Source organism: Lonchura striata, chromosome 6 (genome assembly GCF_046129695.1).
Source record: "Lonchura striata isolate bLonStr1 chromosome 6, bLonStr1.mat, whole genome shotgun sequence".
Classification (NCBI taxonomy): domain Eukaryota; kingdom Metazoa; phylum Chordata; class Aves; order Passeriformes; family Estrildidae; genus Lonchura; species Lonchura striata.
Genome location: NC_134608.1, coordinates 26,776,111 through 27,299,481, shown reverse-complemented (window position 1 = coordinate 27,299,481; position 523,371 = coordinate 26,776,111). Strand labels below are relative to the sequence as shown.

The following is a 523,371-nucleotide window of genomic DNA, read 5'->3' as shown; positions in this document are numbered from 1 at the left end:
AATGGTAGCAGTCGAACTAAAGCCCAACTTAATCCTTCTTGAAAATTTGTAATACACATGCAAAAAACACAGTCATTTTTTCCAAGGAAACTACAAAACCAACTGCAAGTTCAGAGCTATGCATTTGCAAGCACTGAAGGCAGCACAGCAAAAATCTCTGCCCATGAGACAAGATAGTGGGAGATCAACTACAATATCACAATCATCTCTCTTACTTCCTCACCGTTGAATAAAAGAACAGAAATATTATGAGTCTTCTAAAAATAAAATGCATTGGCAGCTATGGATCACTAATGGGTCAATTAGGTATTGTTCACAACCGTAACAGTCAGAAAAAATATGCAATTTAAATGCAAGGAAATTCTTAGTGTCTTTATTTCCTTGAAAGTTCAAATTGTATATGCTTACTAATCCTAAATGTGGCTTGTATTATTATGCTGCTTCTAGGAAACTAAACCATTGAATGTTTTGGACTGGAGGGGAGATTAAAAACTATCTGGTTCTAAACCCCCTGCCATGGGCAGGAACATCTTTCTACAGACCAGATTGCTCAGAACCTTGAGCACTTCCAGGAATGGGACATTCACAGCTTCTCAGTGCCTCACCACCCTCATACTGAAAAACTTTTTTCCAAATATCTAATCTAAGCCTACTCTCTTTCAGTTTATCCTTGTACTGTCTCCTGTCACTACCTGCTTTTGTAAAAGGTCCTTCTCCAGAACTCTTGTAGCCCCCTTCAGGTACTGAAGGCTACATTTAGGTCACCCCAAGGCCTCCTCTGAAGCTGAACAGCCCCAAACCATTAGCATTTCCTTACAGAAGATGTACTGCCTCCTTCTTATCATTTTGTGGCCTTCTGGACTCACGCTAGCAGGCCCATGTCCTAAGAAGTACTAAAATTATTTCCCTATTAATGCTAATGGTATTACCCATAGCTGACATACTGATTTTCTCCAGACAAATGACTCTACCAAGTTCTCTCCTCTCTTTTTGCTGCTCACTCACCGGACAATTTTCACACCTATGGTAGCATGGGTCCCACTGGGTAATGATTAGCATTGATTCCATGATTCCAGAAGGCTGAACAATCCCTTTACTGTACTGTACTGAAAGACTCATCACTCTTGCAGACAGTCCAATACAAACAGACCAGATTGGTCCTTGAAAATCCAAACACCACCACCACTGGCCAGTTAAGAAATCACCCTTTGGTACAATTCTCCATAACACATTACATATGTGCACAACAGGTGCAGCAAGTGAAGATATTAATTGTTTCTCATTCTTTTCTCTGAGCTTTCTCACATCTTCTCACAGCTTCCCAGGAAAATTCTGGGAGACCTGTCTCTCTCTCTGTTCATAGGATATGTGATTACCACACACACATGTATTTTCTTTCTCGCTCACTTGTGACAATGAATGCCACTTGGCATTTACTACAATAATAAAAAAAACTATCAGCATCCTTGTATGGGAATATTTATTTTTATTTAGATCTCTACCAGTATCTTATTATGAGAATATCTTATGCATGGGAATTTTAATTTTTATTTAGATCTCTTCTAGTAGCTACTAATAATCCAATCACATCAAGTAAGAGCCATCAGATATAGCAATGTTAAAATACATCCTCTGCCTTCAAATTCCTCTCTCAGGCAAGCAAGGGTAACAATGCATTTTTCTGCCCTTCTTTGCACAGCCATCCATAGAGATACCCACCTCCTGTCAGGCAAGGGGACTAGTCCATGCTGCAACAACCTAATTATTTCAATTACATTTTCACTTCAGTTAAAGCACAAATGGTTGGAGACTCTAAAGTTTGAAGAGTGTTACATGCCAGAAGGGAAAGCTTCTTTTATTTCTGAAGCCTGAAAATCAGTAACATAACAAGGCCACAAAGAAGGAAAGGCCAAGGGAGCACTCTGAATTTTTTTCCTTCCCAAAACCACTTAAATATTGAAAAGAACAAGTGATTCACTTTGAAGTTACACTTTATAGCACTAAATATAACAAGGTAAAATTCTAGTGGTAAAAACTGTTTTGCTTCTTCCTGACCCTCCAGCAATCCTGCCCTTAATTTAAAGTTAGGATAATACTCAGAAATTCGAAAACAGAAGATAAAAGTTTACAGTCTAGACTGAAGACTAATAATCAAAAACAACACATGGAAACAAATTATTTGACATTTCTAAATACTGTACTACCCATGGCTTTGTTCATGAGCCTTTCAGAGTCTTTTACGTATGTGGAAACTGTTCTATCAACAAAGTAATTTTAACCACAACTGCTTAACCATTATCAGTGAAAAAGGAGCCCACTCAACACTACTAATTGTTGCCAAAGCTAACAGATTAGGCCAATGTACTCTGGAAGTCCTATATTGAGCTATTTTGGAGATACAATGAGCTAAAACAGAACGTGTTCAAGCAGTGAGACAATCTTATTTTTCTGAAGTAGGAAAATTTCCCAAATGCCTTCTCTAATCTATCTCAATATTCATAAAATAAAATGACCCTTTTTTAAATTTTAGTTTAAAATTAAAGTTTACAGATGTACCACATAAATTATTTTGGTAACAGTGAAGTCAGTGAATTTGACAAGCGAAAAAATATTTTTAAACATGGAAGTCAGTCCCTGAACAGTAAATGTGGAATAAAAACAAAAGAAAATTTATTTATAAACATAAAACACTATCCACAGAAATTTTCCATACCTGCTACCCCAAACCACAGGAGAGAGAAAATAAGATTAATTTCTTAGCAGGTAAGCAAGTAGAAATACTAGGTACTCTCTCCCTCTAATTAGCCAAGACATTGAGTTTAGTGAAAATTTGGGCTGGGTAAAAGGGAAAAATGAAAGGACCTTAAGTTTCAGGTGAGGAAATTGATCTCTTCTTTTCCAGAGGCCTTTGGCCTCTGACTTTTTTGCCCATCCTCTCCCCACCCCACCCTGCATCCCCCCACATACCCCAGTGGCAAGGAAGATTAAGCCCAAAATATAGAACAAATAATCACAGAGATGAAAAAAAAGGAAAGGTAAAAGGAAAAAAGGAATTGTGTAACTAATGGACATCAGGAAAGATCCTCTCCATAACACTTGACAAGGAGATATTAAACTTAAATCATGCTTAAAATAAAGCAGGAGTTTTTTGGGGACTAAGTCAGGGGGGAAAACCTTGTTACTAGGTGTTGTGCAAACCAGGTAGCATTCCTAAATTTCATTTGAAAATATCAAGTAGTATTTATTACAGGAAGGAATCTTGCTCAGCATTGGCTGGAGGAACAGTTATTACTGAGACTGTCAGGTGAGAAGTATTCTTCAAAACTTTCTTGAAAATTATCAAGTTTATTAATAACCCAATAATAATAATCTTGGATCAATGTAATTAAAAAATAAAATCAGTTGCTGAGAAATAAGACAGAAATCAAAGAAATAAACAGCTCAGTGAAATAAGGATAGAGGGCTACCTGAAATTTTCCTGAAAGATGATGGTTTTACAATGTTCATTTTTTTTCTGGCTGCTAATGAATTTGGAATTACCCACATTTGTGTGAATCAACACGTACCAGTACCCAAGAGCACCCCTTAAACTACAGCTGAAATGTAATGAGCAGATTTGTTCCATTACCCCCTAACAAAGCCAGGCTGCACACAGACGTGGGGACACGGGCTCACCTCATCCTCGAGCCTGTCTGTGAGAGTGTGTTATCTCTCCACAGGACTTCTACTCAAAACAGCCAGAGGATGAGCAACAGTAGACATAAGAAATAGAGTTTTCCCACACCGACATTTTTTAGCATTCCCAGCATCAAGGTCACTTTGAGAGAAACCACTCCTTTCTCCTCCTCTTATGGTTTTAACACTTTCATCCCAACAGCATCCTAAAAATGCTCTATTTTCTGTTAAGGCTTAATTAGCATAAAAATGGCAGTGAATGTTTAATAACACTCACAGTGAACATTGCAGCCACTGTCGGTGAAGCTACTTGACATCAGGAGCGGTATTAAAGCTGGACTACAAAAATATAACCCCTTTACTTACCCAAATCTATTGTCTTTGATCCTAAATTGCTTCTGTGAGCTAGTTATGAGGTTGAAAAACATATTGGGGAAGATAGGAGAAGAAAAGAGTATTTACATGACAACCCTTCCAGTGCTGTCAGGGGGTAGTATTGGTGTGTATATACATATTAATACACAGGAAAATCCAATGTTTCCACGCTGCTTCAGTTTCCAGATAAATCCTGTTGCTGATGTTACTCAACACACCCTGCAAAGTGCTGTCTTTTTTCTTCAAGTTTGTTTGCAGTTTTTCTTCTAATTTAACACCAAAACCATTGATCACATGCACATCAAGGCATTGCAAAGGAATTCTACATTGATTCCTCTTCTACAGCTGACAGCCACTCAGAAGATGGCTGGTGGCAACCAGGACCCTGCATATCAATCTTTCTGGGGAAAAAAGGCAGAGCTGAGCAGATTTAAGCAGGGCAAGAATATCTGCATTCAGTGTCTAGGGTAAGGAGAGACTGGTGATCTTACACTCCAGACCATGGATCAGTTGGAGCCCTTTGCTCTCCAGGCTGTTAGCAGCTCTGAGGGATGCTATTCACGCCATAGTAACCAGATGCAACAATATCACAACGCAGCAGATACAAAGGAATGTCTGGAAAACTGGAAGTCTTAGTCCCTTATGCCTCACTGCTGTGGTCACAAGCCACAAAAGAGGCAGGAAAGGCAATGTCAAAAAAGGCTTTGTTGCTAAAATAAGGAGTTGTGGGACCACTTGCGCACCGTGGAACACTTCCATCAGCACTAAAAGGTTTTTCAATAAGGGTATAACCTAATCCAAATCACTTTCCTCAAAACCTGGCACATTCTTCAGAGCACATACCCAGCAGACTTCAGGGCTGCCTCCACAGTAACCAGAGTAGATCTGGTGACAGAGTACTCTGGAGTCCCACCAGAATAAAATCTCAGAGCTGAAGATCAGAAAGGACTTTGGCTTGGAACTCTGAAAACTGTAATTTTAATTTTTCCTTTCCCTCAGTCCCACTGGTCTTAGATTGATATTACATCCTTATCTTTTTTACTCAAAGAGAACAGTTAACTCTATTAAATACTCTGTTTAGTATTTAATAGAGTTTATTAAATTTACATATTTAACTCTATTAAATATATTATGTAAATAGTTTGATGAAGGATGCCGTTGCAGTAAAATGCAACAAATAACTAAATAACTAACAGTAAATATGCAACAAATAAAAAATTTACTAACAATAAAATGCAACAAATAACAAATAACTAACAGTATCATAGCATATCTCAGACTAATCTCATGAAAACTCAAACAAACCTGCCTTTGACTGGCTTGCACAAACAATAAAACCTGTTAAAATATGGTCTTTGCAATGTTTTTATTTTTACTTCAAAATAATCTCTTTTAATTAGGAAGCTTTTCAGAAGAGTGTGGCTCGATAGTATTTTGGCTGACACCATGAAATCTGGTGAGGATGATACTTGTTGAAAAGAAGCTGGTAGGTCAAAGGTAAAGCTCACTGATCACAGCTGGGCTGTGTATTTGTAATGTAGTCTTGAAGTAAAGACTTACTCCTGTACACCTCCCCTGCACATCTCCAGTCCATCCAAACAATCTCTGCTATGCACCTCTGCCAATGCCTGAGCAGCTCCCAGCAGAGCTCCCATGCAAGGAGAGATCATCAGAGGTGCATCACAGTTAGTGGAGCACTCATCCTGAGAAGTCAGGAATGTGGCTTTCATGGGTTTATAGCAAGATTTCTGCAAGGATCTGCAGAGCAATGGACGTGACCTCACACCAGGACATACAGCATAGATTGGTCATTTTTCCTTGTTTATGACAACACACCTTTGCCACACAGAAAATGCCTTTACAGTAAATTCCCTTTACCAACACTAACTCCTACCTGTAGCTGGTTAAAAAGATAGCCCACCCAACACACTCACTATTTTTTATTTCTTATTCTTATTCTCTCACACTTATAAATGTGCTGGTGAAATTCTTCATTTACTTTACCAGACTAGGAAACATTAAAAAACTAGTAGAAGATTATGTGCTAGGTAAATGTTCCAAAACTGGTGCAGTTCTAATAAAATTATTTTAATCCTTTAATCTTCAAAATAGTCCAAAATGTTTCTTGAATCCTTCCCAAACACCTCTAAAAAAAAAAAAAAAAAGCCCATATAACTCTATCCTTATTTACAAGCACCCATATCTCCAGTGTTATTTATTTATTCCTGTCTTCCTAGGTATCACAGCCCAGATGTTTTCTTCACATAGAGAAGATCGTAGTCAATTCATCTACTGTTTAGCTGACATGCTAAATTGTCACTAGAAACAAAGCTTTATGTAAGAGAATATTTCCCAGGAAACTACACTAGCAAATTGCCAACTGAAACCAGCAAAACAAGTAACTAAAACAAAGTTAAGCTTTGATCTCATAACTTGTCCCACTACTCTTTTCTTCCAATCCTCCCTATTATCCTGCCATGTTACTTCTTCTCAATCCTTTTTCTAAAATGCTTTAGTGTGTTTTTTCTAAGCATATGATTTCTAGTTTCTGTGGAGTGAAGCCTTTTGAATGAATCAGATTAGTGATGGAAATTTTTAAGTACCAGAACTCAGATAAATGGTTCTGTCAGTCATGAATATCAGTTTTCCAAGTTGTAATATTTGGTTTTTTACCCAAGCTTATGAATGCTGGAAAACCACCATAAAAATAGTAATTTTTTTTCTACAATACCTACCTATTTTTATCTACAATATCTATCTTTATCTGCCAAAATTAGCTGCCCATTTCCCTAGGAATGTTACATAATTAAAATATAAACGGCATGAAGGAATACTACAGCTTTTCATTCTGTGACCCAACAGGGGAAAAAAAAAAACAAGTATCACTTACATTTATTTATTCTAGGTATAGAGTTTCACTGAAATACAACAAAATATACAACATGTTCTCTTACTTGACTATGTGTTTTACATCTTCTGCTTGCATAAAAAAGTGTATTTGGAATGACTAAATGTCAACAGATGCAATGTGATACCACACAAGTAAAACAGACATCTACTTGCTTTGGGTGTTTACATCCAAATCTTCAGAATGTCCTTAGATACAGAAGTTGTTTCAGCAGAGATTTAGTGGGGGAAAAAAAAGAAGTCATTTGAGATGCAAAGTTTTTGTTTAAGGCTAGAAATTTTCATTCATCTGAAAAGAAAAAGTAATAACTAATTAGCGAAACTACAGGAGGGGTTATGAAACAAGCTAGCAAACAAACAGGCTCCTCAGCTGGAGTAAATTGCTTCATTTCTGTCAGCCTCAAGGAGCTGTGTGCCCTGAAATCATACACTTGGCAGCCCACTGACCTGGGCCTCTGGGCCAGCAGCAGCTGTGGGGTTGGTACGATGGTGTGCTTGGACTGAAGAAAGGAGCAAGGGACACTTCATGCTGCCTAGAAGCAGAGAGCTGAGGGGGGATACCATGATACCACCACCCCAGGACCGTGATGCAGCTTGTGCTGGCTGAATCTGCAAGGTAAAGCAGTTGTGCCGTAGGGCATGTCTTAGTCCTTGACTTGGGTGCATGCCTAGCACTAGGGCAAGTGGGTTTCCATAGTCCTGGTCCCCTGAGAACCCAGAGGAACTATTAGGGAGAATTTTATCTTCCTCCATGCTGATGTGCTTCTGGATGGTGCACACCCTCACAATTTGCCAGGGACACAGACAGAACACATCAGAGATCAAACCTGCAGAGATTTGATACCTCTACAGTACCAATGCAGCCCTTTCTCCCCTAGTATTCACAAAGTATGTATGTTCAAAAAGGCAGCAGTGTCATAGCTCTGCATGCCAATCAGTTTCAAGCACTACTGAATTTTCATTTTCTAATGGATTTTGAAAATAAGTGTCCTATATCCCTAATCATAAGGTTTTATGTTTCTATGGTGTTTTTATCAGATGATCTAAATGTAGCATGAATGTCCATTTGGACTTTATTCCTGGATTTCTCATAACCAGACTTAATATTACATGCAATTACAATTTAGAGTAGGAAGCAAACTATATCTTTTATTTGGCATAAGTGCATAAAAATTGTGAAAAGTAAGTTAACAGTACCCACTCCACAACAGTGAAAGGAATCAGAGAACTGGCACACCACCTGCCAGCAAGTGCTCTGCTCTGAATGAGCTGGAATAGGCTGGCACACAGGTGGTGGCATCCAGCTGATAACACATCCCTTGACAAAGGCAGAACAGAGGCTGATCCTTGACAGGAGAAAACAATCCTTTGGATCGGGCAGATCTTGACCCACAGGTCAGTGATAAACTGTGGAGCTTGGGAAAGCTTAAAGCTTTCCCTGGAGAAAAGTTATTGCAGTCTCAGGGGGTAGAGAGGGCAGCCTCAGGACCAATGATGCATCATTGTACAGTTAAGGACTGACTAGTAAATGAATTAATGTCTGGGGTTTAGTAGATAATAGAAAAAATTGCCTATTATCTGAAGATAAGTGAATGTTTGACGATTTGAGGTTTTGCCTGGTTTGCAGGTCTTGCTGAGTACTTCCATCATGCTGGTCCCAAACTCGCAAATAATAACAGCAGCAAGATGTACATGCACTGCTGTCTTACAGCAGCTTCACCAAAGACCTACCATCCCCATTTCAGATGTCAGAAAATGGCATATAGGGAGGTAGTAACTGACTTTTTCCCAAAACTAAAAAAGCTAGTAGCTTACCAAGGCCTTGATCTCCTCAGAGCAGACTGAATGGTTCAGCAGAGAGAACTAATACAAGCTTTGCACGAGATCAAGACCAACAAGAGTAGAGACTTCTACAGTGCTAATGAGGATCTATGCTACCAGTCCAGACCCCAGCTCCTCTGGCCCTCTCAGAAATCCTAGTTTCTCCTAAGGATCATTAAAAACTACAGAAACTAGTAATTTTCTGTATTCTTGCAAATTAATGGTTCCATCTCTTTGCACCTCTCACAAATGCATGCAAAGTAAACTGTTGACCTATCATGTCCCAAAATTTTGTGAAAGAGTTCTGATTTCTGTTGTATAATCTGTCTACATCATAAATCGATATTTTCTTAGTAAAATTTCATAAACTTTCAACTACCACTTTTTTCCAGGCCACAGAGTAGCATGATGGCAGAATGTGCTGTAAACCTATATGTATGTGTGTACATATGTCTTTTTTTGCCAAGACTTGTAACTGTTGGACAAAATTCTGGCAGTTTGGCAGATATGAGGCTCTAGTCAGAATTAGTTACAAGAGGAGATTTGCATAAAAATCTGTCTCTATTTATGAAGACTAAGAAGAGAAATGTTATTGGATCTTACTTTTGAAAACGGAGTATGAAAATCTTCATGTAAGTTGAGAAAATTGAACTTCTTTCTCTTACGTTTCAAGTCTCTATATGGTTTGAGTTAGGTTTCTAGGCATATAGACTACATCCTTATTTTTAATGACTTTTGTTCACATAGTTGTTCAGATTGTTTCTGTGTACAGGAACACAGCCGTGTGTGAACACTGTGCAGTTTGAACTAGACCCATTCTGTTCCCCTTCTTCCTTTGCCCCTGATGGATTTTCACTGCTTATTGATCCAGCTGGCTTGCTAGGGGCTGCAAGTCAGCTTGCATGTAGTGGGTGGTTTGGATTAGGCTACAAGAATCTAGATACACTTATAGTCATCTATTTTTACACTTAGTCACCTTTCCAGGCAGGAAACTGGAGCAAGAGAGGCATATGCAACTAGCGAAGATGGGCCACAGGCTTTAGCAAAGTAAGGTGAAATGCAACATTAAAATTTGGAGTATAATTACTCATGATAATACTACAGCTGCACTGCATTAAAGTCAGTTTCGCTTATGTGAAAAGAAAGTCCAAAACTCTGCTGAATCACCCCTATATTACTGTAGTGCTTCCTTATGAAATGCTCTCAGACAACAGAGGCATAATTTTTTAAAAAAACACAATGTATTTTAAACTTATATTCAGTATTATCTCCTACCATTACAGGAAATTCTCAGAACTCAACATTCCCAATTCCTGGCATTCCATTGGTGTAGTTTTCTTAATTTGAAAAGTTAAATTCAAACTTGCTTCCAAGTAATTCTCAATATCAGAAAGAATCTCAGATGGGCTTAGCATCTTCTGCTGTTTTGGATGAACAACTCAGTGTTAGAAATGTGGTTTTAAAAACAGTATTTTATAAGTGATAATTGGCTTCCTTCTGTTCATTTTTGTGTCTGTCAATAGATTATTTTTGCAGGGATTACTAGCACTCATTAAAATGGCAACATCATAGATCTCTTGTTTCAACAGTACTTTTTAAGACACTTAACTTTCCACTGTTGGCCAGGTATCCTCCCTTAAAAAAACATGCAATCCTTCTATTAATATATACTTAAAAGTCTATGGAAATGCAGCTTTCTGTATGTCTGATCCCTCCATGAAGAAGCATCTGCACTAAGACAAGTAGCAAGCTGTCCCACTGCTGAAGCTGTGTCTATCCTTGTACCAATAATGACAAAACAGCAAAATGAACCCCATTTTCACTGGAATGTCAGTAATTTTTCTAGGTATGAGAAACACAACAACTACAACTTCAAAAATTTATCAGCAATTTTTTGTTTGACTATGCCTTTAGTATAGCTTACATTTTTAATTTTCTCATTAAATATTGCTGAAGTGCAAGGGAGGCACCACAGAAATTATTTTAATACCCAAACCAATACCCAGTCAGTTTTGTAGCATAAGGATCAGTTCTCTATCAGCATTTCAACTTCTCTGCACACAACAGGCTTTACAGACCAGTCTCTGTGTGCATGGAGAATTCACATCTGACAACTCATTTTACAAATTGATCTTCTTATTCTTGAGCCAAATCCTGTAAAGTTTATTAAATCCCATGGCATTTGGTGGAAGAGTCAAGTGGTCAGAGGGTTGGAAATTCATCCCTGTGTAGGTTGACACCTATTAAATACAAGACCCACTGGTTTTAATCCCCAGGATCAGTTTCTGATTGCTCTATACATATTGTCAGGATACAGCTGTTGCAGATCTGAAAGAGCAGACATGTTCAACCTGATGCTAAGATAGGGATACAAGGGAATTTGTCTTTCTGTGGAGAAGAGGCTGCTGTGCAAAAAATGTGAAACAGGTCAATATGTAGGAGACAGCTGATGCAGCCACTAGGAAGAAATTTTATCTCCTTGGATCCAAATTCTGGATGTGCCTGTGAACGACCAGTCTCCACCACAGAAGATAAAGGGCAGAGGCTAGAGGAAGGGGTTTGAGCATATCAAAATTATTCAGAAGAGTTTTATGAATTGAAGCTCATTAATTAATACAGCTGATGTTCAGAAGAGAAAGTGTAACCAGACCTTGTAACCACATGACTATAACACTGGGAAGACTTGGGAATTATGGCCGTTCTTAATTTATAAGAAGATTAATTCAAGCAGCATTTTTATTCTAATAACTAATTCTAATTCTAAATAACTGAGAAGGGAAGAATTAAAAGACTGCATAATTTTTCTTCTCATAATGAAATGAAATGCATCTCCTTCTGCTGTTTTTCCTTTAGACCCAAATCTTTTGATTTGTGCAGCAGCTTCTAATTGTGCCCTGCTGGACAGGTTGAAAACCAGGCATTGCTCATTAAGGGCTCACTCAAACTGAATTAATGTTTCTTGTTCTTGCATATCTTCACGAGCCTCCTATTCCCAGCCAAGTGGTCTATCTATAAATATTCCCAAATTTAATATTGTAAAAATAAACTGTCCTGTGGCACTTAAGCAACATGCAAGCCATGAGTCACAGTTTAAGAGAAAAAGCTTTAGGAGAATAAATCAGCTACATTTAATTTAATAAGTGGCCAAGTGCATATGCCCAAAAGCTGTATTTTTAAAATCTGAAAATTAAAAATTGTATATTGAAAACTATCTTAAAAATAATTTTATACATTATTTATCTATATTTTATAAATTATATATCTAGTCAATTCAGAAACAGGAAAAAATTGTTGATATAGAAAACCCCTTCAGCTGTTTCAAATATCTTGAAGACATCCAAAACCATCTACTAAATTTAGGTACATAGCCTTTAGATATGTACCCAAATCAGAAGTGACATTTGTATTGGTTTGTGGAATATTAAATATTGGTGTTGGAATAGTCTCAGTTGCTGATTTTTGACTGCAGATTTCTAGTTTTACATGCAGATATGCAATTGCCACAAACAATCCAACACACAGACACAGAAGGGAATGAATGGTTCATGTAGGACAGCTGTAGAACTATTAATAAGAGTTAACTAGTTGTAGAACTATTAATACAGCAGAGGGTTCTCAGAGAGAAAAAGCCACTAACAAACAACCTTTACAGCAAGAGGGAGTTGAAAGGAGAAGACCATCTCCTCCATGCCCCTGGTTAACCCTATTGTTTTCAGCAAGAGCAGGATCACACCAGTAGCTCCGGAGGTGTTAATGGCAGCAGAGCTCATCCTGCCACAGGAGGTTGGCTCCGCTGCTCCTTCCCACCTCCGCCTGCGTGGTCCTGTGCTTCCTCTGCAGCTTCCCCTCTCCAGCCATGCCACAGCAACTGCTCACAGGAGCACAGGGTGAACCGGATTGCTGAAAATAACCATCAGCTAAGAGCTTTAGCAGAGCTATTTTTAACCTGGATCCCTTCAGATTTTGTCAGGGTGGCATCACAAGCCATTGTGCACTTGGGCGACTGTACAAGGGCAGGATAATGACGTGCTGAGAGCAAGGTGGGGATGGAGGATGGAGAGGACTTTTTAATATGCCTTTCCACCTGAAGGGGGGGGAGCTGTGAAGCCACATCCAGGGTTAACAATTGCATGTACAATACACAGAGCAAGAAAAATACTGGTCTTGCTGTCATAGCCATGAGAGAACAATAACTTTCCAAAACACTTAAGAATCATCAGAATATTTTTCCTTTCTTTTTCTATCCCCATAGCTAAATGTACAGAGAGCGATATCTTGCAGTATTAAATAATTATTTCCTCACTGTTTTTATTCTCTCAGTGTAATTAATTAACTGCCTCTTCTAAAGAATTCCATCAAATCTGAGTTCTGAGTCATCAGAGACATTCACAAGAGAAATCGCTGCTAATAAACTCGATGGCCATGATTCACAGCAGAAACACTTAATTCCAGTGGTAGTGACACAGCATCTTCTAGACCACTTTTCTACTGATGGTGTCACAGAGAGGAAATAGTAGTACCTTTCTGATAAAAGTAAAAATATCTGTGCACACTGATAAAAATATGACATTTTCAATCAGGAATGAAGAGGGGCACGGCTCTGAAAAAATGGGAGAGGAGACTTGTACTTGAGACTTGTCAGTGCTTTCCCATCCACAGAGACCAAGAAGGTGTTCATCTACTTACATTACTTATCAACACTGAATAAACACTGGAAGGAGGAAATCTTTTTCCTAAGAAATTCTGTCTCCTTTATTTGTTGCTTGATGAGTCCTACACTTCGTTCTCAGTAACAGCTCTCTTCTCCGGGTTTCTGGGAACTAGCTGCTAGGAGGAATTTTTTTAATAAGGAGCACATTTCCTAGCTCAGAAAGTAGCAGCAAAGGAAAAAAACACTCCCTGGACTGTCTTTTCTCTCAGCACTTCCATGTGTTGTTTAATAGAAATTTTGCTTCTAGATGCCTATTTGAAGGACTAGCTGCATAAACAAACTATTTTTCAGTTGATTCAATTAGTGCTTCTGTACCTAAATAGGGCATCAATATTACCTATCTTAGTCTATAATTTAAGATTATTTTTTATACTTTCGCAACTCTTGCACTCTGAGGCTGATCTGAGATTGATATTGCAGCCAAAGAGGATTTGGAGTTTTATTTAATCCTGCTTCTTTGCCATGTAGCTAAAAGGCTTTTGCTTTGTTATCAATATTATACTTCAGTTAAGTCAATAAATATTCACCATGTCTGCCTACTTCTTATAACTCCTGGCTGGACAAAAGCCTCAAAGCATTTGAGGAGAGTTCAGTAAAATCAGTGCTTCAAATGGTAAGTAGGGATAAAGAACATGAAATAGAGCTATCCAGTCAGATCTCTTTTTCTTGTCTTTTCTCTCATTTGTATCCCACCTGTCATCTTTTTTCAACACCTCATTCCCTGCCTCTTCCTTTTTCTGGGCTTTTCTCACTTGGTCTCACCCTCATTTTCAAGAGTTTGTTGCTTCTTTTTCTGAACTCCAGCTGACATCTTGTTGCCACATCAATATCAGACAAAAATCACTTCTGCAACCAACTGCTGTTCCAGCAGAAGATTGTAGCAATACAACTCATTTACAATGCTCATGCTTGTGAATTGGCCCCTAAAATTTTCAGTGCTAAAATTTACACTGCATGCTATTTTCTCTGTTATCCTCAACATGCTAAAGCCTTCTGCTAACATATCATATTTACCCTTGCAGTTACCAAACTTTATAAATAAATGTTACCACACTTTATAAATAAATGTCTGCATATGATGTGTAGATACACTTATTTATATAAGTACAAATACCAGTTTTACAACATCCCCACCCAAAAGAGCCAATCCATGTATGTACACTGACATGTACAGACTACTTCATCAAGCCTGCTGTTACTGTGTAACACCTGTAGATTCCTCTCTGGTTTTCCTGAGTGCTCCTCTACCCACCAACATCCAGCCTACCCCCAGCATATGAAAACTGTCATCTGGCTGCTGCTACACCACCATCCTGACTTCAGCTTTCAATGCAAAATCATCTCACACATTTAACAGCCTTTTTCCATAACTTTTATCAGTGATGATATGTGGAATTCAGTTTTACACAGAGTGCAAACCAAATCCATGCTTTACTTACTATCAGTTGTGGAGATAGTATATTCATGAGTGGCCAGAATCCCTGGATCTCCATGGCATGGCAGAAATGAACAACTGGGGTCCCAGGTACAAGATTACTAAAGGCACTTACTGTGCCTTTAGTAGAAGAGAGGACTGTCATCTCCTGAATCACAGAAGGGAATCATAGAACAGAAGGCTGGAAAAGACCTCCAAGATCACTGAGTCCAGCCTTTGACCCAATCCCACCATGTCAACCAAACCACAGCACCAAGTGTTATGGCCATTCCTTTCGTCACTTCCAGCGATAGTGACTCCACCACTTCCCTGGACAGCCTGTTCCAATGCATCACCACCCTTTCAGTTAAGGAATTCTTATGTTGTACAATCTGAACCTCCCATGGCATAGCTTGAAGACAGTTCTTCTGGTCCCAGTTGCCTGGGAGGAGAGGCTGATTCCCACCTGACTACAGCCTCCCTTCAGGCCGTTGTGGAGAGGGATAAGATTCCTCCTGAGCCTCCTTTTCTCCAGGCTGAGCACCTGTAGTTCTCTCACTGCTCCTTATATAACTTGTCCTCCAGACCCTTCCCCAGCTCTGTTGCCCTTCTTTGGACATTCCCCAGCACTTCAACATCTTTCTTGTAATGAAGGGCTCATAACTGGACAGGATTCGAGGTGCTGAGTACAGAGGGACTGCCCTGGTCCTGCTGGCCACACTATTGCCGATACAGGCCAGGATGTTGTTGGCATTTTTGGCCACCTGGGCACACATTGGATCTTGACCGGCACCCCCAGGTCCTTTTCCAGCCACTCTGCCCCCAGCCTGCAGTGCTGCCTGGGGTTGCTGTGACCCCGGGGCACGATTCAGCACTTGACCTTGTTCAACCTCATACTATTCATACTGTACATCTCTGCCAGATACCAGTCACACTATAGAGGGGTCCACACATTAAAAGGAAGGTAGGCTCCATTTGTTCCCTTCCCTTTTCAATGAAGCACATCTGAATGAAATTACTCCTTTACCTTCTGCAGTATCTGAAGAGAAAGGCAAAGGAAATCAGGAAATCAGGAAATCAACTTCTAAATTATCAGATGAGCTTGTAGTCCCAAGTAAAAGGGTAATGAATATTTCCCAGACCGTAATATCCAACATTCCCATTAGTTTCTACTTACCAACAGCATGCACATGCATGCCATTTAACATAACTTGACATCATTAGGGCGTCATCTTGTATTTGAAGTATGTAACATAACTTACAAAATACACTCTATACACTCTATTTTCTTCAAATACCTGAAGTATGTCTTACTAGCGTGTTTCCCAATGAGAAAATTAACTTACCTAATTCAGTACTACATATTGTCCCCATGAAATTATACAGTTTGGATTTTGAATTTTTATTGACAGTTGAATTGCAAAGTTAAAAATTAAAAACTTAAATGTCATTAAACTTGTACAGATTTTCAAATAAACCAATAGATTTGTAATATAAAAATTCATAAAGTATGAATCTAATAATTGTTCACAATGAAAAGAAAGCATTATCTCCGAAAACAAAGGACAGAATAGGGAAACTCAGGAAGGGATGGATAGCTGCAGCACAATATATTTTTTGTAGCTAGGGTTATGAAGCGAGGTGGTTTGTTTGGGTTTTTTTGCTTTTTTTTTCCTGGAAGCAAAGAAAAAAACTGAAACGGTTAGATGTGGCTTTGCATATGCCAGATGTGACAATGAGTTCAAATCCCTTTCTGGGGAAAGTATTGCTTCATGGAGTGTTTGACTTTGAAAGAGCAAGGGTTCATTGTCTCTAAAGTTTGCTGGATACCAGTAAATGCTGGCATTAGTGTGACATTTCCCTTTGAAAGTCAGAATATGGAATTAATCCTAATAAACAGTGCAAATCTGCAGCCCTTGCTAAGGCAGAACATTGCTCGCTGTCACAGACTCCAGAATGACTTGTGAACACGACTACAGGCTGCAGCCCCCTGGTCTTTTACCAATCACACTTTCAGCTGCTACCTAGCAGATGGAATTGGTTTTTTCTTATATTTGGGTTATCTTTCAAGCACCTAATGAAATATTAAAATCTTCTGAAGCACAGCATTCATAGTGGTAACTTGCACATATTTCATCAGTTCAGCTTATCATTTGTGTGTAACATTTGCTAAATTATTAAAGACTTCTTCAGACACATATTACAAAGTAACATCATAAATCTAGATATTTATTTCTTCCATTCTATCAGCTGCTTCACTTCCAAAAACTTCTTTTAAAAATTAGTATTTTCCTCTACAATGGAACATAATAGGTTACTTTTTCCATCCCTTGGATTGGACACAGTTGTAAAACACCATTTTCTGTCCTGTCCTATGGTAAATTACAATCTACAAATAAAACTAGCTAAATATATTTTAATGATTCTCTTTCAGGCACATGAATGAAATGTTCATGTGTGATCTATTTGTTGGTGGTCTTCTTCAAACTGTTTTCCCCAGATTCTTCATACACACGCATTTCATAGATGCATTTATATTGGCCTTAAGTCCTGCACATGTATCAGCCAACTTGTATTTGGTCTACATTGGCCTTGTCCCAGGTCTTGTGGGCCTTAGTGAGACACAGAAATGTTTATAAAACTGAAGAATGGACCTCCTACTAGTGTTCTTTTAAGAAATTGCCCATATTTGGATCAGAAACATTTAAAAAGTGTATTTAAGCATTCCTCTAGCATAGTTTCATGGAAAACATTCTTAATTTTAATGTAACGAATTAATGTTAATTAAATGGCTGCAGTACAAGCAAACAAACAAATTGAGAGTTTAATATTTCCCTGTAAATGTTAAAAATATGTACACTACCAAAAAATAAAAACAATCTTCCCAGCAAGGAGTACTTGCAATAAATCAACATCTGAGGGTTGCAGCAGCCCTTTTTGTGACACTGAGTGACATAAACAAAACATCTGAACACTAAGTACCATTCTTGGGAAGGAATTTGACAAAGCTGTAATGTCAGCTTATTAGAGATCAAATGCTGCTAATAAAAGCAGATATCTTGGAGAGACATATCCATGGGGAAAAATAAAGTGAGACTACCATGTCTGCCACTGGCAAAAAGTATCAAAAAGTACATGGCTTTGGAGACTCTTGAGTCCCAAAAGGGTTAACTATGGATTAATTTATTTGTACTGACCATTAATTATCAAGTGATATATGTCAATATTTCTTACAGTTCTTGTTTCACACACACAAGTAAATGCATAAAACTGAAAGAAAAACCCTGAAGAACTATGTTTTTTATGAATAATGAATTATTCAGAAAACAGAACTGCAGACAGACATTCTAGAAAGTAAGATTAATTCTGGTGAAAAAATCTGCTGCTTTTATCTTCAACTACTAGTAATATTAGAATATTCTAATATATCAAAATCAGATGTTTAATTTCAGAAAAGTAGGGGATTTTCAAAGCTTTAAAAATAAAATTGCTCACATTTTCAATCAAAATTCAATTATTTTTAATTGAAACCCTATTGTAAAATAAAGTACCAATAATTAGTTTGTGGTCAAATTGAAATAAAATGCTTTAATTTTAGGTTCAGATATAAATTTTTAAATCTATTATTTTCTCTTCTAACAATAATCAAATTGTGTCACAATTTGAAATTACTTACAAAAAGAAATTACTTACATCGCAGTAGCTATATACAAATAAATGTGCAATTCAGAGATAGTGAATAGTAATGATACTTGAGATAACAAATTAGAAACTTCAAATCCTTTGCCATACTCCCATTTTCAGAATTAACCAATCCGCCTGCCAAGCTGGACGATAGAAGAACATACTTCCTCTCTTTTGATATCATGATCTGAGTAAGATTTTAAGAGCCAATACAGACAACAGTGTCAAAAGAGAGGAAATAAATACCAGTAAAACAGAAGGAATTAAAACAAAAATCTGAGAACAAAGCGTACGAGTTTATGGCCTTTAAATCCTTTAAAGGGTGCGAGTCTCAGAGACATCAAAGTAAACATTGTCATCCTAAACAGTTCCAGCAATTCTACCATAACCCATGTTACTCTTAATATTTTTCCGAGCAGTTCTGCAGGGACTCAGACAGACCCTATTCCTACAAAACTACACTAGCTATATGTGAATAAAATATCTTGAATTTCTATCACAAAGGGTTACAGCAACACCTGTTTTTAAAAATTCTCTCCATGGGAAAAAAAATTGAATGGCCATTAATTCATGAACTGCTTCTTTATTTCAAAATATTTTATATCTTTTTCAAACTGGCAATAGCTGACAGGGGAAAAATGTTTTGCACCAAAATGAAAATCTATATTTATCATTCAGCATGACTTTTTAAAATAAAAGAAGCATTGTTTTTTCTATCTTTTAATCTCTGCTGTTTTGGAGGGGGAAATGTTTCCTCTCTTTCATTTCATGATCTGAATATGTTTTTAAGACATATTTAACAAGAGAGAATACGGTGTTAAAAGACAGAAATAAAAATCAATAAAACCCAAAGGAATTAATCCAGAAATCTCTGGTAGCTCAAAAGTAGCATTCACTTGAACAAGTTTTACATAAATTAATTATTCACTCCAACACTGCACTGAATACTCTTTGTACAATGAATCATCTCTCTGAATTGACTGGAACTGGCAGAGCTAAAGGCCAATATAGCGTTTGCTTTCTCCTCTCAAACTTGTGTTCTTTCAAGAGGAGCAGGCTTGTCTCTTCCCATCCCACTGCATACGCTGATATGGCTCAAAGAACAGCCTCAAAAAAGGCCAAACATACATGCTTAGAGAGCTTAAAATATAAAAAGCCTTTAAGGACCTTAGAACCATCTACCCTCAGTACCCTCAGTACCAGGCGTTCCCCTGAAAAGAAGGGTTTCAGCACCAAGGGTATTCCACCCCCAGAGGCAGTCTGTGGCTGTGCTACTCAGCCACCCAGACTGAGACCACTACACTTCAAGAAAGCCATCCCTGTGTAGATGGCATCTTTGCTCTCTCATCCATGGCTGCCCTCCTCTTATATGGCCAAGTAGAGATGAGTGATGAACCTGGCTAAATTCAGATGGGTTTCAGAATACTTCTACTTTTAAACCATCATTTTTGCTGCAAAGGAAATGCCAGGATGAAGTCTTCTTTTTGCCTGACTCAAGAAGAGTTAAACAATCTTACCAAGCACCCCTTCACCTTCACACAAAACCAGCCACCAGACAAACCCAAGCATCCTTAGCCACCATTCTCTGATGTCAAAAACTCTCCTTAGCTCTTTACTTTTGCAAGAATAAAAAAGGCTGGCACTTGCCATTGGCTTCAGAGAAAGAAAAAAGCAAGCAAATTGCTTTCAGTTCTGTACCTTGCCCACCCTTGCCAAACCTTGGATGAAGTTACTGGAGAAGTAGTGTTTCTGGCAGTACATAACTTGGAATTAGAGGGAAATTAGTGTTGTGGTAAATAATCTTCAAATAACTACTGAAGGGGAGAAAAGAACAATGAAGGACTAATAGAGAGAAAAATACTTACAGCTCCATCTGTTGCTGGAGATGGGCAGTAATTCCACTGCAAAAAATTCAAAAGCCAAGTCTACCACTTGGTAAACTGATACGAGTTCTAGTTAAAGGAACTGAATTCTGGAGAATAAATCAAGCTCCAAGTGTAAAAAATAGTGATTTAACAACAAGTGTCAGATTTTTTTTAACCATCAAAATAGAAATTAAAAATACTTTAAACCCACATAAATGCTTACAATACATGTCAAAGTGAAATCTGAACTCAAATATAATCCCTATAAGCGATAGATGATAGCACGCTTGATTTAAAAAAGAGACATTTCATCTCCAGAGACTACAAACTGCCCTGGATCAGCAGTTACTCTACTACAAACCTATATTGCATTGAACATGACAAAAATACAATTATTTCTGAAATCTCTGAGTGTTACCAGAATCTCAATATTAAATAACTATTTCATGGTACCTAAATAGATATCATAAATCTGTTTACATTGCTCTTATTAGAATTCTGCAAAAAATATTTTAAACAAAAAATTAAAATAATACAGAGATACAGGTATTATAATATCTGCTCTTTCTAGAGCAGATTGAAACTAGATTGAAAACTGGCTCTTTTCAAACATCTGTGTAGATGATTAAATCATGCCCAGCAAAACCATGGGTTTTCTCATTCCATTAGTGAAATACAGCTAGCTTTCATTTCCATTAGTTTATTATATTCAAAAGCCCAGTGAAATAAAGAGTTACAAACGGGTTTGCATGACTCTGATTTTGGGCAATTCACCAGTGACATATTTCTGCTTGTCCAAATGGCCAAGTACTGGCTAGTTTTGGCCAATATGTACTTTTCTGGATGGACTAGCAATAAAAGCAGATTCCAGAGGGTTTTTAGATGTCACTTATAAGGGGTTAAAGTGAGTAAGCTGAATTCACTGTATCTTCACTTTATAAAGTTAGTAAAAAATTTATTTTTCATTATGAAGATTTGCAAATACTGTGTGCAAATATAAGTGCGCATGAAGGAAAGACAAAGAATTTGTGTTTTTAAGAATGGCTACAGTGTGTGTGTGGTGCCCTGGATTACCCTCAGAATGTGCAGATGACCGTTACCGAAGGAAGTGGAAGGAACAGCATGTTCACCAACTACAGAGCCAGGAATAACAGAAGCCACACATTCAACAACAGCCATATGACTACAGGCAGGCTCTGATCGGGCACTTCCACCCAGGGTTAACATAATGTTTATATGAAACAGAAAAATGGGCCTCCCTTACAGAAAGATACGTATTTCTCCAAGAAATGTGTGCCCATGGAACAGGAAGCAATACTTGCAGCCTCTTGACTCAACAGATGGATGAACCCTCAGACTACAGGTGCTGGCTACAGAAACAGGATTTGAAATTCTGTTTCCAGAAAGCACACACCTTTCTCTGTGTTTCACCACAGATACCAGCATCCCCAGCTCTCAGTGTACAAAAGAGATTTTCTGACTGACGGTTCACTCCTGCACACAGTGGCATTGCTGCACCAAGTGAAACACCAGAGTGAATGGGCAGCAAATGAAAGCCATCCTTGTCTTTACTGATTATTTAAGAGTACTCAATGTTTTAACACAAAGAAGTTTTCAAAATGTAATAAAAATACACCTCTAAGCTGACAAAGCTCTTCATAATATCCCAAGCTAAGTATCCAAGGATTAATCCAGAGCTATTATCTACTTCTGAAATAATCATTACAATTTCACATGTGTTTTTAAAATTCATATGTGAAGTAATTTTAATCTGTTTGCCCTTACCTGTTATTTTATCCCCAGGCCTTTTTTTATCCTCAGGTCAGTGAAATGTGTAAGACAATTATTTGAATTAATACAGAAATAGAACTCACAGTAACAAACATTCTTAAAATTTGTCTTGAAAATCTCCTCAGACATCATAGTAAGGACCAACCTTCAGGTTACTCTGGAGAGCACACAACAGAGCAGGACAGAGGCGAGATCAGTACTGATCATGGGTGAGAGATGGGCGGTCTTCTCCCTTCTCATGGGGAAAACCCTGGTAGGAGAGGAGACAGACTCACATCTATCCCTCCTCACAGATCTCTGCAGTTACTCTATGAAATAAATTGCTGATCTAAAAGGTATAAACTGCAGGTAGATGGGGGTTTGCTGCCCATCAGGAAGTTTTTACTAGCAGTCATGCTTGAACAGGGAGGCCTGCATGCAGGCACCTGCCTTCCTCAGTGCTCAGGCTGCTAGGCTGGTGCATTGCAGCGTGGTTGCACACTGCTTCTGGCTGTGGTAAAGAACCCACTCCAGAAAAGCCCTCCTGGAGAGTACTCCATGCTATGCAATGCCAGGCAAGGTGCCTGCTGTCCCTGTAGCCCCTGCTGAGGTGTCCCCAAAGGCTTTGGCCATCTGCCCTGGTCTGGTGCCTGTCCGTGCGTGTGTGAGTACTCTCTGCCTCCAAAGGAAGAAGGCAGTGTTGATTCCAGGATGGAGAAACCCCTGTGCTGGGAGCCCAGCAGGTTCTGGGGGACAAAGGGCTGCCAAGGAGCATTTCAGCAGTGGGACAGGAACAGTGGCAGAGCTCCAATGCTTAATACTATATATCTGAATGCATCATTATATTTACATAAACAAGCGCTTCCACTGCCACCCAGCACAGAGGGTATCAAAAAATCCCGTTTACAGTCTTTGCTTTAGGTGCTGTTTCCACAATCGTTTGCTTCTTTCTTCTGCCTTGAATGTTTTTATTTATTCGACATATTTTTCCTAAGGGGATACGATTCTGTTTGTTTTACTAGCAAGACAGTCATTTGGGAACAAAACAAAAACTAATGTTTCATAAAGGAGCCTAACTAAAGGAGGTGATGGTGTGAATTAACAAATTGAGCTTCATGTCAGGAAGAGGGCTGTGTCCTCAGGCAATGCAACGTTTGCATGTATCCCTCTAAAGTCCCTTCAAATCATCTACGGCATCAAATAGCCTTGCTACAGATGGCTACCCAGCACCAGGCACATGTGTGCTCCATCAGCCCAGCATCAGTCTGCCTGTCTCATACCAGCATTCCTGGCAACTCCTTAATGCCTTTCCCAAGACAGCATAGTTTCAAACAAAAAAATTCAAGCACAGCTCAGAACCTCTTGAATGGAAAATTGAAGGTGGCATGCACAAGTCAATGCCAAACAGTTTGGAGGAAGAAGGTGTAAAGGAAAGCATTATAGGTTTGAAAGGAATGCAGGGACAAGCCAGAAATACAAACTTCCAGAAAATGGAGGTAAATCAGATGAAATAAAAATGTAGAAAAGAGGTAACGAAGGACTGCAATAAGGATGGGTGAATGTATTTTCCCAGAGAGTAAATTGCAAGGCACAGGAAGGGTCCTTCCTACCCAGTGGAATATAGGGCTTAAAATTTAATTAGTGCTTTCTTCTGTCTTTTTTGATCTTTGCACAAAGCCTTTCTTCACACAAAGGACAGAGAAGTTTCTGTGGGGCTGTGATAGGGGAGCCAGTCTCCCTCGGTTCAGGCATTTCCCGTATTTCACGGCATAAATGGGATGCCTCTGCTTGTTCTTCCTGCCCGTCTCTCGACCTCCGGAGGAAGGTGTTCCCGGGACATTTCACTGCGGCAAACACGCCAGCCCGTATGACAAAAGTTTCTGCGGAGCAATTTGCTCTCGCCACCAGAGAAGTTGAAACATTAGCCCAGGACTAGCCAACACCATCTCCTCCGCCCCAGCCGGGTCTGAGCTCCACTTCGGTGCCGCCTCCGTGCGCCCGGCTGGAGCGGGGCTGCGGGAGCCGCGGGGCGGGCACCGGGCAGGGAGAGGGGATCCCCCGTCGGCTCGCAGCAAGGTGGGACGCCCCACAGCTGCCATCGCCCCCTGCGAGCCCTTTGGCTGCATAGATTTTATCTTTAAAAATAAAAATTGAGCAAATGTCCCTTCTCTCTTAAATACCTCAGCCCTAATGAAATGGGACCTGGAGTCGCCACAAAAATTGTGACGAGTAGACTGCACCTGAAGGAGACCCCACACGGGAGGAGAGCTCTGGGACACACTTTTTGGAGGCCTTTGTCACGGAGGCGAAATGTGACCGACCCGCTCGAGGGCACCTCTTGCTGTGGAGGGAGCCTGCTGACGAACAGGAATTTCTTTTCAAGATCTCGGTATCCTGAGAAGCTGAGAGAAACTCCAGCAGAAGTTCCTGACATCCGCATCATCCACCTTGCATAATTTTGCATTTGAGATGCTCCCGTAGGAGAAGACTCTGTCATGAGGAAAGCATCGCCACCTTTATCCTGTGTGGGAAGCACAAAAATGTGTTGCTGGGACGATCAAAGCTGTGGGGGAAAGGGGTATCGTGTTCTCACCAGTTTGTGCTTTGCTTGAATTAAACTCCGGAAAAGCAATAAATTACTAATAACTTACCCGGTCATGCTTCCCATTTTGCTTTTAAGGGACACATATCTATGAACAGATCACAGAGTTCTCAAATATATTTATTTTCAATCATACGAAGAGATATTTCACAAAGGGCATTTTTATCCGAACTTAAGAGAAAAAAAAAAAAAAATCCCTAAAGCGAGTTGCCCTGAGCAGATGCCTCCCAAAGCCGGCCACTCTCAGGGCTGGCTGCAATGCCCGCCCGCACTTAATTTTCTGCTCCGGCAAATCCTAATTCCTATGAAGTCTGAAGGTTTAGCTATATTTAAAAGTTCATTTCGGGAACAGCTGTCCCAAGCAGAAGTCAAACAGTGTATGCTGACGGCCGCCACAAAATGCGATTTTATGGCATTCTTTAAAATACACGCACTTCTGCCTACGATTCCCAAGTGACCTGTCCCGTGCGCATCAGCGCCAGCCGGTGCTTCACAGCACACAGCGTGTGTGCCTTCAGCTGCGGAAACGGCTCGGGCTGCAAAGCGGGGGGCTTGGTTTGATTAGTTTGGTTTGGTTTTCCGTTGGTTGGTTGGTTGGTTGGGTTTTATGGGGGTGGTTATTTTGTTTTTGCCGCTTTTTTTCTCCTTTAATTTAATTTAAGCAAAATTTTACTTAAATGAAAGGCAGGCACCTGCAGTATTTGCGATAACGCTTTAGACCAAACAGGATACCCGAAACGCCGGTTCGGGTATATCCATCTCTCCGAATGATTCAATTAGGCGCTGATTTCTCCTCGCTGCAGCGCCCAGGGGGACCAGGCGAGGCCCTCGCACGGCGGCGGCTGCGGCCGGCGGGCCCGGGGCGGGCGGGACGAGCTCGGGCGCCCCTCGGCGCACCTCGCAGCACCCATGGCAGCTCTCTCCCTTCCCTCAGCTTCGAGCAAGGAGCAGAGGTTGCGGCGACGTACCTAACACCTCGCTCGCATTTCCCAAAACATCTGGAGTAAAAACACCTGCCATGAGGCGTTAGAGAACCGCGGGTGGAGGGGATACCCAGGGGTGGGAAGGCAAACCGCAAAGGCGCTTCGCCGAGCACGGGAACGTCCTCACACCGCCGCTGCCCGTCCGGAGCGGCGAGTTACCGAGCGGGGAGGCGAATTGCTGCAGCCGGCGGCTCAGGGCAGCGCTGGGCCGCCGCTCCCGGCGGAAGAAGCCGGCGGGGGGCGCGGCGGGGGAGGGACGGCAGCACCTGCCGGGCCCAGCGGCGGAGCTGCCCAGCCCCGTGCCCGCGCCCTCCTTCCCTCCGCCCGCCCCGTGCTCATGCGCCCGCCGGGGGTTTAAAGCGGGAGCGGTGCCTGCCGTGGGCTGTCGGGCTCGGCGGAGGTGCGGGGCAGCGCGCAGGGCACGGTGCGGTGACCCGGCCGGCACGCCGCTCTCCGCCGCTCTCCTGGGCTCAGCTCCGGGCCGCCCCGCCGCCATGTGGCTCTCGGCGCTGCTCCTCGGTGGGTACCGCGGGGAGCGGCGGGGCCGGCGGCGCAGGCACGGAGCAGCGCCCCGACCCACTCGCTGTCTGTTCGCAGGCGCCTTCCTGCTCTCCGGCCCGGTGCGCGGCAGCGACGGCTCGGGTGAGTTGGCCGCTGTTCCCCCTCCGCATCCCGCGGGGATTTGTCCCTCGGAGTGTCTCTGCCCGGCCTGCCCCGCCCCGCCGGGAGGCGGCAGCGCCCGGGGAGCGCTTGGCCGCGGGTGCCGGCCCGGCCCTTCCCCGGCGCGCCGATTGCGGCCGCCTGTCGCCGGGATGCGCGGGGAGCCCCGCCAGGTGCGGACGGGCCCGGGGCCGCCGCCGCCGGGAGGGTGCGCGGAGCCGGCCGGTGGGAAACTGCAGAGGGGCACGGAGCGGGTCTGGGAACGCTTCCAGACCGGGGTGAAAGCTCCTTGCTGGCACGGGCTGAAGCAGCGCCGTGGTGACAAGTGTCCCCGTGGAGGGGAGTGCCGGTAGCAAGAGTGAGTGGGAGTGTTTGTGTGTGTTATAAAGGCACTCGTACAGTTCTTGGCAATTTGAGGATCTCTGGCATATTTTAGACCATGGAATTGATTAAAAACATTTTAAAGTTGCCCTGCCATTATTTCAACCTGGAAAGCAAAAGAACATGCTTAGAATGCCCAGCAGGCTATGGCAGGGATTGCCTGTCGTACCATCCTGTGTTGGACTGCATCCTTGCTGCTGGAGAGCAGGCTCTCCTAGAACCAGAATAAATCCATGGGAACCAAGAGCCACAGGAAGCAGTTGGAGAAATATGTGACAGAAGGACGCAAGCAGTTTGTCTGCCCCTTTCAGTGGAACCTTTCACCAAAGGAGGATAGGAGCCTCCAGAAGAACGTGTTTCCAGATGCAGGCCTGGCCTGCAGAAGGTGAGTGACCCCAAGCTTTTCTGAATGGTTGTTAACAACTTCACAGTTATTAGGAATCAAGATTTTCTGCTCATTTTGTGTTGAATCAAAGATTTGGAAAACTCTTTTGTGCTAAACTGATAAAAGCTATCTGTGACATAATTGCTATAGCTAAAAAATGGAAAAAATGCACGGCAATGGAAAACCTACTCTAACCCCCTAGTTCCTTTCCCTTTTTTACTTTGCAGGTGCATTATAGCAGAAGTGCTGACAGTCTGGCAGGAAACAAATCAATATTTTCTGGGATGCTTCCTTCAGGGCTGGAGAAGCCACTGTAACCAGAAGGTATCTGGAACCAGCTAAAATATCATTAATGTAAACATTTTTGTAAGATATTGCTCTTACCATTATTCTGAGCCTAAATTCAGCAGCATTTGGTTATTGAACTAGAAACTTACATTTATAAAAGTGCCTAATTCTGTTGTACAAAGTAATGAAAGAGCATTAGTTTCCTCAAGAATCTCAAAATTTTCTTTATACTCCCACTGACATGGATACAAATGCTGCCAAGTTCAGCAGCTCTGGTTACCACACACGAGGCTGTGTGGGTGGGTGAACACTGCCGTGTGATGGCAAGTGGCCTTAAACTGGTGAGAAAAGGGCAGGTCTCAGATTGATATGAATGATATAGCCCTGACCATGTTTCTCTAAATCCTATTACCCCTGTCCACATCAGGATATATACTAAAGATTTACATCAATTAGTATGCAATCTGTAAACATGTTTTCCAAAATATGAAGTGTAGGTTTATTAATATGTCCTTTTTTTTTTTCCCCAACTGTTGATACTACTTGCATTAGATAGAAAAAGCCTCAAAGTAAAAAAGGACGTAAAATCTTTCTATTAAAAAAAATACTAAATACTAAAAGAACAGGAAGCATAATAGGGATGTACTTCTCTATATTACAACTCATAAAACTCTTTTTCATGTAGGAACCCCTATTTTTAATTTTGTAATAATGTACATAGGATTTCTTTTTTACTTTGCATAAACAAACTGTTTTCCAAAGCAACACATGGAAGCTTCAAGATTAGAAAAGATCATATTTTGCTTATGGGTTTTATTTCCATACAATAACTTACTTTTTAGCAGGAGCCACTGCTTTAAGTCAGAACTTTTATAGATTGACATAAGAGGCAGCAATTCATGGCAAAATCAGAGCACATGAGAAGAGGCACCAAAAAGATGGAAATTGATAGAATGATTGAAAACATGGTTGTTTTAAGAGATAAGTCAGTCTTTGCTTTTTTTTTCTTTTTTTAGGTCAACAGTGATGGAAGACGTTCATTCCTACCCTTAAATATGGCCTAAATCAGGAAGAATTACAATTCATTTTCTTTGTACCACACCTCTGTAGAGAACTCTGATGCAGTGTGTTTCTGTGAAGCTTTAGGAGTGTGTGTCTTGACAGGATGGGGTGATAGTTGTTTTATGGTAGTTCTAAAGGCCTAACTGAATCTAACAGAGCATAGGTCTCACATATTCACCAAAGTCCAGAATGGTTGGAGTCTAGAACTGAATCCTTTCCTGTAAATTGTAAGCTTATATTTATTTCTTCCAAAAATTCTTGGATTTAGAATATTGCATCACATAAGTATCAAAAGAAATGCCTCCACTACCACAGCTCTTGCATTCTTCCGTTACAGTGATTAAAACTTATGGGTTTTATCTCAGTTACTTTATATATATAGATACAGCTCTTTGGCAGTTTTTGCCTGTTGAAGTATCTTAGACTAATAAAAACAGGCACTTCTTCAATTTTAACAGTAATATCATCTATGAAATGTGTGAGAATGATGAGTATGTAAGCTGTCAAAGAACAATTTTATATATTGTAGTATTCTGACCTCATTAATACATTTTCATGTTTGCAATGAAGTCGCTGAAGGGTTGGATAGCTGGTGATGCATTAACAAACAGGGAAGAACAAAAACCACTGCAGAGTTGATACCGTAATTCTTAATTTTGAAAGTCAACCAAAAAATTAGCTTTCATTTGATACTTTACTAAACCCTTCTAATGTTAGTCTCTGTTTTAGGGTTATGACTAGACAAAACTGTATCTACCTACAGAAGAAACTAAAATGAAATTGTTGGTTTTAATTAACAGCATCATTTTCCTCAAAGTGTGTGTTTTTACCTCAGTGCTGATCCAGCTGAGGTATAAACTACTAAATCCCCTAGCTCCAGCATACCAGCTCTTCAGTTTGCAGCAACATGTACCCTTCCCTTGGAAGCCCGAGACAAGGATCATGACAGTCTTTAGGCTGCCAGTACAGAAAAATCCTGTGGCTGGGCTACAATGGATTTCTGTGTTTTGATTGCCAGGGAAAACACAGAAAGATTATTTTTTTCCCCAACTTCTGTGCTATGCAGAAGCCTGCCACATGACAGTAATTAGTAAGTACCTGGTGATGAGGGAAATGCTGATCTCTAAGTGATACAGGGTTTGTTAACTAGACACATCTAATTATTGTCTTTGTATGCACAGCCAGCCAAGAATTCAGTCAAGTACATTACATTAGAAACGACAGGAGTTAAAACTTCCTGTGGTGTCTTGCACTTTTAGAGGCTGGAAAAATATTGCAGGGTGAGAGTCACAAGCAGTGCTGTGAGAGTAGAGATTACCAGTGGTGCTTATTGCAATTACTCCTCCAAGGATTTCCAGCCTTCCAGCCGCTGTTTGATTTTGATGGTCTCGCTAGGTGTCATTTGGTGAATACTACTTGTTCACTGCCCATCAATTAGCAAACACCCTTGTAGAACTTCCATCAAAGGATTAGGGGACTCAAAGAAGAAAGCAAATCAGCTTATTTTAGCATACCAATAATATAGCACTTGACAATGAAATTATGGATCTTCTAGGTATAAGCCCTGATTCTACTTGATTTATCCATCTTTTGTTTTTAAGGCAATTAAATAATACTAAGCATGGCTGGGATGTGAGTGGGTAAGACTAAGCCCTAAAAGGAACTTTTTATTTCTTAGAATGCTTGAGACTCTGATTAAATCACTTTAGTTCTTGCTAGGTAGACAACTTTAATTATCTTGAGAAGGGAAATAATAAAGGAGTACTTACTGCTTTCTTTTCTTCTTACTCTGGACTATATAGGCAGATTCAGCATATGCAAGTCCCGTATTTGTGTTAACAAATAGCAGCAGTTATTTTTCAGGAAGATGTGATTAGGTAGTTTAACATTGTTTCAGCACAACATTAATGACTATTGTAAATAATTACGAGTAAAATTGCATACATAGTTGATGAATATGTGTGTTCAGTTTATGCAGTCAGAATGAACAGATGTGCTTCCCTCTGCATTTCTGGCTGCAGCTGTTCTGCTTTTCACCTCTAAAGTCAGTGATATTAGCTGAAGGTATCATCTTTTCCATCCCCCAGTGAAGAACAGCATATGCTCCAAGTGCTTTCATTTATAGGCAGCACATGTTGGGGTCAGAAAACACCCCAGGTAAGAATGAAATTAGTAGGCAGAAAACAGATGAGACAGATCAGCGATCCCTGAAACACACAGTCCTTGGCTGTGGTGCATGCACTGATACCTTGACCAGCCTCTGCCAGCTTTCATCTTAACACTGTGCAAAGGTAGTATTCCAGGCACATTTAGAAAAGGTTCTTGTACCTTCTAGGTGCCTTAGGAAGTTCAGAATAAACAGCCAGGCATGGGTTGGACTTGTGCTGCTGAACTGATAATGATCTAAGACCAATCTCTAATTTGCTGTGCAACAGGAGGGGACTGTGCTATCTTGTGGAGTAGGAGGATGGTAGTTACCATGCCAGATAAAGACCTCTATGTTTTAAAAAGAAATAGCATCCGTTTGCCAAGTGAAATTGTGTACTGATGTTAATCTGTGTCTGCATGCCTTCACTGTACACAGGCAAGCATAGTGAAAGCTTAATGATGATAACCTGGAGAGCAACTTCTGAAAAAAGGCAGAGTTCTACATAAAAAATGCATGTGCCTCAGCTGAATAAATAACTTTTGTATCACCTTTTGTATGAATCTGACAGTCCTCTGCACAATGATAATGATGTAAACTTCACTGTAATGACTTGATACCAATGTTGTAGATGCTACTGTATTACTGGAGCAACAAGATGTGTGTGTTCCTTTTTTTTTTTTTTTACTTTTTAATTCTACTGGCGTCAGTAGAATTTATTACAAGAGGCTAAGGGAAATGCTGCTAAATGCTGCTGTCAACTTGCTTTGTGAATGCCACTGGAGAGAGGATTCAGAATTTCCCAAGTGACTCATAGGTGTCTTATGGCTGAAGATTTCTGTGGTGATGTCAGAGTGCTTTAGTTTCTTCCTTGCAAACTGCCACCTGCATCCGCGGTCTGTCAGCCCTCAAAGGTCTTCCCCTTGCCCTTCTGTCTCTGCAGTAAATTTACAGATATGGATTGCTTTTCCTTTTGTAATGTTCCTTGATATTATTTTAATGTTGTTTGTTCATGGGAGTTTTTTTCCTGCCACTTTTTTCCCATAAGTAATTTTGAAGTGTGTTCTTCCTTGTCATACCTGTATATTTGTAAGCTCCAAAGACATCTTTATAGGCATTGTACCTGATTTCAAATTCAGATATTGCTTTAAACTTGGAAACTGTAAAGATAAAAAAAATCCCAGAAACAAACCCTTAAGATTTTCAGGTCAAAAGTTCTTCTTTTCTCTTTAGCTTCTACTGCTATCACGTGCTTTACAAGAGGACTTGACCTTAGAAAGGGGACAGAAGATGTCCTTTGCCCAGCAAACTGTCCTCTGTGGCAATTTTATGTCTTTGGGGATGGAGTTTATGCTTCTCTTTCGAGTGTCTGTGGAGCTGCCATACACAGGTGAGTCAGATCATTGTTAATCCATGTGTTGAGTTTATATAGTCTATGCCACACTTACAAATCTTAGCCTTTTGATGACATCATAATCTTGTTCAAGTCTTTGAATGTGGTAGGCTGTGGTAAGGTGTTTTAAAAAGCAGACTAAAGGTGAAAATGTATCTGTTTAGGAGAACCACTGTTTTTGAAGACTGCCTTTAAGTTGGGGGCTATTAATTCTGCTGGCCTTTCATACTCAAAACAATTTGCTGCATGAGAATGTTTTGGTAGCTTTGCTGCAACCATTAACAGCCATAACTAGTCCTGGCATAAAAGGATTGATGCATAGGGGAGAGACAATAGCTGTTTAGTTCTCAGCTAATTTCAGTGCAGGCTGCAAAATCCAACAAAAATATAGAAAACAGTTGCTTCTTCTTGCTATGTGTTGCAATGTCTAAAATCCATATTGGCATGAAAGAAACTTCAAGAAGACATTCCAAGTAGGTGATCAGAGTTTGCCATTATTGTGACATAAGTAGAGATGTGCTTTGAAAATTTTGTAAATTTCTTCCAAATAACTTAACTAACTTTCAAACCAGGTGTACCCTCCATTTCATTGCCTGGTGAGTGCAGATACCTCTGTACTTTTAGCACTGTTGGGTCCCGGCCCTGTGTCACCTATCAAGTGTCAGGAACACTTCAGGAAACATCAGCTGTGGGAGCAGGGCTCCTTTAGTTTCTTAAACTGAAAATTGGTTGTGTGAGCATGGGTCTCTTCCCCCTTCTATATCCACTTCAGTTTGCATGCTGGGTCTACATTGAGGCTGGATTCCTTAATTTTATATAAACCAAATAGTGCTCAGTCCTATGAGTAGCTCCATTACTTTGAGGCAGTTATTAATGCAAGAAAATACTATGTCATACATGAAAATAATTTAGCAGAATTCAGCTACAAATAATTCTTTATACTACAGATGAATAATCTTTCTGCCTTTTTTAGCTTGTTATATTTGGCTTTTTATCTCATTTTATGTGTAATTACTCCCAGGAAACAAAATATTTATTTAATATTGATCTTTTTCTGGGCAGAAGAATAAAAGATTTATTTGTTGAGGGAAGAATGGATAACCTCCTACCAGGCTGACACTATGTACGCATGAAAAACTGAGTTAAATCTACCACTGAGTGATTAATTGGATTAATAATCAAAAAGGTCAGATGAAGGACTAGGTTCTCAGCTTGTGCAGTTCTGTTCCAGTGCCAATTTCGCTAAATGGAGACATAGCCCAATGTGGTAGCTAGATGTTAAATAGGCATTTAAATTTTTTCATAACCTTCCTAACTTGTCAAAGGGTAAAACCAGTCCCCGTTAAGCACTGGGGTCTCAGAACTCAAGTCTAACAAAAGCACATCATGGTATTACCAAGCTGGGCACAAAGTGCCCATAAACACAAATGGCTGACCTGCCCCAGTGTTTGCTGGAAGAATATTGACAAAAAGGTTTCTGGCCAAAGGGATTTCTGAGCAGCCATAAATCCCTGGGAAATGTTAGTATCATGCTTGCTTCCACTGTTGAACTTCTTTCCTTTCAAAAGCAATAGGGGTGCAGAGAAAGAAAGGAAGAAAGAACGAACACAGCTTAGGGGACCAGAGGATGCTGGCATGAAATGCTGAGCAGCTCTGTATCAGTGATTGATGGCAATCAGGCAGCAGCAGGACACCAGTTTGGAGATGAGGAGGATAATTCTTGGGGTGATGGAGAAAGGCTGATTGATTATTTGGAAGCAGTTTGCACATGGTGATAGTAGGAAGGAAAGATGGGAATTTGGGCAACTCAGCTGTCTTGCCTAAAGTTCCTGAGATTAAACTGACTGCAGTTACATCTACAAAGCTCACCTCCCATGGCCAGAAGACTCTCTTTGTGGTCTAGGCATCAGATTTGATGTGTGGACCTCTTGAAAAATTAATTCAAAATTCAGCAACACCCTGTATCTCTTTCTCCAGTAGTGCAAAGAAACAGTTCTTGCACACTGAAGAAGTGCACAGAGAGCTTCAAAACCTTGCATTTAATGTGGTGATTTATTTTGATTCAGTACAGATTTTAAGTATGCTTTAGCTGAAATTCCTTTATTTTATAAGACCTTTCTGGTACCCTTGGTTGGTATACTTTCTTTCACAAGCTGTTGTGCACTGAGGTACAGGATTACTGCATTGTGTATCTGCTTTTCTGTTTGTGTCCATTTTTGAGTGAAAAATACCATTTAGGTATAAATTACAGGTTGTCATTAACAAGCTAGGCAAGAGAATGGACTAACAGCTTTTACATAAAGCCCCTGTTAAGCAGCATTGGCAGCAGCATATAACATAACGAGTAGCAAAGTGAAAGTTGCTCCTGGAAAATCTGCTGAGCACCAGTTTAATCAAAACAGCCATGGTATGCAAGTCAGTCACACAGGAGCAGAGCACAGCAGTGAAGAGCAAAGCAGATTGCAGTGACATAAGTAATTCTGAGGAATGCAGAGGCACTTCTTCACTCTTTAAAAGCCATTCAGACTCACACAGGACACATCTTGTTTTAAAAGTCAATCATAAATCATTGCAGAAAGGAATTTGCCAATCTGGTTCAAAACACAAAGGTAAACTGGCAATATATGGTTTGCTCCACCTCATCAGATATAAACATGCACTCTGAGAAAGCCTACCTGAAGAAACATCCCAGGTAAAACTGATCAGATTGTAAAAGATGGCCTTAAACTATTAATTCACCTACAGAACAAAATGGCAAGAAAGAAGGAATAACTTTCATAAGGTCACAGGTCATGTTACATTCACATCTAATATCAGCCCCCACTTGCATTAAAAATAGCAGAGCTGTTGTATGGAACGTGTGTTTCTTCAGAAGGCAGCATGAAACTTTGACTTGTGTTCACATACAGAATTGTATTTTCAACAAGTAGAAAAGGAGCAAATAAATCTATTCCATCTTAACCATAAAGCTTCCAAATTCTCCTAGTGGAGACTAGGTAGATTATTATTTTTCCTCTAGAATTTTCAATGAAATTTAATTAATTATTATTGTTGCAATTAAAATGTAAAGACTAATAGACAAAATGGAATCATGTAGACAACATCGATAAAATTGTGCCTATAATAAGTTTAAATCATTGTTTCCAGGAATGCTTCTTAGGCTGAGCTTTCCATCTGAATGTTTTTCTTTAGTTCAGTTCAGCACTCAAAGTTGTGAATCCACAGCCCAGAGAGTAGGAAGAGATACTGAGCTCTTCTTAGGAGCTAACATGGGCATGGATCAGGTCTGCTGATGTAAGCCCAAAGTATCTTCACTAAAATTGCAAGTGCAAACTTAAAATAGAAACTGTTCCAATTAAACACATTCTATTTGACAGATTTCCTTATACATTAAGACTGAGACACTAGTGCAGGTTTGAATGCCTAAGAGAACCAGATACTAGAGAAGACATTTATATTCTAAGTAGACTGAAATATTCCAAGTACATTTATGTGTCATTTTTCTCAAAGATAATTTTGACTTATGGAATTTTCCTGTCATTTAAAACTAACCAGTTAATGGCTCTCATCTGATTTTTATCTCACTGTTTTTTTGAAGAACTATGAAGTGCTGTTTGTATTTGCTAACTTTATAATCTTATAGTTTTAAATTAATTTAGGGTAATCTTACTGAAGCTTCTTTGTCTATATACTCTATAAAGCACTCCTAGATTAGAATATACCTGTATATTTTGAAACTAAAGAATTTAATGTATATAATCATGGTTCAATTTAAAAATGCAATCACATACATGAAGAATGAATGTATTTTAACACTATTCCAAATAGAATTTTATGTGGCAGTTGCCTTTGTCACAAATATCTATATCTCATATTATCAAAGACATATGTAAAGTTTTTTCTGAACTCTGGTCTCGATTATTCTATTTTCACAATATCTTAAATCAGATTAGGCCAGGTTGTTCTTTCAAACAGGAAGCCAAACAGAATCAAAAACAAAGGCACACATTGCTGTGTTTAAATAGTCGTGAAATGATTGCTTGTCTCCCACTGAGCTGTACCTGCCCACGTCCTACAAAGCATCAAGTTTTGCTCCCACTTAAAGCAGTTCAGTTTTGATTTTGACCTCTAAAAATAACTGTTCTTTCAGTTATTTGCTTTTTCACATAAAAAGAGATCTGACAGTTTTGATGCTTCTTACTGTCACTTAGGAATTGATATGGCCTGAAGCATCACTGTTGTGCATTAGTCTAAATGCCAGAATTATAGGCTCTCCTGACATTTTAAAATAAATCTACATGATACTCTGTAGAACAGTTTCTTCTGAAGTCTTTTCAGCAACTTAGATTGTTCTAGCCTGAACACAACTGCCTGCCTCTATTGCATCTTTTTGAGAAGGTTGGTGACAAAAGTTCTGATGGTGTTACCTGTATTGCATTTTCTTGTGACTAAAATGTCTGATTTATACCAACTCTTTTTTGACCTTAGTGGGGTGATTACCAACACAGGAGGAGCTGTAAGGGTACAGACTCTCCCAGGACAGGAAAACTACCCTGCTGTAAATGCTAATGGGATCCAGTCTCAGGTGCTCTCTAGATGGGCTTCATCTTTCTCAGTGACTGGTAGGTGGATTGCACTTACTGTTTGCAAACTATATTTTAAGCTGTGGCAGAACTGTGGGACATTTCCTCAGTGCTTCTGTATGCATAAAGAAAGTGATTGTTTAGCAGCAGAAGTTTTCACTTCTAATTTATTATTTAAACTTCATTTTTCCTCTTTTACCTGAAGAGAAACTATTCCAGCTAGAGTAGCTAGTCTGTGACAGAAGCTGATACATAAAGATGAGTCAGTTATTTAGAGTATAATGATATGATAGCAGGCAGCTGAAAGTTCCATGACAGTTTAAGTTTATCAAAGTCAGTGTTTCAATCCTGCCACTGCAGTCCAGTCCTCTTGTCACTTCCAGCCATTTAGTTTTATCTCTTCTCTCCCTCTGTTTAATTTGTGCAGGCAACAGCACTTTGTCAGGCCCTTCAAATACCTTGCTCAGCATTTCATGCAAAGACAAAACAGTAATAACATCAACTTATATGTACTGTGGTAATTAAGCTCCAGTGCAATGTAGTGGTTTTGTCCAGAAGTTTCTGTCCCCATTGTTGAGATAGTTGTTAATTATTAATTGCCTAATTGCAAACCAGTTGTCATGCTTTGCCACACAGATGAGGCTAAACCACCTTCATAAAATCATATGCAGAAACACATTGGTTGTCTATGTTGTTGTGGTTTCAAAAATATTGAAGTGTGCGTTTGCTAGTATAGAAGACTTGTGAAGCAGATCTCTGTAATGTGCTCTTACTGTTTACAAGTAAAATTCAGCCTACTATCTCTAAGATAATAGTATTCCTTGTATAGTGCTCATGGCAAGTTGCTAGCTAAGAACTTGGAATTAGAGGTGCTTTTGGTGTGGGTGAAAGTGAAATCCAGTTCTCCAGATCATGTCCTTTCTTTATCTGCTGGAAATAATGGCTACTACAGCTCAAAACCTCTTATCAGATATATGCTATAATGACTCATCAGCTGCTGTTTGAAATGCAGAAATTAATTACCTGTAAAACAAGGACTACAATACTGGATTACACCAAAGGTTTGTCTAGGCTCATGTCCTACTCTCAGAGTAGCTAATGGCAGATGACAAAGGAAGTACAGTAATTCTTCAAGCACTTGTAACTTCATCTAATTACACTGAAATCCAGTCAAAGTATTCTTATTTTAGCAGGTATCAAGAACGTAGCTCTGGAAGCAGTTGGGCGGTCGGTGTCCACAGCCCGTCCCTCTACAGGTACGTGTGTCTGCAGCAGGGGAAGCCCCTGGAGAGGGGATGCACAGCAGTGTGCAAGCCCCTGGCTAAAGGAACTTGTTTCTTTGAGACTCATTTATTTTCGAAGAAGAAAACAGATGCGGTATCTGGTTTTGCTGTGTATCTTGCACCAGAAGAAAAAGAGGAATCATATGTAGTCTTGGAGATTGATTCTGATCTCACTAATGTTTGTGCAACTTAAAAAAAAAATGAATGATTGAATGAATGAAAAACTGGAATGATTTTTGAGAAGTATAGAGATAGCACAGAGGAAGGTAAGCATTCATGAGCTCATGTGATGTTCATTCTTTTTAAGCAACTCTTCTCAGACAGAGTTAATGCATTCCTTCTCACAGAACTGCTGAACAGCTGAGTGCTGTCAGGACATGCATAGCAGAAATTTAGTTGTTATGTGAATTTCACCACAGAAAGTGCTGCATTAAACCCTTTTTTTGAAGGTTAGTGCTGTAAAAATACTTAGATCCTGTTTGTGAGTAGACCACCTGTTTTACAGTTTAAGTCATGTTTTGCTTCCAAACAATTAAAAGTCCATTGTACAGCAGGGTTGCTAATTGAGAAACAGTAGCACTTGGGAAGGTGAGGTACAGAACGCACCTGGCTTTGTACAACTCAGTCATCAGTCAGATGGCTGTAGAAAGGAAGGTTAAACTGTTTCATTTGAAAAATAATATTCTCCAAGGAGCAAGCAGTAGTAGCAAGAGTTTAATTATTAAACTGATTGACAATTTCTACTGCCAATAGATTTCACTGTAATTTTTGGAGTTGGAGCTTTTTCTGCTTTACTTCCTTCCATTAATCTTCTTGTTCTTAAGTGATCCATGCTGTTTTTTTCACCAAAGGTAAAAGACCTAAGAAGACTCTTGATAAAAAGGCTGGAAACAAAGGTAAGAACAAACAGATTTAACTCCTGCAAAGCAGAATTCTAACCATTATTTGGTTTTAATAAGTATACTTATTTTGGATGTTCACAGACTGTAAAGCTGATATTGCATTTCTCATTGATGGAAGCTACAACATTGGCCAACGTAGGTTTAATTTGCAGAAAAACTTTGTTGGAAAAGTAGCTGTAATGTTGGGAATTGGAACAGAAGGGCCTCATGTTGGAGTTGTACAGGCCAGGTAAGAACAGATCTACACAACATATAATGGAGTAATTGATAAGAGAAATCAATTAACATATCAGTTCTCCTTTTGCAGAACAATAGCAGTCAATAATCGCTGATGAATAGCAAGGGAAAGAAACTCTTGAGCTGTAGCACTATTTTCTCTGTGCTATACTGAGATGTGCATGTGAGGACATGACAAATTTGAACATCTTCTGTCTCTGATATTTGACTAGAGAGCAGCTGGACTTTTCACAGCCCCTCTGCTGCAGCTTTGCATCTCATCTTCATAGAAGAGCAGGAAACACCCAGCAAAAGGCAGATGCCAGTTTCTAAAAAATGTAGTGAGAGAATAGTCCCTAATGGCTATGTACATATATAGAACAAAAACCTGCTCTTATCAAGTGATAAACTATTACAGCTGATATTTTTCAAATTGTAACTGCTCACTTGTTTTTGCTTTCTAGTCTAAATTAAAAATTAAATCTGGACACAGAATACTTAAAGTCTTTAATTGTTTAGTCATAAACTAGAATATCTTGAACTTCTCCAATCAAAAAACTCAAACTGCATTTTGTAGGATTTTTTTATGAGGAAGGTATTTGTCATACAAATAGTAGAAAACCAGCCAATCTTTAATTACACAGATGCATGTAGTTTATCATGTAGTTCATATTTTTTCTTTATGTATTTTCAACCTAATGTCTTCAGTTGTTTGATAAGCATGAGAATCAGGCTGTCCTTAATTTATCCATTCAGATAGATAATTCCTCTTGCTAAAGATTGCAAGACTTAATAAACAAGAAGCATACTTACATTTTAGTATTAAAATCCAGAGAAGAATATATCAAAACTATTCCAGTGTGTTTTATCTTGCTAATGCCAGTATGAAAAGTGAACCTTATTACTGTTTTATTTTTCCACAGTGAACATCCAAAAATTGAATTCTATCTGAAAAACTTTACTGCTACAAAAGAAGTTTTATTTGCCATAAAGGAATTGGGCTTCAGAGGAGGCAATTCCAATACAGGTGAGTTCCCCCTAAAACAGAATTCACTTCTTTATGCATTATATATATATATATATATATATATATATATATATATATATACACATACACACATAGATACATACATGTACATGTATCTGTGTGTATCTATGTGTGTGTAAATGTTGAAGTTCCTATAATTCACATAGGTCAGGAAGTGCTTTAGATGCCACACTTACCTTAATCAGGTTCAGTGATTTTCCACTAGAACATTGTCAAATCTCACATTTAATTTCTAGAAGTTAGGCATGCTTATTACACATTTAATTAGACTATAAGTGTTTATACTTGTATAAATGCTTCCTGCATTTTAACAGTAATTGACTTTTCACTAGTAACAGAATGATATCTTGAGACAAATTCATAAAAGGCTTTAGTGTTTGTTTCTTGTTGGCTGGCTAATTAAAGAGTTAGACTAGGAGTAAGGAGCAAGTAAGTGGCGGTGAGAAGACATCATGGCTTAGCCCCAGCCAGCAACCAAGCCCTATGCAAGTGCTGGGTCTCTTTCCCCTAGTGGGATGGGGGGAGACTTGGGAAGAGGAAAATGTGAAAATTTGTAGATTGATAGACAGTTTATTAGGGAAACCAAAAGCGACTCACATAAGCACAGCAAAACAAGGAATTAATTCACCCTGTCTCATGGGTAAGTGGGTGTTCAGCCATCCCCAGGACAGCAGGGCTCCAGCTCACCTAACAGTTTATGCCAACACTCCAAATGTCCCCTCTCCCCCTCTCCTTCATTCTTCTTCCCACAGCTGGCCATGACCCTGTGTGGTGTGGAATATCCCTGTGGTCACTTTGGGCCAGCTGTCCTGGCTGTGCACCCCCAGCTTTCTCACTGGCAGGGTGGCACAAGAGGTAGGAAAGGCCTTAGCACTGTGCAAGAGCTGCTCGCCAATAACAAAAATATCCCTCTGTTGTCAACACAGTTTTCCACACAAATCCAAAACTCAGTCCCTACTAGCTAATCTGAAGAAAATTAATTATCACAGACAAAACCAGCCAGACTGAAACTAAGCATCTCATGATGTTGCATCTCACAAGCTAAATTTAGGTAGCTTCTGAACTTTCTTCCTTCCAATCCATTTGACAGGTACTAATATACCTACTTCCTAGTAGGAAACTAGATCCATGAGCAAAAAAATCTAGGGGAATTCCACCTCAGCTTTATCTGTGGTTTTTTTTTTTTTTTTTTCCAGGGGGAGGGGTGTTGATTTGGGGTAATTTTTTAACTTAGAGGTTGCCCAAGCTTCATTATTATCAAATTTCCTGGGGAACCAATTCAATGCTACGCTGGCTTAGTCCTGTAGTTACAACATAAATTCCAGATGGGAAACTGATCCCAGAATGCACCATCACTGTATGCATTATTTCTTCATATTCTTTTCCTGTTCAAAACAAGGCAAAGCTTTGAAGTACACAGCTCAGAAATTCTTCTCTCTGGAAAATGGAGCACGGAAGGGAATTCCCAAGATCATTGTAGTGTTTCTGGATGGCTGGCCCTCAGATGATCTAGAAGAAGCCGGGATAGTGGCCAGAGAATTTGGAGTCAACGTGTTCATTGTGTCTGTAGCAAAGCCCACAACAGAGGAGCTGGGAATGGTACAGGACATTGGTTTTGTTGACAAAGTAAGAAAGAATGTTATTATTTGGTTTTCAGCCATGAATATAATTCTGGAGAATTTACAGTAAAATTCTAATGACTAATATATATATATAATAACTCATATAGATGTATAGACATAAAAATATTCTCTCAAACCAGTTGATTAAATTATCCCTGCTCAAGAGTGATTTAAAAGACAAGCAGAAGGAAGGTTAAAGAAACACTGGAGATTTTTCCTTGCTAAAGGGGACACACAAAGATACCATTGTCCTCTCAGTTCAGAAGTCTGGCCAAGTTGTAGCTCCTGGAATTTGTAATTGCATGAAGACTCTCAGTGCAGGAAATTCCCCTATCTCAGGTATGGCTGAATATGCCAAAGCAATGACAAAAGCTGATGTGATACACTCTCTTTCCTGAAAGGGCAGACAAGAGAGGTACTTATTTCTTGTCTGCTCTGTGGATAATTATTTACTTACTTTCACTACTAAGAGGACAGAAAATATGGAAAAACATATCTTAGCAAGTCTGTGCACAAGACTTTGATCTTGTATGCAGAGTTTTGGATCTCGTTCCTTTTGAGTTAGAGCAGGAATTCAAATACCAATCACCTACTCTCACATAAGCTTTCTGATCAGTAGGTCTTTACTTACTCTGCAGTGAGAAAACCAGTCATTTTCCACAGGGAGGTTGTAGATGTCTAATTTCATCAGAAATGGCATGAACAGAATGAAGCTCTGCTTCTTCTAGGGATATCTAGCTGCTGACCCCAGAGGTATTGCAGGCAGGTCCAACCTTTATGCACTTATAGAAGCACCATAGAGTGGTTTGGGTTGGAAAGGGCCTTAAATGTCATGAAGTTCCCACCCCCTCGCCCAGGACAGGGACACCACCAGCTAGCTCAGGCTTGGCCTCAAACACTTTTGGGGATGAGGCATCCACTATTCCGAGTAAACTGTCCCAGTGCCTCACCATCCTCACAGTAAAGAATTTCCTCCTAATATCTACTCTAGATCTCTCCTATTTTAGGAGATCTCTTTGCCTTGTACTATCACTGTCTGTCCCTGTATAGGCACAGAAAGACATGACCTTGAGTGGCTGAGGTCTGTCCTCCCTTCCGCATTTTGATCTTGGCTGGATTAGTTGGAGAGCTAATTTTGAATTTAACAGCTTTTTCAGTTACTTTGTACTTCACGTGCATCTGATGGAAGCTAGGGGAAAAGAAATTTTACTCTGAATGACCTGGAGCTATATTTCTACCCAGCTCTGTCTGTGTTTGTGACATATTATAGATTAAAAATCCAAAGGTCTTACCAAGTTCAAGGGGAAAACACAGAGGTTAATTTTCAGTGTATAATCAAAAATAGAGAAATTCCAATCCTTTGGCTATTTAGTACCGTGACTTCATTCACGTACACAAAACAAAATTACAATTTTCAGTTGTTGCACTTCTTGTGAATAAAGCTAAATTATTTGAAAATTTTCATAGCTTGAGGGGCAGGGTTGGTTTTGTTACTGGATAAAATAAGCCGCACTATAGTTTACATTGACTTCAAGTGCAGCTGTTTCAATTTCTTTAAAAATAAGCACATAAAAACTATGAGGCTTTGTTTCTAATCTGCTTTTGAAAGAAAAATCATAGTTGTCTGAGTATTATCTATTCAACTAGTCTGTTGGAATTCACCCATTCCATTTATGTTTTCAAACAGGCTGTCTGTCGAAACAATGGCTTCTTCTCTTACCAAATGCCCACCTGGTTTGGTACTACCAAATATGTAAAACCTCTTGTCCAAAAACTGTGCTCACATGAGCAGATGTTGTGTAGCAAGACTTGCTACAATTCCGTCAACATTGGTTTCCTGATAGACGGTTCCAGCAGCATTGGAGAGATCAACTTCCGCCTCATGCTTGAGTTCGTGAGCAACGTGGCAAAAGCTTTTGAGATCTCTGACATTGGCTCCAAGGTGGCAGCTGTGCAGTTCACCTACAACCAGAGAAAAGAGTTCGGCTTCACAGACCACGTCACCAAGGAAAAGGTCCTCTCGGCCATCCGCAGCATCCAGTACATGAGCGGCGGCACTGCTACTGGCGATGCCATTTCTTTCACAACCAGGACTGTCTTTGGGCCAGTGAAAGATGGACCTAACAAGAATTTCCTCATCGTTTTGACTGATGGTCAGTCTTATGATGATGTTACAGGACCTGCTGCAGCTGCACGAAAAGCAGGTAAATTATGTATTTTGAAAAGCAGTGGAAGTTGATCCATCCTATTTCTGCTGCACTGCAAATGTTAAGATTTTAAAGTTTGCAAAATATCATACTTTGAATTCAGCAAAATACAAGCCCCTAGGAACTGTTTTCCATTAGGGTGAAAAAACCCCCAGCAACCAGCAATACAGAGCCAGGTATGACTAGACTCACGTATGGCAGCTTAGGGATCAATGTTTACCAAGTCTCATTTTCCCAAACAGTAGAGTAAGAATAATGAGCCAAGTAACTCCATCATCCAACTCCATCACTAGGAAGGGAATAAGCAGTTGTGGCCAAAAAGCTCACTGGGGCTGATGATGCTTGAAGTATGAGTATGTAAAGCCACTAAGTATACACAAAGGAACCAAACTTACTTTCAAAATCATTTTACAGTGTTACTTATGTTTCAAGACTGACATGGTAACTGCTACAATCCTATGTGTTACTACAAGAACAACTCAGACATTAGCTCTTATGATACCTCATATTTCCTTCAGGATTTTTTCTGAGACAAATCTAATTCCTGGTATTTAGTGGCAAAATCTAATTATCTTTGACAGACTGCAGGTGTTGAAACATGCTTTCAAATCCACATTGATTCATTAATGTAGAAATGGCTGGTTTTCTTGTATCTACAGGCAAAAATAGTCTTTTTTAAATTTCCTTTTTGTAGGAATAACAGTCTTCTCTGTTGGTGTTGCCTGGGCACCTTTGGATGATCTGAAAGAAATGGCTTCTGAACCAAGAGAATCTCACACTTTCTTCACCAGGGAGTTCACAGGATTGGAGCAGATGGTTCCTGATATTATTAGAGGCATCTGTAAAGACTATTTGGACTCTAAACAATAAAAAAATCTGCTGTTCACTATTTCTATTTGAAACTAAAAATCATGAAATTGAAATGGTCCCTCTAAAGTACAGATGTTTTATTCTTATATATGCTATCATAATACAGAGGAAGAAGGGCTATGTTTTGTTTCTCTAATCAGTCACAGATTCTTGTGAGCTTGTTAGAAGTTGTCCTTGATCCTGAAGTGCAGAATTTGGCCAACAGTTAATATTTTCAACAAGCATGGAGCAGCCTGAAGTTCAAAGCTTTGCATATCGTGCACTTAAGAATAATAGCAGATACTCAGAGGAAATAATACAGCTCTGACATTTTTTCTGAGACTTGCTAGATACCTTCTTAGGAGTTAAAAGAAATATAACTTTAAATACAAGGCACTACCTTCTATGAGCTTTCTGTAGCTTACAATTCTGTATCTTTTCAAAGAGTTCTCTTATAACACAAAGTAATTTCGGCACTCCTGTTGTGCAACATCCATTACTGCCAGGCAGCTTGAGAAAAGATATGAGAGTTGTAGCTAAAAGAGTCTGTTTTTACTACTCGGGTTTTTGCTGGATCTGGTTGGCAAATTTTACATCAAAATTGCCAAATTTTACACCCACAGATTTCTGTGGATCTATTTGGTTGGTTCTGTTGGCACAGAATTTTAAAGGTATTTAAGGCACAGTAGTTCTTTGAGAATCTGGATCCTAATATATTAGCTACTAGTGCTGCTTTCTGCACCACTGAAGTCAACAGCGATATTCCAAATATAACTGACAACCGGATATTTCCTGTCTGCTGCCTTGTACCGTCTTGATTTGACAAAGTTGCTATTGGCCAGACAGTTAGAGACAGGAATCTTGGGCCAAGAGATTAAATTAGACCACACAGTGGGAACTGAAAGCAAATTCAAGTCCAGAGGTACCTAAAACCTTTAAACCTAATGGATTTATATCAGATTACATGGTCAAAAAAGAAGAGAGTAGGCAGACACATGAAGTTGGATTTAGTAGTTTAGAGAATAACAACTTCATAATGCTAGTAAAAAAACCTTTATAGATGTGTGAGGTTTTCTGAAGATGAGAGAATAATTTTCTTGAAAAAGGTTTTAATTTGATTACATACCTAGTAATGTTGATATATTTATATGCACACGTGGTTAAAATGATGTGATATTCACCAAGTTATTCCAGAGTCCTGGTGTGAATAACATACTCCAAGTATTCTTTAGAAAATAAAGGGGGTTTGCAAATAAAATGTATAGTAGAAAACAAAACGGCACTTTCCCTATCAGTCTGGGGTTTCCCTTTTTCCTCTCCCCCACTATTGATTGTAAAATTTCTAGTAGTTATGGAGTGGCACAGAAAGGATTGCATTCATTGGGCTTTTGCTGTGCACTTTTAATAACTTATAACTGGCTATATATTACTCTAAACATAAATGGCAAAGATGCCTTGTATTTTTCTAGCAATTGTTATCCTTAATTTTGTTACGTGTTTATAGGTAAGAGTATTAAGCATTTGCTGTATAAATTCATATGCTATATCAACTTTGTGCAAAAATTCAATTAATTGAGTTTATAAACTTTTTCTAGAAATATATATTGCAAGAAAACTGGGATTGCTGCTGTCTGTTTTAATGTCTCATAACACAGAAGTCTTTTTTATTATGAACCTCATATAGTTTAGCTTGAATAAATTGTATGTGATACTTCCTAACTGTATTATCTTAAATTCCAAATAATTCTCAAATAATAAGGGTATTATTTTTACAAATATTTTAATTTGAATGAGTCAATATCAAGTCATATTAGTTATGATGATAGTTAAGTCATCTGAATATAAAGTGTGTGCTGGCTGATAGAATCGCATTTTGTCTCCTACTTTGCTTTTACTGTTGCAAAGAAATAGGCAGCTTTAACTCACATCATTCATTCATCAGACAAAAAGCAGGTTTACATCCCTGGGACACTGAAAGCTGCAGAGCTAAGTCTCCACATATTTCCATTTCACGGGAGTGGTGATGCCATGTTACTTGCACCCTTCATACACTCCTATGACACTCAGGGAGTATACAAAATACTTTTAAAAGATACAATGTTTATATGCTAGCAAGCATTTGTGAGCAGACAAAAGCAGAGACCTGGTGAGATACAGATACAGGGTGGAAGGGATATGGATTGTGCTGTAAGTAGAAGGCAAATTTTGGAGGAGGAACAGCATGGCAGAACGTAGCAGACACGGGCTGAACCTTTGGTGTGTTAAACAAGGTAAGAAAAACTGCAGACAAGGATTCAGTTTTATGCTGCTGGACCAAGCATTACAAAGAATGTGAAGAGAGCTGCAGATACCATCAGTTATGCAAACTCCAGTAGGAAAAACTGCTGCTGATTTAGGGCAGTCAGTCAAGATTTCAGCCTGCAGGAGAACAGTTCTGTTCTCTTGTGAGACTAATGAAAACCATTATAAAGGGGCCGGACTAGATGGTCTTTAAAAAGTTCCTTCCACTGAAACCACTTTGTGATTTTCTATGCCATAATTCCCTGAACAGTATTCAGACTTGGGGGACCTCAGATTTGCAATCCCAGTTCTGATGACCTATCACATCAACATTAAAAAAAAAAAAAAATCAGGATTCCTTAATTTACAAGAGTAGAAAACTCTGAGGTTAGGGATTTAGGTACTTAACTGTAACTCCCATGCAGCTGTTAGGAATTTTACATGAAATAGTAGTTAACACAGTTCAAAACTCATCCTTCTCACTTAGAGCAATCTAAATTTATAAATCTGCTGTCCTAAATAAATTGAAATCCCTTTTTGTACCATGATAACTTCCAGGAAGAGCAACAACCTACAGCCATGCTTTGTTAGGAAACATGCCTGAGCACTGGAAGCATTCCCTGCCACAAGATCTTTTCCAGGTAAATTCTCTACTTGCAGGCTATAAGAGAAAGGGGCACAACTTCCTTTGTCATTGGCAATATGTCTTTCTCAGTCTTACAAGGAAACTCAGGCCAGTGTCTCTGATTCTGCTTACAAATTTCCTGCACCTCAAATTTTGCACCTTGCACAAATCTTAGGCGTTTAGGTCCTGTCTTTACCATTAATCACCTCATATATACATCTCTTGATAGCATGGTTACTTCTAGCTCTGACAAGTGCAGTATATATGAAAAGCAGGTATACAGATAGAGTCCAGGACTGAGGGTCAGTAAACTGCAAAGAAGTCTTCATATAGCCAGACCTGCTATATGAAGACCTGGTAACAAAAGCCTTCTACTTTATATCCTTAAGCAGAATGCAAAATGGGTCTTAGAAGTTGACTAACCTTTATTATCACTGTGAACCTATTAATATTGAATTAGCAGGGAATGAGAAAGACCCAAAAGAAAGACCATCCTAACATTCTTAAGAGAAAACAACCACTTTAAAAGCACCATGCTTTTCTAAATCAATACCAATAAAGAGCTATGCAGAAATGCGCCAAAATAATTTAAATTGAAAGACGACAATTGTAATTCTCTACAACTTAAAAAGCAATTTTGAAGTGGGAAGAGAGAAAGAAGAATAAGGTTGGATTTTCTGGCACATTAGTATAGTCTCATCAGAACAGCAGATTATCTGGTAAATATTTTAATTACTTCCATTTGCCTTTCATATTAGTGTTGTCACGTAAGCTTTCTCTTCTATTAGGCACGGCCCCATAAAATGCAGTATTTTTACCTTCCCTGTTCTGAAGAAGAGAAGCGGGGACAACTGCTTATGCCTTGCTTTTAAGCTTTTCTCAAATTGAGGCAATTCTCAATATCACTACCTAGCTCCATCAATTTTGTCAGCACCTTCCTTCATTGCATTAGCTTGAAGGGTAAGTCAGCTCCAGAAAGTATCAAAGCAACAAAAATGACAAGGTTTTTCTGTCCCATGCAAGTGTCACAGAAGGCCTGAGCACACTGTTAAAGACAATCAATTTTATCCTTAAGCAAACTGCCTGGAAACTGAGGACTTAAATCCACAGCCTAATAAAATCAATGATTTTGGTTTGGTCTTGGGACAGTAAACATAAGTGGTATTTTTGGGAAGTGGAAGCAGAATGTGCCTGAATATCTTGTGATCACCTGTCATCCAAATAGAGACAGTAAACACATGGAAACTTCCAGCAACGTTTATAACTGAAGTATGAGCCACTTCTCAGTTATATATGTTTACTAACTGGAGCATGCATTCTTTTGCCCTCACTGGCCTCAAAAATTTTGCCTCTAGCTTCAGCTGAAGGAAGGATAGGTTCTGAAAATTTGCTGTCTGTGATTAAATCCCAGAATTTAATCTCTGCTTTGAAGCAAATAACCACTTTAAATGTAATCTCATTAGAATCAAAATTTCCTTTCCTTTCAAACAATCAAGTCTGCTTAGTGAAGTGTCCTTGAGCATAAGCTGCTTTCATGAAATAAAGGTTATTTTATTTTATTACTGATTTGTTTACATTCATCTGTATCTACACACAAACAAATACTGTGTCCTATTTGTGTCTGCATTCCACACCCAGAGCAGCTGCCTGTGAGCAGCAGCAGGGTCACTCTTTAGCCACGCCAGGACGATGAAGGGAAGGGCTGGGGTTTGCCACAGCCAGAAGGAGCAGGTGGCATCGCTCCCCGCTGGGAGCCCGGCGCTGTCAGCTTGAACAGACCCTCAGCCCCAGGCTGGAACTGAACCTACAGCTGAACTTCACACTGGGCCAGTTCCTAAGACACCAGCATGGGAATCCTGCACTGCTGTTTGTGCTAGCAAATGTTAACTCAACTTTCCCAACCTTTGCCGAGGTCAGATACGGCCTTTACTACTTAATGGTAATTGGAGTATGGCAGAATGTAAGCAAAGGGATATGAAACTATTTTTCTGCCCTGGTGGATGTGATCAGATTACAAGTATGATAAACAATTATCTGCCAAAGAATACAAGTTAGAGACAACAAGAAGTCAAAAGATTGAGAAAAAGACTGGCAAGATTTAGGAAAATATTTTAAATCAGATGGAAAAATCATAAAAATTACTAACTTAGCACTACTTTGAAAATTTTGGTAAGTTTCAAATCAAACAAACTATATAATCAAAATAGTATTTTTTTTCAAATGAAAATTCACTATTATGTAGTTTCTGAAATACCCTTGGGTATTTTAAGAATATATTACTTGTTCAGAAAAGGTAGATGGAAAACAGCTTTCTCTCATCTAAACACTCTAAATTAGGTGAGATTGACTAATTTGTTGAACTAAATTCTGGTGAGGACTAGAAGCCAGTTTAGAAAAAAAAAACTCAGACCTATCTGGCACAGCATGTTGGTAGCAAATACATCAACAGGGAATTTACTCTCCAGTGGTCAAATTTGCTCAAATCTGAAGAGAGACTAGACTAACGCAATTCGGAGAAAGTGACCAGGATCACTTGCTTCTGTTAAGCCCAAATACCTGCCAGAGAAAATTCCTGACAGAACATGCATGTGCACCATGGAAACTGTCAGGTGTTAGGGTTTCCCAGTCAAACTGGGGAAAATAACAAATTCTTCTGTACAGCACCTGCCAGCTAAAACTTCACAGAAAACAATGTTTATTAACAGATGTTTATTAGCAGAGTCAGTCACCTAGGATGAATCAGTATTTTTAAAAAAGACTTGCTATTGTTAAGGTTTAATAGTATTTCTAACACCAGAAAACTCCAGCAGAGGGAATCCAGGGGAAACCTCTGGCTACCAGCCAGTCCACCAAAAGCACAGGGCACATAAGACAGAGCCACGATTCAGACTCCCAACACAGCACCAGTGCATGCAGAGCAGCAGCAGGTGCTTCCAAGAGCTTCTGGTTTTAAGCTCCTGCCCCCAAATAAAAAGATACCCACCCATTTCAAGGTAAAAAGAGCAACTGGAAAGATACTGAAACAATAGGGAAAAAAATGCTTAAAAAAGACAATGAGGCCAGTCACCACAAAGCCACTCAAGGGTTCATCACCTTGGGCAGCCCTCCTTTCATAATGGAAAACCATATGCCCTTGGCCAACTGCTGTGTGTGAGCAAAACTCCAGTAGTCATCAGGCATGGTCTGAGAAGTGCCCAGATGCAATCGACCACTCCAGACCCAGCAGGATCAATGACAGCTCCCAACAGCCATATGGTAAGCCCCAGTGAGGTGGAGACAAGCCTCAGGGAACACCGTGACAACGCAAGCAGCTCTCCCTCTCTGCCAACACTGTGATGTCTGAAGGCACAGAGGGCAAAACCTCTCCTGCCCTGCCTCCTCACAGCTTGCTGTGGGACTCCTGCAGCCCTGCTCTGTTCCAGGCCAGAAGTGGCTATTACAGCCCAGCCGGCCCCAGCAACTCCCTCCACCCACAGCAGGTGGGCCACAGGACTGCACCGAGCTCATGAAGTCATCCTCTCAACTCCAGTCAGCTGGAATATGACATGACCTTCCAGGATAAAAGAGGTAAGAGGAAGACTAAAAATAAAGCTTGTTGGTTTTTATCACCAACTCAATATTTGTTTCTATATTAAAAAGTAAAACCAAACCAATACATTTTAATGACATGTTAAAGTTGTAGCTTGAATTATTTCTTTTAAAAAATGTTACTAGTTTAATCTGCATAAGACTCAAGGGTATACATGGTTGAAGTATCAACAGAGCAAGTATGAAAATAGAACATTCTTAAACACCCTTGCTCATCTCCAAAGTAGCATTTCAAAACAATTCTGAAGCCTTCTGCTTTTGTCATTTCTTTTTTTAGAAAGTTCTTAAAGGCAAACATAAATACACACGTGTGTGTGTCTATATAAAGAGATATACACAGACACACTCATGCATTGTAGTGACAAGCTGAGTGATGTGGTCAACACAGCCAAGGGATACCATGGGATGCCATCCAGAGGGACCTGGACAAGCTCAAGAAGTGTGCGTATGGGAACCTCCTGAGGCTTAACAGGACCGAGTGCTGGTGCTGCACCTGGGTCAGGACAACCCCCAGTACCAGCACAGGGTGGGGATGGACAGACCAGAGCAGCCCTGCCCAGAAGGACTTGGGGGTGCTGTGGGTAGAGGCTGGACATGACCCAGCCATGGGCACTCCCAGCCCAGAGAGCCAAACGTGTCCTGGGCTGCATCCAAAGCAGCGTGGGCAGCAGGGCCAGGAGGGGATTCTGCCCCTCTGCTCTGCTCTGCTGAGAGCCCACCTGCAGGGCTGCACCAGCTCTGGGGGGCCAGCACAGGAAGGACATGGAGCTGCTGGAGGAAGAGGAAGTCACCAAGATGATCAAAGGGATGGAGCATGTCTCAGAGTGTTGGGACTGGCCAACCTGGAGAAGGCTTTGGGATAAGCTAATGATGGCCTTCCAGTAGCTGAAGGGAGCCTGTAAGAATGCCAGAGAAGGACTTTTTACAAGTGCATGTGGTGACAGGACAAGGAGAAACTGCTTCCAACTTGAAAGAGAACAGGTTAAATTGGATACTAGAAAATAATTCTTTACTGTGAGGTGGTGAGTGACTGGCACACAGGTTGTGGATGCCCCATCCCTGGAAGTGTTCAAAGCCAGGTTGGATGGGGTAATAAAAAACCTGTTTAGTGGAAGCTGCCCCATCCATGGTGGAGGTACAGGCCTGAACTAGATTTCCTATGTCTCTTCCCTCCCAGGCCTTTCTATGAGTCTATGAAACCAAACAGAACAAAAATGCAAGGAGTCAGCAGTGTGTGAGCAAGGGGCTTTCCACTGATGTGAGATGGGAAGTGCTGAAGCAGAGTGCAATTATTTTCAAAGTAAATTAAACACATAATAATAAGAGCATGCCTGGAAAGAGTGTGCTATCAGTTTCAAAATAAACTAGCATACAATATGTGAAATGGATGGCCACTGATAATGTAACTTCAAGCCTAGTTTTTCCATTTGGAAAATCTACCCGTTATCTCCTGGTAAATAAATTTGTCCTTAGTATTTCTAAATTAGGGAAGGTCCTTAACCAGGCTTGTTACACCCTTTTTCATGTGTATTCACCATTTATGTGGATGGCATACTACTGTTTACCCTATAGTGGACTACAGTCATTACTGATCTGCTTAGAACAGTTCCTACAATAAAAAGCACGATGGAGACTAAGTCTGGTAACACTTATCAATCACACCCTAAATGCTACAGGTACTATTAAACATATTCAGATATCTTTCCATTCAGGTTCTGAGCACCAGTCCTTTGGGTCTCACAAAAAAGGAGTAAATGCTTTCATAAACTGAGGTGGTTTTGCTAAATAAAATAATTTCTTTCAGCACTATCATTTTCCCCATCACCATATAGCTCTTCCATTTCAAAAAAAGCAAAACCAACAAATAAAGGTTTCAGCATGTTATACCCCAAAACAAATAAAATAAGATGTATTAGAAATTATTGGTAATATTCAATAACCAATGCCTCACTGATGCATTTGATCCACTATGTACTAGTAAACTAAGATGATAATTAAGAATTCAATTAAGAAAAATAAGCAAATATTTTGGTTTTTATAATTTCAATTTTAATACAATTAAAAAAAAAGTAAATGTTATGCATGGTAATGTTTATTAAACAATCACATTTTATTTAAGCATTAAAATGCAGCAGTCTGTAAAAGCTGCCAGAAACAATGTTTGGCTTCAGAAAAGGCGATTATTAAATTACTTCCAATAAAATTCAAATACTCTCTTGTCTGTTGATTAGTTGAATGCTTTAGACTGGAAAGAACAAAAAGTGCAAATCAGCTGAATGTTACTTTCAGAAGTAAAGTCTTAGTGTCCTACAAGCAATTACTGGAAGGCCTCACCTCAATTTTCATGATAAAGGACAAAATTCTCCAAGTCCTACACAATTATAATTTACTGTAACATTTCAAGCAATGTAATATTATTACTAAAACAAAATTAATTCCAAAATATAATTGCCTATCATGAGCACCTCTTTCCTTTTTTTTTTGTTTTCTTAGTTCAAATTTGCTTGACATAAGATGGCATGAAATACATTTTTACTGGAAAACTGGAAACTTACATGGAACAGTGCAGTTAAACCACTTATAGGAACATGTTCTACCTTTAGTTAACTTATACCTAAGCATACTATTTTACATTAAAACATTCATATTGTGGTATTCTGTTTCTGCTGATACACTTTGAGCAAAGTGACTCATCACAGAATAGGTTTAGGTTTTTGTTCATCAACTTTACGGGAGGACTTGGAAAAAAATGGACAAAGGTAAGGTATATGGGCAAATTTTAGGCATTTAGAAATTGTTGGGTTTTTTTTTTAATTCAACACAACTATTCAGTGGCAGTTTGAAATAAAAACAGAGTATATTTCTGGCTCCAAAATCACTTCAGAATCACTTCATATGCAAAGCTAATGAAAAAATACTGAGATTATAATCTTAGAAGGGCTGTAAGAATGCACCAGCAATTTTTGATTTGTTCTTGTAAAAATCTTTTAAAACATTGTGAAAACATGTTCTTATATGTGGGTACTGCTGCTTGAGACTGAACAGCTGCTCAACATCCGGACAACTATTACAATCTTGCAAAAGCAAAGCAGCTTATAAGCATAATAAACAAACGGTCATTTTCCTAAAATTGAAACCTAATTCAGTAATTTGTAGAATGACTCTTTTAAACTGTGCAACACAAAATAATGTAGCCAACAGTAACATACAGGTACACCATTTAATATTTATTATATGCATTTTATATACATTATTTTTCAACAGCTGTACTTTTGCTATGCGGTACAATCTTAAAAATTTGCTGATTCATAGTTTGTAAAACAGAAACCTTACAAAACTCATCAAAACTCGCAAACTGATCAGAAAAGTTTTGTGGAAGACTAGAAAAAATACTTTTTTGTATTAATCATGCATTACACAAACAAAATTTTTAGTTACACCATAAACAGAAGCACATCTGAAAAATAAAATAAAAGCAGGGAATAACTAGTCAAAACACAGCAGATTTATGAATCTTGAATTAACTACTTTTGTATTCTATATGAAAAGCAAATAAAAATAATTTTCACTCCAAAGGTTCTGAAATAAGATTGTTTTTTTGGAATCAACTCCACTCCAGGTACTTAACCAGAGGAAGAATTTCTTGTTTTGCAACTTTAGAATTATCAAATGTCCCATTTTTTCATCTATTTTAGACTGTTCAAAGAGTGCCATAACAGATATACAGGGCCCTTTAACACACTACATAAAAGGATATAAAGACCAACAAAAAGTGAAATAAATAACAATAGGCCATTAGCAAGATGGGTAATCCTTGATAAATAAACTCGTAAATACAGTAAGATGTACAAAATATCACATAGTGATAGGATGCCAAGATTAATTTTTTTTTAAGAGTTCATTCAGGGGTGTTAACCCCTCTGTGTTTCATTTGAACACATTTTACAGTCCTTTATTTATGAAGACAGTTATGTGATGATGATGAATTAGCATCCTTAAGCAAGGACTTAGCTGAGCTGTATTAGGCAAAAGAAGGGAAGATTGTGGTTACACGGCAGCGGGTCAGTGAGATCTCTGTGTTTTAGGGTTCTATAATGCAGAAAAACATTATCAATACAATCTTGAGCACTGTTGTGACAGGCTAAATATATAAAAAGACTTATAAAAACTAGAATTTTATCCAAACATTTTGTGCAACTAATGCTAAAATATTTTAAGTTAAATTTCCTTTTCTTTAAAGCAAAATAAAAGTTTAGAAGGGGAATCTGTGGCATTCAACTGATAAACAGAAGATTACTAAGAGATGAAAAGAAAGCTACTCTTGGAGCTCACTTCCCCCCACAAGAGCACCACATTCCTAACCCTAAGGCAGCACACAGAGTCCAAAATAAAAGTCTTTTGTAAGATCAGACTCCACGTTTGCTTAAAGACACCTAAAGAACAGACATACGCTCAGTTCATATCCAGTCAAGGCTACAAATACTGGTTTTCTTTTTTGTATTTGTCCCCACCCCCCCAAAATACAGTAATTACAGTTAAATGAATGAGCCTGACATTGTTCAGGATGTGGTGACTTTTCACCAACTTCTACCAGCCCCACTTAAGAGCCTTCACTCAGGCAGATCAGATGTAGTGTCTTATTGGTAACCTTATATTTGATGGCAGTGACGCATTCCCTCTTTTTTTGTCCAAACAGACCTGCTGTTATGATGCAGGTTTGTTCTGCTATGTCACACAAATACTTTGGCAAGGGCATCAGCTCCTGCACTGGCAATATATGCTTTTGATGGATGAAATGCTACATCATAAATTGATTCATCCAGCTTTTTCCTATGAGCTGTTATTTCTTGAACACATGTCTTGCTGTCCAAATTCCACAACCTAATGGAACAATCATGGCCTGTTTAGGAAAGAAAGAAAGGAAAAAGACAAGGTTATATTTGTCAGAAATCCAGTGCATTTTAAATGCATAATTTATATAGAACATATAGAATATGAAAAAAAAAACAAACCAAACAACCAAAACAACCCTTACTTCCAGACATTAAATAGATTCCATTAGGATCTACAGCTAGACTTGTGACAGCATCCAAGTGAGCAACCATAGAATGGATCATTTTACCTAAAAGAAAAATAAACAGTGAATTACTTGTGAAGTACTGTTTATTTAAAAATCATCAACCCACTCCCCTTAAACTTAGATTCCAGTAATATTTGAATGTTCCTATTCCATTAGAAATCATGAAGTTTCAACTGCAGACTCTTGTATAAACATAAGGCCAACTCTCAAAAGGTAAACAATCTTTATCACTCGGCATCTTTATTGGCAGCAACAACAATGTAACCTAAAATGGCTACATGGGAACCTTTGTCTCTTAAAGGTCCTAATAACTGCCCCAGTAGGAGAGTGTTGATAAAGCTTTGCAAAACGAGACTTATTAAGCCATATCAATGGTCCATCTTTCTCTGTCATTGTCAGGAGAGAAAAATAAGTCAACTGTAGGTGATGCTTGCCTAAAATACTCTCCAGCTTCTAGAATTAACTGTTTGGTTATGTCACAATCCAGAACTGTTAACTCAGCATTCAAGTACTCTTAATGCAAGTACTCTTTTTCTTTATGTTGACCACTGTTCCTGGACTCCTAGTAACATCTTTTAGCACCTCATGATGCTTTTTGGAAGGAGTTCCAGAATGTTTAACCACACAGAAGAATCACTGCCTCTCTCCTGTTTTGAGTCTGTCACCTATTAGGGATTGGCAACTGAACCTCAGTTCACGTGTTGAAAAAGAGAGCAAATAAATCCCTGTAAGACCATGACCAACATGAAGAACATACATCAGCTTGGTTCAGTTGCTCCGCTTCCTGAAGAATCTCAGCCTACTCAGTTTCTAATATTCTTCCTGAAAAATTTAAAAGCTACTGAAAATCTTTGATCATCTTCCTAACTATTCTCTGAAACATATTAATTTGGCTATATGCCCTTTGAGATAAGGGAGACTCCATTCAAAGTATTCATACAAAGATATTAAAAATGTTCCCTTTTGCTTTTTATTCCTTTCTCTCCTTCTAATACACATTTTGCTATTCTGACTGCTAAGCAACAAACTAGTATTTTTACCTAAGTTCTTATTATAACTCTAAGGTTTTACTTTGAATAAAACCAGTTAGCCCAGTAATTATTATTTTATAGTAAAATGTTTCTTTTTCCTTACATGTATAACTTCAAATTTAACCACATGGAATTTAATTTGCCTGCTTTTTAAGATCTCCAGTTCTTCCTCACCAGCCTTCATGTTTAATAACCTGAATTAATGAATGTCATCGTTAACTGCCAATATACTGTTCCCTGTTCAGATGACTCACTATGTTGAAATATTGCTGGTACCTCCAGACACGCAGCTATTTTATCCCACAAAAAGACCATTTACTTCTACCCTCTCTTTCTTGTCTTCAACCCAATTCTTTATTCATGCAGATTTTTTTTCCCTTACTCTTTGTTTCTTTGAAGTAATAAATCTTAATTTCAGCAACATCAGTGCAATGCATTTAATGACCACAGTTCAAATACATACATTCATGACAGGTGCAAAATGGAAAAAGTGTCCAGCTTTTTTACTCTAGGAAACAAAAATCCCAGGAACACCATCCCCTACTGGGACCAAACCAAACACACTTCAAACACGTGTTTTGCACATGCTTACTTAAAGTGAGCTTGATGTTTTTTTCCTTTCAACTTTGATAGGTAACATGTAGGAAGTGACAGGTAATTTCACAAATAGGAAGTTTAAGTTTGCTCTTAAAATTATTTTAATGTTTTTGTCATGACAGACAGTGCAGCTTTCTCCTACAGCCTTCTTTACCCTCTTTCCTCCAGATCCTTTTCTGTTTTATAAACCTTATCAACAACTTAAGTATAACACAGGATTTCATTACCACAATGAATTTAGGGTTATTTTTTGCCCTAATAGGTACTAAGCAATCTTTTTTACTACTGAGAGTTGAAAAACGTAACCGACTGTACTAAGTGATCTTCTTTACTAATGAGAGTTGAAAAACATAACTGACACATACTTAAGAGTTAAAAGCATGGAAATGATCAAACAAGGAACAGATAATCTATAAAAGCTCAAAATTAAAGGTCTTTCTTGTCCCTCACAACTACCTCTGCCTGTTTTGAGAGTGTTTTCTGACTTCTGAAGTCACAATTGCAACAGGTATTAGGCATCACTATTTCACAGAGAAGGTACTGAAAAGGTTCAATCTTAGAAATACCAAAAGTTCTGTTTTGTGTAAGACTGCATCACTAGTAAGTTTTCTACAAATGGATTCTGCCTATGTCCTCCAGATTTCTTTAAACATATTCATATATACAAATTAGGTTCTCTTTATCCTTACCCGTTTTGTTGTCAAAAAATTTGATGTGTCTATCTTCATGTGCTGTAATAGTTACAGGAAGTGTGGGATGACTTACTACCTTGTTAATATGATTATTTGATTGTACACCTGAAAATAAAATTAAAGAATATTCATCTGCCTTGAAGAAAATGTTAAAGTTTAAATGACAATATTTTAGCATTACACTTTACATTACCACATTATTTAACATTATGTAAATAGTATCTTGGGACCAACTGATCTCCTAAGAAATAAAGATTCTTGCTTCACAGGATGGGGCAAAGTGAGGAAGATTCTAGCCAAAGTACTGTAAGGTTAAAAGCTTACAAGTAGTTTACACCCATGAAAGATTATTGAGAGATAAAACCCAGCAAGTACTGCAGGGCAGCACTAGCCAAGTAGAAACAGACTGTAGCATGAGTAATCTATGTTTAGCACACAGCTCTTACACCTCCGCATCAACATATATTTCGTTTGCGGGGGAGAAAAACCCCAGAGGCACAGAGTGGTCTGGGTTGGAAGTGACACCTTCTACTAGACCAGAGAATCCAAGTAACTGAAGTTAATCTAACCATCTTAGATTCTGCCACATACATTTGTGACTTCAACTTAAGCAATGAATGGTTTAAAATATCTTTAGAAGTTGACAGGATACTCTGTAAAAAAAACTATCTTGATATCTTAATTTCTGTGTTTAATTTATCTCGAATCCATGTGAAAGCCTCTTTTCAAAGGTATTTCTCCAAATTGTGATGCTCTTTCTCTCTTGAATGTCAGGCTTTGCAGAAGATATCTTTAAGATAGCTTTTACACAGATTTGTAACCTGTGTTGAAGTCTGTAAGTTTAATTATTAAAGTGAACTATAATCCTCAAAGGGGAGAAGCAGATTCTCCCCTTGCATTATTCGTTTAGATCACATTTTATAAAAAGGAATGAGCACAAACTGGGTTTTTCTTCTAAAACACTTTAGGAGGTTCACAAAAAGAAGTCTCCTCCACAGTTTCATCAGGTATGTGCATTCAATTCTTGATGAGCTACCTCTTTTCTAAAACTTTATTTGCAACAACAGGATTTATACAAACTTCTACCAGAAAGTGTGTTTAATTTCAGCCTGTGCAGAATTTGACACTGAATTAAATATTCTGTTTAATTCACCTACTTGTCTTGACATCCTCCATGTCAAGCCTATATAATGAAAACTGTGGTTTAATATACAAATCTGAAAACTGAATCTTAAGAAATCTTAGAGAACAATAATTGTTGCTTTCACTACCTCTAACTACTTTCAAATCCTGCTAACAGAGTAATAAAATCGCTTGGGTGGATCATCTAGTTACAATCCCTCCTGCTACAGGCAGGCCACCATCCACTAAACCAGATTGTTTAAAGCCACATTCAATCTGGCCTACAATATTTCCCAGGGATGGAGCATCCCAAATTTCTCTCGGCGAGCTGTGCCAGTGTCTCACCACTCTCACAGTAAAGAACTTTTTCCTAATACCCAATCTAAATCTACTCTCTTTCAGTTTGATGCCATTCCCCTTTGTCTTGTCACCACATTTCCTTATATAAACAAGTTCCTCTCCAAACTTCCTGTAGGCTCCTTTAGGTACTCAAAGATAATATCTCCCAAGAACCTTCTCTAGAGACTGAATAACCCCAACCCTTTCAGCCTGTCTTCATAGCAGAGGTGCTCCAGCTCTGGGACCATCTTCATGGCCTTGCTCTGGACTCAGTCCAACAGGTCTAAGTCCTTCTTCTGCTGGGGCTCCAGAGATGAATGCAGCACTCCAGCCAGGGTTTCACAAAAGCAGAATAGAGGGGTTAAAACACCTTTCCATAGTGTTTGTTCTAAGCCTCTAACCATCTTTCAAACTGAATGATGCAGTAGAGGAGTAAACTATTTAAACACCATACAATGAGGTACCATAATAATACAACAGGTACCTCATTCAAGATGGATATTTATTACAGAAAAGCTCTACTTACCAGATTCTGCTTGTGAAGAAAACATTACCACTGACTGGGATGTTTCTAAATCATAGATGACTGTGCTGCCAGCGTTAAAAGATGCCACCATATGAGCAGGGTCACAACCTATAAAGTCGACTGATGTGGGTATTCCATGCTCTAGAAAGAGCAAAAAATATCTTTAGAAAGAACTAAACACTTTAAAAATTCCTGACAGTTTAAACATTTAAAGTCATACTTAAAGAAGATATTTGCTCTTATTTTAAAAGTAATGCTACAGCACCATGATTATTTTATTACAAGTTATTCTTTTAGCTCTGTTACCTAGTTTGGAAAAATGGAGATAATGAGCCTGGATGCATCAAAAGGTATCTCATAACAGAATTTCAAAATCATTGCAAAAAGTTACCTTTCTCTCCATTGTAAGTGCAAATACAGGGATTTTTTTCCGGTGGGTTCCATAACCTAATAGTGCCATCTGCTGAACAAGAGAGTAAGTGATTCTTTACACCACTGTAAGCAAGACCCCAGACTGCATCTGTGTGAGCAATTAATGTGCCAGCTAGAACGTTTGGCTCTGGAAAAAAAAAATTCAGGAAGGAAACCTTTTTAGTGAAAAAGCATTAAGTATTTCTTGTACCTCAACATGAATTAAATTCCATATAAACCATGTTCCCCCTACCCTTCCTGTTTAAGCAACAGCTAGAATATTACACAAGTCATTTTGCACAACCACTGCTATTTTTCTCAAAAAAAACAGCCAATTAACCAGGTAAACAGACAAGCTCAAACAAAAAAAAAACCTACCAAACTAAACCAGCCAAGGGAAAAAACTCCACAAACAACTCAAACAACTACGTCCCTTTTCCCAGAATTATACATTCTTGTTACCACCTCCTCTCTTATTTCTTCCTTCCAAATACAACATCTTAAATGCTTGATCACAGCCCTTCCTTTGCACAAGATGCAGAAAATCAGCTTTCCACTTTAACACTGGATGCTTACTTGATGCAGCTTTTATTCAGCATTCTCTGCTGACACATAGGTATGGTCTAAAACTCTTAGGCACACTAATAATAAAAACAGGACCAATTTTTCCTGTGGAGCTGGGAATCTTACTTTCATCTCCCTGATACTTTATTGTTGCCTTTTATAGAAGGCCTTTTAATCAATGCAGAGTTTTCCAAGCAGTTGTCAGCTATTTAATTTTAGAGACATCTAAAATTAAAGCTATCTAAAGTTAGGGACCTGAGATGCAAGTCAGAAACATGGAACAAAGAACCTGAGCACAGTTGTGTTAGTTTTCTGGCAAACTTCCATCAGAAGAAATGAATAATCATTAAGAAGTTGTAATTCTGATAGAAAATTTTTTGCTTCTCAAAAATGTAAGTTATGATTTTTTTTTTCTTTACTGCATAAATCTTAGGAATTGTTACGTCTCCCTATTACTGTTCTAAACAAAGTACATCATCAGTGCAAGCAGGAATAAATAACTAATGTTTGTCACACATAAGTAGTTGAAAACATACAGAGTAGCTCTAGAAAATAGACTAACATCAAGTGGAAAAATAATGTTCACAGCGATGGTCAGAAGTTGTTTATCTTTTAAAAGGTACTTACCATAGGTATCATATGGATCCACACTAGGGCTAGGCATGTTCCACCACTGGATGGTTGCATCAATACCACCACTGAAACACTGTTCTCCATTGGAACTAATTGCCAATGACAATACCGGTCCACTATTGAGAGACAAGAGAAAAAAGCCGATTGGTAACTGCCTACAGGACAGAATATATTGTTATGAATGACAATGTATTTATCAATAATGTCAAACACTCACATGTGGGCCCTAAATGTGTAGATGGGTTCTACATCTAAAGAGGCACTCCTGAAAGAAAAAGAAGAGTTATTATACCACATTAAATCTCTACTGAAAAACTTGAAAATATAAGAGTTTGATAAATTTCAAAGGCATTTAAAACACAACTGATGTTTTATAAAACCCATATACTTGCTTTTTGGCAGGAACTGTTTTCTGCAAATTCCAAAGTTTTAGAGTGTGGTCCTCAGAGGCTGTAACCAGCACAGGCTCTACAGGATGAAAAGCTAATGCTCGCACTCCATCAAAATGACTGCGTAGCGTATACTTAGGGTTCCATGTCTTTCGGAAGGCATCTTTATTAGCTGGCAACTTAAAAAGAGAAAACAAAAGGAGTAATTTTATCTTGGATTTTAAGTATGGATTTTATACATATCCCCACATGTTTTTGGAAAACAGCCTATGCTTGATTCAGCTAATATATATTCAACCTTAAGTATGTATTTGTCTATTGATTTATCTATATACATCTACAACCCTATCTGGCCAGCCAGCCAGCCAATTTTTCTGTTGTAACAGTTTCCTTTGACCCAAGCTGGAATGATATATAATGTCAAACACACAGAAAAGACTTGATTTTCAGAACAGATTTTAATCCTTTTGTGCAATGACACTAAGTCTTCTTCCCTGCAGAAAGAGAAATGTCTTATCGTGTATCATGATAATCTGCACCCAAGGAAGAGAGTATAGCCATCAAAAGCTTATTTATCACTTAAACACAATAAAAATGAGCTTGAAGTGCTTGGTGAGTGATCTCCCTCAGATGAGTAACTTGACTAAGGTTGACAAGAAACATAATAGTTCTTGAATACTTCTACAGGTGAAGTCATGTACATAGAAATAGCTAATCAAAACTTCAAGAGACATTTGTTATGATTTTAAACATAACATTACACAAATATTTTTAAGTCTTTAATGAGTTTTAAATGTATCTGGAAGACAGTAACTTAGCTGCTTTGTGAAGCAATATATGCAAACTCTACATTTATACACTGTGAACATCCAATTCATACTCTTAACCTGTAGACTGTTAGGCTAAAATACAGTAATTCTAGCTGCATAACAGTATTTATACGTAACCCAGAAGAGTTACCAGAAAAATTCAAGCCCTTCTAGTGATTCCATGAGACTAATTTACAGCTTTGAATACAATTTATATTTATGCAGCAAGCAGACCCTTGAAACACTACATCCCATCCTAAGCCTCCATCACAAAGAAATAACATATCTGGTTACTTCTCTTATCCCTTAAAGGTAGTTTAGAAAACTGACTTGAATTAGATGAACAAAATAAGCAAACTAAGAATTAATGGAAACTAACTGTATCCTATGTTTTACACATATGGAAGCTAATTGTATCCTTCATCTTACACACTATCTATTTCAGCATGTAATTGTTAAAGTACGTTTCTCCACTGTAGGCCAGAAGAGGTTGACATCTCAAACTAACTTCAGGAACACTAATATGAATTTAAAATCTCCCATAGCTAATCAAATATTACTACCTTTTATCTGTCAGGACTGAAAATGACAGATACTTATATAATTCAGATAATAGCGTAACATGTACTGTAATAACTATTTTTGGACCAAGTCTATAATCTGGATTGAATTATCACTACTCACTCAAACCAAATTCAAATCCAACCAACAAAACAAAGAGGTTCAGATAGTAAAATTTACTGATCTCAGTTACAGATGTGCAGACATTTGCTTTTCCATTATATTACTGTAAATTCCATCCTAAGTGCAAACTTTACCTAATTCAAATCAAGTCACAGAAACTTGTTATACCAGTCATGTAACCTAAATTTTTAGGGTTTTTTTAAATACCAACTAAGAAATAAATATACATATATTATAACAATACATTTGTTTTTACAAAGCATTTTGTTTGCAATATTCCTACTTCACAGTACACTGAATACTGCAATATTTAATATTTTTACTGAGATTTAAGTTATTTAGCACTACACTGCATATTATATACAAGCTTCAAATAGCCATCCTTAATTTTAGCACGATATATCCCAGATTATGTAAAAGACTCAATTTTTTGGGTGCAATGTGCATCCACACAACAATATCTACCAATATCTACAATATCTAGCTGTGATGAAAAGTCATTTGAGATAATCAGAACTGGATAGAGTGATCCTTATTTTTCAAAACATTAAAAGAGTTTATTCTATCTTTTTTTCTTAAAGATTGTTGCACGGGTAATTTTGTTCTCAGCAGTACAGAGAAATCTGCTAAAATGCAAGGTATGGAATTTACACAAGTTATGAAAAGTAAGGTACGTTTCCTATCTTAAGAATAGCTTTGAAGTTTTAATTTTAAAAACAGACTGGAACATCATGGTTCTTTTAGAAGACACCACATACATCTTACTAGAAATCTACTTATATATAAAACTATTTTTAAAAATTCTTTTCCCTATCCATGTTTCTAATGGATCATGATATCTTAGCTGCAAGAGGACAGCTGATACATATGGTCCCTCCAATCTCTAAGAAAAAAAGTAAACCAGTAATGTATTTCCAAAAAAGAAACAACCAAAAAACCCAACCCTGCATCAGAAAAACACAGTCCAGAACTTGGAAAAGGGATCTGATAATTACAAAGGATAAATGTGGGATTATTTCACAAAATAGGCCAGTAGAAAAATGGAAAAGTAGTGAAATGGGACAGTATATATCAATCTTTGTGTGGATATTTATATACACACACACACAGTCAAGATAATCAAAGTCACGAGAAGACAGACTAGTTCACTAGCTGGTCCTCCCTTTTTCCATGGACCTTAAAGGACTTTCCTAAAGACCATGAAGGATCAAACACCCATTCATTCTGCCTAGTAAAGCACAGGCAAACTGGACTGCAACTACACCTGAGCTAAACAAACAAAAACAAACAACTCCCTCACACCAAAAAAAAAGTTACCGGGGAATGAAGATCCTCCTTGCCCCTGCAGTCAAGAGAATCCTAACACATTGTAAGGAGACATGCATTTCCCTATGTCAAACTAGTACTCCCCAACAGCAAACAAAAATTTTAGAGAACAATCATCAATAACTGCAGTCAGTGTCTTTTTATGTTTTAATGTTACTTTTTTTCTTGATAATGTTTTAACTTATTGGAGATTTCCAAGTTTACATGCTCTGATAAAGGAAAGCTTTCCATTTTTCAGTCAGTCATACTGTAAAAAACACCACTCTCTGGTACTATGGAATCAAATAATATACAAATGGGGGCATTTGATTTGGCAACATTATTCCCTCAGTATGCAAACAACTACCTGCACTGAGGTCAATATAAGTAACTAGGTAACAAAAAAGACATGACTTGCGATGACTACCAGATGACTAATCTTGGAGACAATCTGTGAATTTATTCAAACATACAGAAATCTTTTGAGTTATAGTTGAAATTCTTAGGATTTATACTTAACCCCCATCCTGTATTCATATCTTCTCCTTTTCAAAATGCAACACTCATCAAAGAGTGAAAAGCTAACAGAAGCTGGTTGTGGCTTTATTTATTAATGCACTCTACTGGCTCACAAAAGTTATTTGAAAAGCATGGATCTATTAGGAGCAAATGCATTAAGTGTTCTGGTTTGAGGTTTTGTTATTGTTCTTCCTTTACTTACACATAAACTTACACAATTATCACACCTCCTTGCCTGAAGATATATTGGAAAAGGAGGTGACTTCACCTAAGCTTACAAGGACATTAGACTACGATGCCCTACAAGTACTGTATTACAGGTGCAAGATATGATCTTACTGTGCTGCAAATCCAAATCCATGGCTATGAGGGAACAACTTCAGCAATTAGAAACTATAATGGAATTTTTAACCTAAAGAAACATCGTGATGAAAAACAAACCTATTGCATCTGAATTTCAGTCTCTTCAAAGTCATGACAGGACAGTGCCATCTTAAATATAAAAAAAAAAATAATTGCCATCTGTGTTATTTTATACCTGTTTTTCTCTGACACACACAGTCAGAAGCCACTGTGCATTTTTCAGCTATGCTTTAGAAGGAAGAAAATATCCTATGAGTACTGGGAAAGGAAGACTGGACAAGAAGCAGGGAAACTGAGTGACAATCATAGTCAATCACAACTCATTTCCAGTGAATTGTCTAGTAAGAAAAACTCTATTTCTATCTTTTGTCTCCCGTATACACCAGATATTAGAGCCTGAAATAATCTCTTCCCACTCAGCTCTCAAACCAAGCTGAAATTAAAGAACCTCAGGGGTTTAAGAGTTTCAGTAAAAAAATTTTGAAAATTCAACTACATTGAAAAAGTAAGATCAACTTCATCTACAGGATGATTAACACCTTCTAACCTTTAACAAATGTGTGCTGCTACTGCATATTTATTATTAGCTCAGGCAGCACTTCATATTTGTGTATTCATCAGCTATTGTCTGCTTTAAGTTTCCCAGTAGCAAAGGTAACCTCTATTCTGCATCACTCTTTGCACCACAAAAACTGTTTTGTCAGGTTTGTCACAAGTAGCACAGATTCCTATGTAACACTTTTGTTAGCTGGCATCAGTTATAATAACTGCAATGCTTTTGGATCTTAGTCTTGGCTTGCTGCTAAGTATCGCTCCATCTCAGAATAAGCAAAATGGCTACACGCTGTTTTGTAAAGAATTTGTAGTTCACAAAAGACAGCAATATACTACAAAGTTGCAATCTGCAGTCAAGCCAATACAAGACTTTTAAAATACAATACTTCATGCAAAACTTACCTGAACACTTCCCTAACCAGCCATCCTATGTTACCAGACAATGAAAAATTTGTTTAACACTACTGGTAGAAGCTTAATGAATATGGTCAAAGGAATGTCAGAAGACTCTGAATTATAATAAAAATACCCCCTAAAAGCTTACATCTAAAATATGTAATTACTATATATAGTGCATGCTGTTAACCCTACTTACTCATCAAAAGGACAGCAAATAAGTAAGTTAATATCAATATCAATATTTGGGTTTCATGCCATGCCTATTCAACACTTCATTTCAATGTGTAACTGTCATTTTGGTCATGTTAAGACATTAATATGTATTTTATGTCATAATACATTCCCCCTCCCAGTGATAAAATCTGAATTCAATTATTGATGTAGAAAAAACCCAAGTCATCTCACTTAATTCTGGTAACCCAAATTACTTAGCTCATTCGCAAGGTGCTCTTCCATTCCAAGTAACAGCTTTTACTAAAGAAGTGCATCAGTAATGTTCAGGGTTGAGGAGAGAGAACCCAACTACTATTGGTTAAACTGTATAAAGAATTTTAAAATAAAATTGCACTTACATCATAACTATAGTCTGCATCATTTGTTACTGTCAAGTCTGCAAGGTCTCCAAGGCCCAGTACACTTAACAACACATCATCAGAACCCATAATAAATGACTTGCCTCCTCCAGGTGGAAACGTTATTGGCTCAGCTACAAAGAACAAAACAGTTTCTTTAAGTCTCAATAGAGTAATTCAAACTGATAAAAAGCTGCATTATTCATCACTTAACAGCAAAGCAAAGCTTAAAACTGAACTTGTATGAACTACATACAGCCCCAACTAAAAAAAAAACAATAACAAGAGCATGAAGACACACACGCATGTGCAAACACACACACATTACATACACAACTATTGTATCATGCTTCATCATTTGATTTCAACTTACTTTTACAGAGGTGTTGATACTGACAAGTGACTTGAATAACACTACTTTACACTGCAATACCAAATGTACATCCCAGGTTTCCAAATTCTCAGCTGAATTTTTTATTCATTATACCATGCTTCCTGCCTTCTATCCACTTGCAAATGTGTATCTGTGTTTTATACTAGTCAAATATTTCTACTTGTACGCTGAATATTTTTTAATCACTCAAGCAAAAGACTCCTGCAAAAAAATCTCTTCCGCTCTGAATTTTCTTAGACAACTGAAAAAATGAAAACATCTATTATTTATTCATTTCCTCTCTTAGTTTCTCAGCATGACTTTTGATTCTAATTTTAAAGTACACTCAACTGATACTCATTTGTCTAGCTATGCCTTCCTCAAATTAAAATTTAACATTTCTGTTAATTATCATTTAGAATGAATAAAAGTTATATATAGCTATTCACTAGAAATTCACATCTGAATAATAAAGTTTAAAATATTCACCCATATTTTTTACCCTCTTCAATGATTCTGTAAATCTCCCTCAACCCACAAATACCTACTTAGCAACAAGGAATAGGAATGAAGGCTTAAACATTGCAATGCTTCAGCACATTTTAGAAGCCACTTTTACTTCCCAGTTTTCTTTTCCACTCAGAAATAGCAACACTTGTTAAGTAGAGTATGTAAAATTAAGGTCTGTGTGAACTTTAGCTAAGTATAAGCATCTGCAAAATATGTTAAATTATACTTGACATCCTGAAACATTAAACTTGCTTGACTTTTGAATTTTACTGATCTGGCAGAAAGTTATGGCCTCACTTGGATGCCACTCCTTTTTTCTTATCCTCCTAGAAAACCCTTCAATCTCAGAGTAGAGTTTCCAGTTTCCTGGGTGTTCTGTCTTCTAGAAATAGTTCCAAACAAGAGGACTAATAATTAACACATTCCTGTTTAAAACACATATCTCCATTATTCTGTATGGCCACTATCTGAATGGTAACCTAGCTCTGATCCACTCTCACAGAACAAAAGTAACTGAAACCAGGTGTAAAGTAATAGATGTCTGGCACCACTGCTAGGGCTAGGCAAAAAGGAGCCAGTCTAGCTAGATCAAAATACATAACTTCTCAAGTATAAAACAGGTTTAATGCTTCAGAACTATTGCACTATTAAGAAATGTAACCTCATTAGCTTAGTCAATACAACTATTTCTGAGAATCTAAGAACATAATCTAAGAATACACACTCCTGCTCCTACAATTGCATTAGAAGAGCAAACAATGTTCTAATTATGCACAATCACCTCTTGTAAAAATATTCACAGTCTATACAAGTTTTACTCATAAGAATGCTACATTACATTAACAGCCCAAAATGGCTTATCATGCCCTTATATGAAAAAGTTTTAATTTCCATTAGTAACTTACTAAAACTCTACATTTGACAGTCTATTACAAACAATTTATATTTCAAAAAAGACGTATTCCTACAAAACACATATTTACTTTCCTGTTACCCCTATTTGATCTTTAGGACAGGCCCACAAGGTTTAGGTAGGCCCTGTAACTTATCATACTAGTTCTTTGTGAAATAAATGTCACCTGACCTTAACAGATCAACTTTCCTATGCTTTATAATAAAAATTAAGGACCACGACATCAAGAACCTATACTAAAAATTCATCAAGTTTTGTTTGCATGAGTAACTATCTCTCTGTTTAAAGCTTCAAAATTAATGCTACTCAAAATTCAGAAGAGTACTTCTCAATACAAAAGTTTCCTGTATGTATGTCCAGTGTGTTCTATAATTTGTTTGTGAATTTCATATTTTAAAGTGATGCATATTTGTGAAGTTTAAAAAATGGCTGCAAACTGCTTTTGTAAAAAAAGAAAAGGCAGAATAGCAACACAATGAAAAATGCATGATGTTACAGCTACTAAAAATAAAGACCCACATCTTCAGATACCAAAACAATGCATCAATAGATATATGCAAATGATAGTTAAATAAATTACTTTTTAATGCTTTTCATCTAGGAAAAAAATACAAATATTTTTTCTAACACACAATACAATATTATTCTCATAGTATAATATAAATGCTTAACCGAGTTTGCAACCAATAAATATAAAGTTAAAATGTGATAGTACAAGTTCTTTTGTAGGTGAAATTAGGTGAAGTAAACATTTAAATATAAAATCATATAATGAAATATTTTCTTAGCCAATCATGACCAGCACTTCTTACCTTCAAGTTCTTGACATGATACATAATTAAGTCAAAATAATGAAATAATACTTGTACAAACTGAAACTGCTTTAATCTCTGATCAGATATGTATGCTCAAATCAGTTGTTGCAGTCTACTGTACACCAGGGACACCTTAACCTTGTTTCCCACAAACTTAGTATGTGGTACATGAAAAGCAGCTGTTCATATCCAAGCAATTAGCTGTTACTGCTTTTTTTCTGTCAATCTGTAGATTGACACCCCTGCAATCTTTAGATCTTAAAACTGAAAAACAACCAGTGAAGAAAGTAATTCTCTCTACACTGGATGGAAAATCACGTAGACACCACTGAAAGTAGCAGAATATATTGAAATGGAAACTCCAATTTCTGATGGCCAAAATTATCAAGCGTGATTATGGCACAACATCATATTTAACCAGGGAGTTCAGAGTGAAAAACAAACAAACAAAAAACAACAACAAAAAAATCCAAACTGACAAAAAACCCTCACACCTTTAGAGGATGAAAGAGCTACTCTAAACCAGTTAGAGCCAGTTCCTCCCTGAACCCCCTTCAAGAAAAAAATTATCAACCACTATGTCAGAACTGCAATATTTTGAAGTGTGGCATAAAACTTCCACACAGTCACAAGAAAATTATGGTTTGATAAAATTCCTCAGCATAGGCTAGTGTATCCCAGGAAGAAAGCCTAAAGTAATCTGCAAAATCTTAGCTTTTAGAACACAGCTGAATAAATAATTGAGTAAAACCTGTATTTGTACTGCATGGTGCAAAATCTGTAATTTATGATAATGAAGTATTTGGCATTGTCACACACCTAGAAGGAATTCAAATACAACACTGCCTGTTTATTTGCACCTTTGCACCATACGGTACAGACAAAAACTCAAAAAGCCAACACAGCATTCAGGATAGAAATAATAGAACTTACACTCTAATATTCAAATTTAAAACTATGCAGAAACCAAAATGAGCAGCTAAGATGACAGAGATATTAATATTATTACTCTTAATAAAGAGCAAACTACACTGACAAGTTAAAACACATGGACATATTAAACACCATGAAAAATAAAAATATGAAAGTTTATTTTAACAATGTGAACATTCTTTACTTGAAGGCTAACACAGTGCTTGTGCTACAAGAACCAGGCAATAAAAGCTAGTCCCTATCAAATTCAAACCTAGCATGTATTTCCTCAAAAATATTTTGTTCAGTATTATTTTAGATGTAAGGCCTCTACCTGAGACAACATCCCTGTCTGTAACAAGGTCTGTGACTGTGTTCCTTTGCACAACATGTATGGCCTAAGAAAAACAGCCTAAGACAGACCTAGGAAATTGTAACTGTAGGGTCACATGGCCTTAATACCTAAACATGCCTAAAAGGCAACCTTAAGCATGTAAATACTAAACCTAAAAACAACCTAAATATACATCTACAAGTTTTAGCAAGTGGATTTTCATCTGTAGATTTTTTAATTTCACTCCACAGGTAAATTTGATACTGCTTCATCTTGAAGATGAAAATAAAAACAAAGATGAAAAGGAAGGCAGTAAATAAGATGACTGTTGTAAAATGACAGTTTGGGAGAGCAACAAAAAGTCTCCTTGAAATGTGGTTTGGGGTTGTTTTCTGCTTGTCTGTTGACAGGTATTTGTGAGGCCAAGGGTGAAAAAGAACAGGAGAACAAACCTATTCCTGGAATCACTAGTAAAGCAAATTCTATTTCTGCTACAGCTGATACCATGCTGGGGCTTATGGGTCACAGATCATCCTAAAAGAGCCAAATCTGAATACACTGGAGTATTTTGAATTAATATGTTCTAAGCAGAGGACAATTTACATAATGGTATTCTAATTTCAAAGCTAGTAACAGGAAAATCATTCCTTTAAAACAAAAAACTTAAAAGCCAAATATAAGATTTTTTACTTTATATATAATAGCTTGCCACTAATTTTCATTGCCAAAGATAATCCCGAAACTTAAATAAACAGTGTGTTTGTAAATTTGTGTATGTACACCAATGTAATTTTATAAAAGAGAACATTAAATTTGAGGAAAAGAGACTAATTAGTCCCATAACTGAAATCACCACTTTTCATTTTAAAATCCAAACTGTGCATCAAATGTTAATACTCACCTTTTTTCCTCTCAATAAATAACAACCTATTTGTGAAAGCTTTGCTAATGAGGGGGTGTCTCCAAACAGGGATTTAATAGTGAATAGTGTCAGAACACACTGCTGTACATGAAATTATTTAAAAAAACGTATGAAATAATGGTGAGTTATTAAAAGCCACAGAAACTCAAGCCATATTCTCATAAAACCATTTGGGAAAAACTGCAAGTAAAATAATAATGTGGCAATCTGCAACTGCATTCAGCTTTCCAGAGGGGATAATAAATTGTGTGCTTTCTAAAAGAAACCTCCTGAAATATAGTAAGTAGCTGAATTTTTTGTACCTTCCTCTGCTCTTGCACCTTCATGATCAGTCATTCTAGAAGAGGGTGACCTAGATTGATTAATGATTCCTGAAGGGATGTGGGGTATCTCATCATCGCCCAGATCAGCTATCATGTCGTGAAGTTTTGTCCTGTTGACTCCTGTAAATTAATGTCAGCAGCAAAAATTCATTTGATTGCTACCGCTTGATTTGACTGAAGTCTAAAAATCCATTAAATAAGAATAATTACTGATGGGACCTCCTTAAAATAAATAGTGCTTTGCTTTTGTTTAGTAATATTTTGGAAATCAAAAGTAGGAATTAATACACCAAATTTGAAAACTACATGCAAACAAATTTAATTCACTAAATCAAAGAATAACTCCTTTGTGTTCTGCAGATCTATTCTGCAATTTCCTGTAGGAAAGAGAAAATACAGCCCTACTGGAAAGTCAAGCCAAATAGTAAAAGAACATTCACTATTAAACAAAAAACATACAAATTAAACATTTTCTAATAATATTACACAACTTTAACTATGCTGAACAATTTAACATTAAAAAACAGAGTGTTAACTAAAAATAAGTTTAAAAATTAGAGCAAAAGTACAGACAACTCATAATGGGGGTGCAACAAACAATTAACTTTCCCTGCTTTGAATGGTATTTAAATTGTATGAAGTGTTTGTTAAACACAGCAGCAAGAATGCTTCCACCACTGTATGAAACTGTAGATGTATATTATATTAAAATTATTATAAAAGTAAGCTTCTAGAAACAAAGTATTCTGAATTAATGTAGATTTAATTAATATGTAGACATCAGCAAACAAAAAAGTATAACTTAAAATATCTTTGAATTACTAAATCCACTCCTGCTTTCACCTTCATAGTTTCCACACCCAAAAGTCAAGCTTCAATTATAAAGTGTATTTCAGTGAGAGAACCTCTTTAAAGAAAACAATCCATAATGATGAAAGACATAACCAAATTTCAATCAGTAAAACAGCCCTTCCTGGGACTGCAAGCAGGGTTTAGTAAAGGAAGCATTAGTGAACAAGTTCTTATACTAGGTGACATCTTACATTTATTAAAGAGGAAAATGAAACTAAACCAAAGCCTTTATTGCCAAAAAAGTAAAATGTAAATACTATGATTACAAATGACTTCTCAAACTCAGAACCATTTTTCAAACAGTTGAATGCTAAAATACACTTTCATAAAGTATCTGATAATTTTATATCTTACTAGTTCAAATCAATGTGTTCAAAAATAAGTGTCTATGAATAACAGAATTTGCTGAAGATAATGGAGAATTCCATGCAGAGAGGGACGACAACAAAAAGTATTTCTTGAAGAAGAATTACAGGAAGCACACCCCACATACCCTTAAAATGATGCTATATAGCTATTCTCATTAATATTTGCAAAACATTCTCATCTCGCCAAGTAATAAAACTCCCTATATTTATGGTTTCTCTGCTTCTGGTATTTTTTTCTTTCCTTCACAGAATACTTAGTATTTTAGCTAAATATACAAAGACTGCTACCCAGAAGCAATGTGAGAATAAAACTGGCTTGCAAAAGCTTTCCTCACTAAAGAGATGACTTGAGCAGTTAAGTTTCATTTCACTCTCCTGCAGAGGAACATCTAGAAACCTGTGATCCCAGCCGATGAAGTGAATGTAAAATAATAATGAGAAATCTCTTTTGAACCAACACACTTTTTTCCTAACACGTACTATACTGAAAGGATTTAATTTCTAAAGTATAGTACTTAAAATTGCAGCCAGCAGGTGAGACATCACATAAGAAAAGTCACTCTTAAAATGGACAGATCCCTACACCATACAGACTATAAAGCTTGTCTTTGTCTTTATTACGGTCGGCCATCAGTCAGGCACCTACTATGACCAGAAGCAGATTTATTCTTGAAGACATTATAGAGCAATCAATGAAGCGACAGGATAAAAGTCATGACTGGGACCCTAAACTTTATTTTAACAAACCCTTTGCTTTCCACAAGAAAACACCATTTATGTTCTCCACATTGATATGCATGAACTGTTCAACACATTGATGCAAAATGCCATAAATGGCTTATAAACTCTTACTCTATGTGAACTGAAAGCAACTTCTCAAGGTACTTTGATGCCAAACATATAAGCACGAGAAGTTTGTCTTGAAGCATACTCAGATGAAACTAGAAGTAGCCCCTCTCCTCTGCTACCTTTAAGCAGCCATTCATTTAGTTTGTCACTAATTAGGAGACTGATAGCCTTGCCTTTTAGTGTTTATCAGTATGTTTGGGCATTTCTTGTCCTTCAGGCATAACCTCAGAACAGGCCTCAATCATAATACAATACAGAGAGAAGTTTACAAAGGAGCAGCTGCTGTTCCAAACAAGTTCTGTGCATTTCATGCTGAAAAATATGTCAATATTCAAGACTGTGCCACCACTACAGAAGGCTGCAAAAGTTTCTGCTTTCAAGTAAGTGCAAGTGTACCCTCATACAACTGTTCAAGTATTGTAAATGTTACAAGGAGATTTTGAAAGAAAAGAATGTGCTGCCTCTGCTTAGGCAACTATGTTCAAGGCACAAAACGGGATGACCCTTTTACCCTCAACAAAAAAATTTTTATAAACCTGGTATGAACAGAAGCAAAAGTTACAGTACCATCTCAGTGTATTGTCCTTCAGAGATCAATAGTGAAATAGGTAACTGAATATTCAGTGATGAGAAGTTCAGTCTGAGAAGCCTTAAGCAGAGTTCTATTAGGTCCAAGATGTATTAGTGCAAGTCTGAATGTAACACAGAGATACTTGTATGTCAAGAACACGTGATGGTAATGAAGAAGTTAAAAATCAGATCTCTTTTCAGTCCTATCAACTACTATACTACTTCCAGAAATCAAGAGTAGGAAAGTGAATGGAACAAATAATGTTTTGTAAGTACAGAACAATTAAACTGAGGGAAAAGAGCAAGAAATTAAAAAAAAAATACAAAAAGCTAAGGAAAAACAGTAAAAGTATCTTAATTTCAACAGTGATATAGATGTATATATATACAAGATGTGAAAACTTTCAAACTGAGAATACATTATATGCTGATCTGATAGAATGAAATGAGCTACATAACAGCTCCACTCCTGCAAAGGTGACAGGCTGTATCTGAAAAACAGTCATCCCCTGACTTACCTGCCAAAATTGAGCTCAGCAAATTCGGGCAAGAAAGAGGCCTTAAATTCAGCATATTATTGAAAAGAGAAGCCTGCTTTTGTAGAAATCAAACCTAACTCCTTATCTATGATCACAGTAAGTCCTAGATAAGTGTGGTTTGTTTCTCTGCTTCTGGGTTTTTTTAACACAAGAACTCTTCAATAAACAGATCTTGCATCATTTTACAGATGACATTATAGAGGAAATTGAAGTTGTGAGGGGGTGGATTTTTGTTATTGTTTTGGTGGGGTATTTTTAAAGATCCTTTCATAAAGAGGCAGTAGTTTAGAATAACACAGTGGCTACCAGAACAGACACCCTCTTTCTCCTCAGCCAACAAGAATATTACTTCACTAAAATGTATGCACTGACAGAAGATGACCTTAAGATATCCCACCCGAAAGGAAACAGGGATACTGACTAGAGAAGCATCCTTATAGAATCAGATCTACTTCTGTTCACTTATTTATGTGTACATGTAGAATGAAAGTTTCAATACCTGAGGCCAGGGCTGTGTCTGCCTGGTTATGTTACAGTGCAAATACAGATTATGACAGTTTCAGATGCATATCCAACAAAAGAACCCATCAGAATGTCGGTCTTATTATGCTGTCTTCAAAGTATTGCAAAAGATGATATTTTAATGCACATTTGTTTGATGTTTATGATGATAAATACTACCATGCAGATAAGCTCTGATGGTACTCAAAACAAATTCTGAAGTCAAAACAACAAAGAGATATGTATTCAGGATGAAGACCCCAAATGATCAGACATGAGCAGCAGGAATAAAAAGGCCCTTCAACATTATTTTCAGTTTCAGAATGTTAAAAAGCTGAGAAAAAAGTCTACAAAATCGTATTTAAATGAATTTGCCCAACCTTGAATGCATACTTTTACTCTGTGTATGGAGTTCTCTCATCCAATTAGCTCAGTGATGTAGAGGCTAATTTTTCTTCAGAAATTATCATGACTATGACAAGCAAAGAATCTCACAAACCACCTTGTAAGACTACATGTGTTCAGGGTTTCCCAAAGGAGAATTCAAACTCAAAATGCTAAACAATGATTATTGTTTATGTGTGACTTATGTCACTTCTCAGCACCGTCACACAAAGTTGACTCCTAAATACTGCCTTCTGTGAACCAAAGATTTCAAAATTCCTTTAGATGAAGAAAACTTGGTTACTTTGCAGCCACTGTAGTTCAAAATGTCTAAAATGTAAAGAATTTAGTAAGAAAATTTCAAGTAAAATAAGTCCATTTTGGTATTAAAAATAAATTTCTAATCCTACCAAATATGTAATGCAAATTTGATATCATTTTAATACTGATTTACATGTTAAATGCTGATACACATTGGCATGCAGATGACTACTGTAGACTCTCATTAAAGCAAAGACTAAAAATCTTTGCTTTGTCAAAGCTTTTATGTTTATGTGTGTGTACAAGTAATGCAAAAATGCTGAAAAAAAAACCAACATGAACTAACTGACCAGTAACTGTTAAATTCAAATCTTAATAATTACAGAAGTCATCAGGAAGTGTTGCATTTTAATTATCATGTAATTTAGTTAGTGTATACCCATACAATTTTTCAAATTGCGGAAAAAATATTTTTTACTAGTTATCTCCAGAAATGCTAAAAAATACTTCCAAAATAAAAGCATAGCAACCATGGGAGTTTCTCTAAAGCAATATGGGATGCCAACCAGAAGGACCTGGACATGTTCCAGGAGCAAGTCCATGGGAATCTCCTGAGGCTTAACAAGACCGAGTGCTGGTGCTACACCTGCACCTACACCAAATGTGTCCTGGGCTGCATCCAAAGCAGCGTGGGCAGCAGGGCCAGGAGGGGATTCTGCCCCTCTGCTCTGCTCTGCTGAGAGCCCACCTGCAGGGCTGCACCAGCTCTGGGGGGCCAGCACAGGAAGGACATGGAGCTGTGAGTCCAGACATATGGAATGGATTTAAACTAAAAGGGTACGTTTAGTTGGATATTAGGAAGAAATTCTTTACTATAAGAGTAATGAATTAATGGAACAGGTGTCCAGAGAAGCTGTGGGTGCTCCATCCCTGAAGTGTTCAAGGACAGCTTGGAGGGGGGGGGGGGGCCCTGAGCAATCTGGTCTGGTGGTTATCCCCACCCATGGCGATGGGGTTGGAACTAGATGATCTTTAATGTCCCTCCCAAGACAAACCATTCTCTGATGACAGATTTAATACTACTTTATGCACTAAAAACTTTATAGTTAGAATTGATAACATAATTACCAAAAGAATTTTTCTCACATAGTTCAACCTTGAATTTTGGTTTAAACTACATAGTTAAAATAGGTCAACTGGTCAGAAAACTCAGGGAGTAAAGTGATATTAAATAAAATGTTGGTAAATGCACAGAAAAGTGAAGGGCATTATAAAATGAAGATTATCTCCTAAATAAAGCCACCAAAAAGTTTGTATTTACATTACAGGCATTTCCTAATTCTCTATGCCTGGGGCTGTAAAAATAATTACAAGCCCATAAATAGCAACTGCTTCAAGCTCATATTAAAATAAAGCAGAAAAACCAAAAAGTAAATAAAAAACCCCACCCCAACACCCCCAAAAAAAGCCCAGTAATCACCAGTCCCACAACAGTATCACAATATTATACTTTAGGAAACAGATGAAGTTTTAATCTTTCAGAAAACATAAGAGTAGGATTGTCCTCAAAATGCAAGTTGTTCATTATTTTTACACTAACATTTCTACGCATTTAGTTTTCTTCACCTCTTTAACCCTGAATTTTTGTCTTTTCAACATTTCTCATTTATGAAATGACTGTCAAAGGTTTTGACATATTCACATTCAGCAGGTAGAAAGTTAAAGTTGGTTGCCCCCATTACAGAAAATGATGCTTAATGGAAAAAACAAAAACAAAACCAAAAACAACAAAACAACAAACAGAACTCATGAGAAAAAATGTCTTCTATTTAAATAGGTAAAAAAGTGTTGCATTACAAGATTCAGAATCTGCACTTACTCTTTACCCCTTTCTTCCCCTTTCGTTCCTTCTTGTACTGTTCCTTCAGTTTACTTATTAGTCCCTGGTCTACATCCCAAACCTCAGCAGTTGGGGACAGGTCATCTTTGTCTACATGCAGCATATTATTAAAAGAAAACAAATCAGCAATTGGCAATGCAAGCTGTTGGTGATTTACTGTCATAGCTGTATAAGAGCATTAATAAAAGTTATTAATAAATCTTTATTTTAAAGGTGCAGTCTCCGTTTTAAGTTTATAAAAAACCAACTTTCATTTCATACAGTTTTCCAAGGCACTGTATATTATCAGTTACATATTTGAAAATTGTATGTTAATTTGTTACCAAGAAGCAAACAAATTAAACTTCATAAGTAACTGTTTATGTTAGATACTTCAAAATACACAAAAAATCATTGGTATTCAGAAACAATTACTGCATCTTTAGAAAGACAGTGTTAAGAAATTATTCAGCCAGTGTTGAATAAGCAAATAAAAGCATTCATGCTATATCTCTCATGAAAATGCAAGCTGAGTAAGTCAGTGCCAGTTTATTCATGAAGACCACCATGCATCCTTTCGCATTCATTCTACATGCACAAGAAAGAAATCTTGCTCCTACATATAACCAGAGAAACAAATCTATAAATACAGTTTTTTACATAAAGATGAAGAAAATTAATTTGCACAGGTGGACATCCCACTGCATTCCAGAAATTAAATAATAATTAGCAGAAATACAACATTCCACAGTAGTTTCAGAAGCATATATTTTTCTTTTTGACAAATATTGCAGAGTTAATTACTCTTTATGAAAAGTCAGGTCTCCACTTTTCTAGACTATCCATCTCAATCATTTCTGGAAACTTAAAATTACTAAAAAGATAAACCTGATTCTATGACAAGGCAAACATAACATCTCCAGAAGCACTTTTGCTAGTAGACAACTAGGCAGCAACCAATCTTGGTTTGTGGGCCAGTTCAGCTTTATACTCACAAATTCTTTAGGCATAAAATCACAAGACTTAGTTCCTCAGTTCCCAACTTCCAATCATATTTACAATATGATTGTACCCATTTTTGAAGATATAGCCATTATAATCATGAAAGTACACAAGAGGAGTCATACACAGCAGAAACAAAGTAACATGTATTTAGAATAAAAATAATAGGAGTTATTCCAAGTACATATTTCATGACAAAACATGACAACGAATGAGCAGACAGATAACCTAGAATACTGATACATCTACCATCATTCAGTAATAATCTCGATCAAAGAGGTGGAATACAGAGATGGCAAGGGTAGTGAAACATGAAATGGGAGCATAATGGCAGAGTCCCCTGAGATTGTCCACAAAGAACTCTGATGATGAGAAGGAACAATGACATCCTACACCAAACTACAGCTACATCTACCAAACTGCAAACACAAAGACCTCAGTCTTTCTGATTACTGGGCCTAAGCACTGACAGAGAGGAAGAGTGATTACTCAGAAAACACAAGAAGCACAGAAAGATAAGTCAGAGAATATGACCAATCAAAGAGGAAAAAAATCAAAACCACTAAAACGCAATTAAAAGAAAATTCAATTAAAATATAATTAAAACTAATTAATAAAATTCTAAAGTACCATTAATAAAATGAGAATAATCACCTAGGTTGCACAATTGCAGAGAAGGATTAGGGAATTAAACTCAACCAGAAGATGACCACATCTAACATCAATTTAATTATATTCTAAAAAATTTCATTTTGGTACATTTTTAAAAGTGCAGTGTATTAAAACAGGACAGTTCAAATAATGACAAAATTGAAGTAACATGTTCAGTCTGTTTACTACACTGGAAGTTTAGAAAATGTCTGTAGTGTGAAAAACAAATAGGGCATTGAATATCAAGACAAAGAATTTGAAGGAACTGGGCTCATTCAGTCAATAGAAAACAGGAAAAGCACAAGCCTGCAAATATAAATATTCAAAACCAACACCGATGGCTGCAAAAATGTAGGCTGTAAATAGAAAACTAGGTAAAACACAAACTTGGAATATGTGGGTAGGCTGTGAAATGAATTTCAAATAAGATTTTCAGGAAAACCCAGCAGTGTTTTTCTCCAACATGCCTAGATATATTAGGCTATTTCAGAACAGAGGCATGTAACTAGAAGACCTTGGCAATTGCCCCCAGGAGTGACCTTCTTTGCCCTAAACTGACACAGGACAGCACAGAGGACCCAGGATGTCCACTGACCTCCATAAGTGAGTGGAGAAATGCTGGCTTTAAAATTTTCTATTTTTTAAAAGCTTTTTGAAGATGGCCCAGGAGACTCTGAATTTCAGTTACACACTGCCACCCAGAATTCTGGGCACAGTCATTCTCTGACTTACGGTCCATCTCTAAAGAGAACTTTTGTGTTTCATGGAGAAGAGAAATCCAGTGATGAACATATGAAACCATAAGCAGATTTACTTTTTTTTGAATCTAAAACTCTACTTTTTTTTTTAGTATGTCACATCACTTTGACTCTTCTTTTAACACTGCTTGACCTTGCTCATCTTTCACTATTTTGAAGATAAGCTGTTCCTAAGTAAAAGATGTTGCATGACAGGACACTTGAAACCACAATGTTTGGAATTAATTTAACACTCAAAGTGGCACTTACATAAAATATAATGTGTCAATAAAAAACCATAATACAGGAGGAAAGAAATGCAATCCAAACTTCAAAACATTCAGTGACAGGTTTGAAGAAGTCATCAACAGCAAAAATGTAACTATCAAATTTGGGGCTGAAATACTTTAGGATATTGAAAGTAGGACATATAAATAATACTCTGCAATTAAGTCCTGTAAATATTACTGAAGCAAAACTAGGGAATCTAGAGCCTAAACATCAGATGTTTTCCAGAATGGAAATAAAAGCATTATAGCTAATTAGAGAAGTAAATATTAACTTTTTTTTCTAGAATGCTTAAATGTTTGCGAAGGAAAGAAGTGATAGAAGGAGGCTAATGACAGGAAAACAAAAACAGGAAGAAAGAAATGACTATGAAAACAAAACAGAGCAACTATTAGAACATTATGAAGTAAAATTTAGATTTTAATAGAAATATTTAAGTTCACAATTGATGGAATTGTTTAGGAAGTAATAGTACATATTCATTTAAATTAAATTTCGCCTCAACATAAATAACTAACTGGATGGATCTGGAAATTTGAAGTAATAGGTTTCATAGAGTTTAAAATAACATGACAGGATAAAATAAATTGGTTTAAGCCATGTATTATTTTATTTTAGAAAGCATTTAAGTGGGACAGTATTTAAGATGTTATTTGTGATAGTTAACAAAGAAGTCTTGTCATGTTTACACTGATCTTTAAAAAGTAACACAATCCCATGATCTGATGGACTGTGTCCTTAAATGCCCATTTAAGGAAAGACTATCTGTACTAAAATCAGTGACATACTGTGAAAAAAATATTGCTACTACAGTTGTAGGCATGTCTTCGATTGAATAGTAAGTTACAAAATATACAAAAAACTTACGAAAATTGTCTTCATACAGCAAAACTGAGAACATACTTTGAAAGATGAAACTAAGTTTATGTTTTATTTCCTCCTTCCCATTTTCAGATACAAGATTTTTGGTAGCAATGGGATTGCTGCAGTTAAATCAGCTGTCACAAAAGCATACATCCTTAAGTGCTCTGCCTCATTTTGTTACGGGTTCATTTAAAATGTTATAAAAAACATTCAAACAGCTCTATGAAAAGCATGGGTGTGTCAATCTGATTTTTAAGAGACCTTAGAATTTGGTAACTACTTGAGAAAATGCCAGACATAGAATACACAGGAAAGTAATCCTTGGAAACAACAACTTGGAATTTCAATGGACAAGCTAGTAGTTCAACACAGTATGTTTCAGCAGTCTGCCATGGATAAATCTTTGACTGCAAGCATTACAGTATCAAACTATCTTGCCTTTTATATACTATAGTAAGACTGATACTAGAACCACAACTTTCCACATCACTATGTATTTGAAGGAATGTTGCAAGCAAAGTCAAAAACTCTTGCTTCATGTGCTATGAGACATCTTTTACCAAGAGATCTGCCTGTGTGCTTAAATGAAAATATCATCAAGAAACTGCTCAAACAACATCAGCTTCAAAAGCAAAGGGCAAGCAACTAAAATGATACCAAAAATAGACATTTATTACCAAAACTAAAGGTAACAGCTTGTTCAGCTTCATCTTCCAACTAGAAAAAAGACTTGAGTTTTAAAAATAAAGGTCACTAATCTTTGACACTAGTATTTAGGAAAGAATGGTTTCAAATCCTTGCTACCTTCAAAATCAAGACTGTATTATTTTCCTGGAAAATTGGCCATTACTTAATTTTTGTAAATCTTTATATTTTCTTGGCTCATTGGGATGTGTATTGAAGTATGACTTCACTGTCACATAAAATGCTCAAACAACATGATCTAATGGCAGTTTGGGGCTTAAAATTTAAGACTTACAGTATGTAAGTACAAAATTGGTTGTATCATAGTTCAGAAATTAAGATAGCAAATTTCCCATTTAAAGGCAGATACCCATTAGTTGAATCACTATTTTTTCCCTATACAGATTTTCTCCCTTCAATCTCCTCTTTTGAAACATGTAGATTGTAGAAATTACTGACTTAACATATTTTGTTTCACATCAAGTCACTAATAAAAGGTTGGGCTATTAGAAATGTTTTTGTTTTTTTTTTGTTTTTTTTTTTTTTTTTTTTGCTAATATAAGCCATATTAGCAATAATCTCTAAAAATCTCAGAAAAATAAAACAACTAATTGTCCATTTTTCAAGTACACCCAAGAATTAATTTAACTTAGGTACAAAAAGTTTGAAGGTCCTGATAAGGAGCAAATTAAAAAAAAAAAAGAAAACTGTATTTGAAAGCAAATTTAATCTAGGTATAAAAACATTCAGAATCCTAGCCTTTCTAGATAATTCTTATCTAACAAAGAAAATATTCTTCTCTTAGTTTTGAAATCAGAAACAAAACCTGAAAGAAATGTAACTACAATTGTACTTGCACCTACAACAACATATATACGTACATATATATATGAAAGTTTCACCATTCAATATCATTTTCTAAGCATCAATGTTTTATCACCACATTCATCCAAACATCCACACCATTTTAGTATTACAAAACCCTTAAGAAGTATCATGAACAAGTTTTTCTTTATTTTAAAATGCTTTTATTAGTGTCTTACCCCACTCTGTTCCATCTCCTGAACTTCGAGCTTCTCCAGCTCCCTCACCATCTTCAGCTGTCACTAAGAAGTCAAATTCTTTCAAAGCTTCTTCAGTATCAGGGTCATCTGTAAGGTCAGCAGCTAAACCTTCATTACCAATCTGCAAAAAGATAAATATTTTCTTGTATTTGAATCATAAACAGATTTTCTAGTCATTTAGTTTACAAGATATATAGGCTATTGTCATTGAGTAATTTGTTGCAGGGGAAAATATTTTTCAATTTAAAATGCAGAAGAAGAAACTCTGATCTCAGTCGGCTTATCAAAACAAAAAAGAAAGGAGTGCAGTCTGCTGAACATTAGGAAATAAAAAGAACGCTGACATTAGCTTTAACAACAAAAATCTCATGCACCTCAGCCTTCACTTTTTTATTTAAGATAAGAATTAGACAACTTTGTTAATTTTCTTGCCCTATCAATAGCTCTGCAGAGAGAGCTTACAAACTATGCTTTCTACTGGTCCAGAAGCCTGTCCTTCTTTTTGCTTTCCAGTTCTTTTTCAGTGTTAAAGCATAAGCTTGGAATATAGAGCATTTTAAGAAATTTGTCTTTTTACTATTTCTAACCATATCTTCACCTTAAACAAAACAAACAAACCCTTTACTAAGGCATCAGTGAAAAGTTTTATTTTATTATCCAGTTCAAGAAATTTTCTATGTGAGGTTATTTGCAAAATGTTCTTACTTTTGCAGAAAGAGACCATTTTTATAAAGATAACTATAAACTATCCTTTTGCTTTCTATTTAAAAAAAAGCTTTATCAAGTCAAAAAGTAAGTCTACGATCTTCATATACACTTAGAGATTTACTTTATAATCTTATTATCAGACTTTTATAGAAAAAAAAGGGATGCAACTAAATGCTTGAGTAATCTTTTTACCAGAAGCCCAAGGTATGGTGAAAACCCCTTCCTGACAAATCTGTTTGGAGATTTAAAGCTTGCATCAAGCCAAGCTCATACTGCCAACTATTCAGGAAAATCCAATGCAGCATTCATATTTGCAAACAGTCTGGTTAGTTGTTTTGAAGTTTGCAATGTAATGTATTAAGTAAACCACCAAATCTCTTGGTAATGCATCTATGTATAACCCATTCAGATAACAAAAGTGCAACAATTACTTTAACATTACATATCTCTATCATCTCCGGAGAAAAAAATTCTTTTCTAAAGGGAATTTCAGATCTATTATAAAGAGAAAAAAAAATTATTTTACTTTGTGTTTCTTATTTATCCGATGCTTTTCTTTTCCTTCTGCAATATCTTCTATCATGTCATTCTCCTCTTCTTCATCACTATCATCCGCATTTTCTAAGAAATTGAATGTTTCAAGAACATCACCAGAATTCCTATATAAATAAAAACATTAAGAGAGAATCCATTTTACTTGCTGAAGAGATTTAGAAGCTTAACCAGATTAAACAAAATTGCTACCTGACAGCTTAAGAACTCAAAAACCAGCAAAACAAGAAATCACTGAATGAAGAAGTTTCTACATCTGCTTAAGTCCTCATTATGAAAGCACCATTCAACAGACTCCCTCCTTAAAATAACAACTCCAAAGTGATTATATTACATAATTTAATAGTCAACACATAATTTTCCTGTATATCATGTTAGTATAACATATATGTATGTATGTAATAGGGGTTTATGTTCCTATGTATAACCAATTTCAGTTAAGTTCAGAATTCTTTGTGGTCAGCTACACTCACAGGTGTTCACAGACTCTCCAGCCAAAAGTTCAGTGTAAACTGACCAGTACATAATCAATGACTAAGCAAAGCAAGCTTCATGCATTTCTTATGTCTTCACTTACCTTTTGATTTCCTGTCCCTTTTGTTTTGACGAAGGAGATTCACCTCCATTCAGGATCTGTTCTAAGTTCTTTGTCTCTACTGAACCATTTGGTTCTGAATTGGAGAGCCCAAGCAAAGACCTTACCCGCTGGGAACGTACATCCAATATTGTATCTGTATAACCTACTTCCTGAAGATACCTAGATAAGTTAAGAGAAGAAGAAAAGAGGAAAGGATATTTGATGGAAAAGGAAACTTAGTATTCATCGTAAAAATGACTGCTACTGTTGTATCATTTAAGGAAAAATAAACTTCACTATCCCTCTCACATGGAAAACCTTACTCGGTTCTGCTTAAAGCTCAGGACTCCAAGGTCCAGAAGAACAAATCACTATTTGCCCATCTCAGTTACTCTGTTTCATAGAGCTCCTCAAGCTGCAAGGAAAAGTAAGAATACACCAACATCCAACAATGCTACTTACTGTCGCAGTAACTGTCTGCCTTGCTTCCAGGTCAACTGGCTATTCTGAGGTACTGCAGGAACCTCTGTATCTTTGGTATCTTCTGAAAGACACAGTGTCATAGTTAACATCTAACTTATATTGCTTTTAGACACAAACAAAAATTCCCATCAAGTCAGAAATATTCATCATGATCTCTAGTTTCAATTGGGTATAAATGTACCCAAAATGTGGTATTGTAAAACAGAAGGGGTTGGGAAGGGAAGGGAAGGAGGAAAGGAGAGACTGGCATAAAAATCTGTAGACAAAATTTTTAAGGCACACTATACAAATACAGGCCCAAAGACTTCCAAAGACCAACATTTCAAAACAAGTAAAATGCAATTCAACTTATTAAAGAGCCCAGCATTGGTAGGAGAAATGCCTTCTTCCATCTGCAATACTTTGAAGAGCAAAACTGGTATTATCAACTTGGTATTTACAACTGCAAAATCGAATGCACTCTAGAAAAGCAGTCAGGATAGACTATTTTTTCCTTCTTTGGAGTATTTTCCTTTATTTAAGATAAAAACATTCAGAGCTTCTACAAACAAAAAAAAAGTAAATTAATTTTGATTTTCAGATTAAAAAATATTTACCCCATTTACCCCACAACTTCCCTAGATGTATTCCCTATAACAGACCTAAGAGAGGGGTGCAGAGAAGAAAGCTGCAATAAATTGAACAGACAAAAATTTGTTGTTAAAAAGTTACCTGATTCAAAAGTTGGCATTTTCAAGTCACCTTGGTTCAGTTCTGTGCCATATTTTAATTTATGATATTTTGCCCTGAAAAAGTATGCAGATGTTTATCAAATTAGTAGACAAGACTTTGATCAACTCAAAACCTTCTACTGTTCCCATTTAAGGCAACCATACCAACATAGTACAATTAACTCAGTTAGAACTGTTGTGATAATTCTTGCATCAAACAATTATTTCTAGTCTTTCAAGGCCAGTTTTGAGATAGTATTTTGACAATTACTCACAATCATCAAATAACTTACAGACAAGAGTTTAGTGTGTTCTCTAAGAACATGGGGTTTTTCCTGTGTATCAGCTAATAAGAAAACCTTTCAAAAATGAGCACGTATAAGAACTTAGCAGAAATAATTTTTCCAGTTCTCATAGTTGTCATTTTACCACTGTCATAGGTAGTCAATTACATCACAACAAATGAACTTCCTTTTTGGGGTTCCTGCCTATCCTACCACTTTCAATTTCCATTTCAATTGGTCTCCTGCTCTGTCTTTGCTTATGATACATATCCCTCAGAAGATCCATGTTATAGTGGTTGTTTCTCTCATCACCTGTATTCTCTTCTGGATTTTCTCCTTCTCATTGACTGGAGGCTGAGCTTCCAATTTCTACTTAGTCATCCTATGCAGATACACCTCAGTCCTTCCCATCTTCTGATCTCTGATTCCCAAACCCTAATCTCTACTTCTCCATCTGATATGCTAGGGCCTGAACAGCAGGCCTAGGCCTGAATTGACTTACAAGATGAATCTTGAACATGATGTGATCAAGGTTCTCGAGTTACAAAAAGATGATAAAAATTTATATTAGTTGTTCTTAATGCCAAACTGGCTGCTGTAGAGACATCTGTATAACCTTGTCTAAGATATATTAAGAGATTATCCCAACTAATGTCCCTAAAGGTTTGTTAGTAGGAGAAATCCTCCCAACATATATACCTAGAGACTTGTTAGTGGAATATTTTCAGCAAAAAATCTCCCAGCCATGGCCTGTGCTCTGGCCCTGGCTGGTTAGAAAGCATGCCATCAGAACCAGATGTTTTCTGCATAAAAGGCTAACAAGTCACTTGGATTTGTTGATTTGGGCCTATAAAAGCTGGACCCCTTTTTGGGCAAACCTGAGACCTCACCTATGAGTGGACACCCACCACATAGGATTCTCCCAATTACCAGGAAGGCTTCTCCAGGTCTTCACTGCAAAAGGACTGTGACTCTGGATGATGCTGAAGTACTTAGACAATTGGTGATGTATCCTTATCAATAACTATTCTCTCTCATATAATAATGATTAGATATAATACCTTTCTAATTTTTGTTTGTTGCTAAAGCCAAATGAGTAATATGCTTACTGTTTTATGAAACGTATCCCCTTATGTCTGTGTTGCCTCAATATTAATAATAAAACAAGACTATTCTTTCCACTGGTGTCTGCGTCCATCCCACCACCCCCATCAATTGGCAAAACACCATTACTTTGTAAAATACTGGTCTTGGTGATACTATTTCCATGAAAGTATGTATGAGCCTTCAAATATCCTCTACCCAAGTTACTTATCAAAATGCTTCAGCTCCCTTTACAACCAGGAATCTCATCTGAACTACCTATGCCTATATCCTGGAATTCTCAAACTTTATCATTGATCTTTCACAGTTTGACTTTTACCTCATAGATCCTTTGCAAAAATACTCAAAATCTCAAGGTACAGAGCTCTAGGTGTTCTGCAGTAGAGCCAAAGCGAAAAATATCCATAAGAACATTAGCAGCCATATTTTGAAGAACCCTCTAAGCAATACAGTTGTCTATCACTCCAAATGAAACATTTCACCACAGGTTTAAGAATAACTGAACAACACTTAGCTCCCATCAATTATAAAAACTATTTTTTAGTATGATACTTCTCAAGTAAAGACACATAATGGAACAATGTGCTGGACAAAATCAAGGATTTCCAAAAAACCTTCTCCAATGCCTGAGCCACTATTTCAAGTGTTTTCAAACTGAAAGTACAGGTTGGTACTCAAACCTTATGGTACCTTATAGTGCCTTATATATATTTGATGGCAAGGATTTTCTTCAAGATTACACAAATTTCTGCTACAACTGCAATTAGGAAGTCTCATTAACAAACTGTCAGTAGATGGCAACATTGACCCTTTTTAGTAAGATAAAATCCTTCATTTCATGACAATCACACTGTAACTGAAAAACTTTAAAGCTCCTGAAGACTTTTTGTGACCTGAATCCAACTGCCAACTAAACAGAATCATATTTTTTAAGTATTTATGGATATGTTCATAGCTCATCCCTGCACTAGTCAGACTGTCTAGCTCAGGTCCTCTGTTTAAAATGAGACAAAACTTTGTGCCATATTGTAATAAAGCAATGTTCCACCAAGGTTTTCAAATATGAGAAGTACAGTGAGAGACTGGAGAAAATTATTATTGGCTTAACACAACTGAAGTGTGTCTGGTTAACTTGAAGTTGGATGGGCTAGAGTTTGCTATGTCAATGCCTTGCTTTCTCTTGATTGAATGTTTGGTTTAAAATTTGCCCTTATCTTCTAAAGTTTGTTCAATTTCCTGAGAACTTTGTCACATTTTCCCATGTACCTGCCTCGGGATATTAAGAAAACCTAAACCCCTTTAAGAAACTTGCCAAGCTAGACTGGGTATTTACAAGTACATACTACAATTTATATGCCCTATAAAGTACTGCCTATTTGGGGGGTAAAAAACCCCAAGCAACCCTGAACAACCAAAATGAAAATAATTCAAGTCAAATAAAACTGACAAAATATTTTTTGCTCAATTCATAAGTGAAGCAAATAAAGCACTATAATTGAAAAGGCAACCTAAATTTGTTCAATTTAGAGCTATGACATACTATTTAGGAGCAGTTGCTCCATTTTGGAGTTACAGTTTCAAAACACTAATTAAAATTCTACTTTAACTGTTCATTAGCACAGATGATGAGGTATCTGATCTAGAATTATACCAATGACTAGCCACTACAGAAATTAATCTTCTTAAATTCCAATCAACTATATATTCACACATCTATTCCTTTTTCTGTTGGTGCCATTACTAAATACTTTAAAAAACTAACAAGTTACAATGTCATTAACAAGTCAGTGCCAATACTCCTCCACACCACAGAGTAATTAAATTCTACAAGGGGCAATGTTTCAATCTTTGGAGTATTGACTTATTTAAGTCTAGGTTTCCGTGAGTAAAAAAACCACCCTAACTTGATTTAATTGCTTCCTGCTATTTAACTGTTGAATCACACCACTCAGTTGCAAGGGTGTAAATTAGCTCCAGTCTAAAGCCCACAAGGCCAAAATACAAGCCACAGCTTTATGATTTCAGCAAGTCGCGTTAAAGACTATGGTAACAAAGCTCAGAGTGGCTCAGAGCACACAACAGACAACATCTGGCTGGGTCTGCAAAACATGATAAAAGAGCACCCATTAGATACAAACAAAGAAACCCCATTCACATAACTGCAGAGGATCTAATTTTATTACTAAAAAATTATCAACTATCAAAGCATTTAAGAACACTAAAATATAGTTTTACTTGTCTAAAACAGTATTATACATCCTTAGAGATAAATAATAGAAATATCAACTACTTTGTAACAACTAATGCATTTTATTTAATGCACACATTGATGTTCTGCTTCATAACCTTTTTCTGAGAAATCACAACAGTTGTCTGAATGAGTTTGTTCCCGACTCCTTCTAAGTGGTATTTCACTGCATGAAACTTTTTGATGGCATCAGGGAGTTAGCAAAAAGAAAAGAAGAAAAAGGGTGGGGGAAATTAGGTGCAACACTGAAATTTGCTGTCAACAATCTTTATGACTGAAATTCTCAAAATTTATTTTGCTTTGAAGCTGGTGTATTTTCATTAGTTGTGATTCTTCACTCAGGGGAACAATGACAAAAAAATAAAGTCTATTATCCTGAATAGCGAGTGCAACAAGCAAGAAACTAACATAATATAATTCTTGGATGATTTACTGGCAAGTCAGTATCTGCTTGCTTTCAATTACTCAATCCATCATGCTTTCACAGTTAAATCCCCTCAAACTACGGAGCATTTGTAGCTTCCTTGTTGCCTCCCACACTCTCACCAGTCAACTCAAATTCCCACTTCTAAGCAATCTTTATGAGAATTACGGCTGGCATTTAAGCCAGGATCTTCCCCTTGAAAACTACTGCAGTGTTGGATTGCACCCACTAGCCACAAGAACTAAAGCAAACAGTATGCTCCTGCTGTTACTCTTCTGGTATACACGTTTACAAGTTTCTTAGCCATCAGATGAATTTTAGAATTTTATGGGAACACTATAAAGGAAGCTTCATTTCAGGAAAGGAATGAGGTTTCACCAGTGCCATTCAACTTCTAATTATGCATCCTGTTATAGGATGCCTTCACTCTGCAGGTGAAATTAAGTGCCTCCGATTTATCTAAATAAGCAGGCAATTCTCACTGCTTTATGGTGTGTATTTGCAAAAAGTCCCTATGCAGCACACAGTTCATTACTGCCAAAATAAGCAAAACCTTTTTCTTCAACTTCTGAAAGTTACCTACATGAAGACACCTGCATCTGCCATAATAGCATATTATTTCTTTGATATGCTCAGTGCTCTTTGCACCCCAAGACCCTGCATATCTTTCATCTGCCCCTAACCCAGAGTGACTCAATACTTTGAATTACTTTCCATTAAAAGGACAGGGCTGAATGAAGTAATAGATCCTTTCTGCCTATTACTTCACTAGAAAATACATGATGTGCCAATATGGCCTTCTGTATGAGCATACAATGTTTTCTGATGCACCTCTATACTGGACTCTTCACACAGAAGAATGAAGCCATCTTGCCAAAATATTAGGGTTTAATATGAAAACTTATTTCTGTGCTAGTCCCTTACTCATAATAATGATCCATAATATAAAATGTATTTAGACATACTTTATGCTTGGACAACTAACTTAAAAATATCCAGGTGAAATCTCACATTTTGATACAAAATTTTAAATTTATTCTGGCAGCAATTTTCCCCCAAAATCAAAACACACAAATAAAGACTACATATTTTGTTGCCTGATTGTCAAGATGTTTCACCATTGGACTCAACTACTTTTTAGAGGTAAGATAAAAATATAAACTGAGTTCTCTACTGAAAGTATAGGCTTTTGACATGATTATTTCCCAAGTGATTTTACAAAATTAACTACCAATTTTGATTAAATAAAATAATCAGGCAACAAAAGAAGGTATGTTTGAAGGACATTAGCCTGTACAGACTGAATGGAATTTTAATTTTTTAAGCAGGAAATTAATGCTACAGAAAACATACCTAATGAGGCTAAATATGCAAGCATCTACCATATGAAAAAAAAAAAAACCCACCAACTTCAAAATGAAAAAACAATTTTTAAACTATTTTTTTCCTTCACAAAATATAGTTTTCATCATGCAACACATACAACATAGTTGAAAAGGACCAAGAGAGCAGTATTTTTCATCCTTTCCAATTTAACACAACTGAAGCACACATAAAGGTATAGTAATAAGGTATGAACCCTTTGGGTATGTTCACTCTTACTGAGTATAACATAACTTGAACCCAGAAAAGAGAAAATGTCCTGTTTGTCTATTTAAGACACAAGTCCAAACATTTTGAAAATTATGCAACTTATTATAGAAGACACTACAGTTTGTTAGAAAACACAAGGTGAAGACAACCAATCTTAAAGATAATTTACATAAAGTAAATCAGAATCATCTAACAAGGCATTTCACCTAATGTAAGGGAACTCATCTTAGTCTACTAAGTTTTTCAGGTCAGAAAAAAACCTAAACAATTTGTATACCTACCTTTCTTGTTTTAATGCATATTCTAACATTTTTATTCTTCTCACTAAATCTTTCTTCAAATTTTCTTGGCCCTTTCTTTCCCCTTGTAAAAACGCTATCCGAGCCTGAAAACACACAAAAAAAGGCAAATTTTATTCCCTTTTGTACCCAAAATAAAGCAACAAAGTCTGTCACAAAAGGAAGAAAGAAAAGGAAAAAAAACTGTATTGTATTAATTATCTCAGCAATTCAATAACAACGAAAGTACTTCTACCCTAGACTATTATTTTCTGTTCAAGATGAACAAGTATTAAAGCCTGTGTAGTAACTCTACAAGGCACAAATGGCAACCAAATGAAACATTTTGATATATGCACACACTTGTGTCTTTACAGCATAATTAGCATAAGATCTATTACACATTTTCTTCCAAACCAAAAGCCATATTAAATTAAGTACACTGCAATTAGCAATTCACCTTTTAATGCCACCATACTGATCAGATGAAAAAATGATTACATAAGTTCAAATACAGAATTTACAAATCCATTATACAGGAAACAACTAATTTATGGATTCACATTTTACTTGGCAGTGAAAACAGCTGAATTTTAGACTATCAATGGAAACTGGGTTTAGTGTGCTGCTCTATATGAAGAAAAATAATGATTTTTTTCCCAAAGCATCCGTCATACTCCCCACCTAACTTAAAAAGAAACAAGGAAAATTCCTACTTGCCTGCTAGTAGAGGATAATAAATTCAGCACAATATATGAACCATCTCAACTACTGCAAAAAATTAGAGTTAAAAAATAAACACAATAAGTTTATCAAGGAAAAAAGTAGTTTCTTCACTACAAAGTGAAAGGACTTGTGTTTTGATTTTTGCAAGCCAAAATCCTAGGGAATACCAGGGAATTAGCAGATGGGAATACAAAATTTAAACATTTAATGACATCAGCGGATTTGCCATCATTAAGAGAAACATAATTACAAACTCATTTGTCCTCTCTATGACTTTAAATTGATTGAAGTCATTGAATAGCTAATTCACTACTTACTATATTCAGTATAAAATGTATTGGAAAAGGGATTTAGAATAAGGAAAGTAAAGGAGAGACCACATTGCTCTACTGAGCTCAAGAATACCATTTCATTAGCAAAGGAGGCACGGGGACAAGGGAAGAAGTGCTATTATCGGCACCCAACCTATCCATGAAGATTTTTGCAAAGGGTGTGGTTGCACATTTTCATTACTCAGTGGTTACAGTCTGAAACAGTCTAACCACGGTGATTGCAGAGATGCATTCTTGTGTGGCTCCTTTCTTGAGCCCAAGTGATACCACCCTGTAAGACTTCACACATCAACCCTGATTTTAGCCACTCTGGCCTTGTGCTCCATGGTGAACCTAATTAAAACATGTTTCTTTACGTTCCATAAGCTAACTACTGATTCAATCAATTAAAATCCTAGTGAGAACAAGGCACTTATGAGTAGTTCAGTTCAAAGTCTGTCATGAAAGCACTCAACTAACCACTGGCACTTGGTGAGGAACAGTAAGGAACCAAGAGAGGAGGGACTGGGGAGGAAACACCAACTTGACACCAAAAAACCCCAAACATACCCAAACAGACTGTACTGATTGCACAGATATGTAAAGATAAAAGGTAGAGAACAAGGCCCAGAATCAGCAAACCCAACAAACCCAACTATACTCAACTGCAACTATGCTAGATTCTAAAAAACACTCCAAAAATTACTCTAATCAAATATCAAGTTAACAGCCTTCTACAGAAAACTACAATTACATGTGATTTCTACTCCTCTAGTACCTACAGCAGCAACTGACCAACTTCACAAGCCTAACATACTATCCCAATTTTCATTAGTCAGTGCACAGTTGTTCCAGAGCACACATAAAAGAGTTACAAATGTGGATTTTAAAAAAAATGCTACCTGTACATACGCACAACAGCATATTACAAACACTTGAGAGTTTAATGGCTGCCCACAGACCCCATCTACAAAAATAAACTCAGAACTACTCTGGTAGTTATCTAATGAGGGTTATGAAAGCTCCTATGCCCTTTGACTTGAATGCAGCTCTCAACACTTTCCAAAATTAAGGTCTTCTGTAAGTGATGGGCTTCTCCCCTTTACTTTTCTTCCATTGGCCAGGACCCTTTTGTAATGCTTTGATAAATCTTAGCTGCAACTGTTGACCCTTATTTCACCCTCAGAGAGGAAAATAATGTAATTGTAACTAATTGTAACCTATACAGAGGGAGGCATCTGCTTCCTAAATGCTCACAGCCAAACTTTTCCGTTATGGAAATGATTCAGGAGTACTTGGCCACACAGAATCAAGTCTCCATACTTGAAAGTATTGCCTGGACCTCATACTTTTCAACCAAACAGCTTAGTGAGCTACATGGTCTTGAGACTATACTACAGAATAACAGTATAAAAATAAATTCTAAAAAAATATAATAAAATCCCAAAATTTTTGCTTTACAAAATGAGCCCAAACCCCACTTTTCTATACAACAGTATTTATAACATCTTTTACAGAGTCCAACAGGTTGAAGAGAAAGGTTACCACAGAAAAATGCACTTTGCAGTTGAGGCTCTGACATTTTTGTCTATATTAGCAGACTTCTTTTATCAGAATTGCTTTCTGTAATTGTTTGAATACATGTTTGACTGATTTGGGGATTTACTACTTTTTTCTCACTGTAACCATCACATGGCTAAAACATAGCAGAAGTTAGCTATGCAGAAGTTAAGATCTCACTCTTTAGAAACACAGAAAATCAATTTAGACTTGAGGAATACTTAGTCATCAAGGCCTTCAATACAAAACAAAGAATCAGATTGCCAAAAATCTGCTCTAGAAATTAATCAGCTTGTCTCCTTCAGTCTTGACTGAGAAAGAACAAGTGTCAAACCCGATACACTGCATGACCATGAGCCCTATGAATTAACACACCTCCTTTTTTGAAAAGCAGTAAATCTCATGGTCAATAAAAGTGCAAAGCAAATGAATTGCCCTCAGGGGTGATGAACTTAGGTTCTACACACAAAGACAAATGCACAAAAATTATATCTACATAATACAACTTTCACAATCCTTATATACTCATTTGTTTTGAAACAGATCTCGGAAGAGATAGATTTGATACGATTTCTAAATATACTGATGACTTAAGACTGTGTAGCACAAAAAACGGGAAACAAAATGTCACACAACAATTTTATACTCACCTTTCCACCCCATACTCCACCCTCTCCAGTTATAACAGAATTCCTTCCACTGCTTTGAACTGATTTACAAGTCCCCAGGCTGATACCAAGAGGAGCAATCCTCCTCCTATTTCTGCTCCTTCTACTGTGCTGACTTAGCTGCTTGTGTTGACACACATCAACTCTACTGAGAAAATCATTCTGTTTATTTTTTACTTGGTTCTGACTTACATCAGTTTCCTAATCCTACTCTGTCTGTAAAGCCATAGGAATAACTCAGGCTAGCACAAGGGGTGCAAACAGGATACTGAAGTAACAACCCCTTCTAGTGACAACATTTTCTTAGTTCAGCCTAAATTAATCATGGCATCATAACCTGCTTATCTAGGGCTAAAGGGTTTAAAAAACATGAGCAGAGAGACTAAGAAAGTCAAATACAAGTCTTAACTGTTCTGAATTGAAAATTCAATCAAAATGCATTTTCTACTATGTTTCTACAAAACTGACATTTAAACAACTCTGGGCTCCCTTTACACTTTGGCCCTCAGCTGCATGTAAGAGTACCACCACACCAACTCGCTCAGCTTTATTCTGAAAGTGAATTCAGGGAGCTTTGAGAAGTAGTTAAGAGTGACACATACTTTGTATTTGTGCAAGGATGCATTAAATAATGCCTGAAACTAGGCAAGATAGAATTCAATGATAAAAAGAATTACTGAATAGCTACTTGAACAGTATGGATACCAGGACAAAGAACTGTCTGGGGTTAAAAAACTACAAAAAGCACAAAAAGAAAGGAACAAATAAAAATTCTAACATGTAATATTCTTCACTTTGTAAACTTAGTATTGTTTTAACAGCATGCTGCATTTAAGGCATACATGCATTTTGTAGCTGAAAGGGGTTTCATCTTTTAAACAGGAAGTCTGACCATACTCAAAACAGTCAACAGTCTTTCACAAAAACTCTTAAGACCTCAAACAAGAAACTTTCTCTTAATTTATAGGAATAATTAAAATCACATTTCACTGATACTCTACATCCCTAGGATGCAATTATACTGTTTGATGAAAGTGTAACAGAAGACTTAAAGTAGTTCAGTAAATTACTTACACGTAACTTGAAATTATTAAAAATATTGTTTATCATTTGGAATCTCATATATCAAAATTTAAAGGAAAAGGTTCCTGGGAAGAAAATGAGAATATTTCCCCCCACCCCTTATTTCGAAAGAAATTCCTGGAATTCTTCCCTACACTTCATACAGTACCAACCATGGCAGCATTTATATTAAAATTGCACTTTATTGTTTAAACTGCCCAGAAAAGCCTGACAAACTTCACGTTGATCAAACATATTTCTCCAAGCCATTGAGGATACAAGAAGGAAGTTATTACAGCATTTTGGGAAGGTAAAATTGCATACGTAACCTAAAGGTTATAGTAGTTAGGATAATCTTATTTTATTAATAAATTCTGACATGCAGTATTTAAAATACTTGTTCAGCATCTCAAACCTAGTGAAATGTATTAAAGGGAAAAAGAGGCATGAAAGAAACCTGGATGGTAAAGCACGGAAGACTGATTAAAGCCTCCTCCTCAACTGCTGAAACACTAACACTTTCCCATACAGTTCAAACAATCAAATTCTAATGAGTTTACCAATACAGGACCACACTCGGAAACTACTTCCTTTCCATTTCAGTTTTAAACTTTGTTAACTCTTAGTCTCTATAAATTTAACTATTGGTCTCTATAAATTTATTTTGAAAAAACTCAACTGTATGTGAAGTAATGCCAGCTATGCAGTACTTGTGTTTTGCTTTTCCAAAGTCCATTCAGACTTATAGGAGGAAGGTAGGAAAGGCCTGCAGTAAGTTGGAAAGAAGTGCAATACATTGAAACTACTCAGTGCACACACTGAGCATATGCTTACCCTAGCAGGGCATGTCACAAACCTCAGAACAACAGGAACATTTTATCATACAATAATACTAATCTAATCTTGATTTTTAGGTGTTTATTATGCTGAAATTGAAGTAGAATGGTTTTGGAAAACTAAAAAATACAGGGGAGGTGGAAGATTTGACTCCTAACAGTCATTTAAGAGTGAACACATCTGTGCAGTAATCAAAGTTCTAGTTCCCAATCACAAAAGGGAAACTGAATGTAAGAGAAGCCTTCACCTTCAGTTTTCAACAAACAGTTTGAAACTTCAATTCCTTCAGAACAACTAAAAGTATGTGTTTTAGTGTAGTCTTACAGATCTGATTATGTTTATATATTTATTGTGAATGCAATTAATCTTTAAACTGTCAACTGAGGACTAAAAGAAGAGACATTGACTAGTATAAATAAATAAATTTAAAAAATTAATCTTTCTTTTGTAAATTAAAGTATTGAGATTCCCTCTCTACAAAGTTGACAGTACAATAGATGTCACTGGTAAGATCAGGATCATATGTGTTTTGAAGGCATACTACATTTAAAGATCTGTAGACTAAAAAAATAACTGGAAGATAAAAAGAATAGAAACAACACCTTATATATTAACAGAAGATCTTTGCTTCATAAAATAAGCTAAGGTTAAAGATGTGGAAAAAATATTTTAACAACTAGTTAATACCAGTGTACATTCGACCAACATTTGCAAATAAAGAAGGTAATTTTCTGCACAACCTTATGAACAGTCAGTTAAATATGGGGATAGTGAACTACTACACTTAGAGCAGCAAAGCTGCTTTGTGAAGGTCACATTTTTACAGATCTCTTCCATTTGACCTGATGATCATTTCTCGCTCCTCAATTTATACTTTTTTCAAAGCCTCAAGTGATCTGATAGCTTGTTAAAAGCAAATCCTAACCACCAGACAAGTGACATACTGGAACAACCTTTGGATAAGAGCAGCAGAAACAAGAAATCCAGCTAGCTCTAAGGAGGTTAATGACACAGCTGACATACAAGAGGATTTACTCATCCCTAAGTCCTCATCAGTCCTGCAGTGAGTATGGGAAAGACCAGGCTTGCAAAACTTTCTCCTGTACTTAACCTGTCCTTCCTCTTTCCAACTCTCACCAAATTGGTCACATTTAAAGGTTTGCCTCTTCACTACAGGGCCAGTACTGTCAAGTTTAATCAGCTTCTTTGACCAACTTGGAGAAATTCCAGCCATAAATTCCATTCTCTTCTGTATTAGGGTCAAACTTCTAAGTTACAGCTTACATTCAGTGTAAAACTGCCTTCCTTCTGTCACTCTTCCTAAGAATTTTTTCACTGAATGATTTTTTCTTAGGATTTGTACAGCCACTCTCTTAACCAAAGTGGTATTTACAACAGTACAGTAACAAAACTCATACAATTCATAATTATGTTTTTAAAGTCTAACAACCCTCTAAACACCATGGTTTGTAAACAAAGTAAACCAACTCTCTTTTCATAAACTTTTATCCAGTAAGGAGTATGGATGTAAGGGGGGGAAAAAGACAAACTGCATGTCCTAAAGAAGTAGAAGGCACTAAAAACAATGGATTCACACTCTGGTAGCATTCTCCTCAAGGACTAAAATGTACAAGTCTAAAAACTGGAAATGATAAAACCTTTTTTTTGAATAACAAATGCAAGTGGCCTTGGGAGTTTATCATTCATTGATCACTCTTGTAGTAGTGCTCTTCTTGCAAGAACAGGCTTATAATATTTTGCTTCAGTTTAAAACTTACCAAACAATGAGCAAAGTTAAATTTATAAATTAGTCTTCCTTTTCAATTTCAGTCCCAGAGATATTCCTTCAGAAAAGTAAACTCCTGCCTAACTTTCACCATCCTGAAAGCACATTCTACTCTGTAACACTCGATTATAACATTAACTTCAGGAAGAGTGAAAATTATCTGGTCATTATCATCAACAGACTGTAAAAGAACTACCAAAATGCTCCATGTCACAATGTCAGAATATCAGTCACTGTCCCTACATACCAGCTCTCTCCCTCTCCCCAAAATTAGACTTCAGACCTGAGATCCAGCAGATTTTATTTGAAGGCCATTAAACAAGCATTATTTCTTTATTCAACTGACAGTTAACAGGACTGCTTGAAGCCACTACATAATCTAAGTAGACACAAATGCTCATTATGACTTCAAAAAATGCTCACATATTTTTATCTCCAAGTTTTCTTCACCACTATCAATATAATTTGACTAAGGAATTAAAATCTTTCCATTCAAATATTGAATGCCATCACACAAGATAATCAAACAGCCAAGTAAAACATAAGCAGCAAAAGTAATACTTACTAGTTATAAACACTATTCTATCAAGAGTCTGAGCACCATATTTCAACAGCATTTCTTAAGCAGGTTATGTAATCCATGAAACATGTCTGAAAGCAATCTCCAACACTCTAAGGTAGTCATGTTCCTAATAATAATTTTAAAAAGCTCTGCAAACAAACACAAATTAATTATCTTTACAGTTCAGACTGACAATACAAGTATCCTTCCCCAAAGAACTTTCTGAAGTTCGAGTCACAAAGTAAAACTAATAATCCTCAATCTATTTTCTTAACAGACTTTCTATGGAATATTAATTTGTTTCACATTAGTTTTTCCAATAAATGAAATAAAATATAAGTGTTCATGTGCCTTTTACAGAAAAGAAGTTTATACAAGATGTTAGGTGATCACCCATCATGATGTGTTTATCCAGCTGGACACTTTGTTCAGAACAATCCTATGAGAGACAGTATCAAAAACTTAACTGAAATCCAAAACAATTACATCAGCTGGCTTTATTTGATCAACAAGGTGGGCCACTTGGTCATAGAAGGAAACCAGGTGTGATAAGCAGGATTTTCCTCTCAAGAAGCCATGCTGGCTGTGACCAGTGAGTGTGTTGTCTTTCAGGTGTTTTTCAGTGGCTCCCAGAATAAACTTCTCCATGATTTTACCAGTCAAAGAAGAGGGATTGACAGGCCTCTTGTGACCAGGGTCATCCTTCTTGAAAGCTGGGATGCTAGTCAGCTTCTAGTCAACTGGCACATCTCCAGATGTCAGCCAAAAATTAGCATTTCTTTCACACATGAAAATGAATTCTTACTGGAATATCATTTCATATGAAATTATTGCATGTCTGCACTTTTAAAATCCATTAAATCGTGGTATTTCCCAAATGTCTGTGATGAAAAAAGCCCACAACACAGCTTCAACACCAATAACAAAAGCTGATTCTTGCTAAAAATATTAGGTATCAACTCTAAGTATTCCCTCTGTCAATTAACAAAACCGTATACAGCACTTCCTATGTAAATTTTCTATTTTTAAACATTTTGTACATTATTCCAGTATGAACTGCTTAAAGAGATGCAAAGCTTGTGAGCAGTACCTTCTCTGCAGAAAAACTAATGAAAACAAAGACAAGCTTGTGGACAAGTATGAGTCAAGTCACCAGTTTGGACAACCAACAGCAAACTACCCTGTAATCACAGATTACACAGTGTTTCAAACACTTCAGAAATACTCTTGGCCATCACAGGCCATGTCACCACAGTGCAGCATGCATTCTGAGGACATTTGGCATCATTGCTGATATCATTTATTAATGACATGTTCTACATAAAGTAATGCTAAAATAACGCCTAAAGAAATTTCACTTCACTTTGAAGCCTCTGAAGTAGTTGTCTGTCCAGACCCAAACTCTCATATTTAACCATGCAACAATAATCAGAGATTCAAAAGAAACTGTTGAATATGCTTTTATCTTCTCTATATAGTACTGAAATATAAATAATAAGGGTGCTCAAGATGGGTCTGCAATTTTCACATAATGCTATGGAATGGCCCCAACTTACAGTACAAACTGATTGCAAAAAACAGACTGAAGTGCAATGGAACCAGAACAACAGTAAGGAAAATGCTTCAAGAAAGGTCAGGATTACTTTGCAATTGTTGAGTCTTAGAATTTATACTGGAAGAGTTCTTGCATGTTTTCTTTGACTTTTAATTTTTCAAGAACAGCTTCCTGCCCTGGACAGGCATATTCAACAATCCAGCAACAAACTATCAAAGTACTTGTTCTTTGATACTTGCTTTCTATAAACTGGTGAGGTCTCTGCTTTAGTTATTAAACAAAAAGATCATTGCCTGTCCTAGTAGAACTAGCTATGTTAACTACATTCCACCGATTACAGCACTGGCTTCCCTCTCATTTAACCAAAAAACCAAGAAGTCCCTTAGTTCCCTCAGTTCCAAAGGTCCAGTTCTTCATTTAAGTGTAATGCCTTAAGAAAAAGCATGGGAAGAACATACAAACTCAACAGCAGTAGATTAGACTACAGTAATAGATAGCTTTTTGTGAACCCATTTCAATTTCCACTGTCTCCATGCAGAAAGAATCATAAATTTGCACTGTATAAAAATTATGTCAGTATGTTTTACACTTGTTGCCTGATTATTTCTCTGGCTGTTCTACCAAAACAAAATACAAGAACTCCAAAAAACAGAAGATCAAAACAAAACCACACCCCAAAAAACACACACACAAAGAAAACAAGAAACAACAACAAAAAGCAGTTACCCAGCTTCCCACATATATCTATCACACTCTCACTGGAATTTCTTTTTTTTAAGGTGAAGTTCCAGTCTGCTGTGTCATATCCCTTAAATGAAACTATTTTCTACTGTAAATAGTTTTGATACTGTAAACCTCTGAGTAAGTCTAAAACCCAGTGAGGCACCTAATAAGGCTACCTTTCAGACTGCTTTTTGATTTAGCAAGAAGACTGACTTCTAAATGGATTGGTCTTCAAGATGTTATTTCCAGACCTCAAGTATTATTATGTCAAATTTTCAGCATTCTTTTAAAAACTGATACTAAACAATGAGACATTCTATTACAATGTTGGTTCTGCACAGATCAGAAGACAGAAATCACTTCCCAACTTCTGTATTTATAACTCCCTTATAGCACTTATAAAGCCAAGGTCATTTAGGGGTTTTATTAATTTCTTTTAGCAGGAAATTCACAGAAGTTTTGGAGGACAACAACTCAGCATGTCTATTTCAGCACAAGTTCATCTTCAGTTGCAGTTGCTCATTCTGTCATTATCACCTCTGTTTTCTGTATTCCTCCTAGATCTTGAATGTTGCAAATAACATCTTTGAGACAAAATCCAAAAGTAGTTACACACCTTGGACCATCACTACCTAAAAGGATTCACACACAGCCTTTTAAACCACTTGACATTTTTGGGAATGCACTTTGCTAGTAGAAGAAATTTCTTTCCAATAAAGTCACAACTACAACTAAAAAGACTAATTATATATATATATGTATATATATATACACACATACACAACAAGAGACAGTATTTGAATTTAGTTAAATTAAAAATATCTTTACTGTCAGCATCACTATGCTGGCATATTATTGCATTAACATGAAGCTACTTTTGACAAAGGGCCACATTTGGAGCTTCTTTAGATAGTTAATACTAAATAAGAATTAAAATATTGAGCTATTTCTCTTTACTATTACTAGTATTTGTAGTACAAGAGCACATAAATAAGGGTGAAGTTCCACACTTTGTAGTGTGGCAGGTTCTTACAGTCACTATAAAGTTCAAATGGAAAGGGAGGATTTGCAGTGTGGCAAACATCCTCAAGAATGTACCCTTCCACTCCAAAAACTATTTGTTATTTACAAATAAAGACAAAAGCATAATCCACAGCAGACTGTGAACACAGTGATCTAACTGACTTAGGCTGTTGTAGTGATGAACACATCTCAGTGTTCATCAGTAGCACACATTTCTAAGGGACCAAGAACTATTAATAAAGTCTTTGTTCTTTTTCGTATATATATATTTTTATATGTATGGCTTCTTACATTCAATCTCACAGAATGTACAGAGCTTTGCATTAAGGCAATGGCAACACTGACGGTAACAAAATTTAATATAATCAAGTTAATGGAATTAAAGTTATGGAAGAGTCAGAAAGTTAAAGTGTATAATGCAGTATTTTCAGTGAGGCATGACAGAAAGTTGACAAGGAGCAGGTATTTTGCACATTCTAAATGTTATTCAGACTTCCTGGCACAGAGCATCACCACTAATTTACACCATTTCACCAGGGAGTTAACAGAGATAGTAGTCCTGCCTTCTACCAATACAACTGTACTAACCTTGCTGAAGATATGAAACAGAATAGGGGTTATAAAATTTGTAAACCTGCTTAAATGCTCTGCTTAAACTTTTTCTTCTGAGATTTCTGTTTGCCAAAGCAGGATATTTTCTTCTCCCAGGGTCTCAAGGCGTATAGCAAAATTCTGTTCTGGCACCCTGGGGTCTCATTCTCAAGGAATGCAAACCACCAGAGTTGCAAGTTAAATACTGGAGTCAAGTATTCTCCAGCTTCTTATAGTGGTCACTGGCATAAAGTCAAGGGACTTTCTTTGGGTTTTTTTCCTTCTAGGAGGAGTACTATTGGATCATCAACCTCAGATTTGGTAGCAGTTAAGATGTGACCATATTTTGGGTAAAAAGAAAACAAGGTGAACAGCCAGAAGAAATTTTAGAGCAATCAACCCATTTAAATATATAATCAGAAAGACCTTCAGCATCTGGACTTGACTTACTGAAGGTCATTCTCTGTTTCAGGATCATTTCAATTAACATTCAGGGAAGCATGTTTTTTTCAGAATGCTACAGCCAATACATTCAGGATTTTTGCATACACAGTAACTTCAAATAAACCTAGGAATGCACTTTATCTCTCATTAAGTGGAATTTGATCTGGAATCATAAAAATGTATTTTTACCTTTAATTGCCAATAGCAGCCTACCTCTGAACAGACATTTTTATAAAGATACTATAGTGGATACTGTAGAAGATACTGTGGAAAAACCTACAGACTGCTTATATTTATGCTGTGCCTTCAGGACTGGTCCTGAAGAACAGCCGGCTTCATAATTGGTTCTTAATACCTGCTGGAGTTGCACTGATAAAGGCAAAGAAGATAAAGAAGATAACATTAAACAAGTCTGAGTGACAAAAAGTAACCATCATCAGATAGGCAAACAAAGCCCTTGGAAGTCATACATTTGTCCTGAAGACCCATCAATCACCAGAGGATCCAACTTCCCTAGCCACTCTCTTCATCACTTACAAAAAATAAATCCACTAGCACATTTCCCTAATTTCTTAAATGACAAGAAGGATGAATAACACCCACCACTACCTCAAAACCTACTTTCAGCATGAAATGAATAATTACACCCACAGATACTTCAACCCTCTCAAAAAATTCTCTGAAATGAGATTTCCCCAAGAGCTATTAAATATGCACAGGTAAAATTACAATGAAACTAAGAAGTAAAATGCATGCCCAGTGTTTAAAAAAAGAAGTAAATTCTTCACCAGGAAGTGTTATATAACTTATCTGCCACATACTTCTGCACTATGCCTAAAAGAAAACCTCACCAGAGTAACTGTTATAAATTGACAGTTCTGTGCACTGATGCTAAGAGCATCATTATCGCAAATAATCATTTAGGAAAAGGCAATTATTACAGAGTAAAAAACACTTTTATACCAAGTATTGCTAGAAGCAAATTCTTTAGAAACAATATTCCAGAAAAAGTTACACAACTACTACACTGACCGGTATCCCGTACATAAACCTCAGAGCTACCCAGGTATTTCCTGTTCCTGTTTTTACACGGAGCTTAATGTAACTCCACGTCCTGCACTCTTTCATTGTTTCGCCTCCATGAGGTGAATACTGAAAGAACATTTTATAGAAATGTTGAAGGTCTAAATCAAAAATAAAATGGGAAGAATGAGGCTATCCATATACACAAACAAAGCATCTCCGGACACTTTAATTTGGAAGTCTTGCCAAGAGGCCTATGAAGAAAGACAGTATTTACCCAAACACACAGAAGAACAGACTTCCAAACTTCAGGGACAGGCACCTGAAGTTTTACCAAGAAATGCTGTGCCTGTTAATGCAGTTGACTAAACAGCTATGGAAGCCACAGTAGGGAAACCCTTGATTAAGTGTAATTGTCCTCTACTCAAAATACACAGAACTCTCAATTCAGTGCTTTAAACTTAAAAGGAAACTTAACTCCATAAATAACATAGCTGTTTTCACCATTACCTTAGAAAAATGATTAATGAACAGAAGCTTCTGGGTTTTAACTTCTTATATGTATGCTATTTTATACAGAAAAAAATGTCATTACAAAAAAGGTATTAAGCACTCAAATATTTTATAATGTAAACATTAGTTATCTGGACCACAATGCACACCTGCACACCTGCTACAGCAAGCACCTGAACAGTTTGCTCAAACAGAAGTTAGACAGTTCTGAAGCATGCATTACCCACACACCTTGTGGCATTTACAACTATCACAGACAAGAATGCCGAGCAACTTCTTACTACCTACTTAATTTTATTTTCAGTCAAGTGTTGATCTAGTATCCCTTGGGGTTTTTTTAAGGATCGATTTCGATTTAGTTAAGCTAATTTCATAATAAATACAGATTCACCTGTAAGATCCAATGAAATAGCAGCTTATTAATTTATCATATTCCAACTATCTAGAATGCAATTGATAAACAATCATGTGGTTAAAAGACACTGTGCATTTCACAACAGAAGCATCTGAATTTCCTGCCTTAACTTTGCATGTTGTATCACAATGAATACCCAGGATATCAATCGGGGTTTGTTTTTGAGGAAAAACAGTATTGAAACAGCATCAAAACAGTGAAACTAAATATACTGTCAAACAATCAAATCAAATTATTTTCCTGCGCATAGCAGAGAAGTTAGAACCATATGATCTTTAACGTTCCTTCAAGCTCAAACTGCTGTATGACTCCATTTCAAAGCTACCTTATTGGTCAAGAGAATATAAAGAACAGCTTGCCTAGTCAGACCCATAGACCCCCAGCCTCAGTATGCCACTTGTAACCACGGGCTAACAGGCAGTTTCACAGGACTAGCATAAAAACAAAAGAATAAATGTCACAAAACATTTCAAATCTCAGAACAGTTGTAAATCAAAAAGACAGTATCTTTTAGACACCCACAAGAAATTTCCTTCCATGAATTTATCCAAACACTCTCTGACCCAAAAAAATGTTTGCAATTACAACAGTCCCCTGCACAAAATGCCACTAATTCCTGAAAAGCCAGGGTTTTTTATTAAATGCTAATTTTTACTGTATGACCCCTAGTTGCTGAGACACAGATTGTGGCCAACAAACTAACAACCATTCTATAACCCTCATAACCACTTCTACTTGCAATTTATCATCAAAACAAATTTTTTGCAAGCCAAACGCAAGGCAAAGTCTATTATGAAAAGAAATAATTGTTCCTCCAAATTTAAGAGATAAACATTCCCAACATTATCCTCATCCCTCCTTCAAACCTGTAAAAACCTAAAACAAGGAACACACAGGTAAGTATTTCAACTATTGATTCTTGCTATGCTTTGGAAATGCTGAAGTACAGCATGACTGTATATACACTCTGAACATGATCTCATTTTGTTCATGATATCAACACTTTTACATGTTATCTGAAGATACATTTCTTTTATAAAGAACATGCTGTATAAAATTTCTTCAATTAGTCTGTTCCGTCATTCCCAGCAGAAAGGGAAGCGGGGAGGCATGCAAGTAAAATCTGAAATCTACAGGTTTTGGTGGTCTGGGACTTTTAAACACCTAAATAAAGAATATTAGGAACTATGGAAAAAAAGCAGTTGTAAAACAAGATAAACTAGGAACTTCAGTTGTGCACTAGGAAAGGTGATATGACAAAAAAATGTATTAACACTCAAAGTACCTTTATGCACACTTAAATTACCTGAGAGGCTGTATAATGAGTAAAACAAAACTGCATATATTCTGTTCTGAGTGTTTGTTTCTTAATTATTCTACCTATTCATTAAAGCATGTGGAAGTAACATCTATTGGCAATTCTCTCCCAACATATTTTTGTGTGATTCTGAAGTATCAGAGAATATTCAATGTAGTTTTCATCTAGTTCAGAAAACCTGAATAAACTGCACAACTGAGACTTCGATTCCAGACAAGCATTATCAGCCTGCATGCTCCATAAGAAAGTGGATCTCCCAAAGTTTCAAGCTTTCCTATGATACTCCTTTTCTGACACAACTTTACCTTCCTTAAGAGTTTCTGTGCCTCTCTACAGCATTTTCCCATCCAAGTTTCTTTTTCTTTTAGGATACTTTGGGCCACTTATCATCTTGAACAAACGGTTATTTCTAACAAATACATAACATTCAATATGGACTTGCTGTAACTCCTCTAAGACCATTTATCTCAGCATAACAGCTGGTCATTATTGACCAACATCAAGGTCATTAGACTGGCAGATCAAAGTTACATTGCTACAATGAAAATCTTTCAGTTCACTAAATAGTGAACAGATAGTGTCCATTACTTGCAGTGAAGAAGATACTGCACAAGGCCAGACAGCTTATTTTCAATACAGCAACCAGTGAAAGCCTGAGAAGGCACTGCAGCAGCCAGTATTACAAGAGAAAGGAAAGAAGTGTACTATGTTTCAAGTACTGCACTCCTGATATTTGACATTTCTGTACTTGATACTGATTTGCACACATCTTTGTCTAATGATTATGCTGCTTCACTTCTGCAAACAAGCAGAACAGCATGCACCTGAAAAGTTGGCAAGATAGCATAAAGCTATTAACATTTTAGATTCAAAGTTTGATGTAAATGTATGTCTCTATATACCAATAGAAGACTTCAAATCCAAAAGGCTTGAGACCCTCTGTCAGTCATTACAGCCATGGCATAAACCCCAACCCAATGAAGTACCACGTGCTTTATTTATAAAAATGTGCCCCATAGGTGGAACAACAACAACAACAAAAAAAGTCATTACAAGAACCCAGAAAGAATAAACTATTACTGCAGATCCTCTCTCCCATCACTATCGCCCCTCTATGAAAAGAGCACTCCTAGTAGGAGTGCCAATTCCTCCAGTCACTTGAACGACACATGTAAAGAAAGGGGGGGGAGTGGGTGGACAAACCACACAGGAGGCCCAATACTTCATACCACAGATAAGAAAGTATCTTCTTCTTCGTAATAATAAATTTTTCTATTCAGAACACATAAATGAAATCACACATATTGCTAGGTCATTTTCTTTTTCCATGCTTTTTATAAAACATCATTAGCAAAGTTATAAAGAACTTGCAATGGCCAGCACTGAGAAGCACCATTTATAGAGTTTACTGTCATCTTGAAAGAATGAAGAAATAAGAATGAAATTACCTGCATCAGGAGAGTTGCAGCTAAATCATCCAACACCCACTTCCACATAAATTATCTATTGTCATGCTATGGAATTCCTGTCTTGCTTTCAACCCAGGAGGCCTCTATCATCAAAAAGCTCACATTTGACATATGATTAACATTCTCCTTAGCTTCAAGGGACAAAACTGTTGTTTGGGGTCCAAACTATTACAGTTTTACTGGCCACAAAATATGCTATTACTTCACAAATTAAGTTGCAGAATAAACCAAAAATCCCACGGACCTAGCAACATCTATGTCCAAAAAATATTCACAACACACTCCTGTATCAGTCTTCACTATTGCATAGGCTAAGACCTAAAATCCAAGGGTAATCCTCCCGCTCTTCAACCCTGGGCTTCCGAAGTTAAAAAAAAAAATCAACCAAAAACAACCTTGTGCATAGGCACTGTGCAGCAACACTGCTGTCTCAGTCCCATTACATTTGCACATATATGTAAACCCACACATACATCATGGTCAGAACTGCTACCATGCCTCCACAGACATGCAGAAGAATTGTATGGCCATGGACAACAAACAGCAACCACAAACAAAAAGCAGCAGATTTGGCTAAGAGTGCATTAGGGAGTCCAGAGGCAACGTGAGTTCAGGGAAGCACTAAATCGGTCAGACACAACTTTTCAACTCTCCGGAGTACTCTTCATGTTAGGGTACAGCAGTACCTCATTTTAAAGTAACAAGCCCATACCTAAAACAAATATTTCAAGGCAGTTTTGTCTGGTAATGAATAACACTACACAACTTATTTATAAACGTAATAATATATCACTGAGACGCTAGAGAAAACAGGAGAAACGGCCAATTGCTCTCCACTAAAAACACCCACCCATGTTCACCGTGGATTTTAAATTCAGCCATTCCACAAGGTTTAAAATGGTAAGACTTGAAGTTAAGTGATAGAAACAGTAAAGTCTCTTCAATTGTTTCTCTTGGTGGTTTTGGGTCTTAATTATTTCTTAATTACAGTTGTAACTGTAATAGCGCCAAATACATGCTTACTATAGAGCCAAGAAGTTCCTAAAATATTGCCCAGGTTCAGATATACTTCTTGGTCCTGAAATGCAAAAGCAAATGCTTTGCAAACGCCGGCTGCTGTTGCAGTGCAATTTGATGGACCACTACTTCAAGACCATAAACTAATTCACTCAGTACAAAAATCACAAAAAATTTTTTGGAAGCAATGAAGTCTGCTAATACTTTTTTACATTTTTATTATGTACATTTCTGTCCTATAAAAATATAATGGCTCCTGTGTGGATACCTCCCATTCAGTGGATTTTGCAATCTGTTCATAAACTGGTAATAGTCTAGGCATGATTTTTTTTCCTACTTGCAAAAATAATTAGTAAAATTATCCTATTACTAAAAGAAACATTAGGGGAAAGAAATATATGTGGCAACTCCAACATTTGCTGTCTATCCTGAAAAGTTCTTCAGTTTCCGTTCCCGAAACGAAGCCGGTATTTTTCTGTATACTGAAATGACCACACTGCAGACTTATCGATTCCTCGCTCTTCTCCGATATGAAATCTCCAAAGAAGCGAGTCCGAAAGAAAGAGAGATCAGATTCGACCTGTCTCTAATTGCATGCCTGGCTAAGTCTTTTACTTACGATTTACCTGAGCTCCTTTTCCTCGTCCTGCCCTTGCCCGGGAGGCAGGGCCGCCTCCTAACTCCCTCTTTTCCCTCCAAAGCCAGAGCTCGCTGAGCGGCAGGGAGGCGTCAGTCCTCCCTCCCAGGCCCGGAGGCTCCTGCTGTCGGTACCGCACGGGGCCGAGGAGCCCCGGAGTCATTGTGCTGCGGGAGCCGGCCGCAGCTGTCAAGGCGCAGCGCAGCTCGCGCCGCCGGCGGGGCGGAGGTCCCAGCCCAGCGCCGCGCAGGACCCGCCCGCCCTCCCCGGGCCGCGCTCCGGGCCCCGCGCCGCGGCTCCGGGCGAGCGGCCTGCGGGGCCGGGGCCGCTCCGGAGCCGGGCGGGCGCCATGCTACAAACCAAAATGGCTGCCCCGGGGAGGGAGCCCGGCTCGGGCCTCCGCCGGTGCCGCCGCTCTGCCCGCCGGACTCACCCAGGTACCGTCCCCAGCCACGGCGACCGGCTCGGCCCCGCGGGCCCCGCTCGCCCAGGCAGCGCTGCCCCCGCACGCCGCGCGCGGCCCGGCCCCCGGAGCCGCCCGGCCCGGCCCCAGATCGCCCTCGCCCCCCGTACCTGGAGCTCGGCCCGCTCCACCTCCCAGTGCGCCCTCTCCATCTCGAAGCGGGCCCACTCGTGCTGGATGTAGTGCAGGATCCCCGGGATCGTGTAGTGCTGGGGCCGGGACAGCTCGGCGGGGCCCGCCGCCTCCTGGCCGGCCGGGGCCGCGGGGCCCTGGGGCTGTTGCCCTCCTCCGCCAGCTCCGGCCCCCACGCAGCCCCCACCCGACTGCAGGTTCATGTTCCCACCCGCCTGCGGCGGCGGCTGCTGCGGTCTCGGGGCGGCCGCCATCCCACCGCCTCCTCCGGCTCCTGGGTGCTCGTCCATTGTCTGCGGGGAGCCCTCCTCCTCGTCCCGCGGCGGGGGCCAGGAGCAGGGGCCGGGGAGGGGGCGAGCGGCGCTGGCTGGGGCGGGGAGGAGGGGGCGGGCCGGGCGGGGTGGCTGCGCCGAGCGGGTGCGGGTGTCAGCGCAGCGCGGAGCCGCCGCCAGCCGCCATTACAGCCCCGCGGCCCTCCCACCCTCCCACCGGCCGGGCGGGGAGCGAGCGGCGCCTGCCGGGAAACCGCGGCCGACGCGCCTGCGCGGAGGGAGGTGAGCGCCGCGCCCGGGGGAGCGGGACGGGCCCGGGCCGGCGGCGCTGCCCGCGGCGGGGCCGCCTCGCCCCGGCCGGCCGGCCCTGGGTCGGTCGGTGGCGGGGCCCGGCCGGGCGGGCCCCGTCGGCTCCGGGTGACGCTCGGAAGCGGCGGCGAGGCGAGGCGCGCCCCGCCGCTCGGGAGTGCCGAACGCCTGGGAAGAGTCGGCGGGAATGCGGCCAGGCCGGGCCTGCGTCGCAAAGGGACGCGCAGCCAGCGCAGCGCGGGTCCCACACTTCGGCTTTTGAGACTCTGCGCGGTTTAATGGTGCGCTGAGTTTGCCCTACAAGGAGGTGGTTTAGAATAGATGTATTAAATTTACGGTGTGTTTCTGGAAGCTGGCTAGTCTCTGGTCATCTTCATGATACCTCGGTTGTGATGTGTGCAATGTATTCTCCCCTTGAGGAGGAAGAGTGCACCATTTTCGCTGTTCTGAACTCTTCCACGCGAGGACGGTTTTGCAAGAAATTCCTGGTCTGTTTTATCTGGCTCGGTTTTATCAGTGATAGCAATGTGTTTGAGGCTGTAGTTTGAATATGGTGAAATTGCTTCGATTGCAAAATACTGCTCTGAAACATAATACTTAAAAATTACCATCACATCCTATTTCCATAGGTCACCCATTTTAAGTAAGGTAGGTCTTTAGTTTTCCCTCTCTTCAAAATTTTTACATGCTGTACTCATTCACTAGAGGGGTAGTTTCCTAAAAAAGGTCAGTTCTTTACAGACCTGGAATTCTGTTAATTACTGGAAAAAAATACTGTTTGTCTCCGTACTGGTGTTTCCTTTCTTTACCAATCTCTCCTTAGGTATGTATTGATGCTTTAGTTAGTTCATCCAGTTCTTCCTTTCTTCTCCATTAAATCATTTCCTACTAAAATGTCATTGTCCATTCTTCCTGATTCCATACTGATTAGGCAATCTAAATCCAGCTCCTTTCCACCTCAGTTGATTTCTTTTCATTGTCTACTGACAGTTACCTAATCATTATTAAAAACTGAGACTTAGCTCATAATTAGTTTAACCTTTTGTTTAGCTGCAGTTTTTCAGGACATTCCTCATTCCTGACTATACGGGAGTTATTACAGTTTAATTCCGTTACTATATGCAGCCAGCATATTGATAACAGCAAAGGAAAATGTTTTTATTCTTTCCTTCCTCCCTCGACTTCCCTAGATAATTAAGGTTGCTTTTTAAAAAAAATCCCTGTCCTGAAATTGAACACAGTGTTTTATTTTAAAGCCACACAGACATACTTGTTTCATCTTTTTGATGAATTTTTATGGGCACAGTAATAAACAAGACTGCAAAAATTACTTTTACTGGTAATGTTTAAAATAGTATGTGGTTTTATTAAAGCCTTGTCCACTGACAGAACAGAAGTAGGAAGACCAAGGGTTCTGATTATGTGTGTGGTCTTAATTTGCTACATGGTTTTGTGCAATAAATCTATAAGAAGCTCAATAAACAAATATTTTTAAAATACTTGTTCCTTTTGTTACACCTCCTTGTGCTTCATGCCTTTATCATTTAGCCATTTTAAAATTTTCATTAATGTTTTAATTCTAGGGGAAGGCATATGGGGAGTGGCTGAGGTCATTTGATCTGTTCAGCCTGGAAGAGTCTGAGGGGACACCTCATTGCAGTCAACAATTTCCTCGTGAGGGGAAGAGGAGAGGCAAGCACTGATCTCTCATCTCTGGTGCCCAGTGACAGGACCTGAAGGACCTGAGGGAATGGCCTGAAGCTGTGCCAGGGGAGGCTTAGGTGGGATATCAGGAAAAGGTTCTTCACCCAGAGGGTGGTGGTTGGGCACCAGAACAGTCTCTCCAGGGCAGTGGTCACAGCACTAAGCTGGGTGAGTGACAGAGTTCAAGAAGCTTTTGGACAATACTCTGGGGCACAGGATGTGACTCAGGATTTTCTGTGCAGGGCCAGGAGCTGGACTCCAATGATCTGTGGCGGTCCCTTCTAAGTCAGATTATTCTGACTTCTGATGATTCTACATTTCATGCACACATAAAGTGCCATTAGATCTCTGCATCCAGAAAATCAACTTGTTTAGAGTTGGACAGGGAAGTACATTATTTACCTACAGAGCAAAATAATTATTTGCCTATAGTTCTATTTAACATTTATTTTTACTTGGTGAAGCAGTTCTGTAAATGTGTAGTCATGCCATTTTTGTGAGATTTTATCTCTTACATTCTAGCTAAGAGCCCTAGAATGTTGCAAACCTTTCTTAGGCTGAAATAACTAAAATACTTCTAAATCTGTAGACATTGACTGGAGTGGTTTTAGTTTGAGAGATGTCTAATTTGAATTGCAGCTGTACTGCAAGTACAATTCAAACTTAGGTTGTGGTTTTGTTTTTTTGGGTTTTTTTTTGTGTCAGATTATGTATAAATATTGGTGAAATCTGTGAAAAACTAAATTCAGTGTTTGTATCTATACCAGAGGAATAATTAAAATTATATTTAAGATATGCTTTATCTTACTGCATGTAGAATCAGCTGGGTTGGCCTCATGGGGAGACTTAAGATCTTTTTATCTGCAGAATTACAGGCTTTGTCTCTCTGTGAGGTCTCAGCTGTTATCTGAAAAGGAGTGTCACTCAAACAGGGACAAGTTACTTTGAGGTGTCTCATGTGGTCATGCAGCTCCAGAACCATGTCAGCCTTGCAGTGTGAGTCACACAGGCCAATCATGATATGAATTTTCTCTCATAGATACTTATCTGCAAGAGATACTTTAATGAGGGTGACATCTAACACACTGTAACAGCTCATATTTAAATCTCAGTAGTAAAACTGTATGTCATCTGCATGCATGCCAAATTATCTTTACAGAAGATGTATTTTGTAAGGGAAGTAGAGTGCTACTTAGTCACTCCAGAAGGTAATTTCTTTTGAAGGAAAGTTTGCAGTTTCCAGACTTGTTACATCTTCCCCAAGCGATACCTTCTGAGGTTTTTGTTTACAGGGAATCTTTATTCAGTGATAGAGTTCCACAGGTGTTTTGTAGATTGGGTATGCAGGACATGCAAGGAAGCTTATACCATAGGCTGTTCTGGACAAAATTTCTAACGCATGGTTGACTGGGATGGAGAGAGTTGGACTTGACAGTCCATCAGGATCTCAATAGTCTCCTCCAATCTTCAGTTCCTAAGCGCATTTGTAATGCAGATAGTTGTCCAGTGACCTGAAATGAGAGAGCCTATTCATTTCTGACAAACAGCCTTCAGATAGTAATGTCTTTTCATTACTAAAATGAGCAAAATAATGGCAGAGATATGAAAGGCTTGCATCTTGTCACCAATTCCCTTGAACCATTTGATTCTGCATGTATAAAAGCATCGTAATCTCTGTGTGTGTGCATGGGTACACGCAGACATGTGCATGAGAATGCTCAGAAAAACATGTAAGAGTTGTACCAGAGGAAAGGTAGCTGGCTTTTAAGTAGAGTACTGATTATTGATCTTAAAAGGTAGCTTCTCAATTATAAACAACTTGAAGAAATGGGGTTTCTTTATGCATCAACATGCACAGATATGCTTTTGTTTGTTTATTATACTTCACAGGCTTCTGTACATCCTATATACGCAAAACTCATTTTAACGTGTTTTCTATATCTGAAAGCCAAGATGAAAAGAGAAGAAATAAATTTTGTTTGTTAGAAACAAAACTCAGTCATTTCCCTTTTCTGCCTAAATTGTGCAAGCAAATGCTTTTACTACTACAAGGGATTTTTTTCAGAATTAGTTCTAAATGAAATAAAGAAACCCTTAAGATTTTTTTAACACTAGCATTATTCTCAAAGTCATCTATGCTTGTTACTTTTTAAGTAAATTTTTACTAAGTTATTATTCAAACTTGTTAATTTATTCCACTTTTTCTGCACAAAACTGTGTGCTTTTGCTGCCATTTATATGAACAAAATTTCTTGAAAGCTATCTTTGGGGCTGGTGGGAAAATACAGAAATGGCTACAGAAAGAGTGGACCTCTTTCCTACAGATTCAAAAGCTGTTGATAATGTTTTCTAATCCTGTGAATAATTGTCTCATAAATTACAGATAACACTTTTGAGTGCTACTATGGTTCTACCTCTGTTACAACCTTATTCGTTTTTTTCTTTTTTTAATCTATTCTGGATAAGACCATTTGTGCAGATTCTAAAAAAAACCATTCTGGTCTTAATATTTTCATCTATAAAACAATCCAGGCCATTCATAAGGATACATGCAGATAAAATAGTCACAATATCAGAAAGGGATTAACCATGTACAAAGATTAGGGTAATAAAGGAATAATTAGGATTAGGGGCCAATCCTGCAATAGGATCACACATATGAATTTGTCATGTGTTTTGCTGTTACGTATTGCTCAACAGTAACTCAAAGTACAACAGCTCTGTCAGTGCTCTTGGGGTAGTTGTACTGTTCTCCCTGTCTTCCTGTTCTCAAGCCCTTGGTACCATTTATGACTAAATTATTAAAATAGCTTGGATCAAAACAGAGTACCATTAATTCTTGTTTCAGCAGCACCAAACATAAAGATGAAGTGTAAAATTCAGATGAAAAAAGAAAAGCTGTCTACACCACTGTTATTATCTGTTTAGCATGGACAGATGTCTTTTTCAGTTGGTCTCCTGTGTCTGAGCTTGCTTAAAACAATGGGCAGGATTGTTTCTCTTTCATGCCACAGCTCCTTCTTAAGCAGCTTTAAAGTTTGAGGTTCCTTCTGTCATGAGGTTGGCTCTTGCTAGGGGACTTCCTTCTGAGCTGGAAGGAGCTGTTCATCCTTGTCCTTCTTGGAAGGTTTTTATCAAAAACTGACTACATCATCTTAGTATTTCAACTTTATGCTTAAAAATATTAAGACATCTTATTGCAATTCTAACTTCAGGCAGCAATTCAAAATACAATGTGGGGGGAAAAAAAGATTGTAGATGGCAGTCTCCCATTTAGTCATCAATGTCAGTCTACTTGCCTCCAGCAGTGAAGATCCCATCATACATTTCTATCTGAGCCTTTTTTTGTCTCAATGACATGGTTCATTCTTCCTCAGAGACAAACTGGTGCTGATTCAGAAGCCCTGGGTGCAGTGCACCAGCCGCGTGCACTGCGGTAGCAGCAGTGACCAGCATCCACGACTCTGCTGTCGGAGTGACACAGAAGAAGTGTGTTCCTGAAGAGGCTTCACATGCCTGGAGGAGGTGAGAAAGCTCTGAGATTGTCATGATTCCAAATAGATTCTGTTATCTTGAGGACTGATCCTGAACTAACTATGTGTCACTCAACTAAGAATGAATTCTCAGTATCAAGTCAAATGATGAATTCTCAGTATCAAGTAAAAATACATTTGAAATCACATCTGTCACATCTGAAAATCTAAACTTCTTTGTAGATAGAGTAAACCACAGTACACTGAGAAAAAGAGGGTCATTTTCATGAGATCCATGTGATGGTAAAAGAGGTGGCTTTTCAGAAAACAGTGACCACTGTGAATCTGAAGTAAACAATAATTAATGTCAGCACAATATATTGGGACTTGTTGCATCACTGTCATGAAAGATTTGTCACCCATGGATGGTGTATAGCCAGTTTATTCAAGTTGCTAGTAATATGATGCAGCACCTATGGAGCTTGCTTGTATTTTTTCCCCTGTTGCTTTTCTGCATTAAGATACACTGTTTTTACTCAAAGAGCTACACTGTATTGTTTTGTGGATTCCTGATAGGTTTTTTCTGTTTAAACTTTGTCACAGAAGCTGTGAGACCTAAGATGCACCAGGTAAGGACCAGCTCTTAAGAACTGGAAAAAAAAAGGAATAACTTTTGCAGTAGTTGTATTTCCAGTGCACAAACCTCAACATTATTTGGGCCAATAAATCTGGGATGCAAATAGAAAGTCAGATGGAAAACATTACCGTGACTGTTCTCAGGCATTAAAGAAAATAACCCAGAACTTCTATTTCAAAAAATTACATCTGCAGCTTACTCTCTTTTCATGCTTTTCAAAACATTAGAGATGTCAATTGTTTAGGAAGCAGATTCTGGCATATGCTGTGCTCTTTTTAATACTTTTTTTTACTGTACATTGCATGTGGTATATTTATATTTTACAGCTATATTTCAGTGATGTTGGGTGGTTTAATATTTATTTATATTGATATGAAGCTCTTTTGAGTTATTAATGTGAACCAATTTCTCTTTAGCTATTGAAAACCCACACTTAGTTTTCATTAAGTACAGAATTTACATTTTGCATCAGTGTGGAAATCAGACAGGAGAAGATGGATTTCAATAGCTCTTGCTCCAGCTCAAGATATAGATACTGCAGCTACCCAATTATTTAGGAGTCTCTCATTCTGCATTAAAGAAATGATCATATGTTGTGGCCCATGCATTTTCTTTGTCATCTCTCCATTCAATTTGATATGGCAATGGTATGAATGTAATTGGTAAAAACAAGTCGGGGGGCAGGGCGGGGGGGGAAGAGCTTATGGGAAATTTTTACTTAGGAACTGTATTAGTGTGGTTTGGTATAGGGCAAATTTCTGATGTTAGCAAACCAGTTAGCATGCAGGAAGAAAATAGTGAATAGATTTATGGTTATGAAAAAGTAATTATTTACTCCTCCAATTTCCCAAGTCCTGTCAAAAAGTTATTTGATTGAAATGTGAAAATTTCAAATGTGAAAGCTGTTATTTACTAGATAGTTTGTGAATAGTTGTGTGGGGGGGAAAGGGAGTTTCTCCATGGGATGTGTGCAAAAGGTTTCAGATTTTTTTTTTCAATGTCGTATGTTTTGGCAAGAAACTCAGTCATAAATATATGCATACCTGGAGTGGATAGCTTTTAGGAAGTCTTCATTTCTATATATTACTACTCTTTTTTTTTTTTTTTTCTGCTCACAGAAATACTTTGCCTGATTCCTGCACCCAAAATTGAAATCTACCACTAAAATCAACAAAAAAGAAATGATAAAATTTTTTCTTATGGTTAACAAACAAGGTCAAACAAGACTGTCCAGGTATTATGAGCATGTAGAAATTAATAAACGGGCAATGCTGGAAGCTGAAGTAATCAAAAGCTGTCTCTCCCGTTCAAAGGATGAGGTAGGTTTTATTTTATCCACATCTCACATCTTTCCTATTGATAATTCTGAAACCTGTCAGTGTCTATTGCAGGTCATTATCTCATTTGTACCCACGATATAAAAGATTGAGTTTCTAGATTGTAGGTTCAATCAGTTGAACTGTTATCCTGTATTGAATAAATATGTTTTTCTGAGGCTTACAGAGATTTTGGAGTTATCACTGTCATGATAGATTCCTCTTCTTTGTTTGAAGAAGCCCAGAAGTCATGAAAAACTCATTTTTATTACTGTTATTACTGGTTTTACTGAGATATTACTGTTTTGCCAGAAGGTAGAAGGCAGAGTACTGACAGCTCCAAATTTAAACTTAGGGTAGAGGATTCCAAATTATGAAAACATTATCTAAAGCACAGGGGAGTTTGGAAACACAAATTTTTAGGCCTCTGTATTAGACTTCTTTATTCAAAAGAAGTGTTTATATGTTCTGCAAGAAAGTCAGAAAACATCGAAGTTGAAAAATTTTTTGGATGAAAGTTGAGATTTTCATTGCTCTCTTAATAAAATTGTTGGTTCTTTAAGAAAAGCACCAAACTTTTGCATATTGCCTTGAATTAGAGGAGAAAAATGTGACTTGGCAGTGAATGAAGTTTGTTGGTTTGTGTTCTGAAGTCAGCTTCTTTTCATTAATGATGCGTGTTCTTGCACAGCACTCCTCACATACTTCCTTCTAGGAAACCTCAATAAAAATAGCATTTCTTCCAAGTCCCTCCGTTCGCAGCTTTGACAGTGGCTAAAGAAAGGAACATCTTCGTGCTGCTCCTGCCAGGGCATTTCGGAGCGCAGGAGCTGCGGGCGCTGCCGCTGCCATTTCGGGCACCGAGCGAAATGACGCTGAAAGAAAAGGTGGCGGCGAAGCCTCTAGCGTCGTGAAACGGCGCCATCTCCTGGCTCTCTCCCTTTGGGAAAGACATGTTAATTCGCCACTGGGCCTGAAAGTCTAATATTTTTAATTTTTACATTAAAATATTGGTCATTTGTTTAAATAGGAAAATTATCTTCAGGTCTTTTTTTGAGAGGGCTTGCACATGAAAATTATGGTAAAATACTGGATGCCTTTATAACCCCAGACAAGTTACTTCAGCTCTACATGTTTCAGTTTTTCCATTTAAAAATTGGTGGCATGCTTTCTGCCAGATGAAAGGTGTGGTGTAACAGTTACTGTACGAAATTTCTTTCAAGTTAAAATTGATGAATCTTGGCAAGTTCATGCTCACTGTGGGTCTTACAAACCTGAAAGCTCAGGTCCTTTGAGCAATGTGCTTTATTCTGTTGTGTGCTTAAATGGCAGCAGCTATAATTGAATCATTTTGCTTCTGCCTAGTGCTCTTTCGTTGAGTATAAGGACTTCAAGCTGGTGTACCGACAGTATGCAGCCCTTTTCATAGTTGTTGGCATCGACCAGACAGAGGTAAGAAATTATATACCCTCTTGCAATGAACATCTTTAGTGATTATCACAGGCTAGAGCTCAAGTCTTCTTCCAGTATGCAATTTTTCAACAGCAGTAAGAGAATTTCAAGGAGTCATTAAAAAAAACAAAAAAACCAAAAAAAACCTAAGCCAAACAAACAAATCCCCTCCCGCCAATTTATTTTTATTTCTGTGAAGAGAGATATAAAAGCAAGTGTGCTATGCTTGACTTTGGTCTTTAACAGTAGAATGAACTGTTACCATGAGGTAGTCTTCCTGAGCCTTGTACTGATTCTACACTAATTTATGTGAGGTAGGGTTTCTCAACAAATATTAGTATTACACAGGTCAGCTGTCTAATCTGTGGTGACTTCTCTCTGTTTTTAATGTCCTTGGCCAAAGAAAAAATTCCTATACTGTCAGCTATAAAGATGCCAATTTATTTTATTTTTCAAAGGGAAATATAAGAAAGGTATCTGAAAGCTTACAAGTACTGCTATTTCAATATGTTCAGGTTGCACCTGGGAGGCCTTTGTGTTCGCACTGATAACTGGTTCTCAGAAGTTAATTCAGCACTTGCTGTTGGAGACCTTAACAGGGTGGTGTGGAAGGTAGCTGCTGCCTAGCACAATATCTTCAAGTCAGGGTTATCATGGCAGGCAATTTGGGACAAATTATTTTGGCTTTGCTACAGAAATTGCCCAGCAGAGGCTAGATCTGTGCTGCAGCTGGCTGGTGTGACCTCAGCATGGGTAAGCTTAACCTAGTTAGCTGTATGTGTCCATAGAGTGAGCTGGGAGGGGTGGAACAAGGACTGCAGTGGATGGCAGCAGCACGAGGGAGAGAAGCCATTGGCTGTTCAGAGCTGCTCTCTGTGGCCAGCCTGGAGCTTCTGCCCTGAGCACCGCCCAGCTCTCGGCACCTCAGCTGGGGGACTACATGGCCTGAGCAGAGGGCTTACTCTACTGTCTAGTGGCTTTTCAGTCACCAAAAACTGAATTAACACAAGGAATACTATTACATTTTCTAGATATTCATTTAATATTCTGTTGTTTTTCATTTCAGAATGAGATAGCAGTATATGAACTAATTCATAATTTTGTAGAAGTTTTGGACAAATACTTCAGCAGAGTGGTGAGTGAGATGCTGAATCTGTTAAGAAAAATTTTTTCCCTTTCAAAACTTTGGTGGAAGTGTCATTTCAGAGAATAAATTAAATGAGAAAAATATTTAATATTTTAGAATTTTGATAAATATGATCACTGTGGGGAAAGGCAGTATGAGCTGATTTTTCAGAGAAGTAAAAGTCTACATGGGTTATAAATTATCAGACAAGGAATACCAGAAATATTTCTGTTAGAAAAGGCCAGGTTTATGGGTCTTATGGGTTTTCTTTGGGTCATACACTCTTAAATTAGCCATGGGCATTTTATATGTTTTAAAGAAATAAAGAGGTTTTACTTTGCAGTTCTTATACACTTTATAGCATTACATTCCCCAAATGAACTTCATTCATGATTAAGATGGTGTCAGCATGAAGCAGGGAACTGACATCACTCTCACTGAACAAGATTAGAGGAATGGAGCAAAAGAAACCTCAAAAACCAGTCTGTACTTGTACTCCCCATATTGTTGTCAGGCAACAGTGGATATCTGATAAAACAACTATTATAGAGATAGTAATTTTGTTAAGGATTCAACATCAGACATGGCTCCATTTAAAACAACACTGTTCCTTTTGGTGGTGAGATTTTTTTGCTTGCTTGCTTTTACAGAGTTTGAAAATGCAGCTTTGCAGTTCTGGTTAAAACATTTGCTATTTAATATAGGGTTTGTAATAATCTTGTAACAAAAAAAAAATTTACTGAAATCATACTTTGGCACAGTTTTAGTTATGTGTTAGAAGTTTCAGAAATGTGTTGAATATCCCTCTTGGAAAAGAGGACTGGGTATTTCCTCTATAGTCCATGTACTTGAGGTACTACACAGGTAACTGCACAAACAAGATATCAGTATGCAGGGTCTAAAACTGCTTTCCCAGTTCTAGTACCATAGCAAGCATGGCAGAGCTCCCTCTGTGAATTCAAGGACATGCATGACAAAGTCATCTGCACCCTTCACTATTTAGATGTTTGGCAAATCTTTTAGGCTGTTATCTCAACTGCTGTCACCCCAGCCCACGGAAACTGCTGGTACTAAGTATATCACTCTCTGACTGCACTGAGTTCAGAATTTCTCTTAAAATTGCTGACTGTAGTCCCAGCCTAAGTAGTGATAACCAGGAATGGGATTAGATCTCGGCAGCACAGAAATGCACAATAAAATTTAGTCACACCTAATTTGGCTGACTGAGCTAACAGTTGCCAACCACCTCTCTTATTTTATCCATTAAAGCAGAGCAAAAATAGATGTAGTTATACATATAAATGTAGTATATATAAAATCCTTTGACCACACATGTAACCCAACCACTGATAGCTGTTGGAAATTTGCTGAGTTCATCATATCAGAGGGATTTTTCTTGTTGTCTGTAGCATTTTGGTTTTGAGATGGAGGAACCTAAAAGGGGGTTGCTATAAGAAACCTCATGACATTTGATGGTTCTGGTTCTAATATCATATAACACAATAAATGGCAGAGCACTAAGACAAGGGCTGTAATTCTAGCTGGGGTTTCTGGCAGTAACTACAGGGCAAGAAGGTATAAATCTGTACTTTTACAGATTACTGTTTAGGATTTGCAGAATTTTAGCAGAATCCCAAATTATGATGATGGCAGTGGAGACAGAACTCTGGGAGAGAACATGTGTCCCACTCTAGAAGGACATTTTGTCATCTATTATTTTTAGACTTGAGAGCTTTAAACTTTCTCACATACTCTATGTTTATCTAACGGAGTTTACAAACCTTGAATGCAGGTATGAAAAACATTAATGGAATTAGGGGGAAAGCATTCAGAATTGTTTGTGAGCTGTAATTCTGAGTCCCCTTCACTTTTATATGGCTACCCAAGAAAAATTCTGCATACTGGTCAGAAGTCCAATATCCCCAACTACTTTTTAATGCTGAGAAAACTTACACTGATCAGACCCTTAAAATGCAATTTCTGTGATGCATTAAAAACTTCTAATTGAAGAATGGCAGAGTCACTCAACAGAGGCCTATAGACTAGAACTAGTCCAGTTTAGATCGTCTTTAGACCACAGAAGTAGTAGCAATTTTACCAGTAAAACCTTACCGGCTTTACTCTCCCTTAAAACCAGGTTTAAACCATGAATGAAAACCACATTATGAAACTAAATTCTCTAGGTAGCAGGTAAAGATTCCCTCTTTTAATAGAGACTGGGGAATCTCCACACAACCTGGCAAGATCTTATGTGCTAAGGCTGTGATTAATTCTTTCTAAGTTTAGCTACTTAACTGAGGAACCTAAGTTAGAAATTTGGTCATCCTAAGCTTCCTTTACTGGCAGTGGAGACCGATGAGTATCTCGAGAAAGTGAGTCATGCCTCAAGTGTGCCGAGTCAACTGGTGAAGATCCCCATCTCTTCTGCTGACTGCAGAGAGACCACGAGGGCTTTTAACTCAGACATTTTGGTTAAATGAGTAATACTGCTTGGAGTAAATCCAAAAATAGAAGGGAAATCATAACTTTATGAAGAATTGTGTTGCTGGGGCTGGAGAATACTTACAAGTGCTAAGGGTCCAAAGCTTGGAGTTGCCTTGCCTTTCCTAATGTATGCAGCCACTACCACAGCCATGGGTATATAGAGTGTCTAGATTTTGGTGTGAAAATGATCTGCAGCAGCAACTTTAACTGTGTAAACTTGGCACTAACATCCTGGTTTTGCAGAACAAGGAAGAAATAATACAGGGCTGCAACTGCCATGATTAGAGCTGCTGGTTTTCCACCCACTCACTCAGATGGCACTGCCTATATTCAAATTGTTACTTGTAGGTGACCTCAGTGAGTTTTTTTAGCTTTGATTACAGAGATGGATAGCACATGTAAAGCAAAGCAGTGTTGCAGGAAAAGAGCATGTCATTGTCCAGTCCAGAACAGAAATCTGAATCACTCTAAAATTTTCTGTTGTTATTTTGAAGACTTTCTTTATCCTTTGAAGGGATGTGTTATGTTTAATGATTATGAAATGAGATCACCTGAGATAAGAGATCAAACTAACTAATGGCTGTCTATCTCTTTTCCTTGCAGAGTGAATTAGATGTATCCTTTTCAGTATCAGAAATCCATTTGTTATCACTTTTTGGTGTATGCTCCAGTTCATACTGTCTTCATAGCACTGACTATCACTCAAGTCAATGGAGATGTTCACCAGTTTTGCTCTTGGAGTAAGTAGCACCATTTTGGCACCTTTCTGAAAGCATAGCTGATGTTCACATGGCTCACCTATTTAAATCCATCATTAAGATAAGCCTGGTTCCACTTAAAAAAGACACAGAGAGCTTGTTTTGAGAGAACTAAATACACAAAAAGTTAAATTCACGGGGAACTTTCAGGCTTAAGGTTTCACTTTGAGTTACAATAAAATAGATACTGAAATTACTGTAATAACAAATGAATGTCACAACTGTGTCTTGAGCCAAATAGCAGCACTATTTGTAAGATTATGTTTGCAGTTTGATCTTACTTCATGAAAGCAAGAAATGAGTTTTACTTTCTGTATCTTTGGAAGGAGGGAAAAAAGTGGGAGGAGAATATTTAGGAAACCAGGTGTTAACTTTTCCCACTTCTCCCCTTACACTGCTGTATTTTCATTATGTTTTGCAGGGTATTAATTAAAATATGATTTAAAACTCACCCAAATGCAAATACTAAAATACAGTCCTGAAAAAATAAATATAAATAGCAAGTAAATAAAACACAATACTGGAAAAATTAAACCAGGATAATATAGCACAGCCTTCCTTCTCAGTTCTTCCAACACACTGTATGTTGACTCTACTCCAGCAGTGCTTATGCTTATATTTGTTGTTGGTTAAATGCAAATCTGTTGGTACAAAGAGTTTCAGTTACACACCTGAAATACAGCTGCCATCTTGCAATCAAGTTCTGTCAAATAATTTAGTTTATTTATTAATTACCATTTATGAAGAGCATAGAAAAAGTCTGTAATTTTTTGTTCTTACTTCTTTACTGAAAAAGGAAAAAACAAAACAAAAACCAACAGGAAATAATTAATTTAACTTTTAAAATATTTTAAAGCTTGTAATTCTGCCTCATTTGCTGACAATACATCTATATATATGTGTGTGTGTACATACACTCACACATACTGTCCACGTTTCCTTCCTAAAATTTAGAAAATGCTGTGTGTTAGTAAAACCCTTGAATTCACGGATACTATGTAAGTGCAATAATGACATTCCAATGTGAAGGGACACTTAAAGTGTGTGACCAATTACAGAAATATAATTTTTTTATTCAGTTAGTTCTAATCCTGAACTATGTGTTCATGTATGTGAGCTTTGCCAAATTAGAGACTGACCTGACCTATTTAATAATTACACATAAAAAGAATCCCCTATGTTTCCATATGGTGTACTTTGAGCACGCAATTGCCTGATTATCTGAGCCATTTGGTATACTGACTATTCTGAATTCTGCTGCCTCTGCTCAGTGATTTCCAACCAAGAGCTCTGCACCTTGAGCTACTCCCACTACTCCATTTAATAGCTGAGAAAGGCTACTGCATATCATGGAATGGTTTGGGCTGCAAGACACTTGAAAGGTCATCTAGTTCCAAGCGCCTTGCCATGCATGGGAAGGGACACCTTCCACTACACCAGGTTGCTCAGAGCTCTGTCCATCCTGGGTCTTGAACACCTCCAGGGATGAGACATCTACAACTTCTCTGGGAAACCTGGGGTAATCCCTCACCACTTTCACAGTAAATAATTTTTTCCTAATACCAAATCTACATCTGCTCTCTTTCAGTTTGGAGCCATTTCCCCCTTGTCCTGTCACTACATGCCCTGGTAAAACATCTCTCTCTAGCTTTCTTGTAAGGCTCCCCTTTAGGTACTGGAAGGCCCCAATTAAGTCACTCCTAAATCATCTTGTTTCTACACTGAATAATCCCAATTCTCTCAGTCTTTCCTCAGAGGAGAGATACTCCACCCTTCTAATAATCCTGGTGACCTCCTCTGGACTCCCTCCAGCAGCTCCATGTCCTTCCTGTGCTGGCCCCCCAGAGCTGGTGCAGCCCTGCAGGTGGGCTCTCAGCAGAGCAGAGCAGAGGGGCAGAATCCCCTCCTGGCCCTGCTGCCCACGCTGCTTTGGATGCTGCCCAGGACACGTTTGGCTCTCTGGGCTGGGAGTGCCCATGGCTGGGTCATGTCCAGCCTCTACCCACAGCACCCCCAAGTCCCTCTGGGCAGGGCTGCTCTGGTCTGTCCATCCCCAGCCTGTGCTGGTACTGGGGGTTGCCCTGACCCAGGTGCAGCACCAGCACTCAGTCCTGTTAAGCTTCAGGAGGTTCCCATGGGCATACTCCTGGAACTTGTCCAGATCCCTGTGGATGGCATCCTGTCCTCAGTCTGCACTGCTTGGAGAAGCTGTTGCATTATATGCCAACACTAATGTTGGAAACAGGTGCAATACCACATCTGAATGATTCCTGCAGAAATTCTTCTACATGGGTCTCATCTACATGATGGTATGCCTATAAATATTTAGAAAATATGAATGTGCATTTCTAACTTAGTTGGTCATAATGGAAAAAATACTGGAAAAGTTAGTGTCTGATACATCTCTCCTTAACATACATGATATATGCATGAAGTATGCAGCTTTAGCATTAGGAAGTGTACTTTTTTACTATATACATTTCAAGAACAACTTTACAATAAAACATTTTACCTCTATATATGTACAAAATAATGCTCCCATTCAGGAAGAGCTTGATTCTTAATTTGAAAAGCTACCTAAAATAGTGAAAATTAAATAACCTCCCTTATTAAATGAGATACCCTCCCTTATTAAATGTAAAGCAGAGGTGTAACTAAAAGGAAGTGGATTATTCAGGACTGTATTTATTTTTTACAACAGCTTGAATAGCTGACCCAGAAGAACAATCTGGGCAAGTGCCTTTAGCTATTATTGCAGTGCAAGAAATAAACCATCAACCTGCCTTTCATAATGTGAAAGAAAATATCCTCCTCTGCAATTAAAACATTGCCTCTGCCAAATAGTCTCACACTAACTCTTGTGCACAGTGCAGTTAGCTTGGTTGCAAAATATTTGCTGGAAAAGGTATCTTCTGAAGGTCTGCAACAGTGAACACTAAGTAGTATTTACAGAATCTTTGTTTACAGAGTATCTTGCAGGAGACTCTCATAATTTCCTGACTCTCTACTATTACTTTTGTGTACAGATACATAGGAAGTTTATTTTAAATGTGATAGTGGCTATTTTACATAGCCAGTAGTGTTTACTAACATGAAAAAAATAGCAGGAAATTACATGAACTCAAAATCCATTTAAAATAGACCCTAATTACTAAGGCTATTCAGCCATGCACAGAACAAAGCCCAGTTAAATCCAAAGGCTGAGCCTATTACACAATTGATGTGTCCCTGAGCCCACACCAAGCCTGCAGCATATGCACTAGTTCTTGAAGCTCCCAGACATATTCCTGGCAGTGCAGCTCCAGCAGAGGCAGAACTCCAGCTTTCATTTAGGTCCACACCTGAATTCATCCAGGGCATCCAGCTCATGTCATAGTCTGTCTGGAGTCAGGTAGCAGGAAGGGTGCCTTGGGTACAAGGCAGGGACCGGGTCAGATCCCAACAGGATTTGTACATCATGTTGGTATGTATGACATAGACAGGTAAGATGCTAAATAATGCACGAACAATTGCACAGTTGTCTCATGTATTCTGCAAAAATGAACACAGATTACCTACTGGCTAAGTACTTGAGAATAGCCAGCTTTTTATAGAAGCTTTCATGTGTGAATTGTGAACCACTTACCAATTATATGATATCCATTTTAATTCTGAGAGTCAGTTGCACACTTACGAGTACCTAGGCTGGAATGACATTGGAGTGTTTTTAAAATACCAGGAAGTAGTGCTGTTGGGCCAGCTGAACGAACAAGTTCTGAAATTGTCCTTGGGGTGTTATACCTTAGTGTGTTAATAGCACTGGATAAGCCTTACTTTTGCCTATAAAGTAAGTGGGAAGGGTTTTCTGTAGCACTAAAACTCCAGCTTGGGTGGTGTAGGAACTACTTTCTTGCTATGAGGAGGACAAAAGATACTATAAAACACAAGTGTTTGGACAGCAGCTTTATAAAGGAACAAAAAGCTAGTAAGTATAACAGTTTCTAAAATTACTAAAGGTAACTTTTCTATTGTCTGAACTGGTGAAAGCAGTTGAAGTTACATTATTAACTTCCAGAGAAACAGATACTTAAGCTCCTGTTGTGGGAAGGGAGGGGGTGACAGAGTGCTCTAGGACTAAGCATCTGAAGAATGTTGTCTTGATCCAAAAAAGCCATTACATTCCATTGCAACTAGCTGCTGCTGCTGCTGCTCCTCCTAGGATAGATAAGAAGCTTTGATACAGGGAATACTTCATGTAAATAAACTATTCTTCAGTTCTCCGTGGGATAACACTGAGAATACAGTGCATTTAAGGAGTGAGAAAACTGAATGATGACATTATTCTCTGCATTTATAAGGATGCAATTCATTTTGCACTGTAACATAAATGGGTAAAATGGAAACCTATAAGACTAGCTTAAAATTAGCTTAGTTGTTCTAGAATTTCACAGAATTTGAAGGCACCTTTGTCTCCTATTTAATATCAGCAGTCATTTGAGGAAGAAATGGTCATGAAAGCATTTCATGGGTTTCAGTGCCTTAAATGTGACTGCCATTAGATAGGCTAAAAGTTACTGAAAGTGAACACTGGCAAAGGTAAGTCCGAATGTGTGAGTCTAGACTAAATAAAGAAGCAACTCCAACTAATCTCTAGCTGAAGATGAATGTACACTCTGGAAATCAAGGGTCTATAGTGCTGTATATTCAGTAGCAAACCATCTGCCCCATATGTACCTGCACTGTAATCTAGAAAGCCTTTGTTTGTGTTCCTGGGTGTGTTCTGTGATCACAGGGTGCACTTCATCATCTCAAGTCTGGACACACCCTTCAATTACTTGCCTGGAAAACCCTGAGATCTCTTAAAATGCCTCCACAGGAAGAAGTTATTTGTTACATGCAAGTCCTAACTGTGCCTTTTCCCCTTCTTTCCTTCCCCTCTTCCCTGCTCAACTGTCTATATACACAATATTTGTGTCACATGTACTTCCTCTTAGTATGTGTTTGCCATAAAAGCTCAGGGACAGTAGAAAGTACCATTAATGTCTTTAAGAAGGGGAGCTCTTTATGTTACCAAAAGCCAGTGTAACATTTAAAATGCCAGTTGTGTTGGTACCATTTACTTCTACTGCTTGGTATGTAGCTTGCTGCAGCATTGCCAGAAATTGGGAAGCCAAAGCCAGGGGGGTTCACCTTTGCCCAGGCTGGCATGCAGAGATTAACACATTTTCCTCTGCATTCTTGTTTTAAAAAATCTTGTTATCCTCTGCATGGATCTAGTGAAAGTCCCTTAGTGCTCTTTTTGTGGGCAGCCAGGATTCTTACTGGAAGCAGGACCTTAAATGACAGCTCTGGGTGGAGCACATGGCAGTGCCAACACCAATACAGCTTTTTCCTGTTGCCAGCTGCTCAAACTGGTTTTCTTTGCTGCATTCAGTTGGGTGTGGATTATGACTTCAGGGCTTTAAACCATGAAATTTGGGGACACTTGCCAAACAAGTAACAGGTGGGGAGGATGAGCTAAGGATCAAATACATATCCCTCCTTGGGCAGGGCATTCAGACATGAATGGCTGAGCTTTGTTGGGCAAGATGTCACCATAAAGCATAGGTGAAACTTACAGAAAGGGGAAACGACACATAGTTGCTCCCTGTACAATCCAATTGTTTGCCAAGAACAGCGTGGTAAAGGGAGGTGGAATGTTAGGTTGAGGGTAGAGGTTGAAGAATGCTTTGGGACCTTCCAAAATCAAGTTGATAGATCTTTCCAGAATGGTATTAGTATCCCCATTCAAACTGCAGATGGAATTACTACTTCTGGAATGATGACTGTGAGATTACCATATTAGAAATGGACAGAAATCGTGCCACTTCTCTGCAATGGAGTAAGCCCATTTGGAAATAACCTCAAATGGCCTGCAGGGAAATTGTCATCTCATTGAACTGCTTTGGGTCTGAGTGGAACAGCTCTAACATTCTTATTGGCATGGGTACAGCTTTCCTTTGACATGGTATTGGCACTTCTAGAAATACAGCAGGAAAAAACAGTGATGACAAGATTTGATTAAAAATGTGATTTAAATGTTTTCTTAAACAGGATGATGCAGAAAAATAAGATGGGGGTGGCAGGTTGCTGCATAGTCACTGATCCTGATTGATTAAATTGTCAGGGTTTTAGATTGTTTTGAACTGTTAGAGGAAGGTCTGGGCTCTGCCATGGGAACTGGGGCAGTGTGAATCAGTGGTAGAGTGTAAAAATTAAAAGCCAGGAGGAGTTGCATTTCTCACTTGCTGAAACGTGAATGGAATGTTATCTAATTTCCTTAACAGATCCTGTAGCCAGTACTGAGCAGTGCCAGAGATGAACTAAGCACCAAAACAGCTGTCTTTCTGAAAATTCTCACATTACTGTAATAAAGAAATCCTAACTTCTCAAATTAAAATATTTCTGTAAAGGCTGATTTACTCAGTAGGTTTATCACAGCAAGAAATTTGGCTTCAATCTTTAAATTCCCAAGCCAAGTAAAGCTACCACCTGTGTTCTCTGGTACCACAGAAATGGTGATTCAAGTTGTAAGGACAGCACTGCTCCTTGGTATCAAAAGGCACAATTTCTAGAAACAATGCAGGCCTATGGTCAGATTCAGGAAGAAGTCTGATATTTAAAAATAATTTAGTATTAAATTAGGTAGTTAAGTTTAGGTCAGCAAATTAGAAACTGTCTGATGAACCATGGCCATCCTTAAGACCCTGTCGACAGCTATAGTTTCTCACCTAGCAGTAACCAGTATAAAAGTTATTTGAGGACCTGAATTATGTTACTACACATACCTAGACATGCAATGCTCTAGGTCAAGCAGAACACTTCCTCTGGAGCAGTGTTACAATTGCTTCTCGTTCTGCACAAACACACAGTAGCACCAAGTTCAGCCCAGACTGTTCACAGCCAGGAGGAACAAATACATAGGTACCTGCCTTGGGCTGTTGTCATTTGCAGTTCAGTACTCACACTGCTCCAGCTCTTTGGCAGAGCAGTATGGCTGACTGCCAACGTCAGATCCACTGGCAGCCAGGAGACAGAGCAGTCTTCTTCAATGAGTTGTGTTCAAAAAATAAGACAGATATTTATCACAGAGAGCAGAGGAAACTCTTGATGACTTCAAAAACACGATTCTTGCAACTCCACTGATCAGCAGGAAGTCCACTAACATAAATACAAACACTAGAACAAAACCAGGCTGTCTTCCTGAGTTCAATTCACAGTGTCATAAATAGCAGAATGGGAGAGAAGGCACTCGAGACTCATCAAAGTGGGGGGGAAAATATTGAGAGATGTCTTTAGCAGTTACTGTATGAAGGCTTGTTAGCTCCACTGCACCAGTCCTCAATACATGGGCAAGATTTAGAAGGTACAAAATGAAGGCAACGCAGACCTGTTGTGCTCAGTACAGAACACATGTAAAGAGCAGCAACAGGTGGAGAGCTAGGCAGAGAAAGGGTTATTCATGCTCTGTGTATGTATGTCAGTGAGGCATAACAGATGCACCCAACAGGCTGCTTTGCCTGTTTCCATTTCAGGTTCTGGTGATAAACGGCAACATCCAAGTCTTTTTCACAGCATAACACATGGCAGTTGTTCAGTGGATGTGCTGGACACTCATGTCTGCAAGGATGCACTCATGTGTCATGACTGCCCACCACCTCACACCCTGCAAGGCATGTCATCAGGTTTTTTGAGACTGATGCTGTTAGATAAAGTTAAGGAAAGACAGATTGTGCTTTTGGATGGATGTGCTTATTGATTTACTTTTCCTCTTCTTTATGAGATTTGCTGCTAGATCGATGATTCAACTTTACGTATCAGCATACTCCTATTAGCTGTGTCCAAACAGATCAAATACTGTTAGTTATTCTGGGCAAGGAAATTTTGAGAATCTAGTGTTTAAGAACTTGCTAATTACTTTCCTTAGAGGAATGCAGAATTTTTGCATATTCACATAGAAGGCTGTGACCCCTTGATAACATTTCATATCCAGACAATACATGGTGCCTCAGGCAGACAGTAAAACTAACCACCTGCATCTAAGTGTAAGTTGACCTGTTTTTTGCCACTATGTACTAGTGCTATATTCCAGGACAAGATACTGCTCGGGCTTCAACTTCTCTAATTCTGACCACTCTGTGATAAGGAAAAAGTGTCAGTTGAACTGTTTCCCTAGCTTTAGTAAAATAATGGTAAATTAGCTAGAATAAATTAAGAAGTACTTAAGATTTTTTTTTTCTGAATTATCTTCACATTGTTCAAAATATACTTAACTTGAAATGTTTCTAGATCATGTTCAATTTGGACAGAGTGCACATCATTTTGGACGAAATGCTGCTAAATGGTTGCATTGTGGAAACAAACCAGAACAGAATTCTCGCCCCTCTGTTTGTGCTTGACAAAGTGGCAGAAGGCTAGGAAGATGCAGGAGTGACTAAGGTGTTTTACAAAAAATGGCAAAAGCATCAGGAATGTACCTATAGTAGTTTTCTACTGTTGCAGGACTGACTCATGCAACATTCAAATTAGTTGGAAAATGTTTTCCATTTCTCTAATACTCTGTGTACCCAATGGGAAAGATACAGCTAAACATGTAGATGCATTCAGATGCAGTTTCACTGACCCAGCAGAAATCTTCCTAGAATGGTCAATAATTATAAAACATTTTGAAGATGAAAAAATGGAAACTTACCATGACTAAGTATCACTTTGAATTATGTAGTATCATGCCAGACCTAGAAACAAAATACATAGAAATATAAATACAAACTGAGTTTCAGTCCTTCCCTTAAGCACCAGCTTGATATATTTTCATACAAATTTACTGTTAATAATAATTCTGTGACTTTTATGCCTATTTTTAAACTATATTCATCCTGCATCAAAAAGCTGGTTTCCCTCTCTTTGACATTCAAGTCACAGCCACAAAAGGAAAAATACTCTGAAAGTTGTAACTGGAATTATTTTGCATTTAAATGTAATATTAATAAAAGATAATTAAAATCAGAAGTATAATGCTCTTTTGTCACGTCGGCTTCATAAATTACACAAAATATTTTCCCTTTTGGCCAGTGTATTTTTTTTCTCTTGTGCATGCTATCTATGCATCAAGATAAAAAAACTCTTACAGAAGATGATTAATAAAAGATGTGCAAGTTCTCAGGACCAGGTAGGTACCAAATGAAGTCTCCCTTCTCGAGCAGGAAGCAGCAGCTATGCTAAGTTGCATTCCCAGACATCCAGTGTGCTGACTCATACTGCACACTACTCTGTAAGTCAGGGGACAGTTGGCAATCTCAGCTTACCTCCACTTACCTTTCTACAACTGTTATCTGCCTCCTTCTTCTTAACCTCCAGCCCAACCCTACATATAACCTTGTACTGAATAAGCATAATCTGTGTGAAAGCACAGAATATGCTCACATGAACACCACTCAGAAACCAGGGTCTAAAGAGCAAAGAGTGTTGTGTGTGAGAATAATTCACAGGGCTTTCACACAGTTACATGTTTATCAAAACAAGATGATGTTGGGACTGGAGCAGAGTTGCATAAACCTGGACACAGGTGTTTGTCTGAAGCACGACAGGCACAGGCAAGATGGTGGATATTACCCTCCAATTCTGCATTAGGGAAAATCTAAAAAACAATGCTGTAAAGTCCTACAAACAATGCCATGAAAAGAAATCTGGCACCACCTGATGTGTACATGCAAGGCAGAATCTTTTTGGCAAGCCCACCTCAGCAGTGGCCTGAGAAGAGGCTGTTACTAAAGAAAACTGGCACAAAGCAAAACTTATTACATAGGCTATTGTAGTTGAATCTTTTTTTTCCTGGTATCAACTACTTAAAAATCTTTAAAACCATAGTGTCATCATGTAAGCCACTTTTCTTCCAATAAATATCACATGCTAACACCAAGACAGCCAGTCCATCTCAAGTACAGCTGAATCAGCTGTATCATCTGACCCAGATTTTATTCCAGTGTAATGAAGAACTGTAGTCTCAGGTCACATGGGCTCACTGCAGAGCACCAAAACCTGCCACATGCAGGTAATCACTGCCAGACTCATTCTTAAGGAGTTCCATTTACTCTGAAAAGGTTTGAACACAGAGATGAATTTGTGAGATCTGTAGTTCTCTTACATAGTTCTTTGAAACCTTTAAAAAAGCATAGCACATTGTTCATAACAAGTACTAATTAAGTATTCAGAAGAGACATATTTATATGTTGCAAACATTTTAATGATTACTTTTGAGCTTACACATTGGGTGCTTTTTTTTTTTAAACTTCAAACTGCAACAAGTTAAATAAATGTTTATAATATACAAAGAAAATACAACCAAAAGTAAAACTTGCTTTAAGTGTGCCTTGCACTAGGAACCAGTGTTTTTTAATAGCTTTATTATTGAGCTGCACAAACACACTTAAGGATTTGATCTTTATAGCAGGGCATTTGAGAAATCAAAATATATTCCCACTTGAAAGAAAAAGAAGAAAAAAAAAAGGTTGTGCATGATTATACGCAAAAACCCACTAAAATACTCCAATAGTGCAGGCACCATTAAAAAAGAAAAGGCTGGAGATGCCCATTAAGTCTAAATTTTAAAGGAAGCAAGTTTCTGACCAGTTAGCTTAAAGCCAGCAAAACAGGGATCAGTGATGGCAACCGTAGTGTACAGGGTATTAAAAGACAAACTTTACACAATACGCTGTTAGAAATTTGTATCAGTGAACACTGAAAATCTGATGATCTGTTCTTTGGAACAGTCAAACAGAAACACCTTAATTTCCAGTTGTGCAAGCCCTTGAAGCATCACACAGTGTTCTGTGCCAATTTCTTGCTGGCTGTGTAGTTACAAGGATTTATTTTGTCATTAGCAGCTAACAGACATTCCACATTTTCCTAAAGCCTCACAGGTGAAAAAAGGCAAGTCTCGTCAGAGCACAGCGTGGAGATCGTATTTTTTGCACACAAACACAAGAGGCTTCACTAGTATCAAAAACACTTCCATGTCCCAGGCTGCACTCAGCGGCTCAGTTGAGATGGAAACCTTTCTCCATGGTAGCAGCTAACAGACGCTCCCTCATAATCTCCTCGGAAGAATACTCAGGCAACTTTAGGTAATGCACACATGTATTCACAGATGGATAACTTGCATCTGTAGCATCAACCTGAGGAAAAAAGAATTTTACTGCAGTTGTTCACAGCACTCAGTATGGAAGTTAAAAATTGTCTAAGTCATAGCACTTGCTGCATACCTTACACCAGTTGTCAAGAAACAATAACATCAGCAAAGCTACAGGCCAATTTATAAATGCACTTGCTTTATATGTACATTAATACTATGATATTTAAATATATTAATTTTGTATGAAAATATATTTATATAAAAAAAAAATATATATATGGTCTCAGAGAGCAGACCTGAAACAAGAAGTTAGTATCAAAACCGTAGCATACTGCCATGAATAAAATAACTAAACAAAAATCATCACTGTTAATGCAGAAGCTCCTGCACTGCCAAGCCAAAGCAGCTGGCTTGCAGGGTGGCCAGGAGACACTGTACCTTGCGCACAACAGTGAGCCGGGGGTGCAGGTTTGCCAGCCCTCCTGGTGGGAGTGTTGAACAACCAGTGGTGAACTGCAGAAAAGCCTTCCTCTCATCTGAAGACATTCCACACAAGACTCTCACAAATCGAAGGAATCCAGGGCTTAAAATAAAGTAAAACAATTAGTTCTGATGTGTGGGGCTTTTTAAAATTTCTTTTAACTTGACACAGTAGAATTACAATCTTTGGTCACATTTAAGCAGACATTGTATGATTCTAGGGCCTGTTATTAAGAATAAAACATACTTAAATTAAAAAAAAAAATAGTCTTTAATCTCCTTGCAGAGTATTACACAAAAGAAATAGGTATATACTTATCTTGGGGTGTTATTTGGGTACCTTAAATTTGAATGGTAGAGAAGTAGAGTTCAAACATTTCAGCAGGCTTATTCTGACACAACTGGTAGCAATTTGTTATTGCTACCAAACATGACAAGCAGCAAAACGCAATCCCAAACCAAACAAACCCAAAAACCTTCAAATCAAGACCCACCTTCTGACAGCCAACCACCATTAAGAGTATTTGTCCCCTGCATAGTACACTTTCTTTTTTTAATTACACCTCAAGAAAAAGGAATAAGAAATATGGGCACTGTAACAACTGTACACGGCTGGAAAAAATTACAGCTACTCTCAAATATGAGAATAACACCTCTAAAATCTAATTTTAATTGTCTGTATTAGCTGCCATTACATTTTCTCTAGTTACTTGTATTTGAATAATTTTTTTATCTTCTCTCATCACAAAACTACCAAATACCTTCTAAAGTATCTGCTGTAACACATGGTTATTTCATGCAATTTTAGACAATCACCTGCTCTTCAGTAACCACCAGTTTCATCCAGTTTGGCATCTTCATCTAATGAACATCCTGGACATTCTATCACTTCACATTTTCTGTTAGCTACTATTTTAAAATCACTCAGAATAAAAGTACCTATCTCTTGTATATCCCAGTTTGGGTTCAGTGTAATTGATGATATCCTCAGCTGCCCAAGAAGGTGACTGATTTCCACACAGAATCATCTGAACCTCTTCATGGCTGAAGGAACTCAGCTTCTCCATCGGAAATACTCTATTGAAGCCATCTTTAATTTACACGAGATACAGTTATAAACATGAGTCCAAATAATGTTTATACAATAATGTCAGCATTAAAGTTGTATGTTAGTCAAACCAGAATCAAACAATAGTTTCTTAATTAAGGCAAGTGGAACATCTTCACAATTAAAAATAGCATAACTAATGCATTCTTAAGTAAAAAGTTTATTTTTGAAAGCCATTCTATGCCACCACTTTAAACCAGCATGCCCCTAAACACCCATTATTCCACCTAATTTCATATATGTTGTTATATTTACAATTACCTCTGAAGGCCTCCATTTGTTTCTGTATACCAGTATGCATGCAGAAGTCAAACATGAGATCTACATACTCCTCTGCATTATCCATTGTTACAGTCTGAAAAGACAGTAGATAAATACACTAAGAATTCACTGTTCATTATTGTTCAGACAATAAAAATGTGTAACTGTTGGTTAAGTTGTAAAGGTAGGTTATTTTCTTACCTCATCTTCACCACCTGGTTTGAGATCCACAGCTGTAAACCCATATACTTTGGATGAAGGGCAAAACTGAAAATTTAAACTTCAAAATACAAAGGTAGTTAATAATTGAAAACAAGTTTGCTACTGCTTTTGTAAACACACCAGATTTACAACCTGTCAGACCCAAAAGCACCTCACTGGATTTCAAACCATTGTGAGTGGATCACTTTGAACCACTGTTCATGTACATACAAAAGCACAAAACTACAAACAGTAACGGACTACACAGAAAATAAATGTTTCAAACATAAAGTATGTAAATGCATATTCTCACTCTCTATTTATTTCGATTTGACAGCCACTGAAAATTTCATAAATTTTATATCTTGAAGCTATCAGCTTCAAAACTACTTAAACCATTTAATTTAGTTCACAATTCAGAAAAACAATTTCCATTCAATTCCTCCAGTAGCAATTACAGAGCCATTTGAACTATTAGGCATTTAGGCCCTTCAATAGTGCTACTTGCTTTCTCTCTATAAAAAGCCAGGCTGAATTCCACAAGCCCTTTGAGGATATAAATCTATTACAGATCACTGACAGGAGGGTTACAAAGATGGGGAAGGGTATAGAGAGGAAGCCAGGTCTAGGCTGAGGTCACTTGGTCTGTTCAGCCTGGGGAAGAGGAGACTGAGGGAAGACCTCACTGCAGTTACAACTTCCTCATGAGAGGAAGAGGAGGGGCAGGCACTGGTCTCTTCTCTCTTCTCTGGGGTGACAGTGACAGGACATGAGGGAACGGCCTCAAGTCCTGTCAGGGGAGATTTATGTTGGATATCAGAAAAACGTTTTTCATCCAGAGGGTGTCTGGGCACTGGAACAGGCTCCCCAGGGCAGTGGTCACAGCACCAGGCTGGGAGTGTTCAAGAAGTGTTTGGACAATGCTCTCAGGCAAAGCATGTGACTCTTGGGGATGGTGCTGTGCAGGTTGATACTTGAGGGTTCCTTTCAGCTCAGGACAGACTATGATTCCAAGGCCATAAGTAATTACTGAACTCTGACACTACACAATTTTTGTGGCACAATATGATTATAACAAATAATCTGCAATATTAATGGTAGAAAAACTGTTGTTTCAAACAGAGAGGATGTTCAAAACTAGGGAGGATGACATCCTGACATGGGTTTACACAGGTATGAGTACTTTGTCTTTTACAGCTGCTAAAAGTCAACACATGCTCTGTTTAACATGGATTTAAACACTGTACTAGGAACACAATCTGAGATATCAATCTGTCCTCTAAAAGCTCTCCAAAGAACTGGATAAATTTCAAGTTATCATAGCAAAGAAATTACTGAATCATCCTTTTTTTTAAAGCTGTGATTTTACAAGCAGTGGTTTTCACAAGTATTTTTGTTTCCAGAGTCATACATCGCTGCAACATAGCCACATTTAAAATTAGGAAACTGAGCAACTGAGAAAAGAAAATCCTCAAACCAAAGAAAAAGAATATGGCTGCATCTCTACAGAGTCTCCCTTGCAATGATACTATTTAAAACTAAGCTTTATTACTAATTCATTTGTAATTATGTGTTGGCTTCTTTCTCTAACACAAGACTGTTTGTCTATCTATAAATAAATATGAAAACTTACCCCAAATCCTCTATGCTAAGAGGAGGCCCTGAACCTGATGGATTCTTCAGCATTAATTCCTGCAGTTTCGTGTTCTTTTCATCTTCTGACAGATTTTTGTTGCTTAGAATTTGACGTCTTTTAATTGCAAGGTCCTTAATTTCTTTTAGAAACCTAGCTCTATGTGGATTTACTAATTCAAAGTCTTCCCATGTCAAAATTCCATTAAACCAGGCAGGAGGCTTAGGTTTTGGTGGATCAAGAATAAATTCTGATTTGGAGTCTTCTTCCAGACTTCCTACTGACAAAGAATCATGTCCTTCTTCTGTAGAAGCCTCTGACTGACTTTCAGTACAGTGCAAGTCTCTGTCACCCCGTGATTCATATATCAACTTACTCATGTTACTTTTAATGTCCCCCATACACATGAGTTTAAAAAAAGGCTTAGAAATGGGTAAATCCACAAGTCTATTGTCCTGAATGCATTTAGCCAAGAAAATTCCAAGGAAATGAAAGAGTTTGGTTATTCTCTCAAGTTCATCACTATCTTGTGGGAATGGTGCTGTAAACAGTCCACATGATCTCTGTACATAGTAGCCAGGTGGTTTCAATCCACCACCAATATCGACCTGATTTAAGAGACAGACAAAAAAAGCAGACATGGTTAAAGGTGGATTTAATTAGATATCTGCACTAACTTCTTATATTCTACTGCTCTGTTAAAAAGAGAAGTATTAAAAAAAACAAATGTGGACCAGAGTGATCAATCTTGACCATGATGACTAGTTGCTGCATGAACATGTGTGCTTCCTTCCTAGATGTCTAGTTAGTTTTTCATTTTTTTTTTTACACAAGTACTCAGTTTAAAATACAAATTAAAATGTACCTGTCGGGACTCATCATCTGGAAAATCATCATCACAAAGCCAAGCTCCCAAATCTGTCCTCTGAAATTCTGCTGCCACCAATGCATAAAATTCCAAGGTAGGACCCAGGCCTGTTCCTTCCTCCCCTAAAAACTCAACCTAGAAAAACATAAGGAAAGTTAATAGTAAAAGAAAATCCTAGTGAAATGTTCAGCGTTGGTTATGGAACAGGATATTCAATATCCTGTCCAGTACATTAGAAATAGCTATCTAACCTCGCTCTGCTAGGCAGATATGCTTTACCTCTAGAACAGATTTTCTGTCTGCATGAATCTGCATGACATTTTCTGCCCATTCCATCAAGGATTCACCTCGCGGAACTTTCACTCTTTCATGTTTGAGGCGTCCAACTCTGAATTCTCCTGGATCATCACGTCGTACTGTACTTGTGGTCCTTGTCCGTTCCACAGTGGCTTCACGTCTGTTCTGCAGCCATACAATTGCTCTGGAAAAAAAACCCAAACAACAGTTCTTGAAAACTTCTGTGTCTTCCAGCATGAAAACTTGCAAGTAGTCACCAATAAAAAGTGACTTGTTAAGTACTAATTGCCTCCTAATTTTTTTTAGATATAAACCAAACTAAACTATTTATCAGCCAGAAATGCCCCAAAATATGGACTGCTTCATATTTGATGAAGTCAGAAAACCAAGTAATTTCTAATATAAGTGCCATATTCAGATGATAGCAGCAATAAAAATATACAGTTCCTGATCTGAATTACTATAGATTTCACACTACAGGGGAAAAAACAAAAGGTAGCATTTACTGTTGCAACTTTTAATCACAGATGCTCAAAACTGTTTAGACACAAATTACACCTTTCATTATACACCCCATTAATACTGACCAAGTTTTGCAGAGTTATTTACTAACACACAGGAATGAGAGCAACACAGAACCAAAGTTCAAGTGCAGTCATAGACAAATAGACCCCTATCAGTGAAGAACAGCTACCTTTATTAGCAGTACTTACACAAAGTCAAATTTCCAAATTTTTGTATGTATTATCATCTATGCAGCAATAAACTACCTTCAAAGCTATCATCTGTTGATTGTTTTAAAAAAACAGCCAAGTGTCATGACAGACACAGCAGAGAGTGTACATACACACAGTCCATACAGAATAGACGAGTTTCAATAATTACTTCCATTATTTTAAGAGCTTAAGAAAGCTCTTCACTTACAAAGTAAATAACATGCAATGTTTCCTCAGAGATCTCCTTAAAATGCAGCTTCTCTAAAAATTACCTTCTTCCAAAAGAAAATTAAAAAGACCCCAAGATATGGACCATCTTTCTGTAGAAGTTAAAATTTTTTCACAATAAGAAGGTTTAAACTGATGTCTTGCAAGTTAATACCATTTCTTCTCTTCCTTATTCTTTCTTTTTAAATACCTAATTTTACGTTACTCATGAGGCATTTCTACTGCATGTAAGACAAAACAGTAATTCTAGCAACTCTCTCTATTCTTTGATTTGAAAAACAAAGTGTAGCAAGAGCCAAGAAAACCCTTAAAAACTAATTCTTCCTTCTTGTTACAAAAAAAGTATACCAGCAAAAAGGTTTACACTGTCTACATACTCTAAAAATTATGAATGCTGCAATCAAAATACTAATGATTCCAAGGTAATGAAGAACTCTAGAGGATATCCTTAAATGTTTTAAAGTCTGGTTTTGTTCTAATTTCATTAGGCAGCTTATAGCAACTTTCAAAATAACATATTTTTGTTTTTTTCTGTTTTGTTTAAACATTATTGAATTAAAAATAAATGAACCAAAACAATCAGAAGTTGCTGTAACTATAAAAACGTGTTTCCAAAAAACTTTCAGTTCATATGATTCTCCAAATGTTTCCTATTTTTTTAGTCCTTTATGTAATGAACTTAGACAAACTGGCCAATAGGATAACCTGGCTATAAGTACACAAGCACATCTTGAAGTTAAAAAATTAAATCCCTTGTCATTCTGAGCTTTTCCATCTTCTTCCTTCCATTACCCAAAATTATTCACATTTGGCAAGAAAAATTTGTCTCATTAGAATTAAGGTCCTTCTGGAAATCAGCAACTTAGAAACTACTATATGTAAAAAATGAAAAGAAAGCAATCATTCTTCTTTTATTTTTTTTTTTACCTTGATGCTCCAAATGCTGTACAAGTGAAGTACAACTGTCTCGTTTCAAATGGAATTAAGAAAGGACACTTGCTTGTTAGCTGCTCACACCAGTCTGGCAAAGCTCCACTTGCTAGTGCCAAGGGTTCCTATAGTTTAATGCAAGGAATAAAAAAACCACCACCAGTGTTAGTAATATTTGACTTAGGTGGTCCCAACAAGTTTGTAACTAAGTACATACACAGCAAATACACCTAAATACAGTTTTTATCTGTGCTCACATAAGTTTCTTTCTTCTCAGCAACTGAGACTTTTCCCCCTTTTAAAAGCTAGCAATATGGAAGCTGTATGAGGAGTGGCTGAGGTCACTTGGTCTGTTCAGCCTGCAGGAGACTGAGGAGAGACCTCACTTACAATTCCTCATGAGGGGAAGGGATGGGGCAGGCACTGATCTCTTCCTTGTGGTGACAGTGACAGGACTCATGGAAATTTAGTCTAAGTCATGGGGGACTTAGGGCAGATATCAGGAAAAGATTGTTTACCCAGAGGGTGGTTGGCACTGAAGAGGCTCCCCAGGAAAGTGGTCACAGCACCAGCCTGACAGGGTTCAAGAAGCATTCAGATAGTGCTCTCAGGCACAGCGTGTGCCTGCACAGATCCAGGAGCTGGACTTGATGATCCAAATGAATCCCTTCCAACTAAGTATATTCTGTGATTCTAAGTTCATAAACTTTCTAAGACTTAAGAGTGGACACAGGGTGCTTTGGCACAGACACTTAAAGTTGTAGTAAATCTCTGGGATTTACACTACTCAAAGCACTGTGGGGAGATCTTAATACCCAATTACCTGGAAAGAATTACTCCTGAGTTTTGTCCAAAAGAAATTAGATATTATCATCTCAATATTAGAAGACACGAAAGAACCTTGATGGTAGAAAATTATTCCCTTGAAATATTATTACAGTCCCTTCTGAAATACAATTATAATACACTATACTACAGAAATTATTACTACAAGGATGTTAATGGTACCAGAACAATCTTTGAAAGAACACAAAAAATTGAAAATTTTTTTTAAACAAATAATTAGGACAATGTGAGTGTAAAAAAAAAACCCTGAACCTCAAAAAGCACACAAGGGCTAACTATGCTGAGAATCTTCTTTAATCTTTGTTGAAGAAAATGTAGCTCAACTGCAGAACTACATCCTAGTAGTAGAATATAGTTCTGCATCCTTTTTCCTTTTAATGTATCATCCATCCATTTTCCTTTTAATGTATCTAACTAACATGTTACCAGTAGGATATTTTCTAAATGCTATTTTTGAAAGTTTATGTAGAATGTATGAGTAATAAAATGTCTGTGAACCCTAACATAATCAATTGTCTTTTTTACATTATCATCAGGCAGACATACATACACTACATTCTAACATTGATGTCTGGCACAGAAAAAAGATTATTATTATTATTATTATTATTCATAACTAAAATACATCAAGTAAAAAAGTTTTGTATGCTTTGTACAAAAACAAACAGCATGGTTTTATTCAGACTAGTCTGTTCTTACAGAATTTACTCATTCAAAATATAAGGAAGAAATTACGCATGAAACAATTCAAAAATAGCAAAATACAATCATTTCAAAGAGTCAAGATAAGGAAGAGAAAAACAGAGTCCTAAAAACAATACCACATATATACACTGTGTATAATGTATGAGTGTAATACCTCAATCTGCTGCAGAATCTTTGTAGTAATTTTTTTACTTGTGAATTCATCTGGTGGAAAGTTAAACTGAGGATGCTCATCTCCTTCTGAAAATAATCAAGACAAAAGTTTTCCTTTATTTCTTTTCATTAAAGTATTTCAAAATCTCTGCCAATTAACTAAGTTACCTTCTTGAGAAATCCGTGTTGTGTAAGGATCACTGGCAACTATATACAAAATTCTAAGTAACTGCAGAACATCTTCTACTCCACAGGAGTTTTGTCCACTGCCAGCTTTGGCCTGGGGCTGTTCCTTGGCCAAACTAAGGATATCAGAATTTTGAAGAGTAGAAATGGCTCCTTGACTCAATCCAGATTTTGATCCATGCTCACAAAAGTCCTGTAAAAAAGAGAATGGTTAAGAATGAAAACTGTGTGTGTTGCTGTCTTTAGGATTGTATTCCAAATTGATTTCAAAAAATCAAAACAGTTCCTGTGTTCAAACTTAACACTTAATCAAATTGTGCAGGGTGCAGATCATTATTCAAATGCATTTTAACACAACTACGTTTAACAGAAGACATTAAATATAAAGGCAAAAGCAGCAAAACCTAAACTTGAAACTGGCTTTTGAACATTCAACTTCCCTATAAATACCATGGCTCTCCCTCAACAAGAATCTTTAAAGCTGCAAAACAAAGCACACAGCCATTCATAATAAAAAAGGTTTGGATGCAGACATATACCTTGTATGCAGCTATGAGCTGGGAACAATTTCTGTTTTTCCTAATACTTTTATTAGTGCCGGTTAATTTCCAGTGGCGCAGGAAAGCTGAGTCTGCATTCTTCTGCAGGTAGGTTATCAAGTCATTCTTTGGTAATTCATCAGTGCCAAGGTACTGCTCCACATGCTCTACTGACCAGCAACCCTACGACAGGAACCACCAAATGTTGGTTTTTCCTGATTGTAAAGTCTTTAAGATTTCACATGCAATATATAATGTCTTTTTTTAAAGGAGCATGCATTTACAAATATACTCACTAATATTCTTTAAGTAATTGAAAACTGTTAGTTTTTTTTTAATGTAGCATTTCAAAAACTGCCACAATATTTCTTTTGCTTTTATTAACGCAGCCATAAAACATAAAGGCACAGAAGTAGATCTTACCATTTTTCCACTTTCTTTCTCTTTATCAGAATCCTTCATTTCTCTGTACATGATTCTAGACATCAAAACAATTAATTAATACTTCATACTCATAGCACATCCTCTAAATTCTGAGGTTATACATTGACTTTTAGGTATCAGTGACGTTTAGATAATATAAAATAGCAACAGCAGCTGCTCGCCTTCTGCACAGCACATCTGAGATACCTTGAGGCAGCAAATTTCTCAAGCTCTATTTTCATGATGTTGGTATTTATCTTGCAAAGTATTTATGTTTCTTTCAGTGAGACTTGAGTAATCAAACAACCTTCATTGTGCCAATTTCCCAAATCAATTTGAGATTTTTCACTACATGTGCACCAACTCTTTAAAATTTTGAAGTCGTAGGGAAGCTTGCTGTACATTAACTTAGAAGGCATACACATTTACAACTATTTTTCATGTTTTCTTACTAGAAAAGTTTGAAAACAAACTGTTCAAACATACAATTTTTGACAGAAGACAACTCATAAAATAGGTGCAACAGAAAAGCACTGATGAAATCTAAACTACAGTTAAAAATACTGCACCTCTCCTTACTGCAGTTGTCACTTCCGTATACATCATTCTTCAAAGCATGACAGAAGTTACATTGATTAGGGTGGTAAATGGAAAACACTCCCCCATCTAGTGTAACACTCCCCAAATATAGTCTTACAATTTCTGCCTATTACTATAAAGCTAGTAAGGTCAAATTAACATCAAGAAAATAACTGTTACAAAGGGCCCTCAAATATCATGTTTAAATAGAATTTCCTGTATTTCAGTTTGAGCCCTTTTTTATTCTTGTCCTTTCACATTTCAACAAAGGAAAGTCCACAGTCTAGCTTCCCTATGTCCTCCATCAGGTATTCATACACATCAGTAAGAGCCCACAAGTCCTTTTTCCTCCAGGCAAGACAGACACAGATCTCTCAGCCTCTTCTTTGTATGACAGAAGCAATCAGCCTTTTAATCATCCTAGCAGCCCCTTGCTAGACTCAATCCAGTGTCCATGTTTCTCTGTTACTGAGGAGCCCTGAACAAGGACACAGCACTGCAGGTGTATCTCACCACTGCTGAGTAGTTGGGGATGATCACCTCACTCAACCCTCCTAATGCAGCCCAGGGTGCTACTGATCTTCTTTGCTACCAGGGTCCACAGCTGCCTCATGTTTAACTTTATGTCCACTCGGACCTTCAGGGCCTTTTTCACCAACCTCCTTTCCAGCCAGCTGGCCCCCAGCCTGAACAGGCTCACACAGAGTTACTTTTCCCTATCTGACAGACTTTACATCTCCCTTTGTGAAATGTCATGACACTCCTGTCTCCCCATTTCTCCAACATGATGAGGTCTTTTAGAATGGCAGCACAACCAACTGGTCCAACAGCAACTCCTCCCCAGTTTTGTTTAGCCTGGAAGCTAAGGGTCTGCTCTGTCCCATCATACAGTCAACTAATGTAGGTGTTTAAACAGTCCTGGACTCATATCAACACTTGGGGTATACCAGCTGGCCTTTACACCAAGGACCATAACCATCTGAGCACAGCAGTTAAGGCATTTTTCAGACACTATCTAGTCCATGCCTTCTAAGTTTGTCATTGAGAAAGCATTGAAAGCCTTCCCAAAGTTGAGGAAAATAACATCTGCTTTCTTCTCATCCACTGAGCTAGGCATATAGTAGAAGGCTCTAAGGACAGTTACGCATGATTTTCTCTTCATAAATCCATGCCACCTACTTCCAATCACCTTCTTATCCTTCATCATTTGAAAATGGTTTCCCAGACTATCTCCATCACCTTTCCAGGGATTAAAGAGTGATCAGTTTGTAGTTCCCTAGATCTTTCCTGAATTTGTGGGAGGCAGGAATGACACTTTGTTTTCTCTGGTCCTCAGAAGTATCTCCCAACCCTCATGATCTTCCAAAGACAACAGAGAATGGCCAGCTTGCATGGGTACATTCCATTGAGTCCCATGGACCTGTATGTAAGTGTTCACTAACCTTTTGCCATTCACGTATCACCAGATTCAACTCCAGATGTGCTCTGGCTTTCCTAATGCTCTTGCCTTCAAGTTGGGACAACTAGGATTCCTCCTAGATCACCTGGCCCTTCTACCACTCCTTGCATGCTTCCCTTTCATGTTTCTTTGTTAATCCACACAGGCCTCCTACTGACTGACTTCCTACATATTGGGATGGACTGTTCTTATGTCTGGATAAAGTGATCCTTGAAAAAAAATCAACCAACTCTCCTGGACTTCTCTTTTTGCTAGGAATACAACCCCATAGGATTTTTCCAAGCAGATCCCTAAAGGCTATGATTTTTTTCCTCAGTTTTGCAGGCACAGCAGTAGTTTTAAAACCATTAATAACGTCCTGACATAAACACAAAAAAATCTGATTCTAGAATTGCTTATTCCAGAGGAGGAGTTAAAAAATTAACATCCATTTTCTAATCAGTCACAGTGTTCTCTAAACAGACTAAGGAACTGGTGAGCTTACGTGTATGTTGGCTCCCAAATACGTCTAAGTTTGTCCGATTTCACACTGCCATTACAGGAAAGCTGTAACAATTTCTGTACATAGTAAAAGATGGTGGATCGAAAGTTTGTTAGGGGCAGTTCTACTTCTCGAGTTGTTCCGAGACCTGAAACTTTCAAGGTAAGTGCTAAACGTGGCGAAGGCATGCACTCAACCTCTTCCAAGAGTTCTGAATGAGGTGTACCTGCAAAAATCATTTGAGAACCCTTAACACAAAATATATAATGCATGACAAGGTGGCTTCAGCATCAATAGCATGGTTCAACAAGGAAGTGTAACGACTTACTGCACACATGCCAAAGAGAGATGAGACAATTCTAACTATGAAATAAATTATGACTGAACCATTTCTCTATGGGAATAAAATTAACAGGAATTTCTGAAATCCCTACTGATCCCTATATCTTCGTAACATCTTAGATATTATCACAGTACATGCATTCTTTTCCTACACAGTACCTTCCTTTTAGTTCTTCAACATAAGCAGTGGCTTATTTCCACATATGCTAAAACTTACTTATTCCTCTCTGTAATGAACACTGAGTACATCCACTGTGCTGAGTAAGAATGAACTAAGGAGCCAAGGAGCAAGATCAGGTGCTGTGCTGCTGACCATACACACTGCTCCATCACTGCATTACCTTGCCCCTCCCTCAGCTTTGCACTGTTCCAGCACATCCTCTCCAATCAAATCTATTTGGGTAGCTTTAACACAGTTAAGTCCCTGCAGATCAAACCAGGCATGTTTAGCACATCTTTAACATATCAATAGATTTTATTATCATGGTAATAGATGATCCTAGTTAAATTCCTAAATTTGCTTATTTTACACAGCACTTAATTTCTTTTTCCCCTTAATAATACTTAGATCTGCAGAGGTAGATGAAACGCTCTTTCAAACAGAGAAAAGCCACACAGCCACAAGAGCATGTTGTACTGATTAACAGTGATGGCATCCCCAGATCCAGTGGGCACTTAAACCATGAATCTCCATACTAAAGCCAGATTAAGCATCACATACTTTGTCAGCATACCTGGTGGAGGGATTTCTAGGTCAGTTGTCTGTTGCACATTAGTACGACCAGGTCTTGGGTCAAAAGCAGGAACCAATGCAGAAAACTGTCGTTTCAATACATAATCATCATCCCATGTTCTTCTACGGCCTCCTTTGGTTTCATACTCTTCTTCTTCCTGATAAAAACCAAACAAACACACACCCAAAAACCCTAGCTGTTTTTGTTTTTTTTTTGATTCTGCTAAAGAGAATAATTTGATTAAAAAAATGAGAGTTCATGAATACAGCAGTCACACACTAAACTGCAACTCTACTCAGCTCTGTTAAGGTTGCATCTGGAGTGCTGTATCTAGTTCTGGGCTCCTCAGTCAGGAGAGACACAAAGCTCCTGGAGAGGCTACAAATATGATTAAGGGACTGGAGTGTCTCTCTTAGGAGGAAAGCCTGGGTGAGCAGGGCCTGTTCAGCCTCAAGAACAGGCAAATGAGAGGGGACCTCATCAGTGTCTGTCAGTATCTGATGAGACAGTGTCAAAAAGATGGATCCAGGCTCTTCTCAGTGGTGCCAAGCAACAGGACAAGAGACAGAAAGTGACACACAGAAGTTCCCCCTGAACATGAAGAATTTACTGCGTGAGTAAACACACACTGAGACAGGTTGCATAACAACCTGGAGATATTCAAGAACCATCAAGACACAATGCTGAGCCATATGCTCTAGGATGACCCCAGTTGAGCAGGGAGGCTCGACCAGATGACCCACTGTGGTTCTTGTCAAGTTTACTCATTCCATTATTTAATTATGTCTTCATTATGTTAGTTTTCTCTATAAAATCAACACAAACTAAATCAAAGCTGGCACAAGTGTATTTACAGTTTCTAGAAAGAATTAAACTTTCCCTAAAGCACCAGAACATAGGAAAATATAGAGCACTGTAAACCAGCAAACTTGGTGTCAATGTTTTGTGCATTCCACAAACTTTGCAATACCAGAGGTTCAAATACGTGTCAAATATATCCAGTGATGTCAAAATAAACATATTTATATTTTTTGAAAACAAGAAGCACTTTTTTCCAAAGTGTATATATATATAAATATATATATATGCTGATACACAATGTATATATTTTATCCAGAGATTAAATCAAGTATCAAAATACTAGAACTATTTTGGTGGGGAAAAATCTCATTTTCAATAAGCCTTAAAAATTTTAATTGGTTACGAATTTTTTACAAGCTTTTAATCTGTTCAACTTCTCATTGAGCAGAATTGCATGGTATATCAGAGGGAAAGGTACCAGAACCCAAGAAAGGAAATTTTTTTTTTCCAGGCCTGCTTCTTGCTGTGTAATCTAATGCAAAATCTATTTTAGCTATTTCTGCTACTTCCCATGAACAACAATAGTAACCCCATTTAATAATTTTTTTAAACTGGTCAACATAATACAAACTAAAGTTACTGTTTGCATTGTAGATCCATTTAAGTTGTACTGGCTTGAGTTTTTTCCTAACTTTGTATTGTTGTACAAAAGGTGAAACATCAAGATGTTTAGTCATGTACCTGAGTCTCTATTAAAACCATAAACAAAGTAAGTTAAAATGCTACATATTTTGGTTCAAATGAAATAAATATTTGCATATTAATTAAAGATGAAGTCTATAATTCCATCAAACAATATTTATATTTATTCTGTAAAACTTTAAGTTAGCATTAGTGAAGCCTTCAATTTTTCCTCTTAGATTTCGCAATATTCATTCTGATCACTTCAGTGATAGTAGAAGACCAGGCACTGTTCATTCCAGTAAAGAACAACCAAATGAAAAGCCAGAACTCCTGATAGTCTAGGCAAGAACCATGAGAACTACCATGCTGGATTTTGTCTAGCTCCCACCCCATTGTTTTTTTTGTTGGGGTTTTGGGAGTATTCTTGAGAAGAGAGATATTTCCTATGGCAAACTCTTCATACAGGCCTACAGTTAAACAACACCAGAAATTAATCACTACAAAATGCAGCAGTGTGCATTATATATCCACAGTCATACTATTTCATCAGCCTGTGAACTAGTGATCCATCATTTCTACTGTCTGTCGACCTGTTCCCAGCATGGTTTAAGACATTAATTCTGATCTGTAAAGTCTTGGGTATGTTGGTGTTTAAAAAGACTTCTTGTGGTTTTGACCATATGCAAGAAAATAAATGAATCTAAATAAATTTGTTTTAACTAATGGAGATACTGTAGCTAGGACTTCTTATTGCCAAAAAAAAAGGCTGTGGATTCTTAAAGCATCTGTTAGTCAATTAAGTATCATTGATGCTAACTATATCATACCATAACTTCTTCATATTCTTGATCTTCTTGGTTATCATCTTCATTTTCATCATCTTCTTCATCTGGTTCAGGTAGATCCTCATCATCATCTAACTCTGCCAACAGAGTACTAGCTCGGCAGCTATCAAGAAAATCTGTAACATATGTATATATATTTACATACAGAACAAAAGACAAGAATAACTTTTAAAGCAGATTTTTTAAAATAAAGAACAGAAGCATTGGGAAGAGTGAAAAAAGAAATATCACTTAAATCAGAAAAAAAAAAAATTGCTTACTGCATAACAGGAATGAAAGCTGTGGTAAAACCACATAACTGTTAAAAAGTCCATGGATCTAGTCAACAGCGTAACTACAAAAGCACTTACTATTGGTACAATTAATAGTGATCAGCAAGAGTGATCTGTTCCTCATTTGATTATAACATTTTATAATTACACTTATAGGAGATTACAAATGATGTCCAGAAAATGGTGCACAAATGCATATTGTCTGTTTCTATGTCTCAATAACTTAAAAACAGGTGAGTGACATAATTTCCACTAAAAACACGTGGTTTATACCTTAACTTACAATGTAAAGGTAAGGAGAGTAATATTTTAAAGATTCAATTGCTAATTAATTACTGTAAAAAGAAGTTGAAGGCAAAATTCCATTTTACTCACTTAGTACTGAGATTTAAAAAACAACCTCCCAAAACCAAAAAAGAAGTTCACAGCAATCCAAGTGGACTGGAATAAAGCTTTGAACTTTTACATTTTTCTATGCACATAGAAACCATCTATACCACCCAAACACCCTTCCTATAGTTGTTATACTCCCTACTGATACGTGAATGCATTCTACTTGTGCAGTTGTTGGTGATATATATTAAGATGTGTCACCCAATCAAAGTATCAATTTAGACTTAATTAAAAGAGTAAAGAGAAATGGTATATGCAGATATATTAATCAACTGACTCCAAGTGGTTCAATTCCAATACCCATTGAAATGACCAGAAACTTTTCAAGCAATTTCAATAGACAGCAACATAGAACACAATCTTAATACAACAATATTTTAAATGAAGTATCTTTCTTTCAATAATATCTCACAAATCAATAAACTTTACATTAGGAAGTATTTTCCACTATCCAACCCAAGTTTTTCTTGACTTCGTTTTATCAGCTTGATTCCCACGTATTACTAACTGAATTATCTAAACCTTATTTCACTGTACTCATATGCCTCAAGTAACCTCTGTCCTGAAGTCTGTTTCTAGGGTACAGTGTGCACATAACTCCGGATTTGTTTGTCAAATCATATAATTTCATTCCTCCTGCCAATTTTTGTGGTTTTTTCCAATTTTTTGAAATTACTATTACAGCATTGAGATACCTGGAAGCTATTTTAAGGGTACACTGGGCCTAATGGTGGATGCTTTTCAATCAGAGTAATACAAGGTACATGAGACTTTGCATGTAAGCATGCCTGTACAACACAACAAAAAATAATATTTTGATTGTAATTAGAAGTACATATGCAAACTACATTAGGAACTAAACTTGATGAGGGAAAATATTCAAATACTTAGATAAACTATACAATAAATAATAGTAATATGGGATAGAAACTGCTGAGAATAAAGATTTGAAAACACAAGGAAATACTACTACATTAATATTATTTTACTTACTGCCTTACAGAACTAGTAACATACAAACAGCTCAACTTTCAGATACTTTTCAGTAAATAAACTACTAAATGAGAAAATAATAACATTGGGATAGAAGGAAAAGTCATTAATGGGAAGTCTAATGCTTATGTTCATTCAAAAATGAAACTTACCATATAAAGAATATTCTGCCTCCTGCCCTGTATCGCTCTCACTAGATGTTGATGTTAGGCTAGTAGTTAGAGTATTACTAAGCGACTGACCAACAGATAAAACTGTAGTTGCTGTAGCTACATTGCTGCTGCTAGTAACACTGGATGTAGACATGGTCACTGTTGATGTGGTACCAGTTGTAGTCAGATTAGGAAAACTTTGGGCACCCATAAGAGGAGACGCTATAGATAAAGATATGGTAAGATAAAATAAATTATTTGATGACTTGAAGAGTACAATTTACATGCATGACTCCTGTGTTGAAAAATATATTTGGGGTTGAAAAATTACCAGTGTTATTTTATAATAAAGAACAACAGACTATAAAGGGGAAGGGTTTCCCAATGCAGAAGTGGACCTTACAGCATAGATGCCCACTTCTGGGCTTATTCCCTTGCAAACATTTGAAATAAATAATTTTATCAAATAAATCCCCAAAATCCCACTATATATCTGAAATTATTTAATTTCATTTTCAATATATGTAAAGAATGTCTGAAATTTGTTACTCCAACATTGTGATCTATCATTAAGCCTAAAATGAAATTTAACATCTAAATTACAGTATTACATAGCGCAAACAAGTTAATTATATATAAGTGAATTGGAAACAGAACATACTAAAACAAATGTGAAACTTGTGATTACTGTGCATTTTTCTAAGGTTCTTAAATTAGCTCTGACTTGTTATTTTTCAAACAACTACAAAAATATATGTTCATCAGTCAACATACCTGAACTGACAGCACTGTGAAATATATGACTTATGTTAGATGATTTATAATTTTCAGAATAAGCAAGCAACAACTAAAAAGTTACCTTACTGCACATTCAAATAAAACAGTAAACGCATTTTAGTGAACAACTGAAAAAAACCTGAATTCGCTGTAGACTCAGAAATAACTTCAGATAGTGTACCTGAGTATAAGTTATACCTATGTGCAACTACACCTTTATATCCCAGTCAGCAAAATATGTTCTCACACGCTTATCTTTAATCAAGGAGATTAACCACAAGTTTGGAGAAAAAAATTTGAGAGGTCATCTCTACTAAGAATTTAAGCCTTAGGTTTTCCAATTTACTTTTTCTGAACTTTATTAAATGCAAGTTACTCAGTTTTAAAAGAAGTTTCATTATTGCCATTTATGTAAACTGAGAAACTGCTTTCTTAAAAAAAAAAAAAAAACAACAAAAAAAAACACCTCTGCATTTCATATTATTATTACCAAAGTCTGCAAACATTACTACCCTGGAAGAAGGATATAACAAAGCTTCTTCCCCTAAGTGAATTTGGTAGCTTTTTGTTGGGGGTGGGGTGGGAAAGTTATTATCTCTGCTTTCCTTCTGTTACATACAGTCACTACATACATTCCTGCCCCTTAATAACATAGCTAACATTTTGCAAATAAAAATATAACAATGCAGAGGGGTGTCAAATAATAGTATAACAATGAGGAAAAGTACACATTTTAAATTTAGCATTGTTAATAAGCTTATGTTCTTCTCTATAAAAGCATGGAAATGAAAAACTAAAGAGTTTTTCTTTCGTTGTTCAAGAGCTTGAAAATAAGCTGTTCAGTATGCACATCTTTCACCCTCTGCTAATTAATAACAGCAAACTCTTTGCTGTTACGGTAAACAGAAAAAGCCATTAAGCATCAGGATTTTGTTTGCTCTGAATTCAAGAGCAAATGGAAATTGGCTACTCTGGACACCACTTAGCTTCTGGCAAATACTGATGTTTTTTTCAATGCAACCAGTACAGAAAGTCCAGAAAAACTTTCTCACTAACAATTATTTCAGTCTTGATTTTTGGGGTGTTGGGTTGCTGTGGGTGGTTTGTTTGATGGTGGGAGTCTTTTGTTTGGTTGGTCTTTGGTTGGTTGGGGTTTTTTAACCTGAATAGGCTAAAAACCCAAAAAATAATAAAAATTTAACAAATCAAGCTTTTTACAATGTTCTAATTGAACTCTGGGGAGATTATTCAAATATTATCTCTGAACTCTTAGGAACATGAGCTACCATTTCAGTTTCTAATCATATAAAAAGCATGAACCAAAATAATACCTACATGAAGGATAATATAAAGTATGACTATTTTTAAGCTGCCTCATTGTTATTTCTAACTTTTGCAGTATATATTATCAAACATTCATGAAATTTTAGACATGCTGTTGAAGTATTTTACCATGTTTTTCAAAGGCGGTCTCTTTTTTTTCCTCCCCTGAATACAAAACTACTTCAGAACCAGAGGCATTCTATCTGTCTTTAAGAGGATCAAGTACTGGAAAGCCTTCTTTGAATATCTTACTATTTTATTGCAAAAGACTTCGCCCTCATGGCCAGTATCACAACATGAATAGAAGGATACATTAAAAAAACTCCCCATCAAAAAAAGAAAACATTCAGTATTTAAAATATTTTAAAATGCTAAAAGCAAACACACAATTTCTAAATAAGGAAGCATAGAGTCATAGAATTGTTAAGGTTGGGAGAGACCTCAAAGACTGAGTCCAGATGTTAGCCCAGCACTGGCATGTTCACTACTAAACCACATTCCCAGGTTCTACACAACTTCTGAACATTTTCAGGGATGGTGAATCCACTTCCCTGAGCCACCCGTTCCAGTGCTTGAGCACCCTTTCAATGAAGAAATTTTTCCTATTATGTAATCTAAACCTCCCCTGTAACTTCCTACCCGTGAAAAGAGGCTGCCCCCTACCTCACTACACCTCCTTTCAGGTAGTTGCAGAGAGCAATAATATCTCTCCCGAGCCTCCTTTTCTCCAGGCTAAACACCCCACAGCTGCTCCAGACCTTTCACCAGCTTCACTGACAATCATGACAAGCATGAAAGCTTAACAAGAAATTTATGCTTTTTTCTAGCTCGGATAATTTCACTTTTTCTGACTTGCCTAACCCATGAAATGCAGTTCTCTGTTTAAACTACTATCACAATCAGAGAACAAAATACCAGACAAGTAACAATTTTGATGGGAGCATGCTCAAAAAAAGAGTGAACTCACAACAAGCAGGTTTATAGCTTACCTTGCTAATACCTTGCTCCTACATATATAATCTAAGAACATGCAAATGTTAAAGAATACATAATGTACATAATGCCATTTAAAACACTGTTAACTACAAACTTCCTTACATTTAATATGCCTGAACAGTTCACCAAACCTAAGCCTTAATGATCATACCTACCATCTCTAGAAAACACACTCAGTATTACAGTACATTATGTTAAGCAGCTTGACAAAATCAGGAATCTGCTAACATTTCATTATGCTGTAGTTCTTTTTCCTTCGTACTTTGTTCTTAGCTCCTATGCTCAAACACTTCACAATATGCACAAACTGCCCTTCCTGAGGAAAATGGAAAAATAATAGAAATATGCAAAATCTACACAGATCAGAAAGCCTAAGTACCTGACATTAGCTACTGTTGCTAGATTTCCATTCTCTTGGTCTAATCCATACACTCTCCTTAAACATATAATCAACATCAATTTCAATCATCAATTTCAAATTTCTTTCTGTTTGATGAGTACCTGTGATCTGACATTATAGGGTAATGTAACACTTTTCAGCTGACAGGACCTCTGTGAGTCCTTCATGAGTTCTACAGGCTCATACTAGGTCAAGGCTGCTCTAAGTACATTTCTCTATTAAACCAACACAATCCAAACTCAAGGGTAACGAAAACCAAGGAGACAACAAAATCCTCAACTAAAAATAAAAATAGCTTACTTACTTGCAGTACTCACAACATTTCTTCCCAAAGTATTAGTATTGTTATCACTGCTACTCCGGCTCAAATTCATGTTGTTTGTGGCATTGGTACGTGCTATGTTTGCCACTCTTCGTACAAAGGACTCCAGGCTGGAAGTTTCTCGAGATGATAAGTTCGGAACACTTGCACTGGAGCTCATGGGTGCCCCAGCAGCCAACAAAGAACTGACTGAGAGTCTGTTACTCGCTGAAGAGCTTAGGGGTCGTTGGGAAGCTGCTTCTTTATTAGTCAGTTCAGAGACTGAACTCACATCAGGAGAGCTTACACTAACAATTCCCATGGATATAGCACTGGACTCCCCAGGAGTACGTATTGAATTATCAGGACCTAACTTCCTCTCTGCATTTTCGTTTCCCATGTCCGCTGTTAAGGTGCTGGTGCTCGCACTGGAAGATGACCCTATGTCAGCCTGAGGCACGCTATCGGCAGAAGACAGAACAACAATTGGTTCATGGATGTCAGTGCCTGAAACTATATTTTGTTCCAATACACTTTCTGATCTCCGCTCCATTTTGGTCGAACCCAAGCTGATGTCGCTGCTACTTGCCACGCTACACACAGAACTGCTGCTTCCTTTTCTACTTGAGGAGCCTGCAGCAGCAGTCGTCTTGTCTGGACAGTTGTTTTTCACCAAGCTGCTCCATGACTGCGTTGTGCCTGAAACAGTGGATGAAACAGGTTTGGGTGATGCCGCTGAATCAGGGTCGTACCCTGGTGCAAGCTTGAGGTCAAACTTTCCTTCTGCGCCCATACGGTAAGAGTTAGAGCCACCAGCATCCCAGGTGACATCAATCCAGCCTGGAAAGGGACAGGAGTTTGTGAGATCCAGCAGAAAGCAGACAGGAGGCGTGTCAGACAGTAGCTCCACAATGTGGGATCAGCTTCTCATAAGGGCTCTGAATGTCTGAATCAATGAAATCACTAAGTAACCCTTAAAGCCAATTAAAAGGGAAGCGCTTAAATCAAAACAATTTAGTATTTTGTAATGCTGTCAATCTAGAGACTGCTCATTCTTGCTGCCTTAATCTTCAGGGTCACAGAATCCAGCCAAAACAAAGTTTCCTTCAGGAAGGGACCTGACCTACTAGAATCTCAATTTTATTAGCATCTATCAAAATTGGATTCTCTAATAATAAAAATGTATATTAAAATGTATCATAACTTTACTAGCATCTGTCAAGAAGCTGTAATTATTACATGGACATTCAGTAACACTTTTCTTTGTTGGATGCTTGTGGATAAGCATATTTACCCAAAAGACAACATGTCATGAAACTGCTTAGTTTGAGATTTCTTATTCTTAAATTAAAAGAACTAATTTATAGATACACAGCTTTTTAGTTCAGTAAGTTCCACATACTCGAACATTCCTTACTCATAAAAAAATCTTATGGCAATCAGGTAAGGGCTATATCAAGTAAAATTACAAGATTGAAAGAGTTTTTTTCTATGTTTCATAGAAAAAAACTATCCTGGGATGAGAACAAAACTCCAAAGAGATGTTACTGGTAAGTTCCTTTATTAAATTATTATTTTGAGTGGCAAAATTTTTTAACAGCTAAATACAATAAATCTGCAATAATGAGCGTAACATACAAGATTTAGCTAATTAGGACAGAAATAGGGGCAAAATTATTTATTTTTACTTGTCTAACTATGTACCACAATCTAGAAGGCACCTAAAAAATTCTAATATTTCTCACTGTATCTTAACTGCAACAAATATTGTTGTAACTACTTTAATTGAAACACATTTCATCCAAAAATGAAATCTCTAAAGCTTACTTATCTACTCCAATCTCAGACAAAGTCAAAAGAAATATCAGGTCTAGATACATAAGTATTTGTCTTTATTAATGAAAGAGCTAGTATCAAGTAAAATATTCTTTTTGTGACTGTCACGTACACCTTCAGCTTTTAACTATTCAAAAATCACCACTCCTAGACCAAAACAGATGATCACAGGCAATTTGCTATTTACAAATATCACTCTGGAAGGAAAGTAGCTAAAAAAGATAAAGTTTTCAGATATGATAAGTAGACATCTCGTCCCCAGATGTGCAGGTTTGGATCATGTTATTCTCATATGATTTTATTCCTTCTTGACAAGCTATAGTTGAGTAATTTCAAGTCACTAAACCACTGAAGGATAAAGTTGTGAAGCTAATCTCAATTTTTTTTTCTTCCATGATTTGCCTTTTTTATCAAACACAAAAAAAGCTCCATACAGTATAATTTTTCCCTTTTTTGAATATCTGAACCAGGTATTTTTTCCAAAGCACTACTAAATAACTGGGGGGTTTTTTGTATAGTTCCTTTCCCTAAATTATTAATTACAAGTTTTAAATCTGAACAAGTTTTAAGTACATATTATGTACTCAAAGTTGTTCTGCTCTATCATTACAGGCATAAAACAACATTTGTGTACACTTGTGAACAACAACCAAAAAAGTAAATTAGATGCCATTTTCAAAATTCTATATGAAAAAAAAAAAGCTTTTAAAGGAATGAGATGAATTGGCATCACCATTTGATAAACTAACGTCAATTTTGCCTATGGTTAAATGGGGTAGTTTTACTGGAACACAGAAACAAAATCACTGCTTTGGTAGAATACTATTCACCAACAACACCTAAAGTCTTCAAAGTTACAATGTAGCTATGGATACTGTTGTATCTGATAAGAAAAATACATGGATGATGGGAGACTACCCACAAGCTGTATTCAACAGCTTAAATAAAGTTCAGTTTTAAATAATTTTAAGGAATTGTGCTTTGGAGATGTCTCCATGTTTGAGAGCTGACAACTCAATTAACTTGAAGAAACTCTCAAGTCCAGCTAAAAATGAACCTAAAAGTAGCTGAAGGTGCTTCAGAAACAAAGCATGCCTTATATACCTCAAAATAAGGGGAAGAGAAGGGAAATGGCGGAAAGCATGTTCAGCTGTCAAGATGACCACCTCTCCTGAAGCCTCTTCAATAACTTAACTTTCTGAGTACTGAGTTCCCTGGCTGTTGCAGGCTTTTATTTTGCTCCTTAAGGTAATAAATTTTCATGCTTAAGTCAAAAACAAAAATTTGATCCCAAAGAAGCTTGCAAGGTAGGAAAGGTACAGGATATAACAAAAGTCAAGGAAAATATTGCAAACGCTCAGCTAGAAGAAATGAGGAAGGTAATTATAGATTCTGCAGGCCCAAAGCTTAACTTATCAGTTTGCATCACTCACCTTCATATATTTTGTAACAGATGTCTAAATAACAGTTTCATATTTGAGTAACAGTTTAATATTTTAATTAACCAAAACTGTAGAAAAGTTTCGTTTACAGTAAGTTTTTTTTTATGTGTTCAAATGGAATTTCACAAATTCCAACAGCTGTAGTATTTTAAGCTTCTTCTCTCCAAAGTATTTATACTTTTATCAACTTTATCAAGGCATTACAAAGGAAGTACTTTAATGCTACCCATTCTGCATGATGTCATAATGAACCAGACATTATGCAACAAATGACTTCAACATGATTCAATAAATTCAGGCAATTCATGCTCACCATTATGCAGTTCTCCTGTAACAGTGCCTTCACCCTGTGGGCTTCCATCCTGATCTCTCCATTTCCAATCAATTCCTCTGATGACACGAGCTCCTGGAACCATGTATTTTAACACCTGAGAACGGACCAGACGTCGCTGCCTTCTCAGATTTGCTTCAGCTTCTTTAGCAGCTTTTCCTGGAAGAAATGTAAATTGAAAATACAGGAAAATACTGAATGAGGAATAATTTTGAGCTTATTTCTAAGCAACTTCGACTGCAAAAGTTAACCTTCACACTGGTTTTTATGAAGTATTTTCATTAGCATTTTTAAAGAGCAAGTAACATATACATGTTCTTTTTCTTACCCAGCTGATCTTCACACACTCCATTCACAGTGCCATAAAGTTCAAAACCAGACAGGGAGAGGTAGTGTGTTTGCCCACTGGCATTCTTTCCCATCTGTTTTATTCTAACATGTCTCCAACCTTGTTTCTCATCTTTTGGAGGATCTAAAGGCCATGTTGCTGTAGACCTTTAAGTTTATTAGAAAGGGGTGTTGGTAGGTAACAGGAATTAAAAAAAAAAAGGCAAAACCAAAAAAACTTAGTACCAAAGCAAACAAAACCATAACACCCATCATGCATGCATATTACAAGATATATAAACCTATTAACACAAGAGCAGCCATCAGATAAGTGTTGGTGTTATGGTTTTGTTAAAAAACAAAATGCAAAATTTACATTGATGGAAAAGCACAAATACCATTATGTGAACCACACAAAACCTATGAATCACTTATTCTCCAGCCCATCCTTGATAGTTTGTATCACTAACCACTTCTTGAGATAGATACATTATTACAAACACAGTACACATTAAATTAGTCTACAGTCAAGTACATTTTTAACTGTACTCAGTTTTATGAAAAGTGATAAAATACATTGACATACCCAGGTTCATTGAGACTACAGTCATCAACATGAGTATACAAAGTAGTCCAGTTCTGTCCATCCTTAGATACCTGGAAAACCCAATTTCTGAGAGCAGATCGTCCGTAACCTCGAGCATGGCGTAGTGTGTAGGCTGATGGTATAACCCAAAGGCCAAGATCTATGGCAAACCAAGCATTCTTATCATCATTTGTGTGACAATTGAGAGCCGAACTGTCACGGCTCAGGATGTCTTCTAAACGACCATAAGGCAGATTTCTTCCTTCTGAGGATGTAACCACTACTAATCCATAGGCTGCTGGATTTACCCACTCATATGCAGTCCTGTATTTAAAAAGAGACATATACTGTTCAATTATCACTTAAAAAACTAGTTTGAGAAACATTTGACATTTACTGTAAATTGCATTTAACAGCTGAGTTTATCACACACCAAAATTATCAATATATTTTTAGATAATTAGACAACTTTAGATATGTTCCAAACATCGCTTTTTTTATGTTTTTTAAAACACTGTAGCAAAGAAAAAAAAAAATACAAACCCAAACCAACAAAATCAAACAGAACCATGGCAAGCAAAAACAAAGACCCAAGCTTCCCCACTCCATCTGCCTAGGGAAGCATACAAATTCTCAACACTAGTGATTTATATTTTTCTATTATTTAAGGAGATGGAAAAGAAATGTAATTCTATTGATTAAAAGATACCTCCCACTACTAAGAAAATAAAAGATTTCATTATGAATTCTTTGTCCCCATCCTGCCACATGGATTACAGTTTATTGTGTCTGACTTTAAAATATCTAGCTTTGAAAAACTCACTTTGCATTTGTTCCAATCCAGTAAATAATTCCATTTTCATCAAAATCATGTTGATGCCTGAACACAAATGTCTGACCTTCTCGTAGTTTCCGTACAAAAACAAATGAAGCCCTATCAAAGTCGTACCATTGCTTTGCTACCTACATATGAAAGAAAACAAATCAAATATTAAAGAAGCAGAATATAACTATTCCCTGTGAACTCTGTGTGTGGTATGCAGCTCACCATTTTCAGGAGATACTGTTCTAGAGATTCAACAGTTGCCAACGGTTCCATCTTGAGCATTCTACCAGTTCTATCTATTAAAGACGTCTCCCCCGAGGCACGTTCCAAACGAAACCTCAAGCGCCTTGTCAGTATCTGAAAGAACAGCTAAGCATTAATATAGGCTTTCCTGTTTAGGTTTTGCAATCTTCATAAAAACAGTGTATTTCACTACAACTGTTTTAGTGGCCTATCAGGTATCTTTGTTGCTCTAACTTAAGCACTATATTCTAATGAAATGTTTTAAAAAGTCATTTCCTAGTACTACTACTTTTCAATTAACCAAACAATTCTTTACTATGACAATATCTAAGTCAATTACACACTCAACTAACATTTTTTTCACTTTTCCTATGTCTTCATAGCTTTTTTTTGCTGATTAGCAAACATAATAATATAGAAACAAAAAACTATTTTCAAAAATATTGAACAGCAACAATAGTTTTGCAACTTTTTTCAACTATGTCCTAGACATTTAACATGAAAACAGAAATACTTATATTTCCCTACCCATGTTGCAAAACCCTGAACTGGGCTTTCAAATAATAAAAATTAAGACTCTACGCAAACTGGGAAAAAAAAGTATTATTTTTAGCCAAACTGCCAAGTTTCCTGTATAACAAGCTGCTGAGCCTGGAGGCATCATACATCTCCAATTGAACACGGAGCTATAGACAGGACCCTTTAAAGCGTATCCCCTGTTCTTACTAATAATTGTCTGCAATCGCAGTAATATGCCCTTTAACTAGCGAGCATGCGCCTACATAAAGACAACACTTGAAAGTAAAAGAAAGAACACATTATCTCTTTAATCAAAATTTACTTTTACCTCACAGTGCTTAAGTGACGGTAGAGGAACAGCCATGCATTTCATTGCCAGAGGAAACAGATGCCAAAATTTGGTTGTTCTTTACTTAATTCTACCCACATCTACAAGAATGTGATTCTTGCAAACAAGGCGTGCAACATATACCCTTCAGTTGTGCATGACTCAGTGCGATATGCTGTTATCACTGTACATTTACCTGAAGATTATACGTAGATCCTGGTGTATCATACAAGTGGAGAGGTAGACGTTCAATAGATTCTAACACTGCTATCAATTTCCGAATTAATGCAACTGCTGGACGACTGTGAAAGAGAACAGGTACTATGTTACCACAAAAAAAAAACAAAGGAAAAAATTCTACACTATCTCAGAAAACAGGATCCAGTTGAGGAAACGATCCCAGCATGCTATTTCTATTGATGCTACCTAGTCACATGGTTATAGCACAGTAAGAAAGACACTAATCTGCACAATGATGAACAAGTCACCTTGTTCATCAACAGGCTGACTCTTAGAGATAAAAACTTTCCATTGCTACTTCAATATTAGATGCTGTCTTTTAAGAACAATTTTCTATTGAAATGGAAAGAACAGGTATTTTTCTTTAAATTATTTTAAACATACCATACTGCTTCACAATTTCAAAGGGGATTTTCCTGGTTTATTATTATTTTTACCTTTCATCATCCTCATTTTCACTGAATGCTGTTTTGAAAACATTTATCCTCTCTACCAGTTGACTACAGTCTTGTTTCACATCCAAATCAACATTCTAGGAGGAAAAAAAATCAAGTCACATACAGGCAAAGACATCTGTGTAGTTTCACTGAAATCCCAAATTAATCCCAATTTTACATGAAAAGCTAATTCATCAGCCACTAGACCTGAACAGTTGATTTATTTTCATTCAAACTAGTCATCTATTGTGATAGCATATTTTCAGTAGGTAGACCAGTAACTGGAACAAGTCTGTCTAATTGTCACCAAGACAGAAAAAAGACAGATTTATAACAGATCTTTTACACTATGGCACATGTCTTAACTTCATTTTGTTACGAAGTTTTTCTTTAAATACTTATGTCTATAAACTCACATTGTTTAAAACTGTCAGCAGCGATTGAACTAAGCCACTACTGCACATTTCATATGGAGAAATAGTATTCTCATCCTTCAACAGTACAATTAAGTTTTCCAGAGCAGTCTTCATTAAATCTCTCCAAGTATTTTCTCCCTCAATGCACTGAAAGACAAAAAGATCATTTTAATGAACCCAAGTAATCTGTCCGCTTGCTTCAGTTGAAAGATCATGTCCTAGGAAAGTACCAAACTAGGTAATACATGTATTAAAACTCCCCACATCACAGACATGCTATGACTCCTCTTCACATTATGACAGGCTAGTCTAATTATTATCTGATTTCCACTGATGCCACACATTAAAAATAAAGGAGATACACTTACCTGCCTGTTTGCATGAAGTTCCCAAGCAGACTCTAACTGTGTTGCTATGTTCCTCAGTGTTACAACTACTCCTCGAGGCATACTTTCAACAGCTTTAAAATGATCATCATACAAATCTCTTGCCATAGTGCGTACCTACAAATGGATTTTGATAATCAGAAGTCAGACCTTACTGCAATGAGATTGTTACTATACTCCCAGATACAGCAACCTTGGTCATTTTTTTTAAGTAAGTCCACAACAGGCAGATAAACAGGGAAGAATAAAAACCCATGTGCATCATGAAATGGCAAAGGCTGTGAAAGGAAAAGGGTATAGGAGAAATAAATGGAAATACACAAAAACTTATTGACAGAAATTAAATTTACCATCATGTATTAGGTTGCAGCATAAAGGGTAGTAGGAAAAGGTATGACTCTCAATCTGACAATCTTTCTTTTATAACTGTATCACAGATCAGGTAATCGTTTTTAATGTACAATTAAGCAGGTTTAATATGGTTTCTGAACATCCCATCAACATTCCTTAAACCAATTCACACTAAGTCCCTATACAACCTCTTTTAGTAAGAATTACGCTTTCTACAAAGCATGCTTCACACAAGATACAGATTAAATTCTTATTAAGCATCTTTCTAAGAAATTTCCCCCAAAATCTTTTATTATCATTCTATGTGCTACAATAATAATACATTACACAAGCCTCAGAACTACACAGTGCAATGCCAGGTATAAGAGAGTACAGCCTCTTGTTTATCATCCCACCTATTCTCATTCACACACAGTATTTCAACTTTCAATTTAGTGTAACATGTCCTAAGATATATGTCCTAAAATGCTGCAGATATAAGGTACAGAATATATTAGCTGCACTGTTAGAAACTGCAAGACAGATAGAGACTAAAGATCAGACCCCTGAGTCCTTGGGGTCGGTGGATCACAAAATGTACTGTTACTTTGTGAGTTTTTTGTAAAGAGTTTAATACTTGATTTCTTAGCTCCTCCTTTTCCCCCTCCATTTTGAGGAGAAAGAAGAATTTTAAAGATATCTAAAATGAGGGTGTTTACTCATTTTACTTTACTGCCACAACTCTTAACAATGCAGACTGTTACTTCCATTCACAATATCCAGTCTGAAATTAGTACTTAGATGAATTATTACATGCCTCTGACACAACTTTAGTATCAATTTTAGCATCTTTTCTTGCACCATAAAGACATAAAAAACAAACCAGAAAACCTAAAGAATTATACAAATGCAAGTCAGGAAGACTGCATTTTCCCACAGTTTAAAAAAAATTCGTTTTCCGCTAAAGGAGAACAGCGTTTACTAAGACTTTTAGATAAAATCACCCAAATAAGTGCTTTGTTCTGATTGATATTTTCCCCTTCAAGCCTCACATAAAATTGTATCTAGTTGAAATCAGATCTTTTAATTTTCTAAGGGGAAACTACAACTCCCTAAGAATACTGTAATATAAAACAAGCTCAATTAAATTCACAATATAAAATTTACAGATCACTAACCTTTTGTTTTGTCTTCTCCAGTTTAGATTTCAGTTTTCTTCCTCTTTTACCTGTCCAGCCAGTCACAAATTCTGACCCTGCAACATGTATTTTAGAAAAGTTGCATTTTATCATAGCTATGAAAAGCAATAAATAAAACTATCTCATATACACTTGTTCCTACCTGCACATAACACATACCTACATACTTACCCAAGGAAGTTTCAGCTGTAAACGAATGCTTTGTTCCTCTGTTGGATTCAAACACAAAGCCTGGCAGGTCTTCTTTCAGTATTGTAGCTTGCTGACCATCAGAATTATGAATAGCAATTTCTCCTTCTTTTAAACAGGTCAGTGACCAGTTTCCTACAGTAAGTTTAGTTGGCCCTGGTGTTGATAAAATTGGCTGGCTTGTGGTAGATGGCTTTACTTGGCTTCGAGCCCTTTGCAACTTCTCAAGGAACTCACTCCTACTTTCTATTTAAAAAGAAACAAATTTGGTTTTCTCCAACAACTGCTTCCATCATTATGTATAATTTTTTTTTCAAGAGGAAAACAACTGAGTACATTCAATGCAAAATTAACTTTGAAATTAAGGGTCTTAAAGTGTCCTAAGTTTCAGTGTAGTATATTTCTATATTTCAACAGTGATTTATTGATCGCATCAAAGCTGCAATGCAACAGTGCAACTCTTTCCGAGAGATGCAATTCAGATGTATTAATTCATCATTGCAATTATAACAGGGATATAAAAGAATTTCAGTATAAATTTTTAGTCTTTGAAAAATGGGTCTCAGAATGGTGAGCATGAACTATTCTCAAAAGTGAGTTTTCAGAAATAAGAAATTGTAAAAATTATTCCAAAAAATACTAGTTTTCATTAAATTATATATTTATTTGTATTTTAATAATTAAAATGCTGAGTACATAACTTTTCAAAAATTCCATTTAAAGTAAAAATGGAAACACCTCATTAAAAATCATTGCTGCATGCCTTTTGTTGCAATGACAAGCTCTAGGCTTTTAAAATATGCCTTTTTAAATAATATAAAATAATGCAAAAATAAATACACACTAGAAGCATAACATTCTTTATTGCTTAAATTTCATAGTATATATAGATAGGGCTCATAAAAATAATTGAGATTTGATGTGCAAGATGAAAATTCTGTTAATCAACGTTTTCAGATTTTTGTAATTACATTTTAATAAATTTATTATATAGCACATTGCACTGAAAGTACTATATTTCTACATGGTTGGGAATAATTTCAGATTCCCTTGGACAAAATTTTGAGACTTAAAGCTTCAGAATTACCATTAAATTTCAATTTTTGCATTGAATTTCTTTTCAAAAAATTCAAACAAAACAAGTACAGAGTTAATGTGGAGAGGGGTGAGTACAGACCTTCCAAAATGTTCACAGTATATATACTTGACAATCCACCCCAACTTTCATCATGCAATACACACTAACAAATTTCACTACTCAACCCTCTATAGTCTTGCCAGCTGTGAAGTTACTAAAAAGTATACCATGAGATTGATCAGTAATGATTTAGGACAGCAGAACATATAGTACAGTTCAGGACTTAAAGATACCATTCTGAGTCTATACTCTACTGTAGTCATTTTAGTTAACAAATATTAATTTTTTTAAGTAATAAAGGCTGTTGCACATGCTTAGAGCTCATGGTTAAAGTTCAGGCAAATTACACTGCAACATCAGCAATCTTAGTAGATGTGTATTTGACTACATATTTCAAGAAGTCCCATTTAATCCCTCATTTAGCTTCTTTCCCTCATGATATTCAGACTAGGTATCTTGTTAAAAAACTTTGGATTTATTCTATCTTTTTTGAAAAACGGATTTGAAGTAACACCTTAAATGCTCAATCTGACTTCCTCTAAGTTCTCTTCACTCCAAATTCATCTGAGCTGTCACCATTCCACTCATCTTACACAGAAATAGTCTCCTCCCCTTGCCTTGACCATTCAGAAGCAAAAACCAAAAAAATTGGTATATAGGAAATGCCAAATGAGAATTCAAGAATTCTATGAGAATTTAAGAAACAATCTTCATGTACTGTATTGTATGATAAACAAGTATCTTATTAAAAAGAATGCAAAGACATTTTCTGACCAAAAAAACCCAGTAAATCTAAGTGGTTTTCAGCTGCATTATGATCAGAAACATTGTATATCTTCTTGCCCCAAACTTGATGCATGAAGTCATTAGCACTTCATTTCCATCCTGAATCATAATATGTTCTGTTATTTCACTCAATGGCTCATTGAAAACATCATAATACTGCAAAGCATTTTATGCCTGCAGGTTCATAAATGCATAAACTGCTGCTGCAAAAAAAAGATGAAACAATAAAAGCAGGGTTGTTTCCGCATCCAGAACAAGTTGTGTATTCTTTACAGAAAATCAGAACTAGCTGTGCATTGCCAGTGCATAAGGTCTGTTCCTCTCTCCAACAAACAATTAAGACACTGTAATTTGTTTCCCAATCTCGATGAGAAACTTTCCATTACTTTGTCTTCAAACACATGCAAATTCATTCTGCTAGCTAGAAGCAAACAACAAATAACTATTTCAACCTGCTTTTCCTGGGATGGCCACTACAAAGTGCTTTTAATGACTGGGGTGAAAAAATTAAGTATGCATGGAGAAGAATTAAAACAAAAAGTTAATACACTTTTGCTGGCAAGATGTTTACTTAAACACAATTCACCAAGAAAGTCAAGTTATGGCCACATGCTATCTGATAAAATGCATCACAATTAACTGACCACCTTCCACCTGTTTACATCCTTTACTATTTAGTAAGCCAATTCCTGCAAAACAAAATAGCTCAAATCAAATTATATAAACAAATGCAACAGTCTCAAAACTTAACCTGGACTGGAATCACAAAAAGTCTACCTGAACTGTCGGATCCTCCTTCAGGGCTCCCACTGGAATACATTGTGGCCAGCTTTCCATCCAAGATAAATCTGAACCATCCATTACTGCCATTAGATAACTCCAGGGCTGCAGCATCACTCCAGATATACAGGCAGTCCCTTCCCCTAATGATTGACCAGTCTCTCCAATGGTATGGTTTACCCTGCTGCAGTTCTTTAGCATCATCCTGTGGTTCATCCTCCTGTAATAATTTTGTATTAAGCAACAACAAGAAGCAAAAAAATCCCCAATCCATTTAAAAAAGAGGAAAACATGCCCCAACAAGCAAAAATACCCCAACACACAAAAACCAGACATTTTTAAAGGAGGAGAATTTCTCTCTTTAGGAGAGAAGAATTATTCAAACCAAAATTGTAGCAACTATACTACTTCTGCCTTTAAAACATATCCTTAAAAGTATTCTTTAATAGAAGAAGATACTTCTGAGAAGTTTCCTTTCACATACAGCTTTATCTACTCAACAATAGCAATGGCCTACTGCCTGCAACATCCATCCTGTTCAAAATTTGAACTGTGGGAAAAAAATCACAAAATGGTTGTGGGTTGGAAGAAACTTCTGGAGGCCATCTAGTCCAAACCCCTGTTCAGGCAGGGCTACATATGACTGGTTATCTAGGACCATGTCCATATGACTTTTAATATCTAACCACTAAAATTCAAAGCCAGCAGCACTCCAAGAAACTCCAGACAACCCAAATCCCACAGTAAAAAAGTTTAACTACACACTTAAGATTTAGCTATAAATTTAATTGGATTGGTAACAGAAGTCTGTTATCCATTCAGTTCATTTGACTGGCAATAAGACTTGGAAACTGATAACTTCAATATGCACTTACAGCTTTCATTAAGCAGAAAACTATCTTCCTTTCTATATATTTAACATATTTGGTAATATTTAAAACATCTCAAACTATTTAATGCATGGACATCAAAAGAGATACACTTCTGACACAAATACTTTAGGAAGAATTCATTTTGTTCACCAGTCACTTTCCAAACACTAGGCAAAACCAAGTACCAAATAACTTGACCACAAGGAAGTATGAATAGGAAAACTCAGCAGATAATAATATGCTAACAGAAAATGAAGGCAGAGAAGAAAACTATTAAAACAAGTGGTATAAAATAAGCATTAATTTAATATCCTAACTCCCTTGCCCTGGCCATTTTTGTAACAATGAACATTTTACTAGATGTGTCGGTTTTACAGTAACAAATAAAGCAAATAAATCAATTCCACACACTTACCTTCTCAGGTTTAGACTCCTCTTCATTTTCATCATCAGATGATGGCCCCGCCAAAGTTGACACTTTACTAATTACACCAAGTCTAGCCAGTTGGTCTAGAAAAAGATCACCACCTTTATCCACTAAATCCCTTATGATTTGCAAGGCTAACAAATGGCCATCATCATCATCCTGTAATACATTGGGATGAAAAGAAAATAACAAAGGAGATATTGTTACTTTACACACTGAACTGCACATGTGGTCACAGATGAATACTATAAAAGTTTTAGGGTTAGTTATTAACAAATACATGGAATCAATATTAGTATAACTCTCTTTTTTGTACTAGTTTCATAAGGATAATATTTTCATTCTTCCTACCTCTTGATCAAGCACTGTGGCTGTTATCTCAACCAGTATTGTGGGCAGGTTGTGGCCAGCATCAGAGTCACAAACCTCTTTCAGCAGCGCCTCAGAACAAAAATGTATCATTTTTCTAATGAGCGCAAGACTTGCTTTTCTGTAAAAGATCATAAAAAACCAAAAGATTCTTACAGTGAGAAAGCAAGCAATAATCAAAGCAACCAAAAGGTTCAAGATAAGACTCTATTTACGCATGCTTTCAAAACACAAGAAATTCAATCTGTTTCAGTTCTTGTATTAGTTACTCTTACTAAGTCCTGGATTACCTTTAAGAATTATGTACCTGTGGTATTTTTTGATTCTACAGCATTATCAGTCTAACAAACACTTTTCCCCTCAACCCTTTACTAAGTAAACCTATTCCATGTCATGTCTTTATCCACTTCTAGTGCTGGCAATTCACTTCCACACACTTTGTCACCCTCAGAGGTATTCAGCCTTTCATTTTAGTCATACATTTCCCATGTTTCGAGATCCCTTTAACTTTTAACTCTAAGCATACTATTAGATCATGCAGCTTCCCACACTAAGAACCATAATTAATATGAAAGAAAATCACTCCTGTAGGGTTATAGATGAATTTTTTTGACCAACTTCCAAAAGTCTGATTCATTAAGATAACTTTCAAGTAGAGAACCAACTACTTCTTCGCACAATCTGTAACAAAAATTTATCATGCATAGACTGCTAACATAGGTTCTTATTTCTTTTATTTTAAATGACCTAGTTTAAACTTTCTGTAATCAGTTCATGTGGAGTCTGTCTCCACTAGAGGCCTTTCTTACCTTGTATAAATAAGAGATTGAAATAAATGTCATATTGGTAGTATAAATGGCTAAGAGGGTATGATCAGATGTCTTTTAAGTAATAAATAAGACTACATTTCTGTAATTCAACAGAATTAGAAGGATCATCTCCAGTTAATACACTGTTAAGTAAGTCTTCTAAAACCTTCTAAAATAGATTTTTCTAGTCTTGCTGATTTTCCAATGAATACATCTTGATATTATTTTATTAGTTTTCCTCTACTAAATTACAGCCTTCATTACAGTGGCTACAAACAACTGTAACCAAATCCTGATGCACAGTGTATACAACATACTGTATGAACACAGCATTCTTTCATCATGTTGCTACAGTCAAGAGTATGCTCCGCTCTCCCATGATTAACCAGGCTTTTTACAACACATCACTTCACCAGAAAAGAAAAAATGCTGCTTAAAGTACTAAGTAAAAATCACTCATGCAACACTCTCCAAACAACCAATCCTATTCAAATATATATGGTCACTAGCATTAAACTTACAGATTTACTTTGGCTTTTTTAAGTGCGTATTAAGAAATTGTCTCTCATGATAACATTACCTTATTGAAGGCAACATAGTTTGTTGAAATGTTTGTGCAAACACAGGCAATAGTCTTTTCAAGTATATGGGTGCCATTTCTGGATCTCCTTTGGGTTCATTGCATTCTTCCTCATCCTTGTTTGCATCTTTCTTTTTCTTCTCATCTCCTTTGTTGACAGGACACATCCAATCCCCTGGAAATTTTTTTTCACATTCAATTGCAAAAGACAACAAACCAAACAAAAACCCCTTCAAAACATTCGAGTTTTCTTTACTAACATCCAAGTACCTGATCATGAACATGCATTCCTAAATATATAAAATTTACAAAAGTTTATAAAATGCATGATTTCTTGAATAGAAGAATTTAATAGCAAGTATCACCTGTGGCACCAGAATTCTCAGGAACAAATAAAAGTGCTGTTCCTATGCAGAAGGAAAGGATATCAGAGGAGCTACCAAGGCTGACAAGCTATGAATCCACTACAAAATCCCAGTCTAGCCCGATCCCACAGCTGAAGAGCAGGACAACTGGCATTGTTTATGCCCACTCAGTTATTTTGCTGGTAATTCCCCCAACATAACATGTTAAAATAGTAAGGTTTTTATGCATACTTTATGGGTTAAGGAAGGCGGGTCACAATTTTTTTTTTACTAACCTTAATAGAGTAGAATTCTTATAACTGCAGAACTTAACACATATCAGCATTTCTACTATAGCAAGTGTTATGGACTTAAATATTGCACTCACCCGGAGACTGAAGAATAGCTACTACTTCACTGTGCCCCCTTTCCCGAGCTTTGTCCAGAGGAGTTTTCCCATCTTCATCTCTCAAATCAGGATTTGCACCATGTCGTAAGAGAGTCTGAGAATAAATATTTTATGTATTAAAAATATCTCATTTCTTCTTCTAAAGTAGTAAATGTGATTTTCATACATCACTCTGACAGTGTTCTCATGCTTGAAAGTTTTCTGTGCTTTTTATATCTGTAGAGCTAATATAAATTATTTTTATTCATTACTGCCCTACTACCCTATAACGAAAAATCTGTTTTGATAAATACTGTAAAGAACATGTAAATATTTAAGAGCATGTGTCCAGCATATCATATTGAAGATATTTTGAGTAGAACAAGATGAAAAGTCAGCAGGTAATGCTTTTTAAGGGTCAGCTTAAAATCATACCTTTGCTACCTGAGGTCTTCCAAAACATGCTGCATAATGTAATGAGGATGACCTCTGACCTCTGTTAACATCAGCACCCCTTTCACAGAGGAATTCTACCTGTTAGATAAGAAAAAGGAAAATTTTTTTTTATCTTCCTTCACATAAATAATGCAACTTCTTAAGGGTCTATAAATCGAATTTACCATTTCCTGAGTTCCAAAAGCTGAGGCCCAGTTTAAAAGAGTTTGTCCTACATCATCCATAAAATTTACTTCAAAAGCTGAAAGATAAAATGAAATGAAACAGTTAAAGTTCCCACAACCATAAACTAAAGTTCAACAGTATTCTTTAAATAAAAAGGTCTTAAAAAAAGTATCCTCAGTAATTCTGGAGAAGCATTTATGCTCTTAATTGCAATAAAAAAAAGGTGGTATAGGTATTATTACTAACAAGACCTGCTGAGTATTTAACAAAGTAAATCAACTTGTACATAACGATTTTCAATTAACTACCTCAGCACTTGTTATGAAAACTCAGATTATAAAAATAGACGATAAAGCAAGCATCTCATTTTCTCTTTCAGAGTATTTTTGCTTACCTCCTGTATCAATTGCATCTATCAGCGCATCAGTATCCTTACTGCGGATGCAATCGATCAGTTGCCGATGAGAACGTTCCCCAGAACTATCTAGTCTTCGCAATCCTGGGATTCTGCCTGTAGATCCAGCACTAGATTTTGGCAGGGCTTTTCTGCCTTCGAACAGCAGCACCAAAAGAAGATCTACTAACCGCATGGTATCCAGTACACATCTCTCGTCACCCTGCAACGCGCTTTCTATAGAATCTGGAAGCTCAGATCTTAGGAGATCCTGGAAATAATTAAAAGTCTGAACAATAAAAAATATACAGGGCTTTAGAAAATACTATCAGAACTGGGTTTCATTTCCATATGAAATGTTTCCTTTTTCCCCCTCTTTAAAAGCAACTTATGTGTACATATGTGTATATATATATATATTAAAAAAACAATATCTATAAATATGTATATCTATCTATAAAATAGCAACATAAATCTTGCATATATTGAAGTATATAAAGAGAAAATCTCCATGAAAACAAAAAGCTATGGCATAAAAGGATTTCTTACATGTGTTACTACTGGAGAGCCTCTACACAGGGTTGACAACAGGCTTACAATAGTTGACACCTGATTACTTAATTTAGAGTCTGCAGCTGTAGATGGTGCTCCAGTGCTACTCCTTCCAGGTTTGCAAGCTGAAGATGGTCCTGAGGCTGTCCCACCAGCAGCTGCCATGCGAGATAACAACTCCTCAGTTAATCCATGTTTAGCTAATGGGGCTGGGTCAACTCCACGCCGTGTGAATCTGTCAGCTAATGAAGCAAAGCATCTCAAAGCTCCATCTGAAACCTAAGGAAGATGTGCAAGAAAAATCAATTAAGGTGCTATGGGGATATTCACAAGAATACAGGACACATACAAGAACTGGATTTTTGCATGAAGCTTGATCATTCAAGTTATATTTAAAGGTCCATGTATTTCTCTTAAATACAATAAAGTTTTCAATAGGACCAAACCTAAAAATAGGACAAACTGGGAAAAGGAAATTTTGCTCTTGGATAACACAGATTATCCACTGAGCACTTGACATTGGGACATGCAAGAATTTTTGTGATAATAAAATACAAACTTCCAAATTTAGGTTTGTCACTAAAGGGAGAAAAAAAATCCAACCAACTGCACACAAAAAACCCCAGTGACACTGTGGAAAGAAGGCTTGCTGGTGATCCTCTTAACAACCCAGCAAAAAATAGTGCTGGCTAACTGCCCAGGAAAGGATCCAACATCTTTTCATGTTGATACTGAAAATAAAAAAGTTTTGCCTTTAACACCTCTCTATCTATACACTAGAAGTGTCACATCTTTCAGATCAGGATGTTAAAAACACTGCATTAGCGGCATCAGCAAAAAAGTACTTGGAATGTATTTACAAAGTGAATGAGTACTTAGAAAGTATTTACATTTCTTCTCCCAAACTGCAAGTGTAACACAAAAGCTAAAAACCCAAAAATTATAGATAAGCTGCTCTTGGGGCCACATTCATCTGGCCTGAACTCATCCATCAAGTGGTGTTACTAAGTGGCAGCCCATACAAAAAGTGACCAAATCCAGCAGTGTAAAAGGACAAGATAGGGAGCAACAAACTTGAAAAGGGACATTACTAGACAAATCCATAATACACATCCAACATCCACTGTAATACTGAGACTTGTTTCATGTGTAACACATTTCTTAAGGATACCAGTACAGATACATTTTCTATGATCTGGGTCCCATCTTAAGCATGCTTATCTTTAAGCTTAACTGCTGAACAATTAAGTTAATTTGAACTCACATTCACATCTACAACAGCGCCAGCAACTGCTTTTTTCCAACACCTTATAAATTGGAGAACTGTTAAAATTCAGACTTAATGGTCTGAATTTCAACACTTCGTTGCATCAGATGATTAGTATAGTAATAAAATTATTTAATGGCTAAAAACATGATAGCTTGTTCTGAAATGGCTAGTGTATGACAGCCCCCTGAAAATTTTTAAGATCTAAAGATATATTTTAAAAAATCATCTCACAGGCAGAGAGATTTAGTTTCCCAAATATTCTGTGCTTAATAAACCAGACTGAAGGCTGGATCTGTGCATGCAGAGAAAGGAATAAGGACAGAAGACAGAGTGAAATGGGGACACAGAAAGCCTGGCCAGGCTACAGCAATAATTTGGCTAAATGGTTATTCCAGAGCAATAGTATGACATGCACAAAAGGATTCTACTAGTAAAAAGATAATTCCTCTGGGATTCATTTTTTAGATTTTACAAGGACTGCTTCATCTCAGGTTAGTAAAACTGCAAAAGAGAAGTGGAGTAGCATTTCTACTAGTATCACTTAAGCTGGCTTCCAGTGTAATACTTTAGCATTGACAATAGAGGGTTTTATTGCTTCTCTTAGTTTGGTAAAAGAAACAAAAACCAAATTCATTTTTGTTATGCTCTACTTATGCTCAATTTTACAGTGATTGAGGTACAGTCATAGAACAATAATTATTTCAGAAACTGCTTCAAAATGCACTGAAAAAAGTTACAGGATATTTTTCAATACAGTTTTCAGAGGTTAAATAAGACTACATTCAAACACCAGCACTTGGAGTCAAACACTAACTAGTGTGTTTATTCTCTTATCATTACAACTATAAAGGAAACTATCATAATATCCAAATATAACAACTTCTATGTAAACATACAGTTAGGGAGGCTGTAAAAAGTTACTCAGTTATTCCTTTATTATACATACTGAAAGTTAAATTCACAGCACATTGAGCCAACTATTACATTACCTGATGGTCTTCATGTTTTAATAAACTAGACAGTGATTCCACACAGATCTCTAATGAAGAATCCTGAGGCTCCATTTTGCCACAGAGTCTGGATACTACAGCCATAGCTGAATGCAAAGTATCTTTATGAACAAGGTGTCCACTGTCACGAATGAATGTCAGAACACAGTTCAACCCTCCAGCTTCAAACACAGCTCCTGACTCACGGGTACAGATTAATTCTAACACCTATGCCAAAAAAAAATTTAATTTGAATAAAGTACACACATAAAGTCAGTTATTTATATCCACAGTCAGATACTTATATCCATCTACAGAACTGGTTAATAAAACGAAACAATAGGGAAAAAAACCAAAAACTTTCTTCCTCAACACCCAGAAGGAGCCAAAACCTCCAGTACTCTATTAGTAGTTAAAGCTTTCTTCAAAAATATGAGAGCCAATACAAGAGCATCCTCCAAAGGCATAGTCATAACAGGTGTTCATGAATAAACTCTCATCCTGGGAGAAACACACAACTGAGAATTTTGAAACTTGTAAGAGCACCATTACCCCAGTGATGCACTTCTGAGTCGACTAGAAATAGTATATAGGAACCACATGCATAAATTCTGATGCCATGGTAATCAAGAACTCCAACTATATGCTACCACATGGCCATGAGTTATGCTTTAAATAAGAGACTGTAAGGGTCCTCTAAATTTCTCTAAAAACTTCACAAGGGTGCAGGGGACCTATACCTAGTGCTATTGAAGAGGTAGTAGACAATTTTTTTACACCAGATAATCTATCAGTATCTGGAACAATTCCTCACTTCTTTCGTAGCATAAAAGTAGCCCTTGGCATTCCATTAGCATTCTAGTCATACATCAAGAAATTTCTTCTAATATTTTTTGCTTCCTTTTCCATACATTTTTTTAAGAAAATTGAGCTGTGAAGAATACCAGACTGACAGCAAGGATAAGCAGCAGTGTCAGCATGTACACTTTTGTCATAGTCTATATTTTTGCATCATATTTTAATAAAGAAAAAGGACTGGAATATGAGAAGGCTCTTTGGAAATAGCAAATTATCCAACTCCTTCTTAAAAACAAGAGGTTCTTAAGTATACTTACCTTCACACATTGCTCAGCTAAATCTCTGCTCGTTCTGTTGTTAAGTTCAACAACTACTAAACGATTACAAAGTGCTTTGATAGCTCCATCCACTCCCACAATCCTACGGGTGCATTCAGCTGATACATCCAGGTAATAAGTTATGGCACGAGCTGTTACTTCCAGTACATTGTCTGGAGCACTTTCATCAAGAAAAATTTTGCACAGCGCTGGCAAAAAAGTTCGAGGAGGGCATCTGCAGGAAAAAAAACACAATCTATTACTATATTGTGCACACTTCTGTACATGAAGCAATATAATACACTTCCACATTGTCTTTCCATGTACACATCATTTGCTCAACTAGTTTATAGTTGGTTCAGAACATTCATTTAGAACACTACATCTCATACATGCATGAAAGTTCAAAGAGGTAATCTGAAAATACTTTGCATTAAGAAGCCAACAGAAAAATATACTCTTGAAATTTTTCAGTCATACAGGGGAAAAATCTATCTTGTTGGGATTTTCTCCTATGAATTAACCTCACATCGCCAAACAGAATGCATGTTTTCTTAAAAGTGCTTCAGGTTCAAGATGATTAATAGCTACTTAATCATGAAATTTTATATACAAAGACTAAACACAATTTGATTTTGAGTGGTCCTTCTTCCCTATGTTATTTCCCTTGTCTTTCTATCTTATTTCAGTCTCCTCCCCTACCCCCTGCCTCATTATTTCCCCTTAATCACACTGAGAACATATTTAATTAATGTAGCTTGCGTCTATTGCATTTTCTCTCCATATCCAAGTCTCAGTAGGCTCTGACTCTCCTCTTTATTGTTAGCTTCATTTTCATATGCAAGAATGGTGAAGACTACCCCCAAAACTTCAATATAAAAAAAGCAAGCTGCAATGGTCCTCCTATTCCTCTGACATTACAGAATATAAACTGAAATAATACTTTTCATTACTAGAACAACTGTGGATAAGACTGATTTAGATCAAAAGTTCTAAGACATGGACATATTTTAAGTCAATTTATCTTCCAGCAGCATATTTCGCAGAACTTAGCATTATGATGGTTCACCACAGTGGTAAAACACTTCCAAAGTGATTGTGGGGAATTAAATGAAGGGGATATATGCTGTAACAGTAGCCAAAATAGCTGGATACCTCAACCCTAGATGTAAGAGACCAGACTAAATCTACAGGAAGCAAATATTCCTTCTGCAACTTTTCCTTCTAATAGGGTTTTGGTTTTGAAAAAGATATTTTTCTAAATCCAAAAAAGAAAGAGTAACAACATGTTTTTTAGTCTGGAAGACAGGTGATGTACTTGTTGATGAATCATTCTGAAGACTCAAGAGGTCATTCAGTATCCCATCTGGTATGCAATGACTCACACAAAGACACCAAACCCTGGGACAGCAAAATGCTAATAGTTTCCTTCAAGATCTTACCATGCTGTGTGAAGTAACAAGTAATGCTGCCTGACAAATACATATATTACCAAACAATATTTAATGACAAATTAATAAGTGAAGTTGAATAAAGGCTGAATAAAGCTCAACCACACATGTAAAACTTATATTGGCCTAATCCAGCCTATAGTGTCTGTTGTTCTTAAGAAATCTGTTATTTAACTCTACATCTTTAAGAAGGGTTTATACAGTTACTTTGTATTTTAGAAATTATCCACTGTCGGGGGGGGGGGGGGGGGGGGAAGGTATGAAATTTGTACTCATTATTAGATGACCACCATGATGATGCAAGAAGCATTTCAGTACATAAAATTTTAAATGGAAAAGGTATTCAAGGTTTTGGTGTTGGATCTTTTATACTGAATTTTATGCAATACCAGGCAGATCACTAAAACAGTGCTATGAACAAGGTTCTTCAAACTATATTGCAAGAAAAAAATCCAATCTTAAAAAGTCCCAAACAAACCAAACCCACACACATATCACCAAGTGGAAGGTAGTGAATTCCACTGTCTATTTTAATACTAGCAAGAGTAGTACACCATTTTTCTTAGATGACCACAGAGCTGCAGAAAGTTAAAAGCCATACTTAGCAAATCTAAACCCTACATTTTTTTCTGTGATGTAACAGCTTACAAAGAAGCACAACACAAAAGAAACTCAGCTGTATTTTTTAATGAAATTAATGAATTAAAATTCCATCACCTATCAACCACAGACAATTACCCAGTAGAAACAGTAAATTACTAAGTTACTAAAAGCATATTACTTATGCTGAATTCTTTGTCAGCACACAAATGCCAGTGCACTGTATTAGCAATGCTGTCCTTAAAACAGGACAGCTCTCTAGCCCAAATGTAAGGGTTCAGGGTGTTTTAAAATGACCTTTTTGCCAGAACCTCTAGCTACACTCATCAGAGACCACTTTTTCAATTAGCAGGTACAGAACAATCTCCACTCCCTGTCAGTACCTTTGTTTTCTGACTTGGAGGAGTGATTTCCAGTCTCCCCATAAGAAAAACAGGCTTCATCACAGAATTATAGAATGGCATGGGTTGAAAGGGACATCATGGGCAGGGACAACTCTCACTAGACCAGATTGCTCAGAGCTCTACCCAACCTTGCCTTGAATACTTCCAAGGATGGGGCATCCACAGCTTCTCTGGGCAACTCTATTGTGTTTGTTTGACCAGGTTTTGGCAGCAGAGGGAGCGATAAGGGTGACTTCTGTGAGAAGCTGCCAGAAGCTCCCATGTCCTGCAGAGCCAATGTCAGGTGGCTCCAGTATGGACCTGCTGCTCACCAAGGCTTGAGTCAATCAGGAAGGGTGGCAACACCTCTGTGATAACATATTTAAGACAAAAAAAGGTCACTGCACAGATGTAACTGTAGCCAGAGAAGAGCAGGGTGAGAATACCTGAGAAGAACAGATCTGCAGATACCAAGGTGGAGAAGGAGCAGGAAGTGCTGAATCAGATTCCCCTGCAGCCCATGGAGGAGACCCAAACTGGAGCAGATGGATGCCCAAGAGAAGGCTGCCAACCCAGAGGAAACCCATGCTGGAGCTAGCTGTGACTAAAGGACTGCACCCCACGGAAGAGTGACCCACATTGCAGCAGTTTGTGGAGAACTGTTGCCCATGGGATGGACCCATGCTGGAGAAGTTCCTGGAGGAACCCCACATTGGAGCAGGGGAACGACTCCTCTTCCTGAGCAACAGCCGGAACAATGAATGATGAACTGCCTGTAACCCCATTCCTCATCTCCCATCACTACTGATGGGGGAGGAAGTAGAGATTGGGAAGGAAGAAAGGGTAGGGGAGAAGATGTTTTTAAGATTTATTTTACTTCTCATTATTCTACTTTGATTTTGTTAGTAATAAATTCAGTTAATATCCCCAATTCAACTTTGGTTTTCCTATGACTATCTAATGAGTGATCTCTCTCCCACCCATGAACCCTTCATCATATTCTCTATCTTTTGTCCAATTCCAGAGGGGAACAACAGAGTGGCTTTGCTGGGTGCCTGGCATCCAGCCAGGGTCAACCCACTACAGTAACCTTGTCCTGTCACCACATGCTCTTGTAAGAAGTCCCTCTCCAGCTTTCTTGTAGGTACCCTTCAGCTACTAGAAGACCATAATTAGGTCAACTCAAAGCCTTCTCTTCTCCAGGCAGAACAATCTCAATTTTCTCAGCCTTTCCTCATAGGAGAGGTACTCCATCTCTCTAATCTTCAATGGCCCTCCTCTGAACTCACTCCATGTCCTTCCTGTGCTGGCCCCCCAGAGCTGATGCAGCCCTGCAGGTGGGCTCTCAGCAGAGCAGAGCAGAGGGGCAGAATCCCCTCCCTGGCCCTGCTGCCCACGCTGCTTTGGATTCAGCCCAGGACACATTTGGCTCGCTGGGTCATGTCCAGCCTCTCAGCCACAGCGCCCCCAAGTCTTTCTGGGCAGGGCTGCTCTCCATCTGTTCATCCCCAGGCTGTGCCAATACTGGGAGATTGCCCCAACCCAAGTGCAGCACCAGCTGTTAAAACTCATGAGAATCCCATGTGCACACTTCTCAATCTTGTTAATTCCCCTGAAGGGTATCCAACCCTTCAGGTGTGCCAATCACACCACTTAGCTCGGTGTCATCTGCAAACCTGCTGATGGTGCACTCAATCTCTCTGTCATTATCAGAGATATTAAATAACACTGGTTCCAAAACAGATTGTTGAGGGACACCACTTGTCATTGATGTCCATCAGAACTCTGAGCTATTGACCACCCTCTGGATGTGACTATTCAACCAAATTCTAATCTATCTAGCAGTCCACCCAGCAAATCCTTCTCTCTCCAATTTAGAAAGAATGACGGTAGGAAGAAGCCTGTCAAAGGCTTTACAGAAGTCCAGATAAATGACATCTGTAGCCCTTCCCATGTCCACTGACAGAGTCACCCCATCACAAAAGGCCATAGGGTTGGCCAGGCAGGGCTTGCCCTGGGTGGAGCCATGCTGGCTGCCCCAAACCACCTCCCTATCCTCCATGTGCCTTAGCACAGCTTCTAGGAGGATCTGTTCCATGACTTTCCCAGGCACAGAGGTGAGGCTGACTGGGCAGTAGTTTTCAGGGTCTTCCTTTCCACCTTTATAGATGGGTTCAATATTTCCTTTTCAAAATTTTCTAGTAACTTGGGACTGCAATGATTTTTCAAGGAGAGTGACTTGGCGATTACAAACAGAAAGGTTGTAGAGTCTCCTCTGGAGATCTACAGATTACACTCATAAACACACACAGACAGACCATACAGATAAAAACAGATTTTTTTGGCTTGTTGAAGTTCCCTCAGGCCTCACCAGTGTGCAAAGTTCCTGAAAACAAGAGTACCTAGTGCCATTCACACACAGTCTTGATCAATGGTTCAGCCTGTGATAGCAGGCAAGAAGGATATATGAACACATATGGTGTTCCAGCCATGATCTTCTCAAATGGGTGGCTAAACAATTACAGCCTAAAATTGCCTAGCTGTCATTCTGAAGGACTTCAATCTTTATGCTTTATGATGTTCTCTATCAATAACTGCATACAAACAAAAGGACACAGGTCAGCTTTATACTGATCACCCTTTAATCCTCAAATCTGCACTAAGCAATGGCATGGGTCTTCTGTGCTTGAAACCATAAGCATCAGCTCTACATTGTCTCAGGGAGAAGAACGTGCCTGTGTGAGCAGTGCCAGAGAAAGAACTAACAGGGGTAGGTGGGAACCCACACAATGAGAGATGAGGTACAACACCATCAGAGCCATATAGCAAATGCCCAAAGTACACCTCTCCCTTCTGTTGAGGCAGCTCCACTGGGGACTTCTCTGTGCAGGCATTTGACCAATAAAAAGAGAAGGAAAGTGTTGCTTTTATTCAGTGGATGGTCTTTATACCTCAAAACTGTGAAAATTGGTTTTCAGAGTAGCCCTTAAGTCTTCACTCAATCCAATTCCAAGCAAAGGCACTAAAGCATAAGCAAAGGCAGCAGAGAGAAGAGAAAACCTCTGCTTACTTAGAAGCAATTCTAGCAAACAGGACAAGCACAGTACCTTCTCAGGACCAGTCCCTCTTTTTAAGGAAGCACCAAGTAAGCAAATACAGTCACCATCAGCAGGAATCAAAGAGTGAATCAGACAAATGATGTTATGTATGTATCACTATTACACCATAATTCCAAGGTAAATCCTTACTGGCTTTCTTAGGCAGGCCAAAACAGAACAAAAGGACCTAAAACTGCTTCAAATATTAGGGCCCTCTAGTAACATAGATTTTATTTCTGTTCCAACTAAGGCTATGGTCAGAACTAAAACATATCTTGACAGGTAGTACAACAAAACATTCCAGGAGTTTCCGTAACACAAACACAGGCTGAACACTGGACGCATCTCTAGAAAGCAGTCTACATGAGAAAAACAAGGCTGTCAAAATTTCCTGGGACATAAGGGAAATTGAGATCAAAGCTACAACACTGAATGAACTGATGTGACATGAGAGCAACCAATGGTCGGTTTTTAGTACACTTCCATCTACTGACAAATGATGCGTTTGATTTCCAAGAGAAAAATACACCAATAAACCTGCCATTACTGCAAGCATCAACACCCATCAAGGGAAAAAAAAAGCAAAATGCATAATTTCTAAACCATTCCAGTATCAAAATCAGGTACACATGTTGCTTTTATCCAGACCATATATTAACTAAAAGCAATATATCTCAGAAAATCTCAGAAAAAAAGAAACTATGACAGAAAAATTCCTAAAGTTGTAGGTGAAGAATCACTATTCACAGTTACCTATTTGCAGTGAAACTGGTAACATGATGGTGAGTTTTCTTTAATACAGGAAAAGCTATTCTCTAATAATGTTTACTCCTTCAAATCAGAAAATAATGGCAAATAGGTACCTCTGAAGTTCAGGTTTCTATTTAAGTCCTTCTAATAAACACGAAAATGAAAGAAAAATCTTTTTAGATTTTTATTTCTAGGGAGCTGTATTCATACCGCATTGGGCACTTCCTAAAGTGCTTCAAATGTGTATTTTAGAAGAGTGATTAGGGACTACTTAGTGAATTAATGAGGTCACTCTGTGTTACTCCTTAGTGAAAGAGGACTTCACGTTAATGAGGTTACTCTACAACCCACACTAGAGCTCTTGCTAATTACTTTAAGTCTTGCAGCTCACCCACCATGTTTCCAAGATCTTGCTGAAAGATAAGTTTGTCCAAAATAGGTAATATTCCTTATCAATATTTCCCATCTATATTATGATCTATTAAGACTGGGGTACTAGAGCATTCTGTTTCCTGTACTGACATTGAGAAATAAACCACATTAAAAAGTGCTGATTCTGTATAATTCATACTTAAATAAATATAGTCATACTTTCAGTGTTAAAATGAGTTATTAGGTTGCAAAGAGTGTAGCACACAAATTCTTTAATATGCATTCTACAAAAAATATACTTGATCTAAAAATATTTTCTAAATATCATAATCATCTTGATGTCAGGAAAGGCTAAGAAATTTGTGAGTATAATTATATTACTACAGAATTTACAGCACTATAATCAGCATAACTCCATATGCTGACACACTTCTGAACATTTACACACACACCCACCTCTTTAGGAACAGAAATATCCATACAGATACAAAATTCTTAAATAGCTACAGCAGTAAACTCCTGCCAGGGCTAATCCCTTAAACTCTAATGAAGTGACTCAGCTGATTTTGCAGCTTGCCAATGTAAAAAGATACCAAGGAAGTAAAAATAGGCACTGTAAACTCATTTCTGTAATTGCATTTCATATTTTAATGCACTTATAATCCTTAGCTAAAACAAAAACAATAATAGTGAAGACTACACTACTGCCATGCTTAAAAAGAAAACTTAAAGAAGGAAAAAAGACCAGTTCAGTTCATTCCAAAAACAGTTAACAACTACTGCTAGCATTAGGGTGTGTTACTCAATTCCAAAGTAACCACTGGATTCAGTTGATGTGGAGCCCCTGGCATGTGACAAAGCCTTCAGCAAAGCTGCCTGGTCCAAGACATGTGACTTGTGGCAGAAAACCAAGCTCAGCTGCCTGCCAGCAATAGCTGGATCTTTAATGCATACCATCTGCTGAGACCAGTTAGAAGTGGGAAAATATGGAATTATGTGCCTACACTACTTAGTATATAATAATTTTAAATAAAAACTGAAATACTGAAGTTAACTCTCATTAGTAACAGTTTTTGAATAAAAATTATACCAGATAAACATTTACAACAACACGTCACACAACTTTGAAACTTTAAAGGATATCCTGTATAATTGATTTTTCTTAAAGCAAAAGTAGTTTCAAATAATTTTTGATTAATCATTCTTTTTCCTTTCTGTAATTCTTTCTATGGGAAGAGATCTCAGAATTTCCCTCCATTGTTCTTTCACTAAAAGACTGTTCTGTTTTCACATATGAACCAAAACCAACAGCAGAGTAATCCAGACCATCCACAAGAGAACCCACACACCTGCACTGCCTGTATGTATTCTTCTGGATTCATTACCAAAACACATTTTGCACTGGTTTCATGTAACACTATTACAACACAAATGAAGTCCAGAAAACACCACTCATTTATAACTGTATGTAACACCATATATTTTAAATGTACATGGAAAAGGCAAAAAATTAACTGGCAATTTAGGAACTATTTCCAGAAATACAAAACATTAAAACTTGCATGACTCTGAATCCCTACTCTTAATTGCAATCACAGCCCAGGCCAATAAAACTAAACTGGAGAATTAACAATTCCATCCTGTATTCATTCCAGTAAAAACTCCGCTTTTTTAGTAATTACAAGAAATAATTTAGAAATAGAATTTGTTATTTAAAAAAACTTTCAAACTTTCTTTTAGCTAAATAAATGACAGAGCTGAACCCTCTTCTGAGAGTTCATTATTAGACACGGAAGACACTTAGTAATGGACATTTAGTATTCGACTACACATTCAATAAATATCAGTTGTGTAAAATGAAAAATAAGAAAAATCCATATGAGGAAACAGCCTCCACAGAACAGGTAATTTCTGTATTTCTAAATCATTACCATTTGCTTTATTCCTGAATTTACAGAGGCTGCCTTTTGCATTTTTCAGCATCTTATAACAGCTATGCAATACCTCAGGGTAATAATTCCACATGTTTGTTCTCCAATCTCATTACAAGCATTTTACAGACTCTTAGTCCACAATAGTTGAATAAATTAAAGAATGTGAAACTACAGGTCTTTCTGCCTATGATTTCTACTAGTAGCAACCTCAATTGTGCAAACAGATAATGCTTTGAGTACATACTACATCGGTCAACATTTCAAAAGGAAATAAGCAATTTAAACAAAAAGTATGATTTTGTATGTGTGCCTAAATATGCACATATAACTACTAGTTTATTTTGGATTCCCAGGTGCTCAAAAAAAGAACTGACTTACACAAGAAAACTTCCCTATTAGCAATCTACTTACCATCTGTGCCATCTATGCTTCTTCTTAAGAGGCCAATATTAAAAATCACTTGACCACTAGTCATGCAAGAAAGGAACCCTGCAATGTCACATTCCTGTAACATCTTCTGTTAGTCTCTCTCATCCAATCTGTTAGGAGCTGACACTTTCAAAAGGTCATTAACCCGATGCCTTAACATCCTGCACCCATCTTATGCACAGTAGTTGCAAGAATCATTTCAGTTTAATCTCAGAATCATTTCAGTTTAATATCACACACAAATATCTGAAGAAAATAAAGAATACTTGATGATACCACTAGAAAAAAAAATAAATGCCAGACTAGTAAATAGTGACATTGTGATGAGTTGTTTGGAATACCTAGAGGCACAGGCTCATTTAAACAAAATGTGTTTTAACACACACAAATGCCAAATTACAGACCTTAGTCTAAGTAATACACCAAGCCATATCTAAGCCACAAGCACTCATATCCTTGAAAGCAACTCTGAAGACAGGTAACTAAAACCACACTTCCTGTACAAAGTTTTGGAAACATCTAACTCAACTTGGCACGTTTAACTGTTAGCAGCAAGTCAAAGGCACTACTATAAACAGCATGGATGAAGGCAACACTGGAAAGTATTTCTGAAGAACTTGCGAACTGAAGAACTAGAAAAAGGGAGGAAGATCAAGAGCTGATGAAATCCTTGAGTGCAGGTACGTTTACATTAAGAATGCTACTTGCTTCTAATCTATATAGGAAAAGGTGAACTGACTGCTGTCTAGAGAATTCATCAGACTGGCCAATTCTTATGGAAAAGAGCAAGTAAATTTCAACAACAAAGATAACTTAGGCAGATTTAATTGCAAAAGAGAGAGTAAAAATAGTTAAGATGCCCTCTCAGAAGCATTAGCTACACATTATGCTTGTATGAAACAAGATGCTAAATCAAATAATTACCATATAAAATATAAGGGCCATGACAGAAGAGAGGATGTCGATTTAGACTTAATCTTCCCTTCTGACCTTTGCAACCATTAAGATGCTCAAAATAACTAGACAAGGTTAATTAATCTCCACAACACCAGTGACAACAAGGCCAAAATTCCCATTTTACAAAAAGCAACCAGAAAGACATTAGTACTTTAAAATTCTTGTAATTAAAAAGAGAGAAAACCAAAACCAACAACAACAAAACAGCCCTAAAAATCAGGAATAATTCTAAACATTATGTTGTAACAAGATTACTCCCTGAAAAATACAGAGTACACCCCTATTTCCATATCAGAAAACCACTCTTTAGGATGCTGAAGATCCCACTATATTGGAGGCCACAGAGTAAATTACTCCAGTGCTGGTATTTCACTGTTGCCATACCCTCTTGCCTTCATTAAAAGAAAAAAAGCTTAGTAGGAATCTCATGAGACTTGCCACTATAAAGGTTACAAAATTTCACTTGGGAGAGACGTCTGCATTAGTGCAAACCAGTAATTCTCTAAGGACTTACCCTTTGCATGGTTTAAAATTCTGAAAACTGTAGTCTATTATTGACAGCAATACTTGTTCGAATTTACTCACTGCTGCACTCCAGCACAAAAGAGTAACAAATATCTAACTTTATTTTTTCCTTAAAATAAAAAAAATGAGCAAATCTTTAGGACACAAAACATGAAACCATCTTGATACCAACAGAGCTGCTGTCTCAGTCTGATAGTTTTTCCATAATTGTCAGATCTGTTAAAGTGCACTTTACTGTCTGAATTACAAAGATGCTTTGTAAGGGCAGCCCAGATTGTAAATATATTCCTGAAAACCAGCACTTTGGGTTTCTATCCCTATAGGAATATAGGAATTTTCTTTTTGTCTGTATATCTAATTATGATTTACTGATGTTTTGCAATACTGGTAAAGACAGGAGAATGTAGTTTTAAGCAGGTACAGGTAAAGCTAAACTGTTCCACATTAACAGTCTCACTAGCTCACATCAACAGTCTTTGGTTCACTAGAATTTCTTCTTATACTTGCTAGCAAATACAATATAAAGATATACACTTCTTCCCTAGTGAAAAGATACTTTGAAAAGAAAAAGATTCCGTGTGAATTAAACATATTTGATATAAAAAATAAAATTAAAGGATTTCTGTTTTACACATTAGAACCCTAACACATGACCCTTTGTACAATTTGTTTGTATTTGTCAAATGGGCTGATAACTCCTGATAATTTCTTGCTTACCAAATCTGAAAATGCCAAATATACAGAGGTAACTTACAGAAGAGCCAAACAGGAAGATGTTTTCTCCTTCTGAGCATTAATAAGGCCTATTTAATCTGCTGTGTAAAGAAAAGTTTTAAGCAGGTCTTCTTTGTTATACAAGTGCTTTAATCTACAAATTTTCATTGTAATTAATTGCTAAGCTAAGTACTTTTACTCTGACAGACAGCAACAGAAAGCTAAACCAGAAGAGTTCTAGTTTTATTTCACAAAAAAGTGAAACAATTACATGAGGTGAAAAAATTATAAATTGAAACACCTAAGCAGAAAAGAGCTACATTAATAATGTAAGATTGCAACTAAGAGTCTCTACATACATTTAAACTGTTACAGGTAATTTAAAAGACAAAACAAAGCCCATAATTTCAATTAAGTTTATATTAAATGCATTCTTCAAACTCCGGTTCAAGTGGATTTAATAGTGCACAGTTTAACTACAATTTGGGACGAACACTTATAATCACAACAGTTTTGCTGTTTTACTCCAATTAAATTATTTAACAGAACCATTTCTCCTCATTCATTAAGTTTCTGTAGTTCAAGTTTGTGGCTTTTGTTGCTGGTAAAATGTTAGCCATTCTTCATGCCAAGTGACTAGCAGTGTCGGTGACTCATTATCACCAGAAGATGAATACGCCACTGACTTTTGTAATGTTAACATATGAATAACTTTCAAAATAATTTAATTGGATGTAATATGTAAATCTGGGAAGAAGTAAAGAAACATCAATTATTTGGCAGCACTACCTGTTAATCAGCTGCCTACCCCAAAATCTGCTGTGATGCTGCTAGAACTCTGCAAGAACATTATGAAATGCATCACCCTGCACATGTGCCTGCTTGCAGTTTGGAGCTGAACTGAAACACCAATTCCAATATCCACTACTCTTGTACAAAAGCAAATTATTACTTTTATCATCAGCTATCTAATTTCCTTCAGAACACGTATGCAAGTAACTCTTACAAAATGAAGTGCAAAATTCTGAATCCAACATTTCAATACATTTTTTTCTATTCAACATTCTGCTTTCTTTGCCAAGTAAGATTGTGTATTGCCCTTAATTCCCTAAGAAAGCAGTACAGAAACGGTGTTGTGGTTTTCAAGATGCTGCAGAGCATTCATGTCAATACTTCTAATGTGGTCTTGTTTCACAGTTTTGCCAGTCCTCACCATACACAGCTTTCAATCACCAGATGTACTTCACTAAAATGATGGGCTTTTTCTTAGCTTACATCACAAAAGTCAATAATTTCTTACATAAAAGTGGAGTAATATTTAATATTTAAAGTTACTCTAATGAAGCTGTGAAAAGCATCCCATTTCATTCTCCAAGAAACTGACTGTTTTAAAAGTCCATCTCGAAGTTGCCAAGTTTCACAGATGAAAAATTTTCTTTAGAGTTTTGTCAACATATAACTAATAGAAATTAACAATTCCAAGATCTTTAAATAACATGTGCACAGCATCCAAAAACATGGAAATGCTGTTCTTTACTTAGTAAAGGAAAAGAATATTGTAAAATCTAGAGGCTGTATTTCTTACCAACAGAAAAATACATCCGTATTCTAGATCAGGTATGCACTGAAAATATTTTCAAGATTTGTTCCTGAAAAAAAGAGTTTAACAGCCCTTCTGTCACACAGTACACCTTATATTTCAACAAGAAGCAATTCCTTTAAAAAATAAGCTAAAAAGGAGCTATAAAATATTATCCATTATTAATTCATTTATACCCTCTCAGCACATAGAACCGTAAAATATTATCCATTATTATTTTAGTTATACTCTCTCAGCACATGACAATTTTGGCTACTTGAACTGTCATTTGGAAAGATTTTAAAAATACGTTTCAAGATATCATCTGTTTCTTACAAAGCTCATTTAAAGCCACCTTGAAATGCAGGCACATGAGACAATCACTGAGAAGTTCTCCACTGAAGACTGTATACCTTTCTCTGCTTCTCCCATATTTCCAGTTATGCAGTTCCACCTCCAGTGCTCATCAGACACTGCCCTATATGCTGTAACTCACTGCAACAGCAGAAAACTAACAACCTTCTTCAGCAGGTTCAAAGAGCAGCTTGCACTTGCAGAGAATTAGAGGAGTCCAGTAAGCCCTGACAGTGGCAGGAACAAGAGTATGGTTGTGAGGAATAAAAAGGGTGGATAATAAATGGGAGATGGTAATGATCTACCATGTCAGTTCACTAGACACCACGGTACCAGATCACACACTTCAGTATAGTACAGAGCCAATAAAAAGTAGCAGTTTCAACATTATTGCAAAATCACTTCAACAGGCAGAGAACTTTGGTAACTTCTTCCCCTATTTACATTTTATTCTCTTACTTTTAAGGAAAACTTACAAGAGCAAAAGAAACAGAAAACTCAGAAACCGCTAAAATTAAACTATATCAACACTCAAAAAAAAAATTAAAATACCAAATGACATTTTAAATATTTCTTCTTTCACACATAAATGATTTTAAAACCATAGCAGTGCAGTAAAAGAAGAGCATTCATTATATACAGTATAAGGAAAAAAAAAAAGAAGCATTTGGACTACTTAATTCATTTATATTGAAATAAAAGTCTGTTCTAAATAATATGCATAAAACCCACAGCCGATTTATATTTTTTGAAGTTGACATTCCAGTCCCGACTCTCAAATACCCATAAGATAACCTTAAAAATGCTTATGCCTAATTCTACACATTCTACAATATAGAAGAGAATATCCTGAAACAGGCAGTTCACCCAGATTAATCAGAAAAATTATTTCTTAACTATCAAGGTTTTTGATACAATGGTGAATTCTGAGGCTCCCCCAGTATCAGTAGTGTGAGGATAGACAGGGAAGTTGAACGGATCTCACTCTTCAAGTTAAAATTTCATCTGTAAGCTCACCAAGGCAAAGAACAGGCAGCTTCAACTTTTAAAACACTGCACAAAATTGTGCTCAGTGCTCTGCAACTGCTACAATGCAAATTTTAGAGGTGCATGGATTTTACATTTCTGTAATAAATACAGTCATGAGAACAGCTTCTAAGAGGTAAGTCCGAAAACTGTTTCCCTCAGAGCTACAAAACTAAACAATGTAACAGACATCTACCTTCTCAAATGCTTCTAAATCCATACTCCTAAAAAGCAGGATGCATCTGAAAAACACTTCCCACATTTTATTATGAAAAGAAAGTGAGAGCAATGAACAAAACCATGGGAAAGAAAAGAGGAAAGAGCATGAAAATCAAAACTGAAGAAACCAACAAAAAAGTAAAAGTTGTGATTGCTTACACTTTTGCTACCTCTTCCAGACTAGTGGTGGGCTCTCACAGGAAGTAATGTAGCACAAGTACAGCAACATTCAAGTAACAGAAGTGATAATATCAGCATTTTGTGCTGTGAGAAATATAAAAAGGATTGAGTGCAGAGACTGTGCTATATGACATGTAAAAATGCAGTTGAAAAGAAGGGTGGTATGAACAGCAACGTGCTCCAAAGAAGGGGCAAATTTTTTGTGTGAACAATGGTTACTGCTTGTGATTTTTGCTTGGATTTACCGAACTCAAAAAAAGCTACTATATCCCTTGATAAAAGTACTGTGAGAGTATGGATGCTTAAATATATCTAGGTATGATCATTATAATCCTAGTGCAAAAAAAGTCTCTCTCTACCAAAACAAAACACACACACAAAAAAAAACCAAACAACTCCAAAAGAAAAAATGAAACAAATGAACAAAAGAAAAACCAAAACTCCCCCACCACACACAGACAAATCCACATCATTTAATTTAAAGAAACATACTAAGAGTTGCAATCAGCTCTGTGTCAGAACAGGCACCATGTATCACCCAAACAACATTATATTTTTAATCAGACAAGGGTACGTCACGTGACATTAACAGAAACACTTGATTTAAGTGATCTAAACTGAAGTTCAGTTTGTAAAAACATTTTTGAGGCTGAAAGCTTCTAGGAATGTTAAATATTACATTCAGCTGCAGAAAGGGGAAAATAACATTCCATAAACAAAAGCCAGAATTACTTACGTTTCAAAACAGCGATCCACGTTGTCTGACATCAGAAGCAGCATGCAGAGCTGTTCCAGTGCTATTAGCTGCATATCCCTTTCATCCCCCTGCCCCATCTGCAGCCATTCCAGCAACGTGTCTGGATCCACATCTGCCATGGTTTTGTACAAAAAAAAAAGCCGCTTCCACTTCAGTTAAAAAGTAACAAAAATATCCTTTTAATTGTAGAAGCCAGACTAACTTCAGGACAATTAATTTCTCTCTTCAGTCAGCCTCACGCTTTTGCAGTTTTTACCTGGCAAGTACAAAAAGTAATCATCATCACAACCTTGTTATTGAACTCTCTGTATTTGCTCCTCTCTAAAATGTATAGCATATATTTGGAAGAAAATTAAGGAAATTTTCACATATCTTATCAGCAAATGCGGGTTTTTTTCAAGCTTTATAAGCGAGTAAATAGTAGAGAGTTTCTTCCGTTTTGAGGTTAACGCAAAATTAAAGCTAGAAAAATTGTGCTTAACCCTTTTGTGTATTCTTAAAACTAAGAGAAAGAAAGCGATGCCTTGCTCATCCCCCTCCTTTAATAACACTTTATTATAAAGTGTTCAGTTTTATGAGAGATGAATTATCTCCTCAATAAAATATTCAAATATAGAAAGATAATGAATTTCACATTTTAAATAGGAATCCATAAAATAAAAAACTGAGATGTATAACAACAGACTTTCAGAATCTTTGGAAACCTTTTAAAGGTTCAAGTACTTCATTTAAACCAGCATTCAAGCATAAGGATAACAGGCTTTTTATGTAAAGCATAAAAAAAAGACAACATAAAAACCACTTCCATTTTCAAAAGTTAGCAGTTTGTTGGGTTGTTTGGGGACTTTTTGGAAACAAATATTTAATTCATAGCTTTCAAAAAAATCCAGTGAATAATTCAAATAATTCGCACACATATAAGGAAAACAACATTGTTTGTTGGCCCAATGCCATAGTTGTACATGCAAGCTGAAGACCAAAAAAGTCCCCTTGCCTAAACTTTGTGTTTAACAAACTGTCAAATTCACCTCCCTTGCCTAAAAACACAGCAATTGTGACTATTTTCATATAAAACCTAATGGGTTACAAACCAATCTCTCCAAATTAGACATACAAGAAAAATAATACCCTTTCAAAACACAGCTTAGAGAAGAAGAACTAGTTTACCAAACTCATAGGTAAATATGAAATGCTGGACACTGGACAGTGTCCCCACAAACAGGGGGGAGGTGATGTGGGAGGAAGAAGCTTGATCTGGACAAAGTCTGCCTACTTGTTTACTTGCTGCTAATGAGTTAATAGTTAAAAAATAACTCTATCAAGGGCATGTCTACAAAAGGGAATCAGAAATTAGTATTATATGAAGAAACACACACTGAATCAGCTCTTTCACAAAAGCTTCAAACTCAAAATATTACAGAAGTACAACAGATAGGATCTTATACAATTTAGGGCCAGAATATTACAGATCGCTCTACTACTGCTTACCAGTTATAAATTTGACATTATCTTACTCTAAAAAGTAATTTAATATTAATAAACTGATGTTCTGTGTTTCAAACACTGCCTATGATTCTCCAAAATATTTACAGACTACATTTCCTGCTCTAATCCTACATAAAACTACTTTCAAACAGTAAAAGTGGAATCACATTATATGTATTCTACCTCTCCTTACCACGACTAAATCGTTATTTCCGGGAGCGGAGAAATGAGTGATAGCGAGAGAAACAAGAAAATTAAGAGACAGCGAAAGTGGGGTAAGTTCACCACAGGCACCTACTGTTCTCGTAGCCCAGACGGGCGGTGCAGGAGCACCGCGCGGAGCACGGAGCGAGGCGAGCGGCCGGAGCAGGGGCCGGAGCGGGGCCCGGCCCGTCCCGCCCGGGCCTGCTCGCACGCTCCAGGCGGGCCGGGGCCGCGCGCCGCTCCGGGCCCCTTCCCCGCACGGCGCCGCCCGGGCCAGGGCAGGCACCGCCTCCGCCGCCCCGCCGCCCCCGCACGGGGCACCCGGCGGCCTGAGGGGCTCCCCGGCAGCGCCGCCCCGCTCTGTCCCCGGCCCCTCGCACACTTTCCGGCACCCGCCGCCTCGCCCCGGCCGCAGCTCGGCCCGCTTCCTCCCGGCCCGACAGGCCCGGGCAGCGACGCTCGAGTTCCCGGCGAGCCGCAGGCCGCGCAGGGTGACCCGGCCTGGCTGCTCGGGAAAGGCGCCGTCTCCCAGCGCGGGCCGCAGAGGCCCCGCGCCCCCCCCGCGCCGCTCACCTCAGCCCTCCGCAGCCTCCTCGCCGGAGCCGAGCCCTCCTCAGCGCCACTCCGAGAGCGAAGCAGCGGCGCGGCGGCGGCAGCCCGGGCCCCGCGGCAGGCGGCGGCCAGCGGCATCCATGGCGCTCCGCCCGCTGCGGGGTGGGCGGGCGCGGCAGGAGGCGCGCTCGGGGCGGAGCTGAGGCGCCGAGCGGCCGCTGGGGGCGCTGCGGGCGCCTCCGCGGAGAAGGGGCCGCTCCCGCGGGCGCGCTCCGCCCCGCGCCGCCGCTGCGGAGCCCCGCTGCGGCCTGCCCGCCACCGGCCCTCCCCGCCTCGGCGGGCCTTCCCTTGGCTGCCTGGGTTCTGCTTTGCTTTTTCATAGTTTACAGGGCATTTTATTTCTTGCCACATTCTGGTTATTTACTTCAATGTAATATTCTTTACCTTTACGGCAGGGCTTATACTTTTCAGGGGCCACTCTCAAAAACACTTTGATCCCCCTCCAGCACCTCCATTGAAAGGGATCTGGTGAGCGGATTTTAGCGTTGCAGTGCTGGGTCTTAAGAGACCGAGGGTTTTCGTTTGCTCTTACCGAGCAGTGAGTTTGAAGTGCTCCAACTGCGCCGCGTGGCTTGAAACACCTTTTGCAGTTGAGTGGTCTACTGCCATACGAGCTGCAAAATGCTGTACAACTACTTTGCACATGATTAAAAGATGAAGGAAGTAAACTGCTAAAAATTTAAAATGAGGGATTTTCAAAATAGTTTCATTCTCTGTAGTGTGACGCATTTTGCAAAGGAATTTAAGCCTATTAATATAAGTACAGTAAGTAAGATTATTGTACATTTGAATGCCATTCCTACCTACATCATAGACATTTCCTGCAATTAGAAAGCTAAAACTACACACTGAACAAAAAGGCAATAGGAGTCATGCTCAGTTAAAACTTGCCGAATGCCGACATTTTTATTGGTCAATGTTGTAATAGCATGCCTAGAAAGTGTTATTTTTATTGGCACAGGTTTTATTCAGAACACAAGAACAGTAGTTCTTTTGTCTGTGTTTCTGATCTCTAAGGCAGCTCAGCCTTTCTGTCTTACCATATTACATCTCTGTTATCTGCGACTCGTTCCAGCTCAGCCGAGACTTACATATGCATCCTTTGCCTGTGCTTGTCCTTCAGAGGTCAGGAAGACCTATGATATGCTTAAAGTTAAGGACACAAGGCTGTAGAAGGACTGAGTCTACATTCTTTCAATTTAGAAACTTGGTCTTCTTTAACTTTTCACCAGTGCAGAAGCAGCAGAATTAGGCCAGTGTTTTGAGACCTGCATCTGCTAAGTGACCTTGCTCCTGTTGCATGATGCTAGAACAATTGCCTTTGCTTTTTTCATGAAGAAAAGTTTCAGATAAAGAAATATTATTTTCTTCTGAAGACCAAAAATGTTGAAATCAAATAAACATTTCATTCTTTTCACATGGAATTCAATATCTTGTTCAGGTGTCTGGCAAGACACATAGTTATTTGTGGACAATATGAAGATATAAAAATACAGATAAATTTAGAACAAAATCAAAATTTTAAATACTGTACTTGAATATGAATCATGGATTTAAAGTACTATAAAGCAGGCATACAAAACTTAAATACTGGAAATATCTTTCAGATACATAGTTATTTCTAAACGGAAAAATATAAATACTTCTATGCCATGTTGCATGAATTGCCCAATTTCATCTATCAGGGGTTTTTTTACTCAAAGAAGTACACTGAATAATGTACTACAGCTTTAATCAGGAATCAGGATCTTTTTTTATTCTGATACAATATTTAAAAGTTTGCTAGTGATTTTTGTTCTTTGTTATGCGATTTCTTCCCACCAGAACAAATCTGAAAAATAATGCTGACTAGATAATTTCTCCTTCATTGATTATATACTTCTTACAATATATGTATGTTAATTGACTGATTAATACTTTTTTTCACTTCCTGTGCTGATGGGCATTCAAATTACTTTCTACACACTCTTTGTCAAAGAGTGCTTCATTGAAATACAACACAGTAAGTGATACCCCTGAAGTTATTGTTTCAGACTCCCTCTGTGTGCAGCACTGATCCAGACTAGAACTGCCTCTTCAAAAGGGGCTGTTCTTTAATACTTACTAAGACGGAAATCACTAGCAACTTAGAGTGCACTTAGCAGATAAGAAAGACATCAGCATCACATTTGTATGGAATTACTCACATTCATTTGAGTTTTCACACAGCAAAGGTTTGTTCTGACCCCCAAGTTTCCAGCCCGTGCCCATCATTCCATTAGTGCCCAGTCTAAGCCTTCTGAGGAAGGAGAACTTTATGTGGATTAGTGCAGCCAGGTGGGGAAGGCGAGTGATGGCATACATTGAAGTGACAAATAATGGAGCTTGACTGTGGTAGCTGCTTGAAGAAATTGCTTTCCTACACTGAGCATTGTGTGAAACTTGCAAAAACAACTCCCATTCCCTGTGCTTGTGCAAGGTACATATTTTTCATGCAGTTAGAAAATTACCCAAATGCTAACACTAGGCTGGCACGCAATTCGTGTATGACCTTGGCCTAATCCCTTAACCACTGCGTGTCTCTTTCTCCTCCTTTTCAAAATAAGGAGATAGTAATGCTGGAGTCACAAATGTCTTAGCACTTATGGAATTGTGAATTGCTGAAGCATGTTACTATATTAAGTCTTAAACAATGCCATATATTTATGACTACACTTGAGCAGGCCACACATGTGACTGACAATGCCTTTGGAAATTAGGCCACATAGGGTCAACATAGATTGATCTTTGTAGAGTGTTATACTGAGCAATTGACATCATTTTTGCTGAGTATTTACCTGAAAATTAAAACCTGGCTTTAAAAGAGAAAATGTCAGCACAATTACTAGGATGATGTCAGGGACACATGAACAACAGTAAAATATGCCATGAGGGTAGCAAGGATCAGGGATGGGGTTGCAGACACAGAGAGATTCTGATACATTTGTAAAGGACACCCCACTTGAGACAGCTTCTCAACATTGCAGGTGTTCTCAAAAGTATTTCAATTCTCTTAGAAAAGAAGCCACTTTTGGCTAGGATTCTGCAAAAGCTTCTCACAATGGGAAAAAACCTACGTGTTTTTTTCACTTATAGCTCCAAGAAGAATAACATTTATTACTGCTCTTATATTATATGCAGGCTGGTGTTTTCTATATGGTTTTAGCTGATAGCAGAAGGAATGTCATGGGCACTCTTAACGTCACTGTGTGATAGTAAGGATTGAAAGCTTCAGACTGGAATGATTGAGCTCTTGTTACAGAAGATACAAAACTGACCTGTAATCAATCTGAAATACACCTACAATTCAGAGAAAACAAGAAGACTCCGATTCCTTATGTTTTTTTTTTAATTGATACAGCAACTAGAAACCAGGATAACTGGTGTTTTTGTTAGCTTTCTGCTTACTTTGCTGTACATGCCAAGTTGATGTTTCCAAAAATATCACTCCTCTCTAGTAAATAGATCAGAAGGTGATATAAACAGACCCTGAACACCTCCATCAATTTAAGGGAGTAGTTTATGTTGAAAACCAGGGCTGTGCCCAGTGAAATAAAACTGTTAGGTTATTTATGGATTATTTATTCTTTCACTTTAACACTCATTTCTCTGCCACCCACACAATAACATAGTTGAAAACAGTGAAAGTACTTACTCCTCCAAATCCAAAAGATTAATAATTCCATACATTTTGTTTTTTGGATTAATATTATTCTTCTAAAGAAAACGTTACTAAATGTTTACTACACATTTCAAAGCAATGAGGTCGTATATTACAGAAGCTTTCTTACTATGCCAAGTAAGAGTTAGTCTTACAGAATGTCGCTATGTAAGTATATTGATAAGATTTCCCTATGGATTTTTTTTAATGAATAAAATACAGTTGTGAAAAGCTTTTCGGATTTAGATCCTCCTCCATTACCCCAAGTCTTTCCTTAGCCACTGCGCTGTTGCACAAGCCTGGGGAGCACAAACATAGCGTCACGTCTTGACTTGGCAGCACGCGTGCCAGCCCGGCAGCCCGGCGCTCCGCAGTGCCGCGCTGCTGCCCGGCCAGGTGTGCTGGCAGGCGGCTCTGCCGCATCCCGCAGCAGGAGCGCGGTGAGAGGTTTCCTGCTGGGAGCCAGCCCGTGCGCTGCGCGTCCGTGTGGGGAGCGCACCGGCGGCGCTGACGCGACCGGTGTGCGAGGGACACGCGGGTGTTCACCGAGGTACGCGCTGAGTCATTGCTCGGCTCCTCCTCGGCAGAGCCTCCGCTTCCTGGAAGCTGCTGCCTCAGCCAGCTGCCCTCTGAGCTGACTGCGGTTCAAAAATCTGCAAACACTGTGAAATAATCTTTTCTTCTTTCTGAAATTATTGCTCAAAATCATAAGCATTAAAGTGGTTTTTCCTAAGTAAACTCACTTAGGTGGAGGGTTTTTGTTTGTGGAATGTTTTTTATTTCAAATTTACTTTCTTGCTGTTCCAGCCTGAAGAGTGAGAAGTAAGTAAACTTTGTATCAGTTAGCTAGTTTCTACCTCAGTTTAGCCTCAGTTATATCACTGCTTTGGACAGAAAATAGAAATTAAGCTGCCCTTACTCATGTACTTTGTACCTCCAGCTGCCAAGAGGAAAGTGAGACAGAACTTAGGCAAGAGTTCTCTATTTCAGGCTGCTAGCTCTACCCTGTCCACTAGTACCATGGGCAACAGCAATAAATCTTTATCCAAGGCAAGTGCAAGGAAAGATCAGTGACTCAGATCACAGGACTTCTTACTGTTTTAATGCCACAGACTATGTTACGACTTTCTGAATCAGAAGGTTAATTAAGATTTGGTATTTGTTCCTCATAGTTCTACTATGTTGTTACAGGAGTAAAGCACATGTAATCCTATCAAGCACTTGATGTGTCTCCCAAAACTTCCATGAAGTATTATGAATTAGTTCTAATGATCTTTGTTGATGAGAAGGCTTACAATAAGAAGAAAGTGTCTTTATCACAAAATTCTTCTTCTATATTCTGGGATTAAAAGAATCCATCTTTGAGTGTTATTGAAAATATTGTAAGTTTTACATATTTAAAAGCTTACGGATGCCTTTTACTATTTTTATAAAGAAATTATGCCCTATTCAAAGGTATTCACCATTGAATATCTTGATATGCAAAAAGAAGAAACAGTCTCAAGCTTCTAAAATCTGAATTTCTAGATTAGTTGCTGATTGAAAAGAGCTACCTCATTCACTCCAACCAGGAAAAATAATGAGAACAGAGGGGTAGAGTATGGCAAAATGCAATAATAGCACTGTCCTGGGGCACATGAGTCAGACAAGAAGAAAATTTTATCATTTACTACTGTAAACAGGAAAACTTCCTTGCCCCAGTGATGACATTTAGGGAAAAGGGGAAACTAGTATACTTCACTGATGGTTTGATCAGAAATTTAGCACTCTGCAATCTCAACTGAGCTTGGACTGTTGGGTTTGTATGAAAGGTGCCATTCAAACAAGTTAAAACTAAACTTTGTTTAGAATTGTTCTAGCAATGTGAAACCAGATTTCTGCAGATCCTCAAGTCTATACTTCTGCAAGGAAAAAAAATGCACATTTCTTAAGGAATATATTACAGGTAATAAACTGTGTACCAAGTTTTCTCTTCGTTAATTTTTGTTTATAAATGGAGATCACATTGTGCATGTACTGGGATTTGCCCTCTACTGTAACCTTTGAACTTACTCTCAGGTTACAAACTGTATTAAATAGAACTGGTTGAAAATGGGGAACTGAGAGATGAGCAAAGAGAGATGAAGGACTTTTCATATCAACAGGACTGATTTTCATTCTCTGCCCATTGCTAGTGAATGCAGTAAATTATGCTGTGGGGATTCCTCCTATATTCTTAGTTTTTGTTTCCCTTTTGTTGATCTTTTTTTTTTTAACTTCCTTAACAGAAATATTTTTTAAAAGACCAGAAATAACTCCTAAAGATCAAAGCCCTGAAATTCATTCTGTGATGTTGAATGTGAGGAAAAGGATGAGAAACACAACAAGGACATTTTAAAAATTGACACATTCCTGTTTAGGAAAGATCTTAGAAGAAGGCTTTATACTAGGCTGAACTGGATTAAACAGCACTTCTGGTGGGAGAAAAGATGTGGATAAATAGTTATGAAGGTTCCAAACACTATCTTTGCTCACTACATTTCAAACTGTGACCCAGACCAATTAAGGAGATCTTTTTGATCTGACAGTAGATAGCTTTGTGATAGAGCTTCATTTTTGTAGGAGAATAAGTAGACATGGAAGAAAATGGATATAATTATCAGATCATTTCCCTAAGAACTTTCAGTTATCTAATAGAAACATAAAGAAACCTACAAGTTGCTTTGTTTTTTAAGGCATGATTATTGGTGTAGTTTTTAAAGTTTCATCACCTGTGTTTTAGGTCCTTAGGAGTTCAGAGATCCACCTGATAAGTAAGTAAGTAGCACAGGATAAACGATTCATATTTATTTTTCTTTTTATACTCACATTTTAATCTTTTGGACCCATTGACTTATGCTCGTAAAATTGAATATCCATTTACAGGTAGCAGATTACTTCCACTAGTGCATAGGATTTTATATTTCAGTTCTGTGCCCCTAGTACCAATACCTCAAAAAAACTAAGTCAGCTGGAAAGTAGCTCCAATCCAACTCCAGCCCAAGTTGCTGAAGCCAAGCTTTTAATATCAGTGTTCTCATTACACTGATTCTCAGTTATATACAGTAAGACACAAGCATTATTTTCTTATCCAAGCATACTGCATGTGCTTTTCCTATCAGTTCTGTGTTATAAGGTTATATTTTTGTACTGTAAAAATTAAAAACATTAGCTCTTTGGGGCTTTGCTGTCTGTAAAATTTCTGTGTAAACACTGGTCTCAGTGGACAGAGGTAACTCATTAAAATGATTAAATATTGTGTGTCAGTCTGCATCAAAGCAAGTATGTACTCTACTCATTTTTTCTACAGTGCCAGCCTTTAGATCAACAGGCCAAATTATCTTTGTAAAGAAATGCCATTCTACAGATGTCAATAAGACCTCACCAATTTGGGCCAGCATGAAATTGGGCTTAAACACAAGCACTAATTATAGGAGTTTAACTAAACTGGGTCTACAGAAATTTAAAGTTTTGTATAAGATTCTTAGCTGGTTTGAGTTTTTAAGGTGAGACCCAGACCCAGATCTAGTGGCAGTTCTCTTCTGTTCATTTAGGAAGCAGCAAGCTGCAGATCAAGAGAGTAAAAAGACCTGATAGATCTTTTGCTTGTATTTCAGTGAGAAGCACCATTGAGATTGTCTCTTGCAAGGTAATTTATAGGGAGCATTGGACAGTTATTTTGATAGAGAAATGTTATCTGCTTACAACATGTTCTAAAAGTTAGTGGTGTGCTGTACTGACAACGTCAGCAGTTATTTTGGGGGAGAAACATTTTTCTGTGTTGTTTTTGCAGTAACATTTCACATACAGCAACTAGTCTATGCCCCAGTTCCTACTCTGGCCCTGATGATAGAAGGAATAGCCTTGGGCTGCTGAATCTTTTGCTAATGATTCCCAGGTATTTCATAGTGGAGGACCAGTGTCACTGACATACATTTTAAATATTGAAAGGCCACAGTGAAGATTCAAGCCTTACTGTACATATGAGGTAAAAGACATCTCCACCTCAGAATTAACAGTAAGCAGAAAATTGAGACAAAGGCTACAAAGCAGATCAGAGAGTAACGTAGTCCATGCTGATAAGATGCTCAGTAGTTTAACTCCAAAGTCTATATATTAATGGTCTCCCAACCCTATTGAGCTAACTCTATTGGTTGTGCAAAGAAAGCCAAGAGGAAGCCAGAAGCTCCTTTGCATTTGTACTTCTGTATGGATCATGGCTTCAAGCTAGCCTGCACTTCCTGGCCAAGGGGTGACCCACAGACAAGGAACATTCACCTAGAGGAAAGGATTCTGTCTCAGCACTGGAAAGAAAGGGAGCACACAGCTGGAAGTGAGCTGGGCTTCTCGATTTCACACCAGCTTGGGGCTTCTTTCCTTATTGGGAAACTTTGACAACAAACCAAAGCCAGAATCCAGCCCCATCTCACAGGCAGGGCTGCTAAGGTTGCCCAATAGTTAGCATTACTTGTAATTTGATAGGAAAGCAGTAAGCAATGTTTTGTGTTTTGAGAAAAACAATTCATTACTGGCCACAGAAGTTATATGCAAACATACTTGCAAGTTATCTCAAGCAGGTAACCTTAGGAAGCAGGCCTAAGACTGATATTTGAGATAAATTGTGTGCTCCATAACAATATTGTACTACACCAATGTATGAAATTCAATCAGTAGGTGCTTGTGCCTGTAAATGTGGGCAGAAATTAACCCAAAAGCCCATTTGAGAGACTTCCTCTGTGGTGTTAGCAAGATGAGATCTTTGTGTTCAGTATCTGGTGCCTCATGTATACTTTAGCAGAACTATGCTGTGGCAACAGAATATTCTGTTTTAAATAATAAAGATATTAAAGATAATGAAGACTTCAAGACTCTAGGCCTATCTGCTTTTCTTCTGTACCTTGATAAACAGTTGTGGTAGATACTGATACCCTGGTGTCTCCTAAAACAGTTAAAAGATGCAACCATCAAACCATTCTCAGCTGTAAAATGATGCAGTTTTGTGTCTACTATAAGCTAAATATCTGACTCCTTACTGCCTTGCAGTATTAACCTGTACCTAAGGTGATGCTGTGCTCTGACACAGCAGTTTTAGACACCCCAGATGGCTGCTTTAGTTGTGCAGCAGAATTTGAAAGGTAGAGAGAGTTTGTGTCATTATCAGCTGTATCCTGCAAATCGTAGTTGACAAGGGACACAGTAAGGACATTCCAAAATAGGAAGATTTGAAAACATCACCACCATTACCACACATCTGTATTCATTGTTTTTAATGAAAAGGTAGCTCATTTGGACTGTACCATGAGGTACATTACATATTAAGCTTAAAAAAGAGAAAATGGCACCCTCGGTCAGTATGTCATTAATGTAGTGATGCTGACTCTGCATTAACTCCAGGCATGTTTCCCTCCCCACTCTGCTTCTGTAGCCAAATTAAGCAGCTTTTGCACTGGCAGGAGGCAACACAGTGCTGGTGTATGCTGACACTACTTGGCTTAGCTCAGTGATGCTTTATGCTGTCAAGAGCAAGCACAAATCACACATGAGAACTAAAAGCAAGTTTAAAAATTAAAATTAGAGGGAAGTCCTACCAGTACAAGTTGTGGTTTATAAAAAACATAGAATAGCAGGATAAAAAATTCATGCAAAACTAATCTATCTTGTACTACTGATCTGAAATATGCAGTTGCATCAGAGAAGGATTCTCTTTCTTATTGCCTTAGTTATAAATAAGACTGACAATTTAAGTATTAGAATTAATTTCATTAGTATAAATTATGTCAATAGAAAAATGACAGTTTCAGTATCACTTCACAGTTATGCTGCTGGGTTTCCTTTCAGGTAGCCTCTATTGGTAGAACTATCTGGCACAATCAATTTAAGACCAAACTTGACTGATAAAATATTTTGTTCCTCAGGGCCTTTTATATCAGATGTAGAGCATTTCTGGGAGTGTAGCAACACCTGCCCCAACATTCCTTTGAAAGAGCTTCCCATTTTCTCTCCTCTGTCCCATACCACTAACACCAACTCTCTGTTTGGTGCAGTTTTCACAGAAGGTCAAAGGACTTTTAAGGAAACACATTTTGGTCTCCAGAGTGCCTAAATAAATTTCAAAAATTACAGCTTACATGGAAAAAATGGTTCACTGTGTTTTCCATCTTTCAAACAGGCCTCTCCCACCTCAGCCTTCAGATGACAGACATAGCCTACACATAAACTTCTACAAAGATCCAGCGGAACGGAGAGGAGGGAGCTGGCAGTCGCACAGTGCACCTTGCAGGCACTCCCAGCACACTTGTCCTCTGCCACCCTACCCAAAAGCTCCTGCTTTCCCTCCTGTCCCAGCAGGATCCCCTTTGGGGGGTCCACACGGTACCTTCATTCAGGTGATAGGGGTAGCAAGGCTGGGTCTATCTGACAGACCAGTGCAAACACTTCTCAAAACCAGTTCTAAACCAGTTCAATACCACTGATACAGTATTTCTGAAAAGTAGTCTCCTGTACTACTTTTTTTCTCCCCAGACATTATGCCATGTCTAAATCTAATTTGCAGTAAATTCTAAATTTTCCTTGACAGTCTGTTCAATCTTGTTTCCTCTCTTTCTCCCATTTTCATTTCAAAATAGACTTTACATGCAAAATAATATGGTGATATGTAGTCAATTTTCTCAAGTTTACAAATAATATCAAATTTTTATTAAATTTTTGGAGGTTTCCTGGGATTATTTTGTTTTCAGGATTCTGTCTCACTTGGTACAATGTTTACCTTGGTACAATGTTAATTACTGAGAATTTACGAGTTCTAGTGATCTAATTAGAATAGGAGCCAACGCTGACAGTTCAGCTAAGACACAGGATAATCTTGGATTTCAAAATGGGAAATGTGTAAAACCTTGACCACTCCACAAACATTATTTTGCAAAGGAACAATTCTATTATCAATGCCAATTCATTTGCCTTGCTGTGGCTGTGAAGAAGTTCAGAAGCTCTGATTTCTAGGCAGCATTTGCTTCTTAACCAGATAACCTGCACAGCCAGAATCTGATTTGCATGACAGTGGTGCATGTGGCCCCAGTGCATGTCTGCCAAGGTCGATAAGGCTGGCACTTTGCAAGTAACTAGACCCTCTTTTGTGGGCTTGGGATGGGGAGGCACAAACAGGGGCACAGCAATATTTACTCTTCACAGAATGTTTTCTCTGGCACCTCCATGATCTGTTTCCAGTGTCTCTCTCCTCACAAAAGGACAACAAGCACATTTATTTGTGTTTTTAAAAATCAGCCCAACTCAGGCCTACTTTATGCAGACTGCACTATCAGCAGCTTCCATTTCTTCTTAATGGGGAGTAAGAACAAGCTATAATTAAAAGCTGAAGGTATTTATTCTTTCTTCCGTGCCCTGAAGGGACTGAGCTGTTGCCAGCAATTACAGGCAGCTGGCAGTCCCTGGGATCACAGGAACCAGGAACCAGTAAGTGCACTCTGGTCCCATCTACCCGCCCTAGAAAAGCTCCTCTGCCACTCAACAGTGACACTTCCCAGCTCTGCCTTTCCTCTGGCCTCTGAACACCCACCAAGGAATGGTCTTTCCCAAAGGCTACCCACCTGTTTAGGTCAAAATCTTAATCTAAGAAGAGTGGTGAGAATTTTGCCATTTAATTCACTCCTTATAAGCAATTTCAAAATCAGTAGATCAGGTGTTGTAACCAGCACTGAAAAGGCAATGGAAACCAGGGCATGTGGCTGCTCTTGCAGTTGATGAGTTACATCATTGCTAACTTGTCCTCCTACTTTGCATAATACATAAAAATTTCCTTTTGTGTGTGTGTAAAAAGGAGTACTTTGTGATGAAGTTTCCATTATTGCAGCAGCTGCTTTCATGCTTTGCTTGGAGACTACAGAATGTGATCCTGTTATGGCGGCTTTGCATATTTTAGTAACAGGTAGAGACTCCCAGCATTGTAGGCAAGTAACTGTGTTACTTTTTATAGTAATGTTGTTAACTTGTCTCATCCTGTGCTGCTGCTACTAAGTGTTTCACTTTGATTTACATGGGTGGTTGCCAGTTGCTTGCTAAATAATAGACAGTACAAAATAGAACAAGAAAATCTCACGTAACAGAAAATTGTGAACTTTACAAATCAGAGCAGTTTAATTTCTAAAATATTTTTTAGGATTCCAGTCAACTATCAAGTTATGATATTTCACACAGGCTGTTTTGAAGCAATGAATCAACAAGGTGACAGATTTAATTATTATTTTCTCTTCCTTCTTTTACTACCCTGGCCTGTGTCTCTTGTTCTGCTTCCCCATTCCTTCATTTCTGCTCTGTCCTAATCCTTCAGCATTTGTTTGATTTGAAAAATCTCTCTAGAATGTTGTTGCTTCCTCAGCAGCCTTTGTATTTGTTCCTTTCCTGCTACTTTTTCCTCTGAGCTGCCCAATCTCCCCAGCCATCTCTGCTGGTTCACTGGAGCACGTTGCCCTCTAGCACTTGTACCCAGCAGAGGTCACTCAGCAAGTCGTGGCTGCTGGCTACCTGAACATAAGGAACACAACCAGAAACGATCTCCAACAGCAAGTCGCACATAGTTCTAGTTCTGGGATGTTAGCAAGAAGAGGAACTGGACTATAGATACTTGCATGTCTGCCTAAGTCCTTCCACTCACTGGAAATACACAGATACAAAAAAAAAAACCCCAACCCAAACAAACAAACAAACAAACAAACAAAACCAACAAAAAACAAACAAAGAAACAAATAAAAAACTAAAAAAAAAATCACTTGTTTTGGGGGAATTCTGTGTAGCCTAGGTACAGCTTCACAAACCTAGAGGGTCTGGAGAGAACCCCTGACAGTTCATATATTCATTACCTCCTGAAGGAGAAAATTATGGCATTGAAAGCCATTCCTTTAGGTAAAGTCCAGAATAAGCCAGTGAAGAATATAGTTTCAAATTCTGGCCACCAAATGTAAATTTGATCCAGCCAAGATGTACCACAGCCTGGAACAGCTGGTTTCCACAGGCAGTAGCTGCTTCTGCAGTCTCTCTGCTCTATAGCCAGTACATTCAACTGGCAATTTCTCTTCTGCATTGGTGAGGAAAATATCCAGAAGTCCTTATGAATTATTGCTGCTTATCCTACATCATTGCAGTTCATGGTTTTGGATGTTGTTGGAAGTGCAGAGAATGAGCAGGACATTGTGTGGATAAATAAACATGTGTTGACAGGCTTCAGCAAATGCTGCTCTGAAGGATCTCATGGAGGGACATGCCTACATTATGGCTCAGACCAATGAGAAGAGCAGCTCACTTCCATTATCATTTGAATTTATCCACGAAGTCTGGCAGTACTTGACTAGCAACAGTCTCAGCACAGATCTGGGCCACCGCCAGTGACTGAGCAATGCACACATACACAGAGCTCAGTGCTCCTGGGCAGCTGCAGCTGCATGGGCCAGTGGCATCCCACAACAAGTGCCTGTGTGAGGAGCAGGTGGCCACAGAAACCTACTGGAAAGGTAGGAAACAAAAATTAACCAAAAATTCACTCATAGCTTCCCCACGTGCAGCTGCCCTCACACAGGGAATACTGTTTTGGTGGTTCACACCATGCTCACTGACTATCTTTCCTCCCTGCACCTAGAAGGGGACACATTTCCAGAATTCTGTGGGACAATCAGGATAGAAGACTGCAAGACTTTCAGCCCCAAGAATCTGCATGTATCTACATTTACTGTATGGTGCAGAGGGTGCCTAGAGCTACGCTCCAACTGGTTGTGGCTCCAATTCAAGACCACTCATTCTTGAGACTCTCCCTCCAACCAGATTAAGAATTCTCCATCTATGAAAGCAAATTATAGCCAGATTTGTTGGTTTCAAAAGGGAACTGGGAGGAATGGACTAAAAAATAAGCCCATCTACCCTCCCATCCTTCCCCTGGCCACATTATTTGGCCTGGCAGCTGAATGCCAGCTTGCCTTGTGCCTCACATTGGAGGGAAAATACATTCACTTGTATTCCCTTCTTCTATTTCCCCTCTTCATCCCATCCTTGATTATTTAATAAATGCACTTGAAGCAGTACCTGATTTTTTCTTATAAGCAAATTATCTTATTCCCCTAACTGAATTTCAGGTTAATTTGGTGGCTGCAGCTTGAACCAGTTATCCTTGTGTTTCCCATAAAACATGCATACATCTGTGACAATTTTTTCTTAGTGTTTGCCATGAATTTTACATGAGGGAAGATGAGGTTAAAAGCATTTGCCTTCATAATGATAGGTTGTATTTTCAAATTGCATAATATTTCTATTTTTAGATAAAAATCAGAATTGTTTCCAGAATCCCTGAGGCCTGTACTTTATACTTCCACAGAAAATGTGTCTCATAGAAAACCTTCTTCTTTTTTCATGGAAAAGGACACAGAGAACTGATGCAGTGGGAAGAAAAAAATGCTTACAAAAATACCATAAACAAAATCATCCCCAGAGAAGGTTATAATAAGAAAAAAAATCCCCCAGCAGCTACGGGGATTCTCAGTAATTCTGTACTGGCAGTGAGATAATTCACATAAATTTCAATATATTAATATTAACAGTGATTAAAAAAAAGCTTTTTTTTTTTTTTAGGGTACACAATTGCAGATTATAAGGCTGTAGCTTAGAATGGGACTTTATCAATTTTTGTCATTAATAAATTTAGCTTCTAACCAGCAACTTTTACAAACAGATTTTCTTCAGCTGCAAACCTCTTTATATACATAAGTTTTTCTGTGCAATAAGCAGGCAAACTGGCACAGGCACTAATATGCACACAGACAGCAGGCTCTGCTCTGGCTGCTGCTCATCCTTACAACCTGCTTCCTCCTGAATGTGCCACCTGGAATGCAAGCACAGAGAAAGGGGATCTGATGCCACGTTCTTCCTTGTAGAACCAGATTTTGCACTTCAGATAAATGGGAGTATGGAAGTGACATAGGACCATAGACCAAAACAGATATTTGGCTGCAGAGTGAGTGAATTTGGGGTAATGTACCACAGGCTACTGCAGGAGGTTTCAGAAGCCTGCTTTTGCACTGACCTGTTTCTCAGACAATACCTTCGGCCCTACTTTTGCTATATTTAGATGTAATTTCCCCTTTCATTGTTATATGGAATAAGCCACTTATTCTCTAGAATCTAGAGAATATTTTAGGGAAAAAAAAAGCTTCAAAAACCCACAGCTGTACATCAAAATCAAAGACCACACATTTTGCATAAGTTGGTGGTGTAGCACTGACATCTTTAGGGTTTCCTTGTGCAGTTAACATCATGTATCAAATGCAGCTGGCTTATTCCATTTTGCATAATCAACTTTCAGTGTTCATTGCTCTAAATATGTTAGAGGCAGGTAGAGCATGTTATGTGTGGCTAAATATGCTTTTTAATTTTTATGTCTTTGAATCTATAGCCCACTGTCATGGAACAGCTTGCTACATACTTCACTTAATTGAATGGGAATCCTCTGTGAAACTACAGCAACAGCTCCAGGGCTGCTCCTGCTTGAGTGCTGTGGACAAATGTGAGCACTTCCTTTAATACTTGGCTGCAGAAAAGTCAGCTTATTAGCCAGCTATTAGGATTAGAGGTTCTCATCTGCAAAAAGCAGTATCTAGGATCACCCACAGGATAAGGGCTGGCTAAGCAATGCTACTGTGAAGACAGAGTGGAGTGACTCTTCCAGTGTTTTTTGACACCACAGTGCAGAGAAGCAGACAAGTAATCCACCTTGCTGCATGTTCTTCCTAAACAAATTGGTAATTGTCTAAGGTTTTTCCCCCTCACTTTCTTGCCTAGTCTGAAATATCATTGGCTAGGTTTTTCACTGGCAGGAAGCACAAGTGGTTTATTAGTAGACTAGTACTGGTCAAGAAACATCAAGTTTTTATTGGAAACTGTTTCTGACTTACTGTCTACTGATAAGAGAATTTTATTTTAGGAACCTGAAATCAAAACATCTATAGCTAGTGTTCACTAGGGATGAAGCTTTAGAGGAGACTGTCACAGTGACCCCTCATATGTTGTTATTGTCACAGATACATCCCACTTTATTCAAATTAAAGCTATAACGAAATGCTGTGAATTTTCCACCTGATTCCCTATTAAGCAGTATTACTGTCACTTCTGACATGCCAGCAAATGATCCTAGATCCCTCCACCACTCCTGAAATTGCAACAATTCACTTTGATATTGCTGTGGCAGTCTTGAGGGGAAAAATCTCTTTGGAAATTCCAATTAGTAGCTGACATTCATTAGTAGAAAAATCTATGATTCCTCTGCATTTGATAATCCTATTTCATGGCAATATGTGCATCACTGGACTGATACCTCTGTCAGTCAGCTGAAGGTGACTCCTGCACCTTGGAACATACCAGGTCAGTCTCAGATTTATTCTAGTCTAAGCAATGCTAACAGAAAAGCTGCTATTTCAGCTGCAGTGCTACAGTCTATAGTATCCAGTGAGAACCCACCACATCCCAGCTGTGTGATGCTTTTGCACAGTTTTGATCAATTCTGGTTGGTTGCAGTCAACAGAAAGTTGTCTGCAAATAATTTTTGCATAGCATTTAAATAGTACATTCCATGATGTACTCATATGTGTATATATGCAATTGAGGTTAGACAGAGACAGGATCTTTTGTCACACAAACCCATTAAACTTCTTGCATAAACAGTGGAAACATACAAAGTAAACATGCATGCAGGCCACATGCTTCATCACAAAGACAATTAACTGGAAAAAAAGTATCGGTTCTTGTAGAGAAATGGCACAAAAAAACTATCAGAAAGGAGACAAGGGAAGGACACAGGAAGGAGGAGTGCTGAAAGTGGGGCTCTGGTTTATGGCTAAACATATGTTTGGCTCTTTTTGCTTGGCTAAACATGAGAGCTTGCATGTCAAGCAATGCCTAAAAAGGACAAGTGGAATTAAAACCAAAACTGCTCTGTGGTCTTGCTTATTTCTTCAGGAAAAAAGAGAATTATGCAAGTTCTTTGTAAGACTGCATCACAAACACCTGATATCTAAAGGCCAAAATCTTTTTGTAACGGAAACAAGGTAATATCTGCAAGAGTCTTTTATAAAATTTTAAATGAGTAGCAGCATTCATGTGATCCAACTCATTGTTCTATGTGTACATAAGAGAGCAGAACTCAGGGCATGGGTATTTTTACTATGTGAATAAATTAATTATCTGGATACATAAAGCTCACACATTTATCCTAATTTACAACTGACATTAAGAATTAACAGCAGTTCTCTTTATTGGAACCATTTTTGCTTCTGCAATACAAAGATATGTTGAAAATGGTACTTCTCCACATGTGGCTACAAGACTTGATTAAGAAATGTCAAATCACAATTATGGCAGTTCCCAATGGCTCAGCTGTGAGTTACTGCAACAAGACATTCTAACAAATCTAGGACTGAGCTGCACTAAGCTTTAATTTTTAGCTTTTAACTGCTTTCCTTGGTGCTCTTGCAATGCTTCTTAAAAGTTTTTGAGCAGAGTAGGTTTTCAACAGATTGTCTTCTTAACATTAAAAAAATGTTGGTACATTGCTATGTATGACAGAAAACAAAAAAGTAACCACAAATACCTTTTGTAGCAACTAACTTCCTCAGCAATATATTTGGCCATTTTGATAGCAAACATGACTTGACTTTCATTTAAATGGTTTAAGTTTCCTAAGAATTTATGATTTTCCAGAAGCTGCCTTAGGAAACAAACTAAACCAAACCCACCAGTAAACTTGGAAGGGTAAAGCAACATGATAAAAAATGAGATAAAGATGAGTAACTGTCAAATCTAAGATAAGTCTCTTTTAACACAACCAGCAACTACAGATTTGACTTCAATGAAGAGGTGGAACACAGGACTTCTGGTTCTCCAGGGAAATGGAAGGCATCTCAACCATATTCTCACAGTTCACACATTTCAGCATTTGGCACAAAACAAGCATTTACACATAAAAAAATCTCCCTGGTCCTACTTATTTACTCATTGTGGTACTTACAACAGAGGAAGACCTGCAATGTCAAGTCACAGACCTTGATGAAACCAACCCAAACATTTATTATTACTTGCCTTGAGGCAGCATACAACATTTTTCTGATACAAGTCCTTTGAGTTCCTCTGCTATTGGATAAAATAACTAAGACAAATATTAAGTGAAGAAAATTAGCTTTATTTATGTAAATTAGAAAAAAGAATTGTTAGAACTTTGGTCAAATTGTTAATTCTGTACAATTTACAATTATATTTACATACAAAACTTCTAATAAAATACAGTACATCACACTCTTCCTGAGTCACAGTGTGTTTCTCAGTTCTGTAAATATTTTTTTCTTCTTCCTTTTAAAGCAATTAGATTCAAGAGGGAAATAGTATCCTCAGTTTGACAGTGTTTGGTTTAGGTAATACTGTATTAAGAAAGAAGTACTTAGAAAATACTTTGTAGCCATTGCAGTTTTTATAGTTATTTTTCTATATTAAAATGTGTTCCTTGCTAAAAATGTTAATTACATACTTCTTATTATGAGCTTGTTGCACTCTATTTATAGACACGAGACAAGGTGACTTCAAACACTTCCATCTCTCACTGCAGAGATACAGAAATCACATTACATGTATACATCAGTGATCATTCAAAGATCAGGGAACATCCATCCAGATAGAGCAGAGGTCTGAATTGAGGCACAGTATGTTAAAATTGCTGTCCAGGCCTGAACAGGATATGTAAGCTATTGCCTGGCTCCCCTAAAACAAACTTACCAAAGTACACGTCCTGAAAAGTGAGACTGTGTCAAGCAGCAAGGCACTGAGCCTGTCAATGCTTACATATGCATGACAGTCCCACTCTGGAAAGAACCACAGTCCCCAGAGAGGCACTGCAGAGCTGTATTTCACAGCATTGGTTACATCTTGGCCAGCTCAAGATGTTATTAGCATTAAAGCTATCCATATTACCTTTATTGAGTTCAATTTTCTGAGATCAGCAATAAACTGTTATAAGGCTTACAAGGACATTTAATCTGTTTAATGAATGATGCAGTGTGCTAAATTAGTAATCAGCATAGATTACAACCTGTAAGTAAATTTATGTCCCTGTTAAATTCAAAAACGAATTACAGTAACTTATTTGTGACAAATATTGCTTAAAAAATTAACTTTACTTAATGGCTAAGTGTGGGACACTCCTAAATATATTTATGGTAAAGTTCACTCTATTTATTTTAATATAGGCATGTGCATTTCTGATATTTTAGTCCAAAAAAATAAAATACAGATTTGATGACCTCTGATTTACTCATAGTTTTAGAGATATTTAAGAAGTCTTACACAAGGAGAAAGTTATCTAGAGACTTGCTTTCTCTTAAAAACATTCTGTAATAGTTCAGCACAAACTGAAATACATGATATCAACTCATGACAATTCTTTGCGATTAGAAATTAAAAGGAACTTTCTTGCTATTGATATCAAGGTGCATAAAATGACAATATGGGACTTTAAAGAAAATTGGTCTTTAGCTGAATGCTTGAACTTTTCCCCGGATTTTTTGCATGCTTAGTAGTCTTCACTTTGATGCTTTCTTGATTGCCTTTAACAGCTGACTCAAGCCTGGCTTTCATAGTTGGAGAGGAGGCCATTAGTTTTTTAAAAACTGATGAGTACTGTGGACCAATCTGCATCAGAGTTTGCAAAGCAAACTCATGTAGATTTTTTACCGAGATTGTAGCAGAAACCAGCGCATTTTCATCCAAAAGAAAGGAAATGAGGATGGGAAGAAAGCAGGCCACCAAGTGAGCACCTATAAACATTGAAAACAGAACTTACATACACAATTTTTTAAAATACTGTCAAATTCTAACTGGAAGTATTTCTCTAATTTAAAGTAATTTAAACTGCAAAGTTGCAAATGTTAGCTGAACTGTAGGGTAAAAAACCCAACATTCCTGTAAACATTTTTCTCGGCAATTAGTGTCCAGGACTGAATTCCTAGTGGTCATTTTGGTTTTAGTTTGTTATTTAAGGCAACTTTGAGCATTTTTAATGCTTTGGGTACAAGAAATGGAAGTAACTTACGGTGCTGCTCCTCAGCAGCAGCTGTCAGAGCTGTAACCACCTTTATTCCCTCCTGAATGACTTGAAGTTCAGCAGCATTTTCAGGTTTTGCTTTTTCTGTTTCCTGCAGTTTCCTCACAATGGATGGTGCTAAAGAATGGATATAAGGGTATGACACAGTTTTGTTTGGATGCTGAAAGATGGAGTGCAGGAGCTGGTAGCATTTATACTGTACCTAAAGGGAAAATGAAATTTGCAGTTACAAAGTGTTATAGTTCAAAATACATCTCTGTATATAAATCTAACAGCTTGTCAGATAAAATTTTTGGGAGGGAGAAAAATGTGCCTCACAACTTGAAAATTCATTACATTGTAGGCTGCTCATGTTTAACACTTTATAGGACCATTATAACTTGTAATCAATTATTAATAGAAACCAGATAATGCATTCTGTTTCTTTCCATCAAGTCTCGTATCTTCTGTCATTTTTTTTTGTTTGAAGATTAGTATTATTTTGAAAATACTCTCTTCTTAGCAAAAGTGCAATAATACAAAAAAATGGTGCTTAAAATAAAAGCAATATCCTTGTCAAACTCTAGGTATAATTTTTAAATGCCTTAAACGGTGCAGTGGCTTGCATCTATTTGAAATCAACAGGACTGAAACTGCCAAGTTCCTACAAAATTTCCAAACAGATCTGATGACTAAATACTTGGATGAAATTTGCAAATGCATGCTAATATTTCCTTGCAGTCATATTAGGCATTTTCAGTTTCCTAACAGTGAAAAAAAAAGTTTACAGTTTTGGGAATGTACTGACACATAAAAAAGTATTGTCTTACAGTTATTTTTCAAGTAAATGAAATTTTAATTTTCTATTACTACACAAATACACATAGCAGAGATGCAAGAAAAGCAGCTTACACTGAATTCTAAAAACCATGAAATCTAATGTGTGTTATTTTCAGAGCTGAACTTTGAAAATGAAGAAAAAAGCCATTTGTATAAATGCTTTTATCCCTGATACTTTTTTTTTTTTTTTTTTTTTTTTTTTTTTGGTTAAGGACAGTAATATATGAACTGTGGCACTATAATCTAATGCCACTACATGAAAATATTTATGCTAGATCAGAACAAAACATTAATCTAGTTCAGTAAGCTGCATCCAGCAGTGGCCAGGAGCTGATGCTTATGCGACAGTAACAGTTTTATAGTGGTACCTGCTCCAGCTCCCAAAGACTCACAGCTGAGGCATTTCCTATGCAAAAGACAGTATGTGTCTTGAAGATAAAATGAACAAATAAAATTTGACAGGTGCCTGTAACACCACACAACTGTATTGTGTACTTAGCAATGTATAAAGCACTGAGTCTGATGCAGTAAAAATCCAGGAATACAGAATTGCATACAGAACAGTGATTAAATGTACTGCTGGACATGTTCTCACTCTCTTGGTCAAACTTTATTTTAAAATACAACAAATATAGTCAAATATAGAGAATTAACTTCCATTGATATACAGGACTAGGACACAAGTAAAATAAACTTAAAATAATATTAGTATGGTAGTGGCATTCTATTAACTTGACCAGTACTTACAAGAGGATCTTTTGAGTCAAGTGTTGTTTTAAACTTCTCAATACAACGCTTCTGAAGGCACTCTAAAGTAGTAACTTCTGGGCTGGTAGACATAACAAATACTGTAATAGCAGTAAGTAGGCTGACTTCATCGAGTTCTTGGAGAAGGCCATCTACTATCAACAAAGTAAGAGAACTGTTAGATTTGCATTAAAAATTCTATGAGTTTAAGTGGTATAAAGAGGTGGAATAGAAATAACCAGGAATATAGAAATATTTAGGAACTTCAGTTTTCAAATACACAACATCTTCTGATACAGTGAGATGGACTTTACTGCAATAAAAGCCAAGGACAAAATGGGAATTTAGGGGTGATCATATGCATATTTAGAAATTACAGCATACTCCCATTCCATTATTTCTTTGTATAGAGTACAATAAATATCCTTGAAGAGCTGTTCTGACATATTAGAGTACAATCTATTTGAGAATAATATAAAATTTGCATCTAGAATATATATTATTTTGCAGTAATTTTTACACAATTTTGTAAAGAAGAGTTCCAACAATTTACAACACAAAAAACAATGAAAATACTCAGGAATACAAACTCAGGAAGTTGAAGCAGCAGCACACAATAAACTGATTCAAAAGAAATATTTTCTTGCACTACTATTTTAATACCCTTTGCTTCACTAGAGACACTAACTCTTATTGGAGAATCTGCACTCAGTGGATAACTGTCTTATACGCTCAGCTGTACACTGAAGCCATAGCTCCTGTTTATGCCTTCATACCATGGAACTACACTGTGGCACTACACAACACAGAAGAAAGTCTGTAAACTCACTGTCCTAGTTTCAGTTGGGGTGCAGCTAATTTCTTCTCAGTAGCTGTTGCACTGCTGTGTTTTGGATTCAGAATGACAATGGTGTTGATAACACACTTAAGTTTTGGTTTTTGCTAAGCTGTGTTTACCCTAAGTCAAGGACTTTTCCCCTAGTTTCATGCTGTGCCAGTGAGAGGATCAGCAAATGAAACTGGGAGAGAGCACAGTCGGGATGGGTTTCCCAAACTGAACAAAGGTATATTCCACACCATACAACATCATGTCCACTAAATAAACTGGGGGGAGTTACTTGGAAGGGCAGATGATCTCGGTTCAGGAAGGGGGGTCTGGCATTGGTCAGAAGGTGGTAAGCAACTGAACAGTGCATCACTTGTTTTTCTCTTTTTATTATCATTATTATTATAATTTACCATTATTACTTTATTTTACCTTAGTTTCCATTATTAAACTGTTCTTACCTCAAAATACAAATTTTACTTTGATTCTTCTCCCCACTCCACTGAGGTGTGGGGAAGAGGGAATGGGGGTTCAGTAAGTGGCTGCGTGGTGCCTAATTTCCAGCTGGGCTTAAATCATGACACCCACATTTATATTTTTATAAATGATGGCTTATCATACGGACAAGACTGCACTATAGTTTTGATAGTGCTTGGTAACCAGCTAATTCTCTTATGACTAAGAGAGAAGTCTTTTTTTCAGATGTGCATTAATTAAATTTAAATGAAACAACATTTCACACAAACATTTTTTATTTTTAACTCATAAACCCAATATTTGCTCCTACCTTGATCCCAACAGTCAAGCACTGTGACCAAAGCACTACGTAGAAGATCAGTCCAGGCATTCTGACTCTTCTCTGCTCGAGCCATTGGAGAAGACAAGAGTCCTTTAAGAGCTTGTAGAGATGCAGCAACTGTCAGAGGTAACTGACCATCTTGCAATTTCACAGCAGTTTCTTTAAGTACTCCAATAATTAGGTACAAAATAGTTGGAAGAACTGAAACACTTCCTGTAAAACAATGCAAATTAATTTCATGGAAACTTAAAAAATACAGGTACCTTTTAAAATTGAGGCAGGTTTCTTGGATTCTATTTTTTATGTATAAGTTTCTAAGCATATCTGTCAATAGAGGCACTGGTAATTTGAAGAAAAGATTTGAAGTATCACGTGGCCTGCTATAGCAAATAAGGAGTCAGACTGCTTAAGTGAACTTAAACCTCTTCCCCTTTAAAATAAACATTGTATTTCCTTGATGATTTTACTACATTAAGTGTGGATTTATGTCATATTCAGACAAAAGTAAGAACAGAAAGATCAGAACCACAGAGGAGGTGGTTCTCCTGGAAGAGAAGACATGGAAGTATGCCAAGTATAGTAGTGTATCAGTATGTACTAGTATATATACTGGTACATAGTAAATTCTTTGTATATATTACTATATAGAAAGAAGAGTAGAAAACAAAGTATAAGCATCTAAGTATATTTTGCATGTGAAGACAATACAGTGAAGGAAATTAACAGGGGCTAACTTCAAAACTGGCAAGAGGAAATACTTCTATCACATGATGAGTGGTTAGCTATGGATGCCATTGCTCCAGTAAGTCACTGAAGAATTTAATAAGAGTAATAAGGACTTCAGAATAAATATATGCATAAAACCCCCTAGCATTTGAAGAGAAGCCTGTAAAAATATCTTGGAAAAGAGAAGACCTAAGGAAAGAAGCAGATTGTTCCATATGCTAATAAAGAGATTTTCATGTCTGAGAATCTGAGAGTTGAACAGTCATAATAACAGACCACTAAAAATGTTTTAAAATTCACAGGAATAATGTCACATATTTTTATGTCACTTATTTTTATGTCTTTGAATCTAATAGTAATACAGAATTCTGCATATATTGGAAGTAACCTAGAAACCTCAATACTTAGGCATTGCTCCTGTCCCAGGTTATGACTCAGCAAAGCACAGAGTTAAGCATATGCTTATCTCATTCCCTAAACAGCAAAATGCTTATGTTTCTAAGATTTTTAATATACTAATGTTCATGAGAGACCGGTTGAATAATGAAGGTCTCTGACTTATGCATAAGTATTTTCTGAAGCTGAGGACATCTGTTTTTGAACAGCCAAGTCTTTGAAAATTTATTGTTGGAATTCAGTAGGAAATGTAGGTCATGAACATAATTCACTTACATTTTTTTTTAATGCAAACATATCATGACAGGTGCCTGAAGTAAGAGACATAGCAGTCACAGGACTGTAACTTCAGTTACCTACTAAAGGGGAAAAAAATTACACAATTCCACAAAGGAATTCTCATCTCTTCAATTATGTGAGCCAACTTTTGGCGCTGCTTCTTTATTCAACTGACTGTATGAGTAAGCTTAAGCTCCTCCTTTTAGTCACCTGAACAAAGTGCTTAACTTCTCTACTGTGGTCTGATACTGCAAGCTGTTTGTTTGTGGAATAACATGAACAGCTAAAGACAAAAATAACTACAGTGAGGAAAAAAAATCACAGATTATTTTTCGTACAAGATAGTTGTCCTCAGATCTAGGTGATGCTATGTTTATTTCCTTTCACTTTAAACTGATAAATAACAGGCTGCAGATGGAAATGAGAAAACATATCATCATGTTACAAGGACTGCAAGGGCTGCCAGCTATTTGGAGCATCATATTCCCCATAGAAGAAATCATTTAACAGAGAACAATTTTTTTTCAAAAAGGAAGAAATTTTCAGGTTGATAAATGCCAGCGATTTGCGTAAGGTGTAACAACAACATTTAAGAGGTGGAAACAGAGGAGTAGAGCAGACATGGTTTGTATGTATGGCTGTAATGGTACTGAAAGATTACATAAACATCTGAATATGATATTAGGCTTGGTCTGGGGAACCATTCTAAAGTTTGGAGTGAATCCAAAATGAATTGTGGGTAAAAGTCAACTAATCTGAGAATTCAACCGTAACTCCTTGCAGCTGTTTGTTAATGTTCAAATGATGGAAAGGTAACATGACATATTTCCCTTTTAAATTTAATTTATGTCTGCATTATAAATTCCAGAAAAGACAGTTCAAGTAGCATATAATCATGTAGCTGTTGTATATTTCCCAGTAGAAAATGAATCTATTAATTGCACTGCTATAGGGTGGGAGAAAAAAAGAAACTACTCATTTAATTGCTTCAGTTTTGTAACTTGTTTTGCAATTTGACAGTCAAAAAATAATTAGAAAAGGAAGTTGTCACAAGCAAATCAACAAAACTTGCTGCCAGACTTAGCCAGCTAAGAAAATTATGTCATAACAAAGGAACAGAAGGGCCTAATACTCTTTCATTTATCTTTTCTTGTGATGAAATAGCATACCTTCAGGAGAGCAGATTGCAGGAACATCAGAGAGAATAACTAATGCTGCTGCTACCAGTCTGCTTCCATCTCCTGACAGCAACAGATATTTTCCAGGTGGAACTGCAGGGCTACAAGTCAATTTAGGGTTGAGCTGGGGAAGCTGTCTGACAAGAATACAAACACACAGCTCCAGTGTTCCAAAGACTAATGATTTCCCAGGCACCAGTCCCCCTGTGTCTTTGCCCTCTCCAAATTCTGGTAATGTTTCCTTTTCTGCAGCACCATCATCAACTGAAAGAAAAACAAGAAATATGGCAAAAGTCTGCAGACTGTGACTTGTTTCCAAAAAGTTTACTTCTTAAGACTGTTTCAGCACCAAATTATAATCTTGACACATATATATGTGAATGGGTGTGTATTCAAAATTCTAGTAGCAAACACCCATTCATCTGAATAAACAAACAATGCAGTGATTGCCAAAAGGCAAAAGGGTGCACAATAGACTTTGACATACAAGATCCTAAGGCACCAAGCCAATATGATGTCATCTGATACAAGCATTTTGATTCTACTCCCAGTTTTTTCCTTTTAGAAAGTGACTGTTAGGAAGTTACAATCAGAGTAACTACTGGAACCTGGCTTGTAACACTTGTGTGTGCCAAGTATGTCCATTGCTCAATTGCAGCTGACCCCAGGTTTTCACTAGGACTCCTTCCTCCATGATGCCACCCAGCTGCAGTTTCTGCAGTTTTTCTCCTCACTTTCTGCCCTCTGTTCAACACCTAAACCACCTGCTATCTGTCATACCACCTGAATTTCTTATGTCAGGAACCTGGACTGTCTTAAGTAAACTAGAATTAGAATCCAACTGTGAAAGACTTCAGTTAAAACACATCTCAGAAACCAATTTTCCAAGAAAGAATTGCTTTAACCCTGATCACAGGTATTCAAACATCTCACACAGTACTGTACCTTCTGCACTTCTCCGCTTTTCCTTCACATGTTCCTGAGCTGCAAAAAGAATCAAGCGCACCACTTCAAGGGCAGCAAGCTGAATATCAGGTGACTCTCTGGTCAATATCAGTCGATGCAAAACATTCAGCAGCTCTACACCCAACTCCTACAGTAAGAAAAACATCTAACATATTTTAATTTTAATGCAGGAGTTTTTAGGAACTTGTTAAAGCCAACAGTATTACTCTGATTGATCTCACTAAGAAACACAATGCAATTGTTACTATCACAGGAGTTGGCATTTTCTTCGCCATCCAGCTCCTAGCTCCCAGTAACGGCAGTCCCTATCAATTCTCCCAACAAAATAGTTACCACAGTTATTTAAGATATAGGGCATTAAAACAACTGATTAAAAAACCAAAGTAACCTTTATTTTCTGGCTTCTTAACTCTTGAAGGTGGGGACACTACATTGTATCCCTCCTACACCATATGCATTTCCTTGGACAGAGCATCAACAACCATTAGAACTTAGCCATGTCCACAGGCTTTATCACTTTCACTGGGTCAGACAATTGTGTGGCATATGAGATGGTATAAACCTTAGTTTGAAGAAAAAAAATAAAGAAATTTCAGATTATTACTTCTTTCTAGGATCACTGTTGTGGTGTGGGTTTTTTTTTGGTTTTGCCTTTCTTTGTCTTTTAGTATCACTGCTTTTGCCCAGTCTTCTTTTACCAACTCTGATTTTTACAACAGAATTAATTCAACTATGCCTCCACAGAGAGACAGAAAGAGAACTCTCTTTTCCAGAAATTTTGTCTTTACCTGGCTCTCATCCTATTAATCTAATTACTGCCTCCTGACAAAATGTCCTCGAACTCTCTGCCCCTCACCTTAAAGGTTCACCATTGTGTTCTTTTTTATCTCCTCCCTCTACAGCTTTGGATTTGGGTAAAGCATATCATTTACCTACCACTTATATGTTGAATATTCCTGGAAATACAAGAGATTGTAGAGGTACTGTTCAGACTAAAACCATGCCTTAATTCTGGGGGGCATTTGGTCATTATGCTTTACCTGATCACCACCTATTTTGGACCTTGGCCATGGAACATCGAAGAGTGCCTGCAGGGCATGTAAGCAGGCAATAATGTTCTCCATTGCTGCATCTGATCGAGGAGAGCACAGGAACTCCACACTAATTCCTGTAGGCATCATAAAAAAAAAAACCCATGTGTACTTGAAATTTTAAGAAGTAATTTTTCTACTACTATGTAATTTCACAGCAGGCTGAGCAACTATAGAAGTAGCATTTTAAGTCAATTCACCTCCTATCATTAATATATTGGGGCAAGACCTCTATTTCCATCAAAGAATGAAAGAAACTTCACCTTCTAGACAGTATAAAACCCAATTACAACTAGCTACTAACATAAATAAAACCTCAGCAATTTGTGAATAAAACACAAGGCCCATGAACAGACAGGACAATTAATAATGAGTAGATAGCAGAATATTTGCCTAATCACTCTGATTTATTACCTAGTAGTAGGTAATAGAGGGAAATGCTGAAAGTAATAGTAGTTCACAAACTCTAAGGCTGAGGCTTTATCTTCCCATTTAAAAAAATGCCAACTATCACAACTAGATAACTAGCAGTAAGTAAACTACATGAAGCTTGTAAATTCTAGAGCAAATAAGAGCCATCTTTTTTCTCAGCTTCCAGGACTCCTCAAAATATTGGCAATAACCTTCATATAAATTGCAATCTATATTGTCATCCCAGCTGTAATTCCAAAATGTGTGATGACTTGGGAAACCGATCAATGTCCACTAAACAACAGCTGTGCAACAGAAAAGCAGTTTTAAATTCTTTCAGTTTCTTCATAGGGAATGAAAATTGAAGTGCTATTTTATTCAAACAAGCCATATGCCCATAGTCAAGTATGTGAAATTTCATGCACTAAGCAGTAGAGGAAGCAGGGGAAATGAGCAGTTTTTGTATCAGAAGTCCCACTTCTAACTGAGAGAGCAATGGAGTTTAAAAGGGAGCTGAGTCTCTGCAGAAGACTGGGATTCAAAAGAAGACATATGCAATAAAGTCATACAAACACATTCCAAAAAGGATTACAAAAGAAAGATACAAAAGAGAGGCCAAGAAAAAAACATAACCAGAAATGCCTAATTGTGTAAACTTAGAGAACCAGGACTGAATTCAACTACTTGATCAGCTCCTGCAGTAGTGGAGGCTTGACAGAGCTTAATATGAATGTAAGGAAACACTGCTTTACTGTGTGGGTGACTGAGCACTGGCACAGGGTGCTCAGAGAGGTTGATTCTCCATCCACACAGATATTCAAAAGCTGTCCAGACATGATCCTGGGGCAGCTGGCTTTATGTCACCCTGCCTGAGCAGGAGGTGGACACAATGATCTCCACAAGTTCCTTCCAACCTACAAACTATTGTGTGATGTAAAACTGCTTCAATGAAACCAATCCATACACTCTGTAACTGTATGGTACAAACACTGTAAAGTCCACTCTTGAACTTGCATGTTTATGAGCAGAGCAATAAGCATTTGTTTAGGGCTTGTTTAGCTCATGGTGGTTTTTTTTTGTACCACATTTGGGTACAATTTTCTCATTAGGACTCTTAAATTTTTTTTTACTCTGTTTTTCCAAAAGATGCTATATTGAATGATGCAGTTAAATTTGAATAATTAAAAATCTATTTGCTAACAGTTTTATCTACATTTTGAGTTATAGCATCTAGGCAGACTATGCAGTCACTCACTAACCCAAGATAAGATGAAATCTGTCAGTATTCACATCCTCAGGAGATTTCACTAAGGGCCTGGTAGACGAATCTTGACACATGGTAGTTGGGGTAACAGGTCTGGAGAGATTTGTAACTCCTTCATCTGGATCAACAACAAGGAAACCTGTGCTAGTGAGCCATAAAGCTGTAGCATGAAGTATCAGTGCCCAGGAGTTGTAGTAATGAGGTCTGGCATTTTCAATTGTCTCTGCTGTATAAAATGTACCACCTACAAGAAAAAAAAAATTAGTTTTAAGGGTGTAATTTATTTTCAAGTACTGTATTTTCTCATTCTTAGGATGGGATTGTGTTCTACGCATGACTTTTTTTTAGTGTTTGGCATTAAAATTCAGGCCAATGAGGGTACTTAATTTAGATTTATTTGGACAGAATGCAATATATTACCTATTTCTTCTTTCCAACATAAAAATTGCCAACAAATAAGAATACCAAACCACTCTCCTCATCCATGGAACCTCGATTCTCAAAAGCAGTCCTGATCTTTAAATAGGTCCATAAGTAGGCTTATTCTCTATACTATTTAATCTTACTATGATCTTAACACAAGTCAGTTTGCTTACAAGGGACCTAGGAAAATATAACTCATTTGCCTTTTTACCTTCAGCAGGTAGTTGCGATGCATATTCTGGAGGCAAAGTTAAGAGAGCAAAATCCTGAAGTGCAGCAAGCCAGAGCTTGCTCAGTGTTCCAAGATCTGCCTGTACCAAGTCCAGAAGACCACTGGCAGAAAATGTTACGTCTCTGTAGCTTTCTTCAGAGGAGTTTACAATTTTTAAACTGTGCTTGTGTGTATCACTTTGATTTTTCTGCTTTTCAACTGCAACAATGTATACCTGTTGATATATTTGGATAGAGAGTTACAAATATTAACACTTGGAAAACTACTGTGATCACTAGTATGACTGTCTGTTGAACAGGCATGAGATTTCCTAGAATCTATTTCTGCTTCAAGTCCAGTAAGCATGGGTGAACAAACACTTTTTCTCTAAACGTTCTGAATCCTTTCCCCAGCTAGTCATGATGCAAGAATCCCCAAAAAGGGGAAAACTACTAAAATTCCTACCTGCAATTAAGTACCCTGCTCTTAAAAATTAATATATTGTTTGTCCAGTTTCTGCTTCCAACCATCAAACCCTGTTACAGCTACAAGACTGAAGAACTATCAAATAAAATACCTATAATAGTGGTTTGGAAACCACAGTTAACCCATTCCTAAATATTTTTTAAAATGAAATGCTACATGACACTTGAAACTGACTTCTCAAAATTATCTATCACCTCATGTTAGCAGTAAAGAATGAAGAGTACAATCTTGCATACTTTAAAAACTTTGAGTGTTACCATCTACAGATTAATTTCACAGTTAATTTCCTTAGATACCTCTCTGGTTATCAAAAAGGTAGAATTGAGAAAGTTTCAGACAAACAGCTCTCTGTAGTCTCTCCAAAATGCCCCTGGAGGAAAGCTCTTCTCAACTATAAAGGACACATTTAGATTCAATGAATCTCACATCAGCTTTCTTGAATACTAGTCCTCTGCAATTATGAGTTCTGCATCTTTTTGATGTTTGCTGGCTGTAGTGGGTTGCCCCAGACAAACAACTAAACACCCACCAAGCCCTTGTCTCACATCTCCCTGCAGTAAGAGGATGGGGGAATTCCTTCAATTTCTCTGAACAAGAAATAGGTAAGATTCTAACGGAGAAGGAACTGCCTAGGGCTTAAGTGAAATATTGTAAATTACAGGTCACAAAAGCTTACAGGAAACTCTATAGTTTCCTTTGAAGAATTCTAGTGATCTTATTAATAGGTGAGAACTAACTACAGATCTTCAATTCTGACAGTTCAGTCTCACATCTAGTCTGAATTTTGTCCTGGCTTCTGACCAGTGAAAGGTTGTTACACGCTATTAAAAACCTTTTCTTCGTGTAATGATTTTTAATTTATCATGTTACTTGATTTTTTCCTGAATAGATTAAATAGCCCAATCTATTTAAATCTCTCAATGAAAGCATGTTCTCAAGATTATCATTCCCACCTGCTAGTTTGTCTCCAAAGGATTTGCTATTTTGTCAGTACCTGTTCTCAAATATGCACATGAAACATTGGTATATTTTTCTACAAATGTTTACATGAAAACTACATATTGCCTACTTTCTCCTCCAAAGTGTCTTCCTGATTATACACTGAAATATCATCCACCTTCATAACATGTTCATCTTTAGCGAGTTATCAACCATCAGCATCCAAGGCCATTATCACTACATTCTAATACACATCTTTTGGAAGTAGTGGACATGGTTCACATTTTTGACTTTTAAATATTTAACCTTGCATTTACACATATTAAAACAAGCATTCACATGATCTGACTTTATTTGAACTTAAGCAGTACTGAACTGACAACATTAATTTAAAAGATATATTTCCAAGATCTGAAATGCCAATAGGCAATGAGAAAATGTATACCTATTTAAAATAGTACTTTGAGTGGACCATCACCATACCCACCATACCATTATCAACCAATTATAACATACAATTTCAAATCAATGTTGAAGAATTCACATATATTAAGGAATTTGCATTTTTAAGTATGATACATTATTCTTATAATATTATTCTTATTATATTACAATAAAGCCAGTTGAATTAGCAATGCTTTTGTTAAGTTTACAAATTTCATGTACTTTCAGAGATAGCACAGCAAAGCAGAGTCAGCACCTCCTATTAAAAGAAGCATAAAATTCCTGAAAATTCTGTCTGAAAGGTTCTAAGTCACCTACCCGATATCAAGACTAACACTGCAGAGTTGTTGTACTAACCTCTGCCCAAGCCTTAAGGACAGCTAGTATTTCCATAGTTGAGGTGCTTTCATTATATTGCTCATTTTGTGCTTCTTTTCCAGCCTGCACTTTGAGCAAAGAGGACACAAGCAACTGGTGAACCCTTCGAAGGTCATTAAGATCACTCACTACACCACTTGCTATCCAGGCACTGCATACCTAGTGTTGTGAAACAGAAACAATGAGGAACAAGGAAAAACCACCACTGGATACTCTTTTTTCCATCTGTAAAATTATGAAAGCCAGATTTAATTTCTACCAAGATACAGTTACTCGCAGACAATAACAAATGTTGAATGACATCCCAGTTTAGTAGAGAAAACCAAAACATTAGTGGGGTGTCACAAAAAAACAGCCAAAATATCAACTGCAACAAAGTTCCTCAAAAGACTTTAAAGTGAGATAAATCTTTGAGTTGTCACAATATAGAGGTAAAATAGGTGACATTATTTTTTCTGAAAGAAAGATTTAAGGTTAGAGAATTTATTTCCTTTTTCTTGTGTTGCATATCAAGCAAAAATAAAATTTGGAGGGTCTATTACCTAAGAGACTTATGATTTTCAACACTTGCCTGACATGCTTTTGCTGTGACATCAGGAGGAGTTTCGGGAGCAAAGGCAGGCCTAAGTGCTGCTCCAACCTAAAGAGAAGTCAGACAACATTTAATACATAGTGAACAATTGACTAAAGACTTACTTTTCATAATCAGACTTTGTTACAGTTTTCCTTTATAAAGTTAAGCTCCTTCCTTTGGTTTTACTGGCAATTAATGACAATTTCTTAAGACTCTTAAAAGCTGAGACTTCATTTATGGAACTTCTGAACAAGATGTTAGGAGGTCATTACTTAAGTCCAGAAAATTTATATCCATCTTTTTCTGGATTATTATGATATTTTTATGGAAAAAAATAAGACAATGTAGACTTGACTTTTAACAGTTTCACATCTCAAACTTAAATGAAACAGCTGATGAGACCTGTACAGTATTAGCAGAAACACTTTAAAGGTACAGAACATTAAAAGGAAAATTATTAGCTTTACTTGTGACCTTCTTGATGGTTTTGGACAGCAGGGACAGATTGTCTACTTTTTCCCCTTGATAGCTTTAGACTAGACCAAGGCAGTTCCTTCCTACAAAGGCATGCCAAAAATATATAATGGCAAAAACAAGATCAAAGTAGGTTAGAATGTCTTCAGTGTCTCTCCAATTCTATGAGAGACAGTACCTATTCTATTCTATTCAGTGCCTGCTAGAAACCGAAGTGATATGAGGCTTAACACAAGTGTGCTATGGAATGGTAAATGACTAGGACATTTTTTCTCTAAATCTAAACCAAGATTTAAGTGAAATGGACCTTATGAGTACAATCCACACTTCTCTTGCTTTTTTATTGGCCAAGATCTCTAAATGTGATGGCTGCTGTGCAGAATCGACTTATTTCTAAGCAGAGTTTAAAAATTATAGTTATTCCTAATACTTCCTGCAATACTTTCACACTGTGAAACCAATGCTTTTCAAACAAACTCCACCAATAGTCTATATTGGTTTTGTTGTATTCAAGAAGGAAAGATGCTGAAACTTCAAAAACTTTGCCAACTAAAAAGATGATTTCTAAGGAAGTTAAGTCTGAACAAATTAACAATATTTCAGTAACAAAGTAACTGAAATCCAGCTCAGTACCTAAACACTGCAAATTTCTTTTAGTAATTGACTGTAACACTAAACTTTTCTAAGTTATTGTCAATACTGCTTACATTGGCTTGATATTGCTCCAGGATTACATGACCTGGAAATTCTGGTTCTGGAACAGCTGCAAACTTCCGAACAATGATTTGCAACATATGAAGCCCAGAAAGACGAAGCTGATCACTGTGATCTGTGGCAGCCATAAAAGCCATACGGACCAAGTCAGCTAAATGCAATACCAAAAAGTCATCTGAAAACAAAAATTAAAAAAAGAAAATTGTTTTATGAAATTTAAATTCAGATATAATGTGCTTTATAAGACTAAATATTACAAACATTTTCAAAACGCGTATTTTACATTATACCTTAATACATATCAAGGAATCACTTCAGGAAGTTTACTTACACATAGATCAATTTTACTTGGCTACCTTATATTAGCTGATCTAGTCTGATTTCCATTTAAATGTAAAGTACTTAGAAGAAAAAATAAATATCTTCATGTATGAGACCTTCTAAAAAAGTGTTGAGGAAAACACCTCCAGATAAACACAGAGAGGTATGGGAAAATGGCACTGTATTTCTACTGGTGATTAGGCAAATGATGGAAAGGAAAAAAGTGGCATTTTTTAAAGTCATACTCCCAGACACCAAACTGTGATGTTGTAGGCTGGTGCCTGCTATCACTTGTCACTGCCAGTGCTTATACAGAAACAAAGCCTTCCTACACATACACCATAGTACTATAACCACGAAACTAAGTGTAAATGCTGCAGTAAGATGCTATTCTTTTAGCAAATAAAAATTTCTCTACACCTTAAAGAACACAGGCTTCCAATCAGAGTAATTAGAGACTTCACTGATTACAAACAACCAATTTATGATTAATTTCATTAAGATGCAAAAAGTTAATACTTATTTTAAGCATAGTTTGCATTCTATTAAATTCTTCCAGTGCTTCACACATACCTCTTGAATCACGTTGTTTCCTTTCCTGAGCCAAAGTTATATCAAAATGTGCACTGCCTGCATTTTCACACAGGCTTATAATTTTACAAACACACTCAGCAGCAAAAACTCTGGTGGACCATCGTGGATTTCGGAAAGGATGGAACCTGTCATCACTGTCAGATGTTAATACAGATACATCATCCCCTTTGGCAGTTTCCTCTTCTTGAGTGGTATCTATTGATGCCACTGTATTGAAGTCTGTATTTAGGACACAGAAGGGAAAAATACAAACTTAATATTCTTTCTTACTGCAACTGAAACCTACAGAAAGAAATCTCTTTGAAGTCTATAGTTAACCTCAAATTCCTGGTGACTCCCTTCAATCTTGCTATCTTAAAGTAAACGCTATAATTCAAATATAATGAAACTGTGAATATTTGGTTGATACTACTTGCTGGAAGACAAGATCAATATCACAAAAGTAAATTAAGAACTGCAGTGAAAGAAGCAAAAAAACCCCCAACCTTTTAAAATAAGTGTGATGCATTAGAAGCTAGTACTGTCTCAACCAAAAAATCTAAATGCAAGAAGTTTTCCTCCTGCACTGCAGGTTAAAAGAATTTTCTTCACCCCCACCAATATTCAGCACAGCAATTGACTTTGTGTGCTCAAGAGTTCCATTATGATATAATAAGCCTGCATCAGTTCTATCACTAATAGAAGAACTGGTCAGAATACTTTTCTTGCAGGTAATTGCACGGGACTCACAAGCTCAAACCTATTCTGGATTTCCATTTCTGATATGGAAACGAATTAAGATCAAAAATTAAATCAATATCCAACACATCCTAAGATGTCTACAAGAACTTGTTCAACAGGGAGAGGGCAATCAGAAGAGAGAAAGGCATAATTCTCTGAAGGAACTAAGTTAAAGGATCCAATCTTGCAAAATGAGTAATGATTATACATGTCAGAAATGGCAAACATTCAAGAAAATTTAATGCTTTCCCTCAGCGACACAGTGTATTGCTGCAAACCTTATTTTGATTGTGTTCTCAGCTACAGTGTAAAGACTTACCAGCAGAGGCAGCAAGAACATCTTTACAAAGCTTCAGCCAAAAGGAGAGCTTTTCAACTGCCATTGAAGTGAGCATATGAGTCAGAGTCTCTTTGATATCTTGGCACAATCTTGGATCCAATTCTTTGTCCAGCAAGCCCAGCAATGCCCCCTCCAAGCCTATTTCTCTGATGTTCACATCTGCTAAGAACAAAGTCTGTGAGCTGTACATTACAAAACTGCATCAATGACAACATAAACACCATGGAAGGTGTTTATACATAGTGTCTTGTGAAAAAGTAATTACTAGCCCTGAAATATTTTTGAAACCATTTTATTTTTCACTTTAACACTGCAGCTAACCTATGAATACAAAACAAATGTTGAGCTTTTACAGAAACATAGTAACAACAGGAATAAAGTTACCCCATCAAAAAATAAGAATCCTATGCTGAATTACACAGCATTACCATCACCACAGCACCTAGCTCATGAAAAAAAAAATATTTCACTTACCTTAGTTCATAAGGTAGTTCTAAAACAATGATTTAACTTGAAATGCAAGTTAAAACTGTTCTCTAAAAAAGCACAAAACCAGACACATTGGAAATAATTTGAATATAAATTAATATGACCAATTTTTATTTGACCAACACTACAAATTTTAAATATCAGCAGTTTTTAAAAATGTCTGTAGTCTATTTCTTCTGAAAACTTCCAAATGAGCCTGAATTGAAAGCTGAAGTGAAATAAATTTTTAACACCACTTACTCACAAAAAGACACATGAGGATGAACTAGTGATCACTCTCAGTCCTTTTAGCAAAACGTTACTACAAAAGCAACTGGCTAGATGGGCTTAGAGTTCTCTGGAAGTCCCCTTGCATTTTCTCATTTTATCATAATTTGGTACTATACAGACAACTGAGGTAGAAAATTTTTGAGTTTAAGATTTCAAGAGTATAGCAAAGTTTTCACACTCTAAGCAGTGTATTTAAAATTCACTGTCAATATGTCAAGCTCTTTGATCTCAAAATTTCAATACATTACCTGGTGTAAAATCATCTTTGCTCTCTTTCACTAGTGCAACAGCATATTCTGATACTTCAGCAGCTTCTCTTTGCACAAGCTGACATAAGCAAGCTACCACTGCACGTCTCAGTAATAAGTATGAGCTACAGAGATTCATCTGAAACATGCAAGAAGATACAGTAAGATCGCTAACAAACCTCTGTGGCAATACCTCAGTAAGGCTGGTATTTTCTGAACACTTGCAGCTATGGCAGATCTGTTAAGTCAGGAAACACATAATTGATGCTCTTTTTGCTCAGCTTTTTTTTTTTTTTTAACCCTCAAATGAAAAATTTTGCAAGTCCCGTAATCAATTTTAAAAAACATATCAGTGCTTTTAGCATTTTCTCTCCAAAGGCAACTTACAATATTGGTTTGGTGCTGAATCCACCTCTCAACCAATACTGTACAAAAACTGCCATTAACTTCAATGCCAGGTGAATCAACTGTAACTAACTCTGACTACTGAGTATATGCATACAATGGGCTTGAAACTCAGAACAAGTCATCATCAGATGAAACCAGAGAAATGTCAGTGAAACCAAGGGTGAGAGAGTCAAATCAGGCCTTAGTAAAATAGAACTCCATGCATGAACGGAAGTTTGTAAGGGGAAGGAGAACACTGCTGCAGTTTCATTGGAAAAAAAATATATATATATACTCAGTTTACATTAAATTATGTTTTAGAGAAGTTGAGAGAAAGGGTGAGAATTACTGGTGAATGTGTGATACTGAGACAGGTCAGCTCTCCTGAGTAGTCTCTAGCAAAAAATCATATTTTGACACCAACAGACCAGTGTGTGGGTTATTTTACTTGAAAATACATGATAATAGATTTGCTATTCCTGGAACAAGGAAAAACACTTAAAAAAAACCCCAAGTCATAGCGTCAAGGTTTTTTTGTTAGAGTGCAGCTTTCTGATTCTTATTTGCTTCTTCCGATTTTAAGACAATCCTGAAGGTAATCCTAAAGATATGATAAACTAGCTGTGTGGTCAGGCAAGATGGCTACACCAATATTTATGCATATTTTTCTAAATTAAGCTTAAGTTATCATTAAAAAAATTGTTCTCTACAACTAAGCAGTTGTGCGCCCTTAGCTATTACCATCCTTAGAATAGATAGAGCTGAGTGTCTGCTGCAGGAAAACCTTGCATTAGGCTGTGCTCCTCATTTGTCAGCAACAGGCCAATATATGTTAGTCAAAATGACTAATATATATTAGCTAACATATGCTGAAAAAAGCAACCCAAAGACAAAAAGAATAAGCAATATAGAATTTTAGCTTTGTTAGATTAACAAAACTAAGCCTCATCCTTAGAATTTCTATGCATGCATATGAATCTACAATATTCAGAATTACATAATTATACACAAAAATACTCTGCATAATTCTTCTACAAGGAAAGGAACCTGACTCAGTAGGTATGTCTGCAAGGCACTTTAACTGCAACTTCAAAAACAAGTGAGACTTTCAATGCAACATTTATGCAAGCAGGCTACACATTCTTCTTCAAGTTGGACATGCATAAATTCCATGCTCATTTTTAACATGGAAAAAACAGAGGGCCCAACTGAGGCACCAAAATAACACAAGATGCACATTTTTCATCTCTCTCATTCTCCCACATTCTAAGTAGGAGATAGTACTAAATGACAGACACAAAATGCAAGCATCACATTAAAACTTAAATGTAAAAACAGTTCAATTTCTGTACTTAACACATTAAAAACAAAATTATCTCTCACTAAGCACATAAATGAAATGTATTCCTGCCATCTGCAGAAAGTTAGGAGGCTCTGGTTAGGATGACAATAAAGTATCACTTGACATGCTAAAAGAAATTACATTAAAATGGTTAAAAAGAAAGATAAAAGATAAAATAAAAACACCACTGCAAACTGCAAAGTTTTAGGATTAACAAGGCACAGGGACCTACCAACACAGAATTATCCAACAAGATTTCCTGCACAAAAACAAATGACAACCAGTCATGACAAAACCAAAATAGGTATCACAGTGATATCAACCACACATGGAGACTGTAACATGAAAGGTCAGTATATAATAAAATTTGGAATCTTATCTCAAACATACCAAAAGCCTAATTTGCTTAGTTCATTTCTCTTATTTTTCATGTTGAACACACTTAAATTCCAATCCAACTTCCACTAAAATTAATACTTAAAGAGTACCAAGACAACATCACAGCATAGTTATTAACATTGCAAACGTAATTGTGTTTCAATATTGATCCTATTGTTAATATCTTAGAGGTCAAAACTCGCATTCACTGTGTTGAGGAATATTATACCATAGTCTTACACAGATAAACTCTTTTTAGACTTTGCTCACCTAAGTTAGTTTCAGAGCTAATTTTATACATGATTAAAAGCATATTTGGCTGTATTCTGTACAGAAAATATCTGTAAATCTGTATTCTGCTGGAGCCAAGGATTCAAATAGCAGGACAAGTATGAATTATTGTTAGAAGCCCTGTGAAAGATCCAACTGACAAGCAGGGAACAGTCTCAGAAGCTGAAGGGAAGATGGATATTGACAAGCACATGTACACAATGTAAACCAAACCAAAACAAAAATCGCATAAAATATGAACCAGTGAGGCAGTGTGTCCATAGCCTAAGTCATGTTTTACTGGTGCTAGCACAGTTACAACCTGAGCTGTTTAAATACACTAGAGACCTGAGCCATCTCATGCTGTAGGGGCCTGGAAGACAGGTGGAGGAGGCAGCTTGCAGCTGCCTGCACAAGAAATTGTGTTAGTATCCTAATGATGGAAAAAAGAAATTAAGAGGGAGGAGGAGGACAGGGAGGATTATGAGAGAGTGGAGGGACATAAAAGACAAAGTGAAAAGGAAGTGGGGGGGATGGCAGGAGAATGAGGACTATAAAAAGGCAAATTCAAAAGCACAGACATTTAGCAGAATCCTTGGGCAAAGAGGGTGGAGAGGTGTGTTGGTTCAAATGCTACTAAAAAAATAAAAAAAAATTTTGCATATTAGTCTTCAAGATTTTATAAGTGAAAATTCAGGTTTCTATGGATGGAGGGGGAGAAGATCACTCATCTGACTGCAGATTATTTGCCTCTCCTGTTTTTCTTCCCTAAATAAATAATGGAATGGTGAATATCCACATGGTCTAGGGCCTAGCTTTTGCACGCTACTTCCCCTAAGACTTCAAAATGCAATGCAAAGGAGGACTGTCACACCTTGTTCTCCAAATTGCAGACATTTAAACTCATAAAGAATAACTAGCTCAGTCTCACCTTGCAAGTAAACAGCACAGTGAAGTGCATATTTCAGATCCAGTAATTTTTCTGCTTCCCTAATGAGATGGTGATTTAGTGGGTGGAAACTATACGAATGGATGTTGAGTTTTACAAATGTAGAATTCTTCTGGTGCAATTATCTTCTCACAGATCTGCAAAGCACACACTCAAAAAACCTTGTTTATGACACTCTTCAGAGGCATACTGACATTACCAAACTGTCAGTGCCAGCAAGACTAGCCTTAGTTGTACAAGTTCATGAAGAAAAGGTCACCCATGTGAGGCCACTGACTTCGGTGCACTCCTTTCCCAGGAAGCGTACAGTCATTTCTGGGATAGAGGGGAACACACTCGGATGCATGAACACACACACTCAAGCCATGACCACTGCTTCTTAATCAACTAATTTTCCGTGTCAAACTACGACAACTTACAAGTGTTGCCAAAAGCTACCACACTCTCCAAGCAATACACTAACTAACATGGTTTGTTGTGATTTTATCAATGTAAGAAATGTATGTTTTACCCAACAAACAGAAAATAATTGTTAGTCTATGTTAAAACAACACTTCAGATGAATTCCAGCTCTTCTGCAACTAGCATATTCATGTGTACCACAGTGTGGGGCAGAAAAACCTCCTTCAGCTTTTCCTAGCTTCCACAATCATGTTTCTAGTCAAAGCAAATAAAGAAAACATAAGGAATTGAAATCTACATGTTTAGAATAAACATAAAAATCTAAATCTATATGTTTAGTATTGATACACAATTGTTACCCAATGGAAGATGTGAATAAGAACTGCGTTGAAATAGATGAGATTAAAACAAAAATCACACTTCACTGTCTGTGGACTTTTGTTTCTCTCTGATTGTCAGTGAGAGAAAATGGTATTAAAATAAAACAAACCCCTCAAAAACCTCCAACCAACCCCCTCATCCCCCAACTAGCCCCCCAAATCCACCAAGGCTAATAGCTACCAGAAACTTTTTTTTAACTTAATAGAACTAAGTACTTCAAAAGACCAGCTATTCAAAGACAGAGATACTGGGTGAAGACAAAACAAACCCCACCTGACAAATAAGCTCCAATAAACTTCTTGTGAAATAGGGCTGAAAAAGTTTTGTTTATTTCTTCCAAAGACCTGATTTGACTATAACTTATGTGTTAGAAATTTTTATACTGACTGCTACAGAAATTACAAAACAGAGAAATCTACAATTTTTCAGCATCATGAAAAAACAAAATGAAACAAAACAATTCCCAGAAATTAGTACACACCATTTTTAAAATCAATCCTTCAAGCAAGGCATAAAAAGCACTAAAGGGAAAAAACTGGCCAACATAAACCAGCAAAAAGTTGTATATCCTGGCAGACAACAAGCCTGAATAAGAACAGCAGATTGTATTTGCAAACAGTTCACAAGGCCAAGATTTCTATAGAATATGCTCATCTTGTAAAGGAGAAGAAACTGAGGGAAAAAAATGAAGATGTATAGAATACTTACCTATAGGAGAACATGAAACACGTCACACCTACACAATGATCAGTTTCTCTGCTTAAAGAAACATCTGCATTTTTTAAGTGTTTGTAAAAAATATGAACAAATTTTAAAATACATGGATATATAAACTAGTAAAAACATACTCACACAGAGGCAGCTTACAAGATTAGACAAGTTGACATGTCGAGGAGCAAACATGTGAAGCTGCTGAAGGCAAGAGATAGCTTGAGCTTGAACAAGGCAGTCAGGATTATCCTGCATCACTGCACAGCCCAAAAGGCAAGAAGTTCTTAAGGCTGACACTGCTGTACTGCTGCCTATATTGAGAATAAAGAAGGCTATTTTTTTTTTTGTTTTTAAAACATGTATTTCTTTTTAATCAACATGATAACCTGCCTTTTTCCCAAGCCAGCCATAATGCTCATCCTCCTAAACAATGATCCTTGTATCTGTGCTACACTTTGATATCCATGAGTAGTGATCACATTGCTCTCTGGTGATTTAGATGCAAATTTTAAATGTCTCCATCATAACTAAGACATAGACAGGCTTCCTAACTCTTGAAATACGAACGCCTTCTGTTCTCATGCTAGAATTATAAGATGTAAGAACATAAGAAATATAAAATGTAAAATTCATGTAAGAAATTTCAGCCCAAGGCAAGGCTCAGCGAACCAGCTCAAACAAAGGAAATGATGTCAAGAGACACTATTTTTGGAAAACTAGCAGTCATGTCATCTTGATTACACAAAGTCATGGCCTATGAAATACTGTCTTACAGCTACACAAAGAAACTTAGATCTGTTTATTTGTTACATTTTCAATCACACACATTCAGTATTTAGCAATTTGGTTGCTGCAGCAAACGAAGCTGACACATTTGTATGTTATATACCTTGCAGCTCAGGGCCCAGAGTGGTAATAAGTGTATTCAAACAGCGACCAAGGCTTTGATGAACTTCAGCGTAAGCTGGAGGCACACTCAGTAACAACATGAGAACAAGAGATAAGGTAGGTTCCACATGCACATGATACAAGGGCCCAGCCAGATCTACTACCAGTGACAGAGAGTGTAATGCCCATGCCTGCAAAATAAGAGAAGCAGTAATGTAATCTCTATATGAGATACATAAGACCTTTTAAAAATTTGATAGTTAAAAGTGAAATTCAATTATGACATGTAATACAAGTTGCACTTTTAGGTTCCAAAGGAACAAATAGAGAGGTTATACAAAGAAACTTTATCAATCTGATGTTGTGTAAGCCATTTTAAATCTTTTACAAGGAACCGTATGTTGTGCAGTAAGACAACCATTTAAAATGTTTTGTTAATAAAAAAACTGAATGTAAGAGCAAATTAGTTTAACAGTGATTATTGTTGCTATATTATACTATATTATATTATTTTAAAAACTTCTTACAGTTCCTTGTGCAAGAACAAAATTGTGAAAAATACTAGTTTCTGAAATAACCTATTGTTGTAGGTAAAGTTACTTTGCACCAATAGCCATATCTGCTTCATGTCAACAAACAGTCCCTCTTTGTGCAAAGATACTGTGGGAAAGCTTTAAAAATTCTTTAACTGATATTTAGACAAATACATTAAATACACTCAATGTCTCTTAAAGCTATTCTGATAGATAACAGTTTTAGCCACAGAGAAATAACATTAGTCTTCAAAATTTCTTGTCTTACTCAATGATGTATATCCACAAGTTCTAGAGCATTCAGGCTACAAATCCCTGATTTACTATATGACCCTTCAACAAAATATGCTGTGAGGTTAACACTGTAAAAGAGACAAACTGACACAAACCAAAGAAGTTCTCTCAAACAGAAAACCCTAAGTACTATGTAGTCAAAGTCAAGATATAGATGAATGTGAAAATAATCAGCTACTGTTTTTGAAGTGAACCTTATCAGTCTTACAGATAATTAAACAAGAACCTCCCACGCCTCCTCACAGTTCTTGCTATGGAAGTTGTTGAAGGTGCATTTTGAGCAGGGGCAGTCTTCTACACTGCCTTTGCTGCTCCAGCCATTACCTGTGAGGTATGCCTATGAGATTGTGAAGTGTCTTATCCTTACAAGAAAAATAACCTTAAACTCCAGAATATAATTCTGTTCATTTATAACATATCATTTTTATGTAAGTGACAAGTACCTGTACATCAGGAGAAGTACTGTCCTGAGATAAAGTATAAAGGATTCCAACACATGCATTCAGGTGCTGAGTAGAACTTATTCCTCCTAGGTACCTGTACAGACATCCCAGAGCCAAAGAATGACCTGTTCTTGATACCACATCCCTAGCAGATTTTAGCCTATTAATTGAAAGTAAGCTGTTAGTTCAACCACCAAGATTCTTACTATGTAATAAACATCTACAAAGGAAATTTCTAGTACATAATCAGCAAAAAATTTTATTAGACACTATTATATTCCCAAAATTACAACTTCATACATTGTCTGTTATCTAAAGAAAGCACCAAAAATATTTTAGATACACTTAAATGATTTTGCTAGACAGCAGCCAATTTAATTTATTTGAAAGTCTACATGTGTGCTTAGTAGTATTACACCAAGAAATACATGCAGAACTCAGTCAGTGCTTTTTCCTATTAATTTCTGAAGTGACATTAAATTCATGAAGGAAACCGGCTTTTGAAAATTATCATAATAGGTGTCAGGTAGATTTCTCACACATTTTTATAAACTCAAGCAGTATCTTTTCATGCTTATTGTGAACTTACTTGTCAAAACTGACTTGCGCTAATCCAGCAGTGAAGGCACTGTCAGAAACCACCTGTGCCAACCTGGCCAAACACTCTGCAGCAGCACATCTTAGAAGTGGATTATTGCTTTCCAAGGCACCCATTACCAACATCAGGGCAGATCTTCTAACTTCTTCTGTACCTAAACTTCCCTTGCAGTTCGCCAAGTGCTAAAAATAGACATTAAATATATTAAACAGTTAAACAGTTATCAGAGTGTGCTTTCCTGTCAGTCATGAAAAAGATACAAGAGAGCTGCAGAAGGATTTTTATTTTCTTCCCCTTTGTCTGAGGAATTAATCTCTTTCAATCTGATGTTATGAGAGTTAGATGTCTAACACTACATAACTGTACATCACAGCACAACATTATTACAGCATTATCAACATTATCATTTTAGGAAATACTGGATAGATTCCAGTAGAACCAGATAAAGCAACATATTAGCATAAAATACAGGAAATAATATCAAGAAGAAAACACAAAAAAAAAATCTCTGTCCCAAACTTTGAATGAAAACTGCACATGAAGAGAGCAAAATACAAATAAAGCATTAGGGGAAAATGAACAAATAGCAGATAATTTTATTTTACTTTACTTTTAATTTACTTTACTTTTATTTCACTTTATTTTACCAATTGTTACATTTTTATTTACACAGTAAGAAATACAAAAGGCAGAGAAAAATACAGAAATTATACAAATAATTTTTCCATATCACTCTTATTTGAATGACACTAGTATGGATGCTAGTACACTAGAGTGTACTAGAACAGGTTTCCCTAAAACTAATATTAAAAAAGAGGAAAAATTAAACAGTAATTCATTTGCACTCAAGAAAGCTATGACATCACAAAACAATGTATTAGCATAAAAAATAGGACTGATCACCTTGATTGTTAATCAAAACAAAAACTTCTGTGTACTTTGCTAGTTTGGACTGGGGTAGAGTTAATTTTCTGCACAGTACCAAGCATGGTGCCATGTTTTGGATTTGTGCTCAACACAGGGTTGACAATACTGAGATGTTTTGTAATTTCTGAGCAATGCTTACACAGAGCCAACGCCTTTTCTGCTTCTTGTGCCACCCCACCAGTGAGCAGAGTGGGGGTGCACAAGGAACTGGGAGGAAACACAGCTGGAATACCTGGCCACAATGGACTAGAGGGAGATTCCGTATCATATAGCAGTCAAGAGATAGTTGTTTAGCGTAAGTAAGTTTTAAGTAGAATGAGTTACATGGAGGTAAAATTCAGTGATTGAAGATACTGTTTGCCCAGGTTTACAGGTTCAGCATGAGTAGCTGGTTTAGGTAAAGCCTTAGGCCAATAGCTCTGAACTTACATCTAGAGATATTTTTGTCTGGAATGGAGTTCATTTTCTGAGTAATCTTCCTAGCAGCTGGTACAATGCTGTGTTTTGTCTTTAGCACAAGAACATTGATAACACACTGATGTTTTGATTGCTGCTAGGTAATGGTTATTCTAAATCTAGGGCTTTTTTAGTTTTCCATGCTCTGCCAGAGAGCAGATGCATCAGAAATGGAAATCAGAAGATCAGGACAGCAGAAGCTGCAATTCCTCAAGAACTACCAACATGCACAGACAGAGGGAAAGAACCCAATAACATATTAGAAGACCCCTTACCAAAAATCACCACTCTATTAAATAACTTAGTTTTATAGATTTGATACCTGACACCCTACTACAGGAAATCCAGAGTCAAGCTGGAAGAAGGAGGAAGAACACCAGAGAGTGAGTGTATATGACAATGAAGAGACAAAGGGGACATTTGTCTGCTCTCTGGGGCTGGCGGCTGCAAAGGGGCTCCTGTCCCAGCAGTTCAAGTCTCGGGGGGTCTGTGTGTGACTCCTTGAACAGTGTGAGAACACTCCAGCAGCAGCTCCTCCTTTAACATGGAATCATGATCAGCATATAAAGCTGGGAGGAGGCAAGAGAATGTTTGGGATGATGGTTTTTTGACTTCCCAAGTGACTGTTAGGCATGATAGAGCCCTGCTTTCCTGGAAACAGCTGAACACCTGCCAGCTAATGGGAAGTAGGAAATTAATTCCTTGTTTAGACTTGCTTTCCCTATTAAACTGTCTTTATCTCAACACAGGAGTTTTCTCACTTTTACTCTTGCAATTCTATCCCACATCACACTGTGGGGGGACAGAGTGAGTGGCTGCATGGCTGGGTTTAAACCACAGCAATTGATCTATTTGAACCAAGAGATGTTAAGGTTTAGTAACAGAAGTAGAAACAAAGGGGAGAGAGAGAGAGCAGATTTACCTTTAAGGAAGTAGAAAAGGCTGACAAAACATGTAGTTGCACTGTTTGTTGTCGAGATCCTTTTGTTTGCTTTATGGAATTCAACAACTGTTCTAACACCTGGAGCCTTAAAGTAAAACAGAAAAGAAACCACATAATTGAAAATTAATGAAATTAATAAAGCTTTTTTATTTTAAAACCCTGTAACAAAATCTATCTATAAAACTAGAGGTGAAATAAATCAACTCTTAAGCATTTTCCTTGAACTGACATCCCTTGTGTACTACCAAAAAAAATCTGTATATTCCATATTAAAATATGAACTTCTATATATGAACATGAAATTTTTACACATTTGTCTCCTTAAAAGTATTCACAAATAATAACTTGTATCTAAGCAACACTGAACAGACATTATTAAAAGAACTATGTATGGGAATAATGCATTTTGACTTAAAATTGAGAAAGGAGGAGGCAAAGGAAAAAGAAATGAAAATGTATTTTTCTGTAGCAATTAATTCCTGTTTTGAGAAACAAGTGAAGAAAAACAACCAGCAAGCTGGTGACAGACAGGGCAAATAAAAAAAGACAAAAAAAATCCACAATAAAAGCAGTCAGTGAAAGCAGAATAAAGAAGTAAAGACAGGTCAGAAGAATAAATAAATCATTTGGCAGTTTTATTGCCAGGTATTCTCATATACAAACAGCTGCCTAGAACCTACACTAAACCCCAAGCATTCGAGGTTGCGAAGACTCAAGATTCATCAAGACTAAATATTCATCCCACACAGGAAACTATAAAACCATCACCAGCAATAATGATCATGATCTAACTATCCAGGTCTAACTATACCAGGCTTTGAAAACATAAAGCTATGTAATTTTAAAATAATTCATCTGCTCTAAAGCTGCATTCAAAAATATTACCACACAGAAGCAAGTGCATGCAAAAATCTTCATGAATTTTATGCTTTAGCAATCAGTGTGCTTCTAAATGTGAAACAAACCAAAGTGCCCTCTATCCAGTGAGAAAATTCATAGACAAAAACCCAAGAGAAGTTCTTGATCTCTTTCAAGCATTCTTGTACCTTGACAGAACTGTATTGAGACATGCAGTCATTTCTCCCCATCTGCTTTTTATAAAGAATGCATTAAGCACCACAAAAATTGTGCAATATCTCTCAAAATAGCTTCCATTTTGATCTAGCTATCAAAAAAACTGATTATTTTTCTGGGTCCACAGATTTTCTATGACAATAACATCTTTTTGGATGTGTCTTGTTGTTGTCAGTAACTTCAAAGAGAAAAGTCCAATATTTTAGTGGTCTGATGCTATTCAGATAGTTTACAGACTCCACTTATGCAATTCAATATATTTTCAGAACTGTTTTCTTCTGCAAAGTCAAACACTGCGACCATCTTACAAGATCTCCTAAATTCCCCAGCAGTTACAGTTACTACTTTACCTGTGAGATTCTGTTATATGGGAAAACATAACTCCAAAGAGTCGACTTGCTGCACTGGTAACAGATAATGCAGGAGGTAGTGGTTTAGGTACTGTATTCCCTTTTGCAAATTTCTCATAAATTGAGTAAGGGTCATACTCCAGGCTGCCACCAGCTATGCTGTTACCTAAAAGGAGCTGTAAGAAGACAAAGAGCAATAGCCATATTTTTGACAAAGTCTAAATAAGCACTGACCTAAATAACTACAACTGTATGAAAATACAGTAATATCTTTATAATAGAACAAAAAGTACCTGTTCTTCAATAAATCGGTGGTCAGACTCCTGCAGTAAGGGACCGAGCAAAAGGAGATCATTCTCATGACAAAGGGATGGAAGCAAGAATGCAGAGGCATCAATCTGGCTATCTGTGACAGTCAAGTCAGTCACTAACTCTTTTAGAACAGCACTGAAGTCTCCTTTAAATTATAGAAAAAATATTCAAAACTATTTATTAGTTACTTGCCACTAGAAACTTGGGAGCAATATATTTATACTGAAATAGTAACATCATGTAACATTTCTCTTTAGTCTTCAAATAGTTAATTAGAGAAGACTCTCTGTTAGAGGGGCAGCCACAGAGCAGTACCTGAAATAAGCAAGCTAAGCACCCACAGCAATCTAGAAGCAGAAAAACAGAGACCTTTTTCTTTATAGAAGGCATAATGCCATACAACGGATAAGCCAGCAAATTAGTTACATTTACAAATAAAGTAGAGGGCAAATGGCAGTTATGAACACAATCATATTTTCTTCTATTTCCTGAAAATTAACACTGTGGAAGGTATTACATAATCACAAAGGAATACTTGAACTTGGCAAGCAGAAGTAATTTAAAACATCCAAAGGTTTTATAAATAAGCAAAAGCTGATGAATGCAGTCCCCCACTTTAGGAGTTTGCATTCAAAAACCAAAGCAGGTGTTTATTATAGGTTTATTGTAGGAGTTATTGCAGGTTATCATAAACTTCACTGTAGTTAAAACTTCCATATATTGTTGCACATAATACTTCTGACTAAGTTGCACATAATACAAAAGCAACAACACTGGGCATTTTGAATCAGACTATTTAGGTCATTAAAATAGTCTTTGTTGTGAGAGAGCATTTTCAGTGCTGAATCACATGTGATGAGAAAGGACTGGTTTGTAATTGTGTTGAAAAACACTGCAGAATTGATCTTGAAGAAAGTATTCGGTCTTTATGCAAATATTATGTAAGCATTTACCTCCAAAGCATTAAGACTGAAAAGTGAAGTCCCCATGAATTCAGGATTATCACCACTGAGAAGTGGGGAGGGGGGAGAGATGGGCGCTTAATACCACATATCCAATTCAGTTTTGTTGTTAACTGCTCACATAATTACATGTTTGCACTGAAGTTGTTTATAATTTTTCAACATGGAAGTTTCAAAAAGTGGGACAACAGTGTTTTCAGCACCTCATGAGCACAAGCAGAGTTATTAGCATACTTAGAGCTGGTAGCTGCAACCAGCTACTTAACCCTCCATGGAAATAGAACCTATTCTGAGAAGCTGACTTTCTCTCCCCTACCCTATTATGACAGAGAAGTGAATGCCTGTATTCAATTTTATGGTTTAAACCATGGAACATAAGCACAAAAAGCTGAAGAATGAAAAGGACCCTAGTGAGTTGTCTGACAACATATTAAGTTAAGACAACAGAAAACATCAAGAAATCTAATAGAATTCAAGCCAATGAAATTATTTTTGTGAAATTTTCAATTAGGACAACATAAAACTTTTTATATTAATGCACAAGAAATAAATGTTTACCCTTGAAAACATGAGCACATTATAATCCAAAACTAATGACACAAATATGATTTGTCATGTTAGAACTAGCTCTCCTCAGCTTAAGAAGTTCATACTTTGGAACAGATAAATTACAAGTCTTATCCATTCATACACAATGGAAGAAAGCAACTGAAACATGTTAAATGTATTTCACCAATATTCAAGTTTACCTAATATGCTCTTCTCATATCTGCCACTACTAAAATAATGCAAAAAATAAATTATGATTCATGCACACTCATGGTAAAACTTTGTAAAATTCTGCTGTTTGAGCAGATATGATTTTTAATGATGACAGAAAGCAGTAAAAGAAACATCAAAGAGGCAGAAAGTGGGCAGGAAAAGACCAAGCAGAGCCTGAACAAATCATAGTATCTCAGGCCTCAGAAATCTAAAGGCATGCATTGACAAAGAAGCTCAGGTATATGAATAGTCTGTTTCCAACTGTTTATTTTCTTGGCTATTTTGTTTTGTTCCTCTTGTACTAAAGAAAACAAGTTTTGTACATTATTTACAAATACTAAAATCTCATGTTACAACTCCTGGTAAATGTTTCCATCATCAATTTTCTCAAAAAGAAACAACTTACAGGTTTCTATCATATGGCTACCTGGACTGAAGAAAACAAATGCAAAAGAAATAAAACCATGAACTGGTGAAAGCTTCTCAATCAGTGTGTCACTCTGAGCCATGTAAAATGAACCCTGCTGTGCAGCACAAGAGTACTCCTAATATTGTTCCTATATATAATGACTAAATGTAGACATTGCAAAAACCATCATGAGTTCCACAGTGATATTGTTTGGAGAAACAATTTATTTTTAAAATTCCCAGTATTTGCAAACACATACAGTTTCTGTATGAAGCTATCATACTGGAAATAAAATAGAGAAAGGTATTTTTTTTTTCAAATTTTACCTTACAAACTTTTCATTGCATTTTTAAATGATGCATACTGGTATGTTAAGATATATAAAAGTAAGTTCTAGTAATGTATACATTTCCATTCCTTCCCTGCTCTCATACTGCTGTAGTACACCTGAGTGGACACCTCTGAGTCTACACCTGTCAAATTACTGTTTTGATTCTGAGGCTATTTTCAAAGATTTCAGCAGAGTGCCCACTTATTTTTAACAAACTTCTCAAGCTTCTTCTTTATTTATTGTAGTAGAATGCAGCATCTTCAGCTAGGCTGCTCTCTCACAAGAGGTAAATTTTGCAGGTCACACTGTAAAACATTGTGTATTTTCAACGAAGTTTAGAACATACAAAAAAATCCCAAACATGCTAAGAAACTGCCAAACCCAGCCATACTCAAGTATTTGTATTCTGTGACATGTTCCTGTAATACAAGAACAAAAGGAATAACTTGCTCTCAGGGGCGGAGGTGTAATTTTCAGTCACAAATGAGTATGATACACTATACTTCATTATATACACACTTCTAACATGACAACAGCTTTAAGGCACAAGTCAGGGATTTGTCCCAGTCCCCTTAGCAGTTACCACTAGATGGAGCAGATTATTTGAGTAAGGATTCCCTCCAAAATACAGAAGACACAGCTAATTCAGAGCATGGTTGCTCCTTATTGCTCTGTCCTGAAGAATAGCCTGTGCTTCTGATTACAGCTGACAAAAACACTATGGCTCCCTACTGCAGTCCATAAACTACTGTACAACAAATGATTTAAAGACAAAAAAGATATTAAATATTTTAGTTGAAAATTAGAACCATCCACCTACAGTGCACAGTTAATTGATCAGAGACATACACTCTTTTTGTTAAGTTCTCCTATATAAATTAAGTCCATTCCCAGATATGCCTTTGTATTGTATTTAAATTGTATTTGTATTGAAATACAAACCTGTTATCCACAATCTGCACAGGATCAGATTAATATCTCTCTAATACATACTTTGTTACATCAATTAATTTGAATTCTTTCAATGCTCTACATCCAATTAGTTTAAGCTAAAGCTATACCTTTAGGAATTAGGATTTAATGAAAAAGTAAAACAGGCATTAAAGAAATTTTTCAACTAGCTTGAAATTGAAACATTGTCTAACTTCAAGTATCAACCAAAATAGAGCAAAAATGTCTATTTGTAACAGAGGTCTGTATTGGTATTAGAAAGGAAAAAATATCATGAACACTAGCTTTTCAAAACCACAGTGACTTTGCCACAATTCATCAAACTTAAATAGAGAGACTAAAGTCTGTTTTTTAGAAAAGGTGGAACTAACTTTTGCTGGCTGAATACATGTTGGACAAAAACTTTCAAATGAGCCCATAGTATTCTTAATGGACTTCTCCTTGTGTGGAAATACGTACCTTCATAGGCCTTTGGGGGCAATACTGCTAGTAATTCATAAAGTTTCTGTCTGTAAACTGTTGATGGTGTTTTTAAGGAATTTCCATATGATTTGCATATTGAAGAAAGCCTGAAAATATAAAAAGCACATAATAGATAGGAAGGACTTTAAGTTTTATGTAACACCCCAGTTTCATTTGTACCACTCTACTGCATGCTTTTAAAACCTATACATATTAGAAGTACGTTTTGATTTGCACAAAGAACAGTAAAAGGAAACCAATTTATTTCACATGCTTTGACAGAATGACTGTTGTCCATTTCCAAGTGTTATTTTCATTCAATACTAAAGAAGTAAGCAAGCTTTTTGTTTCCTTTGATTATACCTATATTTATCACAACAAACGTTTGTGGATATATTTCTCTAAGTTAGAGCTTAGAACCCAAATGCATTAAATTGTTCTATATTCAAAAGGCAAAAATTCAGTAAAACCCTTTTCATCTTAGATCTGAAATTAAATACAAAAATATCCATGTCCAAAAGATGTTTTTCAAAGCATATTCTTGTTTCTTATTTAATAAAAAATATATAATAAAAAATAAATACAAATGTGTATGTTTTATTATAAAAGCAGTACATAAAAACTAACTTTAAAAACCCTTGCAAGAAAGTCTTCCTTAGATTTTTCTCAACACTGGAATCTGCAAACACATAAACACTAATTTTTGTCCCTTGAAAAGAATGTCCTTTAGGAAGTGCACTAATCAAATACAGATTACTCTAGTTTTTCAAATAACAGTTTTATACACACACTTACTGTGTCAATAAATCAACAGCACATGGGAGAGGAGGAAGAAGTCTCTGAACAACTTCATCCGTAAGAAGACCAGCACAGTGGGAAACAAAGCTTTTAATAGCTAGAAAAAGAATTGGATTTCAATTTACTTAGTGTGAGGTATGTTGAAGGAAAAAAAAAAATCCCATTAGCCAAGTTATTACATTACTACATTACTAATAATGAACAAAAGTAGAAATGAAAAAAGTCAGATGCACTGTTTCGGTGTCTCAGCTTGGACATTCATATCCTGACTTTTAATTGCATACATAAATGCAATTATTTTTTGCATTTTGTTATGAACTATATGATGTTATGTAATTCAACTTCATGGTAATAATAAAAAGAAAATAGGATGAATATCAAGTGACCTACTGCTTACTTTAGTAGTCTTCCATTAAAATTTAGTTCAATTACCGTACTCTAAGAACCAGTTAATATGTATATAATTTACAGAAAACTAAACTTGAATTTAATTTCCAAAAGCACCTAGAGAATATACCATATTAAATACCTATCTTCTAAAGAAAACATATTGAAAGGTTAATTGTTTAGGTACTTCTAAAATGAAATTGCTATTGAATTCCACACTTTGTGATGTATCTTAATAGCGAGAGAGCAGGGTGCTTACTATACCAGGGTTCACATTACTGGAACACAAAGTACTCTTTAGTACTCCAGAATACAAGACTGAAACACATTAAGTATTTGAAGATCACTGGCGCAATTTCTTGGAACCCCAAATTTGCAGTATTTCAAGATAAAAAATTGCAGTATTTCAAGATAAAAAATTGCAATCTACCAGAGAGCAGCCACATTCAAAGTGCTGTTTCCTGGCTGAGGATTGCAACTACCTAATCATAATTTTTACCCAAGTCCTTCCACTTTCACAAACATATTTGAAGGACTCACCAATTCTATTTTCCTTGTAGTAAGTTACCTGGTAGAAAACAGAACCACCATTTTCCAATTATAATAGACTGTATAAACAAAAGAACATATCTGACTTTGGATCTTCAGTCATTATTGTGATTTGTTTGCTAAACAAGACAAGCAACCTTCCTGATTATCATTTATTGCTTGAAAATCAACTGATTAGAAGAAGGAGATAAAAACTCTTGGGTTTTTTGGATGGTTTTTTGTTTGGTTGGTTTTGGTTTGTTTGTTTGTTTTGTTGGGGTTTTCTCCCACAAAATGAAACATATACTACTATGTAAATATTAATATACAAGCATGTATGTTACATAGCATGTATGTTATATAGGGAATGAATATAGCCTTTACCATCTAGTGAAAAAAATCAATATGGAGTGTTCTTGTTCTTGCAGAAAATTAACTAAGAGCCCAATTATAAATATGAAGAGAAAGATACCAAGTCCTGCTTACCACAGAGGGCACCAGCACGACCTTCCAGCGTTACTTGCCAGGTAAATCCATCTCCTCGTGTCTTCTCTGTTTCCAGGTCTTTAGGAGATGATGGAAAGATGCACTTCCACAGTAACAGGATTCGTGGCAGATGATGTTGGACAACTGCAGGACCTGGAAATATTGGTGGTTGTCAGGCCAACACCAGGATTAATATAACTAAATTTTCTTTCCTTCTCTTTTTTATTGCGTTCACAAAATCTTTACAGGAGTGAACAAAACCATATGCTAATTTCCCAGCCTTCTCATATGTATTTTCTCAAATATCTACTCTTTTGGTACTTTATTTTCATATATAACTACATACCTATTGACACATTTACTAGTATGTAACCAAACCAGCTACAATGCCTGTTTGTTACAAACTACAGACCCTGTGGATCACCAGCATAGAAGAGAGACAAAGATCAATAGAAATGTTCAGAAAAGCAAACATTTGTTTTAGGTTAATTAAGTATAACAACATTTAAAAAAAAAAAAAAAAAAAGGGAGTTGCTGGGCAGAAGTAATACCTGAAAATATTAAAAATATGACCAAAGCCAATAAAATACATTCTTCATTAGTACTTTATTGATCACAGTCAATAATCTGACCAGTAATACATCTTACAAAGTACTTTAAGATTTCAAATGCCTGACAAGAGGGAAATACAAATTATTAACTCATTTTTTGCTGTGACAAATAGTTTAAAATTTTTCATGACCTCTAGGACATTTGGTTAGATTCACTTTGAAATTTATTATCTACATTTAATGAATAGCAGTCCCACTTCAATCACTATTTTTCAGACACTGCTCCCAATGAACTAATAGTAAATTTGAAAGAGATAATATTTTTACCTAAGAAAGTTTTTCTATATATTTCAACATTTGATGTTTTTAAAATTATTTTGCAGCAGTAAATTAAACAAAACCTCAAACAGAAAATCAGAGACAGAACACTGAATATCTTAATGTAGATTAAGAAGAATTGTAGAAAGCTACTACCTAATGTCATAAGAGCAGCTATCAAGAGCCATCCAGCCTGCATTCGCTGCAGTGAAATGCGACTGTTCTGAGAAGCAGAACACAACAAATCCTCTGCAATGGTCATGATTACCTTCAAAGTAAAAGAGAGAAACAGAGAATCACATTTTGGTAACTACCAATTTTTTTCAATATTATTTGGTGTAATACTTAATCCTATTCTCTTGCTCCCAGAGGAAGAATGCCACCTTCCTCTCACACTATGGCAATGAACTCAGGCTCAAGAAGTTGCAATTCCTGACTTCAGTATTAGTCTGGGATGGCTTCAGCAGTTCTCCGGAGTACCACGTAAGTTCCTTTGCTTTGTACCCTCTCCTTTATCAGCAGTAAAATGACAACTGATAACTTCCACAGGAATGTGCATTGGAAGAAGTGTTCTGATATTCTATTTATGTCACAATGCATGTATGACATCTATGAATTACAGCTCAGAAGAAGGGTTGAGAGTGGTAATTATCTTTTTTATCCTTGTTGCAGAATGAAGTCTATCATTCTCTCTGACTGTTTTTCAAATCAACAAATGGTATGACTGAAAAATAAATTAAAATAACATGTTTAGAATTAATCCTATTTTAACTACTCCAGAATAATTGCACATGCCCACTATGTGCTAAATGCAAAGTGACTCCACTTGATACCAAAAGGTACCTACAACCTACACTGAAGAACACCCTTGTTTCCATGCACAATTACCACAGTATGTCTACAAATGCTGTAAGTATTCTGCATGCAGTTTGCTTCAATTATGTTTCACATATGCTAAAAAATATCTTAGATATTGCATTATGTCCAGTCTCTGACATAAATTGCTCATAAGTCAGTATTGTAAGCAAGAAGTATCATTATCAAAAGTACCATTAAAAAGCTTCAGCATAGAAAAAATCCTTATAGAAATTCTTTTCACACTTAAAATGTTATGAAAGGTTGCACATGAAAGTTTGCTTCAGTAATGCTTGAGATTTTTACACTTCCAAAACTTCATCTGACATCTTTTTCTCAATCTGAAAATATTAGTTTCCCCAGTTCCATAATGCTACCAGGTGGTTGTAAAAGAAGAAATGTATTTGCATAAATTCCTGCTAGAGTTAATACATTTGATTCTAAAATAAAACAACACCTTTTTAAAATTATACTACTAAAAACCACAAAAAACTTAGTATATTTAAACTACATATAAAGCATACATCCTAGAAAGGATATAATTTAATGATTTCTGACAAGTTTTCTCTTTGTACTAGGAGAAATGCCTGATATTTGAAGGATTTTTAAAAACTGAATTATAAGTAATAGAACTGAATGTTAAATATATATAAACTCACTAATTATTTAATTTTTTAGGTTCCACCTGCAACTCTAACTGCCATCTGAAAGGACAATCTATTAATATAGAACAGCTTCTCTACAGATCACTATTATCTATGTTTGATATTTCCTTCTCAAAACTGCTCTATTCAACACTGGTCTCTTTCTCCTCCTCAGCAGAGGAACTAGTCTGGAATCTGGCAGTGCTCCTAGGAGAGAGCAGAAAAGGGCTTTTGTCAACTGCTCTGTTCTTCTCCCTGCCAGCTTAGTACAGAATACAGTGTTCCTCCCATATTTTTTTTTTGTGCCCTCCCATACCTCCTCCCTAGCCCTATTTCACTCTATTATATTCTTCTAAAAGAAATCTTTGTCAAGAATTGTTTCTCTGTTAAACAGAAACTTCAGCTCTGCTTAGGTGCAAATTATTTGAATGACACTTCTTATCTATAAAAGTGGGCAAACTCCATTCATTTTGTCCTCTCTGCATGATCTTTCAGATTGGTAAAGTTCATCAGTCTGGACACTGAATGTCCAGAATGTTCTTAATGTCCACTGACACTGTAACAGTTATTTTCAGAAGAAAGAATGAAAAGAAGAAAGTTTCTACATTATGCAAAAAATTAACATGTACTGCTGACATTTGTGATTCACCATAGTTTTCCAAGCACGAGTAACTCAGTGGATAAAGTTCCCATAAAGATGGAAACGGCTCCTTCCCCCAGTCTTTATTTCTACAGCTGCATATCCTTAAAACTTCAGAGCACAGCATCTTCTACCTGCACTAGTGAGGAGACTGGCATCTTAGACTGAGTTATGCAAGAAGCTGATTTCTGTTATACTCTGTAAAACAAAACAAAAGTGTCTATCTGTTAGACTCGACAAAAGATTTTTAAGATAATACATAACTGCAGTTATTGCTGTAAGCACTGACTAGCCTGTACACTTGAGAGTCATTCCCAAGAAACAGGAATTTTTGCTCCTAATACATATGAGAAAAAAACATGCTTATTTGAGTCATGGTATGCTTCAAAGTCCTCTTCATGAGGGACCAAAGTATCTCACCAGTATCACTGGATATTGTGATCATGTCACAAAGCAAACATGCAAGTATCACTGAAAAAAATGTAAGAACAGCCTATATGAAAAGGATTCAGACCATACCTTCCCTTTTCCATGTGGAATTCCTAAAGGACAATATTTTACTGCACCCAGCAAAGCAGCAACAGCAAAACTATAGCCAGTTATTGCTTCTGGGCAGGATTTCAATGCACTGAGACGTTCAATGCTACGATCCAACAGCAGGGACACATAAGAGGGCAGTGCTACTGCAATACAGCGCAAACACCACGCTGCTGTCAATCTAACTGAAATGCTGGGATGAAGAATGACAGAAATTACTGCCTCCAGAACACCTGAAAAATAATATGCACAAACACACTTAAGAAAGAGGCAAGCAGATCGTCAAAAAAAGCAAAAATGTATACACAGGACTGGCAAACATAATGTGATATCCAAATTCTATATTTCTTTTCAAAAAGTACTGGTTTTTTATTTTTAAATAATTGTAACAAATTTAAATAATTAAGCTCTTTTTAGAAAAATTTATCCTGGATGAAAAGTAACACTATAGAAAAAACCTAACATATCCCCCAACATACAAAGAAAGTATCTGTAAGCTTCTGTAAGGAAGCAGAAATCCATGCCATGGATGAAGGTAAATGAGAACAATAAAGGTATCCAGCTCAATCTAGCTGTTTTATTATAAACACTATGAAGTGTTGTACTTTAAACACAACCCTTAAGGGAGTAAAATTTAATAAAGATTTTTTTTTTTTTTTTTTAAATTTACATACTTGTACAGGCTAGGAAGATACAGAACTCTTTGGGCAATGACTGAAATTTTCCTACAGCATATAAGGCAGTCAACTTTCCCTCCTCCCCCCACCCCCCCCTTTATTTTTTTATTTTTTTTTTATTGGAAAAAAACAGAAAACAATACAAGAACTATGGAGGATGCTGGTTAGGAGACTGAGCATGAGAAGAACAGCCATAAGAAATCAAAGAAGATCACAGTGAACAAACAAATATAAATTTAATTTGTACTCTGGTTCACAAAGTAATTCACAGCTTGTACCTGTACTGGAGTCTTGCAGTAATGGTGCTGCTGTAGTTCCTAAGCCATGAATGAGACTTCCAAGTTCCTGAAGTGCACACACAAGCACATGCTGACTTGCTGTTACATCTGTTATATTAATTTTTGTTTCCAAGTTACCATCACTTATTGCAGCATCTGATAATACAAGAAAATCACCATGAAATCATTACCAAAATTAAAGAAACAGATGGGAGAAAGGTTTTATAAAGTTGTTTATATGACTAAATGAGCTTTTACCATTTTTATAATTGTTTTCATAAAGGGTTACCTTCACTTAGACAAATACATTTCTTTTACTAAAAGGATGATGTAGTAACATCAGTGAGGGCAAGAGCATGGATAAATGGAAAATACCAAATTGCTTATCTTTACATGATGGGGAACAGTAGCTAGCAAGGAGAGTGATATTGTCTGCTTTACCAAAAGTAACTTGAATAAGATAGACTTTGATAGAACCTGCTAGATTTTACTGCATCATAGGGAAAATGAAAGAGGAGAAAAGAATGAAATCTTGCAAGATCAATCAAGTAGGAAGGCAGAGACATGGAATGAAGACGGAAGGAAAAATATGATGTTTTCTGAAAGTTTATATTTTGAGACACAAGTAATTATGTCTGCTTAGACATAAAACATTTAGACATTTAAATCAGACACAACATGTACACCAGAGGACAACAGGTTATGTCCAGGATTCTCTTTCTTCTCCAGAAGGACAATGGTGGAAGATCAGAGGCTTTTTCTGGAAGCAGTATACAAGATCTTATCATGTAAGAGATCTGTTTTCTCCAGGAGAAATGCTCATTTGACATTTAGGAGCAAATGCTTCTTTTGAACCTTCAGTAGTGTTAACTGCTCTGAACAGGAAGGCAGGATCTGACTAGACATGCATTACCTGCCAAACTAACTTACTTTAGAATACTGTCTGTATACTATTATTGCAATGATTTCATTTGTTAATGGTTAAAATTACATTTGCCAAGAATGAAGTGTTAAAAAAATCTGTATATACTTATGTGGGTACACACGTACAAAAACACAGACACACACAAGCAAATAATGAGCCCAAGATTAAAACAAAGCAGTCCATCAAAAGCCCTCTATATTATCATGGTAATAAATCAGCATAATATAGTCTATTTCTGCAGATTCTGGATTAAGTAGTTGGACAATCACTTAAAAAAGGAAAAACAGAGGCCCAAATGGATAATCTTGTTAGACCCATACCTACAACTTTCTTCAGTCTCCAGATGGCCTGACAAATCTCCTTGGCAGCTGCAATCTGAGCCTTTTCCCCAAGCAGGCCTCCTACTGTAGCTCGAAGGATGAATGAAACACAGCGGCGACAGCCAATAGCATCCACTGGACTCTGTACAGCCTTAGGGTGAGACTGAGACACAAGATCTAGAATATGGGATAGGAAGGCAGAGAAGTTCCTTTCAAGCCATTGTGCTCCTAATGTAGAGACAAATACCACATATGTCTGAAAGAGAGTTCAAAAGAAACATATTTTAGAGCAAAATACGTGGAAATTCACTGCTAACTATCCTACACACTTATTTTTTAAATCTTCACATTGCCACAAGTAGAACACTAAACTGAAATGATTTCTAAATTTATGTATCCATAAATCACACATGTTCTCACTTTTAGGTATCTGCAATTTTTAATATTTGTGTATTATTTTCATTTTTAAAAATAATTTAAATTGCTATCAAAACTGTTATGGGTCCCTTCCAAGTCAGCATATTCTGTGATTCTGCACTAGTAATATTGCAGCCTGCTTTGACTGTAAGTTATTTCAAGCTGCTTGCCCATGTCATCTCATTCCAGAGTGTGAGAAATGGTGGTTTACCCTGCACAGGCACTTGTTATGTAAAACATTGTGTTTGGTCTCACTGAACAACAATTTCCAGCTATTTAACATTCTGCACAAGAACCACAAATTTAATGTATGAATGCATTTTAAGAACTACTATGTTACAAAACTATAAGCCATAACCCAGAGAAAATTTGGTTATTAAAGGGTCAGAATCAGGGAATATTTGCAGCCCCCAAGCACTGTTCTTCAATCCAATGAATTTTAATAGTTTGCCTTGCAATGGAGGTACCATAAAAAGATTGTCACCACAAAGAGAAAGAATGCAGAATCACTTTACAAACCTAATCACCACAAGACCATTTATTTCACCACATAATAAGTTCCCCTACAATTGCCTTCTATGTGCACATGTTGGATGCTTTTAATGAATAGATCAAGAAAACAGAATACAAAAAATGAGAATATGCAAATGAGCACACAAAATTCTTCATAAGAAAGGAAATTTTTACTACTGCTTATATCAATCTACTTTCAACTACTGCTTATATCAATCAATTTCTGCATTTGCCTCATACATACTTTGTCTTACGTCTAACATTCACAACAAAATTACTCATGTAAAAGAAAAGGAACTATTGTAGACAAAATAATTATACTATTAGATCCTGTTAGCAGCTTATTGTTCTTGACAAACACTACTTAGGCTTCATAATGCATCAGTACATGACCCTGGTTTTACAGATTTGAAACCTGAGGAATTTAACAGGATAAAGACTTTTGAAAAGTGACGCTGCCATGGTTTCATTTTAAACTCTATCTTGAAATTGGCTTGAACAAATATAAATCTTCCATATGTAAAAGTCATCTTCAGAGTCTTTCTTACTTTTAAATTCATAATAAGCCACAACTCACTAATTAATACATTTTTTTAACTGCAAGTGTTTGCTATTCACAAACACTGACAAATTCACAATTTTTCAAGCTTTTTTTTTGTAGAGACATTGCACTATTGAAACTGTTCTGGTACAGTTTGAATGTTCCATCTAGCACAGGTACTACTGAGTTAACATAGAGACACATGAAAAAGGAGACAACTTCCAAAAACCAGTACCAATAGTCAAGACATTGAACCAAGATATCTGATATATTCCTGGAAAACTAATAAACTACCATGTATATAGAACACCCTGGCAATCTCTGGTATGCATTTTCTAGGCAAATAGCTGTCAAGGTATTATTGTTCCCTAGCTTTTCTGTTCTCTCTGCAAAAAGTTAATGCTTCCACTCAATGTAACCTGAGCACAGAAGACAATTTGTAGCACCTTCTAGCTGTTTCACTGCAAAATCTGGCAGCTTGTATCAGTAATTCAAGCTAATTTAAAGACCTTTTGCACAGGAGTTGAAACGTACTGACAAACTGCCTTACTGGCAAAGCTGTGGGACTGTAACATACTAAAATAATCACATCTACTTGTGCATAAATGTTCATCATGACCTTTAGTCTTGATTCACACGTTTTACATTTTAATATCTACAATTCAGCATGTTCACACTGAAGATAGTATTTACAGGATAAAGCCAACCTGATTTTTTTCTGTGAAATGTGTACTGCTTTTACCAGCAGGCACTACATGGCCCGGCTTCAGCCCTGTTCAGTTTAAAAGATTCTATGCTTTGAGCATCCTGGAACACAGCAAAACAGATGCTGGGTTTTTTCCACTAAGTTCTGTTTTCCTTACTTACTCAAAGTAGAACCACCTTTTCAGAACTAGACATGGAATTCCCTATACAAAAAGGAAACTCTTTCAAGTTCAAACATTTCTTCTAACTTTTCCCTTTAATTTTCAAATGTAAGGAAATAAGTTTTAAAAAAATGAGGAATTTATTTATATCATTCATTTGAAATTCATATAAGGTGAAGCTTCCACAAGTAGTACATATTTGATTTTTAAAATGTCAAACTCTCAGGTAAACAATAAGCAACATCAGAAATATTTTTTCCTTTTCTTTCTAGCATGACTCAAGATGTAAATCCTTATTTTGAAATATATGCATGTCATTACAAATGCCAAAAAAGGATGAAAGAAGAGCTACATACAGAGCAAAACAATTATACAAATGTTTGGCAATCTCAGAAAATCACAACTGATGTAATCCAAACCTGGGTGACTCCAACTCTAACATCTCTGCTGACTGAACTGGTCCCTTTCAACATATCACCACTGGCTCGCAGGAATCCACAACTTCCACGCAGAAATCCAGTTCCGAGTAGCTCCATCACATCTTCCAAAGAGATTCTACGGAAGTTATGCTTGGTGGACGCTAAGAACAGATGTACATCTTTAGAGGAATAGTTCAAAAATCTTGGTATATTTTAGAAATAGCGATTCAACTCTCTTAATTTTAGTAAAAATAATTTGCACACACACAGCAGCACAATCAAATCCAAATACTGTCTGAGCATAACTTCACAACAGAAACTAGGACATTTTAGCTCTCATTGCTCCAGCAAAACACAGTATTTCTCAGGTTTTTTGGCTTTAACTACATTTAAGTAGTATAAGCCATTACTTAATATACATACTTACATTTACCCACCCTCAGGATTTACCATCCATGCTCCCTCTGCAAAAAAATCTGTAAGGTCTACTCCTACCACCCACAGCTTCATGAAAGCCCTGGTTCTTACATATTCCACATTACCAGCAAACACAATCTCTGTTCCAAACCTCAGACAGGGCAGATCCCCCTCTACACAGCTACAGGTCCTCTTAGAAAAATTATCAAGTCACCTTAGCATTAAGATAGTCCTCTAAAAGAGGGAGAAAAAAAAAATATGTTTGCAATTGTTTAGGAAAATTATCCATCCCCAATTCCTATTCCATGCTTTATTTCTTGATAGAAAGTCTGTTTAAAATACATGCTGGGACATGTACATGTAAACTTAGCACAATGACTGCACACTGCATGCTGACTATCGTAACGTAGGTGAACCTGGTGGGAAGAAACGATGATGTCTGACTCCAGGTCAGAAGGCTGAATGATTTCTTCATTCTAACTATACACCAATACATTAACATACTATTTAAAGGAGATACTAAAACTATAAACTACCTGTTCTAACTACCATATTTAACTCACAACTTGTGACCCTCTTCTTAAGAGTCTAGACACAGGTGGATTGGATTGGCCATCAGGTTCAAACAATCCTCACCAGGAACTAATCAAGTAATGACCACAGGTAAACAATTCTCTAAACACATTCCACATGAGAAAAACAAGGAGCAGAATTAGAAATTGTTTTATCTTTCTTTCCTCTGTGCTGCTCTATGAAAAATCCTGAAAAAAAGAATGTTCCTGTGACAACTGACCTAAAATTTTCACTGCATTTTTCATTCTCTTTCAAGGATTCAAATGAGAAAAGGAATGAGAGGATTGGAAATAAAGATGTCCAGAAAAAAAATTTAAACAAAACCCCCTCAATATCAGCAGGTTATCAGACACAATGCACAAATTTCAGGAGTACAAATTTCTTCGTATACTACTCCCTGAACCTCTTCCCCAGCCCCTTCTAGTCCCCATCTAGCTTCTGTCCCACTTAGCTCTAACTTCTTTTTAACTAAAAATAACTAAAATAAGGACAAAACTCCTTGAAATAGCCAACCAAATAATTTATAAGCTTCTTACATAATCTTATCTTAGAGTCTTAGAAATAACAAGTACATTACTTACATAGATTAAAGGAAACTAATGAGTCTATAAAGAGGTCAGAATATTATTTTTTTATTTTATTAAGAAAAGATAAGTGGTGATTTTTTTTCTGTAGAACAGTAATTCTCTCAAAAAATTTCTGGGGGAAATACTTTGTAAACCAAGACTTTAGCATCTACGATGCAAATACACAGCCTCAAGTATTTTGAAAAAGTAAGTTGGGATGAAAGGCATTTTGTCATTTGCTGGTTGTTGCACTGAAGGTCTTCTCTGCTGTCATTAAAAGCAGAACAATCAGTCTGAATCACACTTATTCTGCATCCTGTTATATTTTGCTTCAATTACAGTTAGAGATCTAGCTTGGGGCTTCTAAGGCTAAAACCACTCAGTTTGAATCACACAAAGTATTGGAGATGATAACTTTGTGCCAGGATGCTTCAGTCAACTTAAATACTGTCTGTCAGAAAAAACTGTTACATAGCTATTGTGTGAACAAAACTGCCTGCTAATTTCTGTTTCTGATCATACTTATACTGCTATCCACTGACAATGCAGATGTTCTATCGATTGAAGGTATCCTTAACTTTTTATTTTGACAGAGAGACTGCCTCAAATCTTAGTTATTTCTAAACTGCTTGAATTAATCTTGCTTTTAAATTCCTGCAGTTACTAATTTCACTCAATACAACAACAACCTCATAGTGGAGAAAAAGTTTTACTAACTACTTTCCATTGTTCATTATTTCATCATGATAGATAGATAGAAACAAAAAACAGCACTTGACAAAAAAAAGTTAGAAATAAGACAAAACCAGAGATATGAACAGTCGGAAGAAGTTCACAATGTGATTTTACTTCAAGCTTCAAAAGAACTTGAGAGTTTCTTATAATCTGGCAGATTTTTACAGATGAGGAATCAGCAAAGAAAGCACATATTTTACCTGTTATCTGCTTAGATGTTAGAGCTCTAGCCAATATTGTGCCTAAAAGTTTTGACACGGCTAATCGTACATCATAATTGGAACCTTCAAATGATTTAAAACATAATGTAACAACACTATCCAGGTCTGTAGTCCACATAAATACTGCTTCATTCTGAAGTTCAAGAAGACACTAGACAAAAAAATGGAAATAAAAGTGTTTTGACATGGAAAAGCACTAAGTAAAAATTTTAGTTTGCTACATAATAAACCGAGTTCTCCCTAACAAAATAAGCACCTTGCTTCATACTAAAATTACTTCTATTTGTTATGCCACGTTAATATCAAACAAACACAGATAAGCAAACGATGTTTTTACTTCCGTGTTCATTTATCATTAAAACAGAATTTTATGTTTTAGGGAGCTACTTACAACAGCTATTGGAGCAGTTTACCTTAGCAGCAGCACAGCGGACAGCCATAGATCGATCTGTCAAACACGATCGGGCAGCTTTGTAAATATCTCTGTGACAGGGGATAGCAGCAGCTCCTAAACCATTTAATATATTTTGCAAAGTAAGCATGATTTCATAGCGACCTTGAGACTGAAAAATGAAAAAGAGAAATGTTTAAGTTTTGTAACCCCAAGTTCCTTGGAAATACAAAATGCCAACTACTGAAATAGGTAAAAAATGGCTGGGTCTCTTAGAGATCCATTTGTACTGAAATAAGTTAAAGCAGATAACTTGCTCCAAAACTCTATAAGCAAATGAAAATAGTAATTATATGTTCTATTGAAAAACAATAATTACAAGTATAAATCCCAATGCAAAAACTTTGAACTATAGAAAAAAATGTTCTCATTAATAATACAATTAAATTTTGTAATTTATCAAGTACTTTCATGAAACTAAAGAAAAGCTGTGATCTATCCTTTTACAGTCATAATCCATTAACTCTAGTACTTCTTTAGAATTTAGACACTGATTTTTATCTGATTTTTCACAACTTTTTTCTTGTATTTTGGTATCATGCATTTTCTCTTATTCATTGGTCCAGCTACCAGCAGTAAAAATCCTTTTATTTTTCCAATCATTTTTTAAACATGCTGTTCCAATACCTCTGCATTCTTCATTGCTTTAAGCACATTCCCAACGGTGTCAGTAAAACTGTTTCCCAAAATTCTTCCCAATTTTTTGTATAAATAGCCCAAGCATACCACCGCAGCACTAAAACAAAAGCAAATCCAAAGACGCGTGAAAATGAATGCACTAAGAGATGAAAGGGATTAAGACGACTGAAGTCATAAATGTGCAAACAGCAAAATAACTAAACAGGATGTCCCAAAAATGTAAGTGGATCATCAAAAAGGAAAAAAAAATGGTCTGTATGTGGCACATACCATCCAGAAGAAATGCAGACACAAGGATTGCTAAAGTAACTCAGATAATACAAGAATTCAGATAATACAACCTTCCAGTATCTTTTACAAGAGGAATAGTTCTCATATCCACTTTAAAGCTTAACTTTAATTTCTTACTAAGCATGCTCTGTGTCATGCTGCAGCAGAGGCTGCCAGAAGTAGTCAGGGACAGGTTTGTTTACAACTTGATGGTTGACAGTAGACTGCAAATGGTCTAGTAATTAAAATTCTATCACTATGTATCACAATACATAATAAGGAGATACCTTGAAGGAAATAGAACTATAAACCCACATCTCTTTCACTGTAGATAGATTCTGAATTTAACATTCAGATGAAACATCTGACAAACAGACTCTGTGTGATCACTGGCCTTTCCTTTAGCAAAGGCAAAAACTGCTAATATTGAGGAAAAAAAAAAAAAAGAGGTGCCTAAAGTAATGAAAGAGCATTTTCCTTTGAATAATTAGTCAATTGGTTTTGTATTGACAGATCTATATGAAATCAATTAATTTCTTGAATACAAAAAGAATTATATGTTTAATCAGCTTTCAGCTCTTTTTCAGACCTACTTAAATATGTAGACATTGCTCAGCATCCTCTTCAACAAAAGAACATTTTGCTTATTCCTCAACTGAATTCAAGTTCCACATCTATAATTTTAAATTCTCATACTGAATATATTCTTAATTTTAAAAATACATTTAATATTTACAGTAATTCCCTAAATTCACAGTTAGAAAAACAAACCTAGTATCCTTTATCTCTTATCATACTACAGTATTACTTTCATTAAAAACCCGAGTTTTGTTATTGCTTTTATCCAACTCAGTACCAACAACTTGCAATTTAAATTTTGTTCATGGTGTGCCTGGGCATGAAAATATAATTTTCTAATTTCCCTTCTATATTGAGCATCTGATGGTTACAGGTACTCTCCTTAATAAAGTAATAAGCTGCATTCATGCTGCATGACCTGTTTATCTGATTTGATAGAGTATTCACATCATGCTGTGTTTCAGTAGTAGATGAGCACCTAACTAAGGTTTTGTTTAAAATGCTTGCCTAAAACACTTTCATCTTCCACATATAGGAAAGAAGAAAAGTGATAATCTATGAGATAAGAGACCAATTTACTGGAATCTGTATTTAAAGGAGTTCCCAGGTGTACCAACATATTGTGAACTCTGATGGTGAAGTGTTGCTATGAGACAACATGGGCATGCATGCTAAATATGGACAGATGGCAAAGACAACGCTTTAATCACGATCAAAACAAAACAAAAAAAAAGCAATTTTTCTACACTGAACACCAAGCAATTAATATATTTGCAACCTAAGTTGAAAGATTTTACTCAACACACAGTTCTGTAGTTCCAATTATTTTCTGTAGCCTGTTGTCTCCATGTTGGTTCTACCAGAAATCCCTTTACCAAAACTTTTTTGAAGAAAATAATATTGTAGAATTACCCTTTTCTCCATCTCTTTCTTCCTCTTCTTACCACTGCTTACATACCCAGGAACAGGTGGTGTACACTGCTACCTCTCTCCCTCTCCCCCAGCTACTACTCTTCATTCTGGCTTTGGTTTTCTCCCATTTCTGCTTTACTGCCAGTGGCCTCCCACATCACTCTCTTCTGTACTGACATCACCCACTTCTGCCAGTGTGGCATATCACAGTTGAAGCAGGAAGACCTGCAAAACTCTGTCCCACACAACAACTCAACCCTAATGTTAATGGATATAATTGTTAAAAATGTACTACAGCAGTAATTTACTTTGCAAGACTAAGATCCTTTATAGCAAATTTATTCCTAACTCAAAAGACTGTACAAGAGGTCAACTGGAACAAGAAGGAAACAAAACAAATTATATAAGAAAATACAACTTACTCATTGCAAAAATCTATTTTCAGGAATCTTTACTTGTATTGTCAGAAACAGGTTTAGCATGCGAAGTAAAGGAGGAAGAGAGATCCTGCTATGCTTTCAATACCATATCATTAATGCAAAGGGATGTTCATCTATCTTTACTACCTTCTATCTCATCTTTAATTTGCTTCACTATAATGAGAGATGTGCATAATTTTGGGAAAGAAGGTTATTTATAACATTTCTGCACATAAAATTTGGCTTCATATTCTGAAGTTGCAGTTCATGTTTCTCTGCTCTGTTGGTAAAGCTTTTGGCATTTAGTTACAAACATTTCAGATGTTTTTAACTATATCCAGTTTCCCACCTGAATTAAGAAAAGTACTCAGCAACTGTCTTTTATACCTGAAGTTGTGCTTCACAACTGTCTGTTTTACTGCTCTTCTCAAGCACTATTACTAACTATTTGAAGGAAAATTCACCTGCCCTCTCGTAACTCTGTTATCCATTGTTGATATTCTCCCTAGCCTGATTTTCAATTGTCCGGCTGGAGACCATCAGGTGTCTTCTACTCTTTTGGTTCCTGATACTCATATACAACATGGACTACCAGCCCAATCTTTGTTTTATTACCTATTTTGTGGCAGTGAACTCAAATGAATCTCACCACTTAAACCTATCTCGTTATTACCGGATCTGAAGGTTGAGGGTAAAAACACACTTACAGTTTTGTAGGCAGATAACTCGGTGAGTCATCTTTGCTCCGAATGAGTTCATTGCATTTGTCAATTGTTTGGTAAACAGAAAAAGTGTCTCCAATGCTATAAAGTACAGCTAAATTCTTGGCAAGAAGCCGTCTGGTAGGAGGTCCTGGTGAATTGTTTAATAAAGAAGTCAATTGTTCAACCAGTTTCTTCTGATTTTCCCTTATATCAGCCTGGAAATAAAATCAGTAACCAGTTAAAGTTCAGTTACATTTAAAAGTTAGTTACAGATGATTAATTCAGATTATCCTTACTTTTCATTATTAGCACTCTGATAATGACATTCTGAACTAAAAATGAACATTTTATTGCATTTTTATACTTAAAGAAAACACATTTAAAGTATGTGACTATTTTATCCTTCTTAAAAAACCCAATACTTTTTTCAGAGCAAAATTATTGCTAGCAGTGTTTCAAGTGTATTTTCCCTGTGGCATGTCTATGCTTAAATCTTTCTCAAACAAAGTTGCCTTTCCTTTCTTTTAATGTCTGCTTTAAAATAAAAGAATTCATAGATATATATAATAAATATAGTAGCAAAGAAGAATTTTTAAAAAAGAAGATGACTTTCAGGAGCTTGAGCATTAGAAAAGAAAGAACTTCCCTTAAAACAATTATCCAGTCTTACATACATTTTTTAATACTCTTAAAAAAAAAAAGAACCTGGCACTGTTTTTCATTTAGGTATTTCCATCACAAATTAGCATTATGTTGGTTAGTTTATTATCACATGTCTACATAACCTACTTAATATACACTAAACAGTGAATCAAACAATTGGAGAGTTGGCTGGAAACAGATATTTTATCATTTAACTAGGAAAATTTAAAAAAAAAAAAACCAACAAATAGAAAGATCTTACATTCCTGCTTATGTGCAACACTAGGTGGAAACATTACTAACATTTTTCATAATGGGGCTGCAAAATCTTGCAGTAAGAATAGGAGTTAAAAATAATTAAAATTCCTTTCATTGGACAAGTGGCTCTGTCACTAGAAGGGTTGTGACCAAGAACTCATAACATTTAGAAAGCTGCTGCTAACACTAAATATACTTTTACTCCTTGTGCATACAAGACATGAGGCAAATAATATTGCAGGCTGCTTTTTTAATTTTAAACAAAATAATAAAAAGACAGGCTTTTATTCTCAAGTCTTATTACACTTACTCTGCTAGTCACTGGTAAAAGTTTTTCCAAAAACTGTAACCATTCAAAAATGAACTCTGCTTTTTGAAATTCACCAAGCTGGTTATATGCTTCTTCATTAAGTAGCAAACTGTGAGCTAACTCCATTCCTTGAAATTTTCCTCAGATCTCCCAACAGCATGGAATGAAAAAAAAATCCAACGAACTACCAAAATTACTCATTAATATCTGGCAAATCAGAAGTTTGTACATCTAAACAGGAAAAAGGGAAAAAAGTTAATAAAAAGTCAACCATCACATAATATATAGTATTAATGCTTGACTTAGTAAAATGAAAATTTGCAAAGAAAGCCTAATATAAAAAGGAAATTACAGCAGTGTTATTTGGATGTCCTTAGTAATACCAAATGTTTTTGAAAATGAGATAATGGTGTTGATGTAATATGCCAGTTGAAGTTAAATATACATCTGAATACATCAGGACTGATTTTACTTCACCTTGTTTTGCATGAAGTGAGGTTTTCTAGTCCTTAATCATATACCCAAAAGTAATGACCAACTGACCTCAAATGTAATGATTTTGTTATCAAGAACAAAGTGCAGCAAAAGTTGCAACCAACAATTAACAAACCCCTGTTAATTATATTCACAAATATAAATGCTGACATATTATTGGACATTCTCAATACCAAGCAAGGCATAAAAAGACCCCAGAATTTCACTGCTGAGCAAACCTTTAATAATCTCTTTTGGGAAAAAAGAAACAAACCTGAAAAGATTGTTTCAAACCTCAAAGTTCTAAAGAAGCTATATTTTACTTATGTCTCTCAGACTATTTTGAGAATTTCCACATTGTTGATAAGAAAACCAAGATGGAAAATAACTTCTAACGATATCTTCCCCCACCCCCCCACCCCCCCCCCCCAATATCACCTCAAAATATAAAATAGAATATTCTGTAGACTTCACAAATAAAAACAGTCAGGGAGATTCTGGTAAAATGTCAACCACATTTTAAACTCCCAAGCAAGTTATCCTTTTCAGAGGTCACTAAGACTGCTGAACACAATTTTTTCTATGCAGCAAAAATATTACAGTGTAAAGTGATCCCTCAAATAGTAGATAGGCAATACAAAGCATTGCTAAATAATTCAGTACTCAGGATGTCATCAAACACAGAGCCAAAGGTTACCTTTACCACTTTTTACACATTTTTATTAAAATTTACTCACAAAAAAAATTAGTTATATTTAATTTATCATTATGAACTTCAAATCTAAAAACTTCAGCTTCAAGTCTACCTAAAATACCAAGGGGCTTGACATGGGACCACTCTATAAAATGGCAAGCAGATCTAAATATACATAGCACATTATACCACTACAGATTTTGTCCACCTAGGTACACAGAAGTTCACAATTTATCAGTTATCTCACTCCGACAACACTCACATAATTTAGCTCTCACATTTTTTTAAACATACAAAAAAAAAAAAAACCAGGATTAAGTGTAGTTGCATCACTGCTCAGCATGAAAATTACATGTTAAGTCACAAATGCTCCATTTTCCCCTCATCCAAGGCCTGTTCTAATGTCTACCATATCTAAACCACCTACCACCACAGCAACTTACCCAATTTACATACCCAGGATTACAACTCAATTGTCTTCCCTAACTGAAAAGATCAGTTTGTTCTCCGACATTGGCACTTAACTTACCTAGCAGATAATTTATCCTCATTGTAAAAACTGTCTCTCTGCTACTCCAAGCTTTTGTATAAAGGATGTTAAGAACTCGATTTTCTATGAAAATAATTAATACAAAGATCAATGTTAGGAATGAAAGCACATAAGATACAAGTGTTTCTACAGAAAACAAGAATTCCGAAGTCTTGCAATATCATCAATGTTTATTAAATCATAGCTCACCAAAAAAGACTGGATGAATATTATTATCTCTTTATATGCTACATTTAAATTGGCAGACCCACCACATGCACCACACAACTGGGCTCATTTAACTACTAAAATCACCTTTCTCATTTCTGTTTTGTTAACTCAGTTTAATTCTAAACCAGTAAAAAGTTAGTTTAAACAGCATCATAACTATAATAATTTCTAGAAATATTATCCAACAATCAGCAGAACTGCCAAAGGTGATTCAACTGTTCTGAAAAATTAATGTACAATACTATCAATACATGACATGAGGATTATCAACCCATTCTCCTAGCCTCCAGATATAGTTTTAGTAGTAGAACTCATGGGCAAAAACATTTCCTTTCAAAACTCATTAAACTTGAACTTGTTCTGGTAGGACATAAAATACAGCTTGCATGTTATTTTAAAAGTATTCACTTTTCAATCACTCTTCAAAAGACTGATGCTGAAAACAAATAAAAAGCACATGTGCATATCAGAATAATCCACACTTCTTTCTGCCTGGTAAACCAGTGTTCAGCCTGCTGAAGAAAAGATTCAAGATGACCTCACAGCCTTCAAAAGGGTAGGTGACCAAGAGGATGAAGACATATTCTTTACTTTATAATAAAAACAAGGAAGTTTACCTCCTGACACAGAAAAAGATTTTCACTGTTAGGACTACTGGCCACTGCGACCAGTATCGAGAAACTGCAGAACCTGCACCCTTGGGGGTTTCTAACACAAAGCCCTAAGCAACACTATCCCAAGTTATTATTGTAACTTGTTTCTAAATGAAACACTCCAATTGTATAAGCACACACTTGCAAAACCAATATAAATTTATTTGGTTTTGGCCTAAATTAAAGAAAGAAAAAATGTTCTGGTGCAATTGCTGATCTTTATAATGAACGCCTGCTAACATGACCAGAAACACTACTATTTCTCAAAAAAAAAAAAGACTATTAGGACTGACTTACAAAGGCTGACTGCTTACTATGCAAGGATTAGTTTTGTAGAAATAGAACTGTCCATACAGGAAAAAAATATTCAAAAATCCCAGGCCTGATCTTTCCACTGCTGATCAACAAGCAAGCCTTAATTCCACAAACCTGTATAGAAAGCACCATACTCCTTACCCTATGAAAAAACTTATTCCAAACACTTATTGAGTTTCCTTTCAAAAAGCTGTAAGCCTGCACACCAGGGACACTTATGAAGTTTCAAAAGTAATGATAAAAAGAAGGGCACATGGCTAGAAACTTAGGAGAAGCAGGGCAAGAATGTAGGGCATGAAGTTCTCCTGCAGCATACTGGTTTTGCAGAGAACAAAGCAAAAGGCACAGGGCTCACAGTGCAAAGTTGAACACAAGCACAGAACTTAGGAATGACCTGCATTCAATTAATAGTAAATATGTCCTTGTTATGTATACAAGATGTTTCCAGGCAATTTCTAAGGAGAAGAAAACATCAAACCCAAAGCCACACTGTCCAGACATGGGTGAGACTCTGTTCTAATTGAAGGCATAGCACAGCCATGCTCTGGGCTGGTCAAGCACCAGGAAAGAGAGAACATTCTGTCAGCAACTGGAGCTGCTTGGCCATTGTCAGCACCAGTAAATCAATGAAGTACAACCTAAGCATGTAAAGATGCACCTTTATTTACAAGAAACCCACATTTAGAAATGCTGAATTATTTGATAGTGCTTTTCCCCTGGTGGTGTAATTTTGACACTTCTCAATATGAAAAAAAAGTGAAATTTAATTAAATGAGATGTATGCTATGCCATCAACCAAAATAAAAAGTCATACATGACTGATAAAATCTTCATTTACCAACCAACATGATACACCATTCTTTTGGTTTTGTTTTTAGGTAACTGAAGCAATTACAAGAACAATTTTCCCATCAGTACTACAAGAAAAGATCAATCAAAAATTCCTGTTTTTTTTTTCCTGTGAGCTAAGTTTATTTTACATTATGCTACAAAACTGGCACAAAGATTTATTGGCTAAGGCAGAAGTTGTTTCTACTTACTAATTTTTTTTTCATTTATCAATTGACAATTTGACAAGCAGAATTGTTCAAGACTGGTCAGAAAAGAGCTCAGAAAAGCTCTTGGAGCAATCACTAGATGGAATGCCACCCTGTAAATTGAAAGAAATACAGGGTGCATCAAGCATTAAAAGGCAACAGCAACTGTATTGTTGAAGTTTCTGACAAACCTCAATGAGAAAAAAAGGACCTGTAGTTTTTAAATAAAAGGTGATTCAACCAGGGTAAGACTGATCTGAGTAGATAACTTCAGCTACTGTCTTTCAAATATGAAAACCAACAGACCACCCATGATAAAGTTATAACAGAGAGAGAAACCTAGATAGATCTATTATTTGGATCAAGTTTATTCCAAGCTAGGTAATCTCCTCAAGCTTCAAAAGATGAGGGAAGCAGAGCATAGACTGCTGTGTATCTTTCACATGGAAGTCTAAGTAAAAACTGTAACATTACCAATGAAAAAGCTATGAGCAATAACAGTAACTTAATGAATTTCACTCTTCCTCTTCCTTCCAACTCTTGACATATTTTGCTTATGCACAAAAAAATAAGAAGTACCAAAAAAAAAGTAATCTGCAATAAAGCAAACTCCTAACTGGTCTCTCACTAAAAATCAGCCTTCAAATTATGACTCATTGTTTCAGTGAAGAGCGACACAAGTAATGGAAACTACCCCACAGACCAAGTTTGTACTTAAAAATTTATTTTATTTTAAAATTTTTCACATTTCATCTCTGATCCACCAGTTTGACTCGCTTTGCCAGGAACAAGTGCTGCTCAAACAGAAATCTGATCAGCCTCAGTTCTCTGAGCAAGAGGCTCAGGTGAGAATCTAATGCACAATACAGATGAGGGTCTAAGTCTTTATACCTGCTTTGTAGTGAAGAAAATAAAGTGCCACTTAGCTTACCTTAATAATTATTCATATATTTCTAATTTCAAAAGTATTAACATAATTCTGCAAAAAATCTGATATAAGATAATAAACATGTGGATTCAATTTTGTACCAATGACTAATCTAGCAGAGACACAGTGCATAGCATTCCTTTAAGAAACTACTGCTGTTACTCATTGACAGTAATTAGTAACAGTAAAAAAAATACAATTAATAAGAGTCATGATTAAGATTAAAAATGACCAGTAATAATAACAACCAGTGTTTTCATAACAGCAGCCATTGGGCTGACTACACAATCGATGCCATAACCATCCCACTGCTGAAAAACAGAGCTGAAGCACATTCGCTAGCTTCAACATGACCCTCACTGCACCGCAGTGGTATTTTAACTGACTTCAAATTCAGGTTCTTTTCTTCAGAAAGCAAGATTCATTATCATCTGCCTAACAAGTGAACCAATACGTTTAAGAGCAAGCCTCCCAGCCCGACACGTTCAATTCCAGCCATTAACAGCTGAGATCAATGTTACTCCTGCAGCACTGTTTAAAAGTTTAATGGGATGATCGTTAGCAGCGCATCTGAGCTGACTGCACGGAGACATCGATGCCCAAACCTTTGTCACACCCTCGCAGGGACCTGTTCACTGCCTTCCAAACATAAACACAACTCCTGCCCAGCTCCCTTGGACTTACTTCTGACAGGAGAAACTGAGTATGATGGTCTTTGCCAGCTGGGCGGAAAGACCTTAAAGCACCAGCCAAATGCAGCTACTAATGAATGAAACATGGACCAAAATCCAATAGTTACAGTGTACTGTTTATGCTAGTAGGCAAAAATAAAGAGGCACCCACGTCTGGAGAAGGCAAAAAGTGCAGGTTCAAACTCCAGCAACTTCAAATGGGAGACATGATGGCCCAGGAAATTTATAGCACACACTGAAATAATCTGATTTAAATAAGCAACAATTACAGGATCTCAGTAATATCATAAGGACTAAAAGACCTAAAATTTCAGCTTAAATGAGTTTGGAGTTTAGACACTGGAAATATAATAGAGTGGGAATATTCAATAGATAAATATGTTGATAAATAATGGAAACCAAGGAGCCTTTGTTTACTTACTGACTTCGAGAAACTATTCTCAACTAACTCACACCAGCAAAGTCTGCCTCAAAATCTTCAGTTAGAGAAGGCAAAGCTAAATAAAAGAATCAGTGTAAGTGAATCAGTACTTCCACATCCTTTGTGTGGCAGGATCCCCATCATTCAGCCAACTTGTACCTTTTTTCTATATACACAAGCTTTAAATTTTTTCTCCACAGTTACATTGAGCAAGAGCACGTAACTGCTGGTCCCAACATAACAGTGACCCCTCTGTACATATTTGACGTTCAGTAGTGCTTATCACTCTCACCCATTCAGTCAACCAAAAAAAAAAAAGAAAGAAAAAAAGAAGCTGGGAATTTCATGTGCACTTTTACTGCTTTCTTGTATGCATGTTCAAAGAAACATACCATCAGATGTAGAAAATTTGAGCACCAAGACAAGATGAGAGGTGAGGAAGAGACAAAGAGAAAGTTAACTCCCCTGAAGACTGTTTCTTTAGCAGAAACACTGTTTGACTGATGAAATACTTCGTGAAGAGGTTTAAGAACAATTTATGAAACCAGAGCCCAATCTTTCAATGCATACACACACATACTGGAATTTGTCACTGATTGGTCTCATCAATTTGAGCCAAATTATCCTTGGCATCGAACTGACAAATGTTTTTCATCCAAAATTAATACAGAACCATAAAAATGCCAGGTATTTTGTAGTGTTACGTTACATTGGGCAGCAGTAGAGAAATTTAAAGCCAGGCACAGAAAAGATGGGACCAACAGTGACGTTTTGACAGCAGTTTGCAAGAAGAAGCCACAAGAGAAAGTCATCACAAGACTACAGCTCAGAGCACATGGAAAAGAATACCAGGCCACAGAGAAGGTCCAAAATTTTAAGGCCCTTAAATCAAGCAGAACTATAACTCCTAATATCAAATTTTGAGTGCATTAGCATGTGAAAAACACAGCAAACAAATCTCACGGTTGAATACTCCAATGTTTTATTGTATATTCTATGCAACAGTGGGGCTCAGTTTCCCTCACATATCCTCTTTAAATAAACATATATACACATTTGCATCACACATTGCTTATCCCAAACAGCAAAAAGCAATTAAGAATCTGTCTGATTATGAGCAACAAAAAATAACAGATGATAGCACAGCCACTTCCTCTAGTTATTGCTGAAGATTTCAGACTAGGACAACTTCCCCTTACATTATATTTTTGTATGCAACTATCCTGTTTAGAAATATGACTCTGAAATCATAGATGTTGAAACAAGATACTTTTCTTTCAGTCTTTCCTCTTAATAGTGCTCTGGATGAAGAAATTTGCCACAGGAATGCTATGTGTCTATTCTTTCACTGAAAACTTGGTAGCATTTACACAGGAACCTGTTAAAGATACAATCCAAGTGCTTCTCCATATATTGTATCCTCCACATATGCAGGTCTTGCAGTGTTCCCACAGCATTTCAGGCTGTACTAAAGGACAAATATCATGCAGCCCAAACAGAATTCTTGTTAACTTCTCAGCTACTTCCATTTGTGTTGCAAAACAAAGGGGTTTGTATTTTGATGTTTTGTGAACCATGATGCTCACACAAAGTACATGTTTACTCCCTCAGGAACAGTTCCAAATGACTGGTTTTCCTACCAAAATGCTTATCAAATGTTACTGATTTCCAAGTTTTGGAGGAATTACCCTGTATCTGAAAGAGCAATAAACCTTAAAGGCAACAAAGAGCTAAGTGAAATCTACGAGAATTCTTGCTCTGAGCTTCCTGGTTTTAAAACTATTCACTCAAAGAATGTGACCACCCACAATCCTCACACATAACAGTGACATTGATAAGAACTACAACACAATATACATTTGCTGAAGTGTGAAAGAAACAACAAGACAATGTCTTCTAGGAATGCTGAATGATTTCTGTGAAGTTTTGAGGACAAAGCTTGACATAATTTGAGAAAAATACCCTGAACAAAGTGCCTGAAAATGCAATAGCTGTTTTAGCAATGCAAAATATTAAAGACATTTTGAAAAAACAATTTAAATATATTAATTCATAGTATTAAAAAGTACATACACTTTGCTTTCATGTTTCTTATTATCACTTTAATTTTTATCTCCACGTGAGAAGAATTATTCCAGAAAACCAAGAAACAGCAACATTCAGTAACTGAGAAATATAAACAACCATTTCCTGAGCTCCACAGTGGGCACTACTGGCATACTCTGACCTCCCTGGCCCTCACAACTCTTGAGTATTATTCAGGTTCATTTCTGAAAGTTACAGTCAAAAGATAAACTTGGTTCCATTATAGGGACCTCAGAACATTATTTTGTTTGCAGTCAACTGGGCAAATTACATACCAAAAATTAACCAATGCTTCTAATAATCAGAAAAAGGGTATCATATCTGATACTGACAAGGTTAATTTAAAGCATTTTCTTTTTCCCCAAAACTAGACTAAGTAAACTTCAAAAAGCTACTTATAACTAGTTTTAAGTCTGAATAAAAATGCATAGGATTCTTCGTGTTTATTTCTTTGCAGATTAAAAACCTGGTGTGATAGCAAGGCAAATGCATCAACACCACAGAATTATAAACATCCATCTGCTGACAATAATATATACCAATTTCAATATATGTATGAAAATAGCTTTAGTCCTGAGAATGTTGTAGAAAATCTTATGTATCTAATATAGACAACATATACCAAACTAAGTATGCTGACAGGGTGGGGTTTGTTGTTTGCTTGTTTTTGATTTTTTTTATCACAATGACAGAAGTTTCAGGAAATGAAATCACTTGTTAAAATGTTAAACTGACTTACAGTAGGTGATATATATGTATATGGATTATCCAAAAAGTAGGTTGATTTTAGCCACCAATCTCTGTTAAGGTAAATGCTGAATCCAGTCTAGCTTAGCATTAAATTAAGCCACAGGGAATTTTTATTGAATATATACTGAAATCCCAGAAAAGGATACTTATTTTTCCTGAAAATCACTATAGCTTTTACTATTATTAGATTTCAACTGCACTGAAAAACCAACACGGAAATTTAGCAGCAGCAGGAGAAGCCCTCACAGATGCAAACTCTGCAGGAGACTTGTTTGGCAGATCAGAGAACACTACCCGGGCACAAACCACTGACATACCTCACTGCAATGGTTCATTCTCTAAGTATTTTATGTGGCTGTTCCCCAAAGAAACTCCAAAACAGCTCAAAAATGTAACTGCCTAGAGAGGTTTAAAACCTTTTCAGTGTGCAGTGTAGCTAAAGATACACTGTGTGTCTTTTTAAAGGTTCTGCTACCTGAACCCAGTAAATATAGGTAAAAGATGAATAGAAGAAACATCCTGCATTCTGAAAATATTTCTGTGAGAAGGTGTTTCTAATCTCCTGCCTCGGTAGGGTGTTCTGAATCTTAAAACAGAAGATCATCCTGCATCGATTAATAAAGTTTTTGATGTGTTTGCACACAACATCATTAACTAGTCAGTAAGTCAGATATTTTCCTGACTACAAAAACAATCCTATATTCAATAATCAAGCACAAGTTTTGAATGTATGGCTACACTTACTGTAACAGTAAACTGGCTTCCTCCCCCCAACTCCTCCTTTTCATTGTGTGAAACCATCAGGAAAAGAAACCCAAGCTCCATTCATCACACAACCAGAAGTAACCTATCTTCTGTGTCTCAATTGTTATTCCATACATGGATTGAGACTTACATACCCTGTAGCAAAACACTAAAGCATACAATGTAGCTTGACTATTTCTGAAGACAGGGAAAATATTTCTGGAATGTGAGACTAAAATACATGTACAGTTCATGGGCACAACTGCAAACACCTAATCCTACTAAATCAAACCTCAAACTCAAAGAATCACTACAATTAATGAATCCAAATTTCAAAGGATATCAAATTTCACTTATAGAAACACAAAGCTGAACTCCACTTTTATCTGCCTTCCTCATCTTCTATCATCCTTCCACCCGTATTTCAATAAACTTTACACTTAACTAAACTTACCACACCTATTACTCTTTCCCACATTCAAAAATGTCAACACGAATGTAACTTTATACATTTTACATCCCTGTGCAAGGTCCTTACCAGTTATATGGTGTAAACTTAGCCGTTGTCCTATCCAGACAACCAGGAATTCAAACTGCAAAAACTTACGATAACATTTCCGGATATCAGAATTTCCAATATTGCTACCCCTCCCAAAATATTCTGAATTACCAATGTTTATAAGAAAATACAAAACCAGACCCCAAAATCATGGAACCTCGGTGCGAGCGGATGCCAAAGCCCTGCCCGAGCCTCAGGATCCGTACTGCCCCGCACCGGGCGAGCATCCCCGCTCGCCCACCCTGAGCCTGGCGGCACGGCCGCCCCGCCGCCGCTCCCCGTGACACCCGGGCGGCGCCCGCCTTCGCCCCCTGCCCTCCCTTCCCTGCCGGGGCTGAGAGCTGCCCGCAGCCCCGGGGAGCGGGACGCGGCGGCACGGGCTGGGCTGGGCTGCAGGAGCCCGGGAGCCGCCCGGCCGCCGGCTTTGGAGCTGGCCGCGTGTGTGACACCCACCGACCCACCTGGTGGCTCCGGGCGTGATCCAGCACTTTTCGGGCGCAGGCCTCGGGCAAGCACAGCCCCGCAGGAGCCCCGGCTGCGCCCGGCCCCGCCGCCCCGGCCCCCCCCGCCCGCGGTACCTGCCGGCCGCAGCGCTCCCGCGCCGCGCCGCGGGCTCGGCCCCGTCCGCCCGCCCTCCTGCAGCGCGGCGGGGCGCCGGCTCCTTGCCGAGCTGCCGCCGCCCGCCGCCGGCGAGGGGGGAGGAAAGGGAGGAGGAGAGTGAGGGCGACTCCGGTGCTCAGGACTGTGCAATCGGGCCCGGAGCCATCGAGCGCCCGCGGCGGCCGGGAGGAGGGCGGGAGCGGCCGGGTGCCGCGGTGCCGGAGGGGACAGAGTCACCGCCCGGGGCGCTCCGAGGCTCCGCAGCCTCCGGGGCATCAGCGGCTCTGCGCTAGGGGGCCACAGCCGGGGGCTCGCGTCCGTGCTGCCCCACCAAAAACAGCAACGAAAGGTCCCTCTCGGTCATGCTTTGTGAAGGTAACTCAGCTGGCACTGCTGGGATTTGTACCTGGCTGTGATCAGTGTCTGCCATGGCTTCCGATTTCCACTCCGCCCCTCAGGCATCCGCGTCCGTACTTCTCTGGGAGGGCCCCTGGCCACTGCATAGGACAGTAACAGGAACACGCCCTTTATATTAAGCGTTCTCGAATTCAACGTTTGCAAAAGTTGTTACTCCTGGGTTTCATCAGTGTAAACTGTGATCCCAAATTGGGATATGGATTGACATGGAATCCCAAGTCGAGAAGTAATTCTGTGTCTTACAGACAAGGTCAGTTGAAACTCCAGGAATTTCACCTCATTTCTCCTACTGCATAGATGGCCCTGCTGGAGGACGTGGCTTTGTCACCAGGAATTACTTCCACCCTTCCAAATTTTCATTAGCGAACTCACTGGTCATGAGAAAATATAAATTGGAAGGATTTTCTTTAATGTATTCTGTGATCAGTTTAAGTTCTCTCTTAATAAGAGGAAAGTATATCTCTCTATAATTTTTAGTTTTAAAATAAACAATAATCTTATTGTAGTTTTCCAGCTGATGCCCAGCTGTGTTTGGAATCCAGGACCCAGAATTCTCTCCACAAGCCTGTGTTTTCTGGGACTATCTTCTTTTAACTTGTGCAAACAGAATCTCAGGACATGAAGATGGGAAAAGACCTGTAAGATTGAGTCCAACCTTTGACTGATCACCACAGTGACAACTAAACCACAGCACTAAGTACCATGTTCAGACATTTCTTGAACACCTCCAATGATGGTGACCCAACCTCCTCCGTGAGCAGTCCATTCCAATGTTTAATGACCCTCTCTATAAAGAACTTTTTCCTGGTGTCCAACCTGAACCTCCCCTGGCACAGCTTGAGGCTATGTCCTTTGCCTGGGAGAAAAGGTCGACCCTCACCTGTCTCCAACCTCCCTCCAGGCAGTTGTAGAGAGGGAACTTTTGTGGTGAGGGAATAATGCTTGGGACACAAAACTATAGGAGCAGAAATTGTGTCTAAAGCTTGCATAAGCTTGTACATTCAACTTAGGTTCAATATGTAAGTTTACATGCAGGAGATCCTCCGGGAACATCTGTACTCAGTTATGCGGATGATCCTACTGAGAAATATTTCAAAGAGCACATGCAGGGCAGCCTGATTACATTGTGCTGTAGATGCCATGAGCACCAGGCTGCTTTACCATATATGGACACTGGTTTCATTTTTACTAAACTGACTGTGGTAAAAAACATGAGCACTGATGCAATGACCTTTTTTAAAAAATTCTGGCAATGGATGTGGTAATGAAGACTATGCCTCACACCTGAATCAGGAAATCATATGTTTCACAGAAATCAACTCCACAAACTCGTACTGATGTAAGGGTGTTAACCTGTTTTCAAAACTCACATACATTCCCAGGAAAGAATTATCTGCTGAGTTAGCTTCATTTTGATCAGGAGCTGAATTGCTCTTTGTAATACAGTGATTTGCAATTCACTTGTGAGAAAGGTCAGCTGAACAATTTCTATTCAAAGATTGTTACATGATGACTTTTCCCATGAGGAACTCCAGAAAAACAAGGGCTCTCTGACAGTCCTGAGGTATGAGAAGCTCCTGTAAATATTTGTGAAGGATTTATCATGTTTAACTCAGAAACAAATAAACAACCCCAAATCTAGAATAATTTTTTGAATGTTATTGCTGTAATTATTATTATTACACCTATTCTTCACTCTGTTATGGTAGCAGGCAGAGACCTGCTCAAAATTAGTATCTCATAATGCTGAGTGTTACATGAACACAGGGCAAGACAAAACATCATTCATTAAGAAGAAAAGACTTGCTCAGTTTTTCCCAAGAATTATCTTGCCCAGCCCCCCAGGACACCTGATATCAGCTCTAAGTAATGCTTTGTTATTGCTAAACTGATATGAATCAATTGGAATAACAAGGCATATTGAAGCAGGATGCTCCTTCCATCTCTGGGTACATCAGCTTTAGGGTTGCTTTGTGCCAGCAGTGCTTACATAAGGGTAAGAGTCTGTCTTCATTGGATTTATAGCTAACCTTGATTTTTACCATTATTCTTCTCTAAATTGGTCAACAGACTGTTAACCATGCACTGATTCAAATTAGCATCTCCTTTAGCAGTTATTCATGCTATTTTTATTTTTCCCCTTTTCAATCTGAAATTAAAAAAAAAATGTTATGCAAATTTATAGTAATTTGTTCTAAAACAGAAAAATTAGGACAATTAGATGCATTCACCATGTATTAATTAAATTTTCCCTTTCCTCATTAGTCCTGACTGTGCTTCAACAACAAGTTACTTAAGAAAATAAGCAACTGGCAAATAATTGAAATGCTCAAATCTACTGTCAGATCAGTCTTCTCATTAGTCTATTTTGGTAAAGTGGGTTGACTGATTTAGAGCATAAGTCAGTTCTGCCATACAAATTCCAGACATAGTAGAATATCTATACAGTCACATATGCCTCTGAGCTAAATATTTTAATTCTTTCAGTTCTATAATCCTCAGTGACTCTAGAGGAAGAAAAAAGAATGTGTCTTTGAATTCAGTGAGACTGTCCAGGCATGAGTAAGAATCACAGGACTAAGGGCCTGATTTGAATCAAATGTTACATCACTAAATAATTACATAGTAAAAAAACCTGAATTCCATTATATATTAAAATCATTAAGAAGGGATATCTTTAAATTAATTATAAGATTAACCATTTAGTTTTACTTTCTGGAGGCATGTAGAACCCAATACATTTTGGCCTGTCTTAGATGTCACAATGCTTTAGGTACCACTCTTGATTTTTTTACACATTGAATATAAAAAATAATGTATATTTTTATGCTACAATATTGCTAGGCTTCTTTTTATTCCCAACACAGTTCCTTTTTGTACTATCACAAAATGCAAGGCCTGAATTCCTGCTAAGCAATTGCACTATCCTACTGTTATTTTAAATCCTAAAGTGCAAATAGAAGTATTATGCAGGCCTAGATAATGTTAGATAGAGATACCAAAATGGAAGGGGCAAATAAGAAAGTTAGATCTAGGGAGGGATTGCTAGCTAAATCCTAAGGCCTTCCAAAACCCATTTACATTCAACATTAATGCAAAACTTTCATCACAACTCTTTTCTAGTAGAGCACATCTAAATGGCATTAAATTCCTTCTTGCACATTTTTAACACATACTGATGTAATAGGGCATCTGTTGTGGCACTTACACCAGTAATTAAGGTGAATGGAAAGCAATGTTAAATTCAGAGTAATGAGATACATATGAACTAGAACAGTAAGAAAAAAATGCCGTTTATTTTCTCTCCTATGCTGTCTGGATCATTCCTATTTTAGAAATACAATGAGGTGTTATTTGTACTGATACCACACCGTGCATTGAGGTACTCAAAGTGCTCTGTAAACACCAGCTTAAGTCACATTTGTGTGGCAGAGGCTAAAGAAGGAAGTAGTGAAAGGCAACTTCCTGTAACTCCAACAAAGGTGAAGAGAGGTAAAAGCTACTGCCTTCTAATGGAAAAAGAGGATCAGAGATTATGTTTTACTTTTAGTAAAAAGGAGAAAACCCAGTGGTTTTAAACCTCTTTCCCCTGTTTTCACTCTTTCTTTCAGATCACAGATGGAAAAAGTGGAGCAGAAAATTGCTTTGCTCAAAGCCACACAATGGCAGTAATTGAACTAGAAGACAGCATTGGTTTAAATAGAAAATGTGCAATACATTCATAATATTTGGGCTATTCTAACTGCTGTTTCTTTCTCCTGCCCACATACACCATTTACTTTTCAGCTGTAATTGTATAGGAACTTCTGGAAACATTATTTTTTGGGAATCTCAGGTGCAGACAGAGAAATATTCCCAGTGCCCTGGGTTTCTACACTGTCCCACTGTGCTGTGTAACACATTAAACAGTGATAGTCATTGTTTTGTTCCACGTATGATCTCAAGGATCAAGATACTGAAAACAAAAATAGCCTTTATTAGATGAGAATTGATATGCAAAGAATTTAAGAAATTAAGTCAGTCACAACAGTTTGGTGGCAGACCTCAGGTAATGAATGCCAGTGCATTTGTGAAGACCACTCTAGCCCTCTGTGGCATACTGCTACTCCAGCTTTCACAGAGAAACAATGTGTTTGAAGGAGTCCATATAGAAGACGGGAACAGAAACTAAAAGCAAAAAGTAACGGAAGTTTAAGAGAGTCATCCCTCCTTGTACAAATAAGCTGTTTTTATACCAAAGGTGAAACTGAGGTTCAGCAGATCATACTTTTAAATCCAAGTAAATGTGAAAGTTTGTTCTCAAAGAGGAGTTGTTGCATTGAATCACAATGAAGAATTTTTGTGGAGCTTTTGTGGTAAATGAGATCAGGCATCACAGATACATTAAAAGACCTGGTGAAAATCATTACAAAGGCTGGCTGATATCCAGCAGCCCATCAAGTCGCTGCCATTTCAACATGGGGAAGCAACTGTCTGCAGAAACTGTTATGTGCAAAATCTTGTTACAGGCAAAAAGAAATCCACCCTATGTTTAGAGTCACACCAAACTTATTTTAATTGTGACTGCAGCAATTTAATAAAATAATTATCAGTCCAAATATAATTATTGCAAAAAACAAAGGAAATAAAAAAAAAGAAACTATATAGAAGGTCTCAATAGTAATAGTACAGTAAAAATTGTTATGCACAATTTAGTACCTACCCTTACCCTTCTTCCTGGTGTCATGCTTGACCCTTCACCTCCTTGTGGCTTCCATCTTGTAGCACAGTGGGCACAGTGGATCATCAGCATCTGGAGTCCTGTGCCTGCAGGAGTATAATGTTGATGTTTATGATTTCTTCATTCTCTCCTTTTTTTTGGAAATATCACTCACTTGGGGTTCTTTTTATACATTTTAATAATAAAATAATAATAAAGTTTTACTCCTTGCTTTTCTTTAGTGGCTTGCAACTATGTATTTTTCTTTTTGTTTATCTTAAGTTCATCCTTTTTTTATGTGCCCCATCTCTCTCACATGCCTCTACTTGACGCTGCAGTTGTTGTCTTCATTTCTCAAAGTTCCTGCTGTTTTAATAGACCTATATCTCTGTACCCTTAACACTGACTTAGAGTCTTAAATATAATTCTGTACAGAAGAAATACAAATTATTAATATCTATATAACAACTGTGGTTACACATAAAACAAATTAGCTAAAGCCTCCTGTCCTTAAAAAAAACTGTTACAGCCAAATCAAATAAAACCAAAGCTCTGAGAAGCCTGGGGCAAGTTCCTGTGAATAAGCCTCCAGCCTGAGCTCTTGGAACACTTGGGACAAGGCCTGTGGACCACCACTAGCAGTAGCAATACAGTTGCAAGTATTACTGGGCTACATGCTGTTTATTAACTTCTAAATCTGGATTACTATTTGTATGTTGAAAATTTGTATGTTGCATACTCTATGTAGCAGCAGAGGTAAAAATTTCCAGAAAGGGCATGGGAAGGAAGCAGGAATACTGCTGACTAGAAACGGGCTGTTGTCCCTGAAGTCATTAGTGAGTGTTTATGAGCCAGTTCATAGTCCACACATACTCAGCTTCAACACACTGAGTGTGTACGCTGCAAACAAGGTCACAAAAACCTGATATTGCAAATTCCTGCGTGGCAGCTGAATCAGAGACATAATAGCATAAGGACAACTCCTCACTTTTTAAGTTATTTCAAGAAGTGGGGAATATTAAGCATCTTCTAATAGATATTCTCTAATTATAGAACAAGATAATTATCTGAGTTTTTGTCTAGTCATATTACAGAAACTATTTAAAGCAGAGTCAGGTCATCTGTTTAAAACATATATTAATGGTTGAAGGGAATAAGCATTTAGCTTTGAAGAAGTAATTTTAATCAATTTTTTTATCAGTATGGTCCAGCATGTTATTCAGAAATAGCTTCCTTCAGTAAATGGATTGTTAATCAATAGTAGATATAAATAAGGCAGTACAAAGGGCACAGCATTCAACAAGCTGCCAATCCCTGGAGCAGAGGATAGAAAAAATCAGTAGTCCAAGATGGATACACAAATACATCAGAAACGGATTCAGATAATACACAAATATCCACCTTTTTACAAAAATTTCAGAGTTCTGTCTGGTCCTAACACCACTGAAATGTACATTAGTTTTCATGTGCTTTATATGACACATTGCTATGAGATGGAGTTTGGTTTGAAGTCTATTTTTCACTAAACATTTTCAAGCTTATTCCTCCTCAAAATCTTAACAGTTCTTTAAATATAGAGAATTAATTGCCAGGCTGCCAAAGATCTTTCTGGAGACAGGGAGTAAATTAAAAGCTGCAGACTTTGTATTAAGCCTCAAAGAATCAATCCTTGAGATACACTAAATACCCACAATTCCTGTAACGTCTGAGAAAAGTGGTATTACTCAGCACTTTCTAGGATTTGACCTCCAACAGAAAGAGGAATTACAATGTTTTTTCAAGCACACAGATCATAATGAATTTCTATTAGTCATTTGCATCAGGACAATATTATTTAAATGTTGCTAGTAGGAACTTCAAACATGACTCATACTGTGTCTGTCATAACTGTTAATTATTAATGAATAAATATGTCATTTTGGTCCTAATAGCTAATTCCAGGCCATTTGTGTAAATGGTTGTTTTCAACTGTGAGAATGTCAGTTGCCAGGTATTCAATATCCTTATTTATTTCATAATTATTGAGCATATATTATGCTAACCTGAAAAAAAAATCTCATTACTCTCTTACCAAAACATTAAGTTTTGTATCTATTAAAAAATGTGGTTCTCATGGCATAGTTTGAGCCTACAGATTATACATTCAATGTTTTGTACAAAATTAAATAATGACAGGGCATTTGTAACTACTGGCCTACAATTTAGAATCGTGCAAGCTGCCATCCTCACTAACCATAAGGTTTTACATTTCTTCCAGAATAATTTCTATTCAAATGGCAATTCTGGATAATTGCTGCAAACCATATAAATGTCTGATTTCACTTTGAACCCTTCTGAATTATAATGCGTTAAAAAAGACAAACTTGATTCACAGGATGAACACATTTATATCAGTTTTGAATTTGCCACATTTCAATATAGCTCTTCTGTTCTTACTGCCTTTCCAGACAGAATTTCCCATGACATCTCCTTAGCACCATCTGTTAATAATGTTTATAACAGAACTGCATAGGGGGTCAGCTGGGAAGGGGGCCCCAAATGTACCAACACTGTCTATAAAGGGAAATCTAGTCTCTGCCCAGCAGCTTCAATGGACAAAAAGCTGGAAGGAAGCAATAGGGGCAGAGGGAACAATGAGATGGCAGCGTACATTGTACCATCTTCATTTTTGTTTTCATTTGAATGTTTCTGTTCTTTTCCTGAGGCTCTGTTATGAAAGAATTAAGTAGACAGCAAGACCACAGTAACAAGGACAAAGACCAAGCTATAGCAGGCAGCCTATCAAAACACATCAGAGATTTCAGAATGCAAACTTCAAGCAAGCAATTCAGTGATACTGCTGGTTTCTAGAGGTGCCTCACTTATTCTGCACTGCAAAGCCCATCATCAGTCCTGTACTGCCTTAAGTCTCCCACTCTCACACACTCCGGTTGAGGGGGAAAAACTTTCGTATTTAGTACTTACTCTCTATCAGGATAAAATTCAGTGAATTTGTTTTCAATATATTAGTTAGCTAGAAAGCATTGTCATTTTATAGATAGAAAACATAAAGGTAAAAATTGACATAAGTACATCTAAAGTATTCTATTTTATCTATAAACCAGTTCTTCAAGCTATGTATGTAATAATTCCTTCATTATATTTTAGTAAAAAATTATTGCATTATCTCATTTTTGTTGATAAACATTTTGAATTACTGGACCAATATTAACAAATATTTTGACCACACTTCAGACGCATATGAGCAAAAAACACCTACTCATTAGGTGTTACCAGATGCCTACTGCAAGGCAGTCTCAGGCATCCTTCTATTCAATGGGATTGGCAAAACCAGTACAGATGAGTGAAAGCCTTTTTTAAACTATCTCCCAAGGCAATCAAGTACTTTAATGCTTAGGAAAAAAAAAAAACGACAAAAAACCAACAAACAAAGGACACCAGTACTGTACTTGGGATACAATTTATTTTTTCAAAATTCAATCAGGTGAGTGTAAGGTCCATTTGTATCCAGTTTTAACACCTGCCTGTTTCCGTATGTGCCATGCTTGACAAGAACACCGGCTTCCATGCATTTGGCATTGGCAGCCAGTTCTTTTTCACACAAAGTCACAAACTGAGAATAAAGTTCCAACCCTTTTTCTTTTTCAATGTTTGAATGGTACTGCATCTTTCTTCCCTTTGGTTTACCACCTAGGGTAGCTTGTGGTATGATGAGTATGTCACCTGGTAAATCAAGAACAGATACGAACTCGCCATTTTCACTTTCACTTAATTTAACATTCAACAGCGTATCAACTGCAAATAAAAATAAAATAAGAGTTAGTATTACTGAAGTGAAATAAACAGAACATCAAAAACAAGATCCAACAAATATTTTGACAAATGGCTGAGTAAGACAAACTGTTTATTAATGAACTGAAACATGGACAATCAATAAATACTTAACCAACTAATATGGTATTTAATATCTGAGTATTGTGAGGAATGTGAAGGATATTAATATTATATTTCTAAAGTTCTATTTTTGGGGGGAAGTGATTGGCTGTCTAAAATCCTAAAGTTGATTCTAGTTGGACACCCCCAAAAGAACCCAGGATGCAATTAGTGAGCCTTCCTTAATTGCTTGATACTCAAATAGGTAGCTTTTGCACAACACTCCACATTGTAGGACACACCATCCTCAGTGCACTTTGGAGAGCATTCTGCCCTAACTCTCTTTTCATTCTGGTTGCAGCAGTTTGCAGCAGGACCCAGAACTGATGTGAGCTGAAGGCACAGCTCCATGGTTTGGTCTCAAGTAGAGCAAGCATCCTTCAGTGCTCCACTTGGAGACACGCAGCTACCAGTTTGTCACTTGAGACAGGAGGGTGGCAGGAAGGTCAGATACAATTTGGCTTATAAGCCAGAGCATATAAACTTGCAAATAAAATCAATGTATTTACTAATTTTAGATTTTCTGATGTTTCTATAACAAATCAAATCTTTACTCCAACTCTGTAAAAGCTGGGACTAGTCATGCCTCCAAACCCTAAACATAAATGTTTAATGTTGTTAAAAGCAAAAATAGCTGAGTTGTGATTCAGGAACCAAACCCACACACTTAAACAGATTCAAAATATATTTAGGAAACAATATTCTCTAAGACAGGCACTCAAGGAGGGTGGTCCTTGATGAATATCCTGATGGGAAACAGAACTTTCTTTTTCTGGCCTGTTTTAGCTGCCCCACAGCTGAAAATGTAATTATTCTCAAGCAACAGTCTCATGGAGCTCTCACTACCACAAAATACATTTTAATATCATAAATATTTAGCATCACAAAAGGACTGTGCCCTCCAAGACCAAGAGAGAACCCCCAGGAGCTGCTCTCAGCATTTTTAATAGCACTTGTACTTGTGCACTGCTGGTCCCAGCCAGTAGCCTGAAATAAACTGAAATAGTGAAATATTGTTACACAATCTTTAGTCAAATCACTAGCATCAGCCAGCCACAGAAAAGGAGCACTTTTATCTGGATTATGCAGCATCACAGAATTTCCCAAGGAACCAGTGCTACTGATGGAGGAAAGGAGGGAGAAGAAATTACATAAAAGTAAAAAAAAATCCCCCCAAAAAAACTAGAACAAAAAAAAATCAAGTCAAAACAGCACTGGGTAAAGACTAAAATTGCTACTATTTGACCTTATCTGCAGCATCTTCTCTGCTTCAATGGAAATGTTAAAGTGCATGTGGAGAAGAAGACAAGAATTACAGACAGCTGTTATTGCTTCTGAACCAGAAATCTGCACATGCTAAGAGTCTATGTAAGCACCACTGGAGTGAGATGGGAAAGACACTGTTTCATTATCCACACAACTCCCTCTACTGGCTATAATTTTAAATATCCTGCACATACAGTGAGATCAGTGGTAAAATACTTATCAAATCAAGCCATGAAGTATTTGAAATTCAGTTCTGTCCTGGATGGAACTTATTGCTCAACACATGAAATGTGTTAAACAGCAGGTGCAGCATTTTCTTTGACAGAATGCTATTGGGGAATTTGTTTTCTAGGTTGGTCATGAACAGACAGAGAGACATGAAAAACTGTCAAAAGAAACAAGACAGACCAAACTGTTCTTTCAGCCAGGTAACTGAATTAGAATAATGCCATCTCAGGGCTTATCCAAATGGTTGCTACCTTCTCTGCCTCAACTGCTTTTCTCCTTTTTCAAACAATACAATAATGTATATGGATTATATCATACCAATTTTTGGGACAAGATCCTCATCAGCACCTTTGAAGAAGCATATGTAGATAACAAGCCCTCTCTGGATCTACAAAAGATTACAGAAAACTATGTCAACGTTTCTCATTATCTATGGTGCATGCCCATCATTAAAACAGTATCAAAAACAACAAAACCACATAACAAAGACTAGTTTTAGTTATTTAGTGTAGCTTCAGACACTGAGTTTACACAACACACTGTGGAAGATAAGATATATACTGATTATCTGCAAAATGCTTCTACATACAATTAAGACATTTATTAGCTCCATATGAAGCCAAATTTAGCTGGAATGTAGAGTGTACAGTATTAACATAGACAAGGTAGCAAGGTGAATTAGTATACTTAAATCCAGCATAAGAAATAATTTAAGCTTTTTTCCTGTCATACAGATAAAATAATTTTCAGTATGAACTATGATATTATTTCCAATTATAAAACATAAAAAACACCACAGGACTTGCCAATGAACTAAATTTTATTTTTATGTTGAAAGTAGTCTAGTACAATATGTTTCTGAAAAAAACACATTTAAATATGAAGATCAAGACCTGTGAAGTTGTTCAGAATATTATAAAGTTGTTCAAAAGAATATATACAAGTTTGGGTAAAATCTAACTGGCAAAATGGAACCTTTCATCTGATTGGTATAAAGGATATGCCACCTATTTTGCATCCAGAGCAACCGTGTGTAAAAACTATGTATTTGAGGGAAGAATTAGGCCTCTACTGAGAAGAAAGCATGAGAAAACTCTTATGTAGCTTTTCTGCTCACTTGGTTAGTCTGTAAGGAATGCATGTGCAACAACCCATGCTTTATTAAGCCAAACTGATAGGCTCTGCAGCCAGCAGCAACTATGCCTCATGCACAAGTATACCTGCATGGCTTAACTCCTCTGGGAAAAAATTCAAAACATCCACAGACAGACCGTATATAAAGAAACCTCCCTGATGCTTTGTCAAGAATAAGTACCCTTTAAATTTTGTTGGAGGAAACATAAACATTAACTTGTGAAACACCACCAAAGAGATGTTAAACAGATTGGGACATGATGGGTTTACTATTAATGCTATCAAAGCAAAAGGATAGAAAATGTGAGTAGTTTACAAAGAATACTTCAAAAAAATTCCTCTATTTGTTTTTCCCCCAAATGATAAAGGTTTTTGGTGAAGAAATTTTAGCTATACACATGAGATTTTGTACTTTCATGATTGCAGAGATTAAACAAAATACTCAAGGCAATGACTGAGAAAAGCTATGCCTTCTCAACTATTTTTCTCGTGACTAACTTCTGAAAAAAGAGAATGTTCTTTGTAGCCAAAATGTCACATGCTGAAAACTTTAAAAAGCTTTAAATGGCTCCTTGCAAAACTCTTTTTTTGTACAGTTGCACAGCAGCAACAATAATCTGCAAGCAGCTCATTTTAAAGACACAAAAAATAAGTTAAGTGACCCCTGCAAGTCCTAAGGCCAGACAGATAAAGATTAATTAAAGCAAATAATGATTTTTCCAACCCCTGCCCTTATTTGATACTTGTTTTTGAATAAACTATTTATCACAAGATGAGACATACATATTGTCGAAAATTAGAGGGACAGAAGGTTAAATGAGAAAACAATTCAAAGACAAGTTGAAGCTGTTAGAGGATGCTTGTTTTTTACGGCATGTTTATGGTCTTCTAGAACACTTTACAACCATGATAAACTTGAAAGCTATGCAACTACTTGTAAGCTGAAACTTATGGTTTCAAGTATGACTGAAAACTGTGGTTCAACTTGTACAGCCATGTTTCAACCCCTTATTAAGTCTTACTTTATTCTTTAGCTTTCTTAATTGAATAGAAGATGTAAAACTGAATGCAATTATAAGACCCAACCTAATAATAACATGTGTCAGCCTGGCCTTATATCAGGGTTTCAGATGTCCTAAGACTTATGCTCATTGTCAATGTAACATGTAAACTTTCTGAACCAAAGCACAACCATTGCCATTGCTGTAGGTCCTCTGTAACCTATCAAAGCTTAGTTGACTGCTCCTCAGACCTATATTTAATGCACAAAAATTTGAGCAAAATAACACTAATAAGATCATAAATTCAACATGCTGGTGTGCAAACAGCCACTGCAAGGAACCTACACAGTGACCAGCCAGGAAAGCTGTGCTCTATGTGGATCTACTGTGAGCAGTAAAATGCCTACATAAATAAACCAGCAAAGCAAGATACTGTGTAACACTGGCTTTTATTATACAGTGTCATAAGTAATCATCAGATCAGGCAACCTGCTGAACCAGATAATGAAGGGCTGAGGTACCCAGTCCCAGTGACATATAGACAGCCTTAGCAATGCTGCCTCCAAATGCTGCTTTTTAGCAGCAAAAAACAAATAACTGACTCCTTCCTCACCCTCCTTACTAAATATTCATTTGTATTTTTCAGGATTTCATTAGCAAAATCAAAATATATTTTGCAAAATACTATCTCTACCTTTTACTACTTTTTCCTCCAAGAAAATGCAATGGATAATAAAAGCAGAAATACTTTGTAATTCTTAGAAAGTCAGTTTGTGAAACCACCTTACATAAATTATTCTGTGACATTTCAAATTCAGATTTACTACCCTCTGGGAAGATTTCTTCATATTTCTTACATTCAGTGCAGCAGAGAGAGATGACATCATCTGCCACAGGTCACAGAACAAGTCTGTGCCGAGAAATTTGCACTTCTTTTTGCCATAGTAACCAGAAAACAAGTCAAGTGAAATAAGACAGGGAAAAGACAGTTTTCCTTGCAGGAAGTATAGGCACTTATACTTTTTAACTGAATATTCATTTTGTTTCTTTTTTTCCCACAGTTATGAAAGATACTAAACCTTACCTTATTTCACTCCTACCTTTACAAGGAATTCCTTTTTTTAATTCCTATTTTGCTGCATACCTAAGCCTTTTATGGAGGGTCTATAACCAAAATTCTCCATAAACAAGACATCCTGTGCACAGTAACCCTCAACAGGTCAAAAAAACTTAATCATGAAAGCAGAGATTAACGTATAACGTATAAACTATATTCCTAACTTTTCTGGAGATAAAGAATGTCTGGTCTGGAGTTCCTAAAGTACCTACAAGGGTCTTTTACAGCTCAGAAGCTATTCAAAGCCACCTACATAATTATAGTATGCTAGAAATGTCTCAAGGTGAGGTCCCACTATTAATTGGTCATAAAACATCAGGAACACACAGGTTGATGTAAATAATAGTTGATGATGTCTGTACTTTTTAATTTTTGTATTTTTGCACTCACATAGGGAGTAAAATTACCCTACCAGAAAATGTTAGCAGCAAAATTTCCTTCCAACAACCTCTAAAGTAATCATACTAGAGAAAAAATGAACTTCTAATTGCCTTTCTTTCTGCATGGTGACTAGTTCTTGTTAAAACAGACCTCTCTTAAAAAGCCCCAGGTACCCATGACAAATATTAGTAAGGTTCATGTCTGAAAAATATCTGCTGAAGATGATCCAGATCTCCTTCAGATTCCTTTAGTGATATCTATTACTTTCCGAGTGATTTTGCAAATTAGAGAGATAAACTACATAGCCTCCTTGCAGCAATTATTCATATCTCTCAAGCACAAGATATACCTTTAAAGATAGCTTTTCTAGATCTACAATTATGTCTGTGATTAGCAAACTAGAAATAGATTATTTCTCCTATAGTTAATTTATACTGGGCTAAGTGAAATTTATTGTAATTAACCTTACACTAAGAGGCTAATGCAGTATTCACAGATGCACTACATCTGTGAAACACAGTATCTATACCTATTTCCTCCCAGTAAAACATTCTGGCTTCCCAAACCATACTGCAGAAACTAGTTCTGCTGGATCCACCAGTCCCTTCTGAACAAGAATAGAATGTTTTAAGGCTAATGTGAAAGGCAAAGCATGAACTCTCTTCAGATGTGTTGAATGAATGCATAAACCCTTTAACAATGCTAGAACTTTTACTTTTTAAAATTTATGGAAATGACTGCATTGAATCCCTTCCTTTGTAATAGTCTTTAAAAAGGACAAAAGACAAAATGAAAAAATCCCATGGGCTAAATAGTTGACAATGGCAGAAATGAGTTCTTCTAGTCTAGGTAACTTACAAGCAATGACAACTACAGCAAGTCAGTGCACCCTGGGCTGCATGCACAGCACATCGACCAAAGAGCGCAGACCTACCTATCTCCCCCAGCAGAAGACTGTGGGAGAAAAAGGGGGAAAATACAATGTTTTCCTTAACATGTGTCGTGGCCTACGTACTAAATTTCATTTTTAGTTAGTGCCCTGGAAAAAAAATCCCCAAACAACATCAGAACTGCTGCTGCCAGAGTCCCACTGCCCTACCTGGCCTTTCTTCTCCAACTTAACACTACCACACAACAAACAAAGCCGACAGCTGAGCCCACCGGCCAAGGCTGTTGCGTTTCTGTGAAAGTGTATTTAAGAAAAGAAGGAACAACACAGTAGGAAGGGAAGTGTGTGCCCGTGGAGCAGTCATGCTCCCGAAGAGACTTCTGCCTGCGGAGGACTCTGGACCACAGGGAGAAAGAACAGCAGAGAGAAATCGCTGTGCGCCTCCTGCTGCTCGTCCCTCTGCCGAAGGGGCTGACCGCAACCTTTGCTGAAAATCAGGGGGCGAGGAGAGTGCTCTGGAAGGGAAACGAGACGAGGCTGGAAGCCGGCCCGAAGCGCAGCCCAGCCCGGAAAAGGAGCAGAGGCTGCTCCCCTCAGAAGCCCACAGGCGCACCCTGCCCTCGCCGGCGCACGCGCGGACGGACGGAGCGCTTTCTCGCTTTCTCCGCTGCGCGGGCCGAAGCGCGACAGCGGCGGTGGGGGCGGCCCGCGGCCCACGTTACCTCCACCCACTGGGCCTCGGAGCCCCGCTCGGGCGGCCGCACCTGCAGGCGGGCCGAGACGCTCTGCTGCAGCAGGGCCCGGGCCCGCGCCGGCCGCGCCCCCGCCATGGCGAGCCCGCAGCGCTGAGGGCGGGGCCGGGGCTCGCCCTTCCGGCCCCGGCGGCGGCGGGCCCGCGGGCACGGGCGGCGTGACGCGCGACCTCGTGTGGATGGGCGAGCGGGGTTTCTGATCTGCCCTCTCTGTGGAGAGGGCTGAATACAAGCTTTAGAACAGAATTCAGCAAAGTATTTCTACACCTCTACTTACCGATGTCCCGATAGCTAGCAGGAAGCGGGCTTTGGTTTCTTATTTTGATGAGAAATTAAAGATCTTGTCTTCTGCTGGGGAAATGTTATATGCTTGTGATAAGAGCAGCATGCTGTATAGTTTATGCATGGAAAAGAAAATCTGAATATTGTTTATTATTTCTTTTGTTCATTACTTGTTTGTGTTTCAGGTGGCTGACGCGAGTCTATCAAGTTGGTGTATTTCTCTTCAATGATACTGCATTGGAGCAGAGGGAAGAGAATACGCAGTTAAAAGGGATCTGGATATCAAGTGATCCAAATCATCTGGCAAAAAGAAGTGCATAGTTTTGAAATTAGCTCCCACTGCTAATGGGAAAGGTTGAAATATTGCAAGTGGTTCTTTTATTATCTTCCAGGTTTTGGCTACATACCCTGATACTCCTTGAACAACTCCAAAAACTGGAAGAGTTGTGTCTTTCTCCCATACAATGAATTCTAACAGAGAAAAGTTTTGAACAATACTGCCTTCCTTCAAGCCAGGATAGAATTATGTGGAATTCAGTATCTCTCTCCATTTTATGCCTAGAGATTTCATTTTTACAACTGTGTTTAAAAATATTGTATTTTTAAAAAATAAAAAAGTTAATATATAGCAGTGTGAGTAAGAAGCTGACTTTTAGTACTTGGAGTCAATCGTAGAGTTAAGATTACCAAAGATCCCTATTGAACAGCAAGGGCCAATATGCACTTCTGAATAATCACTGTTACACATAAGGGTATATTCGACTTTTGTCTGTCATTTAAAAAGAAGATTCTTGATGTGTGTTCAACGAGGTTGTTCTTCCTAAAGCAAACCTTCCTGGAAGAATGGGAAATTGCACTAGGTGGTTAGTGTATGAAGTAGCTCATTTTCTGTTAGCTGTACGATATGTTCTTATTCAAACTCAGCTAATTTTATTTTAAGTACCTTGTGTTCATTTACTTGAAAGCTGTATCCCCAGACTCATTAAGAAGAGTTTAATGAAGTAGAAATCCATTTAAAATGAGAGGGTTTTCCATATATATTTGCAATATAAATTGATTGTTAAGGAAAATTGATTTTTCTACCGTCTGAGCAAATTATAATAAGCAGATTATAGAGGGCTATAAGGATATTGATTGTTATTTGCGCTGTGCCATTATTTATACCAGGGTATGATGGAGAACATTTATTCATGTGCAAGTAACAACACAAATGCCTGTGAAACATTGCATAGAAAAAATGAGTATGACATCATTGTTTATGTATGGATTCTTGGTGGAATTATGTAGTTTTTTCCTTGGGAAGTCAAGTAATTCTGTTGCACCTTGAATTTCTTGAATCTTACTGGTTTATTGTTAGATTAAGAGCCTGTCTTTTTAGGCCAAGGAATGATAGTAAATTTGTTGGATAGATTTTAGGTGTGGATTTGGATTTGACTGTGGGTTTTATATTTAAAAAACCACCTCCTGACATCTAAATAATATATCCATAAATAAAATATATTGGTATGTTTATCAGGTACTATATAAAGACATTTTTCTGCATGTTTTGGATTTGACAGTTGTCCCAGAATATTTCCTGTATCCTCTCTGCTTGTTGTCACTGGATCTGAAAGTAGTTATTTTGAGAATGGTACCCAGAAGACATTTCTGGTTATTTTCATATCATTTATCTTTCAGAGGGGCAGATGGCAGTCTCACAAATTGCAGCGGAGGTGTGTTTTTCCTTATCCTTTGTGGGAATGGTTAAGTATCTAAGTTCAGAAGTGTTTCAACAACACTCTCGGGCACATGATGTGATTTTTGAGGTGTCCTGTGCAGGGCCAGGAGTTGGAATTGAAGGTCCTGATGGGTCCCTTCCAGCTCAGGATATACTGTGACTGTGATTCTATGCCTATTTGGAACAAATCCTTTTGTCAAGAGGTAGGTGGATGCTGGAAGGAAGCTCTGCCTGTGTGAGGACTCAGCTTTATCCTTGTCTTTCAGTACCAAAATGATCTCAAGTGGTTGAATTCTTCCCTGGGGATGTTTTTTGGGGGGTTTTTGTTGTTAAGTTTGGTGTTGCATACCATTTGGCAGCGGCAGGAATTGACTGGACCTTTGAAGGGACAAGATGTATCTGGGCTGTTTTTCCTTTGTGGTGTCTGAAACATGATCATTGATCTTTCAAGCGGTTATTGTCACACTACAACACAAAATAATGCACACATTTACACTAAGATCAAAAGAGTAAAAGGAAACTAACTTTATTTCTGACCTCGCAATATATAGAATTCTAAAAGTGACAGTGGATTGGAGGACGAAATTGCTACTCTTCAACCACACTGGTTAAACTAAGAGTCTATCAATTCTCTCCTCTCACAAAGAAGAATGTAAACCAATCATTATTTACATGATAGTGTGTGAGAAACTCTACTAGGAATATGTAAACATCAGAAGGCATAGAAAACTTTTAAAAGAACTTTAAAACTTTTAAAAGAACAGGGCAACACAGTTATCACATTGACAGAGTTGCCCCTATCTATTTTGAAAAGAAACTATACAAAGCTGCAGCAGCACTTAGATAGCAAATATACAAAGTAGGTTGCTGGCAAGGGTTGTATCTTGGTAGAACTACCTCCTTTGGGACAGATGGAGTTGAAAGGCTCCAGAGTGTCAAGGGAAGAATTAGATTTCAACATTTCATTTTCTCCATTGCCAAATTTTGAGCTCTTCCTTTGCACAACAAAACAAAAAATTTCAATCACTTAGAATCATTTAGTAAAAAATCCTGGGATTCTTTGGGAGCCACTGCTGGTGTGAAGGGTGAGACAGAATGTGCCATCTGTTAAAGATTGCTGTTAAAAGACTCATCATCAGAGAATGGCCTGGAAAGTAGAATTTAAAACAATGAATTGCAAATTTTAAGCACAAGGTAAAGATATTTCCATAAAATAATTTGTAAACTGGGATTCATGTTGAAACAACAGGTCAATCATCAAAGAAATAAAAAAAGATATTGCATATCTTTGGTCCAAGATGTTTAAACTGCCACAAGACAGCTCAGAGTGTTAGTGTGATTTGTTTCTGAAGTGATGTTTATGATCATACATCTTGAACTGAATCAAGTCCTTCACTTTCTGTTGGAGGGTGACCTCTTTATTCTCTTTTTCTCCCAGTTTACTTATTTTGTTTCTCTTTTTGAGCTACTTGCCTTATCAAAAATAGCACAAATAGGTTCTTTGGCTCCTATATTTGGAGATTTGGTGATTATTATTTGTAGCCTATTTCTCAGTCTAGTTCAAGACCCAGTTAAGCCTAGTGCAGCCTCAGAAATGTTAGCTGAAATGCTGATTAGCTGGAAGAGACAAGGTACTGCCCAACAGCGGTGTGGGTGCAGAGAGGATTAGCTGGTGGTGTCAGAATAATTTTACTGTCTAAGATGTTATGATGACTGTATTTAGTACTGACTTATTCAAAGTACTGTCCAGAGGTCAGGAGTATGTCTGCCTCCCAGCCATCATTCTCCTTCTTCCAGAGATATTTAAATAAGAAAAGCAAAGAGGGCATGAAGAATTTCCCTGGTACAAGTCAGATGGCAGAAATGAGCAGTCCTGTTAAAGATCACAAGTATGGCACAATGCCTACGCAGAGCCACCAGAAACAGAAGAGATGGAGTGAAAACTATCATACACTTTCCCTTCCAAACTGTCCCTCAGGTCTGTTTATTTTTTGAAAGAACCATTGCAGACTTCTGGGGGAAGGTGATTGAGAGGAAGGTGGTACTGTGTTTTTTTGTGCTTTGCACCATACCTCTGAGGATGGTCATGGCTTCTTCAGCTCCAGTTCTGTAGCATCAGAGTTAGTCCACCTCTTTAGCTCTTCCAGCAGAGCCAATTTAGTGTCCACACAAATTTCAGAACTGTTTGCAGTGAAGGCTGGTATTCCTGTTGTGGAAGTACAGTTCTGTGATTTTAGCAGTTGATTTTATCTGCTACTTGTGTTTAAAGAAAGCAACAAAAATTTAATACATGATTAAAAATAGATTAGTGTTTTGTTTAGTCCTTCATACAAGTACAAAACAGACACTGAAATGTGTTATAGCAATCAAAAGTTAATTAAACTTCTGAAAAAATTACAGATTCAATGTGAAAGCTGTTTCAGATACAATTACTGTTTTTATTGTGACAAGCAGAAATTTGCATCTATTAGGGGAAAAACGTAGCCAGATAAAAGACACACAATCTGCTTGCATACTGTGATTGCCTAAAGGAAGTAAGAATAGTGTGAGTTTCTTTATTGCTGGGATGGTGACATTTAGCTACTCTATTTTTTCCTGCTTGGGTGTCTCCTGAACCAAATCTTTGTCTGTATGATTAACAGGCATTAATGTTAAAAGGACTTCATGCTCAACAGAACAGTAGGGGTGGCCACCTGCAGCACGTACCAGGGGGTCTGACTGCAACACGGTGGACTGGTTAGAAGCAGTATGTTTGTTCTCCAGTTCCACAGAACTGAGTTGATCCCATATGCCCATATGGGTCTTTCTTGTGCAGAGCCAATCTTGAGTTTCAACACCTCACTCTTAATTCTGGAATTCAGAGGAAGGCTGAATGGAGTCTGAAGCTGACTCCATGAGGAGGCCCTCAAAGGTCAGCAGTTTTCTGCTTTACCATTAGGAACGGTATTGCCAGATCCAGATTGATCCCTGCATGTGTATCCAAATGTACATGCTTCCCTGGTCTCCTGAGTTTGGGATCTGGGTTCTACACAGCAGGAGCACATGAGAACAACTTGGGTGTAGGACAATACTGACTCAATGGTGAGGGAAGCAGCACCCAGCACTGAACAAAAAAAGGGTAACCTTATGGTCAGAGGGACTGGAGCAAACAGGGTGGGAGTAATAGAGCTCAGTGATAGTCAACAACTGTACAGGCTGCCATCCCTGAGCAAGCTTGGTAGGGCCACCCAGGCCACCCCTGACCAGTCAAAGCCAGCTTCAGCTTCTTGTGCTCTGTATGGAGCTGCTGACCTCATGAGTTCAGAGCCAGGCACTGCTCTGGCAGGTGAGGGTCTGGTTTGCTTCAAGCCCTGAGCTAAGCTGTGCCTGGCTGATGTAGATGGGTGTTGCCAACTGGGTTCCTCCTGATGGGGGAGGTATTTAGAACAGGTACAATAGAGCACAGTTCCTACATTCTTTATTTTCCTGTCATCAAGGTTGGTCTGCTGCATCCAAGATGGGTACTCCTCTACCCCTGCCATATAAAGGAATTAAAGTCTACCCAAGTATTGCTGCATCACTGCTCTCTTCACCTTATAAACACTTTTGCAATAGCAATTAGTACTACAGAATGTGGTTGTGTTACTTAATCCTTTTTTCATCTTCAGTGAGAAATTTTGATGATAACATGAGGATGTTGCTATAGACAAAGATGCATCAATGTCTTCTAGGATCTGAAACTTGAGCTTCACATTTTCAATAGATGCCATGTGCAACATCAGAGTATTTACATAAAGCCTCACATTATTAAAAATGGACATGAAATGAGATGTGACTTTTTTCTGTTCCTTTCACAAACACTATGAGAGTAATTTATTATTCTCCCTGTTCCTGGAGGATTCTTTGCCTCCAGTTACTGTTAAGTATGCAGGCATAATAAGGCTACATGTCTTTTTTTTTTTTTCAGGCCAAAAGCTTTCTCCTTGAGTCACAGCTCCTATAATTTTTTCCCCTCAGGCACACTGATCCATAGCTAGTCAGGGAAGCAACAAATGATAGGTCATTAGGAAATTCTCTGAATGGCAAACCTCTGAAGTCAGCCCAAGTGCTATTTGCCATGCATCATGATAAAATTTGTGAGTTTGAGGAGGCACTAATTATATGCTTGGTCTGCCCTTTATGAGATGTTGGAGCTGTTGTTTCCAGAACACAGCAACCTCTTTTGCAGCATAGTTCAGCAAGATTGCCAGAGCACAGTGAGCCAAGCAGGGCTGACAGATTTTGGCATTTTATTCCCTTCAATGAAAAAATATTGCATTGCAACACAAATTGATACCTCACTTTGCCATTGTGCAAAATCATATACTGATACAGTGATGTTGATCTATGGCTTTTCTTAAAATTATATTTTGGGAACTCATTTCCCTTAGAACAAATGGTAACTGTAAGACTTGCATTTACCATCAGCCTTTGGTTTCTGATGGTTTGTTTCAATAATACAATAGTTTAAAAAATCCTTTCATTTATATATATATATATATATATATATATATATATATATATATATATATATACCCCGCTTTCATAATTTTATATGCCTTTCATTATTTAACCCACATACATAAAATGTGATCTTGGGAGGAAAAGGCAAATGTTTAATACAGTGAGCTAAATAATAAAAGATTGTAAATTCTAATAAATATTCAGGGAGTCAAATAAGATAATAAACATGTCAAAAATGATGTGCTTCCTGCTATGACTTCCAGTGTAGATTAGCATGTTTCAAAGACTAGTGTCAAAAATTGTTTTTTAATTTTCACACTTTCTCAAAGCACCCATTTTTTTTAATGCATGTTTCTGAATTCATTTAGGATGATACTACTAATGTATTACTGAATAGCTCAGAAGCATTGCAATGATAGGATTTTTCACATATTCTTTGATTGGTTTATATTTTCTTTTAGCTGCCAAAGAGTCATGGTTTCTTTCTTTTACAAAAGATGCTAAATTGCTGCTAGAGAGTGGAAGTGAAACACTTTATCTTCAATATTTGAAGTTATAAAAGAATAGAAAAATAGTATTTGGTATAGCTTTTTATTTCACAGATAATTCTTGGAACTGCTGGAGGCTTACATTTTTATGATTAACAGAATAAAACAATTACTCTGTAACTTGGGATATTTTAATATCAATTACAGATGTTTAATCTTTCCTTGGATACTCTATTGCCCATAGGACAAAAAGTAATAATGTCTTCATAGTAATAGTCCCAGTGAAGGCCACATCCAGATTGTAAAAAATCCTTCATTTTGGTGCCCACAGATAAATTCCACCACAAATATGACAAATTTTAGCTCCTGTTACAGAAAACACAAATCTAAATAATGCACTCTGGAGCTTGGAGAATGATTCAGCTCAGTTTCAGGTGAACCTCTAGGTTACATCTGCACTAAGAATCAATAGCAAGAAATACTCTTGGCCATTGCAACTCATCTTTACTCCTGACGTAGTGTTGGCCAGGGCTTGCTCACTAAGAAAAATATTCTATTCCTCGTTCAGCAATTAAGAAACTCTGGCTCAGTGTAAAACCTTGAAGAGCTACTGACATTCACAGCTGAGGATGAACCAGAGGATTGTGTTCCAAGAATCAGTGCCCCGGCTTCAGAGGATAGATTGCCCTGCAGTTCCACATGACAGTGCCTCATAGAGGGGCACTGACAAAGAGAAGTGTTCTTGGGTCACAGTTATTTTCAGCTGAGATTGGTCCTAGCACACGAACCTCTGGAGCAGGCTAATATAATTGTGTAAGGGTGTCATAACTGTGTAAGGGGTCTGTACACATCCAAAGTTTATTGACACCTTCTGAAATTGCACTGCTACTGCAGGGATTTATGAGATAAGTACTGAATGGCCATGGAGCAAAACTGAACTGGCTTAGAAATTAACCAGATTTTTAAAATAATTACACAAAAACCAGTAAAAAATGATGTATTGTTTTAATCAGTATCATTGATCAAATAAGATTGATTTGCTACCTAAAACTTGTTTAGGTTCAGGGTTCTGATGTTAATAAAAATACTTCCTGTGAAACAAGCTTGTTACTGACAAAAATGAATCAAGAGCAGAATTAAAATAATTTCAGAAACTGAAAATGCGAATGTCATTGTGACTTAGAGCTGTAGTGTCAAATGGTTTACTGAAGCTTTTAGGAAAGTCACCATATTTTTTACTCTATATTTGTACACTGTCTAAAGCAACGGCCTCTTTCTGCCCCTGAGACTCTTATAATAGCAAATTAACTCCATTACTAAAAAAAAAATAGGAAAAAAGAAAAGAAAATGCCAGTCTTCCTTTAATGTTTGTAAAGTATATGGCAAACATTAGGAATAGTTTCAAAACATTTGTTTTTATCTTCAGGTGTGGAAATACTGTTAATTTGTGTTAGTTCCATTCATGCAGGGAATATCTATATATGTAAAGTACCTAAGAAAAATTATGTGGCTTTGTTACAGAAGGGCATATTCAACAAAATGAATCCTTTCATTTTCTGCATCACTTCCTAAAGGTTGGAAAAATTGCTGTAATATAAGCTGCATCTTCACTGTGATGTGACTGTTAGTATAGAAAGCAATATTAACCTGAAGAACTTAATGACTTACTTCAGAAGAGTCCATTAACAATTTAAATAATGTTTTCATCTCTTCTTGACTGTGAAGGACTGCATTATTTAAAATTCTACAGGAAAGCAATATATAAACAAAATTGGTATCTGTTCTTCAAGACCTTCTTCCTCCTTTACTGAAACTGAATGAAAGCAAACAATTTTTTTTCAGTTTTAGATTTGGCAAAGCTTTCACATTGGATGAAGCTACTTATCTGGTCTTATATTTATTACACATGATAAAGAAAAATTATTAAATTGTTACTGTTTCTTGTGTATTTTCTTTGTGCTTGTTAAAGATGTTGCATTTTCAAATACTGCCATATATAATAAACAGAAATTTCTTCCTAAACTAGGTAATATTTTACATGAAAACTTAGGTAAACCTGCCTTGTTTTGAATCGCTAGTTGAAACTAGAATCTGTTAAAGTTCCTTGAACCAAATTTACTATGCAAGAAGTGGGCATTACTGCCTCCATACAGTGAAGTCAGTGATATTGATCTTGGTGTCTAAGCCTAGCAGGAAAAAGACTTTAGAAGAAAAATTCCAGTGAATGACAGAGAGTATTATCACAACAGACGATTCTCCTCATAAACACCTGCAGTTGTTTTCTCCTCTAATGCCTGAAATTCCCTATTTACACATTTTTAAGATGTGCCTTATTGATATATCTAGAGCCTGTCATCCCAGGTATGCCACCATGCCCCTGTGCACAAGCTCTGCCAAGCTGATGCTGGTCTGTGTAGGGCCAGATCAGTGTTTCAGCATTAAGTAAAGCAACATGGAAGTTGCTTTAACTACCATGAGGAGAACAGCAAAGATAAAACAAAGAACTCACACCAGTAGGCATTTTGGCTTGGATTATTCTGCAGCTTGATACAGTTTGTCAACCCCACAGGAGAATGCTGTTTTGGCAAGAGCATGCTCTAGATGCTCTCAGAGCTGCCAAAGGGAGGAGGTGGCAGCTATCCTGAGACACAGCAAGATAATATTGGCTGAGCCAAGAGGTAATGATAAGAGCCCAAGGCTCATTAGCCAGGGCAGAGCCCTGAACCAAGTAATTATCACCATGTGACAAAAAAAGATAAAAAGCATCATTTTTACCTTACTTATCTTAAAAGTACCAGGGCTGGCCAACCAGCTGGGGAAAAAAAAAACCCAGAATCTGAAGCTCACACTCACTCATCTTAGTATGCAGTGGTATACCTCTGTGGCTAAAGGTTGCAGGCCTGGTCATGAAGCTAAAATGGCTCCTTGGTTCTGAAGCATCTTTCTTCTGCCATTCTTTAATATAATTTCTAGTTCAAATTGTGTCTGAAATAAATGGCTTATATGAGAAAGAGTTTGCAGTTTCTATATTATTAATGTGGTACTATGCAGACACCCAGAAATGAGAATGGCTACTTTTTTTTTTTTTTAAAGTCACGTCCTACTGCACACAAACCAACCTAATTACCTACCAAGTAATTTTTCAACTGTTATTTAATTTTTAAATTTTGAAGTTATTTTGACAAGAAATCTTTCCTAGCCATACCTTGCAGGGGGATGGATTGTAGGAGACTAGAGATAGCGCTGAAGGCAATCTTACCCCTGAGGAATTGCACCTGTGCTAATTACCAAAGAGTAGGAACAGCCTTGCCTTTAATTGGTCACAGCTGTGTCCAGTAAGGATGATGCAATAAGGATGGGTGTTATAAAAGAGTGGAGTAGCTGGTCGAGAGGAGAGTTGGAGTCAGTTGGTTGTGCTGCTGGGAGGGGAAAGGGTTGGGGGGCTGTGGTGCTAGGGACAGTAAGGGATAGTGTGCGTTACTAGGGACAGAAAGGGTCAGGTGGCTGTGGCAGGGACAGGAAGGAGTCAGCCAGCTGTGTGGAAGAAAGAAAAGAAGTCAGTGTTGTGAGGAGCTGTCTGTGAGAGAAGGTATGACATTCTTACAGTAAGAGAATAAACTGTGACAGTCCTTTCCCATCCACCGTTGATTGGTGCCAAGCACCAACAATTGGTGGCCCATATGGGGATGGATCCTGACGTACCTGAATGCCCTTAATTGATCTTGGCTAGAGAAAGAATATATTTAAACACAAGACAATCTTATTTCACACAAAAATCAGTTCTATTTTTATTGTGTTATTGTTCAGGTTGAATAGCACTTTAGAGCCTGTGAAACATTTTCCTGCATTTACTTAGAGAAAACGCTATCAGTTTGCATTAAAATCAAATATTGTGTCTTTCATTTTGTTACACTTTTGGAAAGTCTGAAGTGGAATTTTCTGCAAGATGCTAAGATTACCTGTACTTTTCATCAAGGCTCAAGTCTGGAAGTAAAAATCTTGTTCATTTTTGGTTGCATTTTCCTAGACTCATGTTTTACCACTGTGTGTTGTGCAATAATATACCAGTCAAACAACATAGAACAATATTTTCAAATGTTAAAATTTAAATAGGAAGCCAAGAGAAATTGTGAGAAGTGTACAATCCATAAAATTGTCTTCACAATGAGTAGAGATAGAAACACTACCAAATCAAACTGCAGTGTATTCCACTAGTCAAGGCATTTTGAAAATGCCTGCTGTATTGCTGAGCAAATTGATTCCCTTTCTAATGGCCAAACACAACATTTCACACTCTTATTCAATACAACCTAGTGCCATATTAGCTATCCTGATAACAGGGTGGTTAACAAACTAGGGATAAAATAAATGATTAAAACTAAAACCATTGAGGATTGTTAGCTAAATTTTAGTTTTGCTAGATCAGCTTTACAAAACCTCACAAAAATATTTGTGTATTATTGTTGTTGGAATTGTTCTCAAAATGACAAGTGTATCATATATATATATGTTTTTGCCACGCTCTTTTCTCTGAAGTGACCCATACCATATCTCAAGTGTGTGCCTTGCTGTGGTCCTGCAGTACTGACTCCATTGATGCTACATGCACGGTATCTTGCACTTTAACACTGCCTCCAACTGCTCCAGATAGGAAAAACAATTATACAAATTTCCCACAATGCAAAAAGTGACATGATTTCCAGAGGTAGTGAAAAAGGCCCTAGAGTCTATATCACAGCTTGAAAATGCAGCGGCTTGCTAGTTTTCAGTATTCTTTTGCAGTTTGGTTTGACAGTAGTGTAAATTATTGTGAAATGATCTGCCCTCTTCAGGTGTCTGTGGACATGCAAAATATGCTTATATACATCAGAAATGTAGGTTGAATGAGAATCACTTCAAGGATAGGAAAAAAATTATTTTCAGCATTGTGATTTATGTGCTGTAGCTGAGCACTGGAACATGCCTTTGGAAATGGTGGGGTTTAGCAAAATGCTTGATTAGACCTTTTAACAATATAATTTAAAAAATAAATTCTGCTCACTGTGAAAGAGAGGAAATGTTTATCATACTAACATTTTAAACGGTGGTGGCCTTCGAACTTGACAAATTCTGTGATTCTTAAAAAAACCCCAACCAACCAAAAAATGAAAATCAAAATAAGAAAAAAAAAAAAAAAAAAAAAAAACCCCACAAACAAACCCAAAAAACCCCCACACCAAACAGGTGATCTGTCTCGGCTATAGGTCTCTTTGTTCTTTTACGTAATGATCCAAAGGAGGAAATGGGATATATTTATTATATTTGTAGAGGACACAAACCAAGACGGGACTGAGCTCTTGCCCAACCATTTTGCGGGCCGAGAGGAGAATTCAGAAAGCACCGACGAGCCGAAGGAGCACTGCAGACAGCGGTGGAACGAGCATAGTGAGGAATTCGCCCGGAGGAGTTTGCAAGGCGTGCGGTGATCCCGTGGTCGCGCTTTCTTTAGAGACAGCAGCAGCTATCTGCTTTCCGTGCCGCTGCTCGGGAGGCCGCGGGGCGCACCCCGCAGCTCCGGAGCCGCGGCTCCTCTCGGGCCACGCCCTCAGCCCCGCCAAGCCGCCCGGGGCAGCCGGGCCCGCCCAGCCCAGCGCCGGGGGCGGGCCGAGGCGCGGCGGCGCCATCTCAGCGTGCCCGGCCATGGGAGGTGCTGCTGGGCGCTGGGCGCTGCGCGCCGCCCGCCTCCTGCCCGGCGGCGGCAGGGCTCCGGCGGCGCGGCGGGGCGGCCCGGGCTGCGCGCCCGCCGCTTGCGCCGCTCCGTCCGCCGGCTCCGCGGTGAGTGCGGCGGGAGCCGCGCCGTGCGTCGCGGCTGCCGGGGCGGGAGCGGAACCGGAACGGGGCGGGCGAGGGCCGGGCTGGGCTGTCCCTGTGCTTGCGGGGGTGCCGTAGGGGCGGCAGGCGGGACGGTCTGGCCGTGCGCGGGTGCCCTGACCGGCCGTGTCGTGCTGCAGCCGGTTCAGCAGCAGCGTCCCTGCGGGAGGGGACGCGGTCGCGACCGGGAGAACAAGATGGATGAGCTCTGCCCGCTTTTTACCCGGACTGCCGTGAACTCCGTGGGGGCACTGCGCGGCGCCCAGCGCTCGTGGCGGTACCACTGTGCCAGCCGGGAGCTGGTGGGACTCTGCCTGCGGGGATGCTCGGCTCGGCTGCTCCGTCCGTCCAGCCGCGGGGGCCCCGCGTGTGGCTCCGCTGCGGCGGGAGCAGCGGAGCGGGGCGCCTGCAGCGCCCGCACGCGTGCGGGGTCCGTGGCGTGGCTCAGGGCAGGGACAGCGCTCGGGCAGCGCCTGTCCGGCACCGCCGCCCTCAGCACCTCGCCTTCCTCCTGCTCCTTCGCTGCTGCTGCTCTTGTTGTGCCTGAAACAGCTGCACCGAAAGGACCGCCAAGTCTAGTCTGTTTCATAAAGCTTCCGATTTTTAAGCAGTGTTTTGGTTTATTTCAACGCATTTTTTTTCCCTTTGGCCGTTAAGATCAATCATGTTTAAGTGTTTGTCAAAAAAAACATGTTACTGGTGTTATTCTAAGTTGGCCCAGTCCTTGCCTGCCGGTGAAGCAGCTTCCCTTTGGGAGAGCACCTGTGCAGAATGTTTTTTTAGACAAGTGGTGAAAATTTCTCAGTGTGCATGTAGGTTCCCTCCTGTCCCCTTTCTCTGCGAGAACGGCGGGTTGGTGCACATGCATTCACTTGCTTTTTGGTTTTTGTTAGTCCTCAAGCTCTGGGGATGAGGCTCTGAGGGACAAACGTGCTCGGATCCTGTCACGAGGGCTGCCAAAGCAGAAGCCCATAGAAGGAGTTAAGCAGGTGGTGGTTGTGGCTTCTGGAAAAGGGGGAGTTGGGAAATCGACAACAGCAGGTAAGATTTATTTTGTTTTTAATCATTTCCTTTGCACATTTTCTAGTATTTTGTATGGAGTATTTAGGTGTTTGTGTCATTACCTTGTGGTTGGGTTCCATAACATTTCACCTCTGACAAGTCCTGTTGCAGCCATTGACAATCTACTTCGATACAGAAATCTTGGCTTTAATTTAGGTGTGAATTTAGCTTTGAGATCCTGTCTTTGTAATAGTGCAGTGCTGTCCTGAGACATTGGGGCATCTTAAGAGGTGATGCAGGCTGAGGTGAAAGTGCTAGTGCAGTGACACTGTTCCTCCTTCCCTGGCTGCTTAGGTGTGCCTATACAGTGCTTTTCTCTGTAGAGGATACTAGTATTTAGAAAGTTTCCACATCAGGACTCTGTTCAATTTTCTCAACTACTTATGTAAGGGTTTTATAAAGAAAAAGTGGAACAGTGCTTATAAACCACAGAAATTGGTGCCTTGAGAAGCACCTTGAACTCTTCTCTCAACTCCGCCATTAGATTTTAAATTAATTTTTCTCTAATTCTTTTCTCTACCACCTTTTCCTAGGTGGTAGAATAAGACAGTACATGGGTTACCATTACTGCAGACACTGACTTGAACTTAAACAAATGATGGAATGGAAAAATAGTTGTGCCAAAAAATGTGGTGGCCTTTTTACAGAGAGGAGTGACTGGTGTCATCAGCCTGGACTTCTGCAAAACATTTGGCACTATCCTACATGACGTCCTTGTCTCTGAACTGGAGAGACTGGGGAGCATTAGGAATTGGGTGGATGGCTGCATTGCATTCAGGTCTAGGTCCCCGAGCATAAGAAGGACCTGTGAGAGTGTGTCCAGCAAGTACCACAAAGATGATCAGAGGGCTGGAGCACCTCTGCTGTGAAGACAGGCTGAGAGAGTTGGGGTTGTTTAGCTTGGAGAAGAGAAGGCTTTGAGAAGACTCTTGGAGAGCCTTCCAGTAATTAAAGGGGGCTTACAGAAAGGAAGGAGTGTGGCTTTTTATGTGGGCAGATCAACGAGAGTGAATAGCTCTAAACCAGAAGTGGAGAGATGTAGATTACTGCTAGGAAGAAATTCTATACTGTGATGGTGGTGAAGCACTGGAACACATTGCCTAGACAAGGGGTGGTTGTCCCATCCCTGCAAGTATTCAAGGGTTAGATGGGATTTTGCACAACATTGTCTGATGGAAGGTGTCCCTGTCCATGGCAGGCGTTTGGAGCTGGGACATCCTTAGGGTCCCTTCCTGCCCAAACCATCCTAGGATACTATGACTCTGAAAGTAAACTTCTTGGAACATATTTCTCTAAAGTATTAGAAATATGTTTAAAGATCTTTCTTAATATGCAGGCTGGAGAATAGTCATCCTTTAGTTGAAGCATGTCTGCTGTTCATCTCCATGTGTTGTAAATAACACATGGATGTAGCTCTTAATATATAATTTTGGGGGTTTGTATTTTTTCAGCCATGCTTGAAACAGACTAAGTGTCTAATAATTTCTAGAATAAAGTAATGTGATATCTGTACTAAAAGTAGCTGTTCTTAAAAAAAAGGGTCTTTTTTTTCTTTTTCTCTATTGTCTATCCTATATGTAGGATACACATACCTGTACAAAGACATGCAAAACAATTAAAACTTGTGTTTCTTAACCATCAGAAGATATATCATTATGATACATAGCCTGGTTGTTGCAGGTTACTAAAAATACCAAATACCTGTTAATCAATTGGCAGTTTACAAAATTAACATTTTGAAAAGTAAATTCAGATTATTCTGCTCATGTCTGCAAACAAATATCTAAGTTCTTGTAACTGGCATGTGTGTGCATTTTCTACATAAAATATAACACATGCATGAATAATACTTAGAGCTGTGAGTTCATTCCTATGTATTTAAAAATAAAAAATCAGGATTCAACAAGCATTAAATAAGATATTGGAAATGTAAATTAAGCATTTACATGTATCTATAATGGACAGCCTTTTTAAATGAACGCTTTAATTTCTAATATTGAGAAGGAAAACTGTATTCTTATGTATTACAATGAGGATCAATTTCATGGTTCAGATGGACAATTGAATTTCAGTTAAGTTGTATAAACAAAAGTATTGCATGGCATCATTACTGAATTATGTATTTAAAGTTATGTTCTTACTCAAGGTTTGTGTGGAACATGTTTGATGGCAATTCTGCTGATGCGTTTTGAGAGCAGGAGTTGAAAAGAAAGGAGACTAGTAAGCACCTCTAATTCCTAAAGCACCACAGGAAATATCATCAGTCTTGTGTGTATGTCAGAAGACCTGTCAGGGCTTTTTTTGTTTTTTGCTTTCTCCAGTATAGTTGTGTTTCAGTTGCTTTCAGGAAAAGAGCATCTATATTCTGGTCAAGTTTGTCAGGGTCATTCCCTAACCTGTTGAATAACTCATTCTGTTTATTACATATGGCTTTCATGTTGTAGTCTCGTTGCTTCCAGTGCTTTTTGGTCTCCTGAAATCAGTGTAGTCACTGATTAGAAGAAATTATGTTACCAGAACAATATTTTTCAATGCATATTTAAATAATTTAATTGTCCTTTCTTTCTATTTGTCTGATGTGTTGTTTTATTTGTTTGTTGTGTTCTCTGTCACTTTTGTGTCAAGTTTCTGTCTTTTAATGGCATTTTCCTATATTTACTGCATCTGACCTACATCTGGGTTTTTTTTGTTTTTTGTGTTTCTTTGTTTGTTTCTTAGTTGTTGCTCATCTGTTCCCTTTTGCACTACTCTAAGGATGACAGTACTGAAGAAAATTGGTCCTGGTATGAAAAGAAGTCAAAGAGTGGTCTTGAAAGAAGGGAAAATTTTAATTTAGTGCAAATCTTAATGTTTTCAGTTGTGGAAGTAGAACAAAACTAAAGGCTGGTGTTCCTGCTCACATTCTGCTAATTCTGATATTTGAGGAAAATACAAAAACTGAGTACATGGACCTTCAGACATTTTTAACACACTAAGAGGCTGAGAATTTTCATTATTGTTCAGGGAAGCTGATACATTTGATCTTGTGTTGACTACATCTCGGTCATGTTAACTGCATTTTAACTTTTTTTCCCTCTTGTGTACTTTATTCTGGATGTAGGATGTACTGTATTTAAACTTTTTGATTTTTGGGCCTCCTTTGTATGTTAAAATATTCTCATAAACTCGGTTTCTAAATGGCACTTACATCGATACGTAGGTATCGAAAGTATCTTTCCAAAGTTCTTCTAAATTGTCTATAGGTATTTTATTGATGATGTTATAAGTATTTTATTGATGATGTTATCTGATATTAACCATATCAGATACAGACACACAACTGGCTCTGTGCTTGTCTGCTTCTGGATCAAGAAGTTGTATTTCTGTTGTTAGCTGAGTGTTTGGGGAGTTCAACTGTGCTATTCCTAGGGCCACTTCAGATTTAGAAATTAGAAAGTTGGATGTTACAATAATAGTAATAATAATAAACCTTCCCAGTCTTGTACTAATTTCAAAACAACAGAGTCCTTCTAGAGTTACAGAATTACAGAATATGCTGAGTTGGAAGGGATCCACAAGGATCATCAAGTCCCAACTCCTGGCCCTGCACAGGAACATCCCCAAGTGTTACACCCTGTGCCTGGGAGTGTTGTCCAAATTCTTCTTGAACTCTGTCAGGATGGTGCTGTGACGACTTCTCTGGGGATCCTGCCCCAGTGCCCAAACACCCTCTGAGTGAAGAACCTTTTCCTAATATCCAGCCTTTCTCCTGACTCGGCTTCATGCCATTGAAGCTGTGTCAGGGGAGGTTTAGTTTAGATGAGACTAGCTAGAGGTTTAGGTTGTATTAGATGAACTCTGATCTCCCTGTGCATCATTCCTTGTACTGATTGGCAGGCTTAGCATGGGTGGAGAGATATTAGTGGCTTTTCTTGGAGCCTGCTGTGAAGTTGTATAGAATTTCTGGTGTGTATTGCCTTGATGTCCTGCACACCTGGTTATGGGAACTTAATTAGGGCCAGTATGAATGTTCAGGCTTGGTTTAGGCCCTATTCTCCATGTTTATACCCTCTTGGAACTGACAGTAATACAAAAATAAGGGAATGCAAGATTCAGCTGGAATTTGAAATTAAGTGTTCAGCTAGATATCCATCTCAAAATCTTAGGTTTACATGCTGTGTTGTTCCTGCCATCTCCCTTCTTTCCCTTCAGTAGTCAAATATCCTTTATTGAAGAAGCATTATGGATCATACTTTAATTTTCACACATGAAAGCTGTTTAAGAAGATAGCTGTGTATAGTGATTTCAAGAAAGTCTTTGTCTCCCTTCTTCAGGTTTCAGAGGGTGAATTTTCCTCTGATTTGGGGAATGGTTGATTTACCATCAAATTGACCATTAAATGTCAAATTGAAGAACAAAATCCATGTTCTTAGCTTAGGAGGAAAGAGGCTGTGTGCCTCTTTGAGAAAGCTGTACAGCTGTCCATGTTAACCCATGACTATTTTGTTTGAAGGAACTTAGTGTTAACTAACTTGGTGTTAAGTATTTCAAGACAGGATTCTGGCTCCCCAGCGTTTTCTCAGAACTTTTGTACTCTTCCTGTACAAAAAGGCTGATTGCAATTGCCTTTCTTAAAAGAGTGACATACAGCAGCATGTAAGGAAAACAGAAGGTGTTACCCAAGAAAGGGTTGTGTGTGTTGGATTTTTTGCCATGTTTTTTTTTTTTTTCTTCTAAGACATGTAACTTTTTGGATTATAAAAATTACTTGTTTATACCAAAACCTCTAGGAGGTCTCCCAACATAACTGAAGTTGGTGAGCCATTAAAGATACCATTTGCACATGCTGTTTAGTTATGAGACTTAAGTAATGATGGAAATGTAAAAGCTTTAAATGAATGGTCTTTTTAGTTGCTTCATCTTTCTTTTTTTTTGTTACAGGTGCTTTCAGGTAGATGTGGCTTTGTTTTCTGACATAAAAATCAATTGGAAAGCATGCATTACACCTTCTTCCAGAAAACATCTCTATTCAATATATCAGAAAAAGGGATATGATCATCTTTTTGGTCACTTGTTTTAATAGTTTATGTCAGCGCTTACCTAATTTCTAGTTTTATGAAGGTTCACTAGAGTGTGTGGTGAGGGTTACTGATGGTAGTAATTTAGTTTTATAGTATGGTGTCCACTTTCAAAAGTGGGTGCTTCCAAAAGTTTTTTGTAATGTTATTCTTTGGCAAAATACTGAGACTATTATTATTTTGCAGTGTCCTCTAGAAACTGCAAGTCTGCAAGTTTTTGCAGATTACCTTGAGTTTGTTTGCTGGTCAACAAACATGGACTGAAGTGTAGGTGCTGCTGTTGCTTAAACTGCAAATATTGTAGAGATGCAAGAAGCTGAGAGCTGAGAGATTATGTAATTATTAATAAATGTGATGTATTTATATTTTCTCTTGTTAGCAGTGATAATATTCTCAATATTTAGAAATTAAGTTTTCCTGCACTTAATCTTTGTTTTTCCTCCTCTTCTTTCTTACAGTAAATATAGCCCTCGCCCTAGCAGCAAATGATTCGGTAGGTGGACATTTAATTATAAACTTCAATGTGAAATGTGTGTCACAAATAAAACGGTTACTGCTGAGGGCAGTCACATACATTTAATGTAGTTAATGTTTTTATTTAGTTAATTTCTAATTTGTTTTTGAGTTTCTGTCAGTTTGTTTATATTTTATCAGTACCATGCATAACTTAGTAGATCTCATCCTGCTTCTGGGTTTGGCGCTGTCCTTTCCCTGGTGTGTCACTGAGTTGAACTGCAATTCTGGAAGGATGTGTAGATGTCGTAGAGAACGCTTCTGCAGGTTGGAGACACTTAATGAATAATTTTATCACTTCAGAACACTGACCTGAAAAAAATAGAAGTTTGTGCTGAATAGTGTCCAAAACATTTCATTTTTAGAAATAGCACTACAGATTGACTGTTTCTGAAGAAATTATGTATAAAAATACTTTAAAAACAGCTAAGGCAAAAAACCCCCAAAACTATGTATCTTCCCTAAAGCTTGGAAATAAATTTTTTTGGGTCTTTTCCCAGCCCGGCATTACTAAAACTGTTGCTTGGACTATAAATAGATAGTAGGAACCATTCAAGAGTAAAAACTACAGGTGTTCATTATGTCCACATGCTGCTGTAGACTAGGAGTAATTCCTTGTGCACATTATTGCCACACAGGTAAACTCAGAAGCAAGCTTCCTGTGCAGTGCGGGGGTGTATGGTGCAGGCTTTGTACTCATAAAACATTAAATGGAAAATATCCTCAAATACATCAATCTGGCAAATGTAGCATCTTTGTGTAAAAGACAAGTAAAACAAGAAGCCAGCAGGTAGGCATGAGGACTACATGCAGTCTGCAAGCTTCCTGGAAGGATTTTGTGAAAGATATAAAAATATTTCCATAAACTCAGTCACACTTAATAAGAAGAGTGTTTAAAGCTGTTATATGAAATATGTACTATTTGTGATGGCATCTGATCTTATTTCCCTGTCTTTAATTCTGTTTTAAATAGGCTGTTGGAATAATTGGATCTCAGAGAAAAATCTATCATCCTGAAAAGCAGAACTGCTTAAATGGTTCCTTCTAATCGACTTTAAAGCATGGCATTTGCTCTAATACTTTTGCAAAAAAGAAAAAGCAATCAGTCTGCAATGTGATTGGTGTTGTGGGATGGTCTTTGAATAGCTCCATGGAAACCATGTTGACCAGTTGCACATCACTTCCTGTACTAGCTTATGTGTTTTTAAGATGGTGTCTAATACTTCTCAAACATGCAGTTTTATGTATTTTAAAAATGTATTTAGACAAAGTATCTCTTAGTAAATCTGACATACACAAGTTTTGTCATTATGCCCCTTATTAGGAGTTTTGATGTTACAATTATGTGGTGGTGTGTGAAGTTGGAGGCAAACATCTGGTGCTTGTTACTCAATGAAGAGCAGCTGAAATTGATGAAATAGCTGTTAATTGTGTGAACTGGAGGTCACAGGTCAGCAAGCTGTTACTGTGGTGAAATGGTCCATTGATGTAGTTACAAGTTAGAAAGTATGAAATTAAGGTGGATTAAATAAACAACTGTCTTGTTGGTTCATGCATGAATATTTTTTTCTTCTGTGGTTTATTTTCCTTAAGATAATTATGGCAAGCGTCATGTAATGTTTATGTTTTAACTTTTGGGCTTGAAAGTGATGGTTTGTTAATTTGTGTACTCGCATTGATTTCAGTTAATTAATTTTGTAAGATAAGGTTTTAAAATCATAATCTCTGATGTTTTTCCAGGGTGGAACTGTCCAGTGCTTTGAATTCTAGAAATCACTGCAATTTTCAGTTTTGTAATGGTGAACAAAGTAAATAAGGAGGTTGCTTTTCAGAATCCATTGGTGCCTCCTGCTGTATTTTATAGGCAATTTCTTTGTCCTCAGATATGCAGTAATGGATGCCTTTATTTTACATTTAGTAACTATTGGTTGTGCTTCACCTTGCCATGGTTTTTGTTTCTTCATTTCTGTTATAAGTTAGTATCTTTTAGAAGAAGCAGTAGTGATTTTTAGTAGATCAGAGCTTCAGGAGGCCCCTGCAGCTTCATTAGCTGTCTTTATATCTCTTATAAGCAAAACACAAATTGATAGAAACTGATCTTGAACTTGATGTACTGCTTAAAGGAGGAAAGAAAGTACTTGTGGAGGAAAATAGGTCACCATGATGATAAAGGTCTGTGTTTCCTTCATTAGTCTGTGTTAAAAGTTCTATGCTTGTAACTGGTGTTCTTTTACTAAAATAAAACAGGCTACAGACTACTGAAAGCAAAAGTTTACTGGCAAGAGAGATCTGTGAAAGATGCACTCCTCTAAGAGGAGATTGGATTAGAGAATATTCTTGCTGCTTTCAGTAACAGCTGTGACATCTTATTGTTGTTTGGTGTATCATAAGTTAGAAGATTACCAGTCAAAGCAGAAAGGATTTTCTATCCTCTTGATTAAAAAAACCTATCCTTCCATCTTTTAAAAATTTACTTTCTGTAGATAAAAGACTAAATGAAACCCCCACTGTTTCTACTGATAAATGTATTTTAAATTTTTGTAAACATGGAAGCTTTCTCAGTTATTGTAGTGATGGCCTAAAATACTAAGGCATCAGCAGAGCTTTGGACATTGTCACGGTCGCACAGTGGTGTTGGCAGAGCTGGGATTAGAATTTGAGAGTTCAAAGTCTTGTGTGCCGGTGCTCAGTCTGCTTTGTGTATTTTTACCTCATGGTTACAGAGTAAATAATTCAAGACAGAAGTTCATTTAGATGCCTAGATACCATGTCCAAGACAGAGTAGTTTGGTGGTGTTTTTTTTCTTTTTTTTATTTTTTTTTTTAAATTTTTTTTTTTTTTCCTGTGTGTGTGGTTGGTTTTGTTTTTTATTCGGAGCCGGGTAAGACAAGCAGGCCAGCCTCCTATGCCTTTCTAGAAATACTAGCTTTTTGGTACCCTTGGTTACCTGTTGTAGATGGGTTATTTAAGAAATATATAAGCTCTTGGGCCTGTACCAAGGCCTATAAATCTATATACTGTTTTTTTTTTGGTGTTAAGAAATAACTTAAACTTTTGCCCTTGTGTTCTATTGTTAATTGCTTGCTTTGAGAGCTGATTCTTTTCATTCTTTTGATGTATCGGCAGTCAGTTGTGCTCCCCAAGGAGCACTTGGGAAGAATTTTTGGGTTTTGTGCCAGGACAATTCATATTCAGACTAGAATGGCTATTTATGAAAGCTGCCCGGCCAGAGACAATTTATTGTAGTAGAAACAAGTTGAATTAATAGATGGCAGCAATAATAGGGTAGGGATTGCTTGTTTATGAACAGAGTATTTTAGTGAGCAAACACCAGCTGTTCATGACTAAGGATGGCACAAATCCAGTTGGGAGGCTGCATGCTTGTGCTGTCACTATGAGGCAAGCTCCCCAGTCAGATTTCCTTTGGCTCGCCTTTTCGTTCGGGAAGATTTACATTTTCACTATAGGATGAAATGTTTTTTGTGTTGTGAAGGACAGAGGAAGCAAAACCACATGGACCAAGTCAGCGTGTAGGCATAAGCAAGTGGCTTCTGCCTGCGGTACTGGGGGCAGCGTGTTGAAGGGCGGCATGTTTCGGGATTCCAGCGTAGCGCCAGGGGTTACGGGGTGGTGGTGCAGACCAGGCGCGAGATGGGAAACGCAGGAAGGGTGGCCTTTGGCGGGGCGGTTTCCCCGTTTGCCCCAGCGGAGCCCCCGGCTGCTGGCGGGGCGGGGGTGGCGGCCGCGGGCCGGCAGGGGGCGCCGCGGTGCCGCCCGGCTGGCGGACCCGCAGCAGGGCTGCTTCTCAGGCCTGCAGTTAAGGTACAGCATACTGATGGTGGAGGTAGGAGCTACTGTCGTAATAAAATTCATTTTAATTTCTTCTAACTGTTCATTTTGAAACTACTCAAAAGCCATCCAGCTTGCTCTTTTTACATTGCTTTTTTTTTTTTTTAATATTAAGTTTGTGAAATTAAACTATTTGTCCAGAGGATAATATCTGGCTGCTACATTCATAGATTAATTTACAATGCATATACATTTCTTGATGGTAAGGTAAAAATTCCATGTGGGAAAACAAATGAATCTATAAGAATTTAGGCAATAATGGGATTTTTCATTGAGTAATTGTAGCATGAAGGCAAGTTTTAACTTTTGTCCTCTTCCTATACAGCTTTTCTAATTGTTTGGGTTTGATTTCTACGTATCTTTAAGTCTGTTGCATAGAAAATCAGAAGACTTTAATAACTGTAGCTAAAGTCTTCATGCTTGTTTCTTGGTGATGAGAAGTTTCAATAAAGCTGGAGATGCCAGTTAGAATTGATTTGCTTTATTCGAAATGATAGCTTAAGTTCTAGATCAGTTGAAAAAAATGTGATAATAGAGCTTAAAAATTGTGCTATTTTTCAAATAAAAAGTGAATAAAATTGAAAATATATTTTAACATAGACCTCCTAAAATATATTACTTAAATCAGATAACTATATGCTTAATTTGAAGAAAAAGTCCTTTTTTGGGTCTGTTTTGAAGTTAAATACCCGTATCTTTAGTCTTCAAGTCATTGAAAGCCAAATGCAGGTTCCAGAGAGACTGATCTGAAAGGTGGAAAAGTGACCTTTTTTGTAATAATTTGACATGCTGTGAAAGTGGAGAGGCAGCTTGTAGAGTTGTGGTAATGCTGGGGATTCTGTTTTGGTAATTTATTTTCCAAATTCTGTATTGAATTTTTTTATTCCCATCAGGATGGAGAATGTGCAGAAAGGCCAAACAGGGTTGAATTACTGGTACACAATTATTAAGAACATTGAGTAGGAGCTAGTGCAGCCTGTTATGGAAAAGAAGTGCTGGAGGAGTCCTCTGGCTGGCAGAAAATTACAAACACTTCATATAAAGGAAAAGGGCTTTTAAACCAGTAGTGTGAGTGTTTAAAGCAAGTTTTCATTTCTAGGATAGGGTGAAGAAACTACAGTGGTATGTTTTTGGCTTTAATCCAGTTTACAGTTAGGTACTTAAATAGTGTGCTGTTGAAAGAGTTAGAAAATTAAGGATTAAAAGATGGCTATTCATTGTGTCAGTATGTCGAATGAGGAATCCATAGCTTATCCTGATTTTCAAGTTCCCTTTTGTCCTAGGTGTTGCTGCTTGCACTTTGGGATTAGCTCTAAGTCTATAATGACATTAAAAGGGTAAATTGAGAGTCCTGGTGGTGGATTAAGAGAACCAGCTTTAAAGTAACTGGCACCTTCACTTAGCAAAGCTGGAATTTCGGTCTTTGGAATGGACTACAGGTGCTGAATATTGGGAGCACTTCTAGTGTAGGAGATTCTTCACTGTATAGAACAATAACAGCTCATTAACCCGTGCCTTTATCCCTCCCAGGCTAAACACCAGGGAGCTCTGGTGGTTGGCAGAGTTGACTTCAAAGTAAAATACTGTCTGCTAGCATCCAGTGGGGATACATATGCCCTACCAAGTAAGGGAAAAAAATCTCAGAAAATATGAGCAAAAATGAAATTAATGCTGTCAAAGAATCTTTGGATGTTTAACACTAACACAGGCTGTGTTAACAGCTATTTATAGAAGCTTTTTGTGAACTCTTCTTTTTATTGTTCTTTTTTTCTCCATTTTTTCTCTCTGTTGGTATGGAATCTTTAATCAGGTCTGCTCCCCAATAAAACGTTTGGCAACTTAGAAAAAAGTAATGTCACTGGATTCTTCGCTGCACACAGAATTGTATGGAGGGGACCTTTGTGATAAATGAATTAAACTGGTTGCATTTGGTTGAAAATTTGTTACTGGAAAATCTAATTGATTTTGTAGTAAATATTCCCTGAAAAGCAGAAAAGGGACCCTACATAAAGAATGTGTTGGGAGGGATGAAACAGTTCTTAAGGATCTGCTCAAAGAGCTAAGAGGAGGAGAGATGTGGATCATTTGTCATTAGCATTAATTTATGCTATCTGAACAAGGACTATGTACAGTAACATTTGCCTGCCTAAGAGAACAAACATAATAGCAATTGAATACTTTCTTATCTGCATAAGGAGAAGAAGAGGCGGCAAAATTTATTGGCTTTTTTACATGACCTCTGTCTACCGGGACTTTGGCCTTCAACAACTTCATTTTAGCTTTTTCCTCCAAAAGAATTACAATTAAGTTCAGAGCTTGAAAGTCATTAATTTAGAATACTGCTGTCCTTCAGATCTCTATTACTCACAAGGCAGTGGCCAGATTCAAGGACTAAGCTGAAATTTAATTATGTAGAGAATCTTGCCAGAGAAGGTAAAGGAAAGGATCTTTCTAGTGAGGTTATCTGTGCCTGTAATTTGTACACCGCATAAATGAAGCTGTAGAATTCTCATCTCTCGGGGATATCTGTAAGAATATCTTCTTTGTCTATTGATGTAGCCTTTGATTTTCTTGGTAGATAGAGACTCTGTACCTGGTGACTGCGAAAACTAGTTTTTGATTCTTCATGTGGGTGAGAGAAGTTTCTAAATTAGAATGAAAACTTCACTGTATTTTTAATGGGTTAAGAGCTGCAGTGGTTATGTAACTTGTACATCACAAAGAACGTTTGTCAGAAATTTTTAGAGCAGTTTAATGGGCAAATAAAACTTTGCTGAGAAGATTAATGATAATGAAGTAGAAAGAATTACTTAGTCAATGATGTAAAATCAGAAGATCAAGAGGAGTTATAGTTTTTTATTCTGTAACATTTTTTTGTGTTCTTGAGGTCATCAGGGATCAGACGAGACCATGACAGTACCAGTACTGCAGAAATGGCAAATCCTAGCAGTAGTTAGCCTAGTTCTTAGCCTAGTTAGTTCTAGAGGCTGTTTACCTACAGTGAGGGAGCCTTAAAAGCCTTGATAAGAAGGTAAATGTGAACATTTGCAAAATTTTACGTAGCGCTTTTGCTGACATAGTACTTTTGTTTTTTCATGTGCTGACAGTATATTTATTTCTAATTTCATAGTCTCTGCTTGATGGAATTTTGATAAGGATCTTTTATACTGCACGTAGAGGCCAGTGATACTGCATGAGTTTGTATATTTTTCAAAGTAACTTCCAGTGACCGTGATTAAATCATATGAGGATAGTTACATTGTCACTTGCATCTTTAGAGCTTAAACTGCAAAACTGCAGAACTTGCAGTGAGGCAACCAAAAATAAGGTCTCTAGAAAATATTTTCCAAGTGTAGTAAACTTGAAGATTGATTCAAATTTCCTTTCACAGCTGGGCAGGTGAAAGGAAAAAGACAAATGTTAACTTGAGAACAGCTGTTTTGAACTTGGTTATTGCTATGCCATCTGGAGAGATGGAATGCTGTTTGTTTAATAGTACAGGAGAGAAATATGTTTATAAGGAGAAAAACCAGCCATAAGGAGATGGTGGAGTTTTGTTTTCTGAGTCCTCTTCCTGCCAGAGTGCCAAGGGAGGCTGTGGCAGTGGCGTGTGCTGCACTCTGAAAAACACTTAGTAGCAGGGGGATTTCTATGTGCTTGGGTGTGCTATAAGTACTGCAATTCTGTGTTTTAAGTATTACTTAAGGAAAAAAAAAGATGCACCATTGGTATGAGAAGTACATGGATATCAAAATAATGTCAGAAGACATAAGAGCGATCTTAGAGCTTTTTTCCCCCTCCTTGTTTTTTCCTAAGTTGCCTTTTTGGTTGTGCTTTTTATAGTCTATTCCTTCTGCCCAGATGTTTTTCTTTAGCTTGTGTGATGTTATGTATGTTTTCTTAGGATTTGATTTAGTACAATGCTTTGAAAGATGTGCTGTTTTATATGAGGTTAGGTTGTATGGGGAGAAAAAACTATTTATGAAGATCTAATTTAATTTTTTAATTACTACAACTCATGCATCTGGATTATATTTCACTCAGCATGAGAAGTATCTGGTAATTCTGATTAACAGTTTCACGTGGTAGCATCCAGGTGTGTGCATATTATTTCTTCTCTTGGGGATTTAAAACATTGTAAATGCTGGAAGAAATGATCTGGACTGTACTGTGCATGTTTTTAAAAAATCCCTTGGTAGCTGCCATAATACTTTTCTGAGATAATTAAACCTTGAGTAAAGGGTTATTGGCATTCTAGGGATGTTTACATGCTGCAAAAGCAGGGATATTTGAGAGAAAGAAAACCATTGCTTATTGGACTGATGCTCTCTGTGTAAGCTGCTACTTGTGAACTCTACTTGCCTAACGTGTTGAATTGCTTGATAAAGAAAAAAACCCTGCCTTAGGCCATCTCAAGTGAGCTTCTGTCAGTGATGGAAAGATTTCTGAAAGACTTTTTTCCTATAATCCTGTAGAAAGCACTAGGCTTATAGGAATACTTGTGCTTTTGTTAACATGAATCGTAGAAACTTGAGACCGTTATATTCTTCTGTTTGAAGACAACAATTTTATTGAACCATATCCATGAAAAGCAGTGCATGTCAGAAGCAGGCACTTTTCTTACTTTTGAAGAAGTGTGTAAGTCTTAGATAAATGGTCAGGTTTATTGTATTAGCTTGGTAATTTAAAGTAATAGCTGAATTTGTAAAGTCCTCTAGGATTTTCTTCTCCAGTCTGGATCCGTTTATTCTTTAGTTCAGGAAATCTTGGACACTTAGGTTGGATAATATCAATACAGTAGATGCAGTGCTGCTGACCCCCAAGAATCAGTGGCCTATAGTGGTGAATACCTGATTATATGTCCAGGAGGTCATGAAGTCATTCTAATTAATTTAGGTCATCTTAAATCTTTAGTCCCTTTGGTCTGAAAGTGAAGCTCTTGAGTTGTGAGGTCATTGCAGGCAATCAATAGTCAGTCAATCAACTGATCTTCCTTGCATGAGGGGGAAGATCCTCAAGAAATTCAGGGCAAGTATGCCATCGGGTTTAAAACACTATGTAGGTTTTTTGGTAATTACTTGCTTTCATTTGGGAAGGAATTGGGTGGAACAGCCTGTAGATGATGTTTTGATAAGTTTGATAAGCTGCAGACACAGATAAAGGGACTGAGTCATGAATGTTTCTAATCTGTTAAAATATGCATTTTGTGCAAGAACAAAGAAATTTTACTGGTTTGTTTTACCGTGTCTTTAGAGTCTAACATAAATATGGGTCTTTTAAATGTTTTTGAAATTGCAGCTTTCAACAAGGCAAGAAGAAGAATTTGTTGCAGTAACTCCTGAACTTTTGTCTAATAGTTTTCACAAGGCATCATAAAGAAAAAGCGTTAAAAAATCTACATTAAATAATCCATATAATTATATGTGCTTTGCTCTGTTTCGCTAATAAAATGTATATTGAATAACCAAATCCAAAATTGGTTTCTGCAGTAAAAACTTATTTTTTAAAGTGCATACTAGGTCAAATATGATAATGCTTTTTTAAAATTTATTTTTCTTATCTTTCCATCAAAACTGTGATAACAAAATGGCTTAATATAAGATACCAAATTATGAAATCACCTGAAAAATGAAGTACACATTTTGAAACACTGACAGTGGCAGTCTGATTTGACATTGTTGGAAAAGCTCCTCTTGCTGCTTTAACCTTTCAAACAAGCTCTTAAATATACTTGTTTGCAATTTTGCAAAGTGTTGAATACGGTTAGATTTCTATATTAGAGAAACTTGACATTCGGCACTTTAAAGGGCATGCTCTTTACTGCTTAATTTGCAGAACTTAGTAATTGGTACTATGTCTTACCATCTGTAGAAAAACAGTTTATTTTCCACAAAATATGTATGTGTATCTATTAAAAAAAGAATATAAAAAGGAGTTTTATAAGTGTAGACTACATAGCTGAAATATTTTTATTTAAAGTTTACTGCCGAATGTACCATATGTAGTTGAATAAACTCATTTTTAGCATACTTTTGTGTAAATGTATTTGATTAAAATGTTATACCTGCTTAACTAGCTTCAGAGACTTGCATTTCAGTAACTTCAAGATGTCTGCAGTGTACTCTGCCACTTAAATGGAAGACAAAAATATGTTTTTTATGTTTTTCACATTCTTTGTAATCACTGTTATGATTTAATTTGCATTCATTTGCATATACTTACAAACCTCCTGTTTTTTGCCTTTTTTTTTTTGTGGTTTTTTCTTGTTTTTGTTTTTTGTAACAATAAAATTTGATACCTTGTTTAAAACATTAAGGTGTTACTTTTGTATAAAAGTACAAGGAATAGTGAGAATGTTGGTTACAGTGCCGGTTAATTTAAAGTCTGTGGTCTGCAATGTAAGTAAGAAACTGTACAAGTAAGATAATTAAGAAACTGTACAAGTAAGAGTTCTGTGTGGAGAATCTAGCTCTCGTCAAGGCAACTGACCCAACTTGTAGACATTGTTGTATTTAATTCTTCAGTTGCTATTTAGAGAGAAAGGAAACAGTGATAACTGATGTCTCAAATCAAGGTTTTATTTTTATTTCTTGAAACAGTATTGAATTTTGCTCTGCTAATGATACAGAAAGGAGGACACTTTGAAAATTACGTTCTTTTTGCTTTTCTTTTCCACTTTTACTTTCACAGGCAAAAGAAGTTGGTTTACTTGATGCAGACATATATGGACCTTCAATTCCAAAGATGATGAACTTAAAAGGAAACCCAGAATTAACACCAAGTAAGTGGAAGGGATTTTTCTTGCTGTCTTTTCTGTACAGAGATGAGCATGGTCCACTCATGGGTGTCTCCTTGGTGTGGCACAGAAGGGATGCAAAGAGAAGATAAAGACTGAGTGTATGTATGTATTTATTTTTTTTTTTCTAATATTGAGGTTACTTACAAAGCTGCCTTGTACATCTAGGAGCATATTCAGAGTCCTCATGGATTTTTACTAGAGACTCTGGAAGGGAAGGTTATTTAGAGGTAGTTTAAAAATTGTTATATAGTATCCTACAGTAGATGATGTTCAGTTGAAGACTAAAACCCATTAATCTAGGGAAAGAGACACTAAAAGGAAAAACAGTAAGAGAAGAATCATTACTTGAGAGGCAATTGGCTTTAATGGTATGGGCAGCCTCCCTGGTTTGCTGATGTTACTAGATGAACAGAAAGGTCATTAGTATCTGGAAATGGGCTCCAAAGAGTCTCACAGTAAACAATTTGCCCTGTCTGTAACCATAGTGATTTCATAGTTGCTTGTATGAAATGTTGTTAAAATGATTCTGTTTGATTTCTCTTAAGCCAAATGTTCTACATCACTTCACTCATTTGTATTTGAAGTTGTGTGTTTAGGAGCACAGTGGTGGTCACTTCCCTACCAGAAGGTGAAGACAGTAGATAGAACTCCTAATTTTCCTTTTGCTGGGAAGAATTCTGGGGAAACATAAATTCAGATAGAGCAGTCTTCAGAGTAACAAGGTGACCCAAAGAAGAAAGATTCCATCAAGTCTGTTTGACTTTCCCCCAGGCCAGCCAAGGATGAAAATGAAGAATGGCTTTATTTTGATACTCTGTTCATATGATGTTTGAGTGTAAGGGAACATGATTTTTAGGGTGGTAGGGACCCTGAGGTGATATGGTTTTTTTATCCTTGTCTTTGATTATCCTCTGAGACAGTGCATGTAAGTAAAAAAGTTAAAAAACCATAACCACATACAAAACTAATTGCACACTGTAGCATCTGGTCGACGCATTAAAATGTGCTTGGATCCTTCTAAAGAAAGCACAGACTGGCCATACGTGTTGTCAGGGAGGGATCAAGGACATCTACCAGTTCAAGCAGGACATAGAAGGGCTTCAGTGAAGTAATCAACTGCAATGTTTGTGGGCAGCAATTGCTAGGTAAAAGGAAAGTTAAATATTCCTTCTGCTTCTTTTCATGCCATGATCTCTCTTTTATTATAGAAAGGTTTGGGTTGAAAGGAGGCTTTGAAGGTCATCTAGTCCCACCCTCCTGCAATGAGCAGGAACATCTTCAACTGGATCAGGTTGCTCAGACATCCTGATCTTGAGTGTTTCATGCCTACCACCACTCTTGGCAACCTGTTTCAGCATTTCACTAGCTTCATTGTAAAAAAATTCCTTCCTTATATCTAGTCTGAACCTACCATCTTCTAATTTAAAACCATTACTTCTTGTCCTATTGCAACAGGCCCTGCTGAAATGTTTGTCCCCATCTTTCTTAGTTCCCTCTAAGTACTAAAAGGCTTCATTGAGGTTTCCCTGGAGGTTCCCTTTGTCTAGGCTGAACAGCCATGATGCTCTCAGTGTTTCATCATAGGAGACGTGTTCCATCCCTCTATATCTACTCTAATATTATTGTAGAATGTTCATTTGTAACTCATCTTAATTTGTGTGTGTATATGGGTATTATGGTTGTTGATCTTTATGTTCTCACCTAGTATAAAGCATGCAGAATGAAACAGTGCCAGTATGTTTAAAGGTTTGTTATTAAGCTTGCAGTATCAGCCTCTGAAAACTTAATGTGGCAAACTTAGAATTTCTTATATGATTAAAATTCTGTCTCCTTATGGTTATGCCCTATACTCTGGATAAAGAAAAAGTAATGTATTTCCATGTACCGATGCACTGCATGTACTTATACAGACAGTTATCAAATTGAGTACTTCCTACATTTAAGTACCTAGCTTACAAATGCAGGTTTTATTTAGATAAATTCTAAGCGAGGAGAATACTTAGTTTTATTTGTTGGATTTTTGTTGTATCTTTTGAAGTCAAAAGGCCACTGAGTGATAAACACATAAATAACTGAGCCTTGTAATGTATTATCAGTAGGATTTGGATTCCTGATATAAATGGAAGTATTCTTGCATTCACGGGTCCTTGAACTCCATTGAGGTTATATGTCATACAGGCTGTGTTTTCCCATAATAGACTTTTTTTTGCTATGAATTTTGTATCTGAAGTGCATTGTGCAATATGAACACAAAAGGGACTATGTTGTGGTGTTCAAATCTCCTCTTTTCATTTTTATGTGATGTTGACTTAATTTTTTCCTCACTGAAAAATGGATTAGATAATTTTGAATTCCTTGGTTGTTTTGCTATGTATTTTGTCAACCCATACCTAATCTAAATTCATGTCTTGAGACGCAAATTAAAAAGCAAATTGCCCAGTTTATTTCTTATGATTGTGAAAATCAACTTCCTAGAAATGCAAGAACTTAACACTGTATTCATTCAGATATTGAGCAGCTCATTTTTGTTTCAGTGACTGGATATTTCTTGTAAACAACTGAATAGAATTCACTATAAGCTTTGTCATTCAAGCATGTTTCAAGCATTGTTAGAAGTGCAGAATTCAGTGTAATAGAAAAAAATGTGAAGATTTCCCTGAACTGAAACTGCTGCTGTTGTCTTGTAAGCAATAACATTTTGATCACTGAAATATCTTCTTTTTAGTTCTGTGTGGAATGCACAAGTAAATACCAGGATTTAAAAAACATACCTTTTTTTTAACAGACAGAAAAATGAATTAGTATATTTCAAAAGCTTGACAGATGACAGAAGTCTGCTGAGAAAGACAGTAATTTAGTATGATAACAAGATAGAGTTTGTATTTCAGGGATTCTGTTCACTACTCTGTATTTTTAAGTATTGAGTTGAGGAAACTGAAGAGTAACAGTGAGAGAAGTATTGTCAAAGATGGAGTAATTCTGAAGTAGGAATGACATAGGAAACTTTAATTAAAGTTTAATCAAGGATTCCTTTAATGAGTGACAGATGGGATAAGCTTGCAAAGAGGTAATCAATCATAGGTGTGTGTATATATATGTATGGTACATATAGAGATGTATATAAATATATTGATATAAAAACATGTATGACTCTTGTATTTTGATATAATGAGGTTTCATATTATCTTCTGGTTTCTTACTATATTTTCAAGAGTAAAAGCAGCTCTAAAGAAGTACTGCATAGCAACTGGGAGAGCCCAGGCAGTTCTGTGTTACAGAAGTGCATGAGTTATGTCTACATAACAATAAGTCAATTAACAACATTTTTCATAACATAACAATTTAAAAAATGTTTAAAGTCTTAATCCTTTCTTCAATGTGAGGCATGGATTTGAAAATGAATCTGCAGAGTAATCCTGGGAGGTTCTGGGTACTTTTGCAATGTTTGATTTCTGTTTCTTTTCTCACATGAAAGGGGATTAAGGATGCCCAGTACTATAGAAAATAAGTCTATACAGGAGTTATTACTTCTGAATAGAAATTATTATGGTTATGCTATAATTTAAGCATTCAAAATGAATTGGGAGTTCTTAGTGAGGAATCTGTATAAATGGAAGATACTACATTAATTTAATTTTGCAAACTGTAGTACATTAAAAAGTCTCCTAACATCTAATAGGCTGTCATTCAAAATACTTCAACTAAATGGTCAGGGAAATGTTGGTTAATAAGTTCACCACTGAATTTAATTAGCTAAGGGAGGATTATCTAACTCTGGAATTAATATTAACATCAACTACAATATATATGCAGGGCAATGCTAATAGCATAAGTTATGAAAATAGTACTTCTATTCTTTCCCCAAGTAATTTACTTAAAAGCAGTTTTCTGGCTTAGTGAATCGCATGATTTAATTTTTTTTCCTTTTACATCTGCCATTTAAACTAGGTGGCAGAGAGTAAAAACTTCTATTGCCAAAAGCATGTGCTATTTTGGCATATAGTTTATTTAGTTGGATTATGAAGGTTTTGGTGGGTTTTGACAGGTGACTTTACTCTTTCTTATTTCAAAACTTTGTTGCCATTTAATGATAGCTTCAGTGTCTTTAATTTCTTAATAAAATAGTATATTCAAAAGATCAGTAGTAGATGTCTGTTTTCACAATTTAGAATAAAATGTAATTTCGTAGAGAAAGCTACAGTGTTTGTGGCTGCCTCATTGAATTGAAGAAAATTGCAGGAACTATAGAAATGGGCACCTGAATTTTTTTACTGGGATACATTTAGATTTACATAGCAGACTCTCAGAATGTGAAAATTTGAAATAGTTGTGACTGTTTAAAGATGTCTGCTGGAATAATATTAAGGGATTGTGGCACATTCATTTGAGGGTCATAAACAGAAGATTTTGAGTGGACTAGTTAAATAGACAAAATATTATGTAGCATAATTATTTTGGTAACCATGAAGAAATTACTTGCTGTTTGCTAAGGATTTTACTCTAAAGGTAAGGCTTGAAGTCTTGAAGTTGTATCTGTTTTATTAGTGGAACTGCATCATGATTAATTAAAAAAAACCCCTACATTTGGTTATCTAAAATAAATACTTGTTGCAGATACCAGGTCTTGCTTGGTGAGCAAGTAATTTTTATATTGTGTATAGTCTAATGATATGTTTTATTGATTCTGTTTTGAAAGTAGCCTGAAATGAACCCCTGTGTTTTATTTTTGGTGACGTCTTAGCCCAGTTTGTCTGGATGGCGGAAGCATAGTATTTCCATGTGTCTTACATGTGACAAAATAATAATTGAGAGCATCATAATTAATTGTGGTTTGCATTTTGTTGGCTTTTTCAAATGTGATCAAGTTTTTGAAAATGAGAAGACTACTTGAGTGTTTAATATTTTCCTTGACTATTGCCCTCAAACCTGTAACGATAAACCTCAAGGTGAATCAGTCCAGCTATTGTTGAGTTCACTTGTGGAGAAAATCAAAGACCTTGGAAGGGAAAGGAGATGGTGGATACACAATTCTGCAAGTAATTATTTATAGGCATACAGTTGTTAGCTGCTGTTTAAAAGGAAAAAACCTCTAGGGAATTAATTTATTAAAATTTTATTCTTCATTATACATAAATTCATACAATTACAAAAAGTGTAAGATGAGAAATGTAGTGTAGTAATTAAAGCCTCTTACTGAGAGCAGTCTTTTTGGATAAATGGCAAATCAAATTTTACCAAGTGCCATTCCAGTATAAATTACTGAAACACCGTAACCTGAAATAATACATTTGAATTACTTGAAGGCAGATTTATATTACTCTTTATATTCTTAATCCTGCAGTGCGGTAAATTCCAAATTATTTGATTTGAATTGTGGCTAGCAGATACTATATTATAAAGTTTACTCTTGGAGGTAACAATGTTTTTTTGGTTCAACTGGAATGAAAACTGGAATTAAATTGCAAAATGTCTTTGATATAGGAACATGATAGATACCCTCTTCATTATACATACATAAACAGAAAAAATAAATCATACTTTTGTAGACTGAGTGCATTTACCTTTTTGCTTATTTCAGAGAAATAAATGTTTCCATTTCTCTGCTAGAAGAAAAATTGAAGGAGTGTAACTAATTCTGAGTTTTTTCAATATTTTTACCTTGAAGCTTCACTTTTGTGCATTTTTTTTCCTTTGTGGGCTTCTTGCTGTATTCTCTTTCCTTCTCCTTCTCTGCAGTACAATGTAGTGGCTTTTTGTAATAGAGAAATGAAGCAGAATAGATCAAAACCGGGAAAAAGTAGTTTAATTATTTCCCTATAGAGCCCAGAGGCCAAAAGTGACAATAAGAGTTTTAAAGCTAGCATCTCTTTCCCTTTGCTTTAGTTGATGGTCGTAATCATTTATATACAGAGTGTGATGCCATATGGTGTGGGATATCCCTTTTGTAACTTGAGATCAGCTGTTCTGCTTGTGTCCTCTCCCAGTTCCTTGTGCACCCCCAGCCTGCTTTGCTGGTGGGGTGGGGTGACAAGCAGGAAAGACATGGACTGTCTAACCACTGCTTAGCAATAAGAAAAACATCCCTCTGTTATTAACACTATTTTTGTCAGAAATCCAAAACACGGCCCTGTACTGGCTTCTATGAAAAAGAATAACTCTATCTTAGCCAAAATCAGAACAATTACACATAATCCTTTGAACAGTTTTTTTTCTCCCATGTGTTTTCAACTAAATTTCCCCCCTGTTGTGGTGTTTTGTTTTGTTTTGTTTTGTTTTGTGTTGTTTTGTTTTTTTTTTTTTTTTTTTTTTTTTTTTTGGGGGGGTGTCTTGATTACAGTACTGAACCTAAAAAGGCTGAATTGACACAAATGTGTTGAGTTCTGTAGTTTTGCTTTGAAAGCCATGAAATCCCTAGTTAACTGGAGTGTGGTTTTTTTTTTAAGTTGGGTCTTAAATTAAAGCTGATGTGTAAGTGCATCTCTACCCCTGGGGTTCCTGCTACTCCCTGTTCTAGTGTCTGGCACTGTTATGTGACTGACCAGGGCAGTCCCCCTGTCACAGTAGAAAGTCTTTGCTTCAAATGATATGAGCTTTCCCAGAGTTTTTTGGGTGTCAGGACAGATGCCTTAAACTGAATGTTGGGTTAGTCTATTAGATTCCTTGTGGATATAATGAAATAAAAGAACCTGCCTAAATTAGTCTAATAAAGCTTTTGATCCGCTACAAATAAAATTTTTGGCTCCTTGGGGATCTGAGGGCATTTAAAAATGTGTGTTATTTTAGCAATTGTAAGGAATTTGTGATGGAAGGTAATGGCATGATGCTTAAAACTAGTCCTGTGTTTTAAACCTATTTTAAGCCTAACAAGTTAGTGCTGCTTTAAAATTTAACGAAGATGCTTCTAAATCACTGTGTTCTTTACTTGAGCCAGATTTGCTTTTAAAGTACATGTCTTCCAGCAAGCAATCAGTTCTGTTGCTTTTAGGTAGGACTGATAAAGTCATACCTGCAAAACTGTTCTGTTAATGAAAAAGCTTTTACAGAGCTTTGTTTCCTCTGCAGTCTGCCGGGAGGAAAAAATGTGTAATACCTTCTCAGGTAATGGGACTGGTAGACCCTCTAAAGATGAGAATCAAATCTCTTGGGAAAAGTTGCATTTCATTATGCATATATATCTTGAAATTGAACGGTGAGCATGGAATTATGCTCTTTAAATCTCATTACTAGTTTGCTTTAGTTAAGTATTTGGGATGTCTTTGTGGTTAGATAACACTGTTAGTGCAGGATGTAATGGGCAATCACAGTCTTCTTGTGTGGAGCTCTTCAAGCTTAAAATACAAATTGTAGTATTTCTGGGGCAATCCTGCAAATAACCTTACAGCACAGTGTGAAATTAAGCCTGAAGTCTCAATTAGTCTGTCACTTGCCATAGAATATTCTAGGCTTCTGGCATAAGTAGTTAAAACAATGATTTCTGTTGAAGCAAGGATTAAAAATGTATGACTTTGACTAACCTTTTGATAATGACAGCATCCTTTACCCTCTTCCATAGATTGGTGTCACTGTTTTATTTCAAGGTACCTTGGGGCCCTGTTGAAGTTCATTCCTCTCCGCTCAGTGGTATTTCTTTCCTCTTTACCATTCTGTGGGTGGAATTCACTTGCCTTTGCTTTGGAAACCAGTACTACTTTAAACATGCCTGGGGTATGATGTCAGGCTTCTAGCTGCCCCTTCAGAAGATATGTCTCTCCCTATGCTCTCTGTCAAATCTGCTAGCCATGTACAAATTTCAGCTCCCTAAGGCATCCAGAGTGGCAGGAGGCATCTATGGTTACACAAGTCAAGCCCAACTATTTTTTTACTCTTCCTGTCCAATGTCCCCTCCCTCTCTCCCTCTTCTCCTTAGTTCAGATGCTTGAAAACTCAGAGAAACTTTATTTAATAATTATAAGCTACCTTTCCTTTTCATAAACAGTATAATGCTTTCTAAGGTGTATCATAACATGACAATCTTGTGGAATAACCTTCTAACTTACTTGGTGGGGTAAGACAGAATGTAAGCTTTTGCTTGCACTAGCGTATTGCTCAACAGATCACTTCCAAAAACTAAGCCAAGACTTGGAATGACTCCTTGTGACTTAACTCTGGGCTCCATCACGTCTAACTATTATTTGGGAAGACAGAAACCATAATGTTGAATGTAGTCCTGATTCCTTTTTGTCTCCCTAGCTTTATATGCTGAGCATGAGGCCATATGGTGTGGGATATCCCTTTGCTCAGTTGTGGTCATGTGTTCAGGCTGTGTGCCCTCCCAGTTTCCTGCGCATTCCCTGCCTGCTTGCTGGTGGGGTGGTGTGAGAAGCAGAACAGTTTTTGACACTGTGTTAATCACAAATCCAAAACATGTAACCATGCAGTTACTGTGAAGAAACATAACTGTACTCCAGCCAAAACCATATACATATATATATATGTAATGTAATTCTGCACACACCTTCTGTGCTCTACTGACCCCGTGACCCTGGCCATTGTTGAACATCTATGTCATTTTTTTTTAGAGAAAATTTGGAGTAACTCAGTTACCTTGTTAGGAAAGTCTGTTTGCAAGGCATGATTTGTTTGGGGAGAAAAAGCTTAGTAAAAAAGAATTTAAAAATGCATTTTCATTGATGTAATGGACATCCATCTTCATTACATCAATGTTACTCTTCCCCATGTGAGTAACAATTCAATCTTCAGACCAGTCCCAGAACTCTTTTAATCAGCAATCTGCTATAATGCTGTCATAAACTGACGCATCTGCCTTTTCTAGTGCCCTACTTGTATTCTGTCAGAAAAGGCATTTACTGATGTCATTGGTGCTACATTGATCTTGCTGATCTGATTTTGTATGTTCAGAGAAAACACAGCAGTCTTTTACTTAGGGCCATCAAGCCTACTAGAAAAATTGCAAACTAGGCTATTTTATTTATCTCTTGGCATAAATGGTATGCTATTGCTGTGTGTTATGATTCTAAGAAATCTGTTTTGTTGTGTTTTGGAGCTGTATGATAGGCTTCTGATAACAGAAAAGCATACTATAAAAGCAATGGGAATTAGAGATGTTAATGAGATCTTATTAAGCTAAATCTTCTTTACATGTTATGTTTTAGAAAATCTTCATGAGACCCACAGTGAAAGAGAAGGAAGGCATGTTGCTTTTGATGAGACAAGGGTGATTACCAATGCCCACTGAAGCACTTTAGATTTGAGATTAGTCTTAAGAATGATTTTTAGCAGTAGGCAAACAGTGGGGAGCTCTGCAGTATTTTGTATTACTTTGAAAATATGCAGAACACTAGATCTAGAATATGCGGCAAGTTGTGAATTGTTCCTCTGCATTGTATAAATTTGATTAAATCTTGCTGCTCAGAGAATTTTATAGTCCTTGTTGTTAACCAAAGAAAATGAGATGCAGTTTTAGTAAAATAAAGTTCTGCTGTTGAGAAATAAACCATGCATATATTTTTAAAAACAGAGGCCCCTTTTGTTGCTCTGTAGGTCAGTGTTTGTCTGCTCACAGGAACTGTCCTATTTTATGAAGGAAGGGGAGATGTTGGAAGGTGTGTGTGCTCAGCCTGTGCACTTCTCTGCACAGAAGAAATTGTCCATGCATGTTGAGATGTCTGACTCACATAGTGTAGCCCAGTTGGACTGAACTGAGAAGTGGCTTAGTGTTTTGGTGAACTTGCCAGAATAATGCATCTTTTCCATTCATCTTGCTCTCCAGTTCCTGAACCTCATGATCGGCAGTCAAAGCTTGGCCTCCCCTTTTAATTTTGTTTTGTCTTAAAATTGTCCCTATTTTGTGATAAAAAAAATGAAGGAAACCTTGAGTCTGCAGTGGTATACACTGTTGCAAATACACTTTTCCTATTTCTTCTTTTTTTAACCACTCTCGTAGGTAAACATGAAGCAATTTCTCTCAATACTTCTAACAGTATTTTAACTTGCGGTGTATGTCTTGTTTACCAGGTCACCAAAACAGTGCCTAGAGATGGCTCTAGGCCAAAGTTCCAATGTCATCAGCCTCTTCATAACTAAACTGTCTTATTGCAGCAGGGGAAGTAAGACTGTGATTGCTAGAAATGTGGTTAGACAGTATAATGCCACCAAAGTAAGTCCTGACTCAACACTGAAGAGCTGCACAAGTCAAGAAGAGCTGTATGCACTGGTGCAGTGTATCAGTCCAAGCCAATCTCTTTTTCAGCTCCCAACTCATTCCTGAATGCAGTAGTCATACAACATTTGTTTATCTTCCTGTTTTGTTGTTTTTAATTTGTAAACCAAAACATCCAATTTATTCTCCACCATATTTCTACAAAATTACATGGTTTGAATGCTCACTTGCTTGATTGCTTGGAAGCTTTCATCTGTAGAGTTTAGCTGTTTAATTTGTATGTTCTTGGTTGTTTTTTTTATTTGAATTTGGAGTTCAGCTTTGAGTGCATTGTTTTTATTTTACTCACATTGTTTTTATTTTCCTCTCTTTATGTATTTTACTTCGGGTGCATCAAGGATTTCTGTCAAAATCTACATTGTTGTATATTTTCTATTGTTTAAAGTATTCTTCCTATTTTCTGCTAGTCCCTGCCTGTGTGTGCTCTTCCAAGATATCAGCTAAACCAAATAAAATGCCATTTGTTGTTTTTGTGAGTGTGTGTGCCATTTTGAGATAAGGTGTGGATTTAGATGGTAGAAACCACAAGGAAGAGTTTCGGCTTTTGCGAGATTTTGTTTTGAATGCCTTCTTTTTTATTGTTTTGTTTGCTTTCTGCTTGCATGCCTTTTTGCGGGCAGAACAATTACAATATTCCCTCCCTGCTTTTTATTCTTGACACTGGAAGGTATAGAAGTAAGAAGTATGACAAGGATAATGCATCTGCAATATTCAAATAAGCATCTTTTGTTACTACAGAAATTTGAGAAGATTTGCAGATTGCTATCAACCTGAAGAAATCTGTGACTAATTACTTGAAGCTGTTGACGATGTATAGTTTAGGGTTGGCTTTATTTGGTATCTCTGCTCTGGGGTTTCTGTAGCAGATTTAACAGAAGGAGACAAATTCCCCAAATCTCTAATATGTTAATGGGAATACTCCTCTGATTCATGAGATTAGTAGATAGAGTAGATTAAAAAATAAGAATTAAAATCCCACCATATTTTATGACTTTGGTTTTTTTCCAATATAAATGACTCAGCTTTTAGTGATTACTGATAGGGAATTTATGCCTTTCAGCATAGGGATTTCATAAAATTAGATTGATTTTAGCAGCACAAAGTGACATTATATTATGGACAAACACATTGTTATTCTGGCAGAAGATGAATGGTATTAGTAAAATGTAGCAGCCTAAGAAGTGGAGTCAGATTCTTGGACAGAGTAGGTAAATCCATACATTTAATGAAGAGATGGGGAGGAAAAATAATTGTTTAAATAGAGATAATTAAAAAACTGTTAACTGTTTAAATAACTATTTAAATTGCTCTTGAAAGAAAAAAAAGTGTAAGCTTACTTCTTTAAAAAAAAAACAAAATACTTTAAAACCATCTCCCCTCCAAAAAAAACCCCCTTGTTTGCTTTTGTTTTAGAAAATCTAATGAGGCCACTTAAGAACTATGGAATCGCATGGTAAGCATGTGTTTTTATTTAAATCAAGTTTATTTTCACATGTACTTGGTATTGTGCTGTAAACCTCAAGTTATTGTTTATTGTTTCAGCATGTCTATGGGTTTCTTGATAGAAGAGACTGCCCCGGTTGTGTGGAGAGGGCTCATGGTAATGTCAGCTGTTGAAAAATTGTTGAGACAGGTAAGGCTTAGTTATGTATTTCTGCTTCACAGTAATCAGTTATTTTGAAATGCATTTAACTGATACATGAATATCCAAAACTTTATTTCATATGTTAGTGGTTAAATTCAGGTAAGGGAGGAAATTGATACTTTTGTGTTTACCTCTCCACCTCAAACAGAGCTGTTGTTCTATGCCTTTGATGAGTGAATTACCCCAATTTGCCTTCCATCTCATTTCTTTTTATGTTTCTTTATGCAATTGTTAAAAAAAAAAGCATTTTGAAGTTGCCTAAGGATTTGAATGTATAGGTATCTATGCATATCTACAGCTGTATTCCCTTATGTGCTTGTTAATTCACCAGCACTAAGGATTCTTGGATGGCATTTGAAGTGACAGGTACAGGAAAATCATTAGCTACAATCTCTTTGTAATGCAGATAGATTGTTAGTTAATAAATCTAGTGGCATGTAGAAGTGGGATTACTTCTTTATTCTGTGGCAGATTTTTTTTCTTTTATTTTGAAGAGATCTGTGGAGTGCTAATGAGACAAATAGCTGAAAAAATGCATTAAGGTTGCATGTTTAGACTTCGAAGTGACCCACATTGTTCACAGCTGGCATCCATTCTAGAGATCTACTGTGTACAGCCTGGAGATCACAAGGTTTCTGTTTGTCTTCTTTAAATGCTTCCAAATATTCTGCTTCTTTAATGACTGAAAATAATATTTTTCAGCCTATTTCCATTTTTACTGAATTCTCCTTTAGCACAGATTTTAGAATAGTGGCACATACTGCTCTAGTGACAGAAACCATATGTCTGCCAAAATTTCAGGAAGAACATCTTTGTCAAGAATTGACCTTTAAAAGTAAGGGGTATCCATGCCAATAGCTGTGGAGACCATTCTGACCTCTGTGTGCTGTGTTGCACTGGCTGGCTCAGGAAACTAGAATGTAAAACCTTGAAGGTAGTACTAAAGCTAGCACCTGCTGTATTGGCATGCTCTGCCCTGGAGACTGGAGGCTGGCAGGCACTGCAGTGCTGTTCTCAGTCCGCAGTGTCCCAGATGGGGAGTGTGTGCCAGCATCCTTGTGCAGGGTGCGGGTGATGCTGTGTAATGAGCTCCCTGCTCCCTAGCAACCAGTGCAGTTACATGCTGGCCAGCCATGCTGTGGAAATGAGACAAGTCCATTAATGCTCAGGGTATCACTGATTTCCCTGGCAGTGAAACCTAAACAGTGAAGGAGGAAGGCTTTATGGTTAAATTTCTCTTGTTCACATGCAATGTGCTTCTGTGTGATGACCGGGATAGTCTTAAATGTGAGCTGGAAAAGTGCATCTCTTCTTTTGAAGAGAAGCTCACAGATCACAAGGGAAAATGAACAGGTCTGTCTGATGTCCAGGTGGCTTTAAGAAAGGAAAGAATGCATGTTCCAGACTGAGATGTGCTATTTTGTTTTTAAAAACTGTAGTTTCCCTTCTGCAGTTACCAGCCATTCTCAGGAACGGGTTAACTGTAGGACCAATAGTTTAATAACCTTGGACACCTAAACAAGAGAGAACCACAGCATGTGATGATCCTTTTAAAGATACTATTGTTCTATTTTATATTAGAAATAGTTTTGTGTTCTATTGGGGACTTAAAACATTTTTGTTTTCTCTTTATCTGTTCTGGTTGGTCTTAGCTATTACCTCTTGTTTTACAGGATAAAGTTGCTTCCAACAATTAAATGCTTCTGCTGGTATTTAAGTTTCCAAACCCATATTCTTTAGAAACAGCTTATCTCTTTAGCTGCATAGAAACCATTTAAATTAGCTCCCTAATCTAGATTTGGAGTATAATGTAAGTGTAAGAAGTTCCTGTGCATTCAGAAAAGCTGGTAAAATACGAAGTTCTTAAAATAGTTAATTCAGCCTGATAGAAAACATAGATGTTCCCAGATGTTTTCCCTAAAAGCACTGGTGTTATTTCATTTTTGTGTTTACTGTTAGATGGTGGAGAGGTTTTTTAATTGTTTGATAGCATCAAGACCATGCATTCACTCTATGAATAATTTTGGATGTGTTTTGGTTCTTTCCATATGATCAAATATGTTTTTTTAGAGTCTGTCATGCTTCTGATGCTTCAGTACAGCATTTGAATTGCTTAGTTTCCAAATTCTGTAATGGGGACTTGTTGACTCATAAAGATGAGTGCCTGTAATGAGTGTTTCAATGCTTCTCTTACTCTTGGAACTTCTAAAAATTTATGGAATTCTTACTTTGTTAAATGTATTCGTTAAATATATACATAATGCTTTTTGTATATACTTAGTGCACATGATCTCGCTCTTTGTAAGACAGGTTTATTGAATAGTGTCAGAGTGGTAGATAATGGGCAATAATAGTCAAGTAGTGAGTACTTGGTGTTTCTCTAATGCATATCTCGTGAGCAGGGATGTTTTTTTGCAACAGACCATATTGTTCTCCTTTAGCAGAATTTGAAGGAAGTGTGCCTTATAATACCAAGCAAAGTAAACAGTTCAGGTTTCTACATTACTTACATTACCTATATATTGATTAGTATATAAATGAAAATATATAGCATTTTGATTCTATAACAAAATAATTGAGCAACAGAAAAGAAGGAAAGTGATGCTCTTAAGCTATTGAAAGAACAAGAAATACAGAAGGAAATGATATTTCACCTGTAACGAAAGTGAATTGCAAACAGTAATGGAACATTTGATCTTTATAAACATATGCATAACTCTTTCTGTTAAATATATCTCTAGTTTGTATGTCTTGAAATTGCCAAAAATTTTATTGTGGCTGAGAAGTGGCTTCTTTGTTAAGATAAAAAGATGTACTGTAGGCCCATTTACACTGCAGGATGGTCTATCACTGATCTCGGTTGTAACTCTTATTTTCTTGTCCCAGATACCTTCATGTAAAAAGTCTTTCACCTCTGTTAACACTTTTGAATCTTGCTTGCCTGTAGGTGAGGTAGATGAGAGTATTTTTTTTAAATTTAAGTTTTAAAAGATCATTCTTTTCTCTGAAGGTATAATTATAGTCTAGGTAAGGAAGCTTTCATAGCTCTCCAGTGTCACCCATGGCACTGGGCTTTTCCTATGCAGTTTTCACTTCACTTGAAAAGCTGCCTACTCTTTTGTCTGGTCCCATTTACTTTGTTCCTTTACTCTGTGTCTTAATTCAGTGTGATGGTATTTGGTTCAGATTAAGCAACCTACCTCAAAACTCATAATCTTGCTGTATTTGTTGTGGGACTGATTTCTGACTAACCTTTAGGCTAAGCACAGTAATGATACAATTTTTTTGAGAGTTGCCTAAAGCCTGTACTCGAACAGTAATGTGTCTGAAAAGCTGTTGAAATAAGCATCAAGTAGGTGGCTAAGAACCTTAGACATAAAAAGATGATAGAAAAAAAAAGAGAAGGCAAGCAAAACTTGATCTCTGATTTGAACTGCTTTTTCAGCAGGGATTTCAAATACCATTACCACTGTCCCATACACTCCATATGGCAAGTTTTCTAGCACCATTCTGTTTTCTGACTTAGGACATCTTGAGAGTTGATGGTGAAAGAGCAGTTAGGAGGGTGAAGATACAAACCTGCTGTATGTCATGGAATGTGTTGTGGCAATTATTCTGCCAGAAGGCTCCAAGAAAGGAAGTGACTCTGTGCTGACTGCCAGTTTACTGTCGCTATAGTCATAGAAGCAATACAAATGGAGGGGGCTTCCTGTTTAGAGAGTAATCAGTAGAACTTTTAATATTAAAAGATAGCAATTGTTGGTTTCTCTGATCTTGGACTCACTATCTTATTCTGTGTGTGTTACCTAGTTGAACTATCAGCAGAGAAGGAAAAAAAAATCAATATTCTGCACATAAGTCTGCTTCTCTTAAAAAAAAAATAGGACTACAGATAAAATGCAAATGCATATTTTATTATGTAATATTCTCCTTGTATCTTTCTCCAATCAGTAGATAAAGTTATATCACTACTGGAAGCAAGTGTTGCCTACACAACATGGATTATAGATACCAACAATCATGTTTTGTGTAAACAGTCCCCCTGAAACTAGCCTAGAAGTATGTTCTTTTTCCAAGGCGTGGATTTTGGGTGGATAAACACCCTTAATAGGATTTGTTACCCTGATATGACATTTTAACCTATGTTTTTGCAGGCTAGTCAGATCTTAAGAGGCAGGACTCTTATAGTTCTTCTTTATCGTAGTTTTCAAGAGTACCTAGAATATTTTTTGCATCTTTGGTATACTATGGCTATAAAGCAGAGCCTCAGTGCTTCTAAGTATTTGTGAATCCTAAAGGTTCCTTTGATGCACTTGATAGGGATGAAGCCCTGTTCCCAGAAAGATGATGTTTTTCCTGCAATGGCTTAATTATAATGAGTCCCTAAAATACTCTTATTATTATCAAATTGTAGTTCCTCCAACTCTTTCTTCCTGCTTATTTTAGCACCACTTTAGCCGCTGTTTTAGTCAAGGTAGGTGTTGAAAGAAAATGAAAATAAAACAAAGTTTCACTGGGATGGGTATAATTAGAATGAAAGAATACAGTGAAGTTATCAGAAAGCAAATTAAATAAAACTTCCAATGCAGAGCCATTATCAGCAAAAGGAAGTGTAGCCTTGAACTTTGATGCTTGGACAAGTTTTGTTCCCTGTAAATTCATGTTGAAAACCATAAATTAAACAGAAGAAGGATCAAAGTTATTAGCTAACCCAGAGCTGAATAGGACTGTAGTCTAAAGATTCAGGCTTATCCTTTAAAAAATTTGAAATCAGTAAAATTTGAAATCAGTTTATATGGTTATTTAATCTGTATGTAATTTTGAAAATTTGTCTAGGAATGAGGACTCCATGTGCTACTTACTTTCAAAACCAGCACCTGCTAGAGATAGTGATGGTAGCAATTGTATAGTGGAGTGTATGAAACTTGGACCTTTTTTGTAAGGATTCTCTGATGCTTAGTTATCATACATAGGTAGTTGCTGAGTATATCATGTTGTCACTGTGAAGAAAATTAACTCTACTGCAGCCAGAACCTGCACACATACATTGTAAGGAATAGGGAAGATAGAGACAAATGGATAAATAGTCTTCAAAATAGTGAGCAGACTATGGGTTGTGAGGTCTGGGCTATTTCAAGAGCCCATATTGGAAGCTGCCATAAAAGCAACCGTTGTGTGAATAGAACAATAAAAACTCATGTTTAAAGATAGGGGATTAAGGTAACTTTGAAACAGAAGTAGTATTTAATTTTTGGAAAGCAAATACTATGGAGGCTATATTGTTTTGGGTTTCTGATGAGTCTGAAGTGACTCATCTCTATAGAGGAGATTATAAATAATCAATACTATTTTTGTTTGGCCACTAAGTGGCCTTACTTAGTAGATTCCGACATCCAGTTGCTACTGTTTGAGAAGTGTGTATGTAATTATTGGCATCCTCCTTTCCACCATTTACATTGGAGAGGTTGCAGGTATAGATTAGGGCTGGAATTTCTTTAGGGGTGGTTTATTTAGCTGTAAGTTAATGCTGCACTTGAGAAGACAGAAATAGGTAAGGTATTGAGAGCAAATGTATTTATACCTGGTAAAATAGCCACCAAGTTGGCATTGGTTGTTGTATTGTCCACATTCTAGGCAGTCAAATGTTCTGTACATGGTGTCTGTCAACATCAGTCCAATCTTCTTTGGCATGTGTGTGCATAACACTCTTGTCTTATAGCTCAGAAATTCTTCAGCCTGTAATTTTCAGCTTTGCACTGCCTTATGTGTCTGTGTGTATAAATGCATTTCTTATAAACAGAACAATGGAAAAAGTAAGGGAAAGCTTTCTGTATTAGGAGGAACAATGTGGATTTGATTTGAAGCAGTAAACAACGAGAACATAGTCACTGAAGTAGTTAAGTACTATGTGCTGAGCCATTTGTCTGATTGATGGGTATGGTTTCCTAAGAGTCGTCCTTTGGCTTCTGTTTGTGACCATGTATTGTCTTTTGCCTTACATTTTTGGCACCATGGAAATTTTGTTCTGCATTTCTGTAGTGTTCGGCACTATGGTGAACTATATGTAACTATAATGAGTTATCATTTTTTATGAGAGATGCAGAGACATACAAAGAATAGTATTTGTAACTTCCAAATAAATATATTTTTCTTTGATGTTTCTTTATATTTATAAAACTTTTCTCTTTTGAACACGATACATTTTGTGTTCCTGGTTCTCACTGCCTGTTTGTATGAATGACATATATCTGTTAAGAATGCCTGAGATCAGTGTAAATCGGTGGCATTCACCATGACTGGTATTCTTCAGAACTGAAATCTCTTTTGCAGATACATATGCAATTGCTTAGCTTTCGATTGTGCATGCTACCTTGCCTGTATATTCTCCAGCAAAGAGGCATCAAGGTGATACTGGGCTGTGAAGCCTGTAATGTGCAAAGAGACAGTGAGGAACTGGGTTTATTTTGTTTTGAGACAGTTAAAGGGAGATATGAACTGTTTTCTTGAACTTCTTAATGGATACATACAGAGGAGATGAAAGTAGATTCTTTGTGGACATGCACATTAATAGCACAAGATGTAATGAATGTATGTTGCAATATATAGTAAGAAATGTGAGGGGGTGTTGGTGGTTTGGTTTTTTACAGTTGAAGCAATTGCCTGTCAGAACAGGTTTCCGGGAGACATTCTCAAAACTTTTTTGGAAGATATTAAGAACTCAGCTGGGCAAAATCTGAGTAACCTGCTTTACATTGTTTCTGCTTTGTGCAGACAGAGGTCCCTGAGGTCCTTCAAACCTAAGTTGTTCTGTGAGTCTGGGATTAGTTCCAAAATTGGCATTCCACTGCCTATTTGATTGTCAGTCTGTAACTCCATTGAAGCTCAGAGAGAAGAAAATGGTTCTGCCCATCACAGAAATCATTGGTTAGAGCCCTCAGTCAAAACCTAAACTGCATGTAGGTGTCTCTCTAATATGACTGCCTTAATCACTAAGCGAGGGAGTCGTAGCATTAAGTGTTGCAGCCAAATCAACATGTTTCAACGTAATGATTGAGACCATCCTTTCCTCAGTAGCATTTGTCTCTTTAGACTGTTGAGGTGCTGAGGTGGTGACATAAAAGACAAACCCAAATAGGCTTTATTTTTTGAATGAGTATCCTTAATATGAACTATGAAAAAAATAGAAGAAATACATATTTTGTTTTCCTATCATACCTCTTGTTTTTATAGAAGTACCTTGATCTAGGAGAGGTTTGAAGCAGGTGTTGATGTGCTCTCAGGCACTAAGAATTGAGTAGGGATGGCATAAAGAAGTTTTGCTGAAGACTTCTGGCAATTGTTTTGCATTAGCTTTAGTAGTTTACTGTCTAGGGTGCAGGCCTCTATGAAACTCAGACTAAGAAATCTAGCCATTCTCTGTAGTGCATGGAGAAGCATACATTGATTTTGTTTCTTTGTTGAATCTTGCCATCAGTGTCAGCCCCGAGTAATTTAAAATGTAATTGCACAAAGAAAAATGCAAAGATGGTAGGAAAAGTAATTTCAAAAAAACAAGTAGAATAAATCTTTTATGTCAGATTTTTTTAGACGAAAGGCAAGCTGGAAGGGGAGGGCAGGAGTGGACCCTGGAGACATGAACTGAAGGCTGCCATGTTTGTAAGTATTTTCTAGACAGGAATACTGGTGATATTTATTTATATAGCAAGTTTCAAAATGTGGACTACAGGAGAAACCTAATGCCACTCTTCTTTTTTTTTTCCCCACTGACAAAGGGGTCTGTTCTTTTTTTTCTAGCTGCTGTAGGTTAGATGCAAAAAAGAACATTCATTACTGCACTGAATATTGGAGTGCCTATGTGAATTCTGCCTGCAGGAATGGAAATGTAAACCAAAGCCTAGCCTGGAGCTACTGCATACCTGGGGTGGTGGGAATACATCACTTGTCATTCCCAGTGGTTACTATTTGAAAGATTATTTTTCCACACTTTTTGGCAGTGTCTTAAGATAATAGATGCAAATTTGGATTTTAAGGATAGTAAAAACTTGTCATCCTTTAGATAAATTTCTTAAACCAATGGCAGAAAGTACCCCTTTTGCTGTGTTTACATGGTAAGTCGCTTACATGGTAAATGTCAGAGATTAAATTATTATAGTGTGGGCAAAAGAACTGTCTTACCAGTACAAAATTAGTGAGACAATATTGGTGCATGGGAGGGAGTAATGGAATGGGAATGAGAATGGTACATATTGGGTCAGGAGGAAGACAATAACAATTTGATGGCTCTGATTGTTTTGTAGCTGTATTTTCAGCGAATTGAAAGGATGCCCAGAATAGTAATAGTGAATCAATGTTGAAAATTATTCTTATTGTAAATATAAAGAGCAAGTGAAGAAGGAGCACTGCTGTGAAACCAGATTATTTTTTTTGTGTGGATCTTATTTTTAACATTTTTTGGTTTAGAAAGGGAACTATCAAGAGATGAACACTGAAGGCATTTAACTTGTATTATGACACTAAATTTTCAAGACAGGAAAAGTCGGATGGTGCAATGGGAAATTTTAGCAAAAGGGGTAAGAGGCATAAATAGCTCTTTGTTTTTCAAACTTTTGTAGTCTTTTTGTGTTCTAGTACAAATGTAAGAGTCTATGCACTCTTGTTTGTGTATCAACAGGAGATATGTAGCAGAAATACATATGCCTAGTGCAGAATAATACTGCATTCCTCTTCCTATGTTTTGTGTTTTGGCAAATATCCATCCATCCATCCATCTTAGGATACTTGCTAATTTCAAAACTGACATGTGTTTCATAATATTCATGTGTTTATCCAATTTACCTCCAAGTAATTGAGGCAGATAGTCAGTAGCAGATATTTACAGTTTGCATTTCATAGAACTAAACAAAGCTGCTGTACGTATGTGATTATATTATAAACAACAAAGAAGGTAGTTTTTTGCATATTTGCAGTGCCTAATTATAGAATAGAGTACTCTTACTTAGTGTGTCACTACATTGGAAAATTTGCTGGCTTTTCCACAGTTACAATAATATTTATTCTGTTTGTTTTGAGATGCCTCAGCCTGAGGTGGACATGGAGATGGTAAGTTCAAGCTATAGTCTACCACCTTATAGTTTTGACAAAAGGAAAAAGTTAATTACACCAATAGGAGCAGTTGAATCTTTAGGGATTTGGAAAGCTTTTCTGTTTTTGTTTTTGTGATCTAGAGTATGAGAATGAAAAGATAAGGACATTTCATCCTTAAACAAAATAATTGGTATTAAGCATTTGTTCTATTTAGAAAGGTCTTTGCTATTGGAGGTATTTTGATAAGAGGAGCAACACTCAGTAATGAATAGTGACTGAACTGCCAGTGCTAAAACTGCACTAGGATATGCCACTAAGACTGCATCTGCAGCTGAAAGATGCTAAACAATAACTCTGAACAGAATGCTTGTGAGATTTTTCTGAAGTCTTTAATAAGCTTTCCTTTAAATCAAGAAAGGTCAAATTTTGTTCACTTGTTTTTTCACTGAAATTAAGGAAACTGTTTCAAGGGTAAGATAATATGATCCATTCATACCTTACAAAAAAGTTTTTAAAGATTCTCATACTCATTTTTTGTTACGTTTATTTTGCTGAGACTAAAGGACAGATAAACTAGCTTCTCCTTCCAAACTGACTTAAATCGGTGGAAATCTCTACACTAATTTCTACACTGTGGTTCAGCTGTGATGCTGATGTTTAGAAAAGCTTGCTGCAGGAATTTGTATAATCATCACTTATTTGCTCATACGTTAATAATCGCCTTGAAAGGTCCTGTCTGTTCAGAGAGAACTGCCTTATCCAGTCCCAGTCAGTATGTACATATTTAAAGGAGACGATGGTACTTCCAGGAGCTCAGAAGCTGAATGTTGATGCAGAGATGTACTGTAGCCAGAAGTGTGGGAGATGACAGAAGCTCTTTCTTTCCCTCCTCTGTCCCCCAGTTAGAGTACTTCTGTTGTCACCCTTTGATTTGTGTGATCCTGTGTGTTTTGGGGTGGGTGTGACTGAACAAATATGGGCTTGATTCTTTTTGTTTCCAGCTGAAGCTAGAGAACCTGTTTTTTTGCCTTTCTTCCCTTAATGAAGCAGGATCCATACAGCTCCCTGTTGCTTTATTGGCTTGCATTAGCAGCTGATATGAAAAGGGATTATAGTTGCTGAAAGGAATTGACAGTCATAGAGAGAGGTGCTAAGAAAACCACAAAATCCCAAAAACATTAGCCGACATCTTACTGCTGAACTGGAAGCATTTGCAGTAAATGTACTTTAAATGTCTTTGAGGATTAAAAAAAAGGCAAAAAAAAAAAAAAAAGCCTAACAGCATAGTGAGAATGTATTTACAGCAAACATTTCTTGGCCTGGTTCCTCAGCTGTCATGGTTATGACTGTGCAGTTACTGCTGCTGTGGGAACAGGCTGGGAGAGTGTTTTCTTTGCTCTGCTTCCAGTAGTCTCATCTCTCACACATATTACACAGGTATGCATGTGTCTACTCTCCTTTGCATAAAACAAATGCAAAACATGCAACTGTTTTCCTGGGTTTGTTGATGAGACAGGAAGAAATGGCTGAGAGCTCATAATATCTCAAAATGGCTGAGCTGGGGTTAGATTTTTAAAAGTTTTTCCCTCAAGGTTTTAAGAGAAAGTGGTTTAAGGTTTCTCTGCAGCAAAGCTCAGAACTTTGTGCCTAAATGACATCCAGCACCATTCTTGTAAAGAGGCAATGATTTAATCACTAATTGAAATGTTTGCTGAACAGGAGTGGTGGTGGTAGAAGAGCGAGGGAAAGAGAGACACTGCTTGTTTTATTTTCTAAATGAAATTCCATTATTTATATAAACATTTTCAAAAAAATAGGAGACACCTCATTCTACTCTTCTTTCTCTGTTCTCCTCCAATAATAATAGGGTTTATTCTTTGTTTCTATTCTTTGTTTCTTTGCTGTAGGTTAGATGCAAAAAGGGATGTAGGTATGGCTGTGCCTAAGAGGCTGGTACCCTGCCTGCAGGAATATGAAAACTTAAACCAAAGCTTAGCCTGCAGTCACTGCCTACCTGGAGTGGAGGGAACACATCACTTACCACTCTGTGGTACTGAGATACTTTGCCTACCTGGAGGTACCTTCAGACTCCTTGGCGGTGCTGTAGCAGGATAGGTGCTATATCTTGGAGTGCTGAAGTTTAGAGCTTGGTGTGGAGTAAGTGCAAATTAATGGTGTAAGTCAGTGGGAGTAAGTTTACCAAGTGGAACGAAGTGATGCTGAAGGTGTTGAACGAGAGGGCTATAAGGAAACGCCTGTGGGCTCACTTTCTGTCTCTGTCCTGGATTTCAGCACCTTAATGCAACCTTATTGGACAGCTGTGTGAAGATTTAAAGCCAAAACTGAACATCTTCTGTTATGTGCAAAGTTCCTTCTTTCAGCTGAGCTTCATGGGCTTAATCTCTGTTCATAATAACAGTCTTAGAAGCCTGGAGGTGAGAGGTACAATTTTGGTTATGTTAGCATTTAAGGATGTATTACCTGCTACCTTGGAGAGTGCCCTGCAATCGCATGCAGCAGTCATAACCCTCTTCACTACTAGTCAGAGATGCAAGATTCCTAAGGGCAGGACTAGATGTGTGAAGGGGGGAGCATGACCAAATCTGTGCAGGAAATTCAGTTCACCTGAAGCTTTAGCTTTCTAGGGAATAACTTATCTGCCAGCCTTATATAGGATCATGGTGGCTTCTGTGGCTTTTGCCTTTTTGCTTACATAGTTTTATCCAGCTAGACCCCACCTGCCTGGGAAGTGAAAACTGACATCTTGCCCTTTATAGGTAGGTTCTCTAATATGTCTAATTGTGATATTAAGCAGTTGATATTGTAACAGCAGGACCACAGGTTTTATGATTTTGTTTTTGGTTTGATTCTTCTGTTTTTTAATGGCTACATGTACTCTGCTTTATGTTCAGTGTTGCCAGTGGCAGGTGCATTTAGAGACTGCTACATTTGGCTTATAAGATGTTCTCCTTTCCCACAAATATGTGTATAATTAATGGATTCCAGATTGGCTTCAGTTTGAAATTTTATGCTCAATGGAGATTTTCTATTTCCTTTCCTGAGCAGTCAAGGTGTTTGGGAGAATGTGTAGGTGGAGCCCACCAAAGCTGCTGTTTGAGCATGCTTTTTTCCTATTTTTCAGCTGTTCTTTTTCATCTTTTTGATCAAAATAAAAGTGGAACCTCGCTACCTTGGAATATTGATTGAACTTCAACATACTGTTTAGCATTACACATCAATTTTACTTACTTAATAACGATGAATGTAACTATAAACAGATTTTAAAAATTATTATTTATTTAATATGTCAAACTGATTTCACAGAGTTGTTTCTTTTCTTTTTAATAATCTGTCTGTTGGAAGCTGACAGATTGATCCTTCGCTCAAACCATCCTCCCATATCTCTTTTGCTCCCAGAAAATAACTGCAGATATCCAAGAATAGCAGCAGGTTTTGTACCAGTATTCTTTGTAGAAAGTGATTATTTCTCACTTCCCAAGTGATTGACACAAACGTAAAGTAATTGTGCTTAAGGTACCAGAGATTAGTGTCATGGGGCTTTTTTCCCTCTCCCCCTCCCTAACAAAGGAAAAACCTGCTTTTCTGTACTATTCATGCAACTGTAGATGTTTCACTTCTTACTGTGTTACGCTCCATCAATAGTATCCTTTAGAAGAAAGATTATATTCTCCTAGCAGAATGCTGCCTTTGGAGTCCAGCTCTTCCTATGCAACTAAAGTGGGCACCCATTTAAAATTGTTCTTTTACTAGATTTTTTGTTCTGTATAAAAAATGATTAAATAAGAACAGGAGCTAAAGAAAAAGGTAGGAAGTGAATAAAAATAGGAAGACTCTGTAGCTTGGCACTAATCTCTGGATGTCCCTGAGACTCATGGTATCAGCACCTTCAGCAAATTATTTTAATTAGGTTTAGAATACAGGTAACACTTATTGTTGCAGTTTGATAACTGAAGACACTAGTGAATGCAAAAGCTTTGGTCTGTAGGCATAGCAATTATTTTGGAAAGTTACAATTTCACACTTTAATAGATTATCTGTGGTCTAATTCATAGTAAAGGCTCTTATTACTTCAGGAATATGACATTCAGCACATCTTTAAATTGTGTCTATGGTATCTGTGTGACTGCAAAATGTATATAGTTTTAAAATTTATTTGTTTTTGGTTTTACATCTTGTCTATGTCATTAATGCTTTTTCTGTGTTCTGCTGCTTGTCAGGACAATGTGTGTGCAGTTTGTCTTGCACCTTTCTGACTGAAAGGCATTTTTTTTTTTCAGAGAACATATACCAACTTCAGAGTCACAGTCCCATGGTCATGAATCTTCTCTGTTCACCCTCATGCATAGTCTTGCTTACATTCTTTTCTTACACTCTTTCATCTTCTCAGTCTTCCTGTAGAGTTGAAAGGTTCTATATTTTGTGCAGCCTTGTTGTTACTTCTTGTTGGAAGTATTGATTTTTGTGCTTTGAGGTAATTCAAGCAGAATCTCCAACACTGGCTTCATTTGCAAGTGGTAGTTTTTTTGAATTCAGTGACTGCTGAAGATATACTTGTAAATTTAAGTACAGAAATTTTGGAGGGCAAATTTTAATCCACATTTGTGAAAAACAGGTTGTTTAGAAAAAATAAAATGAGCATTTTATTATTTAAAATTGATGTTTCAACTCAAGACTAGTTACTTTAAAACCTGATGACTTCTCGCCAGGCAGAAAATTAAGTTTTATATTGAGATTTACTGTCTTCTGGCCTCTGTTCAGTGGTCTACATCTAATTGATTCTATTTTAGTTTTTATGTTGCACTATTTATGGTAATACTGGAGGGTTTTCTTCAGCAGCATTTTAAGTTACTTGAGTAACACCTATCATGTTACTTTCTTCAGTAATCCTTTTTCAGAAGGCCTTAGACTGGCCTCTGTAGAAGTTCCCTTTTCTGTACAAGAAAAGCATTGTACATTGTGGTTGAGAAACAGAATTTTCTGACATTTTTAATCTAATGATTTTTAGTTTAAGTGCCAATTTAAAATCATTGTTTCAGTGATGGTCATTAAATGATAACCTACAGTAGTCTGTTGGTACCTCAGTAAGGAGTTTAAAATATTTTTTTCTTATGCCAGAAAATGAACCAAAACTTAAGAAGAAAATTCTATTTATTTCTCAAGCAACTTAAGGAAGTTAAATAACGTATGAAGCAATTTAGGAACATGGCTTTCCATTGTATAGTTTAAGTCTTCAGTAAATTTTATATCAGCTTTTGACATCATTATGAAGGTATATAAACATATGGAGAGTGAGCTTATTAGCTTCTCTCTTTTAATATTTGTTGCCAATACTTACAATATTTCCTTCTGTTGTTTTTGGGAAAATCTGATTCAGACAGCTTATATAAATTTTATGGGCTTAAGTTGGGTCCTGATAATACTGCCTTAAAAATGTGTTATTTGGCTTTGGGTTTGGTAGCTAAACAATGATTTTGCCTTTGTGTATTAGTAAGGAGAACTCAAAGATAATTTGTGGTTTAGATGATGCTTTTAACATAGCTGTATCAACCTGGTGATTAGTTTAATTAGAAGATGCTAACCCAGTTTCTTCTGATTTGTTTACCTTTACCTAACTTTTGTGCTTCGTTTCATTGCAAAAAGACATAGGAATAGATACTTGCTTATTCCCTATTTCTTTTCCTGTTGTCATTATTCAGCAGCTGAACTACAGGCAGTTCTGTATTATAGAACCTGGGAAAATAACCCCATGGTGTATTTCTGAAGAAAGGTTTCTGCAAATTACTTATAGCAGACTGTGGTTCAAGGGTAGAGAGAGCAGCAGAGCAGTGATCAGTCTCAAGACTGCATAATAGAAGTTTGCTTTCCAAGCTGTCATCTTTAGAGAACAGACTCTGGGAAATGGGAATCACAGCTCACAAAAGCTCTTTGTAGTAACAGCTTGAACCTAGAGGAAGAGCCTTTTATATGTAGTAATGATGAGACAGTCTTCATGAGAATTATTCCTTGTCAGTCACCCCCAGAGATTATCATCCCAGGCTCTTGTGGGCTTTCCAGACTGCCCAGCTGGCTTCCATCTTCCCTTCAAGCTGATATGATGTTGACTGGGCTTCCTGAAGATGCTTGGTGTTGAGTGCCTTCCTGTCTCCTGGAACACCACACAGAGAATAACCTCTTTATTGTAGTGTCCTGGCAGGTATTTAGTTTTGTTGGTTATACAAATGAAGGTGACAGAAAGCTTCAGGTTGCTGTGTTTGTCTTCAGTTCTTAACATTATCAAAAGCCAACAGGGAGGAAGAGGAGGAGGCCAGTTTCTATTTCAGTTGTTGAATAGAGCAGCACTCTGGCATTCTTTGTAGAGACTTGTTTCTAAAAGTTACTCTTAACCTATATAGAGAAAGAGTAGGAGAATTTCCATCTCCTTGTGGATGTCATTGTAGCAAACTGTTCTTATGGTTCACCTCAGTTTCTCTCTGAACTTGATACAGCAGACTGCTCATAAATGCCTTAGAGGGAATTTGAACAGTTGCAGTGCATCTGTTTTTCCTGGTGTTACATTGCAAGGCTTTGAGATTGGTTGAGCATCAGAGGACAAGTCACAGGGGCAGTTGTGTTCAGAAAGTGTTGAGTTGTGTTAAGCACTGTGGCATATCCTGTTGTGATGCTACCAAAGAGAAAGTTTCTGTAGGGACAAAAAATCTTCTGGATTATGTCTGGGGAATGTCTCCTTTCTTTATCAAATACTTCTGAAAGTACATTCAAAAATTAGATTAAAGTGCCATGTTTCATTATGCTGTTCCTAAATTATCTGTTTGCTTACACTGTGAAACTATTTACTTGTTCCTAATGTTTGTGTGTGTGTGTCTAAGCAGCAGTTTGTAAGTAATTTTTCAAGGAATTATTTTATCATATTATCATTTTACCATATTATTTTCAAGGAATTGTTTTATTTTAACTCATAAGTACATGTGAATAGGTATATAAATCTTCATTTAGGAACACAATTTCTTACCTTTACTTTGTTCAGCTGTTTGCATGTATTAAGTCATTAGCATACAGACAAAAGTAGTTGGGAGAGGAAGATGGATCTGGCAGGAATAGAATTTAACTGCCTGCAATGTAGCTCTTGCTGTTCTTCTGAGACTTAAGTTTGGCTGGCTGCTGCCAAGTCTGCACCTGCATAATGTTTGATTGTAACTCTGCGTGTATTCCTCTTAATAAGAACAAATAAATAATATCTTCTCTTATTTACCAAACAACCAAACATGAGGATTACTTCAAAGTCATAAGTGGCAATCCCTCTTCTGTTCTAATGCATCATTTCTGCCTGATGCACAGAGGATGCTCAGGCTTCATTCCTCAGCAGAAATGTCATCTATATCTCTGTGTTCTACCTTGGGTTTAACTTGCTATTTAGAACCCCTACTCAAAATGCATATCTGGTATTTTGATTATGGATTGTCACATAAACAGAATGATTGATTAAAGTGATTTACATAGAAGTGTTCGTGGGGTTTCTGAGCAAGGGAAAATATACAGAAGCACATGGCACTTAATTACTTTGCTTAACAATAAATGTCAAGTTAAACCTTTTTAAAAAAAGATGAATGCTGTGCTTAAGGAAAACGCAATTACATTTCTATGCCTTGAAATGTTTTACACACTGTATACATTAGAGGGGCAAAGACATTAACACCTCTGTACATGCAAAGGTGCTGACAGATTTCAGATGCTACAAGGCAGGCTTTTGTAGCCCTGTCTGCCTATTGCTTGCAAAGGGAACTCGTTTGCTGTAATGTGCTGTTAATCTGAGCTCATTTTCCTGTGTGAAACCACATTTGCATACACACAGCCTTCTTGGAAGTCATTGAGAACATGAGGGGAGTGGTCCAGATTTGTAAGTTATTGCATATAAATAGGATTTGCATTCCAATGAGTGTTTTATGTCACAGCCTGATTATGTGGTCCATTTTAATAATGTTGAATTAATGGAAAAAGTAGATTTCAAAAAGCCACTCCTGATTTTATGTTCTAGTTCTAAATCTAATTTAAAATGTCTTTCCCCTCTTTCTTTCTACTATGCTGCAGTTTAGTAACAGACCTGGAATTTCTTCTTCTGTTAAAAAAAGTGTACACTTCTGTAACAAATTGTCCAAATTTCAATTCAAATTCAATAATGTGTTTAATAAAAGATTTTCATACTGCTGTATTCCTGTGGGAGGGTGATGGTGGAACAACTGAATGACAGCCAATCCTTGCAGAATAAAAGCAAATAAAAGGTAGTCCACAGTGAGAAATGGGGACATACGTGCAGCATTTCTCAGCCCAAGTCTGAGTAAATCTATATGTCTAGACACTACTGCTCACTACTAGGCAAATAGACTAGCTCAGGTCTTTCCAGAAATTTTGCCTATTATCATTTTGGTGCAGCTCTCCCTTCTTGCCCCGAATTACAAATGAAAAAGAGGAAAATGAAATTTTGAGGATAATTACTTGACTGCATTCAAAATGAAAAACAAGGTTAGTTTTGATTGGGGGTGGTTTTCCAATCTAGTTTGCCACCTGACTTTCACCAGTTCAGCACCACCAGCAGTGGCATGGCTCAGAGAGGTTTGGGGAGGGTAGTTCTTACATATTCAATACTTAGGGACCTCGGCATCTTTACTGTGGGTTTTTTTTCGGAATTTGTGGGGCAAAATCCTGTCTTCCTCCTACTCTACACAGTGGCAAGGTGTCCTTTCCACTCCTGCTGGAATGGTGTAGCTTCTCTGTTTTTCTGAGCTCAAATTTGTAACTATTAAAACAGAGTACACTTAATTTGATAGGCAGCTCATTTCTTTTCCAATCCATGAATTTGAAGAAAATACATGAAATAAAATGTTTACACTGCCATAAATTAAATGAAGCATTATAATTTAATTGCACTATGTGTTAACAGAGTATTTTTCCTGTTGCCTAGCAATGAGATATACCATGAGATTCACCATTTTATTAACTTCAGTTTTCAAAGGCTTATAACTTTAAAAAATCATTTGTAGGACAATCCAGTAAGTGTATGTTGGATATTATGGGATCCCTTATTAAGGAAGTTGGAAGCAGAAAGCTCTGGTGCCTTTTGACTTCTGTACCCTTTCTCCCCTACTACAATGTGGGGTAAATTTTGAAAGTAAGTTCTTGAGCAAAACTTTGTGTATCCCCACAAGTCTGAATGTCTAGGAAAGGCTTTGAGCTGCTGGTGTTTGCTGTCACCTCCAGTGTTGTTGCACAACTGTAATGCTTGGTATTGGATGGGCACATGGAACTTGATGAAGAGATGAGTGCTTGAAGAGGTTGGAGGAGGAGCAAAACATTTGGTAAGACTGAAAAGAAAACCTCTAGGTCAAGCCCAGAAAGTCACTTTTTTCACAGGAGAAGCTAGCTTAAAGTTAGGGCCTGCAAGTATATGCAAAACCAGACAGCTTTTAGCTTGAGGAGAAAATATTTTTCATTGTAGTTAGCTCTGATAAGGGTGGGATTTAGATTGTTTTGTACTACTCCAGAAGGCACTGCTGTACCTAAAAGGACTTGAACGTGAGCTCGTGGAGAAAATGGCTGAAAATTACTAAATATTCAAGGTTTTTTTCCAAGAATATATCCAAGAACCAAGTGCTTTTGGCAAACAAGGTGATTAGAAGCTGTGTTAGAATGATAGTAGTGCTTTGCCATTCATAGATGTGTTTCCAGACTGCATCTTGCTGCAAGGTAGAAAGCTAAAAACCAATTTATTGATTGTATTTTGTAGAAGCAATTAAGGAAGGAGAATATGAATACTGAAATTTTATTATATGTTGTATATACATATGGACTGAACAAAAGATGCCAGAATCAGGCTTCATGAATATGTGTGTGCGGGGAGGTATTTTGAATTAATCCATTAATCCTTTTTAAAACTAAAACTGCCTATACCTACCTAGCATTTCAAAATGGTTCTGATTATTATGAAAGATCTGTTTTTTGCATATTGAGATTTATGCATATTACTTACAGAAGGTCTGTGTATTTATATGCAAATACTCAAGGAATATGGCTTTATTAATGTTGTAAACTACTACATCTATATAATTTCAAATTTTCACCTTTATAATGGTTGATTTTTAATTAAGAAACATAGAAATCTGAAGTTTATGCCTTCATGTGAGCAAGGTACATTTTACTGGACAAGGAGGTTTTTATCGGCACTGGCATTTATCTGGTGAATAACTAAACAAAATTAGTTAAGAAAACCAAAATGAAAACCAGCCTTTTTTTTTTTTTTTTCCAGATAAAACAGCTTCTCTACCCATGACTGTTTCAGTATGTGTATTTTTGCACATATATGTAGTTTTTCTTTGGGGTTATGTGGTCTCAATATGATTATGAATGGTAATTGATTCTAGAAGTCTGCTAGATGTATGCCATTTTTTGACAAAATGTAGATATTATAAATGACATAGATCAATACTAAATGTGAAAAAATGCAGCATTTGTTGTGCTTAACAGAAGTGGCATTTCCTATTTAGCTAGACTGTCTTAGGCATGGTTTAGTGTTCCCATAGCCTTTATGTAGAAAATATGAGAAGGGAGGTGTGTCTGAGAGTCCCTAATTTAGACACCTAAAGTTAAAATTCTCAGCGAACCTTTTCCATCCCTGTTCTCTCACAAGTGCTCTGAAGTATTCCTTTTTCCTTAGTCTGCCTTAAAAAATTCAGTTTCTCACTGGAGTGCTTAATGGTTAGTGATCTGGATTTCACATAGGATGTGCTTCCCTAGAATATCATCATCCATACAAGAACTGAATGAAAATGAATGAGTGTTGCCCTGACAGGGTCTAATATTCCATGCAATAACTAGGGGACTGGCAAAGTGTGGATTATTTTTTGCTGTTAAAATAACACTTGAGGAAATGTGTAAAATACAATGCTCTAGTTTGGCATTTTCCTGTTTTAAAGCAGCTCATACAGTTGTATCTTGTATATGTTTTATGAATCAGAAACATAGCATATAACTCCATTATATCTGTCTGGAAACGTTTATCTAGAGAACTCCATTTTATATACTACTCTATATATATACTATATATATATATGCACATTATATCCTTCATTTCATAGAGTAGCCTTAGGATAATTTCTGTTCTCAGTATGAGAACATTTCTCTTGCTGCACCATGCTATAGGGAGAGTTTTTTGGCTCTCCTGGAAAACCTGTCCTAGTAAAAAAATGTAAGTAATCACAGCATTCTCATAATGGAGTCTAGTACCTTTAATAGGTGCTCTCATTTGATATCTAGCAGCAATTAAACTTTTTAAATTTTGGAATGCTAAGAATGTTGTCACTCTGTATAATTATAGTGGTGATTTTAATTTAAAAAATTTGGAGTGTTCTGCTTCTTTATTTTTCTTTTCTCCCAACACCTATTTATCATAGGAAAAAAAATCCAGTACTGATAGCTCTACTTTCATAACAACAAAACAGGAAAAAAAAAAGGCTGAATATGTATGTAGTAAATAAACGATGTAGTTTCAACAAGTGATAAGAAGGAAGGAAAGTAGTCTTAAATTAATGGAAATAACTCCTAAGTGGTATTTGTTGCACAAACCCCTTGTTTTTAGCCTGAGTTTCACCTGACATTTGCTTCTAACCCATGATTAAGCAGCTTAAAGTAAACATATTAAGTTATAGCTAACTTTTTTTTGGCAAATAATTAAATAATAATTATGCCAATGAAGTTAATGATAAAGTTGCAGTTGTAGTTTTGAGTGATCAGCAAAATCAGGAAAATAATGTCTTGATCCTGTGCTGAAAGTGTGACTAAGAGGGTATCTCATTATTATTTTTCTAGAGGTCTTTGGTTCAGTTATTTCCATTACAAGAAACAAGGACTTCACTAAAACACAAAGTCCCCTAAATAAAAACACTTAAATCTCCACATATGTTTATATTGTTGTCTTCTAGGTTGACTGGGGCCAACTGGACTATTTAGTGATTGACATGCCACCTGGGACTGGAGACGTACAGCTGTCAGTATCACAGAATATTCCAATTGCAGGTATGTATATTGCTTGACTGTTTCGGAGAATTTCAGTAGCTTTAGAAAAATTTTATTTTGAAACACCAGTCAGAAATTACTTTTATTTTCCTTTCCAGCATACTGAGGAATTGTTTTATCAGTTGTGTGGTGTTGGAAACATTATCAAGATTTTTAACATGTTGACATTAGTTATGTTACTTTCTTTTACGCTAAGTTTTGAAAAGATGGAGAAGTCAGCTGTAACTCTTGAAGGAAAGACAGCCTTGCCAAAACCTGCTAAGTTTTGTAGTAGAAAATTTCCTTCTCTGTACCTACTACATGGTAAAGATAATGAAATAAGAGTGATTCATACCCATTTTCTTAGATACAGTACTAGTAGGTTGCTTGTGTCAGTAGCAAAGTGGGAAGGTCTCTAACTGCCAGAGTTTTAAACAAAGAGGTGAAACGTGACTGTAGCACAGAAGTTTTTGGAAAGGTAGAATTTCATTGAATAATGTACATAAGGGGAGTAAAATTATGCAGTTAGAGTTGTGGCTTTATTAGGAGCTTTTTAAAGTACGATCGCTGTTAATAATCTCTTTTCTACAGTGTACTTAAATGTCTTGATTTATCATAGAAATGGTAACTAGATTCTTGATTTTTCAAGAGATTATTGTGCCCTTTCCCCACAGAACTCTGCACTGCTTTCAGGAATGTGAGTGGTTATGGTAGTGCACAGGATCCTCTGGGACAGAGAGGTGATGGAAATTACTTTAATCCTGTATGTCTTCTACATTTTGCTGATGTCTGCTTTTATTTGAATTCTAAAATGGCTTTACTTTGTTCTTGTAGTTGTTTGGTTCAGCTTATTTTTTAATTAATCCTAGCTTCATAAAATCAGGAATGATAGCATCACTTTACATTTGTATTTCCCATTAGTTGGTTTTATTGACCATGCTGAAGTTGACTCTTGCAGTTTAAAAAAAGTAATGCATCAAGATGAAGGCAAACACAACAAAGAGTGATAAGAGATGCAATTCCCTGTGTTCTTACTGACTTGATGAATTTGTGATTTAGGAAGAGTTTTCTCTCTTGCTTATTGTTGCTATTTTTCATCTGCACTGTAAAGATGTATTTTTGTCTGTTGCAGCTTGAACAACTTCTTTATTCTTCTTTCTTCTTTCTTGTTTTGCTTGTTACTTGCTTTCTGTCTCTTAAAGAATCCATGCCTTGTTTAGCATGGTTTTATTTTCTTCAACTTGGTTCCTTTCATGGGTGTGGAAGAGAATGTTACAGATCTTGATGATCGTATCCTTGGAGCAGTGTACAGAATTCTGTTGGTTTTTGCAATTTGTATTTTCTAAGCACTCTTACTTTGTTACAGAAGTATTTGGTGTTGTGCAACTATTCCCTTTCTGGTATTCTTGTTCTTTCCTTATACTTTGAAGATGCCTTGAACAGTCATGGTATTAGTGGATAATTTATCTGTTTTTCCTCAGAGACAACGTATCTTAGTTTAGTAAATTTAAAGTGCATTATCTAATTTGCATGAAAGTTGTTCTTTGGTTCACATTCATGCATATGTGAGATACAGTATTTGCATTATGATTCTTTCATTAGTAATCTGTGGCTTCCTGGGATAGACAGTGTAGAATATTTTTATTTTGCCTCTAAATAAATTTCCAAAATCCGCACACATATTATTGCAAGCCACTTTGAGAATTTTCTGTGAGTGGGAGAAGGAGCACTATTAGAGATGTTTTCTTTGTGGCGGGTTTGCCCAGATGGGGCATGAAAAACTGTAGCTTTACAACATCTGAGCGTAAGAGAGACACTGCTAGGGTATGTGAAATGATACTGGGTTTTAATTTTACAAAACTGTTTTCTTTTCCTGCATCACAGGTCTCATAGGTTTTTGCGTCAAAAGGAGGCTAGAGGAATATTATCAGGTGTAGGAGCAACACAAGATATGTCTTATAATTCTAGTAGCCATTAAAGAGATTGTCAGCCTTGGACAGCCTTGGCTGGAGCAGCAGTTTTGTGTGGGCACTTTTCCTTTAAGAGAATGTGGAAAAAGAAACTATGACTTTTGGTTTTAGTCTTAGTTGCCTTACAAGGAAACACATCTTATTTAGTGTATTATTCTTTAATCTGTAACTTGGCTCATGTTGCAGTCATTCTTCAATAAACTCATAGATGAGGAATGTTATGATATCTTGAAAATGTCGTACCTATTTCTGCATAAACATCACTGCTTTTTTCATATGCAAGTTTGTTTTATAAATAGAAATCCAGGGTCAGTCTTGATAAAATGGCTTTATTCATGTCCATTGTTATTTGATTTATATTGAGTTCTACTTCCTTACTTCTACTTTATTCTTCTGTTCCATCTTTTGCATGATCAGCATTTCCAGAAATGGGTTCTTTAGCATGTGTGGAGTATGCATGCTTGGAAAATTAGAAGCATCCTTACGTGTTTTCCATATTTTTAAACATTTTAAAAACAGAGGGTTTCAGCTGATGTTATGATTTTTGCTATCAAGATGTAGTGTGAACTAATGATGTTATGAAAGATAAGGCTTGTGATTCCTTTGTATTATCTAGTTGCTAAATTGAGAAATCTAACTCTGTGTGTTTGTTTGATCATTTAGCTGAAGGGAACCATAAATTTAATAAATATTATTGGAGATGGATAATTAGCCTCTGTAAAGACTGGGAGAGCAGTTTATTATTCTCTCCCTTTGGAGTAGGAGAGCTGTGTGGGAAGCAGCGAGAGCATCTCTGTTCAAGAGACAGTCTCAGAGCCCTGCTCAAACATTTCTGCCTCGTGGAAAAGCTGCATTGTAGGGGCTGACCATTAAATTAGGCTGTCTGCTGCTCTTTCCTTATTAATTTTTAAGTGAAGTCAGTGTTAGTGAAGTGTGACGGCTTGGCAGCTCTAGAGACTGATCTGTCTCAGCTGGCAGAACCAGCTCCAGGTCACTACTGGAATTGTTCCATTTGCTAAAGGTTTGTCATATCACCCTTTTTTTTGGATACTGAGGTGGCATAGCAGTGAAAACCATTAGAAGTATACATCAGTGGGAAGCTGACCATTAGAAGTATACACCAGTGGGAAGTTGACTGAGACTAACACAAAATTTCACATCTTACTGAGCAATCTTTTAATGATTGCAGTAATGAGTATTCAGCTGAGTGTGTTTGTGGAAGAGTTGGAAATGTAAAAGGCTTCAGGTTTTATTTCAGTGCTTTTAATTTTCCCATCTTCTGAAAGTAACTTTTTTCCCCATACAAAGCACATATTATAATCTTTGTAATAATAAGCTCTGGAAAGGTTGGAATCAGAAAGACAATTAGTCAAGGTAAGCAATAGTGAATACTATTTTATGTATTATATATTATGTATAATTTATTATATATGTTATAGATCATATATACTATAATGAGGAAAGCAATGTGAATACTATTTGTTTCTCAAGTTCTATAAAAGCAAAAGCATTGTCATTGCTAGTCATACAGGAAATTACTTTTGTCAGTTCTCAGATTTAAAATCAACATAACATAGAGTTTGTACCATTTTTTAGTTGCTTTAAACTAGAAATAGTGTGTAATTTTTCTGAATATTTGCATTCTTCAGCAATATGTATGTCGTAATTATCTTCTGCCTTTTTCAGGTAGGGTTGAAATATTTATTAAAGGTATTTTTGTTAGTTCAAATATGAATTTTCAAAGAATTGTAATTAATAGGATTTATTTTGGCAGCAGTGATTTGATAGATTATTTTTAATAAAACTGAAAAAATATATTTTTGTTTCTACTGGTTACACATTAAAAATCTTATTTCTATTAAATGTCAATTGAATAGGAGAAAGTAAAGGGATGCCACCAACTTGAAGACAGTTGGCATTTTTAAATTCCTTGTAATGTGACACATCAAACTTGTGAAGCAAATTATTTACTCATATTTGTGGCAGTGTCATATAGACCAAGGTGTAGCCTTGTGCACAACTATTTTATAGCAGTGTGTGGGACTGAACAGAACCAGATCTTGGCTCAATCTATAATAACATGCAAGAACAGGGAATTCCAGGTCATGAGGAGACTGCCTCTTCAGAAATGAACATTAAAAAAAAGTAAATGGAGAATTTTAAACCAGGTTAAAAAAAAATACTGTTCATGTTTTATAAAACTGTGCATGATTTAACGTGGAAAAGATTTGTGACTTATATAAGGGCGACTTTTGAAGTTATCTGAAATTGAAAGCTGAGTAGGTATGGTGCCATTCTCTTGTCTTTTCTGAAGAGAAATGATCAAAAAAAGCCCAGTGCTACAGTACAAATTGTGTGTAGCATACAGTTTAAGATGCGTACCTGTATTTTGTCATTGCTCTTTGTATGTGTTTGTTTACCCCTTGGGATGTTGCACCTCTCTTACTTTGATGCACACCCCAAATGTAAGGCATCTGATCTTTCCTGTTGCTTTAATGGTAATATATACAATGTTTTTCTCCTTTTGAACTTGCTTTCTTCTTCTGTGGTGAAGGTACATAATTAGTTTCTGCAGTAAATTTTTGAAGCTGTTTTATGGGAGCTATTTGGGTAATAGTAAGTTTTACTTGATCTAATTCTGAATTGCAAATATTTTCATATCAGATTTTGATGTAGATTTACTCTTCATGCTCTATTTTGATGTTTAGATAAACTGCAGGAAAGGAAAGGCGAGTGGGTTTAGGATAGACTGAAAGACAGAAAAAAACCCTGAGTTGCACAAGTGGGGATTTTAAAACCATTCTTGGTATTTATCCAAATATAATTTGCATGTTGAAATACTCTGCTTCTGTTGTCAAAAAAAATGTAATTGATAAGTCCAAATTATTGTCAGGGTTATCTTAGCTTTGGACACTCCTGATGCTTCATTACGAACTGTCAGACTCCGTAGACTCTGTAAACTTAATTTAGAGACCAAAATACAGTATGAGTTTACACATTAATACCTCACACTCTTTCAATATAAGTTCAAATTTCATTTTTGGCTCACGGAGTTTGATTTAACACACATTTCCTGTTGAAGCTGAATTGATAGTGTATTCAGTGCAAGTTCTTTAAATTCTATTGTTTCTGGAAAAAGTTTCCAGGTATTCAGGAAAAAAATGTGAAGAATGGAGGCTTTGCAAGCTGGTCTTTCTGAGGTCTGGCAACAGTGGATAAGTGTATGCTAAGTACTAGATCAACTGCAATTGTCTTGTTAGTTTTTAGACCAATTATTCTGAATAGGAAGAGCAAATTAGCCTAGTGTTCAGCTGACAATTGCTAAAAGTGAAAGAAATTCATATGAATAATAGTACTGCATTTTCCCCTCTAGCTATTTCTTCTGAAAAAAGTAAATGTTCAAATCTGCTCCTTACATCTCCACCTCCAGGGGGAAAAAGTAAACCACAGAATGGTTTGGGGAGCTGATTCTGAAGTAATCTCACTGTTTTCTTCTTTCTGCAGTAGAATCACTCTTTTACCCAGTTCTCCTTTTGGATTGGGACCTCTCATTTAAATAAAAAAATCATATTCATTTGTCAGAGAGACTATTTGGACTTCGCTCTTGCTTAGTACAATTCTCATAATAATCTAGACATGGTTGGCAAATGCCCTTGAAAGCAGGAGGTGGAATGGAGTTGAGCAGAAAAATGCTAATTCAGATAGCCAAGAGTGCAAAGTGGCAGTGTCTGTGAGGAATTAGTTTTTTGTTTTAGGCCTATATCTGCTTGTTCACAGATGTTGTTATGAATACTTTTAGTGTTTTTACTTCACTAAATAAATACTTTGTTGTAAATTGCATTAGTGTGACATGTGTTCAATTTGCCATGACCAAAACCAAACATTTTACCACAGTGAGAGTTGTCCTTCCACATCTTTCTCCATGTGATCTGGTGTGTAATGGATGATATAATACTTATTGATCAGTATAGATGAAGGCAGTTTAGCTTTAGGGTGACAGCTTTATCCAGCTGACAGTTCCACTGAGCAGGAGGAGGAATATTGCTGTAAGATTTCTGTTCTCTTTTCATGTGGGCAAGTTGATAGTGTCCTGATCTTTTATGACCTGCTTAGTTCTTGGGCAGAAGAGGATGTGTGGCTGTTGGAAACATCCCCTGTCCGAGCAGTTGTTCAATGACTCCTCCAAGAAGAAGGTAGCAAGCAGGCTGGAAGTGTGATGCAGCCAGGATCCAGCCTTTGGGACGGTTCTGAGCTATATTAGGAGGAAGTGAGGATGAAAAATCACACTTGGCTCTTCTAAGTTGCTGTTTGCAATGAGATGCCACACACAAAAGCTGAAGGAACTTCTTTATGAGGTTTATCCTGTAAGATGAACAATTTTCTAATGTTAGTTTATCTCTAATAGTTGCCAATTGAAAATACAGCAAAGACAGAAGTCTTTGATCTTGCAAGTTTTTTTCCTAAAATGTATATCTTCAAGGGCAAAGATGTATTTATTATTGCAAGCAAATTTTATCTATGAAGGGACAAATTTAAGACAAGGTCAGAGGGGCTCTGAAGAGATCCATGGTAGAGAAGAGTGAGGTTAATCAGACTATTTATGACTGGAAGATATCATCTAAACATCTGAGTTTAATGCAGTGGAAAAGGTAGCAAAAACTGCAAGAAGTGCATGAGTGGTGTGGTCAGATCAGGTCATCTACAGCTTTACTGAGGCTTGAATGTGGTTCCTTGCCAAGAGTGTTCAGTGACTGTCAGTCAGCAGATACAATTATTCTGTGTCTTTATCCTCCAGAGCTCTGTCAGTCTCCGTGGTCAGTTATACTTTGCAGCTTTTGAGGTGGCACTGTTTGCTGAGAGGCTGATATAAGACATGGTCTAACAGTGTGTGGTGGAAACCTTAATCTTGGGTGAGACACACGTCGCCTGATTCTGGAATCTATCTGTGAAGACACTGGAGGGGAAACAGAATATATTAGGGGCATCCTTTTCATCCTAAGGTAGACCTTCCACACTACTGCTGATCAGCTGCTTTTTAGAGCTCCGTGTTTTTTGCTTGGGTGCAAATTGACTATAGCTAAGGTTTAATGAGATTTCACCTTATGCTTTATAATTCCAAGTATTTAATGTAAGCCTTAATGATGCAGTGAATATAGGTGATATTTTCTATACTCAGAAAGGCTGTTTGAGTGCTTGTAATTTGCTGAATTTTCCACCAGAAAGGTACCAATGTTCTGTGTAGGCACATCTGTTAGTTAGGATTAGGGACCTGGGGTTGAAACAGAAAGGCAAACATCAATGTTACAGGGTAATGTGAGTTCTGTCTCTCTATATATGGTGTGTCCTAAGGATTAAAAATACAGTTAACATAGTTTTTACTAATACAATCTCCTTTGGAGTGCTGAGTCCAGTTTTGAATCCCTCAGTACATGGAGCTGCTGTAGGTAGACCAGCAAAGGACAAAGTAGGGTATGGCAGCATGTCACTTATGAGGGACCAGGGGCTGTTTAGCCTGGAGAAGACTGAGAGGGGATCTTATCAATATATATAGGTATCTGAAGGGAGAGTGTCAAGAAGGATCTGGGCTCTTCTTGCTGGTACTGAGCAGTAGGAAGAGAGGCAGTGCGCAGAAACTGATGTACAGGAAATTCCTCCTGAATGTAAATAGGAACTTCTTTAATGTGCAGGTGATTAAACACTGGAACAGGCTGCCCAGAGAGGTTGTGGAGCCTCCAGCTCTGAAAATACTCAGAAGTCATCTGGATAGAATCCTTAGCAATATACTCTTAGGCACCTTGCTTGAGCAGGGAGACTGGACTGTGTGATCTGCCATGGTGCCTTCCAGCCTGATCCAGTCACAGATTCTGTGTGATTTGGTGAACATGCATCAGCTTTTTGTCAAAAGAAATACAGAGAAATTAAAAAAAAAAAAATTGAATGCATTAGTAAGTAGATAAGTCAGTTAAACATAAATATGCTCTACTTAGATATCCTTAGTATGCTTAAGGCACAGAAATTATTTTTCTGCACATAACTGCAAACACAGAATTTTTAGTAGGTTTCACTATGTGATGTGATTTAGTCTTACAGCTTCTGCAGCATCTCCGTTCAATTTGTCAGCCTCAGTTTGTCTCATTCAGACACTTTTGTAAACATGGCATGTACTGCTTCAAGAGACATACCATGTGCATGAATTCCATAATATTTTACTTTATTGATCAAAATAACTCTTTACTGTTTGATATTCCCATTAACTGTGTAGAGTCGAGATAGCAAGGAAAGTGTAGGCAGTGTTCTTTCTTGCTTATCATTTGAATCATTTGAATCATCTTCTGAATTAAACATATGCAAACATTCAGGGAGGGGAGCACCATGAAAAGTCTCATTTTCCATATTTGGTTCCTGGTAGAGGAAATAATGCTGCAAATAATTTTAATTCTTGAACTTCAGGTTGGGTTTGTTGGACTAGAAGATGTACCAAAGAAAGAGAGAAGATACTTGTTTTAACAGGGTGTTGGTGTTAGTCAGTACAAACTGGCTGTGAATAAATTTTGCCTGTAACTAGCTCAGAGTAAAAAGGAAAATAGGAGAGAAACAACTATTACACCCTCAACAGCAGCTTCTTGAGCATGTTGGCTTTCATTCTATGGAAGAAGCCATGGAAATTGTCCACAAGCATAATTTTAACTCATGTATTTCAGGAGCCAGAGATTTTTTGTACAGACAGTTGGTGCTTGTGGCAGCCCAAACTCTGTAATGTGCCATTGGGTCATTTTGATACTTTTGGATTTTTCTGTTTGGATGAGAATTTGTTAGTAAAGAATATCTCTCAATTAAGCTGCTTGTGGTTCTAGTGGGTGTTTTTGTTGTGCATAGTCTGTCCTTCATGCCATGCCAATTATTAGATTCTTAAAACAATTAATAATGTACCAGAAAATGTGGACTTCATTTTTGTTGACTGCATATTGGGTTCTGTGTGAAGATCCAGGGAATGCTGAGCCAGCATCTTCAGAGAAGAGTGTGAATATAAGTGTGTGTACACGCAAGGCAGTTATTTCCAATTTTGCTTGGAAAGAAAGCAGTAATAAGCATTTTTCAAGTATTGAAAGATTTTTGTTTTACAAATAGGCAAAAGTCAAGGACGCTGAGTCTAAATCATTTACCTGTGGCCTGTGCTTTTAGGGAAAGGTGTGAAGTTGACCCTACATTTCAGTGCTGCTTGTAAAGTAACCCTGCGTTTGGTGAAATGAGGAGCTAAGGTGATTTTAGTGTAACTGAAAAGCTTACATGTTATTCTTTGTGATGCCATTGGATACAGGTTGGTTTGGGAATACCAGCAAATTATTTGGGTGCCAGAGTTTGAGCAAATAGGGAAATTGCATTTGCTTGGTACATTACATGTGCTGTTCAGTTTTTGGACTTGTGTATAATACTGTGTGAGGCAGAGATTGGCAGCTTTTCAGGAGCGAGGTGCCAGATTGTATTTTTCTTTCACAAATTAGAGGTTAAGAATGCTGGCTGAAAACACTCAAACATGCTGTCAGGCGGTGTTTGGAAACGGCTGGCTGTCAGCAGGCAGGTTCCCAGCAGCAGGAGGATGCTGCAGGGGCAGGGCTCCCTGTCCCAGTGCTGCCAGAGCCAGGAGTGCTCTCAGAATGCCAGCACTTCTGGTGCTCTGGTCCCTGCCAGCTATGCCAGGGTTGCATGCCTCTGGAAATCTACCCAGAGGTAGATGAAACTCTTCCTTTGCCATTTACAATGAGGATTGGGAGCTGCAGATCCAGTAGGAAACTGACCCAAGCATCTATAATTCTCTGTTGTAATTGCTATTAGTGTGAAGCTTGACATGAATTTTTTGTACATGTTTGTCACAATGTGACTTTACAGAAATCTTTTTGTAATAGAGACTTTTGACACTAGATGATCAATTTGAAACCAAAGCTAATCAATTGACCAGTAATGCTTCCTTGTGCATTACATTTTTGTAAAATATGGACAAATGTGAACAGATTTTTGTTGCAAGTTTTGAGGAAATAACATTTGAAACCCCTGAGTATTTGGAAAAAGATGCTCTTTGTAAAGTGATATGGAATATTCTGATGTCTGTATTGGTTTTTCATGCTGTATTAATCAAGAAGTAATACCAGTATAGGATAGTAACCTGTAGGCTTACTTTAATTTAGAATCTAACTTGGAGAAGGAGCTCTGGCTGTTTTTTATGCTTAATAACTCTCAGGAGTACTAATTACCAGATAACCTGGAGCCATGTCTAAACAGTGAACAACACTTTATTCAAACCTAGTGCAAATGTGCATCAATTGGCCTCTTCCTTTGTGGTATAATTTATACAAATGGACTGTGTCTGGTGAGGCATGGTTCAAGAAGGTGTAACACCAGTCTGATTACAAGCAGCTGCCTCCTGGTTTTAGAACAAGGCTTATTGTTAAATTAGAAGCTTTCAAATATAATTATGGCATGGGATTGTTACTGTTGTAGATATTCCCAGAGTACCACCTCTGCAATCTGTCAGCATGTGGATGGTTGTATGATACTAGATAATGTTTCTAATTTAGAAAGTATAAATGGTTTCTACATAGAAAAAGTTATGATGAAAATATCTTTAAAAAGTGATTTTTATCACTTCATATAATATCTCAGTTATTTTGATCATTGTATAATAAAAAATAATTTTCTTCTTTAAATGCATATAACTGTGTGACTACTGTGAATTTAGTAGAATGTACTAAATACTTAAAATATTTAGCAGAATAATTAATAATATGCATTTTAATGGGATTTCATGTTTTCTTTTCCCAGGAGCTGTCATTGTCTCCACCCCACAAGATGTGGCTTTACTGGATGCACACAAAGGAGCTGAAATGTTTAGAAAAGTCCATGTACCTGTAAGTTTCTACATGAAAAATACCAGGGTTTTCTTTTTCCAAAATGTAAACAAAAATCCATATGCAGCAATAGGTGAACATTCAGAAATCATTTTAATAGATTCTAAGCCTTTTGACAAGATTTTACATATATCTGTATCAGGAGCTTGGTTAAACAGAAAAGAGAGAATTTTCTCAGGCTGAAGCTATAATAATAAATGATTTGTTTTAAATCTGTTTGTTTATTCATGTGGAATGGATCAGAATGCTGAACAAAATATCTTAGGAAGTAAGGTATGCCTTTCAGTTATACTGTGTGTCCTCATTACATATCCTCTTCTTTGCAGTGTCTGTGTTGGGATTTCAAATTTTATGAAATGTAGAAAAATAATTTATTAATACTTTTTAAGAAGCAAACTGAAAATTTTGTGGAGATAAGCTTATATCTAGTTTCTTTGCCATTTGAAGGACTCTTAACAATCATGACAAGTAGAAGACTGTCCAGTCACTCTTTTTCTTGAGGTTTACATCTTATATCTTAGCTTACTTGTTTAAGAAATGAGAAATTTAAGAATATCCACAATTAGGAGAAAATATTAAACAGGCTGACATCCTTGACATGATATTTTCTCTGGGTGCTACAAGTTGCTAAGTAACTGAATGTAGTGCTCTAGAATATGTTTATGTAGAGATTCATTTGTACTTTGAAATGGGCAGTTGATGAAAGAATACGATTTGAAATGCTTCCTTATCATAAACTGTAAGGAAAAAAAGATATTTTCTCATTTACCTGTGTGAAAGTCACTTTTATTCTTTCTTAAGAAAGGAAGTTTCTTTCATAGCTAGTGTTTTCCTAATTAAAAAAATGCAACAGAAAGTTGAAGTGAATGCTTTCCCTTTTTTAATTTACAGGATGGCTTAACAAAAGTAATACTTTGAATTCCGTATTACTAACTATTCTTTAAGCGTATTTGCATCAAAATGGAAGTATTGTAACATTTATAATTTGCCTCCAGAAGGAAAACAAGAGCAATAACATACAGAACATTTTGTTTTGATTTTATGTTTGGTTTTGCTCAAATGATATAAAATTATTTTCAATTTAAATTGTGTTAAGGTTTGTACTGCACTGAATTTTCCTTTTGTTTTAATGAGAAATTACCCAGATTTCTTTCTAAAACTGTTTGGTTCAATGTCCTTTGAAGAGAATGGCCTCCAAGAAAATTGTGCATTCTAGGATGAGCTTGGCTAATACTGATTTGACTAGTGGAAGATAAGATATTAATTATGATCTGTTTTGGTTCATTGGAATTATCAGATCTTGACAAATCAAGTGAGAAGTCACAATAAAGCTGTTACACCACATGTTGAGTTTGAATGCACTTGAACCAGTTATCAGGCCTTACATTTTTCATAAGAATGCTTTATTTTATTCTACCCTGCTTCATTTTATTCTGCCCTGTATGTACATGTGTACAAATATGTCAGTTACTTGAGTTTTAAAGCTGCTTCTGCCTGTGTACTACATTTCTAAATGTCAACTAAATATGATGATCTAAAGAAAGTGAAGTGACATAATTTTTCATGAACAGCTTCAGACCTGAGGTTTATGTCAAAGAGGTGGAATCTGCAGGTCTGTGCTAAAATTACATATCCTCATTACATAATTAACCAATCTTCAAATTTCTAATCTCTAAAATCTTTCATCTTTCAGTAAGTGCTTGCAGAGAGCTCACTTTTCAAAGAAGCAGAGGCTATAGGCTGCTGAACTCTGAGTATGCTTTCTTATATTTAATGAGTGGTCTCTCCCATGTACGTACAGGCCTATGTATTCCACCTTCCCCTCACACCCACTGTTATTACTTATCAAAGACTCAGATGACATACTACCACAGTAAAGTCTCAGTTGTTAATGTTGTTTGTCCTTTATTGAAATTGAAGTAGAATGACTGAAGGAACTAAAGAAAATGTGGTGGAGAGTTAGCATTAAAACCAGGTTTATAGGGCAAAATTAAAATTTTCAGTCTTAGGATATAGTCACTAAAAGAGGAGTGACATCTCTTGTGCAGTGGAGTACACCTGCACTTACAGTGAAGAAGGAATTTACAGAGTATTGCTGACTCCTATGACAAGTTTCAATATTCTTGTCTATTAAGCAAGTTTGGCCAGTGTTTTCTTGTGTTCCCAAGGGTGACTCAAAGGGAATATTTTTGAGTAGTTATGAAAAAAACTGCCTATTTCCACCTGCTGAGATTGAGTTCAGTACATTATTTCTTATCTTATCAATCCCTGAAGGAAAAACCAGGTTTTAGTTAGATCTGCAAATTTTCTGGAAGTTTCCTTGAATTGGAAGGTTGTGCCATAGATTTTGCAGGTTTCAAGAAACTGCTTAGATAAACTCAGCTATGTATTTCCTTCTGAGTTGTACTAAAATGGCTTATTTGGCTATGTTCTTACTGGTTTTTCTGAAGCATCCCGAGTAACCAGCCACAATTATGGCTTCATATTGCGAGCAGATGTTAGAGACAGGAATTGCTCAGTATAAGATGAAAGGTAGGAAGACAGAAATATTGTGCATGTTTACTTGAAGCCCTTCAATGCAAAGTGACTGACTGACATGGGGAGTTGATGGCAGAGGAGCTGTAACACTGTCATTTCAGTCCCCATCAGACTGAAGTCAGACCTCAACACCATCTGTCCTTAAGTGCAGTGAGTGAATGACTGAAGTTGGTTTCTCAGGAATTGTCTCCTAATGTAAATACAGAGAGCTTTCATTTCATCACTGTATTTTCTTTAACTTAGAATGTTGTATATTTGGATTTAAGCATGATTTATTGTGTAACCAAAAGGTTAGCTGAGCACAAGAAGTATGTAAACATTCAGAAACTGTGTGCAGATAACTCGTAATGAAAGGGTTCTTCATTTCCTGTTATTTCTTGCCAGATGCCTCTTCACTGTTTAAAATAACAATTAGACTAAATGGAATGCAGCTCCATGCTGCTGCCATAGGTTAGCTCCTGTATCGTGGTGCAGAGAAGTTTTCATGTCATTCCTGAGCCAAGTTTGCCAAGCTCAATGAGAACTAGAATAGAAATCACCCACACTTACAAAGTAGTTTGTGTAGACAGTAGCAGCTGTTTTGAAGCTATTAAAAGTCCATTATTTGAGCAGGAAAATGCAGGTTATTACCGACTTCATTGGCAAGACCTATTACTTTGTAGATTTAAAAGCTCTGAAGGTCATCAGGAGCTTCTTTCTGTAAATATATGTGCAGAAATTTGCATGGTAGAAATACACTTCAGCAGTAAAATAGTGTATTTGGAAATATTCTATATTATACTTAGATTTTTTCCAGTGGCATCTTCATAGTCCAGAAGAATAAATTATATATTATTAAATATGCACTATTTATTTGCTGACAAACAGGACTAACACAGAAAAATTAAAATTATTGGGTAATGCTGAAATGTCATTTCCGTTTAGTAAGGTTTATTTCAATGGAAACCAAAAAGCACCATGTATGAGGCCTCTAAAACTGGTCTAGTATTTGAGATACTAGATGTATCTAGTATTTGTATCTAGTATATACAAATGCTGTGTCTCAGCATTTGCTTTTGTATTGGCTGAAGGACTTCTTGGTTACTAGGTTATTAAACTATGAATGAAACAGCTGTAATAGTTCTTAGTATTCACAAAACAATAGTAGACTACATAAATTTTTCTTTGATAAATTTGCTGAATCATAAATGTTGTATGAGTGCTTTGAAGAGAACAGAAGTTCAAACCCCAAGATACCTGAAAATGAATTAAAGTGTACATTTCAAATTGCTTTTTGTTTTCCCCCATGTACTCTCAAAAATGGCCTCCATATATCCTGGAGGATATTTTTCTTTTGTCAAAATAATATTTTTCTTTTGTCAAAAATACACCTTTCAGTGTTCTTCAGTTTACCAACAGAGTAAAACTCCATGATTTGACTTTAGGGGAGAGCAGGATGAATGCCTGCTTAGAGGTCATCTGTAGAAGGCTGTGGCTGTTGCTGTTTTACTGTTCCTGCACCTTATACCCTTGGACATGTATTATTTCATGTCTCTACTAATGTAAGAACTGGATGATAAATTTACCTGTAATAATGTCCCAGTGAATAGACTCTTGTTCCTCTTGCTTCTCTGACAGTCCCTGGGAGAGAGTAGAAAAGCGGGAAAGTATGTTTGTGGTGTAGGTAAGTAAAGGTTTGAGGTGGAAGTAGGTAAAATTTTTTTAAATCATAGTATATCTTAAAATGGTCCTTGCATTAAACTATCTGAGAGTTTTACATAAGTTAAGGAAGATGTATCAGATGTACTTTCTGGTGTAGAAAAAGCAGGTGACCATTTTGATAAATTTCAGCTTATAGCCAAGGAAACTTTTATTCTGATATTGTAAATAACATACTTTCTTATTTTAAGTTCATTGCCGGAAGTTGTACATTCACTTTTAATAAAATATATTTGTTGGTCGCACTGAACACTGCTGTTTCCTCCTAGGTATGCTTCATTAGCATAGTGGATATGTTTCTTCTCTAATAACTGGAGACCAACTTGTTCAAGCACAAAACTAGGAGGTTCAGGAAATTGTAGAAGTACAAAATACTACAAAGTAAATAGTAATATACATGGTGTATTATAAAGTTCAGCTATAGTGTATATGACTTACCGAGGTAATGTATAAATCTGAAAGTGAAATGTTGTAACATTGCATGTCTTAAAGCAGACATTCTATTTCTTAGCAGGTGGATAGAAATTTCCATCCTGTAGCATTTGAACAGTGTTTTCATCACTTCTGGAAATTTTGCTCTGCCTGAAGAGTTTTGTTTACTATGTGAATAAAAGGAGATTATTAGCATTATTTCACATTGTGAAAGAAGACTGTTTGTGTGAATGACTTGGTAAATTTTTGTTTGACATATTTTATAAGGATGATGTGGAAAACCTGGCATCAATGGAAAGGAACCCAGGGTGTGGGTATTAGATTTTTATGCTATGCCACTTAGTTTCAGATAATTATTTTTGTTGTTTGATCTTTAAAACGTGTTACTGCTCTTCAGAAGAAAAACAAATCTGGTTCTTTTTGAAAACATTTCCCTACAGGATAACTTATAAAAATACCTTAAAAGCTCATCTGATTTGAAATTTCTTGTAATGGTATGTTTTTATTTTGTCTTTCCTGAAAAATGCGAAGTACAAAACTGTAAAACACAGCATGAAAATTCTTCCACTATCCAGAGTTTGAAAATGAAATACTGGCAGGGAGAGTTCTTGGCAAGTTAGGTTTGTGCAAGTACTTTTTGTTACAAATAAGTCTGTTAGTCTTCAATAGGTATAAATGTGAAGAAATTGAAATAATGCACAGATGATGGTGCTACTGAGATGACTAATAAGAGCTGATAATGCTATTGAGTGTGATTCCTTTACTAAATAACCATGCTGTGTTGGTTCTTAGTAGCTAATCTATTCTGTATTATCAGAGATGAATAATGGAAATACCACGGCTTGGTTTGAGCATCCTTTCCTTTCCTTTGATAGGTTTTAGGACTGGTTCAAAATATGAGTGTTTTCCAATGTCCCAAATGTAAGCATGAGACACATATTTTTGGAACTGATGGCGTAAGAGATCTGGCAAAAACCCTTGGACTGGATATTTTGGGTAAGAATATGGAAATGATTTTATTTTTGAAGAAAAATTTAATGGTGTGCATGAAGCATTAACTGAATGATGAAACTGCATATCCTAGGTTACTTTGGGTTCAGACTGTTTTCAGATATAATGGGACTAACAAGTAGTATGCTCTGTTCCTTGACAGCCTTGTAATGGTGATGTTGATTGCATATGAAAATTCTTGAATTGCACTTTAAATCTTTGTATTCACAAATAATTCAGAACATGAACTGTTTTGATATCAATGTGCTATATTACCTGAAATTCATTATGTGCTTGACTATACAGCAATTTTAACAAATAACCAAGAATTCTCTTCTTCTAGTCTTAGGACAGACCTAAACTCTGTTTAGTAATATCAATAAATATTTTTGCATTTATTTTGTTTAAATGAAATGAGTTGTTACATATTGACTCAATGGAGGCCTTACAGCAGCTTTCTGGTATGTAAACGGGTCTTAAAAGAAAGCTGGAGGCTTTTTGCAAAGGCAGGCAATGATAGGACAATGGAGAATTTCTTTAAACTGAAGTAGGGTAGATTTAGATTAGTTATTAGGAAGAAATTCTTTACTGTGAGGGACTGGCACAGGTTGTCTAGAGTCATGGGTGCTCAAATCCTGAAAATGTTCAAGGCTAGCTTGGATGGGGCCCTGAGCCACTTGCTCTACTTGAAGGCATCCCTGTCTATGGAAGGGAGCTTGGAATGAAATGATTTTAAGATCCCTTCCAACTTAAACCATTCTATGATTAGCTACGATTAAGCTGTCATGCCTGTAGGCTAAAATATACATGGATCTTTAAAGTATACGTGAGTGATTTAAAAAGGCATGGTTCAACCTGTGCTGTAAGTAAAGAATATAACACAGCATAATTAAGTCGGTAAATGGGGTAATTGCATGTGCTAATGATGTGTTTCCATATATTACTCTAATTACCTCAATGATTTTCCATAGCTAATTCATTAAAAGGAACCAGGAAGCTCACTTAGAAAGATCAACACAAAAACATCAAGGTCTGACACAGACTTAAGATAGCAAGGCAACACATAATTAAAGACATGCTTTTGGGCTATCTTTGAGTTTTCTGAATATGTAATGAGTTGCGATCAGAGCCCAAGGGGACTTCTACAGCCCTGGGTTATGTGGATGGATGCACATGCTCTGCAAGCTGTTGAATCAAACATGCATTTAGATACGCAGGCACGAATAATGTACCATGGCATTGGTCCCATAGGTGTTTTTTGTTATTTCCTAAGAGTGCAGAACTGATTGTGATTGGATTTAATTAGAAGTGATGGGAGAGATGTACAGATTTAGCAGGAGATAGATGAGATGTACAAAATAAAGCAGAGTGAAGTTTAACTTCAAACTGTCAATGCAAAGCCAGACTAAGATTAAGAATAATGCCCCAAGGGCTAAATTTTGAATTACAGTACTTGATCTGATTAGTATGCTCCTCCTTCCAGGGATGGCCATTACATAATAATACCATATGGTATTGTAAGAATTACTGCTTGCAGATTTTACGTTAATCCATCCCAAATTGAAGTTTTATCTCCGTATTCCTTGAATCCTGCCCAAAAACCTTGAATATATTTTTACATATGTGTCTGTAAAGTGCATATATTTAAAATGAGTGATTCTCTGAATTTATTTTGCTGATATTTTCTGACACCTATGGCTGTTCTGTTTGTTTAGATAAGCACCTGGTCCTTCTTGGAAACCCAACAAGATGCTTGTCAGCCAACATCAGACAAATTCTGCAGGCTAACAATGTGCAGGATTGAAAAGCATCGTCCTTCCACTTACTCAGAGTTGGCTGTCATTAGTTTTACTGAATTTTTGTTTATGGCAGAAGACAATTAGCAGTTGCCAGGAGACTTTTAAGTGAAGTCCATTATTTCATATACTTCTGATTGTCTTGTATTTTTACTGTTCTCTAAAGGAATATGTGACAAAGTTTGTGAGAGACTTTTTGCTGCTGAGTTTTCCTCTCCCCATGTCTGAAATTTTTTCCCTGAAGCTTGAGGGCTGTAACTGTGACCAGGAAGCTATGCTATTGGTATACATGATACTGAGATAATAATTTCTGTGTTCCATCCTGACCTTTGCAATTCCTGACTTTTTTAACACCATCTGGTTCCTGATGAACAGCAATGACTGCCAGATTTTTAAAATTCTTTGATTTTTCTTCCTACAGTAAATTCAAATTACTCTCTTTCTTTGCAGTCAGTAGTAGTTAATATCAGGAATGTTGAGCTCCCATTACATTGGGTAGTGAAGAATAGTGCAAAAGTTTTATCTTCCTCAAACTCTTACCACCCAAACAGCTATGCAGATGGTTTTGATGTCTTCTGGTTAAATTAGAAATTTTTGATTTTTTTAGAATTATAATGCATAGTGCATTTTTTTGTCTTTGGACTGCACTTCTGTTCTTACAAGTCCTGTATGCTCTTGTAGTACCATTACATGTTTGTAAGTCTGAGGAGGAAAGGAGAGAGGCTGCTATTTTGTAGTTATTGGAGATTGTTATTAAGCTGATGTTGAAGAAGTATTTTTTCATTACCAAAACATCCTTAGGAAAAAAAAGAAGATTAGTCTTTACATAAAATAAGAGTAGGAAGTGAATATCAGGGAGATTTACAAATTACTGTTATTCAATTCAGAATGATTATGGTTAGAAAACTTTCAGAGGACTCCCTGAATTTTTAAAAAATGAATACATGAACAGACTATTATACCTAAATTTATTAATTACTGAAATAAATAAGAAAAAAAATTGAAGTAAATGGACTGTAAATATCCTAAATAATAATAATAATAATGTTCTTCAAAGATTCAACACATTAATCATGGAGCCACAGCTTTTGTGTTTACTATTTGCTTGTATTCCTATTTGCTTTGAGTTTGGGTTTTTTTATTTCTTAAAACTTGTCAATTTCCATACAGTTTTTTAAACTGTTTATTTTTCTGAATACATTGACTTTCAGTAATTTACACTGGCCTTGATTTGAGTTAAATTAGTTTGCTAAAATGTATGAATTAAACTGATATGATTTCTGGTATGTCAGATTTGAACTAAGGTAGGCTGTTCTGTCTTCAGCTATCCATAATGTAAAATGTAGCTATGTCTTCCAGTAAAAGAAAGTTGGTCTTCAATTTACTTCAAAATTATTTATATAGCAGTAAACATAGGAATCTTCAAGTTTTTTGTAGTGGTGAAATCTGTGTTTCAGGAAGTATGTCTCAGAACGGAATAGGGCTGCTAATTGATTCTCCTTTAGAATGTTCCTTTCCTCTCTGGCAGTTCCCTGCTCATTACAAAAGCAGAATATAAAGAAGATTTCTGTTGGCAAGAAGAATGAACTGAATAGTTGTCCACCTTTGAATTGGATCCAAGGCTTAATAAGGACAAAAACAAATGCTATTATTTGGAAATTAGGTATTCAAAGAAGTCTTTGAACAGTGATTAAAATCTTAAAACAGCACTGAAAAGAACTTACAATGAGGAGATAGGCAACTGTTCATCATGCAACTTACTGTTCAGCCTAACACTCAGACAATTACTTTCACATAAACAAAATAATTTGTATCTCAGCCTGTATTTTTCTGTGTTTGAGGCAAAAAACCCTTCCTTCTGTAATAAATGACTAAAACATGGTCCTTTCTACTCAGAAAATGAGAAATACAAAATATGTTTGGCATTAATCATTATGGTTGTAAGTAAACTATACTGGAGCAAATTTTAATTTTAAATGCTAATTTTTGGAGATAAAGCGATTCAAAGAGTATACTGAATGGGAATTGGATTTCAAGTTGCTTTAGGGTTATTTTAAGGAAACATTTAAGAAATACTAGGTGTTCACATATGTGTGTCTTGGTATTTTTGATGCAGGAGATGTTCCACTGCACATTAATATACGGGAGACGTGTGATTCAGGACAGCCTGTTGTGATCTCTCAGCCTCAAAGTGATGCTGTAAGTTTGGTGCACTGCACTTAAACAACAGAAAGCTCTCCTCTGAAAGTGAATGGGGAGTGCTGCTTCTTACTGCTGCTTGGAAAGAAACGGGTTTTTGAATGAAGTAAGGAAATAAAGTAAAAGAAGGCAGTACCAGTAAGTAACTCAGGCCCTTGATTTTGGGGTCCTGGTCATCTGTTCTGCTTCTGTGGGTTTGGTTTTGTTTAATTAGGCTGAATAATTCAGAATAGAGAAGATTTGATCCAGATGCTGCCACGCTAACGGGAGGAAGGTCAGTGTCAAGCCTCATGAGACCTTGCAGCTAATGTAGATCCTTTAAAACTGTCAGTTAACCCTTTGGTTGCTCAGCCTGGAAAGTGTCAAAGGGTCTTACCCAAAGATGTTTAGGACAGAACTTCATATTGTCGGTACCTGGGTTATATTTAGCAGGAAACAGAGCAATTTGCACACATGAGGAAATGGATTTTTTCAGTGTATTTACCATAACATTCTATTGTCAATGGAAAATTGGTGAGGTAGTGGGAGTCAAATAAGCAAATCTGTAAAGAAAAATATGTGTGCATACAAAATTTCATTAATGCTGATAGAGTAATGTTTTCCTGTCTGATACTTTCTTTCTCTGCTAGTTTGTTTGCCAGGCTCTGTAGGGCAGGGTGCTGTACACAGTATATGGCATAATGCAGCCCCACTCTTGACTGCTGCTTAGATGTAAAGATATATAGTGAAAAAATAATTAATGCTAATAACAGATGGTAGAATCACTTCACAATAAGGTAGACTGTACCTGTGGAACATGTGAATGTTAGTAGCTTTTTCAATATCATGATTGCTAGGCACATGCTGAAATGTGTTTTTTCCTTCCCAGTATTTTAGAAGGAAAAAAAAAAGGGAGGAGGAGAGCATTGACATTGTTAATCCAGTGTTATTAACATACCGAGCAGATTTCTGGAAGAACAGTGACAGTCTTAAAATTGTATTGTTTTGAAAGAGAAGAGGCAGCACTATGGTGTGTTGACTTCTGATTTAATGCCATGTTTTTGCTAGGTTTGGGCAAGGCCCATGGTAGGGAATAATGTAGAGATCTTGAGTCCAGGTCTATCTGAAAAGGAATCTCTATAATCCATATGGTAGTTTCTTTCTGGGAGGTTTGGTCTGCAATGTGGAGGTTTGAATGGATGTATGGCTTTGGTCAAAGCTGAAATAAAACAGCTGGAAACTGGGATGGAAGGCTCACAGTATCTGAAATCTGTAATAACCAAGAGTCTGTAGCTTGCTGGACTGTTGAGCAAAGAACTCAGACATGTTTGGGATAGCATTCTGAAAATAAAAAGGCAAGAAAGTCTGTTGTGTTGCCATCTGTTCCTCCTTGAACTATGTTCTTGATAACAAAAGGATGGGTTATAATCACCATTTGTGGCAATTAAGTTAAATATGCAGAGGGATAAAGATTGACAAATACGTGTGACTCTGGGGAAAACTCTTAATATCCCTCTCTGCCTTTGTGTCTTTGAGATAATAGTTCTCCTCAGAGAATGTGTTTTTTTTTAAATGTCACTAATCTTTATAGAATGGGAAAGAATTTTCCTTCATCCCTGGTTTTCTTCTCATTTTAAAGATAGAAAAAATATCGTTCTCTTATTTTCAAAGAAAAGTTAAATTCTGAGCACATAACTGATGGTGGGAGAGGTCATATAAGGTCAGATTCTAATATTTAATACATGACAGTCATCACCATGTTTCGCAAATAAACTGAAATTGTGACTATTCATGCATTAACAACTTTTCAGATAGAGAACAATGTCTGCTGAAATTCTCTGCTCTTGTCACTTAAATGTGCAGGGGATTTTCATGCAAAATTCTATGCTGATTTTGTTAGAACACACTTAGAAATCAAATACAGAATCACAGACCTGAAATAATACCTACCAGATTCAAACAGTAGGGAACGGGGATGGTGATTGACTTCTTAGAAACCCAGCATGTTGTCACACCTTTTGAGCTCTTTCAAGCCTAGAATAAAATGTTTTCTAAAATATGTCAGTTAATACATTTTTGCTTACACATCTGCCATGGGGTTCATCTTGCCGTGCAGATATATAAAAGTATATCTCTGACTTTACACTAGAATTTCAAAATGTCCAAGCAAACTTGTCTAAATTTTATTATTTTAAAGCTTAGATGTAGTTGGTGGAAAAGGGGTTTCCTTTTCACAAATGACAAGGAAATTACTAAGAGCTAAAAAAGGAAATTACTTGTAGAATGGTACACATGTGAACTTAGAAAGCTCTTCCTTGGGGAAGGCACAGAATGCATGAGACTAATCTGCTTATGGAAAGTATTGACAATATAGCTAAAGGATAGGAAGGCTTGATGACTGGAGTTCTCTTTTGGTGAAGCTTGAGGCAGTCCCCTGGGAGAAATAACAGTGCTGCTAAAATGATTTTGCTCTTGGTATAACATTGTCTGTGTCAGTGTTTCTGTTTGCTTAGTTGTTTTAATGGTGGCTTTTTCTGTGGCTTTTTCTTAATATTCTTCTTTGATAAAACTTTGTGATGTAGAAATGGAATATTGCTGTACTTGCATGGTCAGCCTAATGTAGCAGCTGGGAGTGACCCAAGATCCTCTACAAGAATATAATTTCTTATAATTTCTTACTTTAATCAACAGTGAGGGCTTACCTTCTGGAGTGAGACCCTTCTGGAGATGAACTGAGCATTTTTCTCCTCCATCACACTGTGGAGGTGGATTAGCTGGCCAAGGCTCCATTTTTTTGCTCAAACATGCAAGAGTCACTGGACAGCAAAAGCTTGTAAATGAAAGTCAGGAATGCTGCTAAAATGGTAGAATTGGGGAAAAAATGTAAGGGAAAAGGTAGAATAGGGAAAACTAATGAGGAATCACTGAAACTAGGTGAAATTAACTATACTCAGATGTACTGGATCTTCCTATGGACCATGGGAAAGGAGCCAGAAGCAAAACAGGTGTTTGGAAGGGGCATCCTGAAGCTTGCATTTAAGAAGACTGGAGGCACAGCAAGAGATATAAAACATGATTAATTGCAATGGAGTTATTCTTCCATCAAAGGAGCTGCTTAAATGCCCAGTGAACTCTCCATCACACCGGGAGAACCATAAACAGAGGTTCCTGTGAGCCCTTCCTTCTGTGAGTATAAAGCTCAGAGACTTAGGGAGCAGTTGGTGGTTATTTTGTGAGGAATTCTTGCTAGAAACTTTGGATATATCACAGCCTGGATGGCACAGTGGATTTATCAATACCTTAGCAGAACAGAGAGGCCATCTGTGATTGCTGAGGACCAAACTCCTGCCTGTCACCTCCCACCTCAAACAAGTACAAAATACATTTGATGTACCAGTATGTCCATTCACATCCTGTGAATGTTGAAGGATTTTAAGGTGAAGGATTCTGAGTCCCATAAATTGCACACATTTATAAGGGAAGAGGAAAAGCCCAGTAAGGTGGAAAGCAGAGGCACAATGCATCAGCAGTCTGATGGAACAGAGCAAAATAAGTCTAGTTAATAATCCCTTTTCAATTAAATCAGAACGTTCCAAACCTTGCTGTGGTGTCATCCAAAGAGACAATTCAAATTTGTATTCAGAGACATTTCTTCTGTAGAATGTTTATGAAAGGGTGATACATAAGTAGGGTAAAAACATACAACCTTTTAAAGATTGCGAGAAGTAGTTGGAGAAAATTTTGAGTACTGGTAGCAAATAGTCATAGAATCCTTTTTGTAGTTTAGTTGTAATTCCATTTAATGAGTGGTCAATCCAGGGAGTGATATTTTTAAAAGAAAAGCAAACCCTAAAGAAGGCTGCATGGTATGATTTATAATATGCCTTTATCATCAAGGCTTCCTTTGAATCATCACAGTAGCGTTTGGTACGTGTAGGTTCAGATCCTTCATTCAGGGTGTAGACAGTACAATGCATCATCAGACCCTCATTTATGGTTCTGTCTGCTGAAGAAAATGCTGAGTGTAGGATAGTCTGTTTGAAGGATGTTACAGTGCATTTGATTTGCACTGTTGTACTTACCCGTGTTTTTTGGGCAGGATGTGTTTTTAGATGTCTGCAAGGGCACCTTGGGTTAGCAGTATTACCCAGCTGGGGCTGCCCCTAAGAATGGTTGGGCTGCTGCAACTGCTGATATATAGGATTAATTGGAAATCTCCTATGAGCCCTGAGGACTTTTCTTTGAGATTTTAGCTTTGTAAATCCAGCTTTCTTACCTGTCTCTTCTATTTTATGTTATAATGTGTGGATTGACTTTTACTGTCTCAGTAAGTTTGCCTTTCTAACTTGATGCTTCATAATTTGGCAAGAGTTGCCAGTACATGCAAAGAAGAATCTTATGGTGGATGGAGCTGTCCAGAGGAGGAACAGAGTGAGATAGTCTCTGGACCTCTTGTAGCAACCAAGAATTTCTCTGGGTGGCATGGAGCTTATATCTGAAGTAGACTCATTTAAAGCTGCACTTGTCATCATATTTTTAGTGCCTTCTGAGTTGACCACAGTAAAATACAGACATTTGAAGGCAGCTTCAGTCATGCACTGAAGGCTGGAGTTGTGTCAAAGTAACAAGCAATTTCCATGGAAATTAAAGCTATTTAAAAATATGATTGAACTGATTGAGTGCTAAGAACCAAAGTTACCAATGACTGGCTGGCTGTGCTTATTTTCAAGTAGATGGTAGTTAAGACTAGTATTTGTCCTTGTGATAGTCACTGTTTGATTAGTTGCTCATAGTGGCTAGTTTCCTTCAGCAATTAATAGACTGTAAACCCTAACAGGTCAGTTGGGCAGATTTAAATTCCTTTTCCTTCTCTACAGATATACTGGCATCCACAGCATTTGATGTTCCAGACAGTCAGGACTTGCACAGATTCTCCTAGGATGGATAAAGCAGCTTAATAGTCTTGGAGTCTTGTAATCAGAAATAGACATTAGAAACCATGTCAGTACTGGGATTTGTATCCTCTGGTGTCTGAGGCCTATAACCAAGTGATGGGATCAGTGTGTGTTTCTGAGTTGCTGGTCTGAAGTTGTTCGTGTGGAGTGGTTTGGGTGAAGGAAAAGGTGCTATCAGCTCCTACCTGCTTTTACTTTGTTGATTATAAGTTGGGTTTTGTGTTTGGCAGTTGCAGCAGATACTGGCAGGCACTGTATGAGCTGTTGGCAGGTTAAGATCTGCACTCGAGTGGAAAGCAAACCAGCAGGTCAGGCCACACCAGTCCAATCCATGACAACAGGGCAGAGTCAGCCATGACCTGTACAGTCTGCAGTAATCTTAGCAATGATGCATACTTCCCTCATGGGTAAGATTTTTAGAGAGAATGAAATGCCATAACTGAAAGGCTCATATTCCCTAGAATTATTGTAGGGCTTAATTAGATGAGCCTAGTAGAAGTTTTCCAGTTTAAATCTACCCAACATCTGTTAAGCCATTATACTAGAGTTATGTTACATAGTGATGAATCAGGATGTTCTGATTATTTCTCCTAAGTAGGACTTTTCACTCCATTTCCTGGTGAACTTTACAGGTTCTGTTTCCTACTCCACCATCTATGCTGTCATCAGTCATTTCATTATCAGCTGTGCCCTTGAGGTCTTAAGAACCGTGCCCTTCTGGCACTGTAGCACTGTTTGAGAGGTGAGCAGTCTCTCACGTGGCTGTTTATAATTTTTTTTTTGTTGTTGTTTTGTTTTGTTTTTGGGTTTTTTTTTGTGGTTTTTTGTTGTTTTTTTTTTTTTTTATTCTGTGTACATTGCCTTCCACCTCTACCTCTATATGTTCTAGTGCTGCTCTCAGACCCCATCTAGGCAGTGTTCATAATAAACATGTCTGGCCAGGATTTAGGGCATTCTATCTTCTGTGTGCTTCTTCATCCTCATGAAGTAGGAGGAATGATAACTGTTATGTTGTTGTTAAATATAAAGTTGTCTGTCAGCAAAAAAATGGTTTTCAGAAAATCTATAAACCATTCATGTAGAGCTTTCAAACATTAAGGGAATAACTGACCTGAGAAGTTTGCTGTTATCCTATTAAAAGGAAAAGGTTATGGGTGATGAATAAGAACTCATCCTTTATTCTTTCTCATCCTTTATTCTTTCTCTGCTGGTTTTCCACCTGGAAAGGAAATAGTAAACCATGTCTGGTTTCATTTGCAACCTATCTTTTGTTTAGTAATGCTGGATTAAACAGCTAAACTGAGCTGTGCTCTCTGTCTATGGATGCCACATAGAAAAGATCATGAGTAGGAAAAACTATTCAATATACATAGGGTAGTTTTTAGGTAGTGCATATTCACAGTCACCAAAATTCTGCTTAGATATTTCAGGTATGTTGATTGATAGACAGGTCCTCACTCATGGCTACATGATTCGTTCAAAGACAGGAAACCAAGACTCAAGACTCAAGGCTCAGATGACTGGTAGAGTTCTGTAAGGAGATGTATGAGATACTGGTCTGTTTGACAGACAAAGTAGTGGTTCAGGAAAACAAAAAACCCAAAGGTCAACAGGCAAGACCTGTTGGTGAGAACACTCTCTAGGTAATGCTGGAATGCTGACTACAAAGAGCTGCACCCTGAACCTCTTGTTGCAAAGTGGTGATCAGCTGCTTGGCGAATGAAGATCAGTGTGCATTGGGGAAATGTACAGAAATGTGTACAGAAATGTACATTGGGGAAATGCTCAAACACTCATTAACAGCATTTTGTGGGAACAGTATCTAAAATGTATTGGGCTCTTGACATAAGGTAACATTTATACAAGCTTACTCATTATAGTTTTAGAATATAGTTATATAATATAGTTACAGAATTTATAGTTCTGTGTACAAGTTAGTCAACTCTGGAGCAGGCAAATACCTTGGGCCAGGTATTGTATGCAGGTTGTTAACTGACTCATTAAAATACATGAATTGATCTGTGCAAAGTGGGAGCTGCCTGTGGGACTGTTCTGGGTAGTTTGAAATTCCTACTTGGAGCGCTCCTACACCGATTAGTCAAATACTTTACTAGAAAGGCAGCTTCAGTCAGTCACCTAACTTCAGGTGAGTCCATTGGCTTGTCTAGGTGAGTGGTTAGTTGGGGGTAGCTGGACCACCCAGGGCATTAATAGCTGAGTGAGGCGAGTGTTGCACACAGGCTGTTACCCAACTGCACTGTGACTGTAGCCATAGAAGTTTGAAATTCCTGATTGTGACCAGGTTGTAAATTAATTCTGTCATTCTTGCCACAAAATCATGTATGTGAGAGAAAACAATTCTGTTTCGCTGTATTTATTCCTTACAAATTTGGAAAATTTTGTGGCTTTAGTTTTAAGGGGATGTGAGCACTGAGACTATGAGGTGTAGAGCTTGAGAGTGCCAAAAAAGAAAACCCTACAAGCCAGGAGCAATCCCTAAAAAAGGGGAGACAGATGTGAGCAGTGCATGGCCTTGCAAAAGGCTAACACCTTGTTCAGGGCAGTGACAGTGAGTACTGCTGGCCCTGGCGTGACAGACCTTTTCTTCCTTCCCCTCAAGCTCTGGCCTCTGGCATGTGTCTGTTTGCTGCTTTAAAGGCTCATCAGAGATACAAGGGCTAATACATTATTAGAGCCATCCTGCAGGAGACAGGAGAAATCAGTGAGATAGGGATTATTGTGGAGAAAAGCAGTGAAGGTTGTCAGTGTGGTCTCTGTATGCACACTTACTGGAGAGGATGGAGTAGGTTGGTCACTATGAGACAGAGTAGGAGCAAGCTCAGGGGACTTTGCTGTGTACTCGACAGACACAGAATGTGATGCGCCAGCTGGAAACTGAAGTATGACAAATTCCATTTATAGAAAAGGTGTACATTTTAACAATGAAAGTAATCAATCTCTGGAACAAGGTGCAGTGTGTATATACATATACACAAAAACACTGCTTTAATTACACATTCTTATATCAGTCTTTGAGATTTTTAAAAGATGTTCTCTTTCAACTACAAGTTGTTGAGCTTGGTACAGGAATAATTTGATTTAGTTTCAGGGTTTGTTTTGTGTTGAACTTTATACAGTGTTTTTATAAAAGTCCCTTGACATTAAATTTGTTAATAATTGATGGTGGACTGATTATGGTCTTAGCTGTGTCATGGTTTTTAGAAATATTAACATAAGTATGCTTACTTGGGTTTCTTTCCATAGTCCTGCAGTTCTGAGCTATTGTGCCCTTCAGCTCAAGGTGTCTGACCAGATGTCACAGGCTGGTGTGAAAGAGAGCTTCAACTGTGTGGATTTTAGTGTTGTGGAATTAGTTCTTTCCAATACCTACTTCAGTCTTTTGGGAAGGTGTCTTTTTTAAAAATACTTTAAATATCTGAATAGGAAATTCCATGGTGATAATCTAGTCTGTAAAGAATTAATTGTCTCAATTTTTTTTTTTTTTTGAATGCTGTTGTTTTCTCTGATTCTCTATCCTGTGCATCCTGGTTGTTAGGATGAAGAAAGTTTATAATTAATAGTGCATGTGGGACTAAAGAGTCTGTCTTCCTCATCGCTTCTCTTCCTGAAGACTATTGACTTTGCTTGTTGTTAAAGACAAATTGATCAGTTAAATTTAAATTCCCCCACCAGTATTTTTCTATAATGCATATGCTTATTTTGTGTATTAATGCATTGTTTTTACTGAACAAAGGCTTATTTAAACATCTTTGATTTTCACTTTGTGTGTAAAAGAACAAATACCTAATAAGTTATGAAATACTCCTTTCTGTAGAAAATGGAGTGCTCAATGTATGTTTCTGTTTTTGCAGGCTAAAGCCTATCTAAAGATAGCTATGGAAATATTAAGAAGACTACCAGTCCCTCCTGCTTGAAGCATTTACCACTGAAGTTTAGCAAAAAAGTGATCTTTGATGAAGCCAGTGCAGAAGAGTCCTGCTACCTAGTTACATGGAGGCCATATGTTAGTTCTAAGAACTTCTTCAGGAATTAATTTACCAGGAGTTAAATGATGATTGTGATATTTACTGTTTTTTACATCATTTTTTGGCTATGTCCAAAAGGATTCAAGTATGCAAATGGTGATACAGTATTTAACTGCTGAATTATATCATCAAGCAAGAAGGGATGAAGTACATTTTTTCCATGTGCCATGTTTTAAAGTCAAGAATGAAAAACAGCCTCTCCATGCAAGGATAACAATGGTATCCCAAGACATAAATTTAATTTTTAAGCAGGATTTTCAGTACTCTAATTTCCTTCAGTTTTTGTTCAGATTTTTACATGGTTAGCTATCAAACTGTCCTTAAGTTCTGCAAGATTTTAAGAAGCAAAATAAGTTCTTTCACTGCTGTACTTTTCTGTATTCATCTTAAAAGAGGATTAAAAAATTCCACATATACTCTGTAGAGTTCTTATGATGGATGATGAACAAATTCATTCATTATTGGATAAAGTTCGATCGGGAGGCAATTCACAGTTTAGTGGAGAAAGGATTACGTGACCCTGAGGCTTATTTCTCCACTGTTTTACAGTATAATGAACCCAGACAGAAGACAAGGTAACAGAGGTCTTCACTGAAAGCCAGATGTTTTTCCTTAGCTCAGTTTGCCACGGAATGCAAATGATCAAGATAAATTTATGATTGCATATTTCTACTACAGTGCAGCAACTTGGAAGTTGAATATAAAGATATATTTTTGAAGTAAAGAAATATTTGGTCTTCAAACTGCATGGCCTTCTGGTTTGTTATTTCATTGTCCTTGATCTTTGTGTTGGTGTGTGGAAGTGAAAGATTATGCCTTCAGGGAATGAGTTTTCATTTACAATTAGATCTTTGAGTTGACATTTAGGCTTTTTTATCTACACAGTCAAGTATCAGTATCTTCAACGTACATCATAACCCTACCTACCATAGAGTGAATTTAACCATACTAGGGAGTTCTTCTGCTGGCCTCTGAGGGAACAAGCTTTTCCCTGTATTCCAAGTACTTAGTCAGAATTTTGGATGTAGTTTTTTCTTACTGAAGTGATGCAACATAAAAATTGGTGTACATTTACATTAATGATATTTAAGTAATATTCTTACCCAGAGTTTAGATGAAAAATCTAGACACAAGTGATGAGTTGAATTTCAAGCTTAAGTGATTTTCTAAATATATAAAATTACATAGTCCAGAATGGTTGATTTTTTTGCATCAAGTCAATCTCTGAACCGTCTTCCCTGCACCCTCCCCTATGAAATCTCATCAGTGATCAACTTTTTCAGTAGCATATTATTGTGGTCTGTAGAATTGACAAAATACTCAGTTCCTCTCAGTTGTCTGATATACTTTACAAAAATGAAAGCTGTCTTAATGTTCTGCCATTTCATACTTTATTGATAATATTTTTTAAATTAAGTTTTGTCTCTACAAATTTATTAGCTTTGCATAACATAATCATTGATATACATGTCTGTAAATAATTGTGTGGTGGTTTTGGCTAGTATAATCTTACATTTCAGTGGAACAACTGGGATTTCTGACTGTTTTTTCGCAAAAGATAGTGATATAATCTGAATGTTAGTATTTGTAATTCTCATTCTCTTAAGTTTTTGAATGTCTGACACCTAATTCATGTTGAGCCTGGATGAACAATCAGTATATAGATAAGTGGTTGTTCAGCTCCTCTTTTGTTTCTTTCTCATTATTTCTTGGGTTAGTTGAAGGATGAAATTTGCTTTCAAGTTTTCTTTTATTTTTACTCCTTTTTACGTTTTTTCCCCTTTTAATTAAATGCTGTTGTTTTCCTCTGTTGAATCTTTCAGCTTCAGAATTATTTTGAATGCCTTTGTCAAGAAACTATGTTATAATGATTAAGCATAGTTTCTACACCAGGCTGAGAATTCATATTTAGTCAACAGTTTCGTGGAAGGATTACACGGTGTAGCTGATTTATTGATTGCAAATTCTCAGTAATTTTAAGTATATACATATGTATATGTAATAGTACAGAATTGGTAGGACATGTCTGTGTTTAGGGATACCAACAGTCAACACAAATTTAAATTGAGAACATATTTGCTTGATTTCCCTCATTCTCATGAGTGAAAAACTGTTTCCAGACCTTCTCCTGCAAAATAAATGAAGGGCACAGGCGAAGTGTTATGGCTTCTTAATGTTATAGAAACACATATTCATATTTTTTATTATATAGTACACTATTGAATACATAATAATGAATTCCAGTCAACATACTATATTTGAAGGTATATTCATGAAATCATTGATATAAGTTACTGAATGGGGGAGTTGGATAGCTGGAGATTTAGCAGGAGAAGGTGGTATTTAACTCTAGTATATAAATTATAGACTTGACACATAGTGCTGTATGCTCTTTTCAGCTCCAGTATTTATTTCACTTCATTCTAATTGATATTCCCTAGTGTACTAACATCTTTTTGTTCTAAAAATGTTAATCCTAGCAGGAGGCCCTGGCTTTTCCAAGCTGTATGGGTAGATGCTCTTTGCTCACCAGCAGGGGAGGGTTACTGTGCTCCTGGTTATCAGCACAGAATTACTGAAGTCTGTAGCACTGTGAGTTCAGGTGCACACTGGAAAATCCCACAGAGGAGGAAAGAGAAAGAAATAGGAAAGGTAGGGTGGCAAGGGACCAAACAGGCAGGAATGGGGCAGAGGCAATTGTCAGTCCCAGTTTACCTCCTGTGTAGGTTAGCAGCAAGATTCCCCAGACTCCCAAGATCCTTCTGCATTGCTGTCAGACTTAGTTTTGTGTTCACAACATCACCCTTTGTATAGTGACCACAGTTCTTGTGTTTGCAGATAATCCCTGCAGTTTCTTGGGTGAGGAGCCTACAGGCTGTGTCTTGACACTGCATTTCTTGGCTTTCAGAAGTTTTTTGTTTTAATGAAAATGAAACTGAAAGAAGGTATAGAATTGTTTGTGCTAATGAAGTATTTTGCTGTAAATTTTTTACTGCTATGTTCAGTTAATGAATTGTTTGGCCTTTGAGACTACGGTTTGTGCAATACTTAGGTGCTAGATCCTCACAACAAAAAAACCCTGTTATTTGAAGTTATGAGAAAAAAGTAGTTTGCAGGTTAGTTTTTGCCTACTAATTCAAGTTCAAAGTACCATCTGTTTTAGTTGCTCTGATCATGGTTATGAATGAATACTAATGCAGAGGAGAAGTGGCAGAAGCAGGTAATTTCAGTGTATTAACAAAACACCTCCTGTAATTCTGAATTCAATTCAAACAGTTGGACTCAGATCCAGTTCAGCAAGTGAAACCCCCTTTAACATCTTTCCCATAATAAGTGTGGGTTTCACTTTGACTGACTGCCGTGTGACCATTTACGTTTTGGGATTTTGGTACTTGCATGGAAAGCTTCTTTCAGAATGTCCCCAGACCTGACACTGACACATGAGCTCAGTACCCAACTGCCCAACTCACAGAAGCTGTTCTTGTGCTTCCAGGTACTGGTGGGGACAGGATCTCCATGCTTATTTTCCTACATGGTTTACAGTAGTTGTCCAAGGCACAAGAAACTTGTTCTACACCCAGCTTTGGTTAAGAAGATTGAAATCCATAGCTCCTAAACTTTGGAGCTATTGTCATTCACCTGGCTTAGTCATTGCTCAGGACCATCATGGAATGTTCATCACTCCTGATAAAGCTGTATTGCTTGTGGAGGAAGTAAAGAACATAGTGCTAAGCACAGATGATTTTTTTTTTTTTTTTTTTTTTTTTGCTTAATGGCTTGGGCTGGGCTTTCTTTGATCCTTGTTCCCAGCCTTATTGATTGCTTTTACCTAGAGAGCCGATGAATAAAACTATAAATTCTTATATTAATGCCTGGCATTTTAGATGCTTACAAATTTGAGATAAAGCTCTGGTGTTTTGCATTTGGATTTTGATACCCACATGTCATTTTATTTTCTCATGGCCGCATCTGGACCTATATTGTTGTTGTCATTTTTATTTAACTGAAATGCTTCCTGGTGGAGATGGCTGGGGGAAAGCATCCTGCTTAAGAACAGTTGACCATAACTTGAATCTGAATTACTGATTTAATTTCAGAGTTGACTTATAATGGCAGGAGTTACAGTGATGATTACATTTTATTTTGGCAACATTTCAGCCATTGCTGAAACCAAGGCATTGGTTTGTCAGCCACATACCACAAAGCAGCAAATGAAAAAAATAATTCACAAAGTAGTTTTCAGCCTAAATTTAAGACTTCACTTTTTTTTTTTTTTTATTTTTATCTGATTTACATTATAAAGATATTAAAGTCCAAAGAAAAAGTGTATTTAAAAGTCTGTATTTTTCCATTATCCTTGTGTATTCAGAGAGGGTGGGTGTTTTTTAGCAAGAAGAGGATGGGCACAGCCTGTCCTTCCTTATGCACCTATTTGTCTCAGTTTCTCCATTTGTATGAGTCTGGATCTGAATACCCACTTTAATCAATGCAAATAAAGGACTTCTAAGGAGTGTGTGAGTCTCTGAACGAGCAAGTGAGGGGCGGGGGGAAGAACATCTGCTGTCCTTTAACATTGTTTTGAGGGCTTACAGATTTATTTGAAGTGTTTTCCCTCATACCGCTGGGATTTTCTAAAATTTGTGTTATTTCCTGTGATCCAGAGGTTTTCTCTTTTCTTTGAGAGAAAGGCAGGAGACTCCCCACACTTGCCTACCCCATGTATGCATCCTGTTACTAAACAAGGTCTGTTTTCAAAATACAAACTGGTTAGTTTTCTGAAAAGTTAGCTTATGACTTTCTAATGACTCTTAACACTTTTTACTTTTAGGGACAACTTTTTTCCCCAAATAATTATGGGAGACATGCTATAATATATTTTTCAAGGCCAATTTTGCTGCAAATTTAGGAAGAATAAAGAGGATGAAACTATCTTTTTTAGCCAAACCCACATTCGGTAGATGTAATTTTGGGATGTTTGTCCACTGTGTAAATATTGCAAATATTTTGTGTCTCATTTAGTGAAGTGCTAAGTGAAGTTCTGGAGCCTGAACACTCTCCTGCCCAGCAGTAGGCATTTGAGGGTGATGTGAAATGAGTCTGTAGCTGGTCGAACAGGCAAGGATGAGTTTCCACACTGACTTATTTGCTAAACTGGGAGGTTTCTACATGTCTGGTTTTAGAGGAGGAATTTCCATATAAATGGGCTTTTGTCTGTGGTACCTTGAGGCCTCTAATTAATTACATTTCAGATGGAGTCAGGAGGTTTTGGGTTTGCACTCCATACTTCCCTCTGCAGGGTAATGGGGCCCAGTGGCTATTTTGGAGAGTTAGTTTCTAAAACAAGTGTTAAAAGGCTGGGAAAACACACCTCAGCTTTGAAAACCAGCCCCACATTTGTTCATGAGTGCCAGCACTACTGGCATCTCTTCTGTAATGCATTAATATCCTAAGCTTTTAGAAAACCTGTGTGTTGTAGCTTGTTAGCACTTTTGAAAAATGCATTTCTTATTAGCACAGACAGTGCTGCTTCACTTCTGTCCTGTTTCTTGACAGTGTAAATAAATCTCTTTTCCTTGCCTATTGGTAATGTATCCAAAAAGGTACTCCTAGAGAAAGAAATGACTGAGCTGTTTGATACCGAGTACTTTCTTCCCTGTAGGGTTAATATAGGAAATGATAGTCACTGTCTCAGTGAATTGTTGATTGTGTTACCCTGATGGGATATACATCTTCATTAAAACAAAATTAAATGGTAGATAAAATGCCTGTTAATTATTTAAAGCTTGCTGCTCATGAATATTGAAAACATCACACTCTGGTGGAAAATTAGGTTAATATACTTCAATTTATAGATATTTTATAATATATTTTTCTAAGAAAGTAATGGTATTTAAGATATTTGGACAAGGTCTTTGCTGTTGAAATGGATTGCTTTGCACTGCCTGAAAAGGTCTGCTATTTTCACAAAGAATATGACTCAGAGAAGTTGTGTATTATTCCCTATCAGTGCCTGTCTACAGAATTCTAGGTATGAATCTACAGTAGCAGGTGACAGGAGGGAAGAGAGATGACGTACCAGTATTTGCCTGGAATGACCTCATGACAGGAAGCAATAGGAATTTGTTTGGCGCAGCAAAAATTATAAGCAGGGGAGTTGCATTTTTCAGAGAGGCAGATGGGTCACATTTAGCTGGTAAATGTGGCTGACATATGAAATGAAATAAAACATTATATGGTCAGAAATAAAATAGGAACTGTATCTTTCCACTCCTGCCAGAAAAATACAGCCCTATCACCTGGGATGCCTGGCATCCTGGGGTTGTGTTGGTCCTGGTGCTTCAGAGAGGTGACAGGACCCAGCAGAGCATCAGGACACAATTTCTGTAATTCAGGGAGGCAACCAAAAAATGTATTCAAAAGTGAATAGTTGAAAACAGTTGATACAGAATGTTCCTCGAGGAATGGGATGTCTCAGTTCTTGGTCAGTCTGTTTCACATCAGATAATGTGCCATCCCAAGGTGATGGTTTATTAAAGTTAGTATTTTAGCTGTCTTTACCACAGGAGCTGAAGTTGAATGCAGTAACAAGACATGTTATCTCTGCAAAGCACTTTGCCTTACACTTAGGTGATACCAAGTGTCAGGAAAATTTTGAGTACCTTGCTGAATACCTAAGCTTAATAGGCAGTAACTTGAGGTTTCATTCTATTCCAGATTTTTTTTTCTGTAAGAAAGGTTTCACATTTCTATTGCCAGCACTTCACTATTGTTGGTTCTTCAGATAAAGATAAAAAAATTTATGTACAGGGGCTCCTAGAGGGAATTTTGTGCTTTGATGTGAGATTATATAATCTTTTTTAAAACAAAATGGTCAATGATAGGGTTGTTCTTTGTTTTCTGTTTAGTTTTTAAGAACTAGTGTCACCAAAAGGAAAGATACCAATTGGACATAATTTTTTATAGTCAGATTGGAGCTTTTGTGACCAATTGCTAATCATACCTTAAGAATACAAACCCACAAGCAACATGAAGCTCTTTTTCTTTGAGGATATGAATTTCTTTATTTAATCTTGCTGTCATTGGCATGGAAAAAATAAAGAACTGTGGCAGATAAAATGCAGTCATTAGAATTGAAAACCACATGCATTAATGGTCATGGTTAAGGATCATGAAAATATACTTGCTGAACCCAGGTTCTAGATGCAGTATGTTCTTGGCCCTGGAGGAGCCAGCAGTATTCAAACAGCAGTTTTTGCCTCTTGAGTGAACTCCTAACTCATTCTGTGATTTGCAGTTCAGAAAAGTCACACCCTGAACTGTGTCAGCATTGAACCTTTAGACTGTAGGTTTGCTAACACAGGAAATGACACACTGAAATGTTTGTTCATGTTGTTATCTACTCTTCCTGGGAAAGCAGGGATCTGTTTGCTCCATATTGTGTTGGTGCTGCTTATCAGACTGTACGATGTTCCTGCTGGGGCTGGTGCTGGTCAGTGTTACTTGCTGCTCTTCTGTTTGTAGGAGAGTTGTGTGTAATACTCAGGAGCTGTGTTCATGTTCTGCACCTGGATCAGACCTTGCAGTAGTTACAGGCACTGATCTCTGCTTTGATTTGCATTTGAGTAATGCTGCGTTATTTGTAGGCAACGCCTGACCCTCTGATTCTCAAGTGTTACTGTTCCCAAGATAAAATCCTGCACTGAGAATGATCTCTGGAAATGACACCTTACCCTTGCGACTCTGCTGCTTTGGAAAGAGCTCTGCATGGGCACTGGGAGAATGTGGTAGAGCTGTCCACTCTCATTAAGGACTTACTTGGACCTCTTGGCACACAGAGACAGCTAAGGGTCAACTAAATGGTATGAGGAAATTGCCTGCCATGCTGTATTTGAACATGAATGGGAGAGAAAATAAAATGGAAGGCTTCTGACTCAAGAAAAGCAGAGGGAGAGATCATGCAGTGGTTACAGTCATAGACAGAGCAGACTTGTCAAAATTAGTTTAATTTATTACCAATCAAATCAGCCTAAGATAATGAGAAATACACCCAAATCTTAAAGCACTTTTCATTCATCCTTCCCCTCTTCAACTTCACTCTTGAATTCTCTACTTGCTCCCCAGCAGCCACATAGGATGTGGAATGGGAGCTCCAGTCCCTCACGTTGTCTCTGTTGCTCTTTCCTCATAAGGGAGAGAACTCCACACACTCGTTACCTGCTCCAGCAGGAGACAGTCAGACACCCACAAACTTCTCTAAAGAGAATCCTTCCCACAGACTGTAACTTTGCATGAACTGCTCCAGTGGGGTTTCCTTCCATGTGGTGTAGTCCATCAGGAGCAGACTGTTACAGTGTGGGTCCTCCATGGCTCCACAGGTCCTGCCAGGAACTTCCTACAGCATGGGCTTCCCACAGGGTCACTTGCTTCTGCATGGCGTCCTCCACAGGTTGCAGGTGGATCTTTGCTCCACCTTTGATGTCCATGGGCTGCAGGGTCACAGATGCCTCACCACGGTCTTCCTCATGGGCTGCAGGGGAATCGTTGCATTGCTGTCTGGAGCATCTCCTGCCCCTTCTTCTTCACTGGCCTTGGTGTCTGCAGAATTGTTCCTCTCACATAGTCTCTGTTCTCTGGCTTCAATTTGCTTTTGCCCAATAACTCTTTTTTCCCCCTTCTTAAATACATCATCTCAGAAGTGCTATCACTGTTGCTGATAGCTTGGCAGTGGCCAGAAGCAGGTTCATCTTGGAATCAGTACCTCTCAGCAGGGACAGTTTGTGGTACCTGGGAGCGGGGCTGAGCCCCATCCCCAGCGGGCACAGCTGTGAGCAGCAGGTGAGCAGCACTGACAGCAATGAGCCATGGAGGGACCAGGCACTGCCCAACCACCCAAGGGAGCAGAGGGCACACAGGTGCAGTGCATGAGCATGAGGGGATAAAAGGCTGGGCTGAAGAACAAGAAGGGCAGATGCTTGCAGCCTTCTGAAGTGAGATGTGTTACTCTGTATGGGTTGAAGCTTTCTGAACTTACATGATAATGCTCTGTACATCGTGGCTGTCTCAACTGTGACACATTAATCAGAAGAATCAAAGTCTTCTTTCTTGCAAAGGTGGGTGGTGGTTAAGAGAGTGTTATTATTTTCTATGTTTTTTTTTTTTAATCAATAATCAAAAATTTTACTTACAGCCTAAAGTTTAATAGACTGAAGGGTTTTAGACAGTGGCATACACATTGGACATTATTGGACATCATCAGGGATGATGAATGGAATAGAGGGCACAATGCATGAACATGAGGGTATAAAAGGTTGCACTAAAGAACAAGAAGGGCAGACCCAGCATTCTGAAGTGAGGTGGTGTTACTCTGTATGGGCAGATGCCTATGGCTACTCTGAGAATTCTGAAATTGTGTAGTGATACTCTTGTGTATCATGGCTGTCTCAACTGTGACATGTTCTGTGACACCTCCTTGATTTCCACTGGGGTTCAACTGCAAAAATAGGAGTACACATTTGATTGGTTTCTGTTTAACTAACTCTTAGGTTCTGAATAAACCTTTACTATTCTAATGTGCACTTGTCAAACATGGCCTGGAGCAAAATGTGAAGATGTTGCAATTGCTTCTGTTACCTTCAAATTATTTTTAAAGTGAATTCATAATCCTAAAAGAACTGTTTTCTTTTGAAAAGTACCAGTGTTTAATTTCCTAAGAAGGAAAAGTCAGAAAATTGTTTATGATACAGTTTCATAGTTTCTGATGGGCCATATGAAATGTGTATTTTCTGTAACCTCTGCTCTCTATGTTAGTGCCAGTAAAATATAAAATAATAGAGCCTGGCATTCATGGAGCAGAAGGAGTCAAACAGATTGCAGAGAGGTAGATTTGTTGTTTGCATAGAGAAGGTAAGTTGCCTGTATCTTAGAGCCAAGCTCTGAGTAATGGTGTCTCTGCAAATTAGAAATGCAATTGTTACTAATCCCTAGTTGTAATAAAGAATTCGTTTCACTCCTGTGATGTGTTAGGGAGAACTGGATCACTATTTTTGCAGAGGGCCAGTTTGAACAGCTTGACAAAACAGTAGCATTGAAGTTTCCTAACAATAAATGCCAGACTCTTCAACAGGATTGTTTCATTTTGATCAAAATCAATTTTTTGCTATGACTGTACACAAACTATTTGATTCAGCCCTTGAAACTGCTGAGTTTTAATCTCCAGGGATTTTTTTCCCACAAGACACTTGGGAATTTATTTTGGCACATGGTCCAAAGATCATTGACTGACCTCCAGCCTGAGGTGCACAGCTCTGTGTGTGCATGGGGGAGGCATGCATTGCAGAAGTTGTACTGATTCATCGTCTCGCCCAGGAAACCTCTGCCTGGCTACTTGAAGCCTTGCTTCCTTGAAGGGAGTTTTGAGCGTTTTTGCTCTTTTATTGAACTACATTGGAAAATAGTCTTGTGAAGCAGAGGTTCCACGAGGGCAGAAATCTGTCAAAGCCTTCATCCAGGAGCTTGTATTAACTGCTCATTACCAGTGTTTGTCATTTTGTTTTCTTCTGCTGTTGTTTTGGTGTAAGCAATGTCAAGTGTACTGACAACAGAAGATCACACTGCCTTCAGAGGGTCAGATGCAGTTGAAATGTATTTCTAGTTCCACACGAAGTGTGTGTGGGCAGTGCTGCTCTACCGTGGGCCCTGCTGGCTCCTCACAGCTGGGGGCAGGGATTGGGGTGGTCCTACCAAAGGCTTTCTCATACGGACTGCAAGGCGTTGTCTGCATCGCGGTGTTTGTTGTGTACACCTCGACTGGTCCCTCCCCTTGTGTCACAGGGGCTCAAAACACAAAACCTCCTCTTGAAAGGGAAAAATCAGCCTACTTAATTCACTGAGAAAGAGCAATAACATGGAGGCGCTTTTCCTAATGTTTCTTGATACGAGAAATTTTCCTAAGCAAGTAACCCCCTGGGAGACATTAGATTGTGGGAATGGGCCACAGTGACAGGCTGTGCCAGGCTCATCTCCCAGAGCCCATGGTGAGGGCATGGCCCAGCCCTGCTGCTTCTGTATGGGTTTTGCTATTTAGTGCCCTGGAGGTTGTAAATCAAGTCCAGGTGTCACAGATTCCTTTTGTGTCCTGCCCAGCACTTCCTGCCCCTTCCTTGGTGCGGTGCCTGGTGGCCGTGTCAGGTATGGTCTGTTTGGGTGCCACACTGGATCCAAGTGGAATGTGGTGACAGTTTAAACAGGGAATGAAGTTCTGCAGGCATAGCTGAGTACTGGGAATATGCAGAAATAGATACCCAGAAGTCCGTGTATGTGTTTGCAAACTAGCTGCAGGGTTTTTTTTTGAGAAGAATGTCCCAATAGCTGCATGTTTTTCATTATGAGGCAAAAAAGAGAGAGGGCAAAAGTGCAAGGTTGTGGTTGTACAGGGAAGCTCTCACACATATAACTACTGCAGTAATTCTCTGACCTAGTTATTCCCTAAGAGAAATGTGACTTTTTTTTTCTCACAATTGCTGTGAGAATACCTTCTTGACATAACTTCCCAAAACTAGATGTTCCCTTTGATAACTTTAATCTCACTACTCCAGTAGGGGATGAAAGAACAGCCTGTATTAATATAAAGGACATTAAGTGACTTGGGAGCAGGGATTTTACCTGAAAGGTTCTTTCTGCATGGCAAGCCCTTTATAAATCAGAGTTATGCTTTTGAGGTGTTGTGTCATGTAGAGTCACATTTTTAATATCAGAGTAAGGTCACAGTGCTAAACTCATCAGCCCAAACAGTTTTGTGGAGGGGTGAGTACCATTGCCTGGTTCTTCTGCTCCATCGAGGAGATTTTATCTTTAAGTGGATGTAACAGAATGAATAGCACCTAGCAGGTTATCTCTTGATAATCTTTGATAGGAATAGGATTTTAAAAGTCAGATTATATTTATTAGAAATTGGCTGGAGTGCTTTTTTTGTAGCTAACCACACAAAACATGTAAACTGCGTTCACAGAGGCAGGTACATGAGACATGAATGCTTTAGTTCATAAAAAATATTCCCCATGAAAGGTCAATTGCTTCCTTTTCATTGATTTTTCTTCTACCTTTCATTAATTAAAAAAAAACCTGAAACAAAAACCACCAACCAAACCTCCCTGCTTCTTACTTTTTCTGTTTTCTTTAAATGCCTCAGTTATTCAACAGAGAACATTGAGCTAGGTCATAAGTTCTAAATAGTAGGAGGTTTTGGAACTGGCAGCATTTGAGTGAAGACTTTCAGAATGTACCAACCCAAGCAGTATAGTCATTTGAGGTAGATTCCATTAATTTAGGTCTTTACCAGAAAATACCCTTATTTTTCTTGGCTTTGTCTGCATGACAAATGCCAAGAAACTTATGTTCCTTGGTAATTTCATATTTATATGCCTATCCATACAATATGTAAAATAAGCTTTTCTCAAGACATTCATGTGTACTTTTAGAATATATATACATTTTCTTTACATTTTCAAAACAGGATTGGTAATATGAAGGCTTTGATTTTCAAACTGGAATGAATTGCATTTTATTTCTCAAGGATTTTTATTCTGAATTTTGGTATATTGTATATCAGGCCATTGCTAAAATTATGGAGATTAATTTAAAATCCTGTGACAAAAATAAATAGATGTGAAATTACCTCAGATCTTTTTCTAAGTGTATAGTAATAGGATATATACCATATATAATTGTTTCTAAATCCAGCTGTTTGTGGCTGTACTCTTTTACAAGCTTGCACTTTACATTTCATGAAACACTACAATGTACATTTATAACATTATTTTGACCCAGCTTATAGTAATCATGTGATTTTGAAAAGGAGAAAAGAGGAGAGTAATCCTCCTCCCCCTCTGTAAGTTACATCCCCTGGTGTGGCTCAGTAAGGCACTGCATAAGAGATCTGCCTTGCAACCTCTCTTCTTTTTGTCCAGTTTGGAGGTGGCTTGATGAGATGTCCCTGGGGTCTTCCTCCAAGATCTATAAAACAAAGAGGTTTGTCACAAATGTTAGCAGCAGAGGCAAGGAAACTTCTGGCTGAGAAATCCTCTCTGTTATATTGCTGAAGTGAAATACAAGGAGGTGGCACGGATCATGGCTTGGCTCAGGTACTCAGCATTCAGAGAAGGAGAATTGTCCAATTTTATAATGTTAAAAAAATACACAAAAGGGCTAGAATTATCTTGGTCTCCAGTACGATTGCCTTGAATAAAGTTTGTACAAAGATGTAATCTTCATTTGCATCCTGAATACTTGATGCCTACATATCTTGCAGGTATAATGTTTCTACCAAAAATACCCACGTACTCCAATTTGGCAAACAAAAGAATCTCTGCTCCAGGGAACGAACAGGTCTGAACTGACTGAATGCCTGTGAAGGGATGTAAAGCTGTCTGCAAGAAGGAATATAAACCCTGCTACCAAAATGGGAAGGTTTTTCACCCTGGATCGCTCTGTACCTGTAATTCCAGCATATACACAGCAGTAAGGCAGTTGTGGAGCCACTTTTGTGTAAGGACACAATACTTGGTACATTTATTTATGTATGTGCCAAGGAATGCTCCACCTGAAGCCTCTGTGCTGTCACATTTACTTTGCATACAGGCCTGACTCTGCATCCCTGCTAACTGCCAGCACTTGGGCATCGCTGCTGTCACTGCCTGCCCTGCATGTGGCACAAGTTTCTGCTGGCCCTCACACTCCCCCCTGACAGCCCTGGGATTGTCTTGGGGAAGAAAATGTACTTCCAAAAGAGCTGTAAGATCAGAGATACCTTCTTCAGCTGAAATAAGTAAATCAAGTCCCAAACTCACCACTCTTGAAGAGTTCTATTTTTCTATTCCTTTGGGTTCTTCTCACCACCATTACGACAGTAGAATCCTGTGGGTTGAATGCTCAGTTACTCTTTCTGATACGCAAGAGATAGTAAAAGAAGTTTGTGATTTAATATTGTTTTCATAGAAGAATTAGGATACTTCTATTAAAATTACGTTGTTTATATCAATTTGGCTATCTAGGCATGACTCGTGTAATTTTTATAGCATAGAGGGCTGTCAAGCAATTGGTTTGGAAACTGGGAGTGGAAATCACTTCTAGTGAGGAAAGGTCACCTTAAGTGTGTATGAACAAATACTGCCAGATGTTCTTTTGGAATAATAAGAGAACAATCCATCACTCCTATTTCAAAGTTGCTTAGTATGCCCTTATTTTAGTATTTTGCTCATGCAAACAATCACCTAAAAATTCTGCTTGTCTCATTGACATAAACACCTTCAACAATACATTGGAAGTGACTTCTACATCTGTTTGCCTTGTAACTTATTGATAAGAACATACTGTTTAATACATAATTTAAAAAAAAAGAATTTATGTTTGAGATTTTTTCTTTTCAGAGAAGTGACATGATACCTTTGATTTTTTTTTTTTTCCCCTTTGTGCCTGCTGTAGATACCTGTATTTTCTGTCAAGATAACAGGTAGTGGACAAAACTTTGCAAAGGTCAGGGAAATTATCTTTTCAATACAATGAGACAGTGAAATGCTGAACAGGGAACCCAATCCTGGAAGGTCACCATTGACTGTGAGTAATTGAAACATTCAAAACCAGTACCTAGATTTGCTTTATGATTTTGCATTAGAATGATGGCTTTAGCCTGAAGTCCTGTCATCCAGATTTTTCTGATGTCTGTTAGCAATACTTTTTGCTTGTACATGCTGAGATGTGGTTTCTTCCATTTCACAGAATTTACATTTTCACTTCCTGGATTTGTGCTTCAAGGTTACTTCCTTGTGACTTGGATGACTTGATGGGGAAGTTACAGCCTCTTTGTTTCCAATATGCTTTCCTGCATGATAGACCTCCTTATATCCCTGTCTGCTAAAGAAGTTACAATTATCTGTGCCTGGCTCTCTTTGGCCACGGGTGGAGATTCCCGGCCGCTGTCCTGCTGGTGGCCGCCCCGAGTCTCTGCCGGGACTAGTGCTGTTTGGGGAGCTCAGCGAAGCAGGGGAGTAAGGAAGGACACTTGTCTGAGTCTCCAAAGATTTAATCTTGAAGTGGGCAGAGTAAGTGACAAATCCGAACCCGTAGTCCCTGTACCAAGGGACTACTTAAAAAGGATAGAGGGAACATGGGGAGGACACAACCTTTGAGCAAGAGGAGGACATTAAAGGAGGGGTGCAGGGTAAGGGCTCCCCCAGGAGAAGCTGACATGGAGAGGGAGCAAACCCTACAATCCAATTCTGCTTTGAGGAAGGGATAAAGGACAGGGAACACTCCAGAACCAAAGGAGTGTGCTGTCTTTGACAGACAAGGGAACAAGGGAGGTATACATGTGGATTGACATCCATTTTGGTGGGGAAAACTGGTAAACAATTCAGGACTGAACCATTAGGGAAGCCAAATGGGGTACAGAGAATGAAGCATTGCAAACCTATAACAAGGAACATTAAAACCTACTACAGAAGAGCAAACTGTAAAATAACAGACTACCACAATTATCAAGTTGTCACAGTCTGCATATGTCCTGTCAGGGCACCTGGACATTTGCTGAGTATTGATTCTTCTGCAGAGTGTGAATTAATGGAAAATTTTAAATCTTGAAGTCTCTTCTCTAACCTGCTAATTCACACAACATTGCAGAGGGAGCATTATCAAAATAGGGTTCTGAGTGGGTGACCATGTGAGTTCTTGGTGTATTTGCACAATTTGGGGTAATTAAAGGTAAGCAAAAATTGAGAAATGACAGTAAAGAGCAAAACACTTTTATACAGCTTGAAAACAGATGACTTCAGACACCATAAGGTTCCTCTCCTGTGACACCTTTCAAACAGCTCTCACAGACTTCAGCTGGCACCAGCTCATGCTATAAAGGGAGAATTCAGTCATCATTGCCCTTTTCTAGCTTTATTTCTAGGGGGGAAAAAGAGGTCAGAGTGGTTAAAATGCACCAGATATGTGTCTCAAAAAGGTGAATATTTTAAAACACATATTTCTTAGTGTGTCTACCTCTCTAGGCAAATGAAGGTGAAAGCAAAAAAATCAAGAGCTAATATTGACTCAGAGTGATCTTAAGTTCAGTACAGTTCTTAAAGTTCATCCTCAGGTTCTTGTCCCTTTGTCCCTTCCAGCCTGAGATCCCAGGGTGACTGTTCATACAGACTAGAAATGCACCAGTTTCCCAAATCTCCAGCAGTTTTCCATTTGACATTCATGCACCTGGTTCTGACCTTACTTTTACATTTCACCAGATGCTGGCCGCTCCTTAGTCACAGTATCCCCAGGGTTTCTGGAGATTTTATTTATTTAATAAATGATGAGATAATGGATACTTGAAATTATTGAGATCAGTGAGTAAAAGTTGTTTTAGGAGCTCAGAGAATGACATGCTCTGTGCCTGTGAGGAGCAGTGCTGCTCCCAAGTTGCATCTGGAATAATAGCCTGAGGTGCTTTCCAGCAGCTCCACAGCTGCTGAAGCAGTGACCCAGAGCTACACAGGCTGAGGAGAAAGAAGGCACCAATGTCACAAATTTGGGGCTGAAGTGGGTGTTGTGACACTGTGCCACAATGCTCCCAATGCTCATGGAAAAAGAAGCAGTAATGGAGAGAATGCTCTCTGCACTGCAGTGTCTTTTACTAAGCCACAATCTGCTTTGGAAGCTTATTTCTGTATGCTAAAAAAATGGAATTGCCTTTCTGGAAAGTGTCAATGTCAGCACAGCATGCAGACTTGTACACAGACTTTTGTAGTGAAAAAAGGAGTTCATAACCTCTTTTACTCGAGTAATTGCTGTTCTTAATTAATAAGCCTTTGTTATCTCCAAATTGAAGTAATACTGTGAGCTACTCTTGCCTCCTGCTTAACTTTACTTAATTGTGCAGACATTTGAGTCAGCACTGACTAACCTGGAAGCAGGGTCCATATGCCAGTAGGATCCCCTGCTCTGAGGGGCTGTTGGTGTGCGAGCTGCCCATGTACTGCTGAGCACGTGGGAATGGCTGCAGTGTGAATATGCTGGCCCAGCAGACTTCTTCTGCTGCCAAAATGCCTCACAATCAGACATAATTTTTCAGTGTCACAGTCCCTTTCAGGGAACTCTCCTGATGCAGGCTTTTGTTCTCTTCTTTCTGAACAACCACGAGGTGCTCAGGGATTGGGAAGTAAAACCTGCTGTGAGACTTGGGAGGGCTCTGTATGGTTTGCCCACTGCCTCCCTTCCCTTCCAATGCCAAGGTAGCAGTGGCCATGAAAGCAGTTATTTTCCCACTTTCCTCCCTTTCTCTTTGTCTTCACAATGCCCTCTGAACCTGTATTTTGAAGGATTTGTACTAGGAGGTGTAGGAATGAGATATAGATAAATTTAGCTGAAAAAGAAATGCAAGCCCCCCAAATTCTTTATTTAGGGCAGGTGATATAATGAGGCACGCTAACAGTGCAATGCCATGAGTGTGATACCCTCACACAAAATCCAGCCCCTTGCCCTGTGACTGTCATCCACAGTGGGGTGTGCCCAAGGGGTTTCGCTGACTGCACGTGCAGCTGTCTCAGATGTAGGTGGTGGCAGCACGAGGCTGCCTCTGCTCGAGGCTGCTGCAGTTGTGGTAGACCAACAACATGAGCCATGTGAGGTTTGCAGGAGGAGGGAGTATCTCTGGGTGTCAGCTGGGAAAAACTGATCAAGAAACAGAAGCTCAAGTACAAACTCACCATTCTGATGTTGCTGTTGAACTGAGGAAACCCAAAAGTTTGTCCAGCCTTTCCAGCTCTACCAGTTGATCTAACAAGAGATGTTACCTCTACCTTCAAACTCTTCAGGCACTGCATTTTCCCTGCTAGGAGCTACACAGTTAGAGGTTGTGGGCCAAGTTTAGTGAAAGGAATGGCACTTCCTAGCATCACTGCTTCACTGGCACAATGGACTTGATCCAGTCTGTCATGTTTCTTCCAACCCCCTCAGGCTGGAGGACAGAAGCAGATGTACATTCCCACCAAGGTGTCAGAGAAACTCAGCATAGTAAAAAGACCAAACTGATGGATTTTCTATGCACTTATCTGGTGTTTCTTCCCCCTCAACACAGCTCCCTCTTATGGCTGCAGCAGGCAGTTCTAGGATAACAGCAGATTCCCCAGGGTCCTTGATTATTATTGCATTAACCCAGCTCTAGACATGTATAAAAAGCAGTGAACAAATGTGACATAAAAAAATGAAAGGTGAGAGTAGAGCATTTGTTATATTGAATCACACCTGATCATCACTTTTGCCTGCTCTGATTTTGTGGACAGTATTTTAATCCTGTCTCTCAGTGTTGCTATAACATTGTACTCTTCCATAGTTTTCTTACCTTACAATGTGTTTTCTACCTACACAATGGGTTCTACCACTGTGAAGCTTGCAGGAGCTTTCCTTCCCTTCCCTTTGGAATTCATACCCGTCTTTATTTTGTTCCCCACTGTGAGGATGGAACAGCACTACTGTAGATTATGCTATTATATAACTCTAGTTTTAGATGGTACAAAATAAAAGACAGAATAACAAAAAACAAACAAACAAAAGAAGGTGGAAACAAGAATGAAATGTTTTGATTTACTGGATTTTTAATGCTCTTTTGTGAGAAATTCCAGGTTTTCAATCCACTCTGGAATGAAGCCATTTTTGCAACTTAAGTAGCTCACGAGAGAGGCATTTTGAAATTGGCCAGCACTGTGTGCTGGTCTGCACTGCTTGTCCACCTCTTTCCAGCTGGCTGTGCTGTGCAGCTTTTGCTGTGGTCAGTGGTGTGACCTGTCAGGAAGCACTAGAAAGGTTGTCTAAGTATCAGTCTGGAGAAAAGACTGTGGCAGCAGTGAGCAACTTCTGCTGGAGCCAGGCAGAAAAGATGCCTGGATAATGGAACAAAAATGGAGGAACCTCACTGGCTGCAGCCTTGGCTTTGGAAAGTCTGAGGGGAGAGTGTCAATAACTTTATTTATCATTTGCATGGCAGTGTCCTTTGCAAAAGGAGAGGAAACAATGAGAGTCCTAGGAAAAGAAAGCAGAAGAAGGAAAAGAAAAAATAATTAAAAAGTTGATTGAGTTTTCACATTAAAAAAAAAAGTAGTAGCAAAAGTACTGAAGAGTTTATTAGAGGAAGAAAAGGGGAAAAAAGTGAAGGTAATGGAGCAAAGAGTTGACTCCATGTGTCTTAAATATGTTAAGAAAACAGACAGGATGGGTGTGACTGAGAAGCTACAGAAACTGAAATTATTGACAAAAACGGGGAGAAAAAGAAAAGAAGAAAATCATGTGAAGAAAAAAACAAGAACATGGTGAGGTTCCCTTCCTAGTAATTTTGTGGAAACAAACAGTGGTTCTGGGTGTGAGGTGCTATTTTCTGTGTATTGAGCAAATGATAAGCACCTTGACTTTTGGTGCATTTTCCTATCTACTTCAGTGTCTTGAGAGGCATGATATTGCCCTGAAGGCTGGTAACAGGAACAGGTTATGCTGTGAAGTTCTATCACTTTTAATTTATCTGGCCACCATGGATGTCACAAGGAAGGAGTATCTTGCAATTACTCTTTAATTATATGATTAGTTAATAAGGTTTCCTATTAAACACCATGTAACTACATGAAGATTACCATGTAATTACCTTTAGAGGATCCAAAACTAATTAGCATATAACCTGTATTCTTGCCTTGTGGTTCAGAAGGCTATAATCTTGTAATGATATGGTGCTCACTGTGTTGTCAGCCTGCCACTACACGCTAATTTCCATGTAGTTAAACGCACAGTAGTTTTCACACAAGTAGTATTTGTGTTCTGTTACCAATTGTCCCATAAACTTGTGCCCCTGTTGGCAATGACAATGACTTCAACCAATTACATTCTCAAATTGCCTATGTGAAAGTCTTTTGTTATACCTTTTGCTTGCTGTGCTGTATACTGCTATACCCTGTGCTGTAAACTCAGCTGGATGTGAACAGTAAAAGCAATCTTGAGGCAGGAGACTTGATTAGCTTCCTTCATTTGCTTCACCAAATCCAGTGCAAAATGCACATGTTTGTGCTACTGATGCTTACTGTTCATTTTTGGGAAGCAGTGTTTCTGGATAGTCAATGCTGCAGGTAAAGCACCAGTTCAATAATCAAAATAATGCATACTTTAAAGATAAGCATCCCTGCCCAAGTTTAAGTGGAAGTAAATTCCTTCTGTGTTTCACTTTTAAAATTTAGCTGAACTACTGGTGAGCAAAGCTTGCTTGTTTAATAAACAGAGGCTAGGTTTTGTCTTTTACCAGACAACTAAAAATATTTTTAAAGTAATGTCTTTATGATTTTGCATAGATAAGAGCATATAAACTGTATTTCTCTGCAGTCTATTCTTTGCTATTCAGTTTCTAATGAAGAGCTCCATCACACCTCTTGGCTGGGATAGGACAGGAAAAATGACTACTATGAATAGTGGTCATTTCAATAGTTTGGTTGATTTTTCCATTTTCATTTTCTTTTCCTATCTCTTTTCTCAACATCTACTTTTCTGAAATGCATTCCATATGTTTTACAGTTTTCCTTGAACCTAGAGTAACTTCAAACACATAAATCAACTCTGTTGTGCCCCCCATTCCTCCCCACCTTTTGCTCAGAGGGCCTTGCTAAGCCCTTTAAGGAGGACTTGGCATTTGAAGTGATGGTGAAGACATACTAGCAAGGTGGGCTGGCTGTGGTTTGGATCTGATGAATTCTGTTTCCCAAACAGCTTGTGCCCTGTTAAGAGTTCTGTCACTTGTGCGTGCAATAAATTCACATTCCCATGTTCAGGCTGCCCAGAAAATTATTCAGCAGGAGAAGACCCAGGGTGGAACCAGATTGTTGCAGATCTCACTACCCAGTCTTTGTGTCCTTCACTCTGACAGTGACATTCTGCTGGGTTTGAATGTATAGGTTTTTTTCCCAGCTAGTTCTGTACCCATCTTCCAATAGTATAATCTAGGCTGTATTTCCCTAGCTATTTGTGCTAGGGAATATCATGAGAGACAGTGTCAAAAGCCTTATTAAGTCAAGATGATGTGCTCTTATTCTTTTCTATTGCCATGCCTGCTTCTTTGACAAAGAAGGAAATTACAATACCTTGACATGACTTGTTCTTCACATATCCATTATTGGCTTTTACTCATCTCTCTCTCTCTTTCTCTCTCTCTCTCTCTCTTCTGCTCCCTCTTCTTCTAAGATCTTTGAAGTAGTTTGTTTATTTGCTGCTTTTCTTGGCTGCTTTAAAAAGGTTTTCCTCCTGAAACCATCTCTGAGATTTTTTTATATATTTCATCCTTTATCTTTATAAAATCCATTGTATCTCCCTATCAACCCTTTCTGGTGTGTATCTCTACAGTGTCTAAGATACAAAACCTTGCTGCTGCTACAGTACTTACACAGATTGGTCTTAAATTCCCCACCCCTCCATTCACCTGTTTTGAATAAGAGCATGATATCAATGTTTTACCCTTTTTCTAGATCTCATCATTTGATATTCATGAGCTCTGAGAGAGAACTGCTAATGCTCATGACACTGCTTCACTTATTCCTTTGAGTATCCCATGATAAAATTAGCTTGACCAGCTGAACTGAAAACATCCAGCTACTCTCTGCTGTCTTCTTTGCTCTTCCAGGCAGCTCTATTAAACCATCTGTTGTTGGTACTACTAGTGTTAGCAAACTGATTACATGAATTCAATTCTTTGGCCACTTATATATCTACTGGCAGCTTTGTCCACTGTGACCAGCAAACCAACTCTTGTCTTGGTCTTCTTTTTACTAATAACCTATTTATAGAAATACACTCTTCTTGCCTGGGATGTTTCTTCCTAATTGTATCTCATCCAGCCCTTTTCTGATTTTGCTCCACCTTTATTTTAGATCCATTCTTCTGTGCCCTAACTTTACACTTTTGAGTATGTTTCCTTCTTGTCTTGAGAACAGTGAAGAGCTTATGATACAGAGAGATGAGGAGATAAGCACCACTTTTTACTTCAGTATTCTGAATAGATACATGAAATCACAGATAAGTGAGGTGTGTAAATATATGACTACACAGGAATTCAAAAGCACAAGTGGACACAGGTTTGGCAGAACCAGAATTGCAGTTCCAAACCAGATCTCAGAGTTACTGAGCTGCATGTGATCTCTGCAGCGGAGCAGTGTTTCTTGTGCAGTGGTTAAGGTCCAGTTTTGCTGCATGTTATTACTTGGGACTGATGATGTGATTTATCATTTCAAAGGAGATTTCTAGGAACTGAGATCAGGCAGCAGCACTATGGAACAGAAGACTCTCACTGTGCAGGAAAGCTGCAGGATAAATTTGGAGTATCTTTTATCTTCCAGAATGTTTGTATCAGACTTAATTTTTCTCTGTCATTCTTCTCACATTTCACTTTTCTTGTCTGTCTTGAGATGTCAGAAAACTGTGAAAATCCAGGTGGAAACAGGGAAAGCCTAGCATGTCCCGGCAAAGGTAGAAAGTGTCAGGATGCTGCTGAGAGCAGGTGTTCTCAGCTGTGGTGTCTGTTAGTAGGCTGAGAGTGAGCCACTGCCTTTAAGGTTATTGTGGTGGCACTGGAGCTGGGATTCTAATTACCAGAGGGCTGGAAGCTGCACTAGTGATGAGGTCTGCTGTGAAGTCCTCCTTGGCATTTTGTGTGCTATCAGGAGCACAGCAGGACTATCATATGGCACCAGAATCTTGTATGCCTATACTAATTTTAAGGACAAAAATGTGAAGAAGAGCTTTGGCAGCTTAGTTGCTTCTGTTTACTTGAAATCTCTGAAGGTGACAAACCTGTGAGCTCTTTACCAATACTGCAAAAATAATCAGTTTCTTTACCTGTGGATATATTTATGCTACTTGGAAATAAATGATCTGTAATGAAGTTGTTTTCATCTGGGGTGCCTGAAATCTGGTATTTGATGCGAAGGCGAGTACAGCATTGTCCATCTTTGTCTACTGTCTGGTCTGTGATGTACTAAATAACTTTGGGAACATGTTGTGCAGCTTGTGCTGGCTCTGAACCAGAAGCAGCTTTGTGTGTTTGATAATGAGATCAATGCCATTGGGGGCAGACATAGTGCTCACTCTCAAGTTTAGTGCATGATGTTTTGTGCTGTCTGCCAATAAAAGATTACTGCAGTACTCAAAGTCTGTCTGCCTGGAACATTTTTTTTATTTTTTTTTGTTAATTTCTCTCCTGTTATGGAAAAATCCTAGTGATTTAAGAGGATACTGTTCTGGGTGATGGGTATATGCATAGTTGTCTAGACTCCTAAATGCAGGAGAGGGAGAAATTTGTGGGATATGTTGAGTTCAGAGCTGGGTGCAGTCTCTTTCTTAAGTAGTAATGAGGATATTAAAAGAATAATATCCTAAAATGACAGAAGTTTAGTAGCTGACAGTTTGAGCAGGTGGAGTTCAGTTTTCGGAAGCATATGACATGTGTTGGTGGCATTCAGAGTTTGATTTCTTTAAACTTCCTGTCCTCACAAGAGCTCTGTTGCTTTTAGCTGTTGTGAATGGAGCTGGAGAGAGCACCCTGGCTGAGTCATTGCGTGGGTATTTACTGAGGTGTTAACTAGAGCTGTGCAATGTCCTACTGACCCTGCACTAGTGCTGAGCTGAAGGGCTGTCCTGGGTCTTGGTCCTCCCTCCCTACCTAAAGGCAGAGTCCTTTGGCCGTGTGACACCACAGACTGGTCCCTGTGATGGCAGACACACTGAGGGTAGACTCTGGACTTCCTGCTTTTATGAGTTTGCTCCTGGGTCTCAGAATTCCATATGGGACTGGATACCTTGGCTTATCTCCTTCTGAATGGGGTGCTGTGATCTGGATAACGCAGCGATGGTACATTTTGAAAATTGTTCTTGAATTATCCCAAAGAAAAAGTTATTTGACATGTTTTAATTTAAGTTGGATTTGTTTAGTCATGTATAGTAACCTTTTACTGCTCTCCTTTATATAATGTAGATTTTGAGAGCACATTTTTTCCATCCATCTTTGTGAGTCTCAGTTGAGAGCAAAATACAGTTACCTGTCAGCAGCTGTGCGTGAAGAAATTTTCTGAGGAACCAGTCTGATTTCCAAACATTATCTTATTTTTAATTCTGACTCAGTAGACACAAAATCACCCCAAGCACTATGGTGTGTTTGAACTGTACAGGTATCTTTCCACAGCTGGAATAAACAAGCATAATTTGTTTAGAAACTTCTATTACCCTCTACTGTTCTCTATTGTAACTCACTTGAAATATTCAGCCTGTGGATGTTAGAAAGGTAGGTATCAAAATTGTCTGCTTGTTCTCCAGCCCTGTTATGGAAATGTTACTAAAATGTGTCATATTTATTTACAAAGCTACATGATTTAAGTTAATATAAGTCTTTCAACTGCAAATATTTTACCTCTCAAAATACTACTGGAAAAAGTTGTGGGGAAAAAAAGAAAAGGTGAATTCTAAGAAAAAAGAAAAAAGGCTAAATTAATTCCATATATATATGTAAGATGGTATTTGTGCTTTTCAAACAAAAACTGACAGTAGACTATTATGAAATGTCCTCTGACCATATCTATTCATGGGCTGCATAAGACTTGGCAATGGAAAAGGCATTACTTGTCCACGATTTATGTTTTATATTCACATGGCATTATCTCAGTCTGCTGTTGTACAAAGCTATGCTCAAACAAATAATCACTGGAACCATTATTATGTTTTAACATATTTGGCACAGTGTTTGAAGGTGTACAGATATGATATAATGTATTTTTGTAAGCTGTAGTGGGATAAGCATGTGTCTTACCAGCCTTTGTCATAGACATTTCACAGACTGAGTATCCCAAAACCAATACAGTGTCTCAGATACTGAGACAATTGTTTCTCTTTTTTGAGCAAAAGAAATATAAGTCTTCATCCAACTTGATGGTTACATAAAGCTGCTTAAGTACCCTAATTTCCATCTTTAAGTTTTTGCTTTTAAATCTTCCAGGGGTCCTGTCCTTAGGCTAAGCTCACAGTCATAAACAAAATTGGCAATGAATCTGGTCCTCAATAAATTTTACTTTTTCTCAGTCTTTGCTGTTTCTATAATGTGGGTTTGATAGAAAAAAAGGTAGTGCCCTACTGCCCATATTAGAGGTTCAATTTCAAGAGGAGACTTGGACTATTTCCACTTCTGAATCTGCTACATTATATGGCAAGAGAGGACAAATGTACTTGGTATGTATGATATCCCTTGCATAACAAAATTAAGAAAACTGGCCAAAATTATATTCATGATCACTAAATAGAGATCACATTCACAATAGAGAGATGAAAGGGAAAAAAGTCCCAAAATAACAGATGAAATCAAATACTTTTCACCAAGGTGCCATATGATTTTGGGACTCTTAACAAAAAGTGCAGAATTAGGCAAAACAATTTTAAGAAGGGGATTAAACATATACATGAATTTCAAGCGGAATACATTGGTTGATGATGTTGACTGATGGAACATTATGGTAACAGAGTATTATATATAAAACCAAATATTTTTGCTCCTGTATTTGACCGGAGTTTTAACAGCTTGAATGAAAATTGTGTCCTTTTTCTTTACCTCTCAAAAAACGGTGTATTTAATCTAAACTAATCTTTTAAACATTGTGTGTAGTGTCATGGGAGAAAGAGAGACAAGGAGCTATTTCCTTAGAATTTTAAAGCTTTGGTTGGCAAGGAGCTCTCTGTCTGCACCAGACAGATACTTCATCAGGCCTGGGCAGCAGGAGCTCTGTGCTCATGCACAGCTTGTGTACCTGACACTACCTGTGAGTGAGGATGCTGCGTTCGGACTCTGGGCTGGGGCAGGGACAGAATGAATCCACTCAAAGCTCCTTCAGGACTGGGACATGAATATGATCTATAGTGATTACTCTTCTAATATCATTTGTGTCTAGACAGACGTGTATGCTCTTGTTAGCTGATGAGTTGTGCTAATGGCATTGGTAGTGATGTGTCTTCAGACAATCATTTACTTCCTCTGAGAACTGCATTTATGATGTTCCATGAAGACTGTACACAATTCAATAGATGTTGAAGAGCCTCTGAATGTTTTTTTTCAGTCTTGATGTTTTGTTTTAAATAGCATGTCATTTACAAGACTCCCAAAGACAGATAGCTTTCCCTGCTAGCTTGCAGTCACTCTGCAATTATATGGAACAGACGTTGAAATGATGATGGTGGCGTCTCACTGCTACTTTTTGCTGCTGCTGTGATCTAATGTATTTCAGCAACAAACTATTCCCCCTGCATTTTGTATTCATCAGATGTAGACATTAACACACTGTCACTTCTAGCAGCTATACTCCCTTTTTTTTTTTAAACTTGTAAAATGTTTTATAATCTAGAAAAAAATGTCACCGTATAACTGTAACTGTAAAGATGGAAGTTGTCCAATGTAAAAGTAGAGTGATGCCTTACCTTTTAAAATCTTATTCTGAGTCTTAAGATACATGTAGTGGCCTTTATGGAGTTAAGTGTACAGACCAAATTTCTCATCCTCATTAATTTCTCAGTCATTTTAAGCTTAACTTATATTGTTCTCTGTACACATCTGCTTTTGTCAAAAATACTGATGTGATATGCCCAATGACATTTGTAGCTATTGTTTTAGTTTGGTTTTTTAATGATGGTCTAAAAACACCTGTTGAGGTTCTGTCCATTCTTGACCACAAGATAAAAAACAGAAGAAAAAAAGGATTACATATGCCAGAGTTCACTCACAGACAGCATCACACTCATGCTACTGAAAAATTCTCTGTGAGATTCCAGCCTTTCCTAAGTATACTGCACCTCCCTGGGGGACATGTACTTGTTTACTTCAAAAAGGTATCACCTATGCTTAGAGAAGTTCACAGTTCACACAGTACATTCTGTATCTCCTTTTTTAACTCTGTGATATTAAAGTCTGTCAGGTTAGTTTTTATAATGGAACAAAACAAGGAGTTCTAGAAAACAAAGGAAAAGTATTTGTTTGGTTTTTATCCCCATGGCTTTAAATCAAGAGATCAAAGAAATATTGAAAGCACAGCATACTGAATCAGTGAGTACAGAAAATTTCCTCAGTGTGAGCTGGATATTAATACATGTGTAAGAGTCTGCAAAAAATACAAACATTTTTCTTTATCTACCTCTTATCTATTTATTTTTCTCTACATATTTGGTTTACAAACACATACTGCAATGAAAGTTCTTTTCACACATCCTACTGGTTGAAGATTTAATTTCTTGTACCTATCTAAAAATACATAGAAAGATAAGGAAAAAAGTCTGCGTGCAGCAACTTGCCATCATGTGAGGACTTCCTCTGCATATGCTCAGTGGTTTAAAACTGCATCAGCAACAAAAAAACCTGCACACACAGCCATTACTACTGACCTGCACTAACTCTTCATTCATCTGACAAAACTCCCCACTGGATTTTTTTCCCTCTGCTAGTGTGTACCAAGGCTACACCTTTGTGCAGTGTACACAGCTGAAGAATCTTCAAGATCAAAGCCTCATGCCTAAGCATAATCTTGTTCCTGACATGTCATGCCAGGCCCTTTTCACTGTGAATGCTTTGATGCAGCAATAGTAAGGAAAAATAACAAACCAAGAACAAACAGAGAGGAAGGAGGCAATGCAGTGTGTTCTCGTGGCTCTAGGCTTCTGCATTAAAGCTAACATGTGCAACCCCTTGTTTGAATAGGTTTCTCTTTACTACTATTGTTTTTCACAGTTTCTTTTCCCACTGTCATGTCTGGAGACTTCATTCTCATGTTCTTGTAAGGTGAAAACATAAAGGATACAGGACAAGAGCAAGAGATTGTTTCCAGCCATTCCCAGTGCAGAGGGAATGGTGCAATCCCCCTTGTTCACCCAAAGCTGCACCTGGCCATCAGTAAATGGAAATGTAGTGCATGAATTATGCAGCATTACCAACCTGGGACATCTGCAACAATCTTGAAAACTCTATGTTGCTCTTCTATGGAGCCCTTCTCTGCTCAGGAGTGGCTGCTCTCAGTGACTGATGCTCAGCTCTGAGTCACTTAAGGAACCATCAACATATTTTGTTTTGCCAAAAGAGGCCAGGACACAGGGCTGAGAGTTGACATCAGAGGTGTGGAAACTCAGGAGAACCTCTAGGACTTCTGAAAAGGTAAGAAAGGTTCCCAAACAGAAAATTATTTAGTGCAAAGAGGAAAAAAAAAAAACCCTTTGTGAACCCTATTTGAATACTACAAAATTTCAGTAATGCCAGGAATTGGGGAAAAAGAATCACCTTGGAAGTCAATGAGGAACAATACAGAAAAATACAATACTGATATGATTACTATTTCAAATATGACTTCTGGCAGGAGCCAGAAAAAAACTTTCTTCTTTTTTCCTCCTGGTAGAATAGGAGTGCTACCACCCAGGCTAACAGTTACATTTAAGTGCCGTGTTCCTACTCAACACCTGAAGAAGATGGCAGTTCTGTGCAGAAAGTCTCCTTGGTTTCCTCTCTGTAGAGAGGGCAGACAAAAATGGTTGCAAGGAGAAGAAGGTTTTTCACTAGAGTCAGGGCATGGTCCTTCAGGTCACTGCAGGGGATCTGTTTGTGCAGCTGCAGGCAAAGAACTTCAGAAGCTGCCACAGCACAGCAGAAGACTTGCCCAGTTTCACAGCAGCCCTGCAGCCTCTGCCCCTGGCCCAGCTGTGCCCTGAGGTGCTGTGAGGTGTGTGTTGGCAGGCTTTCAGCTGCATGCACCCCAAGGAACAGTTCAGGAGTTTTGTGTCAGTGGTCTGCCAGGCACATTTCTTTATCCAGCTCCTGCAGGTGTATGGGCATTCAATTAAAGCCAGAAGAAAAATGACTTGGGATTAAGCAGATGTATGATCTTTTTGTGCCTTCACCTTTACTAGGAGAGAGTCCCAGTAAATTCAGTGAAAATTTGCACAGGCTGAGATTCTAGGAATGAATATGGATTAAAATTGCTTTTCTGTGATTATTTATGGCAGCACTTTTTATATACTAGACAAGTTACAAATCTGTTGAGATGATAGTGAGAAGTTCACTTGATGAAAGAAACCCGCTGTATTCTATTTAGAGACACACAACAACCAAAACGTCTCCACTTGAAAGTTGTCATCTGTACTTGCTTGTCCTGGCCTGTCTGTAAGGATCTGCCAATCCATAACCAGCAAGCTGAGAGCCAGTAGGGAATACAGAGATTTTCTTCCTCCTTGGAATTGATGCTTTCTTTACCTTATTATGAATTACTGTCAATAGCTGATTTTACAAAGTTTGCCAAGGCTCACAGCTATTGTATGTTCTTAAAGCTTCCTTTATATCTTGTATTTCTTTAGGTTGCTTGCTGTGATTACTTAAACTATCTGCTTTTAATTAGCTGTCTATGAACAGATGTTTTAAGGTGCCTATAAGTAGCTTTCACTTATTCTTGGTTTTTGCACAATGCAGGAGCTAGTATGTGACAGGAGCTGTTCCTCTAGCACAGTTGCACTACTTCCACTTTACTACCATCTTTGCTTTAATCTATAAAAAGCCTTTTGATTGTTTCTTTGCCAGAGAAGTAGAAAAATCCCCTTCTGAGCCACAGATGGTATTACTGGATGTGGGCAACGCCAAGTTTTCACTTTTACTTTCATTATTTTAATAAGAGATTTTCCTTTCTCATATCAACAGGAGTAAGTGCTGATAACAGATAAATAGAGCATGTGTTAAATTCCATAAGATATGTTAATATTTGTACTTTTTCAAATGTTGCCTGTAGTATTTGCACTTAAACTCCCTATCTTCTTTCCACCTTCAATTAGGTAATGTCACCTGTGTTTTAAGACTGGAATTAACTAAATAATATGGCATGAATCCAAGTGCCCTTCATCTATTATTCTTTCATCTGCAATTTCTCTCCCCTCAGACATACCCATTCTTCAAACACTGGCCCAATAGCAGAACTTAGTACCTGTATCAGCAATTAGAAAACAAACACAAAACCCAAAGGAAACAACCCCATAATGTGCTGCCATTAGAAGATCTAAATGAGAAAGCTGCTACACACACCGTGCTCTTAATGAGAAGTTTGCATCATGTGATTTTTAAAGCATTATATTTGCAGTGTTAACTGTTAGTTGGTCACTGGAAAAAGGTGGCATCCTTCAGGATGTCTCATTATCCTAGTGGATATCCTATCCTAAAAAACCGATGGGTATATACTTCTGACTGGAAAATGTGCTAATGAATTTATTCAAGCCAACCAAATCAGTCAATTTCTAACTCTTGGAGACTTCTGAATAAAGATCTAACACCCACGCAGTGTGGATCATCCTCAAAAGCCTTCATTCTTTGCCATGAAAATTCAGGGAAGTTTTCTCTACTGTCTCATGGAAACAGGCTCAGACATGTTGTCCTGCCCACAGTGATAGCAGCGTCAAAACTGGCAGACTTTATGTTCATTGCAAGAACATAATTGTCAACCATTTGATATCTGAGAAAGCTGCGCAGAGACTGTTCTCCACTGTTATACATAATGAAAAGTAATCAACAAAAAATATTTTTTCACAGACTTTGAATAAAAAAATATTAAAACCTTTTAATTCAGGAGAAACTCACACAGAAATACTTTGACTAAAGAATAGAAATACTTTTTTAAAGGTCAGTACATTTGCCCAATATATATTCTCATAATTGTTTTTCTAACTTGAAGCAGGTGTAACTTGTATAAATGTGAAATGAACACAAGATTGTTTTCCTACAGAGAGTGATTGTAGATGCCACTGAATAGAAAAGACTCAAATTATTTTTCTTTGGAGATATAATTCTGTTTATACAAATATTTACATTCCGGTTTAAACTTGTTCTATAATTCTATGAAAGAATGCTATAATGAAGTAGTCACAGAGCTGACACAGACTTTCCTTAATCTTCTTCAGAACCATCTCCTAGATGAAACCTTGTCTTTGAGTTAAGAGCAGAAGTTAAAGCCAAACCTTTAATCCAAATTGCCTCTGGAACAATGCCCTACATGCCCCCTTTTCTTTTTGCATGCTTGTACTGCTTATAGCAGGCAAGGGAAGGAACGATGTGAAATATTACAGCCTGTGACTGGTAAATGTGTTCCCATGGCCCGTGTCCAGTCATATTTCACTTAAAAGAGGGATGCAATGGTCTTGGTGCCAAAGCATTGACTCTACACGTGACAACAAGGTTATGTTAACTTGATTGAACTGATTTGATGAGCTGCATTAATAGTACAAGCTTCTGGACCTCATTTGCATTAGATGTAACAGGGAGAGCAAAAGGTCACAGTAAGAAACATTTTTCTGTATAAGGGAAGGAGTATGTGAGCACACAAATCAGTAGGGTCACTGGGAACTGCCTTTCTGGGGAATTTTGGCCATCTACTTCAGAAGTGATCAGAGTTAAATAAATAATAAAAGTGATGAGGCACAAAGGCTGCATGCAAATAATATCCATTTCCCTAATGAATTGCCCACTGTCAGTCCTGGAATGTGTTAACTGCACAAGCTGTAACAGAAACAAGAGAAATTTCTTTTTTCAGTGATGTGCAGAGCTGCCAAACTTATTATCATATCACAGACATTCCCCACGAGTTGTGTATACCCTGCATGCTTGTGCTTTCTTATCACTGAACATTAGAGTCTATATTGCACTACATATTGCTCAGCTGCTTCCCTTTCATGGAGGCTCATTTGTCATGTATTTTGGCTTGTGCAAGGATGAGATTAACGGCCTTCTAGTTGCTGCCTGATTCACTCCTACTTTTCATAACTTCTCAGTATAGTCAGCTGTATTTATTCTTAATGGGTGTATGTATTAATTATACTTAATTAATTATACTTGTTTAGCTGGAAGAAATACAGGATTCCCTGACCATACATCTTTGGTCGTTGTTCTCCATGAAAGCCAAACACAATCTGAAAAGGATCCCCACTCCACATCTTCAATGATATTATCCCATTTCTCCTGTCCCATCCTTTCCCAAAGATGTAGATCTTTAAATTGTGTGTTTTCTATGTATGCAGTTGGGTTTTGGTCACCACTTTGTCAGGCACAGACCTCTCACTTTCTAAGCTTCACCTTCTATCCTTCCCTTGTTTTCTTGATGCAGCCTAAGTAATTCAGCAAATAGTTATTTGACCCACAGCTTCAGTACTGAAGCAGGAATGAACATACAGGATATATTTACACTATGCACATTTTAAATCCACCTAAGCAAAATGTAGAACACAGTTTGTTCCTCTAATGTGTTGATGAGGAACAGTAAACTCAGCCAAAAGGGGTACAATTTCTCTGAAATTGTTACTTTGTCCAGAGGTTTTCCTTTTCTCAATGGATTTAAATACTGCACCACAGTTATGTTGCTGCCACATGTAAGACTTTGCATCAAAGCTGAAAGAGAAATATTCCAAGGTGGAATCCAAGTTTTCCTTCCTATGCATGTATGTTGTTCTATCTATTTCTATTTCTCTGAGAGAAAAGGGATAAAAGAAAGAGCATCTTCCTCCAGTGTTTCAAAGAGCCTGTATTCCAGCAATAGAGGTCTGTCTCCTGGCAGGCACTGCCTAGAGCTTTACTCTTCTGGTGTGCTTTGTTTTGCTTTCAGATTCTTCCCAGGAACCAGTGCCTCAAGATGCTTCCCTTCTGGACACTGCTTCTGCCCTCCCCCACCCTAACTGCATCTTGAACTCTGCCAGTTCCTGTTTCAAGAATGCAGTGTTCTTGAGAGCTGACAAAAATATAATTTGCAGTGGCATTTCATTGAGTTACCCTGCTTCCAAGGGTCAGGGTAACAGCCTGCAACAATGTGGTCTGCAAAAAAAAAAGTCAATAAGTTGCTTTTCAAAATCAGTAATGCACAAATAGCAAGTCACGCTCCTCTGCCTTGCTTCTGTTCCGTGTCTAAAACTTTGAGTTCCCATCTGTCAGTATTTTCTCTGGGACATCTTGTGTCTCAGTATAATCTTCTGTGCCATTTTCTCTGGCAACATTTACCAGAAGTGTCTTCAGCAATTAAGAAAACTTGAGGTGAACAAGATCTCCTCTATTTTATTCACACTCCAGGTTCTTTGAGGAAATCTCTGGTTGTCTCCTTTCATAAGAAAAGACAAATGCAGCAAACAGCAGATAGCCATAAGCCTACTTCAGTTGTGTCCATATTTTGCCTGGATGTTAGATAATCAGTTTAATAAAGCCCAAGATGTTAACTTCAATGCAATTTAAATGCCTAAGCCCAAAATGTTTCTTTAAAAAGCCTAACCTTCAGTTGTAATGTATTTTAACCTTGTAGGCTAATTAATCACTTGGATAAGAGCCTTTAAAAGACATAAATCTGCAACATCTAATGACATTATTATGCCCATAGGTCTGGGATTAGTGCTGTGGCAAAGTGAGCTTTTGAATGCCCTGTGTCCATCCCCATCATCCTTTGAAACACACTGTCTGAGCAACATAGGGTTAAAAGAACAATCCAAGGCAGGGCCATGCTTCTATTTCAAAATCTTCTGGGCATACTGTATGGACTGCAGTTACCTCGTAGCTGTGGCCTTGCACTCTCAGCTACTGGTTCCTGGCCTTCAACTGAGAAGCATTTCAGATTGACTGAATTAGTCCTCCTGGCCTCCTCCAATGCCAAGTCAGATTAAGTAAATTAAGTCATTTTAGTAATGGTTAAACTTTGTAGTGAAATGTATTAAAATGTTCTCCTGCATTCATCCTCTGCTTCTCATCACTTTGAAACACTAGGAAATTACTGTCTGGAGCAGCTGTGACATATTTTCTTCTTGAACTGCTACAGCTGTTTCCCAAGAAAACTGAGGAGCTTGGCACTGACACCCCTGTACTTTTCCATTCATATTGCCTTTGAAGAGAAGGTCAGATTGTCTTAATAAGGGCCTCCAGCCCTCTGAGGGCTAAGAGATTTCCTTTTTGCTTATTGGAGAAAAGGCATCCTGGCTTAGCTGTGTGGCTGAACAACAGGTGTAGTGTTTTGAGGATCCCATCACAATCCCAGGTCCTAAATACTGATGTGCAGACCAGAGTTGCTTCTGGCTCAAGTCGCTTGACATTGACTCTTCTTGCCCTGTCACTATGATAGAATTCAAGCAGCTTCTTTAGTAAAACCATCTCTGGGAAATAGTCACAGTCTGTGCAAACACCAGGAAAATTATGGAACTGGCCCCCGGAACAACTGTGGCTCTCGCTGTACCTGGTGAATTGCTGCCATAATCTTCTAATGGTCTGCTCATAAACCAATGGGTGGTTTGGAATGGGTGTACATCACTAGGAGCTGAGTTTTATACATGGGATCTGTACTCAGCTCAGTTTTCACTGGAGATTTTTGTCAGTAGCTCCCTAAAAACTCCTCAGGAGAGTGCTCAGGAAGTGGGGCAGTACAATGAGGGCCAGAGGACATGGGTAATGTTGGTACAACAGCGCTGGATGCAATGCAGAGGAATAACTGAGTCTGCTACAGCCTTTCCATGTGAATTATTGATTCTCTCTGCCACTCCTTCTAATCCAGGAGAAGCAAAAAAGGCCAAAGGAGATTAATATTACTGAGCATTTTTCAAAAATAAAAGATGGTGGCTAATAATTACCTCAGTTTCAGCTTAGGAGTAAAATAACAGTAATCAAATGAGCTGGGGACAGAATTAAGCACTATGCCTAAAAAGCAACAGTCTGAAAAGAGTAACAGAAGCTTTATACCATCATCATAATAAAGTTGAATGAGTGCACATTAGCCATCACATTGACGTTAATAAGAAGTGAATTTTTTTTTCTGGATGTCGATTAACAAGTGAACTCTATACATTAGTAGTAGTAGTGGAAATACTTTGTTTAAACCACAGAAAATCAGAAACTGTTGTTTCTGTTGAGAAAGACATAACACCCTTTCTCATGAAGAAAACTCAGCTGCAAAGATTTTTCAGCCAGCATGAGGCAAGGCTGGATGTAGGGCAGATCCAGCATTATGCAGCCCCCCAGCAGCATTTGCAGACTGACACAGCAGCCAGCTGCCCGTCCAGCTCTCCCAAGGCTTGGCAAGACTTACAAAAAAAGCCGGTCACTTGGAAAGTTCGGGTTACAGTAGCAGGGGATGGGTGAGCTCTGCGAGAGAAGTCACAAGGATTTCATCCCACAGGGGTGTAAATCTGTCTCCTCAGAGGCTGCTCTGACTGCTTTGGGACTGCAGCCAGCTGGATATTGCATAGCTGCACTCCTGTCAGGGCCTGGGTGCTAGGCCTCTTTCCAAAGCCTGGCAATTAAACCAGGAAAACATTCAGCTGAGGGTTAATTTAGAGCTTTAACTGTAGTACTAAGCAGAACAGGAAATTCCATCATTTAGCAAGAGTGGTAATGGTTCTTTGCCCTACAACGAAGGGAGAAGCAGGGAACAAAATCTAACACTATGAATAAATCTTTGCCTCTCTAGTGGATCAAGATTCACCTTTGTAGGTATTTTACTGGATAATTACCACCCAGTCATAAAGAAAGAGGAACAAATAAGCCTTTTTTGTCGTTTCCACCCCACCCCCCTCCCCCCAAGAAATGGCTGCTCATCTGATGAGCGCTGTGGGCTCTCACTGAGCTCTCCTGCAGGATGCTGGCCACCAGCACTCGGGGTAGGACAGTCCCCTTCTAGCTGTTGGAGCAAGGCCCTGTGCTGCGTAGAGCAAGGACTGGGGGACAGCAAGGATGTCCTTGGAAGAACCTCTGCCACGACACGGCAGCCTGCAGGCGCGGTCGGGATGAGCTGTTCTCACCGCAGGGACAAGCTCCAAAGGGATTGCTAATGGATATTGTACATCTCTGACAGTGTTTCAGTGCAATCTTTCACCACGTGGAAAACTTGAAGATGTTGCTTAATCTGTTCATTAATTTTTGTGGTTTCTTTTGGCTTGTGAAGAGGCTGGAGTGAATGCAACTTGTCTGTACATCTATAGTCCAAGACAGACCTGTTGAACTTTCCTTTGAACATTGCTTTTCTACATACAAATATCCCTAGTGGAAGAGAAACTGAAGTGTATTTTTTCCCAGGATGTGTCTCTAGTAAGGCTATTAGACTGTTTTTTTAAGCTCTTTGTCCCACTGAACATTTAAGTGCTTTATTCAGACTATTTCAGTCAATCTCCTCTAGCAGCAGGAAACAGTTTTGCTAAACAGCCAGAGAAGGCTTTGAGAAGGAAGAAGGTAGTGTAGGTGGTAGCAAAAAGTAGGTGGAAGCTACTCATACTTTTTATTTTTTTTTCCATGTGCTTTTTGTTCCCTTCTCAGTCTACTGTTTGGGTATAGCTTGATATTGAATAGTGTGTAGTGGAGGGAAGAGTGAAGAGCAAGGGCCCTTGCCCTTGCCCTGGTGGCTTCTTCTGTATTGCTGACTGCTCACCTGAGCTCAGCCATGCTGTGAAATATCAGAAGGCCTGACCAGTTTAATGATGTGTTTTTCAAGAGTGATGTGACAAGGATGCTAATATCTAGAAGAGGATCTAAATGTGAGTCTTTATGGCAGCTTAGAAAGCTCATGAGCTCTCAAGCTCCAGCCTTTGCAGTGTTTCTTGCTGGAAAGCTGAGGCTGTTGCTTGGACTGTCAGCTCATGTCTGTGAACCCTTTTCTTTAGCTCCTATTTCTCTCTATGAAACATGCAGCAGTGGGCTTAGGACCAGGAGTCACTAGGCAACAGGATGGTTAAGATGTTGAACCCAATTCACCTTTAGAAATTAAACGTGTATTTATTTCCTCTGTACGGTGCTGTTTGCAATCTGGCAAGTGCAATTAGCTCTTGTCTCAGTCTCTATAGATACATAATGCTTTTTGTTTACTTAAATCCTTCTACAAGGGCTTGCATGTTTGAAGACTCATCAATAAATCTGGCAGGGTGACTGCTGTATGTTTCTAATCTCTTAACCATTTATTTGCAAACAACAGTTGGGTGTCTATGCTGTGCAAATTAGTCAATAAGAGGAAAATTTAACAAAAGACAAGTGAAAGAAGATTCAATTTTAACTACTTGTTTTTCAGTTTCTAAGAAAATAACACACAGATACCCACTTTTTTGTGGAATTTACATCCCTCAGAATTTATTACCAAGTTCTTAATTTTCCTTTTTGAGATACTTGCTCTGTGTAGCTGTCAGAGTCCCAGTCTAAAGGTGTGGTAAAACAAAAATACCTGTTCCACACCTGCAGATATCTTGAGTGAAAAAATGTCATTAATTCAATTTAGCAGCAGTAATACAATTCTAGTTTTAAAGCACTTTATTTTTATGGAGGGTTTTCAGCTGTACACTCTCATTCGTGCACCTTGGTGAGCATGCCTCATTAAACCTCACCCTATTTTGCATGGGAAATAGGAGCATACATCTGAGTGCCTTCTGCTGTACAGCAGGCACACCTGCAAATCTATACAAAGTCAGGACCTCACCATCTAACTGATACTGAAATACACTGTTCAGTGTTGCTGGTGTATATATTGTTCTTAAATGAAATTCAATTCAAACATCATATACAAGCTCTTCTGTCATATCTTAGAGGTAACTAACAATATATTAAAATTAGTATAAATATACATGTACATAAAAATAATTTTATCCTGAAGAAAAAGAAATTCTAGAAGCAATTGATTTTCACAAATGGCTTGATTTTGGTTGGTACCAGTTTGTGGTACCAGGCTTTAATGGATATGAGCATGGACTGTGAAAAAATGCTTCAGTATATTTCAAAAGGTGCAGGTTGTAGAAAACTCTAATAGAAGTAATGATAAAATAATAGCCTAAGTAGAATTCTGTAATTGCTACATGCTTTTGGGCTATCTTTTTCCTAGAATGCTGTAGTGTTTTTATAAGATTGTTTAGACAGTTGTTCTTCCTTTTTTGTATAAGAGCTATTTGCACTTCTGGGGCTCAGAGATGTTCCTTCTGATGTTGAACTGACATCTGGTCTCTTTGTGGCAGGATGTCTGCAGGTAGAATTGCTGTAGAAAGGCATCTGTTAGATAATTTAGGTACACTAAGTTTTAGAGTTGTGGCAGACAACAGATTTATAAACTCACAAATCCTATCTGGTATTAAATGTACATCCTACTGAGTGTGAGAATTTAGGGACTTTTCAGGTCAGATTTTTCTCTTAGATGTTTCTGCTGCATCTTGAAAATACAAGGACAGATTAACCCAATCATTAATATAACATTTAGTTCTTGTGAGACTCTGGCTGTGAGACTACTCACTCCAGGGTTGTTGGTGGTTTTGTAGGGAAAGGTCACAACACTGCTTATCCTCACTGCTCTGTCCTGCTAGGGTGACACAGTGAGATAATGGGATGAACTCCTATTGGTTCAGCGAATGCTTTTGTGTTTGACTCAGAGAGTATCACAAATAGTGATCTGGTTATCTTTGGTATCTGCAGACCACTGGAGTATTTTCACTTTTCCAGATATTACAAGTTTCACCCTACAGAATATGCCTCTTTCCAAAATGTAGGGCTTTCATATTTCTGTTCAGGATTTCAACAAGAAAAATATTTGTGTGTGTATACTATGTCATTCATGTGCCATAAATCTTCTGGATATGTCAGATTTACTGTGCATACATTTAGACATTAGAATCATTTAGAGTCAACCTGATCATGTTTAGTTCTTATCTGCTTCAACTAGATGCAAGATATCCAGAAAAATAGCCTAAGTTGTCCTCTTACATCCAAACATGTCCAGAGTAACTCAGGCATACTGCAGCTAAGCAAAGAATTAGACTGTGGCTTACTTATGAAAGAAGCAATGTGTTTCCCTCATGCTTTTTGGACCTCTTTGGATGGATGTCCTGCAGTCAGAGATGAGAAATAATGCCATGTTTATCTGCATGGACTGATGCTGCTACCCTTCCAAAGCAAACGAGGCTGCTATATCCCACATTCCAGCAGAAGGAATCTCCTTAACTAGTGTGGAAGGGTTTGCTCCTCTGTAGTCTCAGTCTTTTGGGTCATGCACTCCCATTCCAGCTAGGCCAGGTGCAAGGCTGCCTCAGTCCCTTTCAGATGGTTATTTGTTCAAAACATGAAGCCTGTTGCAATCATTTTCCTTCCCCTTTGCAACTATGAGTTTCTGCTCAATCTGTGTCATTTTAGGAAAAAGTAGAAGAGATGGAAGAAATCTAGTAGAAAAGGAGAAAGGAATTATATTGAATTATCTAGTGTGTAATGGAAAACGCTGTTGGAAAAATAAGGTGCATATCTGTCACAACCTAAGAATCTGCCTCAGTAAGTTTGATAAGCAGCTCTCTGTTTACAGTTTTGCTGTCACAGCCAAATTACCTATTCATGATGCTGGGACTACCTTCAGTGGGATAGCTCCTACAGAATTCCTGTGCTTACTAGGTTTGCTGGTGTTTGTAATTCTGAATTTGAGTGTACAACTGGGTAGAAAGCTGTCTTCCTTCCTCAAAGCACTGAATGCTAATTACATATGAAGCTACTTGCAAATGGGTTCTGTATTCATTGGCTGGCTTTCACTGTGGTACCACATTATTGCAAGCTATATAATTGTCCTCTAATAGGAATTCTCATACTGGATCTTGTTTCCTTTATGTGAATTTCCATAGGTGCACCATTTTAAGGCACTACTTCAGCTGCAAGACATTGCAAATGACATAGTACTATTTAAAGCCAGTGTTTTTTAAGGACAGAAGATCATTTATTTTGAACCATCTCTAGTCAATCAGCTAAAAGCATCAAATTTGTCCTAATCCAATAGTGTCTCCAAAGAGTTAAATGCATTCCTCTGGAGCAATGCTACTGAGACAAATTAGATATTCCAAGCAGAACCAGGTTCATTGTGTAGTTTGCACATGTAAGACAGTGCTATTCATGGAGTTTTTATCAAGAAAAGATACTGAACTTGTCAGAATATAGTATGTATTGGCCTAAATTGTGCAATTCTCATTCATGCTTGTGAACATTCATACAAATAGACCCATTGACTTCACTATGAAAGTGTTTCATTATGATCATTCCTATTTCAGTGATCTTTATGTGATTTGAAATAATAAAGCACCACAGGCCCATTGGCTTCAGTGATACTACTTGGTCCCACCAACATGAGTAAGGTCTGTGCAATGTAGTTAAAACAAAATCTCTGTTATCAAGCTAAATATAACCCCCACCACAACCCTGCCATAGAATAGTCACAAAACTGCCTGGGCACAAGCTCTCCCATCCCCACACATCCACACACATCCCCCTCCAGTTTTTCTTTCGGAACAAAACCAGCTGTAACTAGAGTCTGAGTTTTGCAAATTGAAAGGAGCTTGTAGGGAAAAGAACAAAAGTGCTAGTGTGCAGAAGCCACCCTGCAAAGAATGTTGGCAGGAGAAGAAGCCAGGCCCTTCCACTGCTGTAACCTTAAACTATCATTTGTTGATGTTGGTGTATTTCTAACAAGAGAGGAAAGGAGCACACAAGAAAAAGGGAGATGGAGAACTTGAGACCTTTTGGAGACTAGGCTTTTCACATTTTTATGTAGCCTGGTAAGGCAGAAGAAACTCTTTATTGAGTGATAATAGCATTCAGTGCACAATTTACCCATACGCTTATGTGAGTGGGATAGTGCCGTAATCTTCAGACTTTTCATTTTACAGGACTGAAACCAGTAAAGAAAAAATGCTTTGTTGCTCAGGTCTGAAGTGCAGACAGATATGGGATTGTGGCTCCAGTTTCAGAGACAGCTGATGTTTCTCCACTGAGCAAGCTATTTAGCTATCAGATCAAGTGGTGTGATCTAGAGCACAGCAGTGCATTGCTCCAGTGTGAAAACACTATGAAGTTCAGTGTCTCCATGCACACTGGGAAGGAGTCTTCATTTAAAAAAAGCCCCATTTTAGTAGCAGTGCTGCTACTTAGGGAGCTGCAAAGCCTGATGTATGGATTAATCTGTAGCTTTGGGCTGAAGGGCTGTTTTTATTTGCAGAAGAAAAAAAAAAATCTCTTTAAGCATCCTCTATTATGAAGAAAACAAACTAGTGTTCATAAACAGTCACCTTTTACCTGAGAATCTCTAAGCACCTCAGAAATAGTCAGTATTCTTACATCCATTTGAAAAACAAATTGTGACCAACAGAAGTTGTGGTAAAGCCACACCTGGCACCCACATGTGCTGGCTGGCTCTCTCTGACCCCCAAACATACCAGTAAATGGAGCTTTCTATGTGACTTTTACATCTGTCTTTGACCTTGAGTGGTTGAGGTTGAAATCACAGTTGCAGAGAAGTCAACAGCAATTTTGTCCCTCAATCTATTGTCCCAGGTAAATAGTAGATATTGTAATAGAAATATTTCACAGTCATCAACCCTATATGAATTATCAGCAGCTGTAAGCTTTTATACTGAAAAATATAGGTCAATAGAAGACATGGTATCTTTTAAAGTTATAATGCTATAAGGATGAAAAATCCAGTCTATTCCAAGGGTTAAACCCAAGCTTCTTCTCTAAAGTTTCTATGGCAACTAGATGCAATCTATAGTGATATTGTAGCTAATGAAATGTTTCTTCCAGACCAACAGGGCAACATGTAGCATTCAGTAATGAGGAATGTCTTTGGGGAAGGAACAGTCGCATAAAAGATGCGTTCTAGCAAACTATATTGGATGATAAAAGCCTGCAGTAAAGTGTGTCCTGAAGTCCAAATTCCCTTCTGTTTATTCACAATACTTCCTTCATATCTGCTCTGATAATGAGGAACACTGTAATAAGAACAGAACTTGAGAAGGAAGAGATTAAGGAAAGAAAATATACTTGATCACTTCTTTAACTGAATCATTAAAAAAAAAGGGAAAAAAGCTTGTAAAGAAGGTCTTTTGTGTGTTTGAAAGAGGTTTTCTTTATGAGTAGAATAGCTAAATGTTGACATTTGGTGTCAGCATGCTATATCATATCTGTATGTGCTCGCGTATGAATTGTGTGGGTACAGATTAAATCTCCTCATCTTGACTTCTCAGAAGCTGAAATCTATATTAGCTTCAATGCAAACCCCAAACCACACATTTTTCAGCTGTATTCAGCCCATCTCATAAAAGACAAATCAGATGAAAGACGTGAAGGCCATGCACATGTATCTGAGAACTAGAGGCAGTAACTCAGACGCGACACTCCGCACTGAGCCGTGACACAAACTCCCCTGGTGCCCTTTGGCCCTGGTGGCAGGGCTTGCCCATGCTGCCAAGACTCCCCTGGGAAGCAGCTCCTGCCCTGTGCTCGGCAGCAGAGCTCCTCCCCTGCTGAAGAGGGAGGAAAGGCAGGTCAGGGCAGGGTGTAGGAGCCTCTTGTGTCTTTGTGGTCTGCATGGGAAGGCCTCTTCCCTTCTCTGCTCTGCAGGCTGCTTAGACACTGTGCAAGGCTGCAGCTTTGTCCTTGCAGGCCCTCCAAACTTGCAAGGAATCACAGAAACCTGTACATAAATATGACTGCACATGCCTAATTTTAGACGTTCAGGTTTCTGAATTTCTAGAAATGCTTTCCTACACAGGCCTTGAAGAATTGTACAAATACTATTATTGAATATAATTAATATTATTGGGAGGTATCTAGACCTAATGGATACCTCTCAGACTCCCTCCTTTCAGTGCAGTTAGTTGTTCTATGGGTGTACATGATAGATCTGCTCTGCTGTGGTAATGCTGCTGTTGTAGCTATGGCAGTCTAAGGAGAGAAAGAAAGCAAACAGGGCCTCCAACACAGAAATCCTTTTTCTGGGTCTGGAAAATAGCTTAGATGCTAAAATGCTTTCTGCTTCTTCCAGTGCTGTAAATGGAAGGAAAAGCATACATTTTCTTTCCACTTGCCTGGCCTTGCTTCAGACATACATACAGAAGAAGGGAGTTAAATGGGTTGCATGCAACATAAATTCTTACCCTGGACAGAGAAATGGGTGCTATTTTTTTAGCAAATCTAGTTCTAAATGTATAAACTGGTTTAAAAAGAACCTCACAGATTTATTCCTACCTATGCACTATAAAAATACAGTAGAAAATACTAAACTCTTCTCTAGTGGTGTGCTGGATAAAAAACCAGTGTTTCCTTAGGCAAAATTACCAAGGTTGGTTTTTTTTGGGTTTTTTTTTTGTTGGTTTTGTTGGTTTTGTGTGGGGTTTTTTTTTGGGTTTTTTTTTTTTTTTTTTTGTACTTTCTGTTTCTTGAAGTGGCATTTACAGCCACAGGAAATAAAGAACAAGGTACCTTAAAACATCCTTGTAAACTTTATAGAGTAATTTAAAATGAAGCACAGTAGCAATTTATTTCCAAAATAAGAACTTTGTAAAAAATTTTGTCACTCAGGGAAGAATTCCCTCTCCTTAGCCAGGTTACATTAAAATGTATAATGCCTCTTCTCTGAAAGGCCTCATGCCCTCTGGTCTCCTCTTTTCTCCACTCATACCAACTACTTTCATGGTTAAAATATTCATAGTTAAAGCAGTGTGAGGTCCAGAAACTTAATCTTCATGTACAGGGATGATATTTGCCATTGTTTTAGCAGCTGCCTAAAAAAAAGTCCTACAGTATTAAACAGAAGCACTCTGTTTTCAGCGTTGTCCTTATTTTGGAAACTGTTTGGATACTAAAATGAAAATCAATTGCAAGCAGGAATTTGTATGCCTGAGAGAAGGATTCTAAAGCCTCATTTTTACAGCCTTCAGTTTTGTGAAATATAACATCTTAATACAGATATTTTTCTATTATCTGAAGTTCAGAATAGAATTTCTGTTTTAGATTTCACCTCTCTGAAGAACAAAACAATCAACACAGTCCATCAGGATCACAATACAATTTTGTGTCATCCAAACTCAGTGAAGCGTTCACGGGCAGTGAGAGCGCTTCAGTAGGACAGACAGTCGTTTTGGTGGTCAGGGTATTGCATGTGTCAGCATGGCAGCTGCTGTGCTGTGAAAAGATCACTGTGCATAGAGCTCAGACACAAACAAAGCTGGCCAGGAGACATGTTAAGTTTGCTGTGGCCAAAGAGATTAGATTCTTCTGCAAAAGTAAGTCAACATTGTGATGCGTTTTGCATTTTTATTAATTTCATGTGAGCTTCATTAGACAACCAGCTCATAAATACACTCCTTTTTTGAGAACAGTCTCGGTACAGTTAATGTGTATGAGCACTGATCAGTTATCTGATGAACTGTGTATTGCAACAACTGAAAAAAATGTCTTTGAGATGAGTTATAGCTTTGCCTTACAAAGTGTTAGGAAACTGAAGATAGTGAATAAGCCCATCCAGAACATCTCAGATCATAGCTGAACTTGCTGAGACCCTGTCTTCACTTCCAACCCAGTGTTTGCCCCGGTGCTTATGTGGTTGCAGACCAAATTGTTACAGAGAAGTGATGAAAACCCATCCTATAGGAAAAGTCATTAGTTCATGGTTAGATCAGCTTTCTGGTCAAGCTGATCAAGGCTAGGGACACACAAACAGGAATAATGGGGAAAGACTTAGGTGGATTTAAATTGCCTTTGAGGTACTCTCTGGGGTTGCTTTTGCATTCCATTGTTAAATTTCCTGAGAAGGGTGTTGGAAGACCAAACCTGTTGGTGTATATTCAATGAAATTTGTGGCTTTCAAGAGGAAGGGTCCTGGAAAGCCCTGATATGAGAAGGCTTCTTCACCTTGGTGAGTGGATTTAATTCCTTTTTGGATTTCTACAGTGTGAAAGGTAAAAAACAGAAACTCCTTGCAGAATGTCTGTCCTTCCTAGTTTTTCATAAGTCATTTTTGTTCCATACCTAAAGAAAATGTGGCCTCTCACGCTGCCAAACCAGTAGAAAACAGCACACACAGGATCCCTGCCCCTTCTGTACCATGGCAAAAGCACTGCATCCTGACTACAGTTTGTGAAGTCCCACATTGCTGTCACAAGTGACCTGTCCTTGCTCTCTCATTATTGATGCATTTCCTCACTGCAGTGGAAGATTCTTGACTCACAGAGATTTTCAGCACATGACTCTCATCCCAGTGAATCAAACACTGTAATATAAAGCTCATCATTTATCAAGCAGGCACAGGGCTGAATTCAGATCTGGTGTAATGGCTATATAAAGATTACTGTACGTGCAGTTTTTCTGGGTCACTCTGATTGTGGCAGTATAACGCTTCACACGAGCTGGGCTGATTGCGGCTGGCGTGACAGCTCTAGCAATGTGAGATATTAGTGTATGCTGTTTTACCACCACACCTACAAACTCAGTGTGCAGCAGATTTGATGAATGTGATGGTGTAAATCCTGAGATGTCTATAAAAGCATTGCAAGCATTACAACTGGGGAAGGGTTTTCCCCAAAGCACTGGCAGAGGTGTATGTACAAGAAACTAGATTTGGATCCTGAACTTGTTCCCTAACTCATGAGAACTTGTGTGAGTTTTACACAGAGAGCATATTGGTCTTGTAGCAAGAACACTGCACTTTTGGAATCAGAGGTGCAAGAGGAAGAACACCAAACATAATGATTCTTCTCAAACACAGGGAATGTCGTCATGACAAAAGACCAGCTGAGTAAGGAGGCAAGGATTATTAAAAAGAATACATTGCACTCAGGGAGCAGGCCTCCTCTTCTTTACACACTGCTCAGCCATCAGAGATACAAAGCTCAAGGCTCATCAGCATTCCCCCATCTGGACTCAGTGTCATACCTAACAGTTTGTAGTTCTTTATGATGAAGTCTTTGCTTCTCCAAATAAATAAAACTGTTCACATCAGGTATACCTGTTGAAAAAAAAGATGTGTAGGTTTGTGCAGCTCCTGACTCCGCTGGAGGCTCTAAAACTGAGGCTGGAGCTGGCTGAAAACCTGGGGAGGGAAGTGACGTGACAGAAGCAAGTGCGCTGCTATTGCTGTCTCGCTGCCTGCTCACCGTTTGGCTCCTTCCTCTCACCAGGTAGAGCACCTGGGCCAGTACAAAAGGGTTTCCGAGCTCTGATGGAGCCCCAAGCCGTGAGAGGGCTGCGTGTCCCCGGGCAGGAGCTGGGCACTGGCGGCAGAAAGGCGCGGGGAGCGCGGAGCCCTCGGTGGAGCCCTCGGCAGCCGCGCTGCGCCAGCTGCGGCCCCGGCTGCGCACACCTGCGCTCGTACCGCTGTGCGCCAGCACAAACTTCCTTTCTTGAATATTCTTCCAGCGCCGGTAATGTCACTAGGTGACCTAAATCCTTCATTCACTCACGCTTATTTTTAGTGAATGTCAGATAAAATAAGAGCATCGCTGTGCAGGGAAGAAAAAAACCGACTGTATGAACTTTTCTCCTAGAGGTGAATGGTCTGTGGGGAAATTAATGTTAATTTTTAATCAGAAAATCACAATAATATTTGACTGCCACTAAAGTATTTGCATTTCAAGTGCAGGGGAAGAACTATAGATTACTCTTAAATGCATTAAGTAAATAAATACAAAGGTATACAATACTGCTTTTGAAATGTGTAATTTAAGTGTAAGACAGCTGAAAACAAAGCTGCAATTCACTTATAGATGAAAAAGGAGAGACATTAATTCATATAATTAGGCAGTTAATTGTCATAAATGTTATTTAAAGATTCTAATCATAATCATGCATCTCCAGGTAAAAACTTGGAGACTATTTAGCATTCATAAACTTATTTATTCTAATCTATTTATATATTCTAATACATATACATTATATGAGCATATAAATATATATAGCTCTATACACACAGCCCATCCATTAACATAGAGTCATCTATTGTAGCTTTTCAAGTATTGCAGATTGTTCTATAAGTCTCCTTTTCTTTCCCTTTCAGATGTTATCAGGTGTGGTAGAAAGCCTCACTGCAAATGAAAGCGAACGTCGCTGTTTAAAAATAAAATTCCATTCAGTCTCTTTACATGTAAAACAAAAGTTATGTATGTGTATGTAGACATATATATTTATGATTACAGTGTTCATAATGGTAGTATGGAAAAGCTGAATGTCTACCTGAATGTAGGAGAAACAGCTCTGCTGAAGTGATAAGTGATAGCTGGCCTCAAGTACTCCCTGTATGCAAACTTTTTGCTGGCAGAATTTAATCAGTGTAAACATTTTTTTCATTTTGAATGGAGCACAAAGAAAAAGGATCACTAATAACAGGCAATGAAGTAGAAAGATAAAGTACTTGAAATGAAATAATGGATTAGAAAATGGATTTTAAAAGTTTTTTTTTTATTTCTATCAGTAATCTCACCATTAATTCCAGGCAACAATATTCACTGTGTCAGTTCCAGGTTTCCTGTAAGTTCACGTCTGCAGCAATCACCATTTAATCAGTGATGCAACAAAAGGACTTTCTAGATGTTAAAGGCTAGGCTTTGTTTTACACAGGGAACAGCCTCTGCACTGCAGTTTAACAGTGTGTCTGGGACCATGGATCTGTGAACCTGCTGCCCCAGAGCTTTGTAGGGTTCACATCCAGGCCTGAACTCCATGGCATTGGTCTGTCAACCTGGGCAGAATTTTACTGTCTAGATAACAATCTCTGATTCCCCTTACTGTGCTTGCTACACATGTTCCAGTGAGATTAGACACAGGATTTGTCAGGGACAGCAGATCAACTTCACTGAGGTTGAAGTAAGAACAATGTATGTGGTCAAATCAATTTATAGACACCTTTTATTTCTTAGAGGAACGGTATTTTGTGAAGTGGATTAGTAGTAGAAAAATGCCTTAACTTACCTATTTTTGGAGGCATTACATAGAATTTCCTGTGCATCACTTAGCATTGCTCATGGGTAAAACAAACTCATGCCCGTAAGAGAGCCATGCATAAAAATGGTCATAAGAGTATTTGCTTGTTAAAACCTGCTTGGACTCCATTAACTGTAGCAACTCCTGCTTGGTGTCGCTTGCCACCTGCTAGTCCTCAATTAGCCCATCCCCTGGGAGCTGAGCTGCACAGCTCTGCACTGGCTGGCACGTGCTTATTCGCATGGCTGCTCCTCATGGCTCCGGTGAAAGCGCTCGACGCTGCACGAGTGCCCACTCCAGCTCCTAGTGGCTCTCCAGAGGGACCAAGAGGATGGACTGTGTCCAAAGTGTTAGGCAGGAGCCATGCCCTCAGTGGAGGCAGCACCTGTGCCCAGGACCCCTGTGGTATGACAGAGCAGAGAGGCTGGGTGTCCGTACGCTGGTACATCCAGCAGGAGCTGGGGCAGAACTGCATACTTGGTTACTATTAACTAATTTGCCACTCCCAATGGCTTTTATGCCAGCGTAGATGTGAGAGAAGCTCTTGGTCAATTTAATGCCACAGTCTTAAAAGCCTAAATCAAGAACATTTTCTTAATAGAGCTTCATCTGCAGCTCATCTGAGTGGAATTTGGATAAAGACAATAACTGAAACTTTTCCTTTATGAGAAAACATTATCTTAAAGCACTGCTAGAAACATTGTCTAAAAATCTCTCAGTGCCTGTCCAGTTCAAGAAGTGCCTTTGCAGGTAGAGAGATGGAAATGTTTCTGCTAGAGGAGAGCTGTCCTGCTGTAATTTGGTTGTCTTTGTCATTCAAATGTTGCTTTTTCAAAACCAGACTATCACTGCAGCAGCCTACTAGAGCTTTCTCATGCTGGAACAAGCAATAATTTGCAGCTAAAATAACCAGGCAAAGTTTAAAGACATGATCTTGAATTTTAGGAAGATGAATGAAGTTTTCCTGCTTTTTGGAATAGCAGTACCGTTTATTATTGCCTGTAGTCCTTATGATGATGTTAACATGGCCACGCTCATAGGAAGTAACCGAGGAAGTGACCATTTATGCTGTTTTGCCCAAAAGTCTCTACAGCATGTGGTTATTTATTTATCCACTGCAACAATTGCTCTATAAACACACAGTACATTCTTGGAGGGAAACGAGTCAGGATCTCTCAGCAGGGAGGAGAGAGCCCACTAGTGAGTCCCACCCAGCAGAGGCAGCCAGCCATTGTTCAGGGCTGGCCCCGGCTATTGCACGGGGGATCTCGGCCTGGGCTAAGCCCAGCCCAGAAATCCATTCCTGTGCCAAAAGTCAGCGTCCTCCCAGGCCAGATGAGAAACCTCAACTGAGGCAGGTGAAGCTGTCCACAAGGAAGTGTCCCATTTTTGTACTGCTATCCATGTTAAATAAAAAAGTGTGAGAAATTAAGCATAGAAAATGATATGAAAGTAAAATGGTTACTAAAAGGATACAAATTCCATTAAGCACCAGCAGCACTGACTTTAGTAAATAGAAAGGTCATCTTTCTGCCTCTGCCTCATTCCCAACTGCAGCATGACTCAGAAGAACAAACAATTCAATAGATTTTGTTAGATACTTGCATGCATTCTGGGGTTTTTATTACTTGAAATTTAATTTGGTTCCCTGATTGTACCACAATCCAAAACCTAAATACTTTAAAAAATCAGTTGTAAACAAAATAATTTTTTGCATATGTTTAACAATCAAATGTCCTGATTTCAGAAAGATTTCAGCCACAGATCATTTTATTACACGTCGCTGCTTTAAGATAATAAGGGAAAGAAGAAGTGAAAAGAAAAAGCCATGTTAAATTTGTACAAGTATTGAGAGGTTGAAAGTGCATACACAGCAGGTGTGTATGTGCTTCACAGATAACCCTATCAGTGGTCATGGTTGTCATAATCTGAAGTGAAGAGGAATAAAAGGAGAGCTGGGCACCACCAAAACTTCACTTAAACCATTAGATTTGGGCTGCCTCTCTCTGCAGGGCAGGCTTCTTTCCAAATATTTTCTGCCCTCCAGGACAGGCAGCAAAATCTAATCCTTGTGACCTTTCCTTAAAAAAAAACAGAAGTGATGTTTGCAGCATGGTATTTGTATGCAGGGATTAGCTCTTGATTTCTTTGCTTAGTACCTTAGGGTATATTTTTAAAGTACTACACAGAATTTTGGTCTCACTCGTCAACTTCTATTGACTTTAAACCTCATGAGTCACTTTGACAATATATCCCAGAGGTCTTTTATCTTACACTGGCTTTAATTTAAATTCCCCTGCTTTTGGGGGTTTATTTCTGAATTTAGGGTTAGCTTGCATGGGAAGCTGTCTTTCAGGAGGATTTTACTATATTAGAGATGTTCTGCTTCCAGGCTATCCCAGTATTATTTTATGTTCTCATTTTCTTTGAGGGGGAAAAAAGGACATTTTTGTTAGTATCTGCAATTTCTTTTACTTATTTAGTTTATTCATGCCAGCAATGGCTGCATTACCTCAATGTCAGTATGCATGGCCCCCTTGTGAATGCTATTGTAACTTATGTGTAACTGTAAAAGTATGTACTTGGTAAGACCCACAGTACAACAAAACCTAAACTCTGTAGGTAAAACCTAGCAAAGCATTTATACATTATTTTCTTTGCAGAATGGCTATTTTCTTCTCTCTTAGGAAAAAAATCCTAGCTGATTTTCCATATTAAAAATGCCAGTGAATCATATGATGTCATAAAGCTCTGTGGAAGGGATATGCTGCTCCATGGCAGCTGGATGCACATCAAGTCCTCTGCCTGGTAATCCGTTAAGGTGGCCAGACTGGTGGATTGGTCATTATGTATGGCTCTCACATAGAAGTTAAGTCCAACAGAGACATATACAAGGGTAAGCAAGACATTTTGCCAGTCCCTAAAAGGGTTTTCTCATAGTTCACTTCATTAGTCTTCCAAAATGGTAAAACAAATCACATTTAGAAAGGGAGCTCAGTGAGAGACAGATCTGTGTTCTGCCAAGTATGGATGACAGCTCAAGTTATCCTGAGCTCCTCTCATTGACTGGTAGTCCCAGGTGAGCTAAAAGGCAGGACAAAGAGCAGCTTCCTCAGCTGGAGAAATCCTGGGCAGTGTTAACCACCTCTGCCAGGCTGTGCCACCATGTACATCTGGGTAGAGCATCACACAAGTGTGTTTACAAAGGCTAAGTATTTCCTCTGAAGTGTTTGACAGAAAATAAACAGCTGCAGCGACTGGCAGTAAATTCTAGCTTCCTCAATAGCATTCTGGTAACAATGGGAAGAGGAAGGAGAAGCCAAATAAACAGTACCTCTGTTATAATTGGCACAATAGTCTGATTTCTCCTCTTGTGTCTTATGTGGTCATATACAAATATGCAAACAGCAACAAATACTGCCTCACTACAGACAAATCTTCTCTGTCTGGGAATTCAGGTAGCAAGATGGTGAAATTTCAGGCTGAGCTTTGCTTTCAAAATAATTTTCTACTTTGCCGTGAATTATGAGCTGATCTTCCATTTTCTCAGTGTCTTTCTCATCTAATGGACAAAATATTGCTCCAGGATTGGTAAGTATATTGAAAACATTAAACAATATCAATGAAATTATTATTTTTATTGGGCAGAGAAAGGAAACTCTGTCTTTCCTTAGTTCTTGCCAGGGTGATAACTATGACATACATGATATTTCTACACATCATTATCAAGAGTACTAGTTTCATTAAAAAACCATTTTCTCTAGCACCACTAGCCATTTCTTATTTGATTTTTTTGAATCAAATGCTTTACTGGCCTCCAATCAGACTAGGTATACTGCACTACCTTTGGCTAGAGATGGCTGTCTTGGGAAAGGAAGATAAGATTTTGTTAGTATTTAACTATTGATCAAGCTCGTGTTATATTCCTTTCCATTTCCATTGCACCTTCAGTTTTTACTGTTTTCCCCTTTGAAACACTTTTTACAGCTTTGCATTTTGTTTGGAACAGTTTAATGGGCCTGTCATGTTCCCAACCACTCCTTTTTCTCCTTCCCTGCTACTTCACATACACCTATCACATGCATGATTTTCTGGTTAATTAGTAGCATTCAACTGAATACTACTGAATAAATTAAACTGAATTTATTTCTAATATTTGGTATCAGATCTGGAATTTTCTGTGTCCCTCCTTTTGAAATTCAGTTAAAGAGATGACTGAGCCCTTCAGATTTGGACATTGACTTCCAAGAACAGTTCCATACCCTTTTTCTGACCTGTCCTTTGCTTAATTTTAGGAATTTATATATGTGTCCTTTAATAACTCTCCCTTAATGTATAATCAGCCTAATTTTCTCTTTCCCTGCTTTTCAGTTTTAGTACTAAGGGACATTGATTTAATTTCCTTTGAATATTGAATATATTGACTTTATTCTTACATCTCCTGATCAGCAAAATGTTTCTTGGCTGACTGTTTTTTTTTTTTTTTTTTTTTTTTTTTGTCATTTCCTTATCTTCAGTAATGTTCTTCAGACTTTTCCTACAAACCTCTGCCTTAGTGTATAAATTCCAGATAAAATTGGCCCCTTTGACTTAATGGCACTCCCACCTTCCTGAAGATAGAGGTGAGCTGTTTTGCTTGCCTGTCTTCACTAGTCCCCTCACTTCCTTGAAGTTTGTCCTTCTGAGCTTGGAGCTTTCACTATTATGAGTATTGCAGCTCTTGCAGTAATAATAGTGTAGTGTAAACATCCATGGCAGCTTTGATTTGTGTTACCCTTACTGCTTTAACTGCAGCAGTTAGTTTAAGTTAGTTTTGTAAGTTAGTTTTGCTTCGACTAACTCAATTTCTTAGGTAGGTTTTGCACCCTGCCCTAGGTGCAAATAAAACATCCTCCAGGATGTTTTATTTCAACCTCTGCTAATGCCCCAGTTTACTGAGCTACAGCCTATGCTTCTTGTTTGTCCTTTCATTCCATTTAAATGGCATCTGCTTCAGACCATTCAATTCACAGGTTACTGTGACCAAATTATTTCATGAATGTCTTCACTAATAACAAAACTATTCTTAAAATAGAATTCTGTCCAGTTGTTTTTACAGATATTTGGTAAAAATATCAATTGGTTATTGTACTGGGTAATAGCAAGCCCTTGAATTATTAGTGGCATTTCCCTCTGTCTTTTTGTTTGGAAAGCTAATGTCACTTACAATTTGTCTCCTTCCAAAGCCACAGATTTCTTTTAATGTACATAGAATTTCCTCTAAATAATTTTTGGTCAGAGGAAAAGTGGTTTTGACTAGATCTCATTTTGTCACTTGTTCCTTAGCAGTAGTCTCTGTTTTGGCTGCTCTTTTTTCTACCATCTGAATAAGGGGATATGTTTGCTCTTAAATATCTTCATTTCTCCTGTGGTGGAAGTTACATCACTTGTTCCAGATCCAGAAGAAAACAATAGATGGCAATTTCTTTGATGGACTTTCTGCTGCAGTTTGGTATCCTACGATTATCTTTGTGTAGCATCAACCCTGACCCTAATGAGCAATTTCCTTTTGTATCCTCCTAACTGGTAACAAGTCTTTGCAACACTTCTCTGTGAATCTGGCAGAGATATTGACTGTAGCATTTGCAGGCAAGCGGGGACTAATTGTGATTGAGTTGTAGAAAAGAGGCATTTCAGGGATGTGCTCTTAAGTATTTCAGAGTTAAAGTGTAACAAAGAAAGCCAGGGATAATTCTCTCAAGGTCACAGAATAAACCACATTCTTGTCCCTATGCACTCTCTACAGACATGCTTTCAATGAAAGTCTGATCAAAAAATAGTATCTTGATCAAGTCATGCTTTATTTATGGAATTTGTTTTGTTATTTCTTTATTTATTTTGTATTCTCAAAATTTATGCTGAAAGGTTGTAAAATTGGTGCCTGGAAGCAAAATCAAAGAAAATTCAAAGAATAAACATAGAAATTCTCCTTGCATATTCATATAGAATAAATATTCCACATTTTGTCACTCTATTAAAAATATTTTTTGCCTTAATTCACAGACAGTTCGTGGTTAAGTTTTAGAAAAGATAGTGGATTTCTAGTCACTCTGTTTAAATGAACATCATGTTGAAAGGTAACTAAGTAGATTAACAATACAACACAAGGATTTATGTTCATTGTAATTTTATTTCAATATCTGTGAAAAGTTTAGTTCTTTTTATTACTCTTTCTGAAAGAAGCTAAAATTACAGTTCAAGATTCACCCTAATGCATTTTCATTTTAAATCAAGGTTTGATTACAAAGTCCAATGGAAAATTATCCATTCAGAAAATCTAAATCTCCATAAAAATGTTTATTTTTGAGCAGTGTTCTTCAAAGTTTAATACAAGGTATTTACATACATGATTGGGCATTTACCTACATATCCAGATTTTTTTATTCCTTTTTCCACTTCGTGTGTATACAGGGAAAGGCAAAAGAAAAGAGGAGAAATGTGAGACAGAAAATTGAGAAATCTCTGCTTTGATTGCTGATAAAATATTTTCTCCGGAAGTCACTAGTGTTCATTGAGCTTGTAGAGAGGTTTAGCCACCACCATCAATAAAATATTTCAATGGTTTATAATCTCAAATAGTGAGATCCTTTCAAATTTGTTGCCTCTTTCTGTTACAAAATCTGCAGCTGGCTCTTCAGTGTGCTTTGCCTGATATATTATGTTAATCAGCTCCCTCATTTTTGCTAGGCAGCAACCACTCCTTCAAAAATCCCACCTAATTGAGTGCTCTATTTTGGGGTGTTTTGTCTTGCAGCTGGGAAGCCACATTTTTTTTGCCAGTAATTTGTAGTCTCTGCTTATAAATGAAACAACTTTGTAGCTTCCTCAAGCTGAGTTTTTGGAAGCTATTTGTCAAAGTATTTTTTGTAGTTCAAGGCAGAAGCCTCCACTGCGGAAGTAATGAAAAACATTTGGCAACTAGTGGAATTTGTTGATAGTGTTTTTTCTGGTTTTAATCATAGAGGTGGTCTCCTCCTGGGAGTTTCCCCTGTTATATAAATCTTCTGTAGAGAAGACATTTCATGTTTCTCTCTCGTAAGACATTCTGGATTCTCCAGGTTCTTCCTAAAAAGTCTCTTTGTTCTCCTGTGGCCTCCTTTTTAAATTTGTTGATTTATTTTTTTTTACCTATGAAAACTATACATATTCAACAATACTTTAAGAAGTTTTAAATATTCTCTCTTGTGTTTTTTTTTCTCCTTCAAGGCTTTAATTTTTGTTTAATTTTATAATCTCTGTGTTATTAAGGTTTAATTCTTAGAATTCCCTGCAGTTTCATCTTTATAAGAACAGTCTTCTGGTTACTAGTGGTTCACAGTGCTGGAGAGATTGCAAAAATATTGCCATGTCCTTTTCTCTCTCTGAAAAACTGCCCGAGACAGATTTTTCTCAAGCCTGTTTCATTTCCAATTTAGTCAAGCCACTAGGCTGCATCAGTAATTCTTCCTCAGTTAAGATTGTTTAAAGCAAATACCACATTTTCCTATTAAAGTATCTCCCTATTTCCCTCTAGAGAAGCACTGCTACTGGAGACTGCAAGGCTGGCTGCACAGCATTGTGCGGTATCAAGTTTTCCCTCACCAGCCATGAATAACCCCATTCACAGCCTTCAGTACGATTATGTGCTTTCAGATGAAGGTTGGCTGAGGGTGGTGGACCTGTACAAATCTTGGGTATAGGGGCATAGACACTGAAGACAGTGGGGAGTGTAGTTTTTCTCTCTAAGCAATGACCTTTTCAAGCCTTTCGTTGTGCTCTCTACCACTTTGCCAGATGGACACAGGGTGGGTGGGCATTCTCCTCTTAAGGGATGGGGCAGAATCCTCAGGGGATCCTCTCCTTTGCAGGAGAAGTCCCACGTAAGAGCTCTGCCACAAAGTGCCAAAAGCAGGAAGCAGAATGCAATGTATTGGGATGGGATTTGGTGCAAATTGAATGGTTAGGAGTTCAGTTGGCCGACATCTGGAGGTGGTAGAGCTCTAACCGGGCGCAGCAAACTATAATTATCTTTATCTTCTCCTAATATGTTCCATGTATCTTTTCAAAATGGGAAATTTTCAAGGGAAATACTGACCACTTCCCACTCTGAGAGCAGGGTGCTTGCTGGACTGCTGGGGCCACAGAAGGCAGGCAGTTACCTTCTGAGTTACTTTTTATTTAGATGTTTGCTTACCTCCTATTAATAAATAATGGTCTAAGAAGTTATGCCTGTGATATTTATGGCCTCTTCTGTAGAACTGAAAGATGTATTTTCTATCAAAAAGTGAATGCAGAGTGCTTCCAAAGGGTCTTGACTTTGGTGAAAAGACTCTTTACCCAGGAGACAGCCTAATCTTTTAAACTTCCTACCCATGAGCCTGCTTTTTAGATAATCCATCTTTGCCTGCTAGCATGCTGCTCTTGATAATGAGCCTGTCGTGACATCAGGTTAAAATGTATCACTACAATTCATTTCCATAAAATATATTGTTCAGAGGATAATGAGAACTAAGTCCTATTTTAAAGCTGATCAGGCGGCTCAAGACAAGAATCTAATTCTTTTAATGAAAACCGTCAGACTTTTACTTCAAAACCAACTATATTCCATTAAAACTGTGATAAAAGCCTGCAAAGTAGAACTAAAATATTGCAGCTGGGATTTCTGCAAAGTAAGAGGTTTCTTATATTGTTTCAGCATGACATAATGTGAATGTGATGGATTAACTCTGTCTCCAGACACATTTGCACCTGAAGTTTTGTTTTTCTTCCTTCCCATTCATATAATTAAAGAAATTTGGAGCCAGACCCAAGAAAGGGCTTCTAGTCACTTTAGGTGGAATTCAGATGCCTATATCCAACATTTTAGTGCTTAAAACCTCTGCTTAATTTTCTAGCTGATCTTGAAGATACCAGAATTCTTATCTTTTGATCTAAAGTTTGCCAGTTTAGTTTTTCTTTTTTTTTTTTTTTTCTTTTTACAAGCTCCAAAGTATCTCTGTGATCAGATGCAATCAAAATCACAAACTGGACAGTAGACAGTTTCCTTCTTAAGGGCTTGAGGCTGCAGGTATTTCTGGAATGCATTTAATACTACTAACCCCTCTAAAAATAAATTTGTGGTAGCCACAAATTAGTCTTCTTGTAAGGCATAAGAAGAAGCACATGCCATTTCTTCTTGCCTGGGGCACTGAGGTGCCCTAAGAGAACCTGGATTGGTCCCTTCCTTTTGACCATGTGAGGAAATCAGATTGTGCTGTCAATGTATGGCATATTCTGAATGGGGAGAACCAAAGAGGAGCAGAAAAGAGATTAAATATTTCACTGAGCTAGGGAAGAACATTGAAGGTGGTAGAACTTTGTGACTAGGAAGTTAAGGTAAACCTCACAGATGCTAGGGAGGTAAATTATGCTTCCACATATATTTTTCAATGTTCAACGTAAAGCACTATTTTATATTATGCAGTATTTTTTTTCCAAATTGATACAAGGCAAAATTATTTTAAAATTGGTATTATTGTATAATGATGCTGCCTTCTGATAGAGTGTTGTTCTTTTGTTTGTTTTAAAAATAATGTAATGGCAAAGGGTGCAATAAAAATACAAACCAATATAGGAGGGGTAAAATGAGTACAGAATGATGTGGTGTGTTTCTTATTTCTCACATGTTTGTAACTCGCAGTCAAACTCTTTAGGAAAAGTAATGGTGTTAGAAATATGATTATCTCATCTGTATGACATGGAAATAATTTGTGATTCAGGTGATGTGAATAGTGAAACCCAGTATCCTTATTATGAATTAGCAGTTCAAACACATTGAACTTTTAGGAATATAATTTTTTAGGTATAAACTTAGAGTGGGATTTCGTATTGTTTAAAATATCAATATTTAGGATTCTCAGTGAGTAATAATTTCCTGTATGTAAGAGGAATCATCCTAAGAGATGTCACTGGCAGCCTGGCTGTGTGTGTTATCAGAAGCTCTGGTGGGCACTCTCTGGGTGACAGCCCTCACATGAAATTAGGGAAATTGATGGGTTGGTAACAGTGCCATATGTCACTATGGTGATATTCCTATCAACTCCTACAGTGGAACCAACTCATGAGACATGGTGGAGGTCACTACAGGGGAAGATACTACCATTGGGAAGCAAAATTATGTTATGTTGCTTTTCTTCACCAGAAGTGCAGATGCTATGGTGATGATGAGGACTTGGATGCTGGATGCCGAAGCAGACTGCTAAGAGACATCTAAGGGACAGAATCACAGTGCCACAGGAGAATACTTTGAAATATTTGTTGGGTTCCCTGGAAAAACAACACAATAGAGAATTTAATTAAACTTAGGAAAGGGGTTGAGAGCAAAACAAAAGTATTTTTATTACAGCAGTTTGTGGACACGTAATATTCCCACATCTTGATTATTGCTTTAAGTTCTGTGATTTAATCTCTAAATGAATTCAGAAGAATTAGAAAAGAAGAACAGAACACATCTACAAAACCATATATTTTGCATGCCTTCTGAGTGAGGCTAGAGTAGAACAACTTCTGGGAGATGATAGATGCCCACAATTTCATTAATGATATGGGAAAAGAAAATGGGAAACAGTGAATATATGTGTTAGTATAAAGGGGATCCCGATGAAATTAGGTTTTAAAACAAACCAGAGGAATTTGTGCAATTATGCAAGTTCAGTTTTAGAACTGAAGGTGGTGTCTAATTCAGAAAAAGATTGGAATAATCTATGAAAAATAAGGAATCTTAACATGATTATGTAAATCCAACATTTATCTTATAAATTCCTTTTACTCCTGACCTAGGTAAAATTCATTCAACTTGACTTTACTCTGACCTGATATAGATTTCTCAGGTGGAGAGAAGGCTGGCAATATGAAAACTGTAATTGCTAGAAGAACCATGCTATCAATGCTCATGAACATAAAATATTGCTCAAAATGTCTTAAAGAAAACTGTGAAAGTTAAAACAGGGACAATTCACAATCTTTCTCACCAGCCCAATTGAAATGTGTGAAAACTTTTTAAGTCCTAAATCTAAAAAAAAAGCAGAACTCTCCATTTCCAGAGACACTATCTGTAGCTGGTTTAAAGTTACTTATGATTGCAAAACCTGCTACAATACTTTAGAAGTGCTGTGACACAGCCTGCAAACTAAGTAGTCATGAGTATTTTGTAGAAAGAGTAAAGAAGGTGTGGGGAGAGGAGCTTCCTTACTGTTCCACAGTGAGAATTTTGATAACATCTCTTCTACGCAGCTGTAAAAGAGGAACATTTTTAGTACAGTATTGAGAAGAAATGTTGATTTGCAGAAATAAATTAGTTCCTTACAGTATTTTTTATAAGTATTGCTAAACATAGAAACCATTGGAAATACCACTCCCAGTGCTACAATGTGTCTGTTTCCCCAGACTACAAGCATTTCTGTACAGGTCTAATCAGGATTAGACTATCCTCTGAGGCTATGACTTTAATGATTGGTTTGTGAAAGGATATTAAAAATCATTGAAAATATGACTGAGTTCATTGCCTGATCTGCCAGTAGGCAGGATCTAAACAAAAGCATTATTTCCCCTTGTGAATCATGAGTACTATTGATTGTCTTTCCAGTAAATGTGTAGAGCTATAGAAAGAATATTATAACTTGTCCCTGTAAGTCATATTCTGAGTGAATGAGCTTTTAGAAATGGAAATTCTGGTGATTTATATTTACAGCAGCCGAGTTTGAATTTCAGGAGGATGCTTGGTAAAATTGAATAAGGACAGAGTCTGGATGGCTTAGCTTGTGCTCAAGGAGTTACAGAATGTAAAACAATTATTATTATGGTTGCTGCTAATAATGAATAGAGCTTCTGTTTCTCTCTTTCTGTAGATACTTGAGGCTGAAAACATGCAACTTGCCTCACATGCTGCTTGAGAAGAAATAAATATGTATATTTAGTGGTAAGAAATGTATATTTGTACTGGTAAGAAATTTTCTCTTATTTCATACAAGCTCAGTGCTGCAACCTGCTAAGAAGTCTTGATATACGTTTAAGGTGTATGCTCATAATTTTTTATTAGTCAGTTTGCATATTTGAGTTCTTTAAATCTTTTGAGCTTCATCAGTCCCAAAGGGGTGTCAATGCACAGGACTTATATTGTCTTTTATGACATTTTAGCAATTCAGGAATTGTTGGAAGACATGCTGAATCACTAACCTGCTAAGTAATATCTATCCAGATTCCACTGCACCTAACAGGAACTCACCTGTTGACATCTGTGAAATAGGAAATTATTTCAGATGAAACACTAATCATATCACTATTTAATTCACCCTAATTCTTCTGCCTTAGCTCTTAGCTTTGGAATTGCTTATTTGGAATGACCCCTGCACAAATCCATCACTAAGCTCTGCTTGGTATTTTCAGCTCGCTTACATCTATGTATATAATAATACAATGTAGAAAATCAGCAGAATGCTATCCTGGGGAGCATTCAAGGTCAGCTTGGATGAGGTTCTGAGCAACCTGGCCTAGCTGAAGACCTGTCTGCTCTTTACAGAATGGTGGGACCTGATGACCTTTAAAGGTCTCTTCCAACCCAAACAATTCTATGATTCTAATGAAGCTGTATCACTGCTGTCTCAGTGATCAGGAAAAGCCCAATTATGTGTTTCATAAGTGTTAGAAAGTGGGTGGACTAATATATCTGATAGGATACAATCAGTATTTTGGGTTAACATGACCCCTCTTTCTTTCTCTACAGACACTTTCTTAAGAACAGAGAACGATGATAAGGATGCTACTTTTAAAAATATCCATGTTGAATTATTCATTGTCTCTTAATAGTGAATAATCATATGCAACAGGTGTTTGTCCTCTGGCTTGTTGAATTTCAGTATAACTAGCCTCCAGATATTGGCCTCAGGGAAAGAAGCAGTAGAACAAATCAGCCTTATTTTAAAATAATTGCTGCAATCCTACAGTGCTTGTCAGTTGTTATTTTCCTGTTTTATGTCAATGTACAGTACAGTGCAAATAGGACTCTGAAACAGTGAGAAAAAAATGCAATCTATTACATAAAATTGAGAAAGTAACTGGTGGATTTAGTAAATATTATTTTAGTAGAAGTGAGGGGCCCTATCCATATGTTGTATTAAAATTCTTTTGAGCAAAGCAATAATGAATTGCTATCATGACGATAAAAGGAATAAGGATTATTATAATTTTGCTGCAAATAATTGCTATGATATAAAAATGCGTTTGGGGCTCCTTTTGTGGCTTTTACGTCAGCATTTAAACAAGATTAATTAAATTTAAGCAGGATTAAGTAAACTTTTGAAAGGGATAGAAAGTATGTTTCACTAGTCTGATTCTTCTATATTTCAAAAATACAATGGCTGTTAATAAGATACTAGTGAGAACTGCATACCCATTTAATTTGACTGGTGCAGCAAGGCCTTTTGATGGATTCTGGGTACTTAGGAAGGGAAAACCCAGCTCATTCCTTACTCCCACACTTCTGCAATTGAAACACTACGGAAAGTCTACAGGTCAAGGAAAAGATTGGAAATTTAAAAAAAAATCTCTTTCTAAAATATACAGAAAATTCATGTACTGGATGGGTATTTTGGAGGAGGGCTTGGTGATCTAAGACAGGCATATGCATGTCCACCTCTTCGCCTGACGGTTCCTGTTCGAGCCCTTCTCCCACACCCAGGTCAGGCTCCAGCTCTGAATGACCTGTGCCTGCTGCCCATTCAGGAAGGTGCTCCTTCCTATCACAAGGCACTGAGGCCACACTGTTCTTGCAGCACGTGTAGATGCACCTCGCAGGGACAGGTTTTGGTGTCCGGGAATGACCCTGCTGAAGGTCGCTGAAGGCTGAACAGCCGGCAGCCTTTGAACAGCACAGGAGCGCTCTCTGCATGGCGTTAGCTCGGGGGTTAAACAGCATGGTCTTTTCAGAGCTGGCAACCTACTCAGAGAAGGCTTGGGATACACACAGCTGAAAAGCTACTGTATTTCTCAGCATTTTTCCAGTCTCTCCGAGGCTAACATATTAGCAGGACTGGGAGGTGGGGACTTCTGGTGAGCTGCAATGCACTGCAGCAAGATGCTGCTCAAGCATGCAGCCTTCATGGAACTGGTGCAGTGTGAGGTGGAGTTCGTCCTTGTAGCAGGCTCAGAATATGAAAAATTTATTTCACTGTCCTCAGATCTACCTATTGGAATGTAAAGACAAAGGAAGAAGTAGTTTAAGTTTAAATTGGAAGTTATTAAACTTATGTAAACGGGTAGACTGCAAAGAGGACTTTCCCAAGCATAAAAAGAATATAAATATTTTTGTTATGTTTTATTCTTGTAAATTGATAATTTTATTAATAATCAATTTCTCAGTGCTAGAAACCCCTGTGCTTCTGAATGATGCAGGGAAGACTTTGTTTCTACCTTAACAATTAAAGATGCCCTCATAGAATGCATATGGACATAAATTTTGGTACTTTTTATATAGTAAAATTTTAAATAATTTTTAAAAAAAGAATAAAACCATTCCTGTTAGCTTTTTACACAGGGAACATTATAATAATAAAAAAAAAATGTGGTCCTGTCTGCATTTATTCATAAATAATAAAAAATTATGCATTTAAAATGTGAATGAAATCTGGTAAGTAAATGTAATAATTTTGTACATTTATTCTTCAAATTCTTCACTAGTCTTTATTAGTGAAATATATAGATGATGAAAATTAGTAAATGGACTTTGCTAGTTAATTAAAGATAAAAAAGGGGACACTTTCATGGTTTTCCTTTCTACTCTCTTTTCTATCTTATGTCTTTCTGTCTCTGTTTCAGAGGAAGACAGAAAGTCAAGGAGTTGCTGCACTAACAAAAAGACTCTTCCACAGGTGCATTCCCATTTTTCCCTCTTAGTCTCAGGCAAACGTTTATTTCCCTTCTCTTCAGCAGGCAAGGAGACACATTGTGTGTCTGATTCTCCATCCAGAGGAACTCCCCACACCCTTCAGTGAAATGCTTGTGAACTTAACCTTGACCTAATTGAACAGTCACTAAAATCAGCATCCAGCTCTACATCTCTGACAGGAGATGGAATAGCTGAAAAAGAATAGGCATGGAGGAAAGACTCCTTTCTTCCTATTTTCCTCCACTGGCATTTTCACAATTCCTCCTGAAGCCTGGAGACACAGGAGGTGGGAATCCTGATTTTACTCCAAACTGAGGATTCCACAGGAGAATATAACTATTTTGCAACAAATCTGAGAGACACATCTTAGATCTTGATGTTTTATTTATTTTGAGTCATATTAATAAAGGCACCTATTTTTTTCTATCAAGGAAGATATGGAGAAAGATTATGTAAGAATTATAGAAGAGATTTGAGTTATTTTAATTTTTTTTTTATTGGAGGTAAGTGTGGTATTCACATGTCCTCTGAACAGGGACTTAGCTTTCTCAGGATATTTCTTGAGAGAAGCTGTGAGAGAAGCAAAGAAAAGAATGATCAAAACAATTCTTATCTCACTTGCTGCTGCTGGTTGTTTCATACATATGGAATGTGTTCTGGAGATTGTTTACCCAAGGTGATTGCTTGATTGGATTCTGGTGATGGTGTTTTGGATTCATTGACCAATTAGGTGACAGCTGTGTTGGGACTCAGCAGAAAGTCACAGGTTTTCTAGTTAGTTAGTGATAGTTCTTGTTAATGCAATATAGTGTAATATAGTTTTAGTATAATATAATAAAGTGATTAATTAGCCTTCTGGTATCATGGAGTTCTGCACATCATTCATTTTCCCCATTGGGCACAGCATTTTACTATAGGTAAGTATGAAATAATTCTTACCTTTTAAGTATTTTTTCATATGGCATTTATTTTTCCAGTGATGAATGGTTAAAAGCTACTTAGATATAAGTATCAGGCTAAGTGAAGTTAGCCATGGTGAATCTTTCAGTTGTAGATCAAGATTTGTTATAACTAGCTTGCATTTTCTTTACTCTAAAAGACACAATTCCAGAATTCCCTAATCTAAGAATGCACACATATACAGGCTAACATTTCTTCTTTGGAGGGCTTTTCCTCTGTTAGAAATGGAACAATTTGGGTCCTTTTGGGAATCTGGAGCCTTGTGAAATACTTAAATATGCTCAACAGATGCAGGTAGTTAAAAGCTCAGTAATAGGTGCATCTTCATGCAACTTCAGTTATGTTTAAACATTTTTTAAACTTTGGAGAGCTGGAAATTCAACTCTGAGTCAATTTTCAGATGTTTTAATAAAGTTTTACTCTGCAGCCATTTTTCATGGTTTTGAGGTGTTGCTTCTATCAGTTAGAAATTAATTTAATGAACACATAAATACATAAATTAGTCTAAACTCAGAATAAAAGTCTTATGTCCCACAGTCACTTGTTCTTATATCATCTCTACATGGGTTTTATTCTCATCTTTTACAAGGTGCAGTAGAAGGAACAAGCACACAAAATATACAACTATTCAGGCAGTTATCCAGAAAATCTTCTGCTTTTTTTTTCTTTTTCCTTTATTTCTTTTTGGTGTTTGGAGGGTCAGTGACACAGTACCTCAACTGTATGCATTACTGGAGAGAATGATGGGAAGATGCTTGGGGCTGTGTCTGTCACCTGCTATAATTAACAGCATACTAAGAGCTACAAGCAACTTGAGAAGCTTGATTGTATCACACATTGAGGAAAGGACAGCTAAAGTTTTTTTTTAATAAAAAATATTACCAATGGTCAACCAAAGAAGTAACTTTAGATCTGTTCCTCAGTTCTGTAGGTTCAATAAAAATCCTATGTAATTAGTGAAGGTGATTCGACAGGAAGAGCCATTATAAGAGATACATAAAATACAATAAATCAAGTGTATCACTGATAAGATTAACTTGAACATACAGTTTGATTTGATCATGCTCAGTGTTTCTGGTTCATTGTGACTATAGGGTCTGATTTCCCAGCTTTATACTGTTGATTTATGCCAAAAGATGAGGTATAGCATTGATTTCAGACTTCCTGTTTTAACACTATGCTAAATTATGGATTGCATCTCATTACATTTCTGTTTCCCAAAATTAAAAGTGAATGAGAAGCAGAGTAGGGGGGAGGGAGAGTGCAAAGGAGAGAGAAGACCATGAGCTGCCTAGCTAGCAGGAGCTCTGTCTAATGCTGGAAAGCGATACAGTACACCAGTGTTCCTATCTCTCTTTTTCATTTGTGAATGTTTGCCAGAGATTACTATCACACTACTTCTCATCAGAGCTGGAGTTCTAGTTTATCAAAGTGTCAGTATGAGGACTAACAGTAGGGAAAATTTACTGCAATATGGCTGGAATATGAGCTCTGCTCTGACAGCTACAACATAGAATCAAATCCATCTCTGTAGTTAAAAGGTTTTCTAAAAATTATTGGACAGGAAGGCACGGATTTTACAGGTACTTAAGCTTTAAATAGTTTACTGTGGAGTGTACTATTATAGTTTTTAAAGCATTTGCATGTCTGGTACTGTTATTTTACTGGGAAGCAGGCATACAGGCATTTTGTAAAGCCATAGTAATTTTTGTTTCCTGTGCTACTGTGCACCTAACACTGCAAAATATATGTCACTTCTCAGTGATGGGGGTTTCACAGGACAGGAGGTGCCACACCTCTCAGGGGACTCCAAAATTTGTCCTTAGATCCTATACTCACAGTCACAAGGGAAGCTCCATCTGTGCTTATGATAGTTCCCCACCCCCATTCTGGTTTTCAATGGTTCTAATCATTAAGGAATCAGTCACAAATATTATAGATTTTTAAATTATGATGCACATAGCAAATATGAGTGTGCACAGTTGCTCCTTTTAGAAATGAAACTCATTTAACGATATAGTCTGCAGCAATAAACTGGGTATCCCTTACTTCAATGAGCCTTAAAGAGCTTTCAGACTATTTGCAATCTTTATGTGTTTACTGTATTCGTGAAGACAAAAACATGAAGCTCATGGCTCAAACAGAGTAGAGGACAAAAGAGGTGGTAAGATGAGGGCTGGAAATACCAAGGAACTGACATTCATCACTGTATCAATGGTGGCACTTAGCTCTATGGACACCTGCAGCCAGCTCTTTGGCAGCCTAACCTCAAACCAGGACAACACAAGGCTGTCACAGGAAGACTCTGCAATGTTTTCTTTCAGACTCCAAGTCTCATTTATGCAGTTCTGAATCACAGTGCCATTTCCACTCACATCACCTGGCCTTGTAGAATCAAGCTGAAAAGTTTGGGATTGTAATTCCCAAAAGCACACTAATGCACTCATGCACTTCTCCTGGGATCAAATCTTCCCCAAAGTCATAAACCCTTGCTGCATGCTCTGATGTATAACTGAAACTTCAGCTATGCCTATAAATTGATCCTTTCTGTCAGCAAAGTTTTTACTATACACAATTTTGCTTCAAGATTTGTCTGGTTAGTGGAACTAGAGTAAACATTTCATAGGATGACAGTAGTAAAACTGAATGGCCAGCAAATTGAACTTTATTGATCTTGGACTTGCTGACTAGACATCATAATGAAAGATACCCTGGGAATTTGTGAATGGATGACTGGTCACTCTTCACTGTGAAGCATTATATTGGTACTCAGATCCTGGGCCTGAAGTGCTTATGCAGATAAAACACTGTCCACTGGAAATCTGTGGGAGATTTGCCCAGGTAAAAGTTGATGGAATGGTCCCAAAGAGCAGTCATCTACAGGGGAACTCATGTGTGAAGGTCACCTCTGACTTTCTGTGGGAGATGAGTCAAGGACCTTTTGCCAGGACTACTCTCCTGGCTCTGATGTTGTTGACAATCATAGTGAGTAGCCACTGTAGTGAAGAATTACATGGACATCTTTGAAGGGGTGTAATTTTTTGGGATCTAAAGATTTATTTGTTGTGAAACTAAAAGGCATACCACAAATGTTTAAGAAAGTTTCTTTATCCTGCCACTGAAGGGATGTAAACATGAATCGAAGTAATGTTTTTGTTTGTTTTTATTTGGCTCTGGAGCTTGTATCAAATGTCTACAGTTATTTATTTGTATTCTGTTTTAGAAGTATCTTAAAATATTCAGTGTTCATGGAATATTTTCTCCAGAACAAAGACTGCTCTGAAGGATAATATCAAACGCTAAAAGGTTGCATGATCCAAATTTGTCAGTTTTAGAAGAAAGGCACTTCCTCCTTTTTTGAAAGCTACTGAATTGTTATGAGCTTGTTTCTGTAACAATCCTTTGCTTCTACAAGAAATATTCTGAATAACCAAAAAGTAGAAAAAAAGTAGCTAGAGAACAACCTTCTACCAGCTCTGTTTATAAAATTGAACTTTGCTTTCTTCTCCGGGGCTGTGACCAGACTTTTATTGCTAAACTGAGGTGTTTAATCAAAATTCTGAGTAATATGGTGGGATACATGTGACCCAGAAGTGTATACCAGGGATTGAAAGCTTACCTATGTAATCAGAGCCCTGAGACAGGAGCACTGTGAGTGCTATGTGTAGGTAATGCCATGCTGAAAGAAGCTGTACTCGTACATGCCATTTATTGCTATTTTTGGTCATTCATTTTAAAATTGATTCATAGGCATTAGAATGAAGCAAAAATGTGGTTTGTGTAAATAAATACATGTCAATATACAAATTCACTGGTTCACTCTCTACATTGCAACAGATTGTGAAAATTTCAGCATAGTTGGAGGATGCTGTTTACCAGATTATTTATTAGGTCTAATTCAGCTTTGTCCAAGGGTGAGAATTTGGCTTTAAATACACTTCATTTATTTAATTAAAGCCTCTGTTGAATTATTCTGATTCTGCTTTTGTTGCTGTGTAAATACATTTCTGTTATTTTTCAACCTGATAACTTTTCTAAATTTCTGCTATTTCACTTCTGGTCATTTTGAACTTGGAGGATTTAGTTTTGTGGGGGAATGAGGTTTAGTAGGACTGTGCTTTGGAAACATGCTGTGTGCCGTTTGCTCATGTCCCCCTTCAGAGCGTGGCGCTGCTGCCTGTTACACACCAGATGCTTCACCTACAGGCAGATGATAGAAACAAGAGTCCTGTTTCATCTCCAGGTTCCATATGTTTCCACTCCATCCTTCGTATGAAATCTAGGCTGAAAAGTGATGATACAATTAACTGGTTTGCCAGTATTTGTGTTGTTTTATGTTTAGGTCTTGCTTTCAGACATCTGCTAAAGCAGAAAGCCAGCCCAACTCACCCTACAGCCACTGAGCTGGTAGGCTGACTATAAGTCATGAGGAACAGACCACACAGATAAGCTGTAGCAGTGGTCAGTAGTCCCAGTGACTGTTCTTTCTTTTGATATTAGCTATGTCTGAGCCTCAGTCCACTGCTCCTCGGTGCTTGTGCCTGTAGCAGCAGGTGTGTGTTGCACTGGTTTTGAGCTTGGAATCTTCCCCACCCGTGCCTGAGTCGTCCCTCTTGGCAAGCCAGGATGGGAGCAGTAAGGGAGCTTTGGCTTCAGCCTGTGTGATGCTATTGTCATGGTCTGAATGCAAGAACCTGTAGCCAGTTTTGTGGGGCCAGATGACCCAGGGGCTGGCCAGCACGGCTGGCAGAGCACAGCGCTGTCACACAGCCCGGGGGGGCAGCAAGGGGGGAAATGTCCTTCTCACCGGAGATCCAAGCCCTGGGCACCTGTCCTGTCTACAGCATGCTGACAGAAACAAACTGTACTAGTTTGTATTTCCTTTCTGTGAAAGAAAATGTTTAAGATAGGACTGAAGAGATACAGACGGTCTTTTGTAGACCTTTAACTGTCAATCCTGTGTAAATAGATTGCATTTGAGTAAAACAATGCAAATATATATATTAATGTAATTAGAATGCACTTATCTGCCTGAAGGACCTTTTAATGATCTTATATTTTTTTCCCCTGGAATGAAGAAAAGTTTATTTGAATGCAATCCCCTGAAGTCCCTAGTATATCTATTCTATGTATGTTCTGCATGTAAATTTACATGTGTTTTGGAATGTAAATACAATGGCACTCTATTTTAGGGAGGGGCATTAGAATCTAATAAAAGTGACAATAAAAGAGTGTTCACATGAATAAAAGAAGTGTTGTGGTTATAGAGTAAAGAGTAAAAATGTCTATAAATTAGATAACTAATTTATATGCATAATTTTTATCATCACTAGAAAAATATCTGGTAAAAGTCAGGGGGGGTAGTTGGTTACCATTATCATTAATTTGAGTATTACCAAAAGAGACAGGTGACTAGGAATAAAATATGGTAAATATTTTTAGAAGAAAAGAGCAAATCACTGTGCAATTGCTTCTTTATCATTCAGAGCATGAGATGCATATTAGTCATAATAAATGTGCTGGGGGAGTAGAAGCTTAAAAAGCTTTCTTCCTCTTCTGGAAACATCTTGAGTGAAGAGCTTAGAAAAAAATCCGTAGAAGAGAATAAACTATCGTGTTTATTAAGAACATCCTATTGGTGGATTATTTGGAAGGGTACTAAAAATTTCCCAAGGGAAATATCTATGACTTTCACAATCAACCCTTGGAGCAAATTTTTTTAGAATGTTACAGAAATCCATTTAAATCAAAAATACTTTGTATCAAGCTTTCTAATCTGACCAAAGATTAAAACCCAACAGTGAACATAATGATAAAGTTAAACATGTGGTAGGAAAAAACTACTACAAAATGCTTTCCTTAGAAGACAGAAAATTAATATCCTGAATCTACAATGCCCTATCCAAAGAGGGCAATGAAATCTCTGCATTTCATTTTCATGCTACCTTCTATCACAACAAAAGTACTGCAAATGCAATCAGAACAATGTTACTAAGGAAGAGTCTGCAAGCAGAAGTTATGGGGGGTGCTGTCTTTGCAATAGAAAACATGGGAAAACTCAGGGGCCTTTCAGGGAAAAGGCAGGAGTCAAGCAGAGGAGCAGGTCAGTGAATCCAGCATTTAACTTTTCTGGAGGATTCACTCCTCTTTAATTTAGTTTGCTAAATGAAAACCTCGCTCATCTTTCATTTAGTTTCTGATCTCTAGCCCTTCTCTGAACCTTCTCTTTCTGTCAATTTTTTTTCTCTCTAATAGAGCCAACTTCAAGGAAATTTCAAGATCATCTTCAAGAGTTTACTGTGTCAATTGCCAGCTATTTAGAGCTAGCCTACAAAAAGGTATTACTTATGCTGTTATAAATATGTTACCTGATTATAACAGTATCTGAAGAACCAGCCCCCCCCAACCATAACTGTTACTAACTGGAATATCGTACAGCTGAGCCATATCAGTTTTTTGAATGTCCAGAAAATTATTAATATCCTTTATTAATTTTCACCAAAGTTTTTTTTTAATTATGAACTTGAAAAAGCTACAACTTTGTTCCATACTTTTCTTAATTTCAGAGCCATATTTGTAAGACATGTTTCAAGTTTGTTTCCAGTATTTTTTACAGTTAGGAGCTTAGAAGCCTGAAAAGCAAAATTCTGTTTATAAATTCAGTATGCTCTACCTGTCTGCTAGTGAATAAATATGAAAGAATATTCAATTCAGCAATGCATTAGACATACCACATATCCTTTTTACTGATCCCAGAGAGGACATATACAATATAAACTATTTGTATGGATTGTTTTCACATAATATCATAATTTTCTTGGTATTGTGTTTTTGCTATCTTGTGTATATAACAGCAGAGGAGCTCTGCTACTGCTCTGCCTATCATGTAGACAAGAAATTAAAATGGCTTTCTTCAAACAAAATACAGTTATTCTGAAGGTCTTTCTGGTTCCAGTTGTGATTGAACAGCATTCTGCTATAGGTTCCTGTCACTTCAAGCTAACATTTCACTACCTTTGACAGTTCTTTCTGGAAAAAAACAAATCATACCCATGATGAGGAATGAGAGCAGAAAAGGAAAATAATCTGTCCTTTCTCAGCATCAGACATGCTCTCTTCCTACTGTCCAGCTGACATCCATAACCTAAAGCTCAATGTGAACAGGTATCATCAGGCACATGGCAAGAGATAGGCAAGGCTGACCTGAAGTTTGTGGTCAGACTTTTTTGCAAACATGCAAAAATCATGTCACATTTTTAGCAACAACAAAGTTTTTTCATTTTTCCAAATGATCTTTTTGATGCTCCTTGTATGGTCCCTCTCCAGACTCTTCACCATCTTTGTAGCTCTCATTTAGATGCTCTCTAGTATCCTTTTTATCCTATCCTACCTAATGTCCTTCTTATAATGTGGCACTCAAAACTGGACTCAATATTCAAGGTAAGACCATCTCAGTGCAGAGCAGAGCAGGACAATCCCCTCCCTTGCCTGGCTGGTGATGCTGTGCCTGATGCACCCAGGACAGGGTTGGGCCTCCTGGCTGCCGGGACACTGCTGGCTCAGATTGAACTTGCCATCAGCCAGGATCCTCTGCATCCATCCCTTTCTGTGGAGCTTCTCTCCAGCCTCTCATTTCCCAGTCTGTGCTTCCAGGATTGCCCCATCCCAGGTGCAGAATCCAGCACTTGCCCTTGTTAAATTTCATATGGCTGGTGATTGCCCAGACCTCTCACTTGTTTAGATCTTACTGCAGAGACCCCCTGCCTTCAAGGAAGTCAACAGCTCCTCCTAACTTTGTTTAGTCAGCAAACTTAGCATACCTTTGAGTCCTGTGTCCAGTTTATGAAGACAGTGTTGGAAGGCATTTAGTTCTCAAGGGACATAGACCTTCCCAGGCATCTGTAAATGACCTCTACACACAAGCTTCCTTCCCCTTTCTATATCAGCCTGGATTAGCTGCCATGGCAGCGTGTCCAAGTTGTTCTCCGTAACTGCTGAAAGCAAACACACCATTCAGATTGGTAAACAATTACCTGGCAGAACTCTGTTATGATTACATGGCGTGATCTGGTTCTGATCAGGCCCTCCCCACCCTAAGCAGACAATCTCTCAGGCACCTCCCCCTTCTGGCTTTGGCTCGACTCATGAACTTGTTGAGGCACAAGTCAGTATCATTCCCCCTGAGGATTATTTACTCAGGATTTTTGTCACATTCTGGTCACTTCTCTGCATTGACAGCTTTACAGTTAAACAAGGTATGGCTCTGTGCAATATCTAATAACTCTAGGAAGGAAAAAGGGTTTTCCTGCCACTCATTGGGACAGCAAGACAAATTGGCAACTGCTGTATTCTTTCTGTGGAAGGCATCTCAGGCAAAGGGACAACAGCAGGGTTTATGTGGCAAGTTTAGATAAGGGCTGTGTCCCATCCACTTATCTCTTCATGCTGACAGGTCCTTGGTAAAGCATTTTATCAGTACACAAATGTGTGTCCTCTGAGAATAAGGAAGTTTTGGAAGGCAGTGTTGTTGGTAACTTGGTGTGTGGACCATGACTGACTAGTTAGGGTCATACAGTCCATAGTTCAGGAATCATACTATCTGCAGGGCAAGCAGGTAACTTGAAGTCAGGAATGTCTCTCTGCTGTCATGAAAGGAGTGTCGCCTTATGTGTAGTGAAAAGGAGCAGGATACCTGGACAGGAGAAGGTGAACTTGATTAGTATAGCTGCTCATGGCAATTAAGCCACTTGAACGTGAGAAAACACTGAAGCACCCTGTGCAGACATTCTACACTGCCTTGCTAACTTGGCTGTAGGTATGCTTTTTAAAGTGGTAAAATGTGAAAGTATGTTCCTCAGCTTTTCTGCAGAGAGGAAGGTTAGCCCTTGTCCAGGCACAGCACTAGCTATCAGAGACTTCTGGCCATGGCACAGCTGGAGTGCTCTGTGGTTCATGCTATCTTTTCTTCTTCATGCCTGGCCCTCTGCAAAGGTGAGACTACTTTGGACTATACCTAAAGCCTGGTATACAGAGAGGGGTAGGTCTGTCTGCTTTTCTCCTGTGCGTGAGTATGGATCAGGTGGGACATGCTGGATCCCTCCCCTTTGCCTAGATATCTGATGGAGATAGAGGATGGCCCTAATGTGGGTTGCCTTCTCCTCAGTTTCAGGATGGAGCCTGAATGACAGCAAAAAAAGAGATCTAGATTATATAAAGCACACTGGGATGATCACAGAAAATATCTTTTGGGAAAATACCAAATAACAAAGTTTGGCAAGAAGGAGTGCATCTGTTGGCTATGGTTTGCCATGGAAAAACACTTTAGGGGGAGGAACACTGAAGGAGCTTGGTGTACCACTCTGAAAAAGGCATGAAATAAAGGGTGGATCAGCATGGAGGTGTTGCAATCATAATTTATTTAAAACAATGCAAGTAATGGCATCAAAGGAATGACCGTTTTGCTTCAATAACTCAAAACCACGTTACTTTTCATGCCATGCATATGCTAATGAAATAAAAACTTGTACATGCTTTTTATGTGTGACTAAAGTCACTAAAATTCCACCTAAACATGAAATTACATTAATTGCAGCTTTACATTTTCACCTCCCTCATAGAAAACAATATAAATATAACTTCAGTGGGGAAGAGGAACAGAGGGGACTCCACCTTTGTGTCCTTTGTGTCCTGATGGGCTGTACCTATCTCCTTTCCCATAGGGACGCCTGTGCTCATTGGCTGGGACCTGAATATTTGGCTGTCCTGAGGGCTTCTGCAGAAAATTCAAAAGGCAAGCTCATGTTTGTGGTCAAACTTGCAGTTCTATATAGTCATCTTGTAATTTAATATATTTGTCACTGGCTCTATAATTTATATTTCATGTATTCGTGTGAGCTTCTGCAGAGAGTATATCACCAGCAATACAGTAAGAATCTACATTTCTGTTGTTCAATAAACTACTTTGTTTTGCACATGGATGTGAGAGATATTGAATGTGACTGGACTTCTAGTCTGGCTGTGAGAGTTCTTTGGGTGTGATCAGGCTTAGAGTGCATTGCATTCTTTGTCAATCCATAATCATGGTAGCTCCTATTGAACACGACCACACTTACAGTGCCACACTGGCTCTCCATTTCTGTTGCTTAGTGCTGAATTGGCTATCACTCAGAATATAAGCCCAGTGATGCCCAGCCACTCTGACATCTGAGGACAAGCTGGAATACAAGGGGGTTTATTTTCTGGCAAATTTTCTTCCTCTTTACACAAAAGTTATCCTTACTCTTAACACAAGAATGTCTGCGGCAGCAGAGTTTACTGAATCTTGCACAGTATAAAGGCTTGTGTTTGTAGACTGCAAAGACCTGTGGGATAGTTCATGGTGCTCCTTCCAGTGCATGAGATGGACACCACTGTGGGCTTTGCCAAGGCCAGGGCACTGGACTGAGTCTGGCAAATTATTTGTGCATCTGTGTGCTGTTAAAAGATAGAATGGGTATAGCCAGAGTAATCAGTTTAATGAAATGCTTTATATCTATAATTTGTCTGATTTTAGAGCATATTAAATTGAAATTAAACTTCCAATACATTATTACAGTAACATATTCTCTTTCCTTTATATCCCATTACATCTGTGATTAATATATTCAAAAGTATACATTACACTGTCACAAAAATGAACAAAGCTAAATGAATATAAATATCTGCAGTAAAATATAATGAAGTCCTGTGGTGCAATGGTAATGTTAGTCATTTTTGCATGAATAAATTGAAGTAGAGTGTGAAATTCCATAACTCTGCTGTGAAGCAAAGTCTCCAGCTGGCATGGACTGTCAAGTCCTTGCAGGACTAGTCTATTGTAAATATTTATTGCCACTATTTTAATGCTTAATCACAAAATAAACCTTTAATTCATCTGGGTGATAGCCTATCTGTACTGTGTACCATTTTAGTTCTTTTCTGGAAATGAAAGATATGATTCTAACAGAGTGAACTTTGGATGTAAAAATCAACTGAGAAAGACTTGCTGTAGTCTCCAGTAACAACAGATTGAGCACTTGTGGCTGATTGCTGAGAATCTTTTGACATTGAATTGTATTGGCCAGATTCACTGACTTTTTAAGACCAGAGAACAGTATTATTTGGTTTCAGCTCCTTTCATAGCAGAGACACCACATCAAATGAATTGATTACTAAAATAAAAACATCAGCAACCTGTAATACTTGAGAATTCTCTTAATTACTAGACTGAGGGGTCCTTTACTATACAATTCTTCTCCAGTGCAAACAAATAGAGAGCATAAACAAGACAGCTGTTATTCTGATGGAGAGGTAAAACATGCAGGGCAGGATAGGGTTTTCAAACTTTTGTCCAAGCTTGTAATGCATTTCCAAAGCCTTTCTGATTTAGAATGCAAATTCTGAACAGGTATATAGATCTTCCAGTAGTTTCATTACAAACATGAGTTCAGATGTGCTAGTAATGTTATTATAGTGATGCGTATTTGTAAAATTGGAGAATCATGGAGTTTGGAAGGGATGTCTAGACCTTGTCTGGAACAATGTCCTGCTTAAAGCAGGGTCAGCTGGAGTGGATAATTGAGGGTAGTTCCTGCCTGTACACAAATTACCTTAGACTAGTGCACTGAAGCTTGTATTCAGATGTTATTTGCCATTAACCTTGATCCTTTTATTAAGTCACCTCTTGCCAGGTAAGGAAGTCCTGATTAAAAAAGAAGAATGGTTTAGGTCTGTTGACCTTTCAGATGCAATCCCCACATCTTTCTGACAGATTCCCAGTGCATGTTAAAATGACATAAAGTATCTCCAGTGCATTTCTAAATGTGCTATTAAGGGGTACCTTTGGCATGAAGGAATCCTGAGGTGCCCCAAAGGCAACTTCATACCTCTCTTTGCTATCCCCGCCACAGGGAATTGTCAAGATTACTTTGGGGATGGAAGAGTAAACCAGGAGTGTCATTTACTCCATGATCAGTTGTAAGATCTGTACTTTTCTGCTTTTGTGGAAGAGTTCTAGCTTGTGCAGGGGCTTGTTTGACCTTAGGTAGCTTCTGGAAGAAGGGGAAGCCATTGGTTGCTGCCTTCCAGGGAGTGCCTGGAACAAGGCCAGAAAATGTCCCTAGCCTTGTCTATTGTGCACCTTGAGATCCCCTTCAATCCAGGTTTAGTAGACTGAAGAATTCAACATGACAAATATTGCTGTGACAATAGGTCATGGACAGAGTCCTACTCCCAGGCCATGGGGCTGCATGAAAAAATTATTTGAACTTAAAAATACCCACTTGTTTGAATCCCAGGTGAAATACTCTCTAAAGCAGCAACTGAGCATTTTGTACTGATAGGAGACTTTAACAATTCTTGGATAAAAGCCATAAGTAGGAGCAAAAAAGGTCACATTTCTACATCATGGTTGAAAAGTCTTCATACAAAAGGAATATGCACATTCTTCTAGGAATTTGGAGACAGTAGAAAATGTTTCTTAGTATTTACCTGGCAGATTATAAGGAGGTAGTAAGTTCCCATGCTAACCATGGTTTTGACAAATAAAAGGACATTGTCCTACTTAGAGTTCAAATAAAGTTTCAGTTAAGTGTTTTACTCTTTTCTGTGTACTTCTGTGCTGCCGTCTTTGGCCGGTTATGCTTGAGCCAGTTTTTTTTTTCTTTTTTGAGACATTCACTATTTCTAATTTTGAAAATAATGTTATGAAAACTATGTCAATGTCAAATACTGGGTAAAACCTGCTAGAAGTGATGGTATCAGAATGTGGTTTTACAGGATTGTATAATTTTTGGGGGTGATAAAAACAAGAATAAAAATTCAATTTGTGATATGTTTATTCATTATAAAGGTACGTTTACTTTTTTCAGCATAGATCCTTGAAGGACTTCAGCAACCCCACTAGAAATGTGATTTTTATTAGTATTTTAGAAGAAGTGCATGTTGAAAAATCTTTACAATTTGTTTGGAGAACTTTGGAACAGACCTTTACTCATCCACAGTAATGACTGATCTTTTAAAATGAAATGATAATTTAGCCCAAATTAAATAAATGTACTGGCAGGGATGGTCTTGTGGTAATTTGCAAGCAGATGTCTGATGGTACTGTTAAGATACTTAACATGTAGCCTTAAGCTCCTTTGAAATATATGGATTGATCCATGAATTTAATAGTTCTGGTCCTAACACATGGATTTGACAATCAGAAGGTTTTGGTCTATGTTGTGATCAGTGTAACTACTGTTTCTATTTTCACAAAAATGGAGGTTTAATTTACAGAAAAAGCAGGTTTCTTTGCATCATTTTGTGCTGGCTTTCCCTAGTACCCCTTCTGCAATTTCTGCTGACTCTGCCAACATATTAAAGTGCAAGAGCAGCAAGCAGTCACAGGACCCTCAGTGTATGGGGATGAACTGAGGAAACCTTCACAGTAAAGCAGTTCTTCACAATTGTATTTCTGTTACCTGTCCATTAATTTATTTTCAAAATACCTTATATGAAAAAACTCCCTTACTATTTTCAGGGTATATCAAAAGTGACATCAACTCACTTAAAAATCTTAATTGTGGGGAGAAGCAAGAGACTTTGACTAGATAAACGACCTCACTTTAAAATCCCAGCAACAGGAAATATTCTTATAAATTAATGGTTTTTCTTATCTCTGAATAATTTACAATGTTACTTGTGCCACTATCAGAATGGCTTACTGATCAAAATTATGCACCATTTTGAGTCCAGAGGAAGTGCTAGTGAGTTTTTGCAGCAATTCCCAGGCTGACTGTGTCTAGATCTGGACTTACACTTTTTAATGCCAGGCCTGTACCTAATTCTTCAACCTCAGAGAGTATGTATTGGATAATTTTAATTAGAAAATAGGGAAGAAAATTAAAAAGCTTGTGTTTCAAATAAATAAAATGACTGGATATCTGTATCAAGGTAGTGCTCAATTTGTAGTAGAAGAGTCAAGGAATCTGAATGAGAAGAAATGGAGAATGCTCAGTTTGATCATAGCATAGAAATAAACAAATAGTCTGAACTGAATTAAACTGCAGATATTTAGATCAAAATGTTAAAGACTGTAAAACCAGTGTATACATTACTGAAATGTCTTAAGATCACTGTGCTTCAAAACACACCATAGATTTACATTCTCCTGGAAGATTTATTAAAAATGCATTTTTAAAAGAAGAATTCAGAAGATGGCTATGGTATTTTTGAAAACTACAAGAACCAAGGAGAAACCTTGCCTGATACATGATAACATATAGCAAGAATATGTGTCATACAGCACGAATATGCTATATGTTCACAGAATCACAGAATATGTGGAGCTGGAAGGGACACACAATGTCAAGTCCAACTCAGCCCTGCACAAGACACCCCAAGAGCCACACCCTGTGCTTGAGAGCATTGTCCAAACACTCCTTAAATCCTGCCAGGCTGGTGCTGTGACCCTTCCCTGGGGAGCTTCTTCCAGTGCCCAACTACCCTCTGGATGAAAAATCTTTTGCCAATATCCAACCTAAACCTCTTCTGACACAGCTTCAGGCCATTCCCTCGTGTCCTGTCACTGTCACCCAGAGAAGAGATCAGTGCCTGCCCCTGCTCTTGCCCTCAGAGGAAGCTGTAACTGCAGTGAGGTCTCTCCTGAGTCTCTTTTCTCCAGGCTGAACAGACCAAACACCCCCAGCCACTCCCCACATGGCTTCCCCTCCTCACCCCTCTTCATCCTCACTGCCCTCCTTTGGACACTCTCTAACAGCTTTATGTCTTTTTTATATTGCAGTGACCAAAACTGCACACAGTATTCAAGGTGAGGCTGCACCAATACAGAACAGAGTGGAACAACCACCTCCTCTGACTGGCTTGACAGATTACATGTATTTAAATGATGGATAAACTAGAATATGAGTGACTTCACTTCTCAAATTACTGTTGAATGTTGTAACTTTGGAAGTTAAAATAATTTGTGGTGATTTTCTTATTGATTTCCTCAGAAGAATGATTGTTACATTAGACACAATTTTTCTAAGATTTCCAAAAACTGCAATAGGGGAACACTCTCACATCAAGTATAAAAGCAAATAAAAGGAAATATAGAAACCTCTCAAACAAAACAACAAAAAAACCACCCCAACAAAATAAACAAACAAAAAATAATACAACCAATGGTAAATCTATATGCCAGGAAATAAATTTCCTATAATCCTCCTAAGACAGGAATTTCTAAATTTTATAGAATCATATAATAATTTGAGTTGGAAAGGACCTTTGAAGGTTATTTAGTCCAAAACCATACAATAGGCAGGGACATTTTTAACTAGACCAGGCTGCCTGGAGTCCAATTCAACCTGACCTTGAAGGTTTCCAGGGACGAGACATCCAACACCACTCTGGGTACCCTGTTCCAGGGTTTTACTACCTTCACTGTAAATATTTCTTCCTTGCATCTACTTGGAACCTATCTTCTTTTGGTTTAAAATCATTACCCCTTGTCCTATCAGAACAGACCCTGCTAAAAAGTATGTCTTCAATTTTTTGAAAATTACATCCAAACTACTGCAAATTATTTTAGAGCATATTAATAACTAGCTTTTCTTTATTCAGATAGTCAATTTCAAATTGTTAAATAAATTCACAATGCACTCTGAAGCTCACAGCTACCAAATAGAAATTAGATCACAAGGTAGGCATCTTCCTGGGTTACAAAATGCAAACAGAAAGTACAACTTGTTGCATTTTAGGGCTCTCTATGCATTATTTACTATAGACTTCATGTACAAATAGAAACTTAAAATATTTTTTACATATGGCATATCCTAATAAAGTCACTTTATCTACCTACTAAATCATTAAGTGTCCACCTGGAATTGAAGTGCATGTCAGAAAAAGAAAAGTTCAGAAAAATAATGACAGATGCTATGTCTTTTAATGTCATTTTCTCTTACCCATCACATGGGGAGAAGCTGTTGCCCCATAGTCACTGAAATATATGCTCTACATATTCAAACTTCACATGTTGAACTTGGCTCAAAAGACTAACCAACATGTAGAAAGATAGTACTAAGGGATGTTCAGATCCATTATCTTAAAGCAATGCTAGCAAGAGTACTATGCATTTTTCTGATGGTTTCTAGGCCTTTTACAGATCGGGAATTATGAAGCCTAACAAATAACCTGAGGGATTGCATTGCAATTTGTTTGTGGATCTGAGCTGAAAAATCTAAGCTGTAAACATGAAGTATTTACAGTAAAAGGCAGAAGTACCTATAAATTAGGTGTACAACATGTAAGTTTAAGGCACCTGGTGCTAAGAATGGGATTCAAAACCAGGCTATATGTTTAGGCTCCCTTTAGCATTTCAGGGAGCTTTGCTATTCAAGGTAGCATCTGGTGAAGAGACAGTGATGTAAAGATGCCCAAAAGAAGTTTGGGAAGCCACCTTGGAGGTGGCTATGCCTCTTAGTTCAAAGAACTGAGTGTTGTGGAAAGTCACCTTCCTAGGTGTTCTGAACAGAGAAGCAGATATGTTCAATGTTCACCTTTTCTCTTCAGATGGTGAAAATTCAAACTTCTCTTATTACCATGGAAAGACCAAACCATTGAAAGGAGGAAAATGTTTCTGATGAAGCTGTGCCACTGAGCAGAATGGAAGGAAAGATTTATGTGATTGCTAGGAGAGTAGCTGACACTGTAGTTGGAACACTAGCTGGACTGGAGGATGCTGAAACACTGGTCTTCCTATCCATCCTAGCCTGGAGTTGCTAGAGAAAATAAAAGGAAATAGTTTACAGCATTGGAACAGAGGGCCAGGAGTCCTTACTCCTAAGGAAATTCCCTGGCCAATACAACACAGAGCAATCTGACAACAGTGGGTTGGGAGGGGTTTTCTGCATGTTTTTGTGTCCTGCTCTGTATATGTACTCATATTTTTTGACTCTAGCCCTAAGCAATTTGTTGATTCCACGAAGCAATTTAATGGTAAAATACATGCTTCTATTCCATGAACAGAAACTGTAACTTCTGCACTCTTGGAAGGTATTTTAAAAGCCTGAGGCAGATTCAGCAATTTGTGATGTACAAAGGTGCAAATACCAGAGAATCTAGTTACCTCTCCTAGTGGAAAAAAGGTTTTTGACAGTGGAAAAAGAGTTGTTTTTTTCTGTTGCTGGCCACAATGGATTGCACACCGCAGTGTAAAGTGGGGAAACCTTGTAAGTACCTGGGAATAAGAGCTCTTCTACTTGTATTCTGGATGTTGGTTTGGCTCAGCCCTGCTGGGGATTATTTGCCACACACGGCTTTCATCTTATTATATTAATGAATCATATATGTGCATCATGGGAGAAATTTGGATCCTAGCAGTGATACTGGCAAGCATCTCCCTGACTAAACAGCATAGTTGAACCCAGTTGAGACTAAGGACACTAATGGATTCCTGTAGGGTATTTCTCATCAAAAATGGCCAGCCCTGCGGCTGGCAAGCTTTTGAAACAAAGCAACCATTAGCTGTCCAATGAACTCTTTTAAGTCCTTCAGGTAATGCATTTCACTTGAAATAAAAATGAACGGTTACTTTTATTTTTCAGACAAAGCTAAAATGATACTTCTAGAAAAGTGAGAATAAATGTTCTTTCTTAAAGCAAAGAGCAAAACTAACCAGTCAGTTTTCTGAATGCAATCTGTGTGATTAATATGTCTCGAAATACAGACATTTCTATAAAATATTAATCACTTCACTTCTGGACTGTATTAAATTACATTTAGCAGTTCTGAAATTCCTTCCATATACTTTATGAGCAAATAATATTTATTAAAATTTTTCATCCTGCATCTTCACTTCCTGCATGATTTTAATCTTTTTGTTAAAAAATCTGATTTATTTGCCAGGCAAAGTAGAAGTTCAAGGACCATCCTAGGAGAAGAGATCACTTTTGTGAGCAGGAATTCAAGGAACATACTTACTTTTCCTTATAGCTATAGTGCACAAAATTTCAGACATGTGAATGTTGAAGAGTAACTGATTTTTAAAAAACATTTGTTTTTTTTAAAAGGATATAATCATTGTAGCTTCTCTAATTTAAATTATTTACATAGGAAAGTCTATATTAGAGTTATGAATATAGTTTAAAAACTTGATGTATCTCATAGCAGCCAGAATGATTGAAAATGTTTAATTTTCTGTTTTACTAAAAGGCAAAACTCCCCTAATTGCAAAAGTAATGTAGTGCCATATTAGTTGTTTGATCTAATAAGGTGTATACTTCACAAATACATCTATCACTTGCCATGATTGTTTTCCTTTCGATCTTATTAAGATGAAACTTGGTAAAGAATGATTCCATTATAAGAAAACAAAATGGCAGTAATAATCCCTAATGCTCAGTAAATGCCGTATTTTCTCTTATTCATGTGTTCAGAGAGGAGTGCCACACCTCTTTCATGTGTAGATTCACTGTCAGACAAGGAAGGAGTTGGCGGGTTCATGAGGATGCTCAAGGAGGAGAGCAGCTGTTCAGCAACAAAACCTTCCTAGCAGAGCCTTTCAGCCAGTTTCTGGACCATTTGATGTGGTGCTTGAGAGAGTGGGTGCACACACATCTAACTGGAATGGCAGGAACGCAGGGAAAAAAGCTTACAGTGGAGGCACTGACTGTCAGGTAAATATGTAACTTTTTAAAGTGACAAGTATTATAGGATTTTACATATGAAAGAATGCTTTTCATGCTTTTCAGGCACTAGATGAGAAAAATGTCTATGTTGTTGTTTATTGGTTCTCATAGATGTATATGCACTTAAGTTGTTTCTAGTCCATAGAGGAGCTGTCTTGCAGTGTGTAAAATCTACAGATGGAGAATGGGAAGAATAGGCCTGTTATCCTGAATTGGTACCAAAAAAGGGAAAAAGGAGAGAACGGCGTATCTATACAAGGCTATTATCTTCTATTATGAAGACATGGCTGTTCTGCATTCTTCATGCAGGCTAAAGAGCCACATACACTTCTGGTGAAAAAATAGAACACATGTGCAGGAACAATAGGTTTCTAGAGGATATATTCCATAGTTGTATTTCTTCACTGTTGTCAAGCTCCAAAGCACATTCTTCAAACCAAGGATTTAAATCCAAAGGTTTTGCATTTTTTTTCTTCAAAATTCGGGCAGAAATTACCTTAATAAAAGAGATGTGTACACCATAATGTCAAAAATTCTATTACATGAATAAATTTTGATTTGCATTTAAATGTGCTCATATGAATCCATTAACTCATCTTACAATGACAACAAAAGATCTTTTTCCTGTTTATTGTAGGTGGATAATAACTTGGGCTTTTATTTGGCAACACCTTTTAAAACATGTTTGCTTGAATGACTATTTTCATGCATATGTGTTTAAATGTAGCATGTAAAGTATTTGTCATAGTCATATAGAGCCCATTTCAGTCATGGCTTAGAATACAGGTTTCAAAAGTAAATGTTTACTTTTTTATTAACTTACTATGAGCTCAGTCTGAACTCTCCTAATGTGTCTCACCTGACTGAATACTGGATTCATAACACTGGGCAAAATAATATAGCTCTGTATCTATTGAAAGCAATTAGCACCTATTAGGAGAATAATGGCTGTTCTGTGTTCTTCACACTGAAAAAAAAAAAATAAAAGAGCCACATAAAATTTTGGTGAAAAACCCCAAACACATATGCACAAACAGTAATTTCCAGAAGAGGTATTTGTTTGCCTTTGCCCAGGATTCTGTCTCTCCAAACTTTGAGGCAAGATTCAGCTGCTCTTTCCAGCACACTTTTTTCCTAGCTCTCCCTTTACTTGCAGGAAGGGAAGACAGAAGCACAGAAGTCATATAATAGTAATTTGTCTTGGAACTATTGCAAGCTTGGTAGTTCTGTGCATTAGATTAGATATTTAAGATAATTTCTATATAAGTAAAATACCTTTGCAAGGATAGTTGCAATCACAGAAATCAGTATGATCAATGATGTGATCACTTTGTAATTGTAATCTGTTGCTAAAATGAGTGTCTTCCCTGCTCCTCCCCTTAGCATTTGTAACCTTTAAATCTTCTCTGATGTTTGTAATTTGGAGGAATCTTTTCTTCTTGTGATATTAAAAAACTACATTCTCTGTCAACATTTTATTAGAGAAGGAAAGGTGCTTGCCCTATAAGAAAGACTACTTTAAAACACAATGCTTACTACTGTTTCTTTAGAAATGTTTTAGTATATTTTTCTCATAACATCTAAACTGTTGCTATCTGATAGTACAATAACTTGGTTATTGAAATCACCTTGTTATCTTCAGAATTTGACCAGAAATATTGTAGTCAAAAGAAGCAATGTATTATTCATGCTTAGTTAGGTCAGCTGAACACATTTCAGCCTCACCGTGTTTGCAATCATCTTGACTAGTGTCATAATATTTTCCATCACCTCTCCTGAGGCACATTTAGCACCTTTTTTTCCCCCCTTTTTAGAAAAAGAAATTCTCAATTATAGCTGTAAAGCAAACAGGCAACTGAAATCTACCCATTTCCTAAAGCTCTATTATCCCTGAGGCATCTGAAACAAAAACATATCAATACTAATTACTTAGCAGAAAGCAATCAAGAAAACCTTCTCACTCTCAAATCTCTCCTCTCCCTGTACTCCTATAACCAATGTGACTCTAAACAGGAAAGCCTGAGCTGTCTGAAAGCACACAGGGAGACACGGTGATAGTAAAAGCAAGCCTTCTTTATGACCTTGACCCCATGAGTCTTTTCTGGTATCTTCTTCTCACAGCCCTCTCCTGGTTCACCTGTGATAAGTGTAATCTCTTCTCAGCAGCTCCCAGTGCTTCAACTCACTGATTTCAACAAGCAAGGAAGCAACAGAAGAGGTGTTGTTAATACAAATCTATCCTTTCCCTTCATCAGACTGATGCCTGTACTGAAATGAGGTGTCTTCAGTAAGTCCATAGGAACTGGCACCCAGCCTCACAGCAGTACCCTCTGTGGGCTGCACAGGATGCTGGGCAGGCTGGCTGGGAGGCTCCAGCAAAGGGTGCAGGGTGCTGCAGGTGCTAAACCTACTCTGTAATTTTTTTTTTATCCCTTTATTTTCCTGAACCAACGAATACATGAAACTTGTCTGGCTAATTTTCTTTTCAGTTAAATTTTTAAAAGAAGAATTATGGCTTCAATATTTTTTCTCAGTCTCCCTGTCATGCTCTGTTAGATCTTTCTGTACTTATTTGAGATTTTCCAGTCCCTGGAAGTCATGGGGCTCATACCACCAGAGTGGAACCTAGCAAGGCTTAGAAAAAAGCAGGCCTTCATAGCACAAATATTGAATGTGTGAATTATGTGAATGTTTGATTTTGCAAAAGCCAGGTTCATTGCAATCACTGATCATGCTCTTGATGTTTCTTTTGAAATGTTAGATGATCCAAAATAATAAAATATGGTGATCAAGGTAGCATTTAATTTTAAAAATGAATGAAATATTTGTTTAAAAAACCACGACCCCCCAAAACCTGAAGCCCCAGACTATAAGAAGGGTGGAGAGGGAGAAAGGTATAAAAAGGCAAGCTTTCTACCTGCTCTTTGTTTTGTCAGGTGTACTGATCAGAAAGCTAGTAATGCTGGTGAGCTTTCCTGTCAATGTCATGGAATTATGCAGTGATGTGGGTCTCTTATTAAGTAAATGCATTTATCTAAATGATTTCTATTAGAGACCAAACAGGCTCCCCTTAAGAATTTGATATGATGGTGTGAGTATTTATGCTCCTATTTTGCCCTCTCTTCCTTTATACAAATGTTTTTATATGGAGCACAATGAATTAACATGAGCATAGATGGTAGAACAAAGTGTGTGAAGATTTTCTCACAAAGAAGGTGCTGTAACACTGATTCTTAAACTTTATGCAAAACAGTGCCTTTCCCTTGAAGTGAGACAGACCTGGCAGTTCTCCTGTTTAATGAGGGATGTTGGGGAAGAGGTCTGAAAAGCAGCTTGTAGTAAAATAATACGTGCAGATTTCATGTTCTGCAACCACCAACAGCACATTGATTTTTGGTTCAGTACACTGGTAAGATTGCTTGTTTTGCACTTCCAAGTGCTGCAATGAAAACAGTGATGGAGGAGTGAGGGCAATTAAGAAAATGCTGTACCCATGAGAAGTATGTGCAATGCTCATCTGATTTATGGTTTGAAATCCACCAATTCCAGAAGCATGAGGAGATATGCATTTGCCTCCCATCTGGCTTCAGATCACCAGAATCAGAAGAAATTGATGTGCAGTCTACTAGAGATATACCAAGTGCTTACTTTATTTGTGTTTATAATCAGCCCTTGAAATGTGAGGATATTTCTAAGGGGAAATCTGCTACAGGAAAAGGTATGAATAACAATAGTCATTATAAATAACAAATGTTGCAAATCATTAATGACTTTTTTCTGAGTTTCTGAAGGTTTACTAAAATGTTTCTTGGAACTGCCTTTCTTAAAATTTACAAAACACTAGCCTACCTGAATTACTAATTGTTTTTCATTATTAATTTTTATGCCTTCTCTGAGTTACAGTGCTCCCTGTCTTCTACTCAGTCATCGAAAGAGCTTTTTTCTTCTAATGAATATTCACAAATATTTCTGAACAATTTAAATAAAATTTTATATTAAAATACCTTGATGGAGTTGCTTTATCTTACTACTTCATTGGTAAGTGACATAAAATCTTTAAGTAGGCCTAGAAATCTAAATATTATACTTTCTTAAGGGCATAAAACTACCTGTTTTCTCATGGATTTGCAATTTTCTCACCACTTTCCCTTTGAAACTTTATAAACCTTGCATATCTTTTTAATATTATCTGACATGATCTATGGGTGTATCTCTACCCAATAGTTTACATTAAACTGCAAAATCATAAATTTCATAGAGTCTAGGAAAAACACTGTGTCACTAATCTGCTTAGAACCCTGTTTGTTGGTTCATTTGACGTAATTATTGACTTTTTGTAGCTTTATGCAAAGTCAAGGGGTTTAATAAGCTCTGCAATACCATAGCAAGATGCCTACCGCAGCCTGACAGGACTTTTGTATTCTTCCTGGAATGCCACAAGTAAAGTGAGTTTCTGCACAGCAGTTTCCTCTGATGATGGTGATCTGATGTGAGGAAATCTATATGAAAATCAATTTCTGGCTTTACAGTCTTCCTGTGTTATATTAATTTTTGGAAGACTATTTAGGATCAGAGGAAGAAGAATTAGCTGATCTACTTCTGCCTGAAAACCTGTTTTTTCTTTCAAGAAGGAGTGCTTTTGGAGCTGGTGGTGTATCTTACCAGGGTAACATCACAGGAAACCACCAGGGCCTGCTGCCTTTTGTCTGGCTGCTGGGCATCCTTGTGAAGAGAGTTCCTGCACACTCTCTGCAGCCAATGACCCTGCCAGCTGTTTCCAACTGAGGCACTCCTCACTGGCCTTGCATGCTTCAGGGTTGAGCTTGCTGGGAAAAACTTCCTGCTATTCCCAAGCCTATTCACCTTGCTGAGCCTTTTTTAAAAATTAAATCGGGATGAAGTAATTTCTACAATCAATTCCTACATGAGAGATCTCCTACATGTTGGAGTTTTACCAAAATTCTCTAATATTAACTGTTTATGGTAATTAATACCTAAGAAGAGTTTCAGAAGGATAGAGATTTCCCTTAAATTTGTGTTAAGAAACCGCAGAAGATTTTTTTTTTTTTTGTCATATGAATAGAAGCTTTTGATTCTGATAAAGTGAAATGGGACTTTAACACTCCAAGTTATCTACTTTGAACAACCTCCTCCCTCAAACAACTCAAAATCAAGTAATTAAAATTAAAATTAAGTTCTGGTCTTATGCTTGTTTAGCTTGCTTTTCTGTCCTTTATTTTTTTAAACTAGCATATGACTGCAAAAACTCTTGAGTAATGCTGCGATTACAATGTCAAATAATTTTATGATTTTAATGTGGACCTACCTAAGGTAGGTCCACATTAAAATTTTCTACAATTTCTACAAATATCCTCATGTAATGCAGTATCTGTGCTAGGCTGTTCAGTCATATTTTAGACAAAATCCTTTAGCTAGTTAGAATTTTCTTAAAATTCAAGTTTACAGGCAATGTATCTTCAGAAAGGATCTGATGTTGTAAATATTTTAATTTCCTAATTTTCAGATGTAAAACCTTAAGATGTGCATACAATATGTAAAATTGCACAGAATGAACCATATTGTTATTAAATATTATGATTACAAATATAACAGTCAAAACTTGGATTGTGCCAAGAATGAGGTTGCTAGTAAGATATTAATTTGTTCCTTTGTATGCATACATATAAACGATCTTTAGTAATAAATGATGCACAGAATATGCATTTCTGTGTGAACAGAGATAAGGTGTATGTGTATGATGACCGCAAATGTCCTGTTCCCTGTGGTGGATAGAACAGATTAGCACCTACTTACTAGCTCCTTTATACGTGCCATGCACCACCTGCCACTGCCTGAGGAAACCCAGCTCCAGAGGCAGGAGCATGGCGCTCCTCAGGCCCATCCCTGTGGGGTTGGGGTTTACTTACAACCCTGAGGGCTCTGAGAGTGGGAGGGGGATTTCAGCTCCTGCAAGCCATGCGGGGACCCCTCCGAGTGCCTCTGCTGCCTTGGGTTGCTCAACCTGATTCCCAGGGCGTCCAGCGCCCGCTGTGCCCTGTGAAGGAATGTCCTACAGGGATTCCCAGGGTGTCCAGTGCCCGGTGTGCCCTGTGAAGGAATGTCCTACAGGGATTCCCAGGGCGTCCAGCGCCCGCTGTGCCCTGGAATGTCCTACAGGGATTCCCAGGGTGTCCAGTGCCCGGTGTGCCCCGTGAAGGAATGTCCTACAGGGATTCCCAGGGTGTCCAGTGCCCGGTGTGCCCTGGAATGTCCTACAGGGATTCCCAGGGCGTCCAGTGCCCGGTGTGCCCTGTGTGGGAATGTCCTACAGGGATTCCCAGGGCGTCCAGTGCCTGGTGTGCCCTGTGAAGGAATGTCCTACAGGGATTCCCAGGGTGTCCAGTGCCCGGTGTGCCCTGGAATGTCCTACAGGGATTCCCAGGGTGTCCAGTGCCTGGTGTGCCCTGGAATGTCCTACAGGGATTCCCAGGGTGTCCAGTGCCTGGTGTGCCCTGTGAAGGAATGTCCTACAGGGATTCCCAGGATGTCCAGTGCCTGGTGTGCCCTGTGAAGGAATGTCCTACAGGGATTCCCAGGGTGTCCAGTGCCTGGTGTGCCCTGTGAAGGAATGTCCTACAGGGATTCCCAGGATGTCCAGTGCCTGGTGTGCCCTGTGAAGGAATGTCCTACAGGGATTCCCAGGGCATCCAGTGCCCGGTGTGCCCTGGAATGTCCTATGCATTGTCCCACGAAGGTGGGCGTCCCACCTGCTGGCTGCGAGCAGCCCCACTGCAGTGCCCTTTCAGTTTTTAATGATTAACGAATGAAGGAAGTGCTGTGTTACACCGGCTAAACCTGGGAAATGTTGTGAAAAGTTATAGGCAGCCGGGCATGAGAGGAGCTGGGGGCACAGCAGGCTGACCAAACAGCGTTTTGGCATCTCTTACTTCCATCCCGGTCAACCGCCAATGTCCTTTCTTGCAGGCACCGCTGCTGGCTGTAGGCTCAGGGTAGGCCCTAGCTTAGGCGGCCCCCACCCAAGAGAGCCGGGATCGAGCCCGTGGCCGCGGCACACTTCGGAGCCGCTCTCCCGCCGGGGCGCGGCGGCGTCCCGGCCTGCTCCGCTGCCCGAGGCGGGACTCGAACCGCGGTCCCCGCGGCTCCCGGCTCCCCGCGGTGCCCGCGCGGCCACCAGGGCACGAGCCGGGTGCGCGCGCACGCGCGCCCCTGCACGGGCCCGGGAGGAGGGGGGGAGGCGGGGCGGCGCGCGTGCGCGCGCCGCCGAGTGCCGGCCGCGCGCGCCCTCCCAGGCTTCCCAGGGAATCCAGCGACAGCAGGAAGAGGCTCCTTCCCGCGCACGCGCAGCTGGCCGGGCGGGCGCGCGCTGAGCCGCGGCGGCGGGAGGGAGGGGGGAGGGGAGGGAAGCTGCTGAGGTAAAGTTAGGGGGAGAGAGAGACTCCGTCAGCGAAGCGAGAGCCGGGGAGGCTCGGCGGCCGCCATTACTGAGCGCCGGGGAGAGAGCGGAGAGGCGGGACGGGGCTGCGGCGGCCGGGAGCGCTCGGGAGCTGCGGGCCGGAGAGCGGAGAGAGCCCCGCGGGGACGAGAAGCCGCCGGGGGCGCCGGCGTGGAGAGAGCGTCCCGGGAATGCTGCCGCTCCCGCCGCCGCCGAGGAGCCGGATCCCGACGGCGCGAGGTGAGGGGAGGAATGCGGTCCCGTGGGAGCCGGCCCGGCCTGAAGCGGGGCGGCCGGCCCGGCAGGCGGAAGGGGAGCGGGGGGAGGAGGCGGCTGCAGCCCGGCGAGCCGGCGCGGCGGCCGCCGGCTGTAACCAGTCGGGAGGGCTGGGGCCGCGTGGGGAGCGGGCACGGCCCCGCGCCCCCCGCCCGGCCCCGCCGCGCCGCGGAGGGCAGGCGGGAAGGGCAGAGAGCGGGGTGCCTGGTCCCAAACAGGTGATGAAGGCCTGAGCAATGGGAGGGTCTGAGCCTGCTGTACGAGGCTGCCAGCTGGTCACGGCTCTCTAGGGAGGGAGGAAGGCAGGAAGGGGAGCTTCCCTGCTCCTCTCTTCCTTCCTCATTCCCTTCTTCTGCCTGGTGTTTTAGCTTCCTCTCTTCCATTCCCACTGCCGTTTCCCCCTTTTCTCCTTTCTCTGTACTTATTTTCCTCTCCATTACCCCCTAATACTCATTCACGCCTTTCCTGCTCTTTTCTTCCTCTACTAAATTTGAACAGTTGTCCATTCTCCTCCTCCTTCCTTTCACCTTCAAATATTGCTCGATATTAAATTTCAGAAAACTTCACTCTCCTAATGATGTGTGTGCATTTCTGTTTTTCCACCAGGTGGATTTTAAGGCTTTGGAATAGGGTAGCCAGTTGCAGTGTTGCAGATTTCAAACGTTTTGAATCCCTTCAAACAGCATAACCTTTAGACTCTCTCCACCCAAGGGAATCACCAGAAACATACAGATGTAATGCCATGGTGTTGTAGCTATAAGACATAAGTATGAAACACTGCTTTAATTAAAAAAAAGAGCAGGACTGTATAGTTATAAAAGGAAGACATGCTTGTCACCTTCTCCCCACAATACACCCCACCCCTCTGTACCCCCCTCTTTTGCTCTCTCCAGTATCGCTTTTGATATCAGCGTGGAATATTTCCTTAATAAGTAGGAGGGGAACAATTTTAATCTAGACCAAAATAGGCCTGTGGGGGTATGTGTGTCTTCTTTAGTTTAGTGTCATGCAGATAAACTGGTGGTTTTTTTTTTTTTTTTTCCTTAATAAGGATCCTTGACAGAAATTTAAAAACTCTACACTGCAGAGTAAAAGCAGTAGAGAGAGAACAGCATTAGCTGGTCAATTGGACGTCCATTTTAAACCTGTGCATTGAAGCCAGTTGCAGCACTGATGCTTGCATACTTATTTCATAAAGAATGTGGAGTTAATAGGTGGCATTTTTGTCAGTTGTGCTGTCTTACCTTCTGAAGAGTCTTCCGCGTGACAGTTGTTTTCAGCAGTGACATCAGTGACCAGAGTTAACTGCCTTCTGATACTTATTTATAGTACATATGTAAAGTAAGGGTGCTGCAAATATTCATCCAGGTGCATACTTTCATTTTTTGTGCTGCTTTGAAAATTATTTTAAGTGCTAAAATTCTTAAAATTCTATTTATAGTACTCTACTAAAATTCTGCTACTAGAGCTCAAAAGGTATGATGCAAATGTAAGGGGTTTTTTTAAAAGTCTATAGTACTTAAAGTATGGGAAATAGTTTAAGCATTTGTTACCTTATCACTAACTTGTTTTAGTATAAGTTGCTTATAAGTGTGGAACATACTGAGCTGAAATAGCATTTTCCCCCTGAAGTGTCCCTATCTAAAGCAGCTGCCATTGTTGTAAAATTGTAAATAATTGCAACCAAATGTCTACCACTCCTTGGTATTGGACTTTACTTTAGCTAAGGTGTTGCATGTGTAACATAATCCAATTAAATACTTTAGGGTCAGACTAAATTGTTTTAAAATGCTATATTTAGCACTAACAGAACCAAATGCTCCACATGTTTTTCAAGCTATGTGCTTTCCTAAAGCTGTAGGTATTTTTTCTGTGTGCAGACTTTGTAGCAAAGAAAAGCACTGATCATAATAATAGATTGTTCTGTGTAAGTTTCCCTGTTGGGACTTGTTATTTGAGTAGATAGTGTAAAATAAAGATATTAGAAGGATGCTGATGCTATCTTAAGGCTTCCAAAAGTAGTTTCTTGACACAAGAGAAATGCCATGTACTGCCATCCTTCAGGAATATTTTGCATAAAACTTCCTAAAGCACTCCTTATCCCTCTGTTTAGTAGGCTGCTCCACGGTGTGTCCTTAGTGTTCTGTGCAGAAGGCGTTCTTGGGGGCTGAGGCGCCGCGACCTTCTCCGAGAGAGTGGCGCTTTGGGAGCCGAGCACCCATCGCGGAGTGCTGCTGGCACGGTCCCGTCGGGCGTACTGAAAACAGCCCCGTTCGTGGCCATGACGTAGCCGTGCGAGCGAGCCCGTGGTGCATTCCTGCTCGGTGATAAGGCAGGAATGCTTTCCAGAGGGGCCTGCGTCCCGCGGCCGGGGCGCCGCTGCCGCCAGGGGGCTTCGGCCGCGCCGTGCCCGCGCCCCCCGCCCTCCCGGCACTTCGGGGGTCCCGCTCACCCTGCGAGTTCCGCATTAGCGCTCCCGGGGCTTTTTTATCCCCTGGATATGTGTTACGTCTTTCCTAATGGGCACACAAAATACATAATCACTCTTTAATCACTCTTTGTTTGGCTGGTTCTTCTTTTCTTTCTTGCTCTGATAATTTTTAGCCTAAAGGTCAGTGTACGTGAGCTGGAAGAATATTGCATTTTATAGATTATTGTTTGAACCATCTCATCACTTCCTTATAATTTGGTGAAATATTTAAAGGAAAGCAAGTTTATAGTTCCTCACAAGAAAATCTGAAACAAATGTGAAGTTATTTTGAATTTGCATGTTAATCATGTTTTTCTAGTCCATCTATTAAAAACCAAAATTATTAATCTGTGGCTAGTTCTGCACGTGACATTTTGTGATAAATAAGAGTTGTTTCTTTGGCTTTGAGTTAAAATTCCCATGCATTTTTGCCGTTCTGCATCAGTTAACATTCAAGCATGACAGAAGAATGTTTGCATTTAACAAAGGAAAACCAATACCTGCATGCACAATTTTTGGAAAAGTATATATAGTTGCATTTTGGCATTTATTTATTTAGGTTGGCTAATTTTTATGCAGAATATTATTTGCTACTTGTATATGCCATTTCCCTTTCTCATTTAGTAATTTTAAAAAGGGGTTAACCAGTGTTATTTTACGCAGGTAGAAATGACACATATAGCTTATAGAAGGTCAAACAACAAACTAAGCTTTATGGTGTTGAGTCCTGGATTCTATACTGCAGTTGCTTATGAAGCAAAATAATATGAAATGATCCAGATCTGTGGATCAGGAAAATTAATTGTAGTTGCCCATACCAGGATGTAAATTTTTCTTGGTCTTTTCTCCCAGGAAGTGCATTTTAGCCCTTTTTGTGTCCTTACTTTGAAGCCTCCTTCTTTGTCTGCTTCCTATTTTTTCTTCTGTTTTTAGAAGTTTTTTTATGAATCCCCTTTGTAAAATTTCTCCATTAGTTCTTTTGTGTTTTTCCTGAGTATCTCCACAAATAAGCCTGATCGGGAGACTTGCTCTGGGAAACTTCTCTGACCATTCTGCATGTTTTTGGTTGGAGCTTATCCTGTGCAAAAAGAATTAAGAATTTATTACTTCTGTAATCTTACACTTTCCTTCCCTGTTAAAATACATTCTTTGAATCTATATTGAATGCTTTCAGATATTTAAAAATCTGAAAAGTAACATGAAAGGCCCGAATTCAGAATACTGCTATGCTGGTAATTTGAACCTTTACAGTTTACCTTTTTATTGTCCCTTTATTTAATTTATGTAGGTTGGTTTAATTTTTCTCTTGTTTGTTTGGGTTTTTTTTGCAGAGAGTAATAATGATAATAGATGCCCTGGGACTGCTAGATTCTACCTAAAGAATGATGTTTTGGATTCAGAAATAATATTTAGGCTCTGATTTAATTTTGAGTAATACACAGACAGTCTTCAGTGTATTATTGTTAATAGAAGACATTTATTGAGCTTAGTGGGAACTAAGAGCTTTGAACTTCTGTTTTTAAACACAATTTTTCATTCCTTTATAATATGAAGTTGGCCAATTGAGGTTTCTCTCTTTTTTATTTTTAATACATTGATTACTTTGCTTTTGTATGGAGAGAATTATCTAGGCTACAGAACTCCTTTGGGATTATAGTTGGCCATCATGCTAACCAAATCTGAAATGAACAGCAGTTGGAATCATCCATTCTCCTCCTTCATTTCCCTAGCACGATTAATCAGCATACCACTTCAACTGAATTTCTTTTCAGCCAGAGGATCACTGTTGTCCCTTACTGTGTTGCTGTTGCTTGGTTGAGCTTAATTTCTGATAAGCAATCTGAGCAATGTTTTTTCTCATGTTGGCTGATACTTGGGTAATTGTTGTATTTACCCTTATTTTTAAATAAGGACTCAAGTATGGTTAGTTAAGGTTAGCAGCTCTTGTGAAGGCAAGAATGTGTTTGGAAAGTGGACAGGACACATCACTCAACAGACTTAAATGATTTGAAATTGTTGATAAGGTGACATTGGTATTCTCTGGTTTCATTTCTAAAAAAGATTTTTGTCTGAAGGGTAGCTTTCTTATGCTTGCTTGAGTGAAAAAGATAGCTCTTGGTAAATACTGAATGAGAAATGGTGACATTACATTAAGGTACATCAACATTTGTTTTTTCTAACTGGTTGTTAGAAGAGGAAACAGTTGAATTTTTACTCTGTTTTGGGTAGGGCTGGAGTTAATGTTGTGGTGATAGATCTTGGACGTTGGGTACTGTAATAAATGTTTTCTAATGCCAAATTTTGGTTCTCAGAAAGTATGCAGTGAGGAATGACTTGATATAAAAACTTGGTGTCAATAGTAACTTGAATCTGGAGCTGTAGCTTCCTTTGAGTCATGGTCTGTGTATTTTGAGTGCACAACACTATGAAACTCATCCTCCAGACCATTTCAGTGACACCTAATGTGTTTGAATTTACTTGGTGATCTGCTGAAGAGGTTACAGTAAGTTTCTTTTGATGTATTCGTATGCTTTGTAAAGCAGACTAGGCTGTGATGGGTCTTTTATTCACATGTGCTTCTCTTTGCTTGGCCAGGTAATTTACAAACACAGTTGCAAGAATATGCTGATTAAAACGAACCCCAGAAAATACTAATCCATAAACTGTTGTGTCTAGGCAACAGTACAGAGTGAGTAAAGGACTTGGGGAAAACACTTTTTATTTTCCCTGTTGGCAGCTGCTTAACTACTTGGTGGTCGTAAGCAATTCTGTGGACTCTTTCAGGCAAGAAATTTTTGCTTCAGCCATGTTAGGTCTAAAACATTTTTAGGTTCAGAAAGCAATTTTGGAGGATATTTAGAAATACTCAAGAGTATTTATCTGTAAATGATTTTTTTTACTGTGGACTCATCTACAAGTTCCTGTGCAGCCACAATTACTTAATACTGATAGATGATTAATTCTTTATGTATTATTTGCTAATAATATGGCATTCTATTCTAGTGTTTAGAATTCAGCTCGGAAGACTTTGGGAAACATGTATTTGTAAATAGGGTGTTTTCTGGTGTCTTACTGTATCTGACTGTTGTGGAGGCCTGTGTTTGAGCTTTCTCTTGTGGCAGTGTCCCTCAAGCCTCAGATGCATTCTTGCAAGTGGAGACACTTTTCTCTTACTCTGTCTGCTCTTTCACATACTCTGAGTTCTTCAGAGTCCCACTGTGTTTTTCCTCATGAGCAAGTATCTGCTTTGCTCAGCTAGCTGTGGATGTAGAGGAGTGCCACAGCTTAGAGGTAAGGGCAGGGAATAGGACTTACTGCCTATCTTCTCTGTCAGGTGATAGAATTTAGCTATGAAACTTAGCCAGGCTTAATGCAGGACTGATAGACTGCTGCCTTCTGATTTTGGTGGTGTTTGGTACCACAAGATTAGTTACTGTTATATTGGTATATTGTTTATCAGTATTGCCAAACCTTTTTTTTCCCAAAAGAAAATTTACTAGAGCAAAGTGAATATTATTCCCAAAACAAAATGAAGTTATTAAGAATATAATTGTAAATGGCAAAACAAGAAAGAGCTCTGTTGTTTTGATGTAGTATTTAGCACATATACAGCATGGCGCTGCATCTTGCTTAACAATTATACCATTCCTTAGTTGAAAATGGCTTACATAATATTCCAGTGCAAGTGCCTCAAGTTGCTTTCCTGTTCTGCATCATAGTGTGTGGAGCACTGGCCTGGCAAAGTCTGGGTTTTGTGTGATGCAAAGGGAAGAACAATGGAAGAGAGTTCTGGTTTTGATTACTTTATAGTAGCATCTCTGCAGTGAGATCAGCACTTAGGGTTATATTAAAAATTTGTACCCTAGTTGAGAATTCAAAATCTTCAAATACAATTATACTTTCAATTTCTAATTTGTCACAGTTTGTGAGTACTTTTAATTTAGAAGTGGTGTACTATAGGTAAAAGGGTTTTGAGGTAGACTGTGCCTTTTTCCTATTAATAGAATATATGTACATAGACATATATTTGTTTCATGTATTTTGTACTTATCCCAACTTCACCTTGCAAACCTATGTTCTAAATACTTTAGAATTCCAAATTATTCTACAAGTGATTAGTGATTTTTATAGCTCATATGTTGTCTGAGAAATTATATTAATTTTTTTCAGAGCAGGCTTCTGCAACCTAGGTATTGTTGAAGTATCAAGTTGAAATTTAAATCACAATTACTTAAGAACTCTACCCTCTCTCAAATATTAATAGGTGTGTTTACAGGATTTAAGCCCTCCAAATTTAGAAAAAGACCAGCTTGAGTTTTGTTTATGGGTTTGAAATAAGGAAAAAAATCCTTATGCATAGGTGAAGTGTTGTATGCATAGGTGAAGTGTTGTACCTTCTCTGATTGCTGGTTCTTCCTTCATAAACTTGAAACTTTTAATGGTTCTTATTTTTTGTTTTCAGATCCCTCAGGGAAGGACTTACTGAAGGGCACTGTTTAAATGTGTGATGTTACTGCAGGGAGATCACAGCAGGATAGTCATCTTGCTTTGCACCTCTTTTTCCTAAGGGTAAGTTTGGGCTTTAGACTTTTATAATGTGTTTAAAGGTGGGTAAATAAGTACAAGCTGCTATTTTCTTTATAACTACGCTTGGAAATCTGAAAGTCTGTAGAGACAAGGTCCTACAGTGTGTCTGTAGATGGTCAGAGATTCTTCCTGCAGTGATGTCAGATGCTTTTGTATTATTTTCGATCTTAAGATTGAAATTAGTTGGGGAACTCAAACAACCCCTCCTTTGAATCAGTAACAGAGGTGGGGGGCAGGGTTAGATGAATCATAGTGTTTACAATTTGTTATAATTGAATTAGGCAGATTGAACTAAGATAATGGGATGAATTTACAATGAATTTCCAGTGTGCATTCTTTAAAACAGTACAAAACGATAAAGTAAATTTACATTAGTGGTATAGTGAAATGGAAAATCTTCCATTTGGAGAACAATTTAATGATGATTACATATTAAATGTAAAGCCATTATAATGTCAGATTTTTACCAGTTTTATTACTTGATTAACAGATTTTGTTCTGTGACTTTGTACTATCAGTGCAAAGTAGAAACTGTATTTAAAAAAACCAAAACCAAACCTATTCTGGTTTTAAATATCTTTAAGGATTCAGCTTCTACTATGGTTAAAATCTTTCTTGTCAGAACTTTAATGAGAGTCTTATGTGTTGGTTCTGCCTTTGTCAGTGTCCCCTTTCACCTTACTCTTTGTACTTACTTGCTTAAAAATGTATTGATTTAAAAAAACATTTTGTAGATGGAGGAGGAACAATGTTTGCTACTGAGGATGTGGAGAATCTGAAAGTATTGATTGTTTCCTATAAACTAATTGCAAATTGACAGTGTCTTCCTGATGAAATTAAGTAATCTTGTGGATGAAGATTTTTGTGTTCTAGTTTAGTCCACATGAAATCTGTATTGTGCAGTGGCAAACAGAAAACATTTTATAGTGAAAGTGCTGACTGAATTTCTCATTCTAACAGTTTGAATGATGCTACTATGATAAGCTTTGCTTTAGAAAGAAAACACTGGGTTTATTTGTAGTAATATAAATACTGCTTGTAAAGGATGTTATTTTTGCTAAGTATTTTTATTTCTGGAGTCATTTTCTGATAGGTCTAAATTCTCTCTTTTAAGAATATAGTAAACACAGTGGAAAGAGTAAAAAGGAAAATTTAAAATATGAATTGTCTTTCTGAATGCGTCTTTGAGTAATCTGATTTAACTGAAAAAGAATTCTAAAATCTGGCATAAAAATTTCGGTTTTTGCAATATAAAAGTTCTTGAGTATAAAAAAAAGTTGTTCTCTTAATTTTGTAATGAAATTGATACTTTCTTTCTAAAAATATATATTTTCCTTTTCTGTGATTTCCATAACTAACAGCTGGTTTTATGTATGTCGTTTGTATTTTATATTTTGGTTAGTTAATTGTTGCTAAGAAGGACAAAGTATATAACACTAAAATATCTGTATTGATGTTTGTTATACTTTCATTCTGATAAGGGCTATTTATAGGTTTGTTTAAATACATTTGTTTTGTTACTTTGTACTCTACAAATGTAAAAGCAAGTATGTTAAGTACAATAGTATCTGCCTTTCATTTATAGTGCCATGTAATATTTGTCTCTTTACCAAGAAAACAGAGGACAGAACAGTGTAGGTTGGAAGAGACTTCCGAATGTCATCTTGTCCAGCCTCCCTGCTCAAGCAGGGTCACCTACTAAAGGGTTGCCAAGATCTGTCTTCTGGTGTCTTTTGAATACCTTTAGTGCAGGAACCTTTACAACTTCTCTGGACAAACCAGGCCAGTGCTCAGTCACCCTCACAATAAAAAAGAAGTGTCTTCTGATGTTCATATGTCATCTTCTGTATTTTAGTCTGTGCCCATTGCCTCCTGTCCTGTTCCTGGGCACTACTGAAAAGAGTCTGGTTCTGCCTTCTTTTCACCTTTCCTCCAAATATTTGTACACATTGATGAGATCTTCCCTGCTCCTTCTCTTTGCCAGGTTGAGCAGTCCTAGTTCTCCTAGCCTTTCCTTAAATCAGAGCTGCTGTGGTGCTTTAACCCCGTGCTGCATTCTCCAGTAGTTCTGTATCTCTCCTGCTCGGTGGAACTGGACATAGTGCATCAGGTGTGGCCTTACCAATGCTGCAAAAAAGGGAAGGTTAACCTGCCTTGACCTGCTGTCTAATGCTGCCCAGGGTACTCTTAGCCTTGTTTGGCACAGGTGCACACTGCTGGGTGGTGTTCATGTCCACTGGGATTCCCAGGTCACCCTCTGGACAGCTGCTCTTCAAGTGGCTGGCTCCAGCCTATAGTGGTACATGGGCTTATTACTCCCTGCAGGCAGGACTGTATCCTTTGCTCCTCTTAATTTTGTCATCAGCAAACTTGCTGAGCATACATCCTCCCCCATCATCCAAGTTATTAATGAAGATACTGAACAGTATTGGACCCAGTACTGGTCTGCAGAGTACATGCTGATTACTGGTTCCCAAGTAGATTTCATGCCACTTGTCACCATCTGCTGGGACTAGCCATTTGGGTATTCAGTTTTTTCTGTCTTCCTCATAACGTAAATGATTCAAAACAGCAAAAGCATTTCCATTTGCGGTATGCATACAAGGAAAGTCTTCTGATTAATAACTGAGAGTTAGTGGCAATTGATATACTTGATGACAGCTTCAATAAAGCCATTGGAACCTTGTAGTAATTCTGTGAAACTGAATGTAAATATAGTAGTTTTTGTTTTCAGTTAATAAAAGTTTATTTCATAGAGACAGAGGAATGAAACAACATTGTAGTCTTAAAATCTATACATAAGTCCTACTCTTAGTATTTGTATGATATTTGTGTTTTTCTGTAGAATTCATGTTTAAAGCATTTCCTTAAAAGCAGTTTGCTGTTAGTATACAAATCAAGTAGTCTGCTTCTGGAGATAGGTAGCACCTGAGGCATGTGGCCAACTGCCTGCTTTTACAGCTACTTGTTTTGAAATTTTCTTTACTGCATCCTAAACTCAAACCTACAAATGCACACAAAAGTAATGCTATTCTTGCAGGTGATCATGATAATCTGCTGAATATTTGAGTGTGAATAGAAGTGCATGAATATTGGGTTGGGTTTAGAGTTTTTATGATGTTTTTTTGCTTTTTAGTGCCCAGTATTTGTGAGCTAAGAAGGAGAACAATAATTTGGGAGTTGGGTCTGGGTTTTCTTTTTTTAAGAAGTATGCTGCTCAGCTATCAAAACAGCTGACAAACTACTATTAAACTGTGCCTAAAACCTGTTTATTTTAAAATCTGTAGTATAAATAGCATTAGCATTACTGAATCATGAATTTATGGTCTCATTCAAAGTAGTTGTAGAATTTCCATATACACAGAAAATCAGGGTGATCAAGCACAAATGTTTCTTAAAATCTTTTCCCTCATGAATATTACAAATACATATCTGCAATCTTGATTTTTTTCCCCTCTGTATTTTTTTTTAGGAAGATGATGCTCTTTGTCCAGGTTATCTGAGGTTCTCTTAATTACAAGCTGAAGCAGGAACGACTGAAGGCGATTTCTGGAACCCTGGATATACAATTCAAATTTGTAGGAACCTTTTCCAGAATGAAAACCACATACAGTTACCTTGATAATTGCAAAAGGATGAGAGGAAAGTTATGATGGCAAAAAACAAAGAGCCACGCCCCCCATCTTATGCTGTTAGTGTTGTTGGACTGTCTGGAACTGAAAAGGATAAAGGTAATTGTGGAGTCGGAAAGTCATGTTTGTGCAATAGATTCGTTCGTTCAAAAGCAGATGAATATTATCCTGAGCATACCTCTGTGCTTAGCACAATTGACTTTGGAGGAAGAGTTGTTAACAATGATCACTTTTTGTACTGGGGTGACGTAGCACAAAGTGGTGAGGATGGAATTGAGTGCAGAATTCATGTAATTGAGCAGACTGAATTCATTGACGATCAGACTTTCTTGCCTCATCGGAGTACGAATTTACAACCGTACATAAAACGTGCAGCTGCCTCCAAACTGCAGTCCGCAGAAAAACTAATGTACATTTGCACAGATCAGCTAGGCTTGGAGCAAGACTTTGAGCAAAAACAAATGCCTGAAGGGAAATTAAACATAGATGGGTTTTTATTGTGCATTGATGTAAGCCAAGGATGCAATAGGAAATTTGATGATCAACTTAAATTTGTGAATAATCTTTATATCCAGCTCTCAAAATCTAAAAAACCTATAATAATAGCAGCAACAAAATGTGATGAATGTGTGGATCATTATCTGCGAGAGGTTCAGGCCTTTGCTTCAAATAAGAAGAACCTTGTGGTCGTGGAAACATCAGCGAGATTCAATGTCAATGTTGAAACATGTTTTACTGCACTGGTACAAATGATGGATAAAACTCGTGGTAAACCTAAAATAATCCCTTATCTGGATGCCTATAAAACTCAAAGACAGTTAGTTGTTACGGCAACAGATAAGTTTGAAAAACTTGTCCAAACTGTGAGAGACTATCATGCGACTTGGAAAACTGTTAGTAACAAACTGAAAAACCACCCTGATTATGAAGAGTACATAAATTTGGAAGGAACAAAAAAGGCCAAAAATACATTTTCAAAACACATAGAGCAACTTAAACAGGAGCATATTAGAAAGAGGAAAGAAGAATACATTAATGCATTGCCAAGAGCTCTTAATACTCTTCTGTCAAATCTTGAGGAGATTGAACTTTTGAGCTGGTCAGAAGCCTTGAAGGTAATGGAGAAAAGGCCTGACTTCCAGTCCTGTTTTGTAGTGCTTGAAAAAACACCCTGGGATGAAACTGACCACATAGATAAAGTGAATGACAGAAGGATTCCATTTGACCTTCTCAATACCCTAGAGGCAGAAAAAGTTTATCAAAACCATGTGCAACATCTTATATCAGAAAAAAGGAGAGTTGAAATGAAAGAGAAATTCAAAAAAACTCTTGAGAAAATCCAATTAATTTCACCCGGACAGCCATGGGAAGAAGTTATATGTTTTGTGGTGGAGGACGAAGCATTCAAATACATCACTGATGCAGATAGCAAGGAAGTGTATGCTAGGCATCAGAGGGAGATTGTTGAAAAAGCCAAAGAGGAGTTTCAGGAAATGCTTTTTGAACATTCAGAGTTATTTTATGATCTGGATCTTAATGCAACACCAAGTACAGATAAAATGAGTGAAATTCATGCAGTTCTGAGTGGAGAACCTCGATACAAAGCTTTACAGAAACTTGCACCTGATAGAGAATCTCTTCTGCTCAAGCATATAGGATTTGTTTATCACCCAACTAAAGAAACTTGTCTCAGTGGCCAAAACTGCATGGACATAAAAGTAGAAGAGTTACTTGCCAACAGTCTTCTGCAACAAGACCACGGACGCTCAAATTTATACCATGATAGTGCCAATATTGATAAAATCAATCTTTTCATTTTGGGCAAAGATGGCCTTGCACAAGAATTGGCAAATGAAATTAGAACACAATCCACTGATGATGAATATGCATTAGATGGAAAAATATATGAACTAGATCTTAGGCCAGTTGATGCCAAATCCCCTTACTTGCTGACTCAGTTGTGGACCTCAGCCTTCAAACCGCATGGTTGTTTCTGCGTGTTTAACTCTATTGAATCGCTGACTTTTATTGGGGACTGCATTGCAAAAATAAGGGCTGAAGCATCTCAGATAAGGAGAGACAAGTATATGGCTAATCTTTCATTTACATTAATATTGGCTAACCAGAGGGACAGTGTTAGCAAGAATCTACCTATTCTGAGACATCAGGGACAGCAACTGGCTAACAAGTTACAGTGTCCTTTTGTAGATGTGCCTGCTGGTACATACCCACGCAAGTTTAATGAGGCCCAAATAAAACAAGCTCTGAGGGGAGTACTGGAAGCAGTTAAACACAATTTTGATGTTGTAAATCCAGTTCCCACCATTAAAGATCTGTCAGAAGCTGACTTAAGGATTGTCATGTGTGCCATGTGTGGTGATCCGTTCAGTGTGGATCTTATTCTTTCACCTTTCCTCGATTCTCACTCCTGTAGTGCTGCTCAGGCTGGCCAGAGTAATTCTTTAATGCTTGATAAAATAATAGGTGAAAAGAGACGTCGAATACAGATAACTATATTATCATATCATTCTTCAATTGGTGTAAGGAAAGATGAACTTGTTCATGGATATATACTTGTCTATTCTGCAAAGCGAAAGGCATCCATGGGAATGCTTCGGGCATTTCTTTCTGAAGTTCAGGATACTATTCCTGTCCAGTTGGTGGCTGTTACTGATAGCCAAGCAGACTTCTTTGAGAATGAAGCAATCAAGGAACTCATGACTGAAGGAGAACACATAGCAACAGAAATTACTGCTAAGTTTACAGCTTTATATTCATTATCTCAATATCATCGTCAAACTGAGGTTTTCACATTGTTCTTCAGTGATGTATTAGAGAAGAAAAACATGATTGAAAGTTCTTACATGTCAGACAGCACAAGGGAATCAACGCATACAAGTGAAGATGTTTTTCCAAGATCTCCAAGAGGAGGTTCCCTTGACTATAATTACCCAGATTCAGAGGATGATGCTGAAGGGCCACCACCTTACAGTCCAATTGGTGATGATGTAAGGTTACTTCCAGCACCTAGCGATCGTTCAAAGTGCCGACTGGATTTGGAAGGAAATGAGTATCCTGTTCACAGTACACCAATCAATTGTCATGACCATGAACGCAACCATAAAGTGCCTCCTCCAATAAAACCGAAACCGCTTGTTCCAAGAACAAATGTGAAAAAACTGGATCCTAACCTCCTGAAAACAATTGAGGCAGGTATTGGCAAAAACCCCAGGAAACAGCCTTCTCGAGTGCCTGCAGCACCACCAGAAGATATAGACCCATCTGACAACTATGCTGAACCTATTGACACGATTTACAAACATAAAGGCTTTGCAGATGACATCTATGCAGTTCCAGAGGATAGTCAGAATCGTATTATTAAAGTTGGAAACTCAATTGTTATAAGTACCCAAGGTGAGGAAGAAAATGGATTTTCTGACAGAGTATCCAAAAGTCATGGGGAAAGAAGACCTTCAAAATACAAGTACAAATCTAAGACACTGTTCAGCAAAGCCAAGTCTTACTATAGGAGAACACATTCGGATGCAAGTGATGATGAGGCTTTTACCACCTGTAAAGGTAAAAAAAAAGGAAGGCATCGTGGAAGTGAAGAAGACCCACTTCTTTCCCCTGTTGAAACATGGAAGGGTGGCATAGATAATCCTGCTATTACATCGGACCAAGAATTGGATGAGAAAAAAGGGAAAAAGAAACCCCACAAAGTAAAAGAAGATAAGAAGGTAAGTAAATGAATTTTAAATTTTATTTACAATTTCTGGGGCATTGTAGAATGGGAAGTGACAAGATAATGCAGGAGTTGCACCGTCTTTTGAAACAGGTGCTTTAAAATTTTCAAACTATATTTGTTTGATTTTTTTGTCTTAAGTCCCTAGTAAGTTGCTTGTACTAGCAAACCTTAGGGGATGATACGGTTTGTCTGTCTTATCCTCTATTCAATATATGTCAGTTATTTTCATCTCTGCTTACATGTGGAGGCTTCCTTCCGTTTGAGTAAGGTGATATTTTTTTAAGGAAAAAGCTGCTTTGTGAGTTCTTGAGTAGAACTGGTTCTTTCAGTTGTTGCCGTTTTTGCTATTGGAATAAGGTTTAGGGCTGGTGAATGAAAGGAGTGATTTTAATTCTTAGTTGTCTTCCTGGAACTCTAGAACAAGTGCATAAGAAAAAACTTCATATAGTAGTTCTACTGACTGCTGCATTTTCCTTGTGTGGGCAAACACGTAGTCAAGATGAAAGTTGTGCTGCCTTTATAGCTCTCTATAAAGGCAGAATAAAGGGAACAAAACAGGGAAATGAAGGGAAAATAATAATATTGCAGTTCACTTGAAAAATGTTTCATCTTCATGCCTGAGAGTTACTTATTTTTTTTACTGGCTTTGTGGTGTGGGTTCTAGATGTACATTCTTTATAGCTTAGATTTTAATTTTAGGCTAGCAATCATTGTGTTAGACATGAAATCAGGAGTGTTCCTGATCAGTTAGATATTTTCTTTCTTGTCTCAAAATAATCTGACCTTTTTAATATTATCTTTTGTAGCATTTTTAAAATGTCATTTTTTTAGCTTAAATCTGATGGTATCTGAACAGCAGAAATAAGTTTTGTTAAAGTAGAGCATAGTTAAATTTAACTAATAGATAAAATTCTTGCTGGTATGCAGCTGTGATTTGAATTACACATGACTTATTTAAAGACCACTAAATTTTCTCAAGGCTTACTCATATGCATGGATAATGATGTCTTGTGGGTATAAAATCATGGTTAAAAATACTTCAAAGTTAATATTTTGGAGAAACTTAGATTTAAAAAAAAATTATTTATATACTTTTCATAGAATCACTTATAATATCCAAAGTTGAAAGGAATCCATAAAAATCATTGAGTCCAGCTTCTGGACTCCTTTTGCTTGAAATAATCTTTCTACATAGAAATCAAAATGTAGTTGCATAATCTTCCTACTGTTGCAGCTGTGTTGAGTTGAGAGCAAGTTACTCTGAGTTGAATATATTTATGTGCTAAACTGAGTAGATTACTATAGTGGGGGGGTCTTTTCTTCCTGAAATCCCCTGATAGCTCTAACAAAGGCTCCACTTCTAGTTTTGGCCTGTTGAGAAGCTTGAGTTCCAAGTTCCAGGCTGTTTTAATTTTTGTAGTGGATAAGTTTCTTGAAGAGTAGAATTGTTTTAAGTTTTGGTTGGTTGGTGATTTGTTGGTTATGTGTTTTTTTTTTTCCTAAGGGAGGGCACTGTATTTTACTCAAAAGTAGCAAAGCCGCTGCTATTAAATTGGTAAAAACTTAATAATAGTGGAAATTATTGTAATTGAGAAAACAAATTTAACTTGATGGCTCAAATGTTTGCAAGTTTTCAAAATATCTTGAGTGCTCAGTGCTTTTGATAAGTAGTGCCTTCTCTGTTTGTTGACTTGAATGAAGTTAAGTGATAGTAGTTGCAGTTCAAATGAGTCATTCTAGTTCATTATCTGTTTCTTTGGGATTTTTAACAGTTAATTTTACTTCAGAAGAGATGCAGTTTAAGTTTTGAAATTTTTTCTGCATGTTTTCATTTGTTGTTTTGGATGAGTAGCTAGTAGTCATTTATTACAGAAATGCAAAAATTATTCTAATTATATGGTCCTTGTTATTTGGTCCATGGGAGAGATGTTAGTGCACTACTATTTACAGACTATGTGCTGGGTTTTTTTGAGAATTGTGACCCCTTGAATGTGAAAGAGGTAAATAGAACTTGTGTACCTTTTTCTGGCTATTTCTTAAATCTCTTACTGATACTTTTTCTGAGTTGTTCAGCTTTATGTAAAGGGAAAATAGGATACATGTGTAACTATTCTTGGTTTAATTATATTGATTCTGAAATACAGAAATCTTATTAACAAAATGAATTTGTGTGGAGAAACTTGGATTTTAAAGTCTGAACTCCTAATTGTCTTTTTCCAAGACTTTTTTTTTTTTTTTTAAGCCCAAGTAGGATGTAACATTCTTGATACTCCTTGCATTTTTGTTGGTTTGAGATGTGGTGTTTCTGGGTGAGTTTTTTGTAAGGTGTTGCAGGAGAGATGACTGTGCTGAAGGATACTCATTTTGTCCTGATCCTTTCAGGTCCAGTGTCCCAGCTCAGGATAAAATCACATTTAAAAAAGGCTCTAGGACAGATATAGGGAGGCAGAGAATGGATATAAAGTGATTGTAGGGTTCAGGTAAAAAAATTAAAGGGAAAAAGGCACAAGTTGGGCGAGTAGGAAGAAGGAAGCGAGATTTGACAAACAGTAGAGTAGGCTACATATGTGTTAGTTTGGCTAACATATATGTATCAAAATTTAAAAATCTATTGTGGACACATGTTATTAAAGGCAGAAGTAAATACTCAGAATTGTGCTACTTGTTGCTATTTGGAAGTGTAAATTAAAATGTTTTACTGTGGAGAGTATAGCAATGACAAACCTGTGGCAAGCAGGTAACATTACTTGCAAAGTCATGTAATGTTTGTTATTGCCCAAAGAAACAATTTAAAACTCAGACCACTTAAGCAAGTGTGCTTTCGTCTGAATTATTTGCCCATTGTTTTTGTCCATAACACTGTGCTAGTGTTCTTAGATCTTGTTGCAGTATACTGGTAGTCAGAACTGGAAGAGCATCATCCTTAAGCTCTTCTTCCAATTATCACAGAAATAATTCCTCTGAAGACTTTTATGTCCTCATTCTTACTATGAAAAACTCATCCACAGCTTCTATTTCCTCTGTATTGGTGAAGAATCTTCCAATTCCTGGGTGCAATTCCTAGTTTTCACCCTTCCTTATTGTATCCTTTCTCTGAAAGGTTTCTTTTTCTGGCCAGTCACCTCCTAACTAGTGAAGAGAACATGGCTACTTCTTGGCTTGAGTTTTAGAAGATTTAAAAAAAAAATTTGAATTTTCCTCTGAACCTGTTTTTGAATGAGGATGACTGAAACTGCATAGTATTGCAAGGAATGTCATTAACAGTGCATCATGTAATCTTAATGTTTGCTGATGTCTGCTAGAAATTGCTACCCAACACAATTGCGTGATTGCACCCAACCTTTGCTTAGTTGCAGTTGCTGTCACTTTAGGTACCTTTGGCCTGCTGTTGTCCTAGATACTTTCAGGTAATGACTCCATACTACACAGTACAGGTTGTTTATTGTACATTCACACATGTATAGTACCTGTACATTACAGCACATAACTTTTATTAGTGCATTCCAATGAAGGATTTTTCCATTACTCTACAACTTTGTTCTTTTTGTTTCTGAATATAATCTTTTTTCTGTTTCTCCAGTTGTCGCTGTAGTTGCCATCACCAGGTGCCTTACTAAAGTCTAGATTGGTAAAACCAACAGATGATGGTTCTGTCTTTGCTTCTAGAAAAGAAAAAGTAGAAAAAGCTGAATCAGTATAATAAAATTTGTGATACACCCACCTTTATCCTATTTTAATTTTATTAGCACATGTCTAAATGTTCTGAGAAAATTTATGATATGACCTTGCATGTGCTGTTAACAAGTGAACCTTTGAACTTTTTCTGGTGGGGATAGATATGAAGAGCAGTAAGGAAGAGGAGAAGAAAGCAATCAGACTGGCTTGAATCACAGGACTTTTTAGCCAGGTTCATGTGTAGTTGTGTGTGTACTCTGAGCTTGAAATATTTCAAGTGCAGGTTGTTCAGTATTTGAAGTGCATGTTGTGTGCTAATATTTGTTAAACTAGTGGCTTTTTTCTTCACCTACAGAATTTCTTCTGTAAAGTTTTTCTGAGGAAAAAAGTATCTTGTCCTTTCTGCTGTTAAACAAAAAAGCAAAACAATGGATTTTGCAGAGTGAATTCTCCCCTATATTGGCATGTTTTTTATGTTTGATTATTTATTTCCTTCATGGTGTTCACAAACTTACAAAGGAACTAAGCATGCCCGAAAATACTAAAATGTAGCTTTGCCTCAGCTGTTTCTTCTCTGCTGAGTTAGTCCTCTCCAGCTGAGTTGTATGCTCATTCATCTGTGTATTTTTATCAAAAACTGGAAGTGTGAATTACAATTGGATGATTTTCTTGATTAGAATTTTTAACGTTAAGGTCTATTGTAAGCATTATTGGTGTTCGTACACATGAAAAGCAGCAGGCTTGCCAGATGTATCGTAAATTATTTTTGTTTTCAGTTTAACTTAATGAATTTGAAAATACAAAATTACAGAAACTGCAGAAAATTTCAGGTCAGGAAAGGGCATGAAGATTCCTAGAGGAAAAGGATCTTGCTGAAGGAAGCCTTCTAATATCTTAGATAGGATGAACTGCTTCAATAACCTTAAAGCTGCAACTGATGCATTTTATCACAGTAAAACAGCACTAAATCACAGTAGTCCTTGGCTTTCCATTGTCTCACTGTGTAAACAAGCCCAGTGTAAATATTTTAAAAAACTATTTGTCAATTGAAGAATTATTATTAGTGTTATTATTATTATTATTAAATAATAGCAAGTTATTTTTGACCCTTGTCATAATTTAGTAATTCCTTCTTCTGCAGAAAGCCTGCCTATGTGGAAATAGTAGCTATTCCATATAGTGACAATTAATAACCTTATTTGTTTTTACAATGGAATTGATGAGTATTAAAACTTTACCCATCTACTTTAGAGCTCTTTGAGATGTGCTCAATGTCTGATTTAGGATGTATTTTTTCACCTCTTATAAAGAGAGTATAATTGTTTAGGTTTTTATTCTCCATAATATCAAGAACAGCAAATATCCTGAATGAATTTTTGCAACTGGGAAGTCAGAGCCTTATCTTGAATTTCTGAAAATAAATCCTAACAAGAGAGATATTGTAAACTGTATAGTAAATTAACAGTTTAGTGATAATTCTTTGGCATGCCATTGTTGAAATCTAAAAAAAATTTCACTATTTAGGTTCTTTGGACAATGGTCAATAGTTTGACTGTTCAAGGTTTGATTTTTTTTTTTTTTTGTATGAATGGAATTTCCATCTGTATTGCTAAATTAAATCTGAAAAACAGTGTTTTAAAACATTCTGCCTTGTAATCCTGTTTGCAGACAACACTCGTTGCTTCCAAAGAAGTTTGTGAATTACTCGTTTCCATTTTCCTTTATACCAAGATGATTGTAAGATGCTTTTTACTTTAAATTATTCTGAAAACTTTTCTCAGTATTTTAGCAAGAAAAATCCACTAGCATCTTGATGAATTCTCACATATTTGTTTTGGCTTTTTAGAGGATGAAGCAGTGCATTTGCCATCTATTTTTCTATGATTAAATTTACTTTCTGCCATTATAGTGTCGAAACTGTATGAAGTTTTATGTTAAATCTATTATGGAAATAGTGAGAGGAACTGTAGAACCCATGTATGTTGATCTCAGTTTTAGTAAGACTATGGTAAACATGTGAGCAGTGGGAGATCAGCTTAAATTTTTATTCAGCTGTTCTTGTGTAAATTCAGTGGTTAATTTAGTAAAATACTGTCTACTTCAAACTGGAATGTGTGGTGAAATTTTTTTTCTCCTGAGGAATATCGGAAATATCAGAATCTGTACTTTCAGATTTTGTCTGTTCAAATTTAACATTCTTAATATGCATATTTAGAGCCTTCTTAAGCCTTTAAACTGGAATTCTAAAATGGCAGTAGGTATGAAGTGAAGGAAGAGTATGTTAGGGACAATGACCATCTGCATTATTCATATATCATACAGTTTTTGGAGAGCTAGCTATGAATTAGAGATTACAAATAGTTTTATGAAGACTATAAAATGAATGCTGTTCACGGTGTGTGGTATTACGAAGTATTTTACTAGTCCTGAAAATATTGACTTTGCCCTCCATGACCCTAGAGCTGACTGGATATGAAGCAGGCAGAAAATTTCCTTTGCATCAAAAGTAGTAGTGAAGTATTTTCGAGGTAAAGAAGCAGCTGCATTTCTTCTTTAATAAATAAATAATTAATGGTAGTTCTGATGGGGTGGGAATGAGAAAAAAAAGCCTGTCTTGAACAGAAGGCTTGCTAAAGTAAGCAGCCCATCCATAAAGGGCCTTGATAAGATTTTGGCAATTTTTAGTTTTCTAGATTTTAAAAAGTTTATATTTAAGTACATTGTACTCTCAAGACTCATATCTGGCTGAAGTCTTAGCCTAGTTTCTCTCTAGATGAGAAGTACTGCTTAGCTGGCCCTAGTACCTGTAGTCAAGAGGGTTAAGCTCCAGTACTCCTTACATCTATATCTTTAAATGTTCTTTGTAAAATATTTCTGGTTTTGAAATCAAAACTTGCATTACCATGCTAGAGTATATGCTTTTGTGTTTGCCTTGTCTTATGTTAAGGGGACTTTAGCTAGTCTTTTGCAACATGTATTTTGGTGATTGAAGTACTGCAAAATAAAGCAATATTGCCAGTACATGCAATGCAAGGCAAGTTTGGAATTCTCACAGTTAAAATGCTTTCCTGCCAAAATATATAAGAATCAGGTGGAGGTTTGGCTTTAACCTCTGCTACGGTATGAAGAGCAGTTGTCTTTGGCAAGAAACAAGTGATGAAACCCATGCTGAAAGCTCAACATAAGTGCAGCAATCAATTATACAAAGCCCCACAGATCTCTAGGAAAACTAAGGATTTCAATTTTATGGTCTTGGTCTTGTGTTTTAATTACTAACATGAAAACAGTGAACAATGAGCTTTTTGCTAGGCTTAAGTAACAAAACTTTTGTGCTGGTTCTTGTCTTCTTTAACTTGGTGCCTATTAGTCCATTTTTATGATGATGTAGGAGAGGCATACAAAATTGATTTTGGCTGTGCCTAGATTGGTACTTGCTGCATGCAGTATGACGTGTCTGCTACATTGTGGGATGTTAGGTGTATTGGGGGAGAATGATAGAACTAAAAATACCTCTGCCAAAATCTAGGAATTTTAAAATGGTTCACCTTACTCAGGTGCTGTTTAACTAAATTAATAATTTCATGTTTAACAGTTCATTGTTTCATTAGAGATGTTTTAAAAGTTAATTTTACGCAGAAAGAATGATGGTAGTCATTGTCTTGACTAGCAAATCTAAAAGTTCCATTTTATGTCTGATGGATCAGAAAAAATGCTGTTTTTTCAGAGTGGGGAACAGGGATTAAAGAAAAGCTTTCACTGAGTCTTACTTTCATTAGAAATAAGACCCATGTGTTTTTCCCCAAAGTCAGTTGGTCTTTTGGCAAAACCAGGTCTTTTGCACAGAACACCTTTTTGTTCAGAACAAGTTCTCCACTTAAGAAATCTAGACTTCAGGAAAGTATGGAAGTCTAAAATGAGGAAATAGCATGTTGTTTTTTCTTAAAGCCTCAAAATTTTATTTTTAGTTTACAGAAGTATTTTTGGTAAAGATCGTGTAGAGTTGTTTGTGGGAGAACTTGATTTATGCTGTCAGTGGAGAGTTTATGCCCTCAGACACCCTAAAAGAAAGGAAAATCATGAGAGAGGTATTTTAATAAATTTTATACAGGAGAGATACAAAATTCATAATTATACATAATGAGAAATAGATTATAAACTTATTATTGTAGCTGCCTTGTGAAATTGTAGTTTAATGTTTATGAAATAGTCTTGCAGTGTCATCTCTTCTACTCTGCTTTTAGACCAGTGTGCAAAGGACTTCAGGGTTGGGGTTTTCTCTTTCCCTTTTCTCTTTATTCTTTCATTCTTTATGCTTTGTTAAGTTCTTTAGAAAAAATTTTCACTTTCCAAGTTGGGGATTAAACTGTTTACAGGTAGAGTTCATCTAAGGAACCTTTCTGCATTTCTGTGTGCATAATATCAAATCTGATATGGCAGTCCCTTGCAACCTGTCTTCTAAAAGCAGGACAATTATTAGAAAAGAGCATTCTTCACTCTGATTTTGTAGCTGTGTCTGATATTTCATACAATTTCCAGGCATTTTACACAGATAATATTGGTAATTTTCTTAAAATTTCTGTAGAGACATAGTTTATTACTCCTTTTATCTGACTGCTTTCCAAGAGACACACAGAGCCTTTTTCTATCATGTTGATCTTAAATATACAGTCTTGAGTATATCTTGCTTCATTTATTTTGTGATGGTGGAGATGGGCACTGAACACCTTGGGGAAAAAAAATTGATTCTTTTTCCTTTCTTTACTGCCTTAATATATGTATCTAAAATGATCTTTCATTTAACATTTGACAAAGATGTTTTCACTGAGTTTTATGCATTGTTTAGCTTCAGCTTGGCCCTTCCAGCTGTTGCTCATCTGAACTGGATGCTACCTAAAGAAATACTTTTAGTGTAATTTGTATTTTCATCAGTATTCAGAGATGAATTATGGTATCTGATACAATACAATTCTTGTAATCATCCAGGGCTGGTTTATCAGTTCCACTGATAAAATTTTTTCTCAGTGGAAAAAAAAATAAAACCAGGAAAATTCCATATCAAATGTACCATCTTAGATTGATTGTATGCAAACCTCTTTCTGGCTAAAATCCTGTGCCTGTAACAAAGCATTCATACTTAGTATGAGTGCCTGCAACTTTTAAGACTTGATTGCTTGTTAGTTATTCTCCATCATCATGTTTCTTGTATAGTTGCAATATAAAGATCATTTAGTATCTTTAAGTATATGCAGAAGACACCAACTTTGTTTTGGTGATACACACCAGAGTTTTATCCTGACAATTTCTAAGGAGGTGTGGTTCAGATGTGGTTGGTGTGAGCAGTGCTGAAAGACTCTACACAAGTCACAGCACTCTAAACAAATGGTGTTTTTACTTTGTTCTTGTGGTCTTTCAGTTACTGATATATTGGTTAATCCTGTTCCTAATGTAATACAACAAGGATCAAAACTTATAGAAGTTGAGTGCTTTTTATCTAATATATAATTACTTTATAGTCACGTACTTTGTAATTTTAAAAGTACATTTAATTTTTATTTTTATTTACATTTAATATTTATTTTTGCTGTAGAGGAATTTTAATGTCTGATAGATGTATGATACAGTTGTATTTACTGAATGATTGAAATATGAGTTGGTTAAAATGTTGCTTGACTATTACTTAAATAACTCTGTTTTGTTGTAGCCGAAAAAGAAAACTAAGACATTCAATCCTCCAATCCGTAGAAACTGGGAAAGTAATTACTTTGGGATGCCCCTACAGGATTTGGTTACACCTGAGAAACCAATACCTCTGTTTGTTGAAAAATGTGTGCAATTCATTGAAGATACAGGTAAGATAGGAGGACTGTTAGAGGAAGGACTTTCCCATTTTGCATAATGAGTAAAACCTCTCATTTTCTGTTTTAAAGTACTTTTAGAATTTTATCCTAGAAATAAATAATTATGGGCTAGGTGCATTTAAAAAGTAGAATGTGTTTTCTAAATTTTATGCTTAATATGTGATGATGGTTTTTTTACTTTATTTATACAAATAATTACCTTTTGACAAATGTCTGAGGTTTAACATGTTCCCTGTAATTAAAAAAAATTACATCACTATCTAGTGCCGAGTGACTTTTAACCCAATGGCAGTCCAGTCTTACATGTCTCACTGTTGCCACTGTGTTTTATTTTATGTATTGAAAAGCTCTGAAATCCACTTTTTCTAATTATAGAAAACAGGTGCTTGAAATGGCTTCTGATTTTGGTATGATTAGTCTGCTTGCTTTTTTGATTTTGAAAGTAAACCTAGTTTTGCATTTTAACTTGTTGCAGAGACAGAAACTTATTTTCTAAATCCTGTGTAATTCTCCATGAAAAATGTTAATCTATTGAAGATATAATATCCCAGTTTAATGTAAAATATTAACATATATACAGATGTTTACACTAAAGTGAAATTTCACAGTTTGGTTTTCTCTCTCCTTTCTCCCTGGCTTTCTGGTTGTGTGTTTGTCCCTGCTTTCAGCCTATTTACTGTGTGACCATGAGGCAAGTAGGATGATTTTGCTGGTTAAACAGAAGACTACGGTTAAGAGTGGGAATTTGAGGTTTGGGAGTGATCTGTGATTGGGTTTTGTTTGGGTTTTTTTTGGGATTTTTTTGGTTTGTTTTAAAGATTGTGAGCACTAGTTTTCACCTAGTGTGTAGATCCTACTTGATCTGAAGTTTTATAAATGCTGTATTGCTGTATTTCAAGTAAGGGTGTGACTGAACTGAAACATGTTCAGGACCATCTTTTGATGTATGTCTGCAAAGGGAATATTGTTTAGTGCAAAGTAATACAGCATCTTTTTTTCTAAATTTGCTTAGATATCTAAGAAAATTTTGGCTGTTAGATGAGAGTAGCAGTTTTAGCAAGAATAAAGCTAATGGGTTTTCTTTCTTATAGTAAAATTCAGTTTTGCTGCCATCTGTAAGAATAGTGCTTCCAAAATAACTACCAGAGGTGGTAAGCCTCATAGCTGTTTTTGAAGACTTACATGCTGCATTATTGCAATACAGAAATTAGGTGAAATCTCAGGCATCGATATTTTGGAGTTAGAGATATTAGTGCAGATCTGTCTTTAACCCTTACTTTCTACAGATTAAAGAAAGGTAAGAGCTGTATTTTTCTGTCCTATTGCTTTTGCTTTGTCCACCTCACCCAGTTAAAAATGGGAAAGGAGGAAGAAGGTCAAGGAGTGATAGAGTGGTGTAGGCAGTTTAATAGATATATGTTGTGTTTGCTGTTTTCTGTAGCAAAAAAAAACCCCAACCCAAAACAAACCAGCATCATTTATAGGTGAGTCACTGTCACCGGTTTTCTTTAAAAGTGACTACCTACAGCTACTATGCATAGCTATATATAAAACAGATATTGACTGGTATTGAAGACCAATTTCAGGAGTCTGTGGAATCTAGCAATAACTTAATTTGAGTATGTTCTACTTTTTAAGAATACTTTCAAACAACGAATTTATATGTCCAGTTCTAGAAGTTTTACTTGCTTAAAAGTATTGTAATCTTTGTGCTGAACTTTCAAAAAAAATATTTTTCCCAAAGGATTTTCACTAGCTTGTGGGGTGAGAGAGAGAACTATAGTAGTGTGGGAACATTATTTGTTGTCTTTTTTCCTTGTAATCATCAAACCATGCAGCCAGCCTAAAGGTTTGCACATCTTTTCTCATGACCTGTCTTGGGAAAATAAGATGTTGGGTTACGCTGCTATGTGTTTAAAATGTAGGGTCACCTCAAAAGGGGTGACTCAGAAGGCACAACTTTTCTGTTAGGTACGTATATGTTAGTTCATCCTGGAATGCTACTGTACACCTGGAGAATTTTAATTCTGGCCATGAATGTGAGCCATCTGTATAGTTCATGACTGTGAAGATGCTAGTTGTCTTCCTAGTTTTGTTAAGCACTTAGAACAAAACCTCTGCTTTTGATCTGTATTAGTTTTCTTTCTCCTACTCTGGATTCTCTCTAAGTATCTTTGGTGTTGTTTTCGGCTTCCATACTTGGCTGTGGTATTTTTATTTCCAATGTGTATTATATTTATATTGAATTAATATGCTGTAGGTATTTGAGTTTCAAGCAGGGTTCTGATAGAATATATTTGTTGCCTTCAAAAGAAAAGAATGTTCACTTGCATTGCCTTCAAATCCTGTACTGAGATGGACTCACATCATTGACTTTAGGGCTGAGAAAATTCCACAAAAACAGTTTTGGACATTCAGTCTGCACAAGGCAAGTCAGGACCTGTTGGCTCCAGGCTGGAGTTCAGAATGGTACTATTCCTGTATGATAAAGCTGCTTGGCCCTGGGGAGTCATTCAGTACTCATCTGTCTCATAACAAGTCAGTCTGCTGTCAGTTTGAACTGAACTGAATACCAGTGTTTATTATCATTGTCTTCTTAATCAAGAAGTGCAGTCTTTTCCAACTCAGCTACTCTGTATATTTCTCTTACAGAGGCTATAATTGTTTAGCATTTCCTCTTCAGGTACTTTCATGGTGTTCAGTTCCCTCCTTTGTAATTTGGATTGTGGCTGGATTTGTGATTAATCTCGATTTAAAGGGCTAATCTTAATTTTTCATGTTTTCTCTTTCTGTCTCATGAAATTATACAAGGCAATGCTTTGTACCCTCTCATCTAAATTTTGACTGAGGCTAGAAAGTATATGGTGTGAAAAACTGTTTTCTCTGTTTCAGATGCCTGGATATAGTAGATAGTACCTTAAAGTGTCTTTGAAGTTTCTTGCTCCACCATAAACCTTAAAGAATTGAGCACATGCAGAAAATACCATCAGATTTTTGTTTTATCATAATGTTCTGGAATATCCTCACAAAAAAAAAAATGTCTATCAGTAGAAGAGGGACAGTTTGTAAAAACCAAAGAAAATTCAGGAGCTTAAATTTCTAGCCTTTTATAAATCAACAGATTCTTTTTCTTCTGAAGAAGCCATATTGTTCCTGTCAAGGTCAAGGGTGATCTGGTAAAGATAAGGGATCCTAAGTCTGTGCCTATAGCTAAAGGTTATGGTCTCTGCGCTCCTCTTCAGTATTTTTCAGCAAAAAGCTTTAACCCAAACTGGTTTAGCTTTATGGAGCCAATCACTTAGTTCTTGAAACAGAGCTCAAATCCCCTTGTAATCTTTTTTGATAGCACTGGAAGCAGAAGATGGGGGGCAATTAACTCAGGTTAATATCTGAGTAGATCTGAAGCTGGGAAGCTGTAAATGTATTACAACCTCCATTTCACAGCTGCCTGCACTGTCACTGGTACTGAGAGTATGAAGCAGCAATAGCACATAATACTTGGTTTTGTTGGAACCTATTGATTAAAAACAAATCACAATACCATGTGAGAACATCTTAAATTTTATACTACTGTCACTTCTGGATAAGAAAGGAGGAAAGATTTGTAAATATTGTAAACAACCTTTGCTTCTGTGTTTCTACATTGTCTACGATTATAAGAAAGACTTTTTTCTATCCAAGCCTTTAATTTTTGAATTCATTGTAATTATAGCAGGATGAGTAATATTTTGGTTGGTTGTCAGAGCTCTTTCTTAGTTCACTGAACAAGATGATCAAAAGATTTTTTTTTTTCCTTTCAGGTAAGTAACTTGCCAGTGGTGAATTACCAAGTTTTCCACTAAACATCTTGGTATAAATATATAATGTTTTCCAAAAATCTGATTTTTGGTAAAGGTATTGTGGTTTTATCTGTAACCTTTTACAGACAGTATGAGCACTTCCCTGTCACTAGTGACATGTATATTTGTGTGCTTTTACCTCTGTCACATCCTTTGGAAATCGGATTGTAACTTGCCCGTGCGGGCAGCTATTTCAGTTGACTGTCAGTGGTAGCTATTTTTGTTTATGGGCTTCCAAAAGAGTATTTTGATGATACAGTTGTTCTGGCCTGGTTTTTTTCTTTCTCCTGATGGACTTGAAATAACTTAATTTTGTTGCATAATTTGAAATGAACTTTTAAAGTGTATTGGTTTTTTGTAAACTAGGTTCATGGAAATGTATTTAGCAGGGAAATTAGAGTTTTGATTTTTAAGAAAATTGTAGGGGTTATTTTTGTATACAAGTAATGGTGCTATGCTAAGATATGCTAGAAAAAAAGATTACCTGCTATTTTTAAATAAGAAAATCCAATGTAGACCATTACCTTTCTAGTACAACTCATTTTTTCAAAATACAAGTAGCAGAATTGAGATACTTTTTGAAGTATGCTGTATGAATTGCTTGAGTTCTGTATTTATCTAAGAGTTATAGTTATGAGGAGAATAAGGTAGATATTCAGTACTCTGACAGGGAGGAACAGATTTCTGAAGGGTAATTTAATGTCTTCAACAAAGTATTGATATGGTTTAAATTTTGTCTTGCAGTATAGTGGAAAATATTGACTGTCAAACTGTAAGTGTGGAAAGTGTACATATTTATACCAGCTTTGTAGCTTGAGTGTTTCGTTGGTAGCGTTTTTATGCTGTTACACACGCCTCAGATTTAGTGATGAACTGCTCCATGGACTATTTGTGTAGTAGTCAGCACCTATTTTTGTTGATTTTTAAGTTTTCCCAAACTTAAAATAATTCAGGCAAGATGACTTATGCTGATACTATTAGCATATGAGATTTTTTTTAATATATTTTAGTAATTGTTTGCATTTTGTGTTTACTTTTTGTATTCCTTCATGCATTGGTGAAAAGTTTGGTATAGATTACATTTCATTCTGTTTTACCAAGGAAGGAGACATCAAATTAACATTACAAATACTAGCAGTTTTGCTGTTGAGTACATAATGATATTCAACTTTAATATCAGTATTTTAATGGCCTTTTTCTCCTCTGAGCTTTCAAATGTTTTAAATTTTTTTATAATATTGCTATCCATGTACTTCATTGACCAAATTATGAATTTTAGATTCCATACTTCATAGAAAACTGATAACATTAATAGTTTTAATTGTACATTAAATAATTTAGCAAAGAGAACCTTATTATAATAATTTGTGTTTTAATAATTTAGTTACTCAGTTTGTGAGACAAGGAATGGAATAAAGACCGAGGAAGGAATTTGACAGAGCTAAATGTTGGTGTCTCATGTGGTTCTTATGGAGAGGTGTAAGAGGAATTAAAAATTGTGTAATTGGTATATGTACAATAATTACTGCATTTGATATTGAGACCATTTTTGTAATGCTGGGAAATTTACAGTTTTGGAAGTAATTCAAGTAAAAGAATATTGCCTTATTTGAATTTCCTTCAAACCTAGCTTACACGATTATCTTTTATGCTAAATATGCTGTGAGGCTAGATTTTTACTCTGACAGTATAGCTAAGGCAAAGTTTGTCTCCAGAGAATGAGATTTGGTAGAAATAGGCAAAGAAAATTAGTCAGCAGTGCTTGTTGTGGTAAAAAAGTAATGTACATCATTGAATACATTCCTAGTGGCTTGAAAATCCACAAATTCTAGATTGATTACCTCCCCTTTTATATGAGGGGCTTGGGAGAGCTGGAGAGTTTTAGAAACCTGTTGTGTTGGACAGAGTAAACAGAACCAGACACCCCCTTGGCCTGCTGTATGAGTTTCTGTCACTTTTTATTTTGGGCACTCGTCGGATGCCTCTGAATCAGTGGAGTTCACTTTTCTGAAAACCTGTATCAGCAACATTGGTAAATGTGCTGCTGTGTGGTATTACAGCTGGTAAGTTAAGAGTCAAATATGTGTCAAAAAAAGTGCAAGGCAGGGAGCAGGAGCAAGGGAAGGACAGAAGCAGTGATTTGTGAGGTGGGGAGTGAGACCATTGTTTTCAGTCACATTGTTCAGTTAAGTTTACTCAACTGCCCATGAAGCTTTATGTTTAGCAAAAAACGCACACAGGCCATGTTTTTTACTCGTGATTCTGGTTTGAATAGCTCTACAACACATTTTGTACCCTCATCTGGTTAGTGAGTGATTCCAGAGTGGGTGGTGTCGTTAATGTGTTTAAGACCAGGGCTTCTACTGAAGGGAACATAGACAAACTGGAGGAGTGGGATAATAGGAACCGGAAGGAATTCAGCAAGGACAAATGCCAGGCCATTCAGCTAGAATTGCAAGGACTAACCCACTGCAGTAGTACATGCTGAGCACTTGACTGGGTCCATATCAGTGCTAATGAAAAGGATCTTGTGGTCCTGGTGGAGAATAGGCTGGTCATGCCTTCTGTATTGGATTTTCCCAATAGAAGGGGCAGGCAGTACAGCAGCAGAAGTGGCTAGTAATTTTTGCTCTACACTCATTAGACATCATCTGAAATACTGCAAGAAAGATGTTGACATACTTGAGTCTAGCAAAAGAGGGTCAGGGCCTGGAGTTCTAATATGTGGGTTTATTCAGCTTGGAGAGAGAGGCTGAGGAGGTACCCAGAAGAGGCTTCCCATACCTATGAGGAGATTACTGATAAGGTGCAGCCAGGCTAAAGTAATGAAGTACAATGCCATTAACAGGAGGTTCAATTAGAAAGAAAGGGAATACTTTTGCTCAGAAGGTTATTAAAACACTGGTTCAGGTTACCCTGAGAGATTGTGGGGAAAATTGGAGATATTAAAGGGAAGTTTAGATGAGCATCCAAATCTGATTTCAGTGTTGACTGTTACTTGAGCAGAAGGTTGCACTGGATGATCTCCTGAGAATTCCTTCTGTGATCACTTCAAAATTGGCATAGAATAGGTTTCAGTAGTTAGGAGACTGTACACCAGTCTGTGTTTATAACTTTGGAATTAATCAGCAGAGAGGAAACAAACTCAAGAGGGTAACACAGGCATCAGTTATTTCTCCTAATGGAAGACTGACTACCAGAGGAGCACATGCATTAATTTAGTAGTGTGAGAGAATCACTGAAAACTGTAAACAAATATGTTTTGAAATACTCATAAAACACATGTTGTGCATTTGAGTTATATTGCTAATGAGGTATCTCTTCAAAGGAAACATCATGGGAATTGTATAAAGAATTCCTAAACAATGCAGGTAGGCCCAAGGTGCCGGGTATGTATGATAGTTATGCTGCTCCCCTTATTCCCTCAGCATTCTCCAGACCCAATGTGACCAAACCGTATGTGCCTGGAAAACTACAATGCTTCAGTTGTCACCCATTTTTAATGAAGCAAAGAATGGTCCTGCCTTCTCCTAGGCATGTTCATAGTCCCATATTAATTGTAGTCTTGTATTCTTTTTTAGAAATGTGCAGGCCATAAAATATGGGCTTGAGTGGCACTTCATAAAATGACTGAGACCTTGTTTAATAATCAGTTTGCCTAAATTATGGAAAGTTTAATTCAGCTTTGTAGAGTTTCCTATTGTCAAGGTCTTTCTAAAAGTACTGCTTATTGTTTGTTGGACATTTCAATAGGCTATAACTTATTTTATTACATGATGCAGTAAAACACTTATATTTGGTTCTGGTTTTCAGTGTGTGAATTGATGTCAGTGTTGATAAGGACACATTTGTTTTATGTAAGTAAAATTAGTGTGAGATTCTTACTTAGACTTTGGCTTCTTTGCTCAGTAATTATATACATTCTAGGTGTACATAGAAATTACTGCTTTGGATCAGTAAATTGGCAATTCCTTTAGTCTTGTGTTGTAGCATAGGAGTTGAAAAGAGGTAGACCAGATGACTCCATGGAATAAAATTAGACAAATACACAGATCACCAAATTTACAAAGGTAAGTGTGGGAATGATAGTCTCAGCTATTGTAGTGGAGAATTAGTCCTGAATAGTTTCATTGGCCACTGTAGAGGAAGGAATTGAACTGGGAGAGATGGACTTGCTGTGACTGTGGCATGTATTCAGAAACACAGACAGAACTTGATAGTGGAGCCTGGCTGTGGGTGTTGTTAGCAGACACTCTATGACTTTTCAGCAGTCTAAATGTTAGTATAGCTGTTGTCACTTGGGAAGAGGCTTTGAAATCATCATAGACAGCTCTCTGAAAACTTAAACTCTCTACTTGCTATCAAGCAAGAAAAAAAAAGAGGGTAAGTTCTGGAGGAAGAAAAATCATGCTATTTCATAATACTATGCTATACACACAGTTTCGATACTGCTTGCAATTTTTTTCAGCCTTTCTCAGAATTGGAAAGCATTGGAAAATAATAACTTTTTATTATGTGCTATTGCTTTTCTTTGTGGAGAAGGACACTGAATAGTAATTGGAGAAAACTAAGACTATCCTGGACCTGTAGGGTCTCCAACAGAGTATTCTTTCATACTAGACAAAGAGAATCTTGATCATAGCTTGCTCTTATCTACCAGTGGTTTTTGTATTTATTTACAGCTTCTGGAAGAGGAGTGTCAAGTATTTCTGACTGTGATCACATGTAACACTTTTGGGACATTTTTTTGAAGGCAGGTTTGAAACTCCTTTCAAGATGTGGAAGTCACTGAATGATTGAAACCAGTTTTGGTTCTGTGTCACCAAATTCTACCTTTTAGTGGTGTTCAAGGATATCAGTGAACAAGGCTCAGGTTTTTTGAAAGGACAGTTCAGGTGTATATTTACAAGAGGAAAACTCTTAGCTATGGAATTGGAAAGCTAAATGATGGACATGAAAGTTTATTGAAGAAATGCTTACTAAATAAGCTCTGATGCAGCCGGTGAAGAGACATGTTGAGTTGTTGAGACATTAAGAAGGAAATAATGAGTTAGAAGAGTAATATGAAATTGTTAAAAATAGCTGTATGAACCATTCAAGTGATTTTTGTACTTTGAACATTGTCATAGGATTCCTAATGGGTAATGTTTCTTGGTAACTTAAAGGGCACATTTGGTGGATTGTAGTATGACAGAACAGTTAAGTATTGATCTGAAGATCTAAAATGCATTCAGTTATTGGCCTATGATGGCAGAAGGCCAAGAGATTTCATAAAGCTGTGAAACCTGTGAATTTTTAATAAACCCATGTAGTGTTACGGAGATCTAGTATATAGATAATTTTGCACGCATAAAGATAACTTGAAGATTTAAGGAACTATAAATTGTTTATATTGCTTAATATGTTCTAAATTAAAAAAGAAAACTGTCTTGGGTAATGGTGTGATTATCAGGATAGACTCTTTATTCAGTGAGTACCTGTGGGCAAAAAAAGATAGCAATGTGGTAGGAAGCATAATCACTGGAGTGGAGTGTGTGTGTGTGCATAATTAAGGTGTACTGTTCAATGTTTACCTTGAAAGGCTGATGGAATTATGATGACAATGTAGTGTGTCTTAAAACAAAGTAATAATGAGAAGATTGGGGAACCTCTGCTTTCTAACATCTTTCTCCTTTTCCCCCACCCCTTAAAGAAAGACTTGTAAATGATGTGATAATTTACCTTAGGTAAGAAGTGAGGAGAAATGGTTTTGAAGTTTATAAAATATAAATGGTAAAAGGGAAAGCATATTGGAAGATTAAGTTCTTGTTATACACAGGAGTGTGTTACACCATGAGATTAAAAGATCAGTGTTCAGTTAAAAATGCATGATTTTTCCCCGCAGAGTATTTTTAATGTGTTGTTGCTTGTTAATAAATTGTTAAGCCCAAACTGTGAAGACAGTTTTTAAAAACATAAATGTTGTGGGTACCACAGAATTTTGGTTTTCGATTATTAAAAAAAATGGTGCAAATAACAACAGTCTACTAGAGATAAGTAAGAGAATAATTTTGGGTACATTATTCAACAAATATCTGCAACAGTCTTGTTATCCTACAATATAATTTCCTCTGATTCATGTTAAATGGCATGATGGACTCAATAGACAGTTGACATTTTGTGTTTTGGTAGTAGTGTATTGCTGTAATGGTTAATTTGTTAACATTTTTAGGCATTTAAGAAATGTATTCCTACTTTGATTTCTGAATTAGTAGTTATAATTGGTTCTGCTTTGCTTTATTGTATGTAAACTTGCTTTTTAATATTTATTTTTCCTCCTCTTCTAAGGATTATGTACTGAAGGCCTGTACCGTGTTAGTGGGAATAAAACAGATCAAGACAACATTCAAAAACAGTTTGATCAAGGTAATCAGAGATTTTATTATTTAAAGCTAAAACAGAACATGAATACTCCCTGGGTTTATCACTGCAATCTAAAAGGATTGCACTTTCAAGCCACCTTCCATAGCATTGTGTCCTTAATGGTCTGGTGGGTTGTATTGGTATAGTCCAGGTTATTACCAGTGAAGCTCCAAGGATGGAGAGGGAATCTTGTTGCAGAGGGCTTAAATGCTTTGAAAATGTTATCTAAGTGATATTAGAGGTTTTGGAAGAGTTTTAAGTGCAGTCTTAGCTGCTCCTTGTGTTAACAGTAGGCATTAAGGCATTTACTTCTGCTTCTTATGCCCCACAAACAGCAATTCTTTAGTGAAAGCTCTCTTGAATAATATGCATTAACAGTTAGGTCTGGATAATTTCTAACACAGCCTTTGTCATTGTAGAGTATCATGAAATGTGATTGGAAGTTTAGGCTGTTCACTTTATGTTTATGTTTTATAATGTAAATATTTATTAAAAATTCTTGAATGTTAATCATGAAGTTGCGTCTGTGAAAAATATTAAAACATCTCCTAGATATTAAAGAAAATAAATGTTCTTTTTCTTTATGCTTTGCTTTGCTGTTTAGCAGCATTTTGAGAAATAGAATTTGTAACTCCTTACTGAGCAAAATTGATTAATCAGTTAATGACGAATACAAAATCGTTCAAGTCTTCCTGGAGAATTAGACAGCTTTGGTTTTCTGATCTTCTGCTGTTTTGTAATACTGACAGATTTTCTTATATTTGATTTTTTGTAGGTTGGTGTGATAGCAGCTTGTCAATAGGTTCACCTTTTCCTGCATTATTTAATAATAATTTAGCAAAGTTTTAGCTTTCAATGTTTTGAATAAAATCTTGTCTTCATAAACTATTATAAGGAACGATAACAGTAGGTTTTACTTACACTGCTTTTTAAAAAATTTTATTTTGCAGATCATAATATCAGTCTAGAATCAATGGGAGTAACAGTGAATGCTGTGGCTGGGGCTCTGAAAGCTTTTTTTGCAGATCTGCCAGATCCATTAGTTCCTTACTCTTTGCATCAAGAATTGTTAGAAACATCAAGTAAGTGATTAACAACCTTTTCTGGATTTAATTGTGTTATTTCCTTTGCCCTTATTGCAATTATTACTTCATTGTCAGTTGAAAGGACTATCTGCACTGAATATTGTTTTTAAATTACTTAGACACACGTATTTTTAATATTCTTTAAAATTAGAAGAACTATATATGATGAGATGAATGTAATACATTTATTTTTCAAAGTAAGTGTTAATATCTTATTTCTTCTTTTTCCTAGAAAATTTAATTGGGAAATACCTATTTTGTTCCATTTCTTGTTAAGTGATAAAAATGATGAAAGCTCTTGGAGCAGCTTTACAGTTATTAATGGGAAAAACCCCTTGTATTTATGAATTCTTACATTCAAAGTAGACTGTAAAAATAAGGCACATCTATTATGGTAATTCTATAATTCACTTAGATTTTTTTTCAAATTCTTTTGGATCTCTTATAAGATGCTTAGTTTTGTTTGCCTTTGCCTTACAGACATTTTTCAGATGTTTCATAGTATTCCTGTCTTTGAAATTAGTGTCTCGTATTGGTAGCAAGCTGTTCCACAAAATGACCTCCACGCTTTTTTACAGAATGTGACTGTCATATACTGTCTTCCAAAATATGTTTTGTTCAAAACATGGAAGCATTGGTGTAAGCCTAAAGCTTGGGCCTGGACTTGATTAACATGTTGTAGCCCATTAGAAATTTTGTATTTTCTGATGATATCGGTATATACCTATATTTGGTATTTCTGCTGTGCTTTTCAGGCATATTACTCATTTAGTGTAGTTTGGCTTTATTTTTCTTACAAGTATAACAGTTAAAATCCAAGCAAAACATAAAATAGCTTAGAATATAAGTGTAATTACTGTTTTAAAACACTGCTGATACTACTCTAAATTTATATTTGGGATATACTGGACTGTATTTAACATTTTTTTCTATGGCATTAGGGTAGATCAAAGTTATTTTTATCAAAGCAGTCAAGTAATAGAGGGGAACTTAAATTCCTTTTTATATGAATCATCATTGATTAGAAGCATATTCTGCAGAATGTATGGATCCACAGCATTAGTTGCTGATTTTTTTTAATAAAATTGTTGCTTTATTTCATTTTTTTTCCTACATGTTGGTTATTTCATGTTTGAAGTATGAGTAATGTCCTTTGGGCCTGTGAAGAATCCCTGATCTTCTTTAGGCAGTATATTTAAAATAGCTGCAGCAGCCCTATTTGTAATTTTTAAATTATTTGAATAACTGTGAAGTTTAAGAAGCTCATGTGAATGTCTTTCTGTCATAAAGTTTTGCAAGCAGAGGGAACTCTAACAAGAAATGACCCTGTCATACTGTTATTCTACAAGCCAGCAGTAAGCTAGTCAAGTAATTATTTGCTGAACAAAGATAAATAATTTGCTTAAATTCAGGAAAATAGTTTTGTGATTAGTTAAACTTGCAGTGGGTGTATTTAGTGTGCTTAGAGTAACCAGGACAAACTCTATAATAAAAAGTTACTCTATGGATATAGTAATTTTATTAAATATTTTCTCACTTGATATTACTCTGTGGGTTACTTGTACCATTATACTAGGAAAAAGACTTAGCAACACTTTATTCAGTATGTCTTTCTAGATGTGTCAGAAAATGTCACTTATTTCTATAGAAATCATGGATAAGACAGAACGGCTACACGAGTTAAAAGAGATTGTGAAGAAATTCCACCCAGTGAACTATGATGTCTTCAGATACATAATAACACATCTAAACAGGTTTAGTATTTTTCAATTTTGTTTAAGTTGTAACAGTTGCAAAAAAGGTTGTGTTTTTAACAGTTAATTTTCTCCTAGAATTGAAAATGTGGAAAAAGAAATTAAGAGTTACAGTTGATTAATAAAGCCTTATAGGTTTGTTTCTCACGTATCTTTGACATATATTTATCTGGCATTATTGCTACTATAAAGTTAAAAGAATGCTGTACATAATAAAAGCTTGAAAGAATAATTCACCTAATAATAACTATGCACCTAATTATAACTGTTACAGACCCTGCTTCCCAGGAAGTAATAGCTATTAAAATTATAGACTAATTTAGGTTTTAAGGAATTTGAGTCATTTGACCTAAACACCCTGTTCTCCCTCTCCCCCCTTCCCCCTCCTGCCAAAACAGGGCTACCTTCAATCAAAATATAGAGCCCAAACCCTGTGCTGAATTGTTAAATACAGAAGAAAGCTGTAATTAACAGTAAATTGGTTACACTTGCTTCTTAGATTTTGCTTCTTGCATGAGATTTAATGTTTTTATATGTAAAAGTTATTTCCATATTTACTAAAACAGTATTGATAGATGTGTCACATAATCTATGGCTTTACATGTAGAATATTGTCATAAAAAAGAGAGAAAAAGAGCAGCTTACTCATGCTTCTTATTCAGCTAAAATGAAATTATTCTCTGAAATCCACAGAATGAGATAAATGATGTTATTGTTGAGGTTATAAGGGATCAATGGAAATTGTTTTGTTCAACCCCATTGCTTTGACAGAGTCAACTGCAACAGATTGCCCAGGATGGTGTCCAGTTAGGTTTTTAGTATCTCCATGAAGTTAGACTCCAGTCTGTCAGAACAACCTGTTTCAGGGCTCAGTCACCCTCACAATAAAAAATGTTCTCTTATGCTAAGAGAATTTCCTATGGGCGTTTGTGCCCGTTGCCTTTTGTCCTGTCACTGAACAACACTCAGAAGAGTCTCAATTCATCTTCTTTACAACCAATGGTAAGACTTTCCCTGAGCTTTTCCAGGCTAAACACTCTTAATATTCTCAGCTTTTCCTCATCTGAGGGATCTTTGATCTCTTAATAATCTTCCTAATGTCCCTTCATTGGGCTCACTCCAGTGTGTTTGTATGTCTTTTGTGCTGGAGAGTCCAGAGCTGGATCTCAGACTCCAGATGTGGCCTTTGCAGTGCTGAGTAGAGGGGAAAGATCCCTAGAGATTCCCTAGATCTGCTGGCAGCAGTCCTAATGCAGCCTAGGGTGCTGTTGGCTGCCCTTGCCACAAGGTCACTTGGCTGACTCCTGCTCAGTTTGTCAATCAAGACTTTCTTGTCTCTCTATGCAATGTTACTTTTCAGCCAGGCAATTTTGTGTATAGACCCATATATAAGCTTGTCATGACATTTAATTGTTCTGGACTACTATTTGTGTTTCTGCAGGTATTTGTAATGATCTAACTGAGCTTGTTGTACAGGGGTAGAAATAAGAACCTTTAACTTTCCTACTTTGTCAACAGGGAGAATGTAGGTACTCTGTATTTGGACTTTTTACAGAATGTGTAACATTTTGGAATTTATGTGCCTACTTCTGAATTTCTCTCCATCACATGTTCAGCTTGCTTAACCTTTATAAACCATTTTGCTTTTCAGGGAAATGGATCAAATTTTCCATTGTACTCTTGCCCATTACAAATTCTGCCCTAAAATGGATAAAACCATACCAGTGAACAAATGCCCATATTAGAGAACTTCAAGATTTGCTTACAAGTATCTAACTAACCATCTTGGACTTGACACAGTTATTAGTTTTGTAAAGAGTTGATTCTTAATCAATCTGATCGAAATTTTTGTGGAAGAATGGCAGTCTTGGAACTGTCACAAGTCTTCATCTTGTCACCTACTGGCATAGCACAGCTGAATGTACAGTGTCAAGTACCTGGATTGCTGCAAGTAAAAGAACTAAACATAATTTTAAAAATTCCTGAGTAGTTTCTGATGCATGTATATCTTCAAACAAATGAAACATTAATCATGGAATTTAGTGTAGAACATAAAGGATGTACATTGAACTCTCTGGTCTGGTCCTCTCTCTGCTAATGATGTGTGATTTACATTGCAGGTTGCTAATAACAAAATTATTTTTTTTTTAAGGAAGACTGTCATTTTTTGTCTTATTTGTAATGTTAGATAGTTGGATTCCATTCAACAAGAAATCTGCTTGGATGTGAGCAATTGCATATATAGAAAGAGGTGGATACAGCTGTGTACAGGATCTTAAAGGCAACTTGACAGTCTGTATTTATTTTTAAGAGACTAATTTGTAGTAAAATACTGCTGGTATATAATTAAAATGGAAATGTTGTTTGCCAAATGAATTGTTCATTTAATGAGGTAAAGCAGTCTTCTACGTGATGAAAGAGCTCTCATCAGAAGCTTAGTTTTTACATCCTACATAATTACAGTAAAATATATGCTATTGTTGTATAGTTACTAATGATCGGTGATTGATACTATTTTGGTATGTCCACAAGCACAAGACCTGGTTGTTGAAACAAAAGGTACAAGTGTTATCCACATTGTATGAGACCAATAACCATGAGAATTTAATAAATGGCAACAGCGAGATGAATTTTTCATTAATGTTATAAGCCCCTTTCTGAGCATTTCAGGTAATTGTGGTTAATTAACTGTAAGCATAAATGAGCTTTTAAAACAAAATAGTATTGGCTTGACCTTGGGCCTTTTGATAATAGTTGTGTTTTATACACGTTCTTTGTTAACAAGACCCTTCATACATAAGGACTAATATGGCATAATATGCTTCTGAAGTCTGGGAAAATACCAGTATACAGCTTTTTAAAGTCTGATCAGAGTGGGTTTATAGTCTCAAGTTCCTGAGACTTTGCAGTGGAGGAAGTGGGCAGGATCAAGAGAGACAAGTAATTTTTAGTTTTCAGTGGACATGATAAATGAACACTTGCTGAGCACTTATATGAAGATTCTAAAGTAGTTAGAGAAAGTTTGGTAGGAGACCAACATACAGGTTTGGTAGGGTTTTGTTTACTCTTAGAAAGTGCAAGGGTAAAATTGAAGCACAGGAGGGAACGCAGTTGATTGTTCATTTTGTTTAATCTGGTTGTGAGCTGTTATTGGGGAAGAGGTGCAATGCCTTTCTTTTTTTTCTCGCCTCTAGCCATACGTTCCCATTACTTCCTTTAATTTAGTCTAATCATTGTGAGGATACAGCATGTTAATAATAATGCTAAGCAAAATGTAGCTTACATTTATTATTTGATCTGTAAATGAATTAAATTTTTTAAAAATTAATTTTACTGCCACTCAGAAATAGTATTAAATGTCCTTTGGACCAAACTTACTCAAAACAGATTGAGAGTCAGTATTTGTATACCTTCACACTATTTTTTATACTTTACCATTATACATGCATTGTAAATGAGTGGAAATATTTTCTTATAGTGTTAATTCTGGTGTTTACTATGGCTTTCACAGCTCTTCAATTTATAGACTACAGCCAGCTGTCAGAAATTCTTGTGGGCTGCTCTTGTTAATCATCAAAATTGTAACTGACAAATTTCTGAAGCTTTATTTTCTGTCTATTTCTACACAACAATTGTAGCTCTGCTACCTTTGTGGTATCTACTGTAATATAGGAAGTGCATATTCTCAGCTGAATGCATATCTTAGGTAATTGCCAGCTGTATTAACGTGTTTTTTTATGTATCTCTCAGTAATTACTTTCAGATAAAATTGTGATGTCAGTTTAGAATGCAGAATATATTATACCCTGGCTCTTTCTAGCCTATTGCTGTGGAAAGCATTTTGTTTTTCTGAGTAGCTATTTACTTGTAGGTGATAAATTTAATAACAGGATGGTTTGTTATACTTTGAAAGTTTTTTGGTTTTGTTCAGTAATAGTATTTCAATAGTGAATTTAGATAATAAGTGAAGAACCTGTCTCAGTTTGTTTATTATTGTCAGTTAAAAATGCTGGTGGAATGTTGGATTTCTTTCTGATTAGGCTTTTAATCAAGATTTATATTCGTTAACTATCCAAATCTGGAAATGACATGGCTTCTAAATTTTCCTCTGCATAATCACCTAAAATATTCAAGAATATTTCTAGTTGATTACATAGTGGTTTTAATTCACTCTGTGTGTATCATTCTCATTTCAGGGTTAGTCAGCAATATAAGACCAACTATATGACTGCTGATAACTTGTCCATTTGTTTCTGGCCTACTTTGATGAGACCTGATTTTGAAAACAGAGAATTTCTTTCTACCACCAAAATCCACCAATCAGTTATAGAGACCTTCATTCAACAATGTCAGTTTTTCTTTTACAACGGGGAGATTGTAGAAGCACCCAACCCAGTGGCTTGTCAGCCGCCGCCTTCCAACCCAGTGCAGATGGTGGAGCCCATGGTACCCCTGCAGCTGCCGCCCCCGCTGCAGCCTCAGCTGATACAGTCGCAGTTACCAGCAGACCCTCTTGGCATTATATAGACAGATGATGATTGCAGGCAGCCTGGAGCTGGACAGTAGAGACAAGCTATAGACATGCATGTTTCAGGATACAGTAATGTACTTCATATTTATGAAAAATAATTCCCATCCAGCTGATTGGACATCTTTTTGTTATATCCTGTACTGTGTTCCTCATTTGTACACGCTGCAGATAAAAACTATGTGATAAGCATGACTGGAGAGGTTTAATTTTTAAAAGCAAAAATAGCTATAAAGTACAAAGCTGCTGCTGCATGATACCTTATTGCAATCACTATATCATTCCTGTGACAGTTTGTCACAATATATTGTGAATAAAATTTTTTCTATAGAAATTAAATGATTAAAAAATACATTTATGAAACATTCAGTGCTTACAGCCTGCTTTATGGCTGGTTTTTGTTATTTAACATGCTATTTTTGGCAATTTTCTTCACATTCAGGCATTCTGTGTAAACAACTAAAGCCCAGCTATAGTTTATTTTGTAATCTCCTGGCTACTTATGTGACTTTATGCTTAGGGTGGTTTATGGAAGAATGAAAAATGCACTGTTGAGAATTTTACGATGCCTCACCATCCATCTTTACATATAAGTAAACCTGTGGACAGTTTAAGGGTGGGTGAACTTGCTTATTTTTTCTTACAGCACAATACCAAGGACATGCTTGTTGTAAAAGTGAGTTTCAAATATTGTACAAAATTTTTGATGTTGCCTACTTATTTCTTTATGTTCCACTACCGAACTAAACATTTTGTAAAACTGTTAATTCTGTAAACAGCTGCATGTTTAAAAGATCATTGATGGTCTTGTAAACTTAATCTAATATATTTTAGATATTTTAATTTTTCCCGCTTGGGAATACATGTAGTGTTTAGAAAATAGTTCATGACATTTTCATATAAGGTTATAGAACTTTTCATACATAAACATGACTTTTGTTGTAGTAAAATTCTCTAAACCAAACAATGTTTTAATCTAGGACTTCAATTAATCTATTCTTTAAATCTATTTTTATGTGACCCTCTAAAGATATACAAAAATGCATTGCTAATACATGGCAATAAATACTTTGGGTACTGACAATTAACCTCTTTGGAGTGTGTATATATAAAATCACATGAAATTGTGTTCATATTTTTTTCCTGTGGTATGTTGTACTAAAATTTCAAATAACTTTTTTTTCACTGTATTTTTAAATTATCTTATTTTCATTTATTTTACTTTTATATTGGTACAAATTTTGCTGTAAAAATGCTGCTTAATTTAAACAAATCTTTTGGTTAAATATTTTGATAGTGGTAAAAAAATTAGAAGGTTACAACTTGTAGCAAAGGAGAGACCATAGATAAACACTACCTGTGAGACTTTTCATAGCAGCTTTTTTTCTTTCATGCTCAAAATGTACCTTTTTAGGTCTGCAAAGAAGAAGGTTTTGGCTCATTCAGCTGCTAGAATGTTTCGTGTAGTTTAAAAAAAAAGCTTTACAATGGTCACTGTTGTAATCTTCACTTATAACAAGATTTAAGATCGTCTTGTATGTATTATAGTAAATAGATGATTTTGAGAATTAAGGCTTTTATTAAGAGATTGATTTGCTCCATTTTCCCAAAATAAAAATTGCCTTTCCCACTTATGTCCTAGGTATTGTACTTCTAATGACTTGGATTATCATTCTAGATTACAACGATACCATAAACCTGGCTGCTGTTTGAAGTACATGTATATTATAAATTATCTTGATATTGTGTTATATTCTTGCAAGTAATTATCTTTTTTAAGAAAACATAAACAAAAAAGAAAAGTCAACCCTATTCCTATTGAAAAGCACACAGGAACTAATAGTACAATAAAGTCTGTCCTGTAAATTGTAGTATTCCTAACTTGTTCTACTTTACCTGTTGTCTATTTAAGAAGCTTTTATTTATAGTTTTCAGTCTAATCTTGGCATGTTTAGCAGAGAAAATGAAACTTCAAGAGTTTTATATACTATTTCTAGGTTGCTAAAGAATTTATTTTTCTACTGTATATGGCATAGACAAAGCATCACCTGTACAGGAAACAATTCTATTTCTATTAGAAGTAAGCTTAAGAATAAATGCCAGTCATATCCATATTTAAAAATTCCATCTATAAAGTATCTCCAGTCTTTGTAATGTGAATTACATTTTAAACTTTCTATAAATTCCAAGTTGTTTTGCCATAATATCTAACTAACCTTTGGATACTAATTTTTAGAATAATTTACATTCCATTTGATTATGAACTTTCATGTTGAACTTTTGATCAGCAGTATTTGTAGTACCATTTCTTTATGTTGATGTTGTGGCTAAATCACTGTTATTTTAAAGAAACTCAACACTTCCATTCAGCCAAATGTGAAAGGGTTGTTTACTGGATAAACATAGAGAAATAAGAAAGCATGGCATGTGGCGCCTGCTTGTCACATGGAGGAGTTCCTGCATACTGTTTGCATTATTGAACTGTTGTGTGCAGGAATGTGGACATGTGTGTATGTGTAATATATACACTTTGAGGTTTTTTTAACTTTTTGTGTGTTTATGCAGACATGCATGCACATACACCCACATAGTAAAATTTTTAAAATATACTAGGAAATTAAACTGGTTATTAAAGATTTTTAATAGAGCTTTCTCTATTATTATTTTTATTAGTGCTATAAAATGAGGAAGCATGTTATTATATCCAAATTCCTCATACTTTGGCTCATGTAGACCCTTCTAGTTTTAATGAAAATCCAAATAATAATAACTATATTTTTTAATGTGAACATTTTTACCATAATATCTATCTTGATAAAGATACAAATGTATATTACTTTGATTGAGCCATCTCAGTGACACTTGATGGAGTAGTTTCTTTTTTTTTATGTTATAATGGTATAGACATACTGCAGTGTATTGTCTTTCACTGTTTTAGCAATTCTAAAATCCCAGTCCTGAGTTACAGAAGTGCCATTTTAAGCAATGCTTAACAGGTTGTTTAAAAAATCCTTACCCTTCATGGTCTTGTGGAATTTGAACTCATATAGTGTAAATAGATCGCAGATGTCAATTTAAGTGAGAAGAAACTTTGTTGTTGTTACATGTTTTCTCCTTTATTTGAATCCTGGTTGCTAGGAATTTATAGGTATGTTTATTTTTAGTTGCTGGAGTTTAGCTTCTCATATTTATGATAAACATAGAAAAACTATGAATTGGAGATTAAAAAAACAGGCCATAGTTTATGTGCTTTTTTCATTTTTTTCAGTAATTGTGATGCTGTTTGTCAACTGCAAAAATTGCACACATTTAAGAAAATTTCAAGTAAAAATTTTGTTCTTTGTTTATAATGTAATCTTTTATTGCTACATCAGGAGAATACTGCAGTAAATTAAGTATCAGTGAAGCTTATTCTGTATAAAAGATGCAACGAATAAAATACTAAGATGCTTACTGTGTATAATGTTCAGTTTAGTTGCCTACTAAATTTTTAAAGGCAAAAGCACCCTATCTTTCACAGACACAGAAATGAAATTTAGCACTAAATCTTGCTAAAGTAAGAGTGCTGTGTGTGTTTAACTTTTTCTTGGGTGGGAGGCTGGCTCTCATGGATCTCTTGAAAAATTCCACAGGAAAAATAAATTTAACCTGAAGTGGAAATTGTGGGCTTTTAAGGTCAGCTTTAAGTCATCAGAATTGTACATTATTGGTCATAATTCTGCTAACAATAGGTATAAATACAGCTTTGATAGTAGTACTGCTGCTAGTTCTCATGTTTGCAGTGTTTGTGCTTTTTTTCAGAACATCTTGAGTCATATGGCTGGTGCAGAAATAACTGCAAAACTTTCTTGATGGTCTTAAAATTTGAACACTGTTAAGGTTTTATTATATATACATACATATATATAGTATCACATTCAGATACTGGAGCACTTTAATCTCAAATGGGATTCATGTTACATGTAACTTAGTGTGTAAACTTCAGTTATTTAGATTGTCTTATCAAAAAGCAGCTCTACTGGATTTGACTGGATTTGACTGATACAGACTCCACTTTCTGATGAGTAGCTATCCCAGAGTACCAAAGTGTAACATCAGTGATCACTTGGGTCAGATTCAGTCCTTCAACTAATTCATGGTTTCCATGGATTCAGAAAGGGATGAAGTTAATCTGTCATCATTAGTAAACCGAACGCTTCCTGCCTTTCCTTACTGATTTCTTTTCTAAGTGTGTAGCTAGTGCATATTATGTCTGTTTCCCATGTTTCTTATCTTCCTTATAGAATACAATGCATGCATGTTTAGAGCTGACATTTTGTTGCTGAACTAAGTGTCATTGATGCCCAGCAGACAACATAGTGCTTTTATATTGCAGAATAGGGTTTAGTATTCTTTATTATGAATAATATGACCATTACTGATTTTTGTTTGGTGTAATTTAGAAAATAAAGAATTAAATTGTGTTACTAAATGCCTGCAGTGAGCAGCTGTGGGGTTTTTTTTCAGTTTTACAGTGTGGTAACAAAAGACTCTTCTTGCTTCTACTTAGAAGCTGTTTGAGTTTGAGAAAGGTTGGAAAGGAAATCCTGTGTGTCTAGCTAACAGCTCCATGTCATGCTTCAGGGTTAGAGGCTATGATTTGCAGAGTACCTCTGGCTGCTTATGTGACTGACCAATTTCTGCAGTGCAGCTTATATTTTCCCCAAAGTTATGGTACCACAATTGGTTCTTGCAGATCTTTTTGCTTCACAACTCAAGAAGTGAAGGGAGGGCTGTTCTCATCAATTCCTGGAGTTCTCAGCTTTGCCACTGGTGAGAATTGTCAGGGACCCCTAAGTGGCTTTAGCAGTGTTTTACTGAAGTAGAAAACAT

General features: G+C 37.4%; 8 protein-coding genes and 1 long non-coding RNA gene across 40 annotated transcripts; 5 read left to right on the top strand and 4 right to left on the bottom strand.

The window, feature by feature from the left end:
• Window positions 1-26,251: 26,251 nt before the first annotated feature.
• COCH (cochlin) lies at window positions 26,252-46,453 on the top strand. Of its 2 annotated transcripts, none has more exons than XM_077784056.1 (11): window positions 26,252-26,326; window positions 26,405-26,449; window positions 31,963-32,119; window positions 36,611-36,744; window positions 37,899-37,961; window positions 38,840-38,884; window positions 38,972-39,119; window positions 40,030-40,133; window positions 41,554-41,780; window positions 43,464-43,980; window positions 44,678-46,453. In XM_077784056.1, the coding sequence occupies exons 1-11, from the start codon at window positions 26,302-26,304 to the stop codon at window positions 44,851-44,853; spliced, it is 1,641 nt and encodes a 546-aa protein (XP_077640182.1). In that variant the 5' UTR covers window positions 26,252-26,301; the 3' UTR covers window positions 44,854-46,453. The 2 variants fall into 2 exon arrangements, with proteins under 2 accessions (XP_077640182.1, XP_021395005.2); XM_021539330.2 differs by having other exon boundaries at window positions 26,253-26,326; window positions 37,896-37,961.
• An 8,078-nt stretch (window positions 46,454-54,531) lies between these two features.
• STRN3 (striatin 3) lies at window positions 54,532-112,641 on the bottom strand. 5 transcript variants are annotated; one of them, XM_021539343.3, is made up of 18 exons: window positions 112,285-112,641; window positions 93,475-93,578; window positions 87,542-87,615; window positions 86,810-86,888; window positions 86,348-86,527; window positions 85,745-85,877; window positions 84,490-84,631; window positions 79,221-79,331; window positions 72,997-73,137; window positions 67,916-68,049; window positions 62,713-62,888; window positions 62,538-62,585; window positions 62,315-62,436; window positions 61,104-61,271; window positions 60,713-60,853; window positions 58,723-58,830; window positions 56,361-56,447; window positions 54,532-56,225 (listed from the first exon to the last, which is right to left on the bottom strand). In XM_021539343.3, exons 1-18 carry the CDS (start codon window positions 112,594-112,596, stop codon window positions 56,056-56,058), a joined length of 2,430 nt encoding a protein of 809 aa, XP_021395018.2. In that variant the 5' UTR covers window positions 112,597-112,641; the 3' UTR covers window positions 54,532-56,055. The 5 variants fall into 5 exon arrangements, with proteins under 5 accessions (XP_021395018.2, XP_021395017.2, XP_021395019.2 ...); XM_021539342.3 differs by having other exon boundaries at window positions 86,810-86,891; window positions 112,285-112,640; XM_021539344.3 differs by lacking the exon at window positions 79,221-79,331 and having other exon boundaries at window positions 86,810-86,891; window positions 112,285-112,639.
• On the top strand, window positions 102,638-387,222 carry NUBPL (NUBP iron-sulfur cluster assembly factor, mitochondrial). Of its 4 annotated transcripts, XM_021542657.3 has the most exons (11): window positions 306,820-306,975; window positions 307,905-308,052; window positions 313,589-313,623; window positions 324,183-324,273; window positions 335,924-335,963; window positions 336,053-336,143; window positions 357,230-357,323; window positions 368,090-368,175; window positions 373,719-373,839; window positions 377,746-377,828; window positions 386,635-387,222. In XM_021542657.3, exons 1-11 carry the CDS (start codon window positions 306,841-306,843, stop codon window positions 386,695-386,697), a joined length of 987 nt encoding a protein of 328 aa, XP_021398332.2. In that variant the 5' UTR covers window positions 306,820-306,840; the 3' UTR covers window positions 386,698-387,222. The 4 variants fall into 4 exon arrangements, with proteins under 4 accessions (XP_077640176.1, XP_021398332.2, XP_077640178.1 ...); XM_077784050.1 differs by lacking the exons at window positions 306,820-306,975; window positions 307,905-308,052; window positions 313,589-313,623 and adding an exon at window positions 102,638-102,641 and having other exon boundaries at window positions 324,179-324,273; XM_077784051.1 differs by lacking the exons at window positions 306,820-306,975; window positions 307,905-308,052; window positions 313,589-313,623 and adding an exon at window positions 316,499-317,173.
• AP4S1 (adaptor related protein complex 4 subunit sigma 1) lies at window positions 119,883-140,513 on the top strand. Of its 4 annotated transcripts, none has more exons than XM_031504990.2 (5): window positions 119,883-120,020; window positions 121,383-121,469; window positions 122,536-122,604; window positions 125,683-125,819; window positions 140,440-140,513. In XM_031504990.2, the coding sequence occupies exons 1-5, from the start codon at window positions 119,883-119,885 to the stop codon at window positions 140,492-140,494; spliced, it is 486 nt and encodes a 161-aa protein (XP_031360850.1). In that variant the 3' UTR covers window positions 140,495-140,513. The 4 variants fall into 4 exon arrangements, with proteins under 4 accessions (XP_031360850.1, XP_021395027.1, XP_077640179.1 ...); XM_021539352.3 differs by lacking the exon at window positions 140,440-140,513 and adding an exon at window positions 134,145-134,864 and having other exon boundaries at window positions 125,683-125,694; XM_077784053.1 differs by lacking the exon at window positions 140,440-140,513 and adding an exon at window positions 134,145-134,864 and having other exon boundaries at window positions 125,683-125,706.
• HECTD1 (HECT domain E3 ubiquitin protein ligase 1) lies at window positions 136,077-196,886 on the bottom strand. 10 transcript variants are annotated; one of them, XM_021539332.2, is made up of 42 exons: window positions 196,752-196,886; window positions 194,469-194,745; window positions 179,162-179,396; window positions 178,047-178,274; window positions 175,785-176,066; window positions 175,236-175,524; window positions 174,841-174,917; window positions 174,656-174,754; window positions 174,221-174,335; window positions 173,489-173,663; window positions 172,082-172,220; window positions 171,719-171,889; window positions 170,429-170,651; window positions 167,698-167,973; window positions 167,518-167,594; window positions 165,992-166,126; window positions 165,624-165,770; window positions 165,208-165,302; window positions 164,727-164,832; window positions 163,663-163,797; window positions 163,438-163,577; window positions 162,615-162,938; window positions 162,030-162,196; window positions 161,684-161,860; window positions 158,096-158,932; window positions 154,296-154,517; window positions 152,468-152,601; window positions 150,156-150,312; window positions 149,083-149,305; window positions 146,561-146,615; window positions 146,138-146,320; window positions 145,581-145,791; window positions 145,414-145,499; window positions 143,706-143,833; window positions 141,817-142,018; window positions 141,535-141,672; window positions 140,670-141,277; window positions 139,037-139,115; window positions 138,836-138,929; window positions 138,406-138,556; window positions 137,425-137,569; window positions 136,077-137,029 (listed from the first exon to the last, which is right to left on the bottom strand). In XM_021539332.2, the coding sequence occupies exons 2-42, from the start codon at window positions 194,606-194,608 to the stop codon at window positions 136,892-136,894; spliced, it is 7,743 nt and encodes a 2,580-aa protein (XP_021395007.2). In that variant the 5' UTR covers window positions 194,609-194,745; window positions 196,752-196,886; the 3' UTR covers window positions 136,077-136,891. The 10 variants fall into 10 exon arrangements, with proteins under 10 accessions (XP_021395007.2, XP_021395014.2, XP_021395011.2 ...); XM_021539339.2 differs by having other exon boundaries at window positions 158,096-158,791; XM_021539336.2 differs by having other exon boundaries at window positions 167,710-167,973.
• HEATR5A (HEAT repeat containing 5A) lies at window positions 214,694-278,890 on the bottom strand. Of its 11 annotated transcripts, none has more exons than XM_021539356.2 (38): window positions 278,782-278,890; window positions 269,361-269,444; window positions 267,664-267,894; window positions 266,457-266,668; window positions 263,558-263,666; window positions 262,893-263,042; window positions 262,459-262,630; window positions 259,968-260,128; window positions 257,212-257,467; window positions 255,967-256,122; window positions 254,994-255,244; window positions 252,492-252,603; window positions 251,467-251,619; window positions 250,063-250,162; window positions 249,265-249,374; window positions 245,372-245,535; window positions 245,079-245,254; window positions 243,634-243,739; window positions 241,320-241,510; window positions 240,731-240,890; window positions 239,462-239,651; window positions 238,714-238,883; window positions 235,714-235,740; window positions 233,753-233,891; window positions 232,725-232,904; window positions 231,665-231,904; window positions 230,764-230,945; window positions 229,580-229,648; window positions 228,988-229,167; window positions 226,762-226,996; window positions 226,123-226,371; window positions 224,402-224,529; window positions 223,341-223,488; window positions 222,387-222,659; window positions 219,805-220,029; window positions 218,192-218,346; window positions 216,614-216,827; window positions 214,694-216,338 (listed from the first exon to the last, which is right to left on the bottom strand). In XM_021539356.2, the coding sequence occupies exons 3-38, from the start codon at window positions 267,787-267,789 to the stop codon at window positions 216,037-216,039; spliced, it is 6,171 nt and encodes a 2,056-aa protein (XP_021395031.2). In that variant the 5' UTR covers window positions 267,790-267,894; window positions 269,361-269,444; window positions 278,782-278,890; the 3' UTR covers window positions 214,694-216,036. The 11 variants fall into 11 exon arrangements, with proteins under 11 accessions (XP_021395031.2, XP_021395029.2, XP_021395028.2 ...); XM_021539354.2 differs by lacking the exon at window positions 278,782-278,890 and adding an exon at window positions 278,354-278,449; XM_021539353.2 differs by lacking the exon at window positions 278,782-278,890 and adding an exon at window positions 278,237-278,343.
• DTD2 (D-aminoacyl-tRNA deacylase 2) lies at window positions 286,936-294,300 on the bottom strand. Of its 2 annotated transcripts, none has more exons than XM_021542655.3 (3): window positions 294,163-294,300; window positions 289,237-289,306; window positions 286,936-287,286 (listed from the first exon to the last, which is right to left on the bottom strand). In XM_021542655.3, exons 1-3 carry the CDS (start codon window positions 294,268-294,270, stop codon window positions 286,961-286,963), a joined length of 504 nt encoding a protein of 167 aa, XP_021398330.2. In that variant the 5' UTR covers window positions 294,271-294,300; the 3' UTR covers window positions 286,936-286,960. The 2 variants fall into 2 exon arrangements, with proteins under 2 accessions (XP_021398330.2, XP_021398331.2); XM_021542656.2 differs by having other exon boundaries at window positions 294,205-294,300.
• On the top strand, window positions 294,299-295,105 carry LOC110477179 (uncharacterized). The gene is made up of 2 exons (XR_002466543.2): window positions 294,299-294,447; window positions 294,660-295,105. It is a non-coding gene; the product is annotated as an uncharacterized LOC110477179 (long non-coding RNA).
• An 89,376-nt stretch (window positions 387,223-476,598) lies between the features above and the next one.
• ARHGAP5 (Rho GTPase activating protein 5) lies at window positions 476,599-520,373 on the top strand. The gene is made up of 8 exons (XM_021542660.3): window positions 476,599-476,885; window positions 483,854-483,960; window positions 487,451-491,350; window positions 500,735-500,882; window positions 511,058-511,135; window positions 512,083-512,214; window positions 513,866-513,971; window positions 518,168-520,373. Exons 3-8 carry the CDS (start codon window positions 487,628-487,630, stop codon window positions 518,496-518,498), a joined length of 4,518 nt encoding a protein of 1,505 aa, XP_021398335.1. The 5' UTR covers window positions 476,599-476,885; window positions 483,854-483,960; window positions 487,451-487,627; the 3' UTR covers window positions 518,499-520,373.
• The last annotated feature ends 2,998 nt before the right edge of the window (window positions 520,374-523,371 follow it).

Coding starts and splice junctions, on each gene's coding strand:
- DTD2 (XM_021542655.3), bottom strand. CDS start 294,270: ATGGCGGGGGCGCGGCCGGCGCGGGCCCGGGCCCTGCTGCAGCAGAGC. Junction 289,307..294,162: donor CCGAGGCCCAGTGGGTGGAG/GTAACGTGGGCC, acceptor AATCTTTTGTAG/ATCCAGAGAGGGCTTGTTAT. Junction 287,287..289,236: donor GGATCTTGTCCCAAAAATTG/GTATGATATAAT, acceptor TTTTATTTGCAG/TTGATACGCTGTTGAATGTT.
- ARHGAP5 (XM_021542660.3), top strand. CDS start 487,628: ATGATGGCAAAAAACAAAGAGCCACGCCCCCCATCTTATGCTGTTAGT. Junction 500,883..511,057: donor GCAATTCATTGAAGATACAG/GTAAGATAGGAG, acceptor TCCTCTTCTAAG/GATTATGTACTGAAGGCCTG. Junction 512,215..513,865: donor AGAATTGTTAGAAACATCAA/GTAAGTGATTAA, acceptor TTATTTCTATAG/AAATCATGGATAAGACAGAA.
- NUBPL (XM_021542657.3), top strand. CDS start 306,841: ATGGGAGGTGCTGCTGGGCGCTGGGCGCTGCGCGCCGCCCGCCTCCTG. Junction 313,624..324,182: donor CCCTAGCAGCAAATGATTCG/GTAGGTGGACAT, acceptor TTACTTTCACAG/GCAAAAGAAGTTGGTTTACT. Junction 368,176..373,718: donor TTAGAAAAGTCCATGTACCT/GTAAGTTTCTAC, acceptor TTCCTTTGATAG/GTTTTAGGACTGGTTCAAAA.
- STRN3 (XM_021539342.3), bottom strand. CDS start 112,596: ATGGACGAGCACCCAGGAGCCGGAGGAGGCGGTGGGATGGCGGCCGCC. Junction 86,528..86,809: donor GGCAGACAGTTACTGCGACA/GTAAGTAGCATT, acceptor TAACTTATCTAG/GTATCTTCAGGAAGTAGGTT. Junction 85,878..86,347: donor AAGGGACAGGAAATCAAAAG/GTAAGTGAAGAC, acceptor TTATTTATATAG/GAATTCTGGTGATGTTCTTG.
- HECTD1 (XM_021539332.2), bottom strand. CDS start 194,608: ATGGCAGATGTGGATCCAGACACGTTGCTGGAATGGCTGCAGATGGGG. Junction 174,918..175,235: donor AGATGCAATTGATACAGGAG/GTAAGCAAAAAT, acceptor TTTATCTTTCAG/CTTTTGAAGTAAATTTTATG. Junction 167,974..170,428: donor AGGAGGATCCGACAGTTCAG/GTAGACTTTTTG, acceptor CTTTTTAAATAG/AAAGTAGGAGTGAGTTCCTT.
- HEATR5A (XM_021539356.2), bottom strand. CDS start 267,789: ATGGAGTTAGCTCACAGTTTGCTACTTAATGAAGAAGCATATAACCAG. Junction 260,129..262,458: donor AACATCTAAGCAGATAACAG/GTAAAATATGTG, acceptor ATCTGTTCTTAG/CGTCCACCAAGCATAACTTC. Junction 226,372..226,761: donor ATCGCAACTACCTGCTGAAG/GTAAAAAGGCAA, acceptor TTTTTCTTGTAG/GTGGTACATTTTATACAGCA.
- AP4S1 (XM_031504990.2), top strand. CDS start 119,883: ATGATAAAATTTTTTCTTATGGTTAACAAACAAGGTCAAACAAGACTG. Junction 121,470..122,535: donor TTGGCATCGACCAGACAGAG/GTAAGAAATTAT, acceptor TTTTCATTTCAG/AATGAGATAGCAGTATATGA. Junction 122,605..125,682: donor ACAAATACTTCAGCAGAGTG/GTGAGTGAGATG, acceptor TTTTCCTTGCAG/AGTGAATTAGATGTATCCTT.
- COCH (XM_021539330.2), top strand. CDS start 26,302: ATGTGGCTCTCGGCGCTGCTCCTCG. Junction 39,120..40,029: donor GTTGGAGTTGTACAGGCCAG/GTAAGAACAGAT, acceptor ATTTTTCCACAG/TGAACATCCAAAAATTGAAT. Junction 41,781..43,463: donor ACATTGGTTTTGTTGACAAA/GTAAGAAAGAAT, acceptor GTTTTCAAACAG/GCTGTCTGTCGAAACAATGG.